Raw genomic sequence first — 576,716 nt, 5'->3', positions numbered from 1 at the left:
GGACCACAATTAATCTCTTCTTTAAAAGTTTTTCTTTCTGTTTATCCCTTTCACACCCTCCTCTTCCAAACTCCAAAGCTACTTTTAAAAACTGTACATTTCAACTAAAAATAATTTTCATCTTCCTTAAACCTAAAGAGCAGTATTAATGACAGATCTTGAAATTCTGCAATAGATTGCTATAGACTCTGTATTCACTAACCATTGCATTTTTTATTTTCAACCTTTCTGACAATCTTTATTCCTTCTTGGGCCCACTGTATGGTTTTTTTTTAAACCTTCAAGTAGATTTGTTGGATTTAATCAGAGAACAGTGTGGGTGATGTGATGTCAATTTTTTGCATGTGACACTTGTGAAAATAGAAACAGTGAGAAGTTAACTAGGACGTTCTCAGAGGCAGAACCAGAAATGAAATGTACCAAATAAAAGTTCAGCGTACCCTGTGTATTAGTCAGCCAAGGGAGTGCCGATGCAGAGCACCAGAAATCTCTTGGCTTTTATGAAGGATATTTGTTTGGGGTAGAAGCTTATAGTTACAAGGGCATAAAGAGTCCAACTCAAGGTTACTTCCTCACCAAAGTCAGTTGCCATGTGTTGAGGCAAGATGGTGGGTGACGTCCGCTAGGGTTCAGTCTTCCTTTTTCCTCTTAAGGCTCCCAGCGCCTTCTGATGTCAGCTGTAGGCTGGAGGGCTCATGTCTTTCCAGGTTCAGCTGCTCTGGTCTCTTCACAAGGTCAGCTGTAAACTATCAGGCAAATGGCTCATCTCTCTTCCCAGGGCGCAGGAACCTCTGCGGTGTCTATGGAGCTCCCTTCCTCTGTGTATCTTGTTCTGTCCCCTTGATCGAGTGTCCATTTATACAGCCCACCAAGGGGGTGGGGACACAACCCTGTACACTGATAATGTGGTCAGATCAAAGCCCTAAACTTGATTTAATCAAGTGAACATAAAGCCTTTGAATCTAAATCAGTCAAAGGCTATCACGCCCAGAGGAACAGACCAGTTTACAAACATAATATGTCTTTTTGGAATTCATAAATAATCTCACACTGCCACTCCCTGGAACATTCATCTCCTAAAAATAAGTTTAAATGTAGAAGGTTTTTAAGGTTTGGAAGTGAATTGTTTACTGGCAGACCACATGATTCCTATTTAGTGAATAAAACAATCAAAAACTTTAACAAACCACAATTACATGTTTAAAATTCTAAATCATGATTCTTGAGCAGTATTTCTATGTATAGTTTTATTTTTTCACTTTCTTATTTACCCACTCATTCATTCATCAAATAGTTATTGAATGCTTTCAACAGGCTAGCTTTTATTCAAGGCATTAGGGATCCAAAGCTTAATGAGACCAGTATCTGTGTCCCTCAGCAATGCAACCGGTAGAACACAAGAAAAATAATTTTTTGCTTGAAATATTTTTATAGACTGTTTTTAAAATCAAGAAGTGCTACACCACTTTTTAAATTTTTATTTTCTTACACCTCTTTCTTAAATGTCTTATTGATCATTACTGTGAACACTGGGCATTCTAATCAGTCACAATATCCTAGTTTTACGTTCTAGTTTTGGCCAGGCCATTTATGCACCAGCATTGGCTGGGTCACAGCCGTGCGTTCCTGTGAGCCGGGCAAGAAGCTCTCTTAAAGGAGGCCTGCCGCCTTCGTGTCTGGAGGGCTTTTGAATGACAGCCCTATAATCCCTCAGATTTCTTTTGTTCTTGTGATTCGAGTTCTATTTTAAAGATCTCTTTTTAAAAGTCAGGTAACTATCCTTTGTTACCTTTGCCACAGATTAAGATCATGAAATCTTAGTGCATTTGGCAAATTTCAAATGTTAAATATAATACAATGCTTTGGTTAGAAGAATGAATAACAAAACATACCCTTGGTACACATTTCCAAAGCACCTCTGTCTTTGTGTGGTAGAGAGGTTTTCCTACTCTGGATGATTAGTGCAACAATTAATTTTGGAATCTTTTAGTCCTACCTCAGACATATAGACATTCCCTCTTCAGTGGACTAGCTTTTGGAAAATAGACAATTGAAAAATCTCTAGAAAATAAGTCTGGGGAGATCCTAGCAGGGTAGGTGGTGGAAATCTTAACCTCCAAAAAAGAGGGGTCAGGGGTGGACATATCAGAACTATAATGTAAGTGTTAGATTCTTCTAGAATTAAAAGATTCAAAGGATAAAAAAGATTGAGAGGCTTTCAATTTGAAGTAAAAAAATAATCTACTAATATTATAAGGAGTCATGCTGCAGCAACAAAGGACAAAGTGAATGTGTGAGAAATAACTTTGGCAAACTTGAGCAGAATTCCAGCTGATTTGGAAATAATTTGTTATATAACTAAATCTCCCTAAGCCATTCAATGACAGTTGCAGGCAGAGTCCTTAGATCCAAATGCCTTTGTTAGCTGTTTAATGAGAATCATTTCAAGGAGCCTGGGCTGGCCACGGCTCATGCCCCGGTGCGGCAGAATAGACAGACTCACAGAACTCGGCTGAGAAGGAAAAGGGGCTTTACCAGCAGCGGAGGCAGAAGAGCTCATCAATCTCAAATCTGCCTTCTCATCAAGGGTTTTTTTTACAGCTTTTACACAGGTTGGAAACAAAGAGAATTAATCATAGACGCACCCTTGGGAATGGGTTTGGGGAGGTTTTCTAGATTTTCTGCTCTGGTTACCATTTAAGATCCGTGTTGTGCCTTGTGCCTCTAAGTTTCATGGTTGAAGAACAGGGAATAAGTGAAGCATTACAAGGATACATCATACATTTTCTTCACAAAGAAAAGTAAAAGGCCTGGTTAATAGTAAACTCAACAGGGCTACGTGCTTTTCTACAGAAACTCAATGTCTATCTAAGGTGCTTGTGAGGTATGGCAGGTTGAGATTATTTTATGAATCCTAAAGAGAAAGATTTTGTTTGTAACCTAATCTATTCCTCTGGATGTGATACCCTTTGATTGTATTGGTTATAGTTGAGGGGCCTTTGATTAGATTACTTTTTTTATTCCTCCCCTCCCCACCTTGTGACCTTTTGCATGCTGTCTGCTCTCTGTGTCCATTCACTGTGTGCTCTTCTGTGATTTTGCTTGCCTCCCTTTCTTGTTGTGTCACCTTGCTGAGTCAGCGCTCCGTGGCATTCATGGGCCGGCAGCTCTCTGCAGCATGCAGGTGAGCCTGCCTTCACAAGGAGGCCCCGGGACGCGAACCCAGGGCCTCCCACATGGTAGACCGGAGCCCAACGGATTGAGCCGCAGCCGCTTCCCTGATTCCCTTTTAAGATTGCTTTACGAGTTTTGATTGGACTATGTCAGTGAGGAATGACTCAGGTTGAGTTCCTGCTCCTTGCTGAGTCTAATGTACATGACACTCCCACAGGCACAGGAAGAGAGAGCTCTGGTCATTTCTGATCCTGCCATGGGACAGAAATGAGAAGCTCAACCAGCTGAGGCCCCAGGGGAGATGAGCTATTTGCCTGATAGCTTACAGCTGACCTTGGGAAGAGATTTTTTTTTTTTTTTAATGGTCTTGGAACTGTAAGCTTCTACCCCAAATAAACCCCCTTTATAAAAGGCAACAGAGTTCTGGTACTTTGCATCGGCACCCCTGTGGCTGACTAACACACTAGGTTACAAGTACGGTTTGTTTTGCTCATGCTACTGTTCATGCTACACATTTTTTCCTTTTGCTAAAAACCAGCACACTGTCAGCCTCCGGGGAGGCAGCGTCTGAAACGGTGCCGCCCGGCCTTGAGTCACCCTCAGCTCCTCCCAGGCCCAGTGGTTTATTTCGTTAAAAGCTGCTGGGGGCAATGTACCAGGAACGGGCTGGCCTTTACGACGGGAATTTATTAGGTTAAAAGCGTACATTTCTGAGGCTGTGAAAATGTCCACCTCCAGGCACCGTGGGAGATGCTGTGTGATGAAGCCCAGCTGCTGGCCTCCCTGGACGCCCGCCGCTCAGTGAGCAGCGGGGACACGCTCCAGGCCTGGGGCTTGCGCTTCTGCCCCGGCGGCTCATGGGGCCGCCTCTCTCCCGGGCTCCTCTCTCCATCTCTGTGGCTTTTTCTCTGTGTCTCTGCCTTCAGGCCTCGTCTGTAACGGCCTCCAGCAAGAGGCCCAAGGCCCGCCCTGGGTCCGCCTCACTGAGTAATCCACTCAGAGGTCCCAGTGGAATCCAGTCCCACCAAGGGGGCGGTACCCACAGCAGGATGCCCTGCAGGAACGTGAGCCTTCTGGGAGCCCTGAGTTTCAAACTGTCACACCAAGAAACAGACAGAGCGAGCTGCACCCCGTTCTAGACCAGACTCGCCCCACAAATGCAGTAGGGTCGACCCATCCAGCTTGCGGTTAAAAACAGCTTCTCCCGGGATGTTTCTTGAACATGAGAAACCCTTGGGAGGAATCATGGTGAAACAAAAAGCACTGAGTGTGGAGGAAAGGATGTAAATTAAATCCTGATCCCAGACGCTATCTTTTGCTCTCTGTATGTCTACAGATAATTTAAACTGTCCAAGTCTGGGTTTTCTCATCTGTTGTGAGGGAAATAAATTGACTCTATGTGTCAAAACACCTAGTAAACTTTGAACTGCTATCAAATATTTGCTATTGCCAATACTTTATTTGACATCAGATGATTTATTTAAGCTGTATAAATGAGAACAATATGTGATATGTATTTCTCTGCTACTTTGGATGAATCCTTCTATGTAAATGTGGGGCTGTACCCATCACTGTCCTGTGATTTTTCCTTTAAGTTGCTGCTTGTTGATTTTGAGTGTTAATCCACATGCTGTACAATGTCATGTATAAATCATAGATTATCAGGGACAGAGGGCCCTCAGAGGTGACCTAATCCAACTCGTTTCAATGAGAAGATTTTTGCCCAAAGTCGTATTTAGTTTTTGGCAAAACCTTGATGGAAAGCCACCAAGGTTCTTAACGTCCTTGTCTCGTTTTAGTCACCAGGAGAAAATAAACATGCATTGTGAATTAACCCTGTGGCACGACTGCAAACAAAACAGACTCTCCTCTCCTGCCCACTCTAAAACATCCACACAGATAATTAGACAGGAAACAAAACACAGTTGAGATATGAAAGAGAAACAAGACATTTCCAGCTTAATGAACCAGAAAAAAATTCTTGCCCTATAATTGCCGCTGCTCTCTGATGCACTGGCACCGAGTTAACGGAAGGGGCTCTCCTGACAAGGAAGCTATGGCCAGTGTTGCGGTTCACACGTGGCTGAGAAGCTGCTGTCCTAAGTAGAAAGGAAAGGGCTGAGGAGCCACTGCGGCACGTGCCGCTCTGGATGAGGATACTTTTTACAAGTTGTCTTCTCAACCTTGCTGTGAGCTTTGTTAGGGGGAGACAGCGTCTTTACAAAGTGCCAGCGTCTGGTAAGTACTGGCTTTTTAAAAACGAACGGGGCTCCCTCTGCCTTGAGGGCCTGCACCGAATCCCGGTGTGTATTTCCATCTTTCTCTTCCATTTCTCAGCAAGCTCTGTTCTGTGTCCCATTTCCCAAATAAATTCTTTTTACTGGCATAATTTTTTAAAAAAATGAATGGATGTGTACATACATTTTTCTCTTATGCTGGCAAAGTTAGGACAAGAAGACAAAAGAAAAAAGATAAAGAAGGATCTGTTGATAAAAAGATTAACACGGAGGAATCTCCATTTAATTCATATCAATTACAGATAGATTCTGTGAGGGGTGGGCTTCGAATTATAACTCATATGGACACACGTGGGTTGGGCCTGATGGAGATCCAACTCTCCAAACACTGCACTTTCCTTCGCGCTGGGCGGCTCTCCTCATGGGTGCACTCCTTGTGCGTGGGGCTCCCCTACGTGGGGGACACCCCTGCGTGGCGTGGCACTCCTTGCGTGCATCAGCACTGCGCGTGGGCCAGCTCCACATGGGTCAAGGAGGCCCGGGGTTTGAACCGTGGACCTCCCATGTGGTAGACGGACGCCCTAACCACTGGGCCAAGTGCATTTCCCTGCGCTGAAGGCTTCTTACAAGGAGACAAGACTTACTGTCTGCCGCTATTTCAAATTCTTGGTATACGAGAAGTTTTAGGTGATAAAATTGATGTCAGAAGTCGAAAACTACAAGATAGTTTCATACATAGTTTTCACTTTCATTGCCACTCATTATCTTTCCCCTGCAAGAGCGAGCCATGGAAACGCTAACGTTCACAGCTGGTGACAGTCGGTGCGTCACCCTCGCGTGGGCCGTTTGGGCCTTGGCCCTCCCGATCGCCACTCGCCAGCCTGGGTTTCCACACTGACCACCCTGCTGGCTCCTGCTTTTCCCTGGGCCAACTATCCCCGTACAGCAGAGTACCTCCATTCATACAGTGGAACTGTCCCCGTCTCTCTAAAAAGTGGTTTTACTTTCATTCTCTTCCAACCCTTTGCTTGTTCTTGCAATTTGCCGCTTCTCTGAATCATCTGGTTCTTGTTATTTTAACAGTCCTCATGCTATTTGATTCCTCGCTTGCTAGTCATCTGAAAATTTTTCTTATCCTCTTGAACTATTACGTGCATTATCTCATAGCATTTTACATAGCCAACAACTGTGCCTATTTTTGCAGGCTCGGGAGGGTGGTGAGAGCGGCATCTGGCTGGCAGCCAGGCGGGCCTTCCCAGGGCGACAGCACCGCGAGCCTCGGCCTTGGAGTGCGCCGAGAGGCCGCCTGTCTCAAGAGGACTGGTTTGCAGGAGCCTCATTCAGGGGGGGCTGAAATATAGCCAAAATTCTAATTTACTGGGTTTCTTGACTAGGATTCTGCATCCCCCTCCAGGCCGCCTCCCTTCTCAGGTGACGCCGGGGAAACTGAGCAGTCAAGGTTGCTTGACGAACGTGAAATGGAAGTTTAGAAAGGGGAAGAGCCTGGAGAGATACTTCTGCATCTGGGCCTGGGAGGCCCGATGACTCCAAACTGCCTCCCAACGAAGAAGAGCCTGCGCTGGGCTCGGCCAGCTCCAAGCCTTCCGCTTCCCTGTCCCGCTCTAACTTCACGGCCGCCGTTCTGAGCACACAGTCAACCCGGACAGGGTCAGGACAGAATTCCGGTTCTGCTGAGGAAACTACATCTCCCGAGATGGCTCAGGCACTGTGAGTGGCTCCCGGCGTCTCCACGTTTCTCCCCCACACACTCACCCACGCCGCCTCCTCCCCTCGCCCTGGCGGCCAAGGCCGCCCACGACAGGTGCTGATTTCAGTCCCTTATTGTAATTTCTTGGGGGACAGCTCACTGCCAGCCGCCTGAACTACCGTGTACCCACATCACACTTGTATAATTCTAATCGAGCCTTCCACTCGCCATGGTTACTCTAACGTCGTAACACACATCCAGTGAGAGTATGGTAGGCTTTTTTGCTGAGCCTGTCACCTCATTCCTTGAATCTCTGGAAGGCCACGTGGTGCTGGGAAAGAGCCCAGTCTGACCTGGGTTTGGGTCCCATCTCCATGGCTCAGTGCCTGTGATTTTCTGAACCTTTCTAAGCCAACACTTCTCCAAGTGAGGTCTTCAAACTGTGTGGGCACACAGCAAGGAGACAGGAGCTTGAACCAGAAGCTGACCACGGGGGTTAGCTCCGCTGACTTCTTTTTTTTCAAAGTAAGAATTTTTCAGTAAAGGAAGCAGCACATCAATTTACATTCTGGTACAAGCTCCTGATCCATATAATTGGGAAATACTGCCAACTTCATAAGGTTGTTACTGCAGGGATAAAATCAATGGTGGTACATGTAACGTAACTGGCACGCTTGGTGTACAAGAAATAATTGGTGCTGTTTCGTCTACCTGAGGAGCACTATTTAGCTCTCACAGCAAACTTCCAGCAAGTATGAAATCAGCAACAGGCTCTCAGAAGGCAGGAGAGGCAGGAGGCTGCACGCCCTGCCATTCGCCGCATTGCTTTGCAGCCTCTAGGCCTTGGAAGGACAGCTGGACATCTCTGACCTGTGGCCTCGGGCAAGTTAACCTCTCTGAGCATGTTTGCCTTCTGTAAATCGGGATGAAAAGAGTGCCCACCTCACTGAGAACTTACACACCCTATGTGAATGAGCTGGACACGAAGTAGATGTTCAATAAACCGGCTCTGAGGACATTTCAAGACTCTCAGCCAACACGCAGGGAAGCAGCAGGCCTAAGCAAAAGCTTGCTAAAGGTAACAGTAACTCCAGAACTCCAGGAAACAGAGAGGAATAGAGAAGCAGAGGAAGCTGCTGGTAAAATGAAAACAGGAACACCATGCCATGGTGTCTTCTTTAATTCGTGCAAAGTGTGTGAAACGTTGAGCTCCAGCTCAGTCCAGTCGTGTGGTTGCAGCCGGACCAGCGTCCTGAGGAGTCTCCACGGGGCCCTCCTTCCTGACGGAGCTGAATGGCCTGGTTCGCGCAGGCTTCCCGGCTGACTGATCCTCCCGCCACTTCAAAGGGCCCCCTCCAAGGCTGCCTTTTGTTTTGTTTTGTTTTGAGGTACCAGGGCTGGGGACTGGACCTGGGACCTCATATGTGGGAAGCCGGGGCTCCACTGCTGAGCCACATCAGCTCCCCTGAGTTGATTTTTTCATTTGATTGCTTGTTGTTGTTTTGTGTTTTAGGAGGCATTGGGAACTGAACCCGGGACCTCCCGTGTGGGAAGCAGGTGCTCAACTGCTTGAGCCACAGCCGCTCCCCCCAATGTCTTCTTGCCGTTGAGTTTGTGGTCAGTGTCACCTCTTGATATTTTACCTTTTTACACATTGAAAACAGATGGAAAAGATTAATTTACTATATATATTATATAGTATAATTTACTATATATATTATATAGTATAAGCAACAGTTACATACTAACATCTGCATATGTGTCTGTAAATATAAAGGTTTAAAAGGTAAATTGTATAGCAGGAAAATGTATAGAGAATCTAAGCAATTCAGCTTCAGAATTCACTGCTTAAGCAGTATTTCTCACTATCTCGGTGTCTCAATACCAGGTCAAATAACTTGATTATTTGTGATCTTTAAAGGAAAAGACGAAGTTGCCTATTAGCAAGGAGAATGCTTGAATACATAACTGGGTGGGCTATTGAATGGCTTAAGAATATTACTGACAAAATTCAGATTTGCTATCCTTTGTGTCTATGGCTAATACTTTAAAAGTAATGCCCCCCATACAGAAATGCAACAACAAAAAAGGTGTTCTCCTTGTAGGAGTGTTGTGAAAATTAAATGAGTTAAAATGCATAAAACACTTAGAATCATACTTGGCACATAGCAAGTGCTCAAGAAATAGATTAGCTATTCTTATTATCACTTCAAATGTTAAAAGATTAGACAAGATGCACTGGTTTCTTGGAATCCATGTCTCCTGTTTACTACTGAACACCAGACAGTGGAAAGCCAAGTGCTGAGCCTCCCCATCCTCCTGCTAGAGACGGGTGCAACATTCTGCTTTTCAGCCAAGAAAAGTCTTGTCATCAGCTGACCTCATGGAGCCCCGACCTCCTCAGTGTGGGGTCGTGCAGTCCAATGGGTCCGCCCCCATCTGTCAGGCCCGTTGTTCCCAGACTTGGTCCTGTGGAGGTGGGATTTATGTGTCCACTTGGCTAAGCGATAGTAGCCAGCTATTCAGTTAAATGCCAACCTGGGCGTCGATGGGGACGTATTTCCTAGATAAGATGGACATCTTTTGACTTTAAGGGAAGGAGGTTATCTGTAATAACCTAGGTGGGCCTCATCCACGCAGTGAAGTCTTAAGAGCAAAACTGAGAGTTCCCTGAGGAATAAGAAATTCCTGTCTGGACTGCAGCACCAGCTCCTGCCCAAGAGTTTCCTGCCCGCCTAGCCCGCTAGGCCCCACAATCGCATACGCCAATTTCTTGACATTACGTATCGGTATAATTGCGTGCTGGTACTCTTTCTCGGAAGAACACTGGCTGATGTGGCTCTCCAGATCGGAACTGGAGCTGAGAGGCAGGTCTCAGGCCAACCCCGAAGCAGCACTGGCCTTCGTTACAAAGGCTTCAAGTTGTCAAGGAGACCACCTCCTACGGGGATGCTAAGACGGTCACTTCCATGTGGGAGCTCCTGGGACCCAGAAAGCCGGTGCTTGCCAAGTCGGGCCAGCCCTTTGCAGCTAGAAGGGACAGTACGGGCCCACCGGTCTCCCCAGAGAGGGTTTCCCTGACCACCCGAACTAAAGTGCCCCCGTCCACGCCCCTTCTTCATCCTCTCACCTTGCTTTCTGCTAGCACCAGCCAACATATTTTATCTTTGTTTACTGTCTGTCTTCCCAAATATCACCTCCACCACTAGAATGGAAGATCCATGAGAGCAAGGAACTAGTTTTGCTCATTGTTCGTATCTCCAGTGTATAGCAGATACTCAGTGAGTGTTTGTTGCATGAATGATTGAATAAGTGATTTCACTTTTCTTTTATTCTATGATTCTTTGTTTTAAATTTTTGCCCATAGTATCCAGTAATTTCTTTTTGAAAATGATTGCCTACTTCAGATGTGCTGAAGTAAACCTAGGAAAAGGGTTTGGCCATTCTTGGGCCATACTTGAGAAGGGACATGTCTCTACCACCTTTGCCCAAGGGTTCCTACTAGACAGATCTTATCACACTCCTAGGATCTTGGTTCAATACAAGGTTTGCTCTACTGTACTAAGTGTTCCATTTTCATGTGTTCAAGCAGAAATCTCAGACTCCTTTTGAAGACAGGCTCAAGAGGACGTTGGCAGATGCTAGTGTATTCAAACGGGTTGGTGTGACATTGCTAGCTATTGTTTTTTTCTTTAATAAACTCTGGAAGGACATCAAAAATTGCAAATTTGAACCTAGACGCTGATTGTTTACTTTAAGAAAATTTACAGAATAGCCTCAATAATAAAAATAAAGAAACCAAAATCCCAGGGCAAGTGTACACAGCCCCTGGGACTCTGCAGAGATTCTAAGGAGTCCCTGGAGGATATCCACTCAGGATTTTCATAAATCCTGATGGCCTCCGTTTTGCTGTCCTTGGAACAACTGTTCCTGAGCACAAGGACTCTAGTATGCGAAGGATCAAACGGCTGCAGTGTGTCCTCAGTCGCGCAGACTCCTCTGCCAATCAGGCCAATCCTGAAGGAACAGAAGGGACTTCTCCCGAATTTCACTGAGCGCCAACAGCACGAAGAGCTGTTAAATTGGAAGAATGAGATCCAGGACCTGGCACGCACCCCAGCCACCCTGCCCAGGAGCTTAACGCCGAGGGCAGGACCAGGCCCTGCCCGCCAGCGGGCCCAGCGGCAAGGCTCCAGGCCGCCCTGGATTTCCTCTTTGTCAAGTTCACTAGTGCTGGAGAGGCCCCCTCCAGCGGGGTCAGGCTGACCTCCAGGCTGCAGCCACCCTTACGCCAAGGTGATCCCGCTCCTCCAGCTCTCACCCTGCAGGCAAGAAAACCCATGGACCTGAAGACGAGCAATCAATTTAGGAATGGCCTGGGCTTGCGACGGTCTTATTTTGCAGGACTTCAAGACTGGGCTTCTGATAGTGGACACCACGCGTGTCTAGGGCCATACGTTTCATGGAGATTCCACTAACATGGTTGCTGATACCAACTGAAAATACGTGAACTCTGCATTAGATGACCTCTAAGGTCCCTTCCAGCTCTAATATCTGCTAGTCTTACCATCTCTGAATTCAATGGAAATAATTTCATTTTAATCCAAATGCATTTTTTGTACAAAGGAGAATTTTTGTTCAAGATTTGCTTCTGGCCTGTAACCTAAAATGATAACCCCCTAGATTTGAAGGCACTTTAACTTCAAAGAGCTCATTCTTTTCTATTATCTCTCTAAATGTAAGCTCCATGAGAGTAAAAACCTTTCTTTGCTCACCATTTTTCCTGCTGGGATGCTGTCTGACAGGTGTCCTGTAAGGATCAAATGATGCGAAGGCATGTGACGCTCACAACTCCATGGGGGTAGAAAGGGATCTCGTCATTGGCCCCATACGTGACAGACTTGGGCACTGAGGCACAGCAGCCAAATCAGAATCCAGCTCGATTCACCCAGGGGACGTGTGTCCACCTTGATCAGATCTGGCTTTTAAAAAAAATGGCTATAAAAAGATGGTCTTGGGACAATTGGGGGCATTTTAATATAGAACTGGTATTAGACAATATTATGGGGTAAAAGAGTTCAGCAGCACGAACCCAAACAATTTTAGAGTTTATTTTATACCAAAACACTGTTGAAAGAGGTTGTTCTGTTTCTAATAAAGCAAAATTATATATATGAAATTTGACACATATATTCAAAGTCTGGATAATCCAGTTATTGTTGTTCCAAATATTTAGTGAGCAAGAAACCCATGCTGGAATTCAGAGATGGTGAGACTCGTAGAAGCTACAGCTGAAAGAGCTTTGGAAGTCCTCTCATCCAGACTGATGACTCCTGGGTGAGAAGAAGTAAAATGCACTGTTAGTTATCATTATTCTCCTAATCTGACATAGCACATATAGCCTTTTTTCAAAACTAAGTGTCTATATGTTGAAAATGAATGTCTGGTTACTCCAGAGAGGTCCAAAGAGGACATTTTTAGACCTTGGACTGCTGAGCTTTTCCCCTTCACCTACAAAGCCAAAAGCGAGGAAGGTGGCGGCGCCATGTTGTCCCTGTTGAAGGCAGGACAGGGGAGAGGGAGCAGAGCTAGGTTTCTCCTCGGCAGTGAACGCACTCGAGCAGAACTGATACCTTGATCCTTTAGCTCTACGGCCACTGTGTCAGTTTTCAAAGCTTTGGCTAGATATTTTGGTAACTTGTTATCGTCATGAAATAAACAATTTCACCTCAAGCCAAATCCCCATAAGGATATCAGATTATATATGTCACAGTTTTGCTCTTTGAAACAAACCAAACTGCACTGAAAAGCCCAGTACTCTTTTGAACAGTCTTAGTTTTTCTTCTATCTGAACAAAAGTTCAAGAACTTCCATGGAGCACTTGCTTATAATTGCTTATTTTTTCTGTCAGATTTCATGCATTTTACCAAGTATTTACTTAAAGGAACTTAATCGTATTGGATTTACTTCCTCTTTCCTATTTGGACAAAGAAATCGTAAACATGTCAGCAAGAAAGGGAACCACAGGGTTATCAAAAATACAAAAATATTTAGAAAGTAAACAACACTACCGTCCTAAGATTTCCCGTGACCTGAAAGCATTTTGCTCGTACTCAAGCAGGTGCTGTGATTGCTATTTTGTGAAACAGAGATTTTAAAAAATTATGATTATCTTTTTTAAAGACACATAAATCACACAAAAGTTTTTTAAAAATATAATGTGTTTTCAAGTGGTCAGCTTATTTTTCTGATGCTGTTTGTCACATATATAGAAGTAAAGGCCAATTGCTGCTGTGCAGAAGCAGAGAATGCCACCCGTGTTTCACGTATGGATGAGTCAGAGAACAACTTCCCTGCGCTGGGAGAGATGAGGTCAAACAAGGTCTGCCTGGTCACTCGGGGGAAGCTCTTTTCATCGTTTCTGTCCATCAGTTCAGGTCGGGTCTCAATAGATAAAGAAAGCTTTCCATCTTCCAAAGAATAGCACTGCAAACAGACAGAACAAATAGCTGCAAAAGGAATCTCAGGAACTATAAAATTCTTTTGAGTGCAAAATGTTTTTCTTTCCTCATTTTTTACATGTTCATCCTGAAGGTGGGTGTCCTGGCTTGACGGACTCATTGAAACTCATGGTAGGGTCAGTCGAAGGTCAGGTTCAAGGAACGTTGGCTCCTTCAAAATCATTGGCTGTTATCTTACAGGCAAAGACTGTATGCACAGAAAAGCGGATTTGGCTCAACTGATAGAGCATCCATCTACCATATGGGGGGTCCAGGGTTCAAGCCCCGGGCCTCCTGACCCGTGTGCAGCTAGCCCATGCGCAGTGCTGATGCGTGCAAGGAGTGCTGTGCCCCACAGGGGTGTCCCCCGCATAGAGGAGCCCCACGCGCAAGGAGTGCACCCCAGAAGGAGAGCTGCCCAGCGCGAAAGAAAGTGCAGCCTGCCCAGGAATGGTGCTGCACACAGAGAGCTGACGCAGCACGACGACATAACCACAAAGAGACACAGTTTCCCAGTGCCACTGACAAGAGTGCCAGTGGACACAGAAGATCACACAACGAATGGACACAGAGAGCAGACAATGGGAGGGAGGGGAGAGAAATAAATTAAATAAATAAACCTTTAAAAGGAAAAAGAGTATACGCATAACTCTCTCGCTGGACATGTGGCACATAGCAAAATTACCACCTTTAGCAGCATCATTAAACAAAGAAATTATATGTATGTGTCATTCTTATAATTAGGTGTAACACTTTATTAGAAGTTTATATATTGGCAGTGTATGTTGCTTGAGTGGTTGAGCGCCTGTTTCCCACACGAGAGGTCCCGGGTTCAGTCCCTGGTGCCTCCTAAAAACAACAACAACAACAAACAACCTCCCACATACGAGGTCCTGGTTCAATCTCCAGCGCTGGTATACAGACAGTCCAAGTGCCTGTAATGATCTGGTTGTTCTACTCACGTGGCAATCTTACACTGCCACTGGTCATTTCACTGCTTATAGGTACTTAACAAAGGCTTTTTAGTTGCGAGACTGCAGTTTCCTACCTTCCTGCCGTGCACGCCTTTAAATCCTAACCTTTGCTCTGGCCACGGCCACACCCTCCCCTCCGAGGCTGCGGCTTGTGTTACAAGGCGAGTCACGGTCACAGCTCTTTTCCTCCTCACAGGCAGGGCCCCAGACTCTCAGGGGCCTGTGCAGCTGCCTCCCCAGCCCCGCTTTGTCGTCGTGGTGGGTGACGGGGGCGGTGATCCCTGCGGCCTGCACCTTCGTGCCTGAGGCCATTCTGAACTTCTCTGCAGGGAAACCCGTGCAACCCTTCTCCACCGCTTCATGGGGAAGTCAAGACGGGGCCGGAAGCCACTAAGCCCGTCTAAGAAATCCAAGCCCTGTTTATAGCACAGGCTCCTGCTTCTGTAAGGGGAAGAGGCTGCCGCCTGGCTGTCTTCGCGGCAGACGTCCTGCCGTCAGCTGGGCCTGCACAAATGGTGACTACAGGTGACCGCCTGACTTTGGGCCCCGCCGTCCCCGAGCTCTCGTGGCCCCATAACAGGAGATGACTGGCGAGGCTGCAGGATCGCCTTACCTCCACGCTCAGGCCACAGCACCACAGCACCACCGTGCCTCGAGCTGTCCCAGCTGGACAGCTGGTGCCCCCAGGCTCCCGCTGTTAAGCAATTCGTTCACCAAGTCCTGAAGATTTCACCTCTTAAATACATTTCTTTTTTTTTTTTTTTTTTTTTTTTAATTTTTTTATTTTTTATTGACTTTGTAATAATATTACATTAAAAATATATATGTGAGGTCCCATTCAACCCCACCCCCCACTCCCCCTCTCCCCCCCCCCCAATAACACTCGTTCCCATCATCATGACACATCCATTGGATTTGGTAAGTACATCTTTGGGCACCTCTGCACCTCATATACATTGGTTCACATCATGGCCCATACTCTCCTCTATTCCATCATGTAGGCCCTGTGAGGATTTACAATGTCCGGTGATTACCTCTGAAGCACCATCCAGGGCAGCTCCATGTCCCGAAGACGCCTCCACCTCTCATCTCTTCCTGCCTTTCCCCATACCCTTTGTCCATTATGTCCACTTTTCCCAATCCAATGCCACCTCTTCTATGTGGACACTGGATTGGTTGTGTCCATTGCACCTTTATGTCAAGAGGAGGCTCAGATTCCACCTGGATGCTGGATGCAATCCTCCCATTTTCAGTTGTAATCACTCTAGGCTCCATGGTGTGGTGGTTGTCCTTCTTCACCTCCATCTTAGCTGAGTGTGGTAAGTCCAATAAATCAGATTGTAGGTGCTGGAGTCTGTTGAGGCTCAGGATCTGGCTATCACATTGTCAGTCCAGAGATTCAAATCCCCTAAATATATCTTAAACCCCAACATTAACTGCACCTCCAGCACATTAGCATGAAAGTCTTATGAAGGGAGATCCCATCTGAGTCCAGATTCATCACACATAAACACCTCTTAAATACATTTCAAACCCATTCTCTCTCTTCTCAATGCCTCTGGCCACTGGCTTAATTCACATCCTCATCTTCATCACTGGGATTCTTGAAACGGAATCAACTCGTCTCCTTACCTCCGCCCTCACCACCCTTACCTGTCTTCTGCCAGTGTGATCTTTCTAAATAAACGGCTCAGACTTCACCGCACCCCTTCCCAGCCCCGCCTCCCACGCGATCTTCCAAGGACAAGCTCTTGCTTTTAGGCTCAAGCTCAAATGCCCAAGCATGACAAATGAGCCCCTGCATCTTAGCCACACCCCTGTAAGCCCTTCGTTCCTGCTGTATCCATCTCATTTCAGTCCTGATCATGGCACACTTTCCCCACCCTCAGTGCCTTTCCAGGCTACTCTCTCTCCCTTCACTAATTACCTCACTCCTACCTCGACTTCAAGAGCCACTTATTCATGCAGGGCTCTCTGAAGCTAACTATGGGCCTGGCACTGTTCTAGGTGCTGGAACCAACGAAGTCAGACAGACCTTCCTGGTGTTTGACGCTTACAAGTGATGGTGAGCTAGTGGGGAGGTGGCAGGCAGCAGGCAAGAACAAAATAAATACCTTATTATAGAATGGACTAGAAGGGGTATGTGCGAGGGGGGCAACGGCGAGCAGGGAGGAAGGATGGGGAAGGCGAGAGCAGGTGGAGGACCCTCACCAAGAAAGTGACACCTGAGCAGACTCCAGGGAAGTGAAGGACCAAGCCATGGGAGTGCTGAAGGAAGGGGTGCTGAGGAAACGTGGTGAGCAAGGGCAAAGACCCCGACACGGGCAGACCTCGGCCACCAGCACTTAGACGGAGGCCAGTGCGGCCTGAGGAGAGTGAGCAAGTAGAAGAGCAGTAAGAGATGAGGTGAGAAAGGTCAGGGGAGGCAGGTCACGTGGTCTTGTAAAGCGCTGCAAGGGCTCACGCTAAGTGAGATGCGGAGTTGCTGGCAGGTTTGAGCAAGAAGTTAAGCATTAAAAGGATCACTCTGGTTGCTGGGTTGAGAATAGTTTGTAGACAGATAAGGGTGGAAGCAGGACATCTGGTAGGAGTTCGCTGCAAAAATCCAAGCAAGAACTGCTAGTGACTTGGACAGGGTGTAGCCGTGGTGAGACACGGCTGGACTCTGGGTGTGGCTTCCAGGCAGAGCTTCAGGATTTGCCAATGCACTGGATGTGGGGTAAACGGGAAGGAAGGTGACAACGAAGAAACAAAGCTTTTGGTCCAAGCGACTCCGAGGAAGGAGGTGCCACTAACTGCGATGGGGACTGGGAGGAGCAGGGCTTGGCGGATATCAGGAGTTCTGAGGCAGAGCCGTAAGGTTTGAGATACTTCACAATTCAACTTGAGGATCTTTTTCAAAAAAGGCTTCCCAGTTCTCCACCCTTGCCAAGACCGTGAACTGGGTAACATTGTTTGGTTCTTTCACAGCTGGATTTCTTTTGCTGTAACAGCCCTTATTATATAAAGCAGCCCTTTCAGCACAGATGTTTTGTGTTGACTCAGACTAAAAACTAGTAACTTCTGTTCTGGCAGTGGAGGAGAAATTGAAACGGAAATTTTCCCTCTGGCATAAACAACTAGAGCACTGGACAAAAGATGTGAAACAAATGTATTCAGTTATTGGGACAAAAAGGCAGCGTAGAAAGTGATCCCTGAGATAAGGGGAAGGAACAAGGTGAGCCTGATCACCCCCCAGCTCCCTTAACTGCTGTGGGCAGCAGAGGCAGGGGAGGGGGGAAGCGAGCACAGGAAGCTTGCTGATCACCCCCCAGCTCCCTTAACTGCTGTGGGCAGCAGAGGCAGGGGAGGGGGGAAGCGAGCACAGGAAGCTTGCTGATCACCGCCCCAGCTCCCTTAACTGCTGTGGGCAGCAGAGGCAGGGGAGGGGGGAAGCGAGCACAGGAAGCTTGCTGGCTGGAGAAGGTGAGATTGGAGTTGGGTTGGGAGAATAAGACAACTGCACTTCGGGGAAGAATGTTGAAGAGGAGGAGCTCTGTGTGGAAAGTGCCCCGGCACTCCGCACAGGGCCCCCCAAGACCGGCTGAGTACTGCCCTGCACATGCGTAGAGTGAAACTCCACGGCCTTGGCAAAGATGAGCTGACGAGACCCTCTAAGCTGAGAATTGCCCAGGGCCAGGAGCTGTGCGTTGCAGAGTCCTCGGAAGGGTCGTGCCTGAGGGGGTGGGCAGATCGCTCTAGAACTCAAGACAAAGCTTAGAAAAGAACCAAAAGGACTAACACGATCTGTAAGTAACTTTCCCGTCTAACAAAACAAACTCTAACACCCTTCAAAGAAAAACATCAAAAGCCAGTCATCTGGCGGCGGATGTGGCCCAGTGGTTAGGGCGTCCGTCTACCACATGGGAGGTCCGTGGTTCAAACCCTGGGCCTCCTTGACACGTGTGGAGCTGGCCCATGCGCAGTGCTGATGTGCACAAGGAGTGCTGTGCCACGCAAGGGTGTCCCCCGTGTAGGGGAGCCCCACGCACAAGGAGTGTGCCCTGTAAGGAGAGCCGCCCAGCGCGAAAGAAAGTGCAGCCTGCCCAGGAATGGCGCCGCACACACGGAGAGCTGACGCAACAAGAGGACGCAACCGAAAGAAACACAGATTCCCGTGCCGCTGACAACAACAGAAGAAGGGGACAAAGAAGACGCAGCAAATAGACACAGAGAACAGACAACCAGGGTGGGGGGAGGGGAGAGAAATAAATAAATAAATAAATCTTTTTTTAAAAAAAGCCAGTCATCAACGACATAACATTTACAATGTCAGGCACTTGATAAAAAAATATTAGACATGTGAGATAGCAGTAAATTGTTTCCAAGAGAAACATCAGTCAATAGAAACAGACTCAGACATGGCATAAATGAAAGAATTAACAGACAATGACTTTAAAAGCTACCATAAATATTCTAAATAAGTTCATAGATTTAAATGAAAATATGAACGTAACCAGGAAAGAAATGGTTCATTTAAAAGAACCAAATGAAACTTCTAGGAATGAAACAGACAATAGCTGAAGTGAGGAAAAACACTGGACAGGATGATTACTGAGCAAACATGCACAAGAAAGAAATCAGTGAACTTGAACACATAGCAATAGAAACGACATGAATGGAAGAATAAAGATAAAAAAGACTGGGAAAGAAAACAAATGAAAAACAAACAGACTCAGAGACCAGTGGAATAATCCCAAGGTCTCATGTTCCACGGGGAGAGCAGAGGGGAGGTTGCCACAGAGGTGGGTGTGCCCACGACGCCGGCGTGGTCAGCCCTCTGCGTGCTCGGCCTGCCGCGGCGCTCCAGGCCAGGCAGCACTGCAGCAGAGTGAATCCAAGTGTGGCCTTTGGCGTCGGGTGGGCCTGGGTTTAAGTCACCACCGTTCCACCTACTCTCTATGTAGGAGACTGTAGCTGCGTCAGCTGGTGCCGACGCGCCCTCGGCCAGCCTGGCATCCCGGGTGGGAAAGCGCCGCCTCCAGGCTCTCCAGCACGGGCACAGCCGCGTGGGCCTCGGGTAGGGAGCGCCTCCTGGGCTTCCCGCAGGGCCGCGCACCCTGGGCTGGCCTGGCTGGCGCCTTGCTCGGCGGGGCCCCTCCTGCTGGGCCTGCGGCAGCCAGGGGGACAGAGGCCTTGCCTTCCCGACCACTGGCCCCCGGGTTCCTGCCTGCTCCTGCCACCTGCGCCCCACCTGCTGCGCATGCAAAGGCCCCTGCGCTTACTCCTACGGCGACTTCCCAGACCGATGGCCAGCGCCCGCCTCGGCCCAGAGAGCAGCGGAGGGGACCGAGCCAGCCTTAGACGCCAGCAGGCCTGGGGCGAAGGCTACGGTCCCGCAGCCGAGACGTTTCCCTCGAGGCCAGCTTTCCCTCCATCCCCAGGACGCCCGAGCTCCAGTGAGCCAAGAGGGCGCTCCTTGGTGCTCCTCTCCCGGCCCTGGCTAAAGCTCCTGACACGCTTTTCCACCTGAACTGAGTCGTGGAGGAAGAGCAACGTTCACTGCAGAGGGAAGCGGGAAGCTGATCGGTGGTGGAAAGTGTTGTCGCCACCCCTCTTTTTAGAGCTGAGCTCTCCATTTAAATAGCCCCCGTGTCAAATTGTTCTTGTGACACACGGAAAGGCGCAGTATGCATAACTTCTTATGCTGAGTAATTTACTTTGAAAACATCTAAGGATCTTATCTCCTACACATATTCTAGGGAAGACCGTGGTGAAATCAAATATTACTGTGGGTGCCCCTGCAGAATATTTATTTGCTTTCTTACTGACAGCAACTAGGACCCTTTAAAACCTCAGAGCAGGCTTTCAAATGTAAACACTTTCTCCCTTCACCGATCCTCGGCCAGCTCTGGTCTGGGTCACTGATCAGTGTGGCCAGCGGGTGAGTTGGGTCATTCTGACCTTTTGCAGCACAAGATGTTCTTTTTTTTTTTTTTTTTTAAGTACACTTCTTTCTTTTCAAATGCTTTTACAGTGTTACAGTGGTATTTCACACGTTAGTTCCTCGTAGCTTTTTTCATTTTTGCTTGTATTGGATAACTGGGTTTTCGGGGGTGTGAATCATGGTTGTATAATTCACAGTGGGAAAATATTCATCAAATTCATATAAACGAAGCATAGTGGACCAAATTCTCTTGATTTGAACATAGGCAAAAATTTCGCCAATACGACGATGATGTCCAGCTCCAAATGGCACACAGGCAAATTTCTCTCCTGAAGCTAGGATTCCCTACAAGTAGCGGTCAGGATTAAAGGTCAGGCCTTCTACCCACGAGTCTTTAAGTCTTTGATTAACAGTGGGACACACACACCTGATGTCCTGGAGGACTGGTATACCCTCCCACAGTCTGGGGCGTTTTGGCCATTCTCATCATGGTCATTATAGGAGGTCTAAGTCTTAATGTTTCTTTTATACAGCGATCAAGTAAATTGAGATCCTTGAGCTGGTCATAAGTTAAAGGAGGCAGACCATCTCCGCAGACTGCTTTCTGTTCTAAATAACATTTTTCTTGAAGCGTTTTGTCTCTGGCCAAAAAGAAGCCCATCCAAGCACTAGTAGCTGAAGATGTGTGCTGCCCTGCCAAGAGTCGTCCAATAAGCATCCCTGCGTCATCATCTGTTAAAGACGCCCACGCTTATAAGTAGATTCGAGTAAAGTTTGGAGACTATCATCAGTTTTTTCCTCTGATTGTCTGCGTTTCTGGATTGCCTTATAGAAAATATCCTTGATCTCTCAATGAACTCTATCCCTGCATCTGAAACTAGGTAAAGGAAGCCAGCCCGGCACTAGCCAGGCTGCACGGCTGAAACCTCCGTCTAGATCTGCATGCAGCTGTGCCGCTTTCTCACTGAGTTGACTTCTGATTTCCTTTCCATGTAAACAATAGCTGGCTGTTAAAATTATAAGCTCAGACAGAGCTTCAAACAAATTTTTTTTCTCCACTTTCTCCTCAGCTGTTGAAGTATTGAAGTATTCCTTTGTTTCTTTTTCAATTATAGAAACATGCTGCCTAAAGTGGGCTATGTTAAGGCCACTTTTTTTTTTTAAAGATGTATTATTTTTATTTATTTCTCCCCCCTCCCCCACCCCATCTGCTCTCTGTGTCCATTCGCTGTGTGTTCTTCTGTGACCGCTTCTGTCCTTATCAGTGGCACCGGGAATCTGTGTCTCTTTTGTTGCGTCATCTTGCTGTGTCAGCTCTCCGCGTGTGCGGCACCATTCCTGGGCAGGCTGAACTTTCTTTCGCACTGGGTGGCTCTCCTTACGGGTGCACTCCTTGCATGTGGGGCTCCCCTACACGGGGTCACCCCTGCATGGCAGGGCACTTCTTGCACACATCAGCACTGCGCGTGGGCCAGCTCCACACGGGTCAAGGAGGCCTGGGGTTTGAACCGTGGACCTCCCATGTGGTAGGCGGATGCCCTAACCACTGGGCCAAGTCCACTTCCCAGTTAAGGTCGCTTTTTAACATTTTCTTCTGCTCCAAGAAAACTGTATTAGGCAGGTCATACGCAACTCTCTTCCCAAACACTGGTGCTGTCTGACGACCGTGGACGTCTTCTGTATTCAGATCTTCATTTTTACTGTTAAAAGATAGTGCAGCAGCATCACTCCCCAGAAGGTAAGTAAACGTCTTGCCCACCATGGTAAAACTAACTATAGGTCCACACTTCTCACATGCATTTTCTAGGAATTCAATTGGTCTTTTCCCCAGTGCTACTGCATGTCCAAAGAATGGAATTGGGGAGAAAACTTTTCTCTCCTGCCGGCAGCTGGACCAGGTGGCCATCAGTGAGATGGAGCAGGTGGGCGAGGCTGAGCGTGAAGGCGAGGCGAGGAGTGATGTGGACAGGAGACTCCCTCTGCTACCTGTTCTGTTGCCTGCGCCAGCACAATAAGCAATGCCATCCCAGCCGCTCTGCTCCCGCCTGCCGGAGACGCTGGAGGCGGAGGTCAATGTCGCTCATGGATTCCACAGAAAGAGTGAAGCCCGCAGGTAGGGCCCAGAGGCGGCCCAGCCCCCAGGCTCCTCCTAAAGCCACGCCCACCCCTCTGCCCCCCACTCAGAGCGAGAGTTCTTTACAACCCGCTGTTCACACGCTGAAGAGGGAAAGCCGGGCGAGACCCCTGGAGGGCTAGCCTGGCCCAGAGGGGTTCTGTGTCCCCACTTGAAAAAGGGACTTGTAGTCAAAAGGAATCAAAATAGAAAAAAAATAGAAAAAGAGTTGCTATAGACTTCCACTCAGGAAGAAAGCAAGGTAGGAGACAGTAGACTGACATCTCTAAAGTTTTAGAGGAAAAACAAATCTGTTAATGTAGAATTCTATACCCAGAAAAATATTATTTTAAAATTCAAGTGAAATAAAGACCTTTACAAACTATAAAAGCTGAGAGAACTCATCACGCGATGACCTGCACGACGTGAAAATTTAAGGTTTTTCAGGTAGAAAAATGGTACCAGATAGAAATTTGGATCAGAAAGCAAAGAAGATAGGATGTGGGAAGACGGCCAAGTAGGAAGACCCAGGGATAAGTTTCTCCACCAGAACAGCTATTAACCGGCAGAAACCGTGAGTCAACTCTGTCACGTCTCCAGAGTCCAGGAGAAGCACCACGGAGACCCCAGGGGAGCAGGAGGAAGATGCTGGTAAACTGCAGTAAACACAATGAAACACTCTCCACTGCCACTCCACAGGGCTAAGCCCCACGCTCACAGCAGGCATGGCAGGAAAGGTCCCTGAGTCAGCTGGGGCCAGAGTGGGACATAAAAACCAAGTCCCCCAGAACCTGGGGGTGCAGGCCAGTCACTGATCAGTGCTTTTGGTTAAGGCTTCAGATCCCCAGGGTTCCAGCTCTGAGCACATCCGTCCTTCCAGCCTGCACCAGACCAAGGCAGGAGAGCACACTGGAGGACAGTGCCCTCCTCAGAGCTGCAGAGCGCAGGGGAGGGCTGCATCTGCTCTGCAGGGGCCCAGTCAACGAAGCTCAGCTTTGGGGAGCTGTGGAAGAAGCTCCTGGCACCCTTTCTGGGCCCTTCCTCAAATATTCCCAGGGAAAGACTGACTTGGGAAATTACTCCAATGGTGTGCCCCACCACCCCTACCCCACACCCACCTCCCACCCCCTGGCCCAGAATTTGTCCTCCAGGCAAAAGCAGCTTGACACAACAAAAGAAGTGTAAGAAAAAATTGAGATGGATGGTCTGGGACAAAGCCTTACCTGATTTGAGTCCAGCAGTAGAACACTGGCAGAAGGGAAAGTCTGTGTCCTGGGGAGCCCAGGAAACATTCAAACAGCTGTACACAGAGGAACTCCCAAGCCACCAGCAAGCAAAAGTCCAGGTATAGAAACAGTGTATGTGTATGCTACTAAAGCCAAGTTGTCATCAAATCTGCATGACAGTTATTTGTTTAAGATGTTTAAATTTTGGGAAGCAGACTTGGCCCAATGGATAGGGCATCTGCCTACCACATGGGAGGTCCGTGGTTCAAAGCCATGCCTTCTTGACCTGTGTGGAGCTGGCCCATGCGCAGTGCTGATGCACGCAAGCGTGTCCCCTGCGTAGGGGAGCCCCATGCACAAGAAGTGAGCCCTGTAAGGAGAGCCGCCCAGCGCGAAAGAAAGCGCAGCCTGCCCAGGAATGGTGCCGCACACACGGAGAGCTGACACAGCAAGATGACACAACAAAAAAAGAAACACAGATTCCCAGTGCTGCTACTAAGGATAGAAGTGGTCACAGAAGAACATACAGTGAATGGACACAGAGAGCAGACAACTGGGGAGGGGGGAAGGGGAGAGAAATAAATTTAAAAAATTAAAAATCTTTAAAAAAATTTTTTAATCCCATGGTGACCACAAGGAAAATATATGAAAAATAATCCAGAGGGAGCAGATGTGACTCAAGTAATTGGGCATCTGCCTCCCACATGGGAGGTGCTGGGTTCAGTTCCCAGTGCCTGCTAAAGAAGATGAGCAGATGCCACAGCTAGCAAGAGGCTGCAACCAGCAGGGAGTGGAAGTGGCTCAAGTGTTTGGGCAATCATCTTCCATATGGGAGGTCCTGGGTTTGGTTCCTGGTGCCCCCTAAAAGAAGACAAGCAGACAATGAGCAGACAGACAAGGGGGGAAGCATTAAATAAAAATAAAAAGATAAATATTAAAAAATATATAGGGAAGCGGCTGTGGCTCAATCAGTCACGCTCCCATCTTCCATATGGGAGGCCCTGAGTTCGCCTCCTGGGGCCTCCTTTTGAAGGTAGGCTCACCCGCACACCATAGAGCGCTGCCGGCTGGCAAGTGCTGCCGAGTGCTGCCCAGCCCGCAAGCACTGCGGAGAGCCGGCTCAGCAAGGGGATGCAACAAAAAGGGAGACAAGTAACAAAAACAAAAAACATAAAAACACAGAAAAGCATGCAATGAATGACACAGAGAGCAGACAACAAGCAAGCCACAAAGGGGGAGGAGGGATAAATAAAATTAAATACAGACACGCAGAAGAATGCACAGTAAATGGACACAGAGAGCAGACAGCAAGCAAGCTGCAAGGAGGGGAGAGAATAAAATAAATAAAAATAAAGGAAAGAGAATAAAGAAAAAAGGGGGTAAAAACATAAAAGTTAAATACATATATATATATGAAATGAGAAGGATGTGTACTCAATATGGTACAATACAAAAAGTCAAATAAATATGAAACGGCATTAATGGAGGAATCGAGGGGAAAAAAGTATGACTTATAAAGCCTACATAGCAAAATTGCAGAAAAAGTCCTGCATTAGTAGTAGTTACTTTAAGTGTAAGTGGATTAAACTGCAGTCAAAAGACAGAGATTGGCAGAATAGATAAAAAATATAAACCAATTATATGTTGTCTGTAAGAGACTCACCTTAAAGTCAAAGATCTAAGTGGGTTGAATGTGAAGGAATGGAAAATAATACATCATGCAAATAGTAACCAAAAGAAAGCTAGGGTAGCCATACTAATATCAGATAAAGTAGACTTTAAGTAAAAAACTATTATGAGGGACAAAGGCAGTCATTTTATACTAAGAAAGTGGTCAATTCAACAAGAAGATGTAACAAATATAAGTATACATGCACCTAACAGCAAAGCCCTGTTATATGAAGCAACTATTGAAGAGAGAAGTAGACAGTTCTACATTAATAGTACAAGATTGCAATATACCACTTTCAGTAATGGATAGAACATCTAGACAGAAGATCAATAAGGAAACTGAAAACTTAAATGATACTCTAAACTAATTAGAACTAACAGACATATATGGAATACTTCACCCAATAGCAACAGAATATACATTCTTCTCATGTGTCCATGTGTCATTCTCCAGGATACACCATATCTTAAAACACAAAACAAGTCTCAATAATAAAAAAAGCATTAAAATCATACAATGTGTCTTCTCTGGCCACAGTGGAATGAAGGTAGAAATCAATAAAAGAGGGAGAAATGGAAAATTCACAAATATGTGGAAATTAAAGTACTCTTATACAACCAGTGGGTGAAAGAGGAAATCACAAGGGACATAGGAAATATCTTGAGGTGAATGAAAATGAAAATACAGCATACCACAATTTAAGGGATGCCACAAAAGTGGTGCGGAGAGAGACACTTATAGCTCTAAATGCTTACATTAAAAAATATTTCAAATCAGACACCTAACCTCAAAACTGGAAGAACTAGGGAAAAAAAAGAAGAGCAAGCTAAACCCAAAGCAAGCAGAAGGAAAGAAATAACAAAGATTAGAGTGGAGATAAATGAAACAGAGAACTGAAAAAAAGAAGAATCAACAAAACCAAAAGTTGATTCTTTGAAAACATCAATAAAATTGACAAACCTTTAGCTAGATTGGTGAAAGAAAAAAAGAGGACACAAAAACTAATATCAGAAATGAAAAGGGGGACATTACTACTGACACCACTAAAATAAAGAGGAGTACAAGAGGATATTATGAACTACTGTGTACCAACAAATGAGATAGCCTAGACAAAATGAACAAATTCCTAGAATTATATAAGCTAGCTACACTGACTCAAGAAGAAACAAAGATACCAACAAACCAAAAATTAGTAAAAAAATTGAATCAATAATCAAAAATCTAACAAACAAAAGCCCAGGACCAGAGGGCTTCACAGGAGAATTTTACCAAACATTCCAAGAAGAATTAACACCTATTTTGTTCAAGTCTTCCAAAAAATTGAAACAAGGAAATACTCCCTAACTCATTCTACGAGGCCAACACCACCCTCACACCAAAGCCACAGAAAGATGCGATGAGAAAAGAAAATTGCAGACCACTGTCTTTTGTGAACAGATGCAAAAATCCTCAACAAAATACTAGCAAACTGATTCCAAAAGCACCTTTAAAGAGTTAAACACCATGATCAAGTGGGGTTTATCCCAGTCATGCAAGGGTGGTTCAAAATTTAAAAATCAATTAATGTAACATACCACACTAAGAAAAAGAAGGAAAAAACCCCTCAAGATCATCTAGATTGATGCAGAAAAAGCATTTGACAAAACCTAGCACCTCTTCTTGATTAAAACAAACAAACACATAAAACAAGGAATAGAAGAATACTTCCTCAACATGATAAAGAGAATATATGAAAACCCATAGCTAACATCATACTTAAGGGTGAAAGACTGATAGCTTACCCTCTAAAATCAGGAACAAGACAAGGATGCTCACTGTCACCACTGTTGTTCAACATTGTACTGGAAGTTACAGCCAGAGCAATTCTGCAAGAAAAAGAAGTAAAAGGCATCCAAATTGGAAATGACTAAGTAAAACTTTCCCTCTTTGCAGACGACATGGTCCTATATACAGAAAATCCTGAAAAATCCACAATAGAGCTTCTTCTATTCTCTGATTCTCTAGGGAATCAGAACTGACAGGAGATATATGTAAATATTAAGAGATTTTTATAAGAATTGTCTCACACAACTGTGGGGATGGGCAAGTCCACATTCTATAGGGCAGGCTGCAAGCTGGAAACTGATGTATTCTACAGGAGAAGCTGACTGGTTGAAGTAGATTTGAAAATTCTCTCTTCTGACTGCTGAAGTGACCACTTCTCCTTTTTTTTTTTTTAATTATTTATTTATTTATTTTTAAATTACATTAAAAAAAAATATGAGGTCCCATTCAACCCCACCGCCCCCGCCCCCCACTCCCCCCACAGCAACACTCTCTCCCATCATCGTGATACATCCATTGCACCTGGTAAGTTCATCTCTGAGCATCACTGCACCCCATAGTCAATGGTCCACATCATAGCCCAGACTCTCTCACGTTTTAAAGCATTCAGCTGATTAGATGAGTTGAAGGCAATCTCAATTGATTGGAGATCTAAGTAGGTATAGATGCAATCAACTTACTGATGATTTAAGTCCACAAAATATCCTCACAGTAACAGGCCAGTGCTTGTTTGACCAAAGAGCTGGACACCCTAACCTGGTCAATTTGACACATGAACTTAACCAACACAGTGTACCCCTTGTCCACTTGGTAGCCATACATACCTCCTTAAACCATACTCAATCTCTAAATAAAAACAACAGTCATATTTTTGCCTAACAACACTCAACTGTGCTGCATACAACCAGAAATGCACTAACTCTCCCTAGGATACGGTGCAAGTCCCTGGGTAACAGTCACTCTTAAACTTGATATACTGTAACTTAAATACTATGACATGAAGCTAATACAACTTATGTCATATGACAAGGGAATAAGATAAGGAAGAAAACAAAGGTATTTGCTTTATGTGTACATATAAGCATACTCTTAACAAAACAAGGAGGAAATATTCAAAACCATTACAGTCCTCGTTTCTGTAATGGTCATGCGGTCAAGCTCGTATTTGTAACTCCCTTCTTCCACTGCCCATTCCATGTTCCCTTTACCCTCAGCAAGCACCTCAGCTGGCCGTGGCTCTTTGCCTGGTAAGGGTGACCCAAACTTTCATTCCTGAAGTTTCTGGGCCATTGGGAGTCCTGCTGGATTGGGTTGTTGCGGTTTTCCATTAACTTTATTTATAAAGGACACAGAAGTACTAAAAGATGCCCTAGGGGGTCTCCTATATTCCAAGCAAACTCTTCTTTACCTCCGTTGTGTTTTTGCAGTCCTATTTTACCTTGATAGTCAGGATCAGTGAGTCCAGTAGAGCGATTTCCTTATTTGCCTGCTGATTCAGAGGCAGGAGCGCAAAATGGCCAAGTTGCAGGCTTAACTTCCAGCTCGACAGAATTATTGTGTCTCCTGGTGGAAGCTCTCCTGCTTTTGTAACTAAGAACTGGAGACCAGCAGAGCTTAAGTTGAAGGGGCATTTTTCTAGTGCATCACTAGGGGTAATAGTGAGTGGTTTCACTCCATTTCACCCCTTGATTCCTGGACCCACGTATCATGGCTGTGGGAGAAACAGCACCATAGAGTGGACGCTGATTTAGAACATGCGCAGCTCCTGGCTGTGCCCAGTCCTGCAAGGCATTTCCACTTAGTTTGCACCATAATTGAGTCTTCAAAAGGCCATTCCAGGGAGCAGATGTGGCTCAAGCAGTTGGGAACCTGCCTCCCACATGGGAAGTCCTGGGTTCAGTTCCCAGTGCCTCCTAAGGAAGACAAGCAGACATCACAATGAGCATATGCTACAACTAGCAGATGCCGCAACCAGAGGACGCTGCAATGGGCAGACGCCACAAGCAGATGCTGTAATGAGCAGACACCACAGCCAGTAGATGACACAGCCAGCAGATGACACAGCTAGCATGGAATGGATGTGACTCAGGCAGTTGGGCACTCGCCTTCCACATGGGAGGTCCTGGGTTCAGTTCCTGGTGCTCATAGAGAAGACAAGCAGACAGATGAGGAGCTATCTCAGCGGGGGGTGAGGGGAGGTTAAGAAAATCTTTTAAAAAAAAGGCCATCCCATCATTCTGTCAACCCAGCTGCTTCAGGATGATGGGGAGCAGGGTAAGACCAGTGGACTCCATGAGCAGGTGCCCATTCCCACACTCCATTTGCTGTGAAGCGGGTTCCTTGATCAGAAGCAGTGCTGTGCGAATGCCATGATGGTGGATGAGACATTCTCTAAGCCCACAGGCGGTAGTTTTGGAAGAAGCATTGTGTGCAGGGAAGGCAAACCCATACCTGGAGTGAGTGTCTATTCCAGCTAGAACAAATCGCTGCCCCTTCCATGGTGGAAGTGGTCCAGTGTAATCAACCTGCCTCCAGGTCGCGGGCTGGTCACCTCGGGGAATGGTGCCATATGGGGGCTGAGTGTGGGTCTCTGCTGCTGGCAGACTGGGCCCTCAGCAGTGGCTGTAGCCTGGCTGGCCGTGGTGAGGGCAAGTCCATGTCACTGAGCCCACGCATAACCCCCCTCTCTACCACCACGGCCACTTTGTTCAGGAGCCTCTTGGGCAATGAGGAGTGGTTGGGGAATGAGGCTGACTGGCACCCACAGAAAAGGTCATAATATCCACTTGATTATTAAAATCATCCTTTACTGAAGTCACCTTCCGCTGGGCATGCATGGAGAACACAAATACCTTCATGTTTTCTGCCCACTCCGTGAGGTCTATCCACATTCCTCTATCTCAGACCTCTTTGTCACCAATTTTCCAATTATGTTCCTTCCAATTACCTGACCATCCAGCCAAACCACTGGCAAATCTTACACCTTAACAATAAAAAGACAATTCAATTTAAAAAGTGGCAAAATACTTGAATGAGCATTTGTCCAAAGAAGATATACAAATGGCCAAAAGCACATGAAAAGAAGCTCAACCTCATCTGGGAGACGCAAATCAAAACCACAATGAGATACCATTTCACACCCACTATAATGGCAACTATTTTTTAAAAAAGGAAAGTAGCAAGTGTTGGAGGCGATGTGAAGAACTAGAATACTCATTTACTGTGGGTGGGAATGCATAATTGTGCCGCTGAAGTGGGCGATAGTTTGGAAGTTCCTCCGAAAGTTAAATATAGACTTACCAGATGATGCAGCAAACCCACTTCTAGGTACGTACCCAAAAGAACTGAAAACAGGGACTCAAACAGATATTTGCATGCCGATGATCATAGAGTTATTATTCACAATTGCCAAAAAATGGAAGCAACCAAGTGTGCATCAACTGATGAATGAATAAACAAATGTGGTATATATACACACAATGGAATACTATTCAACAGTACAAGGAATGACATTCTGATACATGTGACAACATGGATCAGCCTTGAAGACATCATGTTGAATGAAATAAGCCAGATACAAAAGGACAACTATTGTATAATCTCACTGATATGAAGTAATTAGAATAAGCAAACTCATAGACTCAGAATCTAGAATCGAGGTTACCAGGGGACAGGTGGGGATAGGGAAGAGGGAGTCAATGCTTAATTTGCACACAGTTTCTTTTTGGGATAATGGAAAAGTTTTGGTTATGGATGGTGATGATGGTAGCAGAACATCGTGAATGCAATTAACAGCACTGAATTATTTATGGTTAAAAGGGGGAAATTTAGACTGAAACTTGAATAAAATATTTTTTTAATCTTTGGACCTGTACAACACAAACATTGAACCCTAAGGTAAACCATGGACTATAGTTAATAGTACATTTACAATAGTACATTGTAAGAAATGTATCACACCAATGCAAGCTGTCAATAATGGGGTGGCTTATGGGAACCCTGTATTATGCATGACTTTCCTGTAAACCCACAATCTCTCTAATAAGCGAAGGAAGCAAGGAAGAGTGCCAAAAGTGGTAAGTATATGAATAAATGGTAAATATCTCCCCAATTTTACACTTATTATAAAGATAATTGAAGGTTTAAAAGAAAAAAAAAATGAGAAAGTACTGTGGGGTGCTCCTAATATATAAAAGTAAGTTGTGGGAAGCGGACTTGGCCCAGTGGTTAGGGCGTCTGTCTACCACATGGGAGGTCCGCGGTTCAAACCCCGGGCCTCCTTGACCCGTGTGGAGCTGGCCCATGCTCAGTGCTGATGCACGCAAGGAGTGCCCTGCCACGCAGGGGTGTCCCCGCGTAGGGGAGCCCCACGCACAAGGAACGCACCCTGTAAGGAGAGCCACCTAGCGCAAAAGAAAGTGCAGCCTGCCCAAGAATGGCACCGCACACATGGAGAGCTGACAGAACAAGATGATGCAACAAAAAGAAACACAGATTCCCAGTGCTACTGATAAGGATAGAAGCGGTCACAGAAGAACACACAGTGAAAGGACACAGAGAGCAGACAACTGGGGGGGGAGGGGGGTGAAGGGGAGAGAAACAAACAAACAAAAAAGTAAGTTGTATTCCCAAGACAGCGCAGAATGTGTGGGGAGGCAGAAATGGAAGTACACTGTTGTAAGGTCCCTACACTGAACATAAAGTGTCATATTATTTGAAGATTGACTGGGATGCATATTGGAAACCCTAGAATAATCACTATAAAAGTAAAACCAAGAGGTATAATTAAAAGACAACAAGTGGAGGTAAAATGGAATCTAAAAAATATTCCATTTATCTAAAAGAAGGTCAGTAAAGAGGACAGCTGGTATTAGACTAGCTGAACAAATAAAAAGCAAATAGGAAAAGGGTAGACTTAGACCCAACCATACAAACTATTACATTAATTATAAATAATCATTTAAAAGACAGAAATTGTCAGATTGGATAATAAACCCAAGCTGTGTGCTATATAAAGGAAATGCTTTCAGTATAAAGTTATGGATATAGTAAAAGGAAAAAGTTGGGAAAATATATAACATGAAAACACCAATCATAAAAAAACTGGAATGCTTCTATTAATAACAGAAAAAGTAGACTTTAAGATTAGGAACATTACCAGAGGTTAAAAAGGGGTCCATTCGTCAAAAACTTAGATCAATCCCAATTCCTGAATATGCTTGCATCTAATAACAGAAATGCATGAAACTAAAATTGTTAGAACTAAAAGGAGAAAGAGTCAAACCCAAAATGATAGTCAACAATCCTCCCTCAGTACTTAATAGAAAAAGAGAAAAATCAGTAGGATTGAGAAGACACACATAACACTATAAATCAACTTAACCTAATTGAAGTTTATAGGAAACTATACTGTACCAGAGCAATACACATTCTTTTTCAAGGGCAAATGGAGGATTTATATGGACAGACCATATCTTGAGCCAAAAAATATTATTCAATAGGATTGAAAGAACTGAAATCATACAGAGTGTGCTATCTGACCAAAACAGATTTAAATTAGACATCAAATCCAAAAGGAGGTCTGGGAAATCCTGAAATACTTGGAAATCAAGGTATAAAATCTTAAATAACCTTTATGTCAAAAAAGAAATTAAAAGGAAAATTAGGAAGTTTTTGAACTAGAACAAATTGAAACTCCTGTATACCAAAATTTGTGGGAATCAGCTAAAGCAGTACTTAAAGGAAAAATGATCACTTAATTGCTTATATTAGTAAAAAATAGAGGTCTAAAAGAAATTATTTTAGTTTCCATAATGCAAAGATAGAAAAAAGAGCAAATCAAATGCAGAATAAGTTGATGGAAGAAAGTGATAAAGAAAATAACAGAAACAAACAATACATAAGAATTAATGAGACTTCCAGGGAGATGGAGGTTTAGAGAGGGATCCCTTCTCTCCCAGAAAAAAGTAGCTAGAGGACAGGTGAGACAGTCTGAAGGGTTGCTCTGGGGCTCAGGACACGAGGGGATGGCGAGACACAACCCAGAAGAGAGAGGGGGAAGGCAAGGAGCCTCAGCTGGCTGAGAACTCCCGTGAGTACAGCTGCAGAAGCAGCCGCGGGAGCCCTTCCCCCACCTACAGAGCAAACAGCAGTCTGTGGGCTGCAGCTGCTGTGGCCTGAGGGGCTGCAGGGTCCTCTTCCCCAAGAAGAGGAGAGAGGGAGGGACAGTCTACAGCAAATTCAGGTTTTGGCCCGGGAACTTGTTCCACTTCATTGGAGGGGTTGCACGCTTCCAGGCCAGGTGGGGCCGTGGCATTGCACTGAGAGCCAGCAGGAAGCTAAGAAGATTCTGCCTTCTTCTCAAACACCTAGTTGCTGAGGAGGCAGACGAAGGGAGGGTGCTGCTGGCCAAGGGAGGAGGACAGCTTCTGAGAAAGCTGTGGGTGAGGCTTGGCCAGCCCTGAGGACATGGCTTCTGCACTGTCCACCCACCGGAGGACTTACACTGAATGCATCCCCCACCCCCACCCCAGCACCTGGGGTCTGAGCTGAGAGGGCTGCCAAAGAGCACCATCTGCTGGCCAGACCAGAAAAGTGCATGAAAAGGGAAAAATAATAATAAATAAAAGAGGCAAGCAGGGGCCTTTACTGCCACCCTCTCCAAGGTCCTTGGAAACACGCCTGCACGCCATTACTGGGTGCTTAGCCCTCATTTGAGCATTTAAACAGCAGCACTCCTAAATATCTAGAAGTTGAACCAAGAGTAAAAAACCAGTGGTAGCACACAGCTACTTAACAGTAAATCCCTGGGCAAGAGAGAGAAATGGAACATCAGAGTAAACTCAGCACTAGAATCAGGTGTCTAGATATCACAAAACATTACGAGCCATACTGAGAAGAGGAAGACATGACTCAGGCAAAGAAACAAATCAAAGACTCAGGACTTGAAACAGCTAATCCATGAGCTTCATACAAATCCTCTAAATCAAATAATGGTGTTGAAGGACAACATGGCTAAAGAAATAAAAGACATGAAGAAAACACTGATTCCTCCATCCTGAGGACCCTGGGATGGCGATGCCCACTCTGCCTCTAACTCAAGAGGGGCCTAGATAGATCCCACACAGCTCATGGACGGATTTCTCCAGCTTGCAGTTGTAGACTCTCTCAGGTCCCTGGTGTGGTGGTTGACCATCCCCACTTCCGTTTTCTGAGGGCAGGGAGAGGGAAGAAGAGCTGTGATACTGGGGCATTTTCAGGACTTGGAGTTGTCCTGAATAACATTGCAGGGACAGATGCAGGACATTATATATCCTACCATAACCCACTGAATGGACTGGGAGAGAGTGTGAACTATAATTCATGCTGTGTAACAGTGCTCCAAAATGTATTCATGAAATGCAATGAACGTGCTACACTAATGAGAGAATTTGGTGATGTGGGAGGAGTGGGCATAGGGTGGAGTGGGGGAATATGGGATCCTCTTATATTTTTTAATGTAATATTTTGTATGATCTACGTATCTTTACAAAAATTTTTTAATCTATTTAAATTTTTTTTTTTAAAAAAAGAAGACACTGAGTGAGCACAAAGAAAAATTTGAAATCTTGGATAAAAAAATAATAGACTTCATGGGAATGAAAGACAATAAGTGAGACTAAAAATACAATAGTGGCACACAACAGCAGATTTGAAATCATGGAAGAAAGAATCAGTGACATAGAGGGAAGAGCAATTGAAATTGAAAAGAGAATGACAGAGAGAGAAAAGAATGGAAAAAATTGAGCAGGGACTCAGGGAGCTGAATGATAACATGAAGCATGATGACATATATGTCACGGGAGTTCCAGAAGGCGATGAGAAGGGAAAGCGGGCAGAAAGAGTATTTGAGGAAATAATGGCTGAAAATTTCCCAACTTTCACGACTGAAATGAATTTACATGTCCAAGAAGCACAGTGTACCCCAATCAGAATAAATCTGAATAGAACTACTCTAATAGACATACTACTCAGAATGTCAAATGCCAAAGATAAAGAGAAAATCCCGTAACAGCAAGGAAAAAATGAAACATCATATACAATAAGAATTAGTGCAGATTTCTCTTAAGAAACCATGGAGATAAGAAGGCAGTGGTATGGTGTAATTAAGGTACTAAAAGAGAAAAAATGCCAGCCAAGAATTCTTTATCCAGAAAAACTGTCCTTCAATAGGATAGTGAGTTTAAAATATTCACAGATAAAAGGAAACTAAGAGAGTTCATAAACAAGAATACAGCTCTGCAGGAAACACTAAAGGCCATTCTGCAACCAGAAAAGAAAAGAGAAGAAAAGCTTGGAGGAGAGTGTGGAAGTGAAGACTATAAAAAAGGGTAAGCAAAGAAGTAAAGAGATGGGACAAAAATAAGATATGACATATGAAAGCCAGAGGATAAAATGGCTGAAGTAAGTAATGCCTTTACAGCAATAAGATTGAATGTTAAAGAATTAAACTCCCCAATCAAAAGACATAGGCTGATCATCAAATGCAATGAATGTGCCACAATGATGAAAGAGGTTCTTGAAATGGGAGGAGTGGGGACAGTGTGTGTGGGGTATATGGGAACCTCTTATATTTTTTAATGTAACTTTTTTTGTGATCTACATATCTTTAAAAAAAGACAATTAAAAAATTTTAAAAGCAAAAAAAAAAAGACATAGGCTGAAAGAATGGATAAGAAAGCCTGAGCCGTCCATAAGCTGCCTACGAGAGACTCACCTTAGACCAGGGCTTCTCCACCTGCTTTGTTCCACAGACCCCTTTGCCAGTCAGGGGAAAACCACAGAACCCTTACTAAGTCCACACTGTACTGTGTGTTATTTAACAAATATATCACAACTGCACCAACACGTCCCCACAAGAATAATGTTGTCTTTGTTTTTTATTTCGATTCGAGCTAATGAATCCTGGTTAAGAGCCCCTGCCTTAGACCCAGGAACACAAACTGGCTGAAAGTGAAAGGTTGGAAAAAGATACTCTCTACAAATTGTAACCAAAAGAGAGCAGAGTGAGCTATGCTGGTGTCAGACAAGATAGACTTTAATGCAAAAAAGTGGTAAGAGATGCAGGAGGCCATTATATATTAATTAGAGGGACAATCCACCATGAAGGAGTAATAGTCATAAATATCTATGCACCTAACCAGGGTGCCCCAAAATATATGAGGCTAACTGTGACAAAACTGAGAGGAGAAATAGACATCTCTACAATAATAGTTGGAGACTTCAACACACCACTCACATCAATAGATAGAAAAACCAGCCAAAAGATCAACAAGGAAACAAAGAACTTGAGCAATATGGTAAACAGGCTGTACCTGATAGGCACGTACAGAACACTGCCCCGCAAATCAGCAGGTTACACCTTCTTCTCAAGGGCTCGTGGATCTTTCTCCAGATGGACCACATGTGGGGCCACAGTGCAGCTCTCAACAAATTTAAGAAGATTGAAATTATACAATCTACCTTCTCTGGCCATAATGGAATGAAGTTGAAACTCAATAACAGGAGGAAAGGGGAAATTTGCAAATACGTGGAGGCTAAACATCACGCTCCTGAACAATCACCGCGTCAAAGAAGAAATTGCAAGAGAATTTGTCAATATCTTGATACAAATGAAAACAAGAACTCAACTTATCAAAACTTATGAAACATAGTGAAGGCAGTGCTGAGAGGGAAATTTACAGACCTAAAAACCTATATTAAAAAAGAAGGAAGGTCTAAAATCAAAGATCTAACTAAACAACTGGATAAACTAGAAAACCTGAACAACTGGAGAAACTAGAAAAATAACAACAAACCAATACCAAAGCAAGCAGAAAGAAAGAAATAGCAAGGATTAAAGCAGAAATAAATGAAATTGAGAACAAAAGAACTACAGAGAAAATCAACAAAACCAGAAGCTGGTTCTTCAAGAAAATCAGTAACATTGAAAAACCCTTACCAAGATTAACAAAAAAAAAGAAGATGCAAATAAATAAAATCAGGAATGAGAGGGGGAATATTATGACTGATGCCACAAAATAAAAAGGATCATAAAAGGATGTTATGAGAAACTGTATGCCAACATGTTGGACAACCCAGATGAAACAGATAGATTCCTAGGCATGCACAACCTCAATGGACTCTGCAAGAAATACAGGAATCAACAAACCATACGTGAGCCAAAAGACTGAATCAGTCATCAGAAATCTTCTAGAAAGCAAAGTCCAGGACCAAATGCCTTCACAGGTGAATCTAACAAACATTTTGAGAAGAATTAACACCAATCCTGTTTAAACTTTTCCGAAAAATTGAAGAGGAGGGAAAATTACCCAATACATTTTATGAAGCCAGCATCACCCTAATATCAAAGCCAGACAAAGATACTACAAGAAAAGAAAATTACAGACCAATCTCTAATGAACGTAGATGCAAAAGTTCTCAACAAATACTTGCAAATTGAATCGAACAACATAAAAAGATTTATGTATCATGCTCAAGTGTGTTTTACTCCTGGTATTCAAGGGTGGTTCAACATAAGAAAATCAATTAATGTAATATACCATATTAAAAATTCAAAGGGAAAATAACCACGTGATCATCTTGATTAATGCAGTAGAGGTATTTGACAAAATCCAGCATCCTTTCTTGATAAGAAAGCTTCAAAAGACAGGTATAGAAGGAAATTTACTCAACATAATGAAGGGCATTTATATAAATCCTACAGGCAAACTCATACTCAGTGAGGAGAGGCTGAAACTTTCCCTCTAAGATCAGGAACAAGGCCAGGACGCCCACGGCCACCGCTGTTGTTCAACACTGTGCTAGAAGTTCTAGCTAGAGCAAGTAGCCAAGGAAAAGAAATCAAAGTATCCAAATTGGAAAAGAGGAAGTAAAACTCTCACTATTCTCAGATGAATGATCCTATATTTAGAAAATCGCAAAATCTCTAACACAAAGCATTAGAGCAGCGGTTCTTAACCAGGGACCCCTGACTTCAGGGGGTCTGCGAGCTTGAAATGGAAAAAAATCAACTTATTATCTTTATTTTCTCTGACCTCTGATGTTGAGTGTCATAAAACTATCTGCCACTACATTCTGAGAAGGGGTCTGTGGTTTTTACCTGACTGGCAAAGGTTCATGGAACAAAAAAAGGTTAGGAGCCCCTATATTAGAGCTAATAAATAAGTTCAGCCAAGTCGCAGGATACAAGGTCAACACGCAAAATCAGTAGCATTTCAATACACTAGTAATGAGTGAGCTTAGGAGGAAATCAAGGGAAAAATTCCACTTACAATAGCAACATAAAGACTCAGAAATCTAGGAATTAATTTAACCAGAAATGTAAAGGATCTGAATTCAGAGAACTACCAAACACCACTAAAAGAAATCAAAGAAGACCTAAACAAATAGAAGGACATTCCATGTCCATGGACTGGAAGACTAAATATGAAGGTATCAATTCTATGCAAATTGATTGATAGATTCAATGCAATACCAATCAAAATCCCAACAGCCTTCTTTACAAAATAAAAAAGTCAATTACCATATTTATTTGGAATGGAAAGGGGTCCTGAATAGCCAAAAACATTCTAAAAGAGAGGAGTGAAGTCAGAGCACTCAGGCTTCCTGACCTTGAAGTGTGTTATAAAGCGACAGTGGTCACAACAGCATGGTGTTGGCATAAAGATACACCCAGTGATCAAAATTGAATTGAGAGTTCAGAAATTGACCCGCACCTCTACCGGAAACTGATTGTTGATAAGTCTACCAAGTCCACTTTTGTGGGGCAGAACAGTCTCTTCAATGAATGGTTCTGAGAGAACTGGATATCCTCAATGAAATGAATGAAAGAGGACCCCATCTCACTCCTTATACAAGAATCAACTCAAAATGGATCAAAGACCAAAATATAAAAGCCAGGACCACAAAACTCCTAGAAGATAATGTACGGAAACATCTACGAGACCTTGTAGTAGGTGGGGGTCTCTTCAACCTTATGCCCAAAGCATGAGCAACAAAAGATAAAGTAGATAAATATGACCTCCTCAAAACTAAACACTTCTGCACCTCAAAGAAGTTTGTGAAGAGGATAACAAGGCAGCCTACTCAATGGGAGAAAATATTTGGAAATCATACATCTGACAAGGCTCTAATATCTTTGATATATAAAGAGATCTTATCACTCAACAATAAAAAGACAAATGACCCAATTAAAGTATGGGCAGGGAAGCAGATGTGGCTCAAGTGACGGGGCTCCAGTCTACCTCGGCCCTCCTGATGGACGCAAGCAGGCCTGTGTGGAGAACTGATGCAACAAGATGACGCAACGAAGAAAAGAGACACAGAGGAAAAAGACAGCGAGAGACACAATATACCGGGGAGCTGAGGAGGCTCAAGCAATTGAGTGCTTCTGTCCCACGTTGGAAGGCCCCAGGATTGGTTCCCAGTGCCTCCTAAAGAGAAGATGAGAAGAGAAGGGAAGCAGACACAGAAGAACACACAGCGAATGGACACAGAGAGCAGACAGTGAGCGCAAGCGGTAGGGGGGGGTGGGGGGGGTGGGGGGATAAATAAAATAAAACAAATCTTATATGGGCAAAATACCTGAATAGACATTTTTCTAAAGAAGAAATACAAATGGTGAAAAAACATATGAAAAAGTATTTAACATCTCTGGCTATTAGGGAAATACAAATCAAGTCTACAATGAGATATCATTTCACACCTACTAGAATATCTACTATTAACAAAACAGAAAACTACAAGTGTTGCAGAGGACGTGGAAAGAGAGGAATGCTTGTTCACTGCTGGTGGGAAGGTGGAGTGGGACAGCCCTGGGGAAGTCTGTTTGGTGCCTCCTAAGGACGTGAGATGTACCAAGCAACCCTACAATGCCACTACTGGGTGTGTACCCAGAAGAGCCGAGAGCAGTGACACGAACAGGCATCTGAACACCTGTGTTCACAGCAGCATTATTCACAACTGCCAAAAGATGGAAACAACCCAGGTGTCCATCAACTAACGAATGGATAAACAAATTGTGGTATATATACACAATAGAATATTAGTCAGCTATAAGAAGAAATGAAGTCATGAAGCATATGACGATGCGAATGAACCTGGAGGACATTAGGTTGAGTAAAGCAAGCCAGGCACAAAAGGACAAATATTGTATGATTTCCCTATTGTGAACTAAATATAATGAGCAGACTCATAGAGCTAATAGCCAGAATATAATCCGGATAATAGAATGTGGGTAGATAATGGAGAGCTGAGGTTTAATCTGTGCAGATTTGATAAAAAGTTGTAAATGTTTGGAAATGAATAGAAATGATGAACAACTTAGATTTGTATTGGGCAGTGCTAACATATGAATATGATAGTGCTTTGTTTTTTTTGTAATGAAAATGCTCTAATATTGATCGAAGTGATGAATGCACAACTCAGTGATTATACCAAATACCATTGATTGCACACTTTAGATAAATTATATGGTTTATGAAAAAAAAAACAATGGTGTAGGTTGGGGGAAAATACACGAAATGTAAGATATGGGTATAGTTGATAGTAATACTCTGACAATGCCCTTTCATAGTTTATTACGAACGTTTCACAACAATGCAAGTTATTTGTGGCGGGTCGATGTATGGGGGCCCTGTATGATGTTATGCATGTTTGCTTTGTAAGTTCACAACTTTTACTAAACACTTATAGTTTATATATGTTCATGTATGAATGCTATACTTCAATAAATTGTTTTTAAAATGAAAAAAAAAGAATTAATGAGACCAAAATCCTGCCGTTAGAAAAAAATCAATAAAATTGATAATACTACAACTAAACTGAGGGGCAGTGGGGAATTAGGAATGAAAATAGGGACATCCCTGCATTTCACAAGCTACTAAAAGCATAATAAGGGAATATTATGAACAACTTTGCCAATAAATTTGATAATTTAGATCATATAAACTGATTCCTTGAAAGACAAAAGACAGAATTTATCAAAACATGTACAAGAAACAGAATATTTGAAATTGTATTAAACCTTCCCTCCCTGCCACACACACAAACACAAAATCTCCAGTGGTATCACTAGTGAAATCTAACATTTAAGAATAACTTAGGGACGTGGCTCGAGTGGCTGAGCACCTGCTTCCTACATGGGAGATGCAGTTCCTGGTGCCTCATAAAAAACAAAACCTAAACAAAAGAATGAAAACACCAACTCAGGACCTGATGTGGCTCAGTGGTTGAGCGCCGGCTTCCCACGTATGAGGTCCTGGGTTCAGTCCCTGCCTCCTGGCACCCCCCCCCCCAAAAAAAGAATAAATAACATCAATCCTGCACAACTCTTTCAGAAGACAGCAGAGAAGGGAGCACGTCCCATTTAATTGTAAGAAGCTAGCATTACCCTCATTCCAAAATCAGACAAGACTTTACAAGAAAGAAAACGATAGACCGTTATCTCTTATGAACTAAATGCAAAATTTCTTAATAATATATTAGCACATAAAACTCCAGCAATAATAAAAAAAGGATAATACAACATGACCAAGGGAGATTTATCCCAAGAATGCAAGTTTGGTTTAACACTAAAAAATAATCTGGAAAGCGGCTGTGGCTCAAGTGACTGGGCTCCCGTCTACCATACGGGATGTACAGGGTTCAATTCCCAGGGCCTCCTGGTGAAGGAGAGCTGGCCCGCCCAGGAGAGCTGGTGCAGCAAGAGGACACAACAAAAAGAGACACAGAGGAGGGACAATAAGAGACGCAGCAGACCAGAGAGCTGAGGTGGTGCAAGAGATTGAGCACCCCTCTCCCACTCTGGAAGGTCCCAGGATGGGTTTCTGATGCCGCCAAAGAGAATACAAGCAGACACAGAAGAACACACAGTGAATGGACACAGAGAGCAGATAGAGAGGGCAAAAACAGCGAGGCGGGTAGGGGGCATAAATACATGAATAAATCTTTAATAAAACAACAACAATCAGACTAAAGTAGACTTATTGGTATTCTACTATAGACGTCATTGATGTGGAGAGGGAAAAACAGGTGTAATTTGGGGGCATTTTCAGAACTTGGGAATTGTTCTGAGTGACATTGTAACAACAGATACTGGCCTTTATACTCTTGCCATAACTTACAAAATTGTGCAGGAGAGAGTGTAAACTACAACGTAAACTGTAGTCAATGCTTAGTGGCAATGTTCCAAAATGTGTTCATCAATTGCAATGAATGTACCACACTAATGAGGGATGTTGTTAACGTGGGAAAGTGTGGGAGATGTGGGGAGCGGGGCATGTGGGAATCCCCTATATTTTTTATGTAGCATTTATGTAATCTAAGTATCTTTTTAAAAATAAAAATTTTAAAAAAAGAAGCTACCTTTCCTTAAATTGTTCAATAATTTAAATAGAACCCAACTAAAAGTCTGAGATTTTTTTGTTAAAAAAAACAATATAATTCACTAAATTAGTAAAATAAAGGGAAAGAATACAATCATTTAAATAGATGAAGGAAAAAGCATTTAACAAAATTCAATACCCATTCATGATTAAAATGTTCAACAAATTAAAAATAGCAAAGAACTTTTGCAATTTGATAAGGGGTATCCAGAAAAAAATCTATAGCTAACGTTGTATTTAATGATGTAAGACTGCATGTTTTCCTACTGAGATCAAGAACAAGGCAAGGATGTTCTCACCATTTCTTTGTGCTAGAAGTACAATAATGTGAGAAAAAGTAAAAAGCACACAAATTGGGAAGGAGAAATTAACTGTCTTTTTTCATAGACAATACAATGGTCCAAAGGTATGTACAAAAAAGCTACTAGCACTAACAAGTGAGCTTAGCAAGAGCACAGGATACAAAGTCAACACACACTTGAAATGAATTATATTTCTATATACACCATTGAACAGCATTGCATTGCTGGTGGGGAGGTAAAACGGTGCAGCTGCCATGGAAAACAGTTTGGTGGTTCCTTAAAAAGTGAAACATACAATTACCATATGACCTGGCAATTCTACTCCTAAGTATATACCCAAAAGAATTGAAAGCAAGGACTTGAACAGATAGTTATACATCAATGTTCACAGCAGCTTTGTTCTCCAGAGCTAAATGTGGGAAATGACCCAAGTGTTCATCAAGAGATGAATGGATAAACAAAATGTAGTATATCCATAGAATGGAATATTATTCAGCTAGGTAAAGGAATCAAGTTCTGATACACGCTGCCACATGAATGGACCTTGAAAACATTGTGTTAAGTGAAATAAGCCAGAAACAAAAGGGCAGATATTGTACAATTCCGTGTGTATGAACGATCTAGAATAGGCTAATTCACAGAGACAAAGTAGATTAGCATTTACCAGGGGTTATGGAGAGGTGGGAATAGAGTTTTTGCTTAACGGACACAGAGATTCTGTTTGGGGTGATTAAAATTCTTGGTAATGGATGATGGTGACAGTTGTATAGCACTATAAATGTAGTCAATGCCACTGAACTGTATACTTACAAATGATTTAAATGACAAGTTCTATTTTAAAATTTTTCTTGAGTGACTCCTGTGTGCCAAGCTCTTCAGATACTATCTGGGAGTATAATGTCAAGACAGTGTCCATCAATACTGTGGTTGTAAAGTCATATTTTTGTGATGATCTGAAATGCATGTCATGAAGCTGCTTCCCTACCAAACCTCAAGTGGGTCTTTCCAGCAAGACAGACGTCTAGACTGACATTACCTGGACCTCCCAGCTGTGCCTCTTCCCAGCACGCCATGTTCTTGCTCTGTGTGCTGCACCCTAAGCCAAAGAGGCCGTAAGAAGCCATTACGGTTTAGCTAGGGTCACTGGGTTCCATGCAACACAGACCACGGAAAGTTCCTCAAAACCTTATTAAAATAATATATCTCTTTGGCTATACCTGCGTTATCACGCCAGGCTGTGGGCTAAAATTCCATTTTTTATTTTCATGTGTGGGATGACAGCAAATCCTGATTATCTGACTTCATAAAGCATGCCTAGGAGGTCCCCTACCATCTGCCTGAATTAGAGATTCAGGTGTGACGTAGTCACCTCTGGGTCCCAGATCCCGTCTATACTCTGCCTTCCAGGAATCTCATCCTGCACCAGGGCAGGCCATTTCACCTTTGCTCTGAAATCCAATTTGTGTCAAACTAGCAACTTGATATCCTGGTTGTCTGATGGGCATATTGAAATATAAGGTTAGGCAAGCGGATGTGGTGCAAGTGATAGGGCCTCCACCTATCATAGAAAGGACCTGGGTTCGATCCCTGGGACCTCCTGGTGAAAAAAGGAAAGAAGGTATGCCCACGTGGCGAGCCAGTGCCCACTCAAGTGGCTGCGTGGTGAGCCAGTGCCTGCATGAGCACCTGTGCAGCGAGCCATGCCTGTGTGGCAAGCCAGTGCCCATGCGAGTGAGTCACACAGCAAGATGATGACGCATCAAAAGAGAGACAAGGGAAGAGTCAAGGTGGAGCACAGCAGAAACCAGGAACAGAGGTGGTGCAATTGACAAGGAACCACTCTCCCATCAGAGGTCTCCAGGATCGAATCCCATGAATCCTAGAGGAGAGAAAATGAGAAGACAACACAGACAGCAAAAGCAGGGTTGGAGAAGAGGAAGGGGGAGAAATAAAGAAATAAGTCTTTAAAAAAAAAAAAGTAAGGTTGGAGTGGAGGTGGCTCAAGGAGTTGAGCACCTGCCTCCCACATGGGAGGTCCTGGGTTCAGTTCCCGTTGCCTCCTGAAAAATCAAAGACAAACAAAAGCAAAATGGACAATAAAACCAACTCAGGAGAACTGACATGGCTCAGTGGTCGAGTGTCGGCTTCCCGTATACGAGGCCCTGGGTTCAATCCCCACCTCTGGGAACCTCAAAAAAAAAAAAAAAAAAAGGCAAGGTAATTGTGGCAGTTTGATATTATTTATGAATTCCAGAAAGAGACATTGATGATATTTGTAAACTGGCTGGTTCCTTGGGGCGTGATGCCCTTGGATTGCACTAAATTCACAGAGGTTACGTTTGCTTGATCGTGTTAAGATTAGGGCTTTGCTTTGTCATCAGGGCGTGCAGGCTTGAGTCCCCACCCCCTGGGGGGCTTTGTAAACGGACACTCAAGGAGAACACAGAAGAAGATACACACGCAAAGAGAGCGCTCCACGGACACGGAAGAGGAGAGGACTGTGATCCTTACCCCGGAAAGGAGATAAGCGTGAGAGTCCACAGCTGACCTTGTGAAGAGAGCAGAGCAGCTGAGCCCGGAGAGAAAAGACCCCTGGGGGAGATGAGCCTTCCAGCCCACAGCTGAGATGGGAAGAAGCTGGACCACGGAGCCTTGAGAGGAAGAGGGAGGCTGGACCCTCACAGACGTCGCCCGCCATCTTGCTTCAACACCTGGCAATAGAGTTGGAGAGGAAGTAGCCTTGGGTTGGACCCTTTATGGCCTGGTAACTGTAAGTCTTTACCCCAAATAAATGCCCTTTATAAAAGCCACAGGTTTCTGGTACTTGGCATCAGCACCCCTTTGGCTCACTAAGACAGTGATCCAAAGACGAACTCTTGACTCCCCTTTCCTAATTCACTGCCCTCTGGGTCTTTTTATCTCAGTAAATAACATCAGTACCCAATCATGCCACAAAGACAGGTGTGTCTTTATGCCCTCACATGCAGGTAAGGTCTGTCAGTTCTACGTCTCCAACCCGTCCACTCCTCTCCATCTCCACTCCTCTAGTTCATGGCACTGGAAAGTTTTTAATACGAGCCAGTGCTGCAGCCTCCTACTTAGTCCTCTGGATTCTGCCCCTGCCCTACTTTCCTCTACTTTCTACATAGTAGCCGGAGTGATAGCCTCGAAGGAGATATCTGGTCACGTCAGTCTCTTGCATAAAACCGACTGGTGACTTCTCATTTTTCTTCGACTCCTATTTTTGTGGTACACAAGCCTGGGCCGGTTATTTGGATCCTGAGAACTTTTTCTGTTTTTGCTAGCTTTCGTGCCCTGCCAACAGGATGCCAGTGAGAGGAAGGAGGAGGACCTTTTCCTTGCTGATTCCTCTCTGATTCCTCTCCTGAGAACCTCACCCAGCTTCACTTCACCCTGGCAGTGACAGCTCCTTCCCAGAGAAATAGTTGGTCCACCTGAGTCCCACTCGAGCCAGCCTCTTCGTGGCCCACGGGAACGGTGTCTCCTCAGGCTTCTGGGTCCTCTTCTGAGCTCGGGGCACCAGCCTGGCACCACTCCCTCCTCCGAGGTCTGCTTTCAGCTCTGGGGGGCCCTCCTCCAAGGAAATACGTTCAAACTTACAGGATGGTTACAGAAATAACACAAGTCCCATACAGTGAGCTCCAACATGTCTCTCCTCCCAAACCCAGACACCCAGATTCACCAATTTGAACTTTTCACCAACTTTGCCATATCTATCTACCTACCTATCTGTCTACCTATCTATCTATCTATGTACCTATCTATCTATCAATGTATCCATCTATCTCTATCATCTATCTACCCACCCTTTTCATGAACACTTGAATGCAGGCTGTGTACGTCATGTTCCTTGAACACGTAATACCACCATGTACATTTCCTAAGACCAAGGACATGCACTTATGTAGCAACCTTAAGTGCAGTTATCAAGTACCATAACATATGATGTAAAGCTGTCTGTTTCTAATGTCCTATTCTCCTCCCTTGCCATCTCATCCTGCATCATGTATTACATTTGTCATGGTCTCTTTGGTTGCTCCTTTTCTTTCTTTAATTGTGGGAACATTCGTACAACATAAACTTCCCCATCTCAACCATTGCCAAGAATTCCATGCAATGGCATTAATCACACTCACAGTACTGCAATACCCTTACCACGTTGCGTTACCAAAACTTTCCCATTTCCCCAAACAGAAACCCTGTACCCATTGTGCCTTAACTTCCCATTCCGCATACTCCCAGCCCCTGAAAACTGGTCCTTCAATTTCTGCCTCTATGAGCTTGCAGACGCTCCACTACATGTAGTTACAGGGGCCTAAATGGAACATCCTAAATCTATGACAATCTCGCTTGGTTTAATACCAAATTAACTACTTCAACAGCATATATAAACCATGTTCTTATAGCCCTCTGCTTCCCCCATCTTTATCACAAATTACATATTTATGCATTATGAGTACCAACCTTTGATTTATCAGTACATTTGCCTTTTAGATCCTGTAGGAAATAAAAAAATGGATTTACAAACCAAAAATACAATAACATTGATATTTATATTTACCATGTCATCTCCCTCAGGGGACATCTTTATTTCTTCATGCGGCTCCACCCTGTGTAATGGTAGAGGTGTCTGTTTCTCCCTGCAATTTTGCCAGTGTTTGCCTCATGTATTTTGGGGCACTGTAGTTAGGTGCATAAATATTTTTAATTGCTATTTCTTCTTGGTGGATTGACCTTTCTATTACTATATAGTGTCCTTCTTTTTCTCCTGCAATAGCTCTTGACTTAAAGTTTATTTTGTCTGATATCAGTATAGCTACCCCAGATCTCTTTTTGTTACTATTTGTGTGGATTATCTTTTCCATCCTTTCACTTTCAACCTATTTGTATTTTTGGGTCCAAAGTGAGTCTCTTATAACCACATATAGTTGGCTCATGCTTTTTTTTTTTTTTTTTGCATTAAAAAAAATTTATTTCAGTATATCACTTACACATAAACATACATAAACAATAAGTATATAATAATAGTTGTGAACTTACAAAACAAACATATGTAACATCATACAGGACTCTCATACCTCACCCTACCACCAATACCTTGCTTGCATTGTCGTTAAACATTTTTAACTAATGATTAAAGAGCATTGTCAAAATATTACTACTTACTAAAGTATTTATCCCCCAACCCATCCTATTATTATTATCTTTGTATCATTTATATATGAACACACACAAACAATAAGTGAACAGTAAAATTTGTGAACTTACAAAGCAAACATGCATAACATCATACAGGAGTACCCTATATCAACCCTCCACCAACACCTTGCATTTGTTATGAGACATTTGTTATAAATCGTGAAAGAATATTGTCAAAATCTGACTACTAATTATAGTCCTTATCTTACATTTGGTCTATTTTCCCCCCAACCTGCCCTATTATTATTTTTTAATATATTTTTATGACAGAAGTTGTAAACTTACAAAACAATCATGCACACATGAAGACTTCCCAAACAACACCCTTCTATCAACACATCGCACATCCTTCTATCAACACATTGTTGTGTCATCTTGCTGCATCAGCTCTCCGTGTGTACGGCACCATTCTTAGGCAGGCTGCACTTTCTTTTGCGCTGGGCGGCTCTCCTTACGGGGTACACTCCTTGCGCGTGAGGCTCCCCTATGCAGGGGATACCCCTGTGTGGCAGGGCACTCCTTGCGCACATCAGCACTGCTCGTGGGCCAGCTCCACACGGGTCAAGGAGTCCTGGGGTTTGAACTGTGGACCTCCCATGTGGTAGACGGATGCCCTTCCACTGGGTCAAGTCTGCTTCCCTCTCCTGTCTTTTCATTTCAGGCTCTAGTACACCCTTATTATTTCCTGAAAATCTGGTCTCTTGGTTAGAAATTCTCCCAGTTTCTGTTTAACTGTGACTATTCTAAACTTGCCCTCATTTTTGAAAGACAATCTTGCCAGATATAAGATTCTTGGCTGAGGTTTTTCTCTAGCATTATCATAAATATATCATACCACTTTCTTCTTGCCTCCATGGTTTCCGGTGAAAAATCAGCACTTAATCTTATTGGATATCCCTTATATGTTATGCATTGCTTTTCTCTTGCTGTTCTCAGAATTCTCTCTTTGTCTTTGGCATTTGAAATTCTAATAGTATATGTCTCACAGTTGGTCTATTCAGATTTTTTCGGATGGGAGTACATTGTGCTTCCTGGACATGGATAGGGTTGGGAAATTTTCTACCAATATTTCTTCAAATATTCCTTCTGCACCATTTCCCTTTTCTTCTCCTTCTGGGACATCCATGACACATATCTTTGCACGTCTCTTGCTGTCATTTATTTCCCTGAGAACTTGTTCAATTTTTTCCATTCTTTTCTTCATCTGTTCTGTATATTCACTTTCAGAGCCATTCTTCAAGCTTACCAATCCTTTCTTCTGCCTCCTCAAATCTGCTATTATATGATCCCAGTGTTTTTTTAAAATTGCATTTATTGCACCTTCATTCCCATAAAATATACTATTTTTCTATGTATGCTTTAAAATTCTTCTTTGTGCTCATCCAACGTCTTCTTAATATCCTTAATCTCTTTAGCCATCTCATTGAATTTATTAAGGAGAGTTGTTTGGAAATCTATGGTTAGTTGTCTCAACTCCTTTATGTCATCTGGAGGCTTACCTTTTTCCTTTAACTGGACCATATCTTCTTGTTCCTTGGTGTGGATTGTAATTTTTTGTTGGTGTCTTGGCATTGGGCTTACTAGAGTTTTTATTTTGGGTGCAGTTTTTCTCTTTAGTGTAGGGCTTCCTGCCCTTTCTTCCTTGCTGGTTGTGCAGTAGGAGCCAAGCATGTAGTTGGTGCTGTAAGCTGTGGAGGCTCAAGCTGCCCTCATTGTGCCAGGGACCAGTGAAGCTTCTTCCAACTTTCTCCTTTGCCAGGGGTAGGGACAGAGTCACAGCTGTGTGGAATAATTGAAGTCATGCAGGTCTAGACTCTAGTTGCCCAGAGAGACTGAAGAAGCTTCATGCCCCTTTTTCCCCTGCCTGGCGTGGGGATGGGGCTGCATGTGTGGGCAGCAATCTATGCAGTGATGGTCCAAGATGACCGCAGTTGCCCCAGCAGACTTTCGATTATTCAGTCTGTGCCAGCCACAGGTACCTTCAGTTACCTGGATAGGCTGATACAGTGCCCACCAGCCTCCTCCCTGCCAGAGGCAGGGCTGATGCCTAAGCTGGGGCTGCAGGCTGATCTCGGTGAAAGAAACCAGTTCCTACTGTCACTGTGCTTTTTGGTCAGCCTGGCTTCCCTTCATGCAGGGGCAGAGTCAAAATGGCGGCCACTGGCGTCTTTCCAACTTGGACAGATTCATACCCCAGCTGTTCCTAGGGTTATACCTTAGCCAGCCGAGTCTACTAATCAGTAGCTCAAATCGGTGGCCAACCGTCTCTTCCTCGCGTTTTTGGGAAATGGAGCTTCCAATTCCAGCCACAGAATAGCTCCTGGGGCAGCTTGTGTTGCCAAAGTAGGATCATCACTGGCCTCTGCGGGGTGGCCAGTAATTTCCTGGAGAGCCTGGCGCAGGTCACCCCAGCCCTCCCTGCCAGAGGTGGGCTAGGGCTTAAGCTAGAGCTGCAATCTGACCCGGATGGAAGGAAGCCAGTTCCCACCAGCACTGGGATCCTCAGTCCACCCTGCTTCCCCTCGTGCCAGGCGCAGAGTTAAGATGGCGGCTCCCGCCTCTTTCTACTTGGACAGGCTCACACTTTAGCTATTCTTAGGATTATACTTTAGCCACTTCATCAGGAGTTGAAGTTGATGCCAAACTGTCTCTTCCTACCCCGTCTTTGGGAAGTGGAGCTTCCGATTCCAGCTGCAGAACAGCTCCTGAGGCAGCTTGTGCCTCAGTGGAGGATGGCACCGGCCTCCGGGGTATGGATCCTCTACTTAGGAGTCTTCTCTGCAGACGGGCAGTCTCCTCCTTCCACTCCCCCAAGGACGTGGCAGGATGCTCTTCTGGCCTCCTGGAGCCCCCAAACAGGTGCTTCAGCAGCTCCAGAGAGCTCTGGGCGTTTGCTAACTGCCCTGCAGCAGGAGCTGACTCTAGGAGTGCCTTACTCTGCCACTGCCGTCTTGCTAGTTGTCTGGTTCTTGCTTTTTTATCATCCATTCTGCCAAACTGTGTCTTGATTGAGGAGTTTACTCCATTAACATTCAGGGTTATTACTGTAAAGGCAGGAGTTATTCAGTTACTTTGTCCTTTGTTTTTTATATGTTGTATTAGTCAGCCAAAAGGGGTGCTGATGCAAAGTACCAAAAGTCTGTTGTCATTTATAAATGGTATTTATTTGGGTAGAAGCTTATAGTCACAAGGCCCTAAAGAGGCCAACTCAAGGTACCATAAGAAGTACTTTCTCACCCAAAGTTGTTGGCCCTGTGTTGAAGCCGTGCCTGTGGGCTCAGCCTTCCTGATCCTCTTCAGGCTCGTGGTCCCAGCTTCTCCCATCTCAGCTGCAGGCGGGCACCGGGCTCAGGTCGCTCAGCTGCTCTGTCTCTTCAGCTGCAAACTATCAGGCTTGCCTCTCTCCCCAGGGCCTCGGCCGTGTCTATGGAGCTGTCTCCCTTCCTCTGTATTATCCTTCTCTGTGTATCCACTTCTGTCTTCTTGATTGACGTCTGCTTACAGAGCCCACCAAGTGGGCGGGGACTCAGCCCTTTACGCCCTAATGACATGGTTGAATCAAACCCCGAATCTTGATTTAATCAAGTAAATGTAAAGCCTTTGAACTTAACACAATCAAAGGGTATCACACCCAGAGAAACAGACCAGTTCACAAACACAATCAATATGTCTTTTAGGAATTCATTGATAACATCAGACTGCCCCATATGCCATATCCTTTTTGTCTCTTTTATAACGGCCTCCTTTACTGTAGAGTTGATATTTTGCAACGGAGCTGACCGATCCCTTCCTCATTTGTTTCTGTATATTTTAAAAACTCTTTCTTTGAGCCTACCCTGGGGCTTGTGCTGTGCAGCCTGCCTGTAACCTGCTCGTTTGGGAAGATCCCAGCCTAACCTCACAGCACCCACGTGCTCTGCTCCCAAGCCCCTCCACCTGGCTTCCTGCGGTTGCTCCCATCACCTTACCTCAGTGCGTGTTTTTAATCTTTCAGTCACCAGTTAACGTCTCTTTACGCTGTTAACATTCCTGGTGTGACTTCTCTCTCCTGGCTGGACCCTGATCGGCACACGGCCCTGGAGCACCTGCTCCCTCCGCTCTGCCGTCTCATCTCGCGCTTCTCCTCCTTTGTGTTTTCCAGCTGCACCAACTTCGCTGTTGTTTTTAGAAAGCCTTTTCCATTTGCTGGGCTTTAGGAATTGCTTCCCTTTTGCCTGGAATCCTCTCCTCCCCAGTTTTGACGAGGCTGGACCCTCTCCTCTCCATCTCTTCATCATCAGCTGGAGCCCAGATGCCACCAGCCCCAGGACGACTTTCCTGATGACCCTCCTAGAGTGGCGCCGTCTGCCCTCCCAGCCCCGTGGCCTGCTCTTACACGCTGGGCAGGCGTGCACTCCCTGCCTTGGCTGTACTGGCTGCCGTGTTTATCGCCTTCCCTCCCCGTCTGACTGTGACTTGCCTGAGCGCAGGGCCCTCAATTGCCCTTAGCATGTTTTCTGGCACATAGTCCTATAAACATTTATTGAATAAATGAAAAACAGCGTTCTGGGCTGCACGAGGAGGGCTTCCGGCACTGGGTTCTGACGAGTGTCACGACAGGTCCAGGGTCCAAGGTCCCCCGGCTCCGTCCTGGGCGACCGGTCAGGCTGCACCAGCTTGCTGGGGCACGGGAGGCCCCGGACCTGTGTCCAGACGTCCTGCCGGGCGGGGGCACCTTCAGGAACCAGCACTGTCCCAGCGTCCCACTTCCACCCCAGGACTCTTCAGAAAAGCACCGAGGAAACACCGGCTGTGGCGTCTACAGTGTCAGCGGCCCTTAATGGCATTTGCTTCGAAAGTCCCCAAGCCAAGGAAGCGTCAAGTAGGGTTTCTACGGTTTTGTAACTTTTGCATATTTTGTGGCAAACGAATATTATTTAAAAATTGAATATAAAAATTAAAAAGGTTATTTTGGTAGAAAAGCAATTAAAACAAGGATGGGAAAGCAGATTTGGCTCAACTGATAGAGCGTCCGCCTACCATATGGGAGGTTCAGGGTTCAAACCCCAGGCCTCCTGACCCGTGTGGAGCTGGCCCACACGCAGTGCTGATGTGTGCAAGGAGTGCCCTGCCACCCAGGGGTGTCCCTGGTATAGGGGTGCCCCATGTGCAAGGAGTGCGCCCCGTAAGGAGAGCCGTCCCACGTGAAAAAAGCGCAGCCCATCCAGGAGTGGTGCTGCACACACAGAGAGCTGATGCAGCAAGATGACGCAACAAAAAGAGACACTGATTCCTAGTGCCACTGACAAGAATGCAAGTGGACACAGAAGAACACACAGCCAATGGACACAGAGCAGGCAACCGGGCAGGGGAACTGGGAAGGGGAGAGAAGTAAATAAATAATACTTTAAAACAAAACAAAAACAAGGATGGAAGTTACTGCACATGCTGGAAATAGCTAAACTTTGCCCTCAAACAAATGCTTATCAGATAGCAGCAGGTTCACAGCAAGCTCAGTTCCGAAAGAACATAATGAAGGGACTTGTAAAAAATGCTGAAAGAATGTTGTTTTCAAAGTCTATTGAGTAAATGCAGAGAGTCCTTTAAAATGATAAGCTGAGACTTAGAATAAAACAAATTTCGTCGACACAGGTAGGAACCTGCATTGGATACAGCTCCTTACAGGTTCTTTCATCAGAAGAAAAGGCTGCATGTGGTCGCCCCATCACAAAGTTTTCTAGAGAGCAGGTGAGGCCCTCAGCACCCCATCCCCTTCTCCTCACGAGCTCCTGGGAACCTTCACCCCACCTTTGGTCCCTTGCAAAATCGCCCAGTGTGAACCTCAAGTTCATACACACGCTTCAGGCCAAGAGAGAGAACAAGAAGTTGAGAAAAGAAGGGCGTCGCTTGAGAAGCACCAGGAGCTGCGCCCCCTCTGCCGTGGCCGCACGGCCGGCCGGCCTCATGGAAGCAGGAGGCGACCCCAGGCCTGTCTCTTCTTGACTCCTGTGATGAATTGGGATGGGGCCACTGGCGGGAAAGAACCCCGGGGATCCCGAGGGCGGCCGGCCAGCTGACCTGCCCGCCAGTGCGGCAGAGAGAAAACTAGAAAGTGCAGTCGGCCCCCCTTCCTCTGTGCTGGGCTGGGTGCTGGCGATGGGAAGGGGACGGCGCGCGCGGTGAGGAGCAGGCGGGTTTTAGACGGAGGAGTCGTGGGAGCCTTCATCTAGGAAGCTGATTAAGCAGAGGAAGCCGGGGCAGCACCTTCCAGGGGCCCGCGGCGAGAGCTCGGTGGAGCAGCTGAAGCCGGCCAGATGGCGCAGGGCGTCAGGGGCACACAGACGGAGAGGCGGGCAGGGGCCCCGTGCGCGGCCGGCGGGGGAGTTTGCCCTTTAAGTCGAGAGAACTGGAGGCTCGGGAGGCTTTTAAGCAGGAAGAAAATGGACAGGCTGCTGCCAGGGAGGAGCGGCACAAAGGCTCTCGGGAAATCTGAGAGGCAAACGCCCGAGTTCTGATAAAATCAAATTGGGGGAAGCAGATGTGGATCAACTGATAGCGCATCCACCTACCATATAGCGGGTCCAGGGTTCGATTCCCAGGGCTTCCTGACCCGTGTGGAAGCTGGCCCACGCACAGTGCTGCCACGTGCAGGGAGTGCGGTGCCCCACGCACAAGGAGTGCTCCCCGAAAGGAGAGTCGCCCCGCGTGAAAAAGGTGCAGCCCGCCCAGGAGTGGTGCCGCACACACAGAGCTGACGCAGTAAGATGACGCAGCAAGATGACACAGCAAGATGATGCAACAAAAAAGAGATGTGGTTTCCCAGTCCTGCCAGATAATACAAGCGGATGCAGAAGAACACAGAGCAGACAACAGGGAGGGGGGGGAAGAGAAATAAATAAATCTTTTTAAAAAAAATCAAGCTGGGGCTCAGGAAATTAATCAAAAAGTAAAAGAGCCGCATCAGGTCGGTGGAGGGGCCCACGCTGTTTCCGTGGTGGAGGGGGTGGAAGAGTAACCAGGGCGATGGGAGCTCTCGAGGCTGCAGCGGCATCCCCTTCTCTATGAAGGACTCTTTAGCCGGAAGAACAGTGTTTCCTCTGTGACAAACGGCTTTTCAGAGTTTCGGAGTCAAGATTTGGAATCTTTATACAGGCCAGATGGGAGCCAGAAGACGATGCACCAGGGCTGGCAAAGGCAGAACGTGTCCCAACGCAGGGGCTGCTCAGCTGGCCGCTGCTCCCCGGACCCTGCCTGCGTGCTCCCGGCCCCCCACCCGCCTGTGCTCCCCGGCCCCCCCACCCCTCCCCTCTTCTCCCCCCACCTCCCCCACCGCCTCGCCCAGACCCCAGAGAAATCATTTATCATCCTGGACAGCTGGTGGTGACTACTGCAAAGCAGGCAGTGGGTGCCAGTGGGCGGACGGCCGGGGCGCGGCGCGAGCAGGGGCAGGCCCTCCGCAGGGGCAGGCGCTCGGGCAGGGCCGGCCCTCGGCCTCGGGCGCTTCCAACAGTCCCTCTCCTGGAAACCGAAAACTCCGGCGTCATCTCTGGCAACTCGCTCTCTTCACACACCCCCTTAAGGTCCAGACCAAACCTCGTCTACGTTTCCCCCGAGCCTGCCCCTCTCTGCTCGGCCACCCCAGCCCCCCTGCCTCCTCACCGCCCTTCCCAAGCCCCCGCGCCCCTTCGAATCCACGCTCCTCGTAGCAGCCAGAGAAATCCTCCCACACGCAAAAGTGGCTCAAGCCATTGTGCACCTGCTTCCCAGTGGGGGGTTCCGTGTTCGGTTCCTGGTGCCTCCTAAAAAAAGCAAACAGCAAGCAAACAAAGGAAAAAGCCAGCTCGGGGCGCTGCGTGGCTCAGTGGTTGAGCGCCCGCTTCCCACACACGAGTCCTGGGTTCAGTCCCCAGCCCCGGTACCTCAGAAACAAAAACGCGAGCCTGGTCAGGCCGCGGACCTTTGCCCACTGAAGGAAAGCGGCAGTGCCTCCTTCCTTCAGGCCGAGCCCAGGACCCGCGCCACTCCCGCCTCGGCCCGCAGCCTCGAGTCCCGGCCCCTCCTGGACTCCCTTCTCCGATTCCCCGCCGGCCCTTGCGCAGCGGCCCCTCTGCAGGCCCTGGGCTCTGACGCTGCCCCAGCCGCCCCTTGAGCCCCCGGGGCCCTCCCCACACTCCCGGCCAGGCCGAGCCCGCGGCCGCTGCGCTGCGTTTGTTTGTCCGAGCACTGGGTTGGCCTCTGCCCTGCCTCCCCCTGCCCCCTGTCTGTCTGCCTGTCTGTCTACCCTTTCTCTAAGGAAACGACCTTGGCCCGTGGGCTTGGGAAGGAAGGGGGCGGCAGGCGCCAGCGACGGCCAGCGCTGCCTGAGGCCAGGGGCACGGGGGGCAGCCCGAGGGGGACAGTGCCACCTTCCTGGGCTCTTCCCCAGGAAAGCCGGTGTGGAGGGAGGAGCAGGGAGGACCCGGGAGAAGCACCAGCAGGGGAGCCTCAGGTGGACGAGCGCACTCGGGCGAGGGGCAGGCTTCTACCTGTGCCGGTCAGGGCGCAGCCGCCCAGCTCCTGGGGAAGGGCACATGGCTTTCTTCAGCGCGGGTCTTGCCAGCCCAGGGCTTTCGCCTGTGTGTGCCTGCAGCCGAGCGTTCCCATAGCCGAGTGTGCCCATAGCTTAGTGTGCCCACAGCCGACTGTGCCTGCAGCCAAGCATGCCTGTAGTCAAGTGTGCCCGTAGCCGAGTGTGCCCATAGCTGAGTGTGCCCACAGTCGAGTGTGCCCACAGCCGAGCGTGCCCATAGCCGAGTGTGCCCATAGCTGAGTGTGCCCACAGCCGAGTGTGCCTGCAGCCAAGTGTGCCCATAGCTGAGTGTGCCCACAGCCGAGTGTGCCCAGAGCCAGCAGTCACAACAGCCGAGTGTACCAGCAGCCGAGTGTGCCCGTAGCCGAGTGTGCCCACAGCTGGCGGTCACAGCAGCTGAGTGCCCACAGCTGAGTGTGCCCACAGCTGAGTGTGCCCAGAGCCAGGAGTCACAGCAGCTGCTGGGGTCTGGCAGCCAGGCACCCCCCTTGGAGGGCAGCCAGGGCTTCCGGGGAACAGGTGGGGACCCTCAGCCACAAGAGCATAAGGGAGGGCCCCCGGGCGGTCAGAGCACGGCCCCAAGGCCAGGCTGGCAGCTGGTGACGCAGAGCCAATGAGCCACCCGGGGTCAGGGCCCACTGCCCGGGGTCGGGGCCGCTGCCCGGGGTCGGGTGCCTGCCCGCTGCGCTGTCACTCCAGACCCCGCGGGCTGGCCTGCCTTGCTCTCCGGCCGCCTCCGTGGCAGCCCGGCCCGGCCAAGGGCTTCCTGACCGCCTGGGCTGCTGGCCGCGCACCCCGCGGAGCCCCGCTGCCCCCGCCTCTCCCCTCCGGCCAGGCCGCGGGGGCAGCAGGGGCGCCAGGCCGGCGGGGCTCTGCGTGCCGGGCGGGGGCAGGCCTGGCCCCCAGCCCCGGGCGCGGACGAACGCACCGGCACCGGCCCTCGAGGCTCCGAGCCGTCCCCGGAGGAGCTGCCAGGGCCGTGGTCCCGCGCGGCGCGGCCTCGTGCGGCCCCGGATCCCGGGCGATTCTCCCCGAACCCGCCCCAGCAGAGGCAGCAAGGCGGCCTTGGGCTTCTCCGCGGTGGCGTCCTGCGAGCGGCCCCACCTCGGACCCGCGCCCAGGCCGGCCTGCGGCTTCTCCAGCCCCGAGGGTCCCGGCCCGTGACGTGCCTGGGCCTCACCCCGGCCCCCTCGGTCCTGCCCGCCGGCTCCTTCCTTCTGCCCGCCGACCCCACAGGAGGCCGCGCCCGCAGTGCCCACAGCCCCTGCCCTCCCCGCTCGTGCCACCCCGTCCAGCCCCAAGGGCTCCGGGGACTCCCCTTCTGACCCCCAGCCCCTCCTCGGGGCGGCTGCCGGCCAGTGTCGCCCGCCTGCCCTCGTCAGCGCTCGATGGGCGCGCTGACCACGTGACAGGCCGCACCTTCCGTGGTCCCAGCAAGAAACACAAGCGTCCGCTGATCACAGCCGCCAGGCCGCTCCCGGAGAAGACGGCGGGCTGGGACGGGGCGGGAGGCACCCCGGCTCCCCGGGCTGCAGAGGCTGGCCCCCCCGAGCGTGGCTGAGGGGGCGGGGTGCCCGTATCCAGGCTAGGCCAGGTCGGCGGGCCCAGCCCCCATCGCACCCACCCTGGGGGCCGTGGGCAGGGCTCCCCCACCAGGAGCGCCGGGGCGAGGGGCAGCTCCGCACGCACAGGGCGACGCTGTTTCCAGCAGAGAGAAGGGGCGCGTCCCTGCGCGGCTCAGTGTCCCTCCAGGTACATGGTGCAGCCGCCCCCTCCCCTGCAGAGGCCACCCCTGGACGCGCCCCGCGCCCGCTCCAGCCTGCTCAGTGCCACCTGCCTTGACCCTCGCTGCTTTCACGCGGGGCCGCTGACCCTGGGAGCCGGTCAGCGCAGGCTTATCAGGACAGCCCCCAGGGTGCCCCCTGCGGGCGAGGGCAGGCACAGCACCCCGGGGGACAGGGCGTGGCCTCGCTACCTCCACAGCAGCTGCTCTAAAACCGGGGGTAACGGCCCAGCCTGAGGTTCTGGGGGCCGTCGGCCTGGTGTGGCCTTCTGGCTTTAGTGGTCCAACCACCCTTCCCCGCACTCCACTCCCTTCCTGCCACCAGGACGTCAGTGTCGCCTTCCTCCACCACTGCCCGCCCTGGGCGCCCAGAATGGACAGGAGGGGCTGGGCGGGCAGGGACAGCGCAGTAAGCCCACGGGACCGGCCACTGTGCAGGTCTCCCGGGCGGTTCACAGCATCCCCCCAACGGCCCGCAGCTCCTGTGGGCGCGGAGCTCGTGTCTGTGTCAGTTTCCCAAGCTGCGCAAGCGAATCCCGCGCCCGCCGTGGGCAAGCGTGAGCCGCGGGGACTCACTAGCTTACGGTTTGAGGGTAAAAGAAGGTTGACTTGGGCATCGGGGGGTGCGCCTTCTCCCCAGGACTGGCGCTCTGGGCTGGCTGCTGGCGCGCTCTCCGTGGCCCCGGCTCTGGCCACGGCGGTGCCCTGCGGCTCTCCCCGGCTCCCCCTGCTCCTGCGGACCCCCCGCTGTCCCGCTCTGGCTGCTCCCCCTGCGCCCTTCTCTCCGGCTGTCTGAATTTCACCCCAGGACCCACAGGGCCCCGTCCCTTGGGCGGCCTCCGGTAAGGACGCAGCCTGTGGAAGGGCCCTGCGTGCGGGGGCCGCTCACGGAGCGGCGGAGGTTCTGGGGTGCGGGCAGCTTCAGCCGCCACGGCTCTGCGCTCCGGGCCTCCCAGACCGCTGCCTTCCTGCCCAGAGGAAGCGCACGGGCCCCTCTAAGTCCATCCCACGGCCACTTATTCAGCTTCCCAGGCGCCAGGGCCGCCGCAGGCGGGATGCCCGATGGGCGCACGGCCCTGGGGAAGAGCGCGAGTCAAGGGCACGCGTGGGCTGAGCCGCTGTGTCTGCCGAGAGGGAGGAGCCGGAGGACCCGCGGCCCTGAGCGAGGAAGAGGGCGCTGGGTTGGGCGAGGTGGCGGGAGTCACGTGGAGAAGGAGGCCCAGGGTGCCCTGGGCAGCGCCTGAGCGCAGGGCTGGAGGCGAGGGAGCCGGCCTGGGAGAAGGTCTGCATGCCTGAGGGGGGCAGGAGGGGGCGCCCGCGGGGGGCGGCCTGCTGGGGGGGGCCTGCTGGGGCGGGGTGGGGGCACCTGCCGGGAGAGTGCCTGCCAGGGCGGGGGGAAATAGCGTGAGTTTGGACGTGGAAACCTGGCTTGAAGCTGAAAAGTTCCTGAAATGCAGATGAACAGTGTGGGCTAAATGCTAAAGCCCTGCGCCAACTGCAGTTCTGGGGTTTAGTGTATACCCAGGGGACCCGAATCTCTGGACTGACCATGTGACAGGCAGGCCCTGAGCCTCAGCAGACTTCAGCCCCTACACTCTGGTTTATTGGACTCACCCCACTCAGCTAACATGGAGTTGAAGAATGTCAACCACCACACCATGGAGCCAAGAGTGCCTACAACTGCAAGCAGGAGGATTGCATCCAGCATCCATGTGGAATCTAAGCCCCCTCTTGACATAGATGTGGAGTGGACACAACCATTCCAAGGTCCACAGGATGGAGGAATAGAGTATGGATTAGAGTGGACTTGATGATATTCTATTCATGAACTATTGTGATTAGTAACCGAAAAAATGTGGCCTTGGTGTGGAGAAAGTGGCCATGGTGGCTGCTGAGGGAGGGAATGGGAGGAAGAGATGAGATGTGGGGGCGTTTTCGGGACTTGGCGTTGTCCTGGGTGGTGCTGCAGGGACAGTTACTGGACATTGTATGTCCTCCCATGGCCCACTGGGTGGACTGTGGGAGAGTGTGGGCTATGGTGTGGACCATTGACCATGAGGTGCAGCAGTGCTCAGAGATGTACTCACCAAGTGCAATGAATGTCTCATGATGATGGAGGAGATTGTTGTTACGGGGGGAGGAGTGGGGTGAGGGGGGTGGGGGGTATATGGGGACCTCATATTTTTTTTATGTAACATTAAAAAATAAAGACAAAAAAAAAAAAGCGTGGGCTTAGGAACCCCGGCCTTGACTAGACGGAACGCTGTCTGGTCAGCAGGAAAACTGCCTGCACGAGGGAGCACTTGAACTTGGTTATGCCTCCTCCCTAGAGCTGCAGGTGCCGCAGCTTTAGCAGCAAGCAGCCTCGAGAGTAAACACAGACAACTGCTGCTTTGTAATTTCTAGTAAATACAAGGTGGAAACGAGGGGCAGGGCTCTCAGTTCCAGAAGCTGGGAGCCCCCTGGTCCCATCTCTGTCTCCTCTCGTGTCTTTTTTTTCTGTCCTTTTTTAAGTTCTGCGTCCCTTCCCTTCATGCAGACCCGTTGCTGAGCTGGCCTTGGCCGGGAGGGCGGCCGCTGGGCCGGGCGCCTGCGGGGAGGCCACGCCGAGCCGGGCCCTGCGCAGGGAGCTCTGCCCCGGCCCGCGGGGCCCCGGAGGGTTTAGGCAGGCTGGGGGTGGCTGGGGCGCGGGGCCGCGGGGCAGGCCGAGGGCGGCTGGCCGGGGGCCCTGGCCGTGAGGAGGGCCGTGGCCGCCCAGGGGAGCGCCGGCCAGCCCGGGCTGCGCTCACTCACCTTCCAGGCACACGCGGCCCCGCGTCACGCCCCCGGGGGGCCCGGCGGGCCTGTGCGCCCCGCGCGGTAGCCGCGCCGCCGCCTCGCCCCGCGCCCGGGCCTGCAGCCCTCGAGGCCGCCGGGAGGTGGCAGCCCCGGGACACCGGCGCCAGCCCGTCCTGCGGCGCCCGCCCCCTCCCGGACCTGCCCCCACGTTCCCAGTCCCAGGAAAGGGCCCGCCAGCGCCCGGGCCGCCTCGCGGGGTCGCCTGGCCGTGGGCTCCGTGGCGGGGGCTGGGACCGCGGGCCCCGGCTCCCCGTCGCCTCCCACCAGGCGGGGACAGAGGCCTGGCGCCAGCGGCCCTTCCCCGCGCTCCAGGGGCGAGCCGGCTCCGCCAGCGCTTCCGTGACCTCAGGAGGGGCGGGGGCCTGGGAAGCCTCTCCCGGTCAAAAGGTGGGTTCAGACCCCGGAAAGAGGGGAGCAAAGAAGGAGGGCGAGGCTGCCTGGGAAGGGCCAGCGGAAGCAGCCCCTGCCCTGTTGCCCGTCGCGCTGACCTGCCACCCCAGGTGAGGGGGGAAGGCGGCGGCTGGGGAGGGGGTGGGGGCAGAGGCACGGAGGAGGACCGGAGGCGGACAAGGCCAGCTGGAGGCCACTTAGGGGACGCGTGGCTGCAGGAGTGAGGGTCAGAGCCCAGAGCCGTCTCGCCCTCTCGTGGCCATTATGTGACGGCAGAGCCGGGGCGCCGTGTCCCCGTGTTCAAGAAGCAAAGCCGGGGTGCCGTGCCCCCGTGTCAGGACGCGGGGCGAAGGCTTTGAGGACGCAGGGCAGGGCAGCCGTCCCCGCGGGCGCTGTCGTCGTGGAGCACCGGCCCGTCTGACTCTCCCTTTCGCTGCCTCCCTTCCTCTCGCCCACAGCCTTCTGCCTTCCTGCACCGTAGAGAGCAGGGCCGGGCAGGTCGCCCGCAGGGCCCAGCGCCCTCCTGACCCCATAAGGCTCCCGCAGCCTCCAAGTGATACCCCGAGGCCGTCCTCTCGTCCCCGCGGCTCCGCTGCACGATGCCTGTTCCAGCCCGTGTTGTGTTTGTGTAGTTACTGGGCAATGGTACCTCGTGGGCTCCTTCCTTTAACGCTTTAGCAGGTTCAAGTGACTGGCCGTGCTGCTGGGGACGCTGGCGGCCCTCAGGCCAGCACTCCTGCCCGGGGACGCCGCCTTGGCTCTTTCCCGGCTCTTGTTCTGCAGCCCCGGAGCCTGCGGCCCCTCTGGCTGGTCTGGTCCTGGTTCCGTCCCGTACCCAGGCCCGCTGGGTGCCGCCTGTGCTTCGCGGGCGACGGGTCCGGCCTGTGTCTGCCCCGGGGCCCCAGCGTCTCCAGTGGGCTCCGCCACACGCAGCGTCCTTGCTCGTTGCTGTGCTGCTCCTTGACCTGCTCTCACCTGGCCACCTCCTCCAGGAAGCCTTCCCTGGCTGTCCAGCAGGTGCATTCTACGAGCCGACTCCGTGAGAGACACGGGGACCTGAAGCCAAACAAGCCCCGGTCCGGGGCACCGCGGCGTTCGCGGGAGAGACGGGGCCCTGCGCTGCGGCAGAGGCATGCCCGGTGCTGCGGCGCCGGGGGAGAAGCGCGGCCTGGTGCGGAGCAGGTGAGGTTTCAGCAGAGCCGGGAGGCAGGACGGGAGCCCAGGGTGCCGGGAGGGCAGCGGGTGGCCTTTGGGTGACTGCCGGAGGCTGACAGGAGCTCCTGGCCCCGGGAGAGACACGCTGGAACGGCAGTGGGCCGGGCGCTGGCTTTCTCCTGGGGGGCCTGGGGAGCCCCCAAAGGATTTTAAGTGGGGAGGACCCCAGCCTGCCAGCCGGAGGAGAGGGGCAGCAGCGGACACCCTGCTCGCGCACCCGAGCAGGCCCCGGCCCGGTGTGGGTCGCCGGGGCAGGAAGGAAGGTTTGCCGGGGCTGAGTGGAGCAGCTCCCGGCGCGGTCAGCGGGCGGCTGCGAGCAGGGGCCGCGGTCTCCGGGCCAGCCGGAGGAGCTGAGGGGCCCCCACACCAAGCCCCCCGGGAGCAGCCCCGGGAGCGGGCCCAGCGGCGGCCTCGGGGAGGGCCGGGACGCCGGTGAGGACTGAGGAGGCGCGCAGGGCGGTGGAGCTCGCCTGGGGGAGCAGATCCACGGGGCCGGGCCTGGCGCGCTTGGCACCTCCCGGGGTCCCCGGCCCCGCCGCGCGCCGCCCTCCTGCTCGCGCCGCCTTCTGTCCCGTCCTCTCGTCAGAGTCCACGAGAACCGCCCCCGGCGCACCGAGCCGCCCCGGCCTGAGAAGCCGGCCTTCCAGCTGACGCGCCGGCCCTCGGGAGGTCGGCGGGCTCAGGGAAGCTTCTGGACGCCAAACACCTCCGAGGGACCAGGGCCTCGGACGCGCGGCCCCGGGCCGTCCCCCGCCCGCTCGGCCTGTCCTCCCAGGAGCCGCTTCCCAGTGACACGCGCCCTGCGGGCCGCGCAGCCGAGGGAGTCACCGGGCTCCACTCCCGCGCTCCCTGCCCCCGGCCCTCCCGCCGCCCTCGGCGGGGCCTGAGCCCACTCCCCAGAGGACACGGTCCGCCGGCGGCCGTTCTCCAGGCGCTGTGAGGCCCCGGGGAGCTGTAGCCGCGGCCCCGGCCTCCTGGAGGCGCCGAGCGTCTACCGAGCCGCCGAGCCGACGGCAAGGCAAGCCGGGCTGCGGCGGCCGGGCGGGCGGCGGGCAGGAGGCGCCTGCTCCGGGCAGCGGCGGCGGCTGGCCTGGGCCGCGCCTCCAGGTTTGCGGGTGGACAGATGGACCCACCTCCAGGTTGGCCGGGTGGACAGATGGACCCTCCCGCAAAGCGCTCGCCCGCGGGAGCCGTCTCATGGCCTCTTTCGCACTGGAAAGCGGAAAAGCAGTTGTATTTGGCCTCTGTTCTCAAAATTATTTGTTCATACTTGAGGCTGGCACGCTGCGCACAATAAATCCTTGTTGAGCAGATGAACGCGCCTTTGTGTCAGAGCTCGTAACACGGCTTTCCAGTTTTCACGTGGGTTTTTTCCGCCAGCTTGTGAGCCCTGGGTGGTCAGGGCGTGTCCCACTCACGTCAACAAACTAGCGCACAGCTCTGCACGTGCCGTCACAAATGCTCACGGCTCAAGGAACGCGCTTTCAATGGCGGCGGCGGCCACGCAGCGTTTCCGCGCACACTCGCGTGCGACACGCCTTCTTGTTTCCCCAGAGGAAAGCAGGCGCCCGCCCGCCTCTGTTACTGGCTTCTAAGGCAGGTGTCCCCGGCGGCCATCCTGGCAGCAGCAGCAGCTCGCGCTCCCACCCCGGGGAGGCCCCCCGCCAGGGCTGGCGACCGAGACGGGACGGCGGCGCGGCGCGTTTCCACGCCAGGGGGCCTCTTTGGGCAGAGATCTGCCCGCGTGGAGAGACGTGGTTATAACACAGCTGCCCACAGGCAGGGGGCCAGGCCGCCCGGGTGACCGCCTGCCACGCCGCCTCGCGCTCCCCGGGTGACCGCCCGCCGCGCCGCCTCGCGCTCCGTCAGGTGACCGCAGGCCGCGCTGCCTCCCGTTCTCCGACGGGCATCCTGGGCTGACCAGTGTGCTCGGAACAGGGAGGGTCCCGCGTCCAGCCCCTCCTGCCCTCTGGCCCCACACATCTGTCCTGCCTGTGGACAAAGGCTCGTCTAGGCCAGGAGGAGGGTCTAGGTGGGGGGAGGGCAGCGGGGCATTTTCTGTTGGTTTTTCCCTTTAGTGATGGGATGAGCTTCTCCAAGGACAGTCTCTTAACTCGTCTGCTGACGTCTGGGCACTGGGCAGGCGCCGCGTGGCCTGTCCTCCGGGCCACGGCCCTCCAGCCGCCCCCGCGTCGAGGAGGAGCCCCCGTGCCAGGATCTGACCTCGCAGCCGCTCTCACTGCCCCGCGCGGCCCAGGCTGCGGGGGGCGCGGGCGCGCTGCGTCCTCCCCCGGTCCAGCCTCTGGTTCCATCGCCCCGAGTAGCGGGAGAGACTTCCGCTCTGGCCGGCTGGACAGGCTGCTCTGTGGACTTGCCGGATTTTCCTCCTGCCCTCTTAGGGGCTTTACAGAAGCACGTCGTGCTTCTTCCCACGGGAAAGACCCGGCTTCCCTGTCACAGCTTTTCTGCTCTTCGTTTTCTGGGAACTCCACCTGCAGCCTCCAGCCAGGCCCGCACACAGGTGGCCAGGGGCTGTATTCAGGGGGCTCCTGGCACAGGAACGAGATGCTCTTGGTTTAAGAGCATTTCAGAATGCTGAGCGGTTGCTCCGTCCAGCCGCCCCCTGCCAGTCCTCCCCCAGTGCCCAGCTCGTTCCACAGCGGTCATCGCACACCTGAGACCGAAGCTTCTGGATCTGCATGATGCGAACGGTTGCGGGTCATGGGCGGTGGGAATAGGGCCTTCCTTACGGTGTTATTTATGCTTCTCTGTAACTTTTCTATTTATCAGGAAAAAACCCTAAGCTGGATTGCATCTGCTCTCCTCTGCTGCGGGTTATGTTGGTGGTTCTGTCGCTACTCTGAGTCCTGTGCTGCCGGAGCTGAGCCAGGCCATGTGAGCCGGACCACGCGAGCCGGGCCACGTGAGCTGGGCCACATGAGCCAGGCCACGCAAGCCAGGCCACGCGAGCCGGGCCACCTGAGCCAGGCCACGCGAGCCAGGCCACAGGAGCCGGGCCACCTGAGCCTCGACACACAAGCCGGGCCACCTGAGTTATTGTGGGAAAACAGTAAGGAACACAGTTTGAAGTTGAAACGTTTCCATAACGCAGACAAGAAGTGCGGGCTTAGGAACACCAGGCCTTGGATACGTGGAACACCATCTGGTCAGCAGGAAAAAGTGTTTGTGTGAGGAGGCTTTGAACTTGTATGACCAGTACCTTACTATCGTAAAGGCTGCACCACCCCTTATTATAGTAAATAACAGACAGCTGCGTGTTGGTTCCTAAAGAAATACGATGCGGAAACTAGGGTCGAGGCTCTCAGTTCCAGAAGCTGGGAGTCCCCTGGTCCTGTCTCTGTTTCCTCTCTTGTGTCTTTCTTTCGGTCCTTTTATTTCTTCAGTTCTGCATCATCTTCCTTTCGTGCAAAACCCATTGCCAAGCTGGTCTCAGCACTGAGCCAGGTCATGCGAGCCAGGCCACGTGAGCCAGGCCACGCAAGCTGGGCCACCTGAGCCGGGCCACATGAGCCAGGACACCTGAGCTGGGCCGTGTGAGCCGGCCACACCGCTTCCTGCCTGCACGAGAGCCCCGTGTTCCAGCTGGGTGTCTCCCGCCAACAGACTTGCCAGCCATTCTTGCCAGAGTAGGAAGTGGAAACTGACCTGGAGATTTACAACAAAGCGAGGCGTCCCTCCCCGAGGTTAGCAGCTTCGCCGCAGTCCCCGAGACGTAGGTGACCGGGCCCAGGAGAGACCGCCCGGCCAAAGCCACGGCTGTGAGGACCGAAAGGACAGGTTTCAGCCGGCCTGGCCGCGCCCACGCTGGCCATCCTCCGCAAGTGAGGCTCCTGCGTCCTCGTCCTCAGTGCGTCCTTCAGAGCAGGGCTGCCCCCGCATGCACAGGAGAGCGCCGGAGCACTCGCTCAGCTCGGGTGGGGGGTCCACCTGGGGCCCCGGCTCAGTAGGACGGGGTGGGGGTTCCCAGGCACGTGGGGACAACACTGAGGACGCCGCCGAGACGGGCGGCCCCGTGGCTGCGGCCCAGCGTCCTGGTGGAAGTGGCGGCCGGAGAGGACGCGTGGTGGCTGTGCTCGGGGTCGAGCTTTCGGGCGAGTTTGCAACGGAGCGACAGCCGCCCCCGCCTCTCTTTGCTCCAAAGGTGGGGGGCGGGGAGGGCCCATCTTGGGGACCAGAGGCCACAGTCTCGGGCTGTGGTGACCCTGCCCCCGGTTCAGAGCTGACCTGCCGCTGGAAGCGTCTCGGGGAGCCCTGCCCACCCCTCGCGCTCACTGTCCCGGTCCGCTGTGCCGGCTGCGCGTCCACGGCCCTCCCTGCCTCACGGGGACCCTCCCCGCCAGCCTGCGCCCGCCTCCAGGCGCCCCGGGAGGCTGGCTTCTGGCTGTCGTCCCACGTGACTTGAAGTCGAGTTGCTGGTGACACCAAGGACTCAGGAAGTGGAGAACCCCAGACCCGCGTCCTGTGTTTGCAGCAAGCGGCGCAGGGGGTGGGGGCCAGGCTTCGTTTTCTTTGCTCAGTAAATTTCCCCAAACAAGCTCCGCTTCCAGCATTTAGCACTGGGAGGAAAATCCCCACATAAATTGCCATCATCGGAAGCCTTGGCCAGGAAGAGCAGAGAGGAAAGGGTTGACAATTCATCTTTTTTTCTTACACAGCAGTTAAACTGGATTTTTGCCGCGGGACTTCATTTCCCAGGCGCTGGTCTCCGCCGAGGGTTACAGTTTCATTTTTCAGGTCTTGTACAAAGCTTTCTGTTGTTACTACATTTTCATATATGGGAAAGTTTAAACAATATCTACCCTAAACCAATAGTTTTCTCTTATACCGTATACCTTCATAGTGTTTTGGAAAACTCTCTGTCCTCTCTGATGTTGATACAAAATTTTTTTCAGATAGTCAAATTAGAGACTTTATTATTTTCTCCCTATAAGGAATTTTAGATCTGGAGCCATTTTTAAAAAAATGAGGTTTGGGGAACATTTGGTAACTTATCTGAAGAGATAGATTACAAATATTTTCAAGGGAAAAAATTTAAGAGTGGTCAGCGGTCCCTGGATTAGATTATGCTTGTGGTTTTTAAAAAAAAATTAAATTTTATTTTACGTCCTTTTTTATTATTACTACAGAGTTGTGAGTTTACAAAACAATCATGCATACCACACAGGGCTCCCGTACATCGCCCGCCACCGACTCTGCTTGTGTTTTCTTGCACGTTGCCATTAGGTGGTAGCACAGCGATGTGCACAGCCCCGTGGGCAGAGGCAGTCCCTCTCCTCACCCACTGGAAATGAGCTCAGAGAGGCCAAGCCAGGTCTAGAAGGACCCGCAGGGCCCCGTCAGCCCCAGCGGCCTAGATTTGAGCCTGGAAAGCCAGACCGGGGGCCAGCGCCATCAGCAGAGCTGACTTGGGGTGCAGGGGTCCTGCTACCTCCACATCCGAGACCACCCTCACGTAGCCTGAGGAGGCTGGGGCGGGACTTGGGGTGTTCTGAAAACTTCTGGCTGGCGTTTGGCTTCCCTCCTTTTCTAAATTTGAATGTTAAAATATATCATTTATCCCCACCTCCCAGTAGACCTGCCAGTTAGCCAACGTTTTTCCTCAAATCGGTTTGAGTTTTCCCTCCCCCACGTCTCTGCTTTCCAGAGTTGACATTTAGAACAGGAGTACGTCCGGCAGCTCGTCTCCCACGGCCTCTGGGGCCCGGCGTGGTGGTCGGAAGCGGCGCGGACCCCAGGAAATCCTGCTCTTACCTCGGTCCACCCTGTGGGCGCGGCCAGGCAGGCGGGGCCTCTGGGGGGTCCTTCAGGGGGGTGTGGCCCCGTCAGGAGCGCGTCTCCCCACTGGAGGCCTTCAGACCTGGAATGACCTCAGAGCCGGCGGGAAGACACGGGAAGCCAGACGGAGGTGGAGCGAGGAAGAGGAGGGAGAGCCGGGCGAGGAAGGGGAGGGAGAGCCGGGCGAGGAAGGGGAGGGAGAGCCGGCGAGGAAGGGAAGGGAGAGCCGCGCGAGGAAGGGGAGGGAGAGCCTGGGAGAGGAAGAGGAGGGAGAGCCGGGCGAGAAAGAGGAGGGAGAGCCGGAGTGAGGAAGAGGAGGGAGAGCCAGGGTGAGGAAGGGGAGGGAGAGCCGGGAGAGGAAGAGGAGGGAGAGCCCGGGAGAGGAAGAGGAGGGAGAGCCCGGGAGAGGAAGAGGAGGGAGAGCCGGGTGAGGAAGAGGAGGGAGAGCCGGGGTGAGGAAGGGGAGGGAGAGCCGGGAGAGGAAGGGGAGGGAGAGCCCGGGAGAGGAAGGGGAGGTAGAGCCGAGCGAGGAAGAGGAGGGAGAGCCCGGGAGAGGAAGAGGAGGGAGAGCCGGGCGAGGAAGAGGAGGGAGAGCCCAGGAGAGGAAGAGGAGGGAGAGCTGGTCGAGGAAGGGGAGGGAGAGCCCGGGAGAGGAAGGGGAGGGAGAGCCGAGCGAGGAAGGGGAGGGAGAGCCGGGCGAGGAAGAGGAGGGAGAGCCGGGCGAGGAAGGGGAGGGAGAGCCCAGGAGAGGAAGAGGAGGGAGAGCCGGGCGAGGAAGAGGAGGGAGAGCCGGGCGAGGAAGGGGAGGGAGAGCCGGGCGAGGAAGGGGAGGGAGAGCCGGGCGAGGAAGGGGAGGGAGAGCCTGGCGAGGAAGGGGAGGGAGAGCCCAGGAGAGGAAGGGGAGGGAGAGCCGGGCGAGGAAGGGGAGGGAGAGCCCAGGAGAGGAAGGGGAGGGAGAGCCGGGTGAGGAAGGGGAGGGAGAGCCGGGCGCGCGTGCCCTGCGCGTGGCGAGGACAGGACGGGCAGCCGGCCCTGCGCCCAGGCCTCGGGGAAGCACCACCTCGACGGCGCCTGGACGTGGACGCCTTCCCAGCCTCAAGCCAGGAGCAGAACCGTCCCGGGTCTACGCCGTCCACGGGGGTCCTGCCTTCACGGAGGCCGAGCAGCGGAGGAGGCGGAAACTGGGGGCCGCCCTCGGGCCTTCATCACCCCGTCTTCCACAGTGCGTCGTGGGGCTCATTAGCAGAGATTCTGTGCCCCAAGAGGATGAAAGAAAACCAGGTCAAGGGGCTTCCGTGGAAACGCAGCGTTTCTGAGAACGGCACGTTGGCGTCACTTCCACCGCGGCTGAAAACCTCTGAGAGTGTAGAAAGCTCACGGGGCTGGGCACGCTGGTGGAGCTGGAGGGGGGCCCACGCAGACCTCGTTTGGTAAAGAAACGCGTCTCGGGGTGTTTCATACCAAAGAAACCAACCTGGAGAAAGAGCACCGCGGGGCGTGGCCGCTCAGGCTTCCTGCCACGGGCCACTGGCCTCCGGGCCCAGCCTGCCGGGGTGACCGCCTGGCCCTCCTGGGGTCTGCCGCTCGCCCCGGCTCTTACCGCGCCTTCGGGGCCGGGGTCTTTGCCGCTGTTGGGTGGCGAGCTGGCCCTGTCCCCCCTCCCCAGGGACGGTGAGGACGGCCACAGGCGGGAACTGGCCCTCCGCCTCCTCGGCCCGGGCGCTCCCCAACCCCAGCCCCCTGCGGACCGGCCCCCCACTGCGGGGAAGGCCGCACACCCCCCCCCCCGCGCAGACCGCTGGGTGCAGCCTCCTGCGAGAAAAGCGCAGCCCCGCCCAGGAGCGGCGCGGCCCACACGGAGCGCTGACGCAGCCAGACGACGCAGCAAAGAGAGACACAGATTCCGGTGCCGCTGACAAGAATGCAAGCGGCACAGAACACACAGCGAATGGACACAGAGAGCAGGCAATTGGGGAGGGGGGGAAATAAAGAAAAAAACAAGATTATCTGTAATCCATCACCCAGGGATGACCGCTGCTAACGTGTTGGTTTGAAATCTTTCTATATATTGATTAATATGCATATGTTTTTTACATTATTTCAACTCAAAAATGTGCTGGGATATACTCTTACATCATCGAGCCACGTCCAAGAGGTGCTACACATCGGTGCACGAGGAGGAGGCGGTGCGGCCCCATCTGAGTGACCGCCGTGCTGTCCCTCCACGCCTGTGCCTGGGTCTTTCCCCCGCTGCGCCTCACCCGGGCCGCCCAGCGCGTCCTTGTCCCCAGCACAGCGCCGCCAGCCGCTGCTCGCCCGACGCCCGGGGCCTGCCTGCTGCAGGGCTGTCAAGCCTGAGGGCGCTGGGAGAGGCCCCCCGCTGGGTCCCCTTGCTGTGGCGCAAGCTCCTGGGTGGGGTCCTGGCCTTGAGCCCCCTGCCGGCTCCGAGGCCTCCGGCGGCTCCCTGGCTGCTCGTCCTGGCCCCGTGGAGCTCGTCTGTGTCCGCAAAGCCCTGGCCTCCAGCCGCCTCCTCCCGCGGCACCCGGCCCACGGGACACCATGTTCCTGCAGCGGAGGGCACCCGTGGACGTCGGCGCTCCGGGAGCGGGAGCGGGAGCCGGGGCCTGCGCTGCTGTCGCCGCTGTCGCTGCTGTCACGCGTCGCTCTCCCCCCGGAGCTGGCTCAGAAGGCGACACGTGGACGCCAGGCTGCCTGTTAAGGTAATGACAGGCGTCCTCTTCCCCACCTCTGGCCGCCCTGAGAGGTTCCCGGCCTGGGGGCACTGCTGGCCTCCAGTGGCCTGGCCCTCCTTCCCAGGGCGGCGGGTGCACCCCCTGGTCCAGGGCCTGCCCCCCGCCCCCCACGCCCCGCCCTGGGCCGGGAGCCTCTCCCTCCTTGTTCCACCCGAGCAGGTCTGTTTCGGGGTCTCAAGTCCTCCGTGGAGGACTAAAGGGGGTCAGAAAGGCCCCCAGCCCCGAGGCGGCGGTCACCCGGGCAGAGGAGCCGGCAAGGCGGGGAGAGGGGTCCGGCAGCACCCAGGAGCTGAGGGGCCCTGGGGACCGAGGGGCTCCCCTCGGCTGGGAAGCCAAGACCCCCAGCCCCGAGGCGGCCCTGGGGAAAGGGGGGAGGGCGAGGGGCGACCGAGGCCTGGCTCCTCGGACTCGGGGTCGCTGAGTCACCGGTGAGGAGCTGCAGAGCTCGAGCCCCCGGGGCTGGGGGGTCTCTGGGGGTGCCTGGCCGCCCGCGTGGGCCGGGTGGCCTTGCCCGGGGGAAATCCGCCCTGGAGCTCCCGGGCTGGGGCTGGGGGGCGTCGCCGGCCTCGGGGGTGCCAGCCGGGGCAGCGCTGAAAGCACCGGAGCCTTCGGCCTGCGCGCTGAGGGCACCCCGGCACTTCCTGCGGAGGCCCGGCTGGAGCCTCGGGCACAGGGCACCACGGTGGGCGGTGGGCGCCCCTCCAGCTCCAGCGGCCCCCGCCCCTCCTCTCCTAGGCTGGGCGGCCCCTGTGCGGCGCAGGGCCCCTCCTCTGCTCAGCGGCTCACCCCAAAGACACGAGACGGGGGGTTTTGGCAAAAAATGAGCAAGTGGCCCTGGACGATATTTTAGGCTCCTTCACAGAAAGGAGGTATGTGTGACATCGGGTAAGTCCCAGGCTTTCCTGGACACTTACGGGTTCCAGAAGCGGCAGACGCCAGCCCACGGTGCTCTGGAAGTGTCGTGGCCGAGTTAGGGACAAAGCGGCGCTCACGACCAGAGCCGGCGGAGGAGAGGAAGAGGGTGCGGGGGCCGCCGCCCCCCGGCCCTCGGCTCCTGCCTTTGGCCAGCAGGCGTGCACATTCGCTGGTTTAACGGAAGGAGCCGAGCGTTGGCGCTTATGCCGTGGCTGACGTCACAGGTGCTGTGGCCGAGGGGCCAGGGAGCAGGCCGGCGGGAAGGCGGTGGGCGCAAGCGGGCTTCTCATGGGAGCTTGTTCCAGCGAGGGCATCTCCTGGACTTACGCTGTGTTTCTTGCGTTCTTTTGTTTTTCTCATTTTTAAAATCTGTTACATGGAACTGTCGTGGGTTTTTTTTGGGGGGGGAGTACTAAAGTGAAACTGAGTGACATTAGGTTAATCTCCCTTGTCTAGCAGTGTTCTAGTAAATAATCGGATTTTCTGCTGAAGGGAGGGTAAATCCACCTACGCAGCAACCTTTCTCCAGACAGGGTTGTGCCTGTAGACTTTAGCTCGCCCCGTGCTCAGTTCTCTCAGGCGTGAGCCGTTATGTGTCTGTGATGTGTCTCTAACTTGTTCTGACGTATAAATAAATCAGCAAAGGAAAATCACACCCCAAGGTCCCGAGCTCTTCCACCTTTTCCAAACGTTGCTTCCATGGATCTAAACTGCATTCTCCCATTTCCCCACTGGCTCGGAACTGGTTCTACAGTAATGAAGTCAGAGGGAAAACTCCGTGGAATTCTAAGCTGTCTGGGTCAGCACTTCCTTAGAACACTGGTCTGGAGAAACATGTCCTTAAAAAGAGGGGAGTTCTTGGGTCAAATAGGTTTGGAAAATGCGACTGTCTTTGGGACTCACATCATACTCTAAAATGTAGCTCTGAAAACTCACACAATAAAGAGATGTCCAATCATGGTTAACTCAGCATTCCTAAGCTTGTTTGATCAGGAAACGGCTCATTTTTATCCATAGCAGCTATTAACATTTGGTGGAATAAAGTTTCCATGGAACACATTTTGAGAACTGCTGCCTTCAGCCGAAAGATGGGGCTTGCTGCCCTGTGTTTAGAATCTGGGGATACATGTGTATAATATATAATAGATTTTATATGCATTTATATACTTTTATATATATATATATAACTGCTGTAGAACAGAAATGTTGTTGCTCTTTTCAGAAATTTAGTAGGCAATAGAATAAGATAGTCATGGCTTTAGAAAGATTTTCATGGAAAATATTAGAAACTCACCAAAATGCTAATTGTTGCTGTTGATGGCTGGTAGAATCATAGGTGATTTTATTCTTTCTTTTTGTTTTTCTGTTCCCCTCAAATCCTCCTCAATGAACATGAATTATTTCTCTATTTAAGGTGAAAAACAAAATAAACTTTATTTTTAAAAAAGAATATGTATTTGTTCTGTTTTTAAAGATTTATTTACCCCCTCATTTTTTTTTTAAAGATTTATTTATTTATTTAAATCCCCCCCTCCCCCGGTTGTCTGTTCTCTGTGTCTATTTGCTGCGTCTTGTTTCTTTGTCCGCTTCTGTTGTCGTCAGCGGCACGGAAGTGTGGGCGGCGCCATTCCTGGGCAGGCTGCACTTTCTTTCGTGCTGGGCGGCTCTCCTTACGGGGCGCACTCCTTGTGCGTGGGGCTCCCCTACACGAGGGACACCCCTGCGTGGCAGGGCACTCCTTGCGTGCATCAGCACTACGCATGGGCCAGCTCCACACGGGTCAAGGAGGCCTGAGGTTTGAACTGCGGACCTCCCATGTGGTAGACGGACGCCCTAACCACTGGGCCAAGTCCGTTTCCCCCCTACCCCCATTATTTTTGCACTCACTGTCTGCTCTCTGCGTCCGTTTGCTGTGTGTTCTTCTGTGTCTCCTTGCCGTCTCTTTGGGTGGGACCAGGAACCGATCCTGGGACCTTCTGGAGTGGGAGAGAGGTGCTCAATCTCTTGCACCACCTCAGCTCCAGGTCTACTGTGTCTCTTTTTGTTGTATCATCTTACTGTACTGGCTTGCTGCACAGGCCGGCTCTCTGCTTGGGCCAGCTCTCCACGTGGGCCAGCCTGCCCTCACCAGGAGGCCCTGGGACTCAACCCTGGACCTCCCATATGGTAGACGGGAGCCCAGTTGCTTGAGCCACAGCCGCTTCCCTCATTTGTTCTGAGTGCTAATGGACACGTGCCGTTCAGCGCACCCCTCACTTCCTAGTCACGGATCCCGGTTTGCTCTGGATCCAGGGCACTTGTCTGCTGAGATCCTCTGTGGCTGCTCCTGGAGCACGGCTCCTTTAGATTCAAGGGACGCAATTCACGTCTGCAGGCAGGTCCCTCGGAGGGAAGGGAATGGCCCCGTCAAGCCCGCTACACAAAGTGGTTTTGAATCAACTGTCCTTGTGGGAAAGGCTGGCATACCGGTCAGTGTCCTTGATCGCAAGTGAGAAGCCCCGTCTGGTAGAATTAAGGAGAAAGCGAATTAATTGGAAGAGCATCGTGTAGCTCACTGAACCGCTGGGAATGCTGGAGAACCAGATCAGGAAATAAACAAAAACCAAGTGAGGCAAGGCCAGCTGGCCCCAGGACCCTGCTGGCCGCCTGCCCGCACCTGCCTGCCCACTGCGGAGCTGCTGGACGCTCACCCCCAGGCTTCTGTGCGATTGCTGCGCTCAGGGCGTGTGCTGGTTTCCAGGCTGCTGGGGACAGAGAGGGAAGCCCTCTGCCCTCTCTGACTTCTCAAGGAGAGCAAGAGTCCCACGGCGCTCACGCTGGGGTTCCTCCCCCGTGGGAGGGCGTGTGGCGGCTGGGCGGCCGGAACGGAGAGCACACACAACGTCTGGGTGTTCTACGAAGAGCTGCTAGATCTCGGGGGGCAGGGGCAGAACGGTGCCTTCACGGTCAGGAGGGCCCACCCTCCCGGCAGCCGCGGACGGGGCGTTTTCTTTCGGCCTGGATTCCTGGGAAGGAAAATGTATCCCCAGAGTTCTTGATCCGTTGGCAGAATATCTGCACCTAAGAAGAAATGGCCTCTCTTAACACAAATGACATTGGATAGGAAAATAGGAAGGGAAGCAGACGTGGCCAGTGGCTAGGGCGTCCGCCTACCACATGGGAGGTCCGCGGTTCAAACCCCGGGCCTCCTCGACCCGTGTGGAGCTGGCCCATGCGCAGCGCTGATGCGCGCAAGGAGTGCCCTGCCATGCAGGGGTGTCCCCCGCGTAGGGGAGCCCCACGCGGAGGGAGTGTGCCCCATAAGGAGAGCTGCCCAGCGCGAAAGAAGGTGCAGCCTGCCCAGGAATGGTGCCGCACACACGAGAGCTGACACAACAAGATGACACAACAAAAAGAGACACAGATTCCCGTGCCACTGACAACAACAGAAGCAGGCAAAGAAACAAGACGCAGCAAATAGACAGAGAACAGACAACCGGGGCGGTGGGGAGAAGGGGAGAGAAATAAATAAATCTTTAAAAAAAAAAGAAAATAAGAATGGCTTTTTTCCCCAGGGAAGACAGGATGTAGACTAGAATGTCCATCTGGTCGTGGGGCATCTGTCAGTCACATGGGCCATCGCTGGGCACAACCAGGGAGGGGGTGACGGGGCGTTGGAAGGCTTTTTGTTTTTCCCCTGAAGAACCTAGAGTCGACCGAAGCTAATTAAATAGATTTATACTCTGCGAGCGACGGCCCTGTACGTGCAGGGAATGAGAAAGGAGAGGAAAATGTAAACACAGATCTTTTACTGACTTCCTTTTTTGGGAACATGTCTTGCTGCTTGCAAACACCCAGACACTGGGGTTGAGTCCAGAGACCAAATGCCCAAGGCCACGGAGAATGCGGTGCCGCTGCGGCTGCAGTGGCGCTTTATCCACTCGACACAGACCCTGAGCCGACCAAGCAGGAGGAGAGGGTGGGGTGACACGGGGAGTCTCAGGGGTGCAGCTGAAGCTAAAGCTTAGGAAAGGATTTCTGAGTCCTTTATTTTGGAACCAACGCGAAATTAGATGGGTGTATTCACCGGAGAGTAAGCAAGGTACACCTCGAGAGCCTCGGGAAGTTGGCCTTGCCCTGTTGTAAATGTGTAAGTGACCTGAACTAGCACCGTTTTCCACGGCGAGTGGCTTCTCGACGTCCGAACAGTGGAAGGGACTCTACGGACCTTTCGAAGACTGTCCACATATTCACCGGAAGGGCAATCATCCGACGTCGCAGGTCATATGATTTCCAGAAGCGCAAACGAAAAAGAGGCCAAGCTGACTTCTTGGGGTGCAATGCATTCTTGCCAATTTGACTCTGGAGTTTTAACCTTCCAGGACGACTTGCCAGAAAACGACGACCAGCTCTCTGGACGGTGAGAAGGGCTGCCCCTTGGAAGCGCAGTGATGAGCAGGTGGCCGGTCGCTTGGAACTGAATCCCACCAAGAACCGAATTCCACTGGCGTAGACAAGGTGGAACGAGCCATATGCAAGAAGAGCTTACGAGACACGAAAATGGAAGAAATATTAGGAGCTGAAGGGCTCTGGATGGAGGCCCTGCGTTCCTGGAAGCCTGCCCTGGCTACGTGGCCCCTCCCCTGCCTGCAAGGAAGCCCTTGAAGGAGAGAAGTCACGAACGGGTAGCCTGGGGGGTCAGAGCGGGCCCAGGGGCTGCCCCCCTTTTCCTGCACTGGACAGACTTTGGGAGCAGGTGGCAAGTAAAAGCGAAGGAACTCTGGTAGCCGCTGGAGGTTCAGGCCGCTGTGCCCGGGGGGCCGGGCGGGGGTCGTCAGCACAGGGTCTCTAGGAGGAGCCTTGGGGGGGTGGGCAGGCGCAGACTCTGCCTTCTCCGGGTCTCAGGCCTGGGCGCAGGAAACGAGAGTGGACACGGGGAAGCATCTCAGCCTGGCCGTGTCCATGGCGGGACCGCCGGTGTTTCAGTCCCAGCTTTGACACGTTTAACAGCTGTGTGACTTTAAAAAAAAAAACAGTTTTATTAAGACATATTTACATGCTATATAATCTATCCAGAGGTACGATCAATGGTTTTTAGTATAATCACAGTGTTGTGCATTCACCACTACAAAAAATTTTAGAACAATTTCATCATTCCAAAAAGAAAAACCTTCACACCCCATAGCAGTTGCCTCTCAATCCCCCCCTCTGTTCTTCTCCAGCCCTACATAACTGACCCAATTCCACCTTTATAAATTGATTTATATCAACATTTTATATAAATGGAATCATACAATATGTAGTACTTTGTGTCTGTTCTTTTCCCTTTAAAATACTGTTTTTCTCCCTGATATAACACCTTGTAACACTGACATATATTCATTCAGTTTCAAAGAAAAAAATCTTATATATGCAATATGATGCATATTCATATTTCACATGAATATTACTATGCTGTACAGTCCCATGTTACATCACTTAACCTTTCCATGCCTCAGTTTTGTCGCCTTTAAAGGAGAAGAGAATTTTTCAGAGAGGGTTTTATTGAATGTTAAATATGTTGATTCATGTGAAGTGCCTGGAACAGTGCCTAGTACATAATAACTGTAATCAAGAAGTTGCTTAATAAAACTTAGACATCGATATTATGCTAGTTTTTAGCATGGGTCAGAACGAGGTTGGCATTTTTAACCCACAAAGCTTGTTTAGGGCATCCTGGTAAACTTTAGATGAAGCTCAGAAAGTGCCATAGCTGTTGAATTTAGACTGTCTCACGAGAATTATCTCCACGGTGGAAAGGTGGAGGCAGTGAATTTACGTCCATAATTTCAGCAGATTGCTAGTCTTAAAGTCTTACCAGCAGCGAACGCTTTGTTTCATTAACGACTTCCCAAGCAGCAGAGCAACGCGGTGGAAGCAGCCATCCAGGTCTCCCACTGGGGGCCTTGGGAGTGGACCTCTCGAGAACCGAGGTGCCTCGGCATCTTGGGGTGCTCCTCACACTCAGGTCTGTGAACCCCATTATTTTGGGAGACCTCGAGAATATGAAATTCGTGCTTTCATAGAATAAAAGTTTAGTCCCTTAAGTCAGTTATTTCTCAAATTGGGTCTGCAAGAATACTTCTCCATCATGAGATGTCAGAATGTTACTGAAATTTGAGAAATGTTGGTGTGGTGGAGAGGACGTCGGGCGAGGCAAGTCCACGTTCAAATCCTGTCTATTATTTACTCGCTGGGAGGCCTTGGGCAAGTTTCCCGGCTCCTCTGAGCCTCACTTTTCTCATCTGTGAAATGATGCAATAGTTGCCCACAATTGTGTTGTGTGTTTTCAAGGACCGGGGGCTTGATAAAAGTTCTCTCATCCTTCTGTCCACTTTTCTCCTCCCCTGAAGAAAGACGAGAGAAGCTATTCTGCCTCCTTGAAGGGAAGTAAAGAGAAACTTCGTTCAAACATTTAAGAGATTCGTCCTGGAGACTTGGTGGTTTAGACAGGGATGGCAGGGAAATGGGGGAAAGGGCCGCGAGCCCACCCAGTGCTCCCCTGGAGCCCGTGAGAGGGACAGCGCACGGCAAGAAGGCTCTGGGCTGCGACGTAGAGAAGGAGCGCGAGGACAGGAGATGATCCTGCTAAAAGGCCCCTACGTGGCAGTCCCGTGTGTCCTTGCGAGAGGAAGGAAGACGGAAAAGGCTGCGGCAACGGACCCTGAGGCAGAGTGGGGCGAGGCGGCCACCAGTCAAGGGTGCCCACAGCCCCTGGAAGCGGGCGAGGCCCCGACGGCTCCACCCTGGAGCCTCGGGTGTGCGCGGCTCTGCGACACCTTGAATTCTGCCCGAGAAACCAATCTCAGACTTCTGGACCCCAGAGCCGGGAGGAGACACGTTTGTGACAGTTTGTTACGGCGGCCATAAGAAAGCAGCGAATGGCCACGGCCGTCAGGACCCCAAAGGTCACGGAAGACGGGTGGACACGGCTGGTGCTCAGGCGAGAAATTTAAATCAGGGCCAATACTTCTGTCCTGCTGGGTAGGGCTTGACTGCAGAAGAGCAAGTCCTTTCTGATACCATAGGACTTGTCCACTGTGCGCGGAGACCCGCGGAGCTTGTGTTGGGAGCTTGGAGAAAGACCTTCCTGCGCCTCCCTGCAGGTGCTTCAAAGCTCCTGCGGCCGCGGTGCCCGGAGGCGAAGGCCGAGGCGGCGGTGCGGGGGAGACCCGCGGCGTGCTGTGGCCCGCGTCTTTAAGAGGTGCACGAGCCCCAGCTGACGCACCTGCCTCGGGGCTCCCCCTCGCACCCACGCCCGCCCCGCGCCTCGCCCCCCAGTGGTGAGCGGCAGCCCTGGCCGCGCTGGGGGACGGCCTCGCGGGCTCCGGGGCGGCGCGGGCTTTGCGTGGCCGTGGCCCTTCTCACCTCGGAGCGCACTCCTGTCCCTGCCCCCAGCGGGTTTGAGGCGAGTCCTCGGTCTCGGGCCGTGCTGGGTGGCCCTGCCCGGGGCACCGCCCTCTCCCCGGCGGCCGACTGTGGGTCTGCGCCTTCCCCTCTGCAGCCCAGCACCTGCCCAGGGTCTGCCACACCCGAGAGGCTCTCAGTACCGTGTGGGAACTGTGGTTTTAGGCCTTAGAATTTCTTTTTTAAAAAATTTAAACAGTGGCTGGGGAAGGCGGCCTGGTCTGTCTCACTAGACGTGGACTCCGACACTGCTCAATGGACACAAGCCCGCGGGCAGGTGCTTTCCAGACGCATGGCCGCAGGACCGCTCCGCTCAGGCTCTCCACTTCTAGAGCCCACACGGGAGAGGGACGCATTTTCTCCCCTCCTCGGGCAGCCTCCTGCCACGGCGTTGGCATTCCTGTCAAGATGGGGATTCGCTTGCTGGGTGGCGTACTTTGCAAACCTGGGAAGCTGGCCTAATTGCAGGACCAGCTGGAGAAGATAGCCTAAAATAAATCTCAGTCATATGGGAATTTTTTAGAGAAGGATGCCTTACTTTCCCATCTTAGGCTCTTGTGCTAATTTATAATTTGTTGTAGCACCATGATTTCCTTAAAACACCGAACCATGGGCACCAAATGATATTCAGAAGTCTTTTAGACAAGAACCACACATGAAAATACAGCTGATGATAGCATTGCTGACTCAATGGAATTACACCCTTGCACATACACCTTATCTTTCTTCGTAGGCGTTTGAAGCACTGGGTAGACGTTATGTGGTTGCTTTTCTCAACAATCTTGCCAGGTTGGTAGGGAGCATGTATTATTTATTGTCTCCATCTCACCTCCATATACAAAACTTTCCTGGGAATTATTTGCCCAAAGCCCCGTGGATAATAAGAGCAACTGGAAAGAAACTGACTGGAGTTAACTTAAAAAACAGAACTTCCTCTTAAGGCAACTTCAGGTCACTCTTCTGGGATATTTCTAATTTCAGGCCTTCTTGGAGCAAGGGGGCACCAAAGCTTAGTTATTTATTCTTATCTGTTTCTGTAGAAGAAGATGGGATCGCAGGTAATTTAAAAAAGCAGTCGCGCTGTTGGCACAGTTACGCGTTTGGCCCTACGGGGCGCTCCAGGACACGCTTTCCTTCCCTGACTGCCCTGGCACCACCCAGCAGAGCACAACAAAGCAGGATCAGCATCAAAATCTGGAACCCCCATATGATCCTATAGCAAGTTTTGCTATTAGAAGTAAATATGCTGGACGTTGTGTGTCCTGCCTTGGCCCACTGGGAGGCCTGGGGGAGAGTGTGGACTGCAATGTGGACCACTGTCCATGTGGTGCAGCGGTGCTCCAGAAAATATTCTCCAGGTGCAGTGGGTGTGCCGCGATGATGGAAGAGGTTGTTGATGTGGGGGGGGTGGGGGGGTGTAGGGGAACCTCACATTTTTTGAATGTAACATTTAAAAGAAAATAAAGAAAAAAAGGTAAAAAAAAAAAAAGAAGTAAATATGATATAACGATGAAAATATTCAGAGTTGGGATGTTCTAACCAGAGCAGTTAGACAAGAAAAAGAAAAGGCATCCAAATTGGAAATAAAAAAGTAAAACTTTCCCTATTCGAAGATAACATGATCCTGTATCCAGATAATTCTGGAAAATCTACAACAAAATTACTAGAGCTAATAAATGAATTCAGCGAAGTTGCAGGGTACCAGATCAAAATGCTAAAAATCAATAATTTCCTAGGAGGGTCTTCTATCCAAGGAACTTTTAAACCACATTTGTGAGATTCATTGTAGAGAACTGACTGGGAAGTTGAGAGGTTGCCAGATGCCCAAAAGAGCACATTTGGTAGAACTAGGATAAGAATTCGGCTGGATGTTTGTTCAAAACCTCCCCAGAGAATAGACTCTGGAAGGTGTACGACACATCCTTCCTGTAAGGAGGAGGAAGCCAAGGCAGAGGGGCGAGCGTGTTGTCTCGGTCTGTGAAGATGCTTTGACTCCCTTTTCTCTCTCTCGTTAGCACCTAAATTACACTATAGCAAGATTGGGCTCTTTGGTGCTGGGATAACTGCGTGGGCATTTGCAAAAGAATGGAGATGGACCCCTTCATATGCAAAAATACAAAAATCAAATAAAAATGGATAAATGGCCTAAATATCAGAACCAGAACTATCAAACTATTGGAAGAAAACATCTTCAGGACCTTGTGTTAGGCAGTGGTTTCTTAGACTTTACACTGAAAGCAAGAGCAACAAAAAGAAAAATAGATAACTTGGACTTCATCAAAATTAAAACCTTTTTGTACATCAAAGGACATTATTAAGAAAGTAAAAAGACAACCTATGAAATGGGAGAAAACATTTGGAAATATTTGGAAATCAAATAGATCCAGACTATACAAAGAACTCCTACAACTCCACAACAAAAAGACAAACAACCCAATTTAAAAATGGGCAAAAGCCATAAACAGGCATTTATCCAAAGAAGATACACAAATGGCCGATAAATACGTGAAAAGGTGTTCAATGCCACTTGTCATCAGGGAAAAGCAAATCAAAACCACAATGAAATACCATCTCACACCGCTGGAATGGCCACTATTAAAACAGAAAGCAAAAGTGTTGGAGAGGACGTGGACTCATAGGAACATTCGTTGTTGGTGGGATGTGAAATGGTGCAGCTGATGGATGTAGAATGATCGAATACCTGAAAGTGACTTGTTTTTCTCCCTGTTGCTAGGATACAAAGGAATGAATCATACGTAAATTAAAAGGTAATAAGATGGAACCCTCTCTTGGTGCCACATTCCTCCTTGATGGTCAAGAACATCCTGTTGAAGCAATGAAGTAAGGAAACCAGCTCCAATCGGACCTGCGCAGAAGAATCTTCTTGCTGTCCTCCCTTGAACGTGCTTAATTAGCATAGTAAACTTCCCACCCAGGGTTGGAGTTATTTGCCCCTTTTTTGATCATGCAATATATGCATAATCATGATTTCCTGAACATAGTAATCATACAAGTATATAACCAGCTACATATGTTCATCCGTATGCATAAAAGCTAATGCATAATCTAAGCAAATGCTAAGTAGTAACTTAGGTACTTAAGTAAGAGTAAACCTGCAGCACAGGGAGTTGGGACTGAGTCACTTTAGACTGACCTTGACTCCTGTCTGCAGACATAATAAATGCAAATTCTGCCTAACATTCGTGTTTTAAGTTTTTCTCTGGTTATTCCCAAAGGCCCAGCTTTGGGGCCTAACACAGCCACTGTGGAAGATGGTTTGGTGACTCCTTAGCAAGTTAAGTAGAGAATTACCAGATGACCTGGAAATTCCACTTTTAGGTATATCCCCCAAATATTTGAAAGTGGGTACTTGAGCGTATGTTTGCACACCAATGATCTTGGTGTCATTATTTAGAATTGCCAAAAGGCGGAAGCAACCTAAGTGTCCCTCAACAGATGAAGGCTGAACAGAATGCGGCATATACTACACAACTGAATATTATTTGGCTGTGAACAGGAATGAGTTCTGATGCACTACGACATGGATGGACTTGAAGACACCGTGTTGAATGAAATAAGCCAGACCCAAAGAACAAATACCGTATGCTTTCACTGACGTGAAATAAGCATAATAAGCAAATTCATAAAGTCAGAAGCCAGGGTGCAGGTTACCAGGGCCAGGGTGGGTGGGGCGTGGGGAGTTACTGTTTACCTGGTATGGAGTTTGGAGTTTCTCTTTGGGGTGACGGGAAATTTTGGCAGTGGATGCTGGTAATGGAGGCTGCTTCAGTTTGCTAAAAGCTGCCAAGAGCAACAGAAATATGTTGAGAAGCAGATGTGGCTCAACGGATAGAGCATCCGCCTACCACATGGGAGGTCCAGGGTTCAAACCAGGGCCTCCTGACCCATGTGGAGCTGGCCCACACGCAGCGCTGATGTGCACGAGGAGTGCCGTGCCACGCAGGGGTGTCCCCCGCATAGGGGAGCCCCATGTGCAAGGAGTGCACCCCGTAAGGAGAGCTCCCCTTACTAAAAAAGAATGGCCTGCGCAGGAATGGCACTGCACACACGGAGAGCTGACACAGCAAGATGACGCAACAAAAAGAGACACAGATTCCCGGTGCCACTGATAATGCAAGTGGACGCAGTAGAACACACAGTGAGTGGACACAGAGAGCAGACAACAGGGGGAAAGGGGAGAGAAATAAATAAAATAAATCTTTAAAAAAAAGAGAAAGAAACACGTTGGTTCTTACAATGGGGATTTAGTAGCTTAAAAGCGTACAGTGCTGAGGCCGTGAAAATGTCCAAATCAAGGCCCCTCTTGGCTGCCGGCGATCCTGGACTCGTCACACGGGAAGGCGCACGCTGGCGTCTGCTGGCCTCTGCCTTCTCCTCCAGGCTCCGCTGCTCTCACTGCTGGCTGCTCCGACGGGGCTTTCTCCCTCAGCTTCTGTGGTTGCTCCTTGAGCTGCTCTGGTTGTCTTCTCTCTCAGTGTTCGTCCCAATCCTGAAGGACTCCAGTGAGAGATTGAGACCCCCCCTGGGCCCGCCTGACCCAAGGCCCTTCAGGGAACTGACCTTGCCGAAAGCGCCCCTGCCACGGGCTCACACCCACGCGGTGGGCTCGCTCCAAGGACGCGACCTTTCCTGGGTCCACGAAAGCCTCAAACTGCCACAGAGGCACAACTCTGTGAATGTAATCCACAGGTCTGAATTGTGTATTCGAAAGTGGATACAATGGGAAATTTTAGGTTGTATATAAGTTACCAGGAAAATGAAAAAAACATAGAACTGGACAAATGGACAGTGAGCACTGATGTAAAGATGGCTATTGTTTATAGTATAATTATAAAAATATGGCTTCATCCATTTTAACAAAGGTATCACACTAATGCAAAATGTGAGTAAGAGGGAAAACTGGGTGTGAGAGGAGCGTGTATGGAAACTCTGTACTTTCTCCATCATTTTTTTTTTTTTGCCAAATTCATTTATTTCTCTATCATTTTTATATAAACTAACATTTGCCACAATAAAAAAAATCCTATCAGAATAAAAAACAAAGCAATAAATTTAGGGAAAGGCCCAAGGGCAGGTACTGGCTCTGGCACTAACTAGCTGAGTGATTTTGAGCAAGTCACTTCATATCTGTGGGTCTCAATGTTTTTCATCTGCAAAATGGACGTAATATTTACCTTACCAGATGGCTACAAGGATGAAAGGTAATCATAGGTGTAAAATGATTTATAACCAGTAAAATGCTAGAGAAATCAAGGCATTATACAGGTTGGCCCACTAAAAAATATAGACTCTGATACAAGTAATATTTACTTTTAATGGGGCATGTTTCTGACAGGTTGTCTGTGCAGGGTGTGTGCCTTTAAGGCTGTAAATTACTGTCTCCCTGGAAAATCAGGGGAAAAGAAAAGAAGAGGGGAAAAGCGGCCTGAGGCGACAGGCACATCAGTATTGAAAGAATGTGGCAGGGAAGTGGATTTGGCTCAACTGATAGAGTGTCCGCCTACCACATGGGAGGTCCAGGGTTCAAACCCAGGGCCTCCTTGACCCGTGTGGAGCTGGCCTGTGTGCAAGGAGTGCCCTGCCACGCAGGGGTGTCCCCTGTGTAGGGGAGCCCCATGTGCAAGGAGTGCACCCCGTAAGGAGAGCAGCCTGGTGCAAAAAAAAAAAGCACAGCCTACCCAGGAGTGGCACCGCACACACGGAGAGCTGACGCAGCAAGATGCTGCAACCAAAAGAGACACAGATTCCCAGTGCTGCTGACAAGAATCCAAGCGGACACAGAAGAACACACAGCGAATGGACACAGAGAGCAGACAATGTGGGGGCGGGGGGGGGGGAGGGAGAGGGAAATGAATAAATAAATCTTAAGAAAATAAAAAATAAAAAATAAAGACCGTGGCAAGCATGAACTCTGTCTATGTGGTAGGATTCAAGAATACGTACATTGTAGGGGCATGAAGATTTGAAAATAAAGTTCTCCCATGCCTTCAGGAGTGTGGACCATTTGTCCAGGACCTCGAGGTAAGGAATTCCATGGGAAGTATTTGTTTAATTAACTGTAGCCAGGACTTAGCTGTGGGTAGGCAAGATCCGATCATGTAATGTTACTGTTGCTTCAGCCGAGGTATGTGCAGACCAACCTAAGCGCCAACCAACAAGATTTGAACTCTCGTCCTTTAGAACACAAGGCGGCTCGTTTGCCCCCAGGCCTCCTGGCTCTCGTTCACCAGGCCTGAGAGTTCTCATTAGACAGGGTCCCGTCGGCTCCAGGGCCCTTGGCGTGTCGCACCAAGAGACATGCAAGGAATATCCCTTCTGCAACAGTGTCTGTGGCACCAGCAGGATTCTGGAGCTCTGAATCAGCCCCGGTCCTCACGGCAAAATTTACAGGCTTGTGGAATTAAATGAAAATCAGCTTGGAATGCACAGCCTTCTATTTTTCTGTAATGATATGTTGTGAGGAAAAATAGGCAGTTTTCCTGGACATTTCTCTAAAGCCAGCGCACTTGCAGGGGTTGTTTTTGGTGTACGAAACTATCTGCAACAGTCCAGCACCCTCCGTCCCCTCTGGATGCCCAGGCTCCAGGCCGCATGGGCCATTTGTCCAGGGGCTGTAGAGAAGATCGACACTCACTCTTTTCACTCCATTTGTCTTGGGCTCATCTCAGACTAGTTGGAAAGTGGACTTTACACCTGGATCATTTTTTGGAAGTAATTTAGTGATAACATAAGAAAAATGATTCTCTAAAACGTAATTAGACTTTGGTTCCAATTACCAGTTGAAAAAATTTTGTAGGAAAAGAAATATGTCTGTTCATCCTATGAACTATGAAAAACCCCTACACTGTGACCTTAAAAGGAAAAATGAACAGTCCGTGAAATTTTGTGGCACAAAGGAATGAACGTGGTCTTTAAAAAAGAGAGAGAGAGGAAAGAAAAAAAAACTGAACTGCACTCCCTGCAGGTTTAAAGGCAAACTTTGCCAAAGGCTGTTCTCTGGAAACGTTCCTCTAGACCTGGCTCCCACCGTCAGGCTCCAGCAAGGCTCAGAAGGCTGGTCTGGAATGTGTGAATGTGAAAAATCAGCTCCTGTTCTCTTGAAAACTCACCTTTGGTTTCAGCCACGCCTGGGCTAAGTCTTCTGGTGTGGCCCTGTTTCTTGTCTTCCTCCAGGTCAGAACTACTGAGGGAATCTTGGTGTTTTCGGTTGTTTTTCTTTTGACCGTGGTCTTGGCCTTTCTCACAAAGCCCCTGAGAAGCAGCGAGGTACTGTTTCCACGCTGAAATGAGGAAATGACCGAATGAGTATGAAACAGCAAGTGGGAAGAAGATTCAGGATTGGAACTTGAAATTTTCACGCCTATACCAAATCTGCATACCTGATCCACCCACCAGGGTTTTGTGAGATGCGTGCGAGTCCACAAGCATAAAGGGTGACTTCTAGACGGGAGTCAGCAGGTGCACAGTGCCCGGGTGTGGGACACTTGAATAAAGTAACCATCGCCTGCTGGGGTAGTTATAACTGAAGATAAAACCAACTTGGGGGATTATTCCAATTTATGATGTCATAATTCAGAGAGAACAAGGGCAATTAATATCCAGTCCAGTCCACTCTATGAAAAGATACGCTAAACAAGCAACATAAGTAAAATATACTAGGGGGACTATGTCTCATGCTGTATATCGTAAGAAACATACATAGGAACCAGGCACAGGAAACGATCGCATCAGCGATTACTGTGCGGCGGGGACTGTGTTTTCTGGAGCACCCACTGGACTGGAAGTTGTTTTCTTTTTAACAAAATCCAGGTAGTCTGCGTAACCACCACACTACACAGCGGCAGCTGCGACTGGCCGGCCCCAGGGAAGGGCGTCTGAACTCGTGTTTACTAGGTCCTGGGGTAAAGCACAAAGTTTCAGGAATGTGTGGAACCACTCAGGACGAAACCAGAGTGGCGGAGTTAGAATCAGAGAACACAGCCAAGAGCGTACATAGGGGACGCCTGGTGGGATGGGAGACCAAGAGTCCTGATGCAAGGACAGGAGGGAGGGGGAGAAGGGCACGGAACTGGCCATGTGGAGCCCAGCGGGGCGTGGAATCAGAATGTGGGGCCGTGGAGTGAGCAGTGTGGCCCCTGGGGCCGTGGAGTCAGCAGCGTGGGCCACAGGGCCGTGGCGTCAGCAGTGTGGCCCCCAGGGCTGTGGCGTCAGCAGTGTGGGCCACAGGGCCGTGGTGTCAGCATTGTGCCCTCCCCGGGCCATGGCGTCAGCAGTATGGGCCCCCGGGGCCGTGGCGTCAGCAGCGTGGCCCCCCGGGGCCGTGGAGTCAGCAGCGTGGCCCCCGGGGCCTTGGCGTCAGCAGCGTGGCCCCCCCGGGCTGTGGAGTGAGCAGTGTGGCCCCAGGGGCCGTGGCATCAGCAGTATGAGCCACAGGGCCGTGGAGTCAGCAGTATGGGCCACAGGGCCGTGGCGTCAGCAGTGTGGGCCACAGGGCCGTGGCGTCAGCAGTGTAGCCCCCCGGGCCGTGGCATCAGCATTGTGCCCCACCCCCCGGGCCGTGGCGTCTGCAGGTGGAGCATGAAGAGGATGAGCAGATGACGTGGAGCTGGGGCAATGGAATCAGCAGGCTCCTGGAAGGGCCGGCAGAAACGCTTTTCTTGCCCATACTTGCCTGAAAGGAGCGCTGGGAGTCTCCTGTATCCTAGTTGTGCTGTTTGCACTCACTTGCCTAAGTTAAGTGTTTATAGTTGTATTCTCATGCTAGAGCAGTCATTTTCAACTATATCAGTTCTATTTCTGCTTCATGTGGATTTCATAAAATCAGATTAAAGAATCTATTCTTGCATTATTAAAGGTTGATATTAAGAATTCTATTTTAAAGCGGCAGATTAACTGTATGTGTTAGTTAGCCTTCATTTCCTTCCAAAACTGCTTTGAAGTATAAGGGAATTTGAAGAAGAAAAAAAAGGAATAAGTGGCAAGGACAAAGAGAATAGGAGAGGAGAAAACAAAAACAAAATTTTGGATGCTGGAAAGTACCTAATCAAGTGATAACTGACTTAGAAGATCTGAGAATGGCATATTTTACAGCAGTGGTTAGAAAGCTGAGTAGCAGCCCAATCTACATGGAAGAACTCCTCCAAGGCGTCGGGTTCTGGAAGTCAGTCGAAGGTGACTAAATTCAGCAGATTGAATGGAAGTCTATTTAAAAAGCAGTTAGATGGGTGAATGGATAAATAACACATGGCATGTTCATACACTGTAATATTTTTCAGCAATAAAAAGAAATGAAGTTCTGGTTCATGCTACAACATGAATGAATCTTGAAAACATTAAGCTGAGTGAGAGAAGCCAGTCACAAAAGACCAATACTGTATGAGTCCATTCAGAGAAATGCCCAGAATTGGCAAATCCATAGACACAGGAAGCAGATCAGCAGTAGCCTGGGATTGGGGACACGGGAGAACGGAGTGTTTCTGCTAATAGGTGTCAGGTTTCTTCTTGGGATAACAAAAATGTTCTAAAATCGATTGACATGATGGATGCACAGCTCTGTGAATATTCTAAAAACCAGGGAATTGTACACTCGAAGAGGGCGGTTGTACGGCAGGTGAGTTCCAGGTCAATACACAGTCAAGGAGGAGTTCGCTCCACATCATCTCCCTACCCGGGGAACACGTCCTCCGGAGCAGGGAACAGTGGGCGTAGCTCATGATGGAGGCGCAGTACGGAGTGCTGAGCGGCAAAGAGAGCTTTATTCACCCAAGGTCAGTGCCCAGTCCTCCTCCCCTGCTCAGCTCCGGTCCGCCAGCGCGCGGCCTTGGCCTGTGAGTGGTCAGCCTTGGCCTGCTAGAGTTCAGCCTTGGCCTGCTAGAGTTCAGCCTTGGCCTGCTAGAGTTCAGCCTTGGCCTGCCAGTGCTCGGCCTTGGCCTGCTAGAGTTCAGCCTTGGCCCGTTAGCGCTCGGCCTTGGCCTGCGAGTGGTCAGCCTTGGCCTGCTAGAGTTCAGCCTTGGCCTGCTAGAGTTCAGCCTTGGCCTGCCAGTGCTCGGCCTTGGCCTGCTAGAGTTCAGCCTTGGCCCGTTAGCGCTCGGCCTTGGCCTGCGAGTGGTCAGCCTTGGCCTGCTAGAGTTCAGCCTTGGCCTGCTAGAGTTCAGCCTTGGCCTGCCAGCGCTCGGCCTTGGCCTGCTAGAGTTCAGCCTTGGCCTGCCAGCGCTCGGCCTTGGCCTGCTAGAGTTCAGCCTTGGCCTGCCAGCGCTCGGCCTTGGCCTGCCAGCGCTCGGCCTTGGCCTGCCAGCGCTCGGCCTTGGCCTGCTAGAGTTCAGCCTTGGCCTGCCAGCGCTCGGCCTTGGCCTGCCAGCGCTCGGCCTTGGCCTGCCAGCGCTCGGCCTTGGCCTGCGAGTGGTCAGCCTTGGCCTGCTAGAGTTCAGCCTTGGCCTGCCAGCACTCGGCCTTGGCCTGTGAGTGGTCAGCCTTGGCCTGCCAGCGCTCGGCCTTGGCCTGCCAGCGCTCGGCCTTGGCCTGCTAGAGTTCAGCCTTGGCCTGCCAGTGCGCGGCCTTGGCCTGTGAGTGGTCAGGCCGAGGCCTTCCTTCCAAGCAGGAAACTGGGCGTCTTCTCTGGAGACTCTGCCCAGCCTGTGAGAAAAGACGTGACAGGGTTGGCATCGGGGAATTCATCTCCTGAAAGGGCCCGGCCTGATCACGCGGGGAAGCCTGCCGTTAGAAAGCCCCACTCACATGCATGGAAATTCCCATCCGTTCACGTGTGCTTTAGAAATATAAATGGACAGCTAAGGGCCACTGGACACTTGAGAAAAGCCGTCAATATGAAAGATAGAAAACAAATAAGAAAAGTAACTTGGATGAAACAGAGATGATACAAAGAGAAGTATTTTAAAGCTATAGTTAATATCCTCAGAGGGAAAGGGAAGGTGTTAAACCCACGAGGTAAGAACGCGATCCTCTTAAACACAGCACACGCGACAGCGAGGGAGGGAGGGAGGCGTCGGGGAGGTTTCCTGAACAGAGTGGTAAGCGTTTTCCAGTTGCAAGGCACATTTGTAGGAAAAGGATAAGTTTAATTTTCACATAAAGGGGAAACCAGAGCCTGCTCTCAGTTGGAGGAGGGAGGGCAAGCGGTTCTGGTGGCTCTGGCACCAAGAATTTGAAAAGTGGCGCCATCAGTGAAAGCGGCGCCGAGCCCGCCAGAAAGTAGGGAAGGGGAGCGGCGACTCAGGGCGGGAAGCGCCTAAGTGAGTCAGAGCTGGCGGATGGGCTGTGACCCCTGACGCACCCGGTCAGTGGGGAGCAGGGAGGGACCGCGTGTTCGGCTCAGAATTTAAATGTCAGTGTTTCTTGCTGTTTGGCGCTCCGGCCATGTTGTCCAGGTCTTCTGCCCGTTCTTGCAAGTTCATTAATAAAACTCTTTTCTCCTCCACAATCAGGTGAGCTTTTGTTCTCTTACAGGTGCAGCTTCCTTTCTAACACATTGTGCCTAACATTTTTAAGAGAAAGAATCTCACACTAACTCATATCGACATGAAACTTCAGAAGACTGGAGAAAAAGAAAAGATCCTACAAGAGGGAAAAAACTGGGTAATATATATCAAATCATGACACTTCTCCACAGTCTTACTGGAAACCAGAATACAAGGGGAAAATGTTTTCAAAATTCTGAAGGAAAATAATCTAAAACCTAAAATTTTAAACCTAGGCAAATTCTCAATTAAGTGTGAAGACGGGCTAAAGATATTTTAAGACATATAAGCTCCCCCAGTTCTTCTCCACCCAAAAGGGAAGAAAGGAAGACATGGGACCCACGAAGCAGAGGCTCCAGCCTGGAGGAAGCTCAGCTCAGAGAAACTTCCGGAAGCTGGTGATTAGAGACCCCAAGTGACAGTCTATAGAGCAGCCAACCTAGACCAGAAGGCCAGAAGGTTCTGGAAAGACCTCAAGATGAAATTAATGGAGTGCCTAATGTGATTAGTTGTGCAACAGGGAAAGAATTTGGAGATGATTCAGTGATAAGTACATTAAAAAAGTAAATTAAATTAAAAAACAAGACTTCTGTTAATTCCGTAAAGAGCAAAAGACTTATTCAGGAAAGAGAAAGTCACCATAGTATACCCCATGGCTCAGTTGTTAATAATGCCATATTGTCAAGATAATACAAACCCTGAATATTTACCTAGCCAGAATTATGTTTTAGCTGTGTTGTAGGATGGGGGCTGGGGGCGCAGATACGGAATGGAGGTAAATGGCAGTGCTAGTGAGGGGAGTGAGGCCTAGCACCGACCGCGTAGCAAGAAGGCCTGATGTTCAGAGATTCTACAAGAATCAGTCAGAAAGGTTCAATGTGGATGTCACTAAGGAGTAGGAAAAAAAGGCGACTCAGGGAAATGGCGGCTTTCATAATAAGCCTTGTAGATTATTTAATTTTTTTTTCAAATATACGTGCATTATCACTCAGATAAAAGTAAAACTAAAAAAATTTAAAAAGCTGTCACCAACCCTGCCTTCATGCAGAGCGTTTACCAGCTTGCATCACTCTTGAAAGAAAAAAGTCTTCAGAAACATCTGAAACCATTTTTTAAAATTAATTAATTTTATTTCTCTCCCCTCTCCCTCCCATCCAGTTGTCTGTTCTCTGTGTCTATTTGCTGCGTCTTCTTTGTCTGCGGCACCGGGAATCTGTGTTTCTTTTTGTTGCATTATCTTGTTGTGTCAGCTCTCTGTGTGTGCAGTGCCACTCCTGGGCACTTTCTTTTGTGCTGGGCGGCTCTCCTTACGGGTGCACTCCTTGCGCGTGGGGCTCCCCTACGCGGGGGACACCCCTGTGTGGCACGGCACTCCTTGCATGCATCAGCACTGCGCATGGGCCAGCTCCACACGGGTCAAGGAGGCCTGGGGTTTGAACTGCGGACCTCCCATGTGGTAGACGGACGCCCTAACCACTGGGCCAAGTCCGCTTCCCGTAATGTGTTCTTTTCAATCACGGCATTCTAAAAGCTTCAGCAGGAACGGCCTCTCCAATCACCCCTTTGTACATACCCTAAAAACACTTATTTGAAAATCCGTTTCACTCATGCATTCACTTATTCATTCAAGTGCTCTCTGAGCGTTTACTGTGTGTTGGCCTTGGCTCTACGTAAGATAAGACACGGTGCTTGCACACGTGGAGCTGGCGGCTAGTGGGGAAGGAAGACAGACGTTAAACAAGCAAGCAGGTCAATATTTAGAGTTACAGGCTGGGTTAGGCACTAGGAGGAAAATGAAGGGACAGTCCCGGGAAGCTCTAAGGGGAGCTGAATGCTCGCTGAGAGATCAGGAAGGCCCGTGTCTGACCTGAGCCCAGGAGGGGGAAGGGTCACGCAAGGAAATGTCGGTGGAAGGGTGGGGGTGGGCAGCATTTCCGGCAAAAGGAAAGGGCCCCCTGAAGGCCGTGAGCCCAGAGAGCTCGTGTGCGTTAAGAACCTAGAGGAACTGCCCTGACCGCGTGCACCCACAAGGAGGCGGGCGGCAGGGGTGCACCCGAAACCGCAGCGCGCAGGCCTTCCGGGCGGTCAGGCTGCTCGACTGTCAGTTACAGGCGTGGGAAGCAGCGGGGGTCTAACACTTGCTCAGAAGATCTTCACGGCTTCTGCGGGGAGCACGGAGAGGAAGGCGAGGGGAGGAGGAGGAGCGGGCACTGGGGAGCCTGGCCGCGGTGGTCCCCACGAGGCTCGCGGGGGCTTGATGAAGAGGGGGCAGGTTTGAGATCCTCCAGGAAGCGGGGCGGGCAGTGCTCGCCGGCAGGCTGGCTGTCCCTGCAAAGGAGAGGCCGTCGGTGAGGCCGGCTCCTGGGCTGGCGCTTCTGGCAGACGAGCAGACGGCGGTTCCGTTAGACCAGGAAGGTGGGAGGACAGGCCCGCGGGCTCGGATCCGCACGAGCCGGGGCTGAGCTGCCTCTGCGGGGTCCAAGGAGGCCGTGGCCGCGCCTGCCTGGAGCGCAGGGAAAAGCTCTGGGCTGCAGAAGAGGCTGTGGCTCCATCAGTTGGGCTCCCACCTATCATATAGAAGGCCCTGAGTTCACATCCCGGGGCCTCCTTGTGAAGGAAGGCTGGCCTGTGCGCCGCGGGGAGCTGGCACAGCAAGAAGACGCAGCAGAGGGAGACAGCAGACACAGAAGAACGCACAGTGAATGGACACAGAGAAGACAGCACGAGAAAGGAACAAGCCGCAGCAGGGGGGTAAATATAAATAAATCTTTACAAAAGGCTCTGGGCTGGAGATGAAAGAATGGAAGATGACAGCATTTCGGTGATATCTTAAAGCTCCTAGACTGGATGAGGTCATCCAAGGGGAAAGTGTGGAGCTAAGAGAGAAACAGGTCCCCGAAGGCGTGCTGTGTGTCCCCGATTCACAGGCAGAGGAGAGGAGGAGCCGGCGACGAGCCGCAGCACAGAGAGGACAGCGCGGTGACACGGGGGCCGGGGACAGCGTTTCCGCAGGGGTGCGGCGGCTGCGCTGAACGCCGCTGAGAGGGGCAGGCGGGGTCTGGAGAGCGTCTCTGGCCGTGGCAGCCCCACAGCCGTGGGCTGGAACTGGCCTCTCCTGGCCCCGAGGGCCTCCGCGGGCACCGCCAGCCCCGCCGTCCGCGGCAGGACGCGGCAGTGGGAAGTCCCACGGGGAGGCCCTGCGCCGTGGACGGTGGCCGCGCTGCCCGGGGGTCTCTGTTCTGCTCTGTTTTTCTTAGAGAGCTGGTACCGGCTCTTGTGCCAGCACACCATTTGTGAAATAACAGGGGAGAAGGCCTTCTCTGGTTTCTGGTCGCATCAGAAGGTTTTCAGGACATTTCATGGAAGTAAATCCTCTTTGAAGGAACGGGCCGGGCGCCTGACCTTCCTTTGAAGTGGCTTTACCTCTGCCACGGGATTCTCTAAAGTCTTAGCCTTTTAGTCACTAACCTTCACAAACTTTGAGCAGACCAACAGGAAAAAAATTTCAGTGTGGTAATACGAAGAATTTCTTCCAACCCTGCGATTCTATAATTCTGAGTTGGCTGCTGGGAATTCCAGGAAGAATAAGCAGTACGCCACAGTTCATTTACTTCTGGGCTTATTTACTTGGTAAGAATAATCAAAGCTTTCAAGGGCTAAGAGATGGTATTTTCTCTATCTTTCTATTTTAAACAATGCTTGTTATTCTATGCAGGTATAAGATGAGAAAATGAACCAGAAAGTGAAAAGTTTCTTTGGATATTTCCAGTATTATGACAACTGAATTAGATCATTTGATAATCAAGCTAATCATGCATTAAAATGGAATCATTGAAATAACTATGCTTTTGGTATTATTTTCGTTGTGATATAAGGCATAGTTGAAATCCTGCTCTTGTCTGAAGGTGAACTAAAAATTGAAGTGAACACGTTACAGAAGCTGCAACGTAATTGAAGAAATCAGCCCACAGACGTAATCCAGACGGTTCTGAAAGTTTGCACTTTGACACATTTCCTTTGCTCCAGAAGCATAGCAAAAATAAATAAAGTGTAACAAGCTTAAGAACTAAAGAAACAGTTCTTTGGACCAGAACTGGGCAGAAGCGCCGGCTGTGAGCTGAGGGGCCGCGAGCTCCGGGGCGCGGGCTGGGCTTCGCCTCTCGCAGGCTGCGTGGCCTGGAGGGTCCCTGCTGAGACGCGGCGCCCTGCACGTCACGCTGCGGCCACACGCGGGCCAGGCGCCCACGCGGGAAAGAGGCTGAGGGCACGCTCTCCCCGCCCGGCTTGGAACATGGCTACACAGGCGGTGGCCACGGAGGTTCCAGGGAGGAATAGGTGTAGCATGGGGCAGCTGTGGGAAACTGGAATTGTCCTGCGTGACATCGCCAGGACGGATACTGGTCATTACGCGTTTTGTTAAACCTGTAAAATTGTGCAATGAAAAGTGTAAACTCTAAGGTAAACTAGAGTCCACGGTTAGTAGCAATGCTTCAGCATGTGCTCATCGATTGTAACAAACGTACCCCACTAATGAGGGATGTTGCTAATGGGGGAGAGCGGGGGAGGGGCAGGGAGCGGGTATATGGAAATTCACTGTATTTTTAATGAAGCGTTTATGTAGTCTAAAGCTTCTTTAAATATAAAAATAAAATTAAAAAACAATTTCAACCTCTGCATGATTTGAAACTTAAAATTATCTCCTACATGACTCAAGATTAAAGAAGAAATCACAAAAAAAATTACAAAAATACTTAGAAGAGAGGGATGCAAATAAAGCAGTACCTAGAGGTAAATGTACAGAATTAAATGCATTTAACTGGGAAAACAAGCTTGAGAATAAACAGGTTAACCTTTCAACTTAGTCATCAGAAAACAAGAGGGTGAAGAATTTAAAGAGCAGAGAAAAAAGGCATTAAGGGACGTGGATGTGGCTCAGCTGATAGAGCGTCCGCCTACCATATAGGAGGTCCAGGCTTCAATCCCCAGGGCCTCCTGACCCGTGTGGAGCTGGCCCACGCTCAGTGCTGATGTGAGCAAGGAGTGCCCTGTCACGCAGGGGTGTTACCCGTGAAGGAGAGCCCCACGTGCAAGGAGTGCACCCTGCAGGGAGAGCTGCCCTGCATGAGAAAAGCGTAGCTTGCCCAGTAGTGGCGCCACACACATGGAGAGCTGACGCAGCAAGATGACGCAACAAAAAGAAACAGATTCCTGGTGCCGCTGATAAGGATAGAAGCGGACACAGAAGAACACACAGTGAATAGACACAGAGAGCAGACAATGGGGGTGGGGTGGGGGGAGAAATAAATAAAACATCTTTTTTTAAAAAAAGCATTGATAAAAATAAAAATAAGAGCAGAACACACAGCGAATGGACACAGAGAGCAGACAATAGGAGGGTGGGGAAGGGGAGAGAAATTAAAAAAATAAAATCTTAAAAAAAAAGAGCAGAAGAGGCTAAAATAGAAAACAAAGTCATAAGAGAGTAAATAAAACACAATCCAAAGTTAGTTCTTAGAAAAAAATCTAATATAAAGACCCACCCTTGAACAAGACTGATCAAAAACAAAAAGGCATGACTAGGAAGGTAGATGTGGCTCAAGCAGTTGGGCGCTCACCTACCACATGGGAGGTCCCGGGTTCAGTTCCTAGAGCCTTCTAAAGAAGACAAGAAAGAGAGCTGATGCGACCGCTCGCTGGCGCGGTGAGCTGATTCAACAAGATGATGCAATGAGGAAACACAATGAGATAAACAACAAGCATGGAGCTGAGCTGGCCCAAGCAATTAGGTGCTTTCCTCCCACATGGGAGGTCCCAGATTCAGTGCCAGGTCGCTCCTAAAAAAAGAAGATGAGCCCATAACAAATAGACAGTAGCGCAAACAACCAAGGAGGGGCGGGGAGGCAGAAATAAAATAAATCTTTTCTAAAAAAGCACAAATTAATATTAGCCATCATAAAGAGGGTATCGCCACTTAAAGAGGGCGCCACCCACTTAGATGACACAGATCATTTCTTTAAAATATGTATTACTAATTTAATCCAAAAATTGAAGGCCCATTTTACATGAGTTCTGAGCATAAGCATTTATCGCTGTCTTTCAGTGTGAATTGATCCTGTCTTCCAGAGTGCTTGTTTTAGAAAAAGAAAATATAGAAAAAAGGATACGCAAGCCGAAGCAAGGGTTTTGTCCAGCAAAATCTGGTTCCACTCACTAGACTGTGGTACCTGACGACTAACCTCGTCTGGTTAGGTTCAAAGAGCGACCAGAGTACCTGTAGCATAGATGAGGTCAGCCCAGAAAGAGTGACCCGAGCCTGGATTTATGGGGTCCTGCACGGATTTCAGCCCTATTGCTAATGCAAAGCTCCCATGCATTTTTTCAAAGATTTCTTTTTTATTTTTATTTATTTCTCTCTCTCCCCGCCCCCCCCCCACATTGTCTGCTCTCTGTGCCCATTCGCTGTGTGTTCTTCTGTGTCTGCTTGTATTCTTGTCAGCAGCACTGGAAAACTGTGTCTGTTTTTTGTTGTGTCATCTTGCTGCGTCAGCTCTCTGTGTGGGCGGCACCAATCCTGGGCAGGCTGCGCTTTTTTCACGCTGGGCGGCTCTCCTTGCGGGGTGCGCTCCTTGCACATGGGGCTCCCCTACGGGGGACACCCCTGCATGGCAGGGCACTCCTTGCGCACATCAGCGCTGCACATGGGCCAGCTCCACACGGGTCAAGGAGGCCCGGGGTTTGAACCCTGGACCTCCCGTGTGGTAGGCGGACGCTCTTTCCATTGAGCCAAGCCTGCTTCCCTCCCATGTGTTTTTACAGCAAGTTCTGAACTTCTTGGAGAGAGCAGCCCTTCAGTCACTTTTAAAACTTTGCGTCAGTGAGTGACCACACACCATCTGGATTGATAGCAGCTTCGTCTCTTCCCTCAGCTTAGAGTGGCCTCCGTGCTCAGGAGTTTGGGGGGTGCCGAAGCGACTGCCCCATGTACCCCTTCTCCGTGGGAGCCATGGGGTTAGAGAAACAACATCCGGGAACCTTCAGCTGCCCGTGGAAGCCTCATGATTTGGTTTATTTGTACACACAGGGCATATTTTTACCCATTCTAATCCTTCCGTGTGGATAGAAAAATAAATATATGAGAAAATTATAATGCTTCCCCTGACAGCTGCTTTGGCACAGCTGCCAAATGGAAGTATTTCTCTATTTTCGTATTCGCCCTGGAGGTGGGAGACCACGAGCCTGGCAGCCTGAGGCGCCCCCGCTGCTCCCTGCCCGCTGCTGCCAGGGGCGTCGCGGCGCAGGCCCCGGCCCCGGCCCGCCCCGGCCCCGGCTCTGCTCCTGTGTCGGCTTCCCCTGAGAGAGCCTGCCCGAGAGTGAGCGCTCGGCTTCTGGCTCTGGCCGGGTTTCTCCCTCAGAGGTTCTGCCTGTGTCTCGACCCGGGCGCTGGCTCCTGCTGTCCACGGCCCAGAGCCCTTCTCGCTGTGTTCCGGCCTGTGTGAGGGTGTGTCTTCCCCACGGGGCGCTCAGCAGAGCTCCTCTCCAGCTCCACGGGCAGCTCCACCCAAACCCTAACCCAAACCCGACCCCGTCCCCTCCGTCCGTCCTGCTTCGCTGCCCAGAGCTGGGCGAGGCATCGCGGCCTTACCAAGCTCACTCTCGTTCCGGGACGGCGGGTTTTCCTCGCTGCGAGCGAAGGTCCCAAACGGCCCGGCTTGCCCTGGAGTGAGGTGGCGCCCGGGGACGAGCCCAGCTGCGCCCGTGCCCGCCCCTCGGCCGTAGGCCCCTCCACGCCCGGCCCCCGGGGAGTTCAGGGCTCCCCTGCTCCTGCGGCCACCCCACGGGACGCTGAGGCCCGAGCGCTGTGCCCGGAGCCCGCTCTAGCCCCCGGACCCCAGGGGCCTCCCATCGCACCCACGGCCACTTCAAGACGCCCTCCAAGGCCGCCTCAGCCGGGAAGCCTTCTTGAGTCCTTCAGGCAGAGATGACCTGCCAAAGGAGATGACTCCTTTGAACGCCGCATCCTTTATTATGCCCCTTTTAGGAGGCTCACTGGTTTTAATTTTGAATTATGGTTACTTGTCTTCATGGGCTCTTTCCCCTCTCTGTTCCTTGGGGACTGAAACCTGCTTTATTCATTTTTGGGTCTCTCATATCACCTCGCCTTGTACTGGTACGTGCTCAATACGTATCTGTTAATTTAATGAAGCACCAGCAGCCTTGGGGACGCTGTGGAGTCACAGGAACAGCACAGAAGCAGCCGCAGCGGCATGCCACTGGTGTGGGGGCTTCTTCCAAGCTCGGCCCCTCTGCCTCCTGCTCTCCCTTCCATGGTCCTGGACCTGCACTGTCCAAGAGAGCTGTCTGTGACGGTGGAAATGCCTTGTACGTGCACCGCCCAATGCAGCGCACTGGCCACGTATAGCTACTGAGCCCTTGAATGTGGCGAGTGCGACTGAAGACCTGAAAATTGAAATATTTTTCCATTTTGAAAACAATTTATTGAAGTATATAATTCATACATGAACATACATAAACAGTAAGTGTGTAGTAAAAATTGTGACCTTACAAAACAAATGTCCGTAACACCATACAGGGCTCCTATACATCACCCACCACAAACAGCGTGCATTGTTGTGAGGCATTTGTAACAAATTATGAAAGGGCATTGTCAGAGTATTGCTACTAACTTTGTCCCTAACTTACATTTGGTATATTTTCTCCCCAACACAATCTATTATTATTTTTTGTTCATAAACCATAGAGTTTATCTAAAGTATACAATCCATGGCGTTTGGTATAATCACCCAGTTGTGCATTCATCATTCAATCAATGTCAGAGCATTTTCATTACTCCAAGTGAAGAACAACAAAAAACAGAGAAGCAGACGTGGCTCAAGCAGTTGGGCTCCCGTCTACCATATGGGAGGTGCAGGGTTCGATGCCCAGGGCGTCCTGGTGAAGGAGAGCTGGCCCACGTGGAGTGCTGCCCCGTGCAGGAGTGCTGCCCCATGCAGGAGTGCTGCCCCGTGCAGGAGTGCTGGCCCACGCAGAGAGCTGGTGCAGCAAGACGATGCAACAAAAAGAGACACAGAGGAGAGACAATAAGAGACACAGCGGATCAGGGAGCTGAGGTGGTGCCAGAGAATGAGCGCCTCTCTCCCACTTCAGAAGGATCGGTACCCGGAGGCGCCTCATGAGAATACAAGCAGACACAGAAGAACACAGAGTGAATGGACACAGAGAGCAGACAATGGAGGGAGTGGGGAGCAATAAAAATGTTTTTAAGTTTAAAAAACCAAACCACTATCATAGCCATATGTTAGTGCTACTAATTACAATCCTATGATGTGCTTTCACTGTTTCTATTAATTTTAAATATGTACAAACAACTTTGTACCAATTTTGCACAGATTAAACCTCAGTTCTCCATTCTCTAAACACATTCTATTTTCTGGTGGCATATATTCCAGCTATTAATTCCATGAGTTTCTTCATTGTATTTAATTCATAATAATGAAGTGATACAGTGTTTGTCCTTTTGCGTCTGGCTTGCTTCACTCAACACAAGGCCCTCCAGCCTCCTCCACATTGTCACGTGCTTCACGACTTCATTTCTTCTTACTGCTGAATGAAGTTCCATCCTGCGTGTACACTACAATTTGTTTATCCATTCATTGGTTGATGGACGCCTGGGCTGTTTCCATCTTTTGGCAGTTATGACTATGCTGCTATGAGCATCAGGGCATAGCAGCATAATTCACAATGGTTTGTCTGTGAACAGACAATTGTACAGTGTTCAGATGTCTGTCTGTGTCATGCTCTCAGTTCCTCTGGGTATGTACCTAGTAGTAGTATTGCTGGGTCACGTGGCAGATCTATGTCACCTTCCTTAGGAACCACCGAACAGACTTCCACAGTGGCTGTACCATTCTACATTCCCATCCAACAGTGAATAAGCATTCCTATCTCTCCACATCCTCTCCAACACTTGTAGTTCTCTGTTTTGTTAATAGTGGACATTCTAGTAGGTATGAAATGATACCTCATTTTAGCCTTGATTTGCATTTCCCTAATAGCCAGTGATGTTGAACATTTTTTCATGGTTTTTTCACCATTTGTATTTCTTTAGGAAAAAATGTCTATTCAGAACTTTTGTCCATTTTTAAATCAGATTGTTTTTTTATTGTTGATTATAGAATCTCTTTATGTATCGTGGATATTTAACCCTTGTTGGATGTGCGATGTCCAAATATTTTCTCCCATTGAGTAGGCTGCCTTTTTACTCTCTTTTCAAAGTCCTTTGAGGTGCAGAAGAGTTTAATTTTGAGGTCCCATTTATTTACTTTTTCTTTGGTTGCTCATGCTTTGGGTGTAAGTTTGAAGAGACCCCCAGCTACTGCAAGGTCTTATAGATGTTTCCCTATGTTATCTTCTGGGAGTTTTATGCTCCTGCCTTTTATGTTTAGATCTTTGATCCATTTTTAGTTGATTCCTTTACAGGGAGTGAGATAGGGGTCCTCTTTCATTCATTTCATTAAGGATATCCAGTTCCCCAGACACGTTTGTTGAAGAGACTGTTCTGCCCCAGAAAAGTGGATTTGGTAGACTTATCAACAATCAATTTCCAGTAGAGGTGCGGTTCTATTTCTGAACTTTCAATTCAACTGATCACTGTGTGTATCTTTATGCCAACACCATGCTGTTGTGACCACTGTCGCTTTATAACACACTTCAAGGGTCAGGAAGCCTGAGTGCTCTGACTTTAATCCTCTCTTTTAGAATGTTTTTGCTATTCAGGACCCCTTTCCATTCCAAATAAATTTGGTAATTGACTTTTTTATTTGTAAAGAAGGCTGTTAGGATTTTGATTGGTATTGCATTAAATCTATAAATCAATTTGGGAAGCATTCATATCGTCACGATGTTTAGTCTTCCAGGTCATGAACATGGACTGTCCTCCCATTTGTTTAGATCTTCTTAGACTTCTTTTAGCGGTGTTTGATACTTCTCTGAATACAGATCTTTTACACTCCTGGTTAAATTAATTCCTTGATATCTGAGTCTTTTTGTTGCAATTGTAAGTGGAATTTTTTCTAGACTTCCTCCTCAGCTTGCAGATCACTGGTGTCCTGAAGCACTGCGGCTCTTGCATGTTGCTCTTATATCCTGCCACTTTGCTGAACTCGTTTATTAGCTCTGATAGCTTTGATGCAGATATTTCAGGATTTTCTAAATATAGGATCCTGTCATCTGAGACTAGTGAGAGTTTTACTTCCTCTTTTCCAATCTAGATACTTTGATGTCTTTTCCTTGGCTAATTGCTCTAGCTAGAACTTCTAGCACAGTGTTGAACAACAGCGGTGGCCGTGGGCGTCCTGGCCTTGTTCCTGATCTTAGAGGGAAAGCTTTCAGCCTCTCCCCACTGAGGACATGTTGGCTGTGGGATTTATATATATGCCCTTTATTATGTTGAGAAACTCTCCTTCTATACCTATTTTTTGAAGCGTTCTTATCAAGAAAAGATGCTGGATTTTTTTTAGGATTAATTTTAGTTTTTGTTTTTATTTCTTTCCCCTTCTCCCCCCCTGCCCCTCCCCCTCCCAGCTGTCTGTTCTCTGTGTCCATTCACTGTGTGTTCTCCTGTGTTCGCTTGTATTCCTGTGAGCGGCACCGGGAATCTGTGTTTCTTTTTGTTGCGTCATCTTGCTGCGTCAGCTCTCTGTATGTGCGGTGCCACTCCTGGGCAGGCTGCGCTTTTTTCATGTGGGGCAGTCTCCTCACAGGGCGCACTCCTTGCACGTGGGGCTCCCCTACACGGGAGACACCCCTGCGTGGCAGGGCACTCCTTGTGTGCATCAGCACTGCGCATGGGCCAGCTCCACACGGGTCAGGAGGCCCTGGGTTTGAACCCTGGACCTCCCATGTGGTAGGCAGACGCTTTATCCATTCAGCCAAATCCGCTTCCCAGGATGCTGGATTTTGTCAAATGCCTTTCTGTATCAATCGAGATGATCAGGTGCTTTTTTTCCCTTCGATTTTTTAATGTGGTATATTACATTAATTGATTTTCTTATGCTGAACCAGCCTTGTGTACTAAATGAAACCCACTTGATTGTGATGTATAATTCTTTTCATATGATGTTGAATTTGATTTGCAAGTAATTTTTTTTTTTTTTTGAGAATTTTTGCATCTATGTCTATTAGAAAGAATGGTCTGAATTTTCTTTTCTTGCAGTGTCTTTGTCTGGCTTTGGTATTAGGGTGATGTTGGCTTCATAATATGCACTGTGTAATTTTCCCTCCTTTTCAACTTTTTGGAAGAGTTTAAACAGGATTGGTGTTGTTTCTTTTAGTGATGTTTGGTAGAATTCACCTGCAAGTTATCTGCTCCTGGACTTTTCTTTGTTGGAAGATCTTTGATGATTAATTCAATCTCTTTGTTTGGGTATGGTTTGTTGACTTCCTCTATTTCTTGTAGAGTCAAAGTAGGTTGCATATTTCTAGGAATTTGTCCTTTTCATCTAGGTTGTCTAATTTGTTGGCATATAGTTTCTCATAATATCCTCTTATGGTCCTTTTTATCTGTGGTGTCAGCCATAATATCACCCTTTTCATTCCTGATTTTATTTATTTGCATCTTCTCATTTTCCTTGTTAGTCTTGTAAGGGTTTGTTAATTTTATTGATTTTTCTCAAAAAAAAGCACCTTATGGTTTTGTTGATTTTCTCTTTTTTTCGTTGTTGTTGTTCCCAATTTTATTTATTTATGCTCTAACTTTTGTTATTTCTTTCTTTCTGCTTGCCTTGAGATTGTTTTGCTGGTATTTTTCTAGTTTCTCTAGTTGTTCAGTTAGTTCTTTGATTTTAGCTCTTTCTTACTTTTGAATACAGGCTTTTAGGGCTATGAATTTCCCTCTCAGCGCTGCCTTCGCTGTGTCCCACACGTTTTGATAAGCGTGTTCTTGTTTTCATTGGTCTCACGATATCCACTAATTTCTCTTGCAATTTCTTCTTTGACCCACTGATTGTTTAGGAGTGTGTTGTTTAGCCTCCAGATATTTTCAAAATTTCCCTTTTCCCACCTATTATTGATTTCCAGCTTTATTCCATTATGGTCAGAGAAGGTGCTTTATATAATTTCAATCTTGACTTTGTTGAGAGCTGTGGTTTGGCCCAACATGTGGTCTATCCTGGAGAAAGATCCACGAGCACTTAGAAGAACGTGCAACCTGCTGATTTGGGGGGCAGTGCTCTGTACGTGTCTGTCAGGTGCAGCTCGTTTGTCATATTGTTCAGGTTCTCTGTTTCCTTCCTGATCTTCTGTCTGTTGATGTGAGTGGTGTATTGAAGTCTCAGTGTTACTGTAGAGATGTCTACTTCTCCTTTCAGTTTTTGCCAACGTTTTCTCACATATTTTGGGGCACCTGGTTAAGCGCATAAATATTCATGACTGTTACTCGTCTGTGGTGGATTGTCCCCCCTTCTTACTGTACAACGGCCTCCTGCATCTCTTATCACTTTTTCGCAGCTGAAGTCTGCTTTATCTGACAATGGTATGGCTACGCCTGCTCTCTTTTGGTTACTAGTGTGTGAAATATCTTTTCCCAACCTTTCACTTTCAGTCTGTTTGCTTCCTCGGGTCTCAGGTGAGTCTCCTGCAGACAGCAGTGGATGGCTCGTGTTTCCTGGCACCCTGTCTCTTTCCGCTGGGGAGTTTGATCTATTAATGTTCAATGTCATTGCTGTAAGGCATTTCTTGTTTCAGCCGTTTCACCATCTGGCTTTCATAGCCGTGTCTTATTTTTGTGCCTCTTTTACCCTTCTGGTTTCTCCCTCTGATGGTCCTCACTTCTACCCACTCCTCCAAGCCTCTCTCTCGTCTTTTCTGGCTGCAGAACTCTCTTTACTGTTTCCCACAGAGCCAGATTCTTGTTCATGAAAACTCTCAGTTTCTGTTTATCTGTGAATATTTTAAACTCTCCATCCTATTGAGGGACAGTTTTGCCGATAAGGAATTCTTGGCTGGCAGTTTCTCTTGTTGAGTACCTTAGTTATATTCTACCGCTGCCGTCTCCCCTCCACAGCGTCTGAAGAGAGGTGCTCACGGAGTCTCGCTGGACGTCTCGGCATGTGTGTTTTGCTTCCCCTTGCGGTTGTCAGAACACTCGCGCACTGATGTTCATGTGGCATTATGAGTCATTGCCAAAAGACGGAAGCTACCTGAGTGTCCTTCAACTGATGGATGACAAACAAAATGTGCTATGTACATATAATCGAATATTATTTAGCCATAGAAAGGAATGATGTTCCGATGCATTCTACAACACGATTGAATGTTGAAGACATGATGTGGAGGGAAATAAGCCAGACACAAAGAGGACAAATACTGTGTGATCTCCCTTATATGAAGTAGACATAATAAGCAGGGACTAGAATATAGATGGACAGGGCCGCGTGGTGGAGGGCAGTGGGGAGTTAATGTTTAATTAGGGGAATGGACGTGGCTCACCTGATAGGGCATCCGTCTACCACATGGGGGGTCCGTGGTTCAAACCCCGGGCCTCCTTGACCCGTGTGCAGCTGGCCCATGCGCAGTGCTGATGCGCGCAAGGAGTGCCCTGCCACGCAGGGGTGTCCCCCACGTAGGGGAGCCCCACGCACAAGGAGTGCGCCCTGCAAGGAGAGCCGCCCTATGTGAAAAGCGCAGCCCACCCAGGAGTGGTGCCGCACACACGGAGAGCTGATGCAGCACACAACAAAAAAAAAGATGTAGTTTCCTGGTGCTGCGGAGGGTACAAGTGGACGCAGAACACACAGCGAGTGGACAAGGAGAGCAGACACCCGGGGGTGGAGAAATAAATAAAAAATAAATCTTAAAAGGAAAAGTCTAATTAATATGGAGCTTCTGTTTGGGGTGAAGGAAAAGGTCTGGTAATTGACAGTAGCACAACTTTGGGAATGTAATTAACACCAGTGAATTATATATTTGAAAAGAGAAAAAAAGGGGTATTTTAGGTTATATGTAAGTTACCACATACACAAAAAAGCCATAGAAAATGTACAAGACAAATAGTGGCCGCAAACGTAAACAGTGGCTAAAGGTCACACTGTGCATCATTATAGTCACATTGTCTCACCAATTGTCACAGAAGTGCCGCACTAATGCAAAATGTTAAAATCACGTGTGTGTGAGGGGCGTGTATGAGAACTGTTCCTTCTGCCTGATGTTTCTGTAAACCTAAAACTGCTCAATTTTTAAAAAATAAAAATAAAAAGGTTGGGGTCCTCCGGGAACGTAGCCTATGGCAAAACTTCTGCTGCGCACACCGTGTTTTAGGCATGTGCGTCTTCAAGGGACCTGGCCGGGGCCCGTGATGAATTAACGACAGGTGCACAGCAAGGAGGCCCGGCCTGGGGTTCTCTCCCCTGGCCGCCTCACGCCCCGGCCACCAGCTCCAGTGTCCAGCCTGCGAAAAGAAAACCAGAGCGCGGAGGACGGGAGCTTCAGCCGGCAAGAGTTAATCCCACTTCCCCTGCGGTGTTGACATGTGCTGTACGAAGGAACCAAATCCAAGACAAAACAAAAAATAACATGCTTCCAACAGCAGAAGTGCAAATACAGAGTAAATTAGAGCTGACTTTTCCCTTTAACTTTTTATTTACATGGGATTGATTTGTTTAAACAAAATTTTTAATTCCATGAAACCACAAATCTAGAATGTTATTTCCCTTACTCTCTATTGTTCATTTTTGTTTCTGCTAATTTTCATACATTTAAAAATATGTTTTCAATTTGCTGAAAATACTTATGAATCATATGCACACAAGCATATGTGCAATAAATCACTTTTATAGGACCAATCAAATCTGGCATTCCTTTGTATTTTATTGTGGTATAAATTTTTAAGGCCTTAGCCCTGTTGTTTTGAGTTGCAACTTGATGCTCTCAAAACAGTAGGTCCATGTTGAAGCATCTGGCTATAGGTTCTAGTCTTTGCATGGAAACATCCAGATTTAGTCCTGGGCACATTGGAGGAAATAATTCCTGTCTCATTCCCTCCCCTTTTTAGGAGGTACTGGGGATTGAACCCGGGACCCTGTGTATGGGAAGCAGGTGCTCAACCACGGAGCTGCACCCACTCCCCGCATGCCCCTTTGAACCAGGACTAATGAAGAAAATGCACCTAGCAGTTGGCACCCACACTGCCCCGTAAGAGGTGACATCATTGTTGGTGTCATTATGATATAAAAACATCAAAATACCACCCAAATGCTGAGATGCCCAAATTATACCCCCAGCTCTGGCCGCGACCCTGAACTCCGGGGTCACACACAGCGCTTTCACTGACGAGCCTGAACGAGAGCGCTCGGCTCCACCCGCTCTGAGCCTCGCCCCTCCCCTGATGTCCCCAGACTCGGTCAGCAGCGCCTGGCCGGTTACCCTGCGCGGGTGGACAGACGCGTTCTGCTCCCTGACCACGGCCACTCTCAGGACGTACACTAGCTCCGTCACCCGCAAGTACCCCTGCACCCTCTGCAGCCGCCGCCTCCTCCAGCCTCCAGCCCTGGCGGCCCCCCGTCTCTTTTCTGTCCTTGTAGCTTTCCTTTTCCAGAATGTTATAGAAATAGAATCACACAGCGTGTCCTCTTTCCGGGCTGTCACTTACCATAACAAGCAATCACTTAAGAGAAATACTTTCAAGGAAGCGTTTGAGAATGCTACAGGGAAAAAACGCCTTTGAAGAGACATGGATCCTAGCCCCCCCCCCCCAGAGAAAAGTTCCTGGGATTGGAATACTCATCTACTGTAGTGGACTGAGTCATGTACCCCGCATTTGGAGAGGTTCTTTTTTTTTTTTTTTAAGATCACAATTTATGTATTCATTTACTTATTTTTAGGATGTATCGGGGATTGAACCCAGGACCCTGTACATCGGAAGCAGGCGCTAAACCACTGAGCTACATCTCCTCCCTGCAACTCATAAATTTTCCACTGAAAATAGTTTGGAGAGGTTCTTAATGTATGGTGCCTTCCAGTAAACAGGACCCCTTGACGAGGTTATTTTAGTTATGTCGTGGCCCAGCAGAATGAGGCGAGCCTTGTCCTACTTTACTGGGTCCTTTATGAGCAGAAGAAATTCAGACGGGGGCGGGGGGGGGGGAGTCACAGGGAGGGGCCGGCAGCGGGAGCCCGTGTGGCTGCGGCACAGGGCAGGAAAGCCCGAGGACCCAGGGCTGCCAGACCAGGTTTTTGGAAGCAAGCGAGCCTCGCTGACACCTTGACTGGACTTCTCGCCCCAGAGCCATGAGCCTACAAATTTCCATCGTTCAAGTCAACTCACTGTGCGGTGTTTTTCAGAGCAGCCTGGCAAACAAATACGGCAGCATAGACGATGTCACATGTTAAAATACACTTTTCCCCTTAACAGTCACCTAATTGGTTTCTTTACTCCTTTCTCTGCTGTCCTTCTCTTCCTCCAAGCGCCCCTGCACCTGAGCGACTGGCTCTCGTTACCTTTAATTATGCACCGCCTGGAAGCGGGTGCTTCCCGTGGAGATGCCTTGTTGCGTGCGGCCACTTGGTCACGTGGCAGGTGCCAGCCCTGCTGCGAGCACTTCCAGAAGAATGAGCTGACCAATCGGGGCAGGGAAAGCTTTATTCCCAGGAGGTGAATGGAGGTATTTTTGGAGCGCCTCTGGGAATGGAGCAGGAGTGGCTCCCCGCGGCCTGCTGAGGCGGGACTGGGCTTGCTGCGTGCCCTCAGCCCGTCCCCGCGCCTGTCAGCTTCATCTCATCGTAGGAAACACAAATGGCTGGGGAGACTCGGTGCCTGGAGCTTCGCCGGCGAGGTGCACCTCCTGCGCCCCGAACACCGTGCCCCCCCCCACCCCACTCACTGGCCTCCGGGAGGGGCCGGGGCGCTGCCCGCTCCACCCGCCGCTGGAGCCCGGGCTCCAGTTCCACGTTTCCGCGTCGCGGCCCGGGGCAGGGCGCCAGCCCCAGGCGCCCGCCTGCGTGTGGCTGCTGGGAGGGTCGCCCGAGGTGGGGTGGGAATGCGTGGGACGCCAGCGGGGGCCAGGAAGGTCGCAGGGCCCAGAGAGGCCACGGAGCAGGGGCGCCCCGCTCCGACTTCCCCTTCCCGGGCTGTGCCCCGGGACGCCCCTTTGGGGGACGCGGGCCTGGGGCGTGGAGGCAGAGACTGCCGAGGTCACGAGGTTGCTGATGGGGAGCCTGGGGATGGCACGCCCGCTCTTCAAAGAGCACGCTCGGGGTTTCGGCGCCTTCAGTGCCACGGGCGCCCCAGCATGGCGGGCACCGCTCCCATGGGGCGGACAGACACACCGAAGGCGGACAGACAGACCCTCATGACCTCAGAGGACCACGAGCAGGCCCACCAGCGCATCCCCGCGGTGCCTCTCCTGGCACCCTGGTCGGGGCCGCGCTGCTCTTGAGCTCTGGGCCGGGACGGTTGGGGCTGGGCCGGTGGCACATGATTCGTCACCCTCCGCAGGCAGCACCCGCTCATTTCCTCCCCACCCCTTCCCTGTTCTCCAAATTTGGGATTTTAAAAGTCACTCAATAAACACACTACATTTCCTCCATTTTCTAAGAGTTACACGCTGGGGGTTCAACAAAGAAGACAGCGTCCTGGCGCCAGGTGACAGCACTAGGACGTGCAGGCCGAGCTCTTCACTGAGAGGGTATCGGGGCCTTAGGAATTTCAGAGAGCCAAGGTCCAGCCAAGCTTGGAGATGCTCAGACCACCGCCCAAAGCGGCGTGGCCTCCCAGCTTCCCCCCGCGTTGCTTTAAGTCCCGGCCGGGGCACTCCGTGGGAATTGCCTTAATTGTCTTATCGCAAATTAATTGGATTTTTTTGTGGGTCAGAGGAGTTGATCTCATTTGCCCTGGAAGCCGTTTTTTCCTTCTGCTTCTGTCTGCAGGAGGAGGCCTGAGTGGGTCAGCCCCGCAGCCTGCGCACAGTGGAGAGCCGGGGCTTCCCTCCAAGGCTTTTGCTAGGGACACGGAAGACGCCGCACACGTTCTGTCAGCAGAGTCAAGCCAAAGCTTCCCCGAGTCTGTGTCCAACCTGCTGGACTCTGGAGGCCAGCTCTTAAAAAGAGGCCGAGTGGGACACACTTGGAAAAAGCCCTTGATCGAAGGGGAAACGCTCAACAGGCAAGAGTCTTGAAGGCTGAGATTTCAAAGTGAGGCGGGAGGTCAACCTGGAGGCGACTCGTGCGGGTCTCAGGCAGGTTTACTACTGCCCGCAGCGCACAGCCGCAGCCGGAGGCCCGGGGCCCTGGGGCGCCTGGACGCGAGGCCAGGCGCGGCCTGGAGGAGAGCACGCGCGCCGCAGCCCTCGGGGGTGCTGGCTGCTCCCCGGGACGGCAGCGGCACTCGCCCGGGAGCCCCCGCTTGCGGTTCTCCTCCTACTTCGAGGGGCGCCTGCAACGCTGAGGCGTCGGGCCTGTCCCTGCGCCGCCTGAGCCCCGAGTCCCCGCGGGCAGGGCCAGCGCCCTCACCGGGCCTTCGGGCTGGCCCTGGACAGCCGACGAAACGATGAGGGACAAGCCCCACCCTGAGAACAGGGGCAGCCACACCGCCGGCAGAGCTGTCCCTCCCCTGCCCGTGGCCTGAGCCCCTCTCAGCAGCGGCCGTGGGAGCCCACGTCGTCCCGAGCCCTCGAGGCCGCGAGGGGCCGAGCGTGCGGGTGGGCGGGAGCCCGGGCCACGGCGGGCGCTGTGCGCGGCTATGACCTGGGGTTCCTGGAAGAACCCGCAGCGCCGTGCGGGGTTCGTGGTCCCCGGGGGTTCTGCGGGAGGGCGGGGGAGGGGGGCACACAGGGCCTTTCTGGGGCAGCAAACTTGTTCTGGATGATTCTGCAGTGACAGACACGTGCCACACACATTCTCCAAAGCCTATGAAAGCACCTCACAGGGTGGAAACCACGACGTGCACTAACGTGGGAGGATAATAGGAGCGCAGACAGGGTTTGGGAGTGTAAATGAGGGGCTTATATGGGCAGGGTCATTTTTCTGTAAATCTAAACCTCTCTAAAAATAAAGTTTATTATTACCCCCCCCAAAAAAGAAAACAAAAGAAAACAGCTGCACTTCCTGCTTATTGACCCTTCTAAGACCTGTTATGAAAATAGTCAATTAGCAGGAGCAGAGAAAGTGGACCAGAATTCTCAAAACATATCCTGGGGACGAAACCACCGTAAACCGACACCTGCATGCGCTCACGACGAGAAGCCGCCTCCTGGGGGCGTATGAGTTTGGCCAAGGACACAACAGAAATCTTTTCCAGATGCTCTCGGAGCCTTTATGGGCCCATGACTTGATTTTCTGCGATGTGATTCAGTTTTCCTTGCCGCTTTTGTTCTGGACTTGCTCTTGCCAGGTAATAAGCTGGGTCTTCACCGGGCCCCCCCACGTTCCTCCCTCGCTCTCGGTGCTGGGTAAGACACTTCTTCTCAGAGCCCAGAGTCCCCTTTGCAGTTTGCTATTTCTGTTTCTTCCTCATTGTTTTGTAAGGATAATTATCCTCTCTGTTGGACTCCACCGCTAGATTGGGAGCTTCTTGAGGACAGTGATATTGTGCTGGTTCTCTCTTCCTTGCCTGGTAGGTGTTTAACAAACGCTTTTCACAGGACTGAGTCACCACGGATCCGTGTTTGCAGGAAGGAAGGGAGGGAGGAGGAAGGAGGGAGGAGGGAGGAATTCCTGCGCAGATAGACCCACACCGCACAGCAGACTCCAGGGTCCTGCATGGTCCCGAGCGCCTCTCCATAAGGACAGCGGCCGTCACGGCCGTCGCTGAGACCAGGGCCTGGGCTCCCGCGCTGCCGTGGTGCTGACGGGCCATCGGGCATGTCCCGGCCGCGCTGGTTAGAAGAGGCGTCTGTGTCCTGAACCCCATTTTGGGAGGACGAATTCGGGAGAAGGTGGGAGAAAGGGTCGATTAAGAGTAGGGTGGAAGACAGGTGCAGCAGAGCAGGGCGGCCGCGGCCTCCCGGGGGTGGGCCGGGCAGGGGCGGACGCTTGGGGCGGGAAGCCTGCTGGTTAGAGCCCTGACGCCAGGCGCTTCCTGGCAGTGGAGAGGGGTAGGACGGGGGGGCCCCGCAGCCGTGCCGGGGCCCGGCTGCGGCCAGGGGACGCGGTGGGGCCCAAGGAGGACGCCCGGGAGCGGGGGCGGGCGTCTGGCCCTGGCCCGACCCTCTCCACCCGTGGGCCAGTCTGGGTGGGCAGGGGCAGGAGGCCCCCGCCTGTGGAAGAGGCCGGCGGTGCCCGGGGGTCCCGGGAGGGCAGAGGTTATCCAGGAAGAGCGACCGAGACAGAGCGCCGGCCGGGCCAGGGCGGTGACCCCAGCCCCGCGCGACCACCTGGCCACGGCCGCACTGCTGTTTAGCCCAGGGCTGGCGCCCCGCTCAGCGGCAGCCGAGGGGCCTGCGGGGAGCCCCGGCTTTGTCCGGGGGGGGGGCTCCAGCCGGGGCTCGCGTCTGGAACTGTTCCTGCTGCTTCCTCCAGGACGCCCGCTGGGCACTGGACTGCCGCGCTGGGCACTGCCCAGAAAGCCACTGTTTGCAGCCGAGCGCCTCGTTACGGCTCGGGGAGAACGGCCTTGTTTCCTTGTGTTTTTTTGTTTGTTTTAAAAGATTTTATTTTATTTATCCCCCCACCGCCTGCGCTCTGTGTCCACTCGCTGCACATTCTTCTGCGTCTGCTCGTCTTCTCTTTACGAGGCACTGGAAACCGATCCGGGGGCCTCCGACGGGGAGAGCGGCGCTCCGTCTCTTGAGCCGCTGCGGCTCCCTGGTTTGTTGTGTCTCTCCCTGACTTTCCTGTGTCTCTTGTTGTTGTTGTCATGTCATCTTGTGTCTGTTTGCTGTACAGGCCGGTGTGGGCCAGCTCTGTGCCGCGGGCCAGCTCGCCTTCACCAGGAGGTCTCCGGAAGCCGCCCCGGGACCCCCCTATGTAGACGGGAGGCTGGGAGATGGGGCAGGGGAGAGGCCTTGCGAGTGTAGACCAGGGGGTCGATTCTTTGTCACGTGACACGCTGAGGGACCGGGGGTGTTGAGTCCAGTGAACATCCCTGAGCAGTGGTTTCGGGGGTCCCTGCCAACCAAGGACAGCCCGAGGGCCGCTTGCTTATCAGTAATGTGGAGAAGAGCTTGAAAGTGGGGGAGGGGGGATGCTATCACGCTGAGCCCCAGGAATAGAGCACAAAATGGCTTTGCAAAGTTTAAGCAATGTCTATTACAAGGAAAACGCTGCTCGGCAGACAGCAGTGCAGGCGCAGGCTCAGAGCACAGGCGCTCGGGCGAGGAGCCCAGGAGGTGGCCGCGTCGGAACGAGCCGGTGACGGAGGGTCAAGAGCTGGCGCTGCTGGCACACCGGGTTCATTTTTTTATGGTCCCATTTTTAAAAGATCAAATCGTCCAGAGAAATACAATTAATAGTGATGGTAGGAATGACAGACAGAAAAGAGGGACGTGGTAGCTCTTCCTTTGAGAAGCTGCAGCGCTGGCGTCCGGGGCCGGGTGCGAGTGCGGGGAGCTCCTGAGTGTCAAGTCTCACAACTCTGGAACTCGGTTTTACTGAATAATGAAGGAAATAGGTAAGCTGGCGGGCTAAAATTAGCCACTAATTATTGGCGACACCTCCTGCTCAGGCTCTCCCCTTGCTTGTCCTACTTTCCTGTCCTTAGCTGTAGAGACTGCTCAGCTTTCAGACACGTGCGGAACCGCACTAGCTCCTCTGACCTGAAAGTTGGGCTTCCTTTGTGTTGATTCTAGCCAAGGTCTGCTCTGGACCAAAATGCTGCCCCTTAGGTGAGGGAGGTAGCTGCCGGAGGTTCTCAGCCTCCCGTCGCCTCTGCGATCAGAGCTCACAGGGCCGCTGAGCCGGAGGCCAGCAGCAGGGCTGGGCGCGGCTGGGCACCGCTGGGCGCCGCTGGGCACAGCTGGATGAGGCTGGGCACAGCTGGGCGCGGCTGGGCGCAGCTGGATGAGGCTGGGCACGGCTGGATGAGGCTGGATGAGGCTGGATGAGGCTGGGCGCGGCTGGGCGCGGCTGGGCGAGGCTGGGCGGGGCGCCTCTTCGGCCTCCCTGCACCTCCCGGCTGCCTCTTGCCACCTTTCCTGGTGTGTGGTTCCCTTGTGTATGTTTTAGAGCCGAGCTCCTCGGGCTTCAGCGTGCATCCACGTCACCTGGGAGTCTCGTTCCAATGCAGATTCTGAGTCAGGAGGCTTGGGGCGGGGCCTGAGAGTCTAGTTTCTAGCATGTTCCTGGGAGGTCAGTGGTCTAGTGGACTGCACTTCGAGTTGCAGGGTTGTCTCAGTCAGCCAAAGGGGCGCTGATGCAAAGCACCAGGACTCGGCTGGCTTTTTCAAAGGGTGTTCATTGGGGTAGAAGCTTACAGTTACCAGGCCCTACAGAGTCCAACCCAAGGCTACTTCCTCGCCAAACTCTGCTGCCACGTGTTGAAGCAAGACGGCGGGCGACGTCTGCGACGGTTTAACCCTCTTCTTCCTCTTAGGGCTCCTTGGGTCCAACCTCTTCTGACCTCAGACGTTTGCTGGCCTAGGGCTAGTCACTCTTCCTCCAGGTTCATTTCTTCCTGGCTCAGCTGCTCTGGTCTGCTCAGGTCAGCTGTGAACGCTCAAGCGAAAGGCTCTCTCTCCTCCCGGGGCCTCTGCCATGTCTACGGAGCTGTGTCTCTTCCCCTGTGTGTCTTCTCTGCCTTCTCTGAGTACCTACTTCTGTGTCTCCTTGATTGAGTGTCCATTCATACAGCCCAGAAAGGGGGTGCAGAGGCAAACTGAACCACCCTCCTGACGCGATAGAATCAAAGCTCTGATCTTAGCATAATTGAATCAAAGGTATCTCAGCTGAATCTAACACAATTGAAGGGTATCATGCTCAGAGGAACAGACCAGTTTACAAACGTCATCTCTCTTTTTGGAATTCATAAATAATCTCAAACTGCACAAATGTCATAGATTGTGAACTCCTGAAGAGCTGAGAAAAAGCCTCGTGATCTTCTAAAAAAACATTCTGTCGGAGTATGACCTACATACACAAATGTGCACACACCATCATGACCACGCACTTCCACCCCTCTGTGTAAACAGCCCCCAGATCATTAATTAGAACGTAACGACTCCCCGGGAGCCCTGCTCCTGCCCCCCCATCCAGTCACTACCTACTCCCCATAAACGGAATCTGACTTCTTTCCCTTTTGCCGTTCTGGACACTATGCCAATGAACGTACTTGCCCATCTCCCTTTATTGAATGTGCAAGTATTTCTGGGCCAGATACCCAGACCCACTCCCCGTGGGCTGGCAGGCGGCTATGCAGAGCGGTTAGGGCCTTGCCTCCACAGCAGGACCGGGCTTTGGATGGCTTTTGTGTAGGGAGCCGCAGACTGATGCATGAGTGGTAAGTGCTGCAAATAGCCTTACATTGTTTTGCATGGTTTTCTTGATGAGCTAAAACAGTGTAACTATCATCAGTGACCCCCAATGCCTGAGTATGTTTGTTCTTTACATAAAATCTAAATTGAGAAACTATGACATTACAATTTGTTGAAAAGAAATAGACCAGGGGTTTTGAAGGACTATTCGCTACACTAGTTATAACTTGAAGAGTGAGAGAGGATTTTCTAAAAATGGAGTGGAGAAACCTCTGTCTACATTCAAGGGAAAATAGCCCTGTTGTTAATTTGGGACAATAATTTGGCAAGAATCAGGGCTCACAAATCAGGGCAGAGTCGAAATAGTTCTGTTGACAGAAACCTTCGGGGACTTTTTAGCCTGGGCAGGGGATCAGCTAACAGGGTGGCTCCCTGATGCAGGGCTCTACAGCCGACACGGGACGTCCCCACAGCTGTGGGGTTGCGCTGCGGAAGGAAGCAGCATCTCTGGTTAGCACATTCCTTATGCTTGGATAATTCTACTTTAAAAGATTTATAATGGTTCCAGAATCTAATTGCATCATCCTCTGTAACAGTAGATATCAAAATCTCCACTTGAATCTGTGGTAATCTAATTCTTTGAGTTGATAATTATAAAAGGATATGCATTTAGTAAGTGTCTATAATTGATTTTTGTAAGTGATATTATTTATTACTTTTCTAGGCTATTTGGGGAGGATTCTGTTTCCTTGGTATGATTGTATGTTTTGTTCATTCTCTAGTTTTTGTGTTTGAACAATAGATATTTTCCCTTTTAATTCAGGCAATTTCCTTGGAGCTATGGCCCAATCTAAGTGTCTTAATATGCAGCCTTGGCAGAACTGCTGTAAAATTTGATATCCAAAGTTCCACTAAACTGATATGTAGCTGGTGGGTATTTAAAAATGTGCACTATTATTCAAAAGCCCAGCATTGGTTCCCAGCATCCAGGGCCAACAGGCAGATGGGTAAAAGGGCAAGCGCATGCATCAAGGCGCACTAACGCGGCGGTGTCCCGGCCCTGGAGCAGGAGCCTGAAAGGCGTTCTTTTTTTTTTAAAAGACGTATTTATTTTTATTTATTTCTCTCCCTCCCCCCCTCCTCTCCAGTTGTCTGCTCTCTGTGTCCATTCACTGTGTGTTCTTCTGTGTCTGCTTCTATCCGTATCAGCGGCACGGGAATCTGTGTCTCTTTTTGTTGTGTCATCTTGCTGTGTCAGCTCTCCGTGTGTGTGGTGCCATTCCTGGGCAGGCTGCACTTTCCTTCGCGCTGGGCGGCTCTCCTTACGGGGCGCACTCCTTGCGCGTGGGGCTCCCCTACGCGGGGACACCCCTGCGTGGCAGGGCACTCCTTGTGCGCATCAGCACTGCGTGTGGGCCAGCTCCACACGGGTCAAGGAGGCCCGGGATTTGAACCACGGACCTCCCATGTGGTAGGTGGATGCCCTAACCACTGGGCCAAGTCCGCTTCCCCTGAAAGTCGTTCTTTTTTGTGTGCAGGAGGTCGTTGAGGGGAGGCACCGCTGCTGCCACGTGCAGCCGGAGTCAACCTCCTCATTCCCAAGCGTCCATTGAGTGCACCTGAGATGTCAGGTGCCAGCCAGGCCCCGAGGACATGGGGGGATATGAGTAGCTCCTGTCCTGGGGTGACCCCAAGTCTCTTTGGGGAGAGCAGATGTGGAAGCAAACATTTGCGATTAGGAGGAGAACTCTCAAGATACTGTATCCTATTTGTGTTAACAGTGATCAACCCACAACCTAACATCGTAATACAGGGATGTTTTTGGAAGGAGCAGTCGTGAAAGAAAAGTAATATTTATCAACTCAGCCTGGGCCGGGATGAAAGGCCACGCGAGGCAAGTCCTCCGAGAGGAAAAAACATTGCCGGGTGTGGTAAGCCGTAACGGCCCCCAGGGAGGCCCGCGATCTCGTTCCTGGCATCTGTGAATGTGGCAAAAGGGACTTGGTGGGCGTCGTTTCACCGAGACCTTGAGAAGGGGAGATCAACCTGGATCCACACGACCCCTTAGAAGGGACGCAGTCGGATCAGCCTGTGCAGGAGATGGAGGAAGGCGCATGCGCCAAGGAACGCAGGCGGCCTTCGGAGCTGGCAACGACAGGACGGGGACTCTCATCTAGAGTGTTCCGAAGGAACCAGCCCTGCTGGCGCTTGGCTCTAGACAGAAGGACCTGTTGGGCCCTCTACCTTTCACAGTGGTGAGAGAGCAAATGGGTGTCGTTTTAGCCACTACGTTTGTAGTAATTTGTTATAGCAGCAACAGGAAACTGATACGCTGGCTCACAGCCACTCTCTCCAACCTGTAACTCTTGGTGATTTCAACATACATGCAGGGGGCCTTTCCAGGTCCTGGCCTCCCAGTGAACTCTCCCCTATTTCAGCTACTCCTTTGGCCAAAGCCTAGAATTGCCAGTAACTGCAAACCCTCCGTAAACTCGCTTTCAAGGAGCCCTGTCTACACCAGCGCCTCCCTTCCCAGCCCTCTCTAGCCCCCTCACCCTAGTAATCCCTTCATCCGTTGGGTCCCCCAGTCTACCAACCCTACCGCCTGCTCACTGCCCCTCAGCCCCGACGTCCTCGCTTCTCTCCTCACCTGCTGTGGATTTCTTGGGAAGTCCTGTGCACATCCCCCTGCCCACATCCAGACGCCCTTGCCTGGCTCTCCCTTTGACCTCTTTGCCCAGCTTCCAAGCTTGCTGGCACCCGTGGGCAGCGTGCCCCTTGCCTGCCCTGGGCGGCTGGGTGTGACTGAGGAAGCCGGGGCAGCCGTGCTGCTGGTCCCAGGTCACATTCCCAGCCACTGGCCTCCAGGAGCCTGGCGCTGCCCGCCATCCTCCACAGTCCGCTCCGCACCTGCCCTCTCCCACCTGAGTACCGCACACCTCCCCCCTTCCCCAAACAACGACATAGCCCCCCTCCCGTCCTCTCACACAGTGATCTTCTGATTCCACCAGGGAGGCAGGAGCAGTCACAGCCGAATTCCCCCACGCTCCCCCCACGCGCCCACCACCCCTGCCCCCCCTCAGCTTGGTCCCCCCGGAACTCTGGGTGAGCCGCCTGCCCCCGCGCAAGGCCCGCCTCTCCATGCACGCACCAGCTGCCTTTTCCTCCCCTGCTCAAGGACACGGCCTCTGACATCGTCCCCTTGTCTCCATTGTCATTCGTTTCTCCCTCATTTTTTGGATCACCCCGTTTTATAGTAAAATTCCTTTAAAAAGTTGCCTGTATTTGCTCCTTCTATTTTCTCTCCTCCCATTCTCTCTTGAATCTTTGTCGGCCAAGCTTTCTTACTCACCATTCTCCTGAAAGAGCTCTTATCAAAGAGTCAATAATTCCATACTGCTAAATACAAAGGTCCACTCCTAGTCCTTATCTTACTTCACCTCTGAGAAGCACTTGACATGGACGACCACTCCTTTTTTTTTTAAGATTTATTTTATTCATTCACACACACACACCCTTGTTGTTTGAGCTTGCTGTCTGCTCTCTGTGTCTGCTCATCTTCTCTTTAGAAGGCACCAGGAACCAAACCTGGGACCTCCCATGTGGGAGAGAGGTGTTCCATTGCTTGAGCCACCTCTGCTCCCTGCTTTGTTGAGTCTCTCATGGTGTTTCCTCTTTGTGTCTCCCTGTTGCATCAGCTCACTGTACCAGCACCTGCTCACTGTCTTGCTCATCTTCTCCAGGAGGCACTGGGAACCAAACACAGGAGCTCCCATGTGGTAGGCAGGAACTCAATTGCTTGAGTCACCTCCACTTCCCTCCTTTCTGGAAACACTTTCTTCACTGTGACTTCTGGAACACTCTGTCTTGGTTCTCCCCGCACCTGGCTGGCTACCCATTCTCAGTGTCCACTTATCTTCACAGCCTCTAAACCCATGGATGCCCCACTCTCTTCTCCATCTGCACCCACCCCCAGGGGTTTTAGCCAGACCCACAACTTTACGTATGCTGATTGCTCCCAGATTTACATCTCCAGGCCAGATCTATTTTGGAACTCCAGACTTGAACAGCTACTTGCTTCCTTCACGTTTCTTCTTGATATCTAATAGGCGTATTGAAATTAGCAAGCCGGAAGCTGAAATCTTGTTTCCCCCTCCTCCCCACTGCACACCAGGAAACCTGCGGGCTTCCCAAGCTCGCCAAATGACCACCTCCTCTCTCCAGAGACTCGAGGCGCCGTGTTGGCTCAGCTCTTCTTCTCACACCTGCACCTAACTGATCACCAAATCCCACGAGCTCGAGATCCAACTACTTCCTCCACCACCTCCAATGTCAAGGCCGTGGTCCACGCTACCACCGTCTTCCTCCCAGATGATTGTATTGTCCTCCTTGGTGGCCTCCTGCTCCTTTGCTGCCCCTCTGTCCCAACAGCAAGACTCTGTTCTCAACAGCGAAGCCATTTGTTCAACAAATATTTATTAGCTGAGTATTTGCTTGGTCTGAACCGTGATAGCCTGTCAAGGGTCTGCTCCATGTCCCCAGAATAAAAGCCCTCAGAACGGTCACAAGGCTATTGTGGCCTCTGCCCTCGTTTCCCAGCCACAGCCTGTTCCTCACGGGCTCCGGCCACACTGGCCTCCCTACCGTTCCTCAGGTGTGCCCAGTGTCCCTTCACCTCCGGGATGTGCGTCTAGTGTTCCCCCGTCTGGGATCTGCACCCCCACATCTCCCCAGGGCTTGCTCTCTTCCTTCTTCAGGTCCCTGTTCTGAAAGACCCCCTAATCGGTGAGTCCTTTATCAAAGAGCACTGCCTTCCCTCCAGCCCAGCACTCCCTATCCCCGCTTGCTTGCTTGATTCTTCTTTGTGACATTTATTATACGATGTATATTTATTATGTATTTTTTTATGGTCTGACTCCCTCCACCAGAATGGAAACCCTACGGGAAGAGGGATTTGGGGATTATTTTGCTCACTGCCGTCTTCCCAATGCTAAGAATAGTTTCTGGCACATGGTAGGTACTCAACAAATGCTTGATGAATGAATAGATTTGCCTGATAAAATAAATACAGGATGCCCAGTTACACTTTAAATTTCAAATTAACGAGTAATTTTTGTATACATATGTCTCATGGAATTTTTGGACATATGTATACTAAGAAATTATTCGTTCGTTATTTCAAATTCAACTGGGGATCCTGTGTTTTCACTACCGTTTTGCTTTCCTGGGTTGCGTAGACAAATACCACGCAACGTCTGGTTTAAGCAGTGGGCATTTAACGGCTCGTGGTTGTGAGTTTAGGAAAAAGCCCAAGCCAAGGCATCATCAGGGCAATGCTTTCTCCCTGGAGAAGTGGCCCCTGGGCTCCCGGGTGCCTCTGTCACCTGGCAGTGCCCGTGGCGGCCCCGCCCGGACCCCCTTCTCTTCAGGTTCCAAGGACGTCCAGCTTCAGGCCCTGCCTCCGTGGCTCTCTGCCTTTAGCTTTCATCCTGCTTGTAAAGGACTCCAGCGAGAGGACTGAGACCCAGCCTGAGTCGGGCGCGCCTTGAGGGGAGTAGCCCAGCAGTCCTGCTGACGGTGGGCGCACGCCCACGGGAATGGGTGAAGCTTAAGAGGGTGTTTTTTTCCCCTGGGGGTACATGCAGCATCAAACTACCACGTTTACAGAATATGGCAACCTTATGAATGAATCCTATTTCCTTTTGTATTTTTGTATTTTTCTTTATGAATGAATGAATTCTTTTTTTAAAAAATTGTTAATGACTGTATCAAAGCCATTTTTTTTTAGGAAGATATCAGAGATTGAACCCGGGACCTCGTACATGGGAAGCAGGCACTCAGCCACTGAGTTACACCTGCTCCAGAATGAATGAATGAAGCTTGAAGAATGAAAAGAACTCTGGAGGAAGACATTCTGGCTGAAAAAAATGGATTTGCAAAAGTATCATGTGTAAAAGCAATGCCATGCATTCAGAGAAGAGCAGTTGAGAAAAAGCGAGTTTAGGCGGCGGACTTGGCCCAGTGGTTAGGGCGTCCGTCTACCACACGGGAGGTCCACGGTTCAAACCCCGGGCCTCCTTGACCCGTGTGGAGCTGGCCCATGCGCAGTGCTGATGCGCGCAAGGAGTGCCGTGCCACGCAGGGGTGTCCCCCGCGTAGGGGAGCCCCACACGCAAGGAGTGCGCCCGTAAGGAGAGCCGCCCAGTGCGAAAGAAAGTGCAGCCTGCCCAGGAATGGCGCCGCCCACACTTCCCATGCCGCTGACGACAACAGAAGCGGACAAAAAAGAACATGCAGCAAATAGACACAGAGAACAGACAACTGGGGAGGGGGGGAGAGAAATAAATAAATCTTTAACAAAAAGAAAAAGAAAAAGCAAGTCTATTCTCTGCTCTGCCAGAATTACATTGCAGGATTTAAAAAGGGCCTGTTCCAATACTTGGGCAGACTTTAAATCTTGTCTTTATAGATGAGTCATAGTAAAAGTTCATAGCACAAAAGGATAAATATTGTCTGAGTCCACTTATATGAAATATCTAGAATAAGCAAATTCATAGAAAGAGGAAGTAGCTTAGAGGTTCCCAGGGACTGTGGTAAGGGAAAAAAGGAATTTTCCTCAATGGGTACACAGTTTCTGTTTTGGGTGACCCGAAACTTTTAGCAATGGAAGGTGGTAACAGTAGCACAATGTTATAAAAGTAATTGATGCCACCGAATTGTATGCTTAAAAATGGTTAGAAAAGGCCAATTTTCTGTGACATATATTTTAGCACAAGAATAAACAAAAAAATTTTTGTGTGAAGAAAGTTCAGAATATAGGCTCTTTGCTTCTCCATCATGCCATTGTTGTAGGAAAGGCTATGCAAAATGGGAAAAGAGTATCCTCAGGGGAGTGGAGATACATTTTTGGCTTTTGACCTTGGGATTATATGAAGCCTTTCACAATTATCATGTTTTTAATACTGCTGATATTTTAAGTTCTAATTTATCTGGGTGAAGTCTTGTTCCTTTATTTATTTATTTATTTATTTATTTATTTAGTTAGTTAGTTAGCTAGCTAGCTAGTTTTTAAATTCTCTTCCCCTCCCTGTCTCCCCGCCCACCCCCCCAGATGGCTCCCTCTTCTGTCTGTTTGTCTTCTTTAAAAGGCACTGGGAACAGAACCCGGGACCTCCCGTGTGGGTGCCAACCGCCTAAGCCACTTCCACTCCCTGTGGGTTGCAGCCTCTGCTGGTTGTGGCCTCTGCGGGTTGCGGCCTCTGCGGGTTGCGGCCTCTGCTGGTTGTGGCATCGCTGGTTGCGGCCTCTGTGGGTTGCGGCCTCTGCTGGTTGCGGCCTCTGCGGGTTGCGGCCTCTGCTGGTTGCGGCATCGCTGGTTGCGGCCTCTGCGGGTTGTGGCCTCTGCCGGTTGCGGCCTCTGCCGGTTGCGGCCTCCGCGGGTTGCGGCCTCCGCCGGTTGCGGCCTCCGCGGGTTGCGGCCTCCGCCGGTTGCGGCCTCCGCCGGTTGCGGCCTCCGCTGGTTGCGGCCTCCGCTGGTTGCGGCATCGCTGGTTGCGGCCTCCGCGGGTTGCGGCCTCCGCGGGTTGCGGCCTCCGCGGGTTGCGGCATCCGCTGGTTGCGGCCTCTGCTGGTTGCGGCATCGCTGGTTGCGGCCTCTGCTGGTTGCGGCCTCTGCGGGTTGCGGCCTCCGCGGGTTGCGGCCACCGCGGGTTGCAGCCTCTGCGGGTTGTGGCCTCCGCCAGTTGTGGCATCGCTGGTTGCGGCCTCTGCCGGTTGCGGCCTCTGCCGGTTGCGGACTCTGCCGGTTGCGGCCTCCGCCGGTTGTGGCATCGCGGGTTGCGGCCTCTCGGGTTGCGGCCTCTGCTCATCTTCTTTAGGAGGCACCGGGAACCAAACCAGGGACCTCCCGTGTGGGAGGCAGGAGCCCAGTTGTTTGAGCCACATGTGCTCCCCTTGTTCCTTAGGAGGGAAGTTGTCTGCTTCTTAGTTCCTGTCATCTGAGAAAGAAGACTTTGCCTCTGAGGTGGCAGCTGTGGCTCCCACAGACCTCTGCACACGCCGGCTGTTGGGAGTGTTGGCAGTTGGCTGCTCTCATTTGAACCGTTTCCTGAGAATTGCCAACAGTGAAAGAGATTCGCTGTGCCCGTCGCACTCTCCGAGGCGGCCCACATCCCAGCCCCAGCCCTCCGATGCCTCCTTCCCGGGAGGCAGTGGGGCTTTCCAGGGAAGTCCCCTGGCCCCCTTCTCACGGTTATGCTAAGGGGACGTGTCACGTCACAGCCCGAGAAGGGCATGGTGAGCAGGTCTCAGAGCGTTAGCGACGAGGGTCGAGAGCACCCTACCAGGCGAGCCACCCAGCCGAGGGAGAGTGGAGCCTAGAATGGGAATTTGTGGAGGGAGAGGACCACTTAGAGTCTCAGAATCCACTGCTGCAGCGACAGAGGCTGTGGTTTTCCCCACTACCCGTCCTCTTTTAAGTTTCCCAGAAAAGGAACAAACCAGAATCCTGGAAGAAGTGTTTGTAGAATTTAAGATACTAGGAAAATAATCCAAGCAGAAGGAGGAGCGGCCGTAGATCCTCAGGCGACGCTCCGCCCAGATCTTCCCTTCGGCCTGAGATGCCGTCTCCTCACTCCTGGCGTGTTGGCAGCTGAAGTCCCCCGCGGGCCCTTCTCCAGGCAGTGCTGTCAAGCACAGCCACCTCGACCCCACCCAAGGACAGTCTGCAGAGCCGGTCCTCCAGCACTGACGAACGGGCGCAGGCCATTGTGCCAAGGTGGGCTAACACGGTGCCCAGAGCGCCCTCCGGCTGCTCCACGGAGCGGGTGGCACCTGCACCCCAGTTAAGCTCCTCCCCCAATCCTTAGAACAATCCCCACTGAACTTCCTGCTCCCAAATCTTTGTGTCAGAGTCTGTCTTAGTGGGTCTGACCCAAGAAACCTTAGTCACAAATTTATTCATATTTATGAACAAGAAAGTTAAATGAAACAAGAAACAACCTGAGGAAAGAGCTATCTGAAAATTCGCAAGGGAAATTAGGAAGGAATGGATGACTAAAGCTGCTAGGTAACAACTAAGATCGCGGCTGGGGGAAGCTGTCGAGGTGGAGAAGACTCTGTTGCCATGGTGTCCAGAAGAGAATCAGAGTGATGGATAAAGGAAATAGGAAGTTTTGGCAAAGAGAATATGCCAGACAACGTCTGTGAGAGGAGGTCAATTGACACATCCTTACGGGTCTTACCTCCCCTTACATCCTTTTTATTCTAGTTACTGGTACGATGGTAATAACCGCCAGCTTGCGGCAGCAGCCGATCTCTAGCCATTTCCCTGACAAGGTGCAAGTGGAACCTTACAGTGTCCCACCTCAGCTGACCCACGTTTTTCTCGCGTTCGCCCAGTCCGTGTCCGTGGGGCGCTCTGACCCCGTGCTGTGCGAGCCTGGCGGGGAGCTTCATTCCTGGGGCAGCCCTGGCCGCACGGAGTCACCCACGGGGACGGAGGCAGGGTTGGCACGGCAGCTGGGAGAGGTCCCTGCAGGACCCAGCCCCGGGGGGCACCCTGGTTTGGTAAGCCAGCGCTGGGCTGCTTCTCCTTCCCTGTTCCCTCTTCCTAGCCCTCCACGGCCGTGTCTCGGGATCACTTGCTGCAATGAATTACGTGCACACAAGCCCTCATCGTAGACTCTTCTTTTTAGGGAAAGCCAGGCTAAGATGGTTGGTACCAGCAGTGACCCTAGAAAGGAAATATCCAGGAAAGGTCCTTGACCCTTCACCGGCCAGTGGGAAGGACGCTGACCATTCAAGGGGGCGGTGATAATCATCGGCTTGCCCCAGCCCTCGAATCGCTAAGAAGTTCCTCAGGGATGGACGGTGGTGAGATGCAGAACACTTAGGCTTTGTCTCATGTCCCCATGATGGCACTTGACAGTTTGAATTTGGTAACTCCCCAAAAGAAAAGATGACGTTTCTGAACTAATGCACTCCTGTGGGCACGAGACCCTTTTGACCGAGCCGTGTCAGTGATCTTATATAAAACGGAGACACAGAGAGGGAGACAGAGAGAGAAAGGAAGCTGCCGTTTTTATCCTGCCTTTGCTAGCGGCCAGAGCTGCAGCACGAAGCCCGCTGAGCAGCTCGAGGCTGAAGAGGCCAGCCACGTGGTCTCCGTGCCTTAGTTGTCCACAGCTGAGCCCCAGGGAGAAGGCAGACTCTGGAGGGGCAGGCAGGGGCCTCGGCAGAGATCAGCGGCCACCAGCTTCACAAGGTGGCAGGAGCCAATCAACAGCAGCTGGCTTTGGGGAGAGAACATTTCTTTTTTTTAAGATTTATTTCATTTATTTTTCTCCCCCTCTCCCCGTTGTCTGCTTTCTGTGTCCATTCGCTGTGTGTTCTTCTGTGTCCACTCACATTCTTGTCATGCGGCACCGGGAAACCATGTCGCTTTTTTTGTTGTATCGTCTTGCTGCGTCAGCTCTCCATGTGTGCAGCGCCACTCCTGGGCAGGCTGCGCTTGTTTTGCATGGAGCGGCTCTCCTTGCAGGACACACTCCTTGCACGTGGGTCCCCCTACACGGGGACACCCCGCATGGCACAGTACTCCTTGCGTACAGCAGCACTACACATGGGCCAGCTCCACACGGGTCAGGTGGCCCTGGGTTTGAACTCTGGACCCCCTGTATGGTAGGTGGACGCTCTATCAGTTGAGCCACAGCTGCTTCCCCAGGGAGAGAGCATTGCTGCTGGTGCCTTGATCTGAGCATTTCATGGCCTTAGGACTGTAAGCTCTTACCCCAAATAAGTCCCCTTTATAAAACCCGACACATTCTGGTACTTTGCGTTGGCAGCCTGGTGGCAGACTAAGACAAACAGTGCGGGAACATGTGAATTGTGTCTGTGTAGAGCTGGGTGTTTTAGTTTGCTAAGAGCAAACATATCAGAAAAATGTTGACTTTTATAATGGAGTTTACTAGGTTAAAAGCTGTATTAGTCAGCCAAAGGGATGCTGATGCAAAATACCAGAATTTGGTTGGTTTTTATAAAGGGTATTTATCTGGGGTAGGAGCTTACAGACACCAGGCCATAAAGCACAAGTTACTTCCCTCACCAAAGTCTATTTCCACATGTTGGAGCAAGATGGCTGCTGACGTCTGTGAGGGCTCAGGCTTCCTGGGCTCCTCCCTTCCAGGGTCTGGCTTCTCTCTGGATTCAGGGCTCCTCTCTTCCCCAGGCTCTAGCTTAAGGCTTCAGCATTCAACTCCAACATCGAAAACCCTCCAACTTCGTCCTTTGCCATGCCTTTTATTTGTGTGGGTGGGGACTCTATGCCCTGCTGGTACAAGAGGTTTACATAATTACTTAACCAAGTAAACCTACGAATCCAATATAATCTAATATGCCCAGAGGAGAAGATCAGTTCATAAACATAATCCATTATTCCTTTTTGGAGTTCATCAATAACATCAAACTGTTACAAAAGCACACAGTTCTGAGGCCGCAGGCGGGCCGCCGGGGTCCTGGGTGCTGCCTTCCACGTGCAGGGCCATGGAGGCCTCCGCTTGTCTGGTCTCTTCTCTGGACTTACCTTCTGCCCGAGCTCAGCAGCGGGTGGTCAGGCAAATGGCTCGTCTCTCTCCTCTCCTCGAGCCTCCCGGGAGCCTCTTTCTGAGCTGCTCCGCTCCACTGATTTCAGTTTCCCGACGTCTACACAGCCTCTCAGGGTTTCTCTGTCTCTGCCACCTTTCTCTGTGTGTCTCTGCGTGTTTTTCCCATTTATAAAGGGCTCCAGCAAGAGGACCAAGATGGGGCCAGGCTCACTGAAGTAACCCAGTCAAAGGATCCCACAGGAACGGATCTGCTTCAAGAGAAGGATCTTTTCTGGAATCCAGGAAAGCCTCAGACCATCACACTGTGTCTTGTTAACATCATTAGAAGCTTTGAAGAAGAAACCAACAGGCTAAGGTTAGTCAATCATTAAGACATGCTGTGAAAGAAAGCCTCCAGGGTAGCATGTAAAAGATGCTTGTCTTCTGCAACTCAGGGGCAGAATTTAATGACAAGGCTAGCAGAACTGCAAAGGATAGTGAATGCACAGCCTTGGCAGGACTCCTAGGCCAAACGCAGGGCTCTGATAGGGAAAGTGTGTGGCCCTGGGCCATAGACAGGGAACAAGTGGATGGAGGATCTGGATCCCCCCGAATGCTCAGTTGGAAAGAAGTGCTCACTCTTCCATGCGGGCTAAGGGAAGGATCCTCTCTTTACCCAGAGATCCTTCCAAGACCTCAGCTTTGGCAGTTGCCTCACAAGATGACGAATGTCCTTCTCAGGACCTACCTCTGCCTCCTTTCGTTGCCTCAAGATCTGGCTAACACGTACTGTCAGAAGTTGGAAAGGAAGATGTCAGGATGGGTCGTGAGGGTGGAGCTTGATCCAGGTCAGGCAGAGTCTAAAGTTGGATGGATGAGAATTGGATGTGAGGACATTCCTGTATGACGAGAATTTCATGTTCTGGAAAGGACATCAGAACCAGCCCTAATTTGTGCTGGATGGCTCCCCAAACCTTAAGCCAGATGGTGACCTGCAGTAAATGAGGTGGAGACGCTGGCACTGTCTTGGAGAGTATCAAGGAAGGAGTCAGCAGATTCAGGTAGATGGAAATATAAGAACGGATTTATCGTGGAACACAGAGAACCCACCCCAACATGTGACCACGGAGCTTGCTTTCCAGTGAAGCAGGAAGGATGCCCTGATGAGGGGACACAAAGCTCTTTGAGACGTTCAACGATGGCTATCCTTTGTAGAGTAGAGGAGACAGTAGAAGATTCTGCCATTGAGCTGGGCTCTTCAGTACCAGTAGGGTTAAAGAATTCTGGAGTAGAGCCCAGGAGGTAAGGGCAAGGGGGATGTAATAAAAACAGGCCAGGTGGGGTTCTCAGCCAGGTGCCTTCTCTAGTGAGGTTACATGGCGATGGCTAAAGGGTGGTGCGTTGTGATCCTAGTGGGGCAGGATGGACGGGAAGTCAACTAGAACACGACCGCTCTTACGCAACCAGAAAAAAGTCAAGAGCTTGGCGCAGAGAAGGCTAACAACTGTGGAAGTGGAAAGCCACGCACCGTCCCCAGTTTCCAGATCTGAGCCGGGACTCACTCCCAGAGGCCCCTGCCCGAGGGAAAGGCTGGCTCCCCTTGAGAAAAGGCCCTGCAGTCCACCACAGGGAGACGCATTATGTTTTCTGTTTCTTCCCCAAAAGGACCAGTGGCCATTCACCAGCATAACTGCAGAGAAGGAAAGGGGGATGCCTTTTGAGGCTGTTGGGTAGAGGGGGCTCCAAACACCCCGTGAGCCTCCCAGTTAGAGTGGAAACTTAGGGCAGCCGGGCAATGAATGGAGCCCTGGCTCGGGGCAGTGGGCAGTGGGTCCAGGGAGTCTGCACACCCACCTGTGTTTATTTCCCTAGTGCCCAAGTGCATACCTGGGTGCGTATACTGAGCAGCAGGCAGAATCCTCACATTGGGTGCTTGCTCCAGGGAGTGAGAGCTGATACAGGGCCAAGGGAGAGGTCCTTGAAACTGCCCTCTTCCAGCCAGGACAGTAAATCCAAAGCAGCACTGCATCCTAAGAACCGTGGAGACGACAAGGGGTGCAGGGGGTGTACCCCGTCAGGCCCATTCCACTCACCTGTGTGGCCCCTGTGGGAACCAGGGGGGGTCAAGGCCGCTGGGGCCGGGGGCGAGCCAGCGGCAGCCGCGGCGCCAGCTGCACCGTCGCTGGCTCTCGGAGTGCGCCCACTGAGGGGCGAATGGTCAGGTTTGCTGTTACGAGGCCGCAGAGCCCAGCCACTGCCCTGCACAGAGCTGGGCCACCCCGTCCTCCTCTCCCCGAAGGCCCACAGGGCCCTTGACGTTCTCCGCCATCCGCAGAAGCGGAACAGCACGGCCGCGCTGACGAGCCAACGTCCTGCGGGTTCGACCCAGAGACGAGGGCTGCTGAGAGCCTGGATGCCCGAGGGAGTCGCACGTACGTCAAAGCGGGGAGAAAGACCCCAAGGGTCGGGGGGAGCAGACGTCGTTGCCACTAGGCTCTGAGGACCCACAGCCCTCTCTTACGAGGTTGGGACCCGCTGTGAGGCCAGATGCAGGTGCCAGGGCCCCTCCCCGTAACCGGGCAGGGGCCACCGAGGGGGCGGTCTCTGACGGCCTTTTATGTGGCTCCGGAGGGGTCCCCTCCCCTGGGTTTCAGGTACGGTCGTATTGCTGCTGCACCTAAAGAGCGAATTCTTCAAAGAACCTTAGAGATTGGTTGTTGTAGCAGTTTAATATGGTTTTGAATTCTGAAAATAGATATTGGATTATGTTTGTAATCTGGTCTGTGCCTGGGCGTGACTGAGTTATGATTAGGGCTTTGATTGGGCCACGTCATTAGGGCATTGAGTCCCCGCCCCTTGGTGGGTGGGGAGTCACAGGTAAAAGGCATGGCAAGGGACAGAGGTGAGGGTTTTCTGATGTTGGAGTTTTGATGTTGGAGTTTGATGCTGAAGCCTTAAGCTGGAGTCCCAGGAAGTAAGCTCACAGAGGAAAGAGAAGCCAGGCAGAGAGGAACCCTGAGCTCAGGAAGAAGCCAGACCCTGGAAGGGAGGAGCCCAGGAAGCCTGAACCCGCGCAGACGTCGGCAGCCATCTTGCTCCAAATAGACTTTGGTGAGGGAAGTAACTTGTGCTTTATGGCCTGGTGTCTGAAAGCTCCTGCCCCAAATCAACACCCTTTATATAAACCAACCAAACTCTGGTGTTTTGCATTAGCACCCCTTTTGGCTGACTAATACAGTCCTTTTTGTTTGCATAGTTTTCTAGGAGGAACTTGTCTTCCTGTTGGCACTGCCAGGAAGCCAAATGACCTTGTTTCCTTAGAGCAGGGGTTCCTAACAAGGGGTCCTTGAGCTTGAATTGAAATTAGAAAAACAAAACAAAACTTTCTTGTGGGGGCGTGTTGGTGCGGCCGCGATGTATTTATTGAATAATCCACAGGGTAGTGTGGACTTTAAGGTAAGGGGCCCGTGATTCTGACCCGACTGGCAAAGGGGTGCATGGAACAGAACAGGTGGAGAGCCTGCTCTCGAGCAGACGCTCAGGCTCTGCTGCTGTTCAGAGAAACAAACCAACAGATCAGATGCACAGGACGGCGGGAGCGGCTGCCGGCAGTGGGGTGGGGAGGCTGTCCGGCCCGCACACGGGCGCTGGGCGCAGGCGGCTGGCCCGCTTGCCCCAGGAGCAGCCGCACGACGCGGGCAGTGCGGGGCAGCCGAGAGCCCGAGCGCGGGGGCGCTGGGGGCACGGCCAGAGGGCGCGGAGGGCGGGGGCCTAGGAGAAGGGGATGGGGGAGCTGGAACGCGGAAGGGGGCGGAGAGCCGGGCGAGCCCCTCTCGAGAAGGCCGCGCCACCCCCGAGTTACGAACAGCCCCTCCAGCCCTTTCCCAAATCAGGCGTTCCCAGAAAAGAAAATCACAAAATCCTCCGAAAAGGGTCTTCCTTGCTGGAAAAACTATACTTACTCATTTTAGACATTTTGTAAAGTGCGAGGTAGCAAAAAAGAAAAAAAACACACCAAAGTTCTATCACTCAGATTTAATGCGTGAATATTAGCATGTTTGCTTGTCCAAAGGTTTTGTGTGTTTGTTGTATTTTAGTAAAAAATAGACTAAGACCGTTTCTTAGAACACCTGCTGTTTTCACTTGTGAGAAGAGGAGCAGTGCTTCCCACAATCCCACTCGGTTTCTCAAAGGAGCTCGACGGAGGCCACGAAGTCCTCCCTGCGCCTCTTAACGGAGGCCTCGCAGCCTGGGTCCCCTCTGGGCGCCCCGCGCTGGCCTCGGGCAGCTGGAGCCCCCGCGCCCCGCGCCCCGCCCGCCCGCAGCGCCTTCCCGGGCCACGGCTGCAGCTGGGCACCGCCGACCTGCGGGCTTGATTTATTTTATGGAGGAACCAAGAAGGCCTGGACGTCTTCCCCAGGGACTGGCCGCGCAGGGCCGGCAGCCTGGAGGAGGCGGGTGGCCCCTGCTCGGGCGTCTGTCCCCGGGGCCACGGCGCAGCCGGGCAGGGGCCGGCCAGGAGGGCGCGAAGCCAGCAGGCCTGCTTGTTGACTAGAAAACTCCGGGCAAGTTATTTACCTTCTCTGAAAGCTGGTTTCCTTTCCCTGCTTAGTGGGAATATCCGCTGCGCTGTGAAGCAGGGCTGAGGCCTGCGGGAGGCTCCGGGCCGGGCGGGCGTCCCCGCAGCAGGTGCAGCGGGACCCAGCGCTCCGTCTGCAGACGCGCTGCAGGTGAGGGACTGGAGGACCGGGGCGCTGGGGTGGTCACCCAGCCTTCCACAGCGCGGCACCCACGCGGCAGCACCCAGTGGCCAAAACGCTGTCCTACCGAAACACCCCGAAAACGGGATTCCAGCAGATATGAAAAGTTAAGGTTGCTTGATGGAGGGGGACGTGAGTGAGGGCTGACAGAGACGAGGACAAACGCCCCTGGGCCCAGGAACGCCGCTCAGCGAGTGACCCCCGAGACGGCCCAGGGCGCAGCTGCCTAACACTGCTCCACGGACCTGGGCCCATCAGGCGAAAACCGCGGACCCCTTCTTGGAAGGGCGCGGCTATTAGCTTTAGGACACGCAGCACTGGAGGTCAGAGGAAATAAAAAGAGGTTGATTTCCTTTAACTCAAGCTCACAGACCCCCGGAAATCTCTGTGTGGACCCCTTGGGGCCGCGGACCCCTGGTGGAAACCCCTGGCCTAGAGGAGGAGAGCTGGGGGAAGGGGCACCGTGGTCAACACTGGGTCACTTCACAGTTTTCTCTTTTTATCTTTGAGTAAGTGTACATTGAGCTGCGGCTTCTCTGATTTCAGTTTCACCAGTCACCTATTAAAATGGAGTTAGGAAGAAGGGGAAACCAAGTCTAGATCCTCTCTTGTACACAATTTCAGATTGACCATTGATTGCAAAAGGTCCAGGAAAAAATAGAGAGCTCATGTTTTACCAAGATTTGACCTTTACATTAAAAAACAAAACAAAACACTAATGTTTATTTTTGCAACTGTCCTCTGCCCTGCTTGATTATTGGATCAAACTTTGTGGGGATAGGCTATAACGATTTTAGGAATTAAAAGCAATTATTTGTATAGACTCTTCTTTAAACATTAATAGCTTCAACTTCAGAATCCACTGTGTGCCACTTAGCTCGACTCTCCTTTGGCTGATATAACTCTTTTTACAGCTGTGTTGGAGAGCCATCATTGGCCCAACGCATGGAAAGAAATGTCAAGTTGGAAACCGAGATTGGCCCTTATTTTTATGAAACTGTCTATAAATGGTGTAACACTACAATGTTATGAATTTAGACATTCAAGAATCAGGAAATTCCAGAGGTAATGTTCTTGGGTTGATTCAGCCATATAGAACTTTTAATATGATGTATAATATGCCCTAAAAATATAAACTATAATGTGCTGTGACACTGGACACTATTCAAAAGAAAAAGGGAAGATCAACTTATGGTTGAAGAGACCAAGTGAATACTGCTATGAAGACCTTTGAATTCTGTGTGTTCTTAACTTGTATACTTTTTAATATATTTTTTCCCTAGGGCCATGTAGAAGGCACAGCAAAAAAAAAAAAAGAAAGACATCATTTTGCTAAAGTTGAACCTTTAAACGACAATTTGTTGAATCAGGAAGCCTTAAGTCAAAGTCCTTGCAAAAACCCATAAAATGTTCTATTTTGTGCTTGTTCTTTAATACGTTATTTAAATCTTCATGACTTTAGATTGGCTTGATTTTCCCCCTTCCTCTCCTGGGAGTGCATTCCTGCCAAGTTTGAAGTTTGTAACAATCATTTTTGAATGACATAAATGCGAAAAAATCCCAACCGCCTGTCTGCGACAGGAAAAAGTACATTTCTTTCACCATTGTTTTACTGCAGATGTATGAAGCTATTTTTATCAGACGTTTTTTTTCCATGGGGGGAGAAAGTTCAGTACAAATATGTTGACTTAAAATCCAAACTAAGTTTTTCTAGGAAGGTCTTCAGCAAATGAGTGACGATGGTATAAATAGTTTTGATTTTTTTGTTAGTGATTTTCACTGACCTCAGTGATTTGGGCAGGCACTTGGTTCTGTCCCAGTAGAAGCGGCGGCCGTTTCTGATATGGGCTGCAGCAGCTCTTGTCACTGCCCAGCACACCCCCGGCCCCTGCCCTTGCCACGTTTCCTGCCCCGGGAGCTCTTCTGGCCTTTCTGGGTCTGGGGGGGGGAGGAGCAGGCCTGCGTCTGGGGCCAGGTGCCCCCGGGACCGCCGTGGTGGGCGCGGGCGCGTGTCGCGGGCTGGGGTCTCCCACCTGAGCAGAAGGCTGCCCACGGGAGCCAGGAGGAAGCCAGGCAGAGCCGAGAACCGAACAGATGGGCAGGGTGGGCGTGGGGCCACGGGGGCCTGGCGTGGGGACAGGGGCGGGCGAGGCGCCCTGGAAAGGGTGACCTCCGCCCGGGCCCAGAGGCCAAGGTCCTGGCGCAATCGCTCCGGCCTGTGAGCCACCGAGCACCCTGAGCCTGCACGAGGGCAGCCCCTCGGGCGGAAAAGCTATGTGGCTCGGCTTCTGCTGTCCGCAACCCAGCGAGTCCCGTTCTCTCGTGGGAGTTATTCGTGGCTGGCGTGGCGGTTCCCAAACCTCAGTCAGCAGGTCAGAGTCAGTTGGAGGGCTGGTGCAAGCTCCGCGGCGCCTTGGAATTTCTGATTCCTTAAATCTGGGGTGGGGCTCTGAGAATTTGCATTTCCAGCAAGTTTCCAGGTGATGCTGCGGGCCCAGAGACCGCACTTGGGCTGAGCTGGGGGGCTAGCACGGAGCTTTAGAGCCACTGGAGTGAGTGCCCCCCTGCGGAACCTTCCTGAAGGAGTAGCAGGGCTGCTGCAAGAGGGATCTGTGCGCTGAACGCTGAACGCTGAACGGAGAGGCCTTTTAGGCGTCTAGGCTCCCTTCTCATGCTAATATTGAGTGATTCTTGCAAATTTCTTCTACATCGGAGGGCAGAGAACAGAGGGACACTCTTCTCGGTTCTTTCAAATAACCGAGAAACCTGGAACACTGGAAGTGTCCCTGCCGCGAATTCAAGTTTGTTCAGTAAAGTAAGCACCACACTGCACTTCTGTGTTGACTCTGGGAGAAACGCTCTGCCCCCGTCTAGGGAATTCTTTGGTGAATCAATCAACACTAATCGAACCTCTATTCAGAGTTGCTAATAAGGCGTTTATTTTGTCCTCACTCCCCAAATAAAATATAACTGTATGAATTATATATGTGGATAAGTATAGCTGGAGTTTATTTTATAATCTATTAAAAATTCTAACCTGAGGAGGCAACCGAACCCATGACCTGCAGAAGTCGGGTTCTGTTTCCACTACCAGTAGCTAAATTCGGTGGTGGAATTCCTAGAAATAGCACAGGGAAGAAAAAAATCCTCTTTCCTCTTTAAATTTTTGAAAAAGAACCAATTATACCGAGTTTGTTCTTTTTATGATTATGAAAATACTACAGCTTTGCCGGTTATTGCTCTCTTTTCACTGTAGGGCAACCACCTCCCAGGATGATCTTTTTGTTTCTAACAGGGGCACGATCCGTTCTTGACTGCTTTACCCAGGGTGCTGTGCAGCTGATGTGCAGCTGGTAGCGTCAGCTGTCGATGGACACACCGACTGTTGGACAGTGCCCGTGATGTCCTGGTGTTAAGTATGTTGAATAATACCTCTAAATATACCATTTTTTAGAAACCGCTCTTTTTTTCTGTTAAATTTATTTATTTATTTTTTTTTTGTTTTTGTTTTTAAAGATTTATTTTTGTTTTTATTTAATTCCCCTCCCCTCTCCCAGTTGTCTGTTTTCTGTGTCTTTTTGCTGCGTCTTGTTTCTTTGTCCGCTTCTGTTCTCTCAGCGGCACGGGAAGTGTGGGCGGCGCCATTCCTGGGCAGGCTGCACTTTCCTTCGCGCTGGGCGGCTCTCCTTACGGGCGCACTCCTTGCGCGTGGGGCTCCCCTACGCGGGGGACACCCCTGTGTGGCAGGGCACTCCTTGCACGCATCAGCACTGCGCATGGCCAGCTCCACACGGGTCAAGGAGGCCCGGGGCTTGAACCGCAGACCTCCCATGTGGTAGGCGGATGCCCTAACCACTGGGCCAAGTCCATTTCCCTTAAATTTATTTTTTAATTTTTAAAAATTTTATTAGAGAAGTTGTGGATTTACCAAAAAAATCAGAAGCACAAAATACAGGATTCCCATAAACTATCTTATGATTAACACCTTGCAGTGGTGTATGGTTCATTTATTGCAATTGGTGAAAGCATATTTTTATAATTGTACTATGATCCATAGTCCAGGGTTTAACTTAGGATTCACTGTGTTGTGCAGTTCCATGGTTTAAAAATTTTTTTATTCTAGTAACAAATTTAAAATCTAAATTCCCCCCTTTTAACCATATTAGAATATATATAATTCAGTGCTGCTAATTATGTTCACAGTGTTCACCATCGCCATCTACTACCACAGCTTTTCCATTGCACCAAATAGAAGCACTGTGCATTTAATCCTGTTCCGTATGCTCCCCTTTCCCTATAAACCGTATTTTAGGTTTGACTCTGTGTTTGCTTATTCTGATTGCTTCACATCGGTGAGCTCATACAACATTCGTCATTTTGTGCCTAGCTTATTTCACACTAGATGATGTCATCAAGGTTCATCCATGTTGTCGCATGTAGCAGAATTTCATTCCCTTTTATGGCTGAATAATATTGCTTCATATGTATATTCCACATTTTACCATTCATCAGTTGATGGACACTTGGATTGCTTCCATCTTTTGGCAATTGTGAAATAATGCTGCTATGAACATTGGTGTGCAAATATAGATTTGAGTCCTTGCTTTCAATTCTTTTGTCTATATCCGTAGAAGTGGGATTACCATATCATAGGTAATTCTACACTTTGTGAGGAACTGCCAAGCTGTACTCCACAGCGGCTGCACCATTTTACATTCCAACCAGCAGTGAACGAATGTTCCTATTTCTCCATATCCTCTCCAACACTTACTCTTTTCCATTTTTTAAAATAGTAGCCATTTTAGAGGATATGAAATGGTATCTCATTGTAGTTTTGAGTTGCATTTCTCTAATGGATAATGATGTTGAGTATCTTTTTGTGTACTTTTTGGCTATTTGTATATAACCTTGGAGAAATGTCTATTCAAGTCTTATAGGCATTTTTTAATTGAGTTGATTTTTTGTTGTTGCCGAGTCAAAGGATTTCTTTATATATTCTAGATATTAAACCCTTACTGGATATGTAGTTTCCAAATATTTTCTCCCATTCTGTAGGTTGTCATTTTAAAAGTATTTTATGATGAAGTTCTTTGAGGCATAACACATTTAAATTTTGTTGATGTCCCAGTGTCTAATTTTTCTTGCTTGTGCTTTGGGTGTAAAGTTTAAGAAACCATTGCCTAACGTCAGATCCTGAAGATGCTTTCCTTTGTTTTCTTCTAGGAATTTAGGTCTTTGATACATGTTGAGTTCATTTTAATTGTGTGAGGTAGGGGTCCACTTTCATTCTTTTGCAAATGGAGACCCAGTTTTCCCAGCACCATTTACTGAGGAGACTATTCTTTCCCAATTGAGTTGTCTTTGCCCTCTTGTCAAAATCAGTTAGCCATAAATGTGAGGGTTGATTTCTGAACTCTCAGGTCGATTCCACTGGCCTACATGTCTGTCCTAGTGTCAGTACCATGCTGTTTTGGTTACTGTGGCTTTATAGTAAGTTTTAAGATCAGGAAGTGTATGTTCTCCAATTGTTGGATTTGGTTTGCTAATATTTTGTGAGGACTTTTGCATCTATATTCCTAAGAGGTATTGATATGCAGTCTTCTTTTCTTGTGGTATCTTAATCCAGTTATGGTATGAGGTGTTGGCCTGGTAAGATGAGTTAAGGAATGTTCCCTCCTCTTCGTCTGTTTGGAAGAGTCCGAGCAGAGCTGGAGTTGGTCTTACTGGAATGTCTGGTAGAATTCCCCTGTCAAGCGTCTGGTCTTGGGCTTTTCATTGTTGGCAGGTTTTTAATTATTGGTTCAATCTCTTTACTAGTAATTGGTTTGTTTAGAGCTCCTATTTCTCCTATCCCCCTTTTTAAAAAAAAGATTTATTTATTTATCTATCCCCCCTCCCCCCTGTTGTTTTGTGCTCCTTGTCTGCTTTCTGGGTCCGTTCACTGTGTGTTCTTCAGTGTCTGCTTGTCTTTTTAGGCGGCACCAGGAACCGACCTTGAGACCTTCTGGAGTAGGGAGAGGCACTCAGTCTCCTGCGCCACCTCAGCCCCCTGGTCTGCTGCGTCTCTCATTGTCTCTCCTCTGTGTCTCTTTCTGTTGAGTCACCTTGCTGCACCTGTTCTCTGCATGGGCCAGCGCTCCTGCTCAGGCCAACACGCCGTGCAGGTCAGCACTCTGCACAGGCCAGCTCGTGCCGTGCAAGCCAGCTCGCCTTCACCAGGAGTCCCCGGGAATCAAACCCTGGATCTCCCATATGGTAGACGGGAGCCCAATCACTTGACCACATCTGCTTCCCTCTTCTTTTTTTTTAAATAAAATTTTGTTGGAGTATATCAGTCATACATGAAAGTACATAAACAATAATTAGGTATAGTAAAACTTGTGATTTTACAGGCCAAACATGCATATCATCGCACAAGTTACATCTCCCCACCACCACCACCACCTAGCATTGTTGTGAAACATTTGTTACCAACTATGAAAGAGCGTCATTAAAATATTACCACTAGCTATAGCCCATATCTTACATTTGGTGTATTTTCCCCCCAACCAACTCATTTATTAACACTCTATATTAGCATCATATATTTGTTATATTTCAGGAGAAAACATTCTCACATTTGCCCTGTACTGTTAATCGCAGTCCATCACCCACACTGGCTTCCCGTGTCACACGGTCCCGGGCTCTGCACAGTCCATTCAAAGTGGACTCAGTGACCAAATACCATCCTTAAAGGCACAAGCCTCAGTAGTGATTCTTTCATGAAGAAACGAGATTCAACAGGCTATTTTAACTGTGGTTTGAGACTTTAAGAGTTTAACCAGACTATCTCAGAGCTAAGAATCTTAAAAAAAATAATGAAAATTATAGAAACACAACATCATTGCATGTTTCTGAAATTACACCATGGATCTGCCATCTACTGCTCAAGTCATTTGGGGGCAAATCTCAAGATTCTTCAAGCTCCCAAGAGTTTAGTTTTCTTCTCTGCAAAATGTAAAGCTTGGACTGGACGTTCTCAAGATCCTTTTCAAAGCTAACATTCCACAGTCTTATGGGAGTGGAGAAGCAGAGTGATTCATTACCATATTTAGTTTATTGTAGTACTTTGAATCCGGGAGTGGAATCTATTCTATGCCTTTATTTAGGAAACAGGGACAGATACTGAGGAAATAGGCAGTATATGACTAAACTTCTTGGGAAATGTTTACTTCATCAAAGGTGGAAACCTGAAACTTTAGAACTGGGCAGAAACCTGTCAGAACTGTGGATTTACCAGTGAAATGTTTTGGGGATGACTAGTACAACACATGGGGAACTCCCCCTCTCCAAAAGCAGCAGGGCTCTGTATTTCCTCAGGGAATTTCACAATACGCTCTGGGGCATTAAAATAAAATAAAATGGAAATAAAAGAAGAAACTAATTTTTCCAGGTTTATGCAATAAGTATAAAATCAGATTTAAAGAATTTGAAATCTGAGGGAATACTTAGAGTCATGTGAGCATGTTAGAGAATTTTCTACACTTTATTTAAAGTGTAGAAAGTCAATGCTAGTAAGGTTTACTTTTCTATCAACATGAAAACTAAATAACTTTAAAGGTAAAAATTGTGGGGAAACATTACATCATCACTATTCACAGAGACCATTCAATGTACTATACCAATTTACTCTCAACTGCTGTAGAAAGTTAAAAAGAAAACCAGAAACAATAAAAACTCAGAAACACAAATGAATTTTGGTATGTTTAAATATAAATTAGCACAATTAAAATGACAGATGGACTGTGTGTTGGTAAGTGTAGGAAACTGAAGATTTTGTGCAAATGAGAGTCTACAAACATTAAGTCTGGTTCCTGGTTTGAAAGGATTAACCAAACTCAATTGAAGAAAAGCCAAGGAAAACATGAACTTTGTGGAGGAAATAGAAAAAGCTTCTTAATAAAGCCGTCAGACTATAGGACAACCAGGTTCTCACATATTCAGTGAATAATATAAACATGCAGTCTTCACCACTCTGTTGCGCCTGCTGGAATAATTTGCAGCAGACAAAAAAAATACATCCTTCAGGAACTTTTGACTCACTATCCAGAGGGCCCGCTGTTTGATATAGTTCATCAAACAATGAAGCTTGATATTGCATTTCTGCTGAGCAGAAATATCCCAAGAATGCACAGAGAGAACATAAATAAGAATATGATTCTAGTAGAGGAGTTGAAACAAATGTAAAGATGGAAGAACATCCAAGTAAAAAAAAAAAATTGGACTACTTTCGCATAATAAATTTTTCAAATGACTGAGGATTTAGTATATGTTGGCATCAATTCGGAAGATCATATATCCATAAATCTGTAATATTAATATAACCAAGGGTTTTTATATATTAAAATAGTTTATTACAATATGCTTGGATCTATCATATCATCATGTTTTAAAAACAAATTCATACAACAATCATGGTTATAGCAACAGTTTCAATAAACCCTAAAGCTTGGGCCTGATAAACAAGGCTAAAGGAAAGGAAGAAGAACTGGAATGGTGGAAGGTGATTCAGCAGACTATGCCCTGTAGCATACTAGATTGTCATTAGAATGGAACTTAGAATGGGGCTCTGTTGGCTTCATTCCTCGCTTGATATCATTTATCTAGTATCTTCATATGACTGTACGTCCACCCAAAGAATATGGGCTTATGCAAGTTTCCCGAATTGCTCAGCTGTCCATATTTCCTTTTCCAAGTTGCTGTACTCTCTGAGGCTGCTCATTAGCCTACCACACACTGCAGCCGCAGACCACCTTTTCCTCACTGCACTTTTTCATTCAGTCCTTTAATGATGCTGTGGATATGAGAGCAGAGTGGAACTGTTGTTTTGGACGGCCCAGCAGTCTTTCCCATTCTTTTGGCAAATAGGGAATTAGGCTTTCCCCCAGGAATTAGAGCTTTAGTTGTTTATCAAAGGGCCGCACCTTTCTCTGTTTATTGGGTGAGCATGCACTCAAGGAAGGCCAGCCAGATATTGTCTGAAAAAAAGAGAGGGAAAACTATCTTTTTGCTATCTGTTCCTCTGTATCTTTTGCCTACTGCCTGGTGGGTCTGGCCTGCCTTTGCAGAGGTGTGGAAAGATCTGGGACTCAAGTTCAGCCTTGCTTGGTAGAAAGCAAAGCAGGCCTTTGGGTCTACTTGGGTTTGAGTCAATTAAGATTTAATTGGAGCTCTTGAGTACCTTGGTATGTCTTCTGAATGCGTATTTCTCTTGGGCACCTCATGCACAAGGATAGAATTTGGGTATTCCTGGATTCCTAGCCAAATATCATCCTTAAAATCATACTCTCATACAGCTGGCATCCTTTCTGATTGGTTAGTGTCCACGTCCTACTGGTTGTCCTTTTGGTATTTTGATTATCATCCATTATATTCTTCATACCATCTCAAACACCCCCTAATGGCAATTTTTATGATATATGTTGTAGACTACAAAAATCGTCACAACTGTTCATACCTTCTTATATCCACAGCCTTTGTCATGGGTATCCTCCCATTAGGAGGCAAAGTGTACTTCCCACTCCCCAATTTAGGTTGCACTTGTAATTTTCTCTGGCCAATATAATGTGGCCAAGTGACGGTGTGCCAGTTCCAGCCCTCGACTTACAGAGACCTTGTGCATTTCTGCACACTCTCAAGACCCCTGCCTTGGCCATGTGAGCAAGTCCGAGCTAGCCTGCTGGAGAATGAGAGCACGTGAGCGCCCAGCCAAGGCTGGCAAAACTGATCTGTAGACGACTGCAGATCCATGAGGGAGCCTGGCTGAAAATCTGCCCAGCCGAGGAGGGCCCGAATTGCTGACTCTAGCATTGTGAGCTACGTAAGTGGTGGCTGTGTTATGCCACTGCGTTTTGAGGTGGTGTGTTTTACAGCAACTGTTAACTGGTACAATACATCACTTGTTACTCATCATGGAAATTAGATTTATCTGGCAAAGAGACGGCCTTGGAAAGCAGTAAGACCTCATCACTGGGATCTTCAGGCAGAGACTTTGAGATTCCTCTACTTGGCCTGATGAAATGATCCTGAGGAAAAGTTCAGCTCCACAGTTCCTAAATTCTACATGAGGATGGCTTTATTCCTCTATCATTTTCATGCAGATAAACACATTAAATACACGATTTTCTCTTTTCCCCAGAAATAAAATGTGTGTGCATCGAAATATTCCCCAGCTAATAAACCATCTGCCGAGCTTCTTGGACAGAGAAAGCCAACTGGTCGTGTAAGCAGTCATGGAAGGTCGTTAGTGCGTCCCCACTGCTGCCGCTGGGCCTCAGGTGAATTCCTCATGCTTGTAGCAGTTTGATATAATCGATGAATTCCAAAAAGAAATACTGGATTATGCTTGTAATCTGATCTGTACCTGTGCATGAATGAGTTATCATTAGGGCACAGATAGAAGGCATGGCAAAGGACAGAGTTGAAAGTTTCTGATGTTGGAGTTTGATGCTGAAGCCCTAACTTGGAGCCCCAGGAAGTCAGCATGGAGAGGAAAGAGGAGCCGCCCCAGGAAGGGAGGAGCCCAGGAAGCCTGGACCCGCACAGCCGTCGGCAGTAAGCCCCAGGAAGGGAGGAGCCCAGGAAGCCTGGACCCGCACAGCCGTCGGCAGTAAGCCCCAGGAAGGAGGGAGCCCAGGAAGCCTGGACCCGCACAGCCGTCGGCAGTAAGCCCCAGGAAGGAGGGAGCCCAGGAAGCCTGGACCCGCACAGCCGTCGGCAGTAAGCCCCAGGAAGGAGGGAGCCCAGGAAGCCTGGACCCGCACAGCCGTCGGCAGGAAGCCCCAGGAAGGAAGGAACCCAGGAAGCCTGGACCCGCACAGCCGTCGGCAGCCATCTTGCTCCAACAGGTGAAAATAGACTTTGGTGAGGGAAGTAACCTATGCTTTACGGCCTGGTATCTGTAAGCTCTTACCCCAAATAAATAACCTTTATAAAAACCAACCAATTTCCTGGTATTTTGCATCAGCACCCTTTTGGCCGACTAATACAATGCTTTTGAGTTTTAGTTTCATGGTCAGTAAAATGGGTACAATGAGTCTTCTCCATCTTGAGACTTGGTGTGAGCTAATCACATATTCCTTCTAAAGGGCTGAGAATGCAAAATAGATTAAATATACATACGAGTACTATTGCGTGAGGAGAATCGATCTGTTAAGGGGGCTATCTTAGTAAATATAGTACCTAAGGCATGAATATCCCTAAATAAAATTATCATTGAATTAATAATCAGATTAGAACACAAATGACCCTATCAAATTAATTGTAAAGTATTTACTATTGTAGAAAACTTAAATTTATTTTTACACAGACACCTAAAGAGAAATATAAGAAAATTATTGAAACTTTCTAAAGGATGGATATATGAGAATGGCACTGGTAAGGTGTCATGCATAACTAACAGTTAACAGCCAAGTTTCCAGACAAATAGACTTGCTTAGTTATCCATCAGATTTCAATTTTTTTCTGAAAGGAAAGGAATAACTCATTTGTTCATGTCACCAAGTTTCACCAAAATCTTTACATTGTGATGATTTAAAAAGAATTAGTCAGGGAAGCGGACTTGGCCCAGGGGTTAGGGCGTCCATCTACCACATGGGAGGTCTGCGGTTCAAACCCTGGGCCTCCTTGACCCGTGTGGAGCTGGCCCACGTGCAGTGCTGATGCGTGCAGGGAGTGCCATGCTATGCAGGGGTGTCCCCCGCGTAGGGGAGCCCCACGTGGAAGGAGTGAGCCCCGTAAGGAGAGCGCCAAGCGTGAAAGAAAGTGCAGCCTGCCCAAGAATGGCGCTGCACACACGGAGAGCTGACACAACAAGATGACGCAACAAAAAGAAACACAGATTCCTGGTGCCGTTGTTAAGGATAGAAGCGGTCACAGAAGAACACACAGTGAATGGACACAGAGAGCAGACAAGTGGGGAGGGGTGGGGGAGAGAGAGAAATAAATAAAAATAAATCTTTAAAAAAAAAAGAATTAATGACAGGAAAGTAGATGTGGCTCAAGCAAGTGGACACCCGTCTACCATATGGGAGGCCCCAGATTTGAGTCCTGGGGCCTCCTGGTAAAGGCAAGCTGGCCCGTGCTATGCAGAGCTCGTGGTCTGTGCCATGCAGAGCTGGTGCAGCAAGATGATGCAACAAAGAGAGACGCAGAGGAGAGAGAGTGAGAGACGCAGCAGACCAGGGAGCTGAGGTGGCGCAAGTGAGCGCCTCTCTCCCAACCCAGAGGTCCCGGGACTGGTTCCCAGGGCCTCCTAAAGAGAAGAGGAGAAGAGAAGACAAGCAGACATGGAAGAACACACAGTGAATGGACACAGAGAGCAGACAGCAAGCGCAAACAATGGGGGAATAAATAAATATTTTTAAAATTAATTAATTTAAAAAAAGAATTAATGCTAGATGAATTTCTAAGAAGTAGGAATAACAGAAACACACTTTGAAGCCTGTAGATATGAGAGCTGAAGGCCTTGGACCGTTGTATCAAAAATGTGGCCAAACTGTGACTTAGCTTGTAGGCGGATTGTCCCTGGGAATGTTACACAGGACCAGCATGACTCCTGAATCGGGCAGGACAGGGCTTTTTCCAGTTCCTTCTGTTCACGTGTGCAGGCGTTGCTTGCTGAGCTCAGCTCTGGGCTGCACAAGGGTGGCCAGCGGGCAGTGCTGGTGGAGCGCCGGGCACGGGAGCTCAGCGCCGCTTTCCGGGCTTCCTGCTCTTGCCCCAGCGCGGCTGAGCTGGGGAGTATGTCTGTGCCACCTGGCTTTGCTGTCACAGTCTGTCCTGGTTCCAGCTGTGTAGTTGCTTTCTACACGTTTCCTTACCCAGAGATAATTCTGTCTACTTCACAAGGGTGCCGTGAGGCTCAAAAAATGACCTGGAAGAGAATGTTGGGGGACGGGCGTGGCTCCCCTTACGTGTCCTCGCTGCCCCCTGGAGGGTCTCAGGCTGCCCCTTCCACCCTCTGCCGTCATTACCATCGTCCCCTCCACCCTGTCTCTTCTAGGTCAGGCAGCTCATCGAAATCTATCTGAATGGGCAGTAAGTATTAATTTCACGGCATTTGTCCAAATGCACTTAACTGATTATATTTAACACATATTTTTAAAATGTATTTTCATTTATTATTATGAGAAGTTAAGGGGAAAGGGGATTGTGGGAAGTAAGGGAGGAAAGGGGAAAGAGATGGGAGGGTCAGCCAAGAGGACAAACGGGGCGGGAAGGCAGGCCGGAGAGAGCGGCCAAGAAGGTCAACAGAATTGCTGCAGAAAGGTGCCTGAGAAGCGATTAAGGAGAGGGAGAGAGTGGGAGAAAGCTGGAGAAAGTGAAAAAGCGAAGGGGAGAGAGCCTCGTCTGTGTCCTGTGCCTGCACTGGGCCCCTGGGCACCTGGTGCACCGCGTGGCGGATGGCTGGCACTCAAGAGACGTGCGTGGACGGAGTGTGGGAACGAGACCGTGGCCGGCCTTGGCCGCCGGTGTTGGCTGGGTGGACCGCGACCATCTCAGTCTTCCCCGGGCCGAGGGATTTTTACCTGAGCTGCCTCTTCCGAAGACCTTGCTTTGCAAAGTTAATTTGCTTTTAAACCGTGCTTCGGAGCCCCACAACAGCTCTTGACTTTAACTTTCGGAGGTTCCACTCAGAATAGGACTGCTACAGTGGCTGCTTAAGGCCGAAATCGTTATTTGAATTTTAGCCCCAGAGCCCACGGTCCTGAGCATTAACGTGCCAGTGGTGAGGTCAGCCCGTGCTCTGCAGGCGCGTCCAGCCTGGGAAAGATCCTCCCTGCCTCGACCCTCACCCAGGGCAGTGGTCAGGCCAGTGAAGGCAGCACTGGGGCCGGAGGGGGGGGTGGGCAGGTGGCCTCAGCCCATGGCTGCTCTAGTCCCACCCAGAGGCCAGCAGTGATGCGTCAGGTCTGCTCCGTCCAGACCCAAGTCGGGGTGAGGCTGGCACATGCAGGCGGTGAGCTCTCTGACCACCGAGCAGCGAGGCTCCTGCCTCCACGCCTTGGGTCCAGGCTCCAGGTGACAGTTAGCTCCCAGTTACATCGTGCGGTGCTTCTGGCTGACCCCATCCTCTCTGGCTGGCTTGGCTTCTGGTTTCCCTTCCACTTCCCTGCTGGGCCCGGAGCCCATCTCTTTTTGGCTGAGACTTGAACCTCGCATGGGCTCCTGCCTGTATGTCCTCTTCCCACCTCTTCTTGACCAATTCCACCCTACCCTAGAAGGACCACTGTGATGGGTCCTTCTAGCACCCATGGGACAACTATAACTGCCTCCTCTCGGCAGTGGCCCCACCTAAACCCTGTGCTCAGGGAATGGGCCCACATTAGATTTCATCTGGCCATCCCCCTTGGGTTTTGTCAGCTGTACCTCGGTCCCTTCCTGGAATGATCTGACTCTTCGGCCCTGGACTGCTTGCCACAGTACTGATGTTGGCTTATTCTTTTCTCCTTGTTGGAAAAATGCCTTCTGTCTGCTGTGCTCTGTGAGTAAACCACTGCTTCCCACAAAGGTGCACTCTAACTCCGTTCTCAGGGAAATTTCTCTGCCTCATCATCTCCAACCAACCTTCCCCTTCCAACCAAAAAGACAGGAATTATATGATACCTTTGCTTACAATCTAAAAGTATACCTTTGGGGAATTTGTGAAATGAAAGTTGGGCATCGTCCACTCGCACATCTTGCAGCACACTTGATGCAGGTCAGCGACTGGGTAAAAGCCTACGAGTGGGTAAACAAACGAACTAAAACATCTTGATAATGTTGCAGCAGTTTGAGATTATTTTATGAATCCCAAAGGAGAAAGATTATGTTTTTAAACCAAATCTTTTCCTGTGGGTGTGATACCCTTTGGTTGCATTAAATTCGGTTGAGGGTCCTTTGATTAGATTGCTTGATAAGACCGCTTTAGGGCTTTTGATTGGACTACATGGCGAGGCGTGAGCCAGCTGAGTCGGAATCCTGACCTTACCACTTAGCTTAAAACCGTGGGGAAGTTACTTAACCTCTCTAATCCTCGTCTTTCTATATGGGAATAATAATAGTTTGCATCCTACAGAGTTGTAGAGGTATGAATGTAAAGCTTGTAGTTTGGTGCTTGACCTAGAAGCTGCTCAAGAAACACTAGCTGTTGTTAATGCTGTGATGGCTGTTATGCAAAGGACGTTGCTACAACATCTTGTTTCCCCAACCTCAAAACCTACCTAGCGTTTTTCTTTCTCGAATGTTTAAATTTTACAAGCCCTCTCTCTTCCTCGGAGAAAAATGTCTTTGTTACTTTATGCCTCAGGAATTTGGGATTGTAAAGTTAATGCGATGGGAATCTGGATACCCCTTGACTTGCCTGCCATCAACAAGCTTCTGGAGAAGTAAATAGCATCACTTCTTCCCAGGTAAGAATTCTCGGTGGGCAGCTCTCCAGGGTGCCTTCTTCACCTGGGTTAGGGGGCACAGTGCCCGCTCTTGGTCCTCCAGGGACGTTTACGTGATGCAGACAAAGTCCTGGAGAAAGCAGCGCACTGCCAGTGGGGGGTTAGGGTCAGGCTCTGGGGAGGTGGAGAAGCTCAGCTCTTCATGGGATCCCATCAGCCTCAGCTGGAGGTCTGCGCGTGTGCCCCAGGCGGCCGGAGGGAGCTCGGGGGTGCCTGGTTCCTGGGGTCCCGGAAGTTCGTTTCTGGGCGACAGCCTGAGGCGGCTCCCTAGCAGGCTCGAGGCCTGTGGTGCGATTTTCCCGGAGTGGCTTGCCTTGTGGAACGATTGGTCTGACACTGCGGAGCCACCGTGCCCGACGAGAGGAGCTCGGTCTCTCGGCCTCCGGCTCCTGCTGCCTCCTGGGTCTTAGGCCAGGGGCCTCGGCCTGGCCAGCCAGGGCTTCTGCAGCCTGCGGATGCGTGCAGGGGCTCCTCCTGTTCTTAGACACCCCCTCACCTCCAGGCACGGCGCCTGAAGACGGCGGCCCATCCTCTTAACCCGCGGTGTCCCGGAGCAGCCGCGCGGGCCTCGCTGGCCACGCCGGGTCCCTCCTGGGCGTTGGCACGCGGCCGGCCTCTTGCTTGCCGAAGCCCGCGAGCCTGCCCTTCCGGCCGGCGGTTGACCCGGCCTCGTGCCCAGCAGGGTCAGCCACGGGCGTGCGGGTGGCCAGCCCGCCTTTGAGCAGTGTCTGAATCTGCTGGCGGGAGCTGGCCTTGGCACCTCACTGCTCTCCCTGGAGTCCCACCAGACCTTTTTCTTCCCAGCGGAGGCCGCTGGAGGCCTCTTCTGAGGCTGGAGCAGACTCCTGGCTGCAGCCTCAGAGACAGGCAGGGAGGGGAGGGGGGGGGCAGGGATTGCCTCTTGACAGAGGGAATCAGGAGCCAGGATCACTACCCGGAAGGGCCAGGGGCTGCGATTTGGAAGTGCAACACAGTACAGAGCGTACGCAGTGGTCCAAGGGAGCTGGTTAGGATTTTAGATTTTATTCCAAGTATATGGGAAGCAATTGGAGGGCCTTGAGCTGGGAGCGAAAGCAGTGGTGGAGGTGGTAAGGAGGGGTCACATTTGTTTCGGTATTCGGGCCAGCCCCTGTTTTGATGGAGTCCACACCATTCTAGTTATTAATTTTTTAAAATTGTACTTCTGCTTTCAAGTTAGAGGACACGGAATCAGTTGATAGATTGATGGTGGAGGGTGTATTAGGGTTTTCCAGAGAAATAGTACCAACATGATAGCTATCGATACATTCACCTATCAGCAGATACCTATAGCCATATTTGTACGTATGTGAGTGGACCTTAAAGGATTTAGCATAGGAATTGGCAAGTCAGAATTCCACGGGCAGCTGCAAATCGTAACTCCAACGAAGGTTTCTATCAATCTCCCAGGAGAAGCTGGCTGGCTGAAGCAGAGCTGGAAATTCTTTTTTTCTGACTGCTGAAATCATTAGTTCCTCTTTCAAGGCCTTCAGCTGATTGGATGAGACTTCTCTAATTGCTAAAGCAGTCTCCTTTGTTGATTGTAGCCAAAGACGGAATCAACTAATGATTTAAAGCCATGAAAGATCTTTACAGTGACCATCTCCTGGAAACCATAACCCAGTCAAGCTGACACATGAACTCAGATCACTGTCCACCCCCGTCAACTTGACACCTGTGCATATTTCATAAACCACACTTAATGTCTAAATAAAAACAAAATCAGTTTTGCTTTTATCCAACATACTTCAACGGTCCTGTGTACAACTGGAAACGCACTAATCTCTTCCCCAGAGAAGCATGCGAGTTCCTGGTCAACATTCACTCTTAAACGTGTTGTCCTGTAACTTAAATACTATGACATAAAGTTAAACATCTTATGTTATATGATAAGGGGATAAGATAGGGAAGAAAACAGATATTTGCTTTATGCATATATACAAATACATTCGTAACAAACAAGGAAGAAATACTCATAACGATTACAGTTCTCATTTCTGTGACGGGTCAGTGGTCGTAGCTTGTATTTAAGACATTTTTCTTCCACTGCCTTTTCCCTGCTCTCCTTACCCTCAGCAAGAACCTCAGCTGGCCGTGGCTCTCTGCCTGGTGGGGTGACCCAAACTTTCCTTCCTGAAGATTCTGGCCGATGTCAGTCCTGCCTGGGTTGGGTTGTGGCAAGTTTCCATTGGCTTGAATCCCAGGGCATGGTGGTGCGCGGAGGTGCCCTGGAAGAGCTCCTGTATTCCAGGCTAACCCTCTACCTCCACTGTGTAGTAGCAGTCGGATTCCCTTGATAATCGTGATCAACGACCCTAGGCAATACAGTAATTCCCTTCTTCGCCTGTTGATTCAGAGGCACGAGGAGCCCAAAGTGGCCAGGCGGCAGTGTTCACTTCCAGGTCAGTGGAGTCATTGCTGTGTCTCCTGATGGCAGCACCTCTACTTCGGGAACTAGGACTTACAGACCAGCAGAGCTTAAGGTTGCAGGGAAAGGTAGCACAGATTTTCCTAGTGCACAGTAGTGAGTGCTGTCGCTCCCATTTCCACCCTTTGATTTCTGGACCCACGAATCCTGGTTATGGGAGAAAAAGCACCATAGAGTGGACACTGACTTAGAGCAAACACAGCCTCCTGGAGGACACTGCCCCAGCCCTGCAAGGTGTTGCCCCCTAATTGGAGCTGTGGATGAGTCTTCGAAAGGCCATCCCATCATTCTGTCAACCCAGCTGCTTCAGGATGATGGGGAGCAGGGTAAGACCAGTGGACTCCATGAGCAGGTGCCCATTCCCACACTCCATCTGCTGTGAAGCGGGTTCCTTGATCAGAAGCAGTGCTGTGTGGATGCCATGACGGTGGATAAGGCATTCTTCAAGCCCACAGGCGGTAGTTTTGGAAGAAGCATTGCGTGCAGGGAAGGCAAACCCATACCTGGAGTGAGTGTCTATTCCAGCTAGAACAAATCGCTGCCCCTTCCATGGTGGAAGTGGTCCAATGTAGTCAACCTGCCGCCAGGTCGCGGGCTGACCACCTCGGGGAATGGTGCCATATGGGGGCTGAGCGTGGGTCTCTGCTGCTGGCAGACTGGGCCCTCAGCAGTGGCTGTAGCCAGTTCAGCCTTGCAAGTGAAGTCCATGTTGCTAAGCGCAGGCATAACCGCCATCCCTACCACCACGGCCATTTTGCTCATGAGCCCATCGGGCAGTGGTAGGGGTGGCTGGAGAGAAAGGCTGACGGGTATCCACAGAATGGGTCATTCTATGCACTTGATTATTAAAGTTTCCTCTGTTGAAGTCACCCTCTGGTGAGCATTCAGGTGGGACACAAATATTTTCATGGTTTTTGCTGCCAGGCTGACACAAGAATTTAATCATCACAGACGTTGAGAGAAGTGAGAAGCTTAGTTTAGCTCCAAGGAACTGGGAAAATGAAGGTGCATTTACTGAGACGGAGATCTCTGGGGAAGGACTGGGGATTTTTTCTTTGTCAGCTAAAGACGTACTTTGGACAGATTGCTGTCAAACCAGAGGCCGAGTAGGCAGTTGAAAGGTAAGTCTGGAGTTCAGGGGAAAGGTTCACATCCCAAGCATTAATTTGGGAGTTATGAGCATTTATCTATTATTCTGGTTACTAATGCTTCATAAGAAATTACCCCAAAACCTAACAGCTTAACACGATCATTTGATTAGGTTCATGCTTCTGTGAGCTGGAAATTCGGAGAACGCACAGCAGTGAGAGGTTGCCTGCTCCACAGGGACGGGGGCCTCCACTGAGAAGCCTCTGCCGGGGCGCGGCAGCGGTGCGCTGGAACACGCCTGTGTTGGTGCTGCCGAGGGCTGACCCAGTACCTAAGGGTGGCTTGACTCGCTGCCCGGTGACGGCTCAGGACGGCCGGACTTCTCACACATTTGAACCTCTTACTGGCAGCATCGGGGTCTAGCCACTTATTCCAGTGGAGCAGGTGAGGCTACACAGCCCACTTTTGCTGCATTGTCAGCTACAGGTGAGCTACGCAGGTTGACCTAGATTCAAGGTAAAGGGACATAGACCCAACCTGCCTGGGGGAGGAGTGCCAAGGAATTTGTGACATGTTTTCAAGCCATCATAAGTAATACGTAAAGCCTGAGAACTTTAAATATTAATTGAGATCGTGTAGGGAACGGGCGGGAACAGAAAGGAGCTTGAAGGGCTGGGCTCTGGGGGCGCCAGTGATTGGAAACCAGGAAGAGGAGGATCTAGCAAAGGTGGGATAAAGATCCAGCGAGTGAAGAAGCCAAGTGCAGTGTTTCGAGTAAGAGGGTGGTCAGCCTGCCCAGGATGGAGACACGGTCCCGTGAGCAGTGGACTGAAGCCTGACGCTGGCTTCGGTGCCGTGGAAGTTGCTGGGAACCTTGACCAGAGGGTTTCCAGAGCGTCCGGGTCCTGCCTTGCCCCCGCCACCCCCACCTTCAGAGTGAAGGCAACGCATGGCTGAATTGACTTGGCTTATCACCGCAGCTGGCCCCGGAGCCTTTGGCAACTGTTTCCTGCAGGTTGGAATTTAAAAGACATAAGCAACTATCTCAGTGTTTACATTTACTAAATAGCTCTACTAGTGGACAGAATCTATATTATAAGGTTTGACCTTAAACATGCTTTTGAAAATACAACTTATAGTAGAGCTTGTTTGAATAAACCTGGGTGAGATATTTAAAGGTGTGATAAGATGGGCAGGAGGTGCTGACAAGTTGGTGGGAAACTTTATGTGCAATACTAAGTAAATGTGCTCTAGGTAGGAGCTTGTATTTTTTTTTTTTCAAACTTTTTGAGTGATGACAAAGGCAAAATAAATATGGAAAGAGGCCGGTGAAAACCGCGCCCATGTTAAAGACACGCCACTTCAAAATCCACTTACTGATTTGTTTAGAGATAAAACTTTAGTTTTATCAATTTGTCATGGTTTGAGTACATTGAACCTGCGCTGATACGTAGGTAAATCCTTGGCCTGCTTGCCTTACGTTCACGCTGCGCCACGGCTGCTCAGCTCTGCGTCTTGGGGTAATTCATGCCGGCTCTTCTGAGGCCCCACGTCGCTGCAGGTGGCTGGGTTTCCGAGGACAGGGGGCTCTCCCGTTTCTGCCGGGGGCAGCTCTCAGGCAGCGGCTGCATCTCTCCCGTGGCTCCCGTTTCCTCCAGCCTTGATTTTAGCTTCCTCCAGCCGAGGGTGGTAGCCCCTCCTGTTGCTGCCGAACACTCACCCAGGCTGCTCCCCGGGCTGTGTGACCACCCCTGGGCTGCTCCCTCACCCCCTGGCTGCTCCCTCACCCCCCTGGCTGCCCCCCGGGCTGTGTGACCACCCCTGGGCTGCTCCCTCACCCCAGCTGCTCCCTCACCCCCGCTGCTCCCTCACCCCCTGGCTGCTCCCTCACCCCCCCTGGCTGCCCCCTGGGCTGTGTGACCACCCCTGGGCTGCTCCCTCACCCCAGCTGCTCCCTCACCCCTGCTGCTCCCTCACTCCCCCGGCTGCCCCCCGGGCTGTGTAACCACCCCTGGGCTTCAGTTGCCTCTGGCTTAAAAACGTAGGAACCGTGTTTTTCTGGGTGAGCTCTTGACACATGATGCACGTGTTTTGTCTTTGGGCTTGACGTGAATTTCGAGGGCCCGCACACTGGGCCAGCAGCTGTATTCCACTGCTTCCTGTCGCAGCAGGCGGGAAGGGGTGTACTGAGCTCTGTGGTCTGTCAGACCTCCTGGCACGTGGTTAAAACCAGGGGACCCAGTCCTGCCGACTCCCAGACTAGGGGTCTCGTGGTCTTTTACAAGTTGTCTAAGCCTCAGTTTCCTTGTCCATGATAGAGAAATAATTTTCCTACTTTATTCAAACTCGATATGAATCGAATCATGTGCTCATAATTTGTCCAAGGCAGTATTTACACATCGCAAGTGATGAAGGAAGTGATTTTCACCTATTAATAAAAGTCTCTCTTTCATGCCCTAATTCTTTGCTCTTGGTATTACTCCATACAGAAGCCAGTCGCACGCAGGGACTAGCACTCTGCAGGCGTCTGATCCTCAGAGGGCACTCGGCGAAGCCATCGATTTGCAGGGTCAGGACGTGCAGGGGGCTGGCGTGCGGGGGTTCTGACCAGGAGCCCCGCGCCGTGCTGGCCTGCTCGGCTGTCCCCACCGCGGACCCCGCGCTCGCTCTGGAGGGAGCCGTAGGGAGGGAAGAGCAGGGCTGGTGGTCAGAAAAACCAACGGGTGATTGCCTCCTGCCCTCCGGACGCGCGGGCAGGGCGACCTGTGCCTCGTCTTTCTGCTCGCTCTCCTTGTCCTCTCTCCTCCTCCTGCTTTGCTGAAAGGCTGTTGCATTTCCCAGCACTCTCTCTGATTATTTAAAACAAATTGTGTTCGCAGTGGTGCTCCTGTGATCTCCAGACCCCTAGGCAGTGTTCCCTCAGAAGCCCTCTTCCGGCTCCCTTCCCAGGAAGCCCTCCCGGGGCCTCTTCTCGGCAGGACCGGCCAGGCGCCCAGGGCCCGCGAGCGGCGCCTTCCTCGGCCTGGGACCGCCTCGCCACCGAGCCTGCTCGCGCTTCAGCCAGGACCTTTTGAGTAACACCCACACCACGCACTTGGTGTCTGGTTAATTACCAAGTCTCTAAACTTGAATTATTCATGCGAAATTGATTGGGTTCAACCTTCTTCCTCCTTTTTGTGCTTTTTAAAAAAAATCTAAGTAAAATAGATTGTCCCCTCTACTTTCTAAATAATTTGGAAAGGGTTACTCAGCAATTGTGAGTACCCTGGCCTGCGGGTGGTACCCAAGTACCAATACAATAGGTGGCGAGAGGACTGGCAGCTTGACTCCTCCATGCAACAGAGCAGAGCTGCCTCTCATTTATTTCCATTGTGAATGAGCATTTATTCAGACCTAACTTGTTTTAGGTTCTCTCTTTTAAACTTCTTTATACTTATTTGCAAGTTGGATAGATAGATACACTGGTGCCAAGGCCAGTTCTCTGCTGCACCACACAGAAGGAATTGTCTCCTTTGCTACTCCAGCTCATGGTCAAACGAAATTGTTAAAATGTCTTGGCTCTGCTATTATAAATGCTGTTGAAGAATATTTGTTGACCTGGAAAGGCGTTTATAATATACCGCTAAGTGAAAACAGGAGTCTATAAAACTGTTCATGATTTTGTATCATTTTTGTTGAAATGGCTAGGAAAATAGTTGAATAAAATGCCAAAATGTTGATTATTGTGGGTTAGAGTTAAATTTTTCTGATTACTTTTGTAATTTGTCATAACATGCAGAAATAAAAATGTCATGGCTAGAAATGATTGGCCTTTTATCCGTCTGTCTCTATCAGCCGTGGATCAAGAGCACATTGAAACTAATGCTATCCTTATTTGAGTCAGGCGACTGTAGCCTTGGCAAGGGCAGACTTCACAAAAGATTCACAATATTTTGTGACTCGCCACTGGAATTACTTCTGCTTGCCTTCATTTCTAGCCTTTTGTTTCTAGTTCCTCCTCCTTTTCCATATTTTCAAGGATGCAAGAGTGGGCATTACGCAGAAAAGGTAACTGTCCTCAGGTGTGGGGCAGGAATAGAAAAGAGTCGTACTCTGGCAAAAGGCGCTAAGGGAGGTGGCAATTTGAGGAGGAAAGAACTCAAATGCAATGACCCACTTGAGAGGCGGTAATTCAAAGGTGGGCTCTTCTTTGAGAATTTTGAAAACCGAGCTGTCCTACAACCAACACCCCCAGACCCTGGCGGGGCCCTAACGCCCCAGGGACAGGGCTTTGGGGTGACGACCGGCCGCGCTCCGGAGCCGGGCCCCTGGTGCACGTGTGCGCGCGCGGGCCCGGGGCGTGCGTCCGCGGCGGCGGTGAGCCGGGGCCTGCGGGCGGGGACTCGGCGGGGCGAGCCGCGGCCAAAGTCCTCCCGCGGAGAAGACGCGCGCCCCTCACAGGGAGCGGGGCCTGGGGCGAGGGAGTGCCGGGAGGCCTCGGCTTTGTCCCGGGAGGAGACACGCGCGGGCGGACGCCCGGCAGTTCCCGCTCCGGGGCTCACCGCGGCGGGGTCGGCGCCGGCAGGTGCGAGCGGCGGCGGGGACGACGCCCGCGGCCCGCGCAGCGCCCCCGCCCCGCCCGGCGCCCGCGGCCTCGGCGGGGCCTCCCCTCAGGGCCTCCCCTCAGGGCCTCGGCTCGGCGGGCGCGCGCGCGGGCGGCGGCCGCCATCTTGGCCGCTCGCGCGAGCCGCCGCCGCGAGCCGGGGTCTGAGGCCCGCGGGCCCGAGGGCGCGGGCGCGAGAGGAAGCGGCGCGCAGGGCGGGGCGGGGGCAGAGGAAGGGCGTGGCCGCGCTGCGGACGCCCCGCGCCGCCCCGCCCGCGCCGCGCGGAGGGGGATGCCCTGGCCGCGGGCGCGCGCACTCGGGGCCCTGCGCGCCGCCGCGCCCGCCCGCGCCCTCTGAGTCCGCAGCCGCCGCCCGCGCCGGGAGGCCCCGCAGGCCGCCGAGCTCGGCCCGATCGCGCAGCGCAGGCAGATGGGGCGCTCCCCGCGGAGACCGCCGCCCGGGCGACGCGGCGCCCGGCCCTAGGAGGGGCCCGCGGGCGCGGGGCTGCGGGTCGCCCGCCGACGTGCGCCGCCCCGCCCTGCCGACCCCCGGGAGCTGGACCGCCGCGCGGGGGGGAGCGGGACGAGGGGGGTCCTCCCCCGCCGCGGGGCGCGGGCCGCCCGGCGCTGCCCTTGAGGGCCGCGCTCTAGGCCGCCCCGCGCGCCCGCCCGCCCGCGCCGCCTCGGGAGCCGCCGGGGAATGGAGGCCGCGGCGGGGCGCTGAGCTCGCGGGTGCGGGCCCGGCCTGGAGCGCGCCTCGCCCCGCGCCTCGCCCCGCGCCCGCGCCGGCCGCCGACATGTCGGGCGAGGTGCGCCTGCGGCAGCTGGAGCAGCTGATGCTGGACGGGCCGGCGCGCAGCCAGGGCCAGTGCCTCAGCGTGGAGACGCTGCTCGACGTGCTTGTCTGCCTCTACGACGAGTGCAACACCTCGCCGCTGCGGCGCGAGAAGAACGTTCTGGAATACCTGGAGTGGGGTAAGCGCGCCCGGGCTCGCCCGGCCCCGCGCGGCGTGGGGGGCGGCGTGGGCGGCGGCGGGCGTCCCCGCGTGCCCCCGTGCCCGGGCGTCGCCCCGACGGAGGCCGCGCGGCTCTGGAGGTCCCGCCGCGGGGCCCGGGGCCCCTGGGCCGGCGGGGAGAGGTTCCGAGTGGGTCCTGTCACGGACCGCAGAAAGCGGGGCCCGTGTCCGCCGGCGGGGCCGCGCCCCGGGGGGGCTGGGGCGGGCCGCGTCCTGGGGAGGGGTCGCGGCCCCCGGCGGCCCGCCCTCGTCGCCAGACGGACTCGGCGGACGGCGCCGCGCCGGACCCCCGCCTCCCGGGCCGGACCCCCGCCTCCCGGGCCGGACCCCCGCCTCCCGGGCAGGCGCCCCCCGCGCCCCCGCCGGGGCCGCGCCGCCGCGCACGTGCGCGTGTGAGCCTCGCTGCGGGGCGGCCGCGGGGCGCGGGGCGGCTGCGGGGCGGCTGCGGGGCGGCCGCGGGGCGGCTGCGGGGCGGCTGCGGGGCGGCCGCGGGGCGCGGGCGCCTCGGGCGGGCTGGTGACCCGAGCGTGCCGCCCAGTTTCCCCGCTCGGGGAGCGTCGCGGGCGGCGTTCTTCCCCTGAAGCTAACGCCGGGCGGCCCCTGCTGTCTTCTGTGGGGTGTGAAGTTCCTCAGGAGCCCGCGCCGCGCCGCTGCCCTAGGTGGCTGGTGCCGCCTCGAGGGCACGAGGCGTAAAGGCCTGTGGACAGGCTGCCGGGCTGCCAGGGCGAGAAACCGCATCCTGCAGGCTTCTCCCTGGGGAGGCGGTTGGGGCTTCCTTCTGGTTCTGCGAGCACGCGTCTTTTGTTTTTATGCGTATTTAGTAAGGTGTCTGTCGTTCTGCATCCCGCGTTCCATGACGTCTTTAAGTTTATGATGTCTCCTTTTGAAGGTGGAAAGCGAAGGTTTGGGTGCTTTTAAAGCTGAGTTCATGAATTAGGCTCCATAGTGACCTTTTGTGTGATTGTGATGGGCAGTATCTGTTCTTTCTCATATGCAAAACGATAGAACTCTTTGGCTGTACCCGTTGTCAATATAATTTTAAAGTTATGATAAAACAGAAACCATATTCTCCGTTGCCTTCTGGTTATTAGAGTTTACATAATAGTTTCATGCTATGAGGTGTTTTAGAATGATTTACATATATTTTCCATGAAATATGTTTCTTCTTTACGTGTACTGATACCTTGTTTATACATACATATTTTTAGCCACATAAGCCAAAAGTCAAATAAGTATTTGGCCAAATACTTTTCGTTTGTATTAATACATTCTGGACAGTTTCAAACCAGGGACTTAGCATAATTTATCGTAAATTGACTTTAGTATGCCCTTCATATTTTTGTCATTTTAGAAGTATGCTATGTGATGGAACAACAGTGTACAGTCTCTTAGGTAATTTTCTGTTTTTCAGTAATAGAGACCAAGTGATAGAATGCTTAAAGAATTATTTTGTACATTTTGGGGCTTGGCGGTGTTTAAATCTCAGGCAATTTTTAAGTTGGAGCATGAGGTTTTGAAAGTGGGGTTATCGGCACATAAAGAGTAAAGAAAAAAAGCTAGGAGTGGAGAAGCTGTCCAGAGATGTACCATGAGTAGTAGTATTTACTATCTGTAAGTTGAGAATTTAAGTTATTTAAGAATGCCAGTCTCTTGTATTTATTTAAGTACTGAATTAGATTAGGTGTTCTCCATGTGTGAATTGATTACTACATTTTGGGAAAATGTCCTATTTTTATCTCATTATCTAATATTATATAAAAAACAGTTTAGATGAAGGATGTTTCTGGATTGTTAATTGATCTCAGTTTAGGAGGTACCAGGGATTGAACCGGGACCTGGTACATGTGAGGTGCGTGCTCAACAACTGAAGCTATACCTGCTCCATTCAGTTTAATTTTTTTAACCATTCTTTTTTGTTTGTTTGTTTGTTTTGGGTCTAAGATGAAAATTTACGAAGATTGTTGTTGAGGTTAAATTTGACAATTTCAATTTGCCTTAAATGATATAATTTTTAGTTTGATTTCTAAAAGACCTGTTTGTAATAGGAGAATAGTAGTAGCTAAATACTCTGTATAAACATATTGTATATTTGTGTTTGGCTATTTATATTAGTAGAAAAGTTATCTAGATACCCTTTGTTTTTATGCTGATGATAGGCTACTTTTAAAAATGGAGTCAGCTGAGACTCCACTGTTAGAATCTCATTTTATTTTCATTTTTTCTGAGTTGTAGTCCATTTCACTTGTATCTTGATAAAATTAATGTTTATTCCTGACAACATCATGACACTTAGAAGACTGACAATTCAAAGGCACATTGCTTTCCTTCCACAGCATTCCTTGAGCGTGGTGCTGATGGCTCAAGAGAAGAAGTAAGTGGAACAGGAAAGAGGAAGAGAGAATTAAAGCCAGTGCGCACTGGGCAGAGGGGATCAAAATGCTTAAGGCCAGAGGTCACTTTTAAGTTTCGTCATATAAAGTGCTTTCCAGTATGTCCAGTAGACTGAAAGACTGTTTAGTCTCCTTTATTAATAGTTTTGATGCCAGTTGTGTAATTATATAAAGCTAAGTGGGGCTGTAGAAATATAAGTAACTTTTAGATTATAAACTAATTTACTAGTAATGACTACTTGAATAGCCATTCATTGAATTGATTGCCCTGTATTTCAGAATGGGAAGTTGTAATTTTAATTCTTTACCAATTTACTTAAAAAGTAAATGTAAGATAATATTGCTCAGAAAAGAAACATTCATAGCCCTCGGTATGCAAATAATATTTTTGATGCTTCCCAATCCTGGGCTTTGTAATATTTCGTATAAGTTATCACTGACTAACGTGATTTTATATTCCATTCAGATTATACATGTTTAAGAGTCTGAATGATCAATAAATTTGTTATTGGTGTACATCAGCAAGTACTATAATTTACACTTTTACTGGAGTAATTTTAGAGTGTGTTCACGGTTCTTTGTGTTTGCCTGTTATAGCGGTTTGATTGGAGGGAGCTGAAACTTCTCTGGGATACTTTCTTCATTTCTGCTGCTCCTCATTGTCAGCTTTTCCTGAGCAGAATTTATGAATCGTACCAAATTACCAGGATGTTCATTTAATACTACTAAACTTATTTTTATTTAAATCCTCAACTGGGACGATAAGTCTTCAGAAATAAAGTTTTGGCACTTGTTTCCTTTATACTAGTCACCTGATCTCTTGAATTGTAAGAACAATAGTGAATAAGTACAGTTATTTGAGTTAACACAATGCTGGCACATAGTAGAATTGTGGTCCATTAATGGGGGCTCTCATTCTGTTTCTCTCTTTGTTTTTTTAAAAGAAAAATGATATACTTTGGTTGTCAGGTGATAGTGTTTATTTTGATAACTTGATATTTATTTGTAATTGTTTTTAGGAATATCAGTTTTTTTAAAAAGAATATATTGCAAATCAATGGTAGGGTTGCCTTCTAGACAACTCAGAAGTATAAATCATCTTGAAAATGACTGATGTGTTCACTTGAGACTTTTTACAGATTAAAGGTTTTGCAGAGCCCAAAAGTTGATGCTGTGATCTGACAGTAGGTAGGGAGGAAAATTAGCAGTGTACACTGTGTTTCCTAACTGTATTTCAGTAAATTTTAATGTATTCTGAAAAGTAAGCGTTTATTGGAGTGATAACAAGATATTGCTTATTTATCTTTCTTTGGGTATTATAAAGCACATTATAATAGTACAAGTTTTTAAAAGCTCTGCTATACAGAAACCTCTTTAAGTTTGTTTTGTATAGACTGCCTAAGTCATTTGACTCTGGAATCCTTTTTACAAGGAACGATTTGGGAAATGTTGGTGTACACTAGGAAACCATAGTCAGAGCCTTTAAGCTGGTCGTGATAGAAAGTGTTTACTAAATTTTTCTACCAAATGTTTTGAATAATGTCTCAATTTATATCAAACTATAAACTGACTTGCTTTTGTCCTTTACATATTTAACATTTTGTAGCACTTCCACTTGTATCACCTAGAAGCCAGCCAGATGTTTATTATGTTGGTGTGGCGTTCTCCATATAGAGGGTTTATGTATTTACAGAAAAAGGACACATAGACTTGATGCGTCCCTTTGAGGGGTTTATATTTACATGTACAGTTCCTGCTTTGCAAAGAATGCTCCTGCTAACTTAGTGATTCTTTTCTTTTCAGCAGTGTATGATCATTTTCTAATCCAGTTATAACACCTCTAACCAGTGGTATGGAATCTGAGATGGAGACCATCCTTGCTGTGGAACAGAACAGAGCAGATCAGCTTTCATGAGCGTTCTGTGAGAGCGTATTGATGTGGGAGTGGGCGGTACCCCAGCGTGACTCTTTAGGTATCACTGAGTCAGGCCTCCACTTAGATGATTGCTGTCCTGCCATTTTTTTTACTTACTAGCCCCCACTAGGAGGCAGTGGCTAAGCCCTATTTTGAGATTATATTGCCAGCTAACTATGGCCTTGCCCCTGACTAAAAGTCATCAACTGTGAAACATTTAGGAACAGGCTAAAAGCTCAGCTATGTGGTGAAGCTGGAAATACCGACATGGTATCATTAAGCTTTTCCACATTCCAGTTTACAAAGATTTTCCTAGAGTTTATGGTTAAAACCACAACAGTTATTTGCAAGTCTAGTGTAATTTCTAATTGTGCCTTTTTGCTGCATATCTTTGTAATGTGTCACCCCATTTCTGACTGAATACTAGGTTGACAGTTTCCTTGGGAGTCCATTTCTGTTACATTGCTTGAGGTTGTGGTTAAGTGTGGTCATATTTGTTTGGCCTCTGTGCCGTGGTAATCCTAATTGAGCATACCAGCTAATGGGTTATCCTGGTTTTGCTCAATGTCTGTGCACATCTGGCTCAGCTGACTTGGCTGTGTTACACTTACATATATGAATTACTTTGCTGGATCCTAAGGACCTTATTAGTCATGGTTTTCCCCCATTAAATGCTAAGAATCTATAGCCTCATTGCTACGTTGCCCCTAACCTGAAACATTGGTTACACATCCAGGTCCCTTGTTTAGTAGAAGGATTTAAAAAAAAAAAATTATTTATTTATTCCCTATCCCCACCCCTCCATTGTCTGTTCTCTGTGTCCATTCGCTGTATGTTCTTCTGTGTCTGCTTGTATTCTCATTAGGCGGCTCCGGGAACCGATCCTGGGACCTTCTGAGTAGAAGAGAGGTGATCATTCTCTTGCGCCACCTCAGCTCCCTCTGCTGCGCCTCCTTCCTCCCTCTCTCCCTCTCCCCTCCCTTCTCGCCTGTTGTCTGCTCTCTGTGTCCATTCGCTGTGTGTTTTTTCTGTGTCCACTTGCATTATCAGGCGGCACCGGGAAACTGCATCTCTTTTTTTGTTGCATCATCTTGCTTCATCAGCTCTCCATGTGTGCAGTGCCACTCTTGGGCGGGCTGCGCTTTTTTTGTGTGGGGTGACTCCTTGCGGGGTGTACCCCTTGTGCATGGGGCACCCCTACGCTGGGGCGCCCTGCGTGGCATGGCACTCCTTGCACGTGTGGCAGCACTGCGTGGGCCAGCTCACTGCACGGCTCAGGAGGCCCTGGGTTTGAACCTTGGACCCTCCGTATGGTAGATGGATGCTCTATCAGTTGAGCCACATCTGCTTCCCTACTGTGTCTCTTATTGTCTCTCCTCTGTGTCTCTTTTGGTTTTGTCATCTTGCTGCACCAGCTCTCCACGGGCCAGCATTCTGCATGGGCCTGTACTCTACGTGGGCCAGCTTGCCACACAGGCCAGCTTGCCTTCACTAGGAGGCCCTGGGTAATGAACCCTGGACCTCCTGTGTGGTAGATGGGAACCCAATTGCTTGAGCCACATCTGCTTTCCTAGTGGAAGAATTAAAAAATGCATAACATGATCCATCCGTTCATCATGTCAGCATCCTACTTAATAATCTTCAGTGGCTATTGATAGCTTTCAGGGTGAAATCCAAACACCTCAGCATGGCGTATAGAATTTTTAAATTTTTGATGTCTGCTTCCCTAGACACTTTCTTTACTTTTAAAAAAGTAAAAAAAAAATTTTTTATTAAAGTAATAGATCACATAGAATGTTACATGAAAAAAAATAAGAGGTTCCCATATAACCCACCGCCCACCCCCATCATTTTTGTAAATTGTATTTTTTTGAAGATACATATATCACAAAAAAGGTTACATTATAAGAAAGCTAGGCCTCTTGCACCAAAGTGAGCCAAGTTGTGAGTACAAAGGAAAATTTCTTGAAGGAAATTGAAAGAGCTACTCCAGTGAACTCATGGATGATAAGAAAGTGAAACAGTCTTATTGCTGATGTGGCCTGGAAAGAAGATCAAACCAGTCACAGCATTCCCTTAAGTCAAATCTAGAGCAAGGCCCTAACTAACTGAATTCTATGAAGACTGAGAGAGGTGAGGGAGCTGCAGAAAAAAGTTTGGAAGCTAGCAGAGGTTGGTCCATGAGGTTTAAGGAAAGAAACGGTTTCTGTAACATGAAAGTTCAAGGTGAGACAGCAAGGACTGATGTAGAAGTTGCAGGTTATCCAGAAGATCTAGCTAACATTTCCAATGCAGAGAAACTAGCCTTCTATTGGAATAAAGTGTCATCTAGGACTTTCACAGATAGAAAGACGTCCTTGCTGGCTTCAAAGTTTCAAAGGACAGGCTGGCTCTCATCAGGGGCTAATGCAGCTGGTGCCTCTAAGCTGAAGCCAGTGCTCATTTAACATTCTGAAAATCCTAGGGCCCTTACAAATTATGCTTCATCTCCTCTGCCTGTGTTCTATAATGGAACAGCAAAGCCTGGTTGACAGCACAGCTGTTTTTACAAGACAGTTTACCGAACCTTTTAAGCCTACTGTTGAGACCTACTGCCCAGAAAAAAAGATCCTTTCAAAATATCTGCTCAATGACAGCGCACCTGGTCAACCAAGAGTCCTGATGAAAATGCACAATGAGATTAATGTTGTTTTTTGTCTGTTAAGACAACATCCATTCTGAAGCCAACGGATCAAGGAGTCATTTAGACTTTCACATCTTATTATTTAAGAAATAATGTACATTTTATAAGACTATAGCTGATGTAGATAGTGATTCCACTGATCTGGGCAAAGTAAATTGAAATCCCTTTGGAAAGGATTCACCATTCTAGATGCCATTAGGAACATTTTTGATTTGTGGGAGGAGTTCAGAATATCAGCATTAGCAGGAATTGGGATTCCAACCCTCATGGATAGTGTAGATTTCTGTGGAGGAAGTAACTACAGATGTGATGGAAATAGTAAGAGGACTAGAATTAGAAGTAGAGCCTGAATGTGACTGAATTGCTGCAATCTCATGATAAAACTTGAATGGGTGAGGAGTTACTTCTTATGGATGAGCAAAGAAAGTGGTTTCTTGAGATGGGATCTGTTCCTTGTGAAGATGCTGTGAACATTGTTGAAATGACAACAAAAGATCTAGAATACTATATTAACTTAATCAACAGTGGCAGTGTTTAAATCGATTAACTCCAATCTTGAAATAAGTTTTACTGCGGGTAAAATGCTATCAGACACCATCTTGTGATACTGAGAAATCTTTTGTGAAAGGAAGAGTCAGTGCAGCAGACTTCCTTGTCTTATTTTAAGAAATTGCTACAGCCATCCCAGCCTTCAACAGCTACCACCGTTATCAGTCAGCAGCCATTGACATCAAGGCAAGACCCTCCACCAGCAAAAAGATGACTTGCTAAAGGCTCAAATGCTGGTTAGCATTTTTTTTTTAGCAAAAATGTATTTTAAAATTAAAATATGTACATTGTTTTTTTAAGACCTAATGCTATTACATGCTTAATAGACTACGTGTAGTGTAAACATAACTTATATGCACTGGGAAACTGAAAAAATTCATGTGACTCATTTTATTGCCGTATTTGCTTTATTGCAATATTCACTTTATTGTTATGGTCTGGAATTGAACCTGCAATATCACCAATGTATGCCTGTACTTACCTGCCTACCTATGTGCCTGTCTATCCACTTCCATATATCTGCATCTATATTGCATATGTATTTATTTCTATTAGTAATAAAAAGAAAGTATACATATATACTTACGTATATATACTGAAGACCATGAGTTTGTATTGATACCTCTAATTCCAGTCTTACATCACAGGATTCATTCTGGTTTTCTCCTCTATAGCTCCCTTTAACAGTGAGGAGGCTGGTTCCCTATATGCTTAATATATTTCCTTAAAGGTTCAGTCCCTCAGCAGGTAACTGATCTCCCATCAGTGCCACAACCTGCTCTCTAATGCAGATGACCTTCTCACCCTAATCCTCCATTCCTCATGCCTCTCTCTGACTTGTCTTTTATTCCTTAGGCTAGGTTGCTGCCCCTCTTTTTGCCCTCAGACACCATCCTCACCTTGCTCAAGGCTCTTGATTGCCCACACCAGGCTTCAGGCTTCACCCTGCTTTCGTGCCAGCAGGGGCTTCGCTCCATGTGGTGCACCTACTCAGCTCTGACACCGTGCCAGCAGGTGACCTTTTCGTTTCAGCTCGGCTGCACTCTGCTGTCGTGGTCCACATGACTCTTGATTCCTCATGCCTGACTTGACCAGCTTCCTAATAGCTGTAGAGCTGAATTATTCAGGAGGAAGGGAAAGGCTGCTTCTTAATTGATTTTACATAAATATAATCCCTTTAAAAATTACAAACCATAACATTGACTCTTTTTGATGTGTAGTTTTTGACTTTTGACAACTGTATACTCATGTGACCATTACCACAGTCAAGATACAGATCAGTTCCATCACTGTCAAAATTCTCTGGTAGCAGCTTTTGGTATCATATTTACCTTTTACTCTAGCTATACTCCAGTGTTCACTCTTCCACCAATGAAAGGCATGCCTTTGACTCTCCATAACATTCCGTGTATTGGTTGATTTGTTTCGAAACTCCACTTTCTTCTCCCCCAGTGCCTGTCCTAGTATAGTGTATAGCACATAGCATGTCTTCGGTAATGTTGGTTGAATGAATTAATGTTGTTATACTTGTTATAGGCAGGAGTAAAAGCAGCAGATCTGATCCTGAAACACTGCATGAAACCATATGTTTGTATGCCAGAGACTTATTTCCTCTTTGATTTACCAACTGTTTTATCTCAAAAGTGATTTGTTATAGGCAGTAGTTTGTAATCTCTGTTAGCATTTGACAGTCTATGAACAAGTTCTTAATGGGATGAGGAGAAGAGGCTGCTACTATTTCAAGGAATGAAGTAAAACAGTCTTTTTTTTTTTCAGGTTAATTTTTTCTGACCTTAACTGCCTGTTTAACTTATTTTGCTTAATGCCCAGCATAAAATCACATTCTTATGCTTAGTAAAGAACTTAAACTTTAGAGTCTGGTGATTATGGATTGAGCACAACAATATTTCACTCCCTTCTGCAACCCCACTAAAATTATAGTAAATTAATTTTTAAGAAAAGTCTTAAGCCTTCAAGGATGGGAGGAGCAGGAGAGACTACAGCGGTAGAATATTGGAAGTTGGAAAGCAGATTGATGAGTGATAACTGACTTAGGAGCTCTAAGAAGGTGAAAGCCCAAGTCAGCACTGGTGAAAGCTGATGCCTTAACCAGTTTATTTGTCAGAGCCTCAAAAGTCTTAGAAATTGGTATCATCAGGAACTTCTGGAAGGTGAAGCATGGGTAGAGTTGAACTATGGAGGATTGATTAAAGCTGTTTTAGAAGCAGTAGGATTTCTAACATGTCCTCTCCTACTTCATGCCACGGGGCTACTTTATCTGTTTCTTCCCAGATTAAGATTGAATGTAAATCTTAGTAAAACAGAAGTTCTTTAGATTGAATGACATCAGGCATAATTTAGGGTAGACATTTCATACCGAAAATAAGGAATTTAAACTTTTAATTTCTGCTTGGCTCCCACAATGCTGGCAACAGACCGTCATCTGAAAGCAGGAACTTAGAAGAGTCTTCTCTGGAGAATCTGACCTGTCTAAGAAGAAAGACCTAAGGATATAGATATCAGATGTTGCTCAGTAAGGGCCCAGCCGATTGCTCTGCCATGAAGCTCATTATCTTTGGGCTTCACCCAAGGAGTCAGAGAGCAGATCATCTTTTCAGTCTCTCCTAATTAAATATGAACAGAAAATCGGGTATTACCAGACATCTGATGGCAGCCTCTACTGCATAAGGTACAACCTCAGACAAATAGGAAAAGAGCAATTTATATCAAATACATTCTACAGGGAAAATAAACCTTCAAAAACATACACAGAAAGCCATCACTGATATTCTCAAAAATAAGGGTGACACTGCAACCATGAAGTAAAATCATTATGTCATAAAAAGGAACAAAATAGAGTAAAAAAGTTCTTTGAAGTAAAATGAAACCTCAGTACAAGAACTGGAAGGTAAAGCTGAAAGAATCCCCTGAAAATAGAGCAAAGTCCACAAAGAGTTAGAAAAGAGAAGATAAAGGGAAGCTAATTAGAGGACCAATTTAGGACATCTAATATCTGAATAATAGAAATTCCAAAGTGGCACAGAGAGAACAAAGGGGAGGAAATCATCAATGAAATAATTCAAGAAATATGCTAGAACTGAAGGACATGTGTTTCTAGATAGAAGCAAATGCCCAGCATAATAGATTCACACCAAGGTAGATCAAAGTATTTTAATTTTTGCAAAATTAAAAAGTCCAGTTCTTTTTTTTTTTTTTTTTTTTTTTTTTTTTTTAAAGATTTATTTATTTAATTTCCCCCCCTCCCCTGGTTGTCTGTTCTTGGTGTCCATTCGCTGCGTCTTGTTTCTTTGTCCGCTTCTGTTGTCGTCAGCGGCATGGGAAGTGTGGGCGGCGCCATTCCTAGGCAGGCTGCTCTTTCTTTTCACGCTGGGCGGCTTTCCTCACGGGCGCACTCCTTGCGCGTGGGGCTCCCCCACGCGGGGGACACCCTTGCGTGGCACGGCACTCCTTGCGCGCATCAGCACTGCGCATGGCCAGCTCCACATGGGTCAAGGAGGCCCGGGGTTTGAACCGCGGACCTCCCATATGGTAGACGGACGCCCTAACCACTGGGCCAAAGTCCGTTTCCCAAGTCCAGTTCTTTTAATTTCCAGAACTCTGGGGACAAAGGGGAGATCCAAAAAGTTTCCAAAGACAAAGACTAGAAAGGGTCAGGAATCAGAAAGCCTTGGACTTCTTAGCAGCAACAGTGGAAGCTAGAAGACAATGTTAATAATTTCAAAGGAAAATGTATTTCAAACTGGAATTCTTCACCCAGCCTGCTTCTCTGTCAAGTGTGAGGGAAGGATATGGACATTTGTAGACGTGCAAGTTCTCAAAAAAATTCTTCTTTCTGTATGCCTCTGGGTGCCAAATAGGGCAACCAACTATCCAGTTTACCTGGGATTGAGTACTTTCTTAGAATGTGGGACTTGCAGTGCTAAAACTAGGAAATTTCTGGGCACACTGGGATGAGTTGGCTTCCTCCTTCCACCTCAATAAGGGAGTCAAGTAAGATGAGGAGATACAGGATAGAGGAAGCGGAAGGGCCCATACAGGGGAAAGAAGACAGGACCCTGTGATGGCTCAGGGTGCAGATCGGCAGCTGTGCACACAGCCCAGAGGTCAGCCAGCAGACACCAGCGGCAGGCTGGACGCTTCAGGACAGGCTTCCTCAGTGTCTGATGGGCGTGAACATCCTGAGAGGAGATGTAGAAATTTAGGAAAGTTTAGGGTTAAGGTTGCCTAGAAAATGAAGCGAATGAGAAAGCAAAACAATTATTAATCTAAGGGAAGAAAACTTCTATAGGAGAGGAAAATAGAGATAACTTTCCTAGTGTTGTCTTTGAATAATATACGTGGTCATTGCAATGAAAACACTGAATATTGATCTAACCAAAATTATGCTATATTAGGATGGTGTGGTAAGGGAAATTTTTTTTAATGGAGGTGATGGTAGGTACTGGGCTGATATTTTTTAAAAACCTTAATTTATTATGGAATCTGTGTTTATGAATAACTGGTAAAAATGAAAACTTACAGTTCAGTTTTTGCAAAATTAAAAAGTCCAATTCTTTTAGTTTTTCTCATTGATCTTATTTTCAACTTTTTCCTTTTGAGGCTCTTCTAAGTCATGTTATTTTAAGTCATTCTAAGTAAATAGATTTGTGTTAGAATTCATTAGTGTATTCTCTGAGCAGATCAGTCTTTTTTCTTCTTTATTATGCTGTTTTTTTTTAAAGATTCATTTATATTTTATTTCTCTCCTGTTCCCCCTCCCCCGCCAGTTGTCTGCTCTCTCTGTCCATTTGCTGTGTGTTTTTCTGTGTCTGCTTGTATTCTTGTCAGCGACACCGGAATCTGTTTCTCGTTTTGTTGCATCATCTTGCTGCGTTAGCTCTCCATGTGTGTGGCACCATTCCTGGGCAGGCTGCAGTTTTTTCGTATGAGTCCACTCTCCTTATGGGGCGCACTCCTTGCATGTGGGGCTCCCTTACGCGGGGGACACCCCTGCATGGCACAGCACTCCTTGCGGGCATCAGCACTGTGAGTGGGCCAGCTCATCACATGGGTCAGGAGGCCCTGCGTTTAAACTTTGGACCTCCCATGTGGTAGACAGGCACCCTATCTGTTGGGCCATATCTGCTTCCCTGCTCTATTCTTATAGTTGGCAATTTAGAAATAGTTGTTACCTGTCTTAGGAGCATAGCTGATTCCTGAAAAACTTAGGTAGGGTAAATTTTATGTATTTAAATGAATGATACACAGATACTAATAAACTTAAAGCATATATGTATTATTCGTTGTTTATGGAATTGAGCATACAGCAGAAAAACTCTTACAGAGCAGTAAAGAAAAGATAAATCTACAAAATGTTGTAAGTGATGGATATGATGATCCCTTCTATAAACTAATAAGCTACCAGGAACTGTGAGGAGATAGTATCAGAGCACTTGTCAAAACACACTGCAAAGGTGGCTCTTCTAGTATTTAGGACTTCTGAAATCCAATTTGGTCCTTGAAAATGCGAAGAATGCCTTGTAAAGGTTATTAAATGAAACACTTCTGAGGTTGAATTTAAACTTTTCAAGAAAAAAACAAAATCTTAATTTTTTTTAACCAATCAATTTTATTGGTACAGATTAGTAAAACATAAATCCATCCAAAGTGTACAATCAGTGGTATTCATTGTAATCACATATTTGTGCATTCATCACTTCAGTCATTCTTAGAGCACTTTCATTATTCCAATAACAAAAAACAAACAAAACTCATGACTTCTCAATCTGTTTCCCCTGCCATACATAGCTGCTGTTCTTTTCCCTTCTCTCTACTGTATTTGTATTTACATTTTGTGGAAACGATCTTATATATGCAGTATCGCCCGTGCTCGTTTTTACATGAGGCTTTATTGTTGCGTGTAGTACTGTGTTAACAGGGTTTAGCTTCCTCCTAGTGGTGTACACGGCCTTAGCTTTGCTCTTTCAGCCACTGTCACCCATTACCATAGCACCGCTAGTTACACCATGATGCACCTTCACCATTTCTGTTCATTTCCAAAGATTGACAAACAGCCTTTTTTACCAGTTCTGCACAGATTAAACCTCAGCTTTCCATTCTCTAACCTCATTCTATTTTCTGGTGACCTGTATTCTAATTATTAACTCCATGGGTTTATACAAAATCTAAATATTTGATTATCTAAGCCTTTCATCTATTTTAGGGCAGAGTTAAGAGAAGTTTGTTTCAGGAAATTGCTGAGCAGTATAACTGAATGGGGAAACTCATCAGCTTTGTAACTTCTCCTGAGTCAGGATGGCTTCATTATTTAATTTGAACGTTAGGGATATTCAGATGTGTACTGAAGAAATTATCATTGAATTATGCAGTACTTTATTTCCTTGCATTGGAGACTACTGATTAGTTTGTTGATTACTTTTCCTGATTTGTTCACGATAATTTTGATTTTCTTTTCCAAATCGTTTGTCAGTTCTTTTTTGGTGGTAATTACATACTTAAACAGTTCTTTATTTGCTCCTGCATTTTGTCTAAAAAGGAAACAAGAAAACAGCCAAAATCGTGATGCTGTAAGTAAAATATTTTTTATCTTAAACCTGTAATCATTTTGGCTTCTAGTTTTAATACCTTTACTTAGAATCAAAGGAATTTAAAGCAGATACTAATCAGTGTGTGTAGATAGCAGTGTACATACATAGTTTAAATTACTTAGAATTAGGGGGAAATATTAATGATAGTTTAGTATGTTTTTGTTTTCAGTTAGATAAGTTACCAAAAATACAACTTCAGCCGTCCCATTTAAAATAAAAGAACAAAGAAGTAAAAGGAAATGATCTAATGGGTGTAGTGTAACTAGTATTTGGAAATGACAAAGGAATTTTTTCCCAGCAGTAGTAGTATTTCCTTTGTAACAGTGTTTCTAATTCTAAACTAGACAAGATGATATTTTTGAGGGCATATTAGTTTTTTTGAAAAGGAAACCTGAAATCTAAATTATTTAGACTTACCCTAATTGCTTAGTATTCATCAACACTAGGAATTTTTGGGTAAAGCAGTTCGAACTTAATTTTAAGTATTATGAAAAGTTAGGTTTAATTTTCTTCCAGAAATTCTCTGTATGTGGTTTAAATCGTATTTGAATCTTACTTTCTTGTTTTGGAAATCCACAAAGTTTTATGAAGAAATACCTAAGGAAATGTGTAGTTCAGTTTACTGTATTTTCATAGAAGGGCTTTCACTTTATTTAAATGCTTTGTTACCTTCACTTGATTTATATTTCTTCTGTTTTTTATAGTTGTCTATTTCTTAAAGTTATCAGCTTCCATTTTGTAAAGAATTGTGTATGATTATCTTCCAGTAGTTGGAGATGGAGTTTCGTAGATATCCAGTGTGTATTGCTCAGCTTAAGTTAGAATTTTTAGGCTTTTGCACCAACATATAAATGCCACTAGATAGTTTGTACACATACTTAGCCAAACTAGATAGTTTGTACACATACTTAGCCAAACTATTAAAGCTAAAAATAACTTTTTTCTTTAGGGCGTTACTGCAGAAAAAGAGGTAAGGTAAATGAGGGAAATTACCATATTGGTTGAATTTATGGTACCACATGGTCAAAATTTAATTTGTAGTTATTTTGTGTATGTGTCTGTATATGTGTAGTAGATGTGCTCTAAATGCTTTTTGTTCCCAAGTCTTGGCAGTAAAATAATTTGAAATCATGGCACAACTCTGGGGTGGAAGGGAATCCTAGAAATGCCAGCCACCTAAAATTCTTTCCTATTACACATAGTTGTGTGTGAATGCATGTGTGTGTGTTTGTGTGTGTGTTTTGAGATTATGGAAAAAACCAGTATTCTGTTTTCCCCAGTATCCAATCTCCTCTTCTTCTGTCTTAACAAAAGTCAATTGATGATAATTCCTAGCTTTCCTTGTAGTTAGGTGTGGCTACATTACTATTTCTGACCCCTGGATGTAAGCAGAAGTGATAGGCGATATTTACTTGAAGCTTGATTAAAAAACAGAAGGTGGTTACATGTTCCCGGGATGGGAGAGGCAGGAGGAAGGAGTTATATTAGTAGCTTAATGGGTAAATTCTGTTTGAGGTAATTAAAGTAGGGGAAGTGGGTGTTGGTGATGGTAGCATAGCATTGTGAATATAGTTAATACTACTGAATGTAGTTAATACTTGAATGTAGTTAAAATGGGAAATTTTGCGTTGTGTATTACTACAATAAGAAGTTTAAAATTAAAAAAAGGCAAATGGGGAAACTGAACTTATATATTTGATTATCTCTGTAACAAGTGAAGCTATATAATTAATTATGAACATAATATATGCAGTCTGAAGGATCAGGGTTTCCTCTAGGAGTGGAATTGGTAGTAGGAGGGGAGAGTGAGGGTGTTTTCCACTTTTAACTTTCTGTATTCTAAACTGTTTTACAGTTTGAAAAGAGGAGTGCTTTCTAATATTACTGTTAAAAGTTTTGTAATGTTTTTTTTTTTTAAATTAAAAAAAAGCATACGACAACTAGTGATGCTTTTGGAAAAAGACCTTGACCAAAACGGGGAAATATTAAATACAAATGAGTTTCTGTGGCTAAGAGATTTCAGGTGAGTTGGGAGGTCATTCCAGAGGTTATGCTCATGCATGTTTCAGGAGGATCTCACTGATCTGCCATAGTGAACAGTGCCTGAAACGGGGTCTCCTGAGGGCTCTAGAGACATCTAGACACTGTAGGCAGTGCAGACAACCCCAGGAAATGGACACCCTGTCAGTGGGCCTTACCCTGGAATATATAATAACCTATCTTCCCAATGGATCAGAGTTAGACTCATTTATAATTTTCCTTCCCATGGTTCTTTTGCCCCATTTATTTGAACCTATAATTAGCACTATATCCATTAAATATATGTCCCAGAGACTTAAATCTTTTGGCTCTTCATGTGCCAGTTGAGCCCTGAATCTCAGCAGAATTGGAGCCAACACCTGCTCTCCAGTTCATCGGACTCATCTGGACAACTAACAAAAGGCTCATGATGGACATGCCCATTCCCCCAAAAGACAGAGTATATCTTCAGCTGCAAGCAGGAGAGCTCCATCCTTCTGCCTCCTGGGATCTAAGTCCCCTGTCAACCAGAAACACAGTGGGCATCACCATCCCGAACTCCTCAAGATTGAGGAACAAATGAATGCGACTGTGGACTAAAGTAGATTTAGGATTTATTCTAGCAATTGTAGAACTTGTAACATTGATATAAAGGCATTGGTCACCAGAGGCTCCGAAGGGAGGGAGAGGGAAAAATAGGTGTAACATGGGGCATTTTGGAACATTGAAATTGTCCTGCATGACATTGCAATGATGGCTGCAGGCCATTATATATTTTGTCAAAACCTATAAAATTGTGCAGTGCAAAGTGTAAACCATAGTGTCTCCTACAGACCATGCTTAGTAGCAATACTAAACCTGTAAAATTGTGTGGTGCAAAGTGTAAACCGTAATGTATACTACAGACCATGCTGAGTAGCAATACTTCAATATTGTACATCAGTTGTAACAAATGTCCTCACTGATGAAAGATGTTAATAGAGGAGAGAGTGTGGGAAGGGAAAGCTTTGGGGTTATACGGAGTCCACTCTATTTTCAGTGTAACATTTATGTAATTTAAAGCTCCTTTAAAAATAAAGAAAAAAAAGGCATATGGGAAAAAAGGATTTCCCTGCTGATTCCCTTCTGCCCAGGACCCTGTGATGTCTTCAGCGCGTGAGCGGTGGGGATGCGGCGGGAGCGGGTGTGGAGACCGCACATTTCTGATGGCTTTGTCACACTGCGTCGCCAGCCTCTGATTGTTCACCTTCAGGTGTCTTTTACCTGCAAGAGAAACATATTTTTATTTTGTTTAAACCAGGGTTCATTGGCGTTTTCTGTTAGAACTGAATTTAATCTTAACTGACGGACTTCTCCTATTTTACTGATTTGGTTTTATCTTCTTTGTGTGCAGTGTGTGAGGGGATGCCAGAGTTGTCAGAACTGTACTTAATGTTTAAATTTCATATTTTATATGTGATTTGACTTTAAAATTTTTTTGTTAATGTGATATTAAAGTGCTCTTAAACTTAAAAAAATTATCATTAGTATAAAAATAGCCCCTATGTATTTTTAAAAAGCAGAAAAAATTACACCATTCTAACAGAGTGGCTCTTGTAATTTTTGTACTCTCATTGAGTATGTTTAAATAAGCACATTTAGTTTTCTACATAGGAACACTTCTGGTAGTTTTATATGCTGTTTTTTTCATTTAACATCGTAAAGTGACCTAGAGCAAATTAATTAACCTCTTTGTGCCTTGGTTTCTTCATCTATAAAAATGGGCATAGTTATTAAGCATACCTTATTAAGATTATTATTACATTATTACATGTTATTACATGCTAGACCAGTGCCTGGCATATAAAAAACCCCAGTAAGTGCTAGTAATCATTCTCATTATTAATATTGTTCTCTCTCAAGCTTTTTTCCTAAATGATTATAGGATTTTTGTAATTACCATTTTCAAAGTTTTCTTAATATTCCACTAAGTAGAAATATGATTTTTTATGGGAAAATTTTGAACATCTTAAGTTCCAATTTTTTTCTGTTGTAAATAATGCTGCGATATGCTTCTTGTTGTTTAATAGTGATTTCATTACAACCTAGAACCAGTTTTTAAAGCAGCATTTGCCTGTAATATTATAAGGAAACAGGGAAGATTGCGAAATAGGTCTTTTTTAAAAAAAATATTTTATCAGAATAGCCTTGTATATGAATATGATGGCTACTGAAGATGCAGGTATCTTTTGCAATAAACAGTATTGAGGAAGTGGATGTGGCTCAACAGATAGAGCATCCTCCAGCCATATAGGAGGTCCAAGGGTTCCATACCCAGGGCCTCCTGGCTCATGTGGTGAGCTGACCTATGTGCAGTGCTGCCGCGTGCAAGGAGTGCCAGCCTGTGCAGGGATGCCCCCGCATGAGGGTGCCTCCGCGCACGGAGTGGCCCGTGCGCAAGGACAGCTGCCCTGTGCAAAACCACAGCCCTCCCAGGAGGGGTGCTGCACACACGGAGAGCTGATGCAGCAAGATGACGCAACAAAAAGAAACACAGATTTCTGGTGCTGCCTGACGAGAATACAAGTGGACACAGGACACACAGTGAATGGACACAGAGCAGACAATGTGGGCGGGGGGGGGCATAAATAAATAAATCTTTAAAAAAACAAACAGAAAACAATATTGGTCACAGATTGTATAACCCGTTCAGATGGCACATTAGTTATGAATTCTTTGAGCTGGAAGATTTAGTTTTGTTGGATTCCTTTTTTGTGGTAAATTTTAGAAATCTGAAACAATGAAGGGTAAAAAGGTAATTAAAAATATTCCATAGTTAGTATTTTATAGCTCTTATAATTTAAAATTGTAATTTTTTTTTTTTAAAGATTTATTTATTTACTTAATTCTCCCCCCTCCCCTGGTTGTCTGTTCTCTGTGTCTATTTGCTGCGTCTTGTTTCTTTGTCCGCTTTCTGTTGTCAGTGGCAAGGGAAGTGTGGGCGGCGCCATTCCTGGGCAGGCTGCGCTTCCTTTCGCGCTGGGCGGCTCTCCTTACGGGGCACACTCCTTGCGCGTGGGGCTCCCCTACGCGGGGACACCCCTGCGTGGCAGGGCACTCCTTGCGTGCATCAGCACTGAGCATGGGCCAGCTCCACACGGGTCAAGGAGGCCCGGGGTTTGAACCGCGGACCTCCCATGTGGTAGGCAGATGCCCTAACCACTGGGCAAAGTCCGTTTCCCTAAATATTTTCTTAATGAATGAAAGAGTTGGAGAGTGAAGGAAGAAAGTGAATAAACAGGCAATAGAATTAAAATTATTTTAACACATTTAATTTCAACAGAAAAAATGTAAAACTCCTAACTACTTAAAAGTACTTCTGTAGAAATTAGAAAAAGATGTATCGAAATGTTTTAAGTCTAGGATTTTGTCTTTGTTTGAATGATAGTGAGAACATCCAAGTAGAAGTGTTCAGGAGACAGAAATATGGAGCAGACTTGGATCAGATGTGGATTGTGGTTGAAAGTAGTCATTGATGACGATACGGTGGTTAAATTCAGTATGCAACTGTGAAGTGCTTACTTTGTGCTAGACGGTGTACTAGTTGTGAAGAACTGAAAGATGACTAAGACATTTTTCATCATAATTATTAAAATTATTTCTTATACTCTTTCTCTTCATGAGTAAAGTTTTCACAAATTTTGATTTTAGAATTACAGGTGGACAGTAAGAAGATTATGATCAATTATCTTAATACTTGTTGGATTTTTGTGTATCTTCTAGGTAATGAAGAGGAGGATTTTAATTCTGTGAACTTCGAGGCATTTTGTCTAATGAAAATATGAAAATATTTTACTGCCATTCTACCAAAAAAAATTTGAAACAAGATCTTTTTCATTATCATTGTGTTCCTTATCTTTTACCTTCCTTAGGGGAAAGAAATGGAAATGATTGCTTCTCTAAACAGAGATAAATATTTAATGAAATGTAGCTTTCTTTTGAAATTTTAAAAAGTCACCAAAGTCACCTTAGACTTTATATTTCTTTATTTAAACAATGATACTTTAAAAATTATTGTAATAGGGTCGTTATAGCTTCGGGGTTATTTTGCTGCTTTTTTTTTTCTTTTAAAGGAACTTGAAAGCAATTTTATGACTCTTTGTACTTCATTTCTTGAATTTATGAATCTGTAACAGAAATAGGTTAAACTTCTGATGTTAAAAATCCTGACTTCAGTGGTTAGAATAAAATAAATGAAAGTGCAGTAACAAGAAATAGTTGTTAATTATGTAATAATAATTAGTTGGTAGTTTGCACTGACTGTCAGTAACTGAAAATCCAGTGCAAATTGATTAAAAAATAGGGAAAGCTTTACTGGCTTACATATCAAGACCAGAGGTAGGCTAACCTTAGTTGGTTGATCTGATGGCTCAGTGATGTCATCAAACATCCAGGTTCATTTGGTCTTGCTGCTACTGTTGTATAGGCTTCTTCCCAATGTTGTTTTCCTTATTAAAGTGCAAGGAGAGAGAAGTGGATTCCTGTAGCCCTCTGAAGAGGAACAAGACTTCATTTCACAGAAACACCCAAAAAAATCTACATTTCAGTCTCAATGGCCAGAGTTGGGCCTATGTGTGTTTCTGAACCGTTTGTTGCATTGGTGGTGGCAATGGGATCAATGTATGTGGGCTGTGCGAGGGAAGTGTAGAGACCTTAAAAAAATAAGGGTTCTGTTTAGGAAGAGGGAATGGTCTTGGGTAAAACACAAGCAGTCTCTGCTTCAGTTGGCTGGTAGTTTACAATATATTCATAGCATTTTCTTTAGGAATTATTAGTACTAAGGTAAAGGTTTATGGTATTAATATCTTTATATGCTTTTGATTTAGGGATTCTGGACCATTGTTTTTTTGTTTAAAAAGGATGCATTATAGATATCTATAATTTGATTTTTGTTTTAAAGTTGCAGATTCTCATTAAAATTATACCTTTCTCAGTCATGCCATCCTTTATTAATTTATCCCTCTTACAAATGCCTTTAAGATTTATTGTTTATAGTGCTAATCTGCAACCAATATGAATTTTCTCAGATTATCTTTTTAATATATGTCATACCAAGGATTCTCTCTCATTGTATCCCTAGCAGAAATAAATTCCAGTTTATCTTTATTGTTAGTGATGTATGGAGAAGATATGATTAGGAGAAGATATTTTTAAAGTCAATAAATATTGTGCAAAATAAATATTAGGGGTATGATGGAATGTGGGCACAATAAAGATGAATAACATGATACCTGTCCTCCAAATTAAGCAGAATGAAAGTACAATGAAGAGGCAGTGAACAGAGATGACTTTTGATGAGCGAAGTGAATGAGGGCCAGTCATGGAAGTGACATTTGAGTGGACCCTTAAGAAGATACTGTTTTATGAAATAGATATAGGAGGAAGGCATTTTAGACAAAAGGAACAGTGGAAATTAGTATATTGAAGTATGAAAGCTCAAAGCCATGTGCTCAGAGCAGAGTACTTTGAAGAGTGGAGGGAGAAGAACACTGGGAAATAAAGTTGGAATGGTGGGTTGGGGCCACATGTCAAAGGCTTAATATATAATATGTAATTATGTAATCACCTATGACTGTGAATAGTGGGAACACATTGAATATGTGTATATATTATAATAATATGTAAAATATAGTTTTTTAAAGTGAGGAGACTTGGAGATTGCTTTCCACAAAGACAGAAGTAGCCTTGAGATTTGTAGTCTTTTTGCCATGATGGTATCTTTGTGGAGTACACTTCATTCATTCATTCATTCATTCATTCATTCATTCATTCACACACTGATTTTAATGAATATTTGTGGCATGCTCTATGTGCCAGGTTTTAGTTTCTGAAGATTCAACAATGAACACGACAGGCAGGGTCTCTTTTGTCATGGAGCTGACATCATAATTTGGGGGAGTCAGGAAATAAACATGTAAATAGGATTATTTCAGATAGTGGTTAGAGCTATGAAGAAAATAGAGGAGGATGACATGACAGTGATTTGGGTAGTAATTTAGATTCGTTGGTCAGGGACGATTTCTCTGAGGTGATGTTTGAGCCGACATTAAAAGATGAGAAGGAGCCAGTCGTGAAGACCTTGGACTGAGAAGTCTGGGCAGAGGGAATAGCAAGTGCAGGGTTCCCAAGGTGGAAGCAGAAGAGCGGCAGTGAGACAGCATGGCTGGAGCATCACAAGTGGAGGGGAGAGGGCAGGCGTGAGGTCCTCCCTGGAAAGGAGTCTGTCGTCTGTTGTAAGGGAAGCTCTGGAGGGTTTGAGCAGGGAAGTGGTGCTGTTTGATTTGTGTCTTAAAAGGATGCCTCTTTGCCGCACGAACAGACCTATGGGAGCAGGAGTGCCAGGAGGGAGGCTGCCTAGGACTTCTGCATCAGTCCAGGCGAGAGACGGGGCTGCCCTGGACGGGTGGTCGTGGGGAAGACGGTATCTGTGATATGTCTTACAGGTGGGGCTCACAGGGTTGCAGGCAGATAAGGTGTTTGTGGCTGAAGGAAAGAGTGGATCAAGGGTGGAGCCTGTGTTTTAGGTCTGAACAGCCAGGTGGATACCAACAGCTAGTATTTATTATTTACTGTGTGTCAGGCACACTTCTAAGCAATTTTCACAGACCGTCGTATGTTATCATCACTGACAACCACATGAAGAAGGTAGTAGTATCCCTACTTCACGGATGAGGAACTAGAGGCACAGGGCTGCAGTCGCATGCTAATAAGTAGTGGTGTCAAGATCCCAACCAGTCAGCCTGGTGTTTCAGCACCCGCTGTGGGGGCAGAGTGTTTTGCCATGTTAGGCTTGGGATAGTAGGCAGTAGACGTGTGTTAGTCTGGAGATTGTCGTTGGAGAGGTTAGGACCTGGGATACCAGTTTCAGATTCATTATCTTATAGGTAAAGCCATACGATTGGATGAGATTTCTTAGAGGAAATGTGTAAATAGGAAAGAGAAAGGGACCAAGGACCAAGTCTTTGAGGCATCAGAAATTTATAGCTTGAAGAGTGGAAGCGAATTCAGAAGAGAACAGTAAGGTAGAAGAAAGCAGGCGAGTGTGTTGTCAAGGAAGCCAAAAGAAAAGACTTGCAGAAGAAAGGAACATCAAATGGTTTGAATTTAGCTAAGAAGGCAGAGAAGTGACCCTTCTATTTGGAAGTCTTTGGTGACCTTAACTGGAGCTGTTTAGTGGAATCCTGGGGACAAAAGCCCAAATGAATCAGATGAGGTGAGAATGGGAGCAAAGTGGAATCCACACATTTGGACAGCTCCTTTTAGAGGTTTCCTTTTGATGGGAGCAAAGAAATTTGATGGTAGTTAGGGACACAGGGTTAAGGAAGGGTTTTAAACCTGTGGGTTACTTATAGCTGATGAAAATTGAAAATGAACCTTTTTTAAAGTTTTTAATTCGAGAAGTTGCAGGTTTACAGAGAAGTGCAGAAAGTACAGAGTTCCTATATTATCCCTTGTCCGCATTGTTAACACTTTGCATTAGTGTGGTACTTATGTTACAATTTAGAAAGAAAAATAGTATAATTTTACTATTAACTATACTATAGTTTATGTTAGGGTTTCTGTGTTGTATATGCCTATGTTTTTTTCTTAATTTTAATTCAGAAACAAACATAAAACCTAAAATTTTCCCTTTAACCCCAACCAAATATGTAATTCTGTGGTGTTAATTACATTCACTATTTTTTTTTAAAGATTTTATTTTTCATTTATATCTACCCCCCCGTCGTTTGCTCTCTGTGTGTTCTTCTGTGTCTGCTTGTGTTCTTGTCGGCGGCACCGGGAATCTGTGTCTCTTTTTGTTGTGTCATCTTGCTGCATCACCTCTCCGTGTACGTGGTGCCACTCCTGGACAGGCTGTGCTTTTTTCATGTGAGTGACTCTCCTTGAGGGGTGCACTTCTTGCGAATGGGGCTCCCCTATGCGGGGGACAGCCCTGGGTGGCACAGCACTCCTTGCGCACGTCAGCACTGCGCATGGGCCAACTCCCCACACGGGTCAGGAGGCCCTGGGTTAGAACCCTGGACCTCCCATGTGGTAGGCAGACGCTCTATCAGTTGAGCCAAATCCGCTTCCCTCCATTCACAATTTGATCATATTCTCAGTGTTGTGCTACACTCTCACCTCCATCCATTACCAAAACTTTCCCATCACCCCAAACTGAGACTGTGTACCAGTTAAGCACTAACTCCACATTCCCTCCCTCCACCCTGGCCCCTGGTAACTTGTATTCTAGTTTCTCTCTATAAATTTGCTTATTTTAATGATTTCATATCAGTGAGATCATACAATATTTGTCCTTTTTTATGGGATATTTCACTCCACAAGGTGTCTTCGAGGTTCAAGGTTACAGCTGAATAATTTTCCATTGTGTCTGTATGTACCACATTTTGTTTAAATGTGGAGATTGGGCTTTGATTGGAGTGGAGCAGGGCACTTCCTTTTTTTTTTAATAGCAGGAAAGGCAGAGGGCAAGGGTACAGATATGGGTAAGTTGGTAGCCCTGGTGATGGGTAGATTAAGAAGATCACTTCTGATTATTTCTTGTTTCTGTGAAATTTGAGACAAAAGTATTCATCTGAGAGTGAAGGGAGGGAAGGGGATTGTTGGAAATTTAGTGATAGAAGTGTGTGGGTCGTCCTTGAGAACCCCCAGCCCGGGTGGTTCACCAGGAAACTCGGCATGTCGTCCTAGCCATGAGGATTGACTAGAGAGGGCCTGGAGAGCAGTGTCAGCCGAGGGAAAGGCAATGAGGTGAGGTCAGGAAGCCAGGTGCGTGCTTCCACGAGTCCTCTTCCAGGGGAGTCGAACAGATGCACATACTCCTCCAGCAGTGCTTTGTGGCAACACATGTAAAGTTGTGTCTACCAGGGTTACCTCATTAGAGGCTCAGTGCCCAAGATTTTCAATGGGGGCTGCTCACTCAGGCACCCTCTGCCTCATACCTACCAGAAAACCAACTCTCAGAAGAAAATTAGCTGTTCAGCATCAACTGTACTTTTGCACAGTTGCCACTCGTGAGCCACTGTTATCAGTAAGGATGGTGGGAACACTGTCAAAATCCAAGTTCCCACATGCCAGCCAAGGGCCAGCCTTGCAGGCAGGCCTTTCAAAGAATAGTACTGTCAGGTCTGTTATGACAGCTCTTTTCTGCACAATATAAAACAGTGATTTTGTGGGGTGGGAGACCCACCATCCTAAGAGAGTGTACTAAGTTTGTCAGGCATGTGTTTTCAGGTGAAAAATATGGTGATGAATATAATCATGATTGTGGTTTTTTTTTTGTTGTTGTTGTTGTTTTTTTGGTCTTTGTATCTAACTGCTCAGAAACACAGTTAACAGTTTTAACTATGTTGTACCTAAATAAATTGACTTGGGCAAAAATGGGGTTGCTGAATCTCTGGACTGTCCATGTGCCAGCTGGGCCCTGAGCCTCAGCAGAGTTGCAATATCTACTCCTCAGTTTGTTGAACTTACCCAGGTCAGCTAAAAGGGAGGTGAGAATGGTCAGTCACCACACCAGGGAACCAAGAGTGCCTACACCTGCAAGCAGGAGAATCCCATCCATCAGTCATGTGGTATCTAAGCCCCCTCTAGATTTAGACGTGGAGTGGACATCACCATCCTAGGGTCCACAGGATGGAGGAATATAATATGGATTGGAGTGGACTTGCTGTTATTCTTTTATAGAACTGTTGTGATTCTAGCAATGGAAGAAAGTGTATCACTGATGTGGAGACAGTGGCCGTGGGAGTTGCTGAGGGCAGGGAGAGGGAGGAAGAGGTATGATAAGTGGGCATTTTTGGGCCTTGGAGTTGTCTTGAATGATATTGCAGGGACAGATGCAGGACATTATATATCCTGCCATAACCCACTGAATGGACTGGGGGAGAGTGTAAACTACAATGTAAACTATAACTATAATCCATGCAATGTAACAGTGGTCTAAAATGTATTCATCAAATGAAATGAATGTGCCACATTGAAGAAAGAGGTTGTTGATGTGGGAGGAGTGGGGCAAATCTTTTTAAAGATTTATTTTATTTATTTCTCACCCCCCCCACCCCAGTTTTCTGTTCTCTGTGTCGTCCATTTGCTGCGTATTCTTCTTTGTCTGCTTCAGTTGTTGTCAGTGGCACGGGAATCTGTGTCTCTTTTTGTTGCGTCATCTTGCTGTGTCAGCCCTCTGTGTGTGTGACACCATTCCTGGGCAGGCTGCACTTTCTTTTGTGCTGGGGGGACTCTCCTTATGGGGCGCACTCCTTGCGCGTGGGGCTCCCCTATGCCGGGGACACCCCTGCGTGGCAGGGCACTCCTTGCATACATCAGCACTGTGCATGGGCCAGCTCCACACGGGTAAAGGAGGCCCGGGGTTTGAACCACGGACCTCCCACATGGTAGGCGGACGCCCTATCCATTGGGCCAAGTCCGTTTCCCCATATTTTTTAATATGAAATTTTTTGTGATCTATGTATCTTAAAAAAAAATACAATAAAAAAATGGGGTTGCCCCTTTTTCATTCCATTCTGAGACTGAGACAAAAGTGACAATTTCTTGGATTTATTCTTCATCAGTAATCCCTTGGTAAATCCTAAATAATCCTCTCCCTAATAATAGGAGATCCACGACTCATAGAGGATAGAAGTTTTATGGAATAACCTATCCACAGGAAGAACATCAGAGCCTGGCAGCTCTTCCTTGTGATTTTTTATGGGAAGCTTTTATCTGGTTTGGTTTTGGACCAGGTATTTCAGGGCTAGATGGATGGACTAAAAATTGTAGAAATTTTTTGCTTTTCATACTCATATTTGGTTATCAACTAATTACTTAAAATGTAAAGTCTTCAGAAGAAGCGGCTCTTAACTTGGGATGTATTCGGGTGATTTTTTAAAAATATACATGATTGGAACTTACTTCTAGAGGTTGTACTTCAGTAAACCCAGGACAGAGGGCAGGATGTGTTAATTTTTGAAATGCTTCCTTTTGATTCTAATATGTGCTTCTGATTGAGTCACTTTCAAAATAGAGATTGTCAGCTTAATCTTTAACTATGTATTTTGAATTCTTCTTTCAATTGTGTAGGTGGGTTGTTTTGCTCCATGTTTTATCAAGAAACTAGAAGAATTCTTATGTCTTGGGCCACCTGCCTGGTTGGGTAGATTGGTGAGAGTATCGTGTGGACCACGTTTCTCCATCTGGAGGTGTATGTCCGAGAATCCTTGTCTCGGACAGTTGGGAGAACTTTAGATTCCAGCAAGGGAGAAACTCAACCAAATGTTGCCATGACATCTAGGTTCAAGGACAAACTTAATATTTCTTTTTTTGAAAGCTTCATACCCACAATGTTTATTTAGTCAAGTTAAATGCAGAGATGTCAGTGACAGAAACATCACAATCAATTTTTTTAGTGTGGTACATTTGTTATAAACCATGGAAGAATATTTTCATAATTATACTGTTAATTATAGTCCATTGTTTGTAATAGGGGTCACTGTGTTATACAGTTGTTTTTGTCTTTTTTTTTTTTTTTACTCTAGTAATCTATATATGACCTAAAATTTCTCCTTTTAACTCCATTCACATATATTATTCGGTGCTGTTAATTACATGCACAATTTTGTGCAATCATCACCACCATCCACTACCAAGTCTTTACAATCAGTCCCAATGGAAATTCTTACAATTTAAGCATTAGCTCCTCTTTCCCTATCCCCAGCACAGCCCCTGGTAACCTATATTCTAGGTTCTGATTGTGTGAGTTGGCTTATTCTAATAATTTCAGATCAGTGAGATCATACAGTATTTGTCCTTTTGTGCCTGGCTTATTTCATTCAACATGATTTATTTAAGGTTCACTCTTGTTGTCACATGTGTTAAAACTTCATTCCTTTATACAACTGGATAATCATTATATTTTGTTTATACAATCATTGGTTTGATGGACACTTGATTGCTTCCTTCTTTTGGCAATTACAAATAATGCCGCTATGAATATCAGTGTGCAAATATCGGTTTAAGTTCCTGCTTTCAATTATTTTGGGTGTATACTTAGTAGTGGGATTGCTGGGTCATATGGTAATTCTATACTTAGCTTTCAGAGGAACTGCCAAAACTGTCTCCCACAGCTGCTGCCCCATTTTACATTCCTGTCTGCGATGAAAGAGTGGTCCTATTTCTCCACATTCTCTCTAATACTTGTATTTTTTGTGTTGTTGTTGTTAGTAATTTTAGTGGGTGTGAATTGGTATCTCATTATGGTTTTAATTTGCATTTCTCTAATAGCTAATGATGTTGAGCATCTTTTCATGTGCTTTTTAGCTATTTGTATATTTTCTTTGGAAAGATGTCTATTCAAGTATTTTGCACGTTTTAAAATTGGGTTGTTTGTCTTTTTATTGTTGAGTTGTAGGATTTTATATTTTTTGATATTAAATATTTATGGGATATGTGGTTCCCAAATGTTTTCTCCTGTTGAGTAGGTTATCTTTTCACTTCCGTGATGAAGTCCTGTGATGCATAAGAGTTTTTAATTTTGATGAAGTCCCGTTCATCTATTCTTTTTTCTTTTGTTAATTGTGCTTTGGGTGTAAAGTCTAAGAGACCATTGACTAACAAGATCCTGAAGATGCTTCCTTATGTTTTCTTCTAGGAGTTTTATAGTCCTCCTTCTTATAGTTAGATCTTAATCCATTTTGAATTAATTTTTCATTTTTTGCAAATGGATATCCAGTTCTCCAGCAACATTTGTTGAATAGACTGTTGTTTTCCTTGGCCATTTGGGGCTCTTAATCCTTCAAATAAGTTTAATAATTGGCCTTTTCATTTCTGCAAAGTAGGCTGTTGGAATTTTGATTGGGATTGGGTTGAATGTGTAACCACTTTATAGCATTATTTTAATATTAAGTCTTGCAATCCATTATCATGGAATAACTTTCTATTTATTTTGGTCTTCTTTTTAATTACTTTCAGGAACGATTTTTTGTAAACTGCATACAGGTATGGGTTATTAATATATATATTTTTATTTATAGGAGCTTAAGATTTACAGAAAAGCCATGCAGAAGATAGAGTTCCCATGTTACCCCTCTGCTACAGTTTGCCATATTATTAACTTGTTGCATTAACATGATATCTTTGTTACAATTGATGAAAATTATTTAATTTATATTATTATAGTCCATAGTTTGCACTAGAGTTCATTCTTTTTGCTGTAGAGTTCTATTCTACTAGGCATACACAACCTAAAATTGATGATTTTTGCCACTCTCAAATATACAATTCAGTTTTAACAAGAATAACCTTTTAAAAAGCTTTTGACCTCTGCTTCCATTAGTCTACCTAAAATTTCTTTCATTCATTTTTTTCCTTCATGCAGCACATATTGAATAACCTATAGTAGCCACGAACTATCTAAGGTGAGTCTCTTGTAGGCAGCATATAGATGGCTCATTTTTTTTATTCCATTCTCTCAGCCTCTGTCTTTTGATTGGGGAGTTTAGTCTATTCACATTCAATGATACTGCTATAAATGCATTTTTGTACGCTCACCATTTTATTCTTTGACTTTTATTTGTCAAACCATATTTTTGTCTGTCGCCTTCCTCTTATGCTTATCCTTTCTGACTGTCTTCCCTTCTATGCTGTCCTCCAAACCTCTCTCTCTCTTGCTTTTTCATTTTGGGCTACAGGGCTCCCTTTAGTGCTTCTTGCAAAGCGGAATTCTTTTTTATGAACTCTCCTAAGTTTCTGTTTATTTGTATGAATACTTTAAAGATTTATTTATTTATTTAATTTCCCCCCCTCCCCTGGTTGTCTGTTCTTGGTGTCTATTTGTTGCGTCTTGTTTCTTTGTCTGCTTTTGTTTCTTTGTCCGCTTCCGTTGTCGTCAGCGGCACGGGAAGTGTGGGCGGTGCCATTCCTGGGCAGGCTGCTCTTTCTTTTCATGCTGGGCGGCTCTCCTCACGGGCGCACTCCTTGCGCGTGGGGGCTCCCCCACGCGGGGGACACCCTTGTGTGGCACGGCACTCCTTGCGCGCATCAGCACTGCGCATGGCCAGCTCCACACGGGTCGAGGAGGCCCGGGGTTTGAACCGCGGACCTCCCATATGGTAGACGGACGCCCTAACCACTGGGCCAAAGTCCGTTTCCCTGTATGAATACTTTAAACTCTCCTTCATATTTGAAGGCCAGTTTTGCTGGATAAAAAATTCTCAGCTGGCAGTTTTTCTCTTTCAGTATCCTAATTGTATCAGACCACTGTTTTCTTGCCTCCCTGGTGTCTGATGAGAAATCCGCACTAAGTCTTACTGGGTGTCCCTTAGATGGGATGGTTTGCTTCTCCCTTGCTGCTCTCAGAATTTTCTCTTAACTTTGACATTCTAAATAGTATGTATCTTGGAGTAAGTCTACTTGAATTTATTTTGACTGGAAGACGCTGTCCTTCTTGGATATATTAGTTCATTTCTTTCATGAGAGTTGGGAGATGTTCAGATTTTCAGCTATTATTTCTTCATACTCTTTCTCCCCCTTTTCCCTTCTGTTCTCCTTCTGAAACTCCTGTGACACGTGTATTGTTGGGCTTCATGTTATCATTCAACTCCCAGAGCACTTGCTCAAGTTTTTCCATTCCTCTCTCTGTTTTTCCCTCTCTTCAATTTCAGTTCTGTCTTCTGCATCACTTATTCTTTCTTCTGTCATTTTGTGTCTGCTGTTGTATGCCTCTACTGTGCTTTTGATCTTGCCTATCATGTCTTTCATTCTCATAGGCTCTGTTATTTTCCTGTACAGGTTTTCAAGTTCTTATTTGTGCTCACCCAGTGTCTTCTTTTTCTTTTTACAATTATGTAAGGAGGTACCAGGGATTGAATCCAGGACCTTGTACTTGGGAAGCAGGCACTCAACCACTGAGCTACCTCTATCTGCTTTCTACCCATTGTGTTCTTGATGTCCTTTATCTTTGGCCATATTGTCTTTAAACTTGTTGATTTATATGAAACTCATTGATTTGTTGTCTCAAATTTTGTGTCTCACCTGAGGCTTTGATGTATTCCTTTGCTTGCGTCATTTCCTTAGTATGGCTTGTGATTGTTTGCTTATGTCTAGGCATCTGATTATTATGGTGCATTTATTCTAATCCTCAAGTTCTATTGCAGAGGGATTTAGTGGTGGGATACTGCGTGTTATTGCTATTCTTTGATTCTTTTTTTTTTAATTTAAAAATTTAAAAAATTTTAAATTTCTCTCCCCTATCTCTCCATTGTCTGCTCTCTGTGTCCATTCACTGTGTGTTCTTCTGTGTCTGCTTGTATTCTCATTAGGCGGCACTGGGAACTGATCCTGGGATCTTCCGGAGTGGGAGAGAGGCACTCATTCTCTGGTGCCACCTCAGCTCCCTGGTCTTCTGTGTCTCTTATTGTCTCTCCTCTGTGTCCCTTTTTGTTGTGTCATCTTGCTGCACCAGCTCTCCACGTGGACCAGCACTCTGCGCAGGCCAGCTCTCTGCACAGGCCAGCTCTCTGTGAGGCCAGCACTCTGTGTGGGCCAGCTCACCACACGGACCAGCTTGCCCTCACCAGGAGGCCCTGAATATCAAACCCTGGACTTCCCACATGGTAGACTGGAGCCCAATTGCTTGAGCCACATCTGCTTCCCTGTTCTCTGATTCTTGGTTCAACCTCTTCTAGCTCTTTAGGATTGTCCTTGCTTAGCTGCTCAAATTCTGGCTATAGAAACAGTTTTGGGCTACAGACCCACTTCCAAGGGCCTTGGGAAGGAGGCTGTAAAGTCCTGAAAAAGACCTTTTTATTTATTTACTTGTATTTTCCTTGCCTGCACTTCCTTGGTTGGCCAGTAGATAACACTCTTTGGCAGACCTCTCAGCTCAAACCCTGGTTGGAGTGTATTCTCTGTAACTCCAGACACAACAGTGTGACAGGATCCTGCCTCAGGATTCTTCAGAGCCTTGTAAATCAGACTTCCTCAAATGCTGTTCTCCTCCCTTTGCCAGCAGCCACTTCCTTTTTCCCAGGTAGGAAATAATTCCATTCTCCTCTGCATCCTCCACAACAGTCCAGTCAGTGGGGAGGGTGTTTGTGAGAGCTGGGTCTCCTTAGTCCCCTGCTGGCTTCCGGGGCAAACAGTTTGGTGGCCCCAAACGGCCTGGAGGGACTTTCAGGGCACAACAGACCAAATTTGTGCACCAAAACCTGAATCAGGGAAGTGGACTTGGCTCAATGGTTAGAGCATCTGCCTACCACATGGGGGGTCCACGGTTCAAACCCAGGGCCTCCTGACCTATGTGATGAGCTGGCCCACGTGCAAGGAGTGCCGTGCCACGCAGGGATGTCCCCCGCGAGGGGTGCCCCATGCACAAAGAGTGTGCCCCATAGGGAGAGCCGTCCAGCGCGAAAGAAAGTTCAGTCTGCCCAGGAGTGGCGCTGCACACATGGAGAGCCGATGCAGCAAGATGATGCAGCAAAAGGAGACGCAGATTCCTGGTGTAGCTGACAAGAATAGAAGCAGACGCAGAAGAACACACAGCGAATGGATATAGAGAACAGACAACTGGGGCGGGGGCAAGGGCAGAGAAATAAATACATCTTTAAAAAAAAAAAAGAAAAAGCTGAATCAGGCTCAGGCTGTGTCCCTCTGTCTCCCCTTTCCTGGGGAAGTGGACCCCTGTGTCCCCTTCTGTCTGTAGCTGCCAGCCAGAGGCTGGACAGTTCAGAGCTGTTTGCTTTGAGGGTGGGGGATGGGTGCCGGCATCTGTAGCCACAGCTTTGGCTCAGTTTTCCCTTCATGATTCTTTTTCTTTGTCTTTGATAGTCTATCTACTACGTGGTGTCCAGGCTCCCTCTGGAACATTATTTCTGGGTCTTTTCTACCTGTCTTCTAGCTAGTCTTCTGGTAGAGAAGTGAGTCTTGAGCCTCCCTGCTCCTCCAACTTCTTGGAACCTCTTTAGTGCATTTTAAATTTCTGTTGCTGTGGTCTTCAGCTTTGCTTGGTTCCTTTACGTAATTTCTTCTATTGCTTTTTTCTTTGTGTTCATCTATTATTTTCCTGATTTCCTTTAGCTCTTTGAGTATATTTAAGACCATTTAAAAAACACTGCTCTAGTCCTCCTCCTTGGTGGTTGCTAATGCTTTAGTCTTTTTCCTTTGTCTATGGCATAGGTTACTGATTCTATGTTTTATAATTTCTTGTTGAAATAAGGCATTTTGATGTATTAATGTGTTGTTGCTGGAATTTAGTTTCTGAGGCATCTGTTCCTTGAGCTCATACACAGCTGGTGGTGTGAAAGAAGTGTAAAAGTAAACACCTTTTCCAGTCTTTGCAGATTGACTTGTTCAGGTGTGCTGTCCTTCCTTCAGAGTTTATCCATACCGTGAGTTTAGAGAACAGCTTGAGACCAAATTATAGGGGCCTCCTGATATTTTCTGTGGACACCGCTTGTCTTGGGCATGTGCCTGTGGCCCTGGGAATCCCCTGATTACGTGGATACAAGTGGCCTTTTCTTGCCTAGGAAACCACTTCCTCCTGGCCTTAGGCACTGTGCTGTGTGTTCTGCAGCCAGCAGTCCCTTTCTCCAAGTAGCCACAACTTGACTTTTACCCCGCAGCATTCTCTAGGATGGCTCTGTGAGCTGCTTTTCCTACATGCAGGGCAGGTTCTGGGATGGTGAGCCTTTGAGTGCACCAGAGAGGTTTGGCTGGGTGTGCACGCTCCCATTATGTGCAGTGGGGTGACTCCTCCCTGTGGAACTGGGGCCAGGCCTGGGGGCCTAGTCCACTCCATGCTGAGCTGGGGAGGGCCCAGTCATGGCATCATGAGATCCTACTGCTTTTACTTTATTTTATTTTTTAAAGATTTATTTTTTATTTCTTTCTCTCCCCCCTGCCCCCAGTTGTCTACTCTCTGTGTCCATTTGCTGTGTGTTCTTCTGTGACGGCATCTATGCTTATCAGCGGCACGGGAATCTGTGTTTCTTTTTGTTGTGTCATCTGATTGTGTCAGCTCTCTGTGTGTGTGGTGCCATTCTCGGGCTGGCTACACTTTCTTTCGTGCTGGGCGGCTCTCCTTATGGGGCGCACTCCTTGTGCGTGGGGTTCCCCTATGTGTGGGACACCCCTGCGTGGCATGGCACTCATTGCATGCATCAGCACTGCGCGTGGGCCAGCTGCACATGGGTTGCAGAGGCCCGGGGTTTGAACAGTGGACCTCCCATGTGGTAGGTGGACGCCCTATCCATAGGGCCAAGTCTTCTTCCCCCTACTGCTTTTAAATGGCCTTTCTTTTGGTTTTGCACTCATCCTGTTTCTGAGGTCCTTTAACTGTTTTCTGGAACTTTGAGGAAGATATTTCTGGTCAGTTTTTGCTGGTTGTTCAAAGCTTCTGTTGGGGGATGGAGTCCTGCAGCACCCACCTCTGCCATCTTGATTAGGTAGGCAGAAACATTCTTTGGTATGTATAGAACACAGATCCTGAGTTTGCATAAGTACTCTTTTCTGACATCTGTCTGTTTGAGAACATCCTGAGGTCTGTTGATTTTCTCATCCCGCTCCCATTTCACAACTGCCCATCCCTACTTCATAAAATAAAGGCGTATTTCTCTCCTATTCCCAATCTTGCTCTGATGCATTGCTTTGGGTCGTGAAAATCTCCTGGAAAAATAAAAGGAACTATTTGAGAATGTGTAGCTCCATGAGGGAAGGCAGATCAAAAAGAGCTTCTATGAAAAGTGTTGAAGGCTGGAGCTCTTGTGGCGGAGGCAGGGGCTGGACTTGGGCGTGGGAGCCAATGCTGGGCTCCAGGTAGGTGAAGTACCATGCAGTGCAGGGCCTGCTCCAGCTGTGGAGTCATGGGGATCAGCAGCAAGATGAGCTGCAGGATCCCGAGTGCCACTGGGAATTGCAAGAATCAGGAGTTTATGAGGGCTTCGTGGTGTATTTGATTAACTTCGCTGTGTTACAGCCGAGCCCTCTAGTCTAAAATCTTCTGCTACCAGCATCTTTGATAGTGTTGTGCCTTTATGTGAGAATAGTTTCATTCTGGGAGATGAGAGAGGGTAGTGCTTTCTTTTGGAGTTTTAAGTACTAGACCTGGTAACAAGTATTTCAGAGTTTGCACAAGTTCACAGCAGCATAAACCACTAATGTCAGACAGACTTACAGTGATGGAACTGCAACCTAATGTCAGTAATGAACCTCTGAGGGTGACTGCCCCCTCTGAAGTTGTGATATTAAGCCAGAATCAGATGAGCTCATTGATGAAGGTCTCAATTTTGTGCTGGTGCATCCCTTATCTCAGGAATAAAACCTGCAGCAACACTTAACATTTGATTCTTCTTTCCTTTCTATTGAAATTTATTGGCCTGCTGCAAGTTGAAATGTAGTTAGTGGTGCTCATTTAAGCAGACTGCAGTTACAACAGCAGCAAAATAATATTCATGGTTCTAAACAATTTGATATAGAGAACAGGTAGGTCTATGAAACAGGACATTTGTGTGACTCAAAATTGCTTCACAGCTTAGAGGAGACATACAGTCCCTTCTTCAGAAACAACTTGGCAAAAATGAATATTGAGGAAGAAAACTTTCAGAAGAGAAAGTTGCCTATAGTAAGTTCAGCTGTTAAGCAAAAATAATTCAATCATTATTGAGGAGAAAATGATTATTATTCCCAGGTAGGAAGCGTCTTCAGCAGTGTTCAGTGCCAGCAAAAGCTGAAAGGAGAGCTTCCAAATATGCTTACACTTCCAGTTGCTCCCTGAAATCAGACTTCTCAAGAAGAATTGCCTTCAGAAATGATCCAGGGATAAAGTAGGACTACCAGAATAAGATCACCTATTAAAGAAGAGGAAAGGAGATGATATAGAAAAGAGTCAAGGAGCACAACAGACGCAGTTGTTTTCCCGACTGCAAATTCACCTAGTCAAGCTGAGATGAGTGAGTAAAGTGCGGCACAGAAACCAGAAACAATTTAGGAGCATTGCAAGTACTGGTCTGCCTGTAAATGGGGGATGAGGATGCTTACCATCATCCCGTTTCAGCTTGTAAGCCTTTCATTTGTAAATTTGCTGAAAAATGTTTGTTCATCCAGATCGTAAAAATGCCATAAAATGTGCTAAACCAGGTTGTCCTATCACACGCATGAGTAGAAGGATCCCAGCATTGCCTCCAAAGCCAGCAGCGACAGCACCAGCACCACCTTGTGGTAGTCAGCTCTGCCATTGCTTCCCTGCTTGTTAGAAAACGGCACATCCCTTCTATCATCCGAAACATTGCAGCCTTAATGGGGTACAAGCCCTGACTTTATGCTTTACTGTCCCACCTTTACACAACCACCACAACATGCCTCGAAATGAACTCACCCTCATACCAGTGAATGGCACCCAGTCCTGCCTGGCAGATGATCATGAGTTTGAAAATTTCCCTCTACCAGTGAAAGATGTTTCTCAGTACTTGTCAGATCTTTGAAACTCAAAATATATTGCGTTCCTAATAAGCTTATTGCCTGTCTGATGTGTCTTATTTTTCAAGTGTGTAAGCATGCTATCACAAGTGAATGTCAACTTTGTGGGTCCTGCAATGCATTTTCTTTTAATTGCCCCCCCCTGCAGCTTGCTTGCTGTCTGCTCTCTTTCCATTTGCTGTACGTTCTTCTCTGTGTCTGTATTTATTTTTATTTATTCCTCCCCCCCTTGTGACTTGCTTGTTGTCTGCTCTCTGTATCCATTTGCTGTGTGCTCACCTGCATTTTCCCTTTTTTTCTTGCGTCACCTTCCTGAGTTGGCTCTCCACGGCACTTGCGGGCCAGTGGCACTCTGCAGCGCTTGCGAGCTGGCTGGCAGCTCTCCACAGCGTGTGGGCGAGCCTGCCTTCACAAGGAGGCCCCGGGACGCGAACCCAGGGCCTCCCATATGGTAGACGGGAGCCCAAGTGATTGAGCTGCAGCTGCTTCCCCTGCAATGCATTTTGAACACTGCTTGCCTCCCTAAGAAGGCATTCAGTTAGAAAGAGGAAGTATAACTCTTTGGCATAACTTGAACTACGGGTAGATATTAAGAAAAGAAAAAAATGCCAGTTCATAAAGCTGGAAATACTGTTTTCTACCTGTAAGGTTCCAGGAAGAAGAGATTCAAATATGAATTATTTTAGGACTGAGCATGAACGGTGATCCCAAGTCACATTGTGTTGCTATGTCATGGCTGAGTTTTTGTCTTTGATGTAATACATGAAGGATGTTTGATCACCCCTCCACCTAACTGACGTACATTCACAGGAAGGGCCATAGTGACCCTGCTGGACCTGGGACTGCAGCAGTAACTAGTGAGGAGGGTACTCACTGGGCTAAGAGGCAAGAGAATATCTGATTGGTCTTGATTCAAAGAACTTGACTACGTTAAAAAAAATTCAGGGCAGTTTATTGGTATATTCCATAGAGGATGACGGTCCACATATAACACCAGAAGATTCTTCTCAGACAATTGCATTGATCCTTGATGGAGATCCAAGACTGTTCAATTGGGAAATTATTTGACTGTCACCTTTTTGGTCTCTTGCTCATAGCAAAGAGGAAGGTTACCCTGTTCCAGAATTTTTTATAGACCCATTTTTCTCCAAAAGTAGAGGTGGAAATTTTGTCCTTTCAACTAGTCTTGCTGGTTATTTACGAGCCCAGGAAGTGGTAGTTCCCATGGTACACAATGGCTATGGATTTTTCTACCACGACAGATATGACAGGCTTGTTCAGCTTGGAAATCAGTCCAGAGACTGATGCAGAAAACTGGTTCAGTTTTGCACTTTCCATGATAAGATACAGTTGATGAATACTTGTCAACTTTGGAGACTAATCATTTATTAAGCAGTTACCAAAATATGTCATTAATCTGGGTGCTGGGAGTAAATTGGTGATATGAGATGGGAAGGAATGTTGACTTGAAAGAAATTTGTTAAATATTTCATAGAAATTACAAGAATCATTCTCTCTAAATATATTCTGCCATAGACAGTAGAAATATTATTTTTAAGTTTCCTCTGAAGTGGCAACAATGTAAATTATGAAACAATGAATATAGAACTATGCAGTGTTTAAGCTTCAACAATGAAGAACTACAGATTTCAACAATGCAAATCTTACTCTAATTTTAAAATATTTTTGTTGGTACTTATGTAGGTTATAAATTCTGTCCCTTAACATTATTGTAGAGTACATCTTTCAAGCACCTTAACATTTTCTAGTTGCTAAAGGGTATAACATACATTACTGGATGCTCATTTCCCTGAAGTCAATGTCTTCCACATTCATCACAGAGATACTAGTGTACTATGCTTGGGAAGGATCACTACCATTTAATGGTGATATAAAATATAGAATTTCTGTTGAACACACAGAAAAATTTGGTTGTAGTAGGGATATTTATACTCCATAATTCAAACACAAAAAACCCTAACAAAATTTATGGTATAGTGATATTGTAATTAGTTTTGTGACTATAAAGATAAAACACTTAACATTTAAAATAAATTGTTTTAGTAACTTTTTTCTCTAGTTAGTATGTTGTCTTCTGTTTAACATCTACTCTCATCTATATTATTATTTTCTTTCATCTATTTATTCTTTTTATTTTATTTTGAAGTTCTTGATTATCATTAATTTTTAGCATTCTTTTTTAATGTAAATTTTAAGGGTTTCTAAGTATCACTTTAAGAACATCCCACATGTTTTCATATGTTGTCTTTTTTGTTATTGTTCCATTCTAAGTGTTTTCTAATTTCCTATTTCAGTTCATTGACTTTGGGTTGCTTACAGGTATGTTTTCAATTTCCAAATACATTTATAAAAAGTTATTTTTAAAAAGTTTATACTTTATTTGCATCACCCAGTATTTGTTTAATATTATAACTGTTCTGCCTGTTTTTCAAAATATATTTATTATTGTATTCAAACTGCATCCATTAGCTCCTATTAGTTATTTAGGTTTTTAAAATTTTTATTTGCTTCACCTATTAGTTATTGAGAGATGTGTCTTGAAATTACTGAGCTTGTTTGGGGGATTTGTCAATTTTTCCTTGTAATTCTGTCAGTTTTTGACCGTTATATACTTTGAGATTAGGTTGATTAGGTGTATAAATTGTAGACTTATATATTTTCCTGATGAATTACTCATTTTATATAATCACTGTTGTCTGTAGTGAGGATTTTTACCTTAAAGTTCCTGCTTTTCTCTTGTTAATGTAATGCGGCTTTATTTTGGTTATTTGTTTGGTTATCTTTTTCTATCCTTTTGTTTTCATTTTTCCTGTGTCCTTGTGTGTGGATGTTTTTTGAAAACAATAACTGGGTTTTTCTGTTCACTGTGAAATCTTTATGTCTTAGCAGTGTCCAGGCCATTTACATTTATTGTAAATACATTTTTGTTTCTATCATTTTTTTGTCCTTTTTAAAAAAAAATTTTTTTTCCTATGTTTAATATTCTAACCATCTTTTGAATTAGTTTAGTATATTTTCCTTACTAAACTTTCCCCTTGTTTGGAAGACATACACTCCATTTTTGTTTTTTTAGTGGCTACCCAATTGAAACTTGCACACAGAACCTATCAAAAGTCTAAAGTTAATCACTGTCTTTTATGCTCCTTCCAAGGATCCTCTCCTGTGACCCCTAGTCTTCAGTTCTTTTAATTTGTAGAGAGAATGTGATTGGGGTAGCTTGCTTCAGATGTCTACCTCTGGATCATAGCTATTTTAAAGTGTGTGTGAGAGAATTTTCGTATTTAAAATTTAGATTTTAGAAATAAGGCAACTGGCTTCCTCTCTGTAGCCCTTTATCCTCTTCCTCCTTCCCTGTACTATACATTGGAGGCGTTTATGAACTTGTTAGCTGTATCTAATACAGAATTGATGCAAAGCCAAGTATGTCTCATTCCATATGCTTTCTGTAAGGCTCCTTCACATAAATTCACAGACTAGGGGAAATACCACCATTTTTGGTTTATCTGAATATACCTTCCCCCCACTGGTCATCTGTCATTGCGCTGTTCCAAAGCCCCTGGTCGTTTGTGTCTTTTTCTTTGTTCTTTCGTCCTTTTACATTAGTGCTTCTCTTTTTCAGAATTCCTGGGCAACTTTGAGCAAGAGTCATCAGTGTTCCCCGGTTAGGAGATTGAACTATGCCCTAACATTTATTGGAGGTTCAGGACCACGGACAGATGCAGATGCACTACCTGTCTTAGTCTTATACACAGGCATTTGAACATGCTAAGCCAGTTCTCAGAATCTCCACTGGTCATCATTCTGTTTAAATTTTAGTGAACTCCTCATTTTTATTAATCATCTTACAGCGAGTTCTTGCCTCTTTAAGGTTTTCATCTCATTTGCTTATATAATATGTTCTTGCCATTTCCTTTGAATTCCCATAAGGAACCTAAGAATTAGATTAAGTAACTTATCCAAGGGTAGACAGCTATTTAATGACAGAGCCAGAGGTTTTTTTTTTTTCAAGATTTATTTTATTTATTTCTCTCCCCCTCCCCCCTGTTGTCTGCTTTCTGTGTCCATTTGCTGTGTGTTCTTCTGTGTCCACTTGCATTCTTGTCAGGCGGCACCAGGAATCTGTTTCTCTCTTTGTTGTGTCATCTTGCTGTGTCAGCTCTATGTGTGTGTGGCACCACTCCTGGGCGGGCTGTGCTTTTTTGCGTGGGGCGGCTCTCCTTGTGGGGTGCACTCCTTGTGCATGGGGCCACGCCTGTGCGGGGGGCACCCCTGTGTGGTATGGCACTCCTTGCACACTGCAGCACTATGCTTGGGCCAGCTCACCACACAGGCGAGGAGGCTGTGGGTATCGAACACTGGACCTTCACATGGTAGGCGGATGCTCTATCAGTTGAGCCATATCCACTTCCCAGAGCCAAGTTTTGAACCCAGGTATTTCTGACTGTAAAGCCACAGCTCTTAATTACTTGATATGCCTTATTTATGGCATTTAAATGTGTTTTTAAAAATGCATTTATATTTCTTTTCAAAAATTACTTACACATTTTCCCCATTTCCTATTATAAGGCTCTTTTCTCTTACTACATTGCAAGAGTTCTGAATTTTAAGTATAACACTCTGTCCTTCATGGAGGAGAGATATTTCCCCATTTGCCATTATCTTTCTTTTAAACTTAGAGTATTTTAAAAAATATAGTACTTTTTTATCCAGTTCAAATCTTTGTCTTTTCCTTTAGAGTTGTTGCTTTTGGCATCCTTCTAAGAAAAGTCCTTCATCCCAAGAACGTTAAAATACCCTATTTCTTCTAATACATTTATGGTATACATATGTTGGCTTTTAGATAATCTGTCTATAATTGAACTGCTAATACTTAATAGCTGGTAAGGCAAGGCCCTTCATATTTCTTTTTAAATGTTTTCTATTCTTCCATACTTATAAGTGACTTACGAATCATTTTATAAATTTTCTGTCACTCCAAAAAATCTAATTGGGCAGAAGTTAATCTTTTAAATACAAACTAAGCTGTCAAACAAATTTCTTTTCAATTTTGCCATAGTTTAAACGTATGGAATAGTTTAAAAACACCATTTATAATAGTGTTCTTTTTAGGTGGGTAGAAATAAATTTATGTGGGGTTTATATTTATTTCCATTCTCCTTGAGACCATATGGTGAGATTAAATTACTACCATGGGAAAACTGATTAGGTGACTACCCAGACTATTTACTTGTTTTTGGCATAGTGGCTGGTGCTGAATAGGTACTCAATAAAGAGTTCATTGAATACAGAATTAAATGAATAATGAAGGCATTATCTTGGTGAATTTATGTGACTCTCAGAATTAGGGACACTAACATTTCACTGATCTCAGGAAATGTAGATAAACTTGAATACCAGTTTAACAGTTATAGTAAAGAATACACCATACATCTAAGTCATTTGTATTAACCCCACCAGGGCAGTTTTATTTCCTGCTGGAAATCTATTATCAGAAATTTGCTTAAAGAATGGAATTGGAATAAGAGTGGTTACTTTAATGGATCCAAATTCTGACTGGTAGGAATCTGCAGTCCATGGGAAGACTACTACACGTAAATATTCTTTGCTGATCAGGGTTCTCCTCCTGGCAACACTCTTTCTTTAGCTATGTATTCAGTTTACCATCAGATCTTGCTCTGACTTAGGAGCGTTTATTAAAAAAAAAACAACAACCTCAAGTTGTACTGAATACATGTTTATTTAAAACATGTAAACAGTATAGAAGTGTAATGAACATTTATTGAGCCTTTGTATATGCTGTATCTCATGGTAAGTATTTTATACTGTCTTATTTAATTACAAGCAACCCATGGATTTAGGCTCTTTTATTATCTCCATTTTGCAACATGAGATTATATAGATAATATGTGACAGATGCTAGACTTGAACTCAGATCTGTCTTACCCCAGATTCCATATTCTTAACCACTAAGGTTTTCTGTTATATAAGTGCCAGTGCTTCCTCTTCTATTCCATTCTATTTCTCAGAAGTTTATGTGTTAATTGTTGATGTGTTTTTCTTTTTTTTTTAAAACAAATCAATTTTATTGATACATATCAACAAAGCATACAATTCATCCAAAGTCTTCAGTCAGTGGTATTCAGCACAATCACATAGTTGTGCATTCATTACTTCAAAAACATTAGTGCATTTTCATTATTTCAATAGTAATAATAAAAATAAAATAATAAAATTCATCACCACTCGATCTCTCTATGCTTCCCCTGCTGTCCACAGCTCCCAATTCTGGCTATTCTTATGGTGACCTTTTTCCCCCTTATATATAAATTAATTTATATCTACATTTTAAATAAATGGAATCATGCAATATGTTTTTTTTTTAAAGATTTATTTACTTATTTTCCCCCTTCCCCTCCTCTCACCCTGCTGGAGTTTTTTTTTTTGTTGTTGTTTGTTTTGTTTTGTTTCTTTCTTTTTTTTTTTTTTTTTTTGCTGTCTCTGTTGTCTTCTCATCTTTCTCCTCTAGGAATCTATTCTGGAGACCTCTGATGGGTAGAGGAGTTCCCTGTCAATTGCACCACCTCAGTTCCTGGTTTGTGTTGCATTTCTCCTTGACTCTCCCCTTGGCTCTCTTTTGATGCATCATCATCTTGCTGCATGACTCACGTGTGCAGGGCACTGGCTCACCACATGGGCACTCGTGTGGGTACTCGTGTGGGCACTGGCTCACCACACAGGCACTTGCTCTGGCACTGGCTTGCCATGAGAGCATGCTTTCTCTTCTTTTTCACCAAGAGGCCCCAGGGATCTACCTCAGGTTCTCCCATATAGTATATGGAAGCTCTATCACTTGAGCCACATCCACTTCCCATGATCAAGTCGAATTTATCCCTAGTATGCAAGGGTACAATATGTTACACAGTATATTTAGTTCATAGTAATGCAGTCACACTGTGTTCATCCTTTTGTGTCTGGATTGCTTCACTCAACATACTGTCCTCCAGGTTCATCCATGTTGTCATATGCTTTACAATTTCATTTCTTCTTATAGCTGCATAATATTCCATCGTGTGAATACACCGCATTTTGTTTATCCATTCATTGGTTGATGGACACCAGGTTGTTTCCACTTTTGGCAGTCATGAATAACGCTGCTATGAACATAGATGTGCAGATTTCTATTCATGTCACTGCTCTCAGTTCTTCTGGGTATATACCCAATAGTGGTATTACAGGGTCATGTGGCAAATCTATATTCAACTTCTTTAGGAACTGCCAAACAGTCCTCCACAGTGGCTGTACCATTCTGCATTCCCTCCAACATTGAATAAGTGTTCCTCTCTCTCCACATCCTCTCCAACACTTGTAGTTCTGTCTTTTTAATAGTGTCCATTCTGATAGGTGTGAAATGATATCTCATTGTAGTTTTGATTTTCATTTCCCTAATCATTACTGATGTTGAACATTTTTTCATGATTTTTTTGTTACCATTTGTATATCTTCTATTCAAGTCTTTTGCCCACTTTTAAATTGGGTCGTTTGTCTTTTTATTGTTGAGTTGTAAGATCTCTTCATACGTCATGGATATTAAACCCTTATCAGATATGTGGTTTCCAAATATTTTCTCCTGTTGAGTCAGCTGCCTTTCACCCTTTTGACAAAGTCCTTCGAGGTGCAAAAGTGTTCGCTTTTGAGGAGGTCTCATTTATCTGTATTTACTTTTGTTGTGTGTGCTTTGGGTGTAAGGTCCAAGAAACTACCATCTACCACAAGGTCTTTAAGATGTTTCCCTACATTTTCTTCTAGTAGTTCTTTGGTCCTTGCTTTTATATTTAGGTCTTTGATCCATTTTGAGTTGATTCTTGTATAGGGAGTGAGATAGTGGCCCTCTTTCATTCTTTTGATTATAGATATCCAGTTCTCCCAGCACCATTTGTTGAAGAGACTGTTTTGTCCCATTAACATGGACTTGGTAGGTTTGTAAAAAACTAGGTCACTTTAGAGGTGAGGGTTTGTTTCTGGACTCAGTTTTATACCAGTGATCGAGGTCTCCTTCTTTTCTTAGAGGGAAAGCTTTCAACCTTTCCCCATTGAGTACAATGTTGGCTGTGGGTTTTTCTTACATACCTTTTATCATATTGAGGAATTTTCCTTCTGTTCTATCTTTTGAGGTATTTTTTTAAGAAAGGATGCAGGATTTGATCAAATGCCTTTCCTGTGTTGATTGAGATGATCATGTTGTTCTTTTTCCCTTCTATTTGTTAATGTGGTGTATTATGTTGATTGATTTTCTTATGTTGAAGCAACCTTACATACCAGGATTAAATCACCCTTGATAGTGATGTATACGTTTTTGATATGCTTTTGGATTTGATCTTCAGTTATTTGGTTGAGAATTTTTGCATCTATGTTCATTAGAGAGATTGGTCTGTAATTTTCTTTTCTTGTAGTGTCTTTATCTGGCTTTGGTATTAGGATGATGGTGACTTCATAAAAATTGTTGGGTAATTTTCCCTCATCTTCAATTTTTTGGAAGAGTTTAAACAGGATTGATGTTAATTTTTTTCTAAATGTTTGGTAGAACTCGCCTGTGAAGCCATGTGATCCTGGACTTTTCTTTGTTGGGAGATTTGTGATGATGGATTCAATCTCTTTAAATGTGATTGGTTTGTTAAGTTTTTGTATTTCTTGTAGCATCACTGTAGGTTGTTTGTGCATTTCTAGGAATTTGTCCATTTCATCCAAGTTGACTAGTTTTTTGGCATTCAGTTTCTCATAATATCCTTTTATGGTCCTTGTTTTTCTGTGGAATCTTTCATGACTTCCCCCCTTTCATTTCTAATTGTATTTATTTTCATCTTCTCCTTTTTTCCTTTCTTAGTCCAGTTGGGGATTTATCAATTTCATTGGTAATTTCAAAGAACCAGCTTTTGATTTGTTGATTTTCTCTCACTCTCTTTTTTTGTTGTTGTTGTTCTCAATTTCATATATTTCTGCTCTAATCTTTATTATTTCTTTCCTTCTGCTTGTTTTGTTGCTTTGGGATTGGTTTGCTGTTCTTTTTCCAGTTTCTCTAGTTCAGCTAAATCTTTGAGTTTAACTCTTCTTTTTTAATGTAGGTTCTTAGAGCTACAAATTTCCCTTTCAAGACTGCCTTTGCTGTATCCTGTAAGTTTTGATGTTTTGTTCTCCTTTTCATTTGTCTTAATATATTTACTGATTTCACTTGCAATTTCTTCTTTGACCCACTGAGTTTTTTATATCTTTTTCTAAATTTTTTTCTGTTGACCCACTGATTATTTAGGAATGTGTTGTTTAGCTTCCACACATTTGCAAAATGACCATTTTTCTGTCTGTTATTGATTTCCAGTTTCATTCTATTATGATCTAAGAAGGCGCTTTGTATAATTTCAATCTTATATTTATTGAGAACTGCAGTGTACCCTAAATGTGGGCTGTCATTGAGAAGGATCCATGGGTTCTTGAGAAAAATGTATAACCTGCTGAGTTTGGATGCAACATTCTATATATGTCTCTTAGGTCTAACTCGTTTATCATATTGTTCAAGTGTAAGAAACAAAGATTAGTTTAATTTTCACATAAAGGAAGAAAATATTGATTAATGTAACCTGGCAGCCTACTGCCTCAGTCTTCCACTCCCGGGTTAAACAGCAACAAAGGAAACGAGCTTAAGCCAGTCCTATAGGCAATAAAAAAGATGCCCAAGAAAGAGCTAAGTCAATACCAATTCAGCACTGAATTCCACTCCTTATTTGACAAAGAGGAGCAGGTGAAAACTAAAATGGTTGGAATGTGATGGGGGAAGCGTTTAATCACAAACTTTTGCGCGGGAAAGTTAGATCTTCTCAGATAGGCTGTAACTTCTGAAGTATCCAATCTATGGAGAAACAGAGAAAGGGCTTGCGTGCTAGGCTTAGGGGTATAAATTGTGTCATTTTTCTTGTTCGGGGCGCCAGCCATGTTTTCTGGTTGTGTGCCCCTTCTTACAAGATTGAGAATAAATTATTTTCTTCTCCACAATGGGGTGAGCCTTATTTTCTTCCAGAAGAAGATTTCTTTCTAACACAAGTTCTCTCTTTCCTTGTTGATCTGCTAATTGTTCTATCTAATGATGTGAGTGGTATGTTGAAGTTTCCATCATTATTGTAAAGCGGTCTGTTTCTCCCTTAAGTTTTCCCAAAGTTTGTCTCATGTATTTTGGGGTACCCTGGTTAGGTGTATAGATATTTATGATTGTTATATCTTTCTGGTGGATTGTCATTTTTGTTAATATATAATAGCCTCTGTATCTCTTATAAGTTTTCTGTATTTAAAGCCTCTTTTGTCCGATATTAGTATAGCTATCATGATGTTTTTAGTTACTGTTTGTGTGGAGTATCTTTTTCCAAATTTTTACTTTCAACTGTTTTGTATCCTGGGTCTAATGTGGAGCATATGGAGTGCTCATATTTTTTCATCCATCTGTCAGCCTGTATCTTTTGATTGGTGAGTTTAATCCATTTACATTCAATGATATTAATGTAAATGCATTACTTCCACCATGTTATTCTTTGGTTTTCATTGGTCATATCATATTTTCATCTGCCTTTTTACTCTTTTGGTTACTCTTTCTTCTATATTCTCCTCCAGACCTCTCTCTCCTGTCTTTTTCTTTTAGTCTATAAGGTTTCTTTTAATATTTCCTGCAAAGTTGGGTTCTTTTTTTATGAACGCTCTTAGTTTGTTTGTTTGTGAATATTTCATACTCACCTTCCTATTTGAAGGAAAATTTTGCTGGGTAAAGAATTCTCAGTTGGCAGTTTTTCTCTTTCAGTCTCCTGATTGTATCATACCACTGTCATCTCACCTCCATGGTTTCTGATGAAAAACCAAGTCTTACTGGGTATCCCTTGTATGTGATGGTTTGCTTCTCCCTTGCTGCTTAGAATTTTCTCTTTATCTCTGATATTCTGTGTAGTCTGTGTCTTGGAGTAGGTCTGTTTGGGTTTATTCCGATTGGAGTACAGTGGGCTTCTTGGGCATGTAGGCTCATTTCTTGACATTCTGTGTAGTATGTATCTTGGAGCTGGTCTATTCAGATTTACTTTGATTGGGGTATGGTCTGCTTCTTGGACATGTAAGTTCATTTCTTTTGTGAGAGTTGGGAAGTTTTCAGCTGTGATTTCCTCAAATACCCCTTCTGTTCCTTTTCCCTTCTCTTTTTCTTCTGAAACTCCCATGACATGTATATTGTTGCATTTTATGTTGTCATTTAACTGCCTGAGCCCCTGCTTACTTTTTTCTATTCTTTTCTTGTGCTGTTCTTTTCTGTCTTCAATTTCAGCTGTCCTGTCTTCAGTATCACTTATACTTTCTTCTATCATTTTGAGTCTGTTGTTGTATGGCTCTAATGTGTTTCTTTTGTCACCTCTCATTTCTTTCATTTCATTGAGCTCTGTTACTTTTCAGGGTTTCAAATTCTTTTTGTGTTCACTTAGTGTCTTCTTGATGTCATTCATCTCTTTAGCCATATTGTCTTTCAACTCATTAATTTGATTTTGGAAATTTGTGTGCATCTTTTAATTAGTTCTGTGAAATCCTGTGTCTTTTCTGGGGTTTTGATGTATTCCTTTTTCTGGGCCATGTCTTCCATTTTCTTGGTATGACTCAAATATTTTTTTGCTGATGTGTACTCATCTGATTAGGATGCAGTTTTCTCAGATGCTCAATTTCTTTCTCTTTCGTAGGCATTCAGTGGCAGGTGGCTGTGTGTTACTGCTGCTTTTTTTTATTCTTGGCTCAACCTGGATCGTTAGGATTGTCCTGTTAATTGCTCAAAACTGGGTTGGGGATTCATTAATGGGTAGTAGACCTGCTTCTTAGGGCCTTTGGGGTAGGGAGGCTATAAAGGCCAAAAAAGCCTCTCTAACGTACTTACTTTTAATTTGCTCATGTGCACTACCTTGGTCTACCAGCAGATTGTGCTCTTTGGCAGCCCTCTCAGTTCAGTGCCTGTTTGGAGTGTGCTCACTGCAACTTGGACCTGATCCGTATGATAGAGGTTCCTGCCTGGATGGAGGCTAAGAGCCTCATAATTCAAACTTTCTCAGAGACAGTTCTCCAGCCTTCTCTGGCAGCCCCCTCCCTTTTCCTGTGTAGGAAATAATTCCATTTCCCTCTGTGTCCTCAACAATCAGTCCCAGTTAGTAGAGAAGGAGACTGGGAGGGTTGGATTTCTGTATTTAGTCCCATGCCGGCTCAAAGGCAAACAGTTGCCCTGCCCCACCTGGCCTGGAAGGGCTCATGGAACACAGCAGACCAAATTTGGGTCTCAAGAGCTGAGTCAGCCTTAGGCTGTGTCCCTCTCTCTCCCCTTTCTTGGGGAGGTGCCTCTCCAACAGTCAATCTAGCCTAGAAGAGAGGGAGATTGAGAGTTGTCTCCCAAGGTAAACAATGGCGTGATCTCAGATATGTGGGTCAGAAGCTGTCAGCCTTAGACTGTGTCCCTCTCCCCTTTCCTGGGGTGGTGAATCCCTGGCGCTCCCTTTGTCTGTAGTCTGCTCAGAGGCCTGAGAATTCTAAAGTGTCTTTAGTGTGGGGGAGAGTGCCAGAAGTAGCAATTGCTGGTTTCAACTCACAATTTTGGTGTCGTGATTCCTTTTCTTTTTTCCTCTCTGTTCTGGGCAGTGTCCAGTCTTTGCCTGGTGTCCTAAACCCTAGAAGATCTTTTTCTAGACTGTTTTAGACTGTCCTCTAGTTATTTTTCTGCAGGAGAAGAGAGTCCCATGTCTTTCTAGTCCACCATCTTCCCGGAAGTTGACCTCCAAAGATCTTTTGCATTTCCTTTGACATCTGTCCAGTCAAGCCTCTAGTCCTTTCAGGAAAATCTTGTTCTAAGATCCTGAGAATTAGGTCGAGTCCCTGGTGTATATTCTTTTAGACCCCCTTCCCAGGCATTTATGTAAGTATATTTGTATACATAGAAATGTATGTAATCTTTTTTATATAAATTGGATAATTTTCTATATATTGTTCTGTGACTGATCTTTCACTGATGATATGTCATGTAGATGTGTCCCTGTTAATTCATATAGGTTTACTTTATTCTTTTTATTGGCTACATAGTATTCCCTGGAATGGATGTCCCATAATTTAAATACTATTTCCCTATTTGGGTAGTGTCTTAGTTTCCAGGCTGCTATGAAAAATACCACACAGTAGATTGACCTAAATGACAGGAGTTTATTGTATCACAGTATGGACACTGGAAGGCTTGCTTCCTCTCAGGGTTATTAGCATTCTGGCAGGATGACAGTTCTTGGGTCTTCTCTCCTGTCACATGGCCATGTCCTTGCCTTCCTCTCCTGGGTTCCCGCTGACTCTCTCCGTGAGGTGCTAAGTCCCATCCTAATTCCCTTGGCCACACTGTCACTAAAGTAAATTCCAAGAGTTCCTATTTACAATGGGTCCACACCCACAGGGGTGCAGATTAACACGAAGAACATGTCTAAACTGGGCTGTCTAATTCAACCTTCCTCAGGTGGTTGCCACATAGAGTGCTGTGGGGCTTATACATCATATATCTTTGTACCCCGCTCAAGAAGTGGAATTTTGTGTGAAAGGAATGCGTATTTAAAATCTTCAATGTTGGCTCATTTTGCCAAGGTGGGTTCTACCATTGGGTGGGGTGGACCCATACCCTGGGGAAGACTAATGCCGTCGAATAGAGAGAACTGTATCTCTCGTGAGAAAGGACGGCTCCCAGGGCATTAGATTGGCAGGCGTTGTGGGCCCTAAGGGGAGGGGAAAATGGACGTGCAATGGATGGAACAAAGGTAAATAAGGGGGCAAAAGAGGAGTTATGTGAGAGTACACGAGGATGAATATAAAACAGCTAATATTACACCAAAAACATATAGGGGACGACAGACTAATAATGAAAACCATAAGACAAAACATAGGATAACTAAAAAATTTAGAAAACTGTACAACCTAAAGTATGGACCACATAGTAAGCACAAATGTTACCTTGTTTGAAAACTATAGTTTCGGAATCTGTACATCAGTTTCAGGAAATATGATATGAATAAGTTAAAAGATTATTGCTGTGGAAGGGAAAAGGTTTTATGGTGGATCTGGGGAAATACTGTATATTGTATATATGAATTTTGGTGATCTAAGACTCTTCTGAAGCTGACATTATGTTGGGATTCACTTTACGGGAAGTTTTGGATCACAGAGTGGTTCAACAATGGCAGCGGAGGAATACTGATATGGGATGTTATTGACAGGATATATATGGTTGACAGGGAGTTATACAGGGCATATGCCCAGGGTATATGGTAATGTCTATATATACTCATAGTGGAAACAATTAAAAACAACAGCTGGGGGGGTACTGGGCTCCTGGCCGGGGGGTCACTGTTGTGGGCCCTGGGAGAGCAGCGGCAATCCTCCAGGTGCAACGGCAAGAACCAGGAAGGAAGGAGGGCCCAACAGTGGGCTCTTGATACTAATGGCTACACTTTTGAGCCTATGCACCTGCAATAAGAACAAGGCCTAGAGTAGCATTGTGCCTGGGGGTTTCCTCCTGACAGCCTTCATGTTACTCAAATGTGGCCACTCTCACAGCCAAACTCAGCGTGTAGATGTGATGCATTCCCCCCAGCGTGGGACACGACACCCGGGGATGAGCCTCCCTGGCACCGAGGGATCACTACCACATACCAGCTGAAGAAGCAACTAGAAAATGACCTTGAATTAAAGATTCAATGCGGAACAGCAGAATATACCTGTCTACATATAATAACATGACTTCGGGAAGCGGTTTGACCTAATGTAAGGGGGAAATGGAAAGGAGAAATGAGATTATAAGGCTGTGAGTCTCTAAAAAAGAGTCTGGAGGTTGTCAGAAGGAATAGCCCTATGTACAACTGAACAGAGTCTAAGAGACAGATAAGGTAGATACAACCCCAGGTATTGGTTCTTTTGAGGGATAAAGAGACCCACGGGTTCTATGGTCATGGCAGAAGGGGTTCACAGCCATGACAGATGGCCCTTCTTTGGAGCTGGTGTTTCTGCGTGATGGAAATGGACTCAGAGGGGATCTCTTTTCACAAGACTTGCATGCTACTTTATTGGAATCCTAGTTGGTGCTGGGTTTAAGATATATGTAGGGGATTTGAATCTCTGGACTGATAATATGACACCCAGGCCCAGAGCCTCAACAGACTTCAGCTCCTACACTTTGACTTATTGGACTTACTCCACTCAGCTAACATGGAGTTGAAGAAGGTCAACCACCACAACATGGAGCCTAGAGTGTCTACAACTAGAAGCGGGAAGAGTGCATCCAGTACCCATGTGGAATCTAAGCCCTCACTTGACATAGGTGTGCAATGGACACAACCAATCCAATGTCCACAGAGAAAATGTGGAATGGGTGTGGGAACGGTAGCCATGGGGGCTGCTGGGTGTGGGGAACGGGAGGAAGAGATGAGATGTGGAGGCGTTTTCGGGACGTGGAGTTTCCTGGATAGTGCTTCACGGACAATTACGGGACACTGTAGATCCCCCCAGGGCCCACTGGATGGAACGTGAGAGAGTCTGGGCTATGATGTGGACCATTGACTATGAGGTGCAGTGATGCTCAGAGATGAACTTACCAGGTGCAATGGATGTATCACGATGATGGGAGAGAGTGTTGCTGTGGGGGGAGTGGGGGGCGGGGGCGGTGGGGTTGAATGGGACCTCATATATTTTTTTAAATGTAATTAAAAATAATAATAATAAATAAATATTAAAAAAAATAAATAAAATCTTCAATGTTATTGCAATATTTTTTTACCTCAAAGTGGACACTCATTTAAATTCCCAACAGTGGTAACTGAGAGTTCCTGTTTCCCAGGAACAGGATATTTATCAACCTTGAAATTTTTTGCCAGTCCTGTGGTCGATAATTAATACTTATTATTTTAACTTAAAAATCTCTGATTCACTTTCAGGTGTTGGACATTTTTCATAGGGTTTATTTTTTTCTCTGAATTGTCCATTCATATATACCCTGCCAATTTTTCTAATGTCTTTTCTTATTGTGATTTATAGAAACTTTGTTTCTGTATTAATTGTCATTGTATAAGTATTTGTTGAAAATATTTTGTTTTATTTTTCTTGAGCTTTGTTCATATTATCTTTCTTCTTAGAGAAGTCTTATTTTTAGGTGGGTAAATTAACAGTTTTTCTCTTATGGCTTTCATTTATATGGCTATGTTTTGTTAAGAAAGCTGTCTCCTCTTCAGGGTTGCAGGAATATGCTCCATTATTTCTCCTAGTAGAACAACTGGTTTTTAAAAAATTTCTTTGGTTATGGTATTGTTTTTCAATTGTGTGAATTGTGCTAACACTTGGTATTATCAGTCTTTTAACATTTTAGACATTCTAGTAGTTGTGGTATCTCATTGTGGTTTTAATTAGAATATCCCAATGGGTTATATTTTCTGCTTTTTTTTATACCTGGTAACTTTTGAGCAGATGGTAAACACTTTAAATTTTATATTCTTAGCACTAGATTTTGTTGTATTCATTTAAATATTTTTGGGCTTGTTTTGTGTTGAATTATTTAGAAACTGTTTGACTCTTTGAGGATTGCTTTTAAGCTTTGTTAAGGCATGTGCAGAAAGGCCTTTCGTTTAGTCGAGTTTGACCTTCTACTGAGTCGCTATTCTTCTGTGGTATCTACCCAATTCCTCTCTATGTTCCTCATGATTTGGAGGTCTTTCCACCTTGGCGTGGGTATCCCTGTCCCTGAGGTAGCTTTAGGGATTGTTTAGCTGCTCCTTTCTTACGGTTCTTTCTCCAGTCTTCATGTTTTCTCATGTGCATACATAGAGCAGTACTCAGCCCAGGACTTGAGGGGACCCCTCTGCAGAGCTCTGCATCACTCTCTCTGGACTTTTCTTTTCCTACTTACTGTGCTTAATGAATTCTAGTTACCTTTGCCTTCTCAATTTTTGAATTTTGTCTTCTTGAGTTAGTGAGGCTTCTGGGCTGTGTTTAGGTTTCCCCTTTCCATCATGTATGGCATAGGAACTTTTCCGTCAGTGAGCTTGGACATTTGTGGAGCTTATCACCTGTTAACTTTTGCCTGAAAACCATTGTTTCATTTATTAAATTGTTTAAGGCAGCACAGTACACCTGGTCTCTTAGTCAATCATTGCTGAATTGAGTTTTCCCATATACAATATTTGCCATGTCTTTTAATCCATTAAGTTTTTTTTTCTGTTCTTCAGTTCTTACATATTTTGGTGTGTATGTATGTGTGTGTGTGTGTAAAATTTAGGAGGTACCCGGGATTGAATTTGGGAGACTCGTACATGCTAAACAGGTGCTCAATCATTGAGCTACTCATGCTCCCCCACCAATAAAATATTTGAAAATTTTGGCATAATTTTAATTACTGTCGGTATTTTGTTGCTTATATTTTTCTAATGTATTTATTATATATAGGAAAGTTATTTTTGTTTATGTTCATCTTAACTCCAGTCATTTTACTAAGCTCACTTTTAAATTCTGATATAATTTCACTTATTGATCATAGATTTTCTTCATTGATAAGCATATTGTCTGTAATAATGATAGCTTTATGTCTTCTTTTCCAGCAATTTCCTTCTCATGTTTTTTGTTTATTGAACAGAGAGATATCCTCTTTTTTGAAACTGATGTTGGTAATTTATATTATTTCCTCTTTTGTTTTGGTCAGTCTGGCTAGAGGTTTTATTAATTATATTCATTCCTTTTGAAGAACCAGCTTTTGGCTTCATTGATTGCTCTTCTGTACTTTGTTAAACAATTGTTGTAAAAGGTCAGGGCTTAGTGGGAATATTTTTAAAGTTTCATCATTAAATATTTTTTATATTATACGTTCCTGGTAGATTTCCTTCTCCTCCATCCCTGCCCTTTTAAAAATCATGTTAGAAAAATTTCCTTCTGTTCCAATAATGATAGGAGTTTTTGTCAGGAATGGTTGTTGAATTTCATTATTATTATTTTAAATATACATACATTTAAATAACTTTATGGTATATAGTATGCATTTAAACACATAGGTAGATTCTTTTTTTTTTTTTTTAAGATTTATTTTTTATTTATATCCCTCCCCTTCCTTGTCCCCATCCCCCCGCTCCAGTTGTGGTGCTCTCTGTGTCCATTCCCTGTGTGTTCTTCTGTGTCCACTTGTATTCTTGTCAGCAGCTCCAGGAATCTGTCTCTTTTTGTTGCATCATCTTGTTGTGTCAGCTCTTCGTGTGTGTGGCACCACTCCTGGGCAGGCTCTACTTTTTTTCATGTGGGGCGGCTCTCCTTGCAGGGCGCACTCCTTGCACGTGGGACTCCCCTATGCGGGGGATGCCCCTGTGTGTCACGGCACTCCTTGCATGCATCATCCACACAGGTCCAGGTTTGAACCCTGGACCTCCCATGTTGTAGGCAGACACTCTTATCCGTTGAGCCAAGTCCGCTTCCTGTAAGTAGATTCTTAGAACTACTTTCACAGTCTGTGAAACAATTCCAACATCAAATATAATTCCCTTGTGGTATTCCTATGGAGTCAACCTTTCCTCTTTATTTTCTGGTAGAGAATATATAAAATTGGTATTAATTTTTCCTTAAGTGTTTTGTAAAATTCGCCAATGAAACTTTCTGATCTGGAGATTGACTTATTTTTTAAATTATTGTTATGGTTTTTGTTTTTTTTTTTTAGATTTATTTTTTGGAAAGTTTTAAATTAAAAATTCAATTTCTCTGGTGGATGTAGGACTTTTTAGGGTATCTATTTCTTGATAGTTTGTGTCTTCAGAGGAATTGGTCCATTTCACACATCTTCTCAAATTTATGTGCATAGAGTTAGTTAAGTAGTTTCCTTATTTTTTTTGGCATCTTAAGACTACTATTTTATTTTATTTTATTTAATAAAACTTTTAAGATTAAAGTTAATAGATCATATAGATCATTACATTAAAAAAAATGAGGTTCCCATATAACCCATACCCCACTCCCCCACCCCCATCATTTTTGTAAATTGTATTTTTTTTAAGATACATCACAAAAAAGGTTACATTATAAAAAAACATAAGAGGTTCCCGTATACCCTCCATCCCCCCAGCTCACTCCTCCCACACCAACAACCTCCCCCGTCATTGTGGCACACTCATCGTACTCCGTGAACACATTTTGGAGCACTGCTGCACCATGTGGATAATAGTTGACTCTGTACTTCACACTCTCCTGTGGTACATTCGGTGGGTTACGGCAGAATAATGTCCAGCATCTGACCCTGCAATATCATTTAGGACAACTCCAAAGTCCCAAAAATGCCCCCTCATCACATCTCTTCTTCCCACTCCCTGCCCTCAGCAACTACTGTGACCACTTTCTCCTCATCAATGATACAATTTCTTCTATTAGTGGTCACAGAAGTTTTATAGTAGAATATCAGTAAATCCACTCTCATCCATATTTTATTCCTCCATTCTGTGGGCCCTGTTGATGGTGATGTCCCCTCCATCTCTATATCGAGAGGGGGCTTCGATTCCACATGGATGATGGATGCAGTTCTCCTGCTTGCAGTTGTAGGCACTCTCAGTTCCCTGGTGTGGTGATTGACCATCCTCACCTCCCTGTTAGCTGACCTGCGTAAGTCCAATGAACCATAGAGTAGGAGTTGCAACTCTGCTGAGGCTCAGGGCCCAGCTGGCATATCGACAGTCCAGAGAGTTAAGTCTCCTGAGTATACACCAATGCTATCACCAACCAAAGTTTGAATGAAAGTGACAGAAGAGGCATGTGTAGAAAGGTCACATCTGAGTCCAACTCCATCACACTTGGACACAAATTCCAAAGTAGGACTCACTGACATGGTGCTGAGCTCCAGAGCTATCCTTTATTCTTTTAATGTCTTTTAATATCTGTGGGGTTGGTAATGAAATCCACTTTTTTGAACCTTTTGTTAATTTTATTAATTTGCGTTCTCTCTTGGTCAAGCTGACTAGAGATTTATTAATCTGTTAAAAAAATAACCAGCTTTTGGCTTTAATTTTTAAAAATTTGTTTTACTGTTTTCACTTTCATTGGTTTTTACTCCTATATAAATTTCCTTTCTTCTGCTAACTTTGTTTTCTTTTTTTTTTTTCTATTTCTTAAAATAGAAGCTTAGGTAACTCACTTTTTTTCTAATATAAGCCTTAACTCTTCTAAATTTCCCTCTAAGCATTGTTTTAAGCTACATTTCCAGAATTTTATATTTTATTTTCATTTTAATTTAGTTCAACATAATTTCAAATTTCCCCTCAGACTTCATTTTTAACTCATGAATTATTTAATAGTATGTTTTTAGTTTTCTTATATTTGAGGTATTTTCCAGGTATTTTTCTGTTTCTCATTTCTAATTTAATTCTGTAATGTCAGAAAACATACATTAATGGGAAGTGGATGTGGCTCAGCTGATAGAGCGTCTGCCTACCATATAGGAGGTCCTGAGTTCAGTACCCAGGGCCTCCTGACCCATGTGGCAACCTGGCCCATGTGCAGGGCTGCTGCATGCAAGGAGTGCCCTGCCATGGAGGAGTGTCCCCTGCATAGGGGACCCCTACGCACAAGGAGTGCACCCCACTAGGAGAGCCACCTGTGCGAAAAAAGTGCCACCCTCCCAGGAGTGGTGCCGCGCATACGGAGAGCAGATGCAGCAAGATGACGCAACAAAAGACAGAGATTCCTGGTGCCGCTGACAAGAATGCAAGCGGACACAGAACACACAGTGAATGAACACAGAGAGCAGACAACAGGGGGAAGGGAGGGGAGAGAAATAAAAAAAAAAGATCTTTAAAAAAAAAAAGAAAACATTCATTGAATGTTTTCAGTTTGTTTCATTTTAATAAGGTGTGTGTGTGTGTGTGTGTGAGAGAGAGAGAGACTAGAATGTGGCCTATCTTGATGAAAGTTCCATGTGCAGCTGAAAAGAACGTATATACTAATGTTGGTGGAAGGGTCTATAAATGTCAATTAAATCATCTTGGTTGATGGAGTCTAAATCTCTTACATTCTTCTGACTTTCTGCTTCTTCTGTTTGTTACTGAGAGTAATTTTGAAGTTTCTAGGTATAATTGAGGATTTTTCTTTTTCTTTTCAGTTCTAGCAGGTTATTCATATATTTTGGAGTTCTTTTGTTAGGTGCATACATATTCATTTAGGAGTGTTATGCTTGGTGAATTGCCTCTCTTTGTCATTTCATAATGTCCCTCTTTATTTCTGGTAATTTTCCATGGTCTGAAATAGGTTTGTCTTATGTTGATATAGTCACCCCTGTCTTTTTTATCCCCCAGTTGTTATTTTTATGGTATGTGTATCTTTTTCTCTCTTTTTATTTTTAGCCTATCTATATCACTGTTTCAAGTGGATTTTTGGTAGGGTGCATATAGTTGAGGTGTTTTATTTATTTACATTTAATGTAATTGGTTGGATTTAGGTCTGTTATTTTATTATTCATTTTCTGTTTTTCACCTCTGATTTTTATTCCTTTCTTTTCCCTTTTCTGCCTATTTTGGAATTATATGAATTTTTTCGTAATTCCATTTTAGTTTACCGATTGACTTTTTAAATTTATCTCTTTATAAAGATTTTTTTGGTGGTTATTACTTGAAGGATTATAATTTACAACCTAATTTTTCCTCAAACTTCTTATGTTTAATGTTTCATTACTTCAAGTAAAATGCAGCAATCTTAACTTCCTTCATAGGTCACTTTGCTCTCATTGCTTTATGTTAGTTGTTATGTGTCTTACATCTATACACATTGAAAACTCTAGCATGCAATGTTTTGAGTTTTGCTTTTTAATGATCATACTTATATTTAATAACTTAAGTAGCAATTTGTTATTTAACAAACTGTTACTCAGTTATTTAAGTATTTTATTTCCCTTAAATTACTGAGTTACTTAACTCAGTAACTCAGTAATTCTTAGTTATTTAACATTTCTGTTGCTCTTCCTCCATTTGAAGTATTCCAAGTTTGCCTTTCCTATTATTTCCATTCCACCTGAATAAGTACCTTTACTATTTCTATTGCAGTAAGTCTTCTAATGATGACCAGTAAGTCTTTTTTGCTTTTTGTTGTTTAGATTGGATAATTAATGTTGATGTAGCTTTACTTTTAGTGATACTTTTTGTCTCTCATATTGTCATTCTATTATTGAGTTCTCAACAATGAATTTTAAAAATGTCCATTTTAGTGGGTGTTTTGTTTTTTAAAAAATAGGTTCTATTTCTTTGTTGGGGAATTTTGTCTTTTCATTCATTTTAAGAGTGTTTGCTCTTACTTCTTAGAGCAGTCTTATAACAGATGCTCTAAAGTCTTTTTCTGGTCAATTTTATTTTTATATCAGCTCCCATTTGGCATCTGTTGATGGCCTTTTCTTTTGAGAGTTATTCAGTTTTTCCTAGCTTTCACTATGTCTATTAATTTTAGATTTAATTCTTAATCTGAAGTATTAATCTGTGGGTCTTTTGGAAATTCCCAAAGCCTTTGCTATGCCGATTCTGGTCAGTTTCATTAAAGTTCAATTTGAGAGTGAGTTAAGAACTTTATATTGAGATTTAATGATCAGTTTTTCAAACTCTCGTTGACTCTTCTCACACGCTTTCTCCAGGAATCCCTTTTCTTGGAGCTCTGGTTGGAAAGCTAGGGCGTTAGCCTCTCTTCACTGTTACATACTACTAGTGAGGCAAGAGAAAAGGCCTGTGGGGCTGCCACTGCTTCTCTTGTCTTTGTGGAGGTATAGCTTGATTATGGGATCTTGCTGGCTTAGAGCTGGGAAGTCAGAAGAACCCTGCCCTTCGTTTCATGTGCTCCCACCACTGTGTCAGGGTGGAGGGTGGTATGGCAGTATCGTGGACCGCTGTCATTGTCATCATGAACGCTGCCTGTTGAGGGTAGGTCTTGCCCTTTGTTGTTAGCTCTTACCTGTAGTGGGCCTGGGAGAGCCAAAGAGCTCTCTGTTGTTTTGGCTCCCTTTTCCAGGACTGGGTTTGAGGAGTGATGGTGCTGCTGCTTTGTTGTCATCACTCTGCTGTGTAGGCTTGGAGATCCTAATGAACTCCATCGTGCTGGGGAGCTGGTACTGCTGCTTCCTTGCTGATACTCTCCCTTGAGTCCTCTACTGTTCTCTTCCTGTTCAGCCCACCTGCTCTTTGAGTTCTCTGATGGCCATTTTATGTGGGTTTTCAGGGTCTTTAGATCTAATTAGTGGGAGACCTAGAGTGTGCTTTAGTTCATTTTTACCAGAACCAGGACCCTCAAATACATTTTCAATGTGTATTTCAGTTTATTTTTTTTTTATTCTCTGTTTCAGAAGTTACTTCATGTATCAACCCCTGTTATTATATGGGTTGACTTTTGTTGAAGTCTAAGGGCATTTTTATTTCCATTATACTCCAGTTTTAAGGGATCATTTAATTTTTCACCCACTCCCATATTAGTGATCACATTATTAATGACATTTGTGACAAGTGTAGAACACTTTCAGAGAGCTTAGACACATTTTAACTACAACCTTGCAGTTTTTAAAATACTTGATTAAATACTCAGTACTAGCCACAGTGCCTGCCAGGTAGCAAATGCTCAATAAATCTGGTTGTGTGACTGTTCGGATATTCCTTCCAACTGTGTCTTTTGCCTAGATAATTGCCTACCAATAAATATAGATGTTCATTAGTAGGTATCACCTTTCATCTGAGGCACCTGTGTGGTTTGCGTGATGGTGTGTGATATACACCAACCAGGTTGTGCATTTCTAAAATAAGAGGGCTGGGAAATTTTCTCCAAAACTTGAAGATATCATAATATGATACCCTTTTCATGGGCCTTATAGTGAATTCTCTCTCCTAAATTTTAAGAGATCATTGGACTCCCAAAGTGACTTCATTTTGTTTTGTTTTTTTTTTTAATTGATTTTGTGAAAATATTACATTAAAAAAATATGAGGTCCCATTCAACCCTACCACCCCCACCCCACCACTCCCCTCCCCAGCAACCCTCACTCCCATCATCATGACACATCCATTGCACCTGGTAAGTATATCTCTGGGCATCTCTGCACCCCGTGGTCAATGGTCCACATCATGGCCCATACTCTCCCACATTCCATCCAGTGGGCCCTGGGAGGATTTACAATGTCCAGTAATTGCCCCTGAAGCATCATCCAGGGCAACTCTAAGTCCCAAAGGTGCCTCCACATCTCATCTCTTCCTGCCATTTCCCATACCCATCAGCCACCATGTCCACTTTTCCCACTCCATTGCCACCTTTTCTCTGTGGACCTTGGATTGGTTGTGTCCGTTGCACCTCTGTGTCAAGAGGAGGCTCAGATTCCACATGGATACTGGATGCAATCCTCTTGCTTTCAGTTGTAGGCCCTCTAGACTCCATGGTGTGGTGGTTGTCCTTCTTCAACTCCATCTTAGCTGAGTGAGGTGAGTCCAATAAATCAGATTGTAGGAGCTGAAGTCTGTTGGGGCTCAGGGCCTGGCTATCATATTGTCAGTCCAGAGATTCAAATCCCCTAAATATATTTTAAACCCCAATACCAACTACAATTCCAGTAAAGTAGCATGAAAGTCTTGTACAAAGAGATCCCATCTGAGTCCAGCTCCATCACACAGAAACACCAGCTCCAAAGAAGGGCCATCTGATATGGCAGTAAACCCCATCTGCCATGACCATAGAACCCGTGGGTCTCTTTAGCCCTCAAAGGAACGAATACCTGGGGTTGTATCTACTTTATCTGTCTCTTGGACTCTGCTCATTTGTGCTTAAGGGCAATCCTTCTGACAACCTCCAGACTCTTTTTTAGAGACTCGTAGCCATATAAACTCATTTCTCCTTTCCATTTCCCCCTTACATTAGGTCAAACAGCATTTTAAAGTCATGTTATTATATGTAGACAGGGATATTCTGCTGATCCGCATCAAACCTTCAATTCAAGGTCATTTTCCAGTTGCATCATCAGTTGGTACTTGGTAGTGATCCCTCAGTGCCAGGGAGGCTCATCCCTGGGTATCATGTCCCACGCTGGGGGGAAGGCATTGCATTTACATACTGAGTTTGGCTTTGAGACTGGCCACATTTGAGTAACATGAAGGCTGTCAGGAGGAAACCCCCAGGCACAGTGCTGCTCTAGGCCTTGTTCTTATTTCAGGCATATAGGCTCACAAGCATAGTCATTAGTATCATGCTCTCACTGTTGGACCCTCATTCCTTCCTGGTCCTTACCATTGCACCTGGGGGACTGCCGCTGCTCCCCTAGGGGCCACGACAGAGCACCCCCGGCCAGGAACCCAGCACCCCCCCCAGCTTTAGTTTTTAATTGTTGCCACTATGAGTATATCCAATCATTACCATGCACCCTGGACATATGCCCTGTATAGCTCCCTGTCAGCCCTATATCACCTGTCAGTAGCGTCCTATACCAGTATTCCTCTGCCGCCACTGCTGAACCACTCTGTGATCCAAAACCTCCCAAAAATTGAAGCCCAATATAATGTCAGGATCCCTTACTAGCAAAATGGGATAAGGCGATGGGTTTAAAGGTCAGATACAGACTATGTGTTGACTTGGAAAAATTCTACATCTTATCTTTTTTTTTTTTTTTCCCTAATTATTGAACTTCTCTTCACAAGAGCCCTAGACCACAGCAATTCATATATACAATATACAGTACTCCCACACATCCACCATAGAACCTTTTCCCTTCCACAGTGATATTCTTATAACTTATTCATATCATATTTACTTAAAGTGATGTACAGACTCTAAGACAATAGCTTTCAAACAAGGCAACATCTGTGCTTACATTGTGGTCCATACTTTAGGATATACAGTTTTCTAAATTTTTAGTATCCCATGTTTTACATTATGGTTTACATTATTAGTCTGTCGTCCCCTATATGTTTATGGTGTAATATTACATGTTTTATATCCATCCCTGTGCACTCTCGCGAAACTCCTCTCTTACCCCACATTTACTTTGCTTCCACACATTTAACATCCATTTTCCCCTCCCCTTGGTGCCCACAGTGACATCCAACCTCCGTTTCCCGAGGAGCCACGTCCAGAGACACTTGCAACAGTGTTCAGGGCCCAACTTGCTCAACTGCCCCAATACCCTGGGAGCCACCCTTTCTCTCGAGAGATACGGTTCCCTCTATTTGATGGCATTAGTCCTCCCCAGGATGTGGGTCCACCCCCACTCTCACTACCCAATGGTGCCACCCACTCTGGCAAAATGAGCATTCAGACATTCCCCAGGAGCCCGTCCCACATCTGACCATCCCCTCCGAGCATCCTAAACAGGTAACCCTCTTAATTATATTTTGATACGATTTTCTCGGCATTTTACTCTCCACCAACACCTGACACTCTCCTATGTTCGTATGCTACCCCTCTCTCACCCCATTTTTTGGGCAATATTACCCATCCACTCATCCCCAGCCTCCCTCAAACCCGCAAAGCCCCACCCAAAGGCAACACCTTGCCCCCATTTTATCTCTTCTTTGTGTTCATACTTACCACCAGCTCGTCATAAATTCCACCCCTGCAGACGTGGGCTCACATCCTTCCTCCACCCCCCGATTTCCTGTAAGCCTATCGCTCAGTCTCTAGCTCTCTGAGGCAGCTTTCTTATTTCATATCATTGAGGTCATGTAGTATTTGTCCTTCAATGCCTGGGTTGCTTCACTCAACATAAGGTTCTCAAGATTCATCCATGTTATCACGTGTGTTTGTAGTGTATTTGTTCTTACAGCCGAGTAGTATTCCATTGTGTGTATATACCACATTTTATTGATCCACTCATCTGTTGATGGGCATTTGGGTTGACTCTAACTTTTGGCGATAGTGAACAATGCTGCTATGAACATTGGTGTACATATAACGGTTTATGTCCTTGTTTTCAGTTCTGCTGGGTATATACCCAGCAGTGGTATTGCTGGGTCACATGGCAAATGTATGGTTAGTTTTTTGAGAAACTGCCAAACTGTCCTCCAGAATGGTTGGATCCTTCTGCATTCCCACCAGCAGTGGATGAGTGTTCCCCTTTCTTCACATCCTCTCCAGCATTTGTATTCTTCTGTTTTTTTCATAGCTGCCAATCTTAAGGGAGTAAGATGGTATCTCATTGTAGTTTTGATTTGCATTTCCCTGATAGCTAGAGATTTGGAGCATTTTTTCATGTGCTTTTTAGCCATTTGTATTTCTTCTTTGGAGAAGTGTCTATTTAAATCTTTTTCCCATTTTTTAAATGGGTCATTTATTTTTTTATTTTCAAGAAATAGGAGTTCTTTATATATGCAAGTTATAAGTTTCTTATCAGATATATGGTTGCCAAATATTTTCTCCCATTGTGTGGGCTCCCTTTTTACTTTCTTGACAAACTCCTTTGAGGTGCAGAAGGCTTTAATTTTGAGGAAGTCCCATTTATCTATTAGTTCTTTTGCTGCGCTGCTCGTGCTTTTGGTGTGATATTCATGAATCCATTTCCTATTACAAGGTCCTGTAGATGTTTCCCTACACTGCTTTCCAAGGTTTTTATGGAAAGTGACTTCATTTTGTAGAATTATATATTCTGTATCAATATGAGTAAGTTATTTTAGTGGAATTGGGTATCACTAGCAATATTACTCATAAATTATTTATATCATTCAATACTAAATGTGAATTCTTGGCTGAAGGGGCTTATCTAAACTTTAAAGTATTATTTTATTATAAAAATTCATAGTTTAAGAATTTTCTTAGTGGGAGCTAATTTTATCTGATATATTGGGTTAACTAACTTTTCTTTCCTAATTTTAAAATATCTTTCTATAGACATTTTAAGTTTTACCTCTTTTATTATACCTTCCCTAAGAACTGCAAACCATTTTCCTGCCCTTTCTTATCTCCCACTAAAGATAGCATGCTAAGTGGTCTCAGTTTGCATCCTAGTTCCTGCTTTTGTTTTTTTATCCCTAAAATGACGCTAATAATGCTAATAATTGTATTTATCCTCATAAACTGTTGTGAGAATTGGGTGAGTTTAATACATGTAAAGCAGTTAAAGAACTTGGGCACATAGTAACTGTTATTATTACTTTGTACTGATTTAAAAAAAATGTTTCTTACATTTCAGTCTTGTCTCTCTAAGGTCTGATAAGAATAGTGATAGAGAGGAGTTTAGGCCTATGCTTTTTAAAAAAAATTCTCCTAGAGGAGAGAAAAAGGGGGGGCGATTCTAAAATGTTGAGGTTGTTAAATGGAATGAATCTGAAAATGATACTCGTTTAGAAGAAACTAGAAAAATATCACAAACGTATAGCTTTAGTTTATAAATGCAAAGATAACATTATTAATTAATGATGAGCTAGACAAAACTAACTTAGAGTATTGTCTGTCATGGCATGAAATTATATTTTGAATTTGTGCCTAATATTTTTAATAAGATATGCTTGACTGCAAGTGACAGACAATCCAACTAACAGTGGTTTAAGATCCAAGGCTGTTTATTCCTAGAAGTCTGGTTCTCTGGCTCAATGATAACAGTGTTATATTGGGGGCGATATCTGAAGTTCGTATTTCTTTCCCCTCATGGTTGCAAGGTGGCTCTAAAAAGAGCACATTGTCACAGTAACATCTCCAGTAGGAAGAAAAGGAGTGGTTGAAAAAGGCTTTCTCCTTGTCCTCTTTCTTATCAGACTCTGTAGAGGGCCTGTCCTTAGTCAAAAGCAAGTTTCACAAATGCCCAGATCAAACAATGGAAAAGGGAGTGGCGCTGTTAAGGCTAGCATGTACCAAATAGATTCATCATCTGGGCAAAATTAATTGTCATCAACCCCAAATCTGAGGTCTGTTAATGAGGAAGAAGGGAAGAATAGTTGTTAGGAAGCTGTATTAGTCAGGGTTCTCCAGAGAAACAGATCTGACAGGAGACACACACACACACACACACACACAATACTTACACAGGTAAGAAATGGGAAGAGATTTATTGGCTCGCAGACCGTGGGGATTGGCAAGTCTGAATTCCATAGGGCAGGTCACAAACGGGGACTCCACTGAAGGTTTTGATGAATTCTGCAGGAGAAGCTGGCTGGCTGAAGGAGAGATGGAAATTCTTCTTTCTGCCTGCTGAAACTACCCAGTTCTCCCTTTAAGGCCTTCATCTAATTGGATGAGACTTTAGTCATTGCTGAAGGCATTCTCCTTTGTTGATCATGGATGTAATCAGCCATAGATGGAATCAATTCAGCGATGATTTAAATCCAGGAAATACTTTTAGAACATCAATAAGGCCAGTGCTTGCTTCACCAAACAACTGGACAGCATAACCTAGTCAAGTTGATGTATGAATTTAGCCATAACAGAAGATAATACTAGCTTCACTTTTACAATATCCCTGTTGCAGTTTGAGGTTATTTTTAATCCCCAAGAGAGAAAGATTATGTTTGTAAACTAATCTGTTCCTTTGGGTGTGGTGCTATTTGATTGTGTTAAATTCGAAGGATTTAAGTGTATTTGATAAAATTAACTTAGGGCTTTGATTTGACCATGTCAGTAGGGTGTGACTCAGGTAGAGTCCCCACCTCCTTGGTGGGCCTATGTAAATGGACACTCACTCAGGAAGACACACAGGAAGAGAGAGAGCTCTGTCATTTTTGGTCCTGGGACCCCAGAGAGAGATGAGCCATTCGCCTGATAGTTTGCAACTAAGCAGCAGATACAGAAAGCCCAGAAACACACAAGCCCTATGGCGAGAAAGGGGAGAGACTAGCACTGTGCTAACCCACAGCTGAGGTGGGAAGGAGCTGGGCCCATGGAGCCTTAAGAGGAAGAGGAAGCCCAGGAAGGAGAGAGCAGGAGAGATCGCCCGCCATCTTGCTTCAACACATGGCAATTGACTGTGGTGAGAAAGCAGCCTTGAGTTGGACTCTTGAGGCCCTTGTGACTGTAAGCTTTTACCCCAAATAAGTATCCTTTGTAAAAGCCAACAGATTTCTGGTCCTTTGTATCAGCACCCGTTTGGCAGACTAATACACCCTGATACTCATTTATTTTAAAATTATTTACAAAGTAATAATCATATATTAGGTGCTGGGTTTATCGTAGTGAATAAAATGGTCTTATGTTCCTGAATTCATGAGGAAGTTTTTTGTCCTTTTCCATTTAAAAGATGTCTTTATTGTTGAGATATTACTTAGGCAGTTTCTTGTCCCCAGAGTTCTTTTGAATCTTAGAGCTCAAAAGGAGCTTCATTTGGATCATGAGATTTTAAAAATACATGTTTTGAGATCTTTGGAAGAAGGATTTCAGTGTAAACATGTTATTTTATTCTCAAAACTATGTGTTAGTGTTTGTAGTTTCAGAAGGAGAAACTGGATTCCGGAGCAATAATACACCCAAGATCAAATAGATAATAAGTGGCACTGAAGTTTCTAATAATAATACTAGCTAATAGTTTTGAATCCTGTTATGTTCCAGGTATTTTCCTTATTACTTTGCATCAGTTACTTCATTTAATCCTTTAGACCCTGTGAGCGTTATGAGATGTAAATGCCTATTTGGAAGAGGTAATGGAGCCTTTTTTGAGTTTAAATAACTTTTCAAGGTTTTTCAGCTAGTAACGGATAATTAAGACTAATTCCAGTTTTCAGATGTCCCAATAATGTTCTTTTAAGCCTTTTTTTCTCATTGTTAGATCCTGTCCAGGATCATGTATTGCCTTTGTCATTGTCTCTTGAGTTGCCCTTCCTCCCTCCCTCTTCATACATACAACGTAAATATTCCTTTCTCAACCACTCTCACCCAAGCATACCACTGAGTGATAGCTGTCATATTCACTATGTTGCAGTGCCCTCACCACTTTGCATTACTAAAGCTTTCCCATACCCCTAAACAGAAACCCTATACTCACTGTTCATTAACTCCCTGTTCCCCCACCCCAGCCCCTGGCATCCTGTACTCATGACATTGTGTGTATTTGTTATTTATGTCCTGTTAGAAAGTAAAAAGTAGGGTTATAAATCCAAAATACGAATGTTTGTGTTGGCATTTATATTTACTCCTGTCATTATCTTTACTGGAGATCTTTATTTCTTCACGTGGTTTCTATCCATTGTCTACTGTCCTTTCCCTACAACTGAAGAACTCCCTTCATCTTCTCTTGTAGGACTGGTCTAGTGATGATGAACTCCCTCAGCTTTAACAAATGAAAAAAAAAACCAGAATGTCTTATTCTCTCCCTCATTTTTGAAAGATAGTTTCTCTGGATGTAGAATTCTTGGTTGGCAATTTTTTTTGCTTTCAGCACTTGAAATATGTCCTCCCACTGCTGTCTCCTCTTCATAGTTTCCCATGAGAAATGGGCACTTAATCTTATTGAGGCTCCCTGGTATACAGCATATTGCTTTTCTCTTGCGACTTTCAGAATTCTCTTTTTCTTCAGCATTTGACAGTTTGGTTGTAATATGTTGTGGAGTGGGTCTACTTAGGTTTGTCCCATTTGGAGTTCTTTGAGCATTTTGGATGTGTATATTCACATCTTTCATTAAATTTGGCAAGTTTCAGCCATTATTTCTTTGGATAGTCTCTGCCCCTTTCTCTTTTTCCTCTCCTTCTGGGACTCCTATAATGCAGATATTGGTACACCTGATAGTATCCCACAGGTTCCTCAGGCTCTGTTCACTTTTTTTCATTCATTCTTCTACTCAGACTGGATGATTTCAATGGTCTTATCTTCAGATTCATGGATTCTTTCTTCTGCCTGGTGTCGAGCTCCTCTAGAGGATTTTTAATTTCTGTTACTGTGATCTTCAGGTCTGTTTGGTTCCTTTTTATAATTCCCATCTGTTTATTGATTACACTCTTTGTTTTCATCTGTTGTTTTCCTGATTTCCTTTCATTCTTGTCCATGTTTTCCTTTCACTCTTTGAGAATATTTAGGACCATTTTAAAAGTCTTTGTCTCCAAACTGGTGAAAGATGTTGCTAATGTGGGAGAATGTGAGGTGTGGCATGTGAGAATCCCCTATAAATTCTCTGTAACATTTATGTAATTGAAATATCTTTTAAAAAATAAAAAAAGTGGGAAATGGATGTGGCTCAAGCAATTGGGCTCCCGTCTACCGTATAGGAGGTCAAGGGTTTGATTCCTGGGGCCTCCTGGTGAAGGCAAGCTGGCCCACATGGAGACCTGGCCCACACGGAGTGTTGGCCCAAGCAAGTGCTGGCCTGCACAGCAGTGTTGACCCATGCTGCAAGTTGGCCTGAGCGAAGAGCTGGCTCAGCAAGATGACTCAACAAAAAGAGACACAGGAGAGACGGTAAGAGACGCAGCAGACCAGGGAGCTGAGGTGGCGCAAGAGGTTGAGCACCTCTCTTCCGCTCCGGAAGGTCCCAGGATCGGTTCCCGGAGCTGCCTAAAGAGAAGACAAGCAGACACAGAAGAACACACAGCGAATGGACACAGAGAGTGGACTACAGGGGGGCGGGGCACAGAGAGCAGACAGTGGGGTGGGGAGGGAGAAATAAAGACAAAAGTCTTTGTTTGGTATGTTCCAAGTCTGGCCCTCCTCGTTGGTGGTTTCTAATATTTTAATCTTCTCCTCCTTCGCCTGGGCCATCACTTAGTGTTTCTTTGTATGTTTTGTCATCTGTTGAAACTTGGACGTTTTGATATTTTAATGTGTTGTCATTGGAATTTATAATGTGAGGTGTTCCTTAAGTTTTTATCTAGCTAGTTTTATGATAGCTTTCCTTGACTTCAAGGAACTTATAAAATGTAGGAGGAGGAGTGTAGTGTTTCTGAAGTCTTTTTCAATTATGGTAATAAAAATAACTTTTTTTGCCATTTGTTTTATATATAACAGAATTACTTTAATCACATTAAGTGCCTGAAATTATTTTTTCTTACATATTTTTGTATAATGCATTTTTGTTAAATACTGCTAATGAACTTTTGGCAGTAATGTGAATGTATAGTGAATTTTTTCAAATGCAGTATAGAAATAAAAAATATTAAAGTAATTGAAAAATGAATCTTCTATTTCTCTTTCATAATTTCATTGAATTTCTGGACTCTTAGCTATAGCAATGTATTAGAGCATCTTTTAAATCATCCTAGATATTGTGAATGGAGTGTTTAGTAATAATTTGTATAACATGTAGTTTTGTTATAATTCATTTTCTCTATACTATTAAGATGATTATATACCCCTTTACAGGCACTTAAAGAGATATTGTTCCTTGTTCATTTTCCCACAAATTAGAATAATCAGTAGGTATAATTTGCCTGTAGTGTCATGTCTGCAGCACCATTATTCTTAGCTACTGATTTAGCCTTGGGAGGAACTCAATTATGGGTTGATGATACAGTTGTTTTGTGATCCTGTGATATAGTAGAAATCACAGCTCCTTTGTGTATAGGAGATTGTTGTAATTATTTTGGGTTATAGCTAGGCTCCCACTTTTTGTTCTTGAGTTAATTTCCTACAAAATGGGTCTTATATGGATCAACCCACTTGAGCAGACTTGTGTTTTAATCTATTTCTAAAATACTTTGATTTTGAACAGCCCTTTTTTTATTGTTCTCTCCTATTTCATTTCAGTATGTGAGATAAGTTCTTAGGTTAATACAGTAGCTTTAAGATTTGAAACAGTGGTATCAACTGAAGGCTTCCTTCCTATAAACATCAGTTTAGCTATATTCAGTTGTTACTTCTAAGCATGTGGTCTCCCCTTACTCATTTTATTTAGTTCTCAGTGTAGCTCATGAAAAATGCTAGAGGAAGATTTCTTCAAGGAAATTGTATATATAGTCTCTGTAAGTATTATAAGTTGATAGTATCCCCTTTAGTTTAATAGCAAGTTTGAATTTAGTTATTATTGGTTCTAAACTGGTTTTATTCCTCATATATTTTCTTTCATTTTGATCTAACTATACATAAAGTGTTTTTTTACTTTTTCATATTTTAATGTTAAAATCTTGTTTTAAAACTTTTTATTTTGGAAAATTATGTTATATAGAAATTTCAGGGATAATATAATGAACTCCCATATACCGTTCTAGATTTACCTGTTAACATTTTGCCACATTTGCACTGTGTGCTTTTTCTAACTCATGCACTCTTTCTTCCTCTCCACACAAAAGGACATATATATATTTTAATATATTTGCTCTTCCATCTGAGAATAAATTGCAGCAAAATAATCCTGTATGATTTATCATCTTCCCCCTCAAAATAAGGACAGGCTTTTAAATATCCCCACAGTACAGTTATCAACTTAGCAAGTTTATTACTGATCTAGTATTATCTTATATGCATTCAATATTGAAACTTCAATATTGAATTTCCAAGTAATATATTTTTTATCTTTTTAAAAAAGATACATACATCACACAAAATGTTACATTAAAGAATATAAGAGGTTCCCATATACCCCCATTCCCCACCCCCACCCCCCTTCCACATCAACAACCTCTTTCATCATTGTGGACATTTGTAGCATTTGATGAATACATTGTAGGGCACTGCTACACAGCATGGGTTATAGTTTACATTGTAGTCGACACTCTGTCCCAGTTCATTCAGTGGGTTATGGCAGGATATATAATGTCCTGCATCTGTCCCTGCAATATCATTCAGGACAACTTGAAGTCCCGAAAATGCACTCTTATCACACCTCTTCTTTTCTCTCCCTGCACTCAGCAACTCCTGTGGCCATTGTCTCCACATCAGCAATACAATTTTCTCCATTGCTAGAGTCACAATAATTCTATAGTAGAGTACCAGTAGGTCTACTCTAATCCTATTTTATTCCTCCATCCTGAGGACTCTAGGATGGTGTATTAGTAGGCCAAAGGGGTGCTGATGCAAAATACCAGAAATTGGTTGGTTTTCATGAAGGGTATTTATTTGGGATAGGAGCTTACAGGTACCAGCTCATAAAGCATAAGTTACTTCCCCCACCAAAGACTGTTTGGAGTAAGATGGCTCCTGACGTCTGGGGGGGTTCAGGCTTTCTGGATTCCTCTGGGCTCAGCTCCTCTGTTTCCTCCACAAGGTCAGCTGTAGACTATGAGGCTCTCTAAGCTTTGCCTCTCTCCACAAGGTCAGCTGTAGACTACTAGGTGAATGGCTCTGTCTCTTTCCCCGGGGCTCCAGCTTAAGACTTCCGCATCAAACTCCAACATCAAAACTCCAACATCAGAAACCCACAACTCTGTCCTTTGCCATACCTTTTATCTGTGAATCCCTACCCACCAAGGGGCGGGGACTCAATACCCTAATCATAACTCAGTCAAATCCAGGTGCAGATCAGATTACAAACATAATCCAGTATCTATTTTTGGAATTCATAACCATATCAAACTGCCACAGATGGTGATGCCCACTCTACCTCTAAATCGAGAGGGGGCTTAGATCCCACATGGCTGATCAATGGGATTCTCCTGCTTGCAGTTTTAGACTCTCGGTTTCCTGGTGTGGTGGTTGACCATCCTCACCTCCCTGTTAGCTGACCTGGGTAAGTCTAACAAACTGGAGAGTAGGCGTTGCAACTCTGCTGAGGCTCAGGGCCCAGCTTGCACAGGGACAGTCCAGAAATTCAAGTCTCCTGAGCATACAACAACCCCAGCGCCAACCACAGGTTCAGTAAAAGTGACAGAAGAGGCATTTTGTAGAGAGGTCGCATCTGAGTCCAGCTCCATCACACTGAGGAGCACAAATTCTAAAGTAGGTCCCACAAGCAAGGCACTGAACCCTGGAGCCATCTGCCATGACCATAGTACCTGGGTGTCTCTGTACAGGTAATATCTTCCCCCCCCCCCCCATTTATTGAAATATATCATTCATACATAAACAATAAATGTGTCATAGTTGTGAACTTAACAAAGCGAACATATATAACATCAAACATATATAACATCTCACCCTACCACCAATAACTTGCATTGTTTTTAAACCTTTTTAACTAATGATTAAAGAGCATTGTTAAATAATTACTACTAAAGTATTTTTCCCCTAACCAATCTGATTATTATTATCTTTATATCATTTATATAAGAACATATAAACAATCAAGTGCATAGTAGAAGTTGTAAACCCACAAAGCAAACATGCACAACTTCACACAGGGGTCCCACACATTAACGCTCCACCAACACCCTGCATCATCATGAGATGTCTGCTACAAACCATGACAGAACACCATCAAAATCTTACTACCAGTCATAGTCCCTCTCTTATATTTGGTGTGTTATTCCCCCAACCCACCCTACTATTATTTTTTAACTATATATTTTTATGACAGAAGTTGTAAACTTATAAAACAATCATGCACATGTGCAGAATTGCCAAACAACAACCCTCCATCAACACACCACATTGTGGTGTATCATTTGCTACAGATAAAATATCATCTGATTATTGCTATGTCCATAGTGTACATTGGGCTCACATTTTCCATACTGCCTCAATATCAACACAGTATATCTTTTGCATAGATGCAAGAATATGATATTACTGCTAACCACAGTCCATAGGTCACTCCAGCTGTATTTTTCCCATGCTTCTCCATATTCCTATCACCCTGCAATAGTGGTATACATTTGTTCTAGCTAACAAAGGACACTCTTGTGTCTGTACCATCAATCACAGTTCTCACCCACCTCTTGGTTTACTGTGCTATACAGTTCCTAGATTATTCTCAAGCATTCTGTCAATTGGCATTTACATATTTAGACAACCGTTTTCAGTCACATCCCCATTTATAAACTAGCTCTTACTCACTGTGTTACCATCCACTCTATACATTTCCACAATTTTACAGTAAAGCTAATTAAAACTTCTACATACATTAAACACCAGTAATCCACTCAGTCCTTCTCTTAAATCTTTTAAGAATCTACCACCTACCACCACGTCTTGAAGATATTTTCCAATAATTTCTTCTAGAAGTTTTTTGGTTCTTGCTTTTATTTTTAGTTTTTTTTGACCCGTTTTGACTTAGTTTTTGGATAAGGTGTGAGATAGTGGTCATCTTTCCTTCTTTCAGCTATGGATGTCCACTTCTTTCAGCACCATTTGTTGAATGGATTGTTCTGCCCAAGCTGTGTGAGTTTGACAGGCTAGTCAAAAATCACTTGACCATACCTGTGAAGGTCTGTTTCTGAACCATCAGTTTGGTTCCATTGGTCTATTGTGTCTGTCTTTAGGCCAGTACCATATTTTTTATACCACTATAGGTAGGTATTATGATTTTAAGTCTGGAGATGGGGGTTCACTTTTCCTTTTTGTGATGTTTCTGGCTATTCAGGACTCCTTACTCTTCCAAATAAATTTAATGATCGTGTTTTCAATTTTTTCTTTAATGCTGGTGGAATTTTTATCAGGATTGCATTAAATCTTTATATCAATTTGAGTAGACTTGGCATCTTGATGATATTTAGTCTTCCAATCCATGAGCATGTAATGTTCTTCCAGTAATTTAGGGCTTTTTTGATTTGTTTTAATATTGAGTTGCAGTTTTCTGAATACAGGTGCTTTGCACCATTGGTTAAGTTTATTCCTGACTATTTGAGTTTTATCTGTCATATTTTACTTTCACCACTCTTTTGACACTTTTAGTTACTTTCATTGATATAATCTTCATTTCTAGACTCTCTTCCAGGCCCCTCTCTCCTGTCTTTTCTTTTCAGGCTCTAGCATACCCTTTAGTATTTCCTGAAAATCTGGTCTCTTGCTTAGAAATTCTCTCAGTTTCTGTTTATCTGTGAATATTCTAATTTTGCCCTCATTTTTGAAAGACAGTCTTGCTGGATATAAGATTCTTGGCTGGAAGTTTTTCTCTTGTAGTGTCTTCAATATATCAGAGCACTGTCTTCTTGCCTCCATGGTTTCTGGTGACAAATCAGCACTTAATTATTGGATATCCCTTATATGTTATGCAATGCTTTTCTCTGGCTGCTCTCAGAATTCTCTCTTTGTCTTTGGCCTTTGACATTCTGATGAGTGTGTGTCTTGGAGTTGGTCTGTTCGGATTCTTTCGGATAGGAGTACGTTGCGCTTCTTGGACAGGGGTATCTATATTCAATAGGGTTGGGAAATTTTCTACCATTATTTCTTTAAATATTCCTTCTGCCCCTTTTCTCTTCTCCTTCTGGGACACCCATAGCATGTATGTTTGCACACCTTGCTGTCATTTAGTTCCCTGAGACCTTGTTCAATTTTTTTCTGTTCTCGTCTTCATCTGTTCTTTTGTATGTTCAGTTTCAGAGGCCATTTCTTCAAGCTCACCAATCCTTTCTTCTGCCTCCTCAAATCTGCTATTATATGATTCCAATGTTTTTTTAAATTTCATTGATTGCACCTTTCATTCCCATAAGATCTGCTATTTTTCTATGTATGCTTTCAAATTCTTTTTGTGTTCATCCAGTGTCTTCTTAATATCCTTAATCTCTTTAGCTGTCTCATTGAATTTATTAAGGAGATTGGTTTGAACATCTGTGATTAGTTGTCTCAACTCCTTTATGTCATCTGGAGGCTTATCTTGTTCCTTTAACTGGGCCATAGCTTCCTGTTTCTTGGTGTGGATTGTAATGTTTTGTTGGTGTCTTCACATCTAGTTTACTAGAGTATTTCTTCTGGGTGCAGTTTTTCTCTCTAGTTTAGGGCTTCCTATCCTTTCTCCCTTGCTGGTTGGGCAGTAGGAGCCAATCATGTAATTGGTGCTGTAAGCTGTGGAGGCTCAAGTTGCCCTCACTGCACCAGGGACCATTGAAGCGTCTTCCAACTTTCTCCTTTGCCGGGTAGGGACAGAGTCACAGCTGTGTGGAATAATCCACGTGCAGACCTAGACTGAGGATGCCCAGAGAGACTGATAGAGCTTCATGCCCCTTTCTCCCCTGCCTTGGGCAGGGATGGGACTGTAAGTGTGGGCAGCAGTCTCTGCAGTGCGGGTCCAAGATGACCGCAGTTGCCCTGGTAGACTTCTGATTTTCAGTCTATGGCAGCCAAAATTCCCTGCAGTTATCTGTATAGGTTATGCAGGGCTCCTCAGCCTCCTCCCTGCCAGAGGTGGGGCTGAAGCCTAGGCTAGGGTTGCAGGCTGATCTGCAGGAAAGAAACTGGTTCCTGCCGACACTGAGAGTTGCAGTCAGCCCGGCTTCCCCTCAGGCTGGGGTGGAGTCAGAATGGTGGCTACTGGCCTCTTTCTGACTTGGGCTGGTTCTCACCCCCCTGTTCCCAGGGTGATCTCTTAGCCAGCCAAGTCTACCAATCAGTAGTGGAAATCAGCAGCCAACCGTCTCTACCTCCTCTGTATGGGAGGTGGAGCTTCCAATTTCTGTCACGGAGCAGCTCCTGGGACGGCTCATGCCACCAGAGCCCGACAAATCACTGGCCTCCGTGGCTTGGCTGGTAATTTCCCATAGTGGCTAGCGCAGGTCCCCGCAGCTTCTCCCTGCTGGAGGTGGCACTGGCTTCTAGGCTAGACTTGCCATCTGACCTGGATGGGAAGAAGCCGGTCCCCCCAGCACTGGGATCCTCAGTCTACCTGCTTCCCCTTGTGCCAGGCGCGGAGTTAAGATGGCGGCTCCCGGCCTCTTTCTACTGAGACAGGTTCAAGATTTAGCTGTTCTCAGGATCGTGCTGTAGCCTGCTGAATTTACTCATCATAGCTGAAACTGGTGCCCATCCATCTCTTCCTCCCCCATTTTGGGATGTAGAACTTCCAATTCCAGCCGCAGAACAGCTTCCAAGGCGACTTGTGCCTCAGTGGAGGATGGCACCGGCCTACGCAGCATGGAGCCTCTACTTATGAGTCTTATCTGCAGATGGCAGTTTCCTCCTTCCACTCCCCCAAGGACGTGGCAGGATGCTCTTCTGGCCTCCTGGAGCCCCCAAACAGGTGCTTCAGCTAGGTCCAGAGAGCTCTGGGTGTTTGCTAACTGCCTGTAGCAGGAGCTGACTCTAGGTGCTCCTTACTCCACCGCCATCTTGCTGGTTTCCTCAGGTAATATCTTTTATACAGTTTTTTTCTGTACACAGGGTGCATTTCCGAACTCTGCATTGTATTTTGTTGTCCTTTGTCTTTAGTCTTCTTTAATCTGGAGCAGTTCCTCAGGTTTTCTTTCATATCATTAAACAGGCCAGTTGTTTTGATTGTTCCTCAATTGAAGCTTGGTTATTTACATAAGATTAGATTTAGTTGTTAATCTTTGTCAGACTTGTTATAATTGATGCTTTGTCTTCAGTGTAGGACACCAGGAGGCATATAATTACATTTTGTCCATTATCATGTTGAGCTGATTACCTTGTTATGTGTCTGCAAGTTTGTTCTATATACTTAGTTTCCCTCTTTTAAATTAATAAGCCATCTGTGGAGAGATATTTTGAGGTTGTTAATATTCTATTCTTTATCACATTTTTACCAAATGAATTGAGCATTCTGTTGATGAATCTTGCCCGAATCAGTTATTACTATTATGATTGCAAAATGGTGGCTTTTCTTTAAGAAGGTTGTTACCTTTCTCTCCCATTTATATATGTATATATGTATGTATATATTTATTTGTTTATTATCAGTAGGGTCTCATGGATTTGATTTAATGCATTATAAATCATAATTTTTTTAACTTTTCATTTTGAGAGAGCTTTTGCACAATTATTGGAAAGACTGTGCAGATACTGTATATCCTTCACTGGTAATATATTGCCATAACTATAGTACAATGTCATAACCAGTTAGTGACATTGAAGCAATCCATTGAACTTACTCAGATTTCACTAATTTTAGGTGGACTCATTTCTGTGTGTTTTTAGTTCTGTGTACTTTTACCATATTTGTAGATTAGTTTGACCATTATCAGAGCCAAGAACAAAATGGGTCCATCATAGCCACTTCCATTCCTCCTTCCTTCCTCCACTTGGTATCTAATACTGTTGTTTTATCTTTATAATTTTATTTCAACAATGTTATATAAATGGAATAATATAGTATGTGACCTTTTAAGGTTGGCTTTTTTACTCAGCGTAATGCCCTTGAAGGCCATCTTAGTTTTTGTGTGAATCAGTAGTCTGTTCCTTTTGTTGCTGAACAGTATTCCATGGTATGCATGTAACACATTTTGTTTAACCATTCATCTACTGTCAGCCATATGGATTATTTCCAAATTCTGCTATTGGTAATAAAGCTGCTGTGAACATTCATGCTCAGGTTTTTGTGTGAACTTACGTTTTAATTTCTATGAGGTGAATGTCTCCACATGCAATCATTGATTATTTATTTATTTATTTATAATAGAGAAGTTGTAGGCTTACTGAAAATCATGTTGAACTCTGTAGTGTTCATATATCCCTCCTCACACACATAGTTCTCCCTATAATTAACACTTTGCATTAGTGTGGTAACTTTGTTACAGTTGATGAAACCATATTATTAAATTATGCTGTTAACTATAGTCCATAGTCTGTTAGAGTCCAAGGTTTGTGTTGTACAGTTTTATACTGTTGCGTTTTATTTTTAATATTTAATTTAGTAACATATATAAAACATAAAATTTCCTCTTTTAACTATATCCAAATATATAATTCAGTGGTATTAATTACATTCTAAATGTTGTGCTACCATCATCACTGTCCATTAGCAAAACTTTTCCATCATCTGAAACAGAAGCTCTGTACCAATTAAGCATTAACTTACCAATTCTAGCCCCACTCAGGCCCCTAGTAACATATTCCAGTTTCCTATTCTGTGAATTTGCTTATTCTAATTATTTAACATCAGCAAGATCATATAATCTTTGTCCTTTTTTCTGGCATATTTCACTGAACATGATGTCTTTAAGGCTCATTCATGTTGACATGTATGTCAGAACTTCTTTCCTTTTATGGGTAAATAATATTTTGTTGTATGTACATACCACATTTTGTTTAACCATTCATCTGTTGATGGAAATGCTTGGATTGATTCCACGAATTGGAAATTGTGAAAAATGCCATTATGAACATTGGTGTGCAAGTATCTGTTTGAATCTCTGCTTTCAGTTTTTTTTTGATATATATCTAGAAGTGGGATTGCCAGGTTATACAATAATTCTGTACTTAACTTTCTGAGGAACTGCTAAACTGTTTCCTACCCCATTTTACATTGCTGCCCCATTTTACATTGCCACCAATAATGAACAAGTGTTCCTATTTCTCTAAATCCACTCTAGGATTTATTTTCAGATTTTTAAAATAGTAGCCATTCTAGTGGGTATGAAATGATCTCTCATTATTTTGATTTGCATTTCCCTAATGGCCATCTGAGGGCAAGCATGCAAAGGTTTGGCTCTCAGAACTGGCCGCCTCCGAGGTCTGAGGCACGAAATACGCCTCCCTTGGTTGGCCCCTCGGGACGAGGTATGCACCTACGCCTCCCCGCAGGGGAAACTCACGCAAGCCCCCTCACACCACCTCCGTCTGGGCCAATCTCAGGGCCTCCTACCTCGTAAAGACACTCCTGCTCTCTTCCACCTATCAGCGAGCTATCCAGCTCAGCCCTCTCAAATTTAAGCTCTCTCTAGTAACTACTGACCAGCCTAGTAGACGAGTTCTGCTTCTACGCCCTTATAAGGTAACAACAGCTAAGCTAGCCTATCAGAACCCAATCACCCTCCACCAATCCCCTCTCTTCATACTCTATAAAACTGCTTGTACTTCCTCAATAAAGTAGACCTGCGCCATCCGCCTCGTCTCCGCAGTTGTCCTTCGAGTCACTGTGCGTCCTCTCACGCCTGCGCCTCCCCACCCTGAGCCCCCTGTCTAGAGAAGCGGGGGCTCCTCACCTCAGCCATCTTCAGCGTCTTCATGTGCCTTTTGGACATTTGTATATCTTCTTTGGAGAAATGTCTATTTAAGTTTTCTGTCTTTTAAAAAATTGGGTACAACTACTTCAGTAACACTAAATCTGCTTTAGTAAGCAGTTGCACTTATTTTTGCTCATTACTCAGCCTTGTGGGATTTGAGATGATGTCTACTATGACTATTTTAGACTGAGAATGGATGTAGATATTGGGGGGCAAAGGAATGGAGTTGATTTGCTTGCAGTTGAAGATACTCCTTCCTTTTGGGTTGGGGGTGGTCCATCATCATTGTTTTATTAGTTGACCAGGGCAGGCCCAAAGGACTGGGAAAGTAAGAGTTGGTCACATATCTGCTGAGTTTCAGGGCTCCATCAGCATAGGAACTTTCTGAAGGCTTTATGTCTCTGAGAAGTATACTTAAGTAAATTGAAAATTATTAGTTCAAATAAAAGAAGTAGAAGAAATGTGATTAGGGAATTTATACCTAAGTATAACTATGTTATATGGGGACAATAGCTTTTTATTTATTCCCAAATAGAGCCCGTTGAAGACTGTTGATTTTGTGTGTCTGTGTGGTTTGCATATAGTGTCCAGACTTCCTTTCCTAGTGCCCTCAGGGGTACTTTTGTTTGAGGCTTTGTTTACTGTGGCCATTTGTGATATCTTGCTGAGACATGCTTAAGTGTAACCTGTGGAATGACTTCCCGACTCACTTTAAAAGCTCTTTGCCATAAAATCTCTATTTTATTTAGTATTTCCCCCTTTTTAGTCAAGATCTTTCTTTAGCTGCATTGTTGATTAATGCTTGGTAATAATTCCTCAGTGCCAGGAAGGTTTATCCCTGGGAGTCATATCCCACCTTGGGAGGAAGGTAGTGAGTTTGTTTGTATTGTTTTGCTTAGAGGATACATTTGAGTAAAAAGGAGGTTTTCAGGAGGCAATTCTTAGGCATTAATTGTAATTAGTCTTAGTTTCATTATTGCAGGAATAAGGTTCATAATTGCAATAATTGAGTTTGAGATCTTGGCTTATTAGCCTATTTTCCTTATTAGACAAGGCATATATATTCCAGAGCTTCTGTCCATCTTAATTGAGGAAGTAGTAGAAATAACCCAATAGGGAAGTTTAATATTTTGGTAACTGCTGTGCAGGCCTCCATCCCAGCACTCGCCCACTGTAGGGTTCACTGTGTTATACAATCCCATTTTTTATCCTCTAACTTTCCTTCTAGTAACATATATAACTTTCCTTCTAGTAACATATATGACATATATCACACTCATGCCTCAGTGCTGTCATCTGTTTTCATAGTATCACACAACTATCACCTCTTTCTAGCCCCAAACTACTACAATCAACCTAATTATAAATTCTGCACAGATTAAAAATCAGCTCCCCATTCTTTACCCATATTCTATCTCCTGGTAGTCTATCTTCTAGATTCTACTTCTATGAGTTTGCTTATTATAATTAGTTTATATTAGTGAGGTCATACAATATTTGTCCTTCTGTCCCTGGTTTATCTCACTCAACATAAGGTCTTTGAGGCCCATCCACATTGTCACATGAGCCAGTATTTCATTCCTTCTTCTAGCTGAATATGTGTATACCATACTTCATTTATCCATTCATCTTTTGATGAGTATTTGGGTTACTTCCATCTTTTTAGTAATTGTGAATAGTACCGCAGCGAACACTGGTGTGCATATATCTGCTCATGTCCCTGCTTTCAGTTCTTCTGGGCATATGTCTAGTAGTGGGATTGCCGGCTTCCATGGCAGTTCTATATTTAGCTTCCAGAGGAACTGCCACACCGTATTCCACAGTGGCTGCACCATTCTACATTCCCGCCAGCAGTGAATCTGTGTGCCTATTTCTCCATATTTCCTCCAAAACTTGTAGTTTTCTCTTTTTCAATGTGGTCAGTCTAGTAGGTGTGAAATATTGTGGTTTTGATTTGCATTTCTCTTAATAGCTAGTGATATTGGTATTGATATTGATATTGATATTGTGCTTTTTAGCCATTTATATTTCCTCTTTGGGAAAATATCTGTTCAAATTCTTTGCCCATTTTTTAATTGTTTTTTTTAATTGTTGATTTGTAGTATCTTTTTATGTATACTGGATATTAGGCCCTTATCAGACATATGGTTTCCAAATACCTACTCCCATGGTGTAGGCTGCCTTTTCACTTTCTTGACAAATTCCTATGAAGAACAAAAGGTTTTAATTTTGAGATCTCATTTATCTAATTTTTCTTTCGTTGCTTGTGATTTGGGAGTAGTTTATGAACACATTGCCTACCACAAGATATTGAAGATTTTTTTCTAGGAGTTTTATGTCCTGAATCTTATGTCTAGGTCTTTGGTTCATCTTGATTTAATTTTTGTATGGGGTAGAAGAAAATGGTCTTCTTTTATTCTTTTGGATGTGGATATCCAGTTCTTTCAGCACCATTTCTTGAAGAGACTCTTCTGTCACAGTTGAGTGAAGTAAGCAGCTTTGTCAACTATCAGTTCACTGAAGATGTGTGAGTTTCATTTTGATTTCCGATTTCTCAGTTCTGATTTCTGAGCTCTCAGTTCAATTCCATTGGTTAATATGTCTATCCTTGTGCCAGTACAATGCTGTTTTGACCACTGTAACTTTGTAGTATGTTTTAAAGTCAGGTAGTGTGAGTCTTCCAACCTCTTTTTTTCTTTTCAAGGTACTTTTTTGGCTTTTTGGGGCCCTTTACTCTTTCAAAAAAATTTCGTAATTGGTGTATCCATTTCCGTAAAAGAGGAATTTTGATTAGGATTGTGTTGAGTCTGTAAGTAAATTTGGTTAGAATTGACATCTTAATAAAATTTAGTCTTTGAATCCATGAGTATGGAATGTCCTTCCATTTATTTAGGTCTGCTTTGATTACTTTTAGCAGTGTTGCATGGATTTCTGTATACAAGTCCTTTACATACTTGGTTAAATTTATTCCTAGATATTTGGTTCTTTTAGTAGCTAATGCAAATAGTGAAAGTTTTATGTTTTTTCCAATTTGGATGCCCTTTATTTCTTTTTCTTGCCTCAGAACCAGAAGAAAGAACTTCTAATGCAGTGTTGCGTAAGCGTTGATAACTGGCATCCTTTTCTTGTTCTGGAACTTAAAAGGAAGCTTTCAGTCTTTCACCACTGAGAATCATGTTAGCTGTGGGTTTTTCACATATGCTCCTTATCATATTGAGGAAATTTCCCTCTATTCTTACTCTTTGAAGTGTTTAGATCAAGAAAGGATGTTACGTTTTGTTGAATGCCTTTACTTCATCAATATATGGACATGTGGTTTTTGTCCTTTACTTTGTTAATGCGGTATCTTACATTAATTGACTTTCTTGTGTTGAAGTACTCTTGCATACTTGGGATAAAGCCCACTTGATCATTGTGTATAATTCATTTAATGTGTCATTTAATGTGTTGGATTCTGTTTGCCAGTGTTTTGTTGAGGATTTTTGCATCTGAATTCAGTAGAGATTGGTCTCAAATTTTCTTTCCTTGTAGCATCTTTACCTGGCTTTGGTCCTAGGGTGATGTTGGCTTTCATAGAGTAACTTAGGTAATGTTCCCTCCCCCTCAGCTTTTTGGGAAGAGTTTGAGCAAGATTGGTATTAGTTCTTTTTGGAATGCTTGGTAGAATTTACCTGTGAAGCCAGCTGGTCCTGGGCTCATTCCTTGGTGGGAGATTTTTTTTTTTTAAGAATTTTTATCTGTATCTGTCTGTCTATCTATCTGTCTATCTTTCTGTCTGTCTGTCTATCTATCCTACTCCCTTCCCCTCCCTCACACTGCTGTGTTTGCTGTGTCCATTCACTGTGTGATCTTTTATATCTGTTTCTCTTTTTGTCTTTTCTTCTCGTCTTTCTCCTCTAGGATTCACCGGGATTCTATCCTGGGGACCTCTGATGTGGAGAGAGGTTCCCTGTCAATTGCGCCACCTCAGTTCCTGGTCTCTGCTGTGCTTCACCTTGATTCCGCTTCGTCTCTCTTTTGTTGTGTCGTCATCTTGCTGTGTGACTCACTTGTGTGGGTGCTGGCTCTCTGTGCGGGCACTCGGCTTGCTGCTTGGGTATTTGGCTTGCCACACAGGCCCTGGCTCACTGCATGGGCACTGGCTCACCACGTAGGCACTCAGCTCATTGCACAGGCACTGGCTCACCATGCAGGCACTGGCTCACTGTGCAGGCAGCTTTTTCTTTTTCTTTTTCTTTTTCACCAGGAGGCTCCAGGGATCAAACCCTGGTCCTCCCATATGGTAGGTTGAGGCCTTATCACTTGAGCCACATCTGCTTCCCTGTTGGGAGATTTTTTTGTTTTTTGTTTTTATTCCATCCCCCCCTTGTGGCTTTTGCTTACTGTCTGTTCTCTGTGTCCGTTCGCTGTGCATTCTTCCGTGTGTCCATATTTATTTTTTAAATTTATTTTCCCTGTCCACCTTGTGGCTTGTTTTTTTTTCTCTGTGTCCATTCGCTGCTTGTTCTGTGTTTTTTTTTAACTAGTCTCCCTTTTTGTTATGTCACCCTGCTGAGTGGGCTCTCTGCTTGTGGACCGGCAGCTCTCCGCAGCGTGCTGGTGAACCTGCCTTCATAAGGAGGCCCCAGGATGTGAATCCAGGGCCTCCCATATGGTAGACGGGGGCCCATCTGATGGAGTCACAGCCTCTTCCCTGTTGGGAGGTTTTTAATCACTCTTTCAATCTCTTTACTTGTGATTGGTCTATTGAGGTCTTCTGTTTCTTCTAGAGTCAGTGTAGGTTGTTGGTGAGTTTCTGGGAATTTATCCATTTCATCTAAGTTGTCTGTAATTTGTTGGTATACATTTCCTAGTATCCTCTTACGGTCATTTTTATTTCTGAGGGGTTAGTGGTGTCCCCTCTCATTTCCAATTTTATTTGCATCTTCTCTGCTTGCTTTGGAATTTGTTTGCTTTCTTTTTCTAGGTCCTCCAGGTATGCATTTAGGGCTCTGATCTTAGCTCTTTTTTCTTCTTCTTTAATGTAAGCACTGAGGGCTATAGATTTCCCTTTCAGTACTGCCTTTGCTGCATCCCATAAGTTTTGATGTATTGTGTTCTCATTTTCATTCCCTTCCACATACTTACTGATTTCTCTTGCAGTTTCTTCATTGACCCACTGATGGTTTAGGAGTGTGTGAGTGTGTTGTTTAATTTCCATGTATTTGTGAGTTTTCCAATTCTCTGCCCTTTATTGATTTCCATTGTAATTCTGTTGTGGTCAGAGAAAGTGCTTTGTATAATTTCTTTATTTTTAAAATATAGTTTTTATTTATTTTTAAATAAATGTTAATAATTTCAATCTTTCTAAATTCTTTGAGAATTTTTTCTAGATGACCTAACATGTGGGTCTATCCTAGAGAAGGAGCCATGAGCAGTCAAGAAGAATATACATCCTGTTGTTTTGGGGTTCTATGTTCTTTATCTGTCTGTTGAGTCTAGTTCCTTTATTGATCCTTTATTGTATTGAAGTCCCAAACTATTACTGTAGAGGCATCTCTTTCTCCCCTCAGTTTTGCCAGAGTTTGCCCCATGTATTTTGGAACATACTGAGTATATTAGCTATGGGCTTTTTCTGATTTTTTTCTTCTTCTACTTTGCGTTCAGTTTGCTATTCTTTTTTCTGGATTTTCTAGTTATAAGGTTTAGTGTCTGATTTGAGATCTCTTTTTTAATGTAAGCCTTTGGAGCTATAGATTTTCCTCTCAGCTCTGCCTTTTCTGTATCTCATAAGTTTTGGAATATTGTGTTTATATGTTCATTTGTCTCAAGGTATTTCTTAATTTCCTCTGTGATTTCTTCTTTGAGCCAATGGTTGTTTAAGATTGCACTGTTTAATTTCCTCATATTTGTGAAATTCCCAGTTCTCCCTGTTATTTATTTCTAGCTTTATTTGTACTAGAGAAGACAAATTCTATGATTTCTATATTTTTTAATTTATTGAGATTTGTTTTGTGACTTATCGTATAGTCTACTCTGGAGAATGACCATGTGCACTGGAGAAGAATGTTTATTCATCTTGAGAAAGTGTTGTGTATATGTCAGTTAGGCCTAGTTGGTTTAGAGTAGCATTCAAGTATTTTTTCCCCTTATTGATCATTTGTGTACATGTTCCATGCATTATTGAAAATGATGTACTGAATTCTCCTATTAATATAGAGCCGTTTATTTTTCCTTTCAAATTTATCAATATTTCCTTCATATATTTTTATCCTCTGCCATTAGGTGCATGTATATTTATAATTGTTACCTTCTTTTTATTGAATTGACCCCTTTATCAATTTACAGTGACCTTCTTTGTCATTGGTAAGTTTTTTACTTAGTCTCTTTTATCTGATATTACAGCTTCCTTAGCTCTCTTAGTAAACAGCTAGTATTTGCATGGTATACTTTTTCCATCCTTTCACTTTCAACATATTTGTGTCTTTGAATTTTTTTTCTTCTTTATTTTCTTTTAAATGTTACATTAAAAAATATGAGGTCCCCATATACCCCCCACCCCACCCCACCCCTCCTACATCAACAACCTCTTCCATCATTGTGGCTAACCCACTGCACCTGGTGTATACATTTTGGAGCACTGCTGTACCACATGGACAGTGGTCTCCATTATAGACCACACTCTTCCCCCAGTCTACCCTGTGGGCCATGGCAGGACACACAATGTCCAGCATCTGTCCCTGCAGCATCACCCAGGACAATTCCAAATCCTGAAAATGTCCCACATCATATCTCTTCTTCCCTCTCTCTACCATCAGCAGCCACCGTGATACTTTCTCCACATCATTGCTACAATTTCTTCCATTACTAATCACAGCAGTTCCACAGCAGAACACTAGTAAGTCCACTCTAATCCATACTCTGTTCCTCCATTCTGTGGACCCTGGGAGGGCTATGTCCAGTCCCCCTCGACATTAAGAGGGGGTTTAGATTCCACATGGATGATGGATGCAATTCTCTTAAGTTGTAGGCACTCTTGGCTCCCTGGTGTGGTGGTTGATCTTCTTTACCTCCCTGTTAGCTGGCCAGGGTAAGTCCAGTAAACCAGAGGGTAGATGCTGCAAGTCTGCTGAGGCTCAGGGCCAGGCTGTCACATGGATAGTCCAGACATTCAGGTCTCCTGAGTATACACCAACCCCAACACCAACCACGGGTCTGGTAAAAGTAACAGAAGAGGCACGTGTAGAAAGGTCATATCTGAGTCCAACTCCATCACACTCAGGAACACAAACTCCAAAGTAGGGCCAACTGACATGGCACTGAACTCCGGAGCCATCTGCCATGACCATAGAACCTGTGGGTCTCTGTAGCCCTCAGGAGAATCAGTACCTGGGCTTCTATCTACTGTGTCTTTGAATTTAAATAGAGTCTGTTGTAAACAGCATATAATTGGGCCATGGTTTTTAACTATTTTGTCCATTTCCATCTTTTAACTGCAGAGTTTAATCCATTTACCTTTAAAGTAACTACTGATAGTATTGGACTTTCTTTTGCCATTTTCTGTTTAGTCTTTGTAGGTCTTATATCTTTTTTTTCAAATTTTCTGTTAATGGCTACTCTTTATATTTATTTGATTTTTTGTATTGTACCATTTTGAGTCCTTTCTCATTTCTTTCTTTACATATTTTTCATGTATTTTCTGTGTTTTCCATGGAGCTTAAATTTAGCATCCGAAATTTATAACCATCATTTTTGCTTTGATACCAACTTAACTATGATAACATAAACATATGCTCTTCTTGTATCCATCCATCATCCCACCTTTTTGTTGTACTTGTTACAATTTGTACATTGTAGGTCCGAAACCATGTATTTATAATGTCTTTTATGCATTTGCAGAACCTATAAGAATTATAAAGTGGAGTTAACTACCTAAAAATCCAATACACTTATACTGGCATTTATAAGTTTATAAGAACCCAAATGGTTACCTTTACTGGAGGTCTTTATATCTTTATTCCACTTCTATACACTGTCCAGTTGACCTTTAAGTCTGAAGAACTCCCTTTAGCATTGCTTGTAGAGGAGGTTTAGGTTTATAAACTCCCTCAGCTTTTCTTTATCTTGGAGTATATTAATCTCTCACTCATTGAAAAATACTCTCCTTGGATATAAAATACTGCATTGGCAGTTTTCTCTCAGCATTTTAAATATTTTGTCCGAATGCCTTCCTGCCTCCATGGTTTCTGATTAGAAATTCGGACTTAATCTTATTTGGACTCTCTTCTACATAACACATTCTCTTCTCTCTCAGCTTTCAGAACTCTCTCCTTGTCCTTGGCACTGCTCATTTTAACACTGTGTGTCTGGGTCGTGTTCTCTTTTAGATTGTTCTGTGTGGGATTCGGGCATCTTGAATGTGCATATTCATACCTTTTATTAAATATGTGAAGTTTGTGCCATCATTTAAAAAATATTCCTTCTGTTTTTCCTTTCTCCTTCTGTACTCTCATAATGCATATATTTGCCTTTCACAGGTCTTTGCAAATTGTCTGTCTTAATTCTGCTCTCCTTCAGCATTTAGCCCTCCTACCCCTCCTACCAGTAATATTAGCCCAAGGTCCTCTCCGTCTTTTCTTAGCATGCATCCTGTCCTGGGCATATGCTCAGGACCTTAGGAACTCCCCCCTCTACAGTCATCTGTATGTCCCCCCTTTGAAATGAAAACTGTCCACCCACATGCCCCCGCCCCCAAGTGCTCTGTTGTATGTATTGAAGCTATTAATCCTTTGTTCAGTATTGCTTCAATTCCTTTTCTTTTCTTCACCCTCCTCTCTTTCCCCCCTTCCCTCCCCTTCTCCCTCGTCCTCATGCAAACTAAAGCTTGCTTTAGTTTTCTGCAAGCTGCTTCTGCCTGCTGGTAAAGTACTGGGAAGGGAGCCAGAGAGGAGGTTCCAGGTTCAACCTTTCAGGGTGCCCCCCAGATAAAAAGACATCGGCATACAGATACCCAGTGTGCACGTAGTGGCTCCTTGGCCCCCCTGGAACAGGGCCAGCATATACAGTGGGGTTGTGGCTGGCTCTGCTTTACACTGGGGAAGAGGTGGCCTGGGGGCCATCAAGCGTGCCACAGCTTCTCTGTTTGTTTTTCTTTCCTTCCTTCATTGCTCTCCTAGTCTCTGTAACCCTCAGATTGTTTTCTGGAGCTCTGAAGATGGCTGTGCCCATTTTTGTTAGTTGATTCTGGTTGAGTAATGGAACCCTGGAGTGTCCCACTCTGCCATCTTGGTTGACTGGAGGTCTCCAAGTAATATTTTAAGCAGTTATATCCTGCTTAACAATGTCTATTGCTTTTTTTTTTTTTTTTAAGATTTTATTTTTTATTTCTCTCCCCTGACCCCATTGTCTGCTTTCTGTGTCCATTTGCTGTGTGTTCTTCTGTGTCCCCTTGGATTCTTGTCAGCAGCACTGGGAATCTGTCTCTTTTGGTTGCATCATCTTGCTGCATCAGCTCTCTGTGTGTTTGGTGCCACACCTGGGCAGGCTGCGCTTTCTTTGCGCAGGGTAGCCCTCCTTACGGGGTGCACACCTTGCATGTGGGGCTCCCCTACACAGGGAATGCCCCTGCGTGGCACGGCACTCCTTGCACGCATCAGCACAGTGTGTGGGCAGCTCACCACACGGGTCAGGAGGCCCTGGGTTTGAACCCTGGACCTCCCATGTGGTAAGCGGATGCTCTGTTGAGCCAAATTCGCTTCCCAACAATGTCTATTGCTTATCTTTTTAAATACTAAAATCTTACTAGATAAGTTTTGAATTTACAAAACAGTCATGCCTGTTAGTTCTTATTTTTAATATAATATCTAAATTCCTTGAATGCCGTTTACATTTTACATTTTCTAACTCACATTTCTTCGCATTTTGTTTCATAATTTACCACTGTAAGCCGAGCTCACTTTCTTGCCTCTCTTCATTTGTTTTTATTTCTCTCTGCCTGGAATTCCTACAGTGTTAAACCCAGGCAAAGTAGAAATTGTACTTGGCATTAAAGGCACAGTTTTAGCATCCAGCCCTCTGGGCAGCATCAGCCTTCACCCGAGAGAGTTCACGTCCCACGCTCTCTGCCCTTGCAGCACTGTCTTTACCCTGTTAGACCCTGTATGATGTCGTCAGCTTGTGTGTGTATGTGTGCACACCTATCTGTCTGTCCTCCAGACTGAGAGCTTCTTGAAGGAAGGCTCCCATGGTAGTTCTTCATTTTAACTCCATTGATTGCTACAGTGCTTTGTACAATGTAGACTTTTGCTAATGGCATATTACAAGAATAACGCAATGGAGAAATATGAAGGAAATATTCATTTGCTTGGTCAGGAATTGATGAAATGCTATCTTGCCATGAATTATGCTTTTACTTGTAGTATCTTGATGTTTCAATACATATCTAACATTGACAATTAAAAGACATAGAATGTTTAATATGAGAATAAACTGATCTCATTTTTGCATCCCTGCTCCTTTGTGTTATTTCATGTTATTTAGAAATATATTTCTCACTAAAAATGCATTTCCTGTATAAGAAATAAAGGGAATATATTGTTTTACTTATGGAAATTAGATCTCTTCTCAATATGGTATGATGAGATATTTAAATATTTTGGCTTAATTCCTAAATCATTACTTAAATTTTCTTGTGTCCGTAAAAAAGTACCTTTATTTATATCTAATTTGAATCACATATCTTTTAAGAAGAAAGTAATTGATATTGCTCTTTTATTTCAGCTAAACCATTTACTTCTAAAGTGAAACAGATGCGATTGCATAGAGAAGACTTTGAAATATTAAAGGTGATTGGTCGAGGAGCTTTTGGGGAGGTAAGTGATAAATTTTTCTAGAAGTTTTGCTAGTTGCTTTGAAAGCTATTTTATGTAGTCCATGAGAGAATTTAACTGAAATACTATTAACTATTGTGATTGATATGATTAATCAGAAAATATTTTAAAGTTTTGAATGAAATGTTAGTACATGGAGCTTTTTCCCAAGATATTTCTCCTTTTCACGTGTAGTTCATAGTGTCTATGTTTCTGGACTTTTTTTTCCCCCTTTGTCTGTTTGTCTCTCTTTGTGTCATTACCACATAGTCTTAATTACTCGAGTTTTTTAAGATGTCCTGATACCCTCCAAAGTTCCTCATCCTCCATCCCTTCCTCTTCCATATTTGCCTTTTGTATTTTCATATAATTTTAGAATCATTTTTTGAATATCCACTTACTCATAAACACACAAACACACACACACAGACTAAAAATCCTAATTTGCAGGTAATTGACATCGTAACAATATTGTACCTGTCAGTCTGTGGCCATGGCATATCCCTTCATATTTAGGGCCTTATCATTTTCTCTTGATGTTTTATAGTCTTCATTCAAATGATTTAGAGAACTTTTACATCCTTCAGCAGTTTTATTCCTAGGTATGTAGTAATCTTGGTATTATTTTAATTAGAATTATTTATAAATTTCATTTTCTACCCTTTTGCTGGTATTTAGAAAGACAGTTGAACTTGGTTCATTGACTTCTTACCTAGCAACCTTGCTGTGTTTACTTATAAAACTAATGGATAGTGTTGACTTATAATAAAATGTGTAGGTTTTAAGATACTCCTAGGATTTTTATTTTTATTCTGTTAATAGGTTGAATTACTGATTATTTTCAAATATTAAACTTTACCTAGCATTACTAATATAAGCCCAACTTGGTTTTCATGTATTATCCTTTTTAAATATCACTGGATTTTATTTGCTATTTTGTGTGTGTGTTTTTAGGGTTTTTATACCTATGCTCCTGAGAGAAAGTGGCCTGTAATTTTTTTTACTTATAGCACCTGCTTTGATATTGCTGTCCTGTTTATGTTGGTTTCACTAAAGGAGAAACATGTTCCTTCTTTCATAGTTCTCTAGGGGAGTTTGGGAAAATTGATATTTCTTTCTTCTGTTCTCAGAAGAATTTACTGGTGAAACCATTGGGGCCTGAAGATTACTAGTGTGAAAGTATTAAGTTATGTATTTTATTTAACAGAAAAGGTCTGCTGGGATTTTCTGTTTCTTTGTGTCAATTTGCTAGTTTCATCTGTGTCATCTAACTTTTCACATTTATTGGCATTAAGTCATTCGTGATATTTTAATATCTTTTAAATGTCTTAGAAATCTCTCATAGTGTCTCTTTTTTTTTCTGTATTGATCATTTGTTCTCTGGTTTTGACTTGCTATTATCTAACACTGAAATACCTACTTAGATCATTGACTTCTAGATTTCCTCTTCTCAAATGTGCATTTTAAGGCTATACAGTTTCTTCTAAGCAGGTTTAGCTAGCTGATAAGTTTTGATATATCATATATTCATTATTTTGCTCAAAGAACACTGGTTTTAAATGTCATTGTGCTTTCTTGCTTTCTTTTTGTGCCATTTCTTTTCTTTCTTTCTTTCTTTCTCTTTCTCTCTCTCTTTCTTTCTCTTTCTTTTTCTTTCTTTCTTTCTCTTTCTTTCTCTTTCTTTTTTCTTTCTTTCTTTCTTTTCTTTTTCTTTCCTTTTCTCTCTCTCTTCTTTCACTTTCTTCTTTGAGTTTGGAACTTCATTGCTCAATTTCTAAATATTTTGGTTATTTTCTAGTTATACTTTTGTTATTGAATTATAATGAAATTCAAGACTGGTCAGAAAACATACATTGAGATTTCAATTTTTGAAATCTGTTGTACAGTGTTCTATAAATGTCAGCTAGGTAAATACATTAACCTTGTTTAAATCTTCTATATCCTTTTGTTTTTTTCTTTGCTTGATCTGTCATTTCGTGAGATTTAAAAAATTTTTAAATTTTCTTTGATTTTTACTGATAACAAATATAGAGTTGTTATATCTTTTCAGTGAATAACTCTTATCATTCTTAAATGCTGCTTTTTTTCTCTAATGCTCTTTGATTAAATTTTTTCTTAATTCATAAGTAGAGTTACTCAAGATCATTTTATTAGTATTTGAATTAAATTTCGTTTTCTATGTTTATAGTTTTACCTTTCTACTCTTCTTTTTTTTTTTTTTTTTTTAAAGATTTATTTTCTTTATTCCTCACCACTTCCTCCCTCCTGTGTGTTGTTTGCCATTGCTGTCTGGTCTCTGTGTCTGGTCGTCATCTTCTTAGGAGGCATTGGGAACCAAACCCGGGACTTACCATGCAGAAGGGAAGCGCCCAGTGGCTTGAGCCACATGTGCCCCCTGCTTGTTGTGTCTCTCATTGTGTCTCCTTTTTGTGTCTTCTCATTGCATCAGCTCACTGCACCTACCCCCTGTCTTGCTTGTTTTATTTGGGAGGCACAGGAGACTGAACCTGGGTCCTCCCATGTGGTGGGCAGTGCCGAACGGCTTGAGCCACATCTGCTTCCCCTTTCTAATATTCTTATGGTGTATTTATTGTTAAGTAAAATATAGTTAGATTATGTTCTTAATCCAGTCTGATAATCTTTTGTCACTTAATTGGAGTATAGTTCTTCAGTTGACATTTAATGTAATTACAGTACTTATTACTATTAGTTTTATATTTCTTTTTTTTTCCCTTGGATTGATAGACTATTTTAAATTATTCTTTCCCCCTATTCTATTAATTTTTTAGTTTTACCTTCTTTCTCTGGTTCTTCTAGAGATTGCTGAATACATCCTTGGTAAATTTGTATTTTACCAATTTCCATTTACCTGACTTCTACCTTTGTCATTGTTGTTCTGATTTTCAGTTCTACATACATTTCAAATCCCCAAATATATTAACTATATTATACTGTTTGTTTGTTGAGATTTATGCACATATTTACATTTTCTGTTTTTCACAGTTACTGCTTTTTCATGTTCATGTACTTCCCTTTTGGATCATTTTCCTTTTGACTGAAAAATTCCCTTCAATATTTGTTTAGTGCAGTTCTACTAATGGTAAATTTACCTGCTCAAAAATATGTTTATTTTGGGTTCTTAAAATTTTTTTAAAGTTGTTATATAACATGCATAGCTTGATGAATTTTTACTGAAATATGAATTAGTAACCATCATACCGCTTCAGATGTAGCACATTTTTAGGATTCTCCTAGGCTCCCTTTGCTCCTTGGAAGTCAGTCACCACCTACTGTTAATCAGCTATTCGGAATCCAGTCACCACAGATTAATTTTGTATGAATTTGAGTTTTTACAATACATACTGTTATTTCTGGCTTCTTTGCTCAACATCCTTTTTTGTGTGATTCCTCCTTATTTTTCACTGATTTACAGCATTCCTTTGAATGAATATTCCATTTGCCAGGTCACAGGTTAGGCATATTTTGCTGTAGTAAAAGTCCCAAATAGTTTCCAAGTGCTTACCATGCACAGTGTATGCTTCACAGCCTCACCAATGCACAGAGTGTGCTTCCCAGCCTCAGCAGCCCTTGTGTTCATCTTTACAGTATTACAGTATTGGTGTGTGTGTAGTGGTATTGCATTGTGAGTGCATTGACATTTCCTTGTGACTCTTAAAGTGAGCCATTTTCATATCAGCTGCATAACCTTTTTCTTGACGTGCACATTTTGGGGGTAGGGAAGTAGGAATAGATGAGTGAATTGTCTTATTTATTGGTGTGTATTTTTTTTTTTTTAATATCCTGGATACAAGTCCTTTGATGGAGATGTACGTTCTGTGCGTGTGTGTGTATGTATAGTAAATAAAAAATCTTTCCCTCTTTGACTTGACTTTTGTTCTTTTAATGGGTCTTTTATTGACTTAGTTTTAATGAATTCCAATTAATTAAACTAATCTTTATGATTGGTGCTTTTTGAGTTCCTTTTAAGAAGTCTTCTCTAACTTCAAGGTCATGAAGATATTTTCTTCAGTAATTTTTTTTTTTGTAAATTTAGACATTTATGTCTATCATCCATCTGGTTTGGATCCTTTTGTGTTTTCTGAGGTGTACTTAGAGTTTAATTTTATTCTTTGTAGATTTTGCATCACTTTTTATTATAAAGACTTTTTCCCCCTATTGCCTTACAGAGAAACTTTTGTTGTAAGTCAGGTGGTCCTATGTGTATTACTTTTAAAAAATTTTTTGGAGTTTTCAATGTAAAGTCTTGTTTGTCTTTCAGTAAATTTATTTCTGTATCTTTGATGTTTGTTGATGAACTGTAAACGTTATTTATTTTTTTTTTTTTTTAAAGATTTATTTATTTATTTAATTCCCCCCCTCCCCTGGTTGTCTGTTCTTGGTGTCTATTTGCTGCGTCTTGTTTCTTTGTCCGCTTCTGTTGTCGTCAGCGGCACGGGAAGTGTGGGCGGCGCCATTCCTGGGCAGGCTGCTCTTTCTTTTCACGCTGGGCGGCTTTCCTCACGGGCGCACTCCTTGCGCGTGGGGCTCCCCCACGCGGGGGACACCCTTGCGTGGCACGGCACTCCTTGCGCGCATCAGCACTGCGCATGGCCAGCTCCACACGGGTCAAGGAGGCCCGGGGTTTGAACCGCGGACCTCCCATATGGTAGACGGACGCCCTAACCACTGGGCCAAAGTCCCTTTCCCTGTAAACGTTATTTTTAGATTGTACTCTCAAATATTGTTGGTAGGATAGAAATACAGTTGATTTTTGTATCTTGATCTTGTATTTAAGGATCTCATTAAAGGAGCTCATTAATTCCAGTTTATGTATACATTTTTATTTTTTTCTGTGTATCTAAAACATCTCATCTCTGAGGTAGCAATTTTACTTCCTTTTCAATCTTTATGCTTTTTATTTCTTTTTCTGGTATTATTGCAATAGAGTATCTTCATAAAATGTTAAATACAAGTGATGAAATGGACATTGTTGTCTGGTTCTTCAACTTAGGCAGAAAGTGTTCAATATTTTACCATTAAGTATGAAGTGTGCCGCAGCCTTTTCCTTTTTAAAAAATTGTTACCCTGTTTCAGATTAAGGAAGTTTTCTTTTTAGTCCTAGTCTCTTGAGAGCTTTTATCATGAAACGGAGTTAAATTTTATCGAAAGCTTTTTCTGTATCTGTGTTGAATATGTGATTTACTTCTATATTTGTTAAATGTGGGAATTAAAATGATTATTTTCAGGTGTTAATGTCTATATTATACTGATTGCACTACTATTTAAATCCATTTGTTTCTGTTCTATTCTTTTAACATATAGTTGGTTTTGATTTGCTGATATTTTGTTTAGCATTCTTGTTTGTTCTGGTGCATAGGAACAACTGATCTTTATTTACCTTTCATGATTTTCTTCTTATATTTTAGAATGGTATCTAGCTCATATGACAATTTATGAAGTGTTCCCTCTTAGTTTTCTGAGTTTGTGAAAGATTATTGTTTCCTTTTTAAGTATCTGGAAGAATGCACTGGTGAAGCCATCTGGACAAGGAGGGCAAATTGTTTTTCATATTTTGAGTTTAATATTACATACATTGAAATAAAAAATTGCATATCTACAAGTCTCAGTTTTGGCAGTTGGATTAAGCCGTATCAAGATAGGACGTTTCTAAAACCTTAGAAAGCCCCTTTACCTCTCAGTTCCCCGCATCTTGAAATTGCCTGTGTTAATACTTCCTTTTTATTGTTTGGTAGTATGCTCCATCACATTCTCCTGTTTACAGACATTTGGGAATTATAGCCATTTTGGGTATAACATTGATCTGAATGTTGTTCTATAGTGTTTATGGAAATGATGCTTTCATTTTCCTTAAATATGCACCTAGGAGTGGAACTTCTATGTTAAAGAGTATGTATATGTTTAAATATGTAAGAAGATGGCACAGATTTCCAGTGGCGTTGTACCATTTCACCTTCACACTAGTTAGGTTCCATGTTATCATTGATATTTTTGTTGCCAGTTTTTTAAATTTTAGCCATTCTGGTAGCTGGGTAGTATATGTAAAAATGATGAGCTTTGTGTATTTATTTGCCCCACTTATCCCTTCCTTTGTGAAGTTATTGTTGAAGTGTTTTGATCAGTTTTTTTCCTTGGATTGTTTCTATTTTTTTATTTAGTTGTAGGAGTTCTTTATATTTAAAAGTTTTTTTTTTTGTCAGATATGTTTTATGAATATTTTCTCACAGACTGACTTGCCTGTGTATCTTCTTAAAGGTGATTTTTTTATGAGGAAAAGTTTTTATTTTTGATGGTATAATTTTATCACCTTTTTTTCTTCTTTGATTATTAGTTTATATTCTTCCTAAGTTATTTCTGTTTATACACAGGTCACAAAGATATTTATCTTTTTTTTAAAAAAAACTTTTAGCCTTTAACAAATCATGTTGGGGAAACTGGATATCCACATCTAAAAGAATGAAATTGGACCTCTGCCTCATACCATATGCAAAACTTGACTCAAAATGGATCAATTACCTAAATATACGCACTAAAACTCCAGAACTCATAGAGAATAACATAGGGGAATAGCTTCAGGACCTCGTAGTGGGCACTAGATTCTCAGACTTTATACCCAAAGAACAAGCAATTAAAATGTAGGACTTCATGAAAATTAAAAATGGTTGTACATCAAAGCACATAATCAAAATGAAATGAAAACCTACAGAATGGGAGAAAATATTAAGAAACCATACATCTGATAAGGGTTTAATATCCAGAATATATAAAGAATCCCTACTATTCAGCAATAAAAGATAGCCAGTTTTTAAAAGGGGCAAAAAACTTGAATAGACATTTCTTAGAAGAAGAAATGCAAATGACCAATAAGCACATGAAAATGCTCAACATCATTAACCTTTCAGGAAATGAAAATCAAAATAGCAGTGAAATAGCACTTCACATCTACTAGAATAGCTGTTATTAAAAAACCAGAAAGTATCAAGTGTTGGCAAGGATGGAGAGAAATAGAAACCCTGTTCATTGTTACTGGGCTTGTAAAACAATTGTTATCAGAAAGCTAAACATAGCAGTCTACCATGTGACCAAGCAATCCCTTTCCAGCCCAGCTCCTGAAGGGCTGAGTCAGGGCCGCAGTGTGAAGACAGAGGACTCGCTCCGTGCAAGTCAGTCATGAGCTTTATTTCCTGAGACTCAGGACCAGGAGAGGTGCTCTCTGGTGGTGGTGTCCAGAGAATGAAGATAGCGCTTCGCAGAGAGGCGGTAAATGAGGGGCAGAATATATAGAGCCTCAGGGCCAAGGCATTTCATAACAGAGTCTCTGCTTGGGTCACATGAAACATGAGTGGGGTCTGGTGATGTTCTGTAGGAGAATTGTGCAGCCTGGAGAACATTACGGGCTATGAAACACTCTTCATTATTCTCCTGTGAGGAGGTTTGTTGCATTTTAACTGGTGTCCTGGGCATGCAGGTGGCTGCGTGCTGTGGGCTGAGTTTCCCTTAGGGAGGGGACCCCCTGGACCCCCACTTGTAGGTATGTGGCCAAAAGAATTGAAGGCAGGAGTCAGACACAGATTTGTATGCTGGTGTTCATGGCATTGTTCACAGTAGCCAAAAGGTGCAACCAACCAGAAATGTCTATCAGTGGATGAATGGATAAAGAAATGGTGAGATATACATGCGATGGAATATTATTCATCTGTAAAGAGGAATGAAATCTGATATATGCTACAACATGGATAAACCTGGAAGACATGTTGAAGGTGCTGATATTGTGTGATTCCACTTACGTGAAATAGCTAGAATATGCAGTCAGAGAGCTAGCAAATAGAGCATAGGTTACCAGGTGGGAGAAGGGAGAACTGGGGTTAAGGCTTCACTGATACAGAGTGTCTCTTTCGGGTGATGGAAAAGTTTTGGTAAATGTGTGATGATGATGGTAGCACAACATTTGGATGTATTATAATTAACACGATATAATTGTGTATTTAAAAGTAGTTAAATTAGAAAATATTACATTGTATATACATTACCACAATAAAATACTTAATATTTAATGTTTTTGTTTAGATTGGTGGTCCAACTTGATCTAATTCATGTATGATGTAAGGTAGGGATCTAGGTTCATTTTTCCCCCCCAAAAAGATAGCAAATTGTTTCAGCATCATTCGTTGAAAAGGCTATTTTCCTGTATTGAATTACTTTAGCATTGTTGTAAAAAAAAAAAACAAACAAAAAAAAACCAAAAAAAAAAAACGAAACATCAGTAGACCTAAGTGTGTATCTGTGGCTGCTTTCTCTGTTGTCTTTCATTTATCTCTTTATCCTTAGGCCAGTAACACACACTCTAGATTCCTCTAGCTTTACAGCATAAAGTTGAGAGTATGTAACAAAGTCTTGAGTGTAATTCCTCCAACTTTGTTCAATTTCAAGCTGGACTTTATATTATTGTATAGATTTTAGAATCAGCTCATTAATTTCCACAAAAGCCTGCAAGTGTTGTGACTGAGTTTGCATTGAATTTATAGATCAATTTTGGGAGTACTGATACCTTAATAATGTTGTGTCTCCTAGTCCATGATCACGGTATTTCTATTTTTAAATTGTACTTTAATTTTTCTCAAGAGTATTAAACAGGTCTTGCTTTTATTTTGTTAAATTTCTTGTAAAATATTTTTTTTGTCTTTATGATGTCAAAGTGATATTTTTTGACCATATGGTATCATAACGATAGTTTTGCCACCATGGTGTCAAAAATGCTACTTAAAAATTTTATGTTTCAGTAGTCTGCTGCTAATATGTAGATATATAATTGATTTTTGGGACTGGTTTGATTTCCTGTGATCTTCCTAATTCATTTATTGTGTTTCAGTAGTTGTTTGTTTGTTTTTAGTTGCTGCTTTCTTAGTTTTCCATATAAACAATCAATGGTCTGAGAACGTGGACAGTATCTTTTTTATTTTCTGGAGCTTGTAGCTTTTATTTCTTAATCTTAGTGCACATCTTGGACTCCATACAGTGTTGCATAGGTGTCACAAGAGGGGCATCCTTGCCTTATTTCCGAACTTAGGGAGAAACGGTTCCACGTTTCACCATAAAGTATGGAGCTATTAATAAGTGTAGTTTTTTTTTTGTAGGTTCCATATTTCTGATTGAGGAAGTTGTCTTCTATTACTAGTTTACGGAGAATTTGAAAAATTACTCTTTAATGGGTCCTCATTAGTTACTCATTAATGGGTCATTTGCTTTTTCTGTGTCTGTTGAAATAATCATGAATTTACTCTTTGTTCTGTTAATATGGGGTCACTTTGATTGATTTTTCAAATAGTTAACTAGTTCCTGAGGTCAACCTCATTTAGTCATGGTTTACTTTCCTTTTGAGATGTTGCTTTGTTCAGTTTGTTAATATTTTGTTAAATGATTCTACAAATATTAATGAGAAATGTTGGTATAAAATTTTATTTTTTTAAATATCTTTGTCAGGTTTTGGCATTAAGGTTATGCTGGCCTGATAAAATGAACAGGGAAATATTTGTTCTTTCTCTAATTTTTGAAAGATTTTGTTTTAAGATTTGTATTTTTTTCCCTTACATGTTTGATACAATTTTTCAGTGAGTCTATGTGGACTTGGATTTTTTTTGTGGGCAAATTAATTATAATTTAATTTTTTATAGTATAAAGTTATTTAGATTTTCTGTTTGTCTTATGTCAGCTTTGGTAAATTTCACTTTTATGGAATTTTTCTATTATTTTAGTTATATAATTTATTTTCATAAAGTTAATAATGTTACTTTATTATCTTTTTAAAAATATATTTTTATTACTGAGTTTGAATTTACAAAACAATCATGCAGGTGTAGAATTCCCATACAACAGCCTTTCACCCACACACCACACCATCGTTGAACATTTGTTACAGATTATGGGATAATATCATCATACTGTTACCACTAACTATGGTCCATAGCGTACACCTGGCATATTTTTCCCATCCCCCCCTAATATTAAACATAGTACATCTTTGGCATTGATGGAATAATATTATAGTATTGCTGTTAACTAAAGTCCATAGGTTACATTAATTGTATTTTTTTCATGCTTCTCCAAAGTCCTACTTCCCTGCTGTAGTGATGTACATCTGTTCTAGTTCATAGGATATTCTTTCATTTGTACTGTTAACCACAATTCTCTTCCACCTCTGGGTTCACTGTGTTATTCAGTCCCTAGATTATTCTCTAGTTTTCTTTCAATTGACATTTTCGCTCCTAGACTACCCTTTCAGCCACAATCCCATTTATAAACGAGCTGCTACTTACTATAATGTGTTACCATCAACTCTATCCATTTCCACACTTTTACAGTCAAGTTAATTAAGACTTCTACATACATTAAGCATTATTAGTTGTTTAAAGCCCTCCTATCTCCTTAATAGCCTATACTCTAGGTTTTAACTTCATGAGTTCTTCGTATTTAGTTCATATTATTTATCTTTTTAATGTCTAGAGAATCTTAAGTGATATTCCCTTTTTCATTGCTGATATTTTTAATTCATCTTTTATCCCACTTACTCTTGACCATTCTTGCTAGAGATTTTTTCAGTGCTCTTAATTATTGAATAAATGTACTTTGACTTTGTGAATTGTCTCTAATTTGTCTCTCATTAACTTTTTTTTAATGAGTCAACATTTTAATAACACTGACCAGGTTACTTACTGTTCAGGAATTTGCTTTTCAAGTTGTGTCTTTAAAGTGTATCCATCCATATATTTGGATTAAATGAAATTTATGCATCAAAAACATTTTGCTCAGAATTCTAATCTTAAATATAAACCATAACTTATCAAAGCATGTCCAAATACTGTACAGTAATGCTACCATTTAGATTTATATGCTTCATCTGAAAAACTTATCTTACAAACAGAAGTTTTACCTTGTTTCTCCAGAATAAATGTCCCCATGTCTAAAACTTTAAATGGTAATCAAAAAAGACAGATTCAAATATTTCGTGCTTTGCTTTTTCCTTCATCAGGCTTTGATAAAAACAGAGCCATCTGGTGCTGGAGTACCATCTTCCTTCTCAGCTACAGTCTCTACAGTCCTAGAGGCAGACACAGGAATCATTGTTTAATTTGTTGAAGCTGAATTCTGTTTCTCAGCAATTGCTACACAAACAGCAACAATCTCATCACTTTCAGAGTCATAGTCTGGAATTGACTTTGGTGAGAAATCATTTACTTCTGCTGATGATTCACTCTTTTTAATCCTCTATGCCACTTTCTGCTGCTCCTGGAGAATTCTTGCCCAAGAAAGGTCTTCTTTCCATATTTCAGTGTTCATTGGACAGATGCGAAGGGTTACTTGGAAACTTTAAATTGCTTCATCTAGTCTTCCTTTGACCCCCTGTTGTCATACTGTTCTATTGTCTGTCTTCTTATCTTTTAGTTTACCCTTCCTAGTAATCTTCATTTCTAAATTCTTCTCCAAATCTCTCACTCTTGATTTTTCCTGTCAAGCTGCAACACCCTCTTTAGTATCTTTTCCAAATCTTATCTTTTGGTAATGTTTTCTGTCAGGTTTTGTTTGTCTGTGAAAACTTTGAACTCACTCTCATTTTTGAAGGACAGCTTTGCCAGTACAGAATTCTTGGCTGGCAGTTTTTCTCTTTCAGTACCTTAAATATATCACACCACTTTCTTCTCTCCTCCATGGTTTCTGATGAGTGGTCAGCCATTAATCTTACAGAGTTTCCATTGTATGTGATGCTTTTCTTTTCTTTTGCTACTTTCAGAATTCTCTATCTCTGATATTTGTCATTGTAAATAGTAGATGTATTGGGGTAGGCCTGTTCGGATTTATTCTGTTTGAGGTGTGTTATCCTTCTTGTATGTTGATATTTATGTCTTTCATAAGAGCTGTGAAGTTTTCAGTCATTCTTTCCTCAAATATTCTTTCTGCCCCTTTTCCATTTTCTTCTCCTTCTGGGACACCAGTAATGTGAATGTTTGTGCATTTCATGTTGTCATTCAGTTCTCTGAGACTCCATTCCATTTTTTCCATTCTCTTCTCTTTCTGTTCTCCTGTCTTTTCCAGTTCAGATATTCTGTTTTCGAAATCACTTATTTTGTCTTCAGGCAATTTAAATCTGCTCTTATGTGCCTCTAGTATATTTTTAATATCATTCATTGTGTCTTTCATTCCCATTACTTTCATTTGCAGGCTTTGAAATTGTTCTTTGTGCTCTCCCAGTGTCTTCTTCTTTTTTTTTTTTTTTATTGACTTTGTAATAATATTACATTAAAAATATATATGTGAGGTCCCATTCAACCCCACCCCCCCACCCCCCTCTCCCCCCCCAACAACACTCGTTCCCATCATCATGACACATCCATTGGATTTGGTAAGTACATCTTTGGGCACCTCTGCACCTCATAGACAATGGTTCACATCATGGCCCATACTCTCCTCTATTCCATCCAGTGGGCCCTGTGAGGATTTACAATGTCCGGTGATTACCTCTGAAGCACCATCCAGGGCAGCTCCATGTCCCGAAGACGCCTCCACCTCTCATCTCTTCCTGCCTTTCCCCATACCCTTTGTCCATTATGTCCACTTTTCCCAATCCAATGCCACCTCTTCTATGTGGACATTGGATTGGTTGTGTCCATTGCACCTCTATGTCAAGAGGAGGCTCAGATTCCACATGGATGCTAGATGCAATCCTCCCATTTTCAGTTGTAATCACTCTAGGCTCCATGGTGTGGTGGTTGTCCTTCTTCAACTCCATCTTAGCTGAGTGTGGTAAGTCCAATAGATCAGATTGTAGGTGCTGGAGTCTGTTGAGGCTCAGGATCTGGCTATCACATTGTCAGTCCAGAGATTCAAATCCCCTAAATATATCTTAAACCCCAACATTAACTGCACCTCCAGCACATTAGCATGAAAGTCTTATGAAGGGAGATCCCATTTGAGTTCAGATTCATCACACATAAACACCATTTCCAAAGAGGGGCCATCTGCCCTGGTAGTTAACCCCATCGGCCATGACCATAACTCCCATGGGTCTCTTTAGCCCTCAAAGGAACCAATATCTGGGGGTTGTATCTGCTTTATCTATCTCTCTGACTCTGCTCAGTTGTGCATGAGGGCAATCCTTCTGCCAGCCTCCAGACTCTTTTTTAGAAACTCGTAGCCATATAAACTCATTTCTCCTTTCCATTTCCCCCTTACTTTAGGTCAAACAGCATTTTAAAGTCATGTTATTTTATGTAGACATGGATATTCTGCTGATCCGGATTGAACCTTCCATATAAGGTCATTTTCCAGTTGTATCATCAGTTGGTAGTTGATAGTGGTCCCTCGTTGCCAGGGAGGCTCATCCCCGGGTGTCATGTCCCACGCTGGGGGGAAGGCATTGCATTTACATGCTGAGTTTGGCTTCGAGACTGGCCACATTTGAGTAACATGAAGGCTGACAGGAGGAAATTCCCAGGCACAATGTTGCTCTAGGCCTTGTTCTTATTTTAGGTTTATCAGCTCACAAGCATAGTCATTAGCATCAGGGGCTCACTGTTGAACCCTCACTCCCTCCCGGTCCCCGCCACTGTACCTGGGAGACTGTCGCTGCTCCCCTAGGGACCACGGCAGAGCACCACTGGCCAGGAACCCAGTACCCCCCCTGCTGTGGTTTTTAATTGTTGCCACTATGAGTATATCCAAACATTACCATGCACCCTGGACATATGTTCTGTACAGCTCCCTGTCAGCCATATATCACCTGTCATTGGTATCCCATACCAGTATCCCTCCATTGCCATTGTTGAAACACTCTGTGATCCAGAACTCCCCGAAATTTGAAGCCCAATATAATGTCATGGTCCCTTACTAGGGAATGGCATATAGCGATGGGTTTAAAGGATAGATAAAGAACTTGGATAAAGTTAGATAAAGAGCTTAGATAAAGAATGTTGACTTGAAAAAATTCCACATCCTATCTTTTTCTTTTTTTTTTTTTTTTTTCCCCCCTAATTATTCAGCTTTTCTTCACAGGAGTCCTAGACCACAGCAATGTATATATATAATATACAGCACTCCCACACATCCACCAGAAAACCTTTTCCCTTCCACAGTGATACTCTTACGCCCTATTCATATCATATTTACTTAAAGTGATGTACAGAGTCTGAGACATTAGCTTTCTAACAAGGTGACATCTGTGCTTACATTATGGTGCATACTTTAGGATACACAGTTCTTTACATTTTTAGTTATCCTATGTTTTACATTATGGTTTACATTATCAGTCTGTCATCTCCTATATGTTATGGTGTAATATTGCATGTTTTATATCCATCCTTGTGTACTCTCAAGAAACTCCTCTCTTACCCCCCATTTACTTTGGTTCCACACATTTAACGTCCATTTTCCCTTCCACCTTGGTGCCCACAGTGACAGCCAACCTCCCTTTCCTGAGGAGCCACTTCCAGAGATAGATGGAATAGTGTTCAGGGCCTAACTTGCTCAACTGCCCCAATGCCCTGGGAGCCACCCTTTCTCTCGAGGGATACAGTTCCCTCTATTGGATGGCATTAGTCCTCCCCAGGATGTGGGTCCACCCCCACTCTCAGTACTTGGGTTTCTACCCCATGGTGTCACCCACTCTGGCAGAATGAGCATTTAGACATTCCCCAGGAGCCCGTCCTGCATCAGACCCTCCCCTCCGAGCATTCTAAACAGGTAACCCTCTTTATTATATTTTGATATGATTTTCTCGGCATTTTACTCTCCACCAACACCTGACCCTCTCCTGTGTTCATATGCTACCCCTCCCTCCCCCCACTTTTGGGCAACGTTACCCATCCGTCCCTCCCCAGCCACTCTCAAACCCGCAAAGCCCCAACCAAAGGCACCCCCTTGCCCCCCTTTTATCTCTTCTTTGTGTTCATACTTACCACCCAGTGTCTTCTTTTTTTTTTTTTTTTTAAATTTTTTTATTTTTTATTGACTTTGTAATAATATTACATTAAAAATATATATGTGAGGTCCCATTCAACCCCACCCCCCCACCCCCCCTTTCCCCCCCCCAACAACACTCGTTCCCATCATCATGACACATCCATTGGATTTGGTAAGTACATCTTTGGGCACCTCTGCACCTCATATACATTGGTTCACATCATGGCCCATACTCTCCTCTATTCCATCAAGTGGGCCCTGTGAGGATTTACAATGTCCGGTGATTACCTCTGAAGCACCATCCAGGGCAGCTCCATGTCCCGAAGACGCCTCCACCTCTCATCTCTTCCTGCCTTTCCCCATACCCTTTGTCCATTATGTCCACTTTTCCCAATCCAATGCCACCTCTTCTATGTGGACATTGGATTGGTTGTGTCCATTGCACCTCTATGTCAAGAGGAGGCTCAGATTCCACCTGGATGCTGGATGCAATCCTCCCATTTTCAGTTGTAATCACTCTAGGCTCCATGGTGTGGTGGTTGTCCTTCTTCAACTCCATCTTAGCTGAGTGTGGTAAGTCCAATAAATCAGATTGTAGGTGCTGGAGTCTGTTGAGGCTCAGGATCTGGCTATCACATTGTCAGTCCAGAGATTCAAATCCCCTAAATATATCTTAAACCCCAACATTAACTGCACCTCCAGCACATTAGCATGAAAGTCTTATGAAGGGAGATCCCATCTGAGTCCAGATTCATCACACATAAACACCATTTCCAAAGAGGGGCCATCTGCCCTGGTAGTTAACCCCATCGGCCATGACCATAACTCCCATGGGTCTCTTTAGCCCTCAAAGAAACCAATATCTGGGGGTTGTATCTGCTTTATCTGTCTCTCTGACTCTGCTCAGTTGTGCATGAGGGCAAACCTTCTGCCAGCCTCCAGCCTCTTTTTTAGAAACTCGTAGCCATATAAACTCATTTCTCCTTTCCATTTCCCCCTTACTTTAGGTCAAACAGCATTTTAAAGTCATGGTATTTTATGTAGACATGGATATTCTGCTGATCCGCATTGAACCTTCCGTATAAGGTCATTTTCCAGTTGCATCATCAGTTGGTAGTTGATAGTGGTCCCTCGTTGCCAGGGAGGCTCATCCCCGGGTGTCATGTCCCGCGCTGGGGGGAAGGCATTGCATTTACATGCTGAGTTTGGCTTCGAGACTGGCCACATTTGAGTAACATGAAGGCTGACAGAAGGAAATTCCCAGGCACAAAGTTGCTCTAGGCCTTGTTCTTATTTTGGATTTATCAGCTCACAAGCATAGTCATTAGCATCTGGGGCTCACTGTTGAACCCTCACTCCCTCCCGGTCCCCACCACTGTACCTGGGAGGCTGTCGCTGCTCCCCTAGGGACCACGACAGAGCACCACTGGCCAGGAACCCAGTACCCACCCTACTGTGGTTTTTAATTGTTGCCACTATGAGTATATCCAAACATTACCATGCACCCTGGACATATGTTCTGTACAGCTCCCTGTCAGTCATATATCACCTGTCATTGGTATCCCATACCAGTATCCCTCCATTGCCATTGTTGAAACACTCTGTGATCCAGAACTCCCCGAAATTTGAAGCCCAATATAATGTCATGGTCCCTTACTAGGGAATGGCATATAGCGATGAGTTTAAAGGATAGATAAAGAACTTGGATAAAGTTAGATAAAAAACTTAGATAAAGAATGTTGACTTGAAAAAATTCCACATCCTATTTTTTTCTTCCCCCCCCCCCCCCCCCCCTAATTATTCAGCTTTTCTTCACAGGAGTCCTAGACCACAGCAATATATATATATAATATACAGCACTCCCACACATCCACCAGAAAACCTTTTCCCTTCCACAGTAATACTCTTACGCCCTATTCATATCATATTTACTTAAAGTGATGTACAGAGTCTGAGACATTAGCTTTCTAACAAGGTGACATCTGTGCTTACATTATGGTGCATACTTTAGGATACACAGTTCTTTACATTTTTAGTTATCCTATGTTTTACATTATGGTTTACATTATCAGTCTGTCATCTCCTATATGTTATGGTGTAATATTACATGTTTTATATCCATCTTTGTGTACTCTCAAGAAACTCCTCTCTTACCCCCCATTTACTTTGGTTCCACACATTTAACGTCCATTTTCCCTTCCACCTTGGTGCCCTCAGTGATAGCCAACCTCCGTTTCCTGAGGAGCCACTTCCAGAGATAGATGGAATAGTGTTCAGGGCCTAACTTGCTCAACTGCCCCAATGCCCTGGGAGCCACCCTTTCTCTCGAGGGATACAGTTCCCTCTATTGGATGGCATTAGTCCTCCCCAGGATGTGGGTCCACCCCCACTCTCAGTACTTGGGTTTCTACCCCATGGTGTCACCCACTCTGGCAGAATGAGCATTTAGACATTCCCCAGGAGCCCGTCCTGCATCAGACCCTCCCCTCCGAGCATTCTAAACAGGTAACCCTCTTTATTATATTTTGATATGATTTTCTCGGCATTTTACTCTCCACCAACACCTGACCCTTTCCTGTGTTCATATGCTACCCCTCCCTCCCCCCACTTTTGGGCAACGTTACCCATCCGTCCCTCCCCAGCCACTCTCAAACCCGCAAAGCCCCAACCAAAGGCACCCCCTTGCCCCCCTTTTATCTCTTCTTTGTGTTCATACTTACCACCCAGTGTCTTCTTAATATCCTTTATTTCTTTAGTCATATTTTCTTTAAATTCTTTGAAGTGATTTAGGAGAGTTGTTTGATTATCACTGATTAATTTTATTAAATCCTGTATCTCTTTAGGATACTTGGTTTGTTCTTTTGGCTGGGCCATCTCTTCCTGTTTCCTAGTATGGCTTGTAATTTTTTCCTCATGTCTAGGCATGTGAATATGTTGGTGGGTTTATTCTGATTGTTAATTTCTCTCTCTTGCCTATTGTTTTTTTTCCACACTGCTTTTTGATATTTGGTTCAACTTATTTTCAGTCTTTACAATTGCCCAGCTTAGATTTTCAAAATTGGGCCAGGAACTCGCTAGTGGGGTGCAGATTTTCTCCCAGGGTGTGGCTATAGAGAGCAGGAATGGTTTTTATCCATGCAATTTCAAGACCGGACAGCAGATGGTGCTAGTTAGTGCATTTTTCCCTGGAGGTATTTCAGGCTCTGCTTTCATGTGTTCCTGTGCTGAGTTTCCAGAGCAGAGATTCAAAGTGGGTTCTGCTGGCTGAATTCACTGAAGAAAAGTCCCCTGGCTCCCCTTCCCTTTTCCCTTGAAACAGCTGTCAGGAAGGAAGATGTTCCTCTCAGAGAGCCAGGGGTTTTACCCCAGCTTAAAATCTTGGGGTGGGGGGAGGGGAACCCTTCCCAGCTGCCACTGGGGCTTGGTAACTCACATTGGTTGTTTCAGCTTCTTCTTTTTTTTCTTTTTTAAAGATTTGTTTATTTCTCTCCCCTTCACCCCCCCCCCCAGTTGTCTGCTCTCTGTGTCCATTCGCTGTGTGTTCTTCTGTTTCTCCACTTGTATTCTCATCAGGTGGCACCCGGAATCTGTGTTTCTTTTTGTTGCATCATCTTATTGTGTCAGCTCTCCATGTATGCGGTGCCACTCCTGGGCAGGCTGTACTTTCTTTCGCGCTGGGTGGCTCTCCTTCTGGGGCACACTCCTTGCGCGTGGGGCTCCCCTACGTGGGGGACACCCCTGTGTGGCACGTCATTCCTTGTGCACATCAGCACTGCTCATGGGTCAGCTCATCACACAGGTCAGGAGGCCCATGTGGTAGGCGGACGCTCTTTCAGGTGAGCCAAATCCGCTTCCCTTCATCTCTCTGTCTCTCAGCCTCCTGGGAATTGTGTAGCAATGACCGTCCTGGTCTGCTCATCCCCGAAGCAGGTGCCTATGATACCATTTGGCTCTTTCTCCCATGTTTTAATGAGAGCATTCAGCTCTGGCTGTCAGTATTGCCATGTTCCCATAATCCTCCCTCATTAACTTTTTAAACATTTTTGCTTTTATATTTATTATTTCCTGCCTACTACTTTTGGTTTAACTTTCTTATCTTTTTCTAACTTTTCAAGGTAGAAACTTAGACCTTAAATTCCTTTCCATCCTAATTTGAGCATAACTCTGTAATAAATTTCCCTTGAACACTGATTAGATGTATCCCACAAATTTTGACTCGTGTTTTATTATCATTCATTTCAAAACACTATCTCATTTCCTCCTTGACTTCTTTGACTCATAGGTTATTAAGTGTATCATTTAATTTAATATGCTGTGATGTTAGAGTTACCTTATTGTTATTGGTTTCTACTTTAGTTTTGTTTTGGGCAGATAATTTTCATCACTTTTGAAATTTATTTTGTGGTTAGTATATGGTCTATCTTTGTGACTCTTCCATGTACACTTGAAAATGTGTATTCTGCATTATCGTTTGTGGCGTTTTATAAATATCAGGCAGGTCAAGGTGGTTGATGCTGTCATTAGGATGTTTTGCTTAGTTCTATCAGTTATTGAGAAAGGTGTACCAAAATCTTCAAATGTAATTGTGAGTATGGCTATTTCCCCTTGTAGTTCTGTCAGTTTTTACTTTAGGCATTTTGACATTTAAAAAGCATATGCACATTCACAATTGTTATGTCTTCCTGATATATTGACCCTTTTAATCATTATGGGATGTTTCCCTTTGTGAATGATGTTTGTTTTCTTGCAATCTAATTTTTGTTAGAATTTTTTTTAAAGATTTATTTCTTTCCCCTTTTCCCCCGTTGTCTGCTCACTGTCCATTTGCTGTGCGTTTTTCTGTGTCTGCTTGCATTATCCAGTGGCACTGGGAAACTGTGTCTCTTTTTTGTTGCATCATCTTGCTGCATCAGTTCTCCATATGTGCGGTGCCACTCCTGGGCGGGCTGCACTTTATTCACATGGGGCAGCTCTCCTTGTGCATGGGGCACCCCTGTGCGGGGGCACCCCGTGTGTCACAGCACTCCTTGTGCATGGCAGCACTGTGTATGGGCCAGCTCGCCACACGGGTCAGGAGACCTTGGGGATCAAATCCTGGACTCTCCATGTGGTAGATGGAAACTCTTATCAGTTGAGCCAAGCCCGCTTCCCTTTTGTTAGAATGTTTTAAATCTTTTTCGTCCAAAAATTTTTGCATTTACATTTATAATACAATAAATCTCTTATGGATGGTATATAGCAAGGTTTTGCTTTTTATAAATACATTCTAACAATCTCTGCATTTTATTTATTTATTTATTTATTTTTAAAGATTTATGTATTTATTTCTTTCCCCTCCCCCCCCACCCCAGTTGTCATTCTCTGTGTCTTTTTGCTGCGTCTTCTTTGTCCGCTTCTGTTGTTGTCAGCGGCACAGGAATCTGTTTCTTTTTGTTGCGTCATCTTGTGTCAGCTCTCCGTGCGTGCGGCACCATTCCTGGGCAGGCTGAACTTTCTTTCACGCTGGGCAGCTCTCCTTACACGCGGGGGACACCCCTGCATGGCATGCCTTGCGCGCTTCAGCACTGGGCATGGGCCAGCTCCACACAGGTCAAGGAGGTCCGGAGTTTGAACCATGGACCTCCCATGTGGTAGACAGACGCCCTAACCACTGGGCCAAGTCCGCCGCCCTCTGCATTTTAATTAAAGTGTTTAGGCCATGGATCGATAAATCTTTTATGCAAAGTACCAAACACAAAATATTTTATACTTTGTGGGCCCTGTGGCCTCTGGTGCAGGAACTACTCTGCTTTGTCAGTGTAGTGGAAAGCAGTCATAGACAATTTGTAAATGAATGGATGTGTCTTTGTTTAAATAAGACTTTTTTTTACAAAAAACAGGCTGTGGGCCAGATTTGACCTTTAGGCCATAGCTTGCTGAACCTGGTTTAAAGTATTTGCAAGTAATATATTTATAAATATGGTAGGTTTACTTATACAATTCATTATTTTTTTATCTGTTTGTCTCATTATTGTTTGTTCTTCTCTTGCTCTTTTCCTGATTTCTTTTGGGTATTTGAATATTTTTTTTAATGTTCTCTTTTGATTCCTCTATTGACTTTCCAGCTAGACTTCTTGGAGTTATTTTCTTTGTAGCTGCTATTTATTATATAATATAATTCTTTTTCACACAAAAAATTTATCATCTTTCAAGAGGTATCACAACATTCTTATTCATTCCAGAGACCTCACTGTCAGTTTTCTCCTGCTGCTAATTTTACTCTCTTTCTTTGTGTCAATACAAACACCAGAGTGATATCTAATAAATTGCCTAGAGTCAAATGAAAATGAATTAGAATCTCTCTCTCTCTCTCACGCACACATAGATATACAATATCTGCCCAAAAGCCACTGTCTTACTAAATTGCGTACAAGAATTGGAAAGTAAAGAGTTAAAACTTCCATTTGTAAGTATAATGTTATTATATACCTCAAAAACCCAATATAATAACTGAAATCTACAAATAGGGGGCTAATTCAATAATTACATATTATACATGCAACTGTTGTTAAATTTTATACACATAATACAATCACAAAAGATAATGTAAGAAAAAAACATTTAAAACAGCTATATCATAAGAGTGTTAATTATTTTGAATTAAAAGATGAAACAATTCTCTATTAGTCAGCCAAAGGGATGCTGATGCAAAGCATCAGAAATCTGTTGGTTTTTATAAAGGGCATTTATTTGGTGTAAAAGCTTACAGTTTAAAGGCCCTGCAGAATTCAATTCACTGTTACTTTCTTACCAAACTCTGTTGCCATGTGTTGAAGCAAGATGGCAGGCAACATCTGCGACGGTTCAGCCTTCCTCTTCCTCTTAGGGCTCCATGAGTCCAGCTTCTTCTGATCTCAGATGTTTGCTGGCCTAGGGCTAGTCACTCTTCCTCTGGGTTTCGTTTCTTTCTGGGCTCAGCTGCTCTGGTCTCTTCATAAGGTCATCTGTAAATTAAAAGGCCAGTGGTTCATCTCTCTTCCTGGGGCCTCTGCCATATCTATGTAGCTGTCTTCTCATAGCTGTTTCCCTGTGTCTGCTTCTGTGAATGTCTGTTTATGTAGCCCACCAAGGGGGCAGGGACTGTTACACTCTACTGATGTGGTCAAATCAAAGCTCTAATCTTAAAACAATTTAATCAAAGACATCTCAGATGAATCTAATACAGTCAAAGGGTATGCACCCAGAGGAACTGTCCAGTGTACAGACATAATCTCTCTTTTTGGAATTCATAAATACTCTCAAACTGCCACAAATTCCAATACATGTACCAATTATTAGATTGATTCTGATCAAGAATCATCAGGAAAACTTTGGTAACTGATGAACCAAATATGAGTTCAAAAGAAGAAGTGAAAAGAATCACAGAATAGACAAGAAAGAAGAAAATAATGAAAATGAGGCCAGAAATTATTAAAGAACAGATAATATAAAAAAACCAATATTGGCTCTTTGAAGAAGTTAGTAAGATATTTAAGAATTATTGGTGTTCTAGGAGGGAAATCACATGATTATTTCAATAGATGCAGAAAAAATATGGTAAGTTTAATACGTATTTTTAATAAAGTTCAGAAAATAGGAATAAAGGAAGATGACCTTAATTTGATAAGGTATATGTGACAAAAACCTGAAGCAAAGCTTTAATAGAGAAACTTTAGATGTATTCTATATAAGATTAGCAACAAAGTAAACATGATTGACACTGCTATAGTGTTAAATGTTATTAGAGGCCCTAGCTAGAGCATTAATAGAAGAAAAAGAAGTAGATTAAGAGGATTGGAAGGTAAGAGATAAATCTTTAAGTATGTATAGATCATCTACATATAAAAATTTACAGAAGCAATAGAAAAAATATAGGTAATAAGATAATTTAGTATTTTGCCTTATTTGATATTTTACAAAAATTAATAGAATTCTCCTGCAACCTGATCAACTAGAAGAGATTGTCCTGTAAGATACCATTCACAATAACAACAAAAATGATCAAGTTTCTAAGATTTAACCTAACAAAGAACGCATAAAATCTATATGGAGCAAAATTTAAAAGTAATTACAGTATATGATAAGATGATCTGAAAAATATACTTTGAGCAGAGATGATACAATACATTTGTAAAAATGTCGTTCTCCCTAATAATTTATAAACTCTATGAAATGCCAGTTGAAATCCAGTGGAATGTTTTGAGAAATTTAACACACTGAATAATTTGCTTGGAACATTTGATTCAGATTATTACACAGTTGCTTGTACCAGAACAACCTTTTTGCTGAGATCAACCAGAAAACTTTGATTAAATACAGATTCATATGTTTGAAGGTATGAGAGAGCTATGAAATTAACAAGGATTTGACTACTGTTTAGAGTTGAATGCATCATTGAGCTTTACCTTTTTCTCTTGGAGGCAGTTCCATTTCCCTTAATGCTGTGACAGAGAAATTAAAGAGAACTTTCAGAATCTCACAGGCAGGAAACACAGAAATTGGGGTTCAGGTTTTAAAGAAGAGGATTGTTAAATATCCCAGATATTCAGTTGGGACCTCTGCAGGTCCGTTGTATTTGTAGTTCAAGAAGGGAATGAAAAAGAGAGAGAATGGGACAGAAATAATTTTGAAGTGATAATTGCTTAGAATTTTCCAAAGCTAACCTGGAAGAAGTCCTGTGACCCCTTCACAGGATAAATATGCAGGCACAGAAGGTAAAACTTTTGAAAAACCAAAGATACAGAGAAAATTTTAATATTAGCTAGTGAAAAAAGTGAAAACTTTAAAAAGAACAATGGTAAGACAATTTACTTCTCATTAGAAATGATAGAAATTGATGGTAGTGGAAAATGGTATCTTAAAACTGCTGAAAGAGTTTAAATCAACCTAGAATTCTATACCCAGCAAAAAAAAAAATTTTTTTAATGAAACAAAATTCTAAAAACTTGTTGAAATAAATTAAAGACCTAGGCAAATGGAAAGACAGCCTCTGTTAATGGATTGGAACACTTAAAATTGTTTAAGAAGGCACTACTCCATAAATGGATATACAGATTCAGTATAATCCCTATCAAAATCCCAGCTGCCGTTTTTGTAGAAAGCAACAAGCTGATGCTAAAATTTTTTATGGAAATGTAAAGTACCCAGAAGAGCTAAAACAATCTTAAAAAAGAACAAAATTGGAAGACTATACTTTCCAATTTCAAAACTTAATCAAGGCTTTGTGATACTGGCATAAGGATGAGACATATATTTCAATGGAATAGAATTGAGAGTCCAGATACAAACTCATATATGTATGGTCAGTTGATTTTTAAAGTAATTAATTAAGTAATCACACACCCCCCCCCCCCCCCCCCCCGCGGCTTGTTTTGCTGTCAATTCTGTGTCCATTCACTGCCTGTTTTTTCTGCGTCTGCTTGTCTCCCTTTGTTGCATCATCTTGCTGCGTCAGCTCTCCACTGTGTGGGCGCAGTCCGTCAGCTCTCTGTGGTGTGCAGGTGAGCCTGCCTTCACAAGGAGGCCCTGGGATGCGAACCCAGGACCTCCCGTATGGTAGACGGGAGCCCAGCTGATTGAGCCACAGCTGCTTCCCTCGTCAACTGATTTTCGACAAGTGTGCCAAGACCTGGTCTTGTCAACAAATTGTGGTGGGAAAACTGTAAACCCATATGTAGTTACCTCACAGCAGATACAAAATAGAGGTAGATACCTCTACCTCACAGCAGATACAAAATAGAGGTAGATACCTCTACCTCACAGCAGATACAAAAATTAACACAAAATGGATCATCACCCTAAATGTAAAAGCTAAAAATATGAGGCTCTTAGAAGGAAATAGAATTTTTTGTGATGTCGGATTAGGTAATGGATTCTTAAATATGACACTAAAAATACATTCAAGCAAAGAAAAAAACAATGATTGGATTTCATCAAAATTAAAAACTTTTATGCTTCAAAAAACAGTATCAAGAGAATGAAAAGACAACCCACTGAATGGGAGAAAATATTTGGAAACTATATATCTTATAAGGGCCTAATAGTATGCAGACTATATAAGGAACTCTTAGAACTCAACAATGAAAAGGCAGATAGCCCAATTTTAAGAATTGACAAAGAATTTGGTTAGACATTTCTCCAAAGAAGAAACACAAATGGCTAATATCACATGAAAAGATGTTTATCATCATTTGTCATTAGAGAAATGCAAAACAAAGCCACCCTGAGCTACACTTCTCACCCACTGACTGACCCTTTCCCCATGAGCTTTTTTTTTTTGAAGTTTTTTATTTAATTGCCTTAAAAAAAAAGATACATAGACCACAAAAAATGTTACATTAAAAAATATAAGATGTTCCCACATACCCCACACTCCACCCCACCCCACTCCTCCCACATCAACAACCTCTTGCATTGTTGTGGCATATTCATTGCATTTGATGAATACATTTTTGGAGCACTGCTGCACTGCATGGATTATCGTTTACATTGTAGTTTACACTCTCCCCCAGTGCATTTAGTGAGTTATGGCAGGATATATAATGTCCAGCATCTGTCCTTGCAATATCATTCAGGACAACTCTAAGTCCCAAAAACGCCCCCACATCACACCTCTTCTTCCCTCGACTCTGTGCTTGTTCATTCTGAGCTTTAACTCTGGTCAGTGGCTCCTTCCTGGGTGGAAGTGTGGTTTGGGCTGTGGTTCCTCCATTCTTGTTTTTCTTCATCTAGTCTGTCTTTTCCCCCTAGATTCCAGGAATTCTTAACAGTATCAGATCAACCGCTCTTTTTTATTTTCTGGCGTTGTTGTTAGTTTATTTGAACAGCTAATATTTTCTGTTATTTCATGAGATTGAGGGTGGGAGGGAAATAAATGAGGGTTCCTGGTTTACTGTCTCAAAACAGTTTCTAAATACTAACTTAAAAATAAACACCAACAAAAGGCATTGTTTCTGACTCATATTCTTTAGTAAGTAATATTTTCTGACTTGTCTTCAGGGCTGAGGTTTTTTATACTATACTAAGTGCTTCTATTCTTTGAGAACTCCGCTCTTCCTGTACCTACTTCTATGTATCATTCATAAATGTTTCTGGTCCCTTGTACCTTAGACCCTGGATGTTTTTGAGGATTTTGGTTTCTGACTTAAAAGGTAATTACACATCCTGTTTCAGCTGTTTAAGGAGGTGGGGTTCCAATGACACTTTTCTCCTTGCTTCTGGGTTTTATCTAGTACCTTAAGAGTCATATTTAGTTCAAAGTTATCAAGGTTCCCTATTGAAGGGATCAGGAGTTGAACGTGGAACCAATCTATAGACTCCAGCTACCTTCCCCTAAATGTAAAACCTTGCTTGCCAATTTTGGATCTCAGAGTAGGCTGCGTGGAGGTTTCCTGCCAGCTTTACAAACCCATTTGCTAGTAGAACAGAGATGTGGGCTCTCAGGACGGTGACCCGAGGGCCAGTCTCAAGTCTTACTTGAGCTAAGCTTAGCATGAGGACAGAAGTGAAGGAGATTTACTCTTCCTTTTTTTAAAAAAGGTTTATTTATTTCTTCCCCCTCCCCCTTGTTGTCTGCTGTCTGTGTCCATTTGCTGTGTTGTTCTGTGTCTTCTTGTATTCTCATTAGGCAGGCCTGGGAACCAATCCTGGGACCTTCTGGAGTGGGAGAGAGATGATTACTCTCTTGCGCCACCTCAGCTTTGTGTTCTTCTCATTTTCTCTCCTCTGTGTCTCTTGTTGCGTCACCCTGCTGTGCCAGCTCTCAGCGTTGGCTGGCACTCCTGGCGGCATTCCCATGCTGGGCAATATTTCCATGCAGGGCGGCACTCCTGCGCGGGGCGGCATTCCACGCTCGCCATGCGGATCAGGAGGCCCTGGGCATCGAACCCTGAACCTCTGTATGGTAGATGGAGCCCAATTCGTTGAGCCACATCCGTTTCCCATACTCTTCTTTTAAAACACTTGTCTCCTGAGTCTGAGTCTGAGAATGGAGTTGTTCCTTCTTTAGAGGCAAAATAGTTCCACTTACTACTAACTTGAACTGTAGGAAGAAAAAGATGGCAGAATTAATTTTACAGAAAAGGGAAATAGAGCAGCATAAATTTGCCCAGACACTCTTCTGATAGTTTCTGCAGATACTCTGAAATGACTAATACATTATATTTGGGGCCAATATTGGTAGACCAGTTGTGTTTTCAGGGAAAGCAGAGGTCCTCCCTTCTTAACAAAACATGCTATGTGATTAGCGATTTATTCTTTAAAATCATTCCATGTTTGGTTAAAGAATTGATGGGAGAATGAAATCAGGAGAAGAAATTCATGGAGAGAATGGGAGAATGAAATCAGTGAGATTGATAAATTTATAAAAAATGGAAGTAAAGATGTAAGATACTTTTACCTTTCTAATGGGGAAGATGAGAACCCCAGTTCTTCTTCATGGCACTTACACTTGCAACTGTTAAATTACTTATGTACTGAATGTTCTCTTTACCACTAGACTGTAAGCTCTATGCGGGTTGGCACTGAATTTGTATTGTTGGTTATAGTCAGTGTAGTGAGCTTGGTGATTGTAAATACAGTAATTTCCTTGTTAGAGAGTAAAGACTGATAGGAAAATGAAGTTCTTTGTTTTTTAGTTCATGCCTGTCTGTTTTGACTAATGAAATAATACTTACTAATTATCTACTGTATAATCCAATTATGGCTCATACCATTGATGGGGTTATAGTCTGATCAGCAAGAGGGACCAGGTACCAGCATTGAGATCTACTTCTATAATATTGGGGCATTTCTTGCCAGTTTTATATCTGTGTATAGGTAATAAAAATAGCATGGCTCTCTAAACCTTAATACAGCTAGCTTTTCTTACCAAATGTTTTATGTCTTTTCTCCATGTATAGAAGTATTTCTTTGTAACCTGATTTTTAATGGCTCCATAAAGTCCATTATGTAGATGTTCCATAATTTACTTAATCATTTTAAAAAAATACATGCTTTTATTCTTTTAAAAAGATACTTAGATTACATAAATAATACGGGGGATTCTCATATGCCCTGCTCTCTACCCCTCCCACATTTTCCCACATTAACAACATCCTTTATTAGTGAGGTACATTTGTTACAATTGAAGAAAACATTTTGGAGCATTGCCACTAAGTGTGGGTTATCGTTTACTTTGTAGTTCATACTCTCTCCTGCACAGTTATGTAAGTTATGACAAGATATATAATGGCCTTTATCTGTCATTGTGGTGTCATTCAGGACAATTCCTAAGTCCCGAAAATGCTCCCTTACTACATCTATTTTTCCCTCACCCTGCCCTCAGAACCACCAGTGGCCACTGCCTCCACATCAGTGATGTTCTTCCATTGCTAGAATCACAATAAGTCTATAGTAGAATACCAGTAAGTCTATTCTAGTTCATTGTTCATTCCCCAATCCTGAGGCTTCTAGGATAATGATGCCCACTCCACCTCTAATTGAGTGGGGCTTAGATCCCATGGGGAGATGGATGGGATGATCTTGCTTGCAGTTACAGGCTCCCTCTATTCCCTTGGGATGGACGTTGTCCATCATCCTCTCCTTGTTAGTTGTCCTGGGTGAGACCAATGAACTGGAGAGAAGGTGTTTCAACATTGTTGAGTCAGGGCCAAACTGGCACATGGGAAGCCCAAGATTTAAGTCTCTTGGACGTACACCTATCAGCTCTAGTATTAATTCTAGGTTCAAAAAGAAGGGGCAGAAGAGCCATGTGTAGGGAAACCACACTTGACTCCACCTCTGTCACACTGGGGAACATAAATTCTCAAATAGGGCCCACTGGCAGATGCCAAACTCCTGAGCTGCCTGCCTCGCCTATAGTGTCTGGGTGTTTCCAGAGCCCTCAGGAACTTCATAGAGAAATGATGCTTCATGAAAAAGGGGTGTTGCTGTCAATGCCTGAAGGCAAGGTTGGTGGATATGAAATAACTTGTTTTATTTTTTGATTTTGGATAGAGGAGGGTCTTAGAAAAGCTTCTTAGTTGTTATCCAGAAGCCAGGAGAAAGGGAGGTTGAAGGCAGAGAAGAAATCTTTAATGGAACAAAGACAAGAAAGAAAAGAAGGGGTCAGAATCTCAAATGATACTTGAAAATGATAGGGGCTCTTCTTCCCTGGGTTTAAAAGGAAAAGAGGTAAGGAAAAGTGGAAATACAGGGGCATTTAAAGATGGAATGAGGGAACATCAAGGGTCTGTAACCCATGAAGTAGGAGGCTAGGTAATTAGTTGCAGGTTGAGGGGTGGATAGGAAAAGGGTGGCAGGGTGCATGGGCATTTTAGTAGAGTGGTAAAGGTCTGTTGAGAATGACCAAGAATTCATAGTACAGCTGTAAGTAGAAAGTAAGGGCTCTGCTGAGAGTCAGCCTGGGGGGAAAAGGAAGCAGTAATAAAAGTACTTGACTAAAACTTTTTTTTTCCCCTTTAAAGGGACTGAAAGAGAAGGCCTGGCATTGGAGAATTTTTTAATAATTTCTCATTAGGTTATGTTAGGCAGACAATTAGGGACAATAGTATCTGCTGTCCAGTCCAACTGCTTGGGAGAATTGAGGAATGGAGTACAGGTGAGGACTGGCTGAGCAGACAGCCGTTGTCTGTGAAGAAGTTCTGCTGAGTCAGCTCAGAGAGCGCCGGGCGGGACTGAGGATTTTTGAGATTTAGCGTTGGAAGGCTCATTCTTTCCCTCTTTTTCGATTAACTCTTGTTCTATAAGTATATCATCTTAAATATGTAAAATAAAAACAACAGAAAGAGATTGGTAATAATTTACTGTTATTTTAAGACAAAATTTAATTTGTATTAAAAAAGCAGTATTGGCTGGGCTATGAGCTTACTGCTTATTGATGCCTGAGTAAAATTTTTCTAATATGCTTACATATTCTGTGGTAAATCAACTCATAGGTTTGGAAATGCAAAGATAACCCTAAAAATAGAATTATTTCCTCCAAGGTATTTGGTCTCCTACCAGTAATTTGTGAACAGGCATTTAGGCTCAGCGAGTAGGCTGTCCTCTGGCATGGGTATCCGACAGGAGCTTTCTATCAATGATGCTTTCCTTAAAAAAACAAAATTAAAATAAAACCATAGTTTACATAACTCCACAAGGAGTTATATAGGAATTATATACCATAATAAATTATGGAAAGCTGTATGGAGCAAGATGTAATTGAAAACCAGCAGCTCGACAAGTTAAAAGCCTCTCTACAACTCAGTTGTTGTCAGTGACTGCTTAACGTAACACTGGGTTTTCCTTTTTGCTTTCAGGAAAACCTTTAACTTACGCCCTGGGTGTTGCCCGTCCACTGTGTCCTCGTGGCTCACCGCTTCTGCCTGCTCCAGCCTTGCTCCGGCAGCTTCCAGGCTTCTGGGCGTCAGAGCTTGTTGGGAAAGCTTGCTGCTTTGGCCTGCTACCCCTGCTTCAGGTGTCAAAAGCTTTTAATTAGCTTGCTTCCTCTCATTTCTATAACTAGGCCCTTGTATCTCTGCATAACCTAGTTCTAGAGTCTAAGAGGAAACTGTCTTTGGCCATTCACCATGCGTTAAACCTCTCATCCCCAGGGTTTTCTGGGAGCCCTGGGGACGGCACAAGAAGTTTTGACGTTGAGAGTGCCTGGGCACATTGACATGGGCATAATGGGTTTTCATGTAGCCAGTGTCCATTCTCATTTATACCTGTGCTGTGCCAATTTTAAGTATTTTGACAATCACTGATGTACATATAAATTGTATGTTCATATTTTGATATGTCTGGCTGTTTAGAAAACAAGTGTTTTTAGTTTAAGAAACTTAGCATTTTTTTCACTTGTAATATTAGTAACATAACCATTTTCAAAAGCATAAATACCGTGATTTCCAGATATTTCAATGTCTATCACCATTAACATGTCAGTGAGTGTCAAAATTACAGGCATGATGACTGGGAAGAACCTTCAGGACCTGGATAGCTAACCATTCTGTACTTATTGTTCTGTAATCAATTACTTAATAATTCTCTGACTATGAGTAAGTTACTTAACTCCCTCCTCCAAGCCTTAGTGTATTTATTTATTAAGCAGTGATACAGGACTGACTTTAGATTGGTATAAGAGTTAAATGAAATATTTTTGTATGTAAAGTGCTTAGACCACAGCTAGGCACAGACTTTGCTTTCTATAAATAAGACCTGGGTTTTTTGCTACCTTATTATTAATGAAAAATTATGGTAGACACGTAAGGTGACAAAAGAAGAGACAAAGTAATGAAGCAATAAATAGTGAATAGACAATGGATAAAAAAAGGCTGAGTTGTGAAGTAGAGATTTTAAAAGCTATACATATTGTTAAGAGAACAGCATGAGCTGGAATAATCTGATACATACTTAATCATAAAATACTCCATTGTCTTTCTTATCATAGTGCCTTATTTTTTGAGTTTCATCATCAGTTTAGTAGTATACTTGCATCTGAGAATATTGATGCCTTATAATGTCCTGTGTATATTCACCCATATAGATTAAAAATAATCATTTATTCAACAAATATTTTTGAGCATTGGGCATACATTGGTCAACAAATCAGAAATAAATATTCTTGGTCTGTTAGTTTTTATATTATAGTGATTGAGGGAAACCATAAACAAAATACATAGTTTGTTAAATAATAAGAGCTATGGAGAAAATGGGGCAAAGAAATGTGGTTGAAAGTGTCCAGGGGCAAGGTGACATTTCAGTGAGTGAGTGGGAAGAGCTATATGGGGACAAGTGCAAAGGCCCTGAGGGGCTTGAGCCAAGTGACTGGGAGAACTACAGCAGAGTGAGCTCGGGGAGAGTGGTATGAAGTCAGGGAGGCTGGAGGCGGGACTGTTGGACTTACAAGTTAGAGTAAGGACTTTGACTTTTACTGGGAGGGAGATGGAAAATGAGTGTCATCCTGCGTTTTGGCAGGATCACTGTGGCTGTAGTGTTGAAAATAGATTGTGGGAGGGAGTAGGGATAACAGTGGAGAGCTCAGGTAGGACCATGTAGGTGGAATAAGATGTAGATTGGAAGGGGTGTGGACTCGGTATGTGAAGGTAGACTGGACCTGCAGTTCTGCATGGCAGCTGTCGATTGGATATTGAAATTCTCTTGATATGATGAGGTCATTCTTAACTTACGGGCTGAAGCTACAAATGATAATATTTAAGTTGTGTTTAAGAACTCACTTGTGTACATTTGTTCCATGCTGATTGCTTCCTAGTGTTTGCTATTTTTAAAACATCCTAACGCTTTTAACATGAAATTTTTAAAGACATCTTAATTTTGAGTGTTTCAAAAAATATATCTGTGTTCTGTATTATATTTATAATCTTCCAATATGTACTAAGTGTACTTTTCATCTTGATCAAATTAAACAAGAAAGGACGCTTTTAAATACTGTATCCTCTTTTATGCCAGTTTGCCCTGGTTCTTGAAAGTATAAAACCTAAAGTTAAAGTTTCAGGAGAATCCTCTTTTTCTTTTTCTTTTTTCCCTCTAAAATGAACATGAAAATTATTTGTAATTTTAAAGGAGAAAGGAATGATCGGCTTTATCTTACTACTTCATCAGTTTCATATTCTTTTCTCTCTTTTTTTAATAACTAGTTCATTTTATTCAAATATATTTCCTGAACTGACTTTTATTTCACTATATACCACCTAATTCTAGAAAAGTTTTCATAGGTAGCTCATGAAACTGTTATAAGATAGCTTTGAGAATGTTTTTCAGCCACCTAGCTGCATAGCATTCCTAGTTATCACACAGAGGTGTAGAATGGGCCTCTCATACTACAATTCCTCAAGAATTAGTGTTTTTTTAATGACTAGGATGAGGTTGGTAACCTCCACTAGATCATTTCATGCTTCAAATCTTACGTACTCCAAAAAGAAGAGGTAGAAAAGAAAATTCAAACTATACCACCTGCAAATATTTGTTCTCCTTATAAATATGTCTGTGGCATATACATACACACATACATGTACATATCTATGTACCTTTGTATTTTATGTGCACGTATAGAAAAGTGGTCATAATGCAAAAACTTTGTCTCATTTAATGTTACATTGCAAACTTTTCCCTGTTATATAGACTTCTTGAATAGTTTTTTCAAGCTGATGGATAATTTTCTGTTCTGTAATATATTTAGCCACTTTCATTTTTTAGAATAAGTTATTCTTAATATTTTACTGTTGAAATCACACTGGTGAATGTTGTGGTTTAGTTTTTGTCTATAGATTTTTCAATTGAGGGGATCTCTATGTACATTTATGTGCCATGTGTATTTAATTATAGAGAAATTGAAGAGCTCAAAGTTCTGTATTTTTGTAGCTAAAGAAGTTGAAGAGGTTGGAAGGTATAAGGCCTTCCACATATTAGTGGTATGTGCTTAGGGCAATACCTGACACATAATAATATGAATCCTTAACAATGGTGTCAGAGCCTCTTGTAAGCATTTTATGCTTGTATTAATTACTTTAATCTTTACCACAACTATATAAGGTAAGTATCATTATTAGCCCTGTTACATCGAGGAGAAAACTGAAGCACTGAAAGGTTAAGTTATTTTATCAGAGCTATGCAACTGATGACAGAACCAGGATGCTACCCCAGAGATCTCACTGCAGAGACCATGCCAGGACTCCCCTCCCCCAAATACGCTAGCTGAGTGCTTGAGCATTCACTTAAAGCTAGATAGCCCCATCATGCTATCAGGTATGCCTTAAAAACTAAAATGATTGCATTTTAAGTTGAGATATTTCCTATTCCTTCCCACCACTTTAGCTTTTAATTGATGAAAAACTAAAATCACAGTCATGATAACCATTTTCCACAATTACCAAGAAATGGCCTTAATTATATAGTATTATGCACTGGTTTTAATTATATTTTTATTGCATTCTGATTAAAATATAAATTTATTAAATGCCCTTGATATGCACATTTGCTATTAAGATTTGTTTTTCTTTTGTAATTTTGGCAGTTGAGTTTTAACTTGTTCCTACCTTTGGGAATACATAGTCTCTGCATATTATATATGCAGAAATACATACCTCTGCATATTAAGGGTTGTTCATCTTTCCTTTCCCTGCCCCCAGTAACTGGAAACATCCTCATTGAACCTCTCCCTTCCTCTTCCAAGTTCAGCCTTTATAGCGTTATCCATGAGCTGACAGGCCTTTAGAAACAAATCTAATCAATTTATTGATGGTAAGAATGGGGGCTTATTGTTTGTATTTGACAGGTTTTGATCTATAACTAAAACACAAATTATAGAAATATGTGTGCCAATGTCATATGTGTGCATAATGTCCGTGGTTTGTATTAATAGAACTGTTATCTTAGTTATTCTCTAGGTATGATGCGGGGAGGGAGGCAGGGGTTTGGTAGAGTCTGTAAGAGTATGTGGTGTGAAAAATGGGATCATTTTCATTTATTTCACACCATTTGATCCCTGTGGAACATGTTTGTCTTCGCAGCTTACATTCCCTAGAGCATCACGTTGGAATTTGGCATGCATTACTCATTCTGCTTTAGTTCTTTCATGTTGCACATTTTGCCTATTTCTTAGTGATGGTAGATGCTGAGTTAAAATTCCAGGATAGAAAACTTGGAAAAGAGGATCTACTCTAAGTTGCTAATTGATTCAGTGTTCACAAATAGTTATTTGTTTGGCACATGTAATTTTTTTTATCATTTAATTTAGGATCGTAGAATTTGAATTGTTTTATAATTAATGATAATTGGTACTTTTTTTACAGAGAGGAAAAAGGAAAATGGATGACAAAAACAGTTTGTCATATTGTAAAAGTTATTTTTTTTTAATCTTTTCTAGGTTGCTGTAGTAAAACTAAAAAATGCAGACAAAGTTTTTGCCATGAAAATATTGAATAAATGGGAAATGCTAAAAAGAGCTGAGGTAAGTGTTTTATATATTTGACTATTTAAATAACATTCTTAGAAATAATTTTAGAGAACTATAAAATTATTTAGAGCCAATATATACTTAGATATCATTTAGTAACCTTTTATCTATGATGGCATTTTTAAGGCATAAGAGACAAAATCAGTAATTTACAATTCTAATATAATTATAAAACTTATTAATTTAATATTAACTGAAAACTAAATGCAAACCCTTGTAATATGGGGCTTATAGCTATGTTAAAAAGATGCATGATAAGCAGTTTCTCTTATTGAAGGAAATTTTTTAGTGAATGCTTTTCAATTTGGCATATAATTTATGTCTGTATTCTGCTCCAAGCAAAATTCAGCAAGGGTTTTGGATTTGCCCGTTCAGAATTCTGTTTATTGCTGATTATGCAGTTAATTTACATTTTGTTTTGTATTATTAAGATGTTATAAAATCTGATAATGTAACAGTCATCAGCATTTTTCATTGGTGCTAAATTTCAGGGAAGGGTTGACGGGAGTGATGTTAAAAATGTAACAGCTACTATGGTTTAGTCACAGCTGACATTGTACGTAGATTTGGATGGGCTTCTGTAGGTCACCTGCTGTGGTCGATCATAGCGAGGGGCTGGATGGGAGAAGCAGAACTTACTTACGTGTAATTGTTCAATATTTTAACACGTCGAAGGGCTCTTCTGGCCAGCAGGCTGGATAATAGGGATAGAGGTTGATTAAGACCCTAAAGAGGACCACGAGAGTTTAGCCCTTAGAAATCTTTTTTTCTTTTTTTAAAAATCTACAAGTACTTGTAGCAACCTGAAGAATAGCAAATGTATCACAAAACACAAAGAAACTAATGACCACTTGTATTGTCACCAGAATTGATCAGTCTTTTTTTCTATGTGTCTACTCAACAAAACTATACAAGTGAAATACAAATATATTCTTTGTAAAGCAAATAATAGTACATTACAAATAAAGTTAAAATACTTTTTTTTTTTTGAAAAATTTCCCCCCCTTTTAGGAGGTACTGGGGATTGAACCCATAATCGTGTACATCGGAAGCAGGCGCTCAACCACTGAACTACATCTCCCTAAAATACTTTCTTTTTTAAAGATTTATTTTTATTTATTTCATCCCCTGGTAACCCCTTGCCCCCGTTGTCTGCTCTCTGTGTCCACTTGCTGTGTGTTCTTCTGTGTCTGCTTGCATTCTCATTAGGTGACTCTGGGAACTGATCTTGGGACCTTCCAGAGTGGGAGAGAGGCGATTGTTCTTTTGTGCCACCTCATTTCCCCGTTTTGCTATGTCTTTCTATTTTCTCTCTTCTGTGTCCCTTGTTGTGTCATCTTGCTGCACCAGCTCTCCACATCAGTCGGCACACCTGTGCAGGGCAGCTTTCCCATGCAGGGTGGTTCTCCTGCACGGGGCAGAATTCCTGTGTGGGCTGGCACTCCATGTGGGCCAGCTTGCCATGCAGGCCAGCTTGTGCTCACCAGGACGCCCTGGGCATTGAATCCTGGACCTCCCATGTGGTAGATGGGAGCCCAATTGCTTGAGTCTCACATCCTTTTCCCCCCGAAATACGTTTGGACCACCCTCTTCCCAAGTCCAGTTCTTCTCTTCCTCCTGAATGTAATTACTATGTATATAGGAATACCCCGTTTAAAAAAGTATCTGGAAACTTTTACGTCACCATCTCTCATACATTCTTGTGCCCATTGCAATAAATAAATAACTAGACTTTACTTTTGAATTTCCCTGAGACTGGCATTGTCTTACTAACACTGGTTGGATTTTCCAGGTAGTAAAGTCTGACATTGAGCCTTGTGTACAGGATATACATTAGGGAATTGTTTTGAGATCAAGCCCTGTGGAAGAGAGGGGTGGAAATGGGATTTGTCAAGGGGAAGTTAAGCTCCCTCAGTTGACCTCACAAGGAATTTTGGAGCAGAAGCAGTCCTTCAGAGCTGTGGCCAGTGCTCAGCCACGTCTCGGGCCTGCCTGAGTCGGTTCCTGGATGTGGGCTGCCTCTGGAAGGATGTGGCCTTGTACAAGGAGGATTTCCACAGCTGACAGACGCTGAGGGGATTGGCAGCATTCCCAGCAGGTGGAGCAACAAGTTTTAAGTTAAACCTTTCTTTATTGAGTTGAAATTGGTTCTTATTTTCTGTGAAGTTGGATATGTTATAGAAGATTTATGTAAAAGCAAAATAACTGGATTAGTTTTCATTACTGACTGGAAGTGCTGGCAAAATTTATGAAGAAACAAGGGAGAATTTAAAAGGAAATAGTATTGTATCAAATCAAAAAGTAGATTCTGGTTCTGGGACACGATGGCATAGATTCGGTTCTCCCTGATCCTTTCTCTCAGCACAGCTGAAGTCTGGAGCTCTCAGCGATGGCGTGGTGACACCTGGGGCTGGAAAGACCTTTGTCGCGAGGGCCGTGCATGCGCTGAGGAATGTTAGCCACGTCCCTGGCTCTGCTCACTGGCTGTCAGTAGCACTCCCCCGGTTGTGACCACCAGGCACAAGTAGGCCACGCTCTGCATCTCGGTGTCGCATTTGAAGAATGAATTGAGATCGTTTAATACCTGTGTGTACAGATAAAAACATGCTATCTGGTGTTTGCTTCCAAAAAATCCCGTATGAGTGTGGGCACACATGCGTGTGTGTGGAGGAGTGGTGTTAGATTGGTGATGGTGTAGAGGAAGCAAGATGGGTTGACAAGGTAATTGTTGCAGTTGAGTGCTTAGTACACTGGAGGGAGGACTGTGGTGATTTGAGCTTATGTTATGAATCCCAAAAGGGGAAAATTATGTTTGTAAACTAACCTATTCTTGAGGGTCCTTTGATTAGATTACCTGATAAGATCGATTTAGGGCTTTTGATTGGACTTGGTGAGTGAGGCGTGTGCCATCTGGAGTTTCCGTCCCCGGCTGGGTTTGAGAGACACAGGAATGGAAGCCCCACCCTGTTTGATCCTGCCATGTGAGGGAGGTTTGCCCACAGCCGACCCGCAGAGGGAGACGCCCGAGAGAGAGGAGGCGTGGTCAGAACAGGCCCGTGCAGGGCTGCCCACCTGCAGAAAGGCAGAGGCCACAGCTCGGACGGGTGGCTGCCTTGCTTTGGCAGGTGGCAGCTGACTGGTGAGAAGCCGTGATTCAGACTTCTCACACCTTGGAACTGTGAGCTGGTCCCCAAATAAGTCCGTTTTATAAAAACCAACCCATATCTAGTGCTTTGTATTGGCAGCCTTATGGTAAACTAAAATAAATGTTATACTTTTCTTTCTACTCTCTGTATTTGAGATTTTTAAAATAAAGAGCTTTTTTCAATTTATTTATTTGAAGTTTAGCATAGATTAGAACCTGCTTAACCAGAGTTTGTCTTTTGAAAAAAGTCTTTGTAGATTTGTTTAGATTGGAATCATCAGTGAGATTAAATAATGGATGTTTGTTAGATTCTAAAGGTCTGTAAAATTTCAGATAGCTGTCAGAGTACAGATAGCTCCAGGAGTGAGGAGTCTCCTAAGCTCTGAACAGAGATAGGTACTGTCAGACTGTTCTTCCCTTAAACAGCCTAGAGTTTACCCATTTTTATCATTAGCACTAATAAGCAAACTCAGGATTTCAAAGAAATGCACTGAACTCTCAGTACTTTTAAAAGACGTGAAGTGTTTATAAAATTATTTTAACTTCAATTCCTGACTAGCTGTTTCTGTATTCTGCTTGACAAACCTCATTGCCAAAGGAGTCAGTCTGCTAGGCTGCATTGTCTAGCCCTGGTCTGTGCTTTCAGAAGTGGTATATAGAGCAGGCTTAAAGCATGGCAGCAGAACGAGGAGGCCACCCTGGCTCCTGGACAGACTTTCCAGCATTAACGTACTTGCTCCCAAGCCACAGCAGCAGGACACGAAGTACACCGTCACAGCTGAGCTCAGCAGTCGCCAGGGCAGGAGCCATCTCCTGGGCTCTGGTTGAAAGGGCCTGTGTGCTCTGGGTGGCGGTGCTTTTTCTTGGTTCTCCTTTATCAGTAAAGTTGTCTTTGTAACTTAGTAGTCTCATCCTTTCCTTACACAGTACTTATTATCACCTAGTATTTAAGGTTAAGAATTCTGTAGTACTTATTTGTTTATTAGGAATTTAACATATCTTTTTACCAGTGCTGGTATTTTCGTTAAGATTGCTACTACTGTTTTTTGTTAATGTGCTGTTACAAGATTGCATACTTTTTATTAGAAAAGTATAGGTTTATAGAAAAGTCAGTTGCATGTTTTTTGAATGGGTCTGTTCAACATTATTTTTCATATGTCCCACAATTTTTAAAAAATCAGTATATATTTTTTAAACTTAAAGATTGTAAAATTGATTTATTGAAAAAGCAATTCAAGAATACCCAAAAAGCAGTTAGACACTTCTACATTAGGAAGAAGGACATAAAACAAGAAACACCACATCAATGATTCAAACTATGATTCAAACTGAAAAGAGAAAGGACTCTTGGGGTCTCCTTTAGGACAGAACAGAGGGGATGATAAGATCAAAGCACTGTGTCAGGTACCACAGTGTTGCTACAACATGGAGGTATAACTGGGCAAATTCAAGTTGAGGGGGAATGAAGCATATTATTTTGTGGGTATTTTTAAATGAAATTTTAGGAACTGCCTTTAATAAAAAAATCAATTTTATTGATACATATTATTAAAGCATAAATCCATCCAAAGTGTGCAATTAATGGTATTTGGTATAATCACATGGTTGTGATTATTGCATTCATTATTGCATTCGTCACTTCAGTCGTTATTAGAGAATTCCAATAATAAACAAAAAACAGACAAACCAAAAAAACCTCATCATGTATCAGTCTTTCTGTGCTTCTCCTGCTGTATATAGCTGCTAGTCTGTTTCTGTCTCTAGTTTATTTATATTGACATTTTGTAAAAGCAGTCTTATATATGCATTATTACTGATACTGGTGTTTTACATGAGGTTTCTCTATGTTATACAGTCCTGTGTTACGTTTTGAGCTTTCCTTTTAGTCTTTCGACCTTCCCTTTAAACCACTGTCATACCCGTATAATAGCTCTGCTAGTTACAGGCACTATTATATGTTTTTACCATTTCTATTCATTTCCAAAGATTTACAAACAACCTTTTAACCAATTCTGCACAGATTAACCCTCAGCTTTCCATTTTCCACCCTCAATCTATTTTCTGTTGACCTGTTTTCTAATTATTTACTCCATGAGTTTGCACAGTATATGTAGTTCATAATTACATAGTCATACAGTGTTTGTCCTTTTGTGTCTGGTTTGCTTCACTCAACATAATGTCCTCCAGGTTTGTCCATGTTGTTGTATATTTCACTACTTTATTTCTTCTTACTGCTGCATAACATTCCGTTGTGTGTATACACAACAATTTGTTTATCCATTCATCAGTTGACGGACACCTGGGTTGTTTACAGTTTTTGGCAATTGTGAATACCAATGCTATGAACATCAGTGCGCAGATACCTGTTTGTGTCTCTGCTCTCAGTTCTTCTGGGTTTATACCTAGTAGTGGAATTGCTGGGTCACATGACAAGTCTATATTCATGTTCCTTAGGAACTGCCAAACAGTCCTCCATAGTGGCTGTACCATTCTACATTCGCACCAAGAGTGAATAAGTGTTCCTATCTCTCCACATCCTCTCCAACATTTACAGTTTTCTGACTTTTTAAATTGTGCCAGTCTAATAGGTGAGAGATGATATCCCATTGTAGTTTTGATTTACACTTTCCCAATCACTAGTGATGTTGAACTTTTTTTTTTTTTTTGGCTATTTATAGTTCTCCTTTGGACTATTGTCTGTTCAAGTCTTTTGCCCATGTTTTAATCAGGTGGTTTGTCTTTTTGTTGTTGAATTGTAGTTTATTTATATATCATGGATATTAAACCTTTATTGGATATGTGAGTTCCAAATATTTTCTCCCTTTGAGTCAGCTGCTTTTTCACCCTTTTTACAAAGTCCTTTGAGATGTAAAATTGTTTAATTTTGAGGAGGTCCCGTTTATTTTTTTCTTTTGTTGCTCTTTCTTTGGCTGTAATATTTAAGAAACTACCACCTACCACAAGATCTTGAAGATGTTTTCCTGCATTTTCTTTTATGAGTTTCACAGTTTTCGCTTTTATATTTAGGTCCTTGATCCATTTTGAGTTAATTTTTGTATAAGGTATGAGATAAAGCTCCTCTTCCTTTTGGATATGGATATCCAATTCTCCCAGCACCATTTGTTGAATACACGGTTCTAGTTCAATTGGGAGGTCTTGACAGCCTGGTCAAAAATCACTTGACCATATGTGTGACATCTGTTTCTGAGTTGTTGATTCAGTTCATTGGTCAATGTGTCTGTCTTTATGCCAGTACCATGCTATTTTACTGCTGTAGCTAGGTAATTTGCTTTAAAGTCGGGGAGTGAGCACCTCCTACTTCATTCTTCTTTTTAAAGACATTTTTGGCTTATTTGGGGCCCCTTACCCTTCCAAGTAATTTTGATAAAGGCTTTTCAATTTCTGTAGAAAAGCTCTTGGTATTATTTTTATTGGGGTTGCTTTGGATCTGTAAATCAGTTTGAGTAGAATTGACATCTTAATGATATTTAGTCTTCAAGGCCATGAATATGGAATGTCCATCAATTTATTTAAATCTTCTTTGTTTCTTCTTAGCAATGTTTTGTAGTTTTCTGAATATAGGTCCTTTATGTCCTTGGTTAAATTTATTCCTAAATATTTGGTTCCTTTAGTTGTTACTATATATGAAAATTTTTTCTGATTGCTCATTAGTAGTGTATAGAAAAACTACTGATTTCTTGCTTAATAATCTTGTATCCTGCCACTTTGATGAGCTCACCTATTAGTTCTAGTAGCCTTGTTGTGGATTTTTTGGGATGTTTTAGGTAAAGGATCCCATATTATCAGTGAATAGGGAAAGTTTTACTTCTTCCTTTCCTATTTGGGTACCTTATTTCTTTTTCTTGCCTAATTGCTCTAGCTAGAACTTCTAGCACAATATTGAATAATAACGGTGACAGTGGACATCCTTGTCTTGTTCCTGGATCTCAGTGGGAAAGCTTTTGGTCTTTCTCCATTGAGTACAGTGCTGGCTATAAGTTTTTCATATATGCACTTTACCCTATAGAGAAAACTTTCTTCTGTTCCTATCTTTTGGAGTGTTTTTGTCAAGAAAAGATGCTGTATTTTGTCAAACACTTTTTCTGCATCAATTGAGATTTTTCTTCTTCAATTTATTAATGTGCTTTATTTCACTAATTGATTTTCTTGTGTTGAACCACCCTTGCATTCCTGGGATAAAACCCACTTGATCGTGGTGTGTAATTCTTTTCATGTGCTTTTGGGTTTGGTTGGCAAATTCTTTGTTGAGGATATTTGTATCTATATTCATTAGAGATATTGGTCTGTAATTTTCTTTTTTCATAGCATCCCCCCCCCACCCTGAGATGCCTCCCTCATCTGTTTCCTCATTGTCTGTTCATCTTCTTTAGGAGTCACTGGGAACTGAACCTAGGACCTCCCATATGGGAGGCGAGTTCCCAAACACTTGAGCCACTTCCGCTCCCTGCTGGTTGTGGTGTCTGCTTGTTGTGATGGTTGTGGCATCTGCTAGTTGCAGTGTCTGCATGTTACAATGTCTCCTTGTAGTGGTGTCTTGCTGGTTGCGGCGTTTGCTCATTTTCTTCAGGAGGCGCCGGGAACTGAACCTGGGACCTCCCATGTGGGAGGCAGGAGCTCCGTCACTTGAGTCACACCCACTCCCCACTTTCTTCTTTTTTGATGTAAGCATTGAGGGCTATGGATTTCCCTCTCAGCGCTGCTTTTGCAGTATCGTATAGGTTTTGATATATTGTGTTCTCATTTTAAGTCATTTCAAGAGATATGCTGAATTCTCTTGCAGTTTCTTCTTTGACTCATTGATTATTTAAGACTGTGTTGTTTAATCTCCATATATTTATGAATTTTCCCTTTTTCCATCCATTATTGATTTCCAGCTTCATGCTGTTATGAACATGAGGAAGTGTTTTGTGTAAGTTCAGTCTTTTTAAATTTATTGAGACCTGTCTTGTGACCCAACCTTTGATCTGTCCTGGAGAAGGATCCATGCACATTTGAAGAGAATATATGTCATGCTGTGTTTTAAACTTTTAAAACAAAAAACAGTGTTATTGTTTATGGGTCTATATATATGGGAAGGATACATACTAACTCTAGATTATTGATTATTTCTGGGGAGGAAGCAAGGAGAATGATGTAAAGGTAGGAAGGCTGCAAGTTCTGTCTTATTAAAAACCTTGATAAAGGATCTGAAATAAATACGCCAAATGTTAACATTTGTTTCATCTGTCCTGGTGAGTTTTTCCATGGTTGTTAGATTATTTTCATATTTTTCTGATTTTTGAACTATAACAGTATTTTAAATATGAAATATTCTTAAAATGTTTTATCTACAGTTTCTATAAGTGCTTTAAAACTTGATTTAGTTATTGAAAAGTCATATAACATGGGGTATATTCCTTTTTCAGAACAGAAATACTAAAATAAGCATATGAAACAATTGTCCTTGCACATTATATTTCCTTGTTTTACGTAATGTGTTCTCCCAACTAAATTTTCTTTTTTCTTTTCAGACAGCATGTTTTCGAGAAGAAAGGGATGTATTAGTGAATGGAGATAATAAATGGATTACAACTTTGCACTATGCTTTCCAGGATGACAATAACTTAGTAAGAATCATTTATATATGTTTCTATATCCTTATTAATTTTCCCACGGTAGAATTTCGCATTATTTTCTTTAGGAATTATATTTAAATGTAGATTTTACGTAGAAAACCACTGTGTTTCACAGAGTAAGAGTTGTTATTTGATTTGTGATGTTTTTCTTAGGTCATTTGATACCTTTCCTACTGGGATTTTTAATGCTTTTTCATAAGCAAGTCAAAACATTTCAAAGAGATTTAATTCCTCTCCATTTATTTCTGTAGAATGTACCCTGGCTGTTTTCTTTTATAATTTCCCCAGTATATTTTTTTTGTAGTTTTCTATTGCTGTTTAATATCTTACATATTTGAATTTCAACGTGACCATGTGCTACTTTAAGTAGAGCCACTTTTATAACCTCGGCTATGTCTAACTTTGTATTAAGATCATGAACCATTTGATGAGAAGCCAGGAAAGAGCTTGGAGGAATATAAAAATATTAGAAGTACTGCCAATTGAAAATAAGTAAGAAGAAGAAAAAGGAAATAAGTGAATGAGAAAATAAGATGAAATCTACTACAATTCCATATTCAGCGCCTTGTCCTGCTATTCTAAGCTTTTCATTTCTTGACCCCACTTTTTTTCAAGGTTTATTTTTCAATATTGCTGTTTGTCAAACATGCATCAAGTTTCTGCTATGTGCCAGATACTACAGTAAGCACTGGGATACAAAAATGAATAAGACAGGAGTGGGTGCAGCTCATTGGTTGAGCACTTCTTTCCCATGTATGATGTTCTGGGTTCAATCCCGATACCACCTAAAAAAATTTTGTTTTTTCATTCATTTGAGAATATTTCTTGAATATCTGTTTTGTGCCAGGCACTGTTCTCTAGATTATTGGATATAAAGTAGTGAACAAGATACAGGATATCATTTCTTACTGTTCTTTTTAAAGATTTATTTTGTTTATCCCCACCCCTCTGTTTTTGCACTTGCTGTCTGTTCTCTGTCCACATGCTGTGTGCTCTCTCTATCTGTTCGTCTTCTCTTTAGGAGGCACTGGGAACTGAACCTGGGACCTCCCATGTGGGAGAGGTGCTCAATTGCTGGAGCCACATCCGCTACCCCTTATGTTCTTATATTCTAGCAAGGGGAGCCAGACAATCCAAGATCAAGTAAATAATATTTTCAGGTTATAAATTTTATGAAGGAAATGCAGCAGCATAATGAGCTAGAAGGTGACGTGGGTCAGAGTTGTACACTGAAGAGGATGGTGAGGCCCAACTTCTCAAGCTGACCTGAAGACAAGAAGCTGATAAGAGATCCAAGGGAGGGAAACGGACTTTGGCCCAGTGGTTAGGGCGTCCGTCTACCACATGGGAGGTCCGCGGTTCAAACCCCAGACCTCCTTGACCCGTGTGGAGCTGGCCATGCGCAGCGCTGATGCGCACAAGGAGTGCCATGCCACGCAAGGGTGTCCCCCGCATGGAGGAGCCCCACACGCAAGGAGTGCGCCCATGAGGAAAGCCGCCCAGCGTGAAAAGAAAGAGCAGCCTGCCCAGGAATGGCGCCACACACACTTCCCGTGCCGCGCTCGACAACAGAAGCGGACAAAGAAACAAGATGCAGCAAATAGACACCAAGAACAGACAACCAGGGGAGGGGGGGAAATTAAATAAATAAATAAATCTTTAAAAAAAAAAAAAAAAAGAGATCCAAGGGAAAGAGAATGGGGGAGCACCTAGTGTAAAGGGACCAAGGCAAAAAAGAGCTTGGAACAGAAAGAAGACGAGTGTTACTAGAGAACAGAGAAAAGAGAAGAGTCTTATAAGGTGGGGCCACAAGTGTGTAAACCAAACCGAGAAGTTTGGATTTCTTGGTAATTTCAGTGGGAGTCAATTTGAGGAGTTTTTCTTTAATGAATTTTATTTAGGTATAATTTATATAGAATGTTTCAGTCTCCCCAAAAAGTGGACCTTTTTAGGGTAGACCTTCATCTCGTCTCTCCCAATAGTTTTCCTTTCTAGAATCTTATATAAATGTAATCAGTATATATTTGTGTCTGACTTCTTTGGCTCATCATAATGCCTGTGAAATTTATCCATGCTGTTGTACCTGTCAGTAGTTTTCCATTGTCCATTCTATTTTTAGTTGCCCTGTTTTTCAAATATTCTATAGTGCTCTATTTTATTTGTTTTATGCGCTTTTTTGTAGTGGCTGCTCTTGGGCCAAAAATATGCATTCTTAACTTAAGAAAATATATTTTGAGACATTGTTGTTTCTCTTTGTACTTTATACTTGATACCTGACTACTGTACCCTTCCCCATCCTTGCTTCATCATATGTCACACTTTCCACTTCTCTCTTCACGATTTATTCTGCTCTTCTGCAGCGCTGCTGAACTGCTAGAATCTCTGCTCCATTCTCAACCCAGATACAACGGTTAGTTACCTGTTACACCTGAGGCATCCTTTCTCTGGTAGAGTAGAGCATAGTCCTTTCAGCTGACCTCGAGGGGATCTCCTTGCAGACTTCTAGGACCCCTTCCCTATGTAGCTTTCATTTTTCTGGTGTGCCCTCCTGCAGATTCCATCAGCTTCAGTAGTCCTGAACTCTGATTTCTTCTTTTCAACTAGAGGAACTGTGGTGTTCTGTTCAAGTTCCAACTCTCTCTATGCCATGGTCAGGGAATTAGTTGCTGGAAAGCGAGCTAGGGGATTTGAGAGCTCATTTAATGAGTTTACCTTCACTCAGTAATCAGTTTTACATTGCCTGGTTTTTCCATTGCCTGAAAACAGTTGACCCATATATTTTGTCCAGTTGCATAGTTTTTTTTTGTTTTTTTTTATTTTTATTTTTGCATAGTTTTTTAAAGTGGAAGAACTGGTTCAGTACCAATTACTCCGTCCCATTTGAGGGTTTAGTAAAGGGAGTAGTATGATCTGCTGCTTGGAGAATAAATTATAAGAAATTATGATGGTTATTTTTATGTGTCAAATTGACTGTGTTATGGTATCCAGTCTTTTGGTGAAATTTGGCTTTAGGTGTTGCTGTGAAGGTAAATTGTTGATGTGATAAGCATCTACCATCCTGACTTTAAGTAAAGAAGATTACCATACTTGTAATGTGGGTGGGCCTCATACAATCTGCTGAAGGGATTAAGGGCAAATAACTGAGATTTCTAGGGAAAGAAGAAATTCTGTCTCCAGACTATAACCATCTATTCCTTTCTGACTTTTCAGCCTACTGGCATACCCTATGGATTTTAGACTCAAATAATGCAATATCACTCTTACAAGAATTTCCAGCCTGTTGGCATTGTTCAGATTTTGGACTTGCCATCTGACACAATTGTGGAGCCAGTTCCTTAAAATAAATCTCACTGTCACACATTGCTGTATCCTGTTGGCTCTTTCCCTGGAGAACTCTGATTAAGAATCAAGAAATGAAACAAAAGTACCAGAGAGGAGGCTGTTGCATTATTCTAGGTGAAAAGTATCATTCTAGGTGAGATTTGACAGTTGGACTACAGTGGTATAGGGTAAAAATTGGATTAGTTTTCTTAACTTTTTATTCTGGAATAATTTCAAACTTACAGGACTGTTGCAAAAATAATAAAAAATCCACGTAGAGAATGCCAGCATACCCCTACCCAGATACCCAGATTTATTAGCTTTTAGCATTTTGTCATGTTTACTGTATCCATCCATCCGTCTACCTTTCCATCCATTTATCTTTTTTGTAAACATTGAAGAGTAAGTTGTATACCTCATGCCCTTTGAACGCTTAATACTTCCATATATATTTACTAAGAATAACGATTTTATGTTAGTTTAACTTCAATAGCATACACAAATAAACTGTGTTCATCCATTCCCCTACCTTTATGTAGTTCTTGTCACAAATTATATATTTATATATTATGAATTAAAAAACATATTGATGGAATGATTGTTCTCTAAACTCACAACTTCTCTAATAAAAAGCATATTGATTTATCATTTCATCTTATGCATTTGCTTTCTTTGATTCTCTGTGAAGTCAAAGGTAGAGTTACAAACTGAAAGTGCAGTAGTACTGGCATTCATATTTTACCATGTCGTTACATTTACCAGAGATCTTTATTTATTTCTTGTGGCTTCCATCCATCATTTAGTGTTCTCTCCCTACAACTAAAGAATCCCTTTTTCTTCTCTTTAGGGCTGGTTTAGTATTGACAAACTCCTTCAACTTTTCAGAACATTTAAAAAATCTGGGAATGTCTTATTCTCTCTCTCATTTTTGAAAGACAGTTCTGCTGGATTTAGAATTCTTGGTTGGCAATTTTTTGCTTTCAGCACTTTAAATATGTCCTCCTACTGTCTTCTTGCCATCTTGGTTTCCAGCAAGAAATCAGCATTTCATCTTACTGAGGATCCCTTGTACGTGGGGCCTTGCTTCTCTCTTGCAACTTTCAGTACTGTCTTTGTCTTTGGCAATCAACAGTTTTATCTTGGTGTTGGTCTGTTTGGATTTGCCTGTTTATAGTTTATTCAGCCTCTTGGATGATTGCATTAAATTTGGGAAGTTTTTAGTCATTATTTGCCTGAATATTCTTTCTGTTCCTGTCCCTCTTTCCTCTCCTTCTGGGACTCCCACATGTGTATGTATGTTGGTGTGTTTGATGATCTCCCACAGGTCTCCCAGGTACTTTGTACTTTTCTCCACTCTTCATTCTGCTTCTCAGGCTATAGAATGTCATTGTTGCATCTTCAGGTTCACTGACTCTTTCTTCTGCCTGCTCTTGAGCTCTAGGGAATTTTAAATTTCTGTTAGTGATCTTTAGCTCTGTGTGTTTCCTTTTCATAATTTCCATTTCTCTATTGATATACTCTTTGTGTTTATTTGTTATTTATATGTTATGCTAAGGAAATTAGATCTTGTAGTCCCAGCCATGTTTTCTGAAATATTTTCTTTTTTAGTCATGAAACTCTTGTACATCTCTCTGTTTTAAATGATTTTATATCTGAAAAGCTAAACATTAGATATATATAAGTGAAAGTGCCCTGATTGATCTCCTAACTTTCTCCTTCTACTCTCCCTCTTGATTACTGAGAGATCCCTCACAAAACAAAGTTTGTTAGCCTCTGTTTGGGACTTGTGGCAGTTTGGTATTGTTTATGAATTTAAAAAATAGATATTGGATTGTGTTTGTAAACTGGTCTGTTCCCCTGGGCATATTAGATTGTATTGTATCAGAGGTTTCACTTTCACTTTAGTAAATCAAGATTGGGGCTTTTTTAAAATTTTTTAACCACATTATTAGGGTGACTCAGTTTGAGTCCCCACCCCTCCCTCCTTTGTGGACTGTATAAACAGATGCTCAGTCAAAGACAGGGAAGTACATACACAGAGAAGGAGAGCACAGAGAGTTTAGGTTTGGATGCTGGAGTCCTGGGGGAGAGAGCCAAGCTGTTCCTGATAGTTTGCAGCTGAGGAAACCAGAGCCCTGAACAACTAAGCTGAGGAAGAATTGAGCCCTGGAGAGACTATGCCAGCCTACAGCTGAGGCAAGAAGCTGGGACCATGGAGCCTTAGGAGAGAGAGGAAGGCTGGACCCTTGCAGACGTTGGCAGCCATTGTGCTCCAACATTTGGCAACAGACTTTGGTGAGGGAAGTAACTTACCCTTTATGGCCTTGTGACTGTAGGCTTCTACCCCAAATAAATACCTTTTTAGAGCCAACAGATTTCTGGTACTTGGCATCAGCACCCCTTGGCTGACTAAATACAGGGCTGTAGAATGGTTTTAGGCAGGAAACAGCTAGGGTACGTGAGGATGGAAGAAGCTAGAGTGGTTAGTATATATTTAGAATGGTAGAGGTATCAAATTAGGCTTTTAAAGTACAGACCAAGTTGAATACTTTGGATTTTATTGTAACTTCAAGGAGGCTTTTAAGAATAATGAGATAATCATTTTACATAGAATATCCTGGAAGCAGTATGGAGGATGAATTTCAGGGAGCAAAACTAGAGGCGAGGAGACTAGTTGGGAGACTTTCACAATATTCAGGTGACAGATGGTGAGGGCGTGAATAAAAGTGAAGATGGCCAAATAGGGATGAAGAAGGGGGTGTGGCTTCAGGTGCTTTTGAGGAAGTAAGAAAAGTAGGACTTGTGTTTCAGTGGATGTCAGTGTGCAGGTGTCTGACTTATAGAGCCCAGTTGTCAGTGGTCTGTGCACTGAGGTGGGGCATATCAGAGGAAGGGACAGTTTAGAGTAGAGGGGAAGGTGATCATTTTAATTTGATACATACCAGGTTTGAAATGTCATTTGACCCATTCATTGGATTGGATATATAAGTCTCCTTCTTCTAGAAAGTGGTTTGCTGTGGCACTATGTATGTTGGAATCCTTATCCAGATCATGGTTTGGCAAACGTTTGCCCACAGGTCAAATCTACCTTTCTGTGTTTTGTACAGTCTGTAGCCTGAGAATGTTTTTACCAGTCATATATGAGTAGTATATAAAATTCATATCTCAGTTTCCATAAAGTTTTATTGGAACACAGCCATGCTCATTGACCTAAGTTTTGTCTCTGGCTGTTTTTACACTACGATGGCAGAGTTGCTAGTTCTCACAGAGACTCTAAGTGGTACTGTCATTTATATCCCCTATACTCTTTGACAGTGTATAATACTGTTTTTCAAACTGTAGATTGTGACCTGTTAGTGAGCTTATAAAATCAATTTAGTGTGTTACAATCAGCATTTTTATAAATGAAATAGGATTGGAAATAGCAGTTTATAGAAAATAGTAGGAGTAAATACTGTTTCATGAAACTTTTTATAAATGTACTGTAGCATCATGTAAACTCTATTCGTTATTGCTGGTTGCAGTAAAAAAAATGTTCATAAGCAATACCATAGAGCTTTGCAAATGTTAGCTGCTGATTTATTAAATTGGAAGGAATGATGTTTGACATGATTTACCATACTTCTGTGAAATTTTAGGGATGAATTTATCATGCAGATTTCATCTGCATTGATTTGTCAGCAAAAGTCATAAGAGTAAATTAAATATTTGGCAAATATTTCCTTAGCAAAATGTATAGCAGTTTAATCAAAAGTTTCTGAATAGTAAGGACTAAATAATAAGGACTAAATTCTAATGTGACAGTGTATTCTCTTCTAGATAGATGTAACACTGTAGATTTGTGGATTTGTGAAGAATCCACATTTTATTGGAGAATTTACTCACTATAGGAATAAGGTACCCAAATACCAAATTTTATATTATAAAATTTTGCTAAAGTTTCAATGAAAAGAAACCTGAACTATGATTTACCATTCTGTTCCCTCTGAGTTATTTAGTTTTACCTGGACTCTTTGTATTTGTTATTTCTCAGAGAGAAATAATGTGCGTATACTAGCCATTAATTATATTAAAATAAAAGTTATATGATAACTGGAGGAAGGACTCAATCACTATATTAGAGTAGAAGTTACCCAATAACTGAAGGGAGGACTCAGTCATTCTGTATTGGAATAAAAGTTACACAAGAACTGGAGAGAGGACTCAATCACTCTAGTAGTCAAATCTCTTGTAATCTGCCAATTTAGACTTCATGGTGTATGAGTCATAATAGCCAGAAGTCCTGAATTATCTTCCTTATCATCAGAGATTGTTTTGAGTTTTTATAAAGCATAGGAAAAAAAACAACTTTAAAATGTAGACAAGTCTAGTTATAGATAACAGAAAGTAAATTTTATTATACATTATTTTCCAAAATGACTTTTAATCTTTTGACTCTGGAGTAGTCAAATAAGTAACATGCTTTATAGTGCTATACAATTCAAGAAATCTGTAGTAAATAATTTGATTGCCATTTTTTACTTGTTTAAATACCATTACAGCCAGTTTTTAAGAAGTAGATTTTATGCATTTTATTTTCTTCAAAAAAGGGTTTCTAATTTAATGAATGCTCTTAAGAGGTGATTAGAAAAACATTACATACAGAGCTGTTTAGTTGTATCAGCTCTGACATACAAAATCCTTATTACTTAGATATCATTGATAAGAATCACAAAAAATATTTTTTTGTAATAGAGAAAGAAAGGAAGAATAAATTAAAGGTGGAGGCTCTGGGATTAAATGTTAATCTCTATGTATGACAGCAAGACAGTAAAGCAGTTTCATGGTGTGTGGTAGTCTGAGACTGTACATGCCCCAGAAAGTCATGCTCTTCAAGCTGGTCCATTCCTGAGGGTGTGAACCTTTGCGGGTGAGACTCTTTGATAAAGTGGCTTCTGTTAAGTATCTTTTGATTAGGTGACTGCAATTAGGGCATGGCCCAGAGTGGGTCTTAATCCTCTTAACTGGAGTTATTTAAAAACAGGATGAATAAGGAGTGAGAGACAAGAGACAACCACCAGAGCTGAGAGAGAATCATGGCGGCAGGAAGCTGAAGGCAAGTTAGCCTAGAGAAGGAGGGAGAGCCCAGCAGATGACACGTGTGCCTTGCCATAGGACAGAGGAGACCAGGGTTGATGGCATCTGGTCTTTGGGGAGACAGCATTGCCTGATGATACCTTGATTTGATCATTTTAACAGCTATAGCTTCAAAACTGTAAGCTTGCAAGCAAATCCAATTTTGTAAAAGCCAACCCATTTCTGGTATATTGCATTTCAGCAGCCTAGCAAACTAAAACATAGTGTCCCTACAAAGATGTCTAAGCGTAACTAATTTATGAAATGTTCTTTCTCTGGGCACACATTCATTTTATTGATACTTAACAATGTTTTTAGGGTTTTTTTTTTTTTTTTAGCATTTTTTTCCTTGTCTAGCTCTTCAAAACACACAAACTCTGAACTAGAGATTTTTAAAAATTCAGAGTTGGAAATTGTATGGTATGTTTATCCATACATGGTGATCTACATTTCTTGAATTCGGAGGGTTAAAAGATCGTGTGACATTCAGTATATATCTTTGTTTTAGTTTGCTAGGCTGTTGAAAGCAGATACCATAAAATGAGTTGGCTTTAACAATGGGAAATTATTAGCTTACAAGCTTGTAGTTTTGAGACCATGTGAATATCCAAATCAAGGCATCATTAAGGTGATGCTTACTTCCTGAAGACCAGAGCTGCCTGTGATCCTTGGGTTCTCTGCTGCATGGCAAGACAGATGGTGACACCTGCTGGTCTCTCCCTTCTCTTCCAAGTTTCATTGATTTCAACTTCTTGCTTCCATGGCTTTTGTTTCTGAATTACATTTTCTTACAAAGGACTCTAGTAAAGAGATTATGACCCACCCTGGGCTATGCCTTAGCTCATATTACCCCATCAGAAGGTCCTCTTTACAAAAGGTTTACATCCACAGGAGTGGGCTAAATTTAAGAATGTGATTTTCTGGATTACATACAGTTGTCAACCATTGCAATCCTTAATATCTTTTTTTATTATTCTGGTGCTTACTACATACTCTTTTATGTCATAGAATTAGTCAATTTTTTCATTGATTACTGACTCTCTTTTATTTGAGTCAAAAAGGAACTGGTCTAAAGATAAAGAATCCTGAGTTTTCTCTCTCTCACTATCTACCTTTATGTTCAGACAAATCATTAGACTTTTTTCACCTCTGATTATGCATCCATAAAGCAGGAATAACAGTTATTAGCCCCATCACAACCTGCATCCTCATTCTGTGGTTTCTCCTTCATGGAGAAAATGAAAATTATTGATCACTCAAGTGTGAACTTTCTTACCTTTCTACATTTTTCTCCTTGGTCTCTGTATTCCCCTCAATATTTCCTCCCACCCCCCATGTGCAAATTTATCCATATGTGTCCCTCTTCTTTCTTTTCCCTCATGTGGGTGAGTGTATCTTTCTATTTAAGACTATTCCTGTCAAACTTTGACTTTTTCTTATTATTTTTTTTAATTTTTATTTTTTTAAATACTTATATTACATAAATGTTACATAAAAAATATAGGGGATTCCCACATGCCTCACTCCCCACACCTCCCACACTTTCCCACATTAACAATGTCCCTCAATTGTGTGGTACATTCATTGCAATTGATCACAACACATTTTGGAATGTTGCCACTAAGTATGGATTACAGTTTACATTTACACTGCCACACAGTTTTGTAAGTTATGACAAGATATATAATGGTCTGTATCTGTCATTGCAGTGTCATTCAGGACAGTCCCCAAGTCCCGGAAAACACCCCCTGTATTACCACCTGTTTTCCTCTCGCTGTGCTCAACCTCTAGCGGCCACTGCCTCCACATGAATGTTACAGTTTTTTCCATTATTAGAATCACAACAAGTCTCTAGTAGAATACCAGTAAGTGTATTCTAACATGGTGTGTTTCCCAGTCCTGAGGCTTCTGGGGTGGTGATGTCCACTCCATATCTAATTGAGAGGGGCCTTCGATCCCATAGGCCAATGGATGGGACTCTCTTGCTTGCAGTTGTACTCTTTCTCAGTTCCTTGGTATGGTAGTTGTCTATCATCACCTCTTTGTTAGTTGTCCTGGGTGAGACCAATGAACTGGAGAGTAGGTTTTACAAAACTGTTGAGATTCAGGACCTATCTGGCACATGGACAGCCCAAGGATGTAAGTCTCTTGCACATATACCTACCAACTCTAGTACTAATTATAGGTTCAAATAGAAGGACAGAAGAGCCGTGTGTAGGGAAACCACAACTGAGTCCAACTCTGTCAAACTGGGGAGCATAAATTCCAAAGTAGGGCCCACTGGCAAGACACCTAACCCCCGAGCTATCTACCCTGACTCTAGTGTCTGGATATCCCCAGAGCCCTCAAGAGTCCTGCTGTTTGAGGTAGTATCTACTTTGGCGTTCAGTGAGATCCTGCTGAGACGTGCGTAAGTGGAACCTCTGGGATGACCTCCTGACTCACTTTCAAGTCTCTTAGCCATATAAACTCATTTGTCTTTACCTTTTCCCCCTTTTGGTCAGGGTCTTTTTCCAGTTGCGTTCATAGTTGGTGCTTGGTATTAATCCCTCAGTGCCAGTGACACGTAACCCTGGGAGTCATGTTCCACACGGGGGGAATGCAATGTATTTATATGCTGAGTTCAGCTTAGAGAGAGGCCATATCTTAGCAACAAGGAGGCTCTCAGGAGGTAACTCTTAGACACTCTACAATACTAGGCTAAGATTCAATTTCAGGAATTAAGGTTCATAAACACAGTCATCAGTATCAAGGGCCAGTCAGTGATGGAAACCATAATGTAAACCATTGGCCATGGTTAGTAGTTATGTTTCTATGTTTGTACATCAGTTGTAACAAATGTACCATCTATGTATACAATGTTATTAATAGGGGAAGGGGGAAAAGTGTGAGGATGTTGGGTATATGGGAGTCCCCTGTGTTCGGTATGCAACTTCTGTAACCTAAAACTTCTTTGAAGACAACTTGAAAAAAGTAAGACACTGGGGGAGTAACAGAAGAAAATGTCACTGTATATACAAGACAACAGATCTTACAGTGATGAAAGGCAAAAAGTCAAAAATTTTTAAATATTTTTTCATAATTTTTTTATTATCCCAAACATTTTTTATATTTATTTTTTGATTTTTTAAATTTTATTTCTTATTTTTTAAAGTATCATTTCATTTTCTTATTGTATTTGGCTGTTTTATTGGCTTCATTTTTTAAGAGGTTTTGAATCACAGAAGGGTTACACCTGTGCCATGGGAGACTCATTGGTGAGGGGTATCAGTGATGGAGCATACATGGGAGGAAACTCACCTGGACATACATATAAGGCATGTAAATGTGTTCAGATATTCATGGAGCATTGTCATGGTGGGTGGAGATTCACACAATAACCAAAATAATATCAAATTCCCATCCTGGGAATTTCTGCCACCCTCTCCAATGGAACAGCAAGAATCCCCTGAGTACAGGGGCAGTGACTAGTGAACCTTTTTCTTTTAATCCATCTGAACTTTCTTGAACTTTATTCCATTGATCACCTTTAGCTTGACTGGATCCTTTTCCCTCTAAACTTAAAAATTCAATAGCCCTTACCTTCAGCTTTGGATTTCACCCTCTTTAAGTAACTAATGCTAAGTATGTTATATCCTTTCCTGTTTTTCTTATGCTTTGTGTAATACATGTGTGTATATATATTTTTTCCTTTTTTATGAAAATGGTTTCACAAAATGTATATCATTCTGTAGCTTCTTTTTTTCCCTAAAAAGATGTCATGGACATATATAATTATTCTTTTTAGCAGTGTTGGAATGTTCTAGAGAATGTGTATGCCCTAATTTATCTAACAATAACTTAGTTGACCTGTACTTACATCTTTTATGATTTGTTACAGTTATCAACAATACTGTGCAATAAATATACTTGTCCATATTCTTTAAGTATTGGCACTTTTATTTTAATTGACTAGGTTCTTAAGAATAGGATCTCTAAATCAAGGGAATGCACATTTTATATTTCAGTAATTACTTTCCCAGAAGTTGTAGTATGTCATCCCCCCAAAGTGTATTGTTTCGCTTCACTCTCCCAGAAGCTGTGATGGTCTTTGGCTAATCTGATCGGTGAAAAATGGCGTCTCTCTGTTGCTTTGGTTCTCATTTCCCTGATACAAGCGAAGTTAAGCATGTTTTAATTGGCTAATTGTATTTCCGTTTATGTGACTTACATGTTAATATTCCTGGCCCAGTTTTGTTGGATTGCTTTCCCTCTTCCTAACAGTTGGTAGTAGCTCTTTATGTTAGGATTATTACCTCCTTCACATATCTTTGTCTTTTTCTTAAACTTAATTTAAAGCTGTCTTAATCATTTTGAATATTTTTTCGTGGTGCCTATGAGTAAGAACTTGTCCTGCCAAATACCAGCTTTCACTATAAAATTAATTGATCAGAACGGTATGATGTTCATATAGGGGTAGGTGCCTAGTTCAGTGGAGCAGAATGGAGTGCCCAGCATCATAAAGCATGATGAGAGGGTACTTAATTGAATTGGGGGGAAAATGAATTATTTAACTAATTACTTTAGATAAATTAATGATCTCTTTGTCTATAAGAAAATTGTCTTCACACCTTGTACAGAAATAAATTTCAGATGAATGAATGAAAGAACTTGATCCCCAAGATTCAGTTCTTTCTGTTTAAGAGCCTTTAGCAACACCCTATGCTTAACCCTGTCAGAACATCTATAGTACAGTGAAATTGCCATTAACTGGTATTATCTCTTCCATTAAATAGTAAATTCCTTGAATGCAGGGACTATGTCTTATTCATTGTCATATCCCCATTGAGTAAGTGTAATATCAAATATTAGGTACTACTGTAAATATCTGTTTACTAAATGAACTTATTTTTCCTCTTCTAGTCTGTATTCTATTTTCCATTCTTAGGAAAATTGTTTATACAATAACGTGTTATGAAAAGCTTGGTTCTTAAACCTGAAGCAGTATATAGTCAGTAGAGGCTGGGATCCTTGATCAGGCTTGTGGTAGTAGGTACAGAAAGAAAAAAAAGGGTTCCGTGGAGTTTTAGTAGGAAGTAGACTCCTACTTGGTGATGTAAATGAATGTTGTGGCAGATAATAGAGGAAGAATAAAAGAATGACTTCCAGACTTTGGTGACAGTCACCAGCATATAGAAGAAAAGGAACTTTGTTTTTTGGGGTGGGTGTAATGTTATTATTTGTCTCTCTCTCCTTACAAATGTCTCTCTCTCCTTAAATGTTGTCTCTACTACCAAGACCCCATTGTGAGTATAGTTAATTTTCAACTCACTGTTTTTCTCATGAGAATCTTCTTTCATATTTTCTGCCCCCTTCACCCATTTGTTGGATTCTGTCTTAGTAATATCTTATCTACCTCTAAGAGCAAAATAGGGGAAGAATATGAATAGGCAAAGTCAGAACTCTTCAGCAGGCAGCAGGAAAGAAAAAACTAGAAATACTTGTATGTTCATCACTTTTTGTTCTGTCTCAGGAAGGTTTGTTGACCTGGGCAAAGTTCCAGTGAGACACTGATGGGAACGTGTCTTTTTTAAGAGGGAGCATGTAGCAGTATGGAGTGAAGGTAGAAGAGAGAAAGGATGCAGGGAGCCTAAGTGTGCATGGTGGCCCTGGGTGAAAAAATGTTAAATGGCAATTATTTTAGAAGTTTACTGGTAGATGCTGTGCTTAGATGTCTAAGAATTCAGCTGTGTCAAGAATAGATTACCCGGGAAACGGACTTTGGCCCAGTGGTTAGGGCGTCCGTCTACCACATGGGAGATCCGCGGTTCAAACCCCGGGCCTCCTTGACCCGTGTGGAGCTGGCCCATGCGCAGTGCTGATGCGCGCAAGGAGTGCCATGCCACGCAGGGGTGTCCCCCGCGTAGGGGAGCCCCACGCGCAAGGAGTGCACCCTAAGGAGAGCCGCCCAGCGTGAAGGAGGGAACAGCCTGCCCAGGAATGGCGCCGCCCACACTTCCCGTGCCGCTGATGACAACAGAAGCGGACAAAGAAACAAGACACAGCAAAAAGACACAGAACAAACAACCGGGGGAGGGGAGGGGAATTAAATAAATAAATAAAATAAATCTTAAAAAAAAAAAAAAAAAAAAAAAGAATAGATTACCCTTTGAACAGGGAAAAGCTTTTGATGTGGGAACCTTTCATCTGTTTACCCTTGTTTTTTTTTTTCTACGTTTGGTACCAAAAAAGAGTCCAGATTGATACCCAGTAAATGTTAATTGAATGAATGAATGAATTGTGTTTTATTATTTCTATGCATAAATATTAAATTCTAGTTCTTAATAGCAGACTTGCTTTTTTTACTTGAAAAATTCTCTGTTTACTATTGTACTTAAAGTATTTCTTTTTAATGTGAGAGATGTGGGTTTCTTCTCCATATCCATTGCCATTTCTAGCAACATGTTTATGCTAACAAAGTTTTATTACATTAAATTAGTTTGTTCTGATCTTCAGTATAGACTGTTAAATAGTAGGCCTAGTAAATATAGCAAGTAAACCATAGAGTAGAATTTGAAATATATTCAGTTTCCTGAATTTATCAAGGATTTAAACATATGAAATTAGTTTCTTTTAATTAGCACAAATTACCCATCCTTGTAATTTTAATATATGGTAATAAAAATAATATCTGAGGACTCTTTAAATCCTAAAATCAACAATTTGATGTCCTGAAATATTTCTCTTGTTTAAGAAAATCACACTAAATGCCAGGGCATTATAGCTTACTTTATTAAGTATCTTCTGTTTACTAGCCTTTGTGCTAAGTGCTACACTGGAGGAAGGTGTCATTATTGCATTTGTACAGATGAGAAAATGAATGGACAAAGGATAAAGTTAAGTTTTCAAAAGCACTTGTAATACAGTGAGGATTTGAATACAGATACTCTTGACAGCAAAGCCCATCTTTCCCTATAACAAGTTTCTCTCACCTTAAAAATTAACAACATATGTAGTGGATGATGGACTTTTGTTACAGTACATATATGGGAGTGCTCTCTCATAAATTGTAACAAATGTACAATATTAATACATGATGTTAATAAAAGAGGGCATATGGGAAAAATGCCAAATGTAAGCTTTGGGCCATAGCTAGTGGTAAAATACTTGGTAATGTTCTTTCATAGTCTGTAACAAATGTTCCCCAACAATGCAAGTTGTTGGTGGAGGGATGATTCTGCATGTTATATGTGATTGTTTTGTAACTTCACAACTTCTCTAATAAAAAAATGTAAAAAACTAATATAGTATAGTTTAGTATAATGTATACATGTATAAACACATGTATACATAATAAATGCTTATAATTCAATTTAGAAAATAACAAAAATCTACAACATCATTAAGAAACTAACAATCCAGAGATAATTTCTGTCAACATTTTTGTGTTTTTCTTGTCTTTTTGTTTTTTGACACATGCACACATGGCCATAAGGATTCTTTTCTGAAATTACTCAGCTTTTGTTTATACATACTTGAGAAAACTCCATTCTGATATTGGCATCCTATCATAAATATATGTATATTGAGTGCATTACTATATTTTATATTAGTGGTTTCCAAATGCTGATCCATAGGCTGGTGCTTGTTATGATAAAGTTTTTACTGGTTCAAGATGAAATAAGGATATTGTGATTATGAAGATTGGCATATTGAATATAAAATATTGTGCTTTATTTTGAGATTCCTTTTTCTATTTTGGGAGTTAAAATGTCTAATATGAAAGGTAGGTAAGACTATGTGGTCCATTGTTTTGGGTGATGATGGTGATGATGATGATAAAGTTACTTTTCGCTGTTCTTACTTCGCAAAATGCAAACCGTAACAACAAAAGAATGGCTGCCCCATGCCATTCCCTGCCTCTTGGTAGTTTACTCTTCTATGAAGTATGAAACTCTCATAATGTTATGATAACTGATGAGTCATCTTACACATCTTCTTAATAACTGCATATGTGTTTGGCCCAGTGCTGTTTGACCTTGGGATGTATTAAATCCTCATTGTTATGTAGTGAATACATTTTATTTTTTTTTCATTTTCAGTACCTGGTTATGGATTATTACGTTGGTGGGGATTTGCTTACTTTGCTCAGCAAATTTGAAGATAGATTGCCTGAAGAAATGGCTCGATTTTACTTGGCTGAGATGGTGATAGCAATTGATTCAGTCCATCAACTCCACTATGTGCACAGGTGAGTAGATAGGCCTCTACTGTATCTTCCCGTGAGTTACCATGTAATGTCCAGAAGCAGAGGTCCATGGTCCTTAGTGCGTCTTCCCATGGGTTACCGTGTAATGTCCAGAAGCAAAGTCTGTGTTTATTAATGAACACCAAATTTATTAATTAGGGTGTTCTATACTTTTTTCTTATTAACCAAAAGAAACTATTTTGAGGTTGTATTAGTAGTTTTGCTTTTTGTTACCATCATTGTTTGTCAGCATTGAGGATCCAAGGTGCCTGCTTTATACATATGTGTGCATGCATATTATCTAAAAGTTTCCGAATCCATTCAGTATCTTTATAAAATACTTTCAAGAAAACACTTAAAGTGACATGATTTTCCTTCACAAAGAAATATACACTGCATAATTTCTTTTAGTTTTTAAATATATTGTTATTCACCAGAGTTCTGTAACATACATCATAAGTTCAATTGCTAATTAAAGACCCATTTTATGTATCTCAAGAAAATAATTTTAAGGATTATATAAATGTCAAAAGGAGGTATTTTTGCAGAAAAGTATTAATTTTGATGGCCTTGGAATAAAACTGGAAGGTACAATATGATTTACCTAAAAATTTCCCCTTTAAATTTAGGGAACTCTATTATATACAGTTTAGCATGGAACAAAAAGAAAAAAGGGGTCTACTTAACAATTTGTTTTTATATAAGATTGTTCTTACTCCTATTAACAAAACTTATAAATTTTGTTGGATAAATAATTCATTGTAATTTCTTTGTAATAGAAAATTTAAAACTATTGGATGGTTGAAGAGCAGCCTGACATTTTAAAAGGAAAGAGATAAAGCCAGAAGGAATCACCAAGTTCTTGGTGAATTGATCGCTGAGAAAATCTTTGGGTTGAACAAAATGCTAGAACAGTAAAGAGATGCTAAGGAGAAGCAGGTAAAAGTATTGCCAGATTAGAGAGAAGGGAAGCCATTTTCTAAGATAGTGGTTTCCAATCTTTGGCATACATCTGAATGACCTGGAGATCTTGTTAACACCAGATTGTTGGACCCAATTCCAGAGTTCCTGGTTCAGTAGATGAATGGGCTGGAGATCCGGCATTTGTCCAACTCGCCAGCTACTGCTTGGCAGTGCAATGACCATACTTCACATCTGTGGTTAATGAACGTGATTTCTGAGGAGGACATGAATGGAGGAAGAAGAGAAAGTTTCTGCTTCAGTGTTTTCATAAGATGTTTGTGTGTTATGCTGATTGACATAAGTTAGTAATGAAGTTCCAGAACATATTAAAGGATGAATACTTTGATTAAAAATCTGTTTTTTATCAGATCTTACGTTGTCTCTTGCTTTGCTCTTAAAGGGAGTATCCTCTTTCTTTAATCATAAATTTTCTTAAATGATTTAGGAGTGGTTATTTCTAATGACTTCTAGCAGTATATTGTATGTCTGACTCAGATTGGTAAATATTTGTGCCAAATGATGGGTAGTTGAACAAAAGCCCTGGCTTATTTTTAGACATGTTAACTAAAGTCAGCAATAGATTTGGTGTTCAGATTGTCAGCTATAATTTGAAAAATGCTAATATTCGAAGATTCAGAATCCTACCAAAAGAGCAAATAAAAAAAAGTTTGGTCTGATTAGAATGTTGTGTTTGGTTATCATTATCTTGTGATTTAGTTTTAGATAACAAAAATGTGAAGATGAGGACTTTTATGATGCTTTTCAGTAAAGCTCTAGATCATGAGAATGCTGATTTCAGTACCAAATGATACCAGCTAATAGTTTATTCTTCAGTAACTAAGATCTTACCCTTCTTTCTTTCTTTTTTCCCCTTATTTCTGTTTCCAGTTATAGTTTCCTCTAATATCACCAGTTTGACAATGTTGTACATTTTGCCTCCAAAGTAGAAGGACCTTATTAGAAACCACTTTGATTTGAAAGGAAAAGTTAATGGTGGCTGGCAGATTGTACTGTCATAGAGAATAATGATTTTATAAAGTGGTGAAGTAGAGAGAATTAGATATGAGCATATAATCTACAGGAATCCCACTTTCTTATCTATAGGTTAGATTGACCACCAGTCATTCCACAAAAGGAAATTTTTTTATTTTAAAAATTCTTAGTGGAAATACCTACCCGTATAGTCAGATAATGGTAGAATATTATAACCATCTTTAAAGAGAATGGAGAATTTCTCCTCTATTTTAAATCCTCTGAAAGGCAGTTTTAAAAATGATTTCATGAACTTTCCTTTATTAGCTTTATTCATAATAGCACTGAATATTAGTCTTGATATTTAACATTGATAGTAATCATTGATATATTATCATTTCACAAGACTTTTTCCCAAGTGTTTTTTTTACCCTTAAGAGGAAAGAATTATCTCTAACTTTTTAAATAAGTTGTCAGCGGCATTTAGTGGATCTTCATTAAAAATTTCTGTGAGACTGAATAATGAATAATTTATTAGCTTTATTGAGATATAATTAGCATATAATACAATTCACTTAAAGTGTACATTCACTGGTGTTTAGTAAATTCATAGATATGTGCATAGTCAATTTAAGAATATTTTCATCACTTCTAAAAGAAACCCTGTACCCTTTAGCTATCACCTCCCCTCTGCTCCCTTAACCCTAAGCAACCATTAATCTACTTTCTGATTCTGTAGAGTACATTTTATATAAGTGGATCACCTAATATATGGACTTTTTGATTATTGTCTTTCACTTAGCATAATGTTTACAAGGTTTATTCATGTAGTAAGTTACATCTGTATTTAATTCCTCTTTATGACCGAATAATATTATTGTGTAAATATATCATATTTTGTTTATTCATCAGTTGATGGACTTTTTAGTTATTTCCACCTTTAGACTATGATGAATAATAGTGTTAAGAAATGCTGCTCTGAATATTTGTGTACCAATTTTTGTGTGAATATCTGTTTTCATTTCTCTTGGAGGTGGATTTGCTGGGTTATATGGTAATAGAATGAATATATATACATTTAGCCATTTGAGGAACTGCCAAGCTGTTTTCCAAAGTGATTGTACCATTTTACATCCCCACCAGAAGCATATGAGGCTTCCAGTCTCTCCACATTCTTGTCATGCTTGTTATCTGATCTTGATTCCAGCCATCCTCTTGGGTGTGGAGTAGAACCTCATTGTCATTTCGATTTGCGTTTTCCTGATGACTGAGCATGTCGAGCATCTTTCCATGTGCTTTTATTGGCCATTTGTGTGTCTTTTTTGGAGAAATCTCTACTCAAATTCTTCACTCATTTTTTAATTGTGTTTTATTATTGAGTTGTAAGCATTTCTAAAAATTGAGTTGTAAGCTTTTTTGTATATTCTAGATACAAGTCCCTGATCAGATACAGAATCTGTGAATACTTTCTCCCATTCTGTGGGTTGTCTTTTCACTGTCTTGATAGGGTGCTCTGAACCATGATAGTTTGTAACTTTGATGAAGTCCAGTTTATCTGTTTTTCTCTTTTGTTGCTTGTTTTTGGTGTCATATCTAAAAGTCCTAGGGGAGCCAATGTAGCTCAGTAGTTGAGTGCTGGCTTCCCACATACGAGGACCTAGGTTCAATCCCTGGTCCTGCTACCTCGCCCAAAAAAATCCTAGGGGAGCTGGATACATAGCTCAAGTGATTGAGCATGTGCTTCCCATGTATGAGGTCCTAGGTTCAGTCCCCGTCCGTTGCCAAATCCGAGGTCATAAATATTTACCATATTCCTTCTAAGAATTTTATAGCTTAAACTCTTATGCATAGATCTGTGATCCATTTTGAGTTAATTTTTTGTGTATAGTGTAAGGTAAGGGTCTAATTTTATTTTTTTCCATGTGGCTATTTAGTAGTTCCAGCACCATTTATGGAAAAGACTTTACTTTCCACATTGAAAGGTTTTGACATTCTTGTGGAAAATCAGTTGACTGTAGACATATGGGTTTATTTCTGGCATCTTAATTCTGTTCCATTGATTTCTGAATCTATTCTTATGCCTGTGCCACCTGGAATAGGATGAAAAATGCTGACTTTTGTCCCCTTTCGGGAAGATAGCTCTCCGAGTCAGAACTGGGAGGAGACAGAGCTTGTATTTTTTTTTTAAATTTTTTTCTTTCTCTCCCCTTTCCCCCCAGCACCCCCCAACGCTCCCCGCCCCTCCGCCCCCCATTGTCTGCTCTCTGTGTCTATTTGCTGCATGTTCTTCTGTGACCGCTCTATCCTAATCAGCGGCACCGGGAATCTGTGTTTCTTTTTGTTGAGTCATCTTGATGTGTCATCTCTCCAAGTGTGTGGTGCCACTCCTGGGCAGGCTGTGCTTTTTACACATGGGGCATCTCTTCTTGTGGGGCACACACCTTGCGCGTGGGGCTCCCCTATGCGGGGGCACCCCCACATGGCATGGCACTTCTTGTGTGCATCAGCACTCTGCATGGGCCAGCTCCACACGGGTCAAGGAGGTCCGGTGTTTGAACCATGGACCTCCCATGTGGTAGGTGGATGCCCTATCCATTGGGCCAAGTCTGCTTCCCGAGCTTGTATTCTTGACTGCATCAATCTAGAGTAGATTTTCTGTTTAACTGAGCTGAGAGGTGAAAGGAAGGTTATAGTGGGTCTTGGTTCAAATACCACAGATTCTCACAAAAACAAATGCAAAAGTGGTATGGTTATTTTTTAAAAATTTATTGAAGTATATCACTCATATATAAACAAAAAGTGTATTGTAATAGTTGTGAATTTACAAAACAAACATATATAATATCATACAGGACTCCTACATTGCCCTACCATCAATATCTTGCATTGTTGTGAAACATTTTTAACTGATTAAAGAGCATCCTCAAAATATTACTACTAGCCAAAGTATTCTTCCCCCAACCACCCTATTATTATCACTGTATCATTTATTTATGAATATACATAAACAATAAATGCATAGTAAAAGTTGTGAACTTACAAAGCAAAAATGCATAGCATCATACTGGGGTCCCATACATCAACCCACCACCAGTACCTTGCATTGTGACACATTTGTTACAAATTATGAAAGAATATTGTCAAAATCTTACTATTAACTATAATCTTTATCTTATATTTGGTATATTTTCCCCTGAACCCACCCTATTATTATTTTTAAAATATATTTTTATGACAGAAGTTGTAAACTTAGAAAACAATCATACACGTGTGCAGAATTCCCAAAGAACTCTCCTTTATCAACACCCCACACTGGTGGAACGTTTGTTACAGATTATATGAGATAAATTCCTCAGATTATTACCAGGTCCACAGCATACATTTGGCAGACTTTTTCCATATCTCCCCATTATCAACACAGTACATATTTCACATAGATGCATGAATATTACATTATTACTGTTAACCACAGTCCATAGGTCACTCCAGTTCTATTTTTCCCATGCTCTTCCACATTCTCACCACCTTGCAGTAGTGATGTACATCTGCTCCAGCTCACAAAGGACACTCTTGGCATCTGTACCATCAACCACAGTTCTCATCCACCTCAGGGTTTACTGTTTTATTCAGTCCCTAGACGATTCTCTAGCTGTCTGTCAAGTGGTATTTATATCCCTAGACTACAATTTTCAGCCACATTCTTATTTATAAACCAGCAGTTAACTCACTATAATGTGTTACCATCAACTCTGTACATTTCTACACTTTTACAGTAAAGTAAATTAAAACTTCTACATACATTAAACATCAGTAGTCTTTCTCATTCCTCCTCTTTTCTTCTTTAAGAATCTACCACCTACCACCAGTTCTTGGAAATATTTTCCTACATTTTCTTCTAGAAACTTTATGGTTCTTTTATTTTTTGTTTTTTGATCCATTTTGAGTTAATTTTTTTTATAAGGTGTAAATTAAGGGTCCTTTTCCTTCTTTTGGCTGTCGATATCTTTTCAGCACTGTTTGTTGAATGGACTGTTTTGCCTGAGCTGGGTGGGTTCGACAGGCTAGTAAAAAATCACTTGATCATAGATGCGAGGATCTGTTTCTGATCCATCAGTTTGGTTCCATTGGTCTATGTGTCTGTCTTTATGCCAGTACCATGCTGTTTTTTACCACTGTAGCTAGGTAATATGATTTAAAGTCTGGAAATGAGAGTCCTCTAACTTTGCTTTTCCTTTTTAAGATGTTTCTGGCTATTCAGGGCTGCTTACCCTTCCAAGTAAGTTTGATAATTGTGTTTTCCATTTATTTTTTAAAATGTTGGTGCAATTTTTTTGGGATTGCTTTATATCTGTATATCAATATGAGTAGAATTGACATCTTATGATACTTAGTCTTCCAATCCATGAGCATGGAATGTTCTTCCAATTATTTAGGTCTATTTTGATTTCTTTTAACAATAAGTTGTGGTTTTCTGAATACAAGTGCTTTACATCATTGGTTAAGTTTATTCCTGAATATTTGTGGTTTATCTGTCATATTTTATTTTGACTACCCTTTCGAAAATTTTAGTTACTTTTATTGTTATAATCTTCATTTCTAGACTGTCTTCCAGGTCTCTTCTCTCCTGTCTTTTTTTTTCAGGCTGTAGCACAGCCTTTAGTATTTCCTGCAAAGCTAGTCTCTTACTCACAAACTCTCTCAGTTTCTGTTTATCTGTGAATATTCTAAACCTGCCCTCATTTTTGAAAAACAATCTTGCCTTAGAGTCTTAACAGGAAGTTTTTCTCTTGGGTATTTTAAATATATCATACCCCTGTTTCTTGCCTCTATGGTTTCTGATGAGAAATTGGTACTTAATCTTATTGGGTGTATTAGTCAGCCAAAGGGGTGCTGATACAAAATACAGAAATTGGTTGGGTTTTATAAAGGATATTTATTTGGGGTAGGAGCTTACAGAGACCAGGCCATAAAGCATAAGTTACTTTCCTCTCCAAATTCTCTTTTCACATGTTGGAGCAAGATGACTGCCGACGTCAGTGAGGATTCAGGCTTCCTGGGTTCCTCTGGGCTCAGCTCCTCTGTTTTCTCCACGAGGTCAGCTGTAGACTATCAGGCAAACGGCTCTGTCTCTTTCCCCAGGGCTCCAGTTTAAAACTTCAGCATCAAACTCCAACATTAAGAACCCTCACCTCTGTCCTTTGCCATGCCTTTTATCTGTGAGTGCCTACCCACCAAGGGGTGGGGACTCAATGCCCTAATGACGTGGCCCAATCAAAGCCCTATTCATAACTCAATCATGCCCAGGTACAGACCAGATTACAAACATAATTCAATATCTATTTTTGGAGTTCATAACCATATCAAACTGCTACATTGGGTATCCTTTATTTGTTATGCATTGCTTCTCTCATTGCTCTCAGAATTCTCCCCTTGTTTTTGGCATTTGACATATGGTTAGTATGTGTCTAAGAGTTATTCTGTTTGGATTTATTCAGTTGGGAATATGTTGTGCTCCTTGGCCATGTATATCTCTGTTCTTCAATAGGTTTGGGAAATTTTCTACCATTATTTATTCAAGCATTCCTTCTGCCCCTTTTCAGTTCTGTTTTCCTTCTGGGACACTTATGACACATATGTTTATTATTATTATTATTTTTAATTATTTATTTATCCCCTCTCCCCCTGGTTGTCTGTTCTCTGTGTCTATTTGCTGTGTCGTCTTCTTTTGTCTGCTTCTTTTGTTGTCAGCGGCACAGGAATCTGTGTTTCTTTTTGTTGTGTCATCTAGTTGTGTCAGCTCTCAGTGTGGGTAGTGCCATTCTTAGGCAGGCTACACTTTGTTTTGTGCTGGGCGCCTCTCCTTACGGGGCGCACTCCTTGTGTGTGGGTCTCCCCTACACAGGGGACACCCCTGTATGGCACGGAACTCCTTGCGCGCATCAGCACTGCGCATGGGCCAGCTCTGTATGGGTCAAGGAGGCCCGGGGTTTGAACCGTGGACCTCCCATGTGGTAGATGGATACCCTAACCACTGGGCCAAGTCCACTTCCCGACATATATGTTTATACATCTCTTGTTGTTGCTTAGTTCCCTGAGACCCTGTTCAATTTTTTCGATTCTTTATCTGTTCTTTTGTTTGCTTTCAGAGGCCATTTCTTCAAGCTCACCAATCCTTTCTTCTTCTTCCTCAAATCTGCTGTTATATGATTCCAGTGTATTTTTAATTTCATTTATTGCACCTTTCATTCCCATTAGATCTGCTATTTTTCTATATATGGTTATAAATTCTTTTTTTGCTCATCCAGTATCTTCTTAATAGCCTTAATCTCTTTAGCCATCTCATTGAATTTATTAAGGAGATTTGTTTGAACATCTATGATTAGTTTTCTCAACTCCTTTATATCATCTGGAAGCTTATCTTGTTCCTTTAAGTGGGGCTTATCTTACTGTTTCTTGGTGTAGATTGTAATTTTTTGTTGGTGTTTTGGTATCTGGCTTACTAATAGTATTTATTCTGCATGCAGTTTTTCGCTTTAGTGTAGGGCTTCCTGCTCTTTCCCCCTTGCTGGTTGTGCAGTAGGAACCGAGGACGTAGTTGGTGCTATAAGCTGTGGAGACTTAAACTGCCCTCATTACCCCTATGAGGGTTCCTATGAAGCTTCTTCCAACTTTCTCCTTTGCCAGGGGTAGGGACAGAGTCACAGCTGTGTGGAATAATCTGAGTTGTGCAGGCCTCAACTTTAGTTGCCCAGAGAGACTGATGAAGCTCCATGCCCCTTTCTCCCTGCCTGGGGCTGGGATAGAGCTCCAGGTGTGGGCAGCAGGCTCTGCAGTGCGGGTCCAAGATGACCACAGTTTACCTTGGTAGGTTTCTGGCTATTTAGTCTGTGCCAGCCAAATGTACCTGCAGTTACCCAGAAAGTCTGTTGCTGGGCCCACCAGTTTCCTCCCTACTAGAGGTGGGGTTGAAGTCTAGGATAGGGCTGTAGTCTGATCTGAATGGAAAAACCTGTCCATACCATCACTGTGATTTTCAGTCAGCCCGGCTTCCCTCATGCCGGGGTTGGAGTCAAAATGGCAGCAACTGGCGTCCTTCTGACTTGGACAGGTTCAAACTTCAGCTGTTCTTAGGGTTATGCTCTAGCCAGCCAAACGTTTAATCAGTAGCTCAAATTGGTGCCCAACCATTTCTTCCTTCCCTGTTTTTGGGAAGCAGAGCTTCAATTCCAGCGGCAGAATAGCTCTCGAGGAGGCTTGTGCCTGCAGTGAAGGATGGGCACTGTCCTCCTTGGTGTGGAACATTCTACTTACGAATCTTCTCCACAGATAGGCAGTCTTCTTCTTCCATTCTTTCAAAGATGTTGCAGGATGCTCATCTGGTCTCCTGGTGTCCCCAAACAGGTGTTTTAGATAGCTCTGGATGAGAACTAACTGCCCTGTAGCATGAGCTGACTCTAGGAGCTTTTTACTCTGCCACCATCTTCCTGGTTGTCCTCTGGCTCTTCTTATTATTACTTAGATGTGGGTATCTTACAAGTCATCATTTTTTCAGAGACTTACCATCTAGAAATAGTGAAACCTTTATATAGTATAGATCCTGTATTGGCCAGGTATTACAGTTGTTTTCTAAAATCAGCTTTATGAAGTAATTCCTTATTGTCCTCATCATCTTCAGTACTTTAGAATTTATCTATCTGCAGTTCTATTCAAAGTCCAGGAAATATATTTTATCCCTGTCCAATTTCAGGGATTAGAGGTATCTTTTGTGACTCTCCTTTGTATATGTAATTTAGGCCTTCCATATTCATATTGAAACCTGCATGAATTTACAGGGAGGATGGTAAGATTAATTTCATCTGAATGAAAATTTCTAAAACTCATTTTACCTTAAGGAGAATGCTGAAATTGCTTGTGTTTAAGTTAGTTTTAATATTAAAGTCAGAATTTGTACCCAGAAAATAGTCAAATAAATGTCTTAGAATATTAATTTTAAAAGAAATTGAATTTTTCATACAAAAAGGTTGTCTTACCTAGTAACCTACTAAATAATTGTGTTATTTCCCCCAACTAAATATGGAATGTATTTTTTTTTTACAGGGACATTAAACCTGACAATATATTAATGGATATGAATGGACATATTCGTTTAGCAGATTTTGGCTCATGTCTGAAACTGATGGAAGATGGAACGGTAAGTAAAATCTTGAATTATTTTATCCAGAGACATTTCCTGTGCTAATTGTCTTCCATATCTGTTTTAGAAATCATCTCTTTAGAACATTTCTTCATCTATCCATTTGACTGTCTATGTTCTCCCTCCTTCTGAAACAAAGGAATTTAGGAATACTAACTCATAATGAGGTTTGTCTATATGCCATTTTCACGTGCTCATATTAAGTCTTATGACTAATACATGTACCTCTTATGAGACCCTTCTTTGCTTCTTTCTTAGCTAATAACTGATGATTATTGTACTTGAGATATTTTTAAGTTTCTAGCAAAGCAAGAAAATAAATCTCACAAGGAAAAAGAAAATACAAATCCTTCTTCACTTTTTTATCTTTTACCTTTCTCTCCTAAGTTGTCGAGTTGTTCTGAGGAGCAGTGTTCAACAAGTGCATCCTTTTCTCAGGAAGTCCTTTAGATTGATTGTGTTCAGTGATCCTATTTGCTTGACTTCTGCTAACTCCAGACCCTTAACTCATATAAATGCATATGTGTCCCTGTTTTTTCATGTGTGTGTTGTGTGTGTGCTTTGTATCTCATTTTCCAGGTTGCATAGCAGAGCTCTGAATATATGTTAGTTTAATTGGCAGAAACTTTTGATAGAGCAGTTTTGTATAATGCATTTTAAAAGCCCTGAAAATGTCATGTTTCTTTGTGGCAATAAGTTTACTTCTGCAAATTTATCCAGTGTCATGATTTCTTTAAAAAGTATTATGCAACTTCTGCCTCTGGCCATGGTAGAAGAGTAATTGGTACCAAATTAGCCCTCCCACTATAAACAACTATAAAACTGGATGTAGTATTTGAGATACCTGTTTTTAGGCAGTGGACAACAGCAGTACAAGCCTGTGATCCTTGGGAGAAACAAATTCATGAGGTGCGACTCACACTTGCCCAGGTTTGGCATAGTTTCTTGACTGAGGTGCAGAAACTTGGAGTTAGAGCAGATTATGATGCTGAGAAGGAAGAGATGAGAGTCTGGGCCAACTGAGGCAGCTCAAATCTGCCGGGCTTATTGTTAGAGAGGAGGGGCCTGACAGAGAGATGGCCTAAAGTCTGTATGGGGGTACCCCCAAAGGTTGGACTGTATATGTGCAATGCAAGAGCACATGAGACTTACCATGTGTTTTCCCCCTGTATGCAATGTCTTTTTTCTCTGTTTTACTTTTTTTTTCCCCCTCAAATTTAATTTTCAGGTATTTAATTATGATATAACCAAGTGTGGTTTTCTTTATATTTGCCATTCTTGGGTTATACTGAGATTTTAAGAACTGTTTTTTCCCCCCATCACATCTGTGAAGTTCAGCCTATTAATTTCTACAGAATTTTTCCTGCCCTTGTTGTCTTCTGTGACTCCAAATACATGGATTCTTGAGCCTCTGTTTTTTTTTTTGTTTTGTTTGTTTTGGATTTTAGTACTTATATTTCTATTTATTTTTGCTTCAGTCTTTTACTCTCTTTTCTTCCAAGTGGATAATTTCTATTCCTGTCCTTAGTTCAATATCTCTTCTCTCCAAATCACTGTTAACCTCCTCCAGTGACGTTTTTATTTTAATTATTGTAGTTTCCAATTCTGAAATGTCCATTTCATTCATTTTAAAAACAATTTATTTTGAACTGTTTTCAGATTCAAATAGCAGTTATACAAATAAGACAAATCCCATGCATAGAACTCCAATATATCCCTCTTCCCCCAATATCCAGATCTATCAAGTTCAATATTTTGCCCACATTTGCTAGATCATTCTATTTATCCGTCAGTTCATCTATTTATCATTCCATTTGCTGAACATTTTAGTATAGGTTGTATTCACAATGCTCCTTGAACATTTAATACTGACATGTACATTTCCTGAGAACAAGGGTTTTCACTTATAATAACGCAGTTATCAATTTCAAGAAATTAGCATTGCTATGAAGTTTACAGTTTATATGCTAATTTTCCATCTGTTCCTATAATAGCTGTTTCAGCCTTTTCTTCCTATCTTATTTGACCCTATCCAGGGTCATGTATTTCATTTGTCATGGTCTCTTAGGCTGTCCTTTCTTTTTTATAAATTGTGGGTACTTTTATATGATCTGAACTTTCCCACCCCAGCCACTTCGAAGCATATTGTTCAATGGGACTGGTCACATTCACAATGTTATAGTACCCTCACCACTTTCCATCTCCCCCCCAAAAAAACCCCATTATGTATTTCCTTCCCATCCCTCTAATGTTGGATCCTGTTTCCCGAATCCCTCATCTGCCTTTATCTTCATTTATTGGAAGCTTTCTGAGAAAGATTCAAGTGGAAATAAATATTTCATAATCTTGCATGACTGAAAATGCCTTTATTTCTCCCTTCATACTTGACTCATCATTTGTTTGGACATAGTATTCTAGATTTAAAATTATTTTTCTCTTACAATTTAGAAGGCATTTCATTGTCCTCTAATGTAGTTTTGCTTTTGAGGCATCCAATGCTATTCTGATTTTCAACCCTTCTATTATAAATTTCTCCCCTGTTCTCTTGAAGCTTTTAGGGTGTTCTTTTGATTCTCAGTGTTTTGAAATGCCATGATTCTATGACTTCATGGGATTCATTATTTATTACCTGGGCAGGTGCCTTGAACTTAGAAAATCCCCAAATTCTGTTGATTTTCAAATCAAGTTTCAGCTTGCATTTTGAATTTTATATCTAAGTTGAAGCCATACCACTTTCATCATTATATCTTTATACTAAAGTGAATTTCTCGTGGGGGATATCCCTCTAAAATTGTTTTTTCTTTTTCTGAAATTGCTCTGGCAGTTTTTGGCCCTTTCTTTTTTCCATATTGATTGTTAGGTTTAGCTTATTGGTTTATATACATATACACACACACACAACACATCTTTACACACAGTAGCTTATTGACGTTCACTTAATTTAGAGATTAAAAGGAGGATATTTATGTCTACCATGTGGAATCTTCCCATCTATGAATAGGGTGTCTTTCTCTATTGATTTAGAGATTTATAAGAAAGTTAAGAAAGTTTTATGATTTTCATTATAAGGCCATTGCGTTTATTTGTTCAATTTGTTCTTGGGCGCCATTTGGCATTTATTGCTATAATAAATGATAACTTGTTTAAATTTGCACTTTAATAACTTATGGATGTTCTTTAGAAGCACAGTTGATTTCATGTGTTCATCTTAAATCTAGCAATCTTGCTGAATTCTTTTTAGTTTATACCATTTTACTGTAGATTCTCTTAGATTTTCCATAAAGACAATCATAAAATTTTAAAAAATTATTTTATTAATTTCATTTCAATACTTATATATACTATTATTTCTTTTTCTCTTACTGTGAGTTACGTGCTTTAATACAAAATTGTGATAGGAAGTCTTTGCCTTGTACCTGACTCTAATGATGTTGTTTCTGTAGTTTCAAATTCAGTAGGAATTTGTTGTTAGTTTTAGGTGTTTATCCATTTTCATATTAAGAAAATTTCATTTCTGATTTGTCAGGAGTTTGTTGTTTTCTTTGTTGTTGGAATTAAACTGTTTTTCTCCATCCATTTAAATGATGTTAGGGTTGGTTTTTGTTGTTGTTTTTCTTTAATCTGTTAATCTGATGGATTACATAGATTTCATGGATTTTCCAAAGTTAAACCATCCAGTCTTTGGATAAACATACTTTGATCGTGATGTTTGATTAATATGTTTTAACAAATCATGAGATTTACATGACTAATATTTTATTCAAGATTCTCACCTGAGATTCATACCTGAGATGAGTATAATTTTCCTTCTCATATTGAGTTTGCCTGAGGTTTATAATTTAGATTACTTTAGTCTCAAAAAGTGAGTTGGGGGCCATTTCCCCTTCCTTGACCATTTTAGCTGGAGAACAGTTCATATAAGATTGAGGCTATTTGTGTCTTATATAATTTTTAAAAGTCACTTTTTAAAATCAGCTTAATATTTTTTTTACAATGTTTTAAAAAATTTATGGAAGCATATCACTCATACATAAACATACATAACGTGTATAGTAATAGTTGTGAATTTACAAAACAAACAAACATACAACATCATACAGGACTGTCATAACTCACCCTACCACCAATACCTTGCGTTGTTGTTAAACATTTTTAACTGATGATTAAAGAGCACTGTCAAAATATTACTCCTAACGAAAATATTTTCCCCCAGCCCACTCTATTATTATTATCTTTATATCACTTTTTAATGAACATACATAAACAGTAAGTGTACAGTAAAAGTTGTGAACTTACAAAGCAAACATACAGGGGTCCCATACATCAACCCTACACCAACACCTTACATTATCGTGAGACGTTTGTTATAAATTATGAAAGAATACTGTCAAAGTCTTACTACTAATTATAGTCCTTATCTTACATTTGGTGTATTTTCCCCCCAAACCCACCCTGTTATTATTTTTAAAATGTATTTTTATGACAGAAGTTGTAAACTTAGAAAACAGTCATACACATGTGCAAAATTCCCAAACTACCCCTCTATCAACACACCACACTCTTGTGGAACATTTGCTACAGATGAGATAATATCTGATTGTTACCACGTCCATAGTGTACATTTGGCACACATTTTCCATACCACCCCATTATCAACACAGAACATCTTTGGCATAGATGCAAGAATATTACATTATTACTGTTAACCAAAGTCCATAGGTCACTCCAGTTCTGTTTTTCCCATGCTTCTCCACATTGCCACTATCCTGCAGTAGTGATGTACATTTGCTCTAGCTAACAAAGGACATTCTTATATCTGTACCATCAACCACAGTTCTCATCCCCCTTTTGGTTTACTGTGCTATTCAGTTCCTGGATTATTCCCTAGCATTCTGTCAATTGGCATTTACATACCTAGACTACCATTTTCAGCCATATCCCCATTTATATACTAGCTATTTGTTACTCACTATTTGTTACCATCCACTCTACACACTCCCTGTTAGTTACCATCCACTCTGTACATTTCCACACTTTTACAGTAAAGTTAATTAAAACTTCTTCATACATTAAACATCAGTAGTCCATCTCATTTCTCCTCTTATCTCCTTTAAGAATCCACCACCTACCACCAGGTCTTGAAGATATTTTCCAATAATTTCTTCTAGAAGCTTTATGGTTCTTACTTGTAGTTTTCATTTTTTGATCCATTTTGAGTTAATTTTTGGATAAGGTATGAGATAGGGGTCTTCTTTCGGCTATGGATATCCAGTTCTTTCAGCACTATTTGTTGAATGGACTGTTCTGCCCAAGGTGTGTAGATTTGACAGGTTAGTCAAAAATCACTTGACCATGCAGGTGAGGGTCTGTTTCTGAACCATCAGTTTGATTCCATTGGTCTATACGTCTGTCTTTATGCCAGTACCATGCTGTTTTTACCACTATAGCTAGGTAATATTATCTAAAGTCTGGAGATGAGTATTTGCTTTTCCCTCTTTAAGATGTTTCTGGCTATTCAGGACCCCTTTCCCTTTCAGATTAATTTGATAATCATGTTTCATATTTTTAAAACAATGCTGCTGGAATTTTTATCAGGATTGCCTTGAATCTGTATATCAATTTGAGTAGAATTGACACCTTAATGATATTTAGTCTTCCAATCCATGAGCATGGAATGTTCTTCCAGTTATTTAAGCCTTTTTTGGTTTCTTTTAACACCAAGTTGCAGTTTTCTGAATACAAGTACTTTATGAAGTTGGTTAAGTTTATTTCGGACTATTTGAATTTTATGTCATATTTTATTTTATTTTCACCACTGTTGTTAAAGTCACTTTTTAAAAATCTCCTTAGCCTTGGTGGGGTTTTGTTTGTTTTGTGGGTAGATTTTATACTAGTCTTTCAAATTTTTAAATGGTTTTCTCTTTGTTTCTGAGTCAGTTTTGCTAAGTTATATTTCTTCTGTAAAATTGTCTATGTTCTATGAAATGTCTGTATTCTCAGCATCAAGTGTATTGGATAAAGTTGTTCAGACTACTCTCTTCCTACTTTTAAAATATCTCCTACATGTGTAATTTTGTCTGCCTTTTCATTCCTAATGTTGTTTATTTGTGCTTCTCTTTTCACTCATAAATTTTAACATATGGTATTTTACTATTGATTCTAAATATTTTCCAACATCAGATTTTTTTTTTGTGGGCCATTAATTAGAGATTTGCTTCTTCATTTCCACGTTGTGCTGTTTACTTATTTATTAATTAGTTTAGTTATTTCTAGTTTTATTTTACTGATGAATGGTCTACTAGATACCAGTGTTTTGGCATTTTGGTAAATTTGGTTCATGACTATGTAACTGGCAAATTTTTATAAATGTTCCGTTTTTATTTGGAAAGAATACATTCTCTCTAACTTTTGGGTCCAAGTTTTACATATGTCTGAGGATTAAGCTTGTTACTTTATTTGTTCACATTTTTATATTCTAACCAGTTTTGTCTCTGTTTTCTTACTTACAAACATATTTTTTAAAATCTCTATTATGATGGTAGGTTTATTAATTTTTCCTTGTAGTCTCTTAATGTTTGCACAGCCATGTTGTTGGGTATATATTTTTCAGAATTTCTATTTATCCCACTTTCTTTGTTTATTAGTATGTTCATGAATTTTTAAATATGATTTTGGCCATATAATCTTTTGACTGGTATTACTAAAACTATATTAAATTTCTTTTTAAAATATATACCTGGTTTATCTTTTCCATCCATTTACTTCAACTTTTCTGTGCTGGTATATTTTAGGTGGCATCCCTTTTAAACAGACATTTACTGAATTTTGGTTATATTTAGTTGCATATTTTGGTTTTGTTTGTTATCCAGTGTGACAGTACTGTCTTTTTATAGTGAATTTAATTTATTTATAAATTTTGTGGTTATCAATTTATCTGTTTTTATTTCTACTATTTTATCTTTTGCTACTTAAGTGTAGGTTTTGCTTACTTGTTTGCATGTATGCTTGTTTACTTTTTTCCTTCTTTCCTGCCTTGTATTGGCTTGATCAATTCAGTTTATTTTCCTCTTTTCTTTACTTCTTTGGAAGTTATGCATTCTATTTCAGATATCTTAATGGTTATAAAATTTTAGCATTTATATTTTAGTATAGCCTAGAGATAATCAGTTTCTCTACCATGTTCTCAATCAAAACAATAAACTTAGAAAACTTTAATCTTAGTTACTCCCATCAGCTAACATGTTATTTTTACCTAGTATTTTAGTTTTAACTTAATTTTATACTTTCAATTAGTTGTGCTCACTGTCATACTTATCATCATCGTGATGATTATTTTATCCAACTGATGACCACTGAGATGTATGTTCGAGTTTACTAATATCTATTCACATTTGCTGCTAGTAGCACATTCTTCGATCTGGGTTAAATTTCTTGTTTTCTGAAGTACATCATTCAGAAGTTCATCTGAATAAATCCGTAAGTGGTAGTTCTCTCAGCTTTTGTTTGTAAGTTATTTCTAATACTCACTCCTTTCAGACAGTTTAGTTAGGCAGAAAATATTACATAGACAATTATTTTGTATGAAGATACAATGCCATTTTCTTCTGGCATCCCTTGTTGCTGTTAATAATTCAGCTGTCAGTCAAATTGCCATTTCTTGACAGACTGTTTCTATTCCTTAATGTTTTCAGTATCTCTTTACCTTTGGTGCACTGCATTTTAACTAGTGTGTTTTGGAATGGATCTGGTTTTATTTCTTCTTCTTAGAACTTAATACCCTTCCTGCATCTAAGGATTCATGTCTTACATCATTCTTAAAAAGTTTTAAACTCTTTCTCTGTGAATATTGCTTTCCTCTGTTCTCTCGTGTCCCTTTTTGTCTTGTTTTACACCTGTGTTTTACCCGATTGTTCTAGCCTCCATGTTTCTTCACCTTTCTTCTGTATTTTCCATCTCTTTATCTTTCCATTCTGGAGACTGATTTCTTCAGTTGTTCTTCAGATTTATTATTCTCTTCAAGTGTGTCTAAGCTGCTCTTCTATTATTCACTGTCATTTTTTTACTTTAATGACTTATCATTTCTAAGTCTTTTATTTGATTTTTGTTAATCTTTTTCTTATATTTTTGGTTTGTTTATGTCTTTGATTATTTTAATCATAGTTTTTTAGAAGTGTATCTGATCATTGTTAAGGGTCTCATTGTACTGTTTCTTAAAGAGTTTTCTGACTCTTGCTTCTCATTTAGTTTATATTATTGGCTTGTGAGTGTATCTTTAGTGGGACTTTACGTGTAAGAATCTTGTGGGCCCTACTTTGAGTGTGTGTCTTCCAGTATAGTTTTGTATCTATTTTTTCAGGCCTCTTAGGGGCTCCTAACCTGGGTACTGCTATTTATGCCAGTTATTTGGCTTAAGAAGTTTTGTACCTCAGGATCAATATAAATTAAATCTCAAACTGTGGACTCGTGGCCTAAAGTTAGGACTGTCTAGGGGAGTGCCTTTTTTTTTCACACATCAGTCACAAGTCAATATAGACAAATGTTTCATGTATTTCTCTGCTGGGTGACGGACTTTTATAATTCACCTTTTTACTTCAGTATATCCTTTCGGGTAGAGTTTATGAGGGACAGTCTCTGGGCTCTGGCTTCCTGTCCCATGTAAACCTGAGGGCTTCCCCTTGGGCCCCATGTGTGAAAATACAAGCACCTGAAATGTAGAGACCAGCAGCTCCCTCCTCTGACCCAACTCTGGTGCCTTTTCTTTTCTGGTGCCTGGTTCTTAACTGTTTCTTGATTACTAGCTTCTAAGAATTTCTCTTTTCTTAAAAGCACATTTGCACATTTATAAGAATGATTATTATTTTATCTAACATTTTATAGCATTTTTTTCTTAAAAATGGTAATTTTGTCTAGAAAATTCACAATATATACTATTATTTGATGTATTAAATATTACCTTGAGAATTTTCATTTCTTTAATATATTATTTCAAAGCATTTAAAGAGCCAATTTTCTTTTACTTTGGAGTTCCTTAAAAAATAAGGATCTTTTTTTATCTACCTAATTTCTAATTTTTGTCTAATCTGCCATATTGTATGCTCAGGTATTTTTCTTTCTTCTGATTTTTCTTTGAAGGATACATTTTTTCCCATTTTATAATTTTTTTTTTATTAGTAAGTAGTTTGTGGCACATTATTGACATTTATTTTCATAGGTTTTCATTAAGGTGCTTTATAATAGTCACTTAGGCTACTTATAAGTATTGATCTAATATTTAAGGTTATTCCTTTTCCCTCCAACTAACTGTTAAGTTTTTCAGAGTTGTGTTTTTTGTACAATAAAATGGACAGATAAATATCAATAATTAGAATGTTCTAAGCCAAATATTCAATTTGTTGTTAATGGCTGTGGTCATTCACTTTTCCCCAAATGTATGCAGTTACTTCACCATTATGATAAAGGTTCTGTGGTTATATAAAATGTGAAAAACTGTTAATGTGGCAATTATTTAAAATTTAACTTATGTACAAAGGGCCTAAATTAAGATAATGTCATTGATATAGTTGTTATAAGTGTCCATTGTGTGCCTAAGGGTAATTATTTATTTTTAAAATTGTGACTTTGTTTCTGATATATTAGACTATATTAGTAAAAATATGAACTTCTTCAGGTCCAGTCGTCAGTGGCTGTTGGAACCCCAGATTATATCTCTCCTGAAATCCTTCAAGCGATGGAGGATGGAAAAGGCAGATACGGGCCTGAGTGTGACTGGTGGTCTCTGGGGGTCTGTATGTATGAAATGCTTTATGGAGAAACACCATTTTATGCAGAATCTCTAGTGGAGACTTATGGAAAAATCATGAATCACAAAGTTAGTATGTTGTACTCTTTTTCAAATTTATGTGATAATGTATATTATAAATTTAAAATAATGTTAAGATATAAAAAGATAAAATGGTTTCCTAAAAACAGTGAGCATTCACATCTCTATGTTGGTAGGAAACCTTGCTATTATGAATAATCAAAATCCATAAATTACTACATAAAATTATTAGTTGTGTCTTTCTCATGCATTTTATCAGAGATGCTAATAACTGGGAAATTGAGTGGTCTCTCCAGTAGAATGAAAGACAAAGGTCATAAGACATTTATAGATAGATTATAGTAATGCATACGTATACCTTAGTAGTTGTAAGTGAAATGCAAATTAAAATAAGAATGAGATACTGTGTTTCTTTCAAATTAGCAAAGATGAAAAGGAAAATACTACCCAGTGTTCCAAGTTAAGCAGTAAGATGGACATTCTTAGACTTTGCTAATAGAGTATAATTTGGGGGAAGCGGATTGGCTCAACTAATAGAGCATCAGTCAGCCTACCACATGGGAGGTCCAGGGTTCAAACCCAGGGCCTCCTGACCCGTGTGATGTGCTGGCCCACATGCAGTGCCAATGCACGCAAGGAGTGCCTTGCCACGCAGGGGTGTCCCCCATCTAGGGGAGCCCCACGCACAAGGAGTATGCCCCGTAAGGAGAGCCGCCCACCACAAAAAAAGTACATCGTGCCCAGGAATGGCTCCACACACGTGGAGAGCTGACGCAACAAGATGGCGCAACCAAAAGAGACACAGATTCCCGGTTTCACTGACAAGAATATAAGTGGACACAGAAGAACACACAGTGAATGGACACAGAGAGGAGACAGTTGGTGGGGGGGAGGGTGAGGAAGGGGAGATAAATAAATTTAAAATTTTTTTAATCTTTAAAAAATAATAATTTGGTATAAATGTTTTATCAAGAATTTTACAAAGATCTATCAAAAGCCTTTAAATAGTGGCTAGAACCTTTGATTGAGCAACTTCAGTTCTAGGAACCTACCCTTAGGAAATTTTCAGCAAAATAAAGGTGTTTGGGCAAAGATGCCTATTAAAATTGCTGATGATTAGAGAACTTTGGAAATAATAAAAAATGAATATCAGAAAGCATTAATTAAATAAGTCTTTAATCCATTTAGTACCAAGTATATAGAAATAGATTATCCAAAATAAGAATAGGAAAGTTCTTTTGTTTTGTTTTGTTTTAAATGATCTTAGAAGATTGTATTAGTAAAAATGTAGTATGAATAGGAATACCCTGTAAAGGGAACGATAGTCTGTTCTTTCTCATTTGTTTTCTGTTGATGCAGTTATGGTTAGTTGCTTCACATATATACATTAATTGTATAGAGTACTTTAAATACTTTTCTTCCTGGCTACAAAGATAGTGCTCTAAATAGTTATGTAGGATTGAAAGAGAGAGAAGAGTTGAAAAGTTACAAATATCACGTATAACATTTTAGAAAGAGATCACTGTAGTGTAATATTGTAGTTAAGAATCTAGATTCTAGAGTCCAGTAGATTGCGTTCATATCCCAGCTCTACCACATACTAGTTGTGTGACCCTAGCAGATTACTTGAATTTATTTTACCTTTGTTTTCCTATAAAATTAGAGGATTGTTCTGAGGATTAAATGAATTAAAACAAAGCACTTTCAGTAGTAATCAGATACATATTAAAATTATCAAAAATGTTAACTGTTATCATCAGTTATTTATTAGTATTTTAAATTATATGAACAATATTCATCTATACTCGACATTTTGAGTCAAATCCCACTAGTTTTAATTATTCCTCTTCATTCCAGTAACAATTTAAGATATTTTAACATTTTATTTATTCTTGTTTCTGTTATATACTACAGTACACGTATGACTTAGTCATATATGAAATTGAAAGTTTTTTTAGGAAAATGATCTTTTCTCATTCATCCCTGTATCTCATTTAGTATCAATACTTTGTATCAATATATTAATACACTGACTATATATATATATTTTTTTAATGTATAGTCTTAAAATGGGTGCATCAATCAACCTACATAGTAAGTTAAATACTCATTTTTATTTTGTGTTTCTATTATTTTCTGTTTAGGAGAGATTTCAGTTTCCAGCCCAAGTGACTGATGTATCTGAAAACGCTAAGGATCTTATTCGAAGGCTCATTTGTAGCAGAGAACATCGACTTGGGCAAAATGGAATAGAAGACTTTAAAAAACACCCATTTTTCACTGGCATTGATTGGGATAATATTCGAAACTGTGAAGCACCTTATATTCCAGAAGTTAGTAGCCCAACAGATACATCGAATTTTGATGTGGATGATGATTGTTTGAAGAATTCTGTAAGTAGGACAAATTGAAAAAGTTCCTTATGTCTGTTTCTTTTTTATATGTTTATTAAACAGTTGTATGGTTTGTAATTATTTCACTATGCTTCCAGTGTTTAGTCTATCATAAATCACTAAATTAAGAGAATCAATAGAGGTACATATAAATAATCATTCATGACTAAGAGCAAAATAAAATTCAATGATTTGTGTCTTAGGTAAGTTATGCCTTTAGGTTTCCTAAGAAAAGGACAAATTAGATGCTGAAAGATGTAGACACCATGATTGCATGGCGAAAAGGTTGGCAAATTTCTCCTTAAAAGCCATTATAAAACTGAACATTGTCAAAATAACTATTTTAGGACTTGGGAAATCACCCCAGGGCAAATAGTTGGACTTACCGGGTCAGGTTACGGGGAGGTGGGTATGATCAACCACCACACCAGGGATCCAAGTGAGTCTACAGCTGCAAGCAGGAGAATCCCATCCATCAGCCATGTGGGATCTAAGCCCCCTTTCAGTTTAGAGGTGGAGTGGACATCGCAGTCCCAAGGTCCTCACAGTGGAGGAATAAAATATGGATTAGAGTGGACTTACTAGTATTCTATAGAATTATTGTGACTCTAGCAATGGAAGAAAGTATATCATTGATGTGGAGACAGTGGCTATGAGAGTTGCTGAGGGCAAGGAAGAGGGCAGAAAGAGGTGTGATATGGGTGCATTTGGGGGACTTGGAGTTGTCCTGAATGATATTGCAGGGACAGATGCAGTACATTATATATCCTACCATACCCACTGAATGGACTGGGAGAGAGTGTCAACTACAACGTAAACTATAATCCATGGTGTGTAGCAGTTTTCCAAAATGTATTCGTCAAATGCAGTGAATGTACAGTGGTGTTGATAGAAAAAAAATAGCAATAAGAAACAGTTGGGGAAATAAGTCTAGAGCCTTGCTAGCCTGAGTTCATAACCCTGCTTGTGGTGAGTGTAACATCTGTGAACTGTCCAAATACTTATGCACCTAACCTATGTGCCCCAGCGCGTGTGAGGCACACACTTGCACAGCTGAAGGGAGAAATAGAGGTCTCTACAATAGAAGTTGCAAACTTCAGTATACCACTCTCAGTGTTAGAGAGAACATCTGAACAGAAGATAAATAATCAGTACTTGAATAATATGATAAACTAGACCTAACAGACATTTATAGTGCATTGCACCCCAAAACAGCAGGATATACATTCTTTTCTAGAGCTCATAGAGGGAAGTGGATGTGGCTCAAGCAATTGAACTCCTGACTACCACACAGGAAATCCCAGGTTCAGTTCCCAGGACCTCATGAAGAAGGCAAGCTGGTACGATAGGCAGGTGTGGTGGACTGACACATCAAGATGACTCAAAAAAGAGGCATAAAAGAGGAAAGACAGGGAGAGACACAACAGACCAGGAAGCTGAGATGGCTTGAGCGATTGAACTCCTCTCTCCCACATGGGATGTCCTGGTTCTGTTTCCGGTGCCTCCTAAAGACAAGTTGAGCAGACAGAGCAAACAGTGAGACAGAAGGGGGCGGGTGGTGGGGAAAAAAATAAATCCTTAAAAAAAAAAAAAGGAGCTCATGGATCATTATGTCACAAGTCACAAGTCTCAGTAAAATTTAAAAGATTGAAATTATACAAAACACTTTTTCTGATCATAAAAGAATAAAGCTGGAAATCAATAATGGATGGGAGAAGGAAAAATTCATAAATACATGGAGATTAAACAGCACACTTAAATAAGTAGTGGGTCAAAGAAGCAGCTGGAGAACTCAGCAAATATCTTGAAAGGAATGAAAATGAGAACACAGCATATCAAAACCTATGGGACACTGCAAAGGCAATGCTGAGAGGGTAAATTTATAGTCCTTAATCCTTACAGTAAAAAAGAAGAAAGGCTAAAATTGAAGTCCTAACTGCACACCTGGAGGAACTAGAAAAAGAACAGCAAACAAATCCCAAACTATGCCACAGTAAAGAAATACTAAAGATCAGAGCAGAAATAAATGAAATTGAGAAAAAAACAACAGTCAAGTCAATGAATAGAACCAGAAGTTGAGAGAATATGCAAATAAATCAGAAATGTGAGGAAGAACATTACCACTGACCCTGTAGAAGTGAGATCATAAGAGGAACAACTATGTCAAATAAAACCCCTAGACAATGTAGAGGAGATAGACAAATTCCTAGAAACACACAACCTAGACTCACCCTAGAAGAAATAGAAGACCTCAGCAAACCTGCCACTAGTAAAGAGATTGAAACAGTCGTCAAAAACCTCCCAAATATGAAAAGCCCAGAACCAGATTACTTAACAGGTGAATTCCTCCATCATTGAAGGACTATCTAATACCAGTCTAGCTCAAGCACTTCCAAAAACGTGAAAAGAAAAGAACACTACCAAACTCATTCTCTGAAGCCAACATCATCCTAGTACCACAATGAGGTAAAGATATTACAAAAAAAAGAAAATTACAGACTAATATCTCTAATGAATATAGTTGTAAAAATCCTCAACAAAACACTTGCAAACCAAATCCAAAAGCACGTTAAAAGAATTATATATGACGATAAAGTGGGTTTTATTCCAGGTCTGCAAGGGTGGTTGAACACAAGAAAATCAATTAGTGTAATAAATCTCTTTGATAAGTTGAAGAAAGGAAAATCACATGATCCTCTCTGATCCAGAAAAGGTATTTGACAAAATACAGCATGCTTTCTTGATAAAGACACTCCAAAAGATAGAAATAGAAGGATGCTTTCTCTATATGGTAAAGTGCATATATGAAAAGCCTACAGCTTGCATTGTACAAAACAGTGGAAGACTGAAAGCATCCCCACCGAGATCGGAACAAGACAAGGATGCCACCACCACCATTGTTATTCAGTGTTGTGCTAGAGGTTCTAGATAGAGCAATTAGGCTAAAGAAATAAAAGTACCCATTTCAGAAAGGGAAAGTAAAACTTCGCTAATCACCGATGATATGATTCTATGTCTAGAATCTCTTGAAAAATCCACAATAGTGCTCCTAACAGATGAGTTCAGCGTGATACAAGATTAATAGCAAAAATCAATAGTGTTTCTATACACTACTCATGTGCAATCTGAGGAGGAAATCAGAAAAAAAATTCCATTTATAATAGCAACTAAAACAATCAAATATTTAGGAATAAACTTAACCAAGGACCTAAAGGACCTTTATTCAGAAAACTACAAAGCATTACTAAAAGAAACCAAAGAAGACTTAAATAAATTGACAGAATTCTGTGTTCATGAATTGGAAAACTAAATAGCATTAAGATGTCAGTATACCCAAAATGATTTACAGATTCAATGCAATCCCAATAAAAACCCCAAGAGCCATTTTCCAGAAATTCAAAAGCCACTTATCAAATTTACTTGGAAGAGTAATGGGCCCTAAATAGCCAAAGAGATTTGAAAACTGAAGAACAAAGTTGAAGGACTCTCATTTCCGGACTTTAAAGCATATTACCTAGCTAACATGGTATAGACAGCATGTTATTGTCATAAAGCAGATACTTTGACCAGTGGAACCAAATTGAGAATTCAGAAATAGATCCTCACATCTACAGTCAATTATTTTTGACAAGGTGGTCAAGCTGTCCGAGCTGGGCCAGACAGTCTACCCAACAAATTATGCTAGGAGAACTGGATATCCATATGATAAAGAAAGAAAGGGTACCCCTGTCTTACACCTTATACCAAAATTAGCTCAATATGGATCAAGGACCTAAATATAATGGCAACCATAAAGCTCCTAGAAGAAAATGTAGGAAAACATCTTCAAGATCTTGTGGTAGTTGGTAGTTTTTTAAAATTGTAAGCATGAGCAACAAAAGAGAAAATAGATAAGTTGGATCTCATCAAAATTGAACACTTTTGCACCTGAGAGACTTTGTCAAAAGAGTGAAAGGCAGCCCACTTAATGGGAGAAAGTATCCGGTAAGGGTTTAATATCCATGATATATGAAGAGATCATACAACTCAACAATAAAAAGCAAATGACTCAATTGAAAATGGGCAAAAGAACAATTAAGTGCTCAATAAGAAATACAAATGGCACAGAAACACATGAATAAGTATTCAGTATCACTAGTGATTAGGGAAATGCAAATCAAAACTACAATGTGATATCATTTTACACCTATTAGAGTGACCTCTATTAAATTTAAAAACTGTAAATGTTAGAGTGGATGTGGAGAGATAGGAATGCTCATTCACTGTTGCTGAGAATGTAGAATGGTACAGCCACTGTGGAGGACTGTTAGGTAGTTCCTTAGGAAGCTGAATATATACTTGCCATGTGACCAAGCAATACATTACTAGATATATACACAGAAGAACTGAGGACAGAGACACAAACAGACATCTGCACACCAATGTTCATGGTGGCATTATTCACAGTTGCCAAAAGATGGAAACAAGCCAGGTGTCCGTCAACCAAAGAACAGAAAAACAAATTATGGTGTATACAAATGATGGAATTTTATGCAGCAGTAAGAAGAAATGAAGTCTTGAAGCATATGATAACATGGATGAACCTGAAGGATATTATGTTGACTGAAGCATGCCAGAAACAAAAGGACAAACATGTATGATTGTACTGTTATGAATTAAATATATTGTATAAACTCATGGACTTAATAATTAGAATATAGGTCACCAGAAAATAGAAGGAAGGTAGAGAATAGAAAGCTGAGGGTTAATCTGTGTGGAATTGGTAAAAACGTTGTTTGTAAATCCTTGGAAATGAATAGAAATGGTGAAAGCATATCATGGGGTTTTTAAATAGCAGAGATATTGTATGGTATATCAGTGGTTGAAAGGGAAAGTCTAAGGTTATGTATATTACTAGAAGGAGAGCTAAAAGCCGTAACATAGGACTGTATAAGAAATTAAAACCTAATGTAAAACACAAATATGGGTGATATGGCATATATAAGACTATTCCTACAAAATGTAAATACAAATATACTAGAGAGAAGGAAAATGAACAGCAGCTATGTACAGCAGTGGGAGAATAGAGAGATTGAGAGGTCATGAATTTTATTTGGTTTTATTCATTACTATTATTGGATTAATGAAAGTGCCGTAAGACTGAAGTAACGAATGTACAAGTATACGATTACATCGAATACCATTGATAGTACATTTTGGATGGATATACTTTATTAATGTGTATCAATAAAATAGATTTTAAAAAATGTAAATGTATTAAACTCTCCAGCCTAAGGGTAGAGATTGGCGGAATGGATATGGATAAAAAAGCATGAACCAACTATATGTTGTCTGCAAGAGACTCACCTTAAAGTCAAAGATACAGGTATGTTGCGAGTGAAAGGATGTAAAAAAATATATCAAACAAGTAGTAACCAAAAGAGAGCTGGGATGGCTTTACTAATAGCAGGTAAAATAGACCTTAAGTCAAAAACAGTAATGAGGGACAAAGATGGTCATTACATATTGATAAGAGAGACAAGAAAAAGTAACAATTATGAATATATATGCATCTAACAACAGAGCCACAATTTATAGGAAACAAATACAGATTCGAAGGGAGATATTCACGCTTCTACATTAGCAGTAGGAGACTTTAACACACCACTCTTAGTAATGGATAGAACATTTAGGCAGAAGATCCATAAAGAAGTACAGGACTTGAATTATACACTAAACCAACTAGACCTGTGACAGTTTGGGATTATTTTTGTGAATCCCACAAAGAGAAGGAATATATATGTTGTAAACTAATCTCCTCTAGGTGTGGTATCCTTTGATTGTATTAAATTCAGTGGGAGGCCTCTGATTGTTTACTTGAAAAATCAGTTTAGGACTTTTGATTTGGCTACATCAGTAAGATGTAACTCAGATTGTGTCCTAGCCACCTTGCTGGGCGGATATAAATGGACACACAAGAAGACACATGGGAAGATGAGGAAACTTTGTCATTTTAATCTTGCCATGTGACAGAAAGTTGATGGCTCAAACAGCTAAGTCCCTGGGGAGACATGAGTCATTTGCCTGATAGTTTATAGCTGACCTTGGGAAGAGAGCTGAGACTGATATAGAAAATCCAGAAAGAAAGAAGCCCTGTGCCAGGAGAGAGAGGAAGTCCTGAGAGACAAGCCCTGTGCCAGCTGTAGCTGAGAGAGGAAGCCCAGAGGGGAGAGGTCAGCGGCCGTCTCGCTTCAACACAGGGCAGCTGACTTTGGTGAGAAAACAACCTTGAGTTAGATTCTTTAGGGCCTCATAACTGTAAATGTTTTCCTCAAATAAATACCTTATATAATTGCCAACAGATTTTTGGTAACTTCGCATTAGCACCCCTCTGGCAGACTAATTAAAAAACTAAGACACATATATAGAGCACTGCGTTCAATGAAAACAGAATACATGTTCTTCTTGAGTGGACATAGATCATTCTCAAGAATCAACCATATGTTGGGTCACAAAACAAGTCTCAGTAAATTAAAAAATATTTAAATCATAAAGTGTATATTCTCCAACCACAAAGGAATGAAGGTGGAAATCAGTAACAGAGGAAGAATGGGAAAACCAACAAATAGGTGGAAAATAACACTCTTAAACAACCAGTGGGTTATAAAGGAAATGAAAGCAGAATTAGGAAATATCTTCAGGCAAATGAAAATGAAAACTCAACATACCAAAACTTGCTGGATGCTGGTAGGGTTATATCTCTAAGTGCTTTCATGGAAAAAGCAGAAAGACTTCAAATCAGAGTCTAATCCTCAAAAGTGGAAGAACTAGAAATAGAAGAGCAAATTAAAAGCAAACAGAAGGAAGAAAATAATGATTAGAGTGGAGAAAAATGAAATAGAAAACAAAAAATAGAATCTACAAAATCTAAAGTTGGTTCTTGGAAAAGATCAATATAATCAAAAAATCTTTATGACAAAAGAAGAAAGACTATACAATTAATGAAAATCAAAAATGACAAGTATGGCATTACTGCTAACCATGCTGAAATGAAAAGGAATATAAGTGCTAGAAAATAAAAGGAAGGTAGAGAATGGAAAGCTGACGGTTAATCTGTACAAAATTGGTAAAAAAGATTGTTTATAAGTAGAAATGAATAGAAATGGTTAAAATTGATTCATTAAAAATCTGTAAGTGGATACTATGAACAATTACATGCTAATAAATGAGATAACCTAGATGAAACTGACAAATTCTTAGAAACACACAAACTGCCTACATTGAATCAAGAAGAAATAGAAGATCTCAACGAACCAATTACTAGTAAAGAGAGTGAATCAGTAATTTAAAACCTCCCAACAGAGAAACGCCCCAGGAACAAATGGCTTCTGTGGCAATTAGAATATTTTATGATTCCCAAAAAAATTAAGATTGTTTTTAAACTAATCTGTTCCTGTTAATGTGATACCATTTGACTGCATTACATTAGGTTGAGGGGCCTTTGCTTAGTTAGATTACTAAATAAGATTGCTTTTGGGCTTTTGATTGGACTACATCAATGGGGCGTAATTCATGTTGCGTCTCTGCCTTCTTGCCGGTCTGATGAAAAAGAGAGATAGACACAGACACAGGAAAAGGAAGCCACCGTGTTTGATCTCGCCATGTAAGGTCGAGGACTAGAGGACTGCTTAAGAACAAACCCCCAGGAGGCTGGGCAAATGGTGCGCTTCACAGGAGTTGAGCCCTGTTCCATGCCTCTTAGCTTATGCTGGACTCATGGGAAAATACACTGGCTTTACCTAAATTTCAACAAGTAAACAATGGGAAAAAAAATTGATGCTGGATATAGTGAAAACTGCTTCAGCAATTAATAGGGAAATCATTGTAATCTGAGTCAAAGGAATCACGGATAAGAATTTGTGTCAAGAATTTGAAGTAGTGTTTCATTTAAAGATAAGTAATTATAAATGTGACAATATAAGTCATAGCTATCAATGTCTAAACATATAACTTTCACATTGGTGGATGAAACTTGTGTTAGTGTTTAAGGAATGGCTTCATAGCTGGTTTATATAAATGAAAACATCTGTTTCTAAAATAGTACACTGAAGATGGCACTTCTCCCTTCTTCTCTTGGAAAGCACTCCTTGGAAGTTAATAGGAGAATAATAAAAAAGAAAAACTTCTTTTAGTATCATAATATATGAAGGAAAACTGATAAAATGTGTACATCAACCACTGAGTATTAGAAGTTTTATGAGTGGATATTTTAATGTTGTAGACTTCCCTGAATATAGTTCTTCATGGTAAGTGGCACACCGGAGAGGTAAAAATGATAATCCCACCTTTGGAATGACGAGGTGATGGACTGTTGGTACACAGTTCCCTGGAACCTATTTGGAAAAAAATATTGGGTATTTAGGAAGAAAGGCCAAATGAAAAATCATGGACAAGCCACGTTCATAGAAATCAAGGGATAAGAGACAGCCTTATCTGGAGAGACATGAAAGGTAAAGAGCTTAAACAACCCAGTGTCAAAAGGGGAATTCCTGTTGATCAGGAGTACAATGCTTATCCCGCCTCTGAACAGATCTGCAAAGGAGGTCTAGGAGGCCCTCATGCCAGTAAAAATTAGTCATAATAAAATAAGAACCAATATAACATCAATGCAAATATACAAGAAAAAAAAGAAACAGGAAAAAGAAATGGTAGACAAGAATATGCACTATAAATAGTTTCTTGGAGGTGATAAAAATTGTGTCTAAAGATAAAGGTATGAATTTTTAAAAATGAAGTGTTTATCTCTATAAAACAAGAGCACAATTCAAAGATATAAAATCTCAAGAAAAATATAGCAAGATAAATATAGCAAGCAAAAAATATAGCAAGATGAAACATGAGTTATAAAGGTCAGAACAGAAGGGGAAAAATCCCAAATTGAAATCCAAATGAGAATAGACACTGTTGGAAATAGGCAAGAACATGGGGGACAGAGTAGTGAAAACCAAGCGAGATGAATGGACATTAACAGTTAAACTAGATCTGAAAGAAAATAGACACAAGACTGTCATAGAAATTCTAATATACAGATGATGAGTAGCTTTGTAGAAGAGAACTGAAATAAGGAAACAGAAAAATTACTTATAGAGCTAGTCAAGATATTACTCTAGAAAATAAAGAAAATTTTAATCACCACCTTTGGTATGTCCATCATGTCCCAGGAATAATTAACTCAGAACAATAAAATCCAAAACATACCATAGTTATTGGAGTTTTACAATAACAAAGGACCCTGTGGGCATCTAGGTAGAAAGATCAAGTCCCGTGTAAAGGGGTGGGAGTGGATCATGCTGGCCTCATTTTCCGCCTTAATAGCACCCAACACAGGAAGACAAGGGCCAGTAACTATGTGGCCCTCCAGAAAGTTCTTAGGTTTTTAGCCTGTGCCTTAGCCTTAATTTTCACTTTCATTTCTTTACTCATTTTATTTCCAAAAATTCTGCACCAAGGATTTTTATATTAATTTATATCACTTTTCACTGTTCAGTACAATATTCAAGGCAGATGGGAACTTTTCTCATGGTTTAATCTCTGAATCTCAAAAGAATTACATTCACTGTTAACAGAAATTACATATCATTTCAAATTAAATACACTCTCAATATCAGTCTATCTTTCTGTCTTTAATTTGATTTTATTAGAATTTTTTAGTAGCAATATTCGTTATCTAAATCTTACACCATTGAATCTCTGTACCAAACTTAGCAGTGTTTCTCGGTTGAATAGTTATGTATTTCCTATTGACAGTTGATATTTCTAGCCCAGTCTGGGGTTCATAGATATTTTTTACCAGATATTTTTTCTTCCTACAGGAAACGATGCCCCCACCAACACATACTGCATTTTCTGGCCACCATTTGCCTTTTGTTGGTTTTACATACACTAGTAGCTGGTAAGTTTGAAATGCTAAAATAATTTTCAGAATTTAAGTCAAGTTGAAATGAAATGAGGGTTTTCAAATTGTGTAAGAGACTCTTGTAAATTAAATTATTTACTTTTTAAAAAAAGAATGATCCTGCTGCTGGAAAAAGTTAGATATTACAGAATGAATAGAAGAAACAGGAATCTGAACCCAGGAGGGGAAAGACCAAATGCAGAGCTCAGAATCTAAGCCTTGGTAATAGGGCAGAATCAGCAAAGTCCTGTGGTTTTGAATAAATATTCTCTAGGTGTCAGGCACCAGAACCTTTAGCTCATTAATCCTGCTGTCTTTGCCCTGACCGCCACCACGTCCCTTCCCTCTCTTTCCTCCTGATCAGCTTCATTTGCACTGAGAAGAAGGGTGATCCCTCACATGCCACCTCGATTCCCTTGACCATCTTTGGTCCTGTAATACTTGTGCTAAATCAACATTTGTTGTTAAAATCTAATTCTCTCCCTACCTGTCCTGTTGAAAGTGATTGGAGAAAACTCCTCAACCAACCTCAGGGGCCCTGGCAAATATGGTGTTGCCCTCATATATTCCCACTTTCACTCTCCTGTGTAACTAATACTTTCCACTTTCCTCTGAAATCTCTGTCGTCCTCATGCTCAGCTGATGTCTCACTTCCTCTTTCACTGAGAGGATTAATGCTAACAGCAGAACTTCCACGCTTACCACCACACGCCTCTGGGACCATGCCTCCTCCTTTTTATGATGGGACCGTTCTCCTAAGGCCAGACCCCACCACCCCTTCTTGCCTGGTCTGGGGCTTTGCTCACCTTCACACCATAGGTTTTTCCTTTATGGGTCATTTGCATCATCAGATCATTCCCATGAGTTTACAAACACATTGCATTTTTCCAATTTTAATGCAAAATACAGAATTCCTTTTGATCCCTTCATCTGCTACCTTTACCTGCTACCAAACCATTTCTGACTTCACGTTGTAGCAGAATTACTCTAAATTGTTGGTTTTACTTATACATTTTGTTCATACTATTGTCTTAAATCTATTCCATTAAGGTTTCTGCCTTGCACACTTCATGTAAACTGCTTTAATGGATGTTGCTCCTGCCTTCCTTACTGCTGAGCTCACGATCATTTCTCTCTCAGTCCTGTTCTTCCTTGATTCAGATCTCGTGCTGTTTGCCTTGGCTCCCTTCCCTTGAAATGCCTCCATCTCTCAGCTCCAGGGGTGCTGACCTGGCTTTCTATGCCTTTCTGGCCACTCCCTTTCAGACTCCTAAGCTCCTGACTTCTGAGTGTTGGAGCACTGGGACTTGTGGTTTCCAGGTACCGCCAATGACTCAGAATGTGTGCCTCCAGCTGAGACCCAGCTCCTCTTTGACTTAAAGTCGCCGTTGATGTGGGAGGAGTGGGGTGAGAGGGGTGGGGGATATGTGGGGACCTCTTATATTTTTTGAATGTAACATTTAAAAAAAAATAGAGGAAAAAAAATAAAGTTGCCCTGACTACCTGCTGAACATGCTCACCACCTCTCCTTTTGTTTCCCTGAACCTGTCCTCGTGCTCCTGTTAAAGTGATGTCAGAACCTGCCCCTCCCTGCTGAGGATCCAGCCCCCGCCCTGCGCTCAGCTCTGGCCGCTGCCCACAGTAGCTCCCCAGTGCTCGCAGGACTCTGGGCTGCCTGCTCGTACCTTTCTGGTTTATTTCCTCTTCTCCTCCCTTTCCTCCGCTCCAGCCGCGCAGGTCCCTGCGCTTGCCCCTGAGCGTACTGGCCCCCTCTTCTCAGCACCTTGTGCTTCCAGCTGCCTGGAAAGCAATTCCTCTTGATCGCCCCTTGGCTGGCCCCCTTACTCTTTCTATTCTTTGCTCAGAAGTTACCTTTTCAACGGCAACTTTCTCTTTTCAGAAACTGCAACTGAAACTGACCACTTTTTCTAAAATTTCAATACAATACTTCATTTCCACTTCTTAAAAAACACATTTTTATTAGAGAAGTTGTGAACTTACAAAAGAGTCATGCACATGTGTGGAATTTCCATACACTACCCCTCAACCGGCACATCTGCCATGACGGAGCGTTGTTTACACATCATAAGGCCCAGCGTTTAAATGTTACTTGCTTTGTGTTTTCTCTTTAGCATTTCACACTCCTAAAGTACTGAATGTTTTACTATTTATCTTGCTTATTTCTATCTGTCACTAGAACATGAGCTCTCTACAGCAGACATCTTTGTCTGATCTATTCACACTGTATATTTCATTAAAATAAAGCACTTCGCTTTTCGATTTCACATTCTGGTTAAAGAAGACCTAGGCTGGTGCTTTTGACTTTTTCAAGTAGGTCATCAAATTGTCTTAGACTGACAGTAACCCTTTAGCAAACTTGGTTTTATTATTTGTAGTTATTTTTTAAAAATCAAGTTAAGTTGAGGGATTTAAGTTTTCATTTTTAAAAATGCTTTTATATCTCGAACAATTTCAAACGTTATTTTTTTCTTCATACTTAATTTCATTGTGAACCCATGTGTTTTTTCCCTTTCTTCAGTGCTCTCTCTGATCGGAGTTGTTTAAGAGTCACAGCTGGTCCCACCTCCCTGGATCTTGATGCGAATGTTCAGAGAACACTGGATAACAACTTAGCAACTGAAGCTTATGAAAGGAGAATTAAGCGCCTTGAACAGGAAAGACTTGAACTTAGTAGAAAGCTTCAGGGTAAATATATATTTTTTTTCTTTTTGAATTGTACTCAGTCAGCTCTTATGAACTGTTTATTACAAGTGGTTGTTTTATCTTGAAATGACATTATTTTATTATTGGACAAAATGCAAGCTGTAGAAATTCATGCAGAATACAGTATTGTACCATTTATGTAAAATCACAATTTACAATAAATGAAATAGTATTTGATTCCCATGGGTGTGTGTGTGTGTGTATGTCTGTAAATGTTTGTGAATATGTCATACCTCTGGGGGGAGAGAAATGGGACTATAAAGAAAAAAATCATTTTCACTGCAGTAGAACACTTTTATGACCTTTCCTGGCGTTTTCCTTCAGTACTTGAGAATTCTAGCTCCTGACACACTGTCATTCTCTACCACTGTACTCCTGCCATTATTGTTTTTAGTGATTTAAAAATACGTTGAGGTGAACTTTTAAGAACTCTGACTTGTTAGTTTCTTTGTTCTTCACCTTCAGTGATCTTTTCTCTATCCACTCAAATCCCATGGTAGATATAGTTCTTAAGATTATAATCACTAAAACCCTTCCTGAATCCCAGTTTCAAACAAAGCCCCTGTAAGCTCCTGCTCTCTCTTTAGCCAAGTCCCTCTGGTACCTAACCCCCAATACTCCTGTTCTGCCGGTACCTGCAGTTCTATCAACATTTCACTCCTACCCTCAGTTCTCAGATTAAACTCTGCAGTCAGTTGTAGTCGTGGCTAACACATACCTTTGACTCCAGTGCTCCCCACTCTTTGTTGGAACCCCTGTCCTGCTGAAATACAACTTTGCATCTGCAGCTGGGCAGCTGAAGGTAGTGGACTGAGAGCAGCAGTATGCTGACCAGTCTTACTTCAGAGTCATGAGCATTCATCTCGTGCGGGCTGTCCGTCCAGCTGCCCCCATGCCTTTTCCCTAGCCAGTTTCCCTGGTCTATTCTGCAAATCCAAAGGTCATTTCTCAGGCCTTTTCTTTTAACCTGTCTGTAGCATTTGACGCAGTCAACCATTTCCCCCCTGAAAACTCTTCTTCAGTTAGATTCTGGGGCGCTTAACTTTCCAGGTTTACTTTTTGCTCTTAGGCTGGTCCTTTTCTGTTTCCTTTGCTGATTTCCCCTTAACTCTTTGACCTCTGAATGTTAGAGTATCCCAGACTACTCCAAGCTTTTAGTAGCTCAGACCTAAAATCACAGAGCCGTCCTTAAACCTTCTCATTCTTTTAACCCTACATCTAACCCATCAGCAAATGCAGCCAGCGCTGCCATCCCAGTAGATACAGAATTGCTTATCCCTGTGAGGTGACCATCCTGTTTCAAACCACCACCACCTTTCACCTGTATTACTGCAATAGCTTCCTAACTGGTTTCCCTGCCTCCCCTGGCCTTCCTGTAGTCTGTTTTCAACACATCAGTCAAGTGGTCTTTTCAAAGCACCATTCATATTCACACTGTCTAGTTCTCATACCCATGGCTTCCTTCCCCACTCAAGTGAATAGTTGGGCCATTTTCAGTGGCCTGAGGCTGGATATGGTCAGCGTTTCCTTTCCAAAGTGTATTAGTCAGCCAAAGGGGCGCTGATGGAAAATACCAGAAGTCTTTTGGCTTTTATATAGGGTATTTATTTGGGGTAGAAGCTTACAGTTACCAGACCATAAAGCATAAGTCACTTCCCTCACCAAAGTCTTTGCCACGTGTTGGAGCAAGATAGCTGCCAACATCTGCCAGGGTTCAGCTTCCTGGGTTCCTCTCTTCCTCGGACTCGTTTCTCTTTGGGCTCAGCTGCTCTGCTTTTTCCACAAAGCCAGCTGTAGACTGTTAGGTGAATGGTTCATCTCTCTTCCCCAGACCTGTGCCTGTGTTTAATGGAGACTTTTCTCCTTCCTCACATATCTGCTCCTCTGTGTGTTTACTTCCCAGGCTCCAGCTCAAAACGCCCACCTCCCTTCTCTGCAGTGCAGTTTCTCTGTGAGTCCCCACCCATCAAGGGGACTCAGTGTCCTACTGCCGTGACCCAATCGGAGCCCCGGTCATTATTTAATCAAATAAAAGTGAAACCTCTGAATCCAATATAATCCAGTTTGCCCAGAAGAACAAACCAGTTTACAAACACAATCATGGACAACATCAGGCTGCTACAGGAAGTCGCTCTTGCTCCCGTCTTCCTCCTTCTCCCTGCTCTGGTGGCCCTTCGTGCCGTGCTGTTGGCAGCATGGAGCAGGCACCTCCTCCTCTCATGGTCTTGGCTGGCCTTCTGTGCTCTTCTTTGATATCCATAGGACTGATTTTCTCACCTCCTTCAGTCCTCTGCTTGCGTGTTACCTCTCCCTGAGGCTTTTCCTGGCCTACCTATTTAAAACCGAACCTCACTTCCAACCCCAGCACTTGCTGTTCTCCTTGTTTAGTTTTCCCAAATAAAGATGAAATAGGCAATGTATTTTGTGAATGAAAGAATATGTGAATAAACAAATAATTGAGAAACTTTTAACTCTTAAAAGAGAAAGAGCCAAAGTTTTACAATCATAAAATTTATACTAGGGCACTTTAAGAGGCCCAGTAGAGAAAAAAGCTCTTTAGATATCAGTAGAATGGAGTATTTTCTCTATCTCAGTAAGTGGAAAGGTCTCTGCATGTGAATTACTTTAGCTTTGTGAGCCAGGGTTTTCCTTTGATCTTTAAATAGGGATATAACATATATACCTTAAAGAATGCAAGTATGCATACGTACTTAAGCATAAGCCCAATGTGTTTTTACATGTGTGTACACCCATGTCACTCCCACCCAGAACAAGTAATAGAGCATTTCTAGCATGCTATAGGTTCCCTCATGCCCTTTCCCCGTTTGTAACTTACCACCCTGAAGTAACTACTAACCTGATTTATTTTATCATTACCTGCTTTTGAAAATTCAGGGAAATGGAATCATCCAGTGTGTTCTTAATTTTGTGTCTGGCTTCTTTCACTGAGCACAGTGTTTTTGAAATTCATCCATATTGTGCATGTATCAGTAGTTTTATTTATTGTTGTTTAGCAATCCATTATATATAAATATCAAAAAATTTTCTAATCTTCCATTGATGGACAGTTATTTCCAGATTTTATCAAGAGTAAAGTGTCTATGACTATTTATACATATGTAATTTATTTTTAAAGAAGCTTCAGATTCCATACATGATACATTGAAAATATAGGAGGAGTCCCTTACACCCACCCCTCTCCTGCTCTCCCCCATTGACAACATCTTTCATTAGTGTGGTTCATTCATTACGAGAGGTCAGCACATACTGAAGCATTGCTGCTAACCATGGTCAGTAGTTTGCATTATAGTTTACCCTATGCACTGCACAAAACTTGTATAAGTTTTGACAAAATGTCTCATGGCCTGTATCCATCATTGCAGTGTCATTCAGAACAATTCCAGTGTTTGAAAATGCCCCATGTTACACCTGTTTTCCCCTCTCCCTCTTCTCAGAACCTTTGGTGACCACTGCCCTTTTTATCAGTGTTACAGGATCTTGCATTGCTAGAATAATAATAAGTCTATTTTAGTCCTAAGTTGCATTCTTCCCTTATGTTTTTTCATTCCTCAGTCTTGAGGATTTTGGGATGGTGATGCCCACTCTGATTCCTATTGAGAGGGGGCTTAGATCTCCTGAGGTAAATGGAGGGACTGTCTTGTTTGCAGTTGTATACATTCTCTGTTTTTTGGAATGGAAGTTGTCCATCATCATCATTGTCTGGGATGAGTCCAATGAACTGGAGAGTAGGTTTTGGCTGCAACTCTGCTGAGATTCAGGGCTCAACTGGCATATGAACAGATTAAAGATTTAAGTCTCTGGTATATATATTTAACTAGTAAAGTACTAATTATAGGTTTTAATTAAAGGGGCACAAGAGCCATGTGTAGGGAAATTATAAATGAGTCTAAATTTGTTACATTGGGGAGCATCTATTCAAAGGTAAGGCCCACTGACAGGGTGCTGAATTCCTGAGATTGTCTGCCGTATCCACAGTGTTTAGATATCACCAGAACCCAGGAACACCTCTGTTTGAGGCACTGTCTGCTGTGGCAGACAATGAGATCCTCCTGAGATGTAAGTATAACCTCTGGAATGACTTCCTGACTCACTTTGAAATCTCCTAGCCATAAAAACCCATTTGAATTTAATGTTTACCCCTTTTGGTCAAGGTCTTTTTCCAAATGCACTGCTCGTTGGCACTTGGTGGTAATACCTCGGTGCTAGGGATGCTCATCCCCGGGAGCCATGTCCCATGCTGGGGGGCTAGGTAATGAGTTTATATGCTGAGTTTGGCTTAGAGAGAGGCCACGTTTGAGCAACAAGAAGGCTTTCTGGAGGTAACTCTTAAGTACATATAGTATTAGGCTAAGTTTCAGTTTCGTATGAATGAGGTTTATAACTGTAACCACCAGTGTCAAGGACTGGGTGTGTTGCCCTGTCCTCCTTTGCTGGGCACTGCCCATGTACTCTGGGATTCTTGCCACTCTATTAGAGAATGCAGCAGGACTCCCCACGATGGGAATTCAATATTCTTTCTGTTATTGTGGGACTCCACCCACTGGAAACACCCCGTGATCACTTGAACATATTCATATTCCATAGAGGCATGCCCAGGTGCACAGCTCCCCACACCCCACACATCCCCCAGCACCGACACCCTGTACCATTTTTCCTTCTCTGCCAATCCAAAACTTCCCCAAAAACAAGCCAAAAAAAAAAAATTTAATAAAAAATAAAATAATAGTTAAAAAAATACAAAAGTAAAAGTTTTTAGTGTCTTTCATCACCATAAGATATGTTATCTTTTTGGTACAGTGATAATTTCTTCTTTATGTTTCCCCGTGTCTCTCTCTCTTTTTTTTTTTTCCTTTATTTTCAAAGAAGCTTTCAGTTACAGAAAAGTCACAGAAAATATAGGGGTTTCCCCGTATCCCACCCCCACCCCTTTTCACATTTTTCCCTATTAATAACATCCTACATGAGTATGGTACATTTGTTGCATTTAATAAATAAATATTGAAGCTCATCTACTAACCATAGTCAGTGGTTTACATTTTGGTTTACATTTTGCCTGCACACTTTTATAGGTTTTGACAAAACTTAAAATGGTCTGTATCCATCACTGCAAGATCATGCAGAACAATTCCAGTGCCTTCAGAATGCCGTGTTCCATCGATTCTATTCTTCCCTACCCCTCCCCTGGGAACCTATGGTAAACACTAAGTTTCAATTTTCGAAGAATATGGTTCATAGTTACATGCAATAAATATTGAAGGCTTGACATATTGGTCTGTATTCTTTTATCAGGCGCTGCCTATGTTCTCAAGAGATTCTTGCCCCTCTAAGTGAGAACATAGCAGAACTCTCCTGGATGGAGAGTTTAATATTTTCTTGTTTTTTTGTGTGGGTCTCCACCCACTGAGAAATACATTATGACAAGATGAACGTTTTCATATACCATAGAAGCATACCACAAGTGCACCTTATCCCATAAAACTCCCCACCCCTGATGCCCTGTACCCAGTAACCCTTTCCAGTCATATTTGCCAAATGAACGTTCTCAACACTGAATTTGTAATCACAGACCTATAAATCCCGAGTTCACCTATTCCTTCCTTCAGCCCTCCCCCCCAGTTCCATGGGTAGTCCAACCCAACCCTCCCTCACTCCCCCTCACATCCCTGCATCAACGTCACCCCCGTCCACTGCCCAACCACCGCCTTCCTTTCAATCCATGAACATGGAATATCCTTCCTTTTATTTAGGTCATCTTTAATTTCCGTTAACAATTGTCTGTCTACAAGTCCTTTACATCTTAAGTTTATTCCTAGATATTTTACTCTTTTAGCTGCTACTGTAAATGGATTTCTTGATTTCCACCTTCGATTGCTCATGATTGGTGCACAGAAATGCTACTGACTTTTGCATGTCGATCTTATATCCTGCCACTTTACTCAACTTGTTTATCAGCTCTGTTGTAGATTTTTCAGGACTTTCTACATAAAGGATCATGTTGTCTGCAAATAGTGAGATTTCTATTTCTTCCTTTCTAGTTTGGGTGCCTGTTACTTCTTTTTATTGCCTAAGTGCTCAAGCAAGTGCTTCTCACACAGTGTTAAATAAGAGCAGTGACAGTGGGCATCCTTGCCTCTTCCAGATCTTAGAGGGAAAGCCTGTAGCATTTCACCCTTGAATATGTTGTGGGTTTTTCACAGATACCCGTTATCAGGTTGAAGAAGTTTCCGTCTATTCCTATCTTTTGAAGTGTTTTTATCAAGAAAAGGTGCTGCATGTTTTCTGCATCACTAGAGATAATCCTGTGATTTTTTTCTATCCCATCTGTTTATGTGATGTATTACATTTTTTGATTTCCTTATGTTGAACCATCCTTGCACAGCAGGGATGGAACCCACTTGGTCACGGTGTATAATTCATTTGATGTGTTGTTGGATATGATTAGTAAGTATTTTGTTGAGAATTTTAGCATCCAGATTCATTAGAGAGATTGGTCTGTAGTTTTCTTTTTTGCTGTGTCTTTATGTGGCTTTAGATGTTAGCATCATGCAATGGGTTACGCAATGTTCCTGTATTTCTGTTTTTTGGAATAATTTAAACAGAATTGATTTTAGTTCTTTCCAGATGATTGGTACTTGTTCTGTGCCTAGTATGTCATCTGTCCTGGAGAATGATCCATGTGTACTTGAGAAGAATTTATATCCTGCTAATTTTGGGTGGAATATTCTGAATATGTCTATTAGGTCTAGTTCCTCTAACCTATTATTCAAGGACTCTGTTTCTTTATTATGCCTCTGTTGAGATGTGTTGTCTAGTGGTGATAATGGTGTATTAAAGTTCCCCACTGTAATTGTAGAGACATCTGTTTCTCCCCTTAGTTTATCAAATGTTTGATTCATATATTTTGGGGTATGCTTGTTAGGTACATAAATGTTTATGGTTGTTCTTTCTTCTTGATGGATTACCCCTTTTATTAATATATAGTGTCCTTTTTTGTCTCTCACAATAGTTTTGCGTTTAAAGTCTATTTTGTCCGTTATTAGTCTAGCTATTCCAGTTCTTTTTTGTTGATTGTTTGCATGTGAAATCATTTTCCAGTCATTCACTTGCATCCTCCTTGCATGCCTGGCATTTTGTTTTTTTTCTTCTCTAAATGTCTTTTGTTTCTTTTTCTTGTCTTATACTATGCTTCACTGTATTCCTAAAGGATGTTTTTCAAGTAAATAGAATGTTGAGCTGACTCTTATTTTGCTTTCAGCATTATAAAGATGATTTTCCACTGTCCACTGTCTTTTATTCCCTATTGTTTATTATTCTTTAATTTGTTTTTTAAATTTTTTATATTAAGTGTATTTTCCCCAACCCACCCTATTTCTTTATATATTTTTTCAATTCTTTTTTTAAAAAGATAAATAGATCACACAAAATGTTACATTAAAAAACATAGGAAGTTCCAATATACTCCACTCCCCACCCTCTCCCCCCACTCCTCCTACATCAACATCCCCTTTCATCAGTGAGGCACATTCACTGCATTTGGTGAGTACACCCTGGAGCACTGCCACACCACACGGACCATAGTTTACATTGTAGTTCACACTCTCCTCTGGTCCATCCAGTGGGTTATGGCAGGATAAACATTGTCCTGCATCTGTCCCTGCAGTATCATCCAGGACAACTCCAAGTCCCCAAAATGCCACATATCATACCTCTTCCCCCCTCTCCCTGCCCTCAGCAACTCAAGTGGCCATCATCTCCATATCAATCATACAATTTCTTCCATTGCTAGAGTCACAACAGTTCTGTAGTAGAATACCAGCAAGTCCACTCCAGTCCATATTGTATTCCTCCATCATGTGGACCCTGGGATGGTGATGTCCACTCCACCTCCAAATCAAGAGGGGCTTAGATCCCACATGGCTGATGCATCCCTTTGTTTAAAGTGAGTTTCTTGTAGATAGCATAAAGATGGGTCATATTTATTTATCCATTCTACCAATCTGTGTCTTTTGATTGGAACATTTAATCCATTAACATTCAGTGTTATTACTGTTAATAAGGCAGTACTTTCATTAGCCTTTTTTTTTTGGTTTGTATATGTCATATTTTGGTTTTATTTCTCTTTTTTATCTTTTTATTAATATTAATTTTCGTTTCCACACTCTCCTCTAACTCTCTCTCTTCTGTTTTTAACTTTCAACCTTCAGAAACTCCCTTTAGTATTTCCTGAAGGGAAGGTTTCTTTTTGACAAACTCTTGATTCTTGTTTATCTGTGAATATTTTAAACTCCTTCATTTTTGAATGCCAGCTTTGCTGGATACAGAATTCTTGGCTGGCAGTTTTTTCTTTTAGCACCTTAAATATGCCATACCACTGCCTTCTCACCTCAGATGAGAAATCAGCATTTAATCTTACCGAGCTTCCCTTGTATATAATGGTTCTCTTTTCTCTTGCTGCTTTCAGTATTCTCTCTTTTTCTTGGGCATTTGACAATTTGATAAGTATTTGTCTCAGGGTAGGCCTATTAGGATTTATACTGCTTGGAGTGTGCTGTGTTTCCTGGACATGTACCTCCATGTACCTCAGAAGAGTTGGGAAATTTTCTGCCATTATTTCCTCCACCACCCCTTCTATCCTCTTTCCCTTCTCTTTTCCCTCTGGGATGCCTATAATGCGTATGTTTGTACATTTCATGTTGTCATTCAATCCATGAATCTCTTCTGAGTTTTTTGTTTTTTTAACTATCTGTTCTACTATCTGTGCAATTTCAAAAGTATTATCTTTGACTTCACTAATTCTTTCTTCTGCCTGTTCAACTCTGCTGTTATGTCCTTCTAGCATTTTTTAAATTTCATGTGTTGTGCCATTCATCGCCATCAGATTCATTAACTTTTATGTATGTTTACAGTTTCTTCTGTATATTTCCCCAGTATCTTCTTAATATCCTTTTATCTCTTCCTTCCTTTCGTTAAGTTGATTCTTGACATTTATTTGGATATCCTTCATTAGTTGTTCCATATTCTGCATCTCCTACTATTTTTTAGTTTGTTCATTAGACTGGGCCATGTCTTCCTGCTTCTTAGTATAGCTTGTAGTTTTTTACTGGTGTCTAGGCATCTGTTTGCCTTGATGGGCTTATTCAAATGGCTAGCTTCTCTTTCTACCTTAGGGTTTTATTTTGTTTTGTGTTAAATTTCTTCTTCGACACATGATTCTACTTACTCTGTATCCTTGTTTTTGTCTGTGTTTTCTTGAAAAAGAATTTAAGACCATAGAAAGGGAAAGAAAGAAGGGGAAAAGAATAATAGTATTAATTTAAAAAAAGAAGATAGGAAAAGAACTATAAAAATAGAAAAAAAAATAAGTAATGAGTGGAAAATCTTAAAAAGTTCAAAGATATAAGAATAAAAAATGGTGGAGTAAAAAAAAAAAGAAACAAGAAGACAAATGAAACTAGAAAAGAATGATAGAATAATATAAAATACAGGAAAGATGAGAAAAATAAAAGAAAAAGAAGACCAAAGAAGAGAAGGTAGAATGAAAGCAAAGCGTTGGAAGAGGGGAAAATGAAAGAAAGAAAAGAAATAGAGAAACTAAGGAGAAAAAAGAAGGAAAACAAAACAAAAGGAAATGAAGAGAATATATCAAAAATAAAAAACAAACCAGGAAAAACAGGCTTCCCTCTTAGACCACTGGGAACCATCTCACAGTGCCAGCATTCACCAGTCAGTCCTCTTGTACCCCACCCTCCAAGGTAAGGTGCCTGGTTTTAGAGAACCAAAGAAATGAAATTTTTAAGAAATACAAAATACAAAGTAAGAGATTGAAAACTGTAAATAGAAAATCTCGGTCTGTAAGGTTCCCTGTCACAAGGTGCCAGCTAGACGCCTGACAACCTGCTGGATCACGCTCTGGACCCCTTCTCTTAAGCAGTACCGGGGATGAAACCAGGGACCTGGTAGACAGAGGCAGGTGCTCATCCTGAGCCACATCACCGCCTGGGTTGGGCAGGCTTGGACAGCCGCTCCGCCTCTCCCCTCCCTCTGCCCCCCAGGCGAGTTGGCGTCTAACAGTTTGCAGGCTGTCTGTCCTGGCTTCCTCTCTACAGGGCTGTTAGCTGTCCCACACCATCGCAGTTCTTCCCTCTTCCAGGGCGGGCGGCTGTGACAGCCTCACGTCCGGTGGGGCTGTTTCAGTGCTGGCTGGGGTCTTTAGTTTTTATTTTATTTTCTCCCCTCTGTTCTGCCTGCCTTATCTCCCGCCCCTGTCGCTTCTCCCTCTCTGAGTTTGTTGGGTGCCTATTCCACACTTGTTTGCCCTTCAGCTCCCCCACAGATGGGTCACTTGCAACCTTCACTTGCTGGGCTGGCTATGTCTGAGATTCAAAGTGGCCTCAGCTGGCCAAGCTCACTGAAGAGAAACCACTCTCCACCCGCTTCCAGACCCCTCTTGCTCTCAGCTGGCTGCAGTGTGCCAGGGGTTTTACTGAGTCTCTTCACCTTGCGGGTGGAGGGGAGGGTATGTGCTGTTCTCAGCCACAGGGGCTAGTAACTCACGGTTTTCATTTAAGCTCTTTGTCTCTCTGTCCCTCTCCCTCTTGCAGGATGTGCAGCATCTCCTGGTCTGCAAATCCCCAAAGCAGCTCCCTCAGACAGCTTTTTGCCCTTCCTCCATTGCTTTTGTGGGAGAGTTGAGCCCTGCCTAGTACTTTGGTGCCATCTTCCCGGAAGTCCTTGTATTGTTTTAATGGTCACGTGCACTCATTTCTCTTAGACATGTACCTAGGACTGGAATTTCTGAGTCATAGGGTAGCATATCTTCAGCTGTACAAGATGCTGCCAAAGAGTTTTCCAAAGCAGCTATATCAATTATAGTTCTACTAGTATTGCATGAGTTACATTTGCTTCATATTCCTACGAGAACTTGTTATTATATAGTATGCTGTGTCACTCTGGTTTTGATTTGCATTTCTCTGATGAATAATGAGGTTGACTGTCTTTTCATATATTTAATCTCCATTTGTTTATCCAGTCTTGTGGAGTCCCTGTTCAAGGTTCATGTCCATTTTTCTATCAGGATTTTATGTCTTCTAAATAATTTGTACTGTACCACTTCACAAACAACAGTCATGTGATTGTTGTTGTACATTTTACCTCTATGTTATAATTCTTTCAACACAATTAGTTTGTTGTTGTCTTAAATGTTAGTAATTTTTAAATATTTTGTTTGCCCACATATTTATCCTTTGATGCTCTTCGTTTCTTCCTAGAGGTCCTTGTTTCCATATGGCGTCATTTTTCTTCAACCTGAAAATTTCCCTTAGTATTTCTTACAATGTGATTGTGTGGTTACAGATTTTCTCAGCTTTTGTTTATCTTTAAGTGTTATTTTTTTTACCTTCATTTTTGAAGGATGTTTTCACTGGGTTAGAATTCTAGGTTGGCAGTTTTTTTTTCTTTCAGCACTCAAAAGATACTGTTTCATGGTTTGACTTCCATTATATTTCTTGAGAAGCTGTTGTTAATCTTGCACTCCTGAAAGTAATTTATCCATTTTTTACTCTGGCTGCTTTTAAAATACTCTCCTTAACTTCGGTTTAAAGCAATTGGATTATGATGTGCATAGATGCAGTATTCTCTGCATTTATATAAAATACTGTTTGGGTTTCACTGAGCTTTTGTAATGTTCATGGATGGCATTTATCAGTTTTGGCATATTGTAAGCCATACTCTTTTATAGCTATTTCTTCTGCCCCCTTCTCTCTCCTCTGCTTCTGGGACATGAGTTGCATTGTAGATTATGTCTCACTCTTATGTTCTTTTTGTTCCATTCTTTGTTTTCTTTGCTCTTCTTTTGGGTATTTTCTATTGACTTGCCTTCAGGTTCACTGGTCCTATGTTCTGCTTTATCCATTTGGCTGTTAAATCCAGCCAATGAGTCTTAACTTTAAATGTTGTCTCTTTTGGTTCTAAAATGTCTATTTGATTCTTACTTATGGTTTCCAGGTCTCTGTTGAAATTTCCCAATTTCTTTTATTTTCCTCTGTTTTCTTTAACATACTAGAGTAGTTACCTTCAAGTCCTTGTCTGCTAATTCCAACGCCTGAATCATATATAAATCTACCTCTATTGCTGTTTTTTCTTTTGGTTTTGGCCACCATTTTCTGCTTTTTGAATGTCTTAATTTTTCATTGTGACAGCTAATCATGGACAAAAATAACATAGAGATTGAAGTTGTATTGTTTTTACCCCAGAAAGCGTTTCCTCTCTCTTGATCCAAGCAAAAGTTGAGCCTAGGACAAAACTGGGCTGCAGTTTTAATTAGACTCAACCCTACTCTGGTTTCACATGTCTTGAAGAGAGAACTAAATGGAGCCTGGCTGGATCTTTTTATACTTCACTCTATAAACTGTGGGAAATGTTTTTCACTTTTCTTCCTACCCATGCTACTTCCAAATTTCACAGTTGTCTTGATGGAGAGACTGGCCCTGTGTTGGAGGTAGCCCCTCTTCCTCAAGTAGGACCTTGTCTCCCAAATACTCCAATACTGGGGGAGATTTCATTCTATCTTTTAGAAGCTCCCTAATTTCCCATGCAGTCTCTGCATACAACAAATATTCCATGGGGAACACAGTCATCACATGGAGATCCTGAAGTTTCCCCAGTTGTTGCACTAGCCTTATACATCTTCCAGAAGCTTGGATGTTTTTATTCTTTCCAGCATATAATATCCCTCAATTCAGACCATGCCAATGCCTAACTGTACTCAACTGGCCAAGGCTCCCAGGTGAGAAGCAGTTGTGTCACAACTTCAGAATAGCAAGCACATCCCTCTCTGGTTTATTTTACTTAGTCCACTTTGCTTTTCCATCTTCATGATGTTTTTTAAAAAAATTTCTTTGCAAATTTTATAGCCTGTTTTTAGTTGTTGCAGCAGGAGCTATAACTTGTTGCTTCCTACTCCATCCTACTCTGAAATGAGAAATTCCTATGGCCCAGGTCTTTTTTTATGATTTGAATTCATTATGCCTTTAAAGAGTATTGTTACATGTGATTGGTTTCATTCACACAAAGCAAACCCAACAATAAAAAAGATCATTGTCTTTTGTTATTATCACATACTTATTGAGCACCAACAAGCCAGGATCTGTTATACACATGTCTGGGTATATAGTAATGATTAAAATAAAGACAAAAATACCTGCCCTCATGGTGCTTGCATTCTAGGTCGAGGACACAGACAATAAATGAAAATGAGAAGCAGGGTCATCAGCTGAGAATAAGGAAGGTGGAGGAGATAATAGATTTTTGAGAGGAAAAGCAAAGATGTTTTTGTGAAGAAAAGAAAAGAGCAGAAGAGGACATGGACTAGAGAAATATTTTAGAATTGTCAGGCATCACCATGATGTTTAAGGTTAGTAACCCCAAATTTTAAGTGACTGTGTTTCCTTCTGCTGCCCTCAGAGGCACAGAGGAATTGGAGAGTAGGATTTAACCAAGGTAGGGCCCGAGCTAGGCAGGTACCATGGAGGAGAGAAGGGCAGTGGGATTAAAGGTGTTTGCAAAGCAGTTGTTATCGTGATGTACCAAACAATCTAATTTGGGTAAATAGGAAGTAAAGAGAAAAACCTGGAAAGTGTTACAAACTGTGGATTGGCACAGCTATTTGGAATGAAGAATTGGTCTGTGATCACTGAAACAAGTAAGCTGGAAAATGAGGTATTAGAGAATGGTATACTTGAATTCAGGATTTGGAAGCTGTGTAGTTACTGCTAATGACAAGGTCTAGGGTAACACTTCTCTGTGAACTACAAGCATTTGGGGCAGTGTCATTGTTTTTGTGAGACTTTCTCTTTCTCTTTGATACGAGACACTCTAAGATATTTCACACTCTTGGCCTGTGGCAGTCTCTTAGCTTTGTGTCGACAAGAAAAATTCTCCACATTTCTAAATTCCCATAAAGAGGTCGTTCTGCTTGCAGTTGAGAACCTCTGGTCTCCAGTGTGTGACCAGTGGATTCAGTAGTTGTGCTGGAGAGAAGTCTTATCAGCTGGATTGTTTTTGGCGGCAAGTAATAGAATTTTTAAATAATATGGAACTCAGAGGTAGACAATTTCAGGGCTAATATTGAGGTCAACTTCTTTCTGATTTTCTTGGCTTTTTCATCTCATAGTCACACAATACTGCCAAAGTTCCAGACTTCATGTCTTCAATGTGCAAAGACAGAGAGAGAGAGAAGGTGCATTTCATTTCATGCTTCTCTTAATTAAAGGGATTGTAAAACCTTTCCCAAAAGCCCCCTAGTGAACTTCCCACATAACTCTTGATCCGTATTGGAATGTTGAGTGGGATTACACTAACTGGTTTAAATCGCTTACAGGTTTTGGTTGGGTTCCACTTTGCCTTTGCACTTTGTACCCTGATACCTAAATTTTGTTCACAATGAGTAAGAAAGGAACAGCAGTTGGGTGAAAAAAAACCCACAGCGCCTGCCGTAGGGGGTGTGTGTGCCTCAGAAACCAGAGAATTGGGTAGATTCTTTATTTTGATGTTAAAGTCACTAAAAATAATAAAAGGTGTTATGTAAGATTCTTATTTGATAAGAGAATAAGACAGGGAAGGCCGTGGAAACCACAGTGTTAGGAATGTAGGCCAAGCTGGAGTTCTTAGGGAGGAGGCCAGTGGCAGTGAGTAGCAGAAATGCTGCCCACTCCCTGTCCTGCCGTAGATGTCGGCTTCTATTAATGTCCCCTGGATGTGCCTGTACATCCCAGTTTTTTACTTAGATGTCTTAATGCCCAACTTAGATGTCTTAAAATATAAAAACAAAGGATTGTTCTTTTCACAATAGTAAATACAGAAAGGATCAATTTTTAGCCTGCTTTGAACCCAAATAAAAAGAAATGTGTGTAAGAAAGACTTACTGGCTATAGAAGATACTGATTGGATGTATAATAGAGTGTATCTTAGACCTTTAATTCAAATTAAATATTAATTGAAGATCATCCATACAAAGATAATGCTCTTATTCTCTGTACAGTTGCTAAAGACAAATTAGCAAGTCTGTGTTCTCTAAAGATCAGTCTTCTGGAATTTACAAAAAAAACTATGTAAATAACACCAACACAAAGCAATTAATAATGACAATATTATATAAATACTAACACATAAAGGATTATGGTGAGGAAGAAAATTACTGTTAGGTAACATCCCACCCTCCCCTTATAACAGAATATTTTAGGACAAAGAGTGGTTTCAATTTTTTACATAAGTTAGCTCTTTTTTCCAGTATCTTTTCATTATATCTGAGAATATGCCTCAGCAGAGGAAATGTTTCTTTAATACCTTGCATTTTTTCCAGAACTTCAAGATAATTAATCTCTATTTTAACTAAATTTATGAATCAAAGTCATCTATAGGTAGGCCTCAACTTTAATACATAAAATTTGGAAGGCCAGCGCTTTTACATATTACATTTTAACATCTCTCAACATCCCTTCCAGGGTCACTTCTTCCTGTATTATCTGACATTTACCATGTTGAGTTATCACATGGTGATTCCCTACTAGGACAAAAAGGAACTAGTTTACCGAATGGCGGCATACTCTTAAGTGTTCAAAACCAAAAATCCCACATATTAGAAACTAGATTTTTTCCTGTATATATTATAATTTTAAAGATGTGGAATAAAACTTTATGATTTAACTTAATGTGTTTACATGATTTTGTCTATGGGTAGATGTTTTAATCTATATATTTATATAAGGGTTTCTCCAGAAAGAAATATATTGCTCTTGGTTTTTTTAAATGGCCATATTTAGCACGCTATCTTTATTCTTTCTTTTAAGAGTCAACACAGACTGTCCAAGCTCTGCAGTATTCAACTGTTGATGGTCCACTAACAGCAAGCAAAGATTTAGAAATTAAAAACCTAAAAGAAGAAATTGAAAAACTAAAGAAACAAGTAACAGGTAAATATCTGTGATTTGCTATTAATTCAGTTCAGTAAATTTTTTAAAATGTTTTATTCACACACAAAACATTACTGAGTAACTGAGTAACTATTATGAAGTTTTTAAAAAAAATGTGAGTTATAAGGCAGCATTTGAAAGACAAGTAAGAATGGTTTGTGTTCTCAAGGAGCTCACATTTTGGTCTGGGAAACAGATAAAGATGGTAATACATGTAAAAATGTCTATGAGGAAACAAAGAGAGGCATATGGAAATAACACCCCTAGATTTGGGGAACAGAGATGACTTCTTTGAAAGACCTAAGTAAGTTTGGGATCCCAAGTTGGAATTCGTCTGCCAAGGTGTGTAAGTATAGGAGGATAGGTATTAGGGATGTAGAAGAAGGACCACTACAGGCAAGGAAATTGAACAAATGCAGGCATCAAGCCTTGCAAAAATGTATTTTCTTTGTAACACAATTCAAATTTTTCAGTGTACTGCTAAGATTAATTAAAATTAAATTTGACAGTTATTCTTTTTCCCGATATTCATTCATTCCATTAATTCAACAAACATTTATTGACATATCTTGATCACCTACTATGTACCAGGTTTTATTTTTGGCTCTTAGGATACAGTTCTAAACAAAATAGACAAAAATCCTTGCCCTTGTAGAATATAATAATCTGTGGATAGAGGGCAGGAAACAGACAAAAAACAATAAATACGTAACTGTGTAGATGATACAGTATGATAAAAAGTGGTAAGTGCTTAAAAATAGAACAGAATGAGGAAAATATATCAGAAGTACAAAACGAAGAATTTTACAATATTAAGTAGATGGTCAGCATGGACCTCACTGGAAAGGTGATGAGAACAAAAACTTGAAGACATTAAGGGGAGGTAGGTAGATACCTGAGGAACGTATGTTCTAGGCAGTGGGACCACCTGGTACAAAGGATAGCACATGTGTTCAGATAAAACTAGTGGGACCACCTGGTACAAAGGAATATAGCACGTGTTCAGGTAAAACTTCAGCATGGTTGAAGCAGAATGAACAAACAAGAAGAATGTAAGTAAATTAAGACATCGACCTTGCCCTAAAGGAACAAACCAACCTCTAATGGTGGGATATACTTCAGTGTTTTCTTTGGGGTGTTTTTTCCCATCTTTTTTTTTTTTTCTCCCAGTTTGTCTGTTTATATATTCACAAGCATTTATTTAACACCTTTGTGACTAAAAAAAACTAAAATATGATAGTGTTATTTCTGTTTGTTTGATAAACTAGTACATATGCTCTTAGAGATTTCCAGACTTCATTGCAATAACTCCAAGGAAAATGCCATGAATCACTGGTAGGATTTGGAGTGGAGGGATCTGCTTTAATGTATCAGCTCTCTCTCTTGTACAGGTCACTTACCTTTCATTTGGTCCCGTGTTTCCTGAACTATGATTTTAGTTACAGTATGATTTAGTTATAGTATAGTTTAGTATGATTTTAGAACTATCCTTTTGGGAGCATGCAAAGATGATTTTAGCTAGTACGCTGAAGTCATTTGAAAGTTTTGTATTTATTATAATGTGTATTAGAAAAGCAACATATCTAGTACACCAAAAGTAATATTTATGAATGTAATTGCTTGGGATATGGCAGAATTATATAATGAGTAAATAAAAATAGTCACAGAATAGGTACTGACCTGCCCAAAATCATGAAAATCATACGCCAGTAATTGCAGTTGAGAGCATTCCAACTTAGTTGTCAGAAAGGAATAATGTTTCAGTTCTTCATAATTCAAACCTCTGTCTCTGATAGTTTGAAGCTGTATATACCCCAGGAAAAGTATGTTATTAAAGTTAATCCATTCTTGTGGGTAAAGACTCATTGTAAGTAGAATATTTTGGTGAGTAGGATCTTCAGATGTGACTGACTCACTCAGGATATGTCTTAATCCTCTTACTGGAGTCCTTTATAAGAGAATGAAATTCAGACAGAGAGAAAGCCATGGAAGCAAGAAGCTGAAAGCAACTAAATCCAGAAGAGAAGGGAGAGACCAGCAGATGCTGCCATGTGCCTTGCCATGTGACAGAGGAGTCCAGGATCACTGGCAGCTGGTCTTCAGGAACAAAGCTTTGCCTAGATGATGTCTGGATTTAGACATTTTGAAGACTTCAAAACTACAAGCTTGTAAGCTAATAAATTTCCATAGTTAAAGCCAACCCATTTTATGGTATCTGCTTTGGGTAGCTTAGAAAAGTAAAATAGGTTTTGGTAGCAGGAACATGGGGTGTGGTATTGCAAATGCCAAAAATTGTAATTGGCTAAAGAGTAGAGACTGGAAGAATTGTAAGATGCTTGATAGAAAAGGTCAAGATTGCTTTGAAGTTGGGAGTGGAGGTGGGTCAAGTGGTTGAGAGCCTGCCTCCCACTGGGAGGTCCCAAGTTTGGTTCACAGTACCTCCTGAAAAAAACAAACAACAAGCAAAAACAAACACAAAAAACAACTCGGGGAAGCCATTGTGGCTCGGTGGTTGAGCATTGGCTTCCTACATGCGAAGTCCCAGGTTCAATAACTGACCCCAGCACTTCAAAAAAAAAAAGTTTGGTTTGAAGGGACTCTTGGTAGAAATGTGGTTGTTAAAGGACTGCCCAATGAAGCCTTAGACAGAAAAGATGAATTTGTCCTTTCATACTGAAAGGAAGGCAATCTTATTTTAAAGTGCTCAGGGAAGCAGACTTGGCCCAGTGGTTAGGGCGTCCGCCTACCACATGGGAGGTCCGCGGTTCAAACCCCTGGCCTCCTTGACCCGTGTGGAGCTGGCCCATGCGCAGTGCTGATGCACGCAAGGAGTGCCGTGCCACGCAGGGGTGTCCCCGCATAGGGGAGCTCCACATGCAAGGAGTGTGCCCCGTAAGGAGAGCCGCCCAGCGTGAAAGAAAGTGCAGCCTGCCCAGGAATGGCACCGCACACACGGAGAGCTGACACAACAAGATGACACAACAAAAAGAAACACAGATTCCCATGCCGCTGACAACAACAGAAGCGGACAAAGAAGAACACGCAGCAAACAAATAGACACAGAGAACAGACAACTGTGGCTGGGAGTAGGGGGGTGGAGAAATAAAATAAATCTTAAAAAATATATATATATATATATTTTAAAAAGGGCACAAATTGGCAGGGTTGACTCCTGATGTTGGCAGAAGATAGGATTTGAAAGTGCCAAGCTTCTTTATTCAGCTGAGATTTCTAAATTAAATATGTCAAGTGCTGCCTGGTTTCTCCTTGCAGCTTATAGTAAAATGGGAGAAGAAAGGAATATGCTGAGAACTGGGCTCCTGGGCACAAAGAAACCAGAAATTGATGGTTTGAAAAGTTCTTCACTTCTGGAAAAGTCGGCAGAAAATAGTGCCCTACGTGAGCACTGTTTAACAACATGGAACCAGTCAGCCTTTCAGGGCAAGCCAGGATTGGAAGTCGTTCTCCAGAAGCAGCTGTGGAAAGTCCTGCTGTCTGGTGGTTTGGATCCCTGTGTCCTGTGTGCTAAACCACAAGTTTTTTGCAAGATCTGTTTGAGTGGAACCACTGCCAGCCTGGACTAGAAGGGCCAGAAAAGGCACAGATGGAAGGAAGAGTCACGTCAAAGGCAGGACCACAGAAGCTGAGGTCTGCCCTGGGGCCTTCTAGGCCGGGAGCCACGTGTTTGGACGGAGCGAGTCTGTCCTGGAGCTTGGAAGGGTGGGCCTGCCCCGTTGTTCAGGCAGGGCTGCACCCCATGTTTCTCGGATACCGGGGGGACTGCAGAGAGGCCGCCACCCTGATGCCTGATGAGGATGGGGGCGAGGCTGGCTCTCACTCCACTGCTCGCAGCTGTTGGAGCCCCACCCTGGTGTTTGGGTGAAGCTGATAAATACCCATAGCTGAAGCCAGTGCTTTTTATGGTGTCTGCTTTTGGCACCTTGGCAAATGAAACAGTCTCTAAGGAGGGTGCTGAGCCAGATAGCCTGGAAGATTTCTACCATTCTTTACCCCAAAGATTCAGTAATGATCTGTGGCTGTGTTTTCATTTTATGATAGAGACACATTCTCCATGTCTTAGATGTCTCCATATCTATACAGGTTCACCACCTCTCCACCTGTACTGTAATTGTTTTTTTTTAAAACAAATTTTATTCATACATATTAATAAAGCATACAGTCTATCCAAAGTGTTAAATCAGTAGTATTTCGTATAAACATGTAGTTGTGCATTCATTCAGTCGTTATTAGAGCATTTTCATTATTTCAGTAATAATAATGATAAAATGCAATAAAAACTCATCACCTCTCAATTGCTCTGTACTCCCCCTGCTGCACATAGCTGCTATTCTGTTTCTCTCTAGTTTATTTGTATTTAGATTTTGTATAGGAGGAATCAAGTAATATGTAGAACTTTTTGTCCAATTTCTTTCCCTTAGTTTATTTTCTTTTTTTTTTTTAACCCTTACTGGAACATTATTAATGTATTTCTCTATACTACTGTCCATAGTTTGCTTTGGTTTTGTTTTTACCTTATACTTTTACCTTATACTAATATCTTGTAACCTTAACATACATCTATCCAGTTTTAAAGAAAAAGTCTTACATATGCAATATTACCCATATATATATTTCACATGACATTTCACGATGCAGTGCATTTTTTGCATTTTTTAGCTTTCATTCTTGTAATGTACATGACCTTAGACTTTCCCTTTCAGCAGTTGTATTCATATAATAGCACTGCTACTTACAGACACTATTATGGGCTTTCACCATTTTGTTCATTTTCAAAAATGAGCAAACAACCTTCTTATCAATTCTGCACAAATTAACTCTCAGCTTTCCATTTTATAACCTCATTCTCTTTTCTGATGACCTATATCTAGTTTTTAACTCCATGAGTTTACATAATATATTTAGTTCATAATAGTGCAATCATACAGTGTTTGTCCTTTTGTGTCTGGCTTGCTTCGCTCAACATAATGTCCTCCAGGTTCACCCGTGTTGTTGTGTGTTTCATGACTTCATTTCTTTTACAGCAGCATGATATTCCATCATGTGTATAACCACATTGTGTTTATCCATTCATCAAATGATGGACACCTGGGTTGTTCAAATCTTTTGCTAACTGTGAATAATGCCACTATGAACATCAGTGTGCAGATAACGGTTTGTGTCTGTCCTCTTAGTTCTTTTGGGTAGTCATATTGCCGGGTCCATGGCAAGTCTATATTCAACGTTCTTAGGAGCTGCCAAACAGCCCTCCACAGTGGCTGCACCATTTTACATTCCCACGAACAGCGAATAAGCGTTCCTATCTCTCCATATTCTCTCCAACACTTGTAGTTTTCTGTCTCTTCAATAGTGGCCATTCTAATAGGTGTGAAATGATTTCTCATTATAGCTTTGATTTACCTTTCCCTAATCGCTAGTGATGTTGAACATTTTTTCTTTCTTTTTTTTTTTCCCATTCGATTTCTTCTTTTCCACATATCTATTCAAGTCTTCTTCCCATTTTTCAGCCAGATAGTTTGTCTTTTTATTGTTGAGTTGTATGATCTCTTTATATAGCATTGATATTAAACCCTTACCAGATATGTGATTCCCAAATATTTTCTCCCATTGAGTTGGCTGCCTTTTCACCCCTTTGACAAAGTTTTTTGAGGTGCAAAAATGTTTAATTTTGAGGTGGTTTCATTTATCTATTTTTTCTTTTGTTGTATATGGGTTGGGTGTAAGATCCAAGAAACCATCACCTAGCACAGTATCTTGAAGATGTTTTTCTATATTTTCTTCTAGTAGTTTTATGGTCCTGGTTTTTATATTTAGGTGTTTGATCCATTTTGAGTTGTATCTTGTACAGGGAGTACAGTTCTCCCAGCACCATTTGTTGAAGAGACTGTTTTGTCCCAGTAACATGGATTTGGTAGGTGTGTCAAAAACCAGTTGACCATAAAGTTGAGGGTTTATTTCTGGACTCTCAATTCTATTCCACTGACCAATGTGTCTGTGTTTATGCCAGTATCATGCTGTTTTGACCCCCTGTCTTTGTACTCTGTTTCAGGGTTTTTCTGTTTCTGTAAAGTAGGCTGTTGGAATTTTGATTCATATTGCATTGAACCAATAAATTAGGTTGGTTACGATTGACATCTTGATATCTCATTTTCCAATCCGTGATCATGAAATGTCTTTACATTTGTATAGGTCTTCTTAGGTTTCTTTTAACAGTGTTTTGTAGTTTTTGGAATATAGGTCCTGTGCATCTTTGGTTAATTAGTTCCTAGGTATTTGAGTCTTTAGGTTGCTATTGTAAATTGAATTTTTTTCCCTGATTTCCTCCTCAGATTGTTCAGTACTAGTGTACAGAAACATTGCTGATTTTTGCAAGTTGATCTTGCATCCTGCTGTTTTGCTGAACTCATTAATATGCTCAAGTAGCCTTGTCATAGACATTTCAGAATTTTCTAAATATAAGATTATGTTATCTGTGAATAGTGAGAGTTTTACTTCTCTTTCCTATTTGACTGCCCGCCCCCCTTCCATATCTAATTGCTCTAGCTAGAACTTTTAGCACAATGTTGAATAACAGTGATGACAGTGGGCATCCTTGTCTTGTTCCCAATCTTAGAGGGAAAGCTTTCAACTTTCCCCCATTGGGTATGATGTTGGCTGTGGGATTTTCATATGTACCCTGTGTTAGTCAGAGTTCTCTAGGTAAACAGAATTGACAAAACATATCTGTAAATAGTATGAGATTTTATAAAATGTTTTTTCTGCATCAATCAAGATGATCATGTGTCTTTTTTCCCTTCAGTTTGTTAATGTGTTGTATTATATTAATTGGTTTTCTCATGTTGAACCACCCTTGCATACCAGGAGTAAATCCCATTTTGGTCGTTGTGTATAATTCTTTGGATATGCTGTTGGATTCTGTTTGCAAGTATTTTGTTGAGAATTTTTGCATCTATGTTCATTAGAGAGATTGGTCTGTAATTTTCTTGCAATATCTTTACCAGCTTTAATATTAGGGTGATGTTGGCTTCATAATATGTGTAGGGTAATTTTCCCACCTCTTCATTTTTTTGAAAATGTTTAAATAGAATTAGTATTAATTCTTTTCAAAAGCATGGAAGAATTCCTCTGTGAAGCCATCTGGTCCTGCACATTTTTCTTTGTTGAGAGATTTTTGATGTCTTTCAATCTCTTTAAATGTGATTGCTTTGTTGAGTTTCTGTATTTCTTCTGGAGTCCATGTAGACTGTGCATTTTTAGGATTTTGTTCATTTCATGTAGGTTTTCTAGTTTGTTGGCATACAGTTTCTCTTAATATCCTCTTATGATCCTTTTTATTTCTGTGGGGTCAGTCTTAACTTCCCCCCTTTCATCTGATTGTATCTATTTGCATCTTCTCTCTTTTCTTCTTTGTTAGTCTAACCAAGGGTTTGTCAATTTTATTTGATAGTCTCAAAGAAGCAGCTTTTAGTTTTGTTAATTTTTGTTTTTGTTCTCAATTTCATTTATATCTGCTCTAACCTCTACTATTTCTCTACTTCTTGCTTTGGGATTGGTTTGCGTTCTTTTTCTAGTTCCTCCAGGTGTTAAGTCAAGTCTTTGATTTTGGATTTTCTTTTTTTTTTTTTTAAAGATTTATTTATTTATTTAATCCCCTCCCCCTCCCCCGGTTGTCTGTTCTCTGTGTCTATTTGCTGCGTCTTGTTTCGTTGTCGTCAGCAGCATGGGAAGCGTGGGCAGCACCATTCCTGGGCAGGCTGCACCTTCTTTCGCGCTGGGTGGCTCTCCTTACGGGCGCACTCCTTGCGCGTGGGGCTCCCCTATGCGGGGGCACCTCTACGTGGGGCGGCACTCCTTGCGCGCATCAGCACTGTGCATGGGCCAGCTCCACACGGGTCAAGGAGGCCCGAGGTTTGAACCGCGGACCTCCCATGTGGTAGACGGATGCCCTAACCACTGGGTCAAGTCCGTTTCCCAGATTTTCTTTTTTAATATAGTCATTTATGGCAATAAATTACTTTCAAGACTGCTATGGCTGTATCCCATAAGTTTTTTTTTTTTAACACTTTTTTTTTTAAGATTTTTATTTATTTATTTATTTCCCCTCCCTCCCACCCCCGGTTGTCTGTTCTCTGTGTCTGTTTGCTGCGTCTTGTTTCTTTTTGTCCACTTCTGTTGTTGTCAGCGGCACGGGAATCTGTGTCTCTTTTTTCTTGCGTCATCTTGTTGTGTCAGCTCTCCGTGTGTACGGCACCATTCCTGGGCAGGCTGCACTTTCTTTCGCACTGGGCGGCTCCTTATGGGGTGCACTCCTTGCATGTGGGGCTCCCCAGCATGGGGACACCCCTGCGTGGCACGGCACTCCTTGTGCGCATCAGCACTGTGCATGGGCCAGCTCCACACGGGTCAAGGAGGCCCAGGGTTTGAACCGCGGACCTCCCATGTGGTAGACGGATGCCCTAACCACTGGGCCAAGTCCGCTTCCCCCCTCCCATAAGTTTTGAAAATCCTGTTCTCATTTTCATTTGTCTCAATATATGTACTGATTTCTCTTACAATTTTTTCTTTGATCTACTAATTATTTAGGAGTGTATTGTTTATCCTCCACACATTTGAGAATTTCCCCCTTTCACTCTATTATTGATTTCCAGTTTCATTCCCTTATGTTCTGAGAAGGTGTTTTGTATAATTCCAATCATTTTATTTTTATTGAGGCCTCCTTTATGACCCAATATGTGATCTATCTTGAAGAAAGATCCATGAGCACTTAAGAATCTACATCACCTTGATTTGGGGTGCAATGTGTACTGTCTATTAGGTCTAACTCACTTACTATATTGCTCAAGTTCTGTGTTTCCTTGTTGATTTCCTGTCTAGTTGTTGTATCTAATATGTGAGTGGTGTCTTTAATTCTCCAGCTATTATTGTAGAGATGTCTGTTTCTCCCTTCAGTGTTGCCAGAGTTTGCCTCGTGTATTTTGGGGAACCCAGATACTTATGATTATTAGTTCTTCCTGGCAGATTGCCCCTTTCATTCTGTATCTCTTATAATTTTTTGCATTTAAAGTCTGTTTTGTCCAATACTAGTAGGCTACATTGCTCTTTTTTGGTTACTGTTTACATGGATATCTTTTTTCAACCTTTCACTTGTAGCCAGTTTGTATATGTTGGAGAAAATATGGCGCTTACTGGGACACAGAGACCGATTGACCACAGGCAGAAAATGTATTTATAGAGAAGCTATCCCAATGGAGGGGGTCTGAAGAACAGATTTCAGCCCCCCCACCAGCATGGTGAGGGTCTGAAGAGAGACTTCAGCCACTCCTGGAAGAGGGGGATTTGGATTTATACAGAACTTTCCTAGGCGGGGAAATGATAGTTGGTGGGAGGGGGTCGAGGGTCCAAGTGAAGTGCAGGGGCCAATGGGAAGCCCTAGAGGTGGGCACTTTCCCTGACAGTGTGTTAGGGAGTTATGGTTTCTTGGAATGCTGCAGGAGCAGATGTTTCTTTGTTCTATAGGAATTTTCTCTCCCTCTGATATGTAGGTAGGGAAGGTTTCCATTTCCCTTTACTCCTGTCTCTGTGTGCTTTCTTTATTTAACCTGTGGGGAAGTGCCGTGCCCTTGGACACGTAGGCTTATGGGGGATGGGGTTAGCCTTTCCCCAGTGCATATCAGAGGAAACTGAGCTGCAGCTTGTTAATTATTGCAAACCTCTAACAGTATTCCTGGGTCTAAAGTGTGGCTTTTGTAGACATCATATGGATGGCTTCTGTTTTTTCACCCACTCTGTCAGCCTATACCTTTTGCTTTCTTTAAGTACCTGTGAGCTGGGGTTCAACCTGGGACCTGGTATGTGGGAAGCTGGTGCACAACCACTGAGCCACATTGGCATTCCTGATTTGGTTTTTTCATTTGTTTTGCTCGTCGTTTGTTTTTGTTTTTTCAAGAGTCACCAGGAACAGAACCTGGGACCTCCCATGTGGGAGGCAGACGCTCAGCTGCTTAAGCCACGTCTGCTCCCAGCCTATATCTTTTTTATTTTAAATACACTTTTTATTTTTTTAAAGGATACTTAGGTTACACACAAAAATATAAGGGATTTCCATATGCCCCACTCCCCACACCTCCCACTCTTCCCCACATTAACAACTTATTTCATTAGGTATGGTACATTTATTGCAATTGATGAGTACATTTTGCAGCATTGCCACTAAGTGTGGATTGTAGTTTACACTCTCTCCCATTCAATTCTGTAGGTTATGGCAGGATATATGATGGCCTGTATCAGTCATTGCAGTGTCATGTGGGACAATTAGAAGTCTGCAAAATGTCCCCATATTAATACCTCTTTGTCTCTCTCCCTGCCTTTAGCACCTCTGGTGACCACTGTCTCCACATCAATGATATTACTTCTTCCATGGCTAGAATACAATAATTATATAGTAGAATACCAGTAAGTCCATGCTAGTCCGTATTTTATTCCCTAATCCTGACACTTCTGGGATGGTGATGCTCATTCTACCTCTAATTGTGAGGGGCCAGTCTATATTTTTGATTGGGAAGGTTAATCCATTTATTTTCAATGATATTACCATAAATGTATTATTTACTTCCACCATTTTATTCTTTGACTTTCATATGTCATATCTTATTTTGTTTTTTTACTCTTTTGATTATCCTTTGTTAGTCTTGTCTTCTAAACTCTCTTCCAAGCCTTCTCTCCTGTTTTGTTTTTCAAGCTATAGGTCCCCCTTTAATGCTTCTGCAAAGGCAGATTCTTCTTTATGAATTCTCTTAGTTTTTTATTTGTGAATATTTTTTTAAAATATTTATTTATTATTATTATTATTTTTTAATTACATTAAAAAAATATATATGAGGTCCCATTCAACCCCACCGCCCCCGCCCCCCACTCCCCCCACAGCAACACTCTCTCCCATCATCGTGATACATCCATTGCACCTGGTAAGTTCATCTCTGAGCATCACTGCACCCCATAGTCAATGGTCCACATCATAGCCCAGACTCTCTCACGTTCCATCCAGTGGGCCCTGGGGGGATCTACAGTGTCCCGTAATTGTCCGTGAAGCACTATCCAGGACAACTCCACGTCCTGAAAACGCCTCCACATCTCATCTCTTCCTCCCGTTCCCCACACCCAGCAGCCCCCATGGCTACCGTTCCCACACCCATTCCACATTTTCTCTGTGGACATTGGATTGGTTGTGTCCATTGCACATCTATGTCAAGTGAGGGCTTAGATTCCACATGGGTACTGGATGCACTCTTCCCGCTTCTAGTTGTAGACACTCTAGGCTCCATGTTGTGGTGGTTGACCTTCTTCAACTCCATGTTAGCTAAGTGGAGTAAGTCCAATAAGTCAAAGTGTAGGAGCTGAAGTCTGTTGAGGCTCTGGGCCTGGGTGTCATATTATCAGTCCAGAGATTCAAATCCCCTACATATATCTTAAACCCAGCACCAACTAGGATTCCAATAAAGTAGCATGCAAGTCTTGTGAAAAGAGATCCCCTCTGAGTCCATTTCCATCACGCAGAAACACCAGCTCCAAAGACGGGCCATCTGTCATGGCTGTGAACCCCTTCTGCCATGACCATAGAACCCGTGGGTCTCTTTATCCCTCAAAAGAACCAATACCTGGGGTTGTATCTACCTTATCTGTCTCTTAGACTCTGTTCAGTTGTACATAGGGGTATTCCTTCTGACAACCTCCAGACTCTTTTTTAGAGACTCACAGCCTTATAATCTCATTTCTCCTTTCCATTTCCCCCTTACATTAGGTCAAACCGCTTCCCGAAGTCATGTTATTATATGTAGATAGGTATATTCTGCTGTTCCGCATTGAATCTTTAATTCAAGGTCATTTTCTAGTTGCTTCTTCAGCTGGTATGTGGTAGTGATCCCTCGGTGCCAGGGAGGCTCATCCCCGGGTGTCGTGTCCCACGCTGGGGGGAATGCATCACATCTACACGCTGAGTTTGGCTGTGAGAGTGGCCACATTTGAGTAACATGAAGGCTGTCAGGAGGAAACCCCCAGGCACAATGCTACTCTAGGCCTTGTTCTTATTGCAGGTGCATAGGCTCAAAAGTGTAGCCATTAGTATCAAGAGCCCACTGTTGGGCCCTCCTTCCTTCCTGGTTCTTGCCGTTGCACCTGGAGGATTGCCGCTGCTCTCCCAGGGCCCACAACAGTGACCCCCCCGGCCAGGAGCCCAGTACCCCCCCAGCTGTTGTTTTTAATTGTTTCCACTATGAGTATATATAGACATTACCATATACCCTGGGCATATGCCCTGTATAACTCCCTGTCAACCATATATATCCTGTCAATAACATCCCATATCAGTATTCCTCTGCTGCCATTGTTGAACCACTCTGTGATCCAAAACTTCCCGTAAAGTGAATCCCAACATAATGTCAGCTTCAGAAGAGTCTTAGATCACCAAAATTCATATATACAATATACAGTATTTCCCCAGATCCACCATAAAACCTTTTCCCTTCCACAGCAATAATCTTTTAACTTATTCATATCATATTTCCTGAAACTGATGTACAGATTCCGAAACTATAGTTTTCAAACAAAGTAACATTTGCGCTTACTATGTGGTCCATACTTTAGGTTGTACAGTTTTCTAAATTTTTTAGTTATCCTATGTTTTGTCTTATGGTTTTCATTATTAGTCTTTCGTCCCCTATATGTTTTTGGTGTAGTATTAGCTGTTTTATATTCATCCTCGTGTACTCTCACATAACTCCTCTTTTGCCCCCTTATTTACCTTTGTTCCATCCATTGCACGTCCATTTTCCCCTCCCCTTAGGGCCCACAACGCCTGCCAATCTAATGCCCTGGGAGCCGTCCTTTCTCATGAGAGATACAGTTCTCTCTATTCGACGGCATTAGTCTTCCCCAGGATATGGGTCCACCCCACCCAATGGTAGAACCCACCTTGGCAAAATGAGCCTTCAGCTATTCCCTCCGGAGTCCTCCCGCATCAGACCATACCCCCTGAGCATCCTAACCAGGTAACCCTCCTACTTATACTTTGATACGTTTTACTCAACATTTAGTTCTCAATGAACTTCTGGCACTCTTCCATGTTTGTATGTTGCCCCTCCCTCCCACCTATTTCTTGGACCATATTACCCCTCTTCCCATCCCCAGCCCCCCTCAAACCCAGAAAACCCCACCCGAAGGTAACCCCTTGCCCCCATTTTGTCCCTTCTTTGTGCTCATACTTACCCCCAGCTCATCACAGATTCCACCCCTACAGACATTAACTCACATCCTTCCTCCACCCCCTGATTTCCAGTAAGCCACTTTTCCAGACTCTAGCTCTCTGAGGCAGTTAACTTATTTCATATCATTGAGGTCATATAGTATTTGTCCTTCAATGCCTGGGTTGCTTCACTCAACATAAGATTCTCAAGGTTCATCCATGTTATCACGTGCGATTGTAGTGTATTGGTTCTTACAGCTGAGTAGTATTCCATTGTGTGTATATACCACATTTTATTGATCCACTCATCTGTTGATGGACTTTTGGATTGATTCCAACTTTTGGCGATGGTGAACAATGCTGCTATGAACATTGGTGTACATATATCGGTTTGTGTCCTTGTTTTCAGATCTGATGGGTATATACCCAGCATTGGTATTGCTGGGTCATATGGCAAATCTATGGATAATTTTTTGAGAAACTGCCAAACTGTCCTCCAGAATGGTTGGATCCTTCTGCATTCCCACCAGCAATGGATGAGTGTTCCCCTTTCTTCACCTCCTCTCCAGCATTTGTATTCTACTGTTTTTTTCATGGCTGCCAATCTTATGGGAGTAAGATGGTATCTCATTGTAGTTTTGATTTGCATTTCCCTGATAGCTAGGGATTTGGAGCATTTTTTCATGTGCTTTTTAGCCATTTGTATTTCTTCTTTGGAGAAGTGTCTGTTTAAATCTTTTTCCCATTTTTTAAATGGGTTGTTTATCTTTTTGTTTTCGAGATCTATGAGTTCTTTATATATGCAAGTTATAAGTCTCTTATCAGATATATGGTTGCCAAATATTTTCTCCCATTGTGTGGGTTCCCTTTTTACTTTCTTGACAAACTCCTTTGAGGTGCAGAAGGCTTTAATTTTGAGGTAGTCCCATTTATCTATTTGTTCTTTTGCTGCTCGTGCTTTTGGTGTGATATTCATGAAGCCATTTCCTATTACAAGGTCCTGTAGATGTTTCCCTACACTGCTTTCTAAGGTCTTTATGGTCTTGGCTCTTATATTTAGGTCTTTGATCCATCTTGAGTTGATCTTTGTATAAGGTGTGAGATGGTAATCCTCTTTCATTCTTCTACATATAGCTATCCAGTTCTCCAGGCACCATTTGTTGAATAGGCCATTCTCTCCCAGTTGAGAGGGTTTGGTGGCTTTATCCAATATTATATGGCTATATACATGAGGTTCTATATCTGAACTTTCAATTCGATTCCATTGGTCTGTGTGTCTCTCCTTATGCCAGTACCATGCTGTTTTCACTACTGTAGCTTTGTAGTATGTTTTGAAGTCAGGAAGTGTGATTCCTCCTATTTCGTTTTTCTTTTTCAATATGTCTTTGGCTATTCGGGGCCTCTTTTTATTCCAAATAAATTTCATAGTTAGTTTTTCTAGTTCCTTAAAGAAGGCTGTGTTGATTTTTATTGGGATTGCATTGAATGTGTAGATCAGTTTTGGTAGGATAGACATCTTAATAATATTCAGTCTTCCTATCCATGAACAGGGAATATTCTTCCATTTATTTAGGTCTTCTTTGATTTCCTTGAACAATCTTGTATAGTTCTCGATGTATAAGTTTTTTAAACTCTTTAGTTAAATTTATTCCTAAGTATTTGATTTTTTTATTTACTATTGTGAATGGTATTTGTTTCTTGATTTCCTCCTGATCTTGCTCATTATTGGTGTATAGAAATGCTACTGATTTTTGCGCATTGATCTTATAACCTGCGACTTTGCTAAACTCATTTATGAGTTCTAGGAGCTTTGTTGTAGATCTCTCAGGGTTTTCTATATATAGGATCATGTCATCTGTAAATAATGAAATTTTGACTTCTTCCCTTCCAATTTGAATGCCTTTTATATCTGGTTCTTGTCTCAGTGCTCGAGCCAGTACTTCCAAGACAATGTTAAATAGGAGCGGAGACAATGGGCATCCTTGTCTTGTTCCTGATTTTAGAGGGAAGGATTTCAGGATTTTGCCATTGTAAACAATGTTGGCTTTAGGTTTTTCATATATACTCTTTATCATGTTCAAAAAGTTTCCTTGTATTCCGATCTTTTGGAGTGTTTTTATCAGGAAGGGGTGCTGTATTTTGTCAAATGCCTTTTCTGCATCTATAGATATAATCATGTGGTTTTTTTCTCTCAATCTGTTTATATGGTGTATTACATTGATTGATTTTCTTATGTTGAACCATCCTTGCATACCTGGAATAAATCCCACTTGGTCATGGTGTATAATTCGTTTAATGTGTTGTTGAATACGATTAGCAAGTATTTTGTTAAGTATTTTTGCGTCTAGGTTCATTAGAGAAATTGGTGTGTAATTTTCCTTTCTTGTGGTGTCTTTGTTTGGCTTTGGTACTAGGGTAATGTTGGCATCATAGAAGGAATTAGGCAGTGTTCCTTCTGTTTCGATTTTTTGGAATAGTTTCAACAGGATTGGTGTTAGTTCTTTCCGGAATGTTTTGTAGAATTCACCTGTGAAGCCGTCTGGCCCTGGGCTCTTCTTAGTTGGGAGATTTTTAATGACTGATTCTATCTCTTTGCTTGTGATTGGTTTGTTAAGATCATCAATTTCTTCTTTCGTCAGTATGGGCTGCTTATGTATTTCTAGGAATTTGTCCATTTCCTCTAAATTGTCATTTTTGTTGGAATATAGTTTTTCAAAGTATTCTTTTATGATAGTCTTTATTTCTGTGGGGTCAGTGGTGATTTCACCTTTCTCATGTCTTATTTTGTGTATTTGCATCTTTTCTCTTTTTTTCTTTGTTAGTCTCGCTAAAGGTTTGTCAATTTTGTTGATCTTCTCAAAAAACCAGCTCTTGGTCTTGTTTATGTTTTCAAGTGCTTTCTTATTTTCTATTTCATTTAGTTCTGCTCTTATCTTTGTTATTTCCTTCCTTCTTCTTCCTGTTGGGTTACTTTGTTGTTGTTTTTCTAATTCCTTCAAATGTGCAGTTAATTCTTCAATTTCTGCTCTTTCTTCTTTTTTGATATATGAATTTATGGCTATAAATTTCCCTCTCAGTACCGCTTTTGCTGCATCCCATAAATTTTGGTATGTTGTGTTATCATTATCATTTGTTTCAAGGTAGTCATTGATTTCTTTTGAGATTTCCTCTTTGACCCACTGTTTTTCTAAGAGTGTGCTGTTTAATTTCCAAATTGTCATGTGAAGTCTGGGTCTCTGTCCCTTGCAAATTTCCAGCTTGACTCCACTGTGGTCAGAGATATTGTTTTGTATGATTTCGATCTTTCTGAATTCCTTAAGCCTTTCTTTGTGGCCTAGCATATGGTCAATCTTGGAGAATGTTCCATGTGCGTTTGAGAAAAATGTATATCCTGCTGTGTTTGGGTGTAATGATCTATATATGTCTATTAGATCCAGCTCTTCTAATATACTGTTCAAATGTTTTGTTTCTTTAGTGATTCTCTTTTGAGATGTTCTGTCCAGAGTTGATAGTGGTGTATTAAATTCCCCCACTATAATTGTAGATGCATCTATTCTTTCACTTAGTTTTTCCAGCGTTTGCCTCACATATTTAGAGGCGCCCTTGTTAGGAGCATAAATATTTATGATTGTTCGATCTTCTTGACAAATTGTCCCTTTCACTAAAATATAGTATCCTTCTTTGTCTCTCACAATTGTTTCGCATTTAAAGTCTTATTTTGTCTGATATTAATATAGCTACTCCTGCCTTTTTTTGGTTGTTGTTTGCTTGTATGATTGTTTTCCAGCCGTTCACTTTCAACCTCCATGAGTCTCTGGGTCTAAGATGTGTCTCTTGTAGGCAGCATATAGATGGGTCGTATTTCCTTATCCAGTGTCCCAGTCTGAATCTTTTGATAGGTGAGTTTAATCCGTTGACATTCAGTGTTATTACGTTTAGAGAGTTATTTATGGTAGCCATATTTTGGTTGGATTTGTGTTTGTTATATTTTGTTTGTATTATTTTATTTTCCCCTTCTATTTTTGTCTTTCTTGTTGCTTTTACACTCTCCTCCATCTCTGACTGTCCTGTTTTTTCCTTTCTTCCTGCAGAATTCCCTTAAGAATTTCTTGAAGGGGAGGTTTCTTGTTGATATACTCTTTCAGTTTCTGTTTATCTGTGAATATTTTGAACTCTCCATCATTTTTGAATGCTAGTTTAGCTGGATAGAGTATTCTTGGTTGGAAATTTTTTTCCTTTAGTACCTTGACTATATCATACCACTGCCTTCTTGCCTCCATCGTTTCAGATGAGAAATCAGCACTTAATCTTATGGAGTTTCCCTTGTATGTGATGGTTTTCTTTTCTCTTGCTGCTTTTAGAATTTTTTCTTTGTCTTGAGCATTGGATAATTTGACAAGTATATGTCTTGGGGTGGGCCTGTTGGGGTTTATGACCAGTGGAGTGCGCTGTGCTTCTTGGATATGTACATCTGTCTCTTTCAGTAGATTTGGGAAGTTTTCATTCATTATTTCCTGCAACACTCCTTCTGACCCCTTTCCCTTCTCTTCTCCTTCTGGAATGCCTATAATACGTATGTTTGAGCGTTTTGCGTTATCATTCAGGTCCCTAAGTCCTATCTGGATTTTTTCTACCTTTTTATTGACCACTTCTACTATCTGTTTGATTTCCAATGCACTGTCTTCCACATCACTAATTCTCTGCTCTGCCTCTTCTAGTCTGCTGATATTTGCTGCAAGTGTATCTTTGATTTCTTGAATTGTGGTGTTCATTTCCATCATATCTGTTATTTTTTTGCGCATGTCTGCAATTTCCCCTCCAAGTGTTGTCTTCACGCTGTTAACCTCTTTCATTACTTCATCAAATTTGTCGGTGATAAATGTTCTGAGATCTTTCATTGCTTGTGCGAAGTCCTGCCCCCCTTCCTGATTTTCAGTTTGTTGATTGGATTCAGCCATGTTTTCCTGATTACTGGTTTGGTTTGTAGATTTTTGTTGCTGTCTTGTCAACATTTTTTCTTGACGGGTTTAATCAGTTCCTTAGCTTCTTTGTCTAGTCTTGGAGATTAATTAGCTATTGTTTTTGCGTAAGTGTTATATCTTCTCTTTGTCACTTTGTTCTTCTTATTCCAATTTCTTATTGCTAGTTAAGCTCACTTTAAAGGAAAGTATTAGTGCTGGGGAAAGTCAATTGTGTAAGGAAGGAAAAAGTGTGAAGTAGTATTGGTGATATATGTTTACAAAGCAACAATATGAGTTCTGGGAGGATGGAGGTTAGATCATGTAAATTGTGTAGAGTTATAGTAGTAGGAAAGTACATATAATGAGGTAGACGACTGAATATGGGAGGAATGTGGTACGTACTAAGAGGCTATTGTTTTCGTGAGAGAGGGAAAGAGAAAAGAAAGGTAATAGTTTCAGGGACGAATACCAGACGGAAAACTAAACAAAGGTATTAGAAATTAAGAGTTAGACACTTTGTGGATCAAAGAAAGGGAGATGGAATATAGGAGAGATAGCAGATGGTGGAGGATATCAAGTTGTAGGGGAAAGGGGATAGTGTAGATAGGCTAAATCTATTCACAGAGAAATGAGGCAGTGGAGGGTGAGGAAACCCAGCAAATGTGAGGTATTTCCTGTAGGACCTATTGTATTGTTAAGGTAAAATAGTATAAGAAGAATATTGGGGACAAGAAAGAGAGGATTGAAAAAAAAAAAAAAAAGAACAACAAGAACAACAACAATAACAAAAAAATTAAAAAAAAAACAAAAACCAAAGAACAGAAACCCCGCCACCAGGCTCGGCTGGGCTCAGCTGGGCTCCGGTCCCCCGCCCGCCGCCCGCCGCCCGCCGCGGTTCGGCTGGGCTCGGCTGGGCTCGGCCGGGCTCGGCTTTCCCGCCCGCCGCCCGGCGCGGCGCAGCGCGGCTCGGCTCTCCCGCTCGCGGTGCGGCGCGGCTGGACTCGGCCGAGCTCAGCCGGGCTCCGCCCCCCCGCCCGCCGCGGCTCAGCCGGGCTCGGCCGGACTCGGCTACCCTGGCCGCCGCCCACCGGGGCTCCGCGCGGTGCTAGCTGCCTCGGCTCCGCCTACCCAAGGAGGGAATCCTCCACACGTAGCTGGGATCTCCGTGTATATTTCACAGACGGATCCTCTCTGTTACCTTCCCTCCAAATCGATGTCCATACACCTCCGGACCAGGAAAAATCCCGAAACAGCCGGTCCCAAAGAGTCTCCGACGCCTCCCAGCCGATTCCCCCCAGGAGCTAGTAACCGGGAAGTTCACTCAGCCGCCATCTTGCCTCCCCCTCCTGAAAAGTCCCAATTTATATCTTATAGACCACTCCTTTCCGTTACCTTCCCACCAAATCGATGTCCAGACACTTCCTGCCCTGAAAAAATCCTGAAAAAGCCTGGTCCCGGAGAACCTCCAGCGGTGCCCAGCTGCCTCTTCCCAGGAGAGACGGCAAGGCAAGCTCACTCAGCCACCATCTTGCCGGAAGTCTCTATTTGTGAATATTTTAAGCTCACCTTTATACTTAAAGGACAATTTTACTGGATAATAAATTCTTAGCTGGCAGTTTTTCTCTCAGTATTCTAATTTTATCATAACACTGTCTTTTCACCTCCATCATTTCTGATAAGAAACTGCACTCAATCTTACTAGGCATCCCTTATATGTGATGGTTGCTTCTCCATTGCTGCTCTCTGAGTTTTCTCTTTATCTTTGGCATTTGGAATTCTGAGAAGTATATGTCTTGGAGTAGGTCTATTCAGATTTGTTTTGATTGGGGTGTACCACACTCCTTGGACATGCACTTCTGGTAAGATGGTAGATTAGAGAGAGACAGAACTCACCTCTCCCCCAGAAAAATAGCTAGAGGACAGGCAGAAATGGCCTGCAAAAAGTGTTCTAGGGTTAGGACACCAGGGGAAGGCAGGATACCACTCAGACAGAGAGTGGCACAGGACAGAAGTCTGGACAGAAGGCATTTCTCTTCAGATCCCAAATCTCGGGGTAATATATCCCTACAGGGCCCCAAACAAAGGAGCAATTGGAAATGGTTGCCTTGAGGTGAATGACTATCAATTGGGTAACAAATACTTAGCAACTCAGGCGGTTTACAGTTCTTTGCTTTCAGCAAGATTAAAGTAGAGCTTGTGTGAGTTATACATATCATTAAAACTTTTTATTGCCAGATGACTCTGACACATAACTCAGAATTCAAAGAATTAAGTGAATTTGCTAATAAAATTCCTTCCATTCCCTTCACGTAGTTTATCAAAATGCTTAGTAGGGTTTGTTTCTATTTTAAAAAAAAAGAAGAAAAATACAAGTAAAATTGAGTTGTCTCATTCTCACTGAATCAATAAGTAATCATAGCTATGTGAACAAACATTTTTAAAGGCCCAACATACCTCATTAAGAGATTTATTTTCACAGTTTCACTTTTTTCTTTAATAATTATTTTCACATTTTCTAATATATTGATTCAGTCAACACCATGTAATATTTATAATGATAATTCAATCCAGAAGAAATATTTAACTACCTTGAGCCCTTTGGCCCTATTTTTGTTGTGGAGAAGCATGATAGGATGATTAATAAAATACTTTTAAGCATAAAAATGTATCGCATTAGGATAAAATTCTAATTTTCAAGTATGAAGTATAAATGCAAAGAGAGGGAAGCAGATTTGGCCCAACAGATAGGGCGTCCACCTACCACATGGAAGGTCCAAGGTTCAAACCCTGGGCCTCCTTGATCATGTGCAGCTAGCCCATGCGCAGTGCTGATGCACGCAAGGAGTGCCCTGCCACGCAGGGGTGTCCCCCGTGTAGGGGAGCCCCACGCGCAAGGAGTGCGCCCCGTAAGGAGAGCCGCCCAGTGCGAAAGAAAGTGCAGCCTGCCCAGGAATGGCGCCACCCACACGGAGAGCTGACACAGCAAGATGACGCAACAAAAAGAAACACAGATTCCCGTGCCGCTGACAAGAATACAAGCGAACACAAAAGAACACACAGCGGATGGATACAGAGAGCAGACGTTGGGGGTGGGGCAGGGAAGGGGATAGAAATAAATTTAAGAAAACGCAAGGAGAAAAGGAAACAGTTCATCTGACTTTCTAAAAAAGAGCTTGTTGATACTTATTTTTAAATACTTGAAAAGAGCAATATCACAATTTCGTTTTAAATATCAGAATATACAAGTAGACTGGAAATCATATCCATTACATTATTTCCAGTCATGAAAAATTTTTAGATGTCAGCTTAAAAATGGGCGAGGGGTACATAGTTTTTCAAAATGTTCTCAGGATATGCAAGCAAAAATGACAGCTGCCTTTAAAAATCTATAATGGTAGTGATTACGATCATTTATATTAGTATAATAAATGTTTATATATACTTGCTATTGCTCATGTACTTCTGTAAATGAATTTTATGTATGGAATATATTAATGACTAAAGCAGCATTATAAGGAATATGCCATTATCCCTCTGTTATAGATGAGAAACCCCAGGCAAGAGTTTTAAAATGACGACTTGTTATATATATATAAAGTTAAATAGACACTTTTTTGCAATCCTCTATGCTAGGTTACTCTTACCTTTCAGAGATGTAACTTACCTTCTCTTGCAAAATTCTTAGATTCCATTATTCCCATTTTAAGTACAAGGAGAGCAGACTTGGAGAAGTTAGCATTTGCTCAAGCTTACCAGGCTAATTAGTGTTAGATTTAGGACTCGGCTTAGGTCTTTTGTCTCCCAGTCCATTCTTAGGTCAGCTTCACTGTGCTGCTATGTTTATAGCTATATTTAATGTGTTACCTGTAATACAATAGGCCTTGGTACAATAGGATATAAGTCTAAAGAAAGCCTGTTTTGCCTTTTATAATGCAAGAAATAGAATAGTGAGAAGAAGAAACATTTTATAACTAGGTCTGCGTTTTCAAACAAAATCCCTATCCTCACAGAGTTTATATTTCATTGTAGAGAAGCATATGATAAAAATAAATATGCAAAATATACTGTGAGATAAACGATATGAAGAAAAATAAAGTGAAAGGAGCTAGAGATGTAGAAGAAGGTACTATTTTAGCTAGGATATTCAGCATTTTCCAGAAATGCATTTATAGGCAAAAATAAGTACAGGAAAAGGAATACTCTGATCCAGGACCTCTAATATAAAGAGTACCATTTAAAATGTCTCATTAATTCTTTGCTTATGGTAAGGACATATGTACATCTTAAATTTAAGCGTAATTTATGAATGGCATTTCTTTTAAAATTGTTTATTAGAGAAGTTGTTTACAGAAAATTATGCAGAAACTATGTGGTTTCCATATACTCTGCTCATTCACAGTTTTCCCTATTATTAACATTTTTCATTACAGTGATAACTTTTGTGAAAACTGGTGAAACAATATTATAATTGGACTATTAATTATAGTCCTTAGTTTATACTAGGCTTCACTGTTTGTGTTCTGCAATCCTATGGTTTTTTGTTTTTGATTTTATTTTAAATTAATTTATTGAAGATAGCATTCATACATAAACATACAAAGAAAGTAAGTATATAATAATAGTTTTGAACTTACGAAACAAACATATATAACATCATACAGGACTCTCATAACTCACCCTACCACCAATAACTTGCATTGTTGTTAAACCTTTTTAACTAATGATTAAAGAGCTTTGTCAAAATGTTACTACTAACCAAAGTCTTTTTCCCCCAACCAACCCTATTATTATTATCTTTATGTCATTTATACATGAACATACATAAACAATTAAGTGTATAGTAAAAGTTGTGAACTTACAAACCAGACATGCATAACATCATACAGGGGTCCCATACATCAACCCTCCACTAACACCTTGCATTGTCATGAGACGTTTGTTACAAATTATGAAAGAATATTGGCAAAATCTTACTACTAATCATAGTCCTTACCTTACATTTGGTGTGTTTTTCCCCCAACCCATCCTGTTATTACTTTTTAGTATATTTTTTATGACAGAAGTTGTAAGCTTATAAAACAATCATGCACATGTGCTGAATTCCCAAACAACACCCCTCAATCAACATACCACAATGTGATGGAACATTTGCTACAGATAAGATAGTATCATCTGATTGTTACCATGTCAGTGTACATTTGGCTCACATTTTCCGTATTGCCTCATTATCAACATAGTACATCTTTTGCATAGATGCAAGAATATTATATTATTACTGCTAACCACAGTCCATAGGTCACTCCAGCTGTGTTTTCCCATGCTTCTCCACATTCCCAACACCCTGCAGTAGTAGTGATGTACATTTCCTCTCTCTCAGAAAGGACGCTCTTGCATCTGTACGATCAACCACAATTCTCATCCACCTCTTGGTTTACTGTGCTATTCAGTTCCTAGATTATTCTCCAGCATTCTGTCATTTGGCATTTACATACCTAGATTACCATTTTCAGTCACATCCCCATTTATGAACTAGCTGTTATCACTGTGTATTACCATCCGCCCTATACATTTCCATAATTTTACGTAAAGCTAATTAAAACTTCTACATACATTAACATCAGTAGTCCACTCAGTCCTCCTCTAATCTCCTTTAAGAATCCACCACCTACCACCAGGTCTTGGAGATATTTTCCTATAATTTTTTTCTAGAAGTTTTATGGTTCCTGCTTTTATTTTTAGGTTTTTAATCCATTTTGAGATACTTTTTGGATAAGGTGTGAGATAGAGGTCCTCTTTCCTTCTTTCAGCTATCGATATCCAATTCTTTCAGCACCATTTGTTGAATGGATTGTTCTACCTGAGCTGTGTGAGTTTGACAGGCTAGTCAAAAATCACTTGACCATACCTGTGAGGGTCTGTTTCTGAACCATAAATTTGGTTCTGCTGGTTTATTGTGTCTGTCTTTAGGCCAGTACCATGCTATTTATACCACTATAGATAGGTATTATGATTTTAAGTCTGGTGATGAAGGTTCACTTTTCCTTTTTATGATGTTTCTGGCTATTCAGGACTTCTTACCCTTCCAAATAAATTTAATGATTGTGTTTTCAACTTTTTCTTTAATGCTGGTGGAGTTTTTATTGGGATTGCGTTAAATCTGTATATCAATTTGAGTAGAATTGACATTTTAATGATATTTAGTCTTCCAATTCATGAGCATGGACTGTTCTTCCAGTTATTTAGGCCTTTTTTGATTTCTTTTAACATTGAGTTGCAGTTTTCTGAATGTAAGTGCTTTACAACATTGGTTTATTCCTGACTATTATAGTTTTATCTGTCATATTTTATTTTCACCACTCCTTTGATACTTTTAGTTACTTTTATTGATATAATCTTCATTTCTAGACTCTCTTCTAGGCCTCTCTCTCCTGTCTTTTTTTTTCAGGCTGTAGCACAGTCTTTAGTATTTCCTGAAAAGCTAGTCTCTTACTTACAAACTCTCTCAGTTTCTGTTTATCTGTGAATATTCTAAACTTCCCCTCATTTTTGAAAGACAGTCTTGCTGGGTATAAGATTCTTGACTGGACATTTTTCTCTTAAAGCATCTTAAATATATCAGACCACTGTCTTCTTTCCTCCTTGGTTTCTGGTGAGAAATCAGCACTTAATTGGGTATCCCTTATATGTTATGCTTGCCTCTTCTCTTGCTGCTCTCAGAATTTTCTTTGTCTTTGGCCTTTGACATTCTGATGAGTATGTGTGTCCGAGTTGGTCTATTCAGATTTTTTTGGGTGGAAGTACATTGTGCTTCTTGGACAAGGATATCTGTGTCCTTCAATAGAGTTGGGAAATTTTCTACCAATATCTGTTTATATATTCCTTTTGTCCCTTTGCCCTTTTCTTTCTGGGACACCCATGATACATATGTTTGCACACCTTTTGCTGTCATTTAGTTCCTTGAGACCTTGTTCAATTTTTTCCATTCTTTTCTTCAACTGTTCTTTTATCTTTGTTTGTTTTTTTAAAGATTTATTTATTTATTTCTCTCTGCTCCCACCCCCCCGCCCTGGTTATCTGTTCTCTGTGTCTATTTGCTGCGGTGTCTTCTTTGTCCACTTCTGTTATTGTCAGTGGCACAGGAATCTGTGTTTCTTTTTGTTGCATCATCCTGTGTCAGCTCTCTGTGTGGGTGGTGCCATTCTTAGGTAGGCTGTGCTTTCTTTCATACTGGGCGGCTCTCCTTACAGGGCGCACTCCTTGCGCGTGGGGCTCCCTTATGTGGGGGACACCCCTGCGTGGCACGGCACTCCTTGCATGCATCAAGAGTGCACATGGGCCAGCTCCACACAGGTCAAGGAGGCCTGGGATTTGAACCACGGACCTCCCATGTGGTAGACAGATGCCCTAACCACTGGGCCAAGTCCACTTCCCTTCAACTGTTCTTTTGTATGTTCACTTTCAGAGGCCAGTTATTCAAGCTCACCAATCCTTTCATCTGCCTCCTCAAGTCTGCTATTATATCATTCCAATGTTGTTTTTTAAAAAATTTGTGTATTTATTTTTATCCACCCACCCCCCAGTTGTCTGCTTTCTGTGTCCATCTGTTGTATGTTCTTCTGTGTCCGCTTGTATTCTTGTCAGCGACACCAGGAATCTGTGTCTCTTTTTGTTGTGTCATCTTGCTACATCAGCTCTCTTTGTTTTTGGCACCACTCCTGGGCAGGTTGCACTTTTTTATGTGGGGCAGCTCTCCTTACAGGGTTCATTCCTTGTGCATGGGGCTCCCCTATGCGGGACTCACCCCTGTGTGGCAGGGCACTCCTTGCGCACATCAGCGCTGCGCATGGACCATCTCACCACACAGGTCAGGAGGCCCTGGGCTTGAACCCTGGACCTCCCATGTGGTAGATGGACGCTCTATTAGTTGAGCCAAATCTTCTTCCCCTAATGTTTTTAAAATTTCATTTATTGCACCTTTCTTTTTTTTTTTTTTTTTAAAGATTTATTTATTTATTTAATTTCCCCCCCTCCCCCGGTTGTCTGTTCTTGGTGTCTGTTTGCTGCGTCTTGTTGCTTTGTCCGCTTCTGTTGTCGTCAGCGGCACGGGAAGTGTGGGCGGCGCCATTCCTGGGCAGGCTGCTCTTTCTTTTCATGCTGGGCGGCTCTCCTCACGGGCGCACTCCTTGCGCGTGGGGCTCCCCCACGCGGGGGACACCCTTGCGTGGCACGGCACTCCTTGCGCGCATCAGCGCTGCGCATGGCCAGCTCCACACGGGTCAAGGAGGCCCGGGGTTTGAACCGCGGACCTCCCATATGGTAGACGGACGCCCTAACCACTGGGCCAAAGTCCGTTTCCCTATTGCACCTTTCATTCCCATGAGATCTATTTTTCTATGTGTGCTTTCAGATTCTTCTTCGTGCTCATCCAGTGTCTCCTTAATATCCTTAATCTCTTTAGCCATCTAGCTGAATTTATTAAGGAGATTGGTTTGAACATCTGTGATTAGTTGTCTCAACTCCTTTATACCATCTGGAGGCTTATCTTGTTCCCTTAACTGCGCCATGGCTTCCTGTTTCTTAGTGTGAATTGTAATGTTTTGTTGGTGCCTTTGCATCTGGCTTACTAGAGTATTTATTCTGGGTGCAGTTTTTTCTCTTTAGTTTAGGGCTTCCTGTCCTTTCTCCCTTGCTGGTTGTGCAGTAGGAGCCAAGCATGTAGTTGGCACTGTAAGCTGTGGAAGCTCAAGCTGCCCTCATTGTGCCAGGGACCAGTGAAGCTTCTTCCAACTTTCTCCTTTGCCAGGGGTAGGGACAGAGTCACAGCTTTGTGTAATAATCCAATAATCTACAGGCCTAGACTGTAGATGCCCAGAGAGACTGATGAAGCTTCATGCCCCTTTCTCCCCTGCCTGCAGCGGGGTTTTAGCTGCAGGTATGGGCAGCAATCTATACAGTGTGGGTCCAAGATGACCACACTTGCCCCGGTAGACTTGGGATTTTCAGTCTGTGCCAGCCAGAGTTCCCTGCAGTTACCTGGATAGGCTGGTGCAGGGCCCTCCAGCCTCCTCCCTGCCAGAGGCGGTGCTGAAGCCCAGGCTGGGGCTGCAGGCTGATCTGGGTGAAAGAAACCAGTCCCTACCATCACTGTGATTTTTGGTCTTAGCTTCCTCTCAGGCTGGGGGTGGAGTCAAAATGGTGGCCACCAGTCTCTTTCAAACTTGGGCGGATCCACACCCCAGCTGTTCCCAGGGTGTTCTCTTAGTCAGCATCGTCTCCCAGTCAACAGCCGAAATCGGCAGCCAATCGTCTCTTCCTCCCGCTTTTGGGAAATGGAGCTTCCAATTGCCATCACAGAGCAGCTCCTGGGGTGGCTTGTGCCATCAGAGTAGGACAATCACCAGCCCATGGCTTGGTCAGTAATTTCCCAGAGAGTCTGGCGCAGGGCCCTGCAGCTTCCTCCCTGCTGGAGGTGGCTCTGGGGCCTAGGCTAGAGCTGCCATCTGACCTGGATGGGAAGAAGCCGGTCCCCCCAGCACTGGGATCCTCAGTCCGCCCCGCTTCCCCACATGCCAGGTGCAGAGTTAAGATGGCAGTTCCCAGCCTCTTTCTATTTGGACAGGCTCAAGTTTTAGCTGTTCTCAGGATTATACTGTAGCCCCCTGAATTTACTCATCAGTAGCTGAAATTGGTGCCCAACTGTCTCTTCCTCCCCCGTTTTTGGGAAGTGTAACTTCCAATTCAGCTGCAGAACAGCTCCCGAGGCATCCTGTGCCTCCAGTGGAGGATGGGCACCGGCCTCCAGGGTGTGGAGTGCTCTACTTAGGAGTCTTCTCTGCAGATGGGCAGTCTCCTCCTTCCATTCCTCAAGAATGTGGCAGGATGCTCTTCTGGCATCCTGGAACTTCCACACAGTTGCTTCAGCTAGCTCCAGAGAGCTCTGGGTTTTTACTAACTACCCTGTAGCAAGAGCTCCTTACTCCGCCGCCATCTTGCTGGTTCTCACAATCCTGTTTTTTTTAAAAAAAAAATCTATTCTAGAAACTGATGCAGCCTAAGATTTCTCCTTTTAACCTCATTTAAACCTATAATTCAGGGGTATTAATTTCAGCCATAATGTTGCAGTACTATTTCCACTGTCCATTACCAAATTTTTTCCATCACTCCTAACAAAAGCAATGCCAATTACGCATTATGGAAAGTGGATTTGGCTCAACTGATAGAGCATCTGCCTACCATATTGGAGGTCTGTGGTTCAAACCCAGGGTGTCCTGACCCGTGTGGTATGCTGGTCCATGCACATTGCTGACGGGCATAAAGAGAGTCGTGCCACGTGAGGGTGTCCCCCGCGTAGGGGAGCCCCACACGCAAGGAGTGTGCCCTGCAAGGAGAGCCTCCCTGCTTGAAAAAAAAATGCACAACCTGCCCAGGAGTGGTACTGCACACATGGAGAGCTGATGCAGCAAGATGATGCAACAAAAAAGAGACACAGATTCCTGTTGTTGCTGATAAGAATGCGAGCAGACACAGAAGAACACACAGCGAATGGACACAGATAACGGGCTGGAGAGAGAGGGAAGGGGGGAGAAATAAATAAATAATAAATCTTTAAAAAAATATATTGCACATTAACTCCGCATTCCCTTCCCCATCCCAGCTTCTAGCAACTTGCATTCTCGTTTCTGATTCTGTGGATTTGCCTATTCTTTTTATTCCTATCAGTGAGATCATACAATGTTCTTTTATGTCTGGCTTAACTCAACATGAAGTCTTCAAGTTTTATCCATGTTGTAGCATATATCAGTACCCCATTCTTTTTTATGAATGAATAATATTCCATTGCGTATATACATACCACACTTTGCTTAAGCACTCATCTGTTAATGGACACTTGGGTTGAATCCATCTTTTGGCAATTGTGAATAATGCCACTTTGAACTATTGCTGTGCAAATATCTGTTCAAGTTCCTATTTTCATTTCTTTGGGATATGAACCTAGAAGTAAGATTGCCAGGTCATATGGTAATTATATACTTTCTGAGGAACTGCCAAACTGTTTTCTACTGAGCCTATGCCGTTTTACATTTATGCCATCAGTGAGTAAGTATTCCTTTTTTGGCACATCCTTTTAACACTTGCTATTTTCCAGCTTTCTTAATAGTAGCCAACTAGTGGGTGTGAAATGGTATCTAATTTTGGTTTTGATGTGCATGTCTTATTTCATTAAGTGCTGATGATGTTGAGCATGCTTTCATGTGCTTTTGGCCATTTTTATATCTTCTTTGGAGAAATATCTTAAGTCTTTTGTCCATTTTTAAATTTGGGCTGTTTGTCTTTTTTGTTCAGTTGTAGGTTTTCGATATGTATTCTGGGGTAATGTATATGTGGTTTCTCAGTACTCTCTCCCATTCTGAAGGATGTCTTTTTACTTTCATTATGAAGCCCTTTTATTCAGAAAACTTTTTAATTTGATGGAATCCCATTTGTTTTTCTTCTTTTGTTACTTGTGCTTTGGTGTAAAGTCTAAGAAACAATTGCCTAACTCAAAATCTTGAAGGTACTTCCCTGTGTTTTCTAATGAGAAGTTTATAGTTTGGTTCTTATACTTATGTCTTTTGAGTTGGGTTTTTATATAAGGTGTGAGATAGAGGGTCAACTTAATTCTTTTGCATGTGAATATCCAGTTTTCCAGTTCAATTTGTTAAAAAGACTATTCTTTCCCACTGATTACATTAATTTTGTAATGTTAAACCAGCTCTACATTTCTAGGATAATTCCCATTTGGTCATGGTGCATAGTTCCTTTTATATGTTGAGAATTCAGTTTGGTAGCATTTGTTGAAATTTTTGTGTCCTATTTATAAGACTTAATTGTTAGTAGTTTTCTTTTCTTGTGATGTCTTTGTCTGTTTTTTGTTTTAATTTTTTTTTTAAAGATTTATTTCTCTCCCCTTCCCCCTACCCCAGTTGTCTGTTCTCTGTGTCTATTTGCTGTGTCTTCTTTGTCCACTTCTGTTGTTGTCAGCGGCACGGGAATCTGTGTTTCTTTTTGTTGCGTCATCTTGTTGTGTCAGCTCTCCATGTGTGTGGCACCATTCCTGGGCAGGCTGCACTTTCTTTCACGCTGGGCAGCTCTCCTTGCGGGGCGCACTCCTTGTGTGTGGGGCTCCCTTATGTGGGGGACACCCCTGTGTGGCAGGGTGCTCCTTGCGCGCATCAGCCCTGCACATGGGCCAGCTGCTCACGGGTCAAGGAGGCCTGGGGTTTGAACCGTGGACCTCCCATGTGGTAGACGGACGCCCTAACCACTGGGCCAAGTCCACTGCCCTGTCTCGTTTTGATATCAGGATAACCCTGCTCTGACCTCATCAAGTGAATTGGAACTGTTCTCTCCTATTTTGGGAAGAGTTTGAGAAGGATTGGTATAAATTTAAATTTGATATAATTTACCAGTGAAGCCTTTGGGGCCTGAGGGATTTTCTTTGTGGCCAGCTTTTTGTTGTTGTTCTTTTTTTATTAATTGGTCTCTTGCTATAGTTTTATTTAGATTAGTGTGGTTTTTTTAGTTTCAATAGTTTCTGTTTTAATGGAAATATATCCACTTCACCTGATTTATCTACTTTATTGGTATACAGATATTCATAATCTTTATAATCCTTTTTATTTCTGTGAGGGGTCAATAGGATGCTTTTTTCTTTTCTGATGCTAATTTGAGACTTCTCTCTTATTTTTTTGGTCAGTCTGGCTAAAGTTTTGTCAACTTTGTTGATCTTTTCAAAGAAATGGCTTTTGATTTCATTGATTTCTATTATCTATTTCATTAATTTTCACTTTAATTTTTATTAGTTCCTTCTCTCAACTTGCTTTGGATTAATTTGTTCTTAGTTTTCTAATATTTTGATATAGAAAGGTTATTGGTTGAGATTGTTCTATTTTAACATAGCTACAGCTATAAATTTCCTTCTAAGCACTACTCTAGCTGCACCCATATAATTAAAAAAAAAATTTTAACGAATCAATTTTATTGATACATTATTAATAAAACATAAATCCACCCAAGGAGTAGAACCAGTGGTATTTGGTGTAATCATATATTTGTGCATTCATCACCCCTGTCATTCCCAGAGCACTGTCATTTCAATAATAATAATAAAAAAACTCATCACCTCTCAATCTGTGCCTTGTCTGCCATACTTAGCTACTATTCTTTTTCCTTCTTTCTAGTATATTTGTATTTATATTTTGTAAAAAGTCTTATATATTCGTGTTTTACATGAGGTTTTACTTCCCAAAAAATTTGATATGTTGTGTCTTCATTTTCATGCACCTCAGAGTATTTTCTAATTTCCCTTTTGATTTTTTTCTTTGACCTGATATTTATTTAGGAATGTGGTATTTAATTTCCACAATTTGTTCATTTCCCAAATTTCTTTCCTTTTTTGATTTCTAATTTTATTTCAGTATGGTTGGAGAACAAACTTTTAAAATATATTCCAATTTTTATTTATATTTCACCACCCTTTAACATTAATTTCAATTGAAATGTATTTTTTGAATGTCATTTATAACTCAGTACTCAGATTTTGAAAAAAATTTAATTTAAAAATTTTTATTGAAATATATCATTCATAAACAATAAATGTGTAGTAAAAGTTATAACCTTAAAAAACAAACATGCTTATCAGCATACAGGACTCCCATACATCACCCCACCTCCAACACTTTGCATTGTTGTGAAACATTTGTTACAAACTATGAAAGAATATTTTCAAAATACTACTACTAACTATAACCCATATCTTATATTTCATGTATTTTTCCCCAGTCCAACCAATTATTACACCCTGTATTAGTGATATATATTGTTATAGTTTATGACAGAACGTTCTCATACTTGTTCTGTTAGCTGCAGCCTGTCTTCCACCACAGGATTCACTGTGTTGTACTGTCCCGTGCCTTGTACAAGCTGTTCCAGTGGACACTCAGTGCTCTCGGTTTAATCACAGTTGTGCTGCCATCACCTCAGTCCATTTTAGAACGTTTTCAGTACTCCAAAAGGAAAACTCCCATACCTGTTTATATGCCCCCCATTTTTGTCCCTTAGAATTGATATATCTTCTTGCCACTGCTGCAAAAATATTACTTTTAGCTATTGTCCATAAGTTATATTAGTTATAATTTTCCCATGAATCACCATATTCTTAAGACTTTATAAAAGAATATTCTTAATATTGTATTATTAACCACAGTCTTCATCTACCACCTAGTTCAGTTATACAATCCCTAGATTATTCTCATTTACGTCCACACGCTACCCCTTTCAGCCAAAATCACATTTATAAATTAGCGGTTTGTTATACTTACTATAATATGTTGCCATCAACTCTATTCATTTCCGCACTTTTACATTAAACCTTATTAAAAATCCTACCTACATTAGGCACCAGCTCTCATTCTGTATCCTAGTGACCTGTACTCCAGAGTTTACCTGCCTGAGTTCGCTCATCATATTTAGTCCATCTTAGTGAGACCATACAATATTTGTCCTTTTGTGTCTTGCTTATTTCACTCAAGATAATATCCTCAAGGTTGATCCATGTTGTCATCTGCATCCTGATTTCATTTCTTCTTGTAGCTGAAGAGTATTACATTGTATGTATATATCACATTCTGTTTATCCATTCATCAGTTTATGGATACTCGGGCTGTTTCCATTTTTGAATAATGCTGCTGTGAGCATCGGTGCACTCTAGTCTCTCGGCGTCCTTGCTTTCAGACCTTCTGCATATATTCCTGGTAATGACATTGCTGCATCATATGGCAGTTCTGTATTCAGCTTCTTGAGGTCCCGCCAAGTTGTCTGCCACAGAGATTGTGCCATTCTACATTCCCATGGAAACTTCTTTAATAAAATTCATTTCTAGAAGTGATTGCTAGCCATTGTTACCTAAAGGTGATGCTTTCCCCTGGAGTGCAGTAGCACTTCGGGCTGGCTGCTGCTGTTCCTTGGTCCTTGGCTCTTCTGTCATGTGGCATTGCACGCGGCAGCCTCTCCTTGCTTCTTTCTTTTTTTTCCAGTTCCTTGGCTTTCAGCTCTGGCTCTCTCTCTCTCTCTCTTTTTTTTTTTTTTTGTCTTTATTTTTTTAATTTTACATTAAAAAAATATGAGGTCCCTATATACCCCCCACCCCCCTCACCCCACTCCTCTCCCCATAACAACAACCTTCTCCATCATCATGAGACATTCACTGCATTTGGTGAATACATCTCTGAGCACCTCTGCACCTCATGGTCAGTGGTCCACACCATAGCCCACACTCTCCCCCAGTCCCCCCAGTGGACCATGGAAGGACATACAATGTCCGGTAACTGTCCCTGCAGCACCACCCAGGACAACTCCAACCCCCGAAAATGCCCCCACATCACATGTCTTCCTCCCACTCCCTACCCCCAGTAGCCACCATGGCCACTTTCTCCACACCAATGCCACATTTTCTTCGATTGCTAATCACAATAGTTCATGAATAGAATATCAGTAAGTCCACTCCAATCCATACTCCGTTCTTCCATCCTGTTGACCCTAGAATGGCCGTGTCCACTCCACATCTATATCAAGAGAGGGCTTAGATTCCACATGGATGCTGGATGCAGTTCTCCTGCTTGCAGCTGTAGGCACTCTTGGCTCCCTGGTGTGGTGGTTGACCTTCTTCCCCCCTGTGTTAGCTGAGTGGGGTAAGTCCAATAAACCAGAGTGTAGGGTTGCAAGTCTCTTGAGGCTCAGGGCCTGGCTGTCTGGTCAGTCCAGATATTAAACCCCAGCACCAACCACAGTTCTGGTAAAAGTAACAGGAGAGGCTTGTGGACAAAGATCACATCTGAGTCCAGCTCCATCTGGCTTTCTCTATGCATCTGAATTTCATTCTGTTTATAAAGACTCCAGTAATAGGATTAAGACCTGTCTGATTCAGCTGGGCCAAATCTTAGCTGAAGCAGTCTCATCTAGAGGTCCTGTTTACAGTGGGTTCCCACCCATAGGAATGGATTAAGATTAAACACATGTTTTTCTAAGCCAAGACATGAATTCTAAATAGCATTTTTAAATTGAGTTGAAATTCATATAACCGAAATAAAGTTAAACACATTTTAAAGTATACAGTTCAGAGCTGTTTAGCTCATTCACAGCATTATAAACCATCATTTCTATCTAGTTATAAAACATTTTCATTACCCCAAAGGGAAACCCTATACCCATTAACCAGTCACTGCCCCTCTACTTAGTCCCTAGCAACCACTAACCCACTGTTTGTGTCTATGGATTTACCTATTGTGTGGATGTTTTACATAAATAGTTAATGCAATGTGTGAACTTTTGTATGTGAATTCTTTCATCTACCATCATGTTTACCAGGTTCATCCACCTTATATCAGTATTTAAGTCCTTTTCATGGCCGAGCAATATTCCGCTGTATGAATAGACTACATTTTATGTATCTGTTCCTTTCTCGATGGACATTTGGGTTGTTGCTGCATTTTGACTGTTGGTAATGGTGGTGCTGTGAACATCAATGTACTGTTATTTGATTGAATATCTGTTTTCAGTTCTTTGGGATATATATCTCAAATGGAAATGCTTTGTCATATAGTAGTTTTATTTTTAACTTTCTGAGGAGCTGCCAAACTATTTTTAACAGTAATTGAACCATTTTACATGCCCAGTAGCAATGTGCAAGGATTCCACTTCCTCCTTATCCTTGTCAACATTTGTTATTATCTGTTTTTTATTTTGTTTTTTTAAATTATGGGCATCCTAGTGGATAAGCATTAGTATCTTATTGTGGTTTTGATTTTCCTTTCCTGGATGACTGATGATATTGAGCATCTTTTCATGTGTTTGTTGGCCATTTTCCCTGTCACCTTTTGTAACTACTTTACCAATCTTTCTGTTAATTGTTGTAGTTAACAGACTGTTTACTTTCAATGTAATTATTGATACATTAGGGTTTATGTCTACCATTTTACATATTTTCTATTTGTTCTCTCTGTTTTTCATTTATCTGTTCTTTTTTTTTTTCCTGCTTCCTGTGGTTACTTGAACATTTTTAGAATTCCATTTTGGTTGATCTACGAGAGCTTCGATTATATCTTTTTGTATAGAATTTTTTGTACTAGTCTTTCTAGATATTATGTCATCATTTTACCAGTTAGAGTGAGGTTTACATCCATTTATACTTGCTAGTTATAGTGTATTTATCTTAAATAGTTCTACATATGTTATGGAACACATCAGACAAGGTCATAATATTTGCTTCAACCATAAACAATAACTTAGAAAAATCAAGAGGATAAGAAAAGCCTATTGTATTTACCCATATTTTTGCTTACTGTGGTTTTTCTTTCTTCTTGTTAAAAATAACTTGCCTACCAGATGGCCTCTAGTACCTAGCAAGAAATTCTATGCATAATTTCCATGCAGAAATATTTCTTGAATGATTGGATAAATACTTAGGCACATACTGGAAAAATCTGTTGTATATATTATATAAGAACAAAATAATAGATTCCTTCTTTCTTTATACTTTACTGCTAAACCCATATAGTTAAAACTGAGTGAGTTCAAAGGGATGGGAAGCTACATTCTATCTGTACATGCAGTTCTCAACACATTTTCATCCTTTACTTACTAATAAGTGACCCCTGGGAAGAGTCAGCCTAACTGGGGAAATTGGTTACCTTAAAACTGCCCTTGACTGTGATTTCCTTCCTTTACCTTACCTCTGTAAATTCAGTGCTATAGGACTGCTCTCTCCTCATTATGTTTCAACATTTCCTGGGAGTGGAATAGCAGTGGTGAAACTAACACTAAGGGAAAGGTTAAATTCCTTTTTTTTAGTATTCTTACCTTGCCAATTGTCTTGTCTTGCTCATGTGCTAGTCTCAATGATGTCCTTGGTTCCATTCAGTCTTTCTGATATTCATTCATTCATTGATTCTTAATTAAATCCATCAACATGTATTTATGGAATTGCTACTGTGTACCAAGAGTTACTCTACCTACTGGAGGGATAGTGATAACTTTGAGGATAAAGACTGTGTTGTGTCTCATTTATCATTAGATCTAGGCTATTTTACATAGTTTGACATATGTACATTAGCACTGGGGGTTAAAACAGAGGCTCCCCTAAAGTTCTGCTTGATGAGGAGCCTTGATTTGAACCTGGCTCTGAAGAAAAAAGTATCCAAACAGCTTTGATCTAATGTTTCTCTAGGTACTTAAGTCTGTGTGTAAAAAAATTCCCACTATTAACTTACTTTTGATGCCAGGGATATTTAATATTAATTTATTAAATTTTAGTTAATCATAGTTAAAATTGCTCATTTTGTTTTGTTACATAGAAGCTTCTCTGAACTAGTAACCTGAAACATTATTTAATAACATTACATATTAAGTTGGGGAGGCCTCTGCCAGGATTCCTGGGCTCTGGCCTCTGGGACTCCTATAGCACTTTTGCCCAGGCAGTTTCAAATCCCTGCACCTGTTTCTTCAGAAAACTGGATGGACTGGTCTGGTTCAGTTTTCAAATATTTACTGTTCTCCATTTTCTGATACCCTCTTTTTTTCTTAATTCCAAGTTGCTATCACCCATGACTAATATCACCCATATTAGTCAGCTAAAGGGGTGCTGATGTAAAATACCAGAAATCGGTCGGTTTTTATAAAGGGTATTTATTTGGGGTAGGAGCTTACAGTTACCAGGCCATAAAGCATAGGTTACTTCCCTCACCAAAGTCTGTTGCCACGTGTTGGAGCAAGATGGCTGCCGATGTCTGTGAGGGTCCAGGCTTCCTGGGCTCCTCCCTTCCAGGGTCTTCTCTCTGGGTTCAGGTGTCCTCTCTTCCTGGGGCTTCAGCTTAAGGCTTCAGCATCAAACTCTAACATCAAAAAACACTCAACTCTGTCCTTTGCCATGCCTTATATCTGTGAGTCCCCACCCTTTGGCACAAGACATTTACATGATTACTTAATCACGGAAACCTTTGAATCCAATATAATCTAATATACCCAGAGGAAAATATATTCTTACAAATGTAATCCAGTGATTTCTTTTTGGAATTCATCAGTGTTATCAACGTGCTGGAGTTTCTCTTCAGTGACCAGGCACATTTATGATCCTTGTCTCGGTTTCAGTGAGAGATTTTATTTAGCTCTCTGTCCTACTTAGCCTCTTCACTCATGTGTTGGGTGTTCAGGCACTTTCACCTCTTCCTTCATTTCTTGCTCCCTTTGCTTCACCGTGCAGCTTCTTGGGCAATCACTTGCAGGTTTTTCCTGAAGATAACTGTTTTTCAGTTGCAGCATCTCTTAGTTTCTTCTGAAGCTGTTCTCCATCCATGTAAGATGCTTTCGAGGTCTTTTGTGCCTCAGTTTCGTGGGGTTGGAGGGATTCTGCTACCTTGTGGAGCTCCCAAGTCTGTTCTTGAATGTGCGCTCTCATCCCCAGAGGTGAAAGTTAAGGGACCTGCTTTTCTGGCTTTTTTGTTGTTGTTTTTTCTGGAAGGTCTACTGAATCCTCTCACGGAGAGCTCTTCATGCTTACCAAATGCTGCCAGTCACGGTCTGCAGTGTCAGAGGTCCAGCCTCCACCACAGGAGGCTGGGGTGTCATCAGGGCATCTTCTCACGGACTTTAGGGTGTTCTTCAGCGCAGGCAGATGTCCTTCTCGCTAGCTCTTTGCCTCCGCACAGCACGTCCTCGCTTCACTGTTATGGAAGGACAGCCATGGCAGCACCTCCCAGGACCTCCCAGGGAAACCCAGAGAGCCCTGGGCGTGGTCTCAGGCTTTCAGCCGTCACCACTAGAGGACGGGAGCTGCTCCAGGAGCACCTGGTGCCACGCTTTGGTGGCCATCAGCAGGCCCTCTGTGGCTCCAGAGGCCACCGCAGTCCTGCCTCTGGGTGCCAGCGTCCTGTTAGCCATAACAACTGCGGAATCCTGTGGCGGGTTCTATCTCCAGTGAAAACAGGTGCCTGGCAAGCGGGACGCACTGTCCATTGAGCAGGACGTCTTACCTAGTTGGACTTTGGTGACACAGGGGGCTTCCCAGCAGTAGGAAAACTCCTTTGGCTTGGTTAGTTGGTTGGGTTCTTCTTTGTTTTAAGTTTTAGCCGGTTCTGACAGTGCTGCTTTTGAAAGTATCATCTGTTTTCCTAATAAATGTATAAGGAATTTTTGTACATAAAGCATCTTCACATTGGAATAAGCCATTCATCATCTTCACAGTGTACTAATAGGCATTTCATTCGGTTTGAGTCATAATGGAATGTGGTATCAGTAAGCCTAAACCAAATTCAAAATACTTCTCTTTTTAAAGTTGTTTTAAACCATTCTTTGGTTTCAAAGATCTGATTTTATACAGATAATAAAAGAAACATTGTTTTTTTTTTTAGAATCAAGTCATTTGGAACAGCAACTTGAAGAAGCTAATTCTATGAGGCAAGAACTAGATGATGCTTTTAGACAAATCAAAGCTTATGAGAAACAAATCAAAACGTTACAACAAGAAAGGGAAGATCTAAATAAGGTAAAAATGTGTATTTAGATTAATACCTTTTCTGAATTCTTTATTGTTTAATTAGAGTACTTAACATATTCATAATGAATTATAATAATTTATAGTAAATTTTATTTATCAACATTTGTAAAAATATTATGAAGAAATAAGGACATATTACATTCTGTTTCACACTTAGGGAAAATTTCAAAACGAACACAGGCATATTTTCTTTGTAACTTACTGACATGAACATTCTTAAAAGATTATAATCTAAAATTTCTTTACAGATTTCTTTTTTTAATGACAATTTATCTTTCAAAACAGCATGGACAAAAAACTAAAGTCATTTTCATTAGAACTTAATTATAATACTTAAGCAGTATTATAATTATCAACAAAGTTCATTAATAGCTAAGCTCTGTAACACAGTCCAAAGTCATATCGCATTTAGGCACTAGAGAAAAATGCTTTACTTGAACAACATGCTGTATATTCTATGGCTTTCATAAACAAACAAACAAATGTTGGACTAATACTAACCAACCTGCAAAGAAGAAATCAATGATATAAATTGTATTCACTGGTGTAAGTAGAATATATTAACATTAATATTAATAATATACAATGAAGTCCTTTAAGGGACGATTAATGTATCTTGTTACCAGTAAAGAAATGGAAGGAATTAAAGTTAAAACAGGTAACTGTTTTTTAAAATAAAATGTTACTTAAGTGTATCATTCATAAATGAACATACATAAATGATAAGTGTATAGTAAAAATTGTGAATTCACAAAGCAAACATAAAAATCTTCTATACATCTCCCTTCCACCAACACCTTGCATTGTGGTGAAACATTTGTTACAAACTGTGGAAGACCATCATTAAAATATTACTCGTAACTAGAGCTCATATCTTACATTTGATGTTTTTTTTTTCCCAACCCACCCATTTATTAACAGTTGTCATATTCTGTTAAGCACAGCCAATCTTCCACCACTGGATTCCTTGTGTTACACAGTCCCATGTTTTGTATAGTCATTCAAAGTGTACACTCAGTGGTTGTCATTTTCATCAGAGAGTTGTGCTGTCATTGCCTCAGTCAATTTGGAATGTTTTTATTAGTCCAAAAGGAAAAATCGCGTACCACCTTATACCCCCTATTATTGTCCTTTAGAATTGATACATCTTCTATGCCAATGCTACAAGTGTTACAATATTACTGTTAACTAAGTTACATTAGTGGTAATTTTCCTGTATATCACCATATTCTTAGCACTTAAAACAGGTAATCTTTTGCTGCTGATGCTAATCAAAATGGCTAGCAGAGGGAAGCAGACTTAGCCCAATGGATAGGGTGTCCGCTTACCACATGGGAAGTCCGTGGATCAAACCCTGGGCCTCCTTGACCCGTGTGGAGCTGGCCCAGTTGCATTGCTGATGCACACAAGGAGCACTGTGCCACGCAGGGGTGTCCCCCGTGTAGGGGAGCCCCACGCACAAGGAGTGCACCCCATAAGGAGAGCCGCCCAGCGCGAAAGAAAGTGCAGCCTGCCCAGGAATGGCGCCGCACACATGGAGAGCTGACGCAACACAAGACAACTGGGGGCGGGGGGAGGGGAGAGAAATAAAATAAAAAATAAATCTTTAAAAAATAAATATATTTAAAATATGGCTCGCAGAGAAAGCTGTAAAGATTAAATTAGTTTATTTTTACTCTTTTCTTAATGAAATTTCAGGCAGTGTTCTGTATAGATCCATTTAAGTTTTGGGCCAGTTTAATGCTTGTTTTTTATATAACATGTTCTATTTGCTTTTATAATATGTAGAAATATCAGTGGTTACTATTTTGTTTTTAATGGTAGAGTTACTACAAAAGTTAATTACCGTAATTGAATGAGGATATGATGTCTACTTTTAAAGTAACAGGTATTTTCCAATTTTAATAAGTTTTAATATTAAAAATCCTTTAATATATTTTGAGAACGGTAGTACTGAAAAGTAATAGATTATACCAATCAAGAAAATTAAGTGATTTGCTTAATATCCTATGGGCAATAGGTATTCTTTAGAGATTTTTTCATTTGGTGCATATGAAGGAATAAATGTAACATTATACAAGTTTTGAAGCATAGTAATAAATGAACACCTCTGAACCTACCAATTGCCTTAAGAAGTAGAACACTTGTTTTGTAGTATCACCCTAGTAGTCATTTCCTATCCCTTTCTCCTCATTTTCCTGCCAGTGGTAACTCCTTTCCTGAATTTTATGTTAATCATTCCCTTACTTAAAAAACAAAAAAATTTCCACATGAGTGTATCACAGAGCAACATATTACTTAGTTTTGTGCATTTTGACCTTTGTATGAATAATAGCATGATATATGTGGTCTTTTGCAATTTTCTTTTATTGCTCAGCCTTATATTTCTAAGAGTCATCCATGTAACTGTAGATAATTCATAATTCATTTTATTCTACCCCCCTAGGATGTCTCCCTCATCTGTTTGCAAGTTGTTGTGTTTTTTTTCTCATTTTCTGCTCATCTGGTCTTTGTTGTTGTTGTTTTTAAGAGGCATCGGGAACTGAACCTGGAACATCCCTTGTGGGAGGCAGGTGCTCATCTGCTCCCTAATTCATTTTAATTGCTGTAGAATTTACCATTATGTGACCATCCCACAGTTCATTTATTCGTTGTTTTTTTTTACAGTCCTTTAGGTTGTTGTTGTTTATAGTTCCTGTAAGGATGCAGCTCTGAATATTCTTGTACATGTATCCTGATACACACTTGTAGTCATGCTTAGGAACAGATTAATCGAGCCATAGGCAATGCAAATATTCCATTTTATGTGGTAATGCCAAGTTGTATTCCAATGATTATTTAACTTACCCTCCTGCCAAAAGTGTATAGGAGTGTTTGTGTCCTGCAACACTCCATAGTACCAGACTTACTATTTTTGGCCAGTCTAGTCTAAATTGATATTTTAGCTTTAAAATGATATTTTATTATGGTCTTTAAATACATTTCCATAAGGACTAATGGGGTTGAGTGCCTTTACATATGTCTGATCATTTATATTTCTTTTGTGAAATGCCTCTTAATATCCTTTGTACATTTTTCTGTTAGTTTTTTTGGGGGGTGGTTTTCTTATTGCTTTGTAAGAGTTTTTGAACATCTGTGGACATACTGATCTTTTGTTTACTATTTATGTTACAGGTACTACCTCCCAGTTAGTGGCTTAACTTTTTTTTTTTAAGATTTATTTTTTATTTCTTTCTCTCCCTTCCCTCCTGCCCCCCCCCTCGCCCAGTTGTTTTGCTCTCTCTGTCCATTCACTGTGTGTTCTTCTGTGTCTACTTATATTCTTGTTGGCAGCACCAGGAATCTGTATGTTTCTTTTCGTTGTTTTTGTTGCATCATCTTGCTGCATCAGCTCTCCGTGTGTGCAGCACCACTCCTGGACAGGGTGCACTTTTTTTGTGTGGGGCGGCTCTCCTTACGGGGCGCACTCCTTGTGCGTGGGGTCCCTATGCGGGGGACACCCCTGCGTGGCAGGGCACTCCTTGCGCACATCAGCACTGCACATGGGCCAGCTCCACACGGGTCAGGAGGCCCTGGGTTTGAACCCTGGACCTCCCAAGTCGTAGGCAGATGCTCTGTTAGTTGAGCCAAATCTGCTTCCCAGTGGCTTAACTTTTTACTTTCTTTTTGGGATCTTTTGATGAACAGAAATTCTTAGTTTAAATGTAGACATATTTATCAGTCTTAATTTTTATCATTGAGAAATTTGTTGACTTGTATAAGAAATTTGAGGTAAATATTTTTTCTGTATTTTTATCTCAAAAGTTTTTATTTAGTCTTTCATATTTGAGCCTATGTTCCAACAGACATTTATTTTTATGTATCATGTGAGGTAAAGATCCAGTTTCAAATTTTTTTGCCATATGGCTAGCCACTTGTTCATTTACCAAATAAACCCTTCTTTCCACAGTGTTGTATAAAGTTGGCCTCTGTCATGTATCATATTTCCATATAAGTGTGGTCTCTTTCTCAACTCTCTGTGTCTTGAAACTTATGATTAAAAGTGCATGAATCTGCAGATCAATTATGGGAGAACTGGTATTATTACAGTGTTGAGTCTTTACATTTTATATACGTTTTTATTAATCTTATCCTGAATGCACACAAGGGTTCTAGAGCAGAACATATTATTATTTACCTACAGTGAATAATAACCACGTGGCTCTCCTGTGCCCCAGTTCTTGCCTAGGGGTAACACAAAGAGAGGTAGGTAGAGAAAACCACACAGAGAGTGTTTATATTGTAGGTAAGGGATCCCTGTGGAATGAATCTTGGTGCGGAAGAGAGAGGCAGCCCTTCATTGCCGCTGCTCCCTTGCTGAAACAGTCTCCTTGAAAACAAAAAGACCCTGGGTCCTTACTGTGACCTTGTGGAATGTAAATGCATCAGTCTGGGGGAAGACAGCCCCACCACCAGGACAGCTCCAGGGCCCAGGGTCTTACCCCCTTGATCTGTGAACCCAGGGCTCCAGGAAGTAATGCTCTTTGGAGTTTCCTTACTGTCTAAATCAGTCCTAAGTTACCTTCCAAGGCTTACTTTAGCCGGATTCCCAGAAAGCTCAGAAAGCTTAACTGTGCAAAAACATGAAAATATTTTATCTATAGCCCACAGTCTTTTTATCCATAAATATATCTCACCATATATTTAAAGCCCTTTAAAATGTTTTTCACTAAAACTTTATTCAGGACTCATTTGCCATTTGGTAAATTTATTCCTAGGTATTCTCTATTTGTTTTGTTTTGTTTTGTTTTTTAACATAATAAATGCTCTCTTTGGAAAATTTCTCTTACTGATTTTGTTTTAGTTTTTTCTTTTTTGTTTTATTAGAGTAGTTGTGGTTTTACAGAACAATCGTGTAAAATACAGTATTCCCATATATGGCCTTTCTATTAACACACTTCATAGGTGTGGTGCATTTGTTAAAATTGATGAAAGCACATTTTTACAATTATATTAAATATAGTCCATGGTTTAATGTAGGGTTCACGGTTTCTGTTGTGCCATAGGTTTTTTTTTTTTTTTTAAAGATTTTACTACAGTACCTTATTTACAATCTAAAATTTCTTATATTAACGATATTCACATAAATTATTCAGTGCTGTTAATTACATTCACAATGTTGTGGTACCATTACCACCATCCATTACCCAAACTTTTCCATCATCCCGAATAGAAGCTCTGTACATTTTAAGCCTTTACTCCCTGCTCCCTACCTTCACCTCCACCCCTGGTAGCCTATACTGTAGAGTCTAACTCTGAGTTCTAATTCTAATTACTTCATATCAGTGAAATCGTACCTTTATTTGTCCTTTTGTGTTTGGCTTATTTCACTCAGTATTATGTCTTCAGGATTCATCCATGTTGTAGCATGTATCAGAACTGCAGTTACTTTTTACAGCTGAATAATATTCCATTGTGTGTTTATACTACGTTTTATTTATCCATTCATCAATCGATGAACATTTGGGTTGCTTCCAACTTTTGGCAATTGTGAATAATGCTGCTGTGATTATCAGTGTGCAAATATTTGTTCAAGTCTCTGCTTTCAATTCTTTGGGATATATACCTGGAACTGTGATTGCCAGGTCATCTGGTAATTCCATAATTAGCTTTCTGAGGAACTGCCATACTGTCTTCCACAGCAATTGCCATTTTACATTTCCACAATGAATGAATGATCCTATTTCTGCACATCCTCTCTAACACTTAAAATTTTATGCTTTTTTAATAGTAACCATTTTAGTGAGTGTGAAATGGCATCTCATTGAAATTTTTATTTTCATTTCCCTAATGGCTAATGTTTAGTATCTTCTCATATGCCTTTTGGCCATTTGTTTATCTTCTTTAGAGAAATGCCTATTTAAGTCTTTGTCTATTTTTAAATTGGGTTGATTGTCCTTTTGTGGTTGAGTTAAAGGATTTCTTTATATATTCTAGATATAACACTTATCTTAGGGGTGAGGTTTCCATATATTTTCTCTCATTGAGTAGGTTATCTTTTACTTTCATGATAAAGTCCTTTAATGCACAAAAGTTTTTCATTTTGAGGAAGTCCCATTTATCTATTTTGTCTTTTGTTGCTTGTGCTTTGGGTGTAAAGTCTAAGAAATCTTTGCCTAATTCAAGTTCCTGAAGATGCTTCCCTACATTTTCTTCTAGGAGATTTATAGTTTTGGCTCTTACATTTAAGTCTTTGACCTATTTTGAATTGACTTTTGTGCATGGTGTGAGGTAGGGGTCCTTTTTCATATTTTGCATATTGATATCCAGTTTCCCCAGCACCATGTGTTGAAGAGGCTATTCCTTCCATATCAAATGGTCTTTGCTCCCTTGTCAAAAATCAGTAAGCCAGAAATGTCAAGGTTTATTTCTAAGCTCTCAATTCAATTCCAGTGGTCTATGTATCTGTCCTTGTGTCGCTACCATTTTGTATTGATTACTGTGGCTTCATAATAAATTTTAAGATTGGGAAATATGAGTCCTCCAACTTCATTCTTCATTTTCAAGATGGCTTTGGTTATTTGGGGCCCCTTACCCTTCCAAATAAATATGATGATTGTCTTTTCCATTTCTGCAATGAAGGCTGTTCAGATTTGAGTGGGATTGCATTGAATCTCTAAATCACTTTAGGTAGAATTGACATCTTAACAATATTGAGTCTTCCAATCTATGAACATAGAATGTCCTTCCATTTATTCAGTTCTTCCTAGATTTTTTTTTAAAGATTTATTTTATTTATTCCCCCCCCCCCCCCCCCCCCCGTTGTCTCCTGTGTCCATTTGCAGTGTGTTCTTCTCTGTCCGCTTGCATCATCCTGAGGCACTGGGAAACTGTGTCTCTTTTTTGCTACGTCAGCTCTTCGTGTGTACTGAGCCACTCCTGGGCAGGCTATGCTTTTTTTCATGCGCAGCAGCTCTCCTTGAGGGGCACACTCCTTGTATGTGCGGGACCCCTATGCAGAGATGCCCCTGTGTAGCGTGGCACTCCTTGCATGCAGCAACAGCACTGTGCATAGGCCAGCTTTCCACATGGGTCAGGAGGCCCTGGGGATCAAACCCTGGACCCTCCATATGGTAGACGGACGCTCTATCAGTTGAGCCACGTCAGCTTCCCAATCCTAAATGTTGTTTAGCAATGTTTTGTAGTTTTCTGTGTACAAGTCCTTTATCTCCTTACTTAGATTTACTCCTAGATTTTGATTCTTTTAGTTGCTATTGTAAATGGAATTTCTTTTTTGGTAATCTTTCTTGAAGAGGTTGTTCATTGCTAGTATGCAGAAATGCAACTGATTTTTGAGTATTGATTGTACATCCTGCCACTTGAGCTCTAGTAGCTTTGTTGTGGGCTTTTTAGGATTTGCTGTTTATAGAATCATGTTATCTGAGAAAGGGGAAAGTTTTACTTCTTCCTCTTACATAATTGCTCTGGGTAGAACTTCCAGTAGCGTGCTGAGTAATGGCGGTGACAGTGGGCATCCTCGTCTGGTTTCTGATGTGGTTTTTTTTTTTTTTAATTGACTTTGTAATAATATTACATTAAAAATATATATGTGAGGTCCCATTCAACCCCACCCCCCCCACCCCCCCTCTCCCCCCCCAACAACACTCGTTCCCATCATCATGACACATCCATTGGATTTGGTTAGTACATCTTTGGGCACCTCTGCACCTCATAGACAATGGTTCACATCATGGCCCATACTCTCCTCCATTCCATCCAGTGGGCCCTGTGAGGATTTACAATGTCCGGTGATTACCTCTGAAGCACCATCCAGGGCAGCTCCATGTCCCAAAGACACCTCCACCTCTCATCTCTTCTTGCCTTTCCCCATACCCATCGTCCACCATGTCCACTTTTCCCAATCCAATGCCACCTCTTCTATGTGGACATTGGATTGGTTGTGTCCATTGCAACTCTATGTCAAGAGGAGGCTCAGATTCCACATGAATGCTGGATGCAATCCTCCCATTTTCTGATGTGGTTTTCAGGCTTTCACCATTAAGTATGGTGTTAACTGTGGATTTACATGTATGCCCTTTATCGTATTGAAGACATTATTCCCAGTTTTCTAAGTGGTTTTTTCAGTAAGTGCTGCTGGGTTTTGTTAAATGCCTTTTTTGCATTGAGGTGATCATGTGGGTTTTACCCCCTTCATTCTGTATTGCATCAGTTGATTTTCTTATGTTGAACCGCCTTTGCATACCTGGATAAATTCCACTTGATCTTGGTGTAAAATTATTTTGATGTGCTACTGGATTCAGGTTCCTAGTTTTTTGCGTGTGTGTGTGTTTTTTTTAAGATTTATTTATTTGTTTGTTTCCCCTCTTCCCCTCCACCTGCCCTGCTGTTTTTGCTGTCTGTGTTGTCTTCTCTTCTCATTTTTTCTCCTCTAGGATTCACCAGGATTCCATCCTGTAGACCTCTGATGGAGAGAGAGTTTCCTTGACAATTACACCACCTCAGTTCTTGGTTTCTGCTACACTTCACCTTGACTGTCCTCTTGTCTCTCTTTTGATATGTCGTCATCTTGCTGCTTGACTCACTTGCATGGGGCACTGGCTCACCATGTGGGCACTTGTGCAGGCATGCTTTCTCTTCTTCTTTTTCACCAGGTGACCCCAGGTCCTCCCATATGGTAGGCAGAAGCTCTATCACTTGAGCCACATCTGCTTCCCCAGTTTGCTAGTATTTTGTTGAGGATTGTTGTATTTACATTCTTTTTTTTTTTTTTTTTTGTACATCACAGAAGGCTTTATTCACCCATTACTGCTCCAGGAATAAAAGAAGCTTACATCAATCTTTCATTTTAATATGCTGTCATCTTGGGCTTCTGCCAATTCTTGCAATCTCTTTCAGCTCATCCTGCTTCTTTTTCTCCTCAGCTGCTTTTCTCCTTTCTTCTTCTGCCTGAGGTTTTAGATAACTGTAGCACTTGGCTCCGTAGGTCACGTAGAGGAACAGGGCAGAGTAGCAGCCGAGCATGATGAGCACCGGTGGCATCATCTTGCCCCTGACCTTTGCTCCAGAAGCACAACTCTGAGGCCGGGCAGGAGCTGCAAGGCTGCGAGAGGCGCCAGATGCAACCGTGTTGCGTGCGCACCTGGGCGTGCGTGCTTGCATTTATATTCTAAAGATACATTGGTCTGTAATTTTCTTGTGGTACTTTCATCAGGCTTTGGTATTTGGGTGATGTTGCTTCATAAAATAATTTAGGGAGTGTTCCATCTGCTTCACTTTTTAGAAGAGTTTGAGCAGGTTTGGTGTTATTTCTTCTTAGATAGTTTGGTAAAATTCACCGTTGAAGCTATCTAAACATGGCATTTCTTTGTTGGCAAGTTTTTAATAACTGATTCAGTCTTTTTACTTATTTGTCTGCTGAGATCTTCTATGTCTTCTTGAATCGGTGTAGGTATTTTGTGTGTTTCTAGGAATTTACCCATTTCATCTAGGTTTATCTAATTTACTGAACAGTTGTTCATAGTATCTTCTTATAATCCTTTTTATTTCTGTGGGGTCCATTGTAATATCCCCCTTTTCATTTCTGATTTTAGTCCTTTGTGTCCCCTCTTTTTTCCCTTGTCATTCTACCTAAAGGTTGTTCAATTTTATTAATATTTTGAAAGAACCAGCTTTGGATTTTGTTGATTCTCTGTATTTTTTTGTTTAATTCCCAATTTCAATTATCTCTACTCTAATCTTTGTTATTTCCTTCTTTCTGCTTGCTTTGGGATTAGTTTGCTTTTCTTTTTCTAGATCTTCCAGTTTTAAGGTTAGATCTGATTTGAGATCTTTCTTCCTTTTTTAACTTAAGTATTTAGAGCTATAAATTTGCTTCTCAGCACTGCCATTCTGTATCCCAAAAGTTTTGGTATGTTGTATTTTCGTTTTCATTTCATTAAGATATCTTCTAATTTCCCTTGTGATTTCTTCTTTCACCCATTGGTTTTTTAAGAGTATGTTTTTAAATTTCCATATATCAAATGAATTTTCCAATTCTCTTATTGATTTCTAGCTTCATTCCATTGTGGCTGAAGAAAATACAGGGTTTCATTTCAATATTTTTCAAATTTATTGAGACTTGTTTGTGACTAAGATACAGGCTGTCCTGGAGAATGACCCATGTGCACTTGAGAAAAATCTGTATTCTGTTCTTGTTGGGTAAAGCATTTTATATATACTTGTTAGTCCTAGTTGGTTTAGAGCAGGGGTTCTTAGCCAGGGGTCCAGGAGTCCTTGGAAAGATTTCCGTGAGCTTGAATTAAACATTCAAAAAAAATATTCTTGTGGGAACGTGTTGGTGCAATATGATATATTTATTAAATAGTACATAATATAGTGTGGACTTAGTATGGTTTTTATTTTGATGTAGTGTGTGCTGCATGCAGCGGATAACTGCCTGCAAAAAGGTTGGTAAGGATAGTGGAGATGGTTTTATGATGCCATGGGAAAACTCGAATTCCTAAATGTTTGATGAAAATGACCCTTGGAATGATGTTGAACTGTGTTAGGTTATCAGGTATTGAAATTATGGGAAAGTTGTAAAACATAATTTTGAATAATCCTAAAATTTAACTTAAAGACTTGCCAATGTGTGTCATAAAACTGTCGCTGCTACATTCTAAGATGGGGTCCATGGTTTTCATCTGACTGGCAAAGAGGTCCATGGAACAATAAAGTTTAAGAACCCCTGGTTTAGAGTATCATTCAGGTTTATATTTTGTAATTGATCTTTTGTCTAGATGTTCTGTTCATTATTGAAAGTTGTATATTAAAGTCTCCTACTGTTAAAATGTAGAACTCTTCACTGTGTATTAGAGTTTCCTACTGTTATAATGTATAACTGTCAAATTCTCCTTTCAAATCATTCTTTGCTTTATATATTTTGAATCTCTATTTTAGATGCATGTATATTTATAATTGTTTTGTCTTCTTATTGAATTGTGCCTTCTATTAGTACATGGTGACCATCTTTGTTCCCCATAACTCTTTTTGATTTAAAGTCTATTTTATCTGATACTAGTATAGCTACCCCAGCTTTCTTTTGGTTAGTGCTTAGCATGGTATATTTTTTCCATCCTTTCACTTTCATCCTATTTATGTATTTCAATATAAGATGAGTCTCTTATAGATAGCCTATAGTTGTTGGTTCATGCTTTCTTGTCTTCTGCCAATCTCTGTCTTTTGCCTGGAAAGTTTAATCCATTTATATTTAAAATAACTACTGATAATGCAGGACTTCCTTCTGCCATTTTTCCCCTGAGTTTATATGTCTTATACCTTTTTCTCTCCCTATTCTTCAAAATTTTACTGCTTTTTAAAAAAACTTGTTGTAGCATTGTTAAACTAATTTTATGATGTATTTGAAATTCTTTGAGGTTTTTTACACCTTATGGCAGTTTTCATTCTTCCTTGAGGGGTCTTTATACTTTTTCTTTCTTTCCTTCTCTTACTGCATTGGTTAAAACCTCCATACAGTGTTGAGTAGAAGTAGTGATAGCAGACAGCTCTGTCTTATTCCTGATTTTAAAGTGACTGCCTCTCATATTTCACCACTAGTAATGTTTGCTATGAGTTTTTGGTAAATATTTTTTGTCAGGTTTAGGAAGTTACCTTATTTTCTATTTTGCTAATAGTGTTAATCAGGAATAGAGCTTGAATTCATTGAATGTGTTTTTCTGAATTCTGTTATATGATCATATGATTTTTCTCTTAATTATGTTAATATGGTGACTAACATTTATAGACTTTTTCTAATGTTAATCTACTTTTGCACTATGGGTTAAATCTTAATTGTCCATGTATTAATTTTCTAAGTAATTATATTGATAGTATAGATGATAGTTACGTAGCATCTGTTCTAAGAGCATTATACATATATTTGTTTATTTGATTCTCATAAGAGCTCTCTGAGTTAGGTATTATTATTATTCTCATTTTACAATTGTGTAACTTAGGCAGAGAAGTTATGTACCCTTGCTCAAGGCCACAGGGATAAGAAAGTGCTGGAGCTGAAATTTTAACACAAGGAATCTAGATCCAGAGTTCGTGCTGATCCACTTGATATGTCATTGGAACTGACTTGCTAATATTTTGCTCAGGCTTTTCCCCTGTTTTCATAAATGAGATTGGCCTATAATTTTGTTCTTTATCGATTATTTTTTATATCAAGGATATATGGGCCTCATTAGAATGAACTGGGTAGCATTCCCTTTTTTCTCTTCTCTAAACAATTTTTTATAGTGGATTGTTTTGTTTCTTTAAATTTAGAAGAATTCATCTGTAAAACCATCTAAGTGTGAAGGTTTTCCATCACTGGGGAGATGGGGAAATGTATTCAGTTACTTTGTTATAGGACTATTCAGGTATTCTGTTTCTTCTTAAAACCATTTTGATGTGTTTTTATAGGCATTTGTTCTTTTCACAGATTTAAAAATTTATTGACATTAAATTCTTATGATTTTTAATCTATCCTATATTTGCAGTTATAGCCTCTTTTTCTTTCCTAATGTTATTTGTGTCTTCTTGCTTGAACTTTTGATTGTGCTACCAGAGATTTGTCCATTTTATGATTATTTCCAAAAAATATCTTTGGCTTTGTTTGATGGTCAGTATTCTGTTGTTGTTTTTTTCATTAGTTTATTCTCATCTCTATTATCTTCTCATGTCAGGGAGGATGTCTTATTGAATGTTCTGTTTCTAATTTTTAAGTGAATTTTTTATTTCAACTTTAATTTCTTTATAAACATTTCAGACTCTAACTTTTCAACAATGTATAACTTTTAAAAAGTGTATAACTTTTACATCATTCCTAAATGTTAACATGCATTAGTATTGTTTTTCATATTTTGAAGTTTTTTTTTTAGTTCTAAGTATTTTATTATCCTTTATTTTTCTCTATGACTAATGATTTATTAATAAGTAAATTTTTAAATTTTCAGTGTGTGGAGTTTTATCTTTGGTTGGTTGGTTTCTAATTTAGTTGCAGTGTTATTAAAGAAATTGATTTGAATGACATCTGTTCTTTGAAATTTATTGAGACTTGCTTCATGGCCTGAACTTTTCCATTTCTAAATGTTCAATACATGCTTGAGAAAAATGTGTGTTCCCAGTATTGGTTGCAGTCATTTACATATGAAGTTTGTTAATTGAGTTTTTTTAATCTTCTTGGTTTATCTATAAGTGATTGAGAAATTAAATGTCTTATAGTAATGTATTCACCAGTTTTTCTCTGATGTTCTACCTGTTTCTTTTAAAAATATTTTGAAACTATGTTATGACATGCACGGTAGTTTAGAATGGTATTTCCTCCTATTCAGTTGAACTTTCTATCATTGTAAAGTGACATTCCTTAACCTTAATTAATACTTTGAATAATCAAGACTAGACTTTTTTTCTTAATCCAGGTATAATGAACTCTGTCTTTAACTGGTGCACATAGCCCTTTTATAACTGATTACTATTGTGCACAGACATGTTTCTATCATGTTGCTTTCTGTTTTATGTTTGTTATGGTCTCTCTATGCCTCTCTTTTTCTTTTTTTGTTTGTTATTTCCATTTTACCCTCTTCTCTTTCTATCTTTTTGATAATTACTGTTGAACTTTACTGTGCATATTTAATGAAGTCTGAATGCATAATCATTAAAACTTTTCTCCCAAACAATTTAAAGAACTTGGACTCTGATTAGCTGTTTCCATTCATTGTATACACTGCTATTAATCAATATTTCAGTTACATCCTTTTTCATTACCCTACAAATTAGAATTTTATCGTACAGTCTTATATAGGCACTGTTTTGTTCATATTCACATTCATGTTTACCAATTTCTTAGCTTACCATACTCCTTGCATATCAGACTTTCCTTCTAAGATGATTTTTCTTTTTCCTGAAATAAAACTTTAGAGGTTCCTTTAGTGCATTTTGAATTGTGGCGAGCTCTGACAAATTTTCTTTAATGACACTCTCATTATTTTAGCCTTATACTTGGAGAGTAATTTTTCTGGGTCTGCAATTTTAATTATTTTCTCATTTCTTTGAAAATATTTCTGATTATCTTCTATTGTTGTTTTGGTAGGTGATTTGTCTTTTCCCCTCTGGTTGCTTTTAAGATCTCTTCTTTCTCTTTGGTATTATACAGTTTCAGTTTTTAAAATTTCTGGATTTAGGTTTATTTTTCTTGCTTCATAAGTGTTTTTCTTCCTATATTGGAATCTTGTCTAATTTTTTCAATTTTTTGTTTCTGAGAAGTCTATAAAGTTATTTTACAAATCTGCCTGGTCATTTTAAGTAGTCTTTTATCATTTTTCCTTTTTTTTTTTTTTTTGAGATTTCCTTTTCCTCAAACTTTTTATCCGTAGCAATTTTATGTCTGTAGCTGATATTTCTGATACAAAATACCTTTGGGGTTTACTTTTATTGTTTGCTACAGTTTCTGTGAAGTTGCTAATGGTTATTTGTGGGTTTTTTTTGGGGGGGGTGTGATTGTATTTGTTCTTAATGTGTGAAAAGCCTGGATTTTCACTTGCTGGGAGGCAGGTGGTTCTATTAGCCTGAGCCCCCTTTTAACCCTCTCCAGGTTGGCCAGTTTCTCCTGGGACATTCAAGGTCAGCTTCCTCTCCTTGCTACTGGCCCAAGGCTTGCTCCCCACCAGGAACCTTTGTTTGTATCACTTGACTCATTTGATATTAATTCAGAAAAAACTCCCAAATACCCATTGAACTTTACAAAATCTTTATTTTGACCCTCACCTTTTATAATCCTATAATCTTTATTTGTAGAAACAAAGATACTTCAAGTTTAATAAATCAGCTGCTCCTCGCTGAGCATGTTAGAAGAAGAATTAAAATATAGACAGGGTACCATACCCTAAATAGTTGCTTTAAAGTAGTTCATTTCATTTCATTTTTGTCCTGAGGTGAATAATTTTGGCTCTAAACATCATCATAGCTACTTTGATGGCCAAATTTCGTCTCTAGCTTGCAGAATTGGTAACTTATATTCTTTTTACAAAACCTTAGGAACTAGTCCAGGCTAGTGAGCGATTAAAAAACCAATCCAAAGAGCTGAAAGACGCACACTGCCAGAGGAAACTGGCCATGCAGGAATTCATGGAGATCAATGAGCGGCTAACAGAATTGCACACCCAAAAACAGAAACTTGCTCGCCATGTCCGAGATAAGGAAGAAGAGGTGGACCTAGTGGTGCAAAAAGTTGAAAGCTTAAGGCAAGAACTGCGCAGAACAGAAAGAACCAAAAAAGAGGTTAGTAGTCAGGCAAATTTTGTAGTGCCCGTGGCAGTGAGTAAAGCTGCCTTTCAGACTAGTGAAATAATATATATTTTATTCTTTAATTTTTGACAAAAAAATATTTTTTTACTTTGGTAACATTATTTAATATGAATTTTTCCAATTGAAATCTCTTCCTATTGCAAGGTAAATTTCCATGGGGAGAAACATTTTGTTTGAAAAATATTATAACCATGAAATCTGCTTTTTTCATTTTATTTTAAAGCTGGAAGTTCGTTCAGAAGCTCTAGCTGTTGAAGCATCTAAAGACAGGAAACTGCGTGAACAGAGCGAGCACTATTCTAAACAACTGGAAAATGAACTGGAGGGACTGAAGGTATCTTGATTTCAGATTTATGAAAAGTAATTCATTTTCTTCTCTGGAGGCCTGAGAGGAGCATTGGCTTATGTTGGCTTTGGTACAGAGTAAAAAATAACTGTCCGTCAAACCTAGTATTCTTACTCTCATTCTTAACAGTAGGAAGCTAGTAGAGACTACCTAAACTGCTGAGAGGAAAGGGAAAACTATGCTTACTGGAGAGAAGAAACCTTTCAGAAGGGAATTAAAATGTTTATGAAGGGCTGCCTGCCTGAAAAAGATGCACTGGGAATCCACTCTGGGTTGTTGGTTAGACATCCAGACCCCCTGTCTCGTACAGGACTTTGGAGAGCCTCAGGTATAGCTCTGTGGATACTTCTGTTAGCAGAAGCAACGTGACAGGGCATGGGCTAGCATCTCACCAGAAGTTGGTTTTCTCTGGAGTCAGACTCTGTTCCCAAGTTACTAGCTGTGTCACATTGAATAAGTCATTTCATTTTACCACTTTATGCTTTAATTTTCTCATCTGTAATACCTACCTCATCAGTTTTATGTAAGGAATAGATACATAAGTAAGATGATACATCATAAAATGCTCAACAACTATTAGCTACAATAACAATGTAATGTATGTCAAATTGAGACAAATGTGATTAAAGTGGAAAAAATGTTTCCATAATATTAAATAATAGTCGGAAAATGGTGTCTACCCTTTTAGTCCCCACTTCCACCCACTCCTTGCATAATCATACCTTGTCTAGTGTTTTATTCATCTAACAAATACAAGAATTAGATTGAATGGCACCTCAGAAAGTCTAAGTACTCCTTCTGTGCTGATTTGTAATTCCATAAACATCTCTAGCATCACTGTCATAATTATTTATTCAAAGTACAAATCTATCTCCCCACCTAAACTGTGAACTAGCTTATTAAAAACACAGGTATATTAATCTGGCACATGACCACATGTTTAATGGTTGTTCAATAAATGTACTAATAAATGAAGTAGTAGGTAAAATTTTTCACAGCTTAACTTTTTTCTGATGACTAAACATTAGTGGTTGCAAGTAAGGCTCCTTTGCTATAAATAGAAATATAATCGCTATATGTCAAAGTCACTTCATTTCTGTGACATTTATAAATTTGGGATAATAATAGAACTGCTTAATAAGTATTAACTATAATTTTTATCATCCTATTATTTTCTTAGGATAGTTTTCTAAATGTGGGATTTCTTAGTCAAAAGATATTCACATATAACTTTTTAGAAAATATTTCAGCCCTTCTAAAAGATTGTACTAATCTTCCCTCCACTGAGAACATCTTTCAGTGGCTGTGATCATGTGCTGTGAGAATTCACCATGCGTTTTTCTCTTAGTGTAATATAAACATTTTTCACTCATTACAAAAATGTCACAAATACAACTTTAATGACTAGAAATATTAATAGTTCAAGAATATCGGGGGGTGGGGGGTATATGGGGACCTCATATATTTTTAATGTAACATTAAAAAAATAAAGACCAAAAAAAAGAATACTATTAAATATTTTCAATTTTGTAGTAGTATAATTACTGATTTCTTTCTCTGTGCCATTTCCTTAGAACAGAGAACTAGAAATGAAATCATCTGATCATGTCAAGTCCTCAACACCTTCCACAAATCTTTGTAAATATAATGGGCCAAAAAAGAGTTGTAGCTTTTTTGCATATCTTGGTTTATTAAATTATTTATTAGTTATATTTTCGCATTGTGATTTTTGCTTTTGTGAGTTATTTCTTTAAATCATATGCATGTTAATATTGTAGTCTTAATATGTTTCCTATCAGTTTATATAAATTCTTTACACAGGAAAACTTTTACCTCTTTTTTATTTTCACCAACTTTTTAATGACTCCATCATATGCCCTGTATTAGTCAGCCAAAGGGGCACTGATGCAAAATACCAGAAATCTGTTGGCTTTTATAAAGGGTATTTATTTGAGGTAAAAACTTACAGTGACCAGGCCATAAAGCATAAGGTACTTCCCTCACCAAGTCTTTGGCCACGTGTTGGAGCAAGATGGCTGCCGACGTCTGTCAGGATCCAGCCTTCCTTTTCCTCTTAAGACTCTGTGGTCCCAGCTTCTTCCATCTCAGCTGTAGGCTGGAATGAGTCTCGTGTCTCTCCCAGAGCTGTGTCTCTCTTGGCTTGGCTGCTGCTCCCTCCGCAAGGCCAGCTGTGAACCATCAGGCGAATGGCTCATCTCTCTTCCTGAGGCCTCTGCCATGTCTAACAGAACCCTCTCTCCTTCCTCATTTATCCGCGTTTACCTCTCGGGGCTCCAGCATTAAAACTCCAACTAACTCCTCTGTTGTGTGGTTTTCTCTGTGAGTCCCTGCCCACCAAGGGGGCAGGGACACAGCATCCTAACATGACCCAAAGCTCTAATCATTATTTAATCAAATAAAAGTGAAACCCCTGAATCCAGTCTAATCTCATATGCCCAGAGGAATAGACCAGTTCAAAAACATAATCCAGTAACTATTTTTGGAATTCATAAACAATATCAGACTGCCACATGCCCTTTAATTTTGGTATTTTTTTCTTTTTAAAATTACTAATTTGTAAAAAGGTGGATGTCAACCAAATTTCTCCTCCTTTTCGTATACTCTAACTAAAAGCAAAGAGAAAAATCTACTATTATTTTTTTCTTCTATGAATATGAAGATGTCAGACCATTGTCCTTTCTCTCTGGACTCTTGCAAAAGCCCCCTCTGTTTTCTTTTTGTACATTCCAGTCCTACCATCCCCTCTGCTGATTTACTCTCCTAAAAATACAAATGTGCTTAAAGCCTTTCTTCAGTTCCTCATCACATAAAGGAGGCAGTCAAATTTTCCCTCACTCCATTCACCAGCAGTAATTCCATATAGAAGTCGTGTAAGTACCAGCAGAAAATACAAATAAGTATATAATCTTGGTGTGAAGAAGACTTTAAAAATACCAACAAAGGTACAAACTATATGGGAAAATACACTGAGAAAAATACTTGCAGCATGTGGCAGGCGAAAGGTTTAATAGCCTTAATTTAGAAAGAGTGTTTTGGGTAAGATAATATACAAAAAGACTATTCAGTTATATGAACAGTCTTCTTTATATTATAGAAAAGAGTTATTTTTTTATATTTCATTATTATTATAGGTGAACTAATAATTTGTTATTACTTCTATAGCAAAAACAAATTAGTTACTCACCAGGAGTATGCAGCATAGCACATCAGCAAGAGATAAGTAAACTAAAGACTGATTTGGAAAAGAAAAATTTCTTTTATGAAGAAGAACTGTCTAAAAGAGAAGGAATACATGCAAATGAAATTAAAAACCTAAAGAAAGAACTGCATGATTCAGAAGGCCAGCAACTTGCTCTCAACAAAGAAATTATGATTTTGAAAGACAAATTGGAAAAGACCAGGAGAGAGAGGTAAGAATCAAGCTATTTATTTATCCAAAAAAATAGTTATTGCCTACTCGTTTGTGTGTCAGATACTGGAGATGCTTATAGAAAAAAAACACATCTCAGCCCTTAAGGAAACCAAAAGCAATATTGGTAAATAAAAAATTACAAGTCAGCTTATCAAGAAACTAGTGGGATCGGTATAGGAGCACACACAGAAGAGGCACATGCAACTCTGGTACATGTAGACTTCCTCAAGCACGTTGTTGTAAGCTGAGACTGTAGAATTAAGACAGATGCACCTGGGCAAGAGTGTTCAGGCACAAGCAGCAGACTGTGCTATGACCTACAGGAAAAAAGGAAAAATGAAAGCTGTTCGCTGTGGCTTAAGCAAAAAAGTAGGGCAGAAGTAGTAAGAAATGATGCTAAAACGGAAAATAGAGGCAAGATTATGAAGCCTAAGGAATTTGTACTTTATCCTAAGGTCTCTGATTGAAAATGATATGGTTATGTTTATATTTTTGAAAGATCTCTCTCTCTACTACGTGGAGAATGGGTCGGAAGGAGCAGGCTGGAGGTAGAATTCAGCTGTGACAGATGGAGGGGCTGGACCTCAGGCAGTGATGGTCAAGATGTGGGGCAGTAGCTGGGCTGAGAAGATAGAACCTGGAGGACATAATGACCAGAGGTGTGAGGTGAGGGAGCAGGGAGATTATCAGTGATACTCAGGTATCTCGATTCTGGACAACAGAGTGGATAACGATTGTCATTCTCAACCTGTATGAGAAACCTGGGTGTATTTAGTTTGGTGTTTTCATTCATTCAGCAAAAATATTTTAGGGCTTTCTGTGTGCTAGGCACTGTTTCAGGCACTTGGAATGTGGTGGTGAACAAAAAAATATGCTGTTATGGAGTTTTTCTTTAGTTTTGGTGAAAGACAATAAACAATGTAAGTAAAATAAAAAATACATTAAATAAGGATAATTTCCAAGAAGAAAAATAAAGCAGGGAATGGGGATTTTGAGGCATTGGAGGGGAGGAGATTAAGTTACATATAGGATGGCCAGGAATGATTATACAGACAAGACGACTTCTAGTGTCCTAGGCTGCTTAAAGGCAATACCATGAATGGGTTAGAAAATACCCAAAACAAGGCAACCTCACAGCGGTGCTTTTTTCCCAGAGACCAGCTGCTGGTGATCCTTGGCTCTTCTGCCACATGGCAAAGCACATGGTGGCTACTGCTGGTCTCTCTTCTCTTCCAGGTTTTCTTCTTTTAGAAGTTGGGAGAAGAGGAAGATCTAGCAAAGTTAGTGTATTAACATGTCAAAAAAAGTTTGAATCAAGTAAGCTAAGGACTAAATAATGACCTTGAATTTAGCCATGTGAGGGGCATTGCTGACGATGATAGCAATTATAGTGGAAAAGTAGAGGTGAGACCTCAGAGTGACACCAAGAGATACTTTAAGAGGAGCAGTTGACTTATTTCCCTCAGCATAATGTCTTCAAGGTTCATTCATGTTCTCATATGTATCAGGATTTATTTCTTTTTTACAGCTGAGTTATATTCTGTCATGTGTATACCACATCTTGTTTATCCATTCATCTATTCATGGACACTTGGGTTGATTCATCTTCTGGGAATTGTGAATACGCTGTGAACATCAGTGTGCATATATCCATTCAAGTCCCTGTTGAACCACACTGCCTATTAGGGAAATGCAAACCATTTCACACCTACTAGAATGCCTACTATTAAATAAAAAGAAAATTACAGATGCTTGAGAGGATGTGGAGAAATAGGAACACTCATTCAATGCTGGTGGGAAAATAAAGTGGTGCACCTGCTGTGGAAGACAGGTTGGTAGTACCTCAGAAAGCTAGGTGTAGAATTACCATATGACCCAACAATCCCTCTCCTAGGTGTACACCCCAAAGAATTGAAAGCAGATTTCTTTGTGCCCAGCACTTCAATTCTCAGCTTATTCCATTCCTCTCACATTTTACCAGAAGCTGCAAGTAGAAGTCAAGCTGGACTTTCCACATTTAGTTTGGAAATCTCATGCACTTTCAAATTCAGCCCTCCATCTAACATCAGGAATCAATTTTGCCAAGTTCTCTGTCACTTTAAAACAAGGGTCGCCTTCCAGTTTGCAAGGACACATTCGTCTTTTCTATCTAAGGCTTCAACAGAAGTATCTTTGGTATATATATATATTTTTTCACTGTTAAAAAGGCATCCATATTTTTACCAAGTCTACTCAAAGCAATCCACACCTTTTCTATCAAGCATCTTGTAATCCTTCCAGAGTCTACCCCTTGCCCATTTATAAAACGGTTCCAACATTTTGGCATTTGTATAGCAGCACGCACCCTGCTGTTACCAATTTCTTAGTTTGCTAAAGGCTGCCGATGCAGTATGCCAGAAATGAGTTGACTTATATGAAGAGATTTATTAACTTACAGGCTTACAGTGCTTAGGCTGGTAACAATGTCCAAATCAAGGCATCAAGTGTAGCTCTCTCCCCGAAGGTTGGCTGCTGGCCTCCTGGACTGCTAGTGCATGGCGAGGAACACTGGCAGCTCTGCCAGCCTCTGCCTTCTCCTCCAGGCTCACATTCTCCACAGCTCAGCTGTGGGTGACCAGGCACACTGGGTGACCAGGCACACAGTGTGACTGCTCCCTCTTCTCTCCTCAATCCTCATTGGTTCAACTCTGGGCTGCTCCACCTGAGACCTTTCTTTCTCCCAGTTTTGTTGATTTCAACTTTGGGAGGCTTCTCTCTGTTTCTGCTGCTTTCTTCCTGTGTCTGCGGCTTTTTATTCCTCTGTTTATAAACCTCTCCTGTAGGAGGATTAAGACCCACTCTGGGTCCCGAAATCGAATTGCAGGCCCTTAACTGATGTGTTTAATCAGTCGTCCCACCTATAATAGGTTCACATGCAAAGGAGTGGATTAGCTCAAGAACAGGATTTTCTGGGGTCCACCCAGCTTCACACTGTCACAGAATCTTTTCGTATGCTTTTTAGTCATTTTTGTATATTCTTGGAAAAATGTCTATTCAAGTCTTTTGCCCATTTTTTAATTGAGCTTTTCTATTGTTAAGGTGTAGGATTTCTTTGTATATTCTGGATATTAAAACCCTTCTTGGATATGTGGTTTCCAAATATTTTCTCCCATTGAGTAGGTTATCTTTTCATTTTTGTGACAAAGTCTCTTGATGCACAAAAGATTTTAGTTTTGAGAAGGTCCTATTTATTTTTTCTATTGTTTCTTGTTCTTTGGGTGTAAAGTCAAAGAAACCATTATCTAACACAAGATCCTGAAGATGCTTCTCTACATTTTCTTTAGGAGTTTCATGATACTGGTTTTTGTATTTATGTCTTTGATCCATTTTGAGTTAGTTTTTATAGATGGTATTGTATTAGTCAGCCAATGGGGTGCTAATGCAAAATATCAGAAATTGGTTGGTTTATATAAAGGGTATTTATTTGGGGTAGGAGCTTGCAGATACCAGGCCATAAAAGCGTAAGTTACTTCCCTCATCAAAGTCTATTTTCATGTGTTGGAGCAAGATGGCTGCCAATGTCTGCCAGGGTTCAGGCTTCCTGGGTTCCTCTGGGCTCAGCTCCTCTGTTTCCTCTACAAGGTCAGCTTTAGACTATGAGGCTCTCTAAGCTTTGCCTCTCTCTACAAGGTCAGCTGTAGACTATCAGCTGAACAGCTCTGTCTCTTTCCTTGGGGCTCCAGCTGAAGACTTCAGCCTCAAACTCCAACATCAAAACTCCAACATTAAGAACCTCAACTCTGTCTTTTGCCATGCCTTTTACCTGTGACTCCCCACCCACCAAGGGGTGGGAACTCCATGCCCTAATGATGTGGCCCAATAAAAGCCCTAATCATAACTCAGTCACGCCCAGGTACAGACCAGATTATAAACATAACCCAATGTCTGTTTTTGGAATTCATAACTATGTCAAACTGCTACTGCATTATGGACATCCCATTCTCCTAGCATCATTTGCTGAAGACACTATTGTTTCCCAGTTGAGTGGACTTGGAAGCCTTCTAAAAAATCAGTTGGCCATAGATGTGTCTCTTTCTGAACTTTTAGTTCAATTCCACTGGTTTTTATGTCTGTCCTTGTGCTAATATCATACTGTTTTGACCACGTAGCTTTGTAATATGCTGTAATGTCAGGAAGTGTGAGTCCTCCAACTTCTTTCTTCTTTTTGAAGATATTTTTGGCTATTTAGAGATCCTTACCCTTCCAAATAAATTTGATAATTGGCTTTTCCATTTCTGCAAAGAAGGCTGTTTAAGTTTTGAATGTGATTACGTTGAATCTGTAAATTATCTTTAAAATATTTCATCTTCCAATCCATGAGCGTGACATGTCCTGTCATTTATTTAGATCTTCTTTGATGTCTTTTAGCAATGTTTGGTAGTGTTTCATGTATAAGTCCTTTACATCCTTAGTTAAATTTACTCTTAAATATTTGATTCTTTTAGTTGCAAATGGCATTTTTTTCTTGATTTCCTTCTCAATTTGCTCATTACCTGTGTACGTGTGTATAGAAACACTACTGATTTTTTTTGTGTTTTTCTTGTACCCTGCCACTTTGATGAATTCATTTATTAGCTCTAGGAGCTTTTTTTAAAAAGTAAACTTTAGTTTTTGATCTTCAAAATATAAAATAACAGGCAAAAGGCAGCTTAACAAATTATGGAAGCATTGCTTTCAAAATTGTCTCTAGGCACATATATCTCATTTAATCCTAAAAACAAACTCAATTGTTTCTCCAGTGTTCAGAAAAACACATAAATGAGCACAGATTGGTTAAATGACATGACCAAAGTTAATGAAGGAAATGAAGAAAAATAATGCCTAATCATAGTCATAGCTTATGAAAGTGGACCCCATATTCTTTGATAGAGTATCGTCTTTGCCTTTGCTCCAAAAATATTTTAATACTTACTGTTAAATTAGTTGTATTTTTCCTGTGTATCATCATATTCTTAAGACCTTGTAGTAGAAGAAAATTCTTATATTTATATTATTAATCACAATCCTTATCTATGACCAAAATCACTGTTATACAGTTCCTAGATTATCCTCTAGCTGTCTTTCAACGAACATTAACCCCCTTAGACTACCCTTTTCAGCCACCATCACATTTATAAATTGACAGTGTTTGTTATACTCATAACTTGCTATCATCAACTCTTCTTCTACCACATATTTATAATCAGCCTTATCAGATGTTCTGTATGCAGTCAGCATCAGCTGCCCCTCCTCAACCCACGTTCTATCTCCTACACACCTGTACTCTAGTTTAACTCCGTAGTTTACTTATCATGTTTCTTTAGTTCACATCAGTGAGACCATATAATGTTTGTCCTTTTGTGTCTGGTTTATTTCACTCAACATAATAGCCTCAAGGTTTCTCAGTGCTGTCATATACTTCCCCAGGTCATTTCTCCTTACAGCTGAATAGTATTCCATTGTGTGTGTGTATACATACCACATTTTGTTCATCCATCCATTGGATGACAGACACTTATCTACCTCTCAGCAATCGTGAATAATGCTGTTAGGAACATCAGTGTGTATGTAACTCTTTGCATCCTTGTTTTCACTTCTTCTGAGTATATGCCCAGTACTGGGATTGCTGGATCATACAACAGTTCTATATTCAGCTTCTTGAGGCACTGCCAAACTGTCTCCCACAGAGGTCGCACCATTCTACACCAACAGTAAAAGAGTGATCCTCTTTCTCTATATCCTCTCCAGCACTTGTAGTTTGTTGTTACTGTTGTTTTCTGTTAGGTGTGAAATATCTCATTGTACTTTTTTTTAAAGTTTTTAAATAAATGTTTTAGGTTTACGTTTCCAAAAAGTACACCAAAAGTATATGGAATTCCATGTAATCCCAGTGCTACTCACATAGCTACTCCTATTATTGGCATCTTAGGTTAGTGTGGTATATTTGTTACAGCTGATGAACCAATATTGACGGACTGCTACTAACCAAAGTCTGTGGTTTACATTATGGTGTACACTTTGTGTTGTCTACTTCCATAGGACTTGACTAATGCATTACGTCATACATCCATCATTGCAGCAATTATACAAAAGAATCTTACTGCCCAAATAGGCTCTATTCCACCAATTCACTCCCCACCCGCTTCTGAACCACTTACAACCACTATTTTATTTCATATCAATGTTAGAAGTTCTTCCACCAATGCAAGATAGCATCCATAGTAACAGCTAATCTACTTTGGTCCTGCAGTCACACCCTACCACCAATTGTTCATTCCCAAGGGACTTGGGGTGACTTCTGTCCCAATAGCCCCAGCTGAGAGGGGTCAGGTGGAAGGAATTATCCTGTCCACAGCTGCAAATACTCCCTATTTTGGGGGATGGGACCCAAAGAACCAGACAGCAGGAGTTGTCTGCTACTCTGCTGGGTTGCAGAGTTCAACCGGCATTTGAACAGTCCAAAGATTTAGAATTGACAGGTACACTGAAAATTACACATTCAAATAAAAGGAGTAGAAGAATCATGATTAGGGGTATTATAAATGGTAGTAACTGTGTTACATTGGAGAAATAGATTATCATGTATCCCTGATAGGGCCCACTGAAGGGGTGTTAATTTCATGGTGCTGTGACCCTGCCTCTGATGACCAGATGTCGTAGGGCAATAAGGAGCACTCTTGTTTGAGGCTTCTTGTTTGTTTGAATAGAAATCGAACAACATACTTCTATTTTTTTATTTATATATATGTAATAAAGTTTATTTTTAAAAGGGTTTTAGATTACAGAAAAGTTATATGAAAGTATAAGGGATTCCCATATACCACACCCCCCCTCCCACATCTTCCCCTGTTAATAACATCTTACAGTATTGTCGTACATTTATTACAATTGATGTATAAATATTGAAGCATTGCTACTAACCAAGGTCTATAGTTTACATTTGTGGCTAAAAATGCCCAATGTTCCACCTATTCTTTCCTCCCCCTCCCTGCAGAACCTTTAATAACCACTGTCTGTATATTAATGTTACGTGTTCTTCCATTACTCCATTACTCATTCCATTAATGAGTTTACTTTGTCCATGGTTGCATTTCCCCCTTATGTTTGTTCATTCCTCAGCCTTGAGGATTTGGGGATGGTGATGCCGCTTTGCTTGAGATTCAGAGGGGGCTTAGCTCTTATGGGACAGATGGAAGGAACTGTTTCACTTATAGATGTAGATATTCTTTGTTTTTTGGGATGGGGGTTGTCCATTATCATCATTTTGTTAGTTGTCCTGGGTGAATCTGATGAACTGCAGAATAGGTGTTAGCCACACCAAAAAGGTAGAAGAATCATGTGTAGGGAAATTATAAAACAGTCTAATTCTGTTACATTGGGGAAATAGATTTTCATATATTCCAAGGTAAGACCCACCAACTGGGTTTTACCTTGCTGATTTCAAGGAGTTGTGTGCCTTGCCTGTAGTGTCCAGATGTCTCTGGAACCCTCAAGAGCAGCGTTATTTGAGACTTTGTTTACAGTGACAGTTCGTGATTTCTGCCTTTTTTAAAAAAGATTTATTTATTTATTTATTTATTTCCCCTTGCCCCTTGCCCCCCCCACCCCGGTTGTCTGTTCTCTGTGTCTATTTGCTGCGTCATCTTTGTCTGCTTCTATTGTTGTGAGCGGCATGGGAATCTGTGTTTCTTTTTGTTGCGTCATCTTGTTGTGTCACTTCTCCATGTGGGTGGCACCATTCCTGGGCAGGCTGCACGTTCTTTCGCACTGGGCGGCTCTCCTTATGGGGCACACTCCTTGCACGTGGGGCTCCCCTACGCGGGGGACACCCCTGCGTGGCAGGGCACTCCTTGCACACATCAGCACTGCGCATGGGCCAGCTGCACACGGGTCAAGGAGGCCCGGGGTTTGAACCATGGACCTCCCATGTGGTAGACGGATGCCCTAACCACTGGGCCAAGTCCACCATCGTGATTTCTGCCTTGATCCATGCATAAGCATAACCTCTGGAATGACCTCCCAAGTCATTTTGAAATCTCTTAGCCATAAAAACTCTTTTGTATTTAATGTTTTCCCCTTTTGGCCAAGTTCTTTTACCAAATGCGTCGTTGATTGCTATTTGGTAATAATTCCTTGATGCCAGGGAGGCTCATCTCTGGGAGTCATGTTCCATGTTCAGGGGCAGGTAGTGAGTTTATTGGTAGACTTTTGCTCAGAGAGAGGCCACATTTGAGTAACAAGGAGTTTTTCAGGAGGTAACTCTTAGGCATTAATTGTATTAGGCAAAGTTTCATTTTTACAAGAATAAGGTTCATACATACAAACATTAAGGTCAAGGACTTGGTGTATAGACCTGTTTTCTTTTCTTAGGCATGGCTTATATATTCCAGAGATATTTGCCATTTTATTTGAGAAAGTAGCAGGGCACCCCCAGGAAGGAAATTTAATATTTTGTTCACCTCTCTGTGGGCCTCTATCTTTTGAGAAAACATACATATAGCAACATGAACACATTCATATCCCATATAAGTATGTTTTAGGTACATTTTCCCCATATATGACCCCATTGTCAACACCCTATACTGCTGATGGACCTTTGTTATAGATCCTGAAAGAACATTCTTAGTTTGTTTATTTATTTTTCTTCTTATCCCTATATACCCCCTATCCCCCCACCCCACTCCTCCCACATCAACAACCTCTTCCATCATCGTGGCACATTCAGTGCACCTGTTGAATACATTTTGGAGCACTGCTGCACCATTTTTAAAGATTTATTTATTTCTCTCCCCTTCCCCCCTGTTGTCTGCTGTGTCCATTCACTGTGTGTTCTGTGTCTGCTTGCATTGTTGGACAGCACTGGGAAACTGCCTCTTTTTTGTTGCATCATCTTGCTGTGTCAGCTCTCCTTGTGTGTGGCGCCACTCCTGAGTGGGCTGTGCTTTTTTCATGCGGGGAGGCTCTCCTTGCAGGGCTCGCTCCTTGCATGTGGGGCACCCCTAAGTGCGGCACCCCTGTGTGGCACAGTGCTCCCTGCGTGCAGTAGCACTTCATGTGGACCAGCTCACCGCACAGGTCAGGAGGCCCTGGGTGTTGAACCCTGGACCCTCCATATGGTAGGCGGATGCTGTATCATTGAGCCACATCTGCTTCCCATGTTTATATTCTTAGCTATAGTCCTCGTCCACCCCAAAATTCACTGAGTTTTACAGCACCTCTTCTACCTTTTAGCTTTCCTTCTAGCCTTATGGAAGGGCCAAAACATCCCCTTTCAACCATGTTCACACTAACACTTAAGCACTATTAATTACACTTAGATTGCTGTGCCCCTGTCATCTCCTTCCAATTCCAAACCATTATGTTCAACCAAATTATAAATTCTGCACAGATTAAGTATCAGCTCACCAATCTATACTCCCCTTCTATCTTCAAGCAACCTATCTTCCAGACTCTACCTTTGTGAGTCTGCTCACTATCCTTAGTCGTATCGTGAGATCATGCAATATTTGTCCTTTTGTGTCTGGCTTATTTCCTCAACATAAGGTCCTTAAGGTTCATCGATGTTGGGAAACGGACTTTGGCCCAGTGGTTAGGGCGTCCGTCTACCACATGGGAGGTCCGCGGTTCAAGCCCCGGGCCTCCTTGACCCGTGTGGAGCTGGCCCATGCGCAGTGCTGATGCGCGCAAGGAGTGCCGTGCTGCACAGGGGTGTCCCCCACATAGGGGAGCCCCATGTGCAAGGAGTGCACCCATAAGGAGAGCCGCCCAGCGCGAAGGAGGGAGCAGCCTGCCGAGGAATGGCGCCGCCCACACTTCCCGTGCCGCTGACGACAACAGAAGCGGACAAAGAAACAAGATGCAGCAAAAAGACACAGAAAACAGACAACCGGGGGAGGGGAGGGGAATTAAATAAATAAAAATAAATCTTAAAAAAAAAAAAAAAAGGTTCATCGATGTTGTTGCATGTCAAAACTTTCATTCCTTTTTATACCTGAATAATATTCCCTTGTATGTATATTTCACATTTTATTTATCCATTCATCTGTTGATGGGCATTTTGGTTGCTTCCATCTTTTGACAATTGTGAATAATGCCGTTGTGAACATTGGTCTACATATATCTATTCATGTCCCTGCTTTTAATTCTTCTGGGTATATACCTTGTAGTGGGATTGCTGGATCATATGGCAATTCTATATTTAACTTCCTGAGGAACCACCAAAATGTCCTCCAGAGTGGCTGCACAATTTTACATTCCCACCAGCAGTGAATGAGTGTTCCTTTTTTCCACTTCCTCTCCAGCATTTACACATTTCTGGTTTGTTTTTTTGAAAAATGACAGCCCGTCTAGTACTTCATTAATAAGTTAAATGGTATCTCATTGTAATTTCGATTTGTATTTCCCTACTAGCTAGTGATGTTGAGCATTTTTTCATGGGCTTTGTAACCATCTGTATATCCTCTTTAGAAAAGTGTCTTGTCAGAGTGTCTTGCCCATTTTTTAAATGGGTTGTTTGTCTTTTTTATGATTGAGTTGTAGGATTTCTTTATATATGGTAGATATTAGTCCTTTATTAGATATGTGGGTTTCAAATATTTTCTCCCATTGAGAAGGCTGTCTTTCCACTTTCTTGACAAATGCCTTTGAAGCACAAAAGTTAATTTTGAGGAAGTACCATTTATCTATTTTCTTCTTTTGTTGCTTGTGCTTTGGGTATAAAGTTCATGAAAATATTGGCTATTACAAGATCCCATGGATACTTCTGTATATTATTTTCTATGACCTTTATGGTCCTGGTTCTTATATTTAAGTTTTTGATCCATCTTGAGTTAATTTTTGTATAGAATGTCAGATAGGGATCCTCTTTCATTCTTTTGGATATGGATATCCAGTTCTCCCAGCACCATTTGTTAAAGACACTGTTCTGTTCCAGTTGAATAGAGTTGGCAGTCTTGCTGAATATCAGTTTGCCATGGATGTGAAGGTCTATTTCTGAACTCTCTTTGGTTCCATTAGTCAGTATGTGTATCTTTGTCCCAATACCATGCAGTTTTTGAACAGTGTGGCTTTGTGTAGTATGCTTTAAAGTCCCATAGCATGAGTCTTCCAACTTTGTTTTTTTTTGACAAGATATTTTTAGCTTTTGGGACCCTTTCCCCTTCCAGATTAAGTTTTTCTTTTTAAAGATTTATTTTTTTTACTTATTCACCCCCCCCCCCCCCCCCCCCGCCCGCCAGTTGTCTGCTCTCTGTGTCCATTCGCTGTGTGTTCTTCTATGACCACTTCTATCCTTATCAGCGGCACCGGGAATCTGTGTTTCTTTTTGTTGTGTCATCATGTTGTTGTGTCAGCTCTCCATGTGTGCGGCGCCATTCTTGGGCAGCTCTCCTTACAGGGCACACTCCTTGTGCGTGGGGCACAAGGGGTGCGTGGGGTCACCCCTGCGTGGCATGGCACTCCTTGGCGCATCAGCACTGCGTGTGGGCCAGCCCCACACAGGTCATGGAGGCCGGGGTTTGAACCGCGGACCTCCCATGTGGTAAGTGGATGCCCTATCCATTGGGCCAAGTCTACTTTCCCAGATTAAGTTGAGATTTGCTTTTTTCAATTCTATAAAAAAAGGTTTTGAATTTTTATTGGGATTGTGTTGAATCTATAAATCAATAAAGAATTGACATCTTAATGATGTTTAGTAGTCTTTGAATCTATGAATATGTAACATCCTTCCTTTTATTTTGGTCCTCCTTGTTTTCTTTTAGTAATGTGTAGTTTTCTGTGTACAGGTACATTGCATCTTTAGTTGTTTATTCTTAGAAATTTGATTCTTTAATTGCTATTGTAAATGGGATTATTTTCTTGATTTCCTCCTCAGAATACTCATTATTAGAGTAAAGAAACATTACTGATTTTTGTCTGTTGTTCTTCTATCCCAGCATTTTAGGATAATGTCACCTACAAATAGGGAAAGTTTTACTTCTTCCTTTCCAATTTGGATGCCTTTTATTTCTTTTTCTTGCCTAAGTGCTCTAGCAAGCACTTGTAACACAATGTTAAATAAAAGTGGTTCCAGTGGACATCCTTGTCTTGTTCCAGATCTTAGAGGATTAGCCTTTCGCACCTCACCATTAAGTGTGATGTTTGCTGTGGGTTTTTCATATATGCCTTGTATCAGGATGAGGAGGTTTCCTTCTCTTCCTATCTTTCGATGCTGACATTGATATTTCATATTTGAAATCTGAAATTGAAATGCTCACATGTGATTTTTCTTCTTCAGTTTGTTAATGTGTTGGTATACACTGATTGATTTTCTTATTTTGAACCATCCTTGCATATCTGGTATAAAACCCACTTGATTATGGCATGTAATTTTTTAAATATGCTTTTCAATTTAATGAGTTAAAGGAAAATAAGACTAAAGAGTTAAAGGATATTAAGATGACACTGCGATTATAAATAACAATTTAAAAACCTACAAAAGAAATGTAACAGAACTTCTGGGAATGAAAAGCAGATGTGGTTCAGGCAGTTGAGTACCCATCTCCCTCTTGAGAGGGTCCTTGGTTCAGTTCTTAAAGAAGACAAAGAACAAACAGATATCAAACAAAAACAAGCAGAGAATGAAGAAACATAACAAGCAGATGAGAAAAAACAATGAACAAGGCAGTGAGCAAAGAATGAGCCGATAACAAGCAAAAACAAAGCAAACGGGGAGTGGATGTGGCTCAAACGTTTGAGCACCTGCCTGCCACACGGGAGGTCCCAGGTTCAGTTCCCAGGACCTCCTAAAGGAAAAACACACATTGAGCAAAAAGATGAGTAGACAACAAGTACAAACAATGAGCACAAACAATGCACAAACAGACAAGGGTGCCATCTTGGGGTGGGGGAATACATTAGAGCAGGGCAGGTTGTAGCTCAGTGGTGAAGCACCTGCTTCGCATGTGTGAGGTCCCGGGTTCAATCCCCAGTACCTTCTAAAGGAACAAAAAATCATTAGAGGCATATAACAGCAAATTTGAAATGGCAAAAGAACAAATAAGTGAAATTGAGAACAGAACATCTGCAGTTGAAAAGACAGAAGAACAGAGAGAGACAAAAAATCGAACAGGGTTTCGGGGAATTTAATGATAATAATAGGGCAAAACACAGAAACATATGCATTATAGGTGTCCCAGGAGAACAGAAAAGGGGAAGAAAGAATATTTGAGGTTGTAATGACTAAAAATTTTACAACCCTTATGAAACACATAAATATCAGTATTCAAGAAGGACAGAGTGGGAAGTGGATTTGGCCCAATGGATAGGATGTCCACCTACCACATGGGAGGTCCAAGGTTCAAAACCCGGGCCTCCTGACCTGTGTGGAGCTGGCACACACAGAGTGCTGATGCACGCAAGGAGTGCTGTGCCCCACAGGGGTGTCCCCCATGTAGGGGAGCCCCACATGCAAGGAGTGCACCCCTCAAGGAGAGCCCCCCAGTGCGAGAAAAGTGCAGCCTACCCAGGAATGGCGCTGCACACATGGAGAGCTGATGCAACAAGATGAGGCAACAAAGAGAGACAGAGATTCTGGGTGCTGCTGACAAGAATACAAGCAGATACAGAAGAACACACAGCGAATGGACACAGAGAGGAGACAAGTGGGGGGCGGGGAAGAAGGGGAAGTGAAGAGAAATAAATAAAAAATAAATCTTAAAAAAAAAAAGACATGGTACCCCAGAAAGAGTAAATCTGAATAGACCTACTCCAAGACCACTATTATTCAGAAAGTCAAATGCTAGAGATAAAAAAACGATTCTAAGAGCAGCAAGAGAAAAGCAGTGGATGCATCATGAAGAAGGGAAGCTCAGTCAACTAAGTGCCCATCTCATCAGAAATATGTAGTGGGAAGGCAGTGGTATGATGTATTTAAGGTACTAAAAGAGAAAAACTGCCAGCCAAGAATTTATCTGACAAAACTGTCCTTTAGAAATGAAAAGGAGTTTAAAGTCTCCAAAAACAAAAACTGAGTTTGTCACTAAAGAAGTCTAATTTATAAGAGATGCTAAAGAGCATGCTGCAGCCTGAAAGGAAAAGATAAGGACGAGAAGAGCGGAGAAGCATGGAACAATGAAGATTGTAAATAATGGTAACTAAAAGGGTTAAAATACAGACAGTCGTAAGATATGACAATGGAAAGCCAAGGGGTGAAACGGATGATGTGAGTAAGACCTTTACAGTAACAACATTGAACATGAATGGATGGGATTTCCCATGTAAAGACATAGACTGACAGAATGGATAAAAAACGATGTACCATCTATTTTCTAAAAGAAACTCACCTTAGATGTAAGGACATAATCAGGCTGATAGTAAATAATTGGAAAAAGATATTTCATACAGACAGTAATCAAAAAAGATCTGGGAATGTGATTTTAATATCAGACAAAATGTATTTTAAATGTTAAACTGTTATAAGAGATGGAGAAGGCCATTATGTATTAATAAAAGGTGGAATTCACCAAGAAGAAATAACAAAAATAAGTATTTATGCACCTAACCTAGATGCATGAGACACACACTGGCAAAACTGAAAGGAGAAATGAATGTCTCCAATAATAGTTGGAGACTTCAACATACCACTCACAACATTGGATAGAATATCTGGACAGAAGATAAATGAAGAAAAAGCTTGAACAATGCATATGAACTAGATCTAACAGACATCTATAGAGCCTTAAACCCCTGAAACTTGCCTGATACACATTCTTCTCAAGTGCTCATGGATCTTTCTTCAGAATATACCATATGTTGCATCCTAAGTCGTATCTCAGTAATTTTTAAGAGATTGAAGTTATAAAAAGCACTTTATCTGATCATAATGGAATAAAGTTAGAAGTTAATAGGCAGAAAAAGGAAAAATTCACAAATGCTTGGAGAACAAGCAACACGTTCTTTTGTTGTTGTTACTTATTTTTTTAAACAACACATTCTTAGTAGGTCAAAGAAAAAATTGCAAGAGAAATTAGTGAATATCTTAGAATGAATGAAAATGAGAACTCAACATATCAAAACTTAAGGGAGGGGAGCGGCGGACTTGGCCCAGTGGTTAGGGCGTCCATCTACCACATGGGAGGTCTGTGGTTCAAACCCCGGGCCTCCTTAACCTGTGTGCAGCTGGCCCATGCGCAGTGCTGATGGGCACAAGGAGTGCCGTGCCACGCAGGGTGTCCCCCGCGTAGGGGAGCCCCACGCGCAAGGAGTGCGCCCCGTAAGGAGAGCCGCCCAGCGCGAAAGAAAGTGCAGCCTGCCCAGGAATGGTGCCGCGCACACGGAGAGGTGACACAACAAGATGACACAACAAAAAGAAACACAGATTCCTGTGCTGCTGTCAACAGCAGAAGTGGACAAAGAAGACACAGCAAATAGACACAGAGAACAGACAACCGGGGTTGGGGTTGAGGGGGGGAGGGGAGATAAATAAATAAATAAATAAATCTTTAAAAAAAAAAACTTATGGGAGGGAAGGAGATGTGGCCCAACCAGCCTACCACACAGGAGGACCTGGGTTCTGGTCCCAGTGTCTCCTAAAGATTTAGACAAGCAGATGCCACTTCTGCCACAATGAGCTAGACACCTATACAAGCCAGCAGATGCCGCAGCCTGCAGGGAGTGGATGTATCTCAGGCCACTGGGCACTTGCCTCCCGTGTGGAGGTCCCAGCTTCAGTTTCTGATGCCTCCTGGAGCAGGCAAGCAAATAATGAGCAGACAGATAAATTTAAAAAAATTAAAAAAAATTTTTTTTAAAGATTTATTTAATTCCCCCCTCCCACGGTTGTCTGTTCTTTGTGTCTATTTACTGCGTCTTGTTTCTTTGTCCACTTCTGTTGTCAGCAGCACAGGAAGTGTGGGCGGCGCCATTCCTGGGCAGGCTGCACTTTCGCGCTGGGCGGCTCTCCTTAGGGGCGCACTACTTGTGCATGGGGTTCCCCTACGTGGGGGACACCCCTGCGTGGTGCAGCATCCTTGTGCGCATTAGCACTGCGCATGGGCCAGCTCCACACGGGTCAAGTAGGCCCGGGGTTTGAACCGCAGACCTCCCATGTGGTAGACGGACGCCCTAACCACTGGACCAAGTCCATTTCCCAATAAATATTTTTTAAAAAAGGTATTTAAAAAATTTGAGGGATACCATGGAGCAGATGTTGCTCAAGTGGTTGAGTGCCTGCTTCCCATGGACAAGATCCCAGGTTCAATCCCTGGTTCCTCTTAAAAACAAACATGAAAAAAACCAAATCTGAATGGGAAACAGATGTAGTTCCCTAAAAGTATGAGGCCCTGGGTTCAATCTGTGGTACCTCCTAAAAAAAAAATTTACAGAATATAGCAAAGGCAGTCTGAGTGGGAAATTTATAGCCCTCAATGCTTACACTAAAAAAGAAGGAGCTAAAATCAACTGAACGTCTGAATGGAACTAGAAAACAGCAAAGCAATCCCAAAGCAGTCAGAAGGAAAAGAAATAAAGATGAGAGCAGAAATAACTGAAATAGAGAATGAAAAACAGTGGAGAAAAGAAACAGAACCAAAATTTGGTTCTTCGAGACAATCAACAAAATTAGCAAATCTTTTAACTAGACTAACAATGAAAAAAACAGAATGTACAAATAAAATCAGAAATGGTAAGGGAGCATTACCACCAACGCAGCAGAAATAAAAGATCATAAGAGGATACTGTGAACAACTGTACACCAGCACACTAGACAGAGTTGATGAAATGGACAAATTCCTGAAACACATGAACACCCTATGAAATATACCTCAACAAACCAATCACAAGTAAAGGAATTGAAAGAGTTGTCAAGGAACTACCCAAAGTGAAATGGCCAGTTCCAGATGGATTCACAGGTGAATTCTTCCAACCATTTGAAGATCTAATACCAGTCTTGCTCAAACTCTTCCAAAAACTTTAATAGGAAGGTACACTGCCAAACTCATTCTACAAAGCAAACATCACCCTAATACCAAAGCCAAATAAACATATTACAAAAAAGATTACAAACCAGTTTTTCTAATGAATATAGTACAGATATCCTCAATAAAATACTTGCTACCCGAATCCAAAAGCTCTAGGAGCTTTGTTGTAGATTTTTGCAGAACTTTTTATATATAGGATCGTGTCTTTTGCAAATAGTGAAAAATTTACTTATTCCTTTCCAATTTAATGCCTTTTATTTTTCTTGTGTTACTGCTCTGCCTAGCACATCCAGGACAATTTTGACTAGCAGTGGTGACAGTGGGCATTCTTTACCTGCTTAGGATTTTAGAGGAAAGCTTTCAGTCTTTCATCATCGAGTATCATGTAAGCCGTGGGTTTTTTATGTGTGTGTTTATCATGTTGAGAAAGTTTCCATCTATTTCTACCTTTCAAAGTGTTTTTTCAAGAAAGAATGCTGGATTTTGTGAAGTGCCCTTTCTGTGTCAATTGAGATGATTATATGGTTTTTTCCCCCCTTCATTAATGTATTTCCCTTCGTGTTGTTAATGTGGTATATTAAATGAATTGATTTTCTTCTGTTGAGGCATCATTATGTACCTGGGATAAAACCCACTTGATCAGTTTATAATTATAATTTTTTAAATGTCTTACTGGATTTGATTTGGAAGCATTTTGTTGAGGATTTTTGCATCTATATTTTCATAAGAGGAGTTTGTAATTTCCTTTTCTTGTGCTTTTATCTTGGTTTGATAAAAGGGTGATAGGGGCCTCACAAAACATCTTTAATTTTTTGGAAGAGTTTGAGGAGGATTTGTATTAATTCTTCTTATAATGATTGATAGAATTCACTTGTTAAGCCATGTGTTCCTTGGACTTTTCTTTGTTGGGAGGTTTTTGATGATAGACTCAATCTCTTTATTTTTAATTGGTCTCTTGAGGTCTTCTGTTTTTTCTAGAGTCAGTGTAGGTTTGTGTGTTTCTAAGAATTTGTGCGTTTTATCTAATTGATCTGATTTGTAGGCATACAGTTGTTCATGGAATCCTCTTGTGACCCTTTTTCTTTTTGTGGGGCAGTGCTAATGTTGCCCCTCTCATTTCTGATTTATTTATTTTCATCTTCTGTTTTTCTTTGTCAGTCTAGCTAAGGGTTTGTCATTTTTTTAATCTTTCCAGAGAGCCAAGTTTTGGTTTTGTTATAATGTTCATTATTTTTTTAAATTCTCAATTTTATTGATCTCTGCCCCAATCTTTGTTATTTCTTTTCTTCTGTTTGCTTTGGGTTTAGTTTGCTGTTCTTTTTCCAGTTCTTCCAGGTGTGCAGTTAGGTCTTTGATTGTTTTTTGTTTTTGTTTTTTGTTGGTTTTTTTTTACTTATCATTTTTTTCGTATAATAAACTTTATTTTTCAAGAAGTTTTAGATTACTGAAAAGTTACATCAAAAGTATAAGGGATACTTATATACCCCACACCCTCCCTCACACATTTTCCCCTATTAATAGCATTTTATATTATTGTGGTACATTTGTTACAGATGATGAACAAATATTGAAGCATTGCTAGTAACAAATTTTATAGGTTTTGACAAAATGTGTAATACCCTGTATCTGTCATTGCAGTATCATACAGAACAATTCCAATGCCCTATGTTCCTCCTATGCTTTCCTCTCCCTCCCCTCAGAACCTTTGGGAACTACTATCTTTATATCAGTGTCACAAGTTTTCCCATTACTATAATAATAATCTACTCTAGTCCATGGTTGCATTCTCCACTTATGTGTTACTTCTGTTTTATTGTAATCATTTTGCTATAAATTTCCCCTCAACACTGCCATCGCTGCATCCTGTAAGTTTTGATATGTTATGTTCTCATTTCCACTAGTCTCAAGATATTTACTGATGCCCCTTGTAAATTTTCCTAGACTCATTGATTGTTTAAGAATGTGTTATTGGAATGGATGTGGCTCAAGCGGTTGAGTACCTGCTTCACACATGGGAGGTCCCGGGTTCAGTTCCCAGTACCTTCTTTAAAAACAAAACAAAAACAAAACCAACTCTGGGAAGCCGATGTAGCTCAGTGGTTGAATGCCAGCTTCCCACATACAAAGTACCAGGTTCAATCTCTGGCCCCCGGTACCTAAAAAAAAAAGCGCATGTGTGTGTGTTATTTAACTTCCATATTCTGTGGATTTTCAAGCTCTCAGCTTGGTATTGATTTCCAGCTTCATTCCACTATGGCCAGAGAAGATGCATTATATAATTTCAGTCTCTTTAAATTTATTGAGACTTGTTTTGTGATCCAACTTGTAATTTATCCTACAGAACAATTCGTGTGTGCTTGAGAGGAACGTATATCTTATTTTGGTATGTAGAATACCGTATATGTCTGTTTGGTCTAGTTCATTTATCATAATATTCAGGTTGTCTGTTTCCATATTGATCTTCTGTCTAAATATTCTATCTATTGATGAGAGTGGTATATTGAAGTCGTAGGTGTCTCTTTCTCCCTTAAGTTTTTCCAATGTTGGCTTCATGTGTTTTGGGACACTATTGTTAGGTGTATGAATATTTATAATTGTTATTTATTCTTGGTGGATTGCCCCTTTTATTAATATATAGTGTCCTTCTTTGTCACTTATCACAGGTTTTGGCTTCATGTCGATTTTGCCCAATATTAGTGTGGTTGCCCCAGCTCTTTTTTGGCTAATATTTGCATAGAATGTATTTTTCCATCCTTTTACTTTCCATCTATTTGTGCCTTTGGAGCTAATGTTGTTTTTGTCTCATAGTACCTTTTTTTAAATTTAATTTAATTTAATTTTATTTTATTTTTTAAATATTACATTAAAAAAGTATGAGGTCCCATTCAACCCCATCGCCCCCACCCCCCTCTCCCCCCACAGCAACATTCTCTCCTATCATCATGGCACATCCATTGCACCTGGTAAGTACATCTCTGAGCATCACTGCACCCCATAGTCAATGGTCCACATCATAGCCCACACTCTCCCACGTTCCATCCAGTGGGCCCTGGGGGGATCTTCAATGTCCCGTAATTGACCGTGAAGCACCACCCAGGACAACTCCATGTCCCGAAAACGCCTCCCCATCTCATAGTACCTTTTTGTATTTTGCACGCATTCACTTTTTTCTAGTTCAATTGTATTCTGACTCTTATAGCAATTAATAAGTAGAGTTGTATATTGAAGATACAGTACTATTGGGTTTTGGATTTACTTTTTTAGTTATCCTTACTTAAGATCTTCATTTCTTCACATCACTCTCCCTTCTCTCTTGCCTTTTCTTTTCAACCTGTAGAACTCTCTTTTGTCATTCTTGATGGGCAGGTGTCTTGTTGACAGACTTTCTCATTTTCTGGTTATCTGTGAATATTTTAAACTCTCCCTCATTTTTTAAGGACAGTTTTGCTGGATAAAGAATTTTTACTTCCCAGTTTTTCTCTTTCAGTACCCTAAATATATCAGACCATTGTCTTCTAAACTCCACTGTTTCTGAAGAGAAATATAAACTTATTCTTACCGAGAAGTCCTTCTATGTGACAAATCACTTTTCTCTTACTGATTTCAGAATTCTCTATTTAACTTTGACATTTGGTGTTCTGATTAGTATGTGTCTCAGAGTAAGTGTATTAGGATTTATATGTTTGAAGTATATTGTGCCTTTTGGACATATAGTTTAATAACTTTTGTAAGAGTTGGGAAAGGTTCAGCTATTATTTCCTCATATATTCTTTCTGCCCCTTTTCCCATCTCTTCTTCTTCTGGGACACCCATGATGTATATATGTGCTTTATGCTGTCACCCAGCTCCCTAAGCCAGTGCTCAGTTTTTTCTATTCTCTGTTTTTCTAACTATGATTTTGACTGTCCTTCTTCTAGTTTGCTGATTCTTTTTTCTGCCTGCTCAACTATACCATTTATTCCTCTAGTGTATTTGAGTCACCATTATTGTGCCTTTCATTCCCATAATTTCTGTTATGTTTCTTTTTAAATTTTCAAGTTCTTCATTATGCTGACACATTTTCTTTTTTTAAAGATTTATTTTACTTATTTCTCTCCCATCTCCCCCATCCCCATTGTCTGCTCTCTGTGTCCATTCGCTGTGTGTTTTTCTGTGTCTGCTTGCATTCTCAGCGGCACCAGGAATCTTTTTTTTTATTTTAATTTTTATTGAAATATATCATTCATACATGAACACACATAAACAATAAGTGTATAGTAAAGATTGTGAACTTACAAAATAAACATACATAACATCCCATAGGTGTCTCATATATCACTCCTCCATCAACTCTTTGCATTGGTATGAAACATTTGTTACAAACTATGCGAGAGCATCGCCAAAATATTACTACTAACTATAGTCCTTATCTCACATTTGGTGTATTTTCCCCCCAACACATACTGGTTTTTTTTTTTAATATATTTTTGTTACTGATATTGTGAACTTGCAAAACAGTCATACGGATGTGTAGATTTCCCATTCAACTCCACACCCTGGTGGAACATTTGTTACAGATGAGATAATATCATCAGACTGTTACCACCAATCATGGTCCGTAGCATACATTTGGCACACTTTTTCCATACACTTCCATTATCAACACAGTACAGCTTGGCATTCATGCAAGAATATTATAGTATTGCTGTTAACCACAGTCTGTAGGTCACACCAGTTGTAGTTCTTCCGTGTTTCTCCATATTCCCATCACCCTGCAATAGTGATGTGCATCTACTCTCGCTAACAGAAGGACTCTCTTGCATTTGTACCCTTAACCACAATTCTCAACTGCCTCTGGGTTCACTGTGTTATTCAGTCCCTAGATTATTCTTAGCTTTCCTTCTATTGACATTTACTTCCCAGACTACCTTTTTCAGTCACAATCCCATTTTTAAACCAGTTGCTACTCACTATAATGTGTTACTATCAACTATCCATCTCCACGCTTTCACAGTCAAGTTAATTAAAACTTCTACGTACATTAAGCATCCATAGTTCTTCTTAACCTTCCTCTTATCTCCTTATAACCTGTTCTCTAGGTTTTAATTTCCATGTGTTTATTATTTGTATTTAGTTCATAATAATGAGACCATGCAATATTTGTCCTTTTTTGTCTGGCATACTTCGTTTAGTATTATGTCTTCAAGACTCATCCATATTATCACATATGTCTCAATTTCATTTCTTCTTATTGCAGCATAGTATTCCATTGTACATATATACCACATTTTGCTTATCCATTCATTGGTGGATAGACATTTGGGTTTTTCCATCTTTTGGCAATTGTGAACAATGCCGCTGTTCATGTCATAGTTTTTAATTTTTCTGGATATATTCCTAGTAGAGGAATTGCTGGATCATATGGCTGTTCTATATTTAGCTTCCTGAAGAACCACCAAACTGTCTTCCACAGAGGCTGCACCGTTTTACACTCCCACCAACAGTGAAGGAGTGTTCCTGTTTCTCCACATCCTCTCCAGCACTTATTGTTGTCTGTTTTTTAATAATGGCCATTCTGTGTGGTGTTAGATGCTATCTCGTTGTTTTAATTTGCATTTCCATAATAGCTAGTGATGGAATTTTTTTCATGTGCTTTTTGGCCATTTGTATTTCCTCTTTGGAGAAATGTCATTTAAATCTTTTTCCCATTTTTCAATTGGACTGTTGGCTCTTTTATTGTTGAGTTGTATGATCTCTTTATATAGAATGGAAATCAAACCCTTATTGGATATGTGGTTTCCAAATATTTTCTCCCATCAATGCGCTGCCTTTTCACCTTCTTGATGAAGTCCTTTGAATCACAGAACATTTAAGTTTGAGGTGGTCCCACTTATCCATGTTATCTTTTGTTGCTTGTGCTTTTGATGTAAGGTTTAAGTATCCACCACCTACCACCAGGTCTTGAAGATGTTTCCCTACATTTTCTTCTAGGAGCTTTATTGTACTTCCTTTTATATTTAGATCTTTGATCCATTTTGAGTTAATTTTTGTATAAAGTGTGAGGAAGGGGTCTTCTTTCTTCCTTTTGGCTGTGGATATCCAGCTCTCCCAGCACCATTTGTTAAATAAGCTGTTCTGCCCCAACTGAAAGGGCTTCATAGACTTGTCAGAAATCTTTTTGCCATAGACATGAGGGTCTGTTTCTGAACCATCAGTTCAGTTCCACTGGTCTATGTGTTTATCTTCATGCCAATACAATGTTGTTTTTACGATGTAGCTAGGTAACATGATTTAAAGTCTGGAAGTGAGAGTCCTCCAACTTCACTTTTCCTTTTTAAGATGTTTCTGGGGCCTCTTACCCTTTCAGATAAATCTGATAATTGTGTTTTCCATTTACTTTAAAAATGCTCATGGGATTTTTATTGGGATTGCTTTGAATCTATGTAGCAATTTGGGTAGAATTGACATCTTAATTATATTTAGTCTTCCAATCCATGAGCATGGAATGTTCTTCCAATTATTTAGGTCTTTTTTAAATTTCTTTTAGCATTGCATTATAGTTTTCTGAATACAAGTGCTTTGCATCCTTGATTAAGTTTATTCCTAAATATTTGATTCTTTTAGTTGCTTATTGTAAATGAAATTTTTTTCCTGATTTCCTCCTCAGATTGTGCATTATTAGTGTATAGAAACACCACTGATTTTTGCGTATTGATCTTGTATCCTGACTCTCTACTGAAATCATTTATTAGCTCTAGCAGCTTTGTTGTAGATTTTTTGTGATTTTCTAGATATACAATCTTATCTGCAAATAGTGAAAGTTTTACTTCTTCCTTTCCAATTTGGATGCCTTTTATTTCTTTTTCTTGCCTGATTGCTCTAGCTAGAACCTCTAGCACTATATTGAACAACAGTGGGCATCCTTGTCTTGTCCCTGATCTCAGTGGGAAAACTTTTAGGTTTTTACCACTGAGAACAATGTTAGCTGTGGGTTTTTCATATATGGCAGTATTAGTCAGCCAAAGGGATGCTAATGCAAAATATCAGAAATTGGATAGTTTTTATAAAGGGTATTTATTTGGGGTAGGAGCTTACAGATACCAGGCCATAAGGCACAAGTCTGGAGCAAGGTGGCTGCCAACATCAGTGAGGGTTCAGGCTTCCTGGGTCCCTACATTCCTGGGGCTTGCTCTTCTCTGGATTCAAGGTTCCTTCCTTCCTGGGTCTGGCTTCTCTTTCCTCTGTGAGCCTACTTCCTAGGGCTCCAGATTAAGTCTTTAGCATCAAACTCCAACATCAGAAACCCTCAACTTTGTTCTTTGCCATGCCTTTTACCTGTGACTCCCCACCCACTAAGGGGCGGGGACTCAACGCCCTAATGACGTGGCCAAATTAAAGCCCTAATCATAATTCAGTCATACCCAGGTACAGATCAGATTACAAGCATAATCCAATATTTCTTTGTGGAATTCATTAATTATATCAAACTGCTACAATGGCCTTTATCATGTTGAGAAAATTTCCTTCAATTCCTGTTTTTTTTTTTTTGTAGTATTTTTATCAAGAAAGGATTCTGTATTTTGTCAAATGCCTTTTCTGCATCAATTGATAAGAACATGTGATTTTTCTTCTTTGGTTTATTAATGTGGTATATTCTGATTGATTTTCTTGCATGCCTTGTATAAAACCCACTTGATCATGATGAATTATTCTTTTAATGTGTTGTTGGATTCGATTAACAGGTATTTTATTGAGGATTTTTGCATCTGTATTCATTAGAGAAATGGTCTGTAATTTTCTTTTTTTGTAATATCTTTTTCTGGCTTCGTTATTAGGGTCATATTGGCTCCATATAATGCGTTTGGTAGCATTCCTTATTGAATTTTTTGAAAGAGCTTGAGTAAGATTCGTATTAAATCTTCTTTGAAATCTTGGTAGAAATCACCTGTGAAACTGTCTGGTCCTGGGCTTCTCATTTTGGGGAGCTGTTTGATGACTGTTTCAGTCTCTTCACTTGTGATTGGCTTGTTGAGGTCTTCTATTTCTTCTAGCATCAGTGTAGGTTGTTTGTACATTTCTAGGAATTTTTCCATTTCACCTACATTGTCTAGTTTTTTAGCATAAAGTTGTTCATAGTATCCTCTTATGATCTCCCTTATTTCTGTGGGGTCAATAGTAAGGTTCTTTTTCATTTTTTATTTCATTTATTTGCATCTTCTTTTTTTCTTAGTGAGTCTAGCTAAGGGTTTGTCAATTTTGTTAAGGCTTCTCGAAGAATCAAGTTTTGGTTTATTTTCTCTATTGTTTTTTTATGTTTCTTTAAAATTTTCAAGTTCTTTATGCTCACACATTTTCTCTCTTTTTTTTTTAAAGATGTATTTATTTCTCTCCCATCCGTCCCCGCTGTTGTCTGCTCCTTGCATGTTCTTCTGTGTCTGCTTGCATTCTCAGCGGCATCAAGTATCTGTGTCTCTTTCTGTTACGTCGTCTTGCTGTGTCAGCTCTCCGTGTGTGTGGCTCCACTCCTGGGCAGGCTGTGCTTTTTTCGCATGGCGTGCCTGTTCTGGAGGGGCACACTCCTTGCACATGGGGCACCCCTACGCGAAAGACACCCATGCATGGCATGACACCACTGCATGTGGGCCAACTCACCACACGGGCCAGGAGGCCCTGGGTACCGAACTCTGGACCTCCTGTATGGTAGGTGGACGCTCTTATCAGTTGAGCCACATCTGCTTCCCAACACATCGTCTTCTTAATATCCTTTAGCTCTATGTCCATATTTTCTTTCATCTCCTTGAATTGATACAGGAGATTTCTTTGAACATCTTTGCTTAGTTATCCAAAATTCTGTTTCTCTGTTGAAGTTTTTTTTTTATTCTCTGCCCCCCTTACAACTTTTTGCATGCTGTCTCCTCTCTATGTCCATTTGCTGTACATTCTTCTGTGTCTGTATTTATTTACTTTATTTCCCCTCCTCCCTTGCAGCTTGCTTGCTGTCTGCTTTCTGTGTCCATTCGCTGCGGGCTTTTCTTTGTTCTCGCTTGTCTCCCTGTTTCTTATTGTGTCACCTTGCTGAGTCAGTTCTCCACAGTGTCTGCAAGCTGCGGTGTTCCGCAACGTCTATGCGGGCGAGCCTGCCTTCACAAGGAGGCCCCAGGATGCGAACCCAGGGCTCCCATATGGTAGGTGGGAGCTCATCTGATTGAGCCACAGCTGCTTCCCTTTGTCGAAGTTTTAATTTGATTCCTTGACTGAGCCGTACCTTCCTGTTTTTACTAATGTCTAGGCATTTGATTATCTTGGTCACTTAAATCCGAAGATCAGTTTCTCCCTCCTGTCTGTGGTTTAATTGATTGACTTTGTGTTAAAACTCTTATTTGATGCTTGGTTTAACTTTTTCTGGACCTTCAGAGTAGCCCATGTTGTTCAGCTTTTCTCAGCTCTTCTTCATCTGATTCTTGTCCAGGATATGCTCAATTGAGCATAAAATCTTTGCATAAAAATGTACAACTTTCAGATTGCATTTCCATGCATTTGTTTCACTTCCAGGAGAATTCACCCTTTCCTCTGTTCCTCCTGTGATTTATTTAAATTCTCTCCCTCACTCAGTGCTCCCTTTTCCTTAAACTTTTCAGTCCTGGGACCTGTCCTGTCTTACAGTGGTTCAGTATTCCTGGCCTCCTCCCCCCTTTTTTCCTGTGAGTCTCTCCTGCCTGCATTTTCTTCCCTGCTGGTATTTTCTGCCCCAGCCACCCAGGTGCCATCAGTACAGAAAGGACAGCCAGACAAGTCCATTTTGTGTTTAGATAGTCCAGTCCTCAGAAACTGGATTGATGTGTGCAGCACTTGCCAGCAGTTCTCCCGCCCTTTCCCCCTGGGGCCCTCTTTGTGCAGCACTTGCCACCTGCTTGTGTTCCACCCCTCGCCTCTGTGGACTTGGCTCCCTGTGCCTGATGTGTGTGGGATTCTACCCCTCTCCTGTCCCTGTCTCTGTCATCTGTATCCTGGCAGGATGGCCGAGGCCTCCCTGCCTCTGGCTCCCAAGCTGTGCAGGGTCTAGCGAAAGGGACAAGGTCTCCACTGGTGCCTGGGAAGATGCCCTGGCTGGTCTTGGAGATTCCTTTCTCCTCAGTCAGTGTTTGTGTCTCCAATCTCTGTCCTCCTCCAGAGACCCAAACAAGTAGTTTCCCATTATTAGCAGATTCCGAGGGGAGGCATTTCCAGGGGCTGTCCTACATCACCCTGTTGATGAGATCACTCCCGCATTCTCCTTTCATTCCAGGTGACATTCATGCAGGATTTTATGCAGAGGAAAACCGATTGTCTCAGGTTGTAGCGCTTTTCCTGGAAGTGGTGGGGCTGCTTCTGCCTGCAAGGAAGGGCCAGGAAGGTGTGAGGATTCAGTTTTCAGCCTCATCTGTTTCTGCCCAAGGACCCTTTCCATATTTCCGGCCTCCACTTGCTCCCAGACCTTTCCTTAGCCTAAGAAATTTGGTCAGTGTTGTGCAGGCACACGTCCTGTGCCATCTGATGGTGGTGCATTGATAAGATCTTAGCATCATGTTTGTGATATTCTGCCAAGAATGAATTGCTTCGATCTAGTCCTAAACATAAGGCAGATCCAGGCTGAGACTTACCCCTTGTGATGAATGGCTGATACTCTGATAATGTCAGTGGTGTAAGGTATCCTTTAAAGATCAAGGTGTCATAGAGATATAGAAGACTGAGGAGATCTCCTAGTCCAGAGGATGTGGACGGGAAATGGTTACTGAAAGCAGCACATGTTTCTCGATTGGACCCAGACTAGAGAAGAGAAGGACACATGTTGATGTGGTTGGAAAAACCTGACTGGGTCTGTGGATTTGCACGGTGGTTTTCTACCCATGTTAACTTCTCTAATTTGGAAGGTAGTAGAGTGATTATGTTGGAGAGTGTCCTTCATTTTGAGAATATATACACTAGAGTATTTTGGGGTAATGGAGTATAATATCTGCAACTTTTTCTCAGTGGTTAAGGAAAAAAACTCAGAATGGGTACTCATGTATGCACGCACACACACACACAGAGTGATGGAGCAAATATAGTAAAACATTAACCATTGGAGAATCTGGGTGAAGAAGATATAGAAATTCTTTGTACTGTTCTTGAACGTTTTCTTTAAAATGGATATCATTTCAAAATAAAGTCTTTAAAAACAAATAATTATCTCAAGTAAAATGTAAATTAATTTCTAATTATGAACATAACTTTAGAATAATAACCTTTCTTAATCATATTTGTTGAACTAGGAAGTGACTAATTTGCCTTTGAATCAAACTTAATTAATATGAAGGGGGTGACAATTATTGTTTTCATTCTAGTAGGTCATGTCATTAGCCTTGATGACGCTTAACCTATGCAATCTCTCTCAGATAATGCCTAGGCTAGTACTTACTTATATTTTCTTTATAAAACTTATCTGAAATTAATTCATTTATTCACTTTCCATTGTCTTTCTTCCTGCCCTGGAATGCAAGCTCATGAGAGCAAAACCCTTGCTTAGGGCCTAAAACAATTCCTTAGCACATAGTAGGTTCTCAGTAAATATTGTTGAATAACTGCATGAAATGAATGAATGAGCAGTATTTTATTTTAAATTCTTGAAAAGTACTTTTCGTAGGCTTGTCATTGCATAATGCTGTCAAGATAACTACTGCAAAAATAATTTCAAGTTTTTAGTCAATTTTTAATTCAAATTGCTTTTTTCTTTTTATAATTTGAATTGTGTTAGTCAAAGTGAAAGGGAAGAATTTGAAAATGAGATCAAACAACAGTATGAACGAGAAAAAATGTTATTAATTGAAGAAAATAAAAAGCTGACAAACGAACTTGATAAGGTGAGTAATTCATATGATTTATATCAGCCGATTACATGCTAGGAATTATGAGTTCGATTTTATATTTAGTCTGCATTTTTGTTTTAATACTGCTCTTTACAAGGTTGGATTACTTGAATAAGACAGGTAGGTTTTCATTATACCAATCTGTGACAAGAGTCTTACTTATTCTTTGTCTCATTTATTTTTTGAGCCTCTGTTCTTCACTTTACTTTCTGTGTATTCTCTTTTTGCTTTTTTTTCTCGTAACATTTATTCTTTCATGGCTGGCTAAATTCAGGTGAAACTTTGGAATTAGAATAGCTGACCCTCTGCAAGAGCAGGCATACCCAGGCTGAACTGGAGCAGTTAAGACAACTTGGGTATCATATTCACCATGGAAAACTGATAGTAGCTAGAGATGATTCCACTGGTTTTTGAGACTTGCCAGTTGAAGAATCCAAAGAAACCAACTCTTTCTAAATTGTGTACCTTGGATAAGGTGTAGAACCATGGATTGAATTTAGAAGAAGCCTGGTTATAAATAAATTTTCAGACAATTAATGGAATTTTTTCAACTTAGTATCTCAGATTTCTTAAGTACCATTGTTCTTCATTTCTTGTGCCATTCCTAACACACAATTATAAAAATGCTGATATTTACCAGAAGTTTTAATAATTCTATTAACACTTCAATAAGAAGAGTTGGATAATTTAATCATTTCTAAGATTTTCCTCCAATGGAAGTATTATAGTCAATCATTAGTTATTTTATTAAGATATTAAACAACTATACCTAAATAGTCGTAAAATAGAGACTCCTTATTCTATGACAAACTCAGTTTCCATGTATTTCTTCATTCTCCTCATGACTTGCCCCATGATTTTTTGGTTTTCTGACAATTAAAAAATGACTTTCCTTTTTCTTTGAAAACTGATTGAGAAAGAACACTGTTAACTCACTTTTTCAAGTCTTACAAAGGTAACATATACCAAGTATTGTGTAAACTGTCTGAATAACAAGTAATATAAATGAATTTTTTAAAACAATGGGTATGAATTTTATTGTTTAACCTAGTTATTTCTGCTAAAGCAAAAGTAACAGTATTTGAACTTGGTCTAGGTAAGTCACACAATTGTTATTTCAAGTGTTTGACTATTAACGATTACAAAATTAAGTGTCATTTCTGTCTGCCAGACAGACTTTTTTACGATTCTATTAGGAGTTACCTTAAGATAAAAAATGTAATTGACGAAGACTCCCAGGAAGTTGGCATCAGAGTAGGCAGGCAGGGCTCAACTCTCACAAAAACAGTGGAGGAAGGGCAAAAAGCTTTGGGGGTCTGAAGACCAGGAGAGTGGGGCCCGTCATCCCGGAGGGAAGGGACAGAGAGACAAGGAGGCTGAAATGAAAGTCATGAGTTGCTCACCCCGCAGCCAGCAATGACACCCACCCCCCATCCTCAAGGCAGAAAGCTGTGGGTAATCCAGTGGCTCGTTGCAGCCAGCTGAGGGGAGCAGATATGTTCCTCCCTGGGAAGAGGGATGGCAGAGAGCCGTTTCTCTTGGTGGGTTTGGACAGTGGAGCCCTTGTTGAATCTAGCTATGGCCAGACCAGAATCAGTGGCAAGCAGAGGTTGAAAGAGACAGAGTGGCGGAAGGATTTGCCAGAGCGTGTCATCTGCTGGCATGCCAGGAAACCACAGGAAGAAGAAACTGCTTTTGGAATCTCTCATGTCCCAAACCACTTGGATTTGACCTTGTACCCCTTTAGTGGGTCCCTGGCCCTATTTTGATAACTTAAGCTGGGCACTTTCAGCAGTTCAGAATAAGTTGAGCCAAATATCAAAGAAGAGTTGTGAAATAAAATATAGCATTATTATGACCCTAGCAATGGAAGACTTTATATCACTGATGTGGAGACATTGGCCATGGGAGTTGCTGAAGGCAGGGAGAGGGAAAAAGAGGTGTGATATTGGGGCATTTTGGGACTTGGAGTTGTCCTCGGTGATACTGCAAGGACAGGTGCAGAACATTCTATATCCTGCCATAACCCACTGAATGGACTGGGAGAGGGTGTGAACTACAACAATAAACTATAATCCATGCTGTGTAGCGGTGCTTCAAAATGTAGTCATCAAATGCAATGAATGTACTACACTAGAAAGGAGTTGTCGATGTGGGAGGAGTGGGAGGTGTAGAGAGTGGGATATATGGGAACCCCTTATATTTTTTAATGTAACATTTTGTGTGATCTATGTATCTTTAAAAATATATTTAAAAAATTTTTAAATAAAATAAAAGTATATTATTTAATTTACATATATTTAAAAAAACAATAGGCCAAAGAGAGAAATTGACCATCAGAGTAAATTCACCAACATATTCAGATGCCTAGACATCAACAAAAAAGTACAAGCCATGCTAAGAAACAGGAAGAGATAGTCCAGCCAAAAGAACTAACCAAATATCCTGAAGAGATAACAGGATTTAAGACAATTAAACAACTCTTGTAAATCAATTCAAAAAATTGAAAGAAAATTTGACTAAAGAGATAAGGGATATTAAGAAGACACTGGGTGAGCATAAATAACAATTTGAAAACCTGCAAAGTAAAGCCACAGATCTTATGGGAATGAAAGACACGATGGATGAGATCAAAAATACATTAGCAGCACATAAGAGCAGATTTGAATTGCTTGAAGACAGAATTAATGATGTTGAAGACAGCACATCTGAACTGGAAAAGACAGAAGAGAATGGAAAAAGTAGAACAGGGTCTTGGGAAATTGATGGCAATGCGAAACACAAACATACACATTATAGGGGTCCCAGAAGAAGAGAATGGAAAAGGGACAGAAAGAATATTTGAGGAAATAATGATTGAGAACTTCCCAACTCTTACGAAGGACAAAATGTCAATTCCAAGAAGGACAATGCAGCCCAAACAGTATAAATCCTAATAGACCTACCGTGAGACACCTATTCAGAATGACAAATGTCAAAGATAAAAAAGAGGATTCTGAAGGCAGCAAGAGAAAAAAGCAAAGCATCACATACAATGGAACCTTGATCAGAGTAAGTGTCAACCTATTAGAAACCTTGGAGGCAAGAAGGTGGTAAATATGATGTATTTAAGATACTGAAAGAGAAAAACTGCCAGCCATGAATTCTATACCTGGCAAAACTGTTCCTCAAAAATGAAGGTAATTTCAGTCTTCAAAGACAAAAACTGATAGAACATGTTTTCAGAAGACCAGAATTACAGGCCATACTGTAGGGAATGCTGCAGCTTGAAAGGAAAAAACTAGAGAGAGAGACTTGGAGAAGAGTGTAGAAATGAAAATTATTGTGACGGGTAAATTAAAGGGTAAAAAGACAATAGTACGATACAACAACAGAAAGCCCAAGGACAAAATGGATGAAGTATGCCTTTTACATTACTAACATTGAGTGTTAGTGGCTTGAACTCCCCAGTCGAAATACGTAGACTAATAGAATGGATTTTTTAAAATGAGCCATTTGTATGCTGTCTACAAGAGATTCACCTCAGATATAAGGACTCAACCAGTTAAAAGTAAAAGATTGGAAAAAGATATTCCATGCAAATAGTAACCATAAAAGAGCTGGAGTAGCAATACTAATATTAGACAAAATAGATATAAATGCAAAACTGTTAAAAGAGATTGTAGCAGATTGATATTATTTATGAATTATAAAAAGTATTTGATTATGTTTGTAAACGGGTCTGTTTCTCTTGGTGTGATACCCTTTAATTGTATTATATTTAGCTGAGATGTCTTTAATTAAATTATGTTAAGATTAGGTCTTTGATTTGAGCATGTCATTAGGGCATGCAGGGTTCAGTCCCCATCCCTTTGGTGGGATAAAACAGACTCTCACACAATAGTAGTTATACAGAGAAGATACACAGAGGATCCTGCTGCCCGGGAAAAGAGATGAGCCTGATAGTTTAGAGCTGGCCTTGCGAAGAGACCAGAGTGGCTAAGCCCAGAAAGAAATGAGACCTGGAAGAGAGGCGAGCCTTAATGCTAGGCCACAGCTGAGATAGGAAGAAGCTGGACCAGAGAGCCTTAAGGGGAAGAAGGAAGGCTGAACCCTCACAGACACAAATGACTTTGGGTGAAAGTGTACCTCTTATGGTACCTTGAGTTGGACTCTTTAGGGCCTTGGAACTGTAAGCATCTATGCCAAATAAATGCCCTTTATAAAACCAACAGAGTTCCAGTACTTTGCATCAGTACCCCTTTGGGCAGAGATGAAAAGGTCATTGTATATTAATAAAAGGGGCAATTCACCGAGAGGAAATAACTATACTAATTATTTATGTTTCTAACCTGAGTGCCCCATGATACATGAGGCACACACTGACAAAACTGAAGGGAGATATAGATGTCTCTACAGTAATAGTTGAAGACTTCAGTTCACCACTGTCAGTATTGGATAGAACATCTGGACATGGGATAAACAGCTTGAATAATATGATAAACGAACTAGACCTAACACATCTATAGAGCATTGCACCCCAAAACAGCAGGATATACATTCTTCTCAAGTGTGCATGGACCCATCTCCAGGGTAGACTGGTCACAAAACAGGTCTCAATAAATTTTAAATGATTGAAATTATTCAAAGCACTTTTTCTGATCGTAATGAAACAAAGCTGGAAATCAATAACAGACAAAGGGAGAAAATCACAAATATATGGGGATTAAACATCACACTCTTAAATAAAATCAGTGGATCAGAGAAATCAGTAAATATCTTGAGACAAAATGAAAGCAATACAATGTCAAGACCTATGGGATACAGCAAAAGCAGTGCTGAAAGGGAAATTTATAGACCTCAATGCTTACATTAAAAGAGATGAAAGAGCCAAAATCAAAGACCTCATTGCACACCTGGAGGAACTAGAAAAAAGACAGCAAATTAATCCACAGCCAAGCCAAAGGAAAGAAATAATAAAGACTGGAGAAGAAATAACTGAAATTGAGAAGAATCAAAAATAGAGACAATCAAGTAAACCAAAAGTTGGTTCTTTGAGAAGATCAGCAAAATTAACAAATTCTGAGCAAGGCTAACAAAGAAAAGAAAGAAGACGCAAATAACTAAAATCAGAAATGAGAAGGGGGAAGTTACCACTGACCCTGCAAGAGATCATACGAGGATACTATGAGCATATGTATACCAGCAAACTAGACAATGTGGGTAAAATTCCTAGAAACACACAAACACCCTACACTGACACTAGAAGAAATAGAAGACCTCAACACACATATAAATAGATTAAAACCAGCATCAAAAACCTCCCAAAAATGAAAAAGCGAGGACCAGATGACTCACAGGTGACTTTTACCAATCATACAAAGATTATGTAATACCAGTCTTGCTCAGGCTGTTCAAACTCAAACTCATTCTATGACGCCAGCATCACCCTAATACCCAAACCAGATAAAGACATGATTTTAAAAATTTTAAAAAAAGGCAAGAAAGAAAATTACAGACCAATTTCTCTTAGGAATATAGATAAAAATATAACAAAATTATTACAAACCTAATCAAAAAGCCATTAGAGAATTATACACCACAATGAAGTTCCATATGCAAGCGTGGTTCAACACAAGAAGATCTAGTAGTATAATACACCACATTAATAAAGTGAAGAAGAAAAATCACATGATCATCTTGATTGACTAAGGAAAAGCATTTCACAAAATACAGCATTCTTTCCTGATAAAAATACTCCAAAAGATAGGGATAGAAGGAAGCTTTTCTGACACGGTAAATTATATATATTAAAAACCCACAAGGTGGCGGACTCAGCCCAGTGGTTAGGGTGTCCGCCTACCACATGGGAGGTCCACGGTTCAAACCCCGGGCCTCCTTGACCCGTGTGCAGCTGGCCCACGCGCAGTGCTGATGCGCGCAAGGAGTGCCGTGCCACGCAGGGGTGTCCCCCGCGTAGAGGAGCCCCATGTGCAAGGAGTGTGCCCCGTAAGGAGAGCCGCCCAGTGCGAAAGAAAGTGCAGCCTGCCCAGGAATGGTGCCGTACACACAGAGAGCTGACACAACAAGATGACACAACAAAAAGGCACACAGATTCCCATGCTGCTGACAACAACAGAAGTGGACAAAGAGGAAGTAGCAAATAGACACAGAACACACAACTGGGGTGGGAGGGAAAGGGGAAAGAAATAAATCTTAAAAAAAAAAACAAAACACAAAAACCCACAGCTAACAATGTACTCAATGATGAAAGACTGAAAGCTTTCTCAGTGAGATTGGGAACAACCACTGCTATTCTGTATTGTTGTATTAGACTTTGTAGCTAGAGCAATTAGGAAAGAAGAAGGAATAAAGGCATCCATATAGGAAAGGAAGAAACAGAACCTTGACTACTTGATGATATGATCCTATACCTAGAGAATCCTGAAAAATTCACAACAAATTCACTAGAAGTAGTAGTCAAGTTCAGCAAAGTGGCAGGATACAAGATTAATTCTCAAAAATCACAAGCATTTCCATACACCACTAATAAACAATCTGAGGAGGAAGTCAGAATTAAAAATTCCATTTATAATAGCAACTAAAAGAATCAAATATTTAGAAATAAACTTAACCAAGGACACAAAGGGCCTTTATTCAGAAAACTACAGAACATTGCTAAAAGAAACCAAAGAAGACTTAATAAATGGATGGAAATGCCATGTTCCTGGATTGGAAGACTAAATTTCTTTAAGATGTCAATTTTACCCAAATTGATTTACAAATTCAACGTAATCCCAATAAAAATTACAATAGACTTTTTTGCAGAAAAGGAAAAGATAATTATCAAATTTATTTGGAAGGGTACTCATCCCCAGATAGCCAAAAAATGTCTTTAAAAAGAAGAATGACGCTGAGCAACTCTCACTCACCAACTTTAAAGGAGAATACTTAGTTACAGTGTTAAAAACAAAGCTTAACAAAACAGCAGGGTACTCAGATAAAGATAGACAATATTGACCAGTGGTATCGATTTAAGAATTCAGAACAGAAATAAACTCTCACACCTACAGTCACATGATTTTCAGCAAGGCTGTCAAATCCACTCAGCTGGGTCAGAAATGTCTGTTCAACAAATGATGCTGGAAGAACTGGATATCCATAGGTAAAAAAGAAAGGACCCCTATCTCACACCATAACAAAAATTAACTCAAAATACTTTAAGGACTTTAGTATAAAAGCTAGAACCATAAAACTCCTAGAAGAAAATCTAACGAAATACCTTCAAGGCCTTGTGGTACATTGTGGCTTATTAAATCATACACTCAAAGCACAAGCAACAAGACAAAAATGTACGAATGGGACCTCTCAAAATGGCACACTTTTGTGATTCAAATGACTTGTTAAGAAGGTGAAAGGGCAGCCTATTCATTCGGAGATAATTTTTGGAAACCATATATCCAATAAGGGTTTGATTTCTGTGTTACATAAAGAGATCACACAGAGAAGCGGATGTGGCTCAAGTGATAGGGCTTCCGCCTACCATATGGGAGGACCTGGATTTCATCCCTGGGGCCTCCTAGTGAGAAAGAAGAAGAGAAAGCATGCCTGCGTGGTGAGCCAAGTGCCTGCATGGGTGCCCACCTGGTGAGCCGAATGCCTGCGTGATGAGCCAGTGCCCACACAAGTGAGTCATGTAGCAAAACGATGATGCAACGAAAGAGAGACAAAAGGGGGAGAGTCATGATGAAGTGCAGCAGAGACCAGGAACTTAGGTGGCACAGCTGACAGGGAACCTCTCTCCACATCGGGGGTCCCTGGGATCGAATCCCTCTGAGTCCTAGAGGAGAAAAGATGAGAAGAGAAGAGAGATACAGAAGATCTCATAGTGAGTGGACACAGACAGCAAAAACAGCAGGGTGGGAGGAAGGGTGAATAAATAAATAAATCTTAAAAAAACAAAGAGATCATACAACTCAACTGTAAAATTACAAGCAACCCAAATAAAAAATGGCTAAAAGAGTTGAACAGACAATTTTTCCAAAGAAGAAATACAAGTGGCCAAAAAGCACATGAAAAGATGCTCAATATTACTAGCTATTGGGAAAATGTAGATCCAAACTACAGTGAGACATCATTTCATACCTTATAGAATGGCCATTATTTAAAAACAAAAACCGAACAAAAAACAGAAAACTGCAAGTGTAGAGAATGTGGAGAAATTGGAACACTCCTTTGCTGTTGAGTAGTATAGAACAGTTTGGCAGTTCCTCAGGAAGCTAAATATAGAACTGCCATATGATCCAGCTACTAGGAATATATTCAGAATAAGGGAAAGCAAGCACACAAACAGACATTTGCATATCAATGTTCATAGCAGAATTAGTTACAATTGCTAAGAGAAGGAAACAATCCAAGTGTCCATCTTTGGATGAATGGATGATCAAAATGCAGTCTGTGCATACAACAGAATACTATTCAGCTGTCAGAAGTGAAGTCAGGATGCAGATGACAGCAAGGATGAACCTTGCGGACATTATGTTGAGTGAAATGAGCCAGACACAGAAGGACAGCTATTTTATGGTATCACTAATATGAACTAAATAAGGTGAGTAAACCCATGGAGTTAAATTACAGAGTATAAGTTATTGGGAGATACAGTATTGGTTGAGAAGGGGGAGCTGATGCTGAATGTATGTAGAATGTTAAAAAGGGGATTGTAAATGTGCGGAAATGAATGGAGTTGATGGTAACGCATTATAGTGAGTATAATGAGGGTAGTCTAGGGAGCTTAGTGTCGTTGGAAGGAAAGCTATAGGATAAACTAGGGACTGTGTAACAGCGATTCCAGTGGTGGGTGAAGATTTTGATTTAGTACAGACACAAGAATGTTATTGTATTTCAAGGTGTTAAGAATATTGAGATTAATGGAAAAATACTACTAACGTACTGTATAGGCTATAATTGACAGTGATACTGTAATATTTTTATAGTAATGGCAAAGTAGGTACTCTATTAAATCCTCAGGGTAAGTAATGAGGGCATATAAGGGGGTATGAAAACATTCTGAAATGTTCTGAGCTGATGACAGCACAACTCTGATGAAACTGAGAGCCAGCGAGTATACCTCTGGATGGATTTTTTAAAGCAGGGAACTGTATAACACAGTGAACCCCGTGGTAAATGATGGACTGTGGTTAGCAGTACAAATATGAGAACGTTCTCTTATGAACTATAACAAATATACAGCACTAATACATGGTGTTAATAATAGCGTGGTTTGTGGGGAAAATACACCAGATATAAACTGGACTATGGGTAACAGTAATACTAGGATGATGTTCTTTCATCATTTATGACAAATGTATCACAACACGGTAAGATAATGGTGGGAGTGTAATGTATGGGAATCCTGTATGGTACACGAGATTGTTTTATAAACTCACAATTTCACAAATTTATGTGTACATATATCATTTAACTGTAGAACTTCATGCCATGTAGAGTTGCTCAGCAAATTACCTAATAAAAGATACAAGTACAGTTTAAGAAAAATTTTATTGGAAAATCAAATTAAATGTATAAAATTTTGTATTCAACCTTTGGTTTTCTTTGATTATTGGCTGTGAAGTTCTGCTGAATTTACCGAAACTATATATTAAAGGGAAGTTTAAAAATCTATTCTTTTGGTTAAAATGGGGTTTGAGATCTAATATATCTGTAAGGAGGAGGTTGGCTTAAGCCTAATACCACACTAAAGCTCCCTTGGTTTCTGATGAGGTCTGAAGGATAAAGAAGAACTCTTTCGTTTATGGAAGTAGAATATTAGTTTTCTTGTTAAATTTAAGATATGATAAAATATGAGTAACTTTGAGAACAAATTTCATATGGCAGGCAAGAATTTAATGACAAGTGATTACAGGGAAATATTTATTCCTGCTGCGCTCTCCTTCTATTTGAATCTCTTTATTTCTGCTGCTTCTATTTAGCTTTTGCTTTTCTCTGTTTAGCTCTCCATCCACCCACCTCAGTGCACATCTTCACTGTTTGTTTATTTTCTGGTTCTGGTTTGTTTTGAATTGAGTATTCTCCCCAAGAGGCATAACAAAAGAATGTCTTTACATTGCTACACCAACTGTTCCACTGTAGAGCAGCCTGAGGAGAACTGGGTTCCTTCTCAGCAAAGCTGCAGATATAGATAGAAAAAAGTATTAGGTTAATCTTAAAAGTTATGCTTATGTAAATAATATCTTTCATTCACATTTTTAAACTCCTAAAATAAAATTAAAATAGAAATAGAAAAAAGGGGTGATTTTTCTTGAAGTCTTTAAGTTCTGTTTCTTTAAAATAACATACTGCAAATAAAATTAGTAATATCTGTCAGAATGAAAATAAATGGCTTATGGAAAGACAATGTGTCATTTGTATCCCATTTTTCAAATTATTATTGTACGAAAAGGTAACATTACAAAAATTTTGGAAAATACTAAACTTGAAAGTTACCAATAATCTCATCACCACAAGTATTTTTATTTTGATTGTTCCCTTCCAGATTTTGACTGTATAAATATTAAAACATAATTGCAGTCATGTATACATTCCATTTTCTAATTTTCACTTAAAATATGAGCATTTTTCCATATTCCTGTGTAGTCTTACAATTATTATATATCAGATGTATATATATAGTACAAATACTAAAACTTTCTCATTTCAAAACATGCAAAGTGAGCTAACACTTAAGTAGAATTTACTGTGTGCAGGTCCTCTTATAAGTTATGTTATGTGACTCATTTAATTCTCACAATAACACTAAGAGATATACCCTATTGATCTTCCATTTTATAGATGAGGACTCTGAGGGTAAGAGGGGTTAACTACTTGCGGGAACTAAGAGAATGGAATTTGAACTCAAGTAATCTGGCTGCAAAGGGCATGCTTTTACTTAGTAATAATGTAAAGGTTAACTTTTTTTCTGATCAATACTAAACAAATTAAGCTCTTTATCTGTAACTCCAATCACAAGGGCTGTTGGAAGCAGTGGTAATCAAATAAAGTATACTTTGCAGGAATTAGTTAAGAAGACACTGCATCTGCAGCTCTCAAAAACAGCAGGTAGAGTTTGACTTCTGTGTATTACCATAGCATGAAGATGTTGATAAATCTACTCCCCTACCTCCCCCCCAATTTTAATGGACACAGTTGTCAAAAATAACCATGTCAGAATTCTGGAAATTGATAAGAAAAGATGACTATAAATCATTCTGATATAAATTAAGAATTATCTAAACAAATGGAAAGCTATGCCATAATCGTGGATTGGAAGACTCAATATTGTTAGGATGGTAATTCTTCCCAAATTGATCATATAGATTCAGAATGTATGGGAATCCTGACAAAATTCTATTAAATTCTAATAGGCTTTTTTGTTAGAATTGACAAGCTTACCCTTAAAATTACATGAGAATACATGAGACCTAAACTAACCAAAAAATGAGGAAGATGGGAGATGAAGTTGGAGGATTTACAGCACCTGATTTTAAAACTCAATATAAATCTACAGTAATCAAAAGAGTATAGGGAAGCAGACATGGCCCAATGGATAGGGCATCTGCCTACCACATGGGAAGTCCGCAGTTCAAACCCTGGGCCTCCCTGACCCGTGTGGAGCAGGCCTATGCGCAGTGCTGATGCACGCAAGGAGTGCCATGCCACACAGGTGTCCCCCGCATAGGGGAGCCCAACGCGCAAGGAGTGCACCCCGTAAGGAGAGCCACCCAGCACGAAAGAAAGTGCAGCCTGCCCAGGAATGGCGCCACACACATGGAGAGCTGACATAGCAAGATGACGCAACAAAAAGAAACACAGATTCCCAGTGCCACTGATAAGGATAGAAGCGGTCACAGAAGAACACACAGTGAATGGACACAGAGAGCAGACAACTGGTGGGGGGAGGGTAGGGAGAGAAATAAATAAAAAGTAAATCTTTAAAGAAAAAAAAAGTATAGTATTGGCATAATGGAACAGAATAAAGAGTTCAAAAATATACTCACGTTATGATCAGTTGATTTCCAGCAAAAGTGCTAAGGCAATTCAACTTGGAAAGGATAATCTTTTTACAAATAGTGCTAGGATAATTGGATATCCATGTGCATGTCCATTTTGTATATGTTCACACCATTTACAAAAATTAACCAAAAATAAATCAGAAACTGAAATACAGAAGGAAGTTTTTGTGACTTTGGGTTAGTCCAAGATTTCATAGATAGGACAAACTAAAAGCACAATCCATGAGAGAATAGTAATGCTATATTGCACTTCATCTAACTTTAAAGAAAGCATTAGCAAAAGTGAAAAGATATGCCACAGATGAAGCAAATACTTGCAAATTGTTTATCTTATGTAAGACTTGTATCCAGAATATACAGAGCACTCTTAAAACTCAAGAATGTATACCAAAAAAATGGAAAAACGATAAAAAATGTGAATAGACATTTTACCAAAGAAGACATATGAATGAACAAATGCTTAACAGCATTAGGCATTAGGAAAATGCAAATTAAAACCACAGTGAGATACTGCTGTACATCCTGTAGGATATCTATAATCACAAAGAGCAACCATACCCACTGTTGGCAAGGATGTGGAGTAGCAGGAACTCTCATCCACTGCTGATGGGAATGTAAAATGGTGCAGCCACTGTAGGAAACATTGTGTGACTTTCTCAGAAAGTTAAGCGTACACTTACCATATAGCCTAGCCATTCTACTCCCAGGTATTTTTCCAAAAGAAATGAAAAAAATCTCCTTAAAGACTTGTATACAGATGTTTGTAGCAACATTATTCATAATAGTAAACAACTTGAAACAGTACAAATGTCTATCAGCTGGTAAATAAAGTATGCTATATCCATATAATAGAAAGTTACTCAGCAAATGAGTGAATTTTCGATACATGCAGAACCATGGTTGATCCTCAGTAATATGAGTAAAAGCAGCCAGACACAAGAGTCTTTATATTGTATAATTCTATTCATATGAAATATCTAGAAAAGGCAAAATTAGACTCAGGCAAAGCAGTTTAGTGATACCTGGAACTCACTGTAGGATCTAGGAGCAACTGAACAGGCATGTGGGAGATTCCTTAGGTGATAAGTGTATTCTGAAACTGGATTGTAGTGATCGTTGAACAACTGTGTAAATTTACTAAAAATCATCATACTCGACACTTACAATGGGTGAATTTTATGGTATTAAGTTATATATCAATAGAGCTATTCAGTGAGATACAGGGGACATGATGAAAAAAACCTAACATACAGAAGGAGAAGAAAGAGACTGTGGCAGAAGCAAATTTGAATAGTTAACAGCTCTTAATTTTCTAAAACCTACAAGAAAAATTGAGCCACAAGTTAAAGAAATGCTACAAAACCTAAAGATAAATAGGAATTAAGCCTTACTTAAGTACATGATAGAAAAACTGCAGGAAGCCAGCAACCAAAAGAAAATCCTAAAAGTAGAGAAGTAAAACACATTTATTTAAAAGAGCAGAATTTAGAATTAACCTCAACAGAAAAAAATGGAATATGGAAGTAAAAGGAATGGCATCTTCAAAGTGCTGCAGGGAAATGGCTGCCAGCCTAGAATGTTCTGTACAGCAAAAATTTCTTTAGATAATGAAGGCAAATGTCCGGATTATGGAAACCACAGTTGGAGAATCAACCCACTTTCCTCAACAAATGAACTGCAAGAAAAATTTTTAAAAACTTAAGACATAATAACCATTAAGTTGTGTTTACTTACTAGGATCATGGTTCAAATAAACTTAAGTTTTTTGGCAGTTTGAGATAACTGGAAATTTGTAGTAATTTGAATGACTTCTATATATGTGATGTTTAAGTTGTAATAATTGTGTTGTATTTTGAGAGAGCACCTTAATTTTTAGAGATACACACAGACATGTATGGATAAAATTACACAATGTTTTTTATTTGCTAATAAAACAGGAGACAGCAGGAAGGGTAGAAGAACAGGCAGTTGAAATGAGGTGGTGTTGAGGTGTCACCTGCTGAAGTTGGGTGGTGAGTGCCTAAGAATTCACTGACGGTGTACTGTCCCATTGTAATATAGGTTTGAAATTCTTTATAATACTTTTTTTTTTAATTTAAAAAAAAGGCAACAAAGACATTTTCAGTAAAAGGAATGAGATGACACCAGCAATATTGGGGAGTTCTTCAGGCAAAAGAGTGTTCACAAGTGGAGCCAATTCAGGGCAGGGGCCAGGAGCAAAATCAAAGGGAGAACGAGAATTCAAAGAGGATTGAGGTTTCCAAAGTTGGTACCGGAAGGGTGTGTAATAATAACACCTCAGGAGGATAAGCATTTTTGAGTGGAAGATTATGAGCTATCAGATTTAATAAGAGGCATCTGAGTGCTCTGAAGTCCTGATCCTAAAAGTCGACATGTTTTAAAACTGCCTTTCAGCTCACTGCTTTGTATGAGAACCTAAGTACACACAGTCAGCAATTAGAAGAAGAGGTGAAAAACCTAGCAGACAAGAAGGAATCTGTTGCACATTGGGAAGCCCAGATCACAGAAATAATTCAGTGGTGAGTACTGTTTTAAATGTTTGTTTTTGTGGGTGATTGTGGACATCTGGTAAAGTTGGTGTGAACTCCGAGGCTGCTAATGTGTTTATCATACTTGTTTGCTGGGCAAACTAAGTTACTCTGAAAAGCACAGTTTTATTAGTCATCTGTCATTTGTATTCTTCCATGTTTTATGTTATCTTCCTCTGTTCATAACTCCACATCTTCATTAAAAGCTGGCATTTCTTTCTAAGACAAGAAAATGTTATTCTCTTTTAAGACAGAGTTGACCCTTTAAAAACTGTAGAAGCTCATCCACAAGCTACGGATATTCCTTTCTGGGCTCAAAATAGCTGTATTTGTGATCATTTAACAAAGTCTGGAGAAAAATTTAGATACTGATGATGCTGTGCTTTTACCTTTCATAATTATAACAGATTTATTCATATATGGTGTATTAAAACTTTAAATGGTTACAGTTTTGTTTTTATTACCTATTGCTTTTAGCTTTCAAGGTTTAATTTGAAATAATTATTTTGGTAACCTTCATATTGATTCTCGTAAAAATTTGCATATTTTTAATAATACATAGGAAAAGTAGAATCTAATGGTGACTTTATTTTTTAATAGAAATATATAGCTTATCTTTTTATATTTATTTTAAAATTTTTCTTTTTTGACATACCAAGGATGCTTAATTTATATCAAAACAAATTTCTTCACATATCTATAGACCATACATTTTTGGGGGATTCTAGTTTCCTTTGCTCTTATTTTAGTTCTTGAAATATTTTTCCATTTTCCTTGTACCAGATTATAGCTTTCTTTTTATATAAGTTAAAAGTTAATAAACATTGTCTTTTTAAGTAATATTTTGCAGATGACTCAAGTATTTTAATATTGACTTAACTGCAATTTTAACTCATCTTTAGCTTATGAAATCATTCTGTGAGTAGGTTAAAGAAAATGCCAAAATTGTGGAAATTTGGTTATGTTCCAACCAGCACAGTTAATGGTTCATTAATGTTTAATTTACCTCCATGTTATCAAATCTGCACTTCTGAAGCAAAATCATTTTAATCTTTAGCCAAGTCCTATAGTATCAAAAATTATGATTCATTTGTAAATCCATTATTATATAATCACATTTATAATTAAGGTGGAGCTGAAAATAACCCTGCAGAAGACAAAGCTGGTGTGGCCATAGCCTAGATTCTAGACCAGTGCCTTTCTGCAGCAGCTGGCATTAAGGATTCAGATGAGCGGGGCGTGGTCCTGGGAAAGAAGGAGGCTTTACGCATAGACTCTCTAGAGAGGGTTAGTGAAAAGGGTAAAGATGAGAGTGTTTATATGATGCCACAGACTGCTACACTTCTGTACTCTTTACATTCAAGTGAAATATGCAGAACAAATGAGAAATACAAGGAAATGACTTGGCATAAAGCTGTTATTTAGAAAGGGATTTTACATATCAGATAAATTATTGAATACCTGCTTCACCAAAAGTAAAAGATATATTCACTCTTGTCACTTACTTGAAATTTAACTCTGAGATAGAATATCAAAGCTTATAAAGGTAAAGGTATGCCAATTTTTTTTAAGTCTATACATTAAAAAGTGAACTAGGGAAGCAGACTTGCTCCAGTGGTTAGGGCGTCTGCCTACCACATGGGAGATCTGCGGTTCAAACCCTGGGCCTCCTTGACTCGTGTGCAGCTGGCCCATGTGCAGTGCTGATGCGCGCAAGGAGTGCCCTGCCACGCAGGGGTGTCCCCCACGCACAAGGAGTGTGCCCTGTGAGGAGAGCTGGGAAAGAAAGTTCAGCCTGCCAGGGAGTGGCGGCTGCACACAGAGAGAGCTCACGCAGCAAGATGACGCAACAAAAAGACACAGATTCCCAGTGCCGCCGCCAAGAATAGAAGCAGAAACAGAAGAACACACAGCAAATGGACACAGAGAACAGACAACTGGGGTGGGAGGGGGAAGGAGAGAAATAAAAAAATAAAAATAAATTTTAAAAAAATTTTTTAATTAAAAAAATTTAAAAACTAATGCAAGGAGATATTTCTTTTTTAAAAAAAGTGAACTAATGCCAAAACAAGACTGTGGAAGCTTGTGATGCACAGTGATTCAGATGTTTCCATGGAACTTAGCAGTTTTCATACAGCACTGCTGTGTGTCAGCCTCATTTGATGTACTTTGAATGGCCTTCTTACTTGGCTCCTTGCCTTTTCCTATGAATTACCCGTCTCCAGAAAAACCTTTTAAGGCAAGAGAACTTGCTTCTTACACTGTAAGAGAGCGGGGCCCTCCTACGTGGGCTCACCAGAGGACTTCGCTTTTCTCTTTGAAATGTTACCAACAAAGGCTCGCTTTTTAAATGTAAAAGACCTCTGGTGCAGCAGGAGGAAGCAAGGTCTATAAGATGTAATACTTTGCTTTCAAGCAGTTTATAACTTGTCATTAAAACTGTTGACCAGAGCTGGAGATAAGTTTCAAGATTAGATTGCCTTGTATATTATACAGATACTGGTTCTTTATGGAAACCCTCAGGATAGAGAACTGTTCCAGGCCAATTGCTCAGCAAAGGCCAGTGTTCTCAGTTGAAGTAGAATGTTTAAACACTGAATTTTAAAAGCATCCTATAACTAATTTGACTGAATTAGAGAATTTGTGTAAAGAATAGCACGGTTACCATTAATACTGGGTAAAAATTTGAACATCATTTGTAAGCAAAAAAGGGTTTTGCAAAGAATAATGATGTTGATTAAAATGATATATCAGGAAGATAACCCCAAACAGTGATGTTGAAGATGAAGCAGGAGAGGTGGGGGAAAGTGAATGAATGTGGAGGCATTAAGAAAGAGGAATCTGTTGGATTTAATTACTAATAAGTGAAGGAAGCAGGAGATGATGCAGAATTAGGATTTCTGGAATTCTGACTTAGATTAAGAAAGTGATGGTATAGTCACATCGGGAGAGGAAACCAGCTTTGGGGAGAGGAAACCAGCTTTGGGGAGAGGAAAAGATGTCTTTTAGGTTTGTAATTCTGAGACAACCCTAGATGTCTAAGTGGAGATTTCCAACTTGCTTTTGAAAGCTGGCTTCAAGGTTAGGGTTAGAGTTATAAATTTGGGAGTTTAGTGCATAGTGATAAGTTAATAGAAAAAATTTTTTTAAAGATTTTTAAAAATTTTTTTAATTTCGTTCCCCTTCCCTCCTGCCCCGTTGTCTGTTCTCTGTGTCCATTTGCTGTGTGTATTCTTCTGTGTCCACTTCTATTCTTGTCAGCGGCCCCAGGAATCTGTATCTCTTTTTATTGCGTCATTTTGCTGCATCAGCTCTCCGTGTGTGCAGTGCCACTCTTGGGCATCAGCTCTCCGTGTGTGCAGTGCCACTCTTGGGCAGGCTGCACTTTTTTTGGGTGGGGCAGCTCTCCTTACAGGACGCACTCCTTGCGCATGGGGCTCCCCTACACGCAGGGGACACCCCTGTGGGGCAGGGCACTCCTTGCATGCATCAGCACTGCGCATGGGCCAGCTCACCACATGGACCAGGAGGCCCTGGATTTGAACCCTGGATCTCCCTTGTGGTAGGCAGACGCTCTATCCGTTGAGCCAAATCTGCTTCCCCAAGTTAATAGAAATTGTTGAGACCTTTGTAAGGAGAAAAGAGAAAAGGACAGTGGTGAGAGCTGTGTATTAGAAAGTGGAAGAAACAGCTCTGTAAGAACCAAGTAAATGTTCCATTAATCAGAAACATGTTTCCGTAATGAAGGCCTTCAGATTCTCTTTAAATCAATCCACATTATTGAATATCTTCATTTGTGTATAGTAATAGTTTATATTTATTCACACATGTTCTAGGCATTATGCTAAAATTTCACATGTAGTCTCATTTAATTATAACAACAGTACTATGAAGTAGGTGTTACTATTTCCCTCTTTTTACAGGCCAGGTAGTAGAGACTTAGAGCAGTTGACTTCTCTGAAGTCATAAAGCTGGTAAGCAGCAGAACAGAGATTTGAACTCTGGTCTGTTTGCCCCAAGAATATAAGTTCTTAATCATTCTACTATGTCCTATCTCCCCAACTTTACAAAGATCATATCTTATAAATCTTCTTCTGTCTTCCTAATATGCCCAACATAGTAGTTTGCATTTAATAAATATTTCTTGATTATTTCAAAGGCATTAGATATGCCAAGAACAAAAAATAGATCTAAGCTGGTCTTTTGTAATTGAAAAGTTATTTTAATAGAGTTTAATTTCAGCAAAATAGTTGAAGCCTTAATGAGACTTCAAGGATTTTAACAAAAGTGAGTGAAGGGATAAATACTAGAGCAATTAGATATGAACAGTATAACAGTGAAAGAGAAGAGAAAAATAGGATTTTAGGGATTGGAGAAACTGGGACAGAGAATTTTGGGGGGTTAGAAAAGGTCTGTACATGTTTAAAGAAATCGATAGAAATAATAAAATTGAAAATATAAGATGTGGATGTGGTAAAGAAGAAAATTAGTTGTGTATAGTAATAATAATTGTGGAATTAAGAAAACATGTGAGTGATTTAGCCTAAGATAGCTGACCTGCCTTGAAAACTGTTATTTTTTTAAAAAAGCAGAAAGAATGAATGTGAGTAAACGTAATCATATTGCCTAGAAGCAAGGGACAAGAGATAATGTTGGGGTGGGGGTGAATGAGATTTTCAAAGATTAGAGTTGGAAATAGACAAACAGGAGTAATTACGAAGAAAAGGAATTGTGTGGAACAGGAGGTTGGGAATTTAAATGGCAGGAGTTTTGTAGCTGACCATCTATCATTTGTTGTTGTTTTTACCCATGTCAGTAATTCTCTGTAGCCACAAAAAAGAGACATTTCATATAAATTTTTGAACATTAAGCAATTTACAAGAAGTTATTTGATTTCCACAGTTAGTAAAGCACAGTGGACCTCACAGATTCCTGGAAATGGGGATAAGCCAAGATCTCTGAGCTGTGGTAGATATCAAACCAGGGCTAGTTGAGACCTGTTAGCCTGGCCTTTCAAGTAATAATATAGTTTTCATTGTTATCCTATGTGTCTTTCTTTGTACTCTACAAAAGATAATCTTTCTCTATCCCCATTTATTTTTTATATTATATATTGGATAATTTAGTGAAAATATTTTGGTCAGTTGCGGTAGCTAAAGTATCAGGAGGCTATGCAAATTTTTGGTTAAAATATTTTCTAAAGGCTTCTTTATAAAAAATATTAAAATATGTATGCATATAATACCTTGAAATATGTAGCTATTACTGGAGGACATAGCATCTTACAGTGGCTGTGCTGCTTGTACTTCAGAACACTCTCTCAGCTGAGAGGAGAGAGTACCAGGTCCCTGCTAACTTCTTTTAGAGCTATGGTTTCTATTTTAAACTAAACTTTCTAAATTTAGTACAGTTCAGTTTTACAAAGATTGTATTGTGTTTTTATAAGTTAAAATGGCAGAATCCAATTACTGAGAAATCTTACTATTTAGAAATTCTTGTGTGTGTATGTGTATGTTTAATGTTAGACTAACATTAAACCCTATGGTTAAAGGGTGAAATTTTACAAGTTTATCAGCTGCGAGTAACTCCAACTTTCTCTAGCACTGTCAGCTTTAACGTGTAGATACTGAACAGTTAGGTCGTCCTCTTGTCACCTGCTGGCAGGTGGTAATAATGTACTAGGCCTATGCCGGAATATATTTTAAAACATCTTTAAATTTCTATCAGTAGTCACTTATTTCTTTAAGATAATATATATCTCACTAAAGTGTTTCTCTTTGTTTTACTTTTGTACTTTATCTCTGTCTTTATATGTGTGTATATGTATATTCTAGGGTCAGTGATGAAAAGGATGCACGAGGGTATCTTCAGGCCTTAGCCTCTAAAATGACTGAAGAATTGGAAGCATTAAGAAATTCCAGCTTGGGTACACGAGCAACAGTAAGCTCTGCCATTTTGCATGGAGGCTTATATTAGAAAAAAGAAAACTCAAAAACCATTATGATGAATCTCATTACTTACATCTATTTTTCCAGACTTTAACCTACTAAAAATATTTCATAAGAAATCAGTTAGCCCCAGTTTTTTCCAGTCTAGGAAAACATAAAAGATAGCTGCTTAACTGTAATGTATATGGGTAGCCATTATTGGTAATAACTATTAAAAATGAACTCATTAATAAGTGAGTCTTTACACTTATTTCTGAATTGAATGAAAACTAATATATTTTCATAAGTAATGTATCTTCTGTTATGAGAGAAAGATATTGCCTTTGGTAGCTTCCAAATTCACTTGGATTTCTAACTTTAAATGTTGAAAATAAAATTGGTTGGAACTAAAAACACAGTTATATTATTTCTTAGGATATGCCCTGGAAGATGCGTCGTTTTGCAAAACTGGATATGTCTGCTAGATTGGAGTTGCAGTCTGCTCTGGATGCAGAAATAAGAGCCAAACAAGCCATCCAAGAAGAGCTGAATAAAGTTAAAGCATCTAACATCATAACAGAATGGTGAGATTAAATAATATGGTTCTATTAGAGTTATTAAGTTTTTCAAAAGGTATTTGAAGAAAAGTTACATGTTTAATTTCCTGCCCCTTGCTTTTTAAAAAAAATTTTTTAAATTTATATATTTTTATAGATACTTAGATTATACAAATGTCACATAAAAAATATAGGGGATTCCCATATGCCCCACTCCCCATACCTCCCGCATTTTCCCCATTAATGACATCCTTCATTACTGAGTTACATCCATTACAACTGATGAACACATTTTGGACCCTTGCCACTAAGCATGGATTAAAGTTTACATTGTCGTTTACACTCTGTCCCACCCAATTCTGTAGGTTATGGCAAGATTTATAATGGCCTGTATCTGTTGTTGCAAGGTCATTCAGGATAATTCCCAAGTCCCAAAATGCCCCAGTATTGTATCTGTTTTTCCCTCTCACTGCCCTCAGAACCTCTAGTGGCCACTGCCTCCACATCAATGATATAATTTTTTCCATTGCTAGAATCACAGTAAGTCTATAGTAGAATATCAATAAGTCCACTCTAGTCCGTAGTTCATTCCCCAATCCTGAGGATTCTGGGGTGGTGATGCCTACTCCACCTCTAATTGAGAGGGGGCTACGATCCCATGGTCTACCCCTTGCTTTAAAAAAAAAAAAAGTGACAACCTCCCAAATTCAGTATCTAGAATATGGGTTACCAGGGGATGTGGTGGGGATAGGGAATGGGAAATTAAGGCTTTAGAAATGTAGACTTCTTGGGAGCGGTTGTAGCTCAGTGTTTGAGCTCAGCCATTCAATCCCTGGTACCAGGTTCGATCCCTGGTACCGCCTGAAAAAAAAGAAGAAATGTATTGAGTTCCTGTTTGGAATGATGGAAATGTTTTAATAATGGATGGTGGTGATAGTAGCACAACATTTTGTATGTAATTAACAACACTGAATTATATATCTGGATGTGATTAGGAGGGGAAATGTTAGATTGTATATATGGTAACAATAAAAAAAATTTTAAGTGCATGAAACTACACTAAACATACAGTGACCCCTATGTTAACCATGAACTGTGTTAATAATACAGTTATAAAAATGTGCTATCATCAGTCCTAACAAATGTTCCATAACAGTGCAAACTGTTACTAATAGAGTAGTATATGGAAATCCTGTATTTTAGGCATCATTGTTCTGTAAACCCACAACTTCTCTAATAAAGAAAAAAAGTGACAACCTGAAAAAGTTCTGAAAATTTCAAAATGAGTAATACTTTCAACCCTTATATGTAGTGATAGGATTTTTAATATAGTCTTGTTCTATTCTCCATAAAGTAGAATTAACAGTATTAATTAGTATCTCATTATTTTTCTGTATTTGTAAAATGTAGTTGATTCTAAAATTTTATTCTCTTAAATTCAGTGTTCAAGAATATCATTTTAGTATAAAAATGCAATATATAATCAACCAGAGTATAGTCATTTGAAAATTGTAATTTCTACTGTGGACCTTTTACAAATGTACGTTCTGTTGATGGTAAATTTCATAATGGTATCATATTTTAATTATAATTATGGCTTTTATGTCTTTTTATGTTAAAAAAAAAAAAGGAACACCCCTCAATCTCTGGGGCAGTCAAATATGAGTACATTCTCTCAATTCTTACCACGGTGGTGGAGCACATTATACTCTGAATACATAAATGATAAATGATAACCATGATTGGATTGGATGTAAACATGGTTCCAGTATAAGTCAGTATACACAAACATAAAAATCCATTTGTTGCTAGAAATACCAAAAATTACAAAAGCATTCTGTTTATGAGAAGATACATAGAACTGTGAATTCAGTTTTTGAGGGTGAAGCCTTCTTCCCTTAAACTGCAATAATTAATGTTTTGGATCAAATCAGAGTCTAGATATATGGCACTCCAGTTGAATTATAAACTTTTTGTTATAAATAAATTTGCTAAACTTAAATATGTCTGTGTGGGCAGTAAAAAAGGGGGAAAAAATCATTTTCTGGAGAATATCAGTGATCCCAACATAAAGAGCTAAATGCCATTCTCTGTATTACAATTTGGAATAAGTTTGATCTTTTCTTCCTAGGCCAGGGCCTATGAGTTCACATGTTTGTTCATTAAGAGATACAAGTCAAACCGAAAAGTATAACCTTACTCATGCATTCGTTCTGCTTTCATGATTCTCTATGAAAGAAGTCTTAACAGAATTCTGAAATTAGCCTTTGACTTTATAACATTGTTAAATTTAATAATTTAGCTCAGAGTCAGGAAATTTTCTGTAATGTGCCACATAGTAAATAGTTTGGGCTTTGAACACCAGTTAGCTTCTGTCACAACTACTCAGCTCTGTTCCTGTAGAGCATGTTTAGCCTCTCAGCACGTAAGTGTCGAGTCTGTGTTTCAGGAAAGTTCTGTTTACATAAAAGCAGGTGGCAGGCTGGATTTGTACTGCAGATTATAGCTCGACCAATACTTAAACCAAGTAAGTCCAATTACATACAACCTCGCTCATTAACCAGCAGTGAAAATTAATGACATTTTTCCTTTTTTCCACCTTATTTAAGTAAACTGAAAGATTCAGAGAAGAAGAACTTGGAACTACTATCAGAAATTGAACAACTGATAAAGGACACTGAAGAGCTTAGATCTGAAAAGGGTATGGAAATGTGTGTTTGCATCAGTCAGGACTTATTCTACTCTGAGTATGTTTTATTACATAAAAATCTGCTTATTGTGTCAGTGGGAGATTTGTTCATATACCATTTCTGGCACTTACTTATGAATATGTCTGTACATATAAATGCACACATATTTGTGTCATTTTATTTTATTTAAAATTTTAATATACATTGTTTAAAGGTTTTATACTAACAAAGAATCAATAGTTTGACTGTGTTTTATGTGCCCTGGACTATTTCATGGGTAACATTTTGGTTGGAAAGAAAATTTTATTATTTTATCATATATTTTACAATATTCTCAATTGTTATAACATGAGGTAATCACTTTGACATGGCAGTGTACATTAACATTCAGAACTTGGTAAGAGTACTTGAGTAACTATTTACTAGCACATCTTATATTCCTAGAATATACAAAATCTTGTGGGCGATTCATTCTCAGCATAGCTGAGGAAACAATATATGAAATAACTAAATGTTATTCTAGCTCAGTACTAAAAGGCCAATTCAATAATGAATTATTTTGGCATCTCAGTATCTTCTTCCATATTTGATTCTTAGATTGTTTGCCCTGTGGGATTTCCAAGGATATGTTGCCATTTTCTTGATAACTTTGCCTTAAACATTTTCCATTGATGTAAAAGCTAACTCAGGGTGCTTGGTAATTCTCTACATGAACTTAAACTTTTTTTCAATAATGTGGGTATTCCATACATCAAGGTTTAATAAAAAGAAATTCTGAATTTTTTACGGTTGCTGATAGTCTCTTTTCCTGACAAAGGCCATCACACTGCTGAGTTAGTTAATGGGCTTGTGTTATGCCTGGAGCTTCTCTATCCTTTCCCAGTCCTGTGGCCACAGTGAGGTAAAGGTATTTACCTGCACCTGCTGTTAAAATTGTGGAGGACAGAGAACCACCACAGGCAAAAGCCAGGGAAACTAGTAGCTTTTCAGAGTATGTTGATTGAATTTATTAACAAACAAAAACAGAAATGGGCCAGGTAAAGGAGTAGGAGCTCAGATTAGCAGCCCAAGCCATCCATGCTAAGGGGAGAGAAATGATATTTAAGACAGGGCAGCTCGCAGTCTCAGAAGCAGTGTGTGTAGAAAAGCTGGCAATACAGAGTACAACTCTCCATAGCGCACCACTGGACAGTAACTGCATCATTTTTTAAAATAGATCTAAGCTCGGGGAGGGGAAAAAGACAAGCTTATCAGAATGCTTTATGGAAGCATGTTAACCTGTAAGTTTTATTTGGATGTTGAATACTTCAGAGTAATAAAAGTTGCAGAATAATAAAACTTTGCTATATGCTATTATATACTACTTAATATAATGTCATATTTACAGAATAAGGGCAAGAATTTTTTTCTGCTTTGTTTATTGCTATATTCCATGGATCCAAAATAGTACCTGGCACATAATAGGCTCTCAGTAAATATTTGTTCATTGAACTTTTCCTTATCTGGTAACTAAGAGCCATGTTTAGAGGCTAATATGAAAAACACACAACTTAGTTGACATCATTTCCTAAGGATAGGGAAATAAAAAATGTTTGCTTGTTTGTTTCTGGTTTTTCCTACCTACTGTTTGGTTATCGTATGTATGCTTTAAAAGGTATTTTGGAAATTATGCATTTAAAGTTAATGCCATAGCCAAAAGATATGCATGAAATTTCTTTAATTCATCTGAGAAAAACTGGGTTTGGGTTATTCATTCTGTCTATAAAAAAAATGCCTTAAAAATCAGGTTAATACTTTGAGAAAGTTTTATCACAATTAAAAACATTAATTTCATCACTGCCCTGTTTATCAGAGAAGTCAGTGCTTGACGAGTATTTCAAAACAGAAACCTTGTTTGGTGATAAATTAACTTAGAAAATGATACAATAACAGGCTCCTATTTTTAAAATTTTCTCAAGTCTACCAAAGATTTAACGTGATTATAATAGGGAGAAAGAAGGAAAATTAAGTAACTCAAGAAACAAGTATTTCATGGAGACTGACATAATTGAACTATTAAGTGATAGTCCAAAAAGCAGTAATGTATTTTAGTTTTTAAAATATATGGAATTAATAATATTGATCATCTTTGAAAAGCAGTAGTTTATGAACAGTTGTTAATAGGTTTAGACAGGAAAGATTATCCCTGAATATTAGTGTTAATTGTTCCAGTTTAAAAAAGTTGCTGCTGTCTTCTAGGTATAGAGCACCAAGACTCACAGCACTCTTTCTTGGCATTTTTGAATACGCCTACCGATGCTCTGGATCAATTTGAAGTGAGTACTGCATTTTTCAATATGCCCTATGATCAATTTAGAATTCATACTGTGATACGAAATTCACTTCCAATAAAACTGTTTTAGATACCCCACATAAGACCTAGAATCTTACATAAGCGAAAACGTGTTAGGAAAGGAATATGTTCTCCATTTCCCTGTAGTAAACTATAATCACATGTGTATTTAACAAAACATCTAAGAAAATTCTAAACGTGTGCGTCATTATCAAATTTAAAAGCAATTTCATCCCCTCCCCTAAGAAGCAATAGCAGCAAAACAATCCCAACTTTTTTAATAATTTTAATACGTTTTTTCCCCCTAAGCGTAGCACCAAACAAAAAACAAGTGGAAATATTAAAGCTCACAACAGGGCAATGTTGGTTCTTGTTCCAAATCAGTTCATTGTTTTAAAGGTATACAATAAGGACAGCTTTTTGTTTAAAATATTAGTTACATAGACACTATTAGGCAGATTCCATAGTAATGAAATGGTGATTGTATAGCTCTTTGTTATTTCTTGGTATCTAAATTCTTTGCTGGAAAAAAATCAATTTTGATATAAAGTATATTTTTGTCTCCAAAAATTTTAGTGATTGTATCTTTATTCAACAAATAATTATTGCATATCTATGTGCAAAGCACTAACCTAGGTGCTGGAGGTACAAAAATGAATGAGAGAGACAAAAACCCCTCACTCAAGGAGCTCATGTTGTAGAGAGAAGAATTAGAAATAGAGATCTGGTTGTTTACTTTTAGTTATTACTGTCTGAAATGCTTACATTCAATTAGATTATCGGTGATTTGTATTGAGCTTCATTTTATTAAATTCAGTATATGAATTAATTTCCTTCCTTTGGGTAAGGGGGAAAGAGTCACTTTTTAAAAATAGCTAACGGATTTCTAAATTTCCTGAGAAAGTGACAGTGATTGCTCTTCCCATTTATTTGAATTAATGTCATTTGCTTTTCAATTGTTTTACAAATTCTTTTATTATTTGTTCTTATTAAATTGCTTCATCCATATTTTCTATTTTTTTTTTATTGCTGTATTCGTTAAATAGGATTCCTTTTCTTCTTCCTCATCTTCACTGATTGATTTTTTGGATGACGTAAGTCTTTGATTTTCAAACCAATGCATCCTTCAGTAAAAGAGATGAGGGAATTGATTTGAAGAAGTTGCCTAGTAATGCAGTCAGTTTTAGAAATATCACTCTTGAAAATTTATCTGAGTGCCAAAACATGCTTCTTTGCTATCTTAAATATAATGAAATGTTTATCATTATTTAACATAATAAAGTAAAAAATATACTTTGAAAAATACGGTGGCCATCAGAGAATCTCTCTATTTCCATTTTTTTCAACAATTCTAAAGACTAGAATGCATATTTGATTTTTGTCACAATGCATGTATAAGTAATTGCTCATTTTTATTTTTCATGATGATTTCTATTTTTCTTTCCTCCTTTTTTTCCCAACACTTTACTATTTAATTTCTATGTTGTTTAAAACAAACCATCTGGTGGTATAATCAGAAAAAAGTGTTATTTTTTATTACATTCTCCATAGATTTAATCATTACAAGTAAATTTTTAATGCTGACAGAATATTTCTAATGTGGAAAGTAATTTTAGTTAGCATATTCATTAAATGCACTATAAATTGACTGCATTATCATTTTCTCTCTTGCATTAATTCTAAAGATTCAATAATTTGAAAGTTCCTGTAAATGTGTATCCTTCATTCTCTTTACAGAATTGCCTGGCATATACACTCTCTCTACTTCACATTAAATGGCACAATAATCTTTGTCGTAAAGCATTTTACTGTGTTGTTTAACATTCATTTTTTCCAGAAATGAGAAAGTAAAATGAGTTCAAGTGAAACATTGTATATAGAACTTTTTTTTAAAGCCGGGGGAAATTATTTAAATGTTTTATTCCTTATATTAAGTTAGAATATTTATTATTTAACGTAATTTTTCACTAAAGGAACCTTTTGATTTGGAATAATCTTTTTAAAATTAATGAATTATAGGGTAATTTTTATATGTTTGAAATGTGATACCAAAGTGTGCACATTTCCTTTTAAATGGAAACTATCTTATTGTTCTTGAGACAAGAATTATTCTTGTTAATTCTACAACATGATAAAAAAAAAAAAAGAACTCCCTGATGTACAGTGGTGTTGGATGTTAAAATCTACTGTTCAGTATACTAAAATACTCAATGTGGTATTTCCATATTACATCATTCACCTTAAAAAAGAATGGGAGAGAAGTTTTCAATAAATTGTTTTAACTCTTCTCTTCACTGGAAAATGATTTTCGTTTTTCTTTCTTACAAACTCTTCTCTCCATCCCCTTTCTCCCACAAAAGTCTTCAGTTGTAAAACTCAAGAGTGGTACATATTTTGGCAAATAGATTAGCTCCCAGCCAAAAATCCTGCGGACTGCTCGCCTGTTGGTTGGTTCCTGTCCGTTTTCTGCTCTCAAGTGCACCCCTCAGCGCCGCCTCGCCCTGACTTTTACTCCGGGAAGACCCTTCCTGTCCTCCGCCCACTGCTGCCCAGCACAAGGGTAGCTCAGACGGACACGTAAAGTTTACGGCAGTGTAAGGAAACTCCTAGCTGCCTGAATCTTTGTGAGTCCAGCTTCAGTTCTTCAAAGGTGTAGTTTTTCACTCCTTTCCTTTCAGAGCTTCGTTTTCCCAGGTTGCTGGGGAAGCTCATAGGCTGGCTCAAATCCTGTCTCCACCACTCTATGGGTGTGCCGTGTGGGGTGAGCTACCTAAGCTTGCTCTGCCCAGCTTGCTCATCTGACAAGCAGGGATGAAAGCGATCTTATACCGTTGTTTGAGGCTGTAAAGATCAGTGTGTGTGATGTTCTCGATCATACTGGTTGTGATTTCCTTAGTAAAGGGCTGATCCCTTCCCTGTCCTTTATTCTCTGGCTTACTTTTTTGTCCACTAATTCAGTATCACTTAAGTGCTTTCTTAGTCCTTTAACACCCAGCCTGCCATCCACCACCTACTCAGTCACACTAAACATTCCGCAGGAATTGTCCATTCACATCACCGTGTGGAAAATAAAGCTTATCTGTCAGGGGCACAGCCAGCTGTCAGTTCCTATTTTAAAAAATATTTTTTATACCCAGTTTATATTTCTTGTTCCTTTTCGTAGTTCACAACTATGACCACCCTTCCCAGAGATGTTACCCATTTTATCCTCAGAGTCATAGTAGAATGATGTTTTGAATCATGGTATTCAGTCTTTGGCATGCTGGAGTCAGCAAGATATTTAACATAAAGCTCAAGTTCTCTAGCCCCTTTCTGTTAGGTGTTTGGAATTTTAAGGAACAAATCAAAATGAGTTAAGTGGTTGTCCGTGATGTCTGCAGTGCATGACTGCCCTCTACCCATAATTCTCATCATTCTGGCCGTTCTTTTCTCTTTTCTATTTCACCGCTATAGAAGGAGGAAGAAAAGTAGGTTGAAGACCTAAAAATCTGATACAACTGGCTCCTGGAGGTTTGGGAGGGAGTAAGGCTAGTGTCAATCAGAACTGCGGAGTCCCGTTTCCTTGGTTTTCACGCAGCATTGCCCTCCTCTTCTGCCCCAGGAGCACAGTGCCTTCAGGCTGCCCTCTGACTAGGCAGAACTTCCCACCAGTGTCCTCCTCCAAATTACCATCTCTTCTTCTTAACTCTCCCACACGTCTAGGAAAACCATAACGCCCTTATTTATTTAAAACAATACATGTTCTCACTCTCTTTCCCCTAATTTTTCAGCATGTTTACTTTTTTTCAGAATTAAAGTGAGTACTAGGACTTGGGCCATATAGGAAGATGTTCAGAGCAGGATGCTTTGGATTAAATCACACTGTTCAGACAGCTTTCTCTATGTGTAAGAGTAATCTTGTCAGAAGAGATGGATTGTATGTTGCCCCAGTCTCTTCTTACCCCCTGGGAAAATGCAAGAGCCACAAGGCAGAGCAGAATATATTTGCAACACTGCTTTTGTAACTTGGGACAGCTTAGCCTTTGGACTTGCCTATATGTAGGATCATAACCTTCTCAAGGAGAAAAGAAACTACCAAATACTTAATCCCATGACTTTCTCCATTATTTATGGCGACATCCTGATGATAGGATACTCTCCTGTTACTAGGAATGACTTCCAGGGTTTTCATTCTAGGGAATATAAAGGTGGTGATGAACAGACTATGTGTGAGATAAAATTTGGCAGATAAAACAAGGGTTGAGTTAATTTAAGAAGATAAATTACCTGTGATAAGGTAATCTCTTTGGTAAGGTGTTCCCATGTGAGGTATTGAGAAAATGGCAGAGCAGATACCAGAATCCCTTCTGCTGTGGAAATATGTGTTTTAAAACAGAATGTGATTTCATGGTCTTTTTATTGTTTTTAATATGTTTTTCATTTATTTTTAAAAGAGACTTAGATTACATAAAATGTAACATGAAAAATATAAGGGATCCCCATATGCTCCACTCCCCACACCTCCCACCCTTCCTCACATCAACAACTTCTTTCATTAGTTTGGTACCTTCATTGCAATTGATAAACACATTTTGCAACATTTCCACACAGCATGGATTATAGTTTACAGACTTAACCACCCAATTCTGTAGGTTATGGCAGGATATATAATGACCCATATCTGCCATTGCAGCGTCACTCAGGACACTTCTGAGTCCTGAAATTGCCCCCGTATTACACCTCTTTGTCCCTGTCCCTGACTTCAGCACCTCCAAGTGGCCACTGTCTCCACATCAATGATATAATTTCTTCTATTGCTAGAACCACAGTAATTCTATAGTGGAATACCAATAAGTCAACTCCATATTTTATTCCAGAGTCCTGAGGATTCTGGGATAGTGATGCCCACTCCACCTCCAGTTGAGGGGGGGATTCAGACCCATACGGCTGATGGATGGCAGTCTCCTGCCTGCAGTTGTAGACTCTTGGTTCTTGGTGTGGTGGTTGTTCATCCTCACCACCTTGGTTGTCCAGGGTGGGTCCAATGAACTGTAGAGTAGGTGTGGCAACTCTGCTGAGGGTTAGGGCCCAGTTAGCACTTGGGCAGCCCAGAGATTCAAGTTTCTTGGACATATACCTACCAACTCAAGCACCAACTATAGGTTCAAATAAAGGGGACAGAAGTGACGTGTAGAAAAGTTGTATCTGAGTCCAACTCTGTCACACCAGGGAACATAAACTCGAAAGTGGTGCCCACTGGTGAGGCACCAGCCACCAGAGCCATCTGCCATGACCGTGGGACCTGGGTGTGTCTGTAGCCCTCAGGGCCCCACTACCTGGGGTTGTGTCTGCTTTGGCTGTCTATGAGATCCTGCTGAGAAGTGCGTAAGTGTCACCTCTGGGAAGACCTCCTGACTCACCTGGAAGTCTCCCAGCCCTTGTGGTTGTGTATTAAGATAAAGCGCTGGTCTCCAGTGTTTGCCATGGAGCCAATTTCAATGTTTATAGAAAACCATGACGTGTGGGGATGAAAGAAAGACAGCACATCAGAAAAAAGTACAATTCAACCTTTTCCCATGAAAACATAAAAATAGATGTCTGATTTTTAGGTAGACACTTTCTGAAGAACATTATTGCTACGGTGATTTAGTATCATTATTAAACAATGCCAGCCTAGAAAATATATTGTCCTTTCTATTTACAAATAAATTTGAGAGACTTACATGTTGATTTGTTTTTAGTGTAGTGCTAACATATTTACTTTGAGCTTTTTATGGTCTAGTGCACTTTGGAATCTATGTAGAAGTAGTAAGGATAGCCAAAAAATAAAAGCTGCTCTGTATTCAACATTTTTGCATTTTTCACACATGTAGTACTATACTGTGTACGATGGTAGATACAAAGATAAATCAGCCGTAGATGTAGACCTCAAAATGCTTATTATTAGGAAAATTAAGTACATAATTATGAACTTATACCATCTGAAAAGTATTAAATGTCATAAGAAATAGCTAGGCAAAGTACTATGGAAGTTCAGAAGTCATTCAGTATTTACTGAGAATTTTAAAATGTATAGGCTTTATGCTAAGCATAATTCCCTATGTCCTACGCTCGAGAATCTGATATTCTAGTGGGGAAAAAAAACATATAAACAGATAATTAAATCATGCTGAAAGTGTAAGAATAAAAGATATGGGCTGCATATAATGGGAGCACAAAGGAGAGATATCTACCTGAACCAGAAGGGTCCCAGAAAAGTTTTCTACATGAAAGAATGCTTCAGGTGGGCCTGTAGAGTTGAGGGTTGTCAGTAAAAGAGGAGGAGTGTGGAGGAGGAAGGCATCCTGTCAGGCAGAGCATGCTCTGTAGGATTCGGTTGGGATGCCCGTCGGCTGGGGTCGGTAGACAGAGATTTCAGCTCAGTTTGAAGAAAGCAAAGAGAATGAGGCAGGGCTGATGAGAAATAAGTCTAAAGTAACAGGGAAGGGCGAGAATCAGGTTGACTTGATATCCCATGTCCTGGAATTTAGATTTAATCACTCCCATGTGTGATACTTCTTAAAACGTTTAATGGAGGGGAAAGCTGGTGATCTTACTTTTGGACAGTTTCAGTTTGAGGTGCTCTAGGGACATCCACGTGAAAATGTCTAGCAGCTTGTTGAATATATGAGTCAGAAACTTAAGGAAGAGGAGTAAACGGCCATAGATATTTGGAAATGATCAGCACAGATAAAAGTGAAGGAGTTCCATCCCCCAGGTAGACATTGTAGAATGAGAACAGCATTGAGGCAAGAACAGAAACCTGGGACCTCTACCACTGAAGAGGGGAGTGGAGGCATAGGACCCCACAGAAGAAGCAAGAGCCCCTTCTGAGAAGGAGGAGGTTAATCGTAAAAGTAGATCACAAAAACCATGGGAGTAGAGCTTTTAAAGTAGGAAATAATCAGCAGCCTCAGACACAGCAGAGCTGGTTGGTAAGATACAAACAGATGTCACTGATCTTAGAGTAGTTTCATTAGATACTCAGACTGGTGGAAGCCACATTGTGTGGAGAAGTGAATTGGGAGGTTAGGAAGCACCGAATGTGATTGTATACTGTTTTTGAGAAGTCTGGCCGAGAAGGTTTGAATCCTAGTTCTACCGCTTACCACCTTTGTGACCTTAGGTTACTTAATCTCTTGTTTTTCCTCCTCTTTAAAATGGGAATAAAACCACCTACCTTATAGGGTTTCTATGAGAATTTGAGGTTAATATATGTAAAACACTTTGAAAGTCCTGCGTATATTATGCACACAATAAATGTTAACTGTTATGATTATTAAATAAGAGAGGAGAGAGAGTAAATGAAAGGTTAGGTAAAGGGTTATTGTTTGGCTAATTGGTTTGGAGGCTGGGGGATGGAATGGTATTTCTATTAATAATGGAAGAATCGTAACTGCTTGGAAGCTGAGACTTGATCAGTAATGGAAGACAGACTTGGCTGAAAAAAAAACTTGTTTAGAAATCTGAAGCTCTTCTAATTCTGGTTTCCTTTTATTTCTGGGACAGTGTTGAAGTCATGCCTTCCATTTCAGTTTCCTAGAGAAAGAAATAATAGTTCCTGTGTATCTTCTAGAGTTATTGTAAAAATAAAACTAGTGATATTGCTTGATAGTTCCCATTCTTGAAGTTTTCACTTTTATCTAAGACTTCAGTAACTCTTATGGACCCAGTTATGAATTTCCTCCTCTAGGTTCCCATAAAAGTCTTGTATACACTCTATTACAGCATTTGTTGCATTGTTGCTGGCATGATGTCTTCCCTACCAGCCTATGAACTGCTTAAAAATCGAGACCATGCCTTATTTATCCTGCAGTCCCTTTTATCTGCATATACCTGGCACGTTGTATAAACCATCAATAAATGGTAGGTTGGTCTGAATATAAGAAGTTGCTTAAGTAGGTAGTGTTCATATCTGTGAAATTCGACTCCTTGAGCATCACAGAGTTTCAAAAGCTTGAAAAATAGTTCATGATAATTGTGACTTTTCCTAATTCTTTGATGTCAGAAAGGTGAAGGCCCTTCTTTAAGCCTAATGTGTAGTCAAGATGAACAATATTGTAGTAGTATCTGTTTTTATTTTAGTCCCTTATCAATAATTCTGAAATCCTAATTTAATTCTCAGCAATTAAAATAATCGTTTTTGAAAGGATAAGAATTTGGTCAAAGAAGGGACAATTAAGTAAGTATTTTATTAAACGCCACTAAATCAGAATTTAAATTCTTTTTTTCTCTCATAAGTTTCAATTTACCACCACCAACCTTTCCAGAAAAGAAATTGTCCATTACTTGTGTATATAGCATTATTTCGAGTTATTATTTGTGTATGGTCCAATGAAAATGATATTATTAACCGTAGATGTAGTCAGAACAATTGTTTCTTTACTGTCCTATCTTCCAGTTTTTCCTGAAAATAAGTATACTTTCAGACTATCAAAAGATGGGACTTTGTGTATTTATATACTTTGTTAGTACCATAGTGTCGTTAAGTCTCTGTGTCTAAATATTTGTAACAGAGTGTTCTTCTTTCTTTGTTGAAGCGCTCTCCGTCCTGTACTCCAGCTAGCAAAGGCAGACGTGTAAGCCATCACTGTACTTTGTACTTGACCCCGTCTTCCCCCTACCCTTTTGCCTGTGACTGTAGAACATGCTAACGTTTTGTGATGTATTATTACATTTATTGCATGTTTTGTATGGCTGCTCCTGCTATTACTGCTCTGCTTTCTGGTTTTTTGTTGGGTGTTTTTTTGGCTTTGACCTCAGAGCTTTAGGAATGTTCACATATTTTTGTAACCAAACTATTAAAATGAGAAGGTGTGGTTTTGACTGGGGTAAAAAGTAGTCTAGTATGCTTTTAAAATTGATCAAATACAAAGAAAATGAGTGTTTTAGCTTGCCAAAGGGCTGCCAGTGCAAAGTACCAGAAATGAATTGGCTTTTATAAAGGGGATCTATTTGGGTTAAAAGCTTACAGTTCAAAGGTTATGAAAGTCCAGCTCGAGACACCATAAGAGGTACTTTCTCACCAAAGGCAGCTGCCACGTGTTGAGGCAAGATGGCGGCGACCTCTGCTGGTGCGTGCCTTCCTCTCTGGCTGCACTATCTCCCAGAGCAGGCGCAGGGCTCTTACGGCCTCTCTTCTCAGGCTCGGCTGCTCACTTTCTTCCCTAGTTCAGCAGCAGGCTGCCAGGCAAATGGCTCATCCCTCCCTAGGACCTTAGCTGCTTGAGCTTCTTCTTTCTGTCCCATGACAGGATCAAAATGACAGAGCTCCATTTTATTCTCAGACTCAGCGAGAGGGCAGAGACTCAACTTGAGTCACACCTCACTGAGGCATCCAGTTGAAAAAAGGTCTCACCCACAGCAGTGGACCAACTCACAAACATAATCTTTCCCTTTTTGGAATTCATAAAATACCTTCAAACTGCCACAGTGAGTTTCTAAATAAGAATCAGATGCAAGCAAATATGTAGCCATTTCTTAAATAGTAAGTACATTGAAAGAAAACATGATAATTTGTATAGAAAATTTAAAAATGATTAATGTAATTGTAATATATATTTTCAAACCACAGTTTAATAATGAGTAAGCATTGCAAATACCAGTACTATGGCCAGTAGAACCGTGAGTTAAACAGACGTATCACTAATTACTGAGGTTTATGAAAGACTTTTGGTTCAACAGATTTCTTCGTAATTTTTTGACATTTGTAGAAATTTGTTGCATTTATTAAATTAATCTGAGTTGTTATTGTATTGCTTTCAAAAAGAGATGGTGGGTGAATTATACCCAGCACCTTTTGTTGAACTGGGAAAACCACAATTCTCCTGAATGGTGGGAGATGCAGCTGGAAATGTGCTTTGGAAAATATACAATCAAGATATCTTATGGCATATTATAAGAAAAGTCTTAATAGCAGTGTTGGCTTTTATTTGGATTTTTTTTTTTCATGCCAATTTTTTCTTTTGAAGCTCTTTCACTGGCACTGGTATTTGACCATAAAGAAGAGGCAGATGTTTACTTGTTCAATTTTTTTCAAGTGTATTTTGCCTGAATATAAGCAAGACTTTTTAAAGAAATAATATCGAGGTTGTTTCCCCTAGTATGTGACACTGAATAAGAAGATGAATTTGCACAGATTATCCCATATAATCTCTTGCAATATCCTTAAAACAATCAGGTGATGATTTTTAAGCTTTTATGTCATGTACTCATAGCCTGTCTCTTACGAAAATACGTGAAACCATGCTTTTTTCCACAGTGTTACCATGTAGTTTACCTTTCATGTGTTTATTTTATAAACATTACATGAACAGCCTTTGGGCTTGTGTTACTTGTATTTTTTATGATGGAGCATGCATGTCATCTTAGAATGAAATGACAATAAATTTTTTAAAAAGGAAAGACCAGAATGTCATGTGCCCAGTTATATTAGGTCCAGATCATCAGCCTGCGAATTGATCAAAGTTGTTCCTCCTAGATTTGAATTAGCTTAGAATTTAGAGAGGTTTTGTTTTTGGGATTAAGTTTATTGTAGGTAATATTATGCATAGTACCCTTCCACATGCCTTCCGGGGTCCTTGGCCAGCCAGAACACAGCTGTGGATCTTGAAATAAGGGAAAAACGTTGAGGAAACTCACTGATACAAGGTTCCTACTCTCAGTTTTCTAGAGCATGAATAAGCCACACATAGCCAGAACCTACTGACTTAAAATTATACATGATTTTCTTTATGCAAATTTTTAGGCTTGGTTATCTGCTTTCCCAGCTTTGCTCATTTTTTTCTTGGTTAAGTGTCTGACAAAGAGTAAACCACTGAAAAGTGAAAGTGTATGTGAGGGAGATGATTGAAGGATTGTCAGTTATTCCAAAGATGGAGCAGCTCGGTGGAATAGTGAGGAGCTGGTGCGCACAGCGGGACAGCTCGGCACCGCTCCTCTTGGCAGCCCTGGAGCTGACGGTACACTGTGTGCCATGTGTCCTATGCCAAGTGTTTAGACAGGCAAATATATAATATACTTAAAATTCAGAATTCTTTTGGCAACTGTTAAATGTCACATAAATGAGGTATTACTATATAATTTTAACACTATTTAATCAAAGTTATTTTTTTCCCTTTTGATGATCAGACAGGAAATAGCAAACTTTTATGACTTAATTTACTTTCTAAAATGCTGTTAAATATCATTTACATTTGAATACTTACATCCTTTTTAAGTAGTATTTTTAATTAAGAGTAGTGTAAGAAAGATTTGTTATTAATAGTCTGGATACAAATGGTTAGGGAAAGTTCTAGAATCTTTTCAGTAGTAGAAGCACTTGCTGTCTCACTTCAGGTTTTCCTTTAGAGTTTGGAGCAGAGATTACAAATAGCCAACATGTAGGTTAAATGTTTTGTTTTATTTTGCTTTATTTTGGGGGTGAGGGGGGTAACTGTTTTTACTGTTTTCTTAAAACATTTGTAAATTCTCCACAGTAGATATTCAAATTAATATACTGAAAATAACTTGAGAAATTTTCATAGAGAGAAGCAAGGTACATTATTTGTAACTAGGACAATTATACTTACTAGTCATAACCTTGAATCATTTGTTATTATGGTTTGTTTTAGAATAATAAGTTATTATATTTACTGTTTTCCAAATGACAGTATTTCCATAATTCTACCAGCATTTTTATTAAAAGTTCAGTTAACAGAAATAAGTATATCACTAAAGGTTTGAAATTTTAAAGTTTTCTGAATATAAAACATGAAATTATTTGCTGCTTTCTCCACTGAAGGATAAAGAAAACTGATGAAAATTGGATTTTTTTCTTTCACTTACAGTTGTATATTTACCAATACAAAATAACCTGTTGTATTGAAGCAATTTTTAGTAAGACACTTATAATCAAATCAAATCTTGGTATCTTTTTTTAAAACCAGGTTTCTTATGAGAATCTTACTATTTGTACTTTTTCAAATCTTTATTTCTTGGGTAGATTTCCGTTAATTAACCTTCCCAGAGTAGCGGATTTCAAGCTGCTGGCCAACCTCAAAGTTTGGAAGGTACTTGCACAGTTAGCACTCACGAGCCGTTCCACAGACCAGCACCCCTTGACCACGCCCTGACAAAATGGCTTAAGTTAGGGTACTCTGGTCCAGCCCGAGAGCCTGCAGCAGCACGCTGCCCTCACACAGATCACAGGCTCAGCACCCAGGCTGCCGTGGAACGCCTGATTGCCGGGGAGCAGCGAGCTCTTGCGTTTCTCATTTTGAGGACTTTTAAAGTAACTGGAGGCGGCAGACTTGGCCCAGTGGTTAGGGCGTCCATCTACCACATGGGAGGTCCACAGTTCAAACCCCGGGCCTCCTTGACCCGTGTGGAGCTGGCCATGCGCAGCGCTGATGTGCGCAAGGAGTGCCATGCCACGCAGGGGTGTCCCCCGCGTAGGGGAGCCCCACGCGCAAGGAGTGCGCCCGTAAGGAGAGCCACCCAGCGCAAAAGAAAGTGCAGCCTGCCCAGGAATGGCACCGCCCACACAGAGAGCTGACACAGCAAGATGACGCAACAAAAAGAAACACAGATTCCCATGCCGCTGACGACAACAGAAGCGGACAAAAATGATGCAGCAAATAGACACAGAGAACAGACAACCAGGGTGGGGAGGAATGGAGAGAAATAAATAAATCTAAAAAAAAAAAAAGTAACTGGACTGCAGGTACAAAGCATGCCCTTCTTAGGGGAACTTCTGATTTTATGTATTTCTGTAAAGCGTAACACTAACGTTTTTTTGAGTGACGAGTCAGAAACTTTAGTTTTCATAAAATGGCTGAGATTTTTACACATAGTTAATCCTCTACTTTAATATTTCTTTAAAACTTCATGAGAAACTTAACTCTTGATTAGTTTTAAGTTCTTGTTAGTGTAAAATATATCGGTACTGCTTTATCAACTCCATTTTAACTGAACCTCCTCCTCCAAGACTCTTTTTTTTTAAGATTTTTTTATTCCCAACATTGTTTTGTGTTTGCTGTCTGTTCTCTGTGTGTATTCATTGTGTGCTCTCTGTCTGTTCATCTTCTTTTTTTAAGGATGTACCAGAAACTGACCCCAGGACCTCCCATGTGGGAGCGAGGGAGGGATCCAACTGCTTGAGCCACCTCCACTCCCTGCTTGCTGTGTCTCTCATTGTGTTTCCTTGTTGTGTCTCCTTGTTGCATCATCTTGTTGCATCAGCTTGCCATGCCAGCTTGTCACATCAACTCACTGTCTTTCTTGTCTTCTTTAGGAGGTACCGGGAGCCAAACCCGGGACCTCCCATATGGCAGGAGGGCACCCTCCAGTATGATAGGCTTGAGCTACATCCACTCCCTCTGTTGACTCTTACCTAGCGTGTGTTTGTTCATATTATCTCATGGAAAACCAGAAGAAGGAAATATTTAGAAAGTAAAAGACATATCATCTTCATCACCAACCTAGAGTTATATTTCAGATTAATAATTTAAAGTGATTATCATTTTTTCCAAGACTGTCCCTGATTAAAATTGTGAACTGGGCAAAATTTGTTTCGAGAGAACCTATTGTCTTCTTTCTTTTTCTCTCATCTTCCTGATCAAAGCTCACTGTCAGTAAAGGAGATGATATAATTCATGCTCCATCATCATTAAATTACTTTGAATGCCTCCAGTGTAGAGATGGCTCTGGCACAACAAAAAGTGCTAAATTTGTAGTTAAGAGATGGGATTCAGGCCTGGCTCTCAGCCGCTTCTTACTAGTTTATGACATTGTCAAGTTTCCAAACACAAAGCTAATATTCAGCTGGTATGCATCAGTTCAGTAGTTCAGTGTTTAAAATATTGAAATATTTCCTAGCAACTGGTAAATAGCTGCTATTCCAAGGCCCCTAAATGCCCTAGCTGAGACATTTCTTCCCCTCTCTTCTCCCGAATCCAGTAACTAAAAGTTGGAGACCTGGATTGTAGGTAGCTGTGTTACTCACCCTCCTCACAAGGCCGGACTTGTGGTTGCGGAGATGCCAGACCACCTGCCACCAACCCAAAAGGCCATAGCGGGGCCCCATCAGACGCCTCCTGTCATGCCTGCCAGTCTGTTAGCCCAGAACCTGCCACTACCACTCCCCTGACGGCTTTTTAAAATTCTACACACTGGGAATTGTGGGAAGATAGTATTGGACTAGGTAGGCAGGGCTCAACTCTTTCACAAAAACAATGGAGAAAGAGCCAAAAGTGGTGGAGGTTGAAGGACAAAGACGAACCCGAAACAACAAATGTGAGTTACCAACCCCCGCAGGTGGCTGGGAAGGGCTCCCCTCGCCTGCCCGCAATACATTAAGCTGCTGTAAAACCCCAGGCTCACTGCAGCTGAGAGGGGAGCAGACCTCTTCCTCCCTGTCAGCTGTTAGAAGGGAAGAGAGGGAATTGGGGGTCTCCCCTTCAGTGAATTTGGCCTGCACAGCCCACTTTGAAACTTGGCTCCGGCCAGACCAAAACACCAGAAAAAGGAGATTGAAACACCTCCATGAAAAGGTGTACCAATGAGCGCCATCTGCTGGCTGGCCTGGAAATTGCATGGCCTAAAACCACTTTTGATTATCTCTGTACTCTTAACTCCTGGGAGAAATCTTCACCCCATTAGTGAGACCCTGGACCAGTTTTGATAACTCTTGTAAGGTGGGCAATTTTAAAGACTTAGAGTAAGTTGAACCAAAATAGTAAAGAAGAACTATGAAATAAAAGAACAATAGGCAAGAAAGAGAAATTAGCCATCAGAGTAAATTCACCAACATTTTCAGATGCCTGAATATCAGCAAAAAATTACAGGAAGAGATGGCCCATCCAAAGGAACAGACCAGGGAAACAGATGTGACTCAAGCAATTGAGCTGCCATCTACCACATGAGAGGTCCCAAGTTCGGTTCCCAGTGCCTCCTGGAGAAGGCAAGTTGGCAAAATTGGCAGGTGTGGCAAGCTGACGCAACAAAGAGGAAAGAGAATGAGAGACACAACAAACCAGGGAGCTAAGGTGGCTCAAGTGATTGAATGCTTCTGTCCCATATGGGAGGTCCCAGGATCAGTTCCTGGTGCCTCCTAAAGAGAAGGTGAGCAGAAAGTGCAAACAACAGGGGGAAGGTGGGGGGGATAAATAAATAAATCTTAAAAAAAAAAAAAGAACAGATGAAATATCCTAAAGAGATACAGGATTTAAGACAATGATAATCACACAACTCTCCCAAATCAGTTCAAAGAATTGAAAGAAAATATGACTAAAGAGATAAAGGATGTTATGAAGACACTGGGTGGGCATAAAGTACAATTTGAAAGCCTGCAAAGTAACAGACCTTATGGGAATGAAAAGACATGATGAATGAAATTTAAAATACGTTAGAGGAATGCAGATTCGAATTGCTTGAAGACAGAATTAGTGATTTTGAAGACAACGTCTGAACTGGAAAAGACAGGAGAACAGTGAAGAGAAGAGAAGAGAATGGAAAAAATGGAACAGGGTCTCAGGAAATTGAATGACAATGCAGAATGCACAAGCATACATTTTATTGATGTCCCAGAAGGAGAAGAGAATGGAAAAGGGACAGAAACAATATTTGAGAAAATAATGGCCAAAAACTTCCCAAATCTTATTAAGGACATAATTATCAATTTCCAAGAAGACAGTGCACCCCAAACATAATAAATAAGAATAGACCTACTCCAAGACACCTATAATTCAGAGTGATAAATATCGTATAGAGTATTCTGAACAGCAAGAACAAAAATCACATAAGAGGAAACCTCAGTAAGATTTAAATGCTGACTTCTCATCAGAAACCATGGAGGCAAGAAGAAAGTGATATGATGTATTTAAGGTACTGAAGGAGAAAAACTGCCAGCCAAGAATTCTGTATTCAGCAAAACTGTCCTTCAAAAATGAGGGTGAGTTCAAAGTCTTTACCAACAAATAAAAACTGAAAGAATTTTACCAAAAGATCAGAATTACAAGAGATGAGAGACTTGGAGAAGAGTGTAGAAATGCAGATTATTAGTAAAGATAAATTAAAGGGTAAAAAGTAATACAATATGGCAACAGAAAGCCAAAGGACAAAGTGGATGAAGTAATGCCTTTACAGTAGTAACATTGAATGTTAATGCTCGAACTCCCCAATCAAAAGACATAGACTGAGAAAATGATTTTTTTTTTTTAAATAAGCCATCTGTGTGTTGTCTACAAGAGACTCACCTCGGATGAAATGACACAACCAGGTTGGAAGTGAAAGCTAGAAAATGATGTTCCATGGAGAAACTAAAAAACAGCTGAATTAGTGATACTAATATCAGACAAAATAGACTTTAAATGCAAAACAGTTAAAAGACATGAGGTCATTATAAATTACTAAAAGGAGCAGCTCACCTAGAATACACAATTACACTAAATATTTATGCACCTGAACTGAGTTTTCCATTATACGTGAGGCACACACTGGCAAAACTGAAGGGAGAAATAGAGATCTTTATAATACTAGTTAGAGACTTCAGTTCACCACTGTCAGTATTGGATAGAGCATCTGGACGTGGGATAAACAAACAGCTTCAATAATTTAAATGAACTAGACCTAACACATCTATAGAGCATTGCACCCCAAAACAGCAGGATATACATTCTTTTCAAGTGCTCATGGGTCCTTCTCTAAGATAGACTTTATGTTGGGTCACAAGACAAACCTCAACAAATTTATAAAAATGGAAATTATACAAAACACTTTCTCTGATCATAATGGAATAAAGCTAGAAATCAATAATGGATGCAAAGGGAAAATTCATACATATATATGGAAATTAAACAACACACTCATAAATAATCAGTGGATCAAAGAAGAAATTACAAGAAAATTCAGCAAATATCTTGAGACAAATGAAAATGAGAACACAAAAATATCAAAACTGAGGGAAATTTATAGCTCTCAATGACTGCATTAACAAAGAAAGAGCTAAAATTGAAGACCTAACTGCACACCTGGAGGAACTAGAAAAAAACAGCAAACAATTCCCAAAATATGCCAAAAGAAAGAGTAAAGATCGGAGAAGAAATAAATTTTTTAAAAAACAGAATCAACAAAATCAAAAGTTGGTTCTTTTAGAAGATAAATCGACAAACCCTTACCTAGACTGACAAAGAAAATTAAAAAAGAAGATGCAAATAAATTTCAGAAATGAGAAGAAGTACATTACCACTGATTCCGCAGAAATAAGAGAGATTATAAGAGCATAGATATTATGAACAACTGTATGCCATAAAACTAGACAATGTAGACAAGATGGACAAATTCCTAGATACACACAAACCACCTACACGGGACAAACTCCTAAACATAAACCACCTACACTGAACCTAGGAGATGGGGAAGACCTCAAAAAGACAATCACAAGTCAAGAGATTAAAATATCAAAAAACCTCCACAGGAGATTTCTACCAATCAAAGATAATCTAATAGCAGTCTTGCTCAAGCTTTTCCAAAAAATTGAACAGAAAACAATGCTATCAAACTCATTCTATGAAGCCAACATCACCCTAATACCAAAACCAGATAAAGATATTACCAAAAAAAAGAAAATTACAAACCAAATTCTCTAATGAATATAAATCCAAAATTCTCAGCAAAATACTTGCAAACCAAATCCATAATCACGTCAAAAAATTATATACCACAATCAAGTGGGTTTTATCCCAGGTATGCAAGAGTGGTTCAACACAAGAAAAATTAGTGTAATAAACTACACTGATATGGTGAAGAAGAAAATTCACATGATCCTTTTGATTGGTGCAGAAAAGGCATTTGACAAAATATGGCACTCTTTCTGGATAAAAAAACACTCCAAAAGATGGGAATAGAAGGAAGTTTTCTCAATATGATAAAGTTCACATATGAAAAACCTACAGCTAGCGTTGTAGTAAATTTGAAAGACTGAAAGCTTTCCCACTGAGATCAGGAGCAAGACAAGGATGCCCACTGTCACCACTGTTATTCAGTGTTGTGCTAGAAGTTCTAGCTAGAGCAGTTAGGCTAGATAAAGAAATAAAAGGCACCCATATCAGAAAGGAAGAAGTAAAACTTTGACTCTTCATTGATGATGTATTCCTATATCTAGAAAATCCTGAAAAATCCACAACAAAGCTACTAGAATTAATAGACAAAGTGGCAGGATACAAGATTAATATGCAAAAGTCAGTAGCGTTTTTATACACTACTGATGTGCAATCTGAAGAGAAAATCAGAAAAAAATTCATTTATAATAGCAATTTTAAAAATCAAGTATTTAGGAATAAGCTTAACCAATGACATTAAGGACCTGTATTCAGAAAACTAAAAAACATTGCTAAAAGAAACTGAAGAAGACTTAAATAAATGGAAAGATATTCTGTGTTTATGGATTGGAAGACTATTGTTAAGATGTCACTTCTAACCAACTGATTTAAAGATTTCAGCATAATCCCAATAGCCTTTTTTGCAGAAATGGAAAAGCCAATCAAATTTATTAGGAAGGATAAGAGGCCCCAAAGAGCCAAAAATGTCCTTAAAAGGAAGAACGAAGTTAGAGGACTCTCACTTCTTGACTTTAAAGCATATTACTTAGCTATAGTGGAAAAAACAGGGTGGTACTGCCATACAGACAGACAGATTGACCAATAGAATGGAATCAAGAACTCAAAAATAGACCCTCACATATATAGTCAAGTAATTTTTGACTAGGCTATCAAGCCTACCCAGCTGGGCCAGAACAGTCTGTTTACAGTTGGTGCTGGGAAAATTGGATAGCCATACCCAAAAGGAAGAAGGAGAACCCCTATCTCACACCTTATACAAAAATTAACTCAAAATGGGTCAAGGACTTAAATATGAAAGTGACATGGGAGGTCAGCGGTTCAAACCCCGGGCTTCCTTGACCCGTGTGGAGCTGGCCCACGCGCAGTGCTGATGCGCGCAAGGAGTGCCCTGCCACGCAGGGGTGTCCCCCGCATAGGGGAGCTCCACACGCAAGGAGTGCACCCATAAGGAGAGCCGCCCAGCACGAAAGAAAGTGCAGCCTGCCCAGGAATGGCACCACACATACCGAGAGCTGACACAGCAAGATGACGCAACAAAAAGAAACACAGATTTCTGTGCCGCTCACAACAACAGAAGCAGACAAAGAAGACACAGCAAATAAACACCTGAGATCAGACAACCAGGGGTGGGGAGAAAGGGAGAGAAATAAATCTTCAAAAAATAAATAAATAAATAAATAAATATGAAAGTGACAGCCATAAAACTCCTAGAAGAAAATGTAGGAAACATCTTCAGGATCTCATGGTAGGTGATAGTTTCTTAAACCTTACACCCAAAGTACGAGTAACAAAAGGAAAAATAGGTAAATGGGACCTCCTCAAAGTTAAACACTGTCGCACCTCAAAGGACTATGTCAAAAGGGTGAAAGGCAGTCGACACGATGGGAGAAAATATTTGACAATCACATTATCTGTTAAGGGTTTAATATCTATGATATGTAAAGAGATCATACAACTCACCTATAAAAAGACAAAACACCCAATTCAAAAATGGACAAAAGCCTTGAAGAGACAATTGCCCAAAGAAACACAAATGGCAAAAAAAACCACCTGAAATAAAATTTTCAACATCACTAGCAATTAGGGAAATACAAATCAAAACTACAGTGAGATATCATTTCACACCTATTAAACTGGTCACTGTTAAAAAGTCAGAAAACTGGAAATGTTGGGGAGGCGTGGAGGGACAGGAGTGCTTATTCACTGTTGGTGGGAATGGAGTATGGTCCAGCCACTGCGGAGGACTATTGGGCAGTTCCTAAGGAAGGTGAATATAGACTTGCCATGGGACCCGGCAATACCATTGCTAGGTGCATATCCAGAAGGACAGAGAGCAGTGACATGAACAGACATCTGCACACTGATGTTCATAGAGGTGCTGTTCACAATTGCCAAAAGATAGAAAGAACCCAGGTGTCCATCAACCAATGAATGAATGTACACACATGATGGAAAATTATGCAGCTGTAAGAAGACATGAATCGTAAAGCATATGACAACATGGATGAACATGGAGGACATTATGTTGAGCAAAGCAAGCCGGTTACAAATGACCAGACACTGCATGATTGTGCAGTTATGAAGTAGATACATTGTGTAAACTCATGGAATGAATAATTAGAATATAGGTCACCAGAAAATAGAATGAGGGGAGAGAATGGAAAGCTGAGGGTAAATCTGCAGAAAAGACTAAATCTTTGGAACTGAATAGAAATGGCTAAATGGTGTTTAGTAACTAGCAGGGCTATTGTATGGGTGTGACAGTGGTTGAAAGGGAAAGTGTGAGGTCTTGTTTATTACTGGAAGGAAAGCTAAACACCAGCGGGACTATATAAGATAGCAAAACCTCATGTGAAACACAAATGTGGGTGATAGCGCAAATATAAGGCTGCTTTTACAAAATATAAATAAAACTGGAGAGAAGGAAACAGACTAGCAACTGTGTATGGCAGGGGAAGCAGAGAGAGATTGAGAGGTGATGAGCTCTGTTTGGTTGACTGGCTTGTTATTACTGGAATAAAAATGTTCTGAAAATGATTGTAGTGATGAATGCACAATTATGTGATTATGCTGAATACCATTGATTATACACTTTGGATGGGCTTAAGCTTTATTAATATGTATCAATAAAATTGATTTGTTTAAAAAAAAATTCTACACATTGATCAGAATTTGACTGTTTTTTTAATATGTGCAACACATCATAAATCCATAATAGCATACCACTTCAGGTGTACATGGGAAAATAGCCACAACTTGTGCCTTTAGAGATTGAAGCCATGTGCCCAGAGCTTCTGTTGAGCTGAAAACAGACCCAAAAAGTTCATTTCTTGTCAATTCTTTTTTTGCCAAGTATCTCTTTTTTACAGTCATCATTAAGTTGAAATTTAAAGTGATTTGGTTTGTTCACTTAGTTTCAACTAAAGGGCCATTGATACGTTGATGGATTTTTCTAAAAATACTGTTCTGTCATATTCTCATGGATGCATCTAAATCTTTATCAGATGGCAGCTCTAAGGAGTAGATGGGTACATACTCTCATAGCCCCTCATGTCTTCCTCCTAAAATATCAACCATAATAATAAAAATAAGCAAAAAGCATTTTAAGTACATATTTTAAATCCTTAAGCTGCTGCTAGTATAATTGATTTGTGACTTCTGATCTAAGCATCCTTCTTGCTATGTAACAGCTTCAGAACAAGTCCCTTCAGCTCCTTCCACCTCGCCTTCCTTGGCTTTCATTTTGAAATCTCAGTCCTAGTAATTTTGAGAATCGCTAAGCTGAGTAGCTCATCCATCAGGGTACTCCATAAAGAAGACAGTCTATATAAATTTTAACTCAAAGCATTTCCAATTTCTAATAATACTTAGCTCAAAAGGGTGCAATTGAATGTTAAGTGCTGACATTTCTACTGCTGCAAAATTAAAAGGGGATTTCCTTAATTATAACAAACACTGAGCTGGCAGATTAGTCTATTTTACTTTCAGTTAATGCCCAGTAGAGGACCAAATTTCAGTTGTATCAATGATAAAATTATTATCTCTAATTGCAGCACATCTTTATTTCATACTCTGTGTTTATCTTACATGCACAGCTTATTTTTTGAAATATGAAAGTTCCATGTGGAATTCAAGTATTGACCATGCAGTGCAGAGATCAGTACTCGGACTCTCCTGGAAATTGAGGAGAGACTTTTTGTTACTATTATTATTTTAACCCTTGTTTGCATTAAAGCTATTGGTTATGCTTTTGTATAATGACACATCCCTAGCTTAAATATTCAAATTGAAGTTTGTTTTCCCCCATTCTCAAGAAATGTTATCTTGAATACACCTTACAGAAATTTGCTAAGAGCTGCAAATTGTTGAAAAGTAATTTCTTGGGTTTTTGTTTTTCTTGACTTAAAATCCTGGACTGATCCCATTGAGAACACATGTGCATGGGATCTGAGCCTTACATCCAGTCAAGGTCCACGTCTCCTCCCACGTCTAGTAAAGCAGAGCCACTTAGGGTCCCTCATCGGAGCGCCTTTTTCTCCACTTTTCACTTGTGTCAGGAAAGAGGGAATTTCCTTGCAAAAACAAGTGAAATTTGCCCCCTCTTTTCTTCATCATATGTATTATGTAATAAGTCACAGTCTATTGAAGATTATTACATTTAACATTTAACGGATAATATAGATAGGAGTAGAAAGTTAAAGTAGCAGGAAATAGATATGGCTTAACCAGCTGGACTCCCATCTCCCATATAGGCCCAGGGTTCGATGCCCAGGGCTGCCTGGTGAGGACAAGCTGGCCCACGCAGAGCGCTGGTGCACGCGGGAATGCAGCCTCGCCCAGGAAAGCCGCCCTGCGCAGGAGTGCTGGCTGACGCCGAGAGCTGGCACAGCAGGAGACACAGAGGAGAGAAAATAAAACATAGCAGAACAGGGAGCTGAGGTGGTGCAAGAGAGTAATCACCTTTCTCCCACTCTGGAAGGTTCCAGAAGCGTTCCTGGAGCCACCTAATGAGAATACAAGCAGACACAGGAGAACACATCGCAAATGGACACAGAGAGCAGACAGTGGTGGGGAAAGGGGCAGGGGAATAAATAAAAAAATAAATCTAAGAAAAAATAAAGTAGAAAATTACCCCTGAAAATTCAACCTGAAATACTAAATTTTTTATTTAAGAATAATTGTAGGCTGTATTTTAAAATGAGAGCTATGTAGAACGAGTAGAGAGTAGTGTATATTTCGGAATTATCAAATATAAACTCTAGGCACATGGCAGGTTTAGGTGTCAGTCTCATTTTTAATTTTCTTCTAATAAATTTAATAACCCATGATACAACTGGTCTGTTACATAAGTACAGTTTTCAAAAAATAAAATAGTCACTGCTGACTACTGAAAAGTTTATTCTGTTAAATCAGAAACAGGCATTCACCTAAGTCTTGTCTTTTAATAGTACAGAAAGCAGTGTTGTGTTTGCACCTCACGTCGGTCAATGGTTTTACACAGGCGTTTGGCTCATTTCCTCAGCAAGTTAGAAGGGTGTTTGTATGTCAGTTCGTGCCATTCTGCTGCAAAGACGTTGTTCTGGTGTTTTAGTTGGCATTGCAGTTCATGTAGAGAGTAAAGGGCTTTCCATTTTATGATTTCCAGATCTGTGTCTAGCATACTATAGAAGCATATAATATAGCTTGGGGAGCTAAGTGCCAGATGAGTGGTCAGGTTTTGCCTTGTTTACAGCCCTGTGGTAGACTTCCCTTGCCTGGTTAAGCCATTCAGAGCCTCTGCGCTTTTTGGTCATAATATTTGGGTTTTATTTTATTTATCTAATTTTAATGATGAAATGCTCCAAACATGCATGGATTAATAAAACCCATATGTAGCCAACACTTGCAGATTTAACAGGTGTGAACATTTTGCCCTATTTTCCCCTCCTCTTTCCCAGACATATCTAAAGACCCTGCAGTCTGTGTGCATCTCCCCTGCTTTGCTTCACAGGTTTATTTCATATGTATCCATAAACATTATATAGTAATGCTAGTTGTGTATTTAAAATTTACATGAATGTTATCTGTATGATTCTGCAGCTTTTTTCATTCAGCTGTGCTTTTGAGGTTTATTCATACATTTAGTTCCTTCACAGTCGCATCTGCATAATATTCCATGGCATGAATATATCAACTTTTTTATCCACCCTCCTATTGCAGGATATTTATGTTTCCAGTTTTGTTGTTAAAACCATGCGAAAGTGTACATCCTAATATCTATCTGCTTTGTTTAGTAAACAAACACACCTAGAAGTGGAATTACTGGGTCCTGTGATATATGCATTTTCAGCTTCAGTGAGATCTTGTCAAGTTGTTTGCCAGAGGTGGTGGCACCGGTTCTCACTCCTGCCAGCATTGGTGGAGTCCTCCATTTGCCCACATCTTTGCGTACCCGTGGTACTGTCAGACACTGACTGTTGCAAATCGGATGGGTATAAAGTGGCATTTTTGTTTTAAGTTAGTTCTCTGGTTTCTAGTGATATTCAACATCTTTTGATGTGTGTATTGGCCGTTGATGATGTTCTTACCTTTTGTATTCTGAATGTCATTCCTTTGCCAGCTATGTGCATTGCAAATACTGTCTCCCAGTCTGTGGCTTACTTTTAAATTTCATTTTTGGTAGCTTTTTGTCTTGTAGGTTTTAATTTTTAAGCTAAATCATATACTTTATAAATTCTGCTTTTTATGTCTTTTTAAAGCAATCTTTCCCTGTGCAAATATTATAAAGATTTTCTTCCATATTTTCTTCTGAAAGTTTTCAATGCTTGCTTTTACATGTTATATATTATGAGAAATGGAGTTCTAAAATGTTTCCCATGTGAGCAGCGGACACTCATATTCCCCACGGCTTTGTAGGTCCAGCTTTGCCTCATATGCATGGGTCTGTTGTCGTCTTGCTCAGTGTGTCTTCCTGTAGCGCACAGTGGCGTTGTCATTGCTGCAGCCCCGGGTGACTCCTGGTGCCTGCTGTACTGTGCCGCACTTGTCTCCTTTTCTCTCCACCTTTTCATTTTCCATTTTCTGACTTTTTGGATCAGCTTATCAAGTTCCATATGGGGCTTTTGATTGGAATTGCATTAAATTTATAGATTTATTTGACAAGAATTGGCTTCTCTTGGATATTGAATCTTTCCATCTATCGACATGGTATACTATTTATTTAGATATTTTTTTATATACGTAAAGTTTCATTGTTTTCCTCATGAATGTACTCTACATTGCTTGTTAGATTTGTTCCTAGGTGCTGTAAAGTCTGTGTTGCTCCAGTGAATAGGATCCTTTTTTAATATATTTTCTTATTGGATTTTTTTTTATTTTAGCAAAACTTTTTATTGCCTTTTTTTTTTTAAAGATACACAGATCACACAAAATGTTACATTAAAAAATATAAGAGGTTCCCATATACCCCACCCCCCACCCCACTCCTCCCGCATCAGAAACCTCTTTCATCATTGCGGCACATTCATTGCACTTGGTGAATACATTTTGGAGCACTGCTGCATCGCATGGAGTATAATTTACATTGTTGTTTACACTCTCCCCTAGTACATTCAGTGGGCTATGGCAGGACACCCAATGTCCAGCATCTGTCCCTGCAATATCATCTAGGACAACTCCAAGTCCCGAAAATGACCCCACACCACACCTCATATTATAGATACTTATGAACTCTGTTGATCTTTTATCCAGTCCAGTACCCTTGCCTGGCTCTCTAGTTCTAATAATTTCTCTTGGACTCTTTGTAAATTCTAATGATAACTTTGTTTCCTATGAATTGTTTTTTTATTAATTTTTAAGTAAATTTTCAACGTTTCTCCCTTTTGTCTTTCATAGCTTTTCAAATGTTAAATTCTATGTTAGGTTCAAACTTTTTTCTACATGTTTAAAAGTAAAATTTAAATTAGAACCAAACTGAAAATTAAGAAAAAAGCTCCACTTAATTCCATTTTAAGGCTAAGGTTCTTAGGAAGATTATATAGTAACAAAGGCAAAGAGGGACCATCCATTTTTCTGTTAATATTGTAAAATATTCTGTAAGTTTTATATAATGACTACCTTTTTCCTCTTTTTGGCTTGCTTACCATCCTAAAAGGAAGTCATTTTTTGTGTCTGTTATTTTATACTTTAATTAAACGATGTCTTTTTTTCCTACAATAACATCCAATAAAATCATTGGTTCCTTTCATTCAAGTAAATATCTCCCGGTAACCTTTAAAAGAAGTCTGTATTTTACATAGCTAACTAATAAAGATATGACTTGTAACTGAATTTGTATATAAGTTCTGAATTCCAATAATATTAAATAACTCCCTTCTTTGTAATGAGTTTCTGCACAAAATGCCCACTAATCTCTCTCTTTTCCACACATACACACAAACATACACGTATTCATATCCACAGAATTGTGTTCTATCTGTGGAAATCAAGGAGTTAAAAGAATCTTCTGAAAATTTTGTACATAAATCTTGCTAAAAACTCAGATACTCTTTAGAATTAATATAGAAATTTAGACCTACTTGAAAATTAGTATTTTTATGTGGGCCACATGTATTACTTTGTTTTCTTCTGTGGATTTTCTTTTCCAAATTATTTTAAAATGTCCAGATTGAAATAAGTTTTACTAATTAAACAAATATTTGTGACTATTGAGGCAGAAATTTAAATTATCAACACTTTGAGAATTTTGGCTATACTGAGATGTTGTTTTATATAGTAGAACTTTTTGCTTTATTGATGTTTTGTTTGATTTCACTGACTTCAGTGGTTTCTGGTGTTTCCTGACATATGTCCTTCTCTGTCCCTGGGTTCAGATCGTGGACTCTGCTCCTCCCCCGGCTCACACCCCGACCTCAAGGAGAAAGCCCTGCCCTGGTTCCACTGGCTTCCCACCCAAGGTACTCAGGATGGCCTAAGCATGCTGTGTTCCTACAAGCAAGAGGAAGGATGCCTTCTGTTTTGTGTAGTTACTGGGAATTCTGTTATTGGTTTCTTCAAAATTACAAACATAAAAGCTTGGAGAGAGTGTTAATTGTGTGTGAAAGATAGTGACCACCCACAGCTAATGGTAGAAAGAGTGTATGAAATTGTGGGGGGTTTCCATCTTCTTGGTTAAGTGTTTTGAAGTCTGTTACAGTAAAGAGTAGTGCTTGGAGGATGTAGCACAAGGAAGGTATTAAGTTGAGGCCACTTGTGTAATAATCTGAGAGTAAGGATAAAAAAGAAAACTGAAAAAGAGAAATGATCAATGAAAAATTCAGATGGATTATTTTTCTTCCATTCTACCCAACATGGATGTGACTTAAGTATTGTTTATGGTAGAACATGGCTGCTTATCTCAAGTTCCTAAAAAGAAATTCTAGAAACTGAAAAACTGAAATGATCTCTCTCCCCTGAACCTAAACCTTGTATAAAACACAAAATGAAAGTTGATGCAGCTGAAAAACTAATAAAATATTTGTGAAGTGTAACACCCAGTACTAGGTGAAGCAAAATTTTGAGGCCAGATAGAACATGAATTTTAAATAAGCAAAATAATTACATTTAAGAAATAAGCCCAAAATATTGAAGGAAAAGAAATTTAAATTAAAAAATTTAACCAGGGTTGCAGATGTAGCTCCGTGGTTGAGTGCCTGCCTCCCACACACAAGGTCCTGCTGCGTTCAGTCCCCAGTATCTCCTTAAAAAAATAATAAAAAATAAATTAATCCAGCTATATTATCATTTAAATATGAGAGCAAGTTAAAGATATTATTAGAGAAACAAAAACTAAGAAGGTTTACAATTAAATCTGTGTATGTGTGTCTTTGGAAATGCTCTTGGAGGAATTACTCCATAAAGAAGAGAAAATAAATCCAGAGGACACTATGAGATGTTTGGGAAATAAGAAATGAGTGGGAATAATAGAGGCCTTTACTATGATCTCAGAAAGCAAGGACCCTCCCTCCACAAAATTTTATTAAAAAGAGGGGAAAATGTATATTAAGAACAACACAGAACTAATCTGAGTAAGGATCACATGAGGCGAGCATGCTAAGTTGCTTGTCTTGTCTGGGGAGAAATGGCAGAGGTATTATAACTTGGTGGTTAATGTGATGAATTCCCAGCCAGACTTCCAAAGTAGGAAGCTCAGCTCTGTCTCTGACCGGCTGCATGAACTTGAGCAGGTGACATACCTTTCTTTGTTTTCATTTCCTCATCAAAAAAAAACCCAGACTATTAGTATGTATTTCATTGGATTGTTTTGAGTTTTAAGTAAGTATCATATTTTTAAAGAACTTAGAACAGTGCCTGGAATATAGTATCATATAAGTATGTTTAAACAAATATTGATCACTTAATATTGATGGGGGTAATAAGAATAAATATGGTCTTAAGAAGTTTAAGAGATGAATAGAGGTCTTAGCAAATATAAGGTATATCTTTTAAACCTGCAGAAGGAAATACTTTCCATTGAATGAAAGGCAGGAAAGGGAAAAGAGAGAAACATGGTGACCCAGTACTCTTGCTGTATAATAAATTGCTTCAAATCTTAGTGACTTTTTTAAAAAACCTTTTAGCATGCTCACATCTTTATGGGTTATGACTATAGGAAGAGCTCAGCTTGGAAGTTCCCGCTGGTCTGGGCATACACAGTGACTCGTCCCGTGGTAGGAGCTGACCTGACTGTCAGCAGCTACTCAGGGCCTCCACAGCATCACGGTCTCCCAGTCATCTTATATCAGCTGCTTCCCCCAGAGCTAGCACACCAGTAGAACCAGATGGAAGCTGCAAAGGTGTATGGTAAGGTAGAAAACAAAGGAAAGTTCAGGGTCACAGATACATATGCAAAATGGAATTTAAGTTACAAAACATCAAAAGGCCTCTTAACGAGGACATTTATACTAATGAATGGAATAGATAAAGAAGACATCATGGTCATGAATGTATATGGACCAAACAATAAAGCCCTAATTTATATAAAGTAAGAAATGAGAGAACTAGGGAGAGGAAGAGATTAGAGAAACACTGGAAATTTTAGTATATACCACTCAAAAGCAAAGCAAAGATCAGAGGTGTAATATCAGTATACACAAGAGCTTTACAAATATCAGTTAACTTGTCAAAAGGCAAGAAAAAGCAAATCAGAATGATCAACAACCTGAAGAGATGTTCAGACTTACTAGAAGTTGGGGAAAAACAATTTAAAGTAATAATAAAGTAGCCCTTTACATTTTTTCCCCGTAAGTAATTTAAAATCCATTGGTTTTTTAAATTCATTTATTGAAATATATCACTCATACATAAACATACATGAACAATGTATAATAGCTGTGAATTTACAAAACAAACATATAGAACATCAAACAAACATATATAACACCTCACCCTACCACCAATAACTTGCATTGTTTTTAAACCTTTTTAACTAATGATTAAAGAGCATTGTCAAAATATTACTACTAAACAAAGTATTTTCCCCCAGCCAACCCTATTATTATTATCTTTATATCATTTGTGTATGAACATACATAAACAATTAAGTGTATAGTAAAAGTTGTGATCTTATAAAGCAAACATGCATAACATCATACAGGGGTCCCATACAGCAACCCTCCACCAACACCTTGCATTGTCATGAGACGTTTGTTACAAACTATGTAAGAACACTGTCAAAATCTTACTACTCATCATAATTCTTTTCTTACATGTAGTGTGTTTTTTCCCCAACCCACCCTATTATTATTTTTTAAATGTATTTTTTATGACAGAAGTTGTAAACTTATAAAAACAATCATACACATGTACAGAATTCCCAAACAACACCCCTCCATCAACACACCACAATGTGGCGTGTCATTTGCTACAGATAAAATATCATCTGATTATTGCCATGTCCATAGTGTACATTGAGCTCACATTTTCCATACTGCTTCAGTATCAACACAATACATCTTTTGCATAGATGCAAGAATATTATATTATTACTACTAACCACAGTCCATAAGTCACTCCAGCTGTATTTTTCCCATGCTTCTCCACACTCCCAACACCCTGCAGTAGTAGTGATGTACTTTTGCTCTCGCTCACAAAGGACACTCTTGCATCTGTACCATCAATCACAGATCTCACCCACCTCTTGGTTTACTGTGCTATCCAGTTCCTAGATTATTCTCAAGCTTTCTATCAGTTGGCATTAACATAACTAGACTACCGTTTTCAGTCATATCCCCATTTTTATATAAACTAGCTGTTACTCACTGTGTGTTACCATCCACTCTATACATTTCCACAATTTTACAGTAAAGCTAATTAAAACTTCTGCATACATTAAACATCAGTAGTCCACTCAGTCCTTCTCTTATCTCCTTTAAAAATCCACCACCTACCACTAGGTCTTGAAGATATTTTCCAATTTGGTTCTTTCATTTTTAGTTTTTTGATCCATTTTGAGTTAGTTTTTGGATAAGGTGTGCGGTAGTGGTCCTCTTTCCTTCTTTCAGTTATGGGTGGCCAATTTTTTTTAGCACCATTTGTTTAATGGACTGTGCTGCCTGAGCTTTGTGAGTTTGACAGGCTAATCAAAAATCACTTAACCATACCTGCGAGGGTCTGTTTTCTGAACTGTCAGTTTGGTTCCATTGTTCTATTGTGTCTGTCTGTAGGCCAGCACCATGCTGTTTTTACCCCTGTAGGTAGGTATTATGATTTAAAGTCTGGAGATGGGGGTTCACTTTTCCTTTTTATGATGTTTCTGGCTATTCAGGACCACTTACCCTTCCAAATAAATTTAATGATCATGTTTTCAATTTTTCCTTTAATGCTGGTGGAATTTTTATCAGGATTGCATTAAATCTGTATATCAATTTGAGTGGAATTGATATCTTAATGATATTTAGTCTTCCAATCCATGAGCATGGAATATTCTTCCAGTTATTTAGGGCTTTTTTAATTTGTTTTAATATTGCAGTTTTCTGAATACAAGTGCTTTACATCATTGGTTAAGTTTATTCCTGACTATTTGAGTTTTATCTGTCATATTTTATTTTCACTACTCTTTTGACACTTTTAGTTACTTTCATTGACATAATCTTCATTTCTAGACTCTCTTCCAGGCCCCTCTCTCCTGTCTTTTATTTTCAGGCTCTAGCACACCCTTTAATTGAAAATCTGGTCTCTTGCTTAGAAATTCTCTGAGTTTCTGTTTATCTGTGAATATTCTAATTTCGCCCTCTTTTTTTTTTTAAGATTTTTTTATTTATTTATTTCTCTCCCCACCCCCACCCCGGTTGTCTGTTCTCTGTGTCTGTCTGCTGCATCTTCTGTGACCGCTTCTATCCTTATCAGCGGCACCGGGAATCTGTGTTTCTTTTTGTTGCGTCATCTTGTTGTGTCAGCTCTGTGTGTGTGTGACACCATTCCTGGGCAGGCTGCACTTTCTTTCACGATGGGCGGCTCTCCTTACGGGGCACACTCCTTGTGCGTGGGGCTCCCCTACGTGGAGGACACCCCTGCGTGGCACGGCACTCCTTGCACGCATCAGCACTGCGCATGGGCCAGCTGCACACGGGTCAAGGAGGCCTGGGGTTTGAACTGTGGACCTCCCATGTGGTAGACGGACACCCTATCCACTGGGCCAAGTTCGCTGCTTCGCCCTCAATTTTGAAAGACAGTCTTGCTGTATAAGATTATTGGCTGGAAGTTTTTCTCTTGTAGTATCTTAAATATATCAGACCACTGTCTTCTTTCCTCCTTGGTTTCTGGTGAGAAATCAGCACTTAATCTTATTGGATATCCCTTTTATGTTATGCTTGCTTTTCTCTTGCTGCTCTCAGAATTCTCTCTTTGTCTTTGGCCTTTGACATTCTGATAAGTATGTATCTCAGAGATGGTCTTTTTGGATTTTTTTCAGATGGGAATATGTTGTGCTTCTTGAACATGGTTATGTATGTCCTTCAATAGGGTTGGGAAATTTTCTACTGTTATTTCTTCAGATATTCCTTCTTCCCCTTTTCCCTTCTCTTCTCCTTCTGGGACACTCATGACATGTATGTTTGCATGTCTTTTGCTGTCTTTAAGTTCCCTGAGACCTTGTTCATATTTTTCCATTCTTTTTGTTCATCTGTTCTTTTGTATGTTCAGTTTCAGAGACCATTTCTTCAAGCCCACCCATCCTTTTTTCTGCCCCCTCAAATCTACTATTATATGATTGAAATGTTTTTTTTAATTTCATTGCACCTTTCATTCCCATAAGATCTGCTATTTTTCTGTGTATGCTTTCAAATTCTTCTTTGTGCTCATCCAGTGTCTTCTTAATATCTTTAATCTCTTGAGCCATCTCACTGAATTTATTAAGGAGATTTGTTTGAACATCTCTGATTAGTTGTCTCAACTCCTTTGTATCATCTAGAGACTTACCTTGTTCCTCTAACTGGGCCATGGCTTCCTGTTTCTTGGTGTGGATTGTAATTTTTTGTTGGTGTCTTCACACCTAGTTTACTAGAGTATTTCTTCTGGGTGCAGTTTTTCTCTCTAATTTAGGGCTTCCTATCGTTTCTCCCTTGCTGATTATGCCATAGGAGCCAAGCATGTAGTTGGTGCTGTAAGCTGTGGAGTCTCAAGCTGCCCTCATTGCACCAGGTACCAATGAAGCTTCTTCCAACTTTCTGTTTTGCCAGGGGTAGGGGCAGAATCACAGCTCGATGGAATAATCTATGTGCAGGCCTAGAGCGTAGTTGCCCAGAGAGACTGATGGAGCTTCACGACCCTTTCTCCCCTGCCTGGGGCAGGGATGGAGCTGCAGGTGTGGGCAGCAGTCTCTGCAGTGCGGGTCGAAGATGACCACAGTTGTCCTGGTAGACTTCTGATTTTCAGTCTGTGGCAGCCAAAGTTCCCTCCAGTTACCTGTATAGGCTGGTGCAGGGCTCCTCAGCCTCCTTCCCACCAGAGGCGGGGCTGAAGCCTTGGCGGGCTGCAGGCTGATCTGCGTGAAAGAAACTGTCAGCCCGGCTTCCCTCAGCGGCGGAGTCAGAATGGCGGCCACTGGCCTGGTTCTGTCTTGGGCTGGTTCTCATCCCAGCTGTTCCCAGGGTGATCTCTTAGCCAGCTGAGTCTCCCCATCAGTAGCCGAAATCAGCAGCCAACCATCTCCACCTCCCCTGTCTGGGAAATGGAGCTTTCAGTTCCCGTCATGGAGCAGCTCCTAGAGCAGCTTGTGTCACCAGAGTAGGACAATCACCGGCCTCCACAATTTCGCCGGCAATTTCCTCGAGAGGCTGGCACAGGTCCCCGCAGCTTCCTCCCTGCTGGAGGTGGCACTGGGACCTAGGCTAGAGCTGCAATATGATCTTGATGGGAAGAAGCCAGTCCCCACCAGCACTGGGATTCTCAGTCCACCCTGCTTCCCCTCGTGCCTGGCACGGAGTTCAGATGGCGGCTCCCGGCCTCTTTCTGACGTGGACAGGCTCAAGCTTTAGCTGTTCTTAGGATCATGCTGTAGCTACTGAATTTCCTCCTCATAGCTGAAATTGGTGCCCAACCGTCTCTTCCTCCCCCGTTTTGGGAAAGTGGAGCTTCCAATTCCAGCCACAGAACAGCTCCCGAGGCAGCTTGTGCCTCAGTGGAGGATGGCACCGGCCTCCAGGGCGTGGATCCTCTACTTAGGAGTCTTCTCTGCAGTGGGAAGTCTCTTCCTTCCACTCCCCCAAGGACATGGCAGGATGCTCTTCTGGCCTCCTACAGCCCCCAAACAGGTGCTTCAGCAGCTCCAGAGAGCTCTGGGTGCTTGCTAACTGCCCTGTAGCAAGAGGTTTCTCTCACCCTTTACATTTTTGACATAAAATTCTCCATCAGCAATAGCCTACTCTGACACATCACAGGTGGAAGTGGAAATCAATACCACCTGTTTGAAAACAATCTAAAACCATTATTAAGTAAAAATACCTATCAGTTTGTCTTTAAAATCCAGTGGGTAGAGGGTTCTGGGAACTTGGTAGTATTGACAGCTTCGTTTTTGAAAATTACTGAATTTCCCTGTAAAAACCGAAGATCTGAGATAGACCTACATGGTTTTAAAAATTGTACTAAACGAAGTGGAGGTTAAGCAAAAGGACTGTGATAGAGCCAGAAAACCACCAAATCACCATCAGTCACTGCAGGAAAGTTCTGAGAACAGCCCTAGAAACTGGGCGGTGATGTTGCAGGCTCCATTCCATAGGTGAGTGCAAGGGAGATACTGGCACAGGAAGCTTTGACAGTGCTGAAGTTCAGAACTAACAAATCAGGGTGCCCCTGCAGATAAAAGCCTTGCCCTAAGGAGAAAGAGCTGGGGATAGAGTCAGAATTAAGCAGGACAGAGGACAAGACAAAGTTCAGATAAAGGAAGGGGGGAGGAAGATCTCAGAAAGCATGAGGTCATATTGTTTTATCACTTTATGCCCAGCGCTGTGGATAATTTAAGACCCATTGCATGTCACACCCCTATGTGATTTTCCAATTTGCCAAGAGAGAAGTTTAAAAAAAACTTCCAAGGAGAAAAAACCAGTCACATTCAATTGATCAGGAATCAGAATGGCTTTATACTTACCAACAACAAAATGGAAAGAGAAATTATAAGGTAAAGTGATTTTCAAGCTAGAATTTTTGATCCCTTGTCAAATATTCAAAGTTTGAGGGAAGAATAATAGCATTTTCAGCAATTCAGAATCTCGCATATCAGCCATGCACTTCTTTATAAGAAAGCTACTAAAGAATGAAATCCACCAAAACAAGGGAATGAGACGAAGAAAGAGAAAGACACAGGAACCATCAAAGAAGTAATCTTAACACAAATTGGTAAAGAGAAAGACTAGAGCAGGCCTAGAAAGCAACCAGCCAAAAATGGCACAGGTAAAAAAAAGGGACTTAATTGGGATCTTCAGGTCCAAAAAAAGGGGAGTGAGGAATCCAAAAGACTTCCTTCCTGTGATGTTTGACCACGTGGTAAGGAGACTTTTCAGCTCCTTTAGAGAGACTGGGAAGAATTAGTGACTAGTAATATGGAAAATTAAGTGGAAAAACAGAAAAAAGGGCATTATTAGTTTCAGAAAAATGAAAAGGCTATATAAGAAATAAAATATAACCATAGTGTACTTTTTGACTTAGTAGTGAACAGAATTCCCAAGGTCATATCTTAAACACTAAATATAAATTTTTAACCCAGAACTGTGCTATAAAAATAGAAAATGAAGGGAGGAGGAGAAGAGGATGGTGTGATGGTATTAAATCCTTTCTACCAGTGTCTGAACTGTCAAATCAAAAAAATAATAGTATAGGCATTTTTAAAAGAAATATGGAACTACAGTACAGAAGGATTAAAAGTAATTGCCTTTAGAATTTGAAAAACTCCAGCACTGCTTCTTGATAAAAACACTCAGAAAACCAGAAATAGAAGGGAACTTCTTCAACATAAACAGGCTATTTCTGAAAAACCCACAGCCAATACCATACTTAATGGTGAACGCTTTCCCACTAGGATCAGGAATAAGACAAAGATGCCCACTTTCACCCTTGCTATTCAACATTGTACTAGAAGTTCTAGCCAGAAAAATTAAGCAAGAAAAAGAAATAAAAGGCACTCAAATTGGAAACAAAGAAGTAAAACTTTCCCTATTTGCATATGACATAATCTCATGTATAAAAATTACCAAATAATCCACAGGAAAGCTACTAGAGCTAATAAGCAAATCTAGCAAAGTTGCAGAATACAAGATCAGCACGCAAAAGATCATCTGTGTGTCTATCCACTAGTGGTGAACAATCTGAAGAAGAAATCAAGAAAAATACTCTATGGACAGCAGCAATTAAAAGGACCAAATACCCAGGAATAAATCTAATCAAGATGTAAATGACCTGTTTACACAGAAAACTACAAAATGTTGCTAAAAGAAATCAAAGAAGACCTAAATAAATGGGAGGATATTCCATGTTCATGGATTGGAAGACTAATTATTGTTAAGATATGAATTCTACCAAAAGCTATTTACAGATTAAATTCAGTCCCAGTCAAAATTCTAATAGCCTTCTTTGCAGTAATGGAAAAGCCAATCATCAAATTTATATGCAAGGGTACGGCACCCCAAGTAGCCAAAGTCATCTTGAAAAAGAAGAACAAAATTGGAGGACTAATACTTTCTGATCTTAAAACTTATTACAAAGCCACAGAAATCAAAATATGAGGGCACTGGCACAAGGACAGACCAATGGAATTGAACTGAAAGTTCAGAAATCAACCCTCACCCTTATTGGCTGACCGATTTTGTTGTTCTTCTTTTTTTTCTTTTTCTTTTCTTTTTTCTCCAACTGATTTTTGAAAAGGGTACAAGTTGGAAGAGTCTCTTCAACAAAATGTGCATTTCCGTATGCAAAAGAATGATGGTGGACCCCTATCTCACACCATATACAAAAATCAACTCAAAATGGATCAAAGACTAAATACAAGAATCAGAACTGTAAAATTCCTACAAGAAAGCATAGAGAAGCATCTTCATGACCTTGTGTTAAGCCATGATTCCTTAGACCTCATCAAAATTTAAAAACTTTTGTTCATCAAAGGACTTTATCATGAAAATAAAAAGCCTACTCAATGAGAGAAAATATTTGGAAACCACATATCTGATAACAGTTCACTTTCCACAAGAGTAAAATCCTATAATTCAACAACAAAAAAAGGACAGACAACCCAATTTAGAAATAGAAAACTTAAATAAATAGTTCTCCAGAGAAGATATACAAATGGCCAAAAGGACATGAAAAGATGCTCAACATCATTAGCTATCAGGGAAATGCAGCTCAAAACCCCAATGAGATAACATTTTCACACCATCCAGAATGGCTACTGTTAGAAAAATGAATAATTACAAGTGTTGGAAAGGATATGGAGAAAAAGGAACACTCGTTCATTGCTGATGGGGATGTAAAATGGCACAGCCTCTGTGGAAGACAGTTTGGTGGTTCCTCAGAAAGTTAAGTATAGAATTACCGTATGATCCAACCATCCCACTTCTAGGTATATATTCAAAATAATGGAAAGCAAAGGCTCAACAGGTATTTAACACCAACGTTCATAGTAGCATTGTTCACATTGTCAAAAGATGGAAGCAGCCAGTGTCCAACAACCAATGAATGATAAATAAAATGTGGTGTATATATATGCAATGGAATATTACCCACAAAAAGGAATGAAGTTTTGATGTATATGATAACATGGATAAACACTGAAGATACCATGTTGTGTGAAATAAGCCAGGCACAGAAGGATAAATGTTATATGAACTCATGGATAGGAATAATTAGAATAAGTCAGAAGCTATAATATAGGTTACCAGGAGTTAGTGTGAGGGTAGGGAATGTGGAATTAATGCTTATTGTACAGATTTTCTATTGGGGTTGATGATAAAGCTTTGGTAATGGATAGTGATGATGGTAGCACAATATAGTGAACGTATTTAACAGCACTGAGTTATATATTCGAATATAATTAAAGGGGGAAATTTTAGGTTGTATATATGTTACTAGAATAAAAAAATTTTTAATGTAGTACTGTACAACACAAACAGTTAACCCTAAGTTAAACCTTGGATTATAGTTAATATTACAATTATAAAAACGTTCTTTCATGGACTGTAACAAATGTGCCACACTAATGCAATGTGTTAATAAATAGGGTGGTATGGAAGAACTCTGTATTTTATGCATAATTTTTCTGTAAACCTACAGGTTCTCTTTAAAAAAAAAAAGCGTATTCTTTTTAACACATGTTTATAAATATACAGAATTTCACTTAGCACTTTTCCAAAGAATAATTTAAAGATTTTATAAAAATCCTGAGGGTCAAAGTTTACAAGCCAAAATTGCAGCTGAAGTTTATTGTATATACTTTTCACATGGCTTTCAAGAGCAGTTGATAGCAATTGATTATTTAACGTCATTTTTTGTACCATCAGGCTCAGTTGTTGTTGTTTTTTTTAGTCATGTGTGTTCTAAGAAGATGTGAAAAATGGAGAGAATTCATTCTATTCCTATTTAGGTGGGGTATAGGACACAGAAACTCACATTATGGAAATCCCTTAGTAATCCATGTGTATGTTTTTTGTTAATGTTTTGCAGCGCAAGACACATCAATTTTTTGTAAAATCTTTCTCTGCTCCTACCAAATGTCATCAGTGTACTTCTTTGATGGTGGGTTTGATAAGACAGGGCTGTTCATGTGAAGGTAAGAACAAAATGGAAAGAAAATGTAAATTTAGAGTCCTAACTTTTACTATCTAAATTAAAATCAAATAATTTTATTCCCTTTAAAAGGTAAATGTGTTTCTTTTATTTAACCATTTTTTTTCCTCTGGATAAAAGAAATGGAGACAATGAACTAAGCACCATGTTAAATCCTGTTGAATATTGGAAAAAACTAGACACATGGTCCCTAGAAACATTTTCCAAGGGACACATATTTAAATACATTTCATTATTCAGGTAAATGTGTGGTCCTGAAAACCATTAATCTATGTGACAAGAGAATTGAGATTTATCCTTGAATCTATTCATTTAATTTTAAACTTGTTTAATTCATAGAGAAATTATTGTTAAAATGTAGACAACACAATATCTTTTCAGAAATAGTAATATCTGGCACCTTGCCTCAAAAGATATATTTTATTCCTGATAATAATAGCAGGTATGTTTCCCTGCCTGTTCACTGATTATCGTGGGCATGTTCATAGAAAGCTTGCTCTCTGCATCTGGGCACTGGGGCACAGTGGATGGGGGGAAACAAATGTCCTGCCCTCATGGAGCTTACATCCTAAAAATTAGGGTGGTTTTGAACAGAAGACATAGCGTATTTGTTGGGGGCACTGCTTCATTTTTCCTAGAATTTCTGAAATGGGAATGATTTAAATTATACTGGCATATATTTATGAATTTTTCATCAATTGAGACTTGTTACTATAACAACAACTGATATATAATTTACTGGTATATACTGTGAAAGACAAGAAAGTAGTTGCTAATGCAGATTCTTGTGCAAGTCCCCGTTTCTTGGTCTTCCATCCTCGAGGTTGGAAGGTACTTGTAGGGAACGAGTACTATGGCCTGCGGCTGCACCTGCTCCACCTCCACACTACACTCTAGCCATGCCCGCCACCTGGAGCTGCACCTGCTCATGCGCCTCCACACTCTGCTTGCAGTATGCCTGCCTCTGAGTTAGAGTAAAATGGACATGATCTAAAGCAACACAATCCCTCCTGTGGTTTTTTCCTACCACCATAGCGGAAGGTCCTCAATGGTTTCTGCACCTCGTTTGTTTGAGAAAGGGGTACTGAGTGAAAAAAGTGGTCAAGGTTTAAAAGTAGAGCTGGAGAATTGTAAGTTTATGAAGTCATGAATGTGAATGACATTATCCAGGAATTGCAGGCAGAACAAAAGGAGAACAAGTGGAAGGACAGAGCGTTGGGGGATCTATTTAAGGCAACATAAGAAGAAAGGAGAGAAAAGAGAGGGAATCTGTAAATTTGACCAGGAAGGTGAGACTGAAGCCGAAGAAAACTAGAAATTTGTAGTTTTCATGCCTTGTCTCATTTTGGGACTTCATCTGTACTGATAAATGTTTCTGTCATTTCAAAATCTGGCAGAATGAATCCTGGGCATTTATATAGCTTTAGATCCCTTATCAATTGTTATATATCATATGATTTGCAATTCCCAAAGTAGGAGTTTTTGAGATCTTCCCAGGCTCTCTTTCCTGCTAGCGTCGCGAGCTATGAAATTGGCCCGTCTTCCCTCAGGTCCTGTGATGTCTTCCTTACACTGCTGTGGGGACACACTCGGTTGTGCCTGGGAGCCTGTCCTCAGGCTTTTGTAAACATGATAGTGATGTGGTCACAGTCGCCTCAGAGTCCTGTCGTGGAGTATTTAGTTTATCCATTTGTCTTGGAATCTCAAGTTTACCATACAAGTATCAAATAGAGATATGTGGTGGTATTGTTAGTAATTAGGCATGCAGGCTGTGAGTGAGACTGCCTGGTTTGAATCCCCCCTCTGCCCCTGGAGAGTTCTGTGGCCCTGCGCAAGTCACATGGAGCACGGGTCGGTGATGGCACCCCTCTTACACTGTTAGAGAAAAGCCAAGGGCATCTCATAAAGTTAGCTATGCCCATCTTAGTAGATTATGTAATGAGTAATAACTCCTAAAATTTACCCTTAATTCTTACCTTTCAATGAATAAACCATTCCAAAAGGGATATTACCAAGTTAGAATTTTCCAAATGAATCATACTGAAAATGCTCACCTACGTTATCCTCTATGTAAATTGAGGTTCCTGTTGTATATCTGTCATAATAATATATTAGAAGAGCTTAGAGATATTTGACCATTTTTTTAAATATTTGGCTTTATAGATTTTTGCTTAGTTTATTTGGTTCACAAATGTCCATAGTCTCTATTTGACTAATTTTAGAAGTCTCACGTTGATTTCTACATTGAGAAAGGAGTAAACGAGAAGAGAATATAATCAAGGCAGCAAAAATAGCTTACCCCATTTGATTTAAAGTTCAGTATAATTAATAGAGTGCTGTTATGTTAGACTATATATCAGTAAGGAGCTTGAGTTGATCATGAAATTCTCTCATACTTCCAACAAACATGTATTGAATGTCTACTTCATGTCAAGCTCTGGGCTCGATCTTGAAGATAAAATAGGAGTCTAGCAGACAGAATGGAAAGAAGGATGTGCAGTCTAGAAACAGTGTGGCAGGTTCACAGTTACAGGCAATTTTGTAGAGCAGAATATATTAGGCTACATGGAAAATTTGGCAGGAGATGACATGAGAGAAGACAGGGGCCTTGAATATAGAAATAAGGAAATCAGATTTTATCCTGGAGGAGATGAGAAAAATTATCAAAAGGTGAAAGAGAAGACTGCCATCCAGTTTAAATTTTGGAAAGCTCACTCAGGTGGCAATTGGAGACTAGATTAAAGAGTGGTGAAGCTGGTCCAAATAAGAAAGAATGAGAACCTGAACTAAGATGTGGTAATAGATTATGGAAAGGTAGGTGGAAAGGAGGGAATGAACAGGACTTCCACCTCGCTGGGCGTGAAGATGCTAGAGGAGCTGCGCAGGTGCTGGCTTGAGAACCGGTTGGTGGTACTGTTAAGTCAGGGATGTAAGACGGGGCTTGCGCCTGGTCACGGCAGAAGGCACTGAGTTTTCAGGGCACCCAGCGGTGCAGGAGGCGTTTGGGCTGGAGCCAGAAAGAGTGTTGGCTCAATATCTGGGTGTTGTCACCACGGAAGTCGCTGCTGGTCTCTGTGGAGTGCCCCAGGGGACACGCATGGAGTAGGAGAAGCAGGCACCGACAGGGCTCTCGCCGCACCAGCACATAGGGCGTGAATGTGGGAAGAGAGAAGCAGCCGAGAAGCAGCAGAACTGAGAGGAGGGCTAAGAAAGGAGGGTTGGTCAGACATTGCAAAGATGCCAGGTTATTTACTGCCCACTGGTGACGCTTGAAAGAGGGATTTCAGGGCAGACACCTAGTGGCAGGGGGATGAAGAGGTGAAGAGTTAGAGCTGCAGAAATTAATCTTGTTGAAATTTGAAGTTTAAATCAACCATTTTATTCCCAAGGTTAGTTTTTATCTGTTTCTCATTTTGACCACTAAGATTAATAAGAATCATAGTATTAGAATAATAAAGTAAATTTTACCATTTCCCATTGAAATCTTCGTTGGGAAACAAATGGATAGCCCCCTTCCCCTGTCCCCCACGCAATGATAAAAGTTGTTTAAAATAAGATCAGATGTAAGAATTTGTTTAAAAGAGTACCTGGCAAGTGAAGAGCACTCAGTGGATTTTTGTAATAAAAATGAATCTGAATCTGTTGAACATTGTTTCTGTTTTCTCCCCAAAAGTATGTGGATTCTCCTGTCATATAACTTGTGTGAACAAAGCCCCAACCACGTGTCCAGTTCCTCCTGAGCAGACAAAAGGTCCCCTGGGGCTAGACCCCCAGAAAGGAGTGGGGACAGCCTACGAAGGTCACGTCAGGGTGAGTGTCAGGTGGCACGTGAGGTTCATCTCACAATTTTATTTTGTCCAGAGTAATGAGTTGAAATGAAAAACTTAGCCTGTTTTTGGATGTAACTTCCAGAATGTCTCAGATTTCTCCATGCTGTTCTGTCTTGTGATGTCTCCGTGAAGGAGTCTTTGGCACCTGATCTGGCCGAGAGGTGGCGTATGGCCGTGAAGGCCGAGGGTTTTGCCACAGTGGGATCTCACGCTTACCTTGAGTAATATTTGAAGTGTGGGCTGAATTTCATCTTACTGCCAAATTTGACTTTTGTGCTACTTAGAAAGAAATTCATAAATGTTATTTTAATGAATTACTAATAAAAGTTAAAATGACACCATTTAAAATGGTTTCAGAATAAAAAGTCATTCAATGTTTGTAGAATGTTTTCTCCTGTTTTCTCACATTATTAATAATATATGTGTTCTATCTGCTGTTTTACCAACCAACTTGGCAGTCTTACAGCATATTCATGTTATCTTTAGGTTTTTGTCATGCAATTATATATGTAATTATGGAAGTACGATTGACGGTTTAGTTTGAGATGTTTTTGCTTTGTTTGTTTACCTGTCTTTTTATACACGAAGATTCCCAAGCCAGCTGGAGTGAAGAAGGGGTGGCAGCGCGCGCTGGCAGTCGTCTGTGACTTCAAGCTCTTCCTGTTTGACATTGCTGAGGGAAGAGCGGCTCAGCCCAGCGCTGTCGTCAGCCAAGTGATTGACATGAGGTGAGCCTGTGGAGTGAAATGCTTACCATTGCAACAGAGACATAAGAGATGTTTCTGATTTCTCTCTTACTTATTGCCATTTTCATAGAAACGAATTTCATGATAATTGTCTAATTTACTAGTATTGCTATAGTAACAAAATTTGGAAGTGAGGTGTATTTATTGGATGGATTTGTGTGTGTTAGAGCTCAGGGTCTGGGAAAAGAACCTGGTGTGTGATTCTAGTAGACTGCTGGGTAATGAGCCCTGCTGTGTGATGCTTATGTCATCATCTAAAGGTTTTGAGTACAATTCCAGTGTAAGAAAAGGAAATAAAAATCTCAGAATCAGACGAGCTTTTGGAATACAAGCATTTACAGTAGCACATCTCTCAAGAACCGTGAATTTAGGCCCTTGCCCGCCCCTTGGAGATCCTCCTTTGCCCACCTGGAACTCCAGGCCCTTTGTCTGCATGATGTCATTTGCCCCCACAGCTTCAGCCAGGCCCCTCTGCCTCTGTGTCTCGCCAAGTGAATCTTCAGTCCAGCCCTTCTCCCTTCTCAGGACCAGGGCGTTCTCGCTATGTCTTACTTGGACATTTCACAGCCACGTCTCACACACATTACCTTCCCCACACCTAGGGAGAGTGAAGGGTGGATACAGTAAGGTCCAGCAGGCAGAATGTGGCAGAGCCTGCTGAAGGACTCCATCCAGGCAGAGGAGAGGAGTCAGGAGAGGTTGGGGTGCCAAGCCTCCGAGGCCAGGTGGAGGGTGGTACCAGTAACTGGGTTAAGGAAATGATGAGGAATGAATTACTGTGGAGGAAATCTGTTTTAGACGTTGATGGAGCGATAAATGGCAGAGGAGCTGTGCCAAGGGCACTTGAGATTCAGGTAGTCAGTGGGCCCTCTGGAGCAGATCCCAGGTCTGTGACACGACTTACTGACTGTGACTCTGGGTAAGCCAGCATTTATTTCTAGCTCTTACAGAGTGTGCTATTGGTCAGTTACTCTTGACAAATTATTTGGGGCACTATCAGTTAAAATGGGAGAAAAAAAATTAATTTTTCAAATTCAATTTGGGTGTTTTATGCAGTTAAGTTTTAGAGATTGCTTCTTGTATGTTATTTGGATAATGTACCCAAAACAATGCACAAATCCCCTCATACACTGACTTTGAATGTTTCATTTTTCCTTCAGGGATGAAGAATTTTCTGTGAGTTCAGTCTTGGCTTCTGATGTTATTCATGCAAATCGAAAAGATATACCCTGTATATTTAGAGTAAGTATGTGTACAGTAATTTGACTGCTGAATTATATGGTTTGCCTTTCCATATAAATTGTAACCTACTTGTAGTAGAGCCAAGTTTTATACTCCTCTGTATTCTTCTAACTAATATATGGCTTCTAAAATACCTTCCTTTTGGATAAAATTTTTGAGTCATAATTCAATTTTCAAATTAAAAATATATTTTTAAGAAGTTTCTCTATGTGAAAATCTCATTTTAAAAATTAATAGGCATTTAAGTTACCTGTTGCTTTGTAACAACTGCTCCAAAACATAGTGGCTTGAAACAACAGAGATTTATTATTTTTTACAATTGTGTGAGTCAACGGGCAGTGCTTGTGGTGTCAGCTGGGGTCACTCCAGGACTGCATTCACCTGGGAGCCGATGGAGACTGAGCATGCAGTGCGACCTCCCTCCATGTCTCTCAGGTCCCAGGCCAAGCACTGCTTATCATCATCTCTGCAGCCTCTCGGGTCCTCCAGGGCCCATTTATCTACAGCTGACTCATGGAGTGGGATTTCATTGCCACTCCTGTTTATTAATAAGGAATCTATATTTGCAGACTATAAGTCTGTGCTGGCTATGAGTGCTGCTTATGAACTGGTAAACCTTTCTTTTAACGCTGTCACTCAAGGGACCTGATCTTTTCTAATGATAAGTGAGACATAGGCGTGAGGCAGCAGAATGTAAACATTTCTGAACATCTCTGACTTTTTCAAACAAATTGAAAGGTGCTTTGTTGTAGAGGTTCAGAGCATGGACACTGGCTCTCAGACTTGTAGTTGTGTGTCCTTGGAGAAATTATTTAGTTTCTCTGTATCACATTTTTCTCCTATATAAAAGAAGGTATAATAATTGTACCTACTTAATAAGGATATTATCCTGGTTAAATAAGATAATACTTGTAAAGCACTTAGATCAATGCCAAGCAGTCAGTAATTACCCCGTGGTTGTCAGTTTTGTTGTGTGAGTATGTATAGTGTACTTTTTAGGAATTGTGTTCTGGCATTCCTATACTTTTGGGTGGTGTATGCTAGTAGTTGCTTTGTCATGAACTCTAATGCTAAAGGTAGTTATTCTTCTAACTAGAAATAGTTAAAATATGTTAAAGGTATCCTTAAAAGGTTCTTCATTTTACTGGTGGGTGCTAAGCCAACTAGCCTAGAGGTGTCTCTCTCCCAATACCTGACTGTTGATTGAATTGTTCTAGGTCACAGCCTTCCATCTCTCAGCATCGAATAACAAATGCTCCCTCCTGATGCTGGCAGACAGTGAGAACGAGAAGACTAAGTGGGTGGGCGTGCTGAGCGAGCTGCACAGAATCTTGAAGAAGAGCAAATTCAGAGACCGTTCGGTCTACGTCCCCAAGGAGGCTTACGACAGCACCCTGCCCCTCATCAGAACAGCGCAGGCGGCCGCCATCATAGGTAAGGACTTGTGGGCAGATCTCCCTAGGGGGTGAGCACTGGCTATCCTCTAGGACCCCTAAGCCCATGGGTGTGTTGTGTCTCAGGCGCTCAGCGAGTGAGCCTCGAGTGCCAGGACAGGTCGGCGTGTGTAGCTCGTAAGCAAGAGCAGGTGTGCTTTCCCAGTGCTTTTTTTTTTCCTGAAAAACAGTGCCTAAGATTAATTTATTAACTAATCTATATTCTGTTTGTGTGGCTTAGAGCAAGTTATTTAATTTCTTAGAGCATAAGTCTCATATGTAAAATATATACTAAAATTATCTTGCTAAGGTCATTGGGAAGTTAAATAAGATAGAAACACAAAACAGAGTAACCTGCATAAAAAATGCCCTCAATAAATGATAGCTTCTGTACCTGGATTTTTAAATTTTAGCCATCATCTTAATGTACACATACAGCTCTTCTGCTAACTTTTGGTAAATAGTGGAAAATGTAATGAATAGTGCTCACATCTACTTGCCTTTCAGTTTTTCCATCCCCAAACAAGGAATGGAGCTGGACACGGAAAACTAATGAACAGGCTTTTTATTTTATTTTTTTACCATTCCTTGAACATGTACTTAATTTTGTAAGTATTTAAATAGATTAATTTTAAATGTGTGTTCAATTAAAATATACATGAGTTATAATATTTACCGCTGCATTCTGAAAGGCAATTTAATTATGCAAAATTGTTACTGTTATTTCCTAATTTATTTTATTTTGAAATTTCAGTTTTGTGCCAAATTTCATTATTAATATCAGTAAGTTATATCTGGTTTATTATGTTAGTTTTATGTAGTTTTTACTCTCATAAAAATATTTCATATTTATGTCTTATCTAGATCATGAAAGGATAGCTTTGGGAAATGAAGAAGGGTTATTTGTTGTGCATGTCACCAAAGATGGTAAGAGAACATTTATTTTTGAGTAATTTTAAACAATAGGTTGTAAGAAAATGCTAAACTCTAAAATTAATATCGGGGTTTGGTTTTATTCTATAACAAATTTTGCAGATATATTTTTTGATTAGAGCAGTTGTAGGTTTCCAGAAAAACCCTGCAGAGTGCAGCGTTCCCATATTACCCCCTCACACACACAGTTTTCCTTGTTATCAACATTCTGCATTAGTACAGTACCTTAGTTACAACTGATGAAACAATGTTATTACAATTATGCTATTAACTCTACTCCATAGTTTACATTAGGGTTCATTCTTTATGTTGTTCAGCTCTTTAGAGTTTTTAAAAATTTTATTCTGGTAACTTAAATACTACCTAAAATTTCCCATTTTAACCACTTCCAGATATAAATTCAGTGATGTAAATTACACTCAGAGTGTTGTACCTCCGTCACCACTTCCAGTACCAAAACCTTTCCATCATCCAAACAGAAACTCTGTATCCACATCTAATTTAATGTATTTGTAAATAAAAAAAATAATTTTTTATTTCCATAAAGCCCTCACATTCAAAAATTTCAAGTGTGTATTTTTTTTAAGTGTCACTTTATTTAACAGTTGTGGAGTATGAGTTCAGATGGCATTCTAAAGATGGTACATGAAAGAAAATCTTACTTGATTTTTCCGTCGTTCTATTAGTATTATGAAAGGTAGCAACCATTTAAACGGGTTTAAAGGGTTCCCCCCTGCCCCAACTCAAGGTTTTTTCTAGAGAAGAATTAAATACTGGGTAAAATCAAGAAGAATCTGCTTAATTTAGCATACTTAAAATATGATATTCTAAGTTCTATCTTTATATCAAGTTCAATCTTGGGGAAACAGTGCATTTAAACTACTTTAGCTTTTACCTAAGAAATACCTTTAGTTAAAATATCAATTAGTTACTTACAGTTTTTTAAAAATATAACAACCCCATGGTGAAGTTCCCTAGAATTTAGTGTCAGCAAAAAGGATTTCCTTAGGATTTGGCGTGTGCTCAGACGAGCTCTGCCGGGGCTGCCAGGGGCCTCGGCAGTACGTGGAGCAGCCTGCTGGGGAAACTGTGTTCTGCCCCACACTGGGTTGAACTCACCTCCCTTTTTCTGTGTTGGATTTCTGATTTCTGACTCTTCTGTGTCTGTATTTGTGTCTTTATTATAATTATATATCCTTTTGAATTTAATTGGGATGTGATTAAATTAACAAAACATTATTTTGCATTTGATTTATTAGAAATTATTAGAGTTGGTGACAATAAGAAGGTCCATCAGATTGAACTCATTCCACATGATCAGCTCGTCGCTGTCATCTCAGGACGAAATCGCCACGTGCGGCTCTTCCCCATGGCAGCTTTGGATGGGCGAGAGACTGAGTTTTACAAGCTGGCAGAGACTAAAGGGTGCCAAGCCCTAACTTCTGGAAAGATGCACCATGGAGCTCTTACATGCCTGTGTGTGGCTACAAAAAGGCAGGTCCTCTGTTACGAACTATTTCAGAGCAAGACCCGTCACAGAAAATTTAAGGAACTGCAAGTCCCCTGTAATGTCCAGTGGATGGCAGTCTTCAGTGAGCAGCTCTGTGTGGGATTCCAGTCAGGATTTCTAAGATACCCGCTGAGTGGAGAAGGAAATCCCTACAGTATGCTCCATTCCAATGACCATACACTGTCATTTATCACACACCAGCCAATGGATGCTCTCTGCGCGGTCGAGATCTCCAGTAAAGAATACCTGCTGTGTTTTAGCAGCATCGGGGTGTACACGGACTGCCAGGGCCGAAGATCCCGGCAGCAGGAGCTGACGTGGCCTGCGAGCCCTGCCTCTTGCTGTAAGGCGCCCTCTGCTTCGGGCTGTCTTGTCTCTGTTGCTTTCCTTTCATTTTCCTTCCATTTGATCTCCTAAATGTGGTCATTGTTAGTAACAGGTTATTATTTTTTAAGTCATCCTTAAGGTTTTTCTTAAGTACAGGTGCCGTTTATGTAAAGTAACCGTAATGTAGTTAGACCTGAGTCAGCGGGGTCGTCATTAGCATGCATATAATTAAAACTAACCTTCCAAGGAAGATTTTACTTAGATGGGTTTTTAACCTCTATTGTTATATTTTGAAATAACTCCAAATGGTTATCTTTATGGTCACCCAAAATATAGTGCTTCTAAGTATTAATAACTCGTGGGACTTATCCAGGGAGACGTGGTCCCTGAGTGAAGTACTTCACTGGTTACGTGAAGGCATCGTCCAGCATCTATGACAGTGCTTGCCGTTTTCCACTCTTATCTAGACAGAAATCTTAAATTGCTTGTTTTGCTCCTTCAGGAAGTATTCAGACAGGAGTAAATCACTGAGTAGAGGCAGTCCAGCCTGTCAGAGCCTCCTGCCAGGAGGCAGTCGGCCTGGGAGCAGAAGGGAGCAGGAGGGACGGCAACTCAAATGTTCTGTTTTTAGTGGAAGAAATGTGGGCGTGTTTCAGTGCCACAGGGACGGAGCCACAAGGGGGCCGCTAGGGAAGGCTTGACCCTGCGGAAGGTACAGGAAATGGAGTAAAACCCCAAGAGGCCAGAGCGGCTGGCTCCGAGGAAGGAGGAGGAGGAGCAGTGCTGCACGGGTAGTCGAGTGTGAAGGGTCAGTGCAGGTCAGTGTGGGAGAGCCGTCCGTGCTCACTCCAGGAAGAGCAGGAGATCCAGACCAAAGGAAGAGGGAGGCGCCTATCCTGCCTCCAGAACAAACCCTTTCTTCCAGATACTCTGTGACATCATCTAGAGACTGGATGCTTTTGTACCCTAGTCAGAAAACAGTTCAGAGTACTATTATTTATAGGTTTCTAATGTGGAATAAAAATTGGAATGTCTGACTTTTATGAATAATTTCTGTTAGTAATTTAATTTGTGACCTTATTTTAAGTAAATCATTTATTCTTTCTTCCCTTATCACCACTTACTGATATTCATTCTTTGAGCAGTTATGTATTGAGTTTCTACCCCGTGCACCTGTGCTGCACGCTTCACTGTAACTCATAACTGCGACTAGAACAGTCACCCAAAAGTTTCTCTGCTTCCCTAGTTACATTGTCAGTCATATAACTGCTTTAGAAATCAAATACTTTAAATTGTGATGAAGTTCCTTTGTAAAACCAGTAACATGCAAGGGAACTTTGTGTTTTGTCATGACTGTGTAATCTGACCCATGATATGCCAATTCATCATTTATGATATATGTTTTGTCTGCTTCAGAAATGTTTTGATGTGGTTCCTGTATGACAGCAATACAGTTTTGGTAGGGGTGTGCTCTACAGTTACCTCGCACAGATCTTTTAAAATGTCTTGGGTCTAATAGTGAAGAGTAATGGCGAGTCTGTCCCTCCACTCCCCCCAGGTTACAGTGCCCCGTACCTCTCAGTGTACAGTGAAAATGCAGTTGACATCTTTGATGTGAACTCCATGGAATGGATTCAGACTCTCCCTCTCAAAAAGGTAACTGGACATTTGAACATGGGCTAAGTGCATTGAGTGTATGTGAAAACATGAACAGAACTAGTTAGCTATTTTTCATTAATTCAACATTTTTTGGCATGTGTAATTTGGTATTTTGTAACTTAGTAAAAAGTAGGATAATAGAAACAAAGGTCAAACTGGTTAATTTTACTTTCAGGTAGCTCATACCGTATTATTTTTATTACAGTTAGTTTCTTTTTTAAAGATATATTTATTTATTTATTTTTATTTCTCTCCCGTTCCCCCCCCCGCCAGTTGTCTCCTCTCTGTGTCCACTCGCTGTATGTTCTTCTGTGACATCTTCTATCCTTAGCAATGGCACCAGGAGTCTGTGTTTCTTTTTGTTCTGTCATCTTGTTGTGTCAGCTCTCCATGTGTACGGTGCCATTCTTGGGCAGGCTGCACTTTCTTTCGCACTGGATGACTCTCCTTACGGAGTACACTCCTTGTGCATGGAGCTCCCCTACGCGGGGACACCCCTGCGTGGCAGGGCACTCCTTGCGCGCATCAGCACTGCGCATGGCCAGCTCCACACGGGTCAAGGAGGCCCGGGGTTTGAACCGCGGACCTCCCATGTGGTAGACAGACGCCCTAACCACTGGGCCAAGTCCGCTTCCCAACAGTTAGTTTCATTATTTAAATATGATTATAACGAACAACTAGAATGTATCCTACAATCTCAAATGTCAGTTTTATCTTACATTTTTGGCTTAAGGAACCAAAAGGAGAATATTATTGTTCTTAATTATAACTATTTTTCACTAATGGCATGCAGGTTTTAACCCTGTGAAGACAGAATTTACAGGCTAGAAAAAGTGATTAAACCTAACCAAAGCTGTGTATCTCATGATTGAAAAATAAAACAGAATATTTCCTTTTCTTATTTCCTGTGTTTTCATAACATAAAGGGAAATGTTACCAGAAGAGAACTGCTATTTTGTAAGAACAAAGAGTTATAGTTTCATATAGATATGTATAGTACACTTGGGAGGCAGGATATAGAGGAATCAATAAAATTAAGTAGCCAAGATTATATTTCAGATTTTGCCCCATTTTTAAATGACATCAGCAGGGAAAAAACACTCTTGTAAATACTGTCACATTGCATAAAACAGTTAAATTATGCTCCTCCAGTGTGTAATTCTTGGCTCCTTAAATTAGTTCTCTTTTATTTTTATCATTCAAGTTTTGGAATGTATATGAGAGAAACTATGGCACAAAGCTTTAAATAAACTGATTCTTGTGAACCCACCTTATGACTTGAAAACAGAAAACCAATTTCCCCACATCTCCCAGTGAGCTCCTCCCCTCTCGTACCCCTGCCTCTCCCCAGAGAAGAATCACCGTCCCAAATTTCATGTTTATCATTCCTTTGCATTTCTTAAAACACATCATTTTTCTATATTTAAATATTCTGAAATGGTGTCTAGTTTTGCTTGGTTTTGAGCTTTATAAAAAATATGTTCATGTCATCCTCTGCCTTGTTTCACTCATGCCCTGTGTGTCTGAGATCGTCCGTGTTGGTGCACGTCCTCGTGTCCTCATCGACTTCCACTGTGACATACTCTGGGCCAGTCCGTCCCTGTCCTGCTGTGCTCTGATGGCAGGTGCAGCCCCTCTTCCCAGCGTTCTGCTGGTGAGAGTGACGATGCGGGGATGTGGGCCTTCTGGTGCGCGGGGGCAGGAGTTCGAGACGTGCTTGGGTGGAGTCGGGCGCAGGGGGCGGGCGACGCTCGCCTTCCCGAGGCGCTGTCAGTGCTTCCCGCAGTGACTGAGCAGCAGTGTGTGGAGAGGTCACGTGGCCGTCCTGGCAGAGGCTGGGTTTCGTAAAGGGCCGCCACGTGGGACCCCGCTGCTGCGTTAGCCTGTGTTTCCTGGTCCGCTGCGTGACTGAGAATCTTTTATGTATGTTCGTCATTCGCATCTCCTCTCCATGAAGTGCCTCGTCCTGTCTTTCATCCGTTTTCCTTCTGGGTTGGCCATCTTTTCCTTGTTGATTTGTTGGACTTCTTTATATATTGTGGATACTGCATTAGTGGGTGTGGTAGATCTTTTCCCTGTTTGTGACTATCCATTTTCTTATTGTCTTTTGCTGAACAGAAGTTTTTAATTTTCAGTGTAGTTAGATGTATCTTTCTTAACCTGTAGGTTAGTGTTTTCTCTCTTGTTTAAGAAACTCTGTCCTACCTCAAAGTCATAAAGATATGACCTTTATTTTCTTCCAGAAGTTTCAAAGTTTTGCCTGTTACATTCATGTCTTAAATCCATCTGGAGTTCATTTTTTGGGTGTGGTGTGAAGTAGGAATCCAGTTGGAGTTGCTTCCATATGGATAACCAGTCGCTCCATCACGTTTCTTGACAGTCCCCCCTTTCCCCAGAAATCTGCAGTTTCAGCTCATCATCTGTGTGCATTTAGTTTTTGATAACAGAAATTACTCTAAAAATAATTATTTGGTCACTAATGACTTTAAAAAGCCAAACTTAAAGTTTAAATGTATTTCCTCACAGTAATGTTTTGTCACACAAGATATTATTTGCTTAAACTTTTATCATTATAAGCTTGTTCAAATTAAATCATATTTTCCCTTTCTAGTCAGAATTGATGTTAACTTTTGTGGGCTTCCTAAGAGGGCTGTATTTTGAATTACAAGGGTAAAGGAGGGGTCTTTATAGTGTGTGCTTTATATTATACCAAAATGTTGTATCTTTTAATTTGTAAAGGTTTTATTGATATACTAATTTTATTTATTTTTTTAGGTTCGACCCTTAAACACTGATGGATCGTTAAATCTTTTAGGGGTGGAGACTATTAGACTAATATATTTTAAAAATAAGATGGCAGGTAAGAAAATGCACACAGTACTGGGATAGCTCCTGTGGAAGCTCCCTCTGTGGGTTGCCTGCTCAGGTACATGAGTCAGGAGAAGCAGACCCCAGCTTTAATCTCTAGTATATCTTGCATAAAGCCTTTGACTTTGCCACTACCATAATCTCCTAAGATAATGAAGATAAACTACCAGACAAAACGCTATTGTAATTGACCTTGCACAGCTGTGTGAATAAAATATTTGATTCTGGCATAACCCGATTACTTTCCTGTGGAGTACTTAGGTAAATAGGAAAAGCATAGCTGAATATGTCTTCTGTACTTTTAATACTGTAGAAACTAACCAAAATTGGTAGCACTAAAGTCATGAAAACCCTTCCAGAGTTGCAGTTTGGGACTCTAAGAATACATTTTCTGCCAGTGGATAGGGCTTAGAACTTCTGAAGTACCATTAATGACAACATGGGGGAAGGTAGGGAAGAGAGAAAATCCAGAGTGTCCAGGGTCAGCGCAGAGGGCGTGGGAGTGCTGGACGTTACGGCGAAGGAAGGGGCGTTGGCAGCGACCCAGCAGTGAGGGAGTCCCCCGGGAGGCCGTGCCTGCGGAGCGGAGGCCGGGAGGTACACTGTTGGCCAGTCAGGATGCCCAGAGAGGTCAGATCTCACTCTTAAGAAATGCTATTCCAAGACCCTCCTCTGTATAACAAAGTCATTGTCATGGTGTGGCCACAGCTCTTTGTGTAACAGAGTTATTCATACATTTTTAAATTTTTTCTGTGGTGAATCTGTTAATGGATGTGCAGCTATGGCGTGTCATATTGAAATTAACAATTTACGTGGTCTTAAGGGTAAGTTAAAACATGGGCTCAAGAAAGCACATGACAGTTATCTCTGGGTAGTGGGTTTAGTCTCTTCTTTATGCTTTTCTTTTCCCTTCATATCCCTCCAATAAATTTGTATACTATCAGAGAAAAAAATATCAGAGGTTTTCCTGCACTTTTTTCCCTTTAAGCACAAAAATAATACACAGAAACCATTTGGTTCCTGTTTCGGTGCCTTGGCCCCTCCTCATGGTCTGGAGGCGTCTTGCTGTGCAGACGAGGGCGCTCCAGGGAGCCTGAGAAGGACATTCGAGTTGGAGAAGCGCTTCTCACTCAGAGATGGACTTACCGTGACGCTGACGCTTCACACCCTCACTTCCAAGACCTAGCTTAATTTTTGTGTCCCATTTCTTCTCAGATATTTGTGCAGCTTGGGTACACCCTGTCCTCACGTTGTGTGACCGTGCTGGTTGTAAACTGCCCACACCCAGTGCGTGTCTGTAGGACACACTGCTCCACCTGGCCTTTTCCCACGCTCCAGGATCGGAGTGGAGGTGGAGGCTGGGGAAGAAAAAAAGAGAAGGCCTCCATCTCTGGGAGCTCCTTCCTTCTCCCTTCCTTGCCTGTCCTTCCCCTCTTAGGAGCTCACGGTACACCTGCAGCCCCCTGACTAGCCAGAACTGCCTGGTGCTACCGGCCTACCAAAACCCACTCAAATCCCAAATTCCAGAATTAGCTCTCATATCTTCATCTACTTTTTGAAACTCTCTTCTTTTATTTTTGTTGTCAGGAAAGCCAATCAGATTAAGCTGCATTGTTATACCTCAAGGAATGTTGCTTTTTTACTTTGGCTTGCCCTCCAGTTCCACTTGGCTTGTCTGCACATTCTTTTCTCACTTCAGCTTTTTGGGTCCTGAAAACTTGTAAGGATTGACTTTTCTCTTTTTCCTTATCTTATTTAGAGAATTGACCCCTGCCATGCTTTACACATACATAGCCCAACACGTTTTGGGAACCCCTGCTAGTAATTTGGTTTACTTCTAGGTATGAATAACTGAATGGGAAAAAATGGGCACTGGGTTCCAAGGTGTCTGTGTATCACCCACTCCTGAGATCAGAAGAGTAGACGTAGTGACAGATTCTTATTTCTGGTGAAGGAGGTAGTAGGAGCGCATTCCTTTTCCTTACTGCCCATCTCACAGATTAAATCTTGCAAAGGCAATATTTTATTATGTAAAAGTAACTTTAATTGTTACCATTTACATGAATAGCTTACCACTGATGCCAGATTACTGTAAGGTATAACAGTAGGAGCTCTTTTAACACCCCTAAGCCATGAAACCTCTCCTGGAGGGAGAGGGAAGACTAGAGATGCTGCATGGGGTGGCAAGTCGGGTGATAGGAACCAGGGCAGCTACATTTTTTTCTTCCAGAAATATTGTGCCATCTTATGCTTACAGTCAAAGTGAAAATATATTAAGTGAAGTGTCTAATTTCAGCATGTATATTATATGCTGTTTTGATAATTCTTGCTTATATACTACCAACACACAACTTTTCAAAATCAGATCTGTATGTATTTGTGCAATTGATTAACATTTGTACTGTCTTAGAGATAAATGACTAGAAACTGTTTTAACCATTTAAGGAACGCCACTGTTGTCTGTATTTTTTTAATAGAAGGAGATGAACTGGTAGTTCCTGAGACATCAGATAATAGTCGGAAACAAATGGTTAGAAATATTAACAACAAGCGGCGTTACTCCTTCAGAGTCCCAGAAGAGGAGAGGATGCAGCAGAGAAGGTAGATACTTAATTTGTTATTAATCATCCATGCAAACTTGTAGCATCTGAAGGAACATTTGGTGATACTGCTTTATTTAATTTGTAAGGAAAATGTGATCTCTGAAAATCATTCATCTGTGGTGCCAAAACTGCAATTATGAGTGTAACGTCTTAGTATAATTTTAATTATTACTCTCAGAGTTTAGTGTTTGTATGTGGAATCATCAGTTTTTGGAACATGTATCTTTCCTATGTCATAAACATAGAATATATCTGTGCATGTAGTAAACTTGCATATGTTTAAGAAGTTTGGATTGACTGTTCTCTTCATGAGCAAACAGAAATAGACTTGTAGTTACATTTAAAAGCATTTCTGGAAGGCGGATCTAGCTCAGGTGACTGGGCTCCCGTCTACCATACGGGAGGCCCTGGGCTCAATTCCCAGGGCCTCCTGGTGAAGGCGAGCTGGCCTGCGCCACCGCAGAGAGCTGAGAGCAGACGGTGAGCACAAGCAACAAGGAGGGAAAGGGATAAATAAATGAAGTAAAAATAAATAAATCTTCAAAAAAACAAAACAAAATTTCTAAAGTGATAGCAATTATTTTTAGAAACATAATAAAATGGTTAAAATCATCTATGAAATAGACTATAGCTTTTTTGATGTCTAAGTATAAAAAGAATCTTGTCTATTTTCCCACCAAAAATCATAAGATCTTGTATTTAAAATTTAAAGCAAAACCTTCTAAGGAAGTAAATTTTTAATTGAGTATATACTCTGTTATATTTAACTATATCTTAAGATGATTTTAAAGTTTTATTTTTACAAAAAACTGAAATTAAAGTGTGCTTAATTTATTTTTCTTTTGTTATCTAGATTAATCCTAGAAAAAGTATCTAAACAGGTATTTTGTCTTACAGAGAGATGCTGCGAGATCCAGAAATGAGAACTAAATTAATTTCTAACCCGACTAACTTTAACCACATAGCACACATGGGCCCAGGAGACGGAATACAGATCCTGAAGGACCTCCCCGTGGTAAGAGCAGTGAAGGGCGAGCGTGAGCAGAGGCGCGGCCAGCAGTGAGCGGGAGCGCGGCCGGGTCCCAGAGGACGTGCCGTCTCCATCCAGGGAAGGCCTGGTCTCAGAATCCGCTCCCTTCTTCTCACAGTCGGAACCTTGTCTTAACGTCCTCAGTCTTGTTTCCCTTTATTCTCAGAAGTAAACATAACATAACCATACAGTCCAAGGCCTCTTTTTTCCTTACAGAAGTTAAAATGTTGGACACAAAATACCCTAAATAGAATTTTTAAACTAAAATAAGTAGTTGAAATGTGAATGTATTTATAGCTTATATTTGATAGATCTTTTATATCGAAGTGTCCCTCTTGTCCTACTTTTTCTCCCCTCACCCTTCCACCACTTAAAATAAACCTCTGCATATATTTTTTCAAAATAATACCCAGTCTTTATTCCTAAGCAAAACAAGTTCAGATCGCATTTCCCAAAGACTCATCCCCCGCTGGCTCCATGCCCGTGTGCTGGCTCCTGATCCAGTTGTGCCTCTTGAACTGAAGCCCTTGTCCTCACCTGATTTGGCTAACCCAGCATTTTGGGATTTTTGCCCTAGCAATTCAGTCATTTGTAACATTCCTCCCGCTCCTTTCATGTCTTCTTCTCGTGTCAGTGCCTCTGTTTCCCGAGGTAGAAAGTTGGTGCAGATGCCTGTCCCTGCCCTTCTCCTGTGCATGTCCCACACAGTAACACCTCCCTGTGTCTGCGTCCGTGGTCCCACAGCAGGAGTTCATTTTCACGGGACTTTTGTTTTTGCTTGCAGGGAGCATAAAAGCTGGGTGGGGCTGTTCACAGGCATTTCATCAGTCACTTAACAAATATTCTTTGAGCGCTGACTGTGCCCAGAACTGCGCTGACCTCAGAGAAGACAATGGTGAACAGCGCAATAATACGCATGTCTGAAAAATGATGATCTGCATGTCTGTACCTGGGTGTGTGTCTGTTTATTGAAAAGCTTGTGCTCTTTTACTGTATTCTCAGACTTCCACTGAAATTATCTATACTTAATTAACTGTTTCTAAAAAATGAAGAATTAAATTCACCTAATAAAGGGCTTTCGAATACTAAAGTCACATGCTGTCATCTCTGCAAAAAGCATGGACCCATTCTTAGTGTTTTAACTTACTCAGATCAGTATTACTTTCCTGTGAAATGCTTATACGCTTACGGCTCACTGGAGAGCTTTGGAAGCTTCCTCTGAACTGACCCTGAAGTACTTGTCGGCCTCGTGAACCTGGAAGGGCCAGCAAGCCTGAGAGTCCTGTTTTCTCCCGCGTCCCCTGTCAAATGCGAGCTTTTCGTGTGTTTGGTGAGCCCGGAGAATATAGGCAATATTAGGTAGTGTGCATGTCATGGGAAGACATGCTGTGTACATTGTCTTCAAAATTTTTAAGCATTTACCTTTTTTCATAAGTGAATGCTGGTAATAAAGGACAGATTTTTCTCCAGTTGAATGCAAGAATAATATTTTACCCCTAAAAGATACATTTCTACTGGCTTTATGATTAGTAACTTTAGCTCCACATAAATTTCCTATCCAATGCTAAAATTGTTAATAAAGATAAAATTTCCAGCTTATTGATCTTTTAGCTGTTCAAGAAGTAATTTTGCTTCTTAAATCAAAATTACAGCATTTGCATCAATATTTTTTTTCCTTTTTGGAAACAGTCTTGAAAAATACTGATTTCATTCCTATCTCAAAATGAAAAACAGTATCTTCTAAAGGAACTTTTAAGCCTAATCTACCAGCTTTTTTTTTTTTTTTTAACAAAGAAAGTTCATCTCAATTCCTAAGAATGCAAATACCAACTTGAGTTAGTAAACATTCTCTCTAGCAAGTCATTCAACCTCTGCCTTTAATAAAAAAGTTTGTAAGATGTTTTCCAGAAATGTAGTTGTTTTTTCCCCAAGAGCCAAAACTTGAAATTTTCCATTACGGAAGGTAATTGTACACTAAGTGATAGTTCCCAACTATTCAGAACTTATTTGATAGTACTACTTTGCTTTTTCTGTGTGCATGTTGTCAGAAATGTCACATGTAATTAGCAAACCCATGTCCATTACCTTATTAGGTCTTTCTCTTCTCTCTGTTGTTTTTGATAGCCAGATCTCCCTTATCCACTCCCTCATCATCACTCCAGTCTGATCTCCTCTCCGATCAACTTTGAGCACATCTATCACATGACTGTTAATTCTGCTGAAAAGTTTCTCTCTCCTGATTCCATAAACCCTGACTATTCCCCGTCTCTGCGCTCTGTCCCTGGTACACCAAGCTTTATGACTCTGAGGGTACGACCAGCCAAGTCCGGCGTTAACTTTTACTAACGAGTGCGGGTCTCCAGTTGCCCCGCCTAACCAGCGACACGCGGAGCCAGCGCCGTTTCGTGGATGCCCCCAGGCCTGATGTCCCTCCCCGGCCCGGTCCCGCTCCTGCTGCTGCTGCCTCCTCCTCCTCTTTCTTCAAGTCCTAATTTCTTGTTTCTTTCGAAGAAGAAAAGAGAGGACTGAGGAAGCTATTTGCTTTATTTTTGAAATGATATTGGAGGTTTTTTGTGTTTAATAAATTGTTTTCCATCATGGTATTTTCATTATAAAGCCCATTATAAGAAATAGCTTGAGTGGGCCTTTTTTCTGCCAGAATGAAGAAAAAAAGGCTCCCAGAATTTCTGGAATTTTTTATATCTCATCCCTCCATATAACTAACTCAGAGAAAATTTTTATATTTAATGAGGCTTAAGTCTATGATAGGGCTTACCCACTTAGCTCCTATCTATAATAAACCCCTTTTTGAAAAGCTTCAAAGAAAAAAGTATAACACTGTTAATGAGTAACAGGAAAAATTATAAAAAGGAAGTAGATCCTACTAATCTTTGGCTTGCTGGCAATGCCTTTAATTCCAACCAGGACCCTAGATGAACTGAACTGAATCAAAGAGAGGCAAAAAAAACACAGCATACCTTGTTCTGAAGGCCGTGCGTCTGCTGTCAGCCCCTTTCACGTGGCTGTGGGTTGGTTAGGAGAGATTTGGCAGGAGCTGGAGAGCCGGGGGCACCAGGGCAGGATGTCCATATCAAGATACTCTGAAATCGAGAAACGTGTCCTCTGTCGTAGGAGCCATTCCCCATGGTGCCCTCTGGCTTAGAAATAATCATAGCATCTGCTTTTATTTGTAATTTAGTAGTCTTCCAGTAAGAAAGTTAATTGTAGGGTTAGAGGTTTATTTTGATGTTTTTGTTGTATTGAAAAATTGTTCTAAGTTATTGTGTTTTAAATATCCTTGTCATTGACATTAAATTATAATGTCTTCTAAATGTCTTAAGAAAAAAGGATTAACCATGATAAACGTTAAAATAAGCCTTAGTTTGCTTGGTAACAGTGCAGGGAGAGGATTCCAGAGGAATGTTGTATAAATTAATCAAGAACTTCTTCAAGATGGTAGAAATGTTGCTTAAGGTAGCCATCCATAAATAGGAAGTGGAAGTTTTACCCAATTTTAAGCATATTTGTACATGGAGAGGATATAGGCTTAGGTTCCATATCACTTTATAATGAAGTTTAATTTTAACCGAATGAGAAACTTTTTAAAAAATACTCTTTCCTTGAATTGCTTTTTACTTTTACATTTTTTTCCCCTTGAACACTTCCTTTGTATCATTCCTTTATTATTTCAACATTCAATGTTACCCAGCAATGGGTCTATTTTCTAGGCTAATTTTTGCCATTTATTCTAGGGTAGGTTTATTTTATAGAAAAGGACAGCCCCAGGGTATTTTAAGGTTTATTTGGGGGGGGGGGGTAAAACTGTGGCGCTGGAACTGCTGCTCCGGCCCCTACGCTCTCCTCGCTGCGTTGGTGTGGCCACTGGGTTCCTCGGGGTCGCTCCTGAGTGTGGGAATGGCGACTGCTAGCCCCCGCTTTTCATTGTAAGCTTTTTGTTTCTTTAGAGTTAAAGGGGAAAAAAGGTAAAGCATTTGCTTTAAACTGATAACACACTAAGAATTACATGGACTTTGCAAATTTGATCTGTGAATCAGAATGGCCGAGGCTGCTTCGGGCGCCTCCAGCCGTCCCTGCTGTGACTCTTCCGGTGTCTGGCTCGGGTTCCCGCAGCGATCTCGGCTGTTGTCCTGTCTCCAGCTGCGACCCCACTGCGACCTCAGGTGTTCTGGACGCTGAGGGACACCGACACTGCAGGCGGATCAGTCACAGCCCCCTCGTGGGGCCCTGGCACTGGGGTCCACCTCTAGGCTCTCACTCACTACAACGCAGAGTGCTTTCAGCCACAGCTGAGGACACGTCTTCTTTTACTTGTTTCTTTTCATCTCAAAAGTCTCAAGTGTTTGTGCTCATTTCATGGTATTAGATACTGAGTCGTTTGACCTGTACCATATTATACCACAGGTGACAGTCATCTTTTAAATGTTATTGTATAAATTGGGTTATTTGGAGATTTGCTATCAGTTATTTAAACAGTACAAGTAAAATGTCTTTTGTATCTTTCAGACAGATACCCACTTTTAATGTCAAACTAGTATTAATGCAGTATATTCTTACAGAAAAGATTGTAATTTGAAATTCATAATGCACATTGCCAACCGCAGTAACCCCAGGGCTTGAAGTAGAAAATTAGGATTGCAGGCATGATTCATTTCTTCAGCAGAGTATGTACCACACTAGTCACTGTTTTAGATGCTGGAATTGAGTTTTGTCATGATCGCAGTCAGTTTAAGAAATGCTAAAATGACCAAAGGGATGAGGCCCCCACGTCCCCAGCTGGGCAGAAGGGCCTGTGGGTGGTGCTAGGTGGGGAGGAGGGTCGTAGGGGGGTCCATCAGGGCGCCGGCCTGATGTCACGTGCTTGAAGGGCGGGTGTGAGCGTGTAAGGGGTCGTGTTGGCACGTAGGCCTTCCCTTGCTGGACCTTGTAGAGCTTTCAGGTAAAGTCGACTTATATTCACATGAAATAATGTCCGTCAGCGACAGGTCAGGAATAAATTTTTCTGATGTCCTCTCACTTTAATGTACCAAAAGAGAGGTAACATTTATTTAGCATGAGGGGTGATTACAACACATTCAGTGTTTTTGAAACACTAAAGTGAGGCAAACTTGTCTATACTAGCTAGCTTTGTGTTGCATGCTGTTTGAAAAAAGCATGCTACCATAAGGCCAACTGTGAAAGAATAAAATAGTGTTGGAATAAAAGAAGAGTAGGAAATATACCAAATTGTTAACAGTGTCTGGTGAATTCATAGGTGACATTTTTTGGTCTCTTATGATTTCAGTATTTATCATTTTCTATAATCAGTATTGCCTTTATAATCAGAAAAACAAATAATTTTAATGAGTTGTTTGTGCTAAGAGAACTTCCTCTTTGTCCTCTGTCTGTGGTCGTGACCATCAGGGTGACTTCTGACCTCGTGGAACCCTGCAGCGACGTGGGCCTGGGTGTCAGGTGGCAGTAGCGCGTTGTGCTCCTAACTCAGAGGCGGGCGAGCGGGTGCCTCTGCCAGCGCGTGGCTCTCTTCACTGCGTTTCCATCGTAGAGTCACAGGCCTCCTGAGCCCCCAGCCAAAAGGGAAGGTGCAGAGGGAGCCTGCGGGTGCCTCCTGGGCTCCTGAGCGCAGGGACGGGCTAAGCGCTGCATTCTTGCCTCAGCCAGGGCCCCGTGGCAGCCGACGGCCGGGAGCGTGGGGCGCAGGCTGCGCTCACCCCAGCTGCGCTGCGAGCAGGCCCCGGGCCTGTGGCGATGAAGGAGGACTGGAAAGGAGCAGGTAGAGTTTTAAATAAACATAAATCTGTTTATAAATCATGAAAAATCAAAGAACACCAGACCATTTGTGTCAGAAATCGCTTGTGTGAGGCTGGGAAATCCTCAGAAATGGAGAGAGCCCTGCAGTGATGGAAAGGGATGTGCCCCTTCAGTGTGTGCAGGCGGCACACGGGGATCCGTGGGGCTGCTCCTCCCCGCCCTCGCCAGCCCTGCACCCCGCTCCTGTCCTCGGCCGTGCTCCAGCTCACCGCGCACCCCACGATTGTAGGGGCAGGCTGGGGTCACGCAGCAATTAGATGGAAGCCCCCCTAGTGCTCCTGCCGGCGTAGGACACGGCGGTGAAGAACATGATTCTAGGTCACCTTCCTCCAAGGGGGCTACTTGTGCATCTACCGAGTTATCCTTAGCAAACAGAAACGTCGTCCCTAGGAAAAGCTTTGCTTCAGTTCTTTGCAAATGTCCATGTAATTTTACACTCACTATCACCTCTAACCATATAACTCTTTCTTACTGTTCCCACAGCAAAAGATTCTTACTGATAAGTGTTTCAATAAGTAAAAGAATAGATATTTACCCTCAAGTGGATGGGGAGGATTTCATATTATGGTATATTATTTTTGTGGGAGAGAAGGATTATATAATTTGCTATTTCTCTTCATCACTTTGGTCAAGATAATTCTAATTCTTGATAATTATACTGGAAAATAGAAAGTTCCTGTCTCTCTGGCTGAAGGTGTTTCTTTCTCTTCTTCGTAGAACCCCCGGCCTCAGGAAAGCCGGGCGGCGTTCAGCGGCTCCGTCAGCATTCCCTCCATCACCAAGGCCCGCCCTGAGCCGGGCCGCTCCATGAGCGCCAGCAGCGGCCTGTCGGCAAGTAAGTGCCCCGTCCGCGGGAAGGCCGTGCCCCAGGCCCGGGCGGCCTCCTGCCCTTGGGGTCCGACGCGTGTGTGCACTTGAGACCCTAACATTGGAGCTTAGCAAAATTGAAAGGCGTGTTCCATGTGTCCAAGTTTGAAAACAAAAAACAGAAACTGTTCAATTTTTCAAGCTCTTACGTACCCAAGAAGATTTTTATTACAGATTTAACAAAAGTTCTCCGTTGTCGAGCACTCTAGCAGATACAGAACACTGCGATGGCCAGCACACTGAGGAGCAGTTCTCTGCTGCCCTCGACTAGCTTTCTGTTTCCCAACGCTAAGGTCAAATGGGGGGGGGTTTTGAAGAAAACCACCTCCCTTTTGCATCTCAGGCTTCCTGCCCGTGGGTGGACATGCTGTTTGTGGAAAGTCTCCGGAAGTTAGGTGACACTTGGGACTTATTTCTGGAAATGTCCTTTGCTGCTGTCACTGAGGACAGAGCTCTTGAGCACCTGCCGTGGGCAGGCCCTGCGCCAAGCCGAGGCAGAGAGGCCACTCCATGAGGAGAGTGGCAGCCCGCAGTACCAGCGCCACGGTGCTGTGGCCGCCCCAGGGCACGGAGACTCACAAGGAAGTGTGTGCGGGGGTCCTGGAGGGCCGCGGGGGTGGCCCATGAGCAGGACATTGCCGGCCTGGCCGGCCGCAGGGAGCCGCACAGGGCAGCAGGGCTGCTGGACGCAGGGGAGCGCTGGCCGCGGGCACGCAGGACCCAGGGCGGTGGCTTCGCCCAGCAGCCGTCATCGGGCAGGGCTGGCCAGGTGCCATGGGGCAGGGAGGACAGTGGGTCGCCTCAGCAGCCGCACGTCCAGGGGCCCGGGGCCCGCCCTCGGCCGTGTGCGTGAGGTCTCCTTGCTGCTGTGCTTAGGGTCGTCGGCTCAGAACGGCAGCGCGTTGAAGAGGGAGTTCTCGGGAGGAAGCTATGGCGCCCAGCGGCAGCCCGCGCCCTCGCCCTCGGAGGGCTCCTTGTCTTCCGGAGGCATGGACCAAGGGAGTGACGCCCCCGCGAGGGACTACGACGGCGAGGTGAGGGCGCGGGGGGCAGCCCGCCGAGTCTCCTGCCGGAAGAGGACGGCCACTGCCGGGCAGTGGCCTTGGCGGCAGCAGGCGAACTCCCTTGAGCCGCGGGCAGCAACGGTCACTTGGGTGCGGCCCGCGGGTGTCCCTGAGCTGGCCGGCTCCTGTCCTTCATACGGACATACGTAACCCGTGTTCTCGTGGCCCGTGGCATCACTTGGCCACCTGCCCTGTCCCGGGCTCCCACCCAGCTCAGAAGAGGGACTTCAGACAGGGTAGAAAGCCGCGTCGGGCCGTGTGGGCGGGGGCGCCGGTCCCCTGACCGCTGCTCCCGTGTCTCCCCCGGCCCTGCAGGACTCAGACTCGCCGCGGCGCTCCACCGCCTCCAACAGCTCCAACCTGAGCAGCCCCCCCAGCCCGGCATCGCCCCGGAAGAGCGCCAGCCTCTCGCTGGGGAGCTCCGACCGCGGGAGCTGGGACCCGTGAGCTCCGCAGCACCGCGCCCCACTCCCCGCTGCAGCCCCCCTCTGCCTGACGACCAGGGCAGGCGGCGGGCGGCGGGCGGCGGGCTGGCCAGTGGCTGGGGCTGACAGGACCTCATCCACACAGTTAGAGCTGCTTTCAGTAATACTCCCTCCCCCAAAGGTAGCTTAAATAGAGTACAAAATGCAAGTGACAGACCTGAGCTGAGGCAGGTGCGGCCACGCTGCCCTAGCTCGTGGGCTCCCCACACCGGAGGGAGCGCCAGCCGGGCTCAGCAGCCTGGGGGTCCTCGCTGATGAGACAAGGCATATTTACTACAGTGCAGGGTTTAGGCAACACACATTTAGAAAGCTCACTATGAATGTATATACTTAAAAAGCAGCATCTTGTACTCAACAAAGATGGGTGCATATATAAGGAAAAGAGATGATTTAATTTAAAGAAATTGGGTTGGTTTTTGTCTGTTTCCTAGCCAGGTAATTTGAAGGGTAGAAAAGGCCTCAAGCTGATATTTCTGAGGGAGAGCTAGAGAAAGCAGAGCCCCTTTTAGTGCCATTGGCATCACCAGGAGGCTAGAAACGTTCTGAGACTGACCTCACTGGTTTGGAGTGCGACCTGGGTGTCATATTTTAAATTGGAAGCCACTTCGAGCAGCAGCATCGAAAGGTAAACTCATCTCTTTCCAAAATATTTTTTCTGGTGGCAGAATTTGAACCAGACTTTTCCTTTTTGTTATCTTTTGGTATCGTCTGCAGATGAGTATAGAAATACAGTTTTGCCACCAACCACCCCCTCCTGCCTGGAAGGGCACACAGAGTGCCGTGGCCGCCCGGCTGTGCTCCCCAGGGCACCCCACGCGGCTCAGCGCGGCTCTGCTCCTTGCAGCGGCAGGCGGCCTCTCCAGGAGACGTCTGCCGAGGGTGGGCGGGCTTCAGCGAGCCAGGAAGGGAGGGCTTCGGGGGCCAAAACGCTGGAAACCTCAGGTGCTCAGGACTCGAACAGCTTGACCAAATGTTCTTCCTCAGACCCGTGGGAAGTGGATGCGTTTTGACCCCAGGACTCTGCGGAAAGGTAGCCCAGCGTGGCGTGGACTGAGGCTCGGCTCCCTTAGCCACACTCCACTGGACCCCTGCTGCTGTCGTTGCCACCAGGAGGCGAGGCGCAGAACCAGAACTCTCCCGTCATTTCACCAGTTCAGCACGAGTAGAGAAAGGGATAAAAATAAAAGTATCTCATGGAAGTAAAGAGAATCTGCCTCTCTTACTCTTTGTCAAAGTTTTCCTGAGAAATAGAAATAGGATCTTCTCCTCTTTAGAGTTCAGTTGCAGTGGAAGGTTTTCTGCAGTAGGCCACCGGAGCGCAGTGTTGACGCGTTACGACGTCACAGCACTTGCTGTCCTTCTCCGTAGCCGTGCCGGCCTCCTCAGCGCACCCGCAGTGACCTCTCGTTTGTGGAGAGGTGACCGAGGTCCAGGGAGGGAAGCAAAGAAAAGCTACAATGGGAATGTAAAAACAGTCGTGGCAGCTGGGACATTTAAACGTATGAAGTCAGCGCTTGCTCAGATTTGTGTATTATTTTATTTTGCGGTGAGCATAATTTACTGCATAATTCTAATCTCCCAAAGTGTTTTGCTTTTGGAATAGGAAGGTCATGTAAGAGTACTCTGGCGCCTCCAGATGCTGAGTGACGTCATCCCCGTGGGCTTCTGGTCCCCGTGCCCTGGCTGCGTAGGTGACCCGAACCCAGCTCCCCCTCCCCTCCCTCCCCTCCCTCCCCTCCCCTTGTCCACTTTCTCTTCTCTTTCTAGACAGAGGAGAGCCCAGGCTGGGGCTCACAGGATTATAGGCCAAGCCATTCGTTTTTTTCTCTCTGAAATAGTTTACAGTTTTGACAACTAATTGTGAATTGTTGCTGCCTGTAGGTGCTTATTTTCCAAAGGAGGATTTTCAGATAAAAATAAAACCCTGAAGAATCAGGTTGACTGGTCAGTCTCCCACAGGGAAGGTGAGGGCGGGCCCTGAAGGCTCACCTGCTGCCGGCTCACCTGGCTCCCAGCACCTGGGCAGGCTGCACCACAGCGCTGCTTTACTCTGCCACGGCAGCCTTAAGTGGGCCCATCAATTACAATAGATCAGTCCCAAATATTTTCAGGTTCTAAAAGCAGGTCTTTTGGGGAGAAACATTGCCAAGGGTGATTGTTTTTGGGGAATTTTTCCAAGATAATGATCGCCCTACTGTGCTTATCCCACCATCCCTAAGTATGGAGTCCGTTACCTTTCGAGGCTTCTGAGAGGAACTTTAAAAGATGAGGAAAGGGTTCCAGAGGACGAGGAAAACCTGCTGAGTAATCAGCGATCGCTGACGGCAAGCCCAGAAGAGGTCTCGCGTGCTTCAGAGGTCATCCTTTGTACTTAAATGCATATGGCAGCAGGAACTAATTTCTCTCATCAAAAGAAAAGAAAAATTCAGAGGCATTTCTGTGTGGGTTCCATGTGTTGGTATTTGGTGTTTTCCACGTCCAGCCAGCTTGTTGTCTATGCCTGAATTCTGACTGATCTTGCTGTGCGCTTTGGGTATATAAAATGCATATTTCTTTTTGCCAAAAGGAAAGATTTTGCTCCCCATCAAATGATTGCTAAAGCAGATTTCTGTTCTTTACTATTTAAGAAAACTTACTTACATTTACTCATCTATGCTTTCCCCAGGGAGCACAGCTTTTGAGTGTGTGAGACACCACAGGAAAATGTCCATCTGCTGGGTTTCCAGCTGCTCTGAACTTCTGGTCGTGCTCACAGCCAGGCCGTCTTTCCAGGCCGGCTCGCGGTCTCTGCCGTGCATGTGCTTAGAAACCTGTCATTCCTCATTTTCTCCTCGGTGGCCACGTCCATGTCCAAGAAAGACCAGTTGCGTGTGCGTGGAAGCTGGAGCGGGGGGAAGGCGTCCGCGGCCTCGGGCGGTCTCAGGCAGGGGGCTCGTGCGCTCCAGCCGGGTGGTCAGTGCAGCGCGAGTGCTGTGGCCCCCCTTGCCCAGGCCCGGTGGCCGGGCCCTAGGGGTTGGGGACTCAGCTCCCACCGCCCCTGCCCCAGGCCCCCTAGATGAGCCTCGTGAGCCACTTAAAGCTGCTCCCACTGGCCCGACTCCAGGCGGCTCGCGACTCTGCTCGCGGCCGGCGTGGCCGAGTCCCTGCGGCCTGCCCGCTCCCCCTGGGCCAGCAGCGCGGGCTTCTCGAGCTCTGCGAGGACACGCAGCCCGTTGCGGGGGAAACAGATGACACCCCCCCCCACGGTGTCATGGAAACACAACAACCCACCTTTTTATTCAGTAGTATCATTTGTGGTATATAAATTTTTTAGGGTTTTTTTTTTTCATTGTAATATTGTACAGTTTTGCATGGCTTAGATGTGATCACTTTATATTTCTATTATAATGCTGACAGGTGTATGGGAAGGGAATTTTCTCCCTTTGATTGGGTCTCTAAGCACTATTTTATTTCATTTAGTTTTACGCCCTGAGTGTCTTAGGGAACTTGATAAGAGATTCTTTGCTCCCAAACATGATGTGGATTCTTTTGCACAGAAGTATTTAATAAGGTGGGACAGTCAAAAACAAGACTCCCTGCAATATTTTATGTTGATACCACTTAATATTAACCAGACTTTGATGTATTGCAATAAAACAGGGAACTGTTAGAATTGAGTATTTTGTCTTTTTTGCCCCATGTAGGAAGTCTGAGGCATGGAGAAAAGACAGCTGGCTCTTGGCATCTTACTTGGAGCCTTCCAGATAGATGCCCCTGCTCAGGTGTAGTTTGCCTGGTGTGACGTAATCCAGGACGTGGTTAGTTTCTTCCACTGCTCATGTGAAAATAAGTTTAAATTCTCTTGACGCTTTCAGCTGCCCTCTTCTGGCCAGAATTCCCGTTACTTTTAGCAGTGCAGAGCCCGCCCTGCGCTGGCCCTCACGGTGCCACTGCCTGGCCCCCTCCACGCCAGGCTCCAGTGAGCGGTGCCGCCCGGTGCTGCAGGAGGGCTGTGACCCGAGGACCGCCAGGCAAGTCACCGCTTGTCTTGAGTTAAAGTGGCGCGGCTAAGAACACGGGGTCTGAATAAAGGAAATCCTGAATGGTGGCTGGAGCTAAATAATTCTGAGAAACTTTCCTGTGCCCATTTCAGCTAGATTCCTGTTTGACGTTACGTTGTTTCATTATAACGGATGCCGTCCTTTAAGGCAGTTGGGTGGTAGCTTGGAACAGGTTGAGGCTTGTCCTATAAATGGCCAGTCACACGTTCCAGCTTTGCAGGGTCAGTCCCAGTGACCTGCTCAGCTCTGCCAGCGCGTCCCAGTGAAGGGGTGCTGCCCGCCCAGGATGCTCCCCCGGGTCGGCGTGAGGCCAAACGGCCTGGCGCAGATCCCGGTCCTCCGCGAGCCGGCGCAAGGTGCCCTCTCCCTGAAATGCCCGCCTGGACCCAGTGAGTCCGTCCGTGAGGCGCTGGTGCACCATAAGCAGGCTTCGTAGGTGGTGAGGCCATGATGGCTCCATAGTCCACTCCCCACCCATCCTCGGGCCTTTCAGCGTGGACAGGCGAGTACAGGGCCCCCACACCGCGGTGTAAGCTCAAAACGCCACGCAGGCACTGCAGGCCAGCCTGCGCAGACGCGTGGCCGCAGCGCGCCGTGGACCCCTCACGAGAGGGCTCTAGTCCAGCTCTTGGGCCTGGAGGCACAGAACCACGTTCCACCTTCCCCGGCAAACGGCTCCGCAGTGGTTCTAGGGGAGGCGCAGACGTGCCTCCTGCCGGCCCTCCCCTTGGTTCCTCCCCTTTGCGTCCTGCTGCTGGAACGTAAGGGGCTGGCGGGCCGGGGTGGGTGGAGGGTGAGGGGCTGGCGGGCCGGCCTCCTCCCAGGCCGTGCGCCTCCCAGAAGCCTCGAGCCCTGAGCACGGCAGGAGGAGCTGCCAGTGCCGCCAGTGCCCCAGGCCGCGTCCCGCGAGCCTGCACCCCGCCGCCGCCGCAGCCCGGGCTCCAGAGCGGACAACCCCGAGCCCGCGGGCGGCCTCGGCCGCCCGCTGTCGTCCAGAGATTATGGCACCCCAGGGCACTTCCTGGGCGCACAGGCCTGCTACACCCTGGACGCCCGAAACGGCTGCATCCAGGAGTCCAGCCAGTGGGACCCGGCACGCAGCTCCAGCGCTAGCCTCACACTGTGCTCGCGGGGTCTAGAAGCGCGGCTGCTGGGGGGCGGGGGGACAGGGACCACTGCTGCCCGCCCTTCTCCCGTGGCCACCGGCGCAGCCTTCTCAGCTCTGCGCACAAGCCTGGGGGCGCCCCACAAGTCCCGGCGCGGGCCTGACCCCCCCACCCCGGGGCACCTGCTGTTGGGGTGGAGGGCGCTGGGCCGTGTGGGTGGGCGCGCTCCAGGACCTGCAAGGACCCAGGAAACAGCACAGGCCCCGGAGCGCTTTCACAGGCACTTTTTTTAATGAAACTAGTAAATCAGTTACAAGAGGTTACACCATTACCAGCGCCGAGGGCCCGGGGCGCTGCCCACGGCCGGGCCGCGGGGCGGGTCCAGGGACATCCCACGAGCCCGGGATCGGAAAGCCGCGCTGGTGGGCATGGGGCTGGGTGGGCCTGGCGCCCGCCCTCCAGGTGAGCCCGTGACTGAAGGGAGGAGGAGAGCGCCTCTCCTTCCGTCGTCTCGGGAGCGCACACACAGCGAGGAGCTGGAGCTGCTCCTCGCGCCGCTCGCCCGCGCCCTCCCACAGCAGGCGCGTGCGGGCCGGGGCCGGGGCCGGGCCGGGGCGTGGGGGGGTGGTTGTCGGTGCGGGAGGAGGCCTGCGCAGGGCTGGGGCCGAGCTTGGGGCGCGGGGCGCGGGGCTGGGGCTAGGGCTAGGGCGCGGCCTGCCTGCTGCGGTAGGCGCGGTAGGCCTCCTCGAACATGGCCTTGCAGGGGAAGCGCGCCTTGAGCTTGGAGCAGATGAGGAAGGAGCCGCCCATCTTGCGGTGCAGCGAGTAGGTCTCCTCGGGCGGCGGCACGAGGCGGTGCTTGAGCATGACCGGGATGAGGCTGTGGATCTTCTCCGTCGTGCTCTGGGTGCCGAAGTCGAAGGGCCCCTCGGAGGCGAAGGCCTCGCCCAGGATGAGGATGGCGTCCAGGTGCGCGTCCTCCATGGCCTGCGGGGGGCCGGGTCAGGCGGGCGGGGCCGGGCCCCAGGGGCGGCACCGCTCACCCCGCCGCGCGCAGGACGGCTTCGGGGCTCCAGGCGGCCAGTTCCCCTGAAAGGCCGGACCGCGTCCCCCCGGGGGCAGGACAAGCCCCACCGGCCCCAAGGAGCGAGGGCGGCGGGGGCCCCATGCCCCGGGAACCTCGGCCGAGCAGGCGCGGCGACCCCACGCCCCAGGCACCGAGGGGCCGCGCCCAGACTCGCCTTGACCTCGTAGCCGGTCAGGAACTTCATCTCGATGGACTTGGCGCGCACAGCCTCGCGGTCCCTGTCGGCCGCGGCCCTGATGATCTGAGAGAGGCGGGCCGTTGGGGACTCGGCCGGGACCCCCACCCCCGCGGCCCGAGACCCCCATCCCCAGACCTCCGCCCCACGACCCGGGATCCCCGCAGCCCAGGACCCCGGTCCCGGACCCCCGCCCCGCGGCCCGAGACCCCCACAGCCCAGGACCCCCGCCCCGCACCCCGAGACCCCCGTCCCTGGAACCCCGCCCCGCACCCTGAGATCCCCGTCCCCAGACCCCCGCCCCGCGGCCAGGATCCCCACAGCCCAGGACCCCCGCCCGCGCCCCACCTGGATGTAGAGGTCGGTGAAGGCCCTGTCATACTCCCGGGTCGCCCCGAAGTCCAGGAGAGCCACCTGCAAAGAGGGGCGGCGGGAGATGGGCCGTCGAGGCCGGACGCAGAGCGGCCACGGGGCCCCCCGGGACCCACCTTGTGCTGCTGGGGGTCGTAGAAGAAGTTGGACCAGTTGGGGTCCGTCTGCATGAAGTGGAACTCGAACAGCTCCCGCAGGCAGAGCACCAGGATGTTGTAGCAGATCTGGGGGCGGCGGCTGTGAGCGCCCCGGGGGAGCGCCGGCCCAGCTCGGGGCCCCCGGCCCCCCAGCACACCCGCGGACCCCTGCCCCCGGCCGCCCGCGCACCTCGTTGCGGATCTCCTGGCTCAGCCCCTCGGCCTGGTCCAGCGGGAAGCCGGGCACCAGCTCCGTGGTCAGCACGCGGGGGCTGCTCAGCTCGTCCACGACCTCGGGCACGTAGAAGAAGGGGTGGTCCCGCAGCAGCTCCCTGCGGGGGCGGCGCACGTGCGTGGGCGCGCGGGACCGAGCCCCGGCGAGGGCGCGGCCCGGGGAGGGCGGGGGGCGCACCTGAACCTGCGCGCGCAGGCGGCCTCCCGCTCGTAGTCGCACTCGAGGGCCAGCTCGCGGCGCAGCACGTCCACCAGGTGCTCCGGGAACAGGCCTGCGGGCGGGCGCCGGTGGGCGGGCGCGGGGTGCAGCCGGACCCCCCCAGGGTGCAGCCGGCCCCCGCCCCCCACAGGGTGCAGCCGGCCCCCGCCCCCCCCAGCGTGCAGCCGGCCCCCCCCCGCTTCCCCCCCCAGGGTGCGGCCGGCCCCCCCCACGCTTCCCCCCCCAGCGTGCAGCCGGTCCCCCCGCCTCCCCCCCCAGCGTGCAGCCCCCCCCCCGCCCCCCAGCGCGCAGCCCCCCCCGCCCCCCAGCACGCAGCCCCCCGCACCCTCGGGGAGCGCGTTGCTCATGCTGAGGACTGCCATGAGGTTGCTGACGTCGCTGCTGATGCTCTGCGCCACGCCGGGGTACTGCGGGCACCGCGGGTGGGGAGGTGGGCCTCGCTGCGCCCCGCCCACCCCGACCCCGAGGCCCTTCACGGGCTCGTCCCCCCCCCCCCCGGGGGCAGCCCCGGCGTGGGGGGAGGGCGGGAAGCGTGGGGGAGGTGCAGGCGGCGGCCCCCGCCCGGGCCAGACCACCCCCGGAGGCCCGCGCCGCCCGGCAGCCCACCTGGATCTTCATGGCCACCTCGCGGCCGTCCTTGGTGCGGGCCAGATGCACCTGCCCGATGGAGGCGGCGGCGAAGGGCCGCTCCTCGAAGTGCTCCAGCCGGTCCCTCCAGTCGGGGCCCAGGTCGCTGGTGAGCGTTTTCTGCGGGGACCGACCCTGAGCGCGCCGCCCCTGCCGCCGCGGGGCCCCGCCGTCGCGCCCCCGCCTCACCAGCATCTGCTTCAGCGGCATGAAGTCTGCGCTCTGGCGCACGCGCTCGAAGATCTTGGCCAGGTGGGGGTTGATGAACGCGTCATCTGGAAGGGGCCGGGGTCGGGGGTGACCCTCAGGCACCCAGGCCGCGCCCGCCTCCGCGCCCCGCCCCTCCCGGCCGCGGGGAGGGGGCAGCGGGCCGGCCCCCGGGCTCGGAAGGCGTGGGCACCTCCGCCGCGAGCTCCGGGCCCCGGGAGGGGTCAGCCCTCGGCCCCAGCGCTGCCGGGAGGCCTGGCCTGGCGCGGCCCGGGGGGCGTCCGGGCTCGCGGGGGGCCGGTGGAGCAAGGCGCGCCGCGGGGCCTTCGCGTCCAGCGTTCCCCGCGCTCGCCCCCAGTGCCCTGCCCCGCGGGGCCGGTGAGCGCCGCGCCCGGGGCCGCCTGCAGCCCCCGCGCGCCGCCCCCGCCTGCAGCCCCCGCGCGCCGCCCGTCCGGCCACTCACCCTGGATGCTCAGCATCTGGCCGAGCTTGAGCGCGGCGCCGCGCACCTTGCACAGGGTGCTCACGATGCGCTCCGCGTTGGCCTCGGACAGGAAGGGGCTGGAGTCCAGGACCGCCTTCTTCCCTGGGGGCGGGGGGCTCAGCGCGGCGCCCGGCGGGGGGCGGGGGGCGGGGGGCAGGGGGGGGGCTCTCCGGGCACCGCGCACCCGCCCCCCGCAGCGCAGCGCCACCCTCGCACCTCCCGCCCCCAGGCCCCGGGCACCCCCAGCTGCCGCGGGTCACCCCGGCCGCCCCAGCGCGGGCGCTCCACGTGGGGGCCAGCCTGGCCCGGCCTGAATCCCGCCCTCCGGGGCCCTGAAGCGGTCAAGCCCCCCACCCCAGGCTGCGGGAGACGGAGGCTGAGCCCGCCTCTGCCCCGGGGGCGCAGCCAGCGGCAGAGACGCCGCAGAGGACGCGCGTGCGCAGGTGGGGGCTCCCACGGGAGGGCGGGTGCCCGGGGCCAGCCCGAGGTCGGGCGTCATGTCCGTGGGCGCCGCCGGCCCAGGACGCCGGGTGAAGGGCCCGGCGGGGCCCGGGTGCTGGGGGCTGGCCTGGCCGGGGCACGCCTGGGGAGGGGACTGTCCCTGACGGGCCCGGGGCCCCTCCCCAGCCCTGCCCAGGCGAGGCCCACGCCGAGGGCGCTGGGGGTGCCGGGCCCGGAAATGAGGCCACTCAGGGCCACCAGGCCACGCCACGCTGGCCAGAACCTGGGCCTGTGCCCCCAAGGACGCCACCTGAGGCTGGGGCCGCGCTGACCCCTCCCCACTTGGCCACAGCAGGGGTGGGGGCAGCCAAATGCCCGCAGCCACGCTGAGGTACCCCCCACCCCGAGCCCCCCGCGCTCGGCCCCGCCCAAGGACGCGGTGCGCGGGGCCCAGAGGCACCGCCTCCCGAGGGCTCGTGTGCAGAGGGGGCCGCCCAGCTGGCAGGGCCACGTGCCGAGGCCACGGCAAGCCTTGTCCCCGATGGGCCGGGGACACCTCAGCTGCATTTCAGGAGGCCCCAGGAGCCCCACCCTAAGGAAACTGGGACCAGAGGGGCCTGCGCGGTGCGGGGGCAGCGGGAGCCTGAGGCCTGCGGCCGCCACGGGCCCCAAGTGTGCGGCCAGAGGGGCCCGGCTGTCCCCCCCCCACCATGTGCCGGCCAGGCCACGGCGACCCCGGCCGCCCGGGGAGCAGGGGAGCAGGGGAGCAGGGGCCGCAGCGCCAGCCTCCAGCTCCGACGCCGGGCGCCCGGCCAGGGGCACGGGGCGCTCACCTGAGGGGTCCTCAGCGCGCAGGCTCTTCTTGGCGACCTCGGCCAGCGCCCCGAAGCCCAGGCCCACAGCCAGACCTGCGGGGAGGCGGCGCTCAGGGGGCGGCCTTCGTGGGGCGCAGCCCGGTCCTGCCGGCACCCGCGGCCCCAGGAGGAGTGAAGACCACCCCCGCCCAGCGCCACGTGTGCTCCGAGGCTCGGGGACGAAGACGCACCGCGACGACGGGGCGACCCTTGGGGCGGCCAGCGGGGGGGCCAGGCCAGGCTCCCCACTGTCCTGGGGGCCACCCCCGGTGCATCCACCCCTGCGGCCACCGCAAGTTCTCCAGAAGGCGTCGCCACGGGTGCGTGAGGCGGAGGCACCGGGAGGCGGAGACCCTCGCCACGTATGCGCGCAGGCTCGGCCTGTCCCCGCGGGCGGGCGCTGGCACGGCCAGCCGCAGGCGCGGGTCCGGAGGCCAGGGCTCGGCCAGCTCCGCGCCAGGAGGCCCGGCCACGCGGGAGCCCGTGCAGGGCCGGCTGCTCCTGCTCCCAACGCGACCCTGGCCGCTCCCGCGTGGCGCGTCCCCAACGCGGGGCAAGGGGAGGGTCGGCGGGGACCGCACGCCCCGGTCAGGCGGCCTCGCCCCCTGGCGCCGTCCTGCGGGCACCTCCGCCTGCCGAGTCGTCCCACGAGCCTGACGTTAAAGTCAGGAAAACAGGACAGTCAGCTCCGCCGAGGCAGCCTGTGCCCGGGGAGCGCGCGGCTCCTGTCCCCGCCGCCCGCGGACAGCAGCGCCGCCAGGACGCCGAGACGCGCGGGGCGCCCCGCGCTCCCCATCGGGCTCCGAGGGGCTTTGGGGAAGGACAGACCGGCCTCAGGACAGTGACGCCGGTGGAGGCGACGCGGGCAGAGCCCGGCGGGAGAAGGACCCCAGCCAGCGGCGGTGGACGCGGACGTCCCCACAGGGGGTATGGGGCGAGGCAGACCTCGCGGGCTTCGCAGGAATCGCCGCAGAGAGAGCTCCAGACCCGGGGGGCAGGGGACAAGCCCCTCCTGGAGCAAGACGAGAGAGTCCCGCGACCCGGTGCTTGGCGGCGACTGGACGACCCGGCAGGGCCCGTGGGAGGAGCCCTGGGCGCGGCGGGCGCTGGGGGGAGGCCGGGCCGGGGCAGAGCCCGCGGGGCCTGACAACGCGACCGAGGACGCCAGGGACCCGGGGGGCGGGACCCTTGGCTGGAACCGGGAAAGGAGCCGAGATGACCCCGCGCCGGGCCTCCAGGGAGCGGGCACGCGTGGAGAGCACTCGGCCCGCGCAGGGTGGGCGCCGGCGAGAAACGAGCCGACCAGCCCTGAAGAAACACGCAGGGCGCAGGAGACCGTCCAGGGGGAGCCCCGAAAGGCCGCGGGGCCCGGCTCGGTGGTACCGGGAGGCCAGGCGGAGCGACCACGACGGGGCGGCGGGCGGGAAACGACCCCCGGGGCGCCGAGGGGCGCGGCGAGACAGAGCGTTGGCGGCCGAGGCCGGCCCCAGTGGCCAGTGCCAGTCACCAGTCCCCGCGGCCTCGGCCTCGGCCTCGCCACGCACTGGCGCGGCGTGAGCCCAGGACGCCGGTGCCCGGGCCGGCAGCAGCTCTAGCGCGGCAGCTCTCCCGCGACCCCGAAGCAGTTGCAAAACACAACGCTATGAAAAAGAAAACGTTTAAAAACGGCTGAAACCCGCGCGCTGCCACAGGCACCCGAGCCTCGCCTCGCGCTGGGCCGCCGCGCGGCTGGAGCACCCGAGAGAGGCCGCCCAGGCCCGGCCGGGGACTGAGGAGCCTGTGTCCACACCTGGCCGCCCCCTCGTGTCCTCGCGTGGCCGCCCGCTCCCGCGCCAGAGCCGAGGCGGCCGAGGAGACGCCAGGCCGGCCACGCACAGCACGCGGAACTCACGGCTCTCTGGCAGCCACGTTAGAAGAGGTGAAAAGAAATAGGCATGACTGGCTTTAGAAATATCATTTAACCCGCTACGTACACACATACATACGTGCGCGTTACATACGCTTTATCAGAGCGTAGATAAAGACCACCTCACGTTCTCTTCTCGCTCAGCCTTGAACCCAGCGCTCTCCGCCTGAGCACACCTGCACCCCCGCCACCCGGCGACGGCCGCCTGCAGGGACGCGCGGGGCCGCCTCGAGGGGCGCCGGGCCTGGGGGCGCAGGAGGGGACGTGGGCGGGGCTGGGCCTGCTCGCCCCAGGGGCAGGGGCACGCGCTGGGCGCCCGCGAGCCCGGGGAACCGCAAGCCCCCGCCCCTGCCTCCTGTGGCCCGCCCGGCTTGCCCGCGGACTCGGTTTCCCTCCAGCCGCCGCGCCTCGGGAGTTCTCTCTGCTGAGTGCAAGTCCAAAGACAAACCCACGGGGGCAGCAGAGGGCGGCAGAGCTGGGCCGGCGTCCACTAGCGCAGACCCCTGGGCTGAGGGTCCCATGAGCCCTGCCCACGGCCCCCGGGCAAGCACGGCCCCCCACCCACCCCACTGCGCGACGCCACGGCTGCAGGGCATCCCGGGGAGGTGGGCTCAGGCCGCAGCCCGGGGCCGGGGGGGCCACACCAGCCCCCCACCCAGACGCAGGGCACCCGGGAGCAAGGGGCCGAACGGGGCCGAGGACTCGGGGAGGGACGGGCGGGGCCAGCAGCTCCTCCTGCACCGCCGGGCGCTGCCGGGACCCCTGGTCCTCCTCGGACCAGGAGCCGCGCCCCACGGCCCCGCCCGCCGCAGCCCCGGCCCGCACACGGCTGCGGGAGGCCCTGCCTGGCGGCCCCCTGGGCTGGGCGGGCTCCGAGCGGCCCCCCCCACAGGCAGGCGGGTCCCCGGCGGGCCCCCTGGAGGTCACGGAGGGGCACGAGGAGCGCACCTGCCACCCCGCGGCCAGGGCAGCCAGGCGGGCTCCTCGGGCGGGCGCGCTCCCCGGAGCCTCCCCAGGGGCTAAGACATCCGCGAGGACGAAGCAGGAGCTCGCGGGGCGCGGACGTCCGAGGCCGGCCAGTGCGTCCTCGCCCGGCGCAGCAGCGCTCACACGGAGAGGCCGTGGGGTCCGGGGTCCCCCTTCCTTCAAGGTGTCCCTGTCCGTGGCCACCTCACTCCCCCCGACCCCCGCCCCCGCCGAGGGAGGCGGCGGTGGGAAAGCGCTGCCCGCCCAGGTGGGGGGCGCGTGCTCGCGGCCCTCGGGGCCGGCCCTCCGCTCGTGGGCACCTCTCAGGCCACGCTGGCCGCAGGCAGGATGCCCAGGCGGACTTCAAGTGCCGGCCTGTTGGATGACTCGCTGACTCAGTTTCCTTTTCTGTAAGTGGTGATGACAACTGCCCCAAGGGCCTTCTCAGAGCTTCCGAGAGGGAGCAGCACCCCAAGCCCACGGCGAGGTCTGCCCCGAGGAAGCAGCTCCGTCCACCGCCCGCCCCGCGGGGGCAGAGTTGCTCTCGGATCCACAGCACGCCACCCAGGAAGGCACAGGCTGCTGGAGGAAAGGTGGGGGGCGCGCCCACCAGCCACGACCAGGGCCTCCCGCGGGCCGGTCAGCCGCAGGACCCGAGCCCCTCCACCGCCGTGGAAACAGAGTGCCACGAGACGTCCTGAGGGAAAGAAGCTTCCCACAGACCGTCGGGGTCGTGCCGGCGCGTGCCGCAGCCGGTGTTTGGGAACCAAGACAACGGCGTGCGTCTTTCAGAGCTAGCTTATTCAACCTACAGCACTGCCCTTTATCCTGGCATCGTGTCTTTGGTACTTCTGCACTGCTAAAATCTCCTTTAAAAAATAAGTAAAAAGACGGTGATACTGTTTTCTTTTAAAAAGCCTCATACTTAGCAAAATTAAAATAACCACTCATACCCATCCACTCAAGGTTCGAGATGGGGACATAAAAGTTTTGGGGGAAGGAGCACAGGGGTCCCAGAGAGAGTTTCCTTCTGATCCACCAACAGCCCCCCAGGGGCCCCGGCATACGTGGGAGGTTGACCAGCAGGAACCCGCAGGGCCGCCTCTCCCCCGAGGAGGCCTGCTTCCCACTCGAGAGAGCGCCGCGCTTCACGCCACCTCCCTCTCAAAAACCCACTGGCGCCTCGAGAACTGTTTTAAGAGCAAATATGTCCGGGAGTGCTTTCCACGAGGAGGCCCCTCAACCTTGCAAGGTCTTCGGCTCCTCCGTTCTTCGTTCCTGGCCCACCGACACGCCTCCAGCCAGCAGCTCCCTGTTTTCAAACACCAAGCTTCAAAACCCTTTCTACAGAGAACACACAGAGCCCCATGCGTCCTTTCCTCACTCTATTTCCTCTTTCCGATTTCCCTCACTTGGCAGTCTGCTCTCTTCTGCCTTAACGATGCGCCGTGGCTCGCAGCCCCCTCGTGAAGTAACCGCGTGGCGCTCTGCACAAAGTCACGTCCAGCTCCCAGGACGTGTTCTCCTGGACAAGCTGCAGCCAGTGAAGTCTAATTCCCATGGTTCCCAGTCTTTTCTCTCTCTCATTTTCTATGTGCAGAAAAGATAATATATCACCTCTGCACCTATAAGACTGAAGCACCGATGGAAAAAAGGACTGAAAATACATGCAAGGGTATAAGAGACACATGGGAGAAGAAAAGGAGTGCCAGAGGGCCAGGGAGAGAAGAGGACAGAGCAGTACTCTTTAAAATGGCCAGAAATCTCCAAAACTGATAAAACGCATTAGCCCAGATTCAAGAATCTCTGCACACCCCAAGCAGGATAAATACAGGCCCATCAGAGTCCAATTGCTGAAAACCAAAAAGAGAGGGAAAATCTTAAAAGTAGTCAGGGAAAACACATCACCTGCCAAGACAGCTAACTTTCCCACAGAAATAATGGAAGTAAGAAAAGGGAATAACATGGTTGAATGTTCAAAGGAAATGACTTCCAAAATGGAATAAAATACCCAACAAAAACAGCCTTCTAAAAGGAAAATATAATAAAGACGTTTTTCCTGAAAATAAAAATGGAGAGAATTCATGATTAGCTGTCTATAAGAAAGAGAAAACAGACCTTCACATAAGAGGAAAATTATCCCAATCTAATTATAGAAATGCTGGAAAAAAGAACAAAAAGAGTAAAATATCTGGGTAAATCCAAATTCATGTGAACGGTACAAAGAAAGAATATCTTGTGGTGTTTAGTGTATCTTATGGTGTTTAAAAATATCTTGTGGTATTTAAAATATGTAGGGAAAAGTCCATTAACACAAAACAAGTGGGAGATACAAGAATAGTTCTGAGGTCCTAGCATTACAGAGAAAATAGTAAAAATAACAATTTAATTACACTGTAACCGGTCAAGAATGCATGCTGTAACCTCAATAGTAAGCACTGAAAGAACAGCAGAGGAATGTATAACACACATAAAGAGAAAAAAATCTTTAAGTCTTTTATTAATTCAAAAGGAGACAAGACAGGACAGAAAAATGGGAACATAACAGATGAGTCAAATAGAATATAAAAAGGAAGGTAAGTTATTAACTCTAATACATCAGTAATTGCTTTAAATATAAGGGAACTGAACAGTCTATTTCACGTTAAATATTAAATACTTCATTATACGACTAAGTTGTGAGCCTACACTTAAAACACAAAAACTACTCATGATGCTTAGAAAAGATCTACCTTACACAAAACGACACAAAAAAAGTTGAGAGATGCCATGCAAACACTAAAGAAAGCTGACGCACAGCTATATTAATATCAAAGTAGCCTTAATAGATATAAAGAGGAGCATAATATAAAATGAAGAAAATAATAAAGGTTAGACTAGGGAAATGGTAAACAGAAAAGCAATAGAGAGACTTAATGAAACCAAGACCAATAAAATTGACAGCTACGTAGACAAAGAGAAAGAGGACACAAATAAAACTAAAACTGAGAATCAGGAAAAACAACTGACCTCACATATATAAAACCAAAAGAAAGCAGCAGTACTGTCCCCATTTGCAGATGATACCCTATATACAGGAAATCCCAAAGAAACTACAAGGAAGCTACCAGAGCTAAAATATTAATTCAGCAAAGTGGTAGGTTACAAGATCAACACATGAAAATCAGTGGAGTATCCACAGACCAGCAGTGAGCAACCCAAAACGAAAACCCAGAGAACAACTCCATTTACAAAGCAACAAAAAGAATCAAATATCTAGGAATAAATTTAACTAAATTTAACTTGTAAATGGAAAACTAAAGTCATTGCTGAAAGAAATTAAAGAAGGCCTAAATAAATATTCATGGACTGGAAAACTCAATGTTATTAAATGTCAGTAATAACCAGTGATTTACAGATCAACACAATCCAACAGCCATCTTCACAGAAAAGGAAAAGTCAATCAGCAAACTCATAAGGAAAGGACGGGCCCCAGAATAGCCAAAAACATCTTGGAAAAGAAGAACATGGAGGACTAGCGCTTGCTGATTTCAAAACTTCTTACAACACTCATCAAAATCGCACGGTACTGGTGCTCGTGACAGAGTGACGAGCGAGGGAGGAGAACTGAGTTTAGAACCACGCCCCCCACGGCCAGCTGGTCTCTGACAAGGGCGCTCCGTCCACTCTGTGCAGGAGAAGAGTCTCTCAGAGGAGGTGCCGCGAGGCCTGGGACCCGCACGCGGGACGTGGACGAGCCGGACCACGCAGTGACTCCAAACGGAGCGAAGGCCGCGACGCAGGCGCCAAGACCGTCATTCTCTTAGAAAAAACTCGCAGAAATATCTCCAGGGCCTTTGAATCAGGCAGTGGGTTCTTAGACTTTACACCAAAAGAACGAACAATAAAAGAAAAAAAAATAGGTACATGGGAATTAATCAAAATTAAAAACTTCTGAGCAAAGGAGATTAAGAAAGTGAAAAGAGAACATACAGAATGGGAGAAAATATCTGGAAACCACATATCTGATAAAAGTTTAACATCCAGAATATGTAGACTCCTACAACTCAACAACAAAAAAAAAAACAATTTGGGCAAAGGATCTACAAATGGCTGATAAGCCATGAAAAGACACAGCATTACCAGCCATTAAAGAAATGAAAATCATCGAGTTCAGGGCCATGGCAGTTGGCCCTGCTTTGGAGTTTGTGCTTCTGTGCGATGGAGCTGGACTCAGATGTGATCTTTGTCCACAAGACTCTCCTGTTACTTTTACCGGATCTGTAGTTGGTGCTGGGGTTTAGTGTATACCCAGGGGACCTGAATCTCCGGACTGACCATGTGATAGCCAGGCCCTGAGCCTCAACAGACTTCAGCTCCTACATCTGGTTTATTGGACTTACCCCACTCAGCTAACATGGAGGTGAAGAAGGTCAACCACCACACCAGGGAGCCAAGAGTGCCTACAACTGAAAGCAGGAGGAGTGCATCCAGCATCCATGTGGAATCTAAGCCCCCTCTTGACATAGATGTGGAGTGGACACAACCATTCTAAGGTCCACAGGATGGAGGAATAGAGTATGGATTAGAATGGACTTACTGATATTCTATTCATGAGCTATTGTGATTAGTAAGCGAAGAAAATGTGGCATTGGTGTGGAGAAAGTGGCCATGGTGGCTGCTGGGGGTAGGGAGTGGGAGGAAGAGATGAGATGTGGGGGCATTTTCAGGGGTTGGAGTTGTCCTGGGTGGTGCTGCAGGGACAGTTACCGGACATTGTATGTCCTCCCATGGCCCACTGGGTGGACTGGGGGAGAGTGTGGACTATGGTGTGGACCACTGACCATGAGGTGCAGAGGTGCTCAGAGATGTATTCACCAAATGCAGTGAATGTCTCATGATGACGGAGGAGGCTGTTATGAGGGGAGGAGTGGGGAGAGGGGGGTGGGGGGTATATGGGGACCTCATATTTTTTTAATGTAACATTTAAAGAAATAAAGACAAAAATTTTTTTTTTTCAATAAATGAAAATCAAAACCACAAGGAGCTACTATCTCACACCCACAAGAATGGACATTATTTTTTTTTTTAAAGTAGAAAATAAGTGCTGGAGAGGATGTGGAGAAATAAGAACCCTCGTTCACTGTTGGTGGGAGTGTAAAATGTGCTGTCGTTGTGGAAGACGGTTTGACGGTTCCTCAGAAAGTACAGAATTACTGTAAGACTTGTCAATCCCATTTCTAGATCCGCATTCAATAGAACTGACAGACGTGTGCACACCGATGTTCATGGCAGCACCAGTCACAGCTGCCACAAGGTGGAAGCAGCCCACGTGTCCATCACAGGTGAGTGGACGAGCAAAATGTGGTTTATCCACACAGTGGGTCATCATCATTCAGCTGTAAAAAGAAACTAACTTCTCAGTCATGCGACAGTATGGATGATCTGTGACACCACGGTGAATGAAATGAGTGAGACACGAGGGAAAGGTGCTGTATGATTCCCCTCACGTGACACTCGCAGTGACAGAAAGAGAACACGTGACGGGCCGGGAGGGAGGGCACGGGGCGGCAGCCTTCTCTCTGGCGTGATGGAAGGTTCTGGCAGTGGGGCTGGGGAGGGTACTGGCACAACACGTGAACGTGGTTAATCCCCCCGGACCGTGCGTGTGGAGGTGGTGGAGGTGGGAAGGTTGACGTCGTCTATCGTTACAAGGAAAATTTAAAAAGAAAAACACAGAACGACAACACAGAGAGCGAGCCCTAATATAAACTGTGGACTTTAATAGTATAATTCTAATAATACCGGTTCATCAATTGTAACGGATGCACCACACTAACCCAAAACGATGAGACTGGAGGCGGGGCGAGACATGGGAACTCTGCACTTCTGTATTTCTCTGCAAACCTACAAGGGCTCTGAAGAGTGGTCTGTGAGAAAAGGACCCACTCCACACGTGTTAGCAAACCTGACCTAATCGACGTCTCAGGCCCAGCCCTGCGCCCGGGTACCAGAACCCAGCGCTGCCCAGACGCGCAGGGCCTCGGCCTGGAGGTGACGGCAGGGCCCCCGGCTGACAGACGGAAACCCCTGGGTGGGCCCGGGCCACGCGGCAGGGCCGCAAGTGTAACCAGCCCAGGACTCACCACCACTCCAAGCCGGTCCCGAGCTCCACGGATGAGCCCCGAGCCCCGACCTCCCCGCGGAAACCGGGCAGGACGCCAGCCCCGCGTCCACACAACGACCCCCGCCCATGCCCTGGACGGTGGTGCCGAGAGGCTCCGGGGCCCCGTCCCTCCACAGAAGCTCTGAGCCACCAGCGGGGCCCGGCAGGGCCGTGAGCTCCAGGAGCAGGCCAAGCACCGCAGCTCGTGAGCGCAGGGTCAAGGCGGGCGGGCGGCGGGCGGCCCTGCGGCACCTTGCTGGCCCCTGCGCCACGCCCTGCAGAGCCGCCTGCAGTCCAGCCCAGCCCGGGCGGGTCCAGGGGGTGCAGCAGCGCGGCCCTCGTGCACACCCCGGGAGCAGTGGGTCTGGCCCCATCTGTCCGGGCGGCCTGGGGGTCTCGCCACCCCAGGGCTTGCCTGCGGGTCGAGGCGGCTCCCCGAGCCTCCTGCAGAGCCGAGGGAGGGCCCGGGGGATGCGTGGGCGCGGAGGGACGGCCCCGGGGGGCGGCATTCGGAACCACGTCGTCAGGGGACTTCCGAGGGCCGGTCACACGTGCCCAAGACCACCCCACGCACAGAAAGGTCTGGGAGGCCAGGGGGCCGGGGGAGGCCAAGGGGCCGGGGGAGGCCAGGGGGCCGGGGGGGGTCGGGGGAGGTCAGGGAGGCCAGGGGAGCCGGGGGAGGCCAGGGGAGGTCAAGGGAGGCCGGGGGGCGCAGAGGAGGGCAGTCAGGCCAGGGGAGGCCGGGGGAGGCCAGTTGAGGCCGGGGGAGGCCAGTGAGGCCAGTGAGGCCAGGGGAGGGAGGGGAGGCCGGGGGAAGCCAGTGAGGCCGGGGGAGGCTGCGCGTTGCCCGGAGCTGTTCCTCAACTCGCCGTTCGGCTCTCCCTGAAGGAGTGCTCACAGGCCATCCTGCAAGGACTGGGAAAGGCGTTTTCTTTTATCCCTTTTTTTAAAAATTTTTAGCTCCTGGCATTCAAAGAAAACTAGATCGTGACTCTAGCTGGATACAAGTCTAAGTAACAGTCGACTCAGGACCTAAATTCCAGCAATAACATCTTAAAATATCAAAACGTCCAGGTTTCAACAAAAGACGACAAAACACACAAAAGGAAGGGAAGGCCCCGGCAAGGGAGGAGGGTCAGGCATCAGAAGCCACCGACGGGGCCTGCCTGGAGGTCCAGGCAAAGGTCTAAAAAATGGTTCCCAAATATGTTCAAAGAGCTAAAGGAAAACACGGACAAAAGCTAAAGGACAGCTGGAAACCAAGAGATGGAAACAGAGAAAGTAATTAGGAAAAGAAATGAAACAGCTGAAGACCCCAGTAGCAAAAATGTAAAGTTCCCTGGAGGGATTCAAGCCGCAGAAGGAAAAATCAGTGAGCCTGAAGATAAGGAAATTAAAATCACCCAGTCTGAGGAGCAGAAAGAGTAATGAGGGAAAACGAGCAGTGCCGGGGGAACCAGGGACACGTCACGGTGAATGTACGCGTTGTGGGGCTCCCAGGAGGGAAAGAAAGCGCAGGAAGAAGAGCAAAGCAGTAACTCGGGCTGAAAACTTCCTAATTTAATGCAAGTCCATGAGTATACACATCCAAGATGCTCAACAAACTCCTAACAGGCTAAACCCGCACGGCACTGCGTTATAATCGAACTGTGGGACGTAAAGACGGGATTCTGGAAGCCACGGAAGAGACCACGTGTCACGCACAAGGGAGCGTGAGATGACGTGCCAGCTTCTCATCAGAAACCCCGGAGGAGGGAAGGCAGCGGAAGACAAAGTACTGGAAGCAGAACCAGGCCAACGGAATTCCAGAGCCAGCAAAACTGTCTTTCGGGGGGCAACGGTGGGCAAAGCAAAAGGGGCGCAGGGTTTGTGCCTGGGGCGGAGGGAAAGTTCTAGCAACGGACGGTGGTGAAGGGCGTGCAACGCGGCGCGCGTGGTGGAGCCCGTGGCCGGTGTGCTCGGGAGGGCTGGCAGGGGAAGGCTCACGCTGCGAATGCTTCCACAGTAAAACGAAAAGAACCAAAGATGAACTAAAGATGCAATAAACACAATACACGACACCGAACAGGCTCTAAGAGGAGAGAAAAGGCTCAAACGGGCGCTGCTGGGCCCTGGGGCCTGGACGCAGGCTGCGCGTTCTCCCAGAGCCTGATTCCCGAGTGAACTGCACTTCGGGAGGCGACACACGCCAACGTCCTTGTTCTCGGGAGCGGACGTGGGACGCCGACGCGCCCAAGATCAGAGCACGCGCGACCTGCTCCCCCGTGTCCAGAGCGGACAGAGCGGCCGCGCGTAAGGCTGGGGGCCGGGGCCGGGGGGCTCCCCCGGGGCTCCCGAAGGCGTCTGTCCTGGGGGGTGATGAATTTCACAACAGTTAACAGGGAAGAGCCCCTCGCCGCCCCGCCACGCCCCGCGCCACCCAGGCACCCGCAGGCTCCCTGCAGCGACCCACCCCCAGCTCCAGAACAATCTGGAACGACCCTCAAAACACACCCCGGGAAGGGGGGAGACCACAGGGAAAGGCCAAGGCCCCGCCAGCCAGCGGCGGACACGGAACAGCGTGCCGCGTCCCTGACCGCGTGGAACAGCGTGCCGCGTCCCTGACCGCGTGGAGCAGCGTGCCGCGTCCCTGACCGCGTGGAGCAGCGTGCCGCGTCCCTGACCGCGTGGAGCAGCGTGTGGTGTCCCCGAACGCGTGGAACAGCGTGTTGCGTCCCTGAAACAAAGGCGGTCTTGCAACAGGCAGCTCCTCTCGGGGCGCTCCGACGTCAGCTCTGGTCTCACCGAGCCCGTCCTATTTGCTTTTACAACGCTGACTTCTCCCCCAAAGGTCACGACCGGCCGGCCGGTGACCGGTGTGTGGTAGGACAGCGCGTCCTTCCCGAGCTGGCCCTCCGCCACCAGGTCTGCAGCGTCAGCCGCCCCGCGTGGCCCCGAGTGGGCGGCTCTGGTGGCCACTCCAGCGCAGGCCTGGGGCCGGCTCAGCGTGCAGCGCGCACACCTGGGACCGTCGCCCCTGCCCCCTCGCCCAGGGGCACAGCGCCCGGCCCTCGCCAGTGGCCTTCCCGCCGCCCCGGTCACCCCCGTCCATCCTCCTGGACCCCCGCCCAGAGGGCCCGGCTCGGTCCCTGCCTGCCCACCCCGGGGCCGCCGCGTCCTAAGGCACCACCAGCGCCTCCCCTCGGGTGGCTCCCAAACTGACCGCCACCTCCACCGCCGCTCCCGCCCGCCAGGCCGTCCAGAGAACGCGTCTGTGACGCGGGTGCGCAGGCGTGCGGGGCGCGGGGCAGGGAGGGGTACGGGACCGCGCTGACCGCGGGAGGGGGGCCAGCAGGGCCCCCCGGGCGGCGGTGGTAAGACCGCGGCCGCGCGCGAGGAGCCAGAGCACAGCAGGCGGCAAAGCCCCGGCGGCCCCAGAGCCGCGCAGCGAATCCTGCCGGGGAGAAAGCCCAGAAGGACAGCCCTGGAGGAGCCTGAGCTGCAGAGAGCGGTCACTCCGCGCCGAGAACAGGGGCGCTGCGCCGGGCGCCGGGACGGCTAGGGCGGCAGACCCCCCACGTGCCCCCACGCGCCCCCAGCTGCCTCCACACGCCCCCGGGAGCATCCACACGCCCCCAGCTGCCCCCCCACACACCCCCAGCCGCCCCCAGCCGCCCCTTCGCGCCCCCGGCCGCCCCCACGCACCCTCCAGGAGCCTCCACGCACCCCCAGGCGCCCCCACGCGCCCCCAGCCGCCTTCCCTCAGGACCCTCGAGGCAGGAGGACGCCCGACAGCAGGTGCAGCTGCACCCCGGCCGTGCCCCCACCCAGGCCGAGGGCAGGGCTGCGGAGGGGCCCTCTAAGGAGCAGCGCGGGCAGCCTGGCCCCACCCACCTCCTCGCAGGCCCCCGGGGGGACCCCAGGGCATGCTGGACACTCACCCCCGAAGTTGGCCAGCCGCCCGATGCGCGTCACTGGCACCTTCCGCTCCCGGGCCCGCTCGCTGAGCTGCAAGAGAGAGGAGCTGCAGACCCGGGGGCGGCAGGGCCCCCACGCCGCTCAGCAAGGGCGCCCACACGCCCGAGGCCCGCCCGGCGCCCCGGCCCGGCGCGCGCACCATCTGCTTGTGGGGCCTGCTCTCGGGGCGCGCCTTGGCCTGCCGGGCCTTGTCCACGTCCTCGGCCGTGAGGCCCCCCACGGGGGGCTGGTCTTGGTGCAGGAACCGCCGCTGGATGCCCCCGGAGGAGAAGGGCCCCCCCAGCTCCACCGCGGGCGTGCCGCTCCTGCCCAGGGGCGAGGCAGGCGCCGGGGGCGCGGGGTCCGGATGCTCGGGCCAGGAGGCTGCGCCCGCCCGGGCCCCCGCCGCCCCCGGCTCTGGGCAGGGCTCCTCCGCTTCCAGGCCGCCGGCGCTCTCAGGGCCGTCCCAGTCCTGCAGGGCACAAGAGCCGGCGTCAGGCGGGAGCAGGCGGCCGCCAGGAGCCCGGGCCCCGAGGGCGGCCGCTGCGCCCCTCCAGGGCCCCACCCAGGGCAGGCGCCGCTGCTGCCGGCTCCAAGGCGGCCCCCGTGGCGCTGGGCACCTACTGCGCACCCAGCAGTGACTGCGCCCCAAGCACCAAATGCATGCAGAACACCTACTGTGCGCTGAACACCTATTTTACACCAAGCACCTACTGCGCGCTGAGCACTTACTACATACTGTGTACCTACAGTGCGCCGAGCACCTATTACGTGCTGAGCACCTACTACACGTCACGCACCTACTGTGCAACAAGTGCCTACTGTGCATCAAGTGCCTACTGCACACCAAGCACCTACTGCGCGCCAAGCCAGGCTAGAGGAGGCAGCGCTTGGAACACGGCTCCTGGCACCAGCCCCTCACCTGCAAACCGGGGCTAACACGGGGCCCCCGCCGGCTCTGGGCAGTAAACCCAGGCTACAGACGGGGAGGCCTGGCCACGCGCGCACAGCCGAGGCCGGGCAAGGACCAAGGGGCGCAGGATGGGCCCCTCCATCCCACCCCATGCCCATGGCCCTGCCGACGGCGTCTCTGTCCAGCGGGCTCCGTCATGGGCTCTGGAGACCGGGCCTGGCTGTCCCGGAGCCAGGGAACCAGGACCGAGGGAAGAGGGCACCAGGTTTGCCTTGTTATGGTCACCTCCGGGCGCCGGGGCAGGCGGGCAGCCCTCGGGGTGCGTCTGGGGGCGCCCGGCCACACCCCCTCCCCAGCTGTCCTCCACCTGAATCTTTCTTCTGGGTCGCACCAGAGGGGCCCCTCCAGCTGAGGGATGGGAGCCGGAGGTGGGGTGCGGCCAGGGGGCCAGGCCTGGGCCCGGGGGCGCAGACATGATGGCCACGAAGGGGGCAAGCTGGGCAGTGCCCCCCACGGGGCGTCCCCCCACTTCCTCCCCAGGATGCCGCCCCCCCAGCCCCAGCACAGCCCAGACAGGCAGGGCAGAGGCTCCGTGCCGTCAACCGTCAGCGTCCCCATGACGCCCGCCCCCTCCAGGCTGAAGGGCCTCTCTCCGCAGGGGACCGAGGGGCAGTGGCCATGAGCGTGGCCCACGGGCAGCAGCTGACGGCCACACTGCCATGCGTGGCAACGGCGAGAAAGGATTACTTCAGCTCTAAGGGACACTGGGCGTGGAAGCGGGAGGGGATTTCCCTTCTGGAGGAACTAAAGTGTTCTAGAGTGGACAGAGGGAGGTCAGCACAACCCCGACGGGAGCAGGAGCCCTGAGGGCTCCTCTAGTGACCGCACACCGCGCGGGCCAGCACGGGGAGTGCAGGGGTGGACGGTGGCTGTGGTCAGCAGGACGGAGGACGTCCTCCCGGGAGCACAGCAAGTATGTAACACTAACACGGGAGCCGGTCACCGCGGGCTGGGGGCACACCACAGCCAGACACGGCGGCCACGCCTGGCACTGCCCACACAGGGCGGCCACGCCTGGCACTGCCCACACAGGGCGGCCACGCCTGGCGCTGCCCACACAGGGCGGCCACCCGCGGCCTCACAGAACAGAGGCCCCTCCTCGCCCCGGGCAGGACACGGGGACACAGCGGGGGCGGGGCGGGTGCACACACCCCAGGAGTCCGGCCAGCTGGGGGACGCGCCCCATCCCCGCCCCCACCAGCAGCCCCCCCCCATGGCCTCACGTCCCCGCCCCCACCGGCAGACCCCCACCCACCCCCGCCCCATGCGCCCTGCCCGCACCCCCACCAACAGGCCCCCGTCCCCGCACCCCGCCCTCAGCGGCAGCCCCCACCCCCGCGCCCCCTCTTACCTGCGCCTCCCCGGGGGCCACGCCGCGCTGCGGCAGTGCGGCGGCCGCCAGGGGCAGCTCCCCGAGGCCCAGGCGCTGCAGGTAGGTGTCGGCGGCGGCACGGGCCAGCCTGGCCAGGCCCCTGAGCAGCAGGATGGCGTCCCCCAGCGCGGCGGCCATCCTCAGGGCTGGAAGGGAAGGGCCGTCAGGGGCAGCCGGCCACGGGAACCCCCGCACGTCCACGGCCCCGCGGCCTCGCCCAGGCCTCCCCCTGCCCGCGCCGTCACCCCTCCCGACGGCGGCCCCCGCCCCACGCGTCGGCAGGGGCCCGGGCAGCGCCCAGGACCCCACAGCTCAGGGCCAGCGCGGACGGGGCCCCGTGAGGCCCGCTTCCCCGGGGCGTCAGGGCCCGCGTGGGCCGAAGTGCCACCAGGCGCCCCGGGTGGGGGCGAGCCAGGCCGGCGGCTCCCCCGGGGACGGCCACGAGGGCGGCAGGCGTGGGGGCGCCTCCGGGGGCCACCTCAGGTCAGGCGCTGCCTCCACCCATCGCGCCCGCTGCCGGCCCCGCGCGCGCCTCGGAGGAATCATGGAAGCCGGAGGCCGCGTCGCCGCGTCACCACCGCCATCGGGTCAGAGGAGGCGCCAAACGGAGGCCGCGCCTGGCCAAGGCCGCCGGGCACCACCATGACCCCAGGCCCGGCTCCCCATCCGAGCCAGCGCCGGTTCCAGAAGGTGCTCAGAGAGGCGGAAGGCGAGAGGCGGCCCACCACCCACCCCCAGGCGCCATCCGGCCCCCTCCCCGGCCCCCTCCCCAGCCCCGGCCCACCACCCGCCCCCAGGCGCCATCCGGCCCCCTCCCCGGCCCCGGCCCACCACCCGCCCCCGGGCGCCATCCGGCCCCCTCCCCCGCCACAGCCCACCACCCGCCCCCGAGCGCCATCCGGCCCCCTCCCCCGCCACAGCCCACCACCCGCCCCCGAGTGCCATCCGGCCCCCTCCCCAGCCCCCTCCCCAGCCCCGGCCCACCACCCGCCCCCAGGCACCATCCGGCCCCCTCCCCGGCCCCGGCCCACCACCCGCCCCCAGGCGCCATCCGGCTCCCTCCCCGGCCCCCTCCCCAGCCCCGGCCCACCACCCGCCCCCAGGCGCCATCCGGCCCCCTCCCCAGCCCCGGCCCACCACCCGCCCCCAGGCGCCATCCGGCCCCCTCCCCGGCCCCCTCCCCAGCCCCGGCCCACCACCCGCCCCCAGGCGCCATCCGGCCCCCTCCCCAGCCCCGGCCCACCACCCGCCCCCGGGCGCCATCCGGCCCCCTCCACCCCCACGGCCCACCACCCACCCCAGGCGCCATCCGGCCCCCTCCCCCCCCACGGCCCACCACCCGCCCCCAGGCGCCATCCGGCCCCCTCCACCCCCACGGCCCACCACCCACCCCCGGGTGCCATCCGGCCCCCTCCCCCCCCACGGCCCACCACCCACCCCCAGGCGCCATCCGGCCCCCTCCCCCCCCACGGCCCACCCACCCCCGGGCGCGCTTTACCCACCACCCCCAGCTGAAGGCAAAGAACGCCCGCCAGGCCAGACCCTGCTCACAGACGCCGGAGCAGCAGCCGCGCACCTGCTCCGGGCCTCCTGGTGGCCAAGGACGCCCACCTCCCCGCCGCCCGGGCCCCTCGGCTCACCCCCAATCCACTCGGCCGCCCGCGCCTGGCCGCGGTCCCAACCAGAGCTCCAGGACCGCCCGTGAGCTCAGCCTCGGCCCCTGGGCGCCAGGCCAGTCCCGCCGCGCCCACCACAGCACCGCACCGGTGGTCTCCAGCGCAGGGCCGGGGGTGGGCTCCTGCCAGCCCACCTGCCCCAGCTCAGCGGCCACACACCAGGGGCGAGTCCCCAAGCCCCTCGTGGCCCCTGCGCAGTCAGGCCTAGCTCTACCCACTCCAGCGCTCAGCGCGGGGCCGGCGCGGCGCTCCTCGGGGCAGGAGGATTCCCACCACCGACAGCGCCTACGGGGCGGCGCTAAGAACAGAACACGGACTCGCGAGGGGAAGAGCGAGTGAGCCGAGTAACGCCGAGCTCCCGCGTCACCCGGGGAACCGTGGGTACCCGCTGCCCGGTGCTCCTCTAGCTCTTTAGTGCCCTGCGCTCAGAGGACAACTGGACGTTCTCGGGGACCGCATCAGCCCCACGAGGGGCACAGGCGGCCGAGCGCCGGCCGGAGAGGCGCACCCTCGGGCCGGGGTGATCCCGGTTTAGGGCAGAGCCAGGGGCAGGCGGGGAGCGGCCGCGGGGGCAGCGGGGCCTGGAGGCAGGCGAAGGCGCCGGCAGGTGCACGGCCAGGTGAGGACGCCCGGCCCAGCCCAGCGAGAGGCCGCTGTGTCGGCGCCTGGTGCAGGGCGTGTAAGCGCAGCCAGCGGGCCGGCACCACACTCAGGGGCCACACGGCCAGGGCGCGGCGCGGGCAGTGCCTGCGAGAGGGACCCCAAGCACGAGCGCACCCCTGGGACGCCGCCCCCTTCTCAGCGCACCCCCGGGGTGCCCGCCCACATGAGCGCACCCCAAACGCCCGCACAGGGGCCACTCCCGGACCTCCCTCCCTGGCGCGCCGAGGCCGTGTCTGTGGCCGCCGCGAGCCCTGCGTCCCCCGCGTGCACGTGCCATCCAGGGCGGCGTAGCCAGCCCGGGCGCTGGGCAGGGGTGCCGGGAGCGGGCACCCGCCGCGGTCCCCCCTGGGGCTGTCCTCCCACCTCCGTCACGTGCAGGCAGCCCCCCGGCACGCGGCGCCAGGGCGGTTCCAGGGGCTGGAGGAGGAAGGCCGGGCGCCCCCCCTGCACGGCGCCCCATGCCATGCGCGGGCCGCCGCGGGACCTCCCTGCAGGGCGGCACTGCGCCGGGAAGCGTGTGCTCCCCCGGCTGGAGGCTGGACCCCGCGGGCGGGATCGGGGTGCCGAGGTCTCAGGGTCGACCGGGATGAGGAGACAACCGGGACCACAAGCCACGGCGCCCAGGCTGCGAGGCGCACACTGCCCTCCCCCAGGCCCGCGGCCGGGACGAGGCCCCCGCCTCCGGGAGGCTGCGCGGCAGCGCCCCAGCCAGGCGAGAGGGGTGCGGGCGCCCGGCGGAGGCCACGCGGGCTCTGCGGCCTCGGCAGCCCCCCCTCGCTGCCCCCGCTCCCTCCAAGGGCCGGGCAGGGGCTGTTGCCAGGCAGGGGGCCGGCACCAGGTCGGCCATTCTCTCAGGGGCCGTACCCTGGACAGGAGGTGTCCTGCGCGGCTGTGGCCCCTCTGCGGTGGCCGGGATGGCTCTCCAGGCCCTCCCTGGTCCTGAGGCGAAGGAAGGAGGAGGGAGGCACGGCGCTGGGGGCGGAGGCGGCCCGGGGACCCAGCAGCACACACCCGGCACGCGGCCGAGCTGCGCCCGGCGCCTGCCCCTCCAAAGGCTTTGGAAACAGCACCCACCGGCCCAGAGACAGCCTCGGGGGCCCTGGCCCGCCTGAGCGGACACTGTCCCGGCTCTGGGGGCTTCAAAGAGCTAGTCTCCAAACTGAGAAGCCCCCACGCGATGCCCGCCCGGCGGACCGAGTGACACACGTGGCAGGAAGGCCCCGGGTCCTGAGCGAACGACAAGCGGGCAGGCCTGGCGCAAACGCCCAGGACGGCGCCCACGCCGGTCCCTCGGGCCGCCCGGCGGGGCCATCTGGGGGCGGTTCCACGCACCCTCCTTCCCTCCTCAGCGGGACCCTCCCCTGGCGGAGGGCCCCACGCGGCAGCACCTGCCAGGGAGGACGAGGGCAGGTGTGAGCAGGAGTGAGCAGGTGAACAGGTGTGAGCAGGTGAGCAGATGAGCACAGGTGCGAGGTGTGAGCAGGTGAGCACTGGTGCGAGCAGGTGTGGGTGGGCGCAGAGCCCAGCGGGTCAAGGCCCACGTCCCCACAGGGAACAGCATCCTCCCAGACTTCCCTCAAGCTGTGCACGCTACAGGATGGGTGGGCTCTGGGGGCCCCCCTCAGCCCTCCCCACAGCCCCTCGGCCCGCACGCCTGCTCCTGCCCCTCCGGCATGGGGTCCCGCGTCCTCACCGCCACCCCCAGCTTCTTGTGCCCCTGCGGGGGCCACTTGGGTCCTGCCGGCTGCCAGTCCATTGAAGGGACGCACCGCCCCGCCCCTGGAGGCCCCGCCCCTCCTGGGGCCCCACCCCTCCTGGGGCCCCGCCCCTCCTGGAGGCCCCGCCCACATGGCCCTGTCCCTCCTGGGGGGCCGGCCCTCCTAGAGGCCCCACCCCTGGAGGCCCCGCCCCTCCTGGAGGCCCCGCCCACATGGCCCTGTCCCTCCTGGGGGGGCCGGCCCTCCTAGAGGCCCCACCCCTGGAGGCCCCGCCCCTCCTGGAGGCCCCACCCACAGGGCCCGCCCCTCCTGGACCCCACCCCACACCCACAGGTGCCTCGGCCGCCTGGCGCAGGCCCTCAGGGGCCTCACTGACCGCCAGGACGCCCCGCGCTCCGGCCACCCCGCTGGCCTGCTCCGAGGACGCGGGAGGTCGCCTGTGGCTCTGAGTGACTCAGTTGGACCAGCCCGTCCCCACGAGGCCCCACGTCCGGAGGACACATGCCGGGCAGCAGCCCCCACGCTCCACTCGGGGCCGCTGCTGGGGACTCAGGGCGCAAGCATGGGGAGGCGCCAGGGGCCGGGACCACGACCAGCCAGAGGCACCAGCGGCCGAGGACCCGGGGACGAGGCCAGACCACGGCACATCGTCCCCGCTCTGCGCACCCCCATGCCCCAGCCCGCCCCCCCGGAAGCCCGCCCCCCGGAAGCCCGCCCCCCCGGAAGCCCGCCCCCCCAGGAAGTCCTCCCCCCAGGAAGTCCTCCCCCCAGGAAGTCCGCCCCCCCGGAAGCCCGCCCCCCAGGAAGCCCTCCCCCCAGGAAGCCCTCCCCCCAGGAAGCCCTCCCCCCTGGAAGTCCTCCCCCCAGGAAGCCCTCCCCCTGGAAGCCCTCCCCCCTGGAAGTCCTCCCCCCTGGAAGTCCTCCCCCCAGGAAGCCCTCCCCCCAGGAAGCCCTCCCCCCAGGAAGTCCTCCCCCCAGGAAGTCCTCCCCCCCGGAAGCCCTCCCCCCAGGAAGTCCTCCCCCCCTCCCCGGAAGCCTTCCCCCCTCCCCGGGAGCCCTCCTCCCCCAGGAAGTCCTCCCCCCAGGCCACCCGCTCAGCGACCAGCCCGGGTCCTGCCAAAGCTTTTAAAACTGCATGTCCTTAAAAAGGACGTGCGATGTTCAACTGCGGCACTGGCCAAAGCGGGCCAGGGCGCCGTCAGACGGAACCCCAGTTACAACGCCCCGTGGGTGCGCTGGTCAGCGAGTGGCAGGTCTACGTCCAGCGGGCGCGGGGAAGCGGTCACAGCAGTTCCGTCCCTGGAGGTGGAGGACGAGCTGACCGCAGCAAGAGCAGGCCACTGCAGGGCACAGCGGCTGTCCCCGGGCCGGGAGCCACAGGTCCTATTTTCTGTATTTTCATTGTCTCTATTTTCTAAAGTTTCATACAAAGAACATGTACTACTTTCACAATAGAAACAAATTACAGGGGAGCGGGTGCAGCTCAGGGGCTGGGCACCCCCAGGTCAGAGTTCAATCCCCCATACCTCTTTTTTAAAAAAGCCTCTTTTTTAAAAAGCAGAAAGAAACAAATTACCTAAAAGAACTCTCCAGTGCTTTCCTTAGAATAAATTGTCTAAAGGCGGGCACACGCACGTCTAGTCCAGGCAGCTGCTCCACGTCCCTGAAACGGCTGCCGGGAGCCGCCAGGGGCAGGGGAGAGGGTCGGGTGCTAAAAATAACGCCTGTCGCGCCCGCCTGAGCCCCGTCCCTCACAGACGACAGCTGCCCCTGCTGCTGCCAGGCGGGGGACGGCGGCACGTGCGGGCGGAGTTCTGCCCACTCTCCCGGCTGCTGGCCCCGAGTCAGGGGACAGAAATAGCTTCAGGGCCCTGTGTCCCCGAGACAGGGCCCGGGTCACAGGGTGAAGAGCGCACTGCCCCACACTTCCTGAACACAAATCACGCCATCTGCCGCCACCAGTGTCCTCCCAGCACGGGCCAGCCAACCCAGCCCTCGGGCCAAGCACAGCCCTGCCGCCTGCTTCTGTAAATAAAGTGCCCTTGGAGCCACTTTCCAGCTCAGCCATTTATAATCCACACCGTCACCGGCTGCCTGTATTTAGGCCACAAGGAAGCCAAGCAGTTGGAAGAAAATCCTAAGGTGTAAAGCCTAAAGTACCTACTGTACCTGGCCCTTCAGGGGACGTGCGCCCACCCCGCACGAGGGCAAGACCTAAACCTAAGTAAACATAAGGGCAACGCCAACGGCGCCGGCCCAGGGGCCCCGGAGAGCCCAAAGCCGTGCAGGGGCCGCCGGCCAGGCTGGCGCTGGGGCGGGGCAGGGCCGGGCAATGGTGCCGCCTGCCACACGGTCGCCCGCCACCTCCAGCCTCTGCAGGCCCCGCCGTGCCCGCTGCCAGCCCAGGCCGCAGCTGGCGGAAGCCCACTCGCCTCCGGTCGACCTTCGGCCCTCCCCTTCCCGGCCCCCCGCTGAGCCGCGTGTGTGCGTGCGAGGCGCGGGGGCCTCGTAAGGAGGGGGCTCCTGAGCCTCGAGGTGCCTGGAGCCGGGGGCCACGGCGCCCCTCGAAAGCTGCCGCTGACCACTGGGCCTCCTCCCAGCCCGCGAGCAGCTGGCGCTGGCGCTGCCCCGGGTGCATTCCGCGCGCTCCCCGAACGCCTCGACGCGGGGAAGGGAGGCCCGGCGCCCTCGGCTGCACGTCAGCGCGCCCAGGCCACCGGGCCCCGGGAGCCTGCTCCTCTGCCCACCCGCGAAAGGAGGGCCTAGGGCAGCGCCGCGCCCCGCGGGAGCCGCCCCGAGCCGCAGGCGCCCCCGGGCTCCAGGGCGTGGTCCTGGGCGCTGTGGGGGTGGAGCAGAGCGGCCCAGCCCTGAGGGACCCGCGGCCCGCACCGCGCGGCCGGAGCCCCTGGTGACAGCACGGCTGCGAGGCTGGCCGCCGGGAATTCTGAGACCCGCCGGCTTCAGGTTTACCTTCTGAACGCGGCCCGCGCAGGAAGCGAGACTGTGCTGGGGAGCTCGGGGCCCGGCAGGCGACTGGCCGTTTTCGCCGTCTCCGGGGAAGGCCTGACGTGGCCGGAGCCCAGGGGGCACGGGTGCGGGCGGGGACCCGTGGCCGGCTCAGCTCCGGCCTCCGCGCAGCACAGCAGCGCACCTGACCAGGTGCCAGGTGGGCGGTGCGGGGGGCCTCCCGGCGGCCCACAGAGGGCCCTGGACGCGGCAGGTCGTGGATGCCCCGGGTCCCCCCGCAGCCCTGCGGGCCCCACCTGGGGCTCACGGGGAGCAGCGTGGAGGCGTCTGGCTGCTCCGAGCTCACTGGCCTCGGCGTCCTCGGTGCCGCCGGATGAGCCCACCTCACTTTCCTTCCCGGCCTCCTGCCAGCCCCTGCCCACTCCCTCCTCGCTGGCTGCAGAACCAAGTCCAGAGACCAAGCCCGGGTCAGGCCCACCTCTCCTTCCCAGGCTCCTCACACCCGAGCCAACCCACCTGGCCCAGCCCTCCCGTGGGCCAGCCCCGCCCCTCACCAGGGCACAGCCCCACCCCCTCACCTGGGCACAGCCCCCAGGAGGGCCGGCCCCGCCCCTCACCTGGGCACGGCCCCCAGGTGGGCCGGCCCCACCCCTCACCTGGGCACAGCCCCCAGGTGGGCCGGCCCCGCCCTCACCTCACCTGGGCACAGCCCCCAGGAGGACCGGCCCCGCCCCTCACCTCACCTGGGCACAGCCCCCAGGAGGGCTGGCCCCGCCCCTCACCTGGGCACGGCCCCACCCTCTCACCTGGGCATAGCCCCACCCCCTCACCTGGGCATAGCCCCACCCCTCACCTGGGCACAGCTAACACCCAGCCGTCCCCAGGTGGGGGGAGTGGCCCCCTGGACCGCAGCTGCCCCTCACCTGGAGCCTCAGGGTGAGATCTTCCAATGTGCAAAGGAAGGAGAGGGAGGAACGGCAGGTGCGCGGAGGCGCTCGGTGACTTCAGGGCGCGTCGCCCCGCGGCCCCCACTCAGCGCGGGCCCGTCTGGTCCCTGGGGGCCGCGCCTCTGCCCAGCACACGCCGAGCCAGGCCCCAGGCGGGGCCCGCAGCGCCACGTCCCCCCACGCCGCCCGCCCAGCCCTCGAGGCTGCGCCACCCGCTCCTGCCGCCCGGGAAGCCGGGGCCCTGGGCGGACGGAGCCGCCACCGAGCGGTTTTACAGCGACCGAATCCTGCGGGTTTCGTGGGGGCTGCGAAAGGCCCCGCGGGCGTCTCGGCTACTCCAAAGCCTGCGGCCGCGTCTCCATCCCTGGCAGAGACCGGTAACCTCAGGGCCCTGTGGGCCCACGATCACGCTGCTGAGGGGAGGAGGGCGGTGGGCGCAGGGGGCGGCGCCTGCAGAGGCTGCCAGAGCCGAGGTGCGCGGCCGCTGGGGCGGGAAAGCCAGGGGCGGGGCCGCCCGCTCGGGGGCAGCAGCCGGGCCTCCAGGGTCTCCGGGGCCTCCGGGGGGTCCCCTGTGGGGCCTCCAGGGTCTCTGGGGCCTCCAGGGGGTCCCCTGTGGGGCCTCCAGGGATCTCCAGGGCCTCCAGGGGGTCCCCTGTGGGGCCTCCAGAGATCTGTGGGGCCTCCAGGGTCTCCAGGGCCTCCAGGGGGTCCCCTGTGGGGCCTCCAGGGATCTCCAGGGCCTCCAGGGGGTCCCCTGTGGGGCCTCCAGGGTCTCCGGGGCCTCCAGGGGGTCCCCTGTGGGGCCTCCAGAGATCTGTGGGGCCTCCAGGGTCTCCAGGGCCTCCAGGGGGTCCCCTGTGGGGCCTCCAGGGTCTCCGGGGCCTCCAGGGTCCCCAGCGGCCGCCGCGCTCGGCAGTAACAGGTCCACACGCGCTCGCCCGTGGGGCGTCGCCACAGCGGCAGGACGGGCACCGCGGCCACGTCTTGGGAAGGCCAGTGGGGGGGGGCGCCTTCCCCGAGGGCTTCCAGGTCCTTCCGCCGGCGCGGCTGCCTTCACCGGCCATTCCAGCGCCGGGCGCCGTGCGGGGCAGGAGCTGTGGGCGCCAGCGCGTGTCCACGGACGGCGTGGGCGGAAACAGGCCTCAGCGCCCACCGCCCTGCGCGCAGCCACGCCTGCCAGCCCCTCCCACGCCACGGGCTCCTCCAGCGCCCGGAGCTCCGAAGACACGTGCGTGTGGAGCAGGCGCCGCCGCATCCTTCCCGCAGCCTCGACGGGCCGAGGCCCCCTCAGGCCCCAGCCACCGCGCCGGCCCCCCAGGGCACGAGGCAGCGGCGAGGCCAAGCAGCCCGGCAGGTCAGCAAGGGCACCTGGCGCCCACGCCCCCCAGGAACCACGGCGGCCGCGCACAGTGGTGGAACATTCCGGGGCCCCCTAGCGCCCTCCTCGGCACGCTCCCAAGCCCCCAGGCTGAGGGGTGCCCCCACAAGGGGCGACCCTGCTCTGCAGATGCTGCACATGGCCTGCGCAGCCATCGCGGCCATGACGCACGCCGTGAGCCGACCCCGCCCTCTGCCGGGGGTCACTGTGTGCTCAGAGCCCCAGGGCTCCCCGAAGCGCCAGGTGGCCAGCGGGGGGACCACGCGGCGAGCAAAAGGCAGTGGAGGGAGCAGGCGGGCGGGGGGGGGGGGGCAGCTGCCTCCAGCCACCCGCACGCCATATCCACAGCCCTGCACAGCCACGTCCACAGCCCTGCACAGCCACGTCCACACACCTGCACAGCCACGTCCACGCCCCGCACGCTGTGTCCATGCCCCACACGCCATATCCACAGTCCTGCACAGCCACGTCCATGCCCCACGTGCCACGTCCACGCCACATCCATGGCACTACACAGCCACATCCACACCCCACACGCCACATCCACGCACCTGCACAGCCATGTCCACTCCCCACATGCCACGTCCACTCCCCATGTGCCATGTCCACGGCCCCCACACCCCAGCCTTCAGCTGCACCCCAGGCCCGCCCCTCCATCCCGTCAGCCACATTGCCTGGCGACCTCAGGTCACTTCGCCGTGCCCTGGATGGCAACTCGGGTGCACCTGTCCCACAGCTGGCTGCGTGAGCCCCGGGTCGGGACGGCTCCTGCCCGCCTCGCGGTCCCTCTGGCGGGCTCTCGCCGTACCCACGGCAGCGTGACCGCGAGCGTCACGGAGGCTCCCGGGGCCCCTGGTCTAGAACCCTGACCCCAGGATGGCGGTCGCCGAGCCCCAGGGAAGGGTCCCCAACCGCCCAGAAACACCCATCGTGGGGACAGCAGGGGCGGGGTTGAGAGGGTGGCACGGACCAGCGACTCCTCTCCACGCCGACCGCGACGGCGCACTCACGGCCAGCCAGCCTGGGGAGGACGCCGTCACCACCACGCCACCCACCCTGGCGACAAGACTGCAGGCCAGGGAGAGAGGGCAGGGGTCCAGCACTGCCCCGACCCCCACTCCCGGCAGGCCCAGCCCTCGCTCGTCCCGGGTGGCGGGCGCTGAGCCCAGCAGGCCGCGGGCAGCCGCTCGCTCGCGCAGGCTCCGGGACAGTGAGGCCTCGGCCCGCCCAGCAGGCCGCCCCGCGGGCTCCAGGGCAGCCCCTCGTCCCCCCAAAACAGAGAGAATCAGGTACAACACATCTCAGTGCGTCCCGCCCTTCCTTCGGCATGTCTCACCCCACAGTGGGCTGTTCCGGGTTGCACTGTACTCCCCAAACGCATCCCCAGAAAGACCCCGCCTCCCGGGCACCCCAGGAGCCGCCCCGCTCCTCACCACTGGCCCCCAGTCCCTGGCGGCCGTCAGCGGAAGGCTGGACCACGTCCAGATGCCACTGTTAAGTCGAGACGGCCCTCCCCCCCAAAACCCGTCTAATTTCGCATGCGGCTCTCGTCTCAACTGACAAAGGTAATTACTCAGTGTTCCCGGCTCCTGGAAACTCATCCTGCCAAGTTTGGAGCTTCCCAATAATAGACTTCTCTAAACTTCTCTCCTGGCCACAAGTGACCTTCCTGGCCTTTCCACGGGCAGTAAACCCGCCAGCGGACCCAGAGAGAAGAAACATACAAGAAAGGACATCCAGCCGGGGTGGGCCGCTAGTCCTCACGGAGGCCCCGTGCAGCAGCCACCCCTGCCTCCACCTGTTGGTGTCCACAGCAAGGGGACCGAGGAGGCCAGGGCACAGTTTCCAGGTTCCACTGAAGCACTGTCTAGACTTGAGGAAAGCATCCTTCTGCACAGAAAGAAACGGCACGTGGCTGTTCTCCACAGTGCAAACTGCCCCATGACAGGCCAGGGGAGGCACAGCTGCTCACAATGAAGAGGGAGGCCGCCCCCTCCCCGTCACAAAAACAAGAAAGGCAGCGTGCGGCCGCGGCCCGTGGAAAGCCACTGGAGGGTAAGTAGATTGGCCTTTCTGCCAGTGCTCAAGCACGTACGCGCACTGCTCACCACGTAAAACCTGTCCTCGCAGCTCCATACACAAACCCCCCCCCAGTTTGCGAGGTCCCTAAGGGCAGAAGCCACCGTCACCCACTCCCACCCACCTGTCGCTGCCACACATCCCACATCACACAGGCTCTGCCTCCTTTCTCCAGGCTGGCGGGGTTCCCCTCTGCCACCCAGGTGGTGCCCAATCTCTACGGCGTCTACGGCGGCTCAGGGCAAGGGCACAGCGCTATCCTCAGCCCAAAGCTCTCCAGCTACTCCCGGGCACATCCAGGGGTCCTCGGGCGGCAGGAAGGACCCTCAGCGTAGGGCCATCTGCCCCTCGGGACACGTCTGACTGTCGTGACCAGGTGCTCTTGGCACCCAGAGGGCAGAGGCCGGGGGAGCTGGCACCCCTACAATGCACAGGACAGAACAAAGCAGGGTCCACCAGGACCTCAGCAGAGAGAGGGCGAGGAAAGCAAACACCTGCCAGGCCTCGGTGCGGGAGGCGCAGCCACCAGGCTCCGTTTCTTCGAGGTGCCTGAGATCAGGCCAGCAGTTACAAGCACCCTGCACCGTCTGCACCTCGTGCAAGGTGCACAGAACTCCTAGCACCGCCGCCTGAGCCCGTGTGCCACCCCTCCGAGAGAGGCAGTGTCTCACAGCCCCTTGCCAGACGACCCCATGTGCAGCTGGACAGCGGGCAGGTGGCACCCGCAGGCTCGAGGCGGCCCGGTGGGCCCAGGGCTGCAGGCTGAGCTGCCGGGAAGCCGCACCCAAGCCTCCGTCCTGCACGTTTCCTCTCACACCAAGTGGAGGGGCTCCGTGCCAGCCCCGCCCTGCAGCCGTCCCGAGGCACACAGGGCCGTGCCCCGCCGTGCAGGGAAAGGCTCCAACTTGGGAGATTAGGCCCCGAGCCCTGCCAAGGGCCCCAGTGCTTGGAGGAGGAGGACGGGCCAAAGGAACGCGCCAGGCGCCCGTCCCACCCCCACCTGGGACAGCCACAGCTGGCTCCCGCCAAGGGCGCCAAAGTCCAGGCACGACCCTGCGGCCCACGCGGGGCTAAAGGTGCAAGGGGCCTGCGGTCGGAGCGGGAAGAAGCGCTGTCCCGGGGCAGCCTGCGAGAGGCACGGCCCGGGCGGCGCAGGACCCTCTGCGCAGGCCCCCCAGGCGGATCCGGGGAGAGGCCACTGCAGGGCCAGCGGCCGGGGGACGCCCGCAGGGGCAGAGTGGGACAGAGGGGGGCGGAGGCGGGCAGATCGGGGCTGATGGGGGCAGAGCTGTGCGGAGCGGAGCAGAGGGGAGCAGAGAGGGGCAGAGGGAGCAGACCAGGTACAGAGGGGTGCAGAGCGGGAGCAGAGAGGTGTGAGCGAGACGGAGGGGGCGGGGGGTACCGAGGGGGGCAGAGCAAGGCAGGGGTGTGCCGAGGGGTGCACAGCGGGGCAGGGGGTGCCGAGGGGTGCACAGCGGGGCCGGGGGTGCAGAGGGGGGCAGAGCGGGACAGGGGGATGCAGTTAGGGGCGGAGGGGACAGGGGTGCCGAGGGGGGCAGAGCAAGGCAGGGGGTGTGCAGAGGGGTGCAGAGCGGGGCAGGGGTGCCGAGGGGGGGCAGAGCGGGACAGGGGGATGCAGTTAGGGGCGGAGGGGGCAGGGGTGCCGAGGGGGGCAGGGGGATGCAGTTAGGGGCGAGGGGGGCAGGGGGTGCAGAGCGGGGCAGAGCGCGCAGACCCGCGCCGCAGCCTTACCGTGGAGGACGCGCGTCCGCGGACGCCCCGCACCTTCGGGTTCTGCCGACCTCCCGCAGCGGACGCGCGGCCCCCCGCGCCCGGCCCCGCCCCCGGCCGCTCCCATTGGCTGCGCCGCCGAGGCCCGCCGGAGGCCGCACGGCGCCGGGGAGCGTGCCCGGTCCGTGCTCGCCGCCTGCAGCCAATCGGGAGCGGGGGCGGAGCGAGAGAAGCCAATGGGAGGCCGGGCCAGCGGGCAGGTCCCCGCCCACACGCCCTTTCCCCTGGCCCGGGAGCCCGGGGAGGGGGCGGCGGGAGCGCTGCGCGTGCGCACGCGCGGAAGGTCCCCCGCGCGGCCGCCATGGCGCGGCGTCCCCGCACGGCCCCGGGCAGGCGCGCGGGCGCGCCGGGGGCGCGGTGGCTCCGAGGTCCGGCCGAGGCCTGCTGGTCGCTCGGCCCCGGCGCGGCGAGGGCCCCTCTCCCGGTGACCGCGGGCGGGGGCTGCGCGTCCGCCCGCCGGCGCGTCTGTCCCGTGCGCACGTGCGCGGCCTGGTGCGGTGCTCGGCGGTGCTGGACGCCCGCCCCGCGCCCCGCGGCTCGGCTCTGCCCGAGACCCGCCCTTGGCTTCAGGGAGGCCCGCGTCGCCGCCGCCTGCGCTGGTGTCCCGGGCCCCGCCGCTCTGGACGGCGCCGCCGACGGGCCCCTCGCGGCTGCGGGCGGCGGTGCGGGGGCCTCGCTGCTGGCCCCCGCCCCCCGCCCCCGCCCCGGGGCGTCGGGCGCGCTGAGCTCGCCGGGGCTCTCGCCGGAAGCAGCCGCGCGGGCCCCGTGCGCCGGCCCGCCGGCCCCAGCCTCGCAGCGCGTCCCTCGCCTCGTGCCCGCAGCGGGCCCCCAGCGCCCTCACCCACGGCCCGCGGCTGACCTGGGCCTCCCACGCCGCATGGGCTGCTGCCGCGTCGCCACAGGGTCGAAGGCACCTCGGGAGCCCCAGACCCCCGAGCCCTACCCCGGGCTCCCTGCCTCCAAGCCGGACGCCGTGGCTCAGACCAGGAAGCGGGAGGCTTCCCGACCGGTCACTCCTGACCCACCGCAGACCCACGAGCAAGGCCTCCCCGTCCACCTGCAGAAGAAACCCCGACCCGGCCCGAGTTGCCATCAGCCGGCTCGTCCACGGCAGCAGCGAGCACCAGGCCTGCCCATCCTGGAGGGAGCGCGTTTTGTTTTAGAACAAAACTCGGATCCTGTCGTTTCCAAACTCAGTTTCTGCCCTCCTCGTAAAATCCAGAATCCTGACGTCGGCCTACGCGCCCCTGCGTGACCTCGGCCCTAGGAACTTGCAGATGGGAATTTCGAGGCTCGCTCCCTTTCTCAGATCCCCCCAAGTAAGACGCACGCCTCAGCACGTCGTTTGTTTTTAGAAGGTACCAGGGATGGAACCCGGACCTGGTGCAGGAGGCAGGCGCTCAGCCGCTGAGCTCATCTGCTGCCCCCACGTCCTTCGAACGTGCCGACCCCCGCCCATCCCAGAGCCCCGTCTGGAAGGCCCGGTCCCCCACCTCGCAGGGTCTCTGAGGAAAGGTCAGCCACCGGGGAGGTGGTCCCTGGTCAGCTTAATGAAATAGGACCCGTCTTGTTCCCTCGTCTCGACATTCCCTTATTTTGCCTTGTTTTTCTTCCTAGTACTTATCACCTGTCACCTATTATCTGTCTCCCCTATTGAAATATAAATTCCGTGAGAGAGAAAAAAAATTGTTTCTTTGGTTCATCGCAATATCCCAGCACCAAAACAGTCCCTGACAAAGAGTAAGTGTTCAATAAATACTGACAGTAAACAGCACGGACTCTGGAATCAGACTGGGTTAGAATCCCAGCTCTGCTACTTGCTGTGTGACCGTGAGCTTGTTACTTGACCTTTCTGTGCCCCGTTCCTCATCGGTGAAATGGGTAACACTAGTGCCTGCCCCTCAGAGTTGTTGAGAAGTGAATCAATGTAATTAAGAAAGTGCTTAAGACTGTGCCTGTCATACAACAAACATTATATATTCTAGTTATTTGCTTAATAAATTCAACATTGTCATATGTGTCGTGTATTCAGCAAGATACTGTGTTAACGTCCATTTCTTAACTAAATTGTCACCATACATTCCCTGAAAATGGCTTATAGATTTTGAGTTGAAAAATTACGTGTAGAAAGGGCCACATTTTCTGCAGTTTCATCTGACTTAGCTGTCGTGCTTCAAGTGCTTTTAGAATGTCTGGATGTTAACGGCCCATTAGTATGTGGAAGTCGCACATTTTGTACACTAGTATATTTAAGTAATCGCATCTTCTATTTCTAAATAACAGGATAAGCCGACTGTATAGTCTTTATTTGTAATATACAGAAAATCAATTGAAATACTTGTCCCCGTATTTTTTCCGTCTCTGGATCTTGAAGTGGAAGAGCTTACTAT

The 576,716-nt window shown here is 43.8% G+C and overlaps 2 protein-coding genes and 3 pseudogenes across 14 annotated transcripts; 3 read left to right on the top strand and 2 right to left on the bottom strand.

The window, feature by feature from the left end:
• Positions 1–20,466: 20,466 nt before the first annotated feature.
• Positions 20,467–22,296, bottom strand: LOC101434862 (lanosterol 14-alpha demethylase-like; annotated as a pseudogene).
• Positions 22,297–156,539: 134,243 nt separating this feature from the next.
• Positions 156,540–539,474, top strand: CDC42BPA (CDC42 binding protein kinase alpha). Of its 12 annotated transcripts, XR_011645344.1 has the most exons (39): positions 156,548–156,779; positions 247,190–247,281; positions 282,128–282,211; positions 290,894–290,989; positions 307,516–307,664; positions 317,694–317,787; positions 327,458–327,658; positions 329,755–330,003; positions 339,855–339,934; positions 342,477–342,643; positions 358,528–358,650; positions 397,308–397,441; positions 412,511–412,753; positions 413,004–413,114; positions 416,310–416,557; positions 445,285–445,390; positions 459,859–459,983; positions 465,827–465,932; positions 466,355–466,503; positions 469,086–469,177; positions 471,405–471,481; positions 472,545–472,592; positions 480,057–480,095; positions 497,966–498,049; positions 509,277–509,382; positions 513,073–513,209; positions 513,818–513,957; positions 515,136–515,217; positions 516,435–516,651; positions 517,515–517,577; positions 518,843–519,436; positions 520,979–521,076; positions 523,855–523,939; positions 526,425–526,548; positions 527,448–527,565; positions 533,256–533,371; positions 534,127–534,244; positions 535,153–535,310; positions 535,656–539,474. XR_011645344.1 is itself a non-coding variant. In XM_058309378.2 (38 exons), exons 1-38 carry the CDS (start codon positions 156,602–156,604, stop codon positions 535,785–535,787), a joined length of 5,247 nt encoding a protein of 1,748 aa, XP_058165361.1. In that variant the 5' UTR covers positions 156,540–156,601; the 3' UTR covers positions 535,788–539,474. The 12 variants fall into 12 exon arrangements, 10 of the variants coding, with proteins under 10 accessions (XP_058165361.1, XP_058165365.1, XP_058165367.1 ...); XM_058309378.2 differs by lacking the exon at positions 533,256–533,371 and having other exon boundaries at positions 156,540–156,779; XR_011645345.1 differs by lacking the exon at positions 480,057–480,095 and having other exon boundaries at positions 156,549–156,779.
• LOC139436317 (zinc finger CCCH domain-containing protein 14-like) lies at positions 181,506–192,677 on the top strand (annotated as a pseudogene).
• LOC139436248 (zinc finger CCCH domain-containing protein 14-like) lies at positions 192,762–193,843 on the top strand (annotated as a pseudogene).
• A 1,766-nt stretch (positions 539,475–541,240) lies between the features above and the next one.
• COQ8A (coenzyme Q8A) lies at positions 541,241–574,379 on the bottom strand. Of its 2 annotated transcripts, none has more exons than XM_058309390.2 (15): positions 574,288–574,379; positions 561,087–561,253; positions 558,923–559,234; positions 558,747–558,813; positions 545,789–545,863; positions 544,494–544,616; positions 544,013–544,098; positions 543,803–543,943; positions 543,522–543,603; positions 543,155–543,248; positions 542,933–543,074; positions 542,722–542,829; positions 542,582–542,647; positions 542,213–542,299; positions 541,241–541,958 (listed from the first exon to the last, which is right to left on the bottom strand). In XM_058309390.2, exons 2-15 carry the CDS (start codon positions 561,243–561,245, stop codon positions 541,674–541,676), a joined length of 1,827 nt encoding a protein of 608 aa, XP_058165373.1. In that variant the 5' UTR covers positions 561,246–561,253; positions 574,288–574,379; the 3' UTR covers positions 541,241–541,673. The 2 variants fall into 2 exon arrangements, with proteins under 2 accessions (XP_058165373.1, XP_058165372.1); XM_058309389.2 differs by lacking the exon at positions 574,288–574,379 and adding an exon at positions 571,793–572,072.
• Between the last annotated feature and the right edge of the window lie 2,337 nt (positions 574,380–576,716).

Source organism: Dasypus novemcinctus, chromosome 13 (genome assembly GCF_030445035.2).
Source record: "Dasypus novemcinctus isolate mDasNov1 chromosome 13, mDasNov1.1.hap2, whole genome shotgun sequence".
Lineage (NCBI taxonomy): Eukaryota > Metazoa > Chordata > Mammalia > Cingulata > Dasypodidae > Dasypus > Dasypus novemcinctus.
Note: the sequence above shows the minus strand (reverse complement) of the source record. Positions and strands in the feature narration are given on the sequence as shown.

What these genes read in the sequence shown, in the direction of transcription:
- COQ8A (XM_058309389.2), bottom strand. Translation starts at nt 572,057, where the DNA reads ATGAGTTTCCAGGAGCCGGGAACACTGAGTAATTACCTTTGTCAGTTG. An exon ending in GCGCGCTGAGGACCCCTCAG is followed by an intron (nt 544,617 to 545,788) that starts GTGAGCGCCCCG and finishes CCCCGCCCCCAG; the next exon opens with GGAAGAAGGCGGTCCTGGAC. An exon ending in AGGTGGCCATGAAGATCCAG is followed by an intron (nt 543,604 to 543,802) that starts GTGGGCTGCCGG and finishes CGGTGCCCGCAG; the next exon opens with TACCCCGGCGTGGCGCAGAG.
- CDC42BPA (XM_058309378.2), top strand. Translation starts at nt 156,602, where the DNA reads ATGTCGGGCGAGGTGCGCCTGCGGCAGCTGGAGCAGCTGATGCTGGAC. An exon ending in TCCAGGATGACAATAACTTA is followed by an intron (nt 290,990 to 307,515) that starts GTAAGAATCATT and finishes TTTCATTTTCAG; the next exon opens with TACCTGGTTATGGATTATTA. An exon ending in AGAGCTTAGATCTGAAAAGG is followed by an intron (nt 469,178 to 471,404) that starts GTATGGAAATGT and finishes GCTGTCTTCTAG; the next exon opens with GTATAGAGCACCAAGACTCA.